General features: G+C 49.6%; 23 protein-coding genes across 45 annotated transcripts; 5 read left to right on the top strand and 18 right to left on the bottom strand.

The window, feature by feature from the left end:
• Positions 1-5471: 5471 nt before the first annotated feature.
• FGD5 (FYVE, RhoGEF and PH domain containing 5) lies at positions 5472-94769 on the bottom strand (the record flags this gene model as incomplete). The annotated part of the gene is made up of 21 exons (XM_080625168.1): positions 5472-5508; positions 6432-6580; positions 8294-8422; positions 9657-9787; positions 11441-11543; positions 12540-12677; positions 14101-14200; positions 17802-17881; positions 19095-19178; positions 23379-23447; positions 24948-25019; positions 30652-30710; positions 32253-32303; positions 34825-34912; positions 37079-37235; positions 39193-39344; positions 49297-49327; positions 49439-49497; positions 60983-61112; positions 80486-83426; positions 94319-94769. 21 exons carry the CDS (start codon positions 94767-94769, stop codon positions 5472-5474), a joined length of 5211 nt encoding a protein of 1736 aa, XP_080481294.1.
• Positions 94770-115774: 21005 nt separating this feature from the next.
• LOC308225175 (uncharacterized protein) lies at positions 115775-133960 on the bottom strand. Of its 5 annotated transcripts, XR_013957678.1 has the most exons (8): positions 133774-133960; positions 130655-130844; positions 129108-129335; positions 128885-128973; positions 128266-128362; positions 126560-126648; positions 122672-122702; positions 115775-116824 (listed from the first exon to the last, which is right to left on the bottom strand). XR_013957678.1 is itself a non-coding variant. In XM_080625720.1 (6 exons), exons 2-6 carry the CDS (start codon positions 130811-130813, stop codon positions 126637-126639), a joined length of 585 nt encoding a protein of 194 aa, XP_080481846.1. In that variant the 5' UTR covers positions 130814-130844; positions 133774-133960; the 3' UTR covers positions 123282-126636. The 5 variants fall into 5 exon arrangements, 1 of the variants encoding a protein (XP_080481846.1); XR_013957677.1 differs by having other exon boundaries at positions 115775-122702; XR_013957679.1 differs by lacking the exons at positions 115775-116824; positions 122672-122702 and adding an exon at positions 123282-125187.
• Positions 133961-149329: 15369 nt separating this feature from the next.
• Positions 149330-199601, top strand: RNF123 (ring finger protein 123; the record flags this gene model as incomplete). 3 transcript variants are annotated; one of them, XM_080625691.1, is made up of 38 exons in its annotated part: positions 149330-149411; positions 150180-150264; positions 152346-152425; positions 153243-153340; positions 154409-154463; positions 154788-154873; positions 155613-155699; positions 156217-156284; positions 157171-157307; positions 157889-157989; positions 158765-158869; positions 159000-159125; positions 160109-160201; positions 160396-160469; positions 160920-161037; positions 161500-161599; positions 162052-162113; positions 162203-162274; positions 162946-163066; positions 163899-164000; positions 165170-165276; positions 165803-165995; positions 167023-167168; positions 167336-167419; positions 168045-168152; positions 170916-171093; positions 172103-172177; positions 172601-172688; positions 172949-173036; positions 173152-173236; positions 182007-182146; positions 182337-182525; positions 185122-185197; positions 185861-185945; positions 198576-198718; positions 199092-199186; positions 199302-199387; positions 199502-199601. In XM_080625691.1, 38 exons carry the CDS (start codon positions 149330-149332, stop codon positions 199599-199601), a joined length of 3918 nt encoding a protein of 1305 aa, XP_080481817.1. The 3 variants fall into 3 exon arrangements, with proteins under 3 accessions (XP_080481817.1, XP_080481816.1, XP_080481815.1); XM_080625690.1 differs by having other exon boundaries at positions 157889-157995; XM_080625689.1 differs by having other exon boundaries at positions 157889-157995; positions 165797-165995.
• Positions 195084-197651, bottom strand: AMIGO3 (adhesion molecule with Ig like domain 3). 2 transcript variants are annotated; one of them, XM_080625551.1, is made up of 2 exons: positions 196956-197651; positions 195084-196399 (listed from the first exon to the last, which is right to left on the bottom strand). In XM_080625551.1, exons 1-2 carry the CDS (start codon positions 197016-197018, stop codon positions 195197-195199), a joined length of 1266 nt encoding a protein of 421 aa, XP_080481677.1. In that variant the 5' UTR covers positions 197019-197651; the 3' UTR covers positions 195084-195196. The 2 variants fall into 2 exon arrangements, with proteins under 2 accessions (XP_080481677.1, XP_080481676.1); XM_080625550.1 differs by having other exon boundaries at positions 195084-197651.
• A 478-nt stretch (positions 199602-200079) lies between the features above and the next one.
• GMPPB (GDP-mannose pyrophosphorylase B) lies at positions 200080-202325 on the bottom strand (the record flags this gene model as incomplete). Its single annotated transcript, XM_080625942.1, has 7 exons — positions 202012-202325; positions 201889-201937; positions 201129-201430; positions 200974-201052; positions 200751-200878; positions 200374-200556; positions 200080-200211 (listed from the first exon to the last, which is right to left on the bottom strand). The coding sequence occupies exons 1-7, from the start codon at positions 202219-202221 to the stop codon at positions 200080-200082; spliced, it is 1083 nt and encodes a 360-aa protein (XP_080482068.1). The 5' UTR covers positions 202222-202325.
• Positions 202326-202449: 124 nt separating this feature from the next.
• On the bottom strand, positions 202450-240396 carry IP6K1 (inositol hexakisphosphate kinase 1). 8 transcript variants are annotated; one of them, XM_080625934.1, is made up of 8 exons: positions 240299-240396; positions 239704-239759; positions 236438-236537; positions 211448-211792; positions 208953-209163; positions 208157-208341; positions 205819-205994; positions 202450-204964 (listed from the first exon to the last, which is right to left on the bottom strand). In XM_080625934.1, the coding sequence occupies exons 4-8, from the start codon at positions 211668-211670 to the stop codon at positions 204455-204457; spliced, it is 1305 nt and encodes a 434-aa protein (XP_080482060.1). In that variant the 5' UTR covers positions 211671-211792; positions 236438-236537; positions 239704-239759; positions 240299-240396; the 3' UTR covers positions 202450-204454. The 8 variants fall into 8 exon arrangements, with proteins under 8 accessions (XP_080482060.1, XP_080482067.1, XP_080482062.1 ...); XM_080625941.1 differs by having other exon boundaries at positions 208157-208338; XM_080625936.1 differs by lacking the exon at positions 240299-240396 and adding an exon at positions 240055-240177.
• A 1428-nt stretch (positions 240397-241824) lies between these two features.
• Positions 241825-247784, bottom strand: CDHR4 (cadherin related family member 4; the record flags this gene model as incomplete). The annotated part of the gene is made up of 19 exons (XM_080625167.1): positions 241825-241876; positions 242006-242040; positions 242138-242204; positions 243323-243462; positions 243549-243751; positions 243824-243968; positions 244048-244187; positions 244258-244473; positions 244721-244823; positions 245218-245368; positions 245459-245624; positions 245705-245841; positions 245914-246017; positions 246457-246552; positions 246671-246756; positions 246836-246998; positions 247070-247266; positions 247400-247420; positions 247727-247784. 19 exons carry the CDS (start codon positions 247782-247784, stop codon positions 241825-241827), a joined length of 2280 nt encoding a protein of 759 aa, XP_080481293.1.
• An 806-nt stretch (positions 247785-248590) lies between these two features.
• Positions 248591-250768, top strand: INKA1 (inka box actin regulator 1; the record flags this gene model as incomplete). The annotated part of the gene is made up of 2 exons (XM_080625671.1): positions 248591-248641; positions 249902-250768. 2 exons carry the CDS (start codon positions 248591-248593, stop codon positions 250766-250768), a joined length of 918 nt encoding a protein of 305 aa, XP_080481797.1.
• A 173-nt stretch (positions 250769-250941) lies between these two features.
• Positions 250942-259051, bottom strand: UBA7 (ubiquitin like modifier activating enzyme 7; the record flags this gene model as incomplete). The annotated part of the gene is made up of 23 exons (XM_080625236.1): positions 250942-251074; positions 251359-251459; positions 251530-251631; positions 253449-253640; positions 253728-253814; positions 253902-254011; positions 254184-254364; positions 254720-254794; positions 254898-255081; positions 255217-255281; positions 255517-255713; positions 255791-255956; positions 256072-256227; positions 256307-256387; positions 256467-256574; positions 256755-256913; positions 256994-257140; positions 257234-257331; positions 257430-257571; positions 257655-257745; positions 257933-258201; positions 258772-258937; positions 259011-259051. The coding sequence occupies 23 exons, from the start codon at positions 259049-259051 to the stop codon at positions 250948-250950; spliced, it is 3045 nt and encodes a 1014-aa protein (XP_080481362.1). The 3' UTR covers positions 250942-250947.
• A 46-nt stretch (positions 259052-259097) lies between these two features.
• Positions 259098-259801, top strand: TCTA (T cell leukemia translocation altered). The gene is made up of 2 exons (XM_080625783.1): positions 259098-259441; positions 259705-259801. Exons 1-2 carry the CDS (start codon positions 259119-259121, stop codon positions 259745-259747), a joined length of 366 nt encoding a protein of 121 aa, XP_080481909.1. The 5' UTR covers positions 259098-259118; the 3' UTR covers positions 259748-259801.
• Positions 259802-259909: 108 nt separating this feature from the next.
• On the bottom strand, positions 259910-261909 carry AMT (aminomethyltransferase; the record flags this gene model as incomplete). The annotated part of the gene is made up of 8 exons (XM_080625760.1): positions 259910-260088; positions 260201-260356; positions 260481-260661; positions 260743-260888; positions 261007-261085; positions 261239-261370; positions 261472-261552; positions 261628-261909. The coding sequence occupies 8 exons, from the start codon at positions 261907-261909 to the stop codon at positions 259910-259912; spliced, it is 1236 nt and encodes a 411-aa protein (XP_080481886.1).
• A 170-nt stretch (positions 261910-262079) lies between these two features.
• On the bottom strand, positions 262080-265630 carry NICN1 (nicolin 1, tubulin polyglutamylase complex subunit). Its single transcript, XM_080625688.1, has 6 exons — positions 265460-265630; positions 264738-264911; positions 264193-264306; positions 263701-263772; positions 262615-262719; positions 262080-262464 (listed from the first exon to the last, which is right to left on the bottom strand). Exons 1-6 carry the CDS (start codon positions 265622-265624, stop codon positions 262423-262425), a joined length of 672 nt encoding a protein of 223 aa, XP_080481814.1. The 5' UTR covers positions 265625-265630; the 3' UTR covers positions 262080-262422.
• A 1366-nt stretch (positions 265631-266996) lies between these two features.
• On the bottom strand, positions 266997-319336 carry DAG1 (dystroglycan 1). 3 transcript variants are annotated; one of them, XM_080625647.1, is made up of 3 exons: positions 319291-319336; positions 282535-282942; positions 266997-269628 (listed from the first exon to the last, which is right to left on the bottom strand). In XM_080625647.1, the coding sequence occupies exons 2-3, from the start codon at positions 282814-282816 to the stop codon at positions 267220-267222; spliced, it is 2691 nt and encodes an 896-aa protein (XP_080481773.1). In that variant the 5' UTR covers positions 282817-282942; positions 319291-319336; the 3' UTR covers positions 266997-267219. The 3 variants fall into 3 exon arrangements, with proteins under 3 accessions (XP_080481773.1, XP_080481774.1, XP_080481775.1); XM_080625648.1 differs by lacking the exon at positions 319291-319336 and adding an exon at positions 300236-300371; XM_080625649.1 differs by lacking the exon at positions 319291-319336 and adding an exon at positions 287302-287365.
• A 519-nt stretch (positions 319337-319855) lies between these two features.
• Positions 319856-324229, top strand: MST1 (macrophage stimulating 1; the record flags this gene model as incomplete). Its single annotated transcript, XM_080625492.1, has 18 exons — positions 319856-319904; positions 320270-320414; positions 320536-320648; positions 320733-320847; positions 321073-321209; positions 321280-321400; positions 321509-321627; positions 321719-321884; positions 321979-322109; positions 322180-322282; positions 322412-322548; positions 322671-322706; positions 322789-322900; positions 322968-323045; positions 323111-323257; positions 323338-323444; positions 323850-323989; positions 324068-324229. 18 exons carry the CDS (start codon positions 319856-319858, stop codon positions 324227-324229), a joined length of 2118 nt encoding a protein of 705 aa, XP_080481618.1.
• Positions 324230-324487: 258 nt separating this feature from the next.
• Positions 324488-329778, bottom strand: LOC308224864 (acylamino-acid-releasing enzyme-like; the record flags this gene model as incomplete). Its single annotated transcript, XM_080625166.1, is given in 22 exon segments — positions 324488-324596; positions 324687-324793; positions 324866-324968; positions 325047-325237; positions 325352-325440; positions 325518-325598; positions 325670-325747; positions 325868-326009; positions 326546-326634; positions 326705-326756; positions 326839-326933; positions 327036-327096; positions 327672-327793; positions 327859-327899; positions 328008-328099; positions 328173-328313; positions 328679-328886; positions 328888-328930; positions 328933-329024; positions 329140-329208; positions 329523-329647; positions 329749-329778. Coding segments are annotated over 22 exon segments (2160 nt in total).
• Positions 329779-330042: 264 nt separating this feature from the next.
• LOC308225014 (acylamino-acid-releasing enzyme-like) lies at positions 330043-334364 on the bottom strand. Of its 3 annotated transcripts, none has more exons than XM_080625461.1 (22): positions 334307-334364; positions 333744-333873; positions 333535-333661; positions 333361-333451; positions 333192-333267; positions 332969-333126; positions 332760-332897; positions 332589-332680; positions 332474-332514; positions 332276-332397; positions 332095-332155; positions 331930-332024; positions 331788-331839; positions 331614-331702; positions 331402-331540; positions 331245-331328; positions 331080-331160; positions 330886-330974; positions 330592-330782; positions 330421-330523; positions 330247-330353; positions 330043-330178 (listed from the first exon to the last, which is right to left on the bottom strand). In XM_080625461.1, exons 1-22 carry the CDS (start codon positions 334316-334318, stop codon positions 330073-330075), a joined length of 2184 nt encoding a protein of 727 aa, XP_080481587.1. In that variant the 5' UTR covers positions 334319-334364; the 3' UTR covers positions 330043-330072. The 3 variants fall into 3 exon arrangements, with proteins under 3 accessions (XP_080481587.1, XP_080481588.1, XP_080481589.1); XM_080625462.1 differs by having other exon boundaries at positions 331402-331480; XM_080625463.1 differs by lacking the exon at positions 332969-333126 and having other exon boundaries at positions 332760-332944.
• A 3158-nt stretch (positions 334365-337522) lies between these two features.
• BSN (bassoon presynaptic cytomatrix protein) lies at positions 337523-430608 on the bottom strand (the record flags this gene model as incomplete). The annotated part of the gene is made up of 10 exons (XM_080625898.1): positions 337523-337563; positions 337720-337863; positions 337983-338076; positions 338382-339127; positions 339431-341540; positions 342249-348851; positions 350311-350736; positions 380085-380867; positions 406425-406824; positions 430442-430608. 10 exons carry the CDS (start codon positions 430606-430608, stop codon positions 337523-337525), a joined length of 11514 nt encoding a protein of 3837 aa, XP_080482024.1.
• Positions 430609-433836: 3228 nt separating this feature from the next.
• Positions 433837-452764, bottom strand: TRAIP (TRAF interacting protein; the record flags this gene model as incomplete). The annotated part of the gene is made up of 15 exons (XM_080625235.1): positions 433837-433965; positions 434712-434762; positions 435297-435422; positions 435924-435972; positions 436173-436328; positions 437080-437168; positions 437394-437483; positions 439037-439124; positions 440067-440180; positions 440680-440774; positions 443504-443631; positions 446214-446253; positions 450237-450320; positions 451597-451654; positions 452667-452764. 15 exons carry the CDS (start codon positions 452762-452764, stop codon positions 433837-433839), a joined length of 1395 nt encoding a protein of 464 aa, XP_080481361.1.
• Positions 452765-453743: 979 nt separating this feature from the next.
• Positions 453744-457154, bottom strand: CAMKV (CaM kinase like vesicle associated; the record flags this gene model as incomplete). The annotated part of the gene is made up of 10 exons (XM_080625165.1): positions 453744-454037; positions 454244-454331; positions 454407-454485; positions 454561-454697; positions 454780-454855; positions 455278-455398; positions 455478-455616; positions 455694-455768; positions 455848-455979; positions 457060-457154. 10 exons carry the CDS (start codon positions 457152-457154, stop codon positions 453744-453746), a joined length of 1236 nt encoding a protein of 411 aa, XP_080481291.1.
• Positions 457155-462841: 5687 nt separating this feature from the next.
• Positions 462842-463828, bottom strand: LOC308224862 (actin, cytoskeletal 1-like; the record flags this gene model as incomplete). The annotated part of the gene is made up of 1 exon (XM_080625164.1): positions 462842-463828. One exon carries the CDS (start codon positions 463826-463828, stop codon positions 462842-462844), a length of 987 nt encoding a protein of 328 aa, XP_080481290.1.
• Positions 463829-467813: 3985 nt separating this feature from the next.
• On the bottom strand, positions 467814-474949 carry MST1R (macrophage stimulating 1 receptor; the record flags this gene model as incomplete). The annotated part of the gene is made up of 20 exons (XM_080625163.1): positions 467814-468096; positions 468174-468310; positions 468385-468550; positions 468664-468773; positions 468851-469032; positions 469115-469195; positions 469461-469688; positions 469763-469855; positions 469937-470096; positions 470170-470316; positions 470398-470625; positions 470718-470811; positions 470974-471135; positions 471237-471382; positions 471492-471678; positions 471768-471937; positions 472069-472239; positions 472317-472442; positions 472523-472711; positions 473732-474949. The coding sequence occupies 20 exons, from the start codon at positions 474947-474949 to the stop codon at positions 467814-467816; spliced, it is 4278 nt and encodes a 1425-aa protein (XP_080481289.1).
• Positions 474950-476930: 1981 nt separating this feature from the next.
• MON1A (MON1 homolog A, secretory trafficking associated) lies at positions 476931-481927 on the bottom strand. The gene is made up of 6 exons (XM_080625646.1): positions 481649-481927; positions 480613-480754; positions 479875-480342; positions 478910-479675; positions 478672-478819; positions 476931-478228 (listed from the first exon to the last, which is right to left on the bottom strand). Exons 2-6 carry the CDS (start codon positions 480737-480739, stop codon positions 478088-478090), a joined length of 1650 nt encoding a protein of 549 aa, XP_080481772.1. The 5' UTR covers positions 480740-480754; positions 481649-481927; the 3' UTR covers positions 476931-478087.
• Positions 481928-482040: 113 nt separating this feature from the next.
• Positions 482041-541591, top strand: RBM6 (RNA binding motif protein 6). Of its 5 annotated transcripts, XM_080625929.1 has the most exons (26): positions 482124-482169; positions 485334-485488; positions 485621-485713; positions 486436-486548; positions 487100-487208; positions 489263-490601; positions 491159-491248; positions 492233-492302; positions 504745-504818; positions 524981-525055; positions 526757-526817; positions 527900-527968; positions 529044-529295; positions 529799-529959; positions 530640-530737; positions 531205-531247; positions 531846-531906; positions 532858-532949; positions 533642-533857; positions 534889-534978; positions 535781-535870; positions 536510-536779; positions 537354-537428; positions 538090-538187; positions 539427-539538; positions 541302-541591. In XM_080625929.1, exons 5-26 carry the CDS (start codon positions 487165-487167, stop codon positions 541425-541427), a joined length of 3606 nt encoding a protein of 1201 aa, XP_080482055.1. In that variant the 5' UTR covers positions 482124-482169; positions 485334-485488; positions 485621-485713; positions 486436-486548; positions 487100-487164; the 3' UTR covers positions 541428-541591. The 5 variants fall into 5 exon arrangements, with proteins under 5 accessions (XP_080482057.1, XP_080482058.1, XP_080482055.1 ...); XM_080625930.1 differs by lacking the exon at positions 485334-485488 and having other exon boundaries at positions 482138-482169; positions 485605-485713; XM_080625931.1 differs by lacking the exons at positions 485334-485488; positions 485621-485713 and having other exon boundaries at positions 482041-482169.
• The last annotated feature ends 16696 nt before the right edge of the window (positions 541592-558287 follow it).

Here is a 558287-nt window from a genome sequence, read left to right as displayed (position 1 = left end):
GAATTTGAAAAACAAACCAAGTAAGATTGCTTAGTGTTACCTTGCAAAAACATTCCAAGGTGTATATGCATGGATAGTTGTGAGGATTGGGGGAGGTGATCATGAGTTAAAAATTACATGCTTTCATAGTATTAATGATTTTATTGAAATAAAAGTACTGGTGTGTCATAACTTCTGTGTGATTTAGTTTGTTTCTTGTGTTTAAAAATAGTGAGCAAATTCTGAGTTCTGTTGTGTAGCGTTGTGCTAATCTCCTTAACTGCTTGAAATTTTGGAAATGTTGAATTTGCAGCTCACAGGTAGTTAGTTGTAATAGTGGGAGGCTCTTATTTCTATTATTGTTATTTTTTGGGATGCCTCTAGAAGTAGGTGACACAAACATACTACTTGTGCCCTAGTGAGGCAAATGTGTTTGCAGGCTTATTTAAAGTTAGTTAATAGCTAAAAAACACTGTAACTCCAAAATTCTCTGTGTTATGCCAAATTAAATGTAACAAATGGTTATAGATTCTTTAGCATATCTTTCAGTTGTTGTCCCATCTTCTTTCATTCCTTTTTCATGAACTCCTCATTCCACTTGCTGGCAGGTCTCTGACTGAAAGAAAGAATGGAAAAATGCTAGAATCAGAGATGATACGCTGCTTTTGCCCTCTGCTTCCTGCTCTGCAAGCTGAGGAAAGGTCTGGAGGACAGGAGTTATCTCCTTATTCTTCCTTGTGTCTGCCACCCAAGAGAAGGCCTTGCAGCAGATTTACTCTTGAGTTCTGGTGCAGAGCGCAGTCCTGCTTGCTGTGCAGCTCCACTGTGCACGCTGAGGTTGGCAACAAAAAGTGCAGTGAAGATGGCTGCTTCAGGATTCTGACAAAGTTTGCTGTAGCTCCTGCAATAACTTCAGTGAAACATAGAACATGTAGGCCCTTAACTGATTTAATAAGGAATATAGTATTAGATAACTCTGAAATTCACTAAATATATATAACAAACTTCTAAAAGAGCATTAGTAAGCCATGGTTGTATACCCCCCTTTTGGCTTTAGCTGTAAGTGGAGAGAAATATAATCAAATAGAAGATGCTGGAGGTTAAAAAGATCAGAAAGAACTGGGACACTCTAGAAGTAAAGGTTAACAACTTGATTGGCAGCAAAGAAGAGAATGAAATCTGTCTACCACGCTGTGGTGAGCTGACCTTGGATTGCAGCCAGATGCTGACCCAGCGGCTCACTTCCCCCTCCTAAACAGGACAGGGGAAAAAAATGTGATGAAAAAACTTGCAGACTGAGATAAAGACAGGTCACTTGCCAGTTACTGTCATGGGCAAAACAGACTTGACTTGGGGAAAGTGAATTTAACTAATTACCAGTGAAAATGGATTTGGATGGGGGAAAAAAACAAAAATTAACCACCACCTTCCCCTGCTGACCCTTTCTGCCGAGCTCTGTTTCACTCCTTCCCCCCGGGCCTCTCCACCTTGCCCTTCTGCTCCCACCCTCACAGTGGTACGTGGGCGATGGCGGTTCCAATCAGGGCTTCCTAACCCGTTTCACCTGTAGCGGTGATAGCTGGTCTCCAGAGGCAGCCGTTCCTCTCAGGAAGTATTTACTGGTCCCAGCTGCGGTTCAGGGAGGGGTTTAGTGATGGTTTTTTTCAAACTGTGCTGCTGGTCGCAGGAACCCTTTGGCTCTTCCCCCCTGCGATAGCTGCTCCAGAAGAAAAAAATGCTATGCAAAGCTGCCACATGAGGAAGAGACCCCATGGAAGTTGCTCATCACCCAGGAGAGAGCAGATAGAATTCATCACAAGATGGGAGATGTGCACGCTTACAAGGATGGAAGGATGTTTTAGACGTGGAAGCAGAGAGACGCTTTGATGCAAAGGTGGGCTATGTAACTGTATGGCTTGGGCAAAAAATCCTTTGGTTGTGGTGGTGGTGTTGGCGGTACAAGTACGTAATGGGCTAAAAGAGGGTCAAAAGTCAGCTCAGGCAAAGAAACACAAAATAAAAGCAGGATTCAGTGTTATTCATGTGTTTTTAATGTTTGGGATTGACAATATGGTAGAGCTCTCTTGGACTGGGTTTTTTTGTTGTTGGATTTTGGTGAGGTTTGTTTTTTTGTTGGGTTTGTTGGTTTTGTTTGGTTGGTTTGTTTTGTCATTTCTGGTGCTTAAAATCTTCATATAATTTTCCTGAAACTTTTGAGGTAAAATTTAAAGAGCAAAGCTGGTATCTAGCGTGCAAGAATTTCACAGTTACAAGTGACTGAGAGGGTTTTAACAGTATAAACTGTACAGCCTTGTTAATGCCACATTCAATTTAAATCTTTACATGTTGTTAGATGACTTGTGAAGTATGAGTCTTTGTGCCTTGTGTTTGGGTTTGTACATGGTGGGCAGGGCTGAGGGAAGCTGGTGACCTCCATCTTGCGGGCTTTTAGCCCTCATATCTGTGTAGCTGTCTTTTAGCAAAAGAGGGCTTGTTGTCTGCACTAGCAACACAGCATTGGCTCAGGAAGTGTACTAGTGTAGTCCAGGGCTAGACCAGCAGTGTTTATGTGACTGGCATGGGGTCTTGTCCTGTCTGAGCGCTCTCCAGCTCTAGGGTGACTTGAACTTTGTTTGGAGAAATAACGTAGCTGATGAAAAAAAAAGACTTTAAGTAGGTATATAATGTAAGATAGATCTAAATATTAATAGTAGATAATGGCTAATAAATTTAATGCTTTCCCGTGAGTGGCAAAGTAAGCAGAAAATGAGATCTCAAACAAATGAGATCAGCTTGCATCTGAGCTATTGACAGAGTAGCTAGTACATGGTGACTTACTACAGATCTGCTTTTTGTAACAGTTGTGAAGGTGTGGAACTAAATCTTTGTTATGGAAGAGTAATACTAGCTACAGCTTAGGAAGAAAGAGCTGTTTGTAAGTAAATGGCATCTGGTAAACTGAGTTTATATCTCTAAGATGTTAAAATTTTCTAGAAGGTGATTAACTCTGAAATGAAGGTAATTTCTGTCTGGTACTTGGCTTTGCTCAAATTAGATGAACAGTTGGACTGAAGTTGTGAGAAAGTTTAAAGTTTTTTCTCTTTCTTTGTGCTGTATTGAAACCATTTGTATCTGTAACTGAAGTAGAGTTGATTGGTAGGTGAGCTCTACGGGAGGTAAATGCAGCCTGGACTGAAATATGCCATTGTAGCAATTAGGTCTAAATCCTGTTTCTACCAGGCAGCCTCCACTACCATATTATGATTTGATGCTCTTTCTTAGTTTGCCAGAGAACTGGTTAATAGGTAAGTGTCTGTTAACAGCAACAAGAACTCCAAAGCTGGAATTAAAGAAGGTAAAAATAGTATAAAGGACAAGCCTGTAGAACTGCATTTATGTTTTGCTCTTTTATTTTTCCACATTACTTGAAACAATGTTTAATAGCACTGTATCTTATTTTTTACAACAAAATAATTTCATGTATTAATTTCCTGCTTATAACTGAAAATGTCATACGACAGTCACTAAATGTCAGCACCTAAATCTTCATAATACTGTTGTTCTGCAGTGCAGTTTTCTTTCGTTTGGGACCATGGTTAGAGATTTCAGTCTGTAGTCAACATTGTCTTTTTTTTCTTTTTTTTTTTTCTTTTTTTTTTTTTTTGTCAGTGCAAAGTATTTTTAAGGGAGGATAAACATTTACAGTGTATTGGTAGCAAGGCCATGATAACATGAAACAAGGAGAGTTTGTTGATGAACATTGGTTTTCATCTATTAACTAAATACAAAAGTTTTACTTTTCTCATACTTGGTTTCTGTTTGCTTTATGAAACTAACAAACTCAGATGTATCAACCCCAAACCAACTATATTTTTATTTAGTGGTAGGCATTTGGGGTTTTTAAGCTTATTTTTCCAGGTGATAAATTGAGCTACCTTTATCATTTTGATACATATTATAGACCTTTAAAAATTCAGACAATTCTAAACAGTTTGTTAGGGTCAAAAATTCAGATATCCATTAAGCTTCTTGAAGAAAGGTAAAAAAGTAATAAAAATCCACCCCTGAATATATTTTAATGTAAGTAAATTCTTGAACATGGTATTTTTATACAAAGATATATTTTAATCATAAATGCAGTTCTATTCCTCAGTCAAATATTATGACAAATATAGGACATAAAACCATTTTATTGTAATGGTTAAAACACAACTTCTCAACCTTTTTTATAAAAAAAATTCCAATGAAACACAACCCCCCCCCCCCCAAAACCCCCAAATAAAATAAAATTCAAAAGAAAAAACAAACCCAAAACAAACAAATTCAAACCCCCCCAAACTCCAGAGGTCTATATCCTCAGCTGTTATAAAGCAGCACAGCATCTTTGAAGTCACAGATGCTTGGCTGCTGAGAATCCAGCCCTGGAGATGTAGTGCACAACAGCAGTCTGATGGAAGATGCATTTAGTCACAGGAGTTCCAAGCACTCCAGCAGAGCGGGTTCAGACAAGTGCATTTCAGCCCACCAGCATATTGCAAATGGTGTGCTGGTTATACGGATTAAACTTTTGATGACATTTTTCATAACAAGAACAGCAGAAACAACAGGAGCTTTGGAAACAAGGATAGACTATTTAAATAGGTGATAGTAAAAATCTTAACACTACTAGGTAGGCTTGTGTTAAATAAAAACTGTCTGTAGCTTTATAATAAATTAAAAATAACCTTTGGGTTTGAGTCTGCAGTATCTAGGGAGAAGAGATATAATTCAATGTTTGGATTTGTAGAGCTACTAGAGTGCATCTCAAAGTACTGCAGTGGTATGAAATTAAACCCTTCAACATAAATTAACAGTGATCTTTGTAAAACCGTAGATTGATGGTAAGTGATTATCCTGGGTCATAGCCAGTGAAGCGTCGATAGACCAGGTCAATTGAATGGGGTGTTCATTTTCTGTGGAAGCATTTTAGCATACACTGGGCATAATTTCATGCTGGCAGTTGTTACTGGATGAGTAATAAGTTGGGCCACAAAACTCCTTCAAAACATGAAAAACTGAAGTTATAGTTCAATAAAAATAAAGTGCTTTAAATGAGCATTTGTTTACTACATTGTTTCTCATTTCATGGTAGACATCAAAACCAATCCAATGAAATACAACAGTGCTCTAGAGTGAGTAAAACTAAGCCTGTTACTTACTGTAGTCAGTATTTCCGTGTATTTTCTTGTCTTGATGTTAGACTTGGTTTACTATGGGATTGGAGAAGAAGCTTATAGTACAGGTTGAACTTGCACAGATATAAAGATCACCATAAATATTATCTATGCGGATGTAAGAAGGAGGAAGCAAAAGGAGCAATCTGGAAACAGTTCATATCCAGTGTACATAGCCAGTTTGCCTGAAATACACTGTTCAGTTTTGTAAGGTAGGGAGTGTTGCTGGAAAGGTATAGAAATCTAAGAATTTGTTCCAAGTTCATTGAATGATAGCTGCTATAATATGGATGCTTCTTCCATGGCTTCAATCCACCTAAAAAGGGCAGGAAAGAAAGAATGATGCATATAAAATCATATGAATTACAGAGAAAATACATACCTTAAGGAAAACATGTCTATATTTAATGTTTATATTAAATATATTTAATAGAAGTAATTATATTTTAATTACTTATTTAAATATAAGTATTAAATATAAACCTTATGTTTAATACTTAATTTATTAAAACATATTTATTACTTATATAAATACTTAAGTATTTTTATATTCAAACAATACATGTTTTAAGAAAGCCTGAAGAGAACTGGATCTCCTATCCCAGCTCTAATGAGGAGTTATAGTTTTGTGATTAAAGCAGGGAACTGGTACTGGGACTCTTGTGTTCAAGAGCAATCTTTGCAGTAATTTATTGTAAAATTACAAAGATAGTACAAGTGCTGTCTTAGTATAGGAAAGGTGAAACCACTGAAGTATGTTTAAAAGCAAAAAAAAACCCAACTCTCATAGACTCTCATTTCCTTCCCTGTGTGTCTTGGGGTGCTAGCATTTTTATTACTAATGTTATAATAATTTCTATTGCGTGGAAGCAGTAGCATTAGAATGGGAAATCTAAACCATTATTTGTTGATGAGGAAACTAAGAGATGGATAGAACAGATAGAGAAGTTTATGGAAGTAACATATGTGGCAGGCTTCTAGGCATGACTCTTGAGACTAAGCCTCCTCTTTACCTATACCAAAGATCAAATTCTCCTTCCTAAAGGAACTGAAAAACACCAGGTGGGTTTTTAATGTCACCCATGGCAGTCACGTGATTGGACTTAATCAGCACTCTGAAAGCTGTTTGTTTCCTCTGTTATGAAAGCATTCTCAAGTGAAGGAGAGGGAAGAGCCCTATGTAATAAGCTTTTGGACCCGTGCACTGGCTTCCACTAGCGTGGAAGTCTACCCCCGTACCTCTGCGCTGAATTGTTATCCTCTGCTCGGAAGCTATAAAAGAGAGTCTGCTTGTGGTAGAGATGGAAAACTGTATCCGTATTTCCTTCCTCCTTTTCTGGGGTGATGGTGAAACCCAACAAAGGCAAACTTTCTGTGGCAACTTTGTCCTGCAAGCAAACAAGAAGTGAACCAAAATTCAGAGAAGGCTTGTAACAATCTGAGGGCTCTTTCTGAAAACAAATAAGGATACAACCCCTCTCTGACACGGCTGCAAAAGCAGTAGTGTGAATCTTCTGCTGGACTTGTGGCTCTTACCTAACCAGGAGCAGTGCGTGTGTACTGCATGTGTTTATCTAGTCTTGGTCCCGAACTCGAATGCTACCTCTGAAAATCCAGTTCTTTGTGATCATCCCTATGACCACGAAGACCAAATTAGCTGTTACTTTAATCACTTTGACGTAATGGTCCAGGAGGTGAACTAGAGGTTACTGAGAGTATGGGACAGGACAGCAACAGTTCTGACAGTCTGGAACCCATGTGCAGTTAGGTTCCTTTTAACCATTTTTACTGTAAGTACAAGTAATAGTCTTTTTGGTACCTTGTCATTTCCTTTCATAGCACTGGCAACTTTTTTAGAGCTCTGCACTGTCTCTGACAGCGCACTGGCTTTTCCAAAATGCTGCTTTGAAATTTCTGAGCTGGTAATGCAATTAACTTACTCCCAAGAAACATCCATTAATTTTGCTTGCCAGACACTGCTTTGTACAAGGTAAAGAAAACAATAATGCTTACTTGAACTGTAGTCTAGCTGTTACTGACAGCTGCAGGTTTGGTCACTGTATTTAGGTAATGTCTTCTTTATGTGTATGTTGCCTTTGCCTCTGCTTTTAGAAGCTAAATTGCAAATTGGGAATCTAAAATGTAATTTATTGCTTTTTCCCTATGTTGAACCAGAAATTGTCACTCAAGGTTAGCAGAGGTAAGAGAAATTAATCAGATACAGTTTTTGATGCTAATGGTCTTAATTGCTGGCTAAATAATGAACTCTTGTGCCTCATTCTCCTCATCTGTTTAAAGGGGATAATGTTTCATGCAACTGTCACAATGGTGATGGAAGTGTAAATAAATAATGTTTGCAAAGTATTCTGAAGGCTTAAAGTACCAAATATTGCTGCTACAGCAGTTCTTGCCCTCTGTGTCTTTTGTTCAGCACAATGGTCATTTTATGGTTCTGTTTATGAAATCTGCCAGTTATCATCAGACTTTATATCATACTTCCTTGAAGTTTATTTGTTTTGCAGCTATTCACAAAGGAGAAGAAATTAAAATAAGAAAAGGGACTGGGAGGAGACAAAATACATAAAAATGATCTAGCTGATATCCAGCCTCATTAGCTGTAAGGAAGAGCTTACAGGTCAATCACTTACAAGGCATTACTCTCACCTCTGCAGACTGCTTCCTATCTTTCCCTGTTGGTACTAGTAGGCCAGATATGTTCTGGTTTTAGCTGCAAAACTACAAGTTTCTCTTCCCCACCAGAAATGGATCATAGCACCATCTATTTTCAAAATATGTGGGAGTTAGCAAGTAACCAGAGAATGTGGAAGGACCTTGAAGACTTTAGGTGTAAATATGTAGACGAAGGTTCACAGTTTATAGTAGCATAAATAGCAAGAAGTCAAATAATGAAGAGCAGTTTGTGAGGAGGGTTGCCAAGGTCCAGCTAGACGGCTCCCTGGGGACTCAGTCTGTCAGCACCAGGGCTCAGAAGTCATGTAGTTGTGACAACTGCCATTTATACCTTTCACATTTATTTGTGCTGCCTGCAGGGAGTAAAGAAGAGAACACAGGAAGCTATTTCAAGTCAGATTGCACAGTACCTCATTTGCTATGTAGGTGTAGAGGACTTTGCCTTTGATAACAAACCAGCGTTTCTTCCATTGTCTTTTGCCTCTCTTAGATCTGCTGAGGTAACCGCTGATGGTAGCTCCCTCTCCTGAGGCTGCCACCTGGAGCATCATAGGAGAGAAATCAGGATTTATAACAGCAAAAGCTTTTCCCCTCCCAGTTATGAGTGTTTGCCTCACACCAGACAACCAGGTCCATGTCTGTTAAACCATAAGTAGACCATTAAAAATACTGAGACAGAAAAGATGCAAGCATGGTATTACAGATCTTTTTAACTGTTTGAAGATTTCTGGTTAAACTTACTTTTTGGTAACTGTGATGGAAAATACGTGGTCAAGTTACTGTTGAGTTCAGCAAGTTTACAGCTGTGTTCTGAGCAGCCAAACTTGTCCCCTTTCTTAGTTCTGGTTGGTTTTTTTAATTTTTGTTGTAGTGAAAGTACCTGCTTCCAAAAGGGGATTAAAGTCTTGTAGTCTTGTAAAGTCTTTCAAAGATGTGGGCTTATCTGGGACATTGCAATGGATTTATATCAGTTTATGTTAATCACTTGACTATGACTTGGGTTCATAAATGAAATAATATTTCTGAGAAGAGTTAACTCTCTCATAAGTGAGATCTAAAGCACTGAATGTTCTTAAAGATCCTGGTTTTGAGTAGATGGGACTATACACGCACACACAATGCAGTGTATGTCGTTAGTTACAGTAGTAAACTGCAATAGTATTGGATTTAGAAACAACATACAGAGGGTCAAAACCAGCTTTTGTAGCGCTGTCAGAAGAGAAGACTGGAGCATGGTAAACCAGGAACCATGCTTAGCAGCAGAACAGAAATGTTCCAAGACCTGGGTAAAGCAAGCTGGAAAAAGTTGTGGGGCGATGCCACTGTGAGACAGTTCCTGCTGCTAAACACGTGCTGTCTCCTTGGAAATAAAGAGGCAATGCTTTAGTGCCCATTCTTTCAGTATTCCATTAGTGTGTCTGTATTACATGCTTGTATCCTTGGCTCAGTTTCACCTCAGCACAAACAAACCTCAAGAAATTCTAGTGCCTGGGCTGTATAATGAGTTCAGCAAGATATTTGCCACTCTCTTCTCTTTAATACAACAAATACCTGCTGGTAGCTACCTAGACTACATCAAGGTGATTGGCACCTTGTTCCTGAATAGCTGGGGAAACACTATTGTGAAAAACAGAATAAAAGTAATTGCATGATGAAAGTAGACCAGGGCATGGGCTGACACCCCTGCACACAGAATAGATTATGGACAGAGCTGCTGAACTACAAGCTGAGTTTTCTACAGTTCCTTGCCTTTCTCAGGCTGCCTGGTCCTACCTCCGTAAGAGCTGAAGGGATTTTCTTCTGTTTCTTAAAAGATGAATAATGCATATTGTGGAAGACAGAGGAGAAGGCACTGCTTGAACACCTGGATGAAGTTGGAGGGAAGCTCACACTCAGTGGCCGCTCTGCAAGGTTAAGAAAATTCAGAAAGGGAAGGGGGAAATGGATGAACTGGTACATATCAGATTAGAGCTAAGAAACACATGCTAATGCAAGTGACTAAGGAAAATGCAAATGTTACTCCATACCTAGTTTTTATCTTAGCTTTTCTTTCAAATTGACCCTTTAAGTATGATTATCTGGGTAGATTTCATGTCACCCTAAGTTAATGGTAATAATCTGCAGCTACTTGAATGAAGCCTACAAGAAAGCTAACAAACCAGCTTGTTTTCTTCTGATTTAAAATTGGCTTTAAGCAAATGGCTTTTCTATCTGTCTCTGTTCTGTAACACCTTTGCAGAATAGATTCACTAATGGCACATTCTTTCTGTATGAACTATTCTCTTTGAGTTCTGCATGGGAGAGAGCTATCCTGCCAATCTGCATTAATCCCACTTCTCTGAGTTCTTATCTTCATGATCTCACTTCTGGCAATGCACACTATTTGGAAGCTCTTAGTAAAGCACAGCGTTGTTTCAGCACAAATCTGAGTTATCACTTCTTGGACACACAGTGGCTTGGGGATGCTTTTTTGGCTGTTGTGACAATATCTATTCACATGTTTGCTTAGCTAGTGGTGAATTTCTTAAATCATGATAGAGAAACAAGTTCATCTGTCTCCTCCACCTTTTTATCCTTGCCAGTATAATGTGCCTACTTTTAGAGACTCTCTACATGAATAGCTGTGCAAGAATGTCATTTCATGTTTGTTCTCTGTTCATATATATGTAACCCATGCTCCCCCTTTTATCTTTGATTTGGATGTGTATTTAAATTGGAGAAGGGACATGTATAGTAGGACAATAATATGGAGTTCCAGTTAGGCAGTAACTCTTCTGCTTTGAATTCATGCTTTCATCTGTAGACAGATTAACTCCCCGTGTGGAAAGCACTTAGTGACTCTGCAGTTTACCTCAGCATTTCTTTTTATAAAAGCTACTACATGGATGAGGACAGTGAGCAACTGTAAAGCCATTGTTTTATTTAAATGGATAATCCATTAGAAATTATGGAGAAAAGTTATCACCTATAATTGCATCACAGAATAGAACAGTTCAGTTGGAAGGAACCTCAGGGCTGCCCAAAAGTTAAAGGATGTTATTAAGGGCATTGTCCTAAGGCTTCATAAATGTTGACAGGCATGGTGCATTGACCACCTCTCTAGAAAGCCTGTTCCAGTGTTTGACCACCCTCTGGGTAAAGAAATGTTTCCTCATGTCAAGTCAGGACCTCCCCTGACAAAGCTTTGAATCATTTGCATGTGTTCTGTCACTGGATACCAGGGAAGAGAGATCAGTAACTCTGCCTCTACTTCTGCTCCTTAGGAAGCTATGGAGAGCAATGAGGGCACCCCTCAGCCTCCTTTTCTCCAAACTAGACAAACCCTGTGTCCTCAGCAGCTCCTTACAGGACATAGTTTTTATTGTTATTCTGGTTCATCAAAGGCCCTCAGAGAACCTGCCTTGCTGAAACAGTTTCAACTGTCATACAGCCTGGCACTCATGGGACCTCAATACACATGCTCATGCTTGAACAGAACATGGTAGGCAGATCCTAAAGCCTCCCCATCATACAGACAGGAAGTTGTGTCAGTTTTGCCGAGAATGAAGGTATCTTACCTCTTTTCTTAAGTTCTCCATAGCAGCTATCACAGACTTTGGCTGCTTGATCTTTGAGGTACTTCATAGGGTACTTGTTTCTTGAGCAATTTCGACATACAATCTGTTCCAGCAAGGAGAGATGCACATAAATATAATTTAAATGGATATATATGCAGGTACAAAACAAGTCCTCTGAGCTGGTTGGGAGAGGAAGATAGATAGGGGACCAAATATGACTCCTAAAAATGTGGCAATTGGGGTAAGTCTATTGACTGAAATGTGATTGCTGTAGACGTATGCTGTTACAAACCAAGCAGAATTGATCACTGTATTTGGTTGCACATCACTGCTGTACACGTTTTCCCACGAACTTACACCTTCCATACTAGTGAATCACAGAAAGAGCACTTTAATATTACTTCTGGTTTCATAGGTATTGTTAGTAATATTGGTGGTTTTAAGCAAGCTTGCACATTCCTGCTATCCCTGTGTAGGTACAGGTTAATTTTTCTCTGTGGAATTAGAAAAAAGATTAAAAAATACAGCCATGGCTTAAAACAGGACTGCAGGTTTATGTGTAGGAACAAATCCCTAAGAGTCAGTGATAAAGGGACAAAACCAAGAAAGCTTATAGATCGTCCTGGCTTTAGAACAAAAGGCAGCAGCTTGTCAGTGGAGCATAGAGGAAACTTTCCCTTTGGTCACTGATCAAACCATGCTCCGCTGCTGAGATTTTTCACTCTTCTTGGAAGAGAATTTTACCAGCTGCTATTAGGGACAGGACATGGACTGGATGTGCTACTGCTCTGGTCCAGAACAGAGCTTATATTTTTAGTGTATCTCTTCACTGCCTCTAGAGCTAGCTGTGTATCAGATATAATGGCTGGACTCAGCAGCCTTCAACTACTGGCCTTTGGGGGTTAATTTGACCCTCAAGGGAAGGTTACTGTTGTTCCTACTAAAGTCATTGGAAACTGATTTAGAAAAGCAGGAACAAGTTCTGTGAGAAGGAAATTCTGGTCTTGAAGTTGCTACAAGTTTGCAGCAGTTACAGAGTGGCAGCCAGTGTCCTAGAGGTGTGCATAAAGCCTCCTTGAGAAGCTTGTACAGCTCTTACCTTCCCACATGCATGGCAGTGATGTCGTCTCAAAGTGAGTGTAAAGTCACAGCCACAGTTCATGCACATCATGACATGGGACACAGGTACCAGAGTAGGAGGCCTCTCACCCAAGGGTATTCCAAGCCTTTCCCTTAGCTTAAAATCAAACAAGAACAAATGAAGCATCTGTACTTACAAAGTCCACAGAGTCATCCCTGCTCTGTCACACACAATTCTCTCATTTTCATCTACCTTTACCTGCTAAGATCCCTAAATTTTCTAATTCCCAATGCACCTTGTAAGTGAGATCTGCTTCAGCACTGAAAGAGTGTGGCCAGTCAGTACATGGTGCTGTACAGCCAGAGTCACAACAGGTAAAAATCCACATAGATCTATTATTGGCCAGGCACTGACACTTCCACATCAGACAAGGATCTGGTTTATTGTTTATACAAATTGCAGGTAAGAACGTGAGTTAAAGCCATCTTTTTATTAGCAGCTTTTGAAGTAATATCCATAAAAAGCTCTCAGCTTTCAGTCAAAAAGGGCCTTTGAAGGTCATTTAGTCCAAGCCCCCCGTTCAGGCAGGGCCACCTACAGCCAGTTGCTTGGGACCATGTCTAGCACTTTTGAATATCTCCAAGGATGGAGACTCCACAATCTCCCTGAGGAACCTGTGCCAACCCTCAGTCCCTTTTGGAGTGAAAAGGTGTTTCCTGATGTTTGAGGGAACCTCCTGTCTTTCACTTTGTGCCCATTGCCTATAGTCCTGTCACTGAGCACCACTGAGAAGAGCCTGACTCCATCTTCTTTGTAGCTTCCCTTCAGGTATTTGTACACACTGATATGATCCACCTGAACCTTCATTTCTCCAGGCTGAACAGTCCCAGCTCTCAGCCTTTCCTCAAGATGGCTGATGAAGAGATGCTTCATTCCCTTAATCGTCTTTCTGGCCCTTTGTTGAATTCTTTCCAAGGTTTCTATGTTTCTCTCATACTGAGAAGCTGACCACTGAATGCAGCACTCCAGCTGTGGTCTCATCAGCACTCTTTTTAACTCAGTTTTATTTAGTAAAACTGGGGTTCTACATAACTTAAAATAGCATTTTTACTATTTGTCAGACACATTTTTAGTGTCCTTAACTGGGAGTAGCACAACTGAAATTGATGACTTATCAGTCATATATATGAATTGTGCTGGCGCAATTAGACTGTTGCTGGTGGGTTTTGCAATGGCAGTGGCTGCTGTGTGTATGATGTTAGTGTAACTACTGGGTAGGTTTGTTTTCTTAAAATTTAAAAAGTTTATAGGCATTTTCAGTTCATCCAAACTAATTCCCTTTAGGACAAAATAATCTTCCTCCAAAACTCCTATTTAAGCAAGGCCCACAGAGTATGGAGTGAGATTAACATTTCACTGGTGACCCGTGGGCGTTGTTAAGTCTGGCATACTGGTCTAAAAGAAATTAAGAACATTTTGCCACTAGGAACTCTGCATTTTATAACCCTCCTCCTTTCCTCTCTCTGTATCTCTCATCCCTCTTCCCCTTTCCAGTGTTGAAAGACTTGGCCTCCTTTACCTCCACGCTGCTGTGAAAAGTGGAAGCGTTGTGAGCTTTGTAGTCATCTGGGATGTGTCTGCTTATGCAGCTGTACCAGTCATCCCTTTCCGAGCAAGAGCTGTGGAATGAAATACAGCAGACCAGTCAATGCTATGCACAGCAGGGACTGAAACAGGGAGTTTCTGGATCAGAGGAGAAAAGCTTTGCTTTATGAATGCTTGTTTTCCCCCACTACTGCATTTAACTGGTCGTTTTCTGACCAGAAACAAAATTGACTGTTTGACACATTCAGCAGAATGATTAGTGTAGACCCATGGTTAGGACTGTCACTGAGAAGGAACTAAATGCCCAGATTTTTTTTTTCCCAAGTAGTCTCTGACTTTACTATAAGCTGCTCAATCCTGGATCACATAGGATAATATGAAATGTCTTTTTTTATATCATGTCTGCCCTAGCTTTTAGGCGCTCAAGGCATGTATTGTTGGCATGGGTTGCTCAAAGTAAGCATGTTTATGCTCATCTCTACAGCAGGATGCTCAGATGATCTTCGTGTTGGGAAATACAGAAGTCATGGTGGAGATGTGAATGCTTTCGTTTTCCTCTGGCTCCATCACAGACAATCTCCAGCCTCGTGGCAAGAGGCCAGGACAACAATTTGGGAAAGAAGTTCTGCATTCTCTCCCTCTGCTGTTCTGCATGGAGGCCAGTAGTTCTCCAGGCTGGCCCCTAGATGCCCCCTTTGCACAAGGCAAAACAAATGAGCACTTTGTACTTCCCTACCAATCCAGCTGTCCAAAAAGCAGCAGGGCTCTTACGGTGCCTGTTACTTCCCAGATGCTTTTGTTCTGTTACAGCCATAAGCTGTCCTGCCTGCATTAGCTGTTTTTCCTGCTGTGACTTCAAACTGCATGCTTCCTGTCCACCTGATACTATGCACAACTTTAGCTGTTCCCAGCATCAGTCACGGAGGCAACGCAGTTCAGCATGGTCTCCTCCCCTAAGCCATGCCAGCCACTCACATTAAAGCTACCTACTAGACTTTGTTGTAAAAATGAGCAGTGGCATAATTGCCAGCTGCTGTTCAGCTGGGATTTCCTCACACTGTCCTCATGAAGGCACCAAACCAGACATCTGAGAACAATTTGTCTGTTGTGGTCTTAAAAACAGGGGATGGGGGTGGGGAATGTGACACAAAAAGAGAGGAAATGCCAGATTTATTGAGGATCTCTGGCTCAGCATCCCTCTATACTTCGAGCATAAGCCCTTGTCTGAACAACACCAGTCTCTGTACATTTCAAGAAGCCTGGAACAGAAACTCTGAGCCAGTGTAACTACTGCATATAGGCTAACCTCTGCAAGCCACAGGCCTATGTTACAGGAGATCATCTCCGGCAAAAGCCACACTACTAGTCAGTCCTCTTTACTACCAAAAGTCCTGTCAAATTACCCTTTCTAAGAAATCTGAAGATGTTTCTATTTTCCAGACGAATCATGTTTGCAGCCTGGAAAACACTAAAAGAACTTCTGGTGTTAACCTTTTTCTTGCTGATTCCTTTTTGGAAATTCTCTTCACTTGAGAATGAAGATACGATTTTAAAAACCCAAAGGAAATCATGGCCAATATAGTGCTGTAAATTAAAAACTCTTTGGGAAAGACAGGTAAAAGGGACAATCTGGTATTAAAAGTCTGATACCTAACTGGCCCCTTTAGCCTCTTCTCCACTTCCTTAAACATCTCTAGGCAGTAATCATAGATTATTAGTGTCTAAATGTGGGAATAACACCTGTCTGCTGGTGAGTAAGATAAATGATCTCAATTGACACCAGCCTGTTCTTAATCAGCTATTTCACTGCTTACATGAAGGCTCAAAGGGATTTTTACTTAACCTCTGATGCTCAGAGAAGCTCAGACCTTGATTCACCATTGCCACATTGGGTCCTTCTGTGATTTTTGGGCTGCATCTTTTTTGCTGAGCTATCATATCTCTGTTGGCTCATATATTCTTCCTTAAACAAATAGAGGGTCAAATTGTCACTGCAGTCTCCTGGACAGTAGGGGACATCCATGGAACACAGAAACCAGACTGGAATGGGATTTTGTTGCCATGCTATCACTGTCATTCTGCTCCCTTTGATGAGTATAGCAGGCCAAGGATGTTGTGCAGTGGGGTTAGGAAGAGCATGCTGTCCCACTGGTGTCTCACCAGCTCTACCAGCCAGTACAGAAAGAGAGTTAAAAATGTTCTTGGGTGACTTTTACAGCAGATTGGTGCCACAATGAGCAGCACAAGAAAGGGAAAGGGGCTCTGTCTGCTCTGGTAAGAGTCAGTTTCTGTCTGGCTCTTATCAGAAGGGCAGCCTTAGTCTCAGGCCCTGATTCTGTCTGCTACCAAAGAAACACAGCTCATAGTGGCCTTTGGCCTAAACATACTTTGTTTAGGCTAACTAAGCACAGACTTGATATGAGTACAAAAGGCCAAGAAACAACATAACACTTCTAGCAGAACATCCCAAGCTTCTCACTAGGGATGCCAATCTCAGCTGCCCTGAATAAATGGAACATGCAGCAGTTATTTCCCTTCTCCAGTACAGGACGATTGTACATATCCGGCTTTTGTAACTGTCAGCAGGTAATTCAGAAGTACTGTGTATGTTCTGAGGGGTTTGATGAGTGTGCAGCTCTAAGAAAATCTCAGACGTCTTCTCGTTTGCTGGTTATAAAAGGAAATGAATACAAAGGCTTTGACAGGTATCTGAGCACTGCCCACAGATGGCAAGTGCTCTGGGAAACCTGAGAGCTCCGAATTCTGATTCTGAGTAATGAAGTACCCTCCTTGTCTTTCTATTGCACTGTGTAATTTAGGGAAGTCTGTTGTGGTTCCAGCCATGCTGTAATTGGAGACTGATGGTGGAAAAGTCAGTACTTAAAAGCAGTGAAGACTTAATTTTAGTATCACTGCTAGTATTTTGTAGTGAACTACACCTGAAAATCAAGTCGACCACCTTTCTGCTATAGCTGTATGTAAATTGGCATGATAATTTTGGGCTAGAAGCATGACAAAATACAGTACACTGCCATATTCTGATCAGAAGCTGACCTACAATTTCTTTCTGACATTAGCTAGTGGTTCCAGGCCAGGGATCCTGACTCCCAGCTGCAATCAGTATGAGCACTACACAAACTGATTAGTGGAATTCCTTTTGAGGAACCCATGAGATTGCCAGTAAGGTTAAGTTTGACTTTGTCATTGAAGCACAATTAAATCTTTTTGTATCTGTTGCGTGGTATTACTTAATAACTATTTTCGCCAGCAGTTTTGCAACCCTAGTGATATGAGGTAACAAGTGAACTTTATAAAAAGGAGATAAAATGTACTCTTAATGTCACAGGGGAAAAGTGTGAAAGATAAGGGGAAGCACTTAGGTTTCTTAGTAACAGACTTTCTTCTCTTTCCTTTAAGATGTTCTGAAGACCCAACTGCTAGTCTTTACTCAGTAGATGAGTTGAATTAGTTACAGTTTATGGGCTTCTTTGCGTTTATAACGAATACCTTTATGGCAAAATCAAGCACTCAGCTATTGTCTGTCACAACAGCACAGACCAAAATTGAGTTAAAAAAGAATAAGGCACTAGTTAAGTCTTAGGTATTGGTTAGACTAATGTAGAGAGACAGCTCTAGAATGGAACGCGCTCTGCCATGCCTGTTTGGGAGCAGTACCTTGCGGACAGGGTCAGGCAGTATTCATCGCATTCAATCTTCAGGACGTTTTGGGCTTTTTCTGTCACTAGGCGGCTGACCTAGAAACAAATGCCATGAACATGAGTGTGTACATGAGTTAAACTGTCTATAAGCAGTACACCACAGAAGTCTCAGTGTGTATGGATCTATGATGTCCCAGCCATCTGTTTAATATTTCAATGCAAGGAGATGGGCAGGTAGGGTTTTCTGTCTTGCATTGCTGGTGTAATGAGGAATGCTCTCTACTTCAATATGGTGGTGGTGCTAAAGGGAAAAAAAAAATCATTTAATCCAGCTAGAAAAGTAAAGATAAAGTACCAACCATGGTTCGATTTTAATGCAACAAGCTTAGGAGAGGTTTAGTCTGGCTTACAAGTGTCAGAGCATTTTGGGCAGAAGTTTTGGCTGTTCTTGGAATGAACGGAAATAACTTTCTTCCTGACATGCAGGCATTATACAGTGAAGCACTGCAGTGAATGCCAGTCTGCCACAAGGCTCTGCAAGAGCAAAACAAACACTTAAAAGCTACAGCTCAGCTAAAACCTTCTTCCTGCCATGTAGTGTATTAGTTGCCTACTAATAGCAGCAGCCACTTAGGAGAAACACAGCTTCATGGTACTAGTGATACTAGCCAATGAATGCTTAGGGAGTGTAAAACCAGCACAACTGTGTCCACTTTCTGTAATCTGCAATTTAGAAATTTGCTGAAGAAGAGACTATGTTCATGTCATTGCATGTAATAGCTCCCGTTACACCTTTTCCTCATAAAGCTGGCTAATCATTTTTTGAACCCATTAATGCTTTTGGTGAAAACAGTTGAAGGACACATGAAAACCAGGCACATGAAAGCTTATGTAATTTTGAGTGGCAGGAGTTTAAAACCAGGGGGACTAAGCCCTAAAGAATATCTTGTAGGGAACAGCCATGCATTGGCTGGAGACATGAAGATAGGATTGGACAAAATGGGATAATAAATCTTTTCTCTCTCCAGTTTCGTGATCAGATGGTAAATCTGATTTTGGCTTGCCTTATTTATGCAGCCTGTTGTACTATTATAGCTGTCATACTAAGTCGCAGCCTTATGGCTGATCTTTTGTATGTTTGCTTTATATTATTTTTCCTTCTATCTATCTGCTGTAAGAGGCAAGGGAATCCCCTGATAGCAGGTCCATCCTCTCTTTCCTCTTGCTGGATATGAGACATAAACCAGCAAAGCATTAGCAGCCCACTACACGACTTTAATTCCAGCCTGTAATACAGATGAGGCATTACCTTCATGCCTGACACAGTGAAGGTCTTTTTCAGTCGGTATTTGCCATCCTTCTGGGGATATGTGTACAGCAGAACATCATTCATCTATATGAAGAAAAAGACAAAACCAGTAATTTGCAATATGGCTTGCAGGCCTGTGCATTACTCTTGCAGGGGATACCCAGAACAAGCAGTAACTTAATTAACTGCTAGGACTGTTAACTAAAGACAGGCCTAAGCCACACAACTCAGTTCAAGACCTGCATTTCCACAAAACTCTGGGGAGTCTGCATCGAGGACTTGACTTCTTCCCATTTTTGACTGTCACTATTGGCTAAGCAAGTAGATGATCAGCTCATTTTTATTCATCTTGGGTGAAGCAGCTGCTTGTTTTCAGGGCAAGGCCACGTCCAAGCTGCAAAGGCAGGCTCTGCATTTACTACCTGGCAATACCAACTAGCTGCCCGGGATGCTGCAGCTCTGGCTCTCTCCAGGTCTCCCCCAAAGGTGAAGAGGTGATGAGACAAAAAGGCAGCGGAAGTGAGGAGAGGTGCTGCAGTCTGGAGGACTGATTTAAGGAGGAATGGTTTGAGTATTTTGAAAGCAGTAACTGTACTTCACTGCTGGCAAAACTTGCCTAGACATCTGACAGCTCTGCTGAGTCTGTGGGCTGCAGCAGAGACCATGGGAGGGCAAAAATGAGAAGCTTTTTTTCATTTTATGTGGGAAAAAAATCTGTATCTTAACATCCCAAATATTTACATAGTTCTCACAGCTCCTTGCAGAATGCATGTTTTTCAGACAGCTTCATACTAAATGGGATAGGTTCTTCTCTGCTGTCTGCCTAACTTTATTAGTTAGACATGATTGCAGCCTTTCACCTTTGTGCCAACAAATATATGAGGCCAGGTTAGACGAGGCTTGGAGCAACCTGATACAGTGGAAGGTGTCCCTGCCCATGGCAGGGGCTTGGAGCTGGATGAACTTTAAGGTCCCTTCCAACCGAAACCAGTGTGTGGTTCTATGAAACAGCAGAACTAGGTCTTTGCTGGCCTCTCCTCCCCTTACTACTAGCAGGAATAGCAGCATCAGTGAACCTTAACATTGCCAAAGTAATGCTCGTGTGTATACATTCTCTGCTTTCCTTGAACGGACAGGTCATGTTCTCTTGTTGTCTTTCCCAGGCCTCTCACAACATTATCAATATGCATAAACTCAGTCAGCCCCCTGATCACCGTACTGGGATTCTATGAGCAAAGATGTGCAAGGAAATGTAAAACCAAGGCACAGGTAATACTTTGTGATGCCAGAGACAAGGCATCTTAAATGCAGAAATTCTCAAGAAATTAAGAAGTAGATGAAAACCAGCTTCATTTGGATTCCACTGTGACAAAGACATTTAAATACAACCAATTGGATGGTAATACTATATTTTGGAAGGAAAGCTGTGACAGAGAGGTGCAGAGAAGGAAGAAGACTAAAGAATGATCTGTCAATAATCATCACAGCAATAATAGAGAGCAGTGCAAGTTTTCTAACCTATAGTGCCCAAATTTATTGATCCAAACAAGCTTATCTATGCCCTGCTGAACTGCTGGCATCCATATGTAATGCACTCTCTGTCTAAAAGCTTCTACCACGTGTTTGTCTTTTCTGAATGTTTTAAAGGGTAATTCATTATGAACCCTGTGGCGTTCTATTCAAGTCTGTGTTAAAACATCCCCCGAGTGTCAGCGAAGCAGCCTGAGTGTGTGCTGGGGCTGCATTTTCCAAACTCTGACTCCAAAGCCTCGTGTACTCCAGCCCCGCCAGTTAGAGCACTAAACAGTCTCCCATTTGATAGCAGCTTTCTGCACTCCACTTGCAACACAAGCAGCCTTTGTAGAGAAATTCTTGGGAGGGTGAGATAAGAGACAGTGTCTGAGTTGCTAAAGCCTGTGGTTGGGGGGCAGTTAGGGAGCCTGCCAGTGTCAGCAGCCCATACTGTGCTGCAAAGAGGCCCCAGCATCCTTGTAAACAGAGACTGGACTCAGGAAACAGGCACACAGCAAACATCCTGCCAGGAAGCACCAGATTCAACAATACCAGCAGCATGGACAAAACAGCCAGCTCAAGTAACCTTGTGATACACACAACATACACCCACAGAAACATATGCACATCAAAAGCCCCTAAATGTGTGTCCTACGCACTCATGCCTATATGGGCTTTGCACAGACATAGATCGCTCCTTATGAGCATATATTAGAGCACCAGCACACACAGCACCAAAACACACCCTGAACACACAGGCCAAGTAGGAGTCTGGGACACAGCCGATTTTTGAGGCATATTCCAGCTACAACTTCAGTTTGGTGGGCTCTTCTCCTGGATGTGTCAGGGTTAAATTCTCCGGGTTATCCTTCAGTGTATGCTTCTCCACTGAAATTCTCTCCAGGTCCTGAGCTTGATTTAGCTTCAGTCAGAGGAAGTTCACTGCTAAGAACTTCAGGAAATGCTGTTTATGTAAAAATCTAGCTTGGATGGTTGGATAGCCAAGGCAAATCCACTTATTTCACCCAAAGCTACACCAGCCTCCACCTGTGCAAGTGTTTGCGTGAGCTCTGTGAGTGGCAGCTCACATGTGAAGGATCAAAAAAAAAAAAAAAAAAGCCGGTTCTGAAAGAGGTTTTTTTATTACCACATTGGGACAAATTCCCACCGGGGATCTGCCAGTGGCTGCAAAGGGTTATCATACGGTCCTTAGAAGAAAAGGGCTTTAAGTAAATGTGGGGTTTAAGAGACGGTGTTTTGGAGATTATTCTAGTCTTTGGGGTTTATGGTTTTGGGGTTTTTTTATCACACAGTCTCCCCAGGTGTCAGAACCAAGACAGCACGTTGGCTGGGCTAGATGCACTGCCGAAAGGAAGGGTGTGTTCATGCAGGCCTTGACTGTTAACAAAAAGGTGTTGGCAGTGATTGGTAGGGCCTTAAGACTGATGCAGTAAAGATACTACATGTCAAGATGAAAATACATTGCCATAACTACGCAATAGTTGTCTTAATGTATCCACATTAAAGAATGCGTGAGTGGTAGTGGCATGAGTGGTGGTGGCACAACAGAGAATCCACAGCATTAGCAGTGACAAGCAGATAATGCAAAACCATTGAGGTGTTAATGCAGGAATTACCATATTCCACAGTGACTGGCTTTCCTGCAATTTTGCCATATCCCTGAGGAGCTTCAGGGGAGGGGAGACTGCGTAAAAAAATCATTGAACCTAAGCATAGGTATTTGCCAATAAGTTTGCAGCTGTTTCCAAGCTCAAATCACCGCCACAACAGGAGACATAACACAGGAAGCCTGAAGTGGTTGCAACTTCTATGTGTTAAAGCAGGAAAGAAGCCGGTTTTATGTGCCCCTTGTTCTTGAAAGTGGCTACTAAGGTTTAGTCTAGCTTCACCACTTACTTTGCATGACAGCACGTTTTGCCACAGCTTGCCTTTCTGACTGAAAGAAAGAAAGAAGGAAACGCTGTTTCTGAATACTGAGATCATCTATTAGCAACAGGGCACTGGCTACTGTAATGTCTCCAGCTGCCAAGAGACACTTCTGTCTTTGCAGTTAACATCTGTGTTTGAGCAGCTGAACTCTCCCCAGGAATCAAAAATAGTTTCTAATCTAGAAAGTGCCAGAAACTCACTTCTGTGCTGTCTTTGTTCCTGTAATATTTACAGCCTCTTGTGACCTTTAAGCTGATAGAACCATTCTGAACTACTTGAAATGTATCTCAGTTTATCCCAAGTTTAAATTAATTTCATCTCAATGTGTTTTACCAACCAGATATCTGATCTCCCTTTTAAATTCTCTATATCAGCTATAATAACAACTAGGTTTATGACATTTCAGTATTTGCCATAGGTAGTGGATTGTGATGGCAGTTACAAAACACACCAGGAGACAAAATGGTAACAACTTTGAATTTGGTTCCAGCTTTAGCCACAGCTCTAGGATGTTTTTCTAATACTAGCAGAGGTGAGTGTTTGAGAAGAGAGATCATCAAGGAAGCAAGTACCATCTGTTAGGAAGTACTCATCAGTAAGCTTCAGAGTTACTACTGCTGAGATCACTATTTCTTAAAACTAGGTCCTGGGGATTCTGGCATAGCCACTTTCCCTACAGCCCTGTTAGCAACAAAAACTGACTCAGCACATCTCTGCTGGTGGTTAAATGACTTGCAGCATGAAAGTTTTCTGCCAGGCTTCAGGGCTGCACATAAGTGCAGGAGAAAATACGAGACAGTAAAAATATAAAAGCAGTCTTACCAAGAACAAGTGCCGAGGGTGTCTGTGTTTGCCAGAGACTTTCATCAGTGTTCCCTCTTTAACAAAGATCTGAAGGAGAAAACAGCAGACTGTAATCCTGAGACTTCTCATTCTGAATCTTACTGAGAAAAGAAAATATTCCTCCTGGGGAAAGAGGTACTCTCACTGCTTTCATCAGCACAGGAAGAGGTAAATAGCTTAACACTTGCTTCTAGCGTTACTTGTCTTTGGCTGGGTTAGCCCTTCTGCTCTTCATGGCTTGCACATGTATCAGTACTGAGTTGGACAGAAACCCACTTGTCTCAGCCCACTGCTTCGGCACTGTGGACAGAGCTCGGAGCTGACTGTCACAAGTTGCAAAGCTGACATGTAATGGGCTTCAGAAAATAACTCTTGTCCTTAAAAATCCACTAAAATAGACCAAAAAGAAAACCTGAGACCTTGGGTTTCAACACACTACATCCATATAACTATGCCTGCCTACGTAGTCTGTACATACTTGCAAACACAATACTTTGTTGGTCCACACTTTTACTATGTATGTAGATAGGACTATGTATGTAAGCAGCTAACCCAACATACTATAACTTGCTTGCAGTAGCATTTGAAAAGGTCTAGAATAACTGAACTACATCAGTGGATTAACAGCCATCTCCTCTTTCTGGATGGAGAACAGAATCTGGCGTAGTTTTCCACTCTACAACAGTTTATAGTCAGAGAGACCAATTCTGCAAATTCTGTATGCTGGGCTTTGTAGAATTTGTTTAAGCATTACCTGGCTAGGACAGGTGAAAATATTGATGTCAGAGAGAAAAAACAGAGGTTGACTGCAGTATTTGGCTGATGAGGACTCTTATACTCTGGGTATACATGCCTTGAAAATCGCTTCATGACTTTTGCTAAAGATATATTGGTGGACTGAAGGGAAAGTCAGAGTTGCAGAACTCGAGAAAGTAATCTTTTGAAGTGTAGAGGCAGGTTGGAGCTGAGGAGACAACAGGTTTAAAAGCCAAGAGAAGAAATGTGCATTTAATGTGGATGGCAAGATGGAGCTATGCGCTCTCCCACACTTACGTTTGTGTGTGGCTTCTAAACAATGTCTTGCATTACGAGCACCGCTGGGGAATGGGGGGAATAAAAATTTTAAAACAAGTAATTTCCCCTGGCTTAAGGCGCTTACCCAGCCAAATAAAACCCTCAAGTCTTTCCAGGCTGCAAGAGATTCCTGCTCATGTTGCAACCTTTTAACAGGAGTATATAGGGAGAAAAACAGCAGCTCCATCAAAACACACTACACATGAGGTGGCTGAGGACAGCTGGAGTGGAAAGTGAAATGCTGCTCTGTGTGAAGGCAGGGCCAATACACATCTTTCCCAGCCTAAGGCTCTCAGCACACCTCTGTGCACTGACGGAATGATGGCTTTTTACACAAAGCAGAACTTTGACCCTTATCACAGTAGCTCATTAAACAATACCTCTAGATGTCTGAAATCTGGCCTTCCACACACCAGAGATACAGCTGGCTGTAAACAATGCCCTTTTCAGCATAGGTCTGCCTGCAGCACTCACCCTTCCTGGCTGGAGGAGGCTGCTCTGGCCTCTCACACTGTGCTCAATGTGTATCAGCTTCTGCAAGTTTTCCTGGGGGGAGAGAAAGAGTGCTTAGAAAACGGCATGGTGGCAACCCTTCCCTCGCCCCTCCTTACCACTTTATTTCCCTGAAAATGATATTACAGAATTCAGTTTCAGGGAGAACTGAGACCAGGGATTTTATGCCCAGAAAGCCTTCTTCCAGCCTTTTATGAAACCTCATTACCTGCATTCACATCTGCTGTGGTCTTCGACAGTCCTGTTACCTCTGATACCTCAGTTCACCTTCAAAACAGCCTGCCAGCTCCATACTGTATTTATACATTGGTCTCTTTGCTGACTTTGTTGCTCTGGGAACTAATAAGCTGGAAGCAGGGACTAAGTACGGTATCCACTCCAAAGGCCTATGCGTTAACAGCATGACACGGATAACCCAGAGATTTATATTCTGTGATAAGGGATTAATGGTTTTGCAATAGGGGATTTAGAAGGTTAACTAGTAAGCTGATTTACCCTAGATTTCAGGTAACACAATTAAGATACCTATCGCAGCTTGCTTTTCCAAGTAAGTCTGAAATGCCTCAGTATGTTACTGCCCTGGTGAAATATAACACTTCTTTAGCATGATGCTAAGTTTAGTTCTTAATCAGTAACCATATATCAAGCAGATGGAAACACCTACAAGCCTTGGACAGCATAAGACTGCATTATGACCATGCAGTATAACTGGCGATTGACACATTTTCAAGAATTTCAGCCATCAAGTATCTATTTTGCAGTGCAGGAAGTAACAAATGGCAATTTTCAGGTCACTTTTAAAATACTATAGGCTAGCAAAATGGAAACAGAATGTATAAACTAATAGGACAGAAAATACCAGGGACCAGGACAGCTGACATTTGCAAAAAGATATTTGCAAAGGACTTTCCCATCACTAAAGGGCATTTTAGCCCTAGCAAAACTTGTCACATTGATAGCTTTCACGATGGAAACCTGTCCTTCAGCCACAGAAAAAGCAACGCCCTGCTGTGAGCATTGTTCTTATGGCCAACGCTAGCATTGGGGTTTCTACAAAAGGGAGAAGTTGCTGCAGCTCAGATACACCTCAGCTTTTCTTAGGACTGCTGGCAGAGGCGCCTGCTGTAATGCTGACGTTTGCGGTGTGGACACATGTTCACCAGGAAATGGACACAGTTGTATCCGACTAATTTCCTGTAGGAAGTCAAACAGCCATCACATGTGAAGGACAGTCATTTATCTGGGAATTTGGGCAGCAGAGGGGGTGTATAATGTCTTTATGGTAACCCCTAAATTCCCTGTTTAGATAGTTTTCTTCATTCTCTTTAAAACTATCATCATACTCCTTTCAAATATCCTTTGATTAAAAAACAAAAGCAAAGCTTTGCCCAGCTGGTACTGCAGATGTGAGTAGCTGAAATCCTCTGGCCATTTTAGCAGTGAACTGCAGCCTCCATCCTGTTATCATTATGTCCATGTAGGAGGAGCACCTCCCCAAGGAATTTAGCAACTGTTAATGCCAGCAATGATTTATAGCTCTGAGCATCTAAGGGCCTCTAACAGATTGGAGAAGTTCAGAAAGCAATACAAGCCCTGCTTAGTTCAAGTAGTGAATGTCTCCTAGAGTTATAGATAGACAATGCTATGTGGTGATGGTATACCTTACTCCTCTGTTTGCACAACTGAAAACTGTGAATAGTATTTTCTTACTTGATGAAAATGCCATGGAGATAGTTAATATCATAATGTGTCGGAAAATCCTGAGTTAATAGTTGCCAGGGAAAAACTGCTGGAGTTTTACTCTCATAAAACAAACCAGCTAATCATGAATCACTGATACTCTGTAGAAAATGTACAGCATAATTCAATGCTCCTGTCAGATTCTAGGAGTGCAGTTTGATGAGTTGATAAGTGGCAGCAGAATTCTTCCTCCTTCCAGGTACATGCCAAGTCTAAATTACTGCTTAGAACTTCAACCAGATACATGACAAGTTCTTAACGCCCTCTCTCAAGTGGCATTGTTCAGTCTATTCTGGAAGTAGAGCTACTTCTTAAGTTCTTTGCATTTTTTAAAAATCTGAGAGAAAGAAAAGAACTGATTGTGACTTTTGTGGATGGTTAAAATCATTGCATAGTAATGCAACACAGCAAATGTGATTTTGGCCACTGAAGTATACTGCTAACTTCAGAAAAGCATTCATACAGGTCTCCCATAAATCTGAGTGAAATCTAAGGAAGCAGAGATGCCAGAAAAGATATGTAACCTTGTGATCTGCTAGGTACTGAGCTCTTACAGTTCTCAACCTCTAGTACAGGTATCCCTAAAGCTCTGAGATAATTGTGGAAGCTTTTCTTGAGATCTCAGGTTTATAATGAAATAGGTAATATTTTCATACAAAGAATGCTTAATAATGGAAAAGTAGGATTATAAATTCTTTGCCTGAAGGGAAAGAAAATCTCAGAATCAACCCTGTTGAAAACTTTCCTCGGTAAGTATAGTTTCAGAGTCATTCTGTAGAGGGCCCAGATGACATTTTTCTTTATGATAAAACTCTAGTCTTGTTAGACCACATCTTCCCTGCAATCTACATCTGTTCATTTGTCTTGGTAACAGAACAGTGTTTATGTAGCAATTAACTACAAGTTATTGCTGTCAGTGCTGAACATCACTCAGAATTAGTCTGTAGTTACATCATCATTTCCATGTACTTGCTTTTCTGTCATGCTTTTTGCTTTTTTCTTTCCTTCTCCTGCTTCACCTTACATTTGGCTGTAACACAACTACCATTTCATCTGTAAATACCGCCATCCCAACTTTTGCCCCCATCCTATTTAGTAGAATGGCTATGACAAAATAGTTCGTGCTGGTACCCAAAGTATCTTTAAATAAAGCTGAGCATAAGGAATCAAAGAGATCAGCACAGCTGATAGTTTATATTCAGCAAAGGTGTTCAGGCTGTCTGCTTGCTGAAGCAGAGTGTGCTGCTTTGTTTACACACGACTCATGTTTGGAACTTCTCCTCAGCAGTCAGGAGCAATATAAAAAGTTCTGTCTTTAAAATGAAGGTTTGAATGTTTTGGGTTGCCACAGAGCCACAGCAACGCAGCAAATGAGGTGATGTTATTGTATGAAGGGGGAATGCATTCTGAGGTAGATGTGCCAGGATAGGGTTGGGAGTGGAAAAGCTTGGAGTAGAAAAGCAGAAATGGATTTAAGGCAATAAATAAACAGGTCCAAGCTTTTTTACATTTGAACTGAGTGAAAACACAGATCTGAATTTTAAATTTTGATCTTAAAAGCCTTGAACTTCAGAATGCTCAAAATCTTGGGTCAGTTGTCATGGCTTGAGGTCATCTCTGCACAAAGCCAGAAACCCACTGGTTGGACTTCATGCTGATCTCTGGTAATTTTGCCACTGACTTCAGGAGAAGCAGGCTCAGAGCCTTCGTCTCAGTTTCCAGCTATCAGCTGGGGAAGGAGGCAGACCCATGAAGACAGGTTTCTCTATTCAGGAAATAGTGGGGGTTTTTTAACTACAATTTTCCCTTTCTGATACAAATATTAGAAAGCTTGGGTTTTGTCTGTCATTGGCCATGAGAAGATCATCACTGAATGTTCTGAAACAGGCCATAAACACACAAGCTCCATTTTTGACCTTGGCACATGTATCAGAGACATGGCTTTTAAACCTGAGCAGCAGAGATTTTCAGATGTGAGCATAAGTTAACCTTCTTGGCTCTTGGCTTCATTTGATGCAAGCAGAGTGCTTCCATTTCTCTGAACAGAGCATGAAAGCTCTGGTTTTAACAGATGAGGGGCACCTTGAGGTTTGAAACTCTTTCTTTCTTATCTCCCAAGCTGTTGCAGAAAACACCTTTAATCTAGTTTTTAGCATATCACAATCTGAATTCACTGCGTCACCCAGTGCTTCCATTCCCCTGCAGTCAGAGGGCAAAGGCATTGAAGGGAATATGCTGAGCCAGCAGTGCTGTAGTGACCTCCACCCTAGTTGTAGTGACCTTCCTAACAATTCCTGTGCATTCAGTCTTTTAACCTAAACTCCTACTTGAAAACAAGCTTTTAATAAGATGTTACTACTTAGTTGCTTCCCTTTGTCTGCAATGATGCTCAGTGTTTTGATGCCTGAGTGATTATTAACAACCCTCTCTCTGTTCAGTAAATGAAATGATAAAGAAGTGAATTGATACTAACCATAGGGAAGGATGTTTGCAATATAATTTAGCAAAGGTACAGCAAAATCCCACTGCAGGGTGCTAAATTCAGCAGTGTTCAAATGCAAAGTAAAATGTGAAAGCTTCCTGAAAAATATGATACATTCCAAATCACTTGAAATCCCTCTGACCCAATGCAATGACAAAATAATTTAGATGAGACACCTTTTGAGAAGAAACACTTCAGCCTAACCACTCACTACTGGATGAAATGCAGGATGTCTGGAATGAGGTGCTTTGTTCTCTAACAAGCATGCTGTTGAACACAAACCATCTAACAGTCAAGATCATCCTTAGCATCTGCACATCTCCTTGGTGATCAAAATGCCTTAAAAAGAAGTGCTTAAAAATGGCATTTGTTGAAATTTGGGGCTGTATTGTGACTATTTCCTTGGTCTAACAAGCCTAGAGTTTTATCACAGAAAGAAATGTAATCTGGCCACTCTACAGAATTGCTCTGAAACTGAGCAACATTTCATTAGACTGCAAAGACTGTAGGTATGTCTTCCTAACTACTTGAAGTGAATGCAGGGTCTGTGCAGGTAATGCAAACATGGCTCTCAGGAGAGAATTTAGCTGCTGGGGTGGGTGGCTGGTATGACAGAAAGAAAAGCACTGCCTTTAGTTATCACCCAGAAGTCCACCAAGCTGAATTCCTCTGGAACCTCTTGGATCCTGTGTCTGAGTTTCTCTGCTGCCTCCTATGCCTCCCAACACCGCTTCCTGATGTCAATAGAAAACTTGTATCATCTTAGACACAAACCAGACCTAGATCCTTGCAAACAAATCATAAGACCTGCTACATGCAAGCAACCTTTGCCAGTAAATTAGGACTGTAATATCACATAAGTGATATTCATGAATCACAGTGACCCTACAGAAACTGTTCATTACTTTGGAAAGCTATGTAACTTACTTAGATACTTAAATCTGTATTTAGACATGAGTTTTAACCTACAAAAGTCTTGGCCAGTCTATTCAATTATGTGATTGTTTGCAAGACTATAAACCGTGACCTATTCTTCTGAATGCTGGATTCCAGAATTGTGGAAAAATCATGTAAATGAGCTCAGAATATATCTTTTGACAGTACATTTGTGACATCTTCAACAATTCATATCTAAAACCATCCCAGGCTAGAAACAGAACCATGAAAATTCCCATCTCTCACTTCATTGCTCCATATACCATTCCAGCAACTCCAAGAGGGAAAAATTTTGTGCTGCTTGCTATGGTGACTTACATCTTGCACAGGGGCACTGCAGGGCACAGACCCACTCCATGTCTGATATACTGTAAACCAGGTCTGTATAAGCCCTTGAGTATCACCCTGGAGGAGGCTTCAGAATTTAGCAGATACATGTATTCACTTCAGCAGATGTCCAGAAAAGACACTATCAACCAGGAGAGCTTGTGTCTTGGTGGCACTCACCGCTTGGAGCATGCTGTCATTGGCTCGATCTGTGATTTCAGAAATGATGAATAAGGCAGCTGAGGGATGAAGCAAAACAAACACCATAAAGCACATAAAAGAGTAGGAAAATAACCCAAATCCCTTCTGTTTGCAAAGGCATCTTTTTTATAAAAAGGAAACGACATCCCCAGAAGCAGCTGCTTTAACTTCTTTGGCACCTTTAGAATGCAACTGCCGAGCAAATTTCAGATACGGTACAGTGCTGTCATTTCCCCTTCCCTATTACCATTCTCTTGTGTGAAACTCTGCAATCATGCTTGTGCTGAAAAAGAAAGCTCATGAGGTCCCTTTTTAAGCACCTAGAATGGCACAAAATCTTTTTGTGATGTTTTCTAGTTGCAAGATTTTTGACAGTTGGAGCTTATAGCAGGGAGACGTTCATGTAACATACCTTTAGCCATCCAAAAGCATGGAAGTTTAAGGTGATCTCTTTCCCCTGACTGCCAAGGGAGAGGAAGAGAGGACAGGTCATCCATTCCTGATGGAAGTGTGTATGAAGTGGTGATATGAATTAACACCTGGCTTCTCCACCGGCAAATGACCTAGGCTAGGGCATGATGGATAGCCCTGAGAGTAGTGGCATAACATGGCTCAGATCTTTGTCTCAAATCTCCTCCCCTGTAGAACAGGGAATCCTATCCATTTCTGGGTTTAATCTGGGAGCATGCTCACCATCGTTTGATAACCACAAACAAGATAGGCAATTGTGGCCACAGGGCTAGAGCATCTGCCCTGGCCTTGTTTAAACTACTAGTGTGGGTGTAGTCCCACCGTCAATGACCAGGGCCCCAAATCGTGCATGAGACGACTCTTGGGCAGAAAAGACTGACCTTCAGTCAACCGCAGACCTTATTAGCGTGAGTTGGTTTGGATTTACACTCAGTGTAACACAGGTGAACTGGTTTCATTAATACAATGTTATTCCTGTTTACTCCAGCCTGGAAAATACTCCCAATGAGGACACAGCTAAACCTTGCTTTGACTTCAGTGGGAGTAACAGACTTCTATTTTATCCATCTTACATGTGGAAAGGATGGTGTTAGCAGCTGAACATCTGGATTTGTTCTTGATTGTGCAGAACTGATTTTTATGAAATGTCTTTCAAGTTTACTTAGGCTTAAGGAATCAGAATACAGATACACAATTAAAACCTCCTGGGTTTCTCACAGCAGGCATACCACAACCAACCAGGTGGAACCATCCCAATTGACTTTACAATGACCAGGCCAAATACAGATGGAACCAAAAAGGACTAGGATTTCCCCAGTGGCTGAGCTACTACTGAACTACATCTGCACTATGCTTGTACAGATGACTATTTCTTGTACAAGTTCATCATGCCAAAACCACAGGAAGCCCAGGTTTCAATGAAAAAAGATGGGATTCTTGCCCTAAATAATTTGTCTGAGTTAGCGATCAGTTCTTACAGATTTTATAGCTAACGTATTAACACAAAATCTTAAAAATATCCTCTTCCATATACTGCCAGTATAGATCCTATACCTCTTTAGAAGCAGAGTTAGCAAAGCAGAATACTTGCTCTACTCATGTCTTTTTACCTTGTGTGGCTTCATATTCCGTAGAATCAGGGCAAAGATTATTCAAGTAATCTGTAGAAAATAATCAAACACACACAGACATCTAGTAATCAGAATACTGATCCACATAGTTTATATTGTTATTAGCTAAAACATAATCTATCTTAATTAAAGAATCCCAGACTGATTTGGGTTGAAGGTTCCTTAAAACTCCTCCACTTCCAACTCCCTGCCACAGGCAGGGACATCTTCCATTAGACCAAGTTGCTTCAAGCTCCATCCAAAGTGGCCTTTTCTTCTCATCTATTTACTTCTGAGCTGACTTTACAAATGGCTGACCACAACTACTTCAGCAAGGAAAGATTAGGGGTCCAACCTCCATCCTCCCACCTTCACAAGTACTGGTGAATTCTTGAGGAACAAGCACCCTCCTGCCAGGAGCAGATGATGAGTCCAGGCTCCCAAATTCTGCATCCAAGCACTGGGCCTCTGTGCTGAGAATGGTGCTGTGCATGGATAGCCATTCCCTTGAATATCCTATCCATATACCATATCCATATTCCCTTGAATATCCTATCCATAGACTTCCTAGTGCTGTGTCCTGCCTGGCATCCTGAAATCTACCTGGCTTTTACATGCTATTCAGGAAAGCATCTGCCTCTACTCAGGCAGGCAGGAAGGGATTGTGTGATGTTACCGGGCAATATTGAGCATTCCTTTTCACAGCTGTAAGTTCTGTCCTTGGCTATGGACGTTTAACTGAGTGGGCAACTCCTCTTGGCTGAAGTGCAGTAATTGGCATCCAATATCCTCATAAAATACCCTTCCTTCTCTGGTAGAAACTGTTACAGACACATAAGCATACTTGCACATTTGAAATTTTTTATGTTGTCTAGAGAATCTGAAGGACTGCACAGTTTCAGACCCACTCTGTCCTAGGAGGCAAAGAGCGGCTTGGCTTCCTGAGGTGAAGAATTGAAGCAGTAAACCTATTTCCTGGAATATCTTACTCCAGCAGACCTTACTACATGCAAAAACTTTCATTTTCCCAGTTAGTGCCAGTACCAGGGACAAGGAAGAGCTCAAGTTACTTCAAACATAGATGGAATCCAATTAATGGAGCTGCACTGAAACCCTTCCAGCTCTCTCACAAAATACCATGCTTGATGTGTGCAAGCAAACCTCTGTTGGACCACAGAGATGGGTAGAGAAAATGGAGCACAGTGGAGCTGTTTCTGACAGGGACACGTCAAGTCCTTTTTCATAGATGCAGTATTTGTGTGCCTGCACTAAATCCACTATAAGTCTGGTGTGAGCCTGTGAGGTACTGCCTGGAGAAGGGCTTCGATAGAGATATGCCCAGGGAGGGAACAAGCCAGACAGAACAAAAGTCCTGCTATTGATATTCAGTGTTCATTTGTATTGCTCATATTAAAAAAAAAAAAAACCAAAAAAAAAAACAAAAACAAAAGCAGCTGTGAATAATGAGTTGCATCTGGAGCAAGATGAAACTGCTGCTAATCTGCTGTGAGCAAAAATTTCATATGGTCACTTTGTTCTGCTGCATTTATAGGAGTCCTTTCTAATATGCTGTGCCCTTCATTGGCTGCTGAGTATGGGCAGGGTTTATGGCTTCCTTTTTACTGTCCCACGCATAACTCATCTTCACCCACACATGTACATACTCTCAAAGCATTTCTTCATCTTTATGTCTACGGATCCTTGCTCTTTTGGGTTCTGACCTAACCAAGTCACATAACAACACTGAGACTCATTGTTACATTTCTCCATTTCTTTCCCCAAGACATGTTCATTAGTCACACACCTAAACTTCACAGTTCTTTCTAGGGGCCACATCCTACTTCAGAAAGCTTGCTCCTCTCACAGGCTCAGACTTGCTAGATTTGCTGTGGCTTGCACAGAACAAGCCACGAGAGGGAACACAACCCCCTCAGAGAGACTCCAGGTGGGAGTGATACGTAAAGGGAAGGTGTTAGTGTAAATGTAAGATCTGTAAATGTACTCTTAATGTAGGTTTGGATCTCTGCTTACTACAGTGTGGAGAAATTGGGCTGGGATTTTGACTTAAATTCATCACTAGCATTAGGTGTACTGCACATAGGACTTAGGGTGCAGTACTGGATACAACCGCTTTGTTGATGGAGTAGAAAGAGATGGTGCTTGCCACTGTCATCCAGGATGCAGTGCAGAGATCCCTTGCTGGGGACTGCTGTCCTCTACTGTCTCTGATAATTGCCCTTGACAAATAACATCAAAGCCATTTGCTGGCAGTGAGGCTGAACTCTGTGTCTCCTAATTCACTGAAGGAAAAAGACAAGAAGGAATGGCTGAAAGCACCTGACTTCACAGTTTTTCGTGACCTTTCAGCATGGTTGTGCTGAAGAAGTGCCAGCTCCTTCCCAGGCTCCCTGACATTTCCTGAATCCTGTATTAAGCATACTGAAGTTCCCAGGAAATCCCACACTGCTTCAGCCCTATTTTAGATGCCTTGGCATCAACTTGTGGCACAGTGGAGGTACAGAATATCATGGGAGGGTTTCCACTGAGTGCCTTTGAGAGTGAATTTACTGACCTGTGAGCAGCACACGATACTGGAAGACACGCTGCACCACTTTCAAAAGCTGGTGTTTCACACTCTCAGGGCTGCCACCAGAGCTCTGCTGTCCTCAATGGAAGGAAAAGGAAACACAAGATCAGGGATGTCTGAGCTCAGCAGCAAACTGTCATTTCCACCTGACGTGTACTGTGAAAATTTACTACCAGTTGCATACACAAATTCCTCTGAACCATTCTAATTTACCCAGCTTGCTTTGTGACTATAAAGAAGTACTGTAAACACTATTTCATATGGCATTATTCAGAAATAGTTTGGACTCAGAGGGGAATGGGAGGAGACCGAATATCGTTTAGAAGGTAAAGGTTGGATAAAGATTTTAGGATGGCATTTGAAGACAGAGGTATTAGATCCTAATGAAGCTTGTCATCATGCCTTTTTTGGAGTGGAAGTTTTTTTCAGCCTTATTTCAAGACATAGAATTGAGCAAAATACAGCAAAACATCTCCCTATGATTGAGTTGGAACTCAATATCCAGAGAGTGTTTACAAGAAAAAATATGAGGTTGTGATTTGCTTCAACACACACATGGAAAAGAAGTAGCATTTTTTTCTTTACCTTTACTGTTGCCACGTATCAGGCCCAGTCAGCAAGAGACAGCATTTTCCAAGGCAGAAGAGATGTTGCATTTTACTGTATTACTCCTTTAACTGGCTGGCTAATCTCAACAAATGTGCATTCAGGGTTTTGCTAAGCATTCCCAGTCCCCCATACTCAGGTCAGAGGTGCCAGCAAAAAAAAGGATGAGACCCTGAATTCTGTATTGTTAGACTGGAAATCTGATGGTGGTCATGCTTTAAAAAAATGCTGTAGGAAAGTCTTGAGACATGCCCCCCCCCCATTTGTGCATGCATGCATGCATGAGGGTAAGAAGTTACAGAGCCCACTGATTCTAGAGCTAAATCCTGCTGATCTCATGCTAGGAAAAGCCTCATCTGCTTTCTTAGAAATGAAAGCTAATTCTCAGGGTTAATAGTTAGGTGTGTGCCTGGGAGGGATGCTGTGAACACAGGCTCTCATCAGAGAGCCTGTATTTGCCAAGTTCTTGTTCAGAGCCATGTAAGCCCTCAGAGCTCCACTCAGCTGATAACTGGAAATCATTGTGGTGACTGCAAGGTGTCTGTCTGTAAGTGCTAGCTTCCAAATGTCTTTTGAAATTAATTGTTATCTTTAATATTTTACATGTGCTGCAGAGAAAAACACAAAGCTGGCGTTATAAATAACTTTTAAGGTCTGATCACTAATTTATCCTTACAGCCCCTCTGCCACCCAAGTAAACATTGTTGCTTTTTTTACCAGATAAAGATAATGAGAAACAGGGTTTATAGACAACAATAAAGTATCACAGCTTTTAACCATTTTAGCTGCATAGAGTCAGTGTAGCCCAGCTGAGCTTTCCATCCGCATACGGGTTTATGCTTTTGAAATTACGTGATTACATTGTCAGTACTTTAAAATGTAATCAAGAAGCATAGATTTTGTAACATGTATCTTGATGGTGTTTTTCAGTTATTCAGCACGGATGACTGAGTTAACACAACTGAAAAATGTGTGTTTCTTCCTACAGGGCCAGAGGTTATAGGACTAGAGGTTACAGATCATTCAGGGAGTGCAGATGAAAAGAACCCTGTATGTGACTGGCCAGTGGAGTTTATGTCTTCCTGTGCAGTTCAGTATTGCCTGTCACTCTGTTTACTCTGTAAACAGAGGAAGCAGTCAGCAGGCATTTAAAATGCAGAGAAGTGCAATTGTGAAGATGTGGGTTGATCACTGCCAGCAGCCAAGCAGCTATACAGGCTAACCCTAACTTCAACCTGGCTAGACTACAAAAGAAGGGATGGAAAATGCAGAGGAGATATGAAGAAATTGTAATAATAATATTAACTCTAACACATCCTCAAAGACCTGACTAAGTTAATATGTGACCGAGAAACTAGTCCACTATGTGCATGTATTTCACAAAATACAGTCAGAACTATAGATTCACAAACATACATTCTCTATGCACAGACATGGCTGTGTGGGCAGCAGACACACGAACACATCATGCGCATGTGAATGTCTCACTTTTAGCACCAGGAATGTGTGAAGAGAGCTATTCTCCTGTTCTACTCAGTGTGAACACTGGTGGAGTTGCAGAAAGAAATATCTTTGAGTAAGCCCTATGGCACAACCATGTGTGAGTGCAGGTAAAAAACCATGGGAGCCTTACCTCAAACTCCTGAATTATGGCAGCCAGTTGGGAACATTTAACGCAGGTTTCATCCAGCAAAGCCAAATTCCTATCAAACTGCATAATGTATGCTGTGTGGTGATTCAGCCTTGATTTTCTGGAGAGAAAAACATCAGCAACTTTCTGGTGTTCCTCCCTAAGGCCACAGAAAGAAAAGAAGCAGCAAATAAGCAATTATGGAAATAAAAAGTAAAGAAGAGCTGTTACTTCTTTCTCATTGTATCAGACCCACAATGGCTAAGGGCATTGTGCTGCTAAAACTTAGGCTAAATGGCTGGAAAAAAAGAGTGCTTTGCTGAAATACTGGGCAGCAAAATGGGGGGCTGTAGAATGGGCACCATGAGGGGCTGAGCCTTGGGCTGGTCCTTTGCCACAGCAACACCATGTGTCACATAGTGGGTAGAATGTCTCCTCTCTGGACACAGCTTCACTTCTCTAAACAGACCTTCCAGGTGCTGCAATGCTTTGAGCAGAGCTTGTGAAGAATAATATAACATCTTCAGCTGTAATATCATACCTTTGGCTCTCCTTCATTGCCCCCTTGTCAGCACTATCCCACTATCATCTGTCTCAGCACTGGGTTGCAGAGTATTGAAATATTTATGAAGCATGTACAAGGAGAACTAGACAAAATCTGAGCTTGCAAAAGAGACATCATAGGTCAGAGAGGATCACAAGCTTCTGGGGATGTCAGAGCAACAGAGTGTCTGGGGGAGCACAGGCACAGGGAAGGACTTACTGGAAGGTTCAGGGGTGGTGGTGACCTGGGAACCTGTATGAGCACAGCCCCGTGCCGTATGTCATGCTGTTACGTTGGCAGCATTTGCAATGCAGCCTTCGGTTTTCCCCACTGCCACAGAGTAGTTCTGGACAGAATCTTTGGGCATTTCCAGTTGTCTCCCTTTTATCTTAGGGAACAGGCAGCATATTGATGAAGTAGGGCTGTGACTTCTTTAGGACACAAGTCATCTAAAATCCCAGCTGGAAAACACCATTTCTGTTTGTGTTATGAGGGTATAACTCGGAAACCATTGATGAAATTTGTCAAGTCTTTCCGACATCTGTAACAGTCCCTTGGTGGACATCAACCAATATACAGTTCTTTTAATCTTTTCTTTCCTTGTGTGCTTTGACTTGAAAGTGCAGGGCTGACAAGGAGAGATGTACTCTACATTAGGATTGTTACTGGAAAGTTGTCCTGATCTAATGGACTTCCTTAACTGCTCAGTGGCAATGCTGGGATAAGATCAGCCATTGTCAGTGATCCCTGTCTCCCAGAGTCCAGAAGCGTGGAGGTGTGGGGCTGTGTGGTTGATCATAAGCTGTCAGAGCCACAGTTGCTCAGGCCAGGCCAGGGGCTGTGCTGGCTGATGTAGGTTTAGTTGGCTTGGGTCTGCAGATGTAATTTCTCTTAGACATTCCTCCAGTTTGATAGATTAGGTCCTGTCAGCCTGGTTTAAGTCACAGGTCTCCTTAACTGAATGAGTTTTGGAGCTTTGTCTGTCCTAGGCATGGTCTTATTCTCTCATGGAAAGACTTGGCCCTGTAAGGATGTTTGGTTTAGTGGAGGCCCTCAGCAGGCTGGTGGTGTCTATTTGGCTTGGAAGCCTAGCTCGTGCAGAGCCTTGGTGCAGGGGACAATGGGTGCCCTTTGCTGAGAGCTTCATAGTTGCTGTGTAGATTTCTGTAAGCAGATGATCTTCTTTACCATCAATTCTCATGTCTGCTGTTCCTGCCTCCCACAGTATGAGTCTCTGACCTTCAGGCCATGAGTGTGAAGCCACTTGGCGATGACTATGAACTGGCATCAGAGGACAATATGTATGCAGGCTGTCCTCACACTGGCTGTTTCAGAGCCATGGGCTGGGTGCTGCATAAATGTTTCAGTATTTGGTTTCTTAGCCTGGCAGCATCTACATTTACTTCCTTCCTACCTGCATGCAAAATCTGCCAGAGTAGTTCAGGTTCTACTCTTTTCACCTCTGCTGGAGTCCCAGCTTCCCTGCTAGCAGGGTCAAGGGAACACTGGTGAGTTCACTCACATGCTGCGGAGGGTATGTTAAGGCCATCAAACTATGCCATTGCATATTTACCATTTAAGGACTCTTTCTTCCAATTCTCCCAGGATGTCTTGGTGTAATGCATAGATTTCAGGGAGTTCACTTAAGCCCTGCTTGAGTTTAACTTCTTCCTGTTCATTTTCATCTCCTCCTTCAAGCACTTTCAAGATACCTTCATAAAAATCCTGCGAACAACAATACAGAAATTAGGCAAACAGACTTCAAGTCTCTTTTCTGAAATTATCATTACAGTTTCTTGACTCCTAATCTATGCTTTCTAGAAACTAAAAGATATGACAGCAATAGTGATAGAGTGGGCTCAGTATAGCAAGAATATCACAGCATATGTTTTCTTCCATCCATTAGTTCATTCACATTTTCAGCTGAATTCCACAATGCTGTCAACCCAAGTTTGAACATTTCAGCTGACCAAGCCATCAGACCTTTATGCGTACAATGAGTTTGGTATCTTTTTGTTGCCCTGCCTTTTTTTCTTTTTTTTCTGCTTTCTGGCTGTAATTGGTCTCATTTTTATAGTGTTTCTTAACCAGAAACATGTTTTTTTTAAAAAAAGGATGAGATTCTCCTGTCACTCCCTTGGGTCCAACAGCTTAACATGAAGAACATGTCTTGTCTAAGATTTGCAACTCTTGTCTCCAAATTTGAACTTAAAGAGAGGAAGAAGCTATGAATTTAAGCTATGGAACAAATAGTTTCTCCCATGAAACCTAACTTAGACATTTTTTCCTCATCTTTGAAATGGTTTTGATCCTGAGGTGATTTATAGCTTATGTGGGCACAGGCGTAATTTCCTCTGTATTAAAATGTAGCCAGCTCGATACATAATAGGGCACCTGTTGAAGAGTGCATAGATGTTCCTGCAGCTTTGACTCAGAAGTGAGGAAAAAGGCCACCATCTGAAACTGCGGTGATAATTTGTATTAGACACCAGGCATTAGAAAATCATACCACCAACAGCCAGCAAATACTTTCCATGCAAAACAAGTACATCCCGGTTTGTGATGAGAGCAGAAACCAGGCATTCATATACAATTGCTTAGAAACAGATTCTGTGAGTGCCTTTTCCAAACTTTTTCTGCATTCCAGTAAGCTATGGAGTGTACAGAGTTTCTATTGCACAAGATGAGGAAAAAAGACGTGAGAGTGAAAACTAGTAAATAATCAAAACAGCAGCTCAGTGGAGAGGCCACATTAACTGTAAGGTTTGAAAGCTCCTGACGAGCATCTAGTCACAGTAGAGCTGGTGTTAAAGCCCTGGTTGCATCCTGTCAGCCCAAGGCCATCACACCAGGAGTTGTTCTTCCAGCAGGTTCACACTGAGCTCTGCTTCAGCCCCAGGACTAGAGTGAGGAAAAGCTTTAGTGTCTGACCAGTCTGGCCAGATCCATGCTTTGAATGTATTTTTCCACATGCTACTCTGCAAGCAGTGCATTATTATTCAAACCAATGTTTTTTCAAAGATACATTAAAACACTTTCTTGAGTCCATAGCAGCCAATTAATCAGAAGAAAAAAAAATGCAGCTGCTTTAACAGTCACTGAGGTGATGCTGCATGAGGTAATAGGAATGACAGCTGGATTGTTCCACCCAGAGACCATTTCCTGGCCTCTACCCCACTGTATGTGATGTGGCCACATGTGCTGTGACAGGAAGCAGGGGCTTGATAAAAACAAAACTTCTAAGGTTGCACAGCTCATTGAAAGATGCCAAGCTGCTTTCATCTGGCCCTGAGCCAGGATGGGATAGGCTGATTATCTTCCTCTGTCAGGATCCTAGTGATCATGAAAACTATTGCCAAAAAGTCAGATTCTGTTCCCTGAACTTTTAGGGACAATCTTACAAAGTTCTCTGGGCCACACTGGGGTTTACTATGGCATTTCTCATGACTTTTCCTTCTGTCTAGCAAAGTATTATATGTGGAGTAATTAAAGACGAGTCTGAAGGAAATTATTTCCATGAAACTTGCTGATGTTACAGGTATGAGCAACTCAACAGAGTATGATTCACTGGGGATCCATATCTTACATTAGATGGTCCACTTCAGTTTGATTAAGTCAAGGTAGCTGTATTGATTTCAGTGGGCTCGGGGTCTGGTTGGTATGACTGTGGTCATGCTGAAAGGTTCTGTCAGGAGCAGGAGAGGCTCTGGGCAAAGATCTTCAACATATCTCTCCCCTCACCAGTAGGAACTGACTCCAGGCAAGAGCAGTTTTTAGTGTCCTCAGATTCAGTCCTGGCTTTTCTGTTGTAACGCTGCCAACAGCAATGTACACAGTGGCTCACTAAGACCCAGAATGACTGGAATACCTGATAGATACTAGCCAAAGGAAAGTCACACATACCCTATGGGGTTTCAGCAACAATGAGAGAGGAAGCATTCTGTTGCTGAAAGCCACTAGAACTAGGTTAAAAAAAAAGATCATGGTGACAATTTTGCTTTTGAATAGCTATATACTGGATAAAACAAGATCATAAACATTTCTGAAAGTATATTGTGTTTCCTAATCATTTGGGTCTGATTTCCACGTATCCTGCCCCAGTACCATAAATAAACCCAATGTTGTGCTATTCCAGCTCCCATTTCTTTCTGGTGTGTGAGTGAGCCTATCCAACTACCTGCTTCAGCCAGCATACGCTCCAGGGGCTTTCCACCCAAGTAAGCCAGTCAATCCATCTTCTGGATACTCTTCCTAAGTCAAAGGAATCTGCAACCTTTCAAATTCCTCAGTTATCACAATTAATCAAGACTGGGGAAAGGGAAAGAATCCAAAGGGGGCTTACAGCTTATTGTGCCTGGAGAAGTGAATAGATGTACGAAGTTCACTACTGGTGTGCTTAGGTAACCTATTACATTACAGAAATGTAATCTTTTCCAAACAAACATGGAACAGCTCTGAATCTGTCCATTTCTCACCATAGCTGAGCAACAAGATTAACACTCCTTTCCCACAGCATCTCAGTGAATTGAATTAGTCATTACTTGCCTGGGCCTTTCATTATCGTTAATTCTCAGACAAATGATTTCATTCCACTTGCCTGGATAGCCAGCTTCCTAATGATTACCAACACCCAGCAGCATGACAGGAATCGTTATAAATGTCCATTAAAAAAAATAAGAATGGTGTCACTATTGAAAATGCTGAGTGCCTGGGAAGCCATAAATCAAATGCAAAGTGCTTTTGCAATCTCATTAACTGTAATCAGTCATGGTACCTGAAGGTCCCCAAGTCTGTCACCCAAGCCACACATCCAGACACAGAAGGTGCCAAACACTGGGTCTGTATCATTCCCTGCTAGGTCAAAACTTGTTTAGAACAGGAGCATGAATTGAAGCTGTTCAGTTCAAAGCTCTGGCACGATGGTCACAGAGCTCAGCCTCATCCAAGGGTGTACGAGCCTATGATCTGACTCCTGTCCTATGTCTACACCTGCACCAGTCTACATACACCAGTTTGTGTGTGCATGTGAAAGCATAACTCAAGCTACTGAGTGACACAGAAGATTTGAAACTGTGGTATAAAAATGCATTTTTGAAGCATAAAACTTTTCATCACATTTTAGACACCCATAAATAAGCCCTTTACAGGCATTCAATGGCCAAATCGCTACCATGCCTGAACGTCTGTGTGAAGTTTGATATTCTAATACAAAGGCAAAAGGGGTAGTTAATGGGACAAAGTTAGTCCTGGTTTTTGCTCCCCGGATGTTATGAGCAGACACAGAAACAGTGAGGTTGTGTATTAAATCTCTCCAGTAATAGGGCTGAATATGCTTTGAGTCCAGCTGCAAAATTCAGTTGTTGCAATCCTGTATGCACATCAACAGCCATTTTGCAGGATGGATACACCCCATACTTATTGTGGTCCTTTCTGCATTTCAGCCCTGCTGCCAGTTAGCCTTCATTAGCCTAAAAACATTTAACCTTGCAGGACCCTAGTGAAAAGAGTGAAAACTAATCTCGTCAGCTAAACCACTGCATCAGGCATGTGGTTTACCCAGGAGAAAAAACTGCCTATATCTATATGCATATATATATATATATATACACACACACACACATAAAGGGCATGTGCAGAGCAGATGCATTAGTGGAAAATTATGGCCATTTTCCTGCCTCAGTCCCCAGGTGGGGATGTTGGCACTTCTTCAGCTGCAGACATCAGGTCTGTACACACCATTTACCTTGCACACACAACTCCCCCTTGGCATCTGTACTTCCATACCTTTCAGTAAATAACAAAGCCTACGTCCAAAAACCATTTTGCATGTATATCTAGAATTGTAATTGCTTCCTGAGTCACACTGACATTTTAATGAACTGGTAATGTTGTGAAGCAAGCATATTTGAGCCTCTGTGAGTGGGCCAGGGAGGACAACAGGAAATCTTACTGCAGCCTGAACTTTATCCGACTGAAATCTCCACTGGCTGTGGAAAATGGTGCAGGCTTTAACTTTCACTTCTAAAACGAAGGTGGATTCAACAGATACTGCATATTGCAATGATCCAGGGCTCTTTTGGACATCTAGGCATTGCACCTGAGGGGATGGTGAAGAGTTCAAAGGGCGAGAAGAGAGTCTCCATCTTGAAGCTGACTGCAGGAATGAGGTGCTGTAGAGTATGCTGTGAGCCAAGTCTGACTCATGGGTGGTTCTTGGAGGTATCTTCATTAGGGCCAGCAGCCTCTCTCCTGATAGAGAAAGTCAAAGTGGCACCCCTGAATTAGAAAGTGGCACCTCTCATGTAGCAGGGTGAGTGACCCCTGATCTGTACTGAGCAGTTATCTTCCCAAATCTCTCATTGCTGAGCTCAGCAGAAATGATGCCAGATGAACAGCAGAAAATACTATCGCAGCAGACACAATTAGTCTCTTATCCTGCCATTGCAGGGCACAATATGGGTCAGGAACCCTGACCTCAGCACACACTCACAGGCAGACAAATACACAGATTCATCCAAAACACTGCAAATGTGTTTTAGAACTGGCAAGGTGTAGAGTATGCATTGCAAATACTCTATCAGTGGGGCTTGTTACAGGGAATTGTCCTGATGCCAAATGTGCTAGGGTGTCTTCCCTCTCCTTTTAAGAGATATACAGATTATCTGAAGGCTATTTTGGCTCAGCATTCCCACTGCAGAAGCTGCCTGGCCAATACAGAGCTATTTTCCCACTGCTGATGGAGACAATGATGAATAAATAAAATAGGACAAAACCCCAGCCTACTGTAAGTGAGGGCAGGCTATTCTCTTGTAGCAGCGTGTCTTTAGGCTTTGATAAGAGCTTCAGAGGGTCTAACAGCCAGCTACCCCTTATTCAGCCAGTGTGCTCCAGTCACTAAAGCATTTCATTAGGAAAGTAATGACTTGATTGGTCCAGCAGAACTTTGAACATCATCCAAGAAGTTCACAGTAGTAAAAGAGGCTCAGGCAATCATTCCCCGCAAGGGTAAATAGTCCGAAAGATGGAGTTCTGTTTTGTCTAACGTGTAATAGTGGCTCCTGAATTAGATGTTTATTTTTTGTTCTTGAGGATGTGCTGCCCACAAGATTTGTGAAATTATAGAGTTTAACCAGCGAGCCTGACTTCATGGTGATTTGCATTTAGATATCTTTGGGTTAGGGACTTGAGCACTAAGATGATTTGTTCTTTTTTATTTCCTAAGATAAATTTTTCAGTCCAGTGCAAGGTTGGATCCCAAGCTGCTCCAAAGCATATTCATATCATATTCTTATCTTTATCTTCAAATGCTGAGGAAGAATAAATCTGGGTCTTGGTGTTTCTAAGAATTGTGGCCCATTGTTATGAGGAAAACACAAACCAGGAAACAGGATCAACTTCCTTTGAACTGGGAGGTGTTGGGGCTGGTGGTTTTTTCAGTGCAGAACGGTCCTTTTAGGTACCTTAATTCACTAAATGCCTTGGAGTGAAGTAAAAATTACTTCAAAGGGGTTTATGTGCAAAAATGGTGATTTTATGTACAACAGCCAAAGACAAGATAAATATGAACACAGTACACTGTCAAGCAAATGATTGATCCTGTACAGACTGGGATCCTGAGGCAGTCAGAGTCACTCACACAAAGTTCGATTTGTGTACTTCTTGTGAAGTCATTTAAAACAGACTGGCTGAAGGAAAGCAAATACACCTAACTCTTGGTTCTCAGAGGTGATGTGTGAAACATTAGGCTGAGAAAACAGTTTGCAGCATTTTTGTTTAGCAGCAGGCACTAAGAAAGAGATGACAAGTACAGCCTGCATTGCTGGGGAAGAAAAATGGGAGAAAAAAATGACAAAGTTTGAGGATTAAATGATCCTGAGGAAAATGCAAAGGCTAATCAATTTTGGAAAACTAAATAATGAGTACCAAGACATCAGGAACTTGAACTGCAAGGCCCTGACAGTCCCATCTGCTCAGTCCAGAATGAGTTCTAAACTCCCTGCTCCAGAGAATCACCTTACCTCGGACTAGGGCAAATAACAGCTAACCCTTTAGATTATTATCACTACTACCACACCAACTGATACTGGGTTTGTGAGCTAACACAATGTTTCCACTCTTTCAGTTCAATAGCAGAGTGGGTGTATGGAAATGTCATCGTTCTGGCAATCAATCAATTTATTAAAGTCTCCACTGAAAGGGCAAACAGATTCTGTTGCATTGAATGAATAGCAGCTCCAGCCAAGCCTGGGAATTAGATGGGAAACTGCTTTTGCTGCAGGCTTAAGAAAAGCCTTTTATTTTCGTTTCTGAAAGCAGTGGTGTAGTTCTGTGCCTTTCTTATCAGCATGTAGGTTTGTAAAAGATGAGACTTGAGACTTGAATATGAGCATCTAGAAACTGTTCTCTTGAGAAACTTGGTGATGAGAAACAGAAATGTTTGCCTGAGCTGAGATATGCTGTCGAGGAAGCCTTTGGTCCTAACTGGCCGTGAATGGGGTGTTGTACCTTGAGGGCAGTTTGGTGACTCTGTGGTCACTGTGGTTGCTCGTGACATCTGCCAGTGGGACCTGTGTCAACAGCCAGTGCGCAGTGAAGCACAGTTTTTTACTGATGTGACTATTCCTAAGGCTATTCAAATATGAAAAAAGGAGCAATTGATTTGTTGTAACTTTTTGCACTATGATAGTATTGAAAAGCCTCAGCTAGGCAGTAATACCCCTGTCATCTGAAGGACTTTAACGTAAAATTGGTAATGGTTTCTCTAGATTTCTGGAGTAATGCACTGGGCAACAGCTGAATATAAAGATGCAACAGCAGTTGGGGTGGAAAAGGTAACAGTGTGGGACTGTGGCTTTCTACACAGACATGAACCCTCTGATCCTGTTGCCATAAAGGTTTTTGACCTCTTCTAAACTAAGGAGTGTCTGAACTTGCAGTAGTGTGAAAACAGACTTGCTGTTGCTCTTTCCTCTCAGTCTCCAACCCAGGTGCAATTCATACTTCCTCACTACTTCCAAAGCCAGCTCATAGTAACAATTAAATCTTATCTGAGAAAATTGCTTATTGAATATGCTGAAAAAACCCTCAAGGAGCCCTAAAGGAGTGTGTGCTGGGGAAGAAGGATACTTTTCCACTGCAGAAGAAAATCATTAATCAAAATTATGCACCCAAAATTTCATCCTCAAATTGATGCAGATCTTTCTGAACTTTCTAACTTAAGACAATGAGAACTCGGACAAGGAAAGTGAAGAGTGTATGGTTACAGTGATTTTGACATTTCACAACTTAGAAGTGGCTTAACTTTGCAAACCAATGCATTCACTCAAGGGTTTAGTTTAGCTCTATCTCTTATTTTAATTTGAAATTCTAACTCCTCTTTTGGTGCTCTGACTTTCGTAATTAATGAAATCATGAGCATATGCAAAACATTCATAAGATCCCTCTGCTCCAGTGGGATGGGCAGGTAGGGAAACAAATCCCAGCAAAATAGGATTCAGTTAAAAATTCTGTTACAGGACTGAAACATATATCAAATCCAAACAAATGCTTCCAAATAAAATTGATGACTGGCAGAAATAGAAGAACTTGCCCAGTTATAGGAGCGCTACTACTGGTATCTTTTCTCTGATAAATTAATCAGCTGATGCAAACCTAATGATTAAGTATGATTAAAACAGACCAAATTTCCCTCATGCCTCAATGCTTTAATTCCAGGACTGGCAGGCCATGCTCCAGGTGATGACACTTATTTTCTGTAGTAAACACATAGCTGCTCAGAGTGTCTGAGTTCCCCAGCAGGAGAGCATGGAGCAGTCACATTTCTGAATCAAGCCAGGAAAAATCTGGTTTCATTCCCTGGTAGCTTGAGCCAACTCTGGAGCACTGAGGCAGATAAATTTAGCAGTCAAGCAGAGGTTTTCCCTGACTAATCATTGAGCTGCAATTTTTATGAAGATTCTTTTTATTAGGGATTGCCAACAGTTTGGAGTCCATCCAGCTGGAATCCAACACTTGCATCCATAAGTGTTTTAAAACCAGAAAAATTTAGCACAGATATAAACCAGAACCCCTGTCCCATGTTAATGTTGTCAACTTGGAAAAGAGCACCAAAATGACATTTCCTATTCCTTTCAAATGTTTTCTACAGGCAGAAAATAGAATTATTGTAAAAATGTATAAATTACTCATTTACACATGTAGCCTCAGAGCCAAATTCACCACACAGGGTTTTACCAGAGGAAAGAGGGAATGGCAGAGTAAGTCCTGAAGGGACTGGGAAAGTCCTGAAGCATCCTTTTCCTGGCCCAGCAACAGCATAGGCAAGGCAGCCTGAGAGTACCATGCTACAGCAGCCGGGAGGGTGTGCAGCCAGATTTGGATCTATATTGAGGATTTTTCAGGCCATGTTAGTTAGCAGGTTTTATCTCCTAGGGGTATATGAGAAATGCTAGGATAGAATGCAAAGGAGAGGCCTTTCCTAGCCACCTCCAGTAAATACAGTGCACTGTACACACACTCTAGTTCAGGCCTGAATTTACATGCTGTCCATAATGTACCAAAGTACAAATGCACTTGGAAATGGAAAATGAAATACATTAAACATATTTTAATCAGATGCATCTAATGAAGATGCAGAGTGGCTAACACTCTCTATGCATGGTAATTTCCTGTGTGTGTATTTCCCTTCTGTTTTGATTCAGAAGCTGGCAGATGGTTTTCTCCTTGTTCTTTTTTTTTTTTTTTCCTCAATGATACTTTTGGAAATCCAAAAGGACTTTGCCCAGGGGAGAGTGAATAACTACAACTATGTCTTTGCTGGTGTCAAATAATGTACAGTAGTGTCAAATAATGCAATACATTACTTTTCTCCCCATCAGCATTCCTGCTCACTGCTAGGGTTTGGGGTGTCCTCCAAAGAATAACTGGGGGGTACTTTTTGACTTCTCAGGGAATTTCTTTCCAAGCAGCAGTGGGCATGCTTTGTGTGGTGCATGTTAATCCCTACTGCTTGCAGCTAACAGCCAAGAAAGATATTGAGAGCAAGGCTACGTAAGCTATGTACCAGTCTCCAGGGAAAGCAATGGCAGTTCTGCTAAAGGGACACAAAGTCTTCTGGGACAAAGCCACCAGTAGGTTTATACCATGCAAGAGCTCTCTGTCAGGAACTACAAGTGATTCTTGGTGTGTGCCCCTTCCTGAGTTTCTGACACCAGAGTCTGTATTTTGCCCTTGGTGACCACTTGTGTCAGAGTGAGGATATCCAGGACACACTTGATATTACTGATATTGCGTTATCAGAAAAAAGAAGCTTAAAGGAAGCAGACTGAATCAATTCAAACCAAATCCCCATGCTTCATAGCTTTGCTCCTGTCTTTCTGAAGACAATGGGTTGAGCCTGTTTATCACCATCTCCTCTGCACTAGGCTTATTCTGCATCTTACACGAGACTCAGAGGCCCAGCAAGCACTGCTGATCAACACTCTTCTGTGAATGATGAACACTGGATTTGAGGATCTGTAGCAAGAGCAGATTAGTGGCAGACGTATTCCTTTGCAATGGTTCCCATTAAGACATTCCTCCTCAAACTCATCTTAGCCCCTTCAATGCTTTTATGTCTTCTAAATTGCAGCTAACCAGAAGGGCAATTAGGTTTCAGTGATTAAAATTGTTTCCTTACCATACATAACAGCTGGAGCATCTCCACATATCTGGGGAAAGAGACAAACCTTTATTAATTACTGTCAAACCACTGCTGAAGGGTGGATTGCATAGCTTCAGCTTTAGGAGAACAGCAGGTAGGTCTGTAACAGTTCACTCACGCTTTTTCGGAAGACATCAGCTCCTGGGCAATGAGGTAAGCTCTGGACTGGCCTTCTTTCTGTCAACAGCAAAAACCAGAGACAGTTAGAGATGTCTCATTCCAAGAAGCAAAGCAGTGTTAGAGAGCACTTTGAACTGACATATTCCTTCAGTAAAAATAGCAACCAGGCTTTTGTTCTTTGTTGTTCAGTGTCTGGCATCCTGGAGTCTTTTCCGTGACAGGGTGTTTCCGCAATTCAAATTCTAGCAATATAGTAGGATATACCAGCTGCTCAGGCAGACATTGAGTTTGAAAAACATGTTCTTATTGAAGAAGGAGAGAAATTTTCTGATGAGTTTTACAGGTCCAGAATTTGTCAGAGAGGCAGAAAGTGCTTAGCTTTGAACAGGTTAGCTTCATGGCTGTTGAGGCTCATACCATGTGTTTAGTACTCTTAGCTACATGGAAAAGGGAATTCTTGATCATATTCCTGTTCTCACTGCTGTGAGATATGTGCAAGCAAATGGCACAAAGGGCTTTATTACATGCTACACAAAACGTCTAAGCTAAATGGCTATAGATATTTCCAGAAAGCAAAGAGTTCTGTGCTCCAGCAGACAACATTGTTTGAAATCTCAGCGGTATCTACTTCATTGGTAGGCATCTTGGAAGACACAGAAAACTGTGACAAGAAGCAAAGTGTAGGGCTCTGAGGTGCGAGCTCTAATTAGAGTATTTTGCTCCTATTTCATGACTCAACCTTATGTTAAGAAATGACCAAAGCATGGAAATATTTACTGAAAAGAATCTACTGGGAAAAGTTTGACTTATTTAGCAGTGTTGAAGTAAGGAACTACAAGAGTGGTCTAGTAGTAGTAAAGAAAAGCAGCCCTCAAGTGACCTGAAGTAGACTCAGGGGAGATGAGCTCAACAGCAAGAGTGCATGACATTGTTTGCCAGACCAGGTACACTGGAAACCTATTGCTTACAGATCCTGCTTCTGAAAGCCTACTCAGAAGAGACTGGGACTTGCAGAGATATAGTGCAGTCCCTTGGTATAAGTCAGGTGGGAAGTCTGTGGCTACATTTCTTCCACAAATTCTGCACCAGGGGGCTGGAGGGGTCAGAGAACATGAAGCTTGATTGGAAGCCCTCATAAAAAGTATTGATAGGACCCCAACCCCAAATTTACATAGCAGATCTGAGCAATAAAAAATGTCTAAGCCAGTTCAAGATGAATGCATTACAGACTTTTTACTCTCTGTCCCACCTTCTAATTAGCATTCCCTGGGGATACAGGTGTTGTGGCACACAATGTAAGTATCTGAGTTGCTCAAAGTCCCATTCCATCATCCTGGTGAATACCTTTCATATCTACAGAGGGATCAACTTCTGGATTTGAGGATTTTTTTCCCCTTTTTGAAGTTTATGGTTCATTCTGCCTGCAATAAGCTGCAAAAAGTGTAGGAAAGAGTGAAAGATTTCCTGAAGTGCTGGAAGCTGAAATACAGTCATGTGAATACTTGGAGTGCAAAATATCCAGTAGCAAGGTCAGCTGAGACATAAAGCAATTTCATTGCACAACATCCATAAATTAAGACGAATATGTGATAGAAGAGAAATTACATTTTAAACATTCTTCCAGTTTAGTAACTTTAGTTATTCATACAAAAGTGAGGAATTGAAGCACCAACAGGTGGATTGACCACTGCTTATTTCAGAGGAACTAAGGACCAGTCAAAGCATGTTGCAAATAGATGTCAGTATTGACTGCACACATGAGCAAAGGAAGGGTCTCTGTTTCTGTGAGGAGGCTAAAGATCCCTTGCTGCTTTGTGAGTTTTCATGCTGGGGGCAATGGACCCCCAAGGAGGATTACAGTCCAATCAGTAGTGAATACAAGTGAAAAAGTTATAAAATACAAGTGAACACCAATGATGATGAGCTAAATCAATGAGGCTTCATGTACAGAAAACAAGCGGGGTCACAGTGACTTTTCTTTCATCTTTAGTCTATTTCTGTGTACTTTTACTGGGAGGCAAATGAAAATTGCAAGGGTCAAACAAAATACAGAGAATGAACCATTTATTAATCAGTCTCAGATGTCTAATCCATCTCTCCTTTAGCACCAGGAGTCTGAGGGTATGTTCCCTAGTGCTTTGTGTCTGTTAGCTGATAGGTGCCAAAAAGCATGCTTTGAGTCCCTTACTTTTGGAGTACACTACACTACAGTAGGACACTACAGTGAAATAGAATGCACTAGAAAGATGTTTTCTTTAGTTTCATTTTCTTTCTGGGAGCAAATACTTGATTGCCCCCTTCCCCCTGGTTCCACTTGTGAGCACATCTTGAGGATGATAATGATGTGCTGCTTCTCCTGGTTGTTCCAGCTGCTGCAGGAACACACTAAAGGCACACACACCAACTTCTATTCTCTCCCATTTCCTCTATGCAGGCAAAGCAGATCAGATGAAAATGAAAGCGGGTGTGTTTCTTTTGGGGTCACCTGTCCCAGTGCTGGTGCCCAACTCGTCCTCTCTGGACAAGCAGTGCCAGGAAGCAGAGAGCATTTCCCCAGGAAGCCAGGCCTATTTTCCCCTTGCATACACACATTGTCACACTCTGCAATTCCTCCTGTGATTAACATGTCTTAGCCGAGAGCCAGAACACAGGGACCCCGGTGTCACATGGCCTGTCTAGGGCGAGTTTGAGACAGTGTCTCTAGGCGTTGCCTGTCTTGTGTTACTTAATTGCTGTTTGTTTAACCAGGAAATGAACTCTGAGATTGACGACAGTGTCCGGAGGCAGACTTCTGGGAATAGGGGATAGAGGGGGTGCCAGGCCCTCAAGCACCAGGTTTCTGAAATAAAGTCCAAGTGATTACTGTAACACTGCCAAGCTTTTTAGTAACCCTTGCTCCCTGCAGCCTGCGCCCAGCCCTGCAGCACAGTCCCTTCCCAGCTCCCACTTCAGAAGCTGCACTCCAGTCCTCACTGCATGCCTCTGCTTAGCAGATGGCAGCCATGCAGCCATGTGGGGACCCTTGGCTTTCAGCTTCACTGAGTCTCCCCATCCCATAGCCTTATCACCCCACCCTTCCCAAAACCCAATGCTTAATATAATGCTTGCGATATACAATATGAAATTGCAATATATAACTGAAGTATCTCCCTGTTCTCTCCACTCTGAAAAACATGGTGGTGCCAGCAACACTGCAAACACAAAGCGCTTTAACCAGGCTAGCAGCTTGCTACAGCTCAGGTGATCAGCATAACTTGCAAAGCAAAGGTGATACTGTGCAATCATCTCTTCATCGGCTGACAAAACTAAGCCCTACAGCCCTCCTCCAAACAGATACCAAGTTTACTGATGGAAAACTGAGACCTGAAGATGACTTGTGACTTGCTCATAGTTTCTCCTTCTCCAACACTCATGATTACCAATGTTTAATGAAGAACACCACCATCAGAAAGATTTTGCTTAGAACAATAAAGACCAAAAAGCCTGCAGCTGTTTACAGAGCACATGTGTGAGCACAGCTGAAGTACTAGTCTTAAGAAGTTCAAACTGAGAAACTTTAGGTTTCATGTCCCTTTTGTGCTTTCTGATAGAAAAACGTTCAGGCTGAGAAGGTGCAAGTAGTGAGCAGTGGAGAAAGATGGCTAATGGCCCATGCTGAGTGTGCTGATGTGGCACTGAACTAGTGCAGGATTCCCTCTCTGTGTAGTAGTGATCCCATTAATGTAGGGATGACATCACCATACTGAGTCAGTCATATGCTCTGACTTTGTTCTGAGCAATGCCAAGGCATCTGATGTGGGCCCTACCAGGCTGTGCTTTGATTAGATGGTACTTTGGTGATGGTGCCAGACACTCCCCCCTGAGCCCAGCTGTTTGCAGGATCTTGATCAGAACCAGATTGGCTTCCTGATCCAGCTTTAAAAAACTTTGGGCCTGGGGCAAATCTGCTTGCATGGGGCTGGAACAGAGTTTGTATGGACTAACAGCAGCACAAGTAGGTCACAGAACACTTCACTGAAACTGGAGCATTAGTACTGTGCAAGCCACTCATCTGGAGCACTTAGGGAGTAACCTGAGTTTTGCATTTCAGAATCAGGGTAACTAATCAAGATAGCAGCTTCATTCTTGTGTGTGCCACTCTCTTGCCATGCTGACATGGACAAACTGCATCTCTCTAAGCCTTTTCCTATGTGTGTGTCTTACTTCACAGATTCCTCAGGGTAGACGCATTGTAGCTGGATGGTACCCAGCACAAGAGCACAACTGTCATAGGGGCTACAGCAGTTTCCAAGCTTCAGCCTCTGAGCTGACTTCATAATGCCCCTTTTGTAATTATTATGAACTATGTAGCAGCTCACAGTGATGTCACAGCATTGCCAACAGCAAACTGAGGCATTACAAGAACAAGTGACATTTTCAGGCTGGTTCTGCGAATCAGCGAGAGAGAAGGAAAAGCTGTTCACATCTCCTGACTCCCAGGCTGTATAAATCAAGAGCCGTCTCTTGAAATACGTCTGAATCAGGTGCTTCCTCAAGGCACACAAATCTGTCATTCCCAACTCCAGCACATTTCTTTTGTGTGTGTGTGTGTGTGTATTTTAATATGTAAAGGTTAAAGGTTTGCAAAACAGAATGATTAATGGAGTCTGGAAACCAAGCCCACCCACTGGAAATGGATAAGGAGCAGCAAAAGCAACTGACGTACTGCTGACACCAGTCAGTAGGTGCCCTCCTTGCAGTGAGATTTTTTGTGGATAGGCTTCATGTTCCCTGTTCTGTGCACAGGTCCCCTCCATCTGCCATACCGGGTTGTTGCCCCCCTTTTTGTCCACTGCCTGTTAGTTTGCTACCTGGGAGAAGGGTGAAGCATCCCACCTCCCATGCTGCCTTCTCACAAGAGCAACATTAGGGATCATTTCTGTATGAAGTTCCTCTTCATGCACTGCCTCTCAGCACACCATCACACACACATATGTATATATATAAAATCATATTTTTTTATATATATATATATATATATAAAATGGCAATGAGCACCCCTCCAGTCTGGCTAGGATTAGCTCTATTGGACCTATGTCCTAAATGACTAGCCAGAATGCTTTGGGTTTTCAGTGGCAAAACCCCAGCCACATCTGGTCTGAATTCTGTCTGATTTTTTTATGTCATTTTTCTTTGGTTCCATACTATTTGCCTCGCTACAGACTTTCACATTTTGCCACCAGCTAAGGTCACATCTGCCATATGCTGGCTGCGTACAGTCCCTTGTAACACAGTGCTGGGTTTAGACTAAACTCTACTTTCAGATTTCACATACAGTTAACTGGCAGATAGAACTGTGTTCTGGATGAAAGAAATGTCTTTATGTTCCAGCTACGGCTGTATTACTTTTCCTAGAATTTGTATTAATTAATTCCTGAGTGCTTTATAGACTATAATTCTTACAGGTACTCACCCAGATTAATCACATTCTTTTTTTTTTTTTTTTTATATTCTGAGATTCACTTCAGTTCTTCAGCTCAAATTCCATCCTGTGTTTACAGACCCATTTAAGAGAGTGTTTTTAATTGTTCCTCTGCCTACTGGCTTAGTGTAGGGTTAGCTATATGCCATTGCTAAGTATAACAGAGTTCATAAAATAGCTGATGCTACAACACCCCATTTACCCAGCTGCTACTTTCTCCTTCCAAAGGCACCCTGTAAAGGAAGACTCAGCCTTGTATCACTGTGGTGCAAATTATGCAATGATCACAGTCTAAATGCCTTCCATTGACTATTAGGTTTAATTTTAAGACTGTTGCTTTGTTTGATCAACGTACATTTAGCATGTGTGTGACACAGTCTGAATCAAGCCATGTGATGGAAATGGCTCTTGAAGCGCAGTCCAAGACAACACATTGTATAGTGCTGTTACAGGACTGTCTGCATGGCTTTCTGCAAGATGCTGGAAAAAATGAATTCTTATCTTGGTGGGTGCGCTCCTGCCCTTACTCATCCCCACGGAGTCCCAAAACCTATGCTTCATCTCCGTGTACACTTACTTCAGAAAATTTTCACACCACCATGGGGCCTCTGCTGCATCTCTCTGTTGTGGTTTGTCCCACAGGTGTTTGTCCTTCTCCAAGCCTAACCTACTTCCCCAGGTGGAGCTATCAATGTAGTGGTAGGAAGGCAAACGCATTCCTGATACTATCATCTCAGTGAATCCCTTGAAAGGCTTGATTTTCCCACAATGAACCTAAAGGCTAGCACCTAGCTTTCTGCCTTTTCTGCAAGTTTGATCTCTAATCTGCATCAGATAGGTTTTGATCTTGTCTGGATCCAGCATAAAATTCACTTCTCCCTGCTGGGTGCTTCTCTTCTGCTAGATGGAGGGTTAGGGGTGATAAAAGAATTGTCTCGAGGCTGCCTTCAGTTTTGTAACAATTGGAGATGGTAGCACGTTAGTGACAAAAGGGATCAACTCGCCAGAAGTCCTAAAAAGCGTCTACAAGAAAAGAACTGCCTGAAGACTCTTGCTTGAAGATTCTGACACAAAAGTGAGAGGCCCAAGCTATGGAGGGTAGCTGATGATCCAGCATATGCAGCATCTTCCTCAAAATACTGGGGCAATTCAGAATCTCAGATCATAACCAGCAATAGGTGAAACCTACCAGCATGTGTTGATTTTAGTCCATTTCAAACCATGGAGATGACCTTCTCAAAAGTAGACTTTCAAGATTATATTGTCTACTTATGATCTTCTTTTTAAAACTGGAAATTCTGCTACAAAAACTAAGTTCTGCCAAAGGGAACTCAGTTTGAAGTTGGTATCTAGTCAAATCTGAGCTATTAAACTCATTTCCCCTTTAATTCCTTTAATGCTCATTAACTGGGTGGGTCCAAGATGGATTTATCTGGTTTAGCAGTAAAAAACAATCACAGAGTTCAGGTTTGAATCCAGCTCAAAGATGAAAGGAAAAATCTGGGGCTCTACATCCTGGACTTTGAGCATTTGTCTAGTGAGTGAAGGCTGAGAGCTTGGAGATAAAGTCCTTGGTTTATTTGATATAAGGTGTTTGTTTCTAACTGGAATCCCTAATTCTATTTTTTTTGTTGTTGTTTTGTGTGTGTGTGTTTGGGGGAGGGTGTGTTTGGTTGGTTGGTTTCTGTTTGTTTGTTTGTTTTCCTCTCTGCAGGCAGCTCAAATGCCATCAGATAACCTTGAGAGCCCAGTACAGAAAAGCCCTGGGTCACCTTCTGATCAGCTCGGAAGGATTTAATTAAATGAACATATATAAAAGACACATGAATGAGAAATGGCTCAGGAGCTCTTCTAAATTAGCTTAGCAGGAGTTAAAAAAAAGAGTGACTCTCCATCAGTAGTGTAAAAAACATTGCTTTTTATAGTATAACCAAGTAGAATCATAGAGGTTAAGAAAACCTACAGCGTTCCCTGCATCTGAGTTCTCTGGGCTGTTATCATATGTCAGCAGGCTGAAAAGAAGGAAATAAAGTGCTTATTTAACCAGAAAGAATTTTCACTGTTAGTCTTATACAGGAGAACCAAAAGCACCAGGTGACTTCTGATGACAAATGCCCAGCTTCTCTGAGGCCAAGGCACTCCCAGTGGAATAAGAGCAGAAATGCAAAACTCACCTCCTGTTTTACATGTTTATACCTGCTCCATTCCAAATAGGTTTTTAGTAATAAAAATTCCTGTGACATAGTAGAGATAAAAGCCTCTCTTTGTTTGATCTTTAAAACAATGCCTATAATGTAAAAAACACCTCAACACATATTACTGGCTATGATTTCAATTGTTCACAGAACAGGGGTTCCAGCAGGCCCTGACAATCTCTCCACACTTGTATGAATCTGGTCCCCATGGGGCAGGGATTCAAAGCTGACGAGCTGTTGAAACAATACCAGGAAATGTGTGTGCAAAGCTATTTTTTAAATTATATTTACATATTAAAATGGGCTTTAAAAAGAAACAGAGGATTTCTGCTGCAAGCTGCAAGCCTTGCGGTTCTCCAGCAAGCAGGCTAGAAGAAAGCAGCTGAGAAAAAACGAAGCATGCTGGAGTTCATGGGGTGCATGGAATTCATTGATGACAGCAAAAGGCAGCAGGTAGAATCCAGCTCAATGCAAAGGAAAATCATATATCTGAACACAGGGAGGAGATTTTATCATCTAGGCTGTTTCATGCCATTATTTAAACTAAGTTGCCATTATTTCAACGAAACTAAATGGAAATTAAGTTTCTATTGTTTAAATTAGAAATCAGACACATAAACCCCAGAAGGTTTGGGATTTTTTGTGGATGTTTGTGTCTTGATAAAATCCAAATTCAGCTCTTAGTAGGCCAGCCTCCAACAGTTGTTTTAACAAGATTAGCTCATTTCAAAATCCATGGTACTATTTTTGGCATCCAGACCAACATGCCTTTCAGTTCTCCTCAAGTGACAGTGCTTCTGAACTCTTCCATGTTGTACGGCCATTCTGTGTTGTCCTGAGGATTTTGCTGCAAGGGATACATCACTTCATCAGGAAACTGGACAAGTTATTTGCGCTTTGTCATTTTAGAGGCAGGTTTTGACAGGGCAGCTGATGTTCCCTTGGAACCCAAGGTTTGCATGAGAAGACAATAAAAGAAGGCAGGAGCAGCAGGGTAGGAAAACCATTGTGGGCTGCTTGGAAGATTCTTGTGTCACTGTCCTGTGGCTGGCATGAGTGAAGGACAACAGTTAAATCTATCGCATTCTTCATGCCAGAACCCTGCACTGGATGTTTTCCCCCTTTGTCTGTCCAAAGCGATGCTTATCCTAGTGAAGCTACAAAAACAAAGATGCACAAAGGTGTCTCAGTGCCACTTCTCATCTCTAGATCTCTTCTTGGTTCCACATACAAGTACAGATCCCTGACTTGGCTTACTAAGCAAATGGCTTATGCATAGAATCATAGAATCCCAGACTGGTTTGTATTGGAAGGGACCTTAAAGCTCATCCATTGCCAACCCCTGCCATGGGCAGGGACACCTTCCACTAGAGCAGCGTGCTCCAAGCCCCTGTGTCCAACCTGGCCTTGAACACTGCCAGGGATGGGGCAGCCACAGCTTCTCTGGGCACCCTGTGCCAGCGCCTCAGCACCCTCACAGGGAAGAGCTTCTGCCTAAGAGCTCATCTCAGTCTCCCCTCTGGCAGGTTAAAGCCATTCCCCTTGGCCTGTCCCTGCAGGCCCTTGTCCAAAGCCCTCTCCAGTTTTCTTGTAGCCCCCTTAGGCACTGGGAGCTGCTCTAAGGTCTCCCTGGAGCCTTCTTTTCTCCAGGCTGAACAAGCCCAGCTCTCTCAGCCTGTCATTCAGGGATGAAATTATTGCTCCTCCAACATCTTTCTAGTCTGTAGGTAAAGTGCAGTAGATTGCAGAGTAGCTAATCTTCCTACAGCCAGAATTTATAATAGGCAGATCAGAAAATGTCTACTTTCCTGGCCTGCATCTCGGCAGGGTAAATAGCCACATGCACTAATTCATCAGTCATCACGGAAATACAGCCTGCACTCAGGTTTAAGACAGCTCCCCAAGAGCTTGTGGAAGTCTGGTCCTGTGAACTGTGATCCTTGCTGACAGTCATCTTGAGAAGCAAAACCCAACCAACCAACCAGCCCTGTCTGATTCTCTATCAGGCATGTACAGACATTTAGTCTGTGTTTGTCTGAAGAGTGGGAGGGATACCTCCAGCTAGACTCTGAAGCACATCCTTGTTCTCAAAGTGCTGCTGCCTTCTGCAGCATAGCTGCACCGCATGGTTACCCCAGCACAACAAAACAATTAAAATGCATGAGATGCAATAAGGGAGACATTTAGAAAACCATCATTTCCTAGTGGTGTGAGTAAAACCCTACAAAAAAGGCACTAAAATTGGTTTTAGCAATTGAATTTACTTCCAAGTACATAGTGATTGCATGCATTTCCCTTCTGAACTCAAGTCACAATTTTGTTGTCACTTTTCCACTGGTATCACAACTAAGAGATGCTAAGAAACCTGACCAGCTTGGATAACACACAGGTGTATGCTCCATAAATGCTGATGGTTTGTCAGCTAATAGAACTGGGAAAAAAAAAAAAAAAATTAACAGGGAATATCAGAGATTTAAAGATTTTTCGCTTTCAAAACCAGTGTGAAAACAACCAACCAAAAAATTATGACTCTTAGAGAAAAAAAGATAAGAAATGCTTGCAACTGTTTCATTTGTTTCATGTCAGCAAGGAGATCAAACCACAGTCTTTTCCACTGGTACCAGAGGCAGCTCAGCACCTTGCAGGGTAGACCTAAAAGTGACATGGCACACAGGGAAATCAAAGGAAGCTATTCTCCCTTAGATGAGAGAACAGCAATTTCATTTGCCCTTCACTGTCATTCCACTTGCAGTTTCTTTTTGTGTTCTCAAGAATTGGTGTCCTGGTGAGGGGAAGCTTCTACTTGACTCTCTCTACACCTGCCCCTAAACAAAGCTTTGCATTCTGGAAATGCTGAAGAGATCCATTCTGTCTAGAAGCAACATACTTACACTTCTCCTTGACAGAGTTGACTCTTATGTAGCCATTGAGTTTGTTTTTGGAGGGCTATCTGCACAGACTTTTGAAGGCTCTGACACGTCTGTGATCAGATACAAGCCATCTACAATCGGGAAGCTACAGCTGTGCTGTGCTGACACTGAGAGACCAGGCCAAAATGAATGCCAGAGAGATGTGTAGGAAATCAGCATTTGCTGTTTTCCTATGCAGCCTTCATTCCTGGGGATCAAATTGGAAGACTTCAGAAGAACATATCCATCTGTATCATGCATACCAAACAGGCTATGTACTGGATGCTTGTACTCAGAGACACAGATTGTTAGGCTCATACTAGGTTTTACAAACATGTACACAAAATCTCTGAAAAACAAAGATAAACTTGTGCCTAAAACTACTTCATGCCATTTCTTTAGCAACTGAATTGTTAATCTGCTTACTGGAGGCTAAATAGCCTTGCTTGGTCTTAGGCTGTTGTCACATTTCTGTGTTTTTCTCCGTTATTTGTTTAAGAGGTGTTTTATTCATCAGAAGTCAGTAAAATAAACCCAAACATGAGTGCATATTCCCATGATGAGAGAATTTTGAGATGGCTGAGACCTATTAGATTATTTATTCCATTTCTCAGCCAATGCAGAACTGGTGCCAATAATGTATTTGTCATTATTTCTTTCAATGTAGTTTTAAAATTCTGAAGATTGCAGCTAACTCCAAGTGAGATGTTTTCCTGACATTCAAGTTAGGTCTTCCCGGCTGGCTACATTGCCTCCGTTTTCCGTCTTAGGACTGCAGTTCTTTGGCTTTGCCACATGCTGTAGGGGTAAATTGCTGCTAGAGCACTGGAGAGTATGGTGGCCCCAAAGGTATGATGGCTCTGACATTTCTCAATAAGCACCAGGCAAAGAGCAGAGAGACCTGAGAATCCAGGTTCTTCTGCAAAATGTTTCTCCCTCTCCAGGTTTCATGCATTCCCCATTTTCTGCTCTTTTACCTTGTTGATGAGGCTGGGATCACCAGGGCTGCTCTCCTCATCTTCTGAACTCTTCTGTTCCTCATCTGATGTGACGACCTCCATCGATATGACAGAGACTGGGCACACCTTGTAGGGCTCAGTGTAGGCACTGCAGAGACAAAGAACAGACTGGTTCACTGGTGTTATTCCCAGACACTTGCTATTGCTCAGAAATAAGAAACACACAATTGCTCAGAGGTAACCAGTCAGGGGGCAGGGAATCCCTGCAGAACTGCTAGGCATAGATAGGTAGCAAAATTTCTCAAGCTTTGTTTTTTTTTGCTACCAGGTTCAACAGCAATCATTTAGGCAGGTAGAAGGATCTGAAAGGAGCAGTGGCAGTGGGAACTTAACTGAACTTGTTCAAGCTTCTCTTAAGGATTAACATTCTGGCTTAGTCAGGAAAAAAAGCCCAAAGAACTGCTTTGTTTCTCCCTAGTCAACTGCTCAAAATGGATGTAATAAAATCATACTAATGTCTCAGTGCTCATTAAAAATGAAATACAGATACTGTAGCAAGCGGTTACAAACAATATGATTTCTTTAGTTCTCATTTCCTTTGAAACATTATTAATTTGCTTTCGCAGCTCTGCCTCATCTAATCTCCCACTTAGGGACCCCAGATGTGAACAAATAACAAAGCTTCAAAGCCAGTGCTAGAGAGACAGGAGGCTGGGCAAAGATGGGTTAAGGTAAGTGGGAGGGCAATGAAGACAGAGACTCTCAGGGCCACTGAGCAGACTCACATTTGCTTTTGGAAGTGAAAGGGAAAGGAAAGAAAGAGAGAAAGGAAATAAAAAAGGGATAGGGAAAGGGAAAGAAGAGGAGTGGAGAGGAAAGAAAGGAAAAGAGAAAGGAAAGGAAAGGAAAGGGAAGGAAAGGGGAAAGGAGAAAGGAGAAAGGGGGAAGGAGAAAGGAGAAAGGAAGGAGAGAGGGGAGGGAACTCCCTAGGTATGTGTATTCATCCCAAGCTGCAGACAGGGCTCTGTATCTCCTGTGTAGGTGCAGCCTGTAGCCTTTCTTTTACGGCACCAGTGCTTCCCTCCTGCAGAGTGAGGAGCTCTCACAAGCTGGCCAGTGCATTTGGCGCGGCCAGGTGGAGGGATAGGAGCACCACTGTTCCTCACCATTGCCTTCTCTTGTTCGTTATTCCTGGCTGCAGGTTTTCAGTATACACAGCATGACAGCACTTCCAAAAGCCTGCATGGCCACAACAGCAAAGGGGCCTCAGCACAAGTGAAAGCAAGAACAAGGCAGACACAGGAGCAGCTCAGGAGGCTTATTAATAGTTTAGCCAGTCTTTCTCCTTACACAGCCTTTCTGCAATGTGTAATTGTTTGCCCCACCAGATGTGAAATTAAGTCACCCCCTCCTTATCTCTCTGGTAAATGATTGCATTCTGTTAATGTAAGAACACATTATAATTTGAGAACAACTTCTCCATATATAAAAGCAATAATCATTGTGAATGGCATTATTAAAGGCTTGTAGAGTAGCAAAACCTGCAATATTGCTGAACTGATGCATGGGCTTCTCTTATAGTAGTACTGCAGTCAGGCGACACTGCCTTGTGTTTAAAGAGAAGTCCCAAAATGTTATGGGTCTCATTTGCACATGGGATAGGCACAGACATGTTTGTGCCATCCACTCCAATCTGCCTTTCTCCAGCACTCCAGCAGCACTCAGGTCTTTACTTCTGGGACTGTTCCATATAGTCATAGAGCTCCTGGGCAGAGCACCTTTCCTGATACCTAGCATGTTTTACTCCAATGAATTCACATCCTTTCATCCATTTTATATGTCTTCACTCTTGTCGTCTCCATACATTCCTAGCTTCTGAAGACTTGAACTCTTCCCAGGAGCTGGTCACCAGGTGACAGTGCCCTGGGCAGCTCTGTCTTCACTAAGCCCACTGCCAGGTGCCTGGAGGAAATCAACAAGGATGCAGGGATAGGTGGCACATGATGGCTTCTGAGGCACAGCAGGTTTTGGTAAATTTTATGAAAGGACAATAGAAAGAGTAATTGTAATGCAGGGCAAGGTCTTATCCACAGAGCAAACTTTTCAGGTATGCCCAAACAATTACCATCACCACACGTTAAGTCTTTTATCTTAGTACAAGCTGCCATGCACCCTGTGAAAATCACGTGGATGTGTTTTGGCACTTTCCAAGATATTATGTAGATTGCTTTTGATGTTGGTAAACTGCCACTATTGGAGAAATCTTCCAACTAGGTATTTGAGAACAGAAAAATAAACTGCTTTATTAAGATAATAGAGTCACCAATAAGATGACACCATGACAAATGCATTACCTTAAACTAAACCAATAAGGCTAAGATTTTCTATAAAATTAACCATTGTAGTTATATAGAATATAATTCAAAATTAAATAAATATGCATATATAGTCTATATAGAAGTATAGGAGTCATAAATAATTCAAAATCTTGTGTTTCTTTATTCTGCTAATTGATATTTTTCTTTAGTTCTTTAAAAGCCCTGCTAAATAAACTTTCTGCAAGAAATAAACTTCAATGCAATAGAAGATGCTCATAGAAGTGCGGGTGTGGAGAATAAGGGGAGAAATAGTCCCAGAGTTGGCAGTACTGAATGGACATGGTAATCTGCAGCTAATTCTCTTCCCTGTAGCAACAACATGGCTGAATGAGAGCAAGTTGCAGATTGATTATCTCCTGCTCCTCCAGCAATTGTCTGTAATCATTCCAAGAGTTAGCTAGCCCCACAAAGGAAGCAACGGGCCTTCTGGGACAGTCTAACCTTAAGCGGACTCAATAAATGCAGGATGACAACTGCAACTCTTTTATTTAGCACCAGTTACATTATAATTAGCAGAGCTGCTGATAGGTATGGAGTAGGGAGAAACTGCATAGATGCACTCTACTAGTTACCTTCTCTGTGAACATGTATTGGTACATCCAGAAAAGGTGTTCTGGCATATACAGACTCTCTGGTTATTCTGCTTCTATAGTGATGTTTGCATTTGACCTCAAAGGAAAAGGATATTTTACTGAGCAGAGGATGAAGCCATCAAGGAGAGAGAAGCTGAGCTGACCACTGTAATAGCACTAGCTATTTTTTGTTGTTGACTTTTTTGTTAATAAAATCAAGACACAAGTCTCTACTACATATGATCCTCCCGTAGCACAGGTTTGGACAAGTCTGAGCGCAGATGGTCTGTGCATGGGAAGTGAGGGAGCACTGTGGAGGTACAAAGCAGGTGTGAGAGCTCATAGAACATGACTCACAGACTGGCAAATACTGTATTTTATCTAGTTTGAATGTGCAATTCTCAAAGAGATACTTGCCCTTCTTTTAATTCCACACCTATTTGTTAGGACCTAGCAAATTCTCCCTCTTTCCTCTGTAGTGATCACATGATCAGCATTAGTGAGATGTAAGAATTTAACTGGGGGATTTAACGGTGGCAAAAATACCCAGCCAAGGTTACTATAATAAAGGTCTAGGAAGACCATGTATTTTTGTTCACATAAGGACACTTGGCTGTATGCTCATTGCTTGGCCACACGCACAGGTGATATCTTGTCTCTTCCCTTAGTGCCACCAACTGCCTCAAAAGAAAAAAAACAAAAAACAAAAAACCCCCGAAACAACTCAGTTGCTGGAAATCTGGAAATCCAAACTGAAGGTCTGTCACTTCCACTGCGTGAGCCAAGTCCTCTGCACTGATCAGGATCAGATTACCTGCAGTTTGTTTCAAGGAATCTGAACATGAAGTGATGCATCCTAAAGAAAGGCTTATAAATCTCACCTGCCTTCTGCTTCATGGCCTGTGCTCCAGCAGTAATCATGAGGGGAGAGGAGGAGTTCTCTTTCCTGTAAGGTGTTTATATTAATGTATCCCTGGAACTCTCAGTTATGCTCTATGATACTGTGGAGTACCCATCCATTCCATCAGGTGGCTCTTTATACACCTGAAATGCAGCTGGTTAGGTTGCTAAGATGTGCTGGCAATGTCCCTTCAAATGCCAGTGGAATAGATCCACTACAGTGTCTAGAAGGTATGATTGTGTGTGTTGTAAGAGACTTACAATGTATTTCTGCCATGCAACTGAATCTATTTAAACAATGTAACTGTGCTAGAAATTTGTTAGTTAGCAAAGAGCAACTCAGCACATTTCTGAAGCGGCAAGTGGTTGTATAGGGTTCAGATATGCACTTTTAGTGCCACAGGGGTTCCCACCATGTCAATCATATGGGAGGGAGCAGGGCAGTGGGAGACTCCTGTGACTGAGTCCATCTCCAGGGCAAAGCAAGTGTGATGTGGACATCCAGATTCCCCCATCCCAGCTCCGGAGATCCTCCTTCAGGGACAGGGGACTTCTAAAATTTCAGTGTAACAAAGTGCACTTTCTGGAGAAAAAGACTTTGTGGCTTATCGGTAATCACAAGAGTGCAACACACCATCACCAGCCAGCTGGAGTAAGCTTCCTCAGAGTACATTGGTTTCTTTTGGAAGTAGGTTTCAGCGCTTCAATACTTTCAGTGTAAAGAACAGTGTGAACAAGCATTTATGAAGCCTGTGCTGTGTTGATATTCGAACCAAACATAATTTGTTTCCTAAGGTATATACAGCACAAAATATGATCCAATCTAATAACACTTAAGAGGTCAGGCAAAGGATATGTTTTTGAATGATTTCCAGAAGCAAAGCCCAGAGTGTGCTCTAGTTCTATAACCACTGTGGCAGCAATCAGTAAATGACAACTGGATTATCTCCCTGCCACCTCCACTTTGGTGGGAGTACCGGGACAGAGAAAGAATATTTGACACTGTCTTTAATAGGATCTGGAGAGGAGAACAGAAAAAAAGGAAAAAAAAAGGACAGAACCTTTCTTTTTCTAGAGATCCTGATATTCTTTTTCTTTGCATCTGATGCAAACTGCAAATGAGACTGTTGTGGTTTAAGCCCAGCCAGCAACCCAGAACCATGCAGCCGCTGGCTCACTTCCCCACCTTCCTCCCCCCGCTCCCGGAGGGATGGGGAGGAGAATCAAAAGAATGTAACTCCCATGGGTTGAGATGAGAGCGGTCCAATAACAAAGGTATAACACAAATCACCACTGCTACCATCAATAATAATAATGATAAGGGAAATAAAAAGGGGAGAGAATACAACCGCTCACTACCCGCTGACCGATACCCAGCCCGACCCAAGCAGCGATCTACCCCTTCCGGGTAACTGCCCCCACTTTATATACTGGGCATGATGTGCTGTGGTATGGAATACCCCTTTGGTTGGTTTGGGTCAGGTGTCCCGTCTCTGCCTCCTCCTGGCTTCCCTTTCTCCCTGGCAGAGCATGAAACTCAGAAAAGTCCTTGGTCAGAGTAAACATTACTTAGCAACAACTAAAAACATCGGTGTTATCAGCATTGTTCCCAGGCTGAAAGTCAAAAACACAGCACTGCACCAGCTACTAAGAAGGAGAAAAAATGACTGCTACTGCTGAACCCAGGATAGAGATAATGCAACTTAACTACCACCAACATACTTGAACATACCCTGATTAAATTCCTGGAAATTTCTTACGGTTTCAAAAGTGCCTGCAAGTAAAGATCAAAGCAATATTTGATCCAAACTGTCACCACAAGATGAAGAAAGCGGTAGAAGAGGCTAGAAACCACATCCTTGGTCCCATTCCTACAGTGGAACAGCTACTATTAAAAGCTGGTGTTACCAGTAATTATCAACACATGGCTCACCATATTCACTGCTTTCACACAGTGGCAAAAGGAACTAGGTGAACTCTCTGGGTTTCTTGGCACTTCTGCACTGCCTTTTGTGGGGATATAAAGTCTTTTTCCTTAGGATATTTCATCTGTTCATTAGTGAAACCACACTTCTAGATTGCTAAAAGACAATTCTTTCAATTCTTTGCTAGACAGAGGCAGTGGTGTTGAGTTCAGTTAGGTCTAGATTCACCAAAGCTCTGAAACAAATGTCATTTTTAACCCTAAACACTTTTCTGTCTGTACTAGTGATTGTCTTGGCAATTATTTGACCTGAGTCAGCAACAAAGGTTTGAAGGAACTACCTAGGAAGGTACCAACAGTTTTTCTCTCTCTGTGGGGTTTGTCTTCTACAAGTACAATCTCTCTGAAGCCATCTGAGTGATGATGAGATCGACACATAGAATTGGATATGCTTATTTTACAGAGGACTAGTAAATTGCTGCTACAACCTTCCCATCCACAGACCCCAGCCTGTGCCCATTCTGATTCATATGTCACAGGTATCTTAGCTCGTAAGTGGATATAGGGTACTGGGTGCAAGGGGGAGACCAGAATCTCACCTGAACACAGCTGGGTTATGCAAAGCCCACATACATAAAATCCCCTCCATCCAGAGGGGGAGGAGAAAAAAACACACACAGCCCTCCAAAAACCCCTCTATTATTGGACCAAATGGATTGAATGCATCTTTTTTCTACATGTAATATCCCCATCACTGGCTTTCTTTCAAGTCACATGGCCAGCAGAGTGGTCAAGTTCTGTCTTTCTCAGACAGAGACATTTTTATTGCAAAAAATTAAAATCACATGAACTCAGTGCATTGATGGTAACTGGGAGAGGCAAGGGGGTGCTGAATGACCCTGTTTTATTAAAACTGATTACTTATTTCCTCATCTATTTGTAAATTAGGGTGGTTTTTTTAGTCTTTCTGCAAAAGAAAGGCTCATTACTGAAGGAAATTAAAGTCCAAATGCATTTAAAGCTGATAAAGGAAATGCCTGTTAGTGCAGCATGTCTTTAGCCGGTCAGTTCCATCCTACAGCAGATCATCAAGACAAATATCACAGCTGAAGGCTGAAAAAGGCACGAAAGACATGATGTCTGCCAGTAATATACGTAGCCTGACAAGACAAGGTGACACAGGGATAATCACGTTTCACACTCCAAGGCAAAGCTGTTGGGCTGCAAAGGCCAGGAAGTTCTTCCTCATACCACAAACATTTCAATTTGAATTTTGCTCTTTCTTGCATTGGTGTGGTGCAGGATATAGTAGAGGGTACGAGGAGTTTTGGTCAGGTGCAGAAGGCTTGTGCTCAGTTCTCAACAGCTTTAGAGACAAAACTCTCCCACCTTCAACCACTGCTTCTGGAGGTGCTCACAGAGCAATGGAGCTGGGGCAGGTCTTGCTCTGGAAGGGAAGGCAGGAAGTGAGGACCAGACAGGGGTTTGGGCATCCTTTCAGGGAATGTCTTCTGGCCCAGCCTGGGTCAGGATAAGCAGAGGAGGGATGAGAGAAAACCTGACAGTGAATTTTTCCCAGCCATGTCCCAGGTGTGCTGAGATGGATGGGCTGCTCTTGCTTGAGGCTCCTGCACAAACCTGCACAGCCAGTCCATGTTTCAGGCTCAGCCACATGTACTCTGGGTGCACGATTCCCCTCCCCAGCCCTGTGGCTTAAAACCACTAGGAAAAAAAAGCAACACTAAAAGCTGGACATGCCTGAAAACACAACACAGTGGCCTCGGGCCTTTGACAAGTGGCACCCCTCTCCATGACCCGTGGCGGCCTCAGCTTGTGCTCAGCCTGGTGCTCTGGCCCTTGTCCTGCATTTCCTGTAAACAGGGAACACTTCCTCCTCAGAGATGACCTGGCAATGAACTAGCAGGGGCTGATGCTTGGCTGGACCGCACCCAGCGCCCCACCATGCCAGAAGGTACAATGGGGCAGCGGATAATACGTAATAGGTTATTAAAGGTAGCTCTGCCCTTTATAGATTCCTTTGAGCACATTATTTATATCGCATGTCAGCCACCACAGAGCTTTTACTTTCATTAAATCATTAGCTTCACAGGCACCTAGAACTTTGCTATCCAACAGCACCAGCAGAGGTTTTCCTTAAGGAATGAGCACAGCTGTTCTTATGCTTCTCTTCTTCTTTCCCTTGCTAAACCACAGCCCTGTTGTTCTCCAGCACACTACATCCCCATCTCTGGCAACCTTTTGCTATGCTGAATCCTTGTAATGCTTGGAAACCTGAACTGAGAGGGGCAAAAAAGACCCAAGTGCTTGGCACTGACAAAAGTCTCTGTTTTGTGCTGTGAAACTCTTCTTCCTTCCCAGACCGTGTAGGCCATACATCTCCATCATGTTGAAACTTGCCATATTGCACATCTGTCAAGGGACAGAAGATAGCAAAGAAAACATCTACTAATTATCAGGATGGGTTTCAAGTGATTTGCTGAGCAACCCCTAGTCACAACACAAACGGCCTCTGACAGTGAAACCACCCAGCACTTTTGCCCTATTCTCCTCTATAAAATATTTATCTTAGTGACAGTTTGAGTTTGGATACAGTGGTGAAAAACTGGGAGGAATTTACCCTAACTTTAGTGGAGTCACTTGGTATTTATACTTGTGATCTTTGAGCAGAATAAGACCCTCTGATTTCACTCTGACCCCCCAAAAGACTTATTCCTCTCATAAATCAGTGACAGAATAAGCCAGGACATAGGACTGCATTAATAAGGAGAAGATCTCTCCTGTAAGAAGTGGTCTTCAGCTAGTCCTCTCAGTGTGAGTACACCTCTGTGGGGAGACCACTATCTGGGAAGCAAAGCTGAAGCTTCTGACCTACTGCAAATTCTTTGTCATTATCTTCAGCATGTTTCTTAACAACTTTGTGCTTTGGCTGTCATTTCTGTAACAGAAATGGTTAATCCCAGAGCAATGTCATGTTTAAAATGCAAGTAAGACTGAGGGCTTTGGACACCTTGGTCTGCACAAATCACCTGTGGGAGTTTTGCAAATGGAGCTAGGCAGAACAAAGGCATGTTTCTAATGCAGTGTGGGCTCTCCTGGTGATGCCTAGTGTTGGCTGACTGCTTCTGCTGTCCTACAACCATAATAAAGAGTTTTAAAGTTTTAAATAGGTAAAAACCTGGGTCTAGATGTGTTTCATGGCTGCACAAGGAGGTTATTGACTACACTAAGAATCACAGAACTAGAATATTTTGGCAAGTCCTGTTCCTTAGTGTCTTTAGATTTGTACAATATAGCAGCGGCTCTGTACTTTTTCACATATGGTACAGCTGAGTCTACACTACTGAGTCTGGAATCTAGCCTGGACTGAGATGTGATTAGGTGTCAGTTAGGCAAATGTGATCCTTACAGCAGCAGATGGATCCAACTCATTATAATCTTCAGAAGATCCAGGTTAACATAATTCTTGATTGGTAATAGAAGTGAAAACTCAAAGGAGAATGCCAGCTTGGAAATGGTATCAGTGAAATGCAAACACAAAACTGAAATTGAATTAATAATCATTTGCTGCAGCCAGATTTTTTAGTGATCTACTTATTAATAGAAATCTGAATTCTTGGCACCCAATTCCAAAAGACAGAAGAACTGGTGGAAGACAGAGGGCTTGGCTTTGTGGTGGGAAACATTCTTGGACTTTTTTCTAAGCTATTCAGAGTTGCGTCAGGAAAGACACAACTTTAGATAACATAGAAAATGGTACTTCCAAAGCAGGTAATGCCAGTTCTCAGTTTTTCTTTTCTTTCTTCTAAAGAGGCGTATTTTAGTCTTAAATTAGGAGAAGAAGCAGGAACACATCACCAATACCTGACAAAGTCTGAATCTGCTGGGATACTCTGACAACCTATGAATTTCTTGCAAGTAATGCCTTGCTTAGAAATGAAGTTACAAAGACTTTGCATGATAATGAGTCCAAATAAGAGAATTATCTCTAAGCATTGTCATAGCATTATTGATTTAAATTTCAACCAGTTGGTCATGCACATGGGGAAATATAGGCAGAACATGGAATTTCAAAAGTGGTATTAGAACAGTAGACACCCATGACTTGTAATGGCCATTTCCAAGTGGAAATGACACTTCTATGGCTTTAAGGTGTCCTTTTCAATGCAGTAACATCAGTCTTTCAGATCCAGCAGTATAAATGTGCCCAAGTATGCAGTGTGAGTACCTTCAGTAGCAGCTGGCAAAGAGATCTCACACAGTGCTTTACATATTTATGTCCTGCAAACAGACAATTAGCCTCACAGTAACTTGTCATAAACTCTTCATTTGACATGTGCCTCAGGATGAGAATCATGCTGAGGTTAGAAGGGAGTGAAGAGAGAGGTGTAGGAACAGTGTATCCTGATAAGGTGTCAAACTGCATCCCAGTCTACCAACTCTGCAGAAAAAGAACAAACAAACCAATAGCTACTGTGCAGGATTGCATACATGTATACAGGACTGGTTTCAACTTACAATAAATCAGAACAATAATCTGGTTAGATTCTGTCGGGCTTTCTGAGGTTTGATGAATGATTTTCAGGTTCTGAATTATTAATGGATCCCAAAGTAAACTTTACGGGGAAAAAAGCCATAGAGAGGTGATTTATGGGATGAAGTCCCGGTGCTAATTTTAAACCCAAGAATTTTGATTTGGGTGGGGCCCCAAAGTGATATTTGACATTTTCAGGATGAAATATTGTAAACCTATCAGCCTGTTCCTTTCAAATTCAACCTCTAAGATCTGCATTCTACATTTACCTCAAAATAGCCAAGTCCATCAAAGAGGCTAAAGCAATGTGGGAAGGTAAAAAAATACTATCTATTTTGATCTGGATGTGGTAACCTGAGTGATGCACACACTCCCAGTGGGTTGGCTACATGACTGACATGGGGAAATCACTGATGCGCACAAAAACCCCTTTGCAGATAGGCATTACTTTACAAACTGTGGTGTTGAAGCCACTGGCAAAAAAGGTTGTAAAAGGTCAAGAGGTAATTCTAACCACTCTGAAAAGATCTTGTCTGGCCCTATATGGTGTGGTATAGCAAGATGTTTTGCAGCAGGTAAGCTGTTCTCTGCCCTAAACAATACGTTCACTTATCACTTAAATGAAAAAAATTATCTGGGATGAAAAGCAGGCCTCGGAGAAGCAGACACTGGGTTTTCTAGATCTTAGGCTACAGCATGCAGGAGTTTCCGTTAAACTCTCTCAGAACAGATTATTGTTCACATAGAACTCTTTATGAATTTTTCCCTTTTGGAAAATGTCTGCTCTCACTCTGTTTTGGGTGCTAGACTGAATTACCAGGGCAGTCAAATCATAAACAGCTGCTCAGATCCTCAAAGGTACAAATCCACAGAGCATGCCAAGGTACCCCAAATGAGCATCTGGCACAGTATCGTTTTCTCATCCAGTTTCCACTTACATAGTGACTTTTCTGATTATGCCATGTTTACCAATACTTTTCTGACTATGACCTCTGAATCTGTTGTAGGCATATCGTTAGAAAATTGGGACTTATGTAGATATATAGTTAAAAAACCAGCATTTGTATTACTATGGAAAAGCCTGAACAAATACAGGGGCCTCCAAAGAGGTCAGGATGACCTGGGAACAACACTGCCTAATGAAGAGACGACAGCTATGGAGAAGGCTTTGGCCTTGTATAGGCAGATTAAGAAACAGGGCTAACAAATCTCTAATCGGGAAAAACTATCCTTGAAGATTGATACATCCTGGAAACATATGGACACCATCACGATACAACTTCAACATGTCAGCACAACATGATTAGGGTCCTTCAGATCAGCTATCCTCATTATAATACTAAAAATCATGCCTTCAGGTCAAAATATCCCTTCCCTGTGCATGCGTAGTAAGGATAGTAGTGATGTGATCTGATCTAAATTAACTGACAGATCTTTAAGTGGTGAGAGGGTTATGAGGAGTTACTAACCCGAACTGAATTGTCTAAATTTGTGAATTTTGCATGGGGTGGGTGCCAGCTCTGTGGGATACCACCTCACACCCCTTTTTTGCTCAAACTCAGGGTAAACAAATGCTTCAGCTCTGTACGCGAATTGGTTGTTGCACACTGGGCGATGGACCCTGTTTTCAGGACAACAAATCCACTTAGAAAGAGATGATACATTTCACAGAAAGAAACCGTCTGATGAAATGGCACGTATCACAGATCAGAGATCAGGGGTATGTTCCTGATTATTCTTTATTTATTTATTTTTGGTGGTGTAATCTATTCATTCAAACTTGGAACCAGAGTCTTTATGGTCTATTTTCATTTTATTGCCAGTTCATTATTCCGTATTTTCCATGGAAAATACAGTAAGTTCAACTTAATGAGCACCATGCTGCTCTGCAGTACTCTTAAGATGGAAGGGTAGTTGTCATTTCCCTGTATAGCAAAATCACCTGCTTTTTCAATGCCGTGCAGTCAGGTCTGGGAACAAGCCGGGGTAAAATGCAGTACAGCTAGGATCAGAAGGAAAGCTGCCCAGATGACAGTAGTAATATTCCCTGTTAAAAAAAAACCAACCAGCCAACCAATACAACAAACAACAACCCCAAAATGAGGAGAAAGTATTTTTTTCTTGAGTGAGACTGAGGAAACTCCTCTCTTACTGCCATCAGCATTACTCCAACTATTTTGCAGCCAGAGCCACAAAGGAATTTGTACAGATTATACAACCTAAAGGTTGTTATCGACCAAAATGTCCTTCACTATTGAGGGCTGTTTTCATAGATGGTCTGCCCTGGCCTAAATCTCTCCCACAGAGACTTTCTAAAGCTGTGGCAGTTTATGCTAAATGTGTCTTAGCCTTAAGCTAAGATCCTCAAAATAATTTTGCTACTATGAAAAGTTTGAGGGGGTTTAGACAGTAGATCCTTCGAAACACAAGCCAAAAACTGAGCTGTCTGTTGCTCTCAGGCCAGCATAGGCTCATCCTGCCATTTCGTCATGGGGTAGAAAAACACTGAAAAATGCTTTTTCTTGCATCGTTGTAATAGTAGTTCTTAGTTCTGGTGCTGAAAGATTCAGTGACCTCAGGCAGTGTAAGGGAAACTGTGTCTGAAATGCTTCTCTTCCCCTCACAGAGACCAGTCCTGAACAAAGCAGTGCCCAGTCTCTTGGGTTTTAAAGTTCCTGAGCTCCTGCAACCTGGGTGTGCATAAATACCTCCCTATCAGAAGGGCAGGGAGGTTTGGCAGCCTTTCCTATGTTTTCAGAGAGATCTGGAGGCATAGAAAAGGAACTGACACTACTGAGAAACCTCTTAATATTACTGAAAAGTTGCCCTTCCAGTATGGACTCCCTTTGGACTTAAAATCACTTACTGGATTTGAGACTCGACTACCCTGCAGCCTTACCAGGAAAACAAATGGAGCTCCTGGAATTCTAAACTAACCATGACCTTCCGGCTGGACTATTTTCCCCTGATGTTTTGGGGAAATATCAAGTGAAGTGAATTTTCTTGCATTTCAGAGGTTCACCCAGTGGTTAAGCAGAATATGTCCAGAAACAGAGAAACAGTTGAACTGCTAGTACATGAGGCTGAGTGGAAACGCTCAGTGGCTCTCCTCTGCCTCCTGAAATGTCAGTCTCAGTTCCCAGATTACAAATCGAGCTGGCTACAGTTCTGCTTGGCTGAGGTTTTTTTAGTTGAAAAATCAGGCTTGGAATGATTAAAAATTGTGTTGATTTGCGACATCGGCCTGGGATTGATCTATTAATGAATTCTGATCCTGCTACCCCTTATAATTCTGGAAAATCAAAATGAACTTCATTCTGCAATTCAAAACTATGGTTCAGTTCTGAATTTACTTCAGTATCTCTATCTTTCCCCGTACCCCACTCCCCCACCCCCACAAATGAAACAATCAGAATAAATGCTGGGAACTACAGAATTCCCCTTTTTTCCCCTCTATTTTCTTAGGCTTTTCAGTTACACAGACATATGTTAATCTCTTGCAGGCACTGAAGCAATGTTTTCCCCTAGAACTGCAGTCAAAGTTAAATTGGCAAGATAAATTGTTTGTCTAGCACAGTTTAAAATATGTTTTTACATTTTTGTCACCTTGCTATATGTTGCTCTCACTGTGGCTCTTTACCCTGAGTGTATTCACTGTGATGCATTCTTTCTTCACTGCCATTGTCTAGATTTTTTTAAGCCTGACAGTGTGAAGGCAGAAAGTTTAAAGGAAAGATTTTGAGGTGCTCAGTTTTAGCTCACACATTGTCCTTATCCAGAAGACCTGACTTCAAAAGATATGTCGTACTGTATGCAGTCCAACTCTTCTGAAGGCATGTGTGCTAAGGAAGAGACTCTTCTAAGCTCTTGTAGCCAGCTCTCAGAACTAAGAATGCAGTCTGATACCTGGAATGTAAGGGGGTCACCCAGCCTTTCTGAGAAGCTTTCATCAGGAACACCAAACTAGCTATCCTTGAATAGGTCCATCTGCCCAGAGGGCCCAACAGAGAGATGTAATGGGTTAATACCCAAGTTTTTGGCCCAAACTTACTGAATGTATTCAAGACACAAGGACAAACTTCCAATAGACTGAAGAGGTATTTAATTTGAGACAGCTGAGAATAGCTGGAGACTGCTGAATCCAAGCAACTGTCACTTGTCTCAGTTCTTTAGTACCTACTGGTATTTCCTTGGAGAAGTCTGAGGACATTCCTGTGATACTGTTAAAGCTGATGTAGCATGAGCCAGACAGAGCACGAAAAGGTGTTCACTGATGAAAGGTCTAAATCTGTTTGCTCCAGGCCTTTTAAGGATAGCATCTAATTAATCCAGCCAATTACTCAAGTGAAAGGGTTCTTTTTAAAGGGGTCTTGGCAAAACAGATTGCTTCTTAAATATGTTCTTCCATCCATTAACTCTAATTGGTTGCTCAAGATAAAATTAATTGTTGTATGGCACTGACCAGCAAATCTTTCAGACAGTTTTTACATTAACCCCCTTGAGTCCTGTAAAAGAAGAATCCTTGTAGGATAATTAAAAATGCGCTGTACATTATAAATAACTTTGCTGGGTGGCACAACAAACCATAAACTCCTAGATTAGATTTTCGTTTAAAATGCAATAGCATTCTGCTGGTTCTGTTGCAAATCTAATCTAGAGATAGCCCCCATACTGTTGAGCGGTGGGTTCTGGAAAGGCAGCAGAATTGTAATGTGCAACCTCTAATCCAATAAATCTTCCCAGTAAGGCTCAGGGTGGGGGTGGGAGAGGAGAAAGGCATGCGTAGAACACTCAGTGACAGTAAAAGACCTGACCATTTTAAACAGGCTGCATCTTGCTGATCTGCAGTCTCATCACCCTGTCTGCAGTACATGGGGGTTTTGTGTGTGTGGTGCTGGGAACGCTTAAATCACACCAACATCATGTCTGTGTTGCATAACCGTCATCCAGGGCAAATCTGCAATACACAGCAGACTCTCTCCTCTGGTGTAACCCCACTGAAATGTATTACTGGCTCATATAATGTAAACAGAGAAGACAAAGAAACCTACCCAGGCTTACAAGCCCTCAGGACATGAAGATGCCCACATGTACACACTCCTCCTTCTCTGCACTGTAATTTGATCAGAAAAGTAGCTGTCAGAATGGAGTCCTGCTGCTAATAAAGCCAACATCTACTGAGGACTTCAGCATAGCAGGGAATTAGCATCTCTATGTTCATGCTTTAATGACAATAACCTTCCAAACAGACTGGGTTTTGTTTTTAAGGGCTTTTGAGTGCTACATAGGTCAGGCATAGACACTGGATGGCATGAGCTCTACAGTTAATTCTCTAGCATGCAGACTATCTGCACTTCTTTCTCACTCCTTTTCTTACATAGACTTCTACAAACACACCTATCTGTGATTAAAGCACATGAGGTGAGTGATCACTAGAGGGGAAGAAGGTTTTTCCTACTTACCCTCTTATTAAAGAGTAAAAGCCTTTGAAGGAAAAGAATGGTAATAACATTTATTATATATATAAAAAAAAAAAGAAAAAGTGCTTTTTGCTTACAAGCAATAGAGATCTGCAGGGCCAGGCTCTAATCCCAGCCATCTTCTGAAAAATCCTTTAAAGTCTCTGTTGATTTTCTAATTAATATTTGAACAAAAGGCATCTCTAACCAGTCATGCAGAGACTTCCAAAACTCTTCTAATATCCTTTACAGAAACCTTCCCAGCTCTCCCATACTCCTGGAATGAGTTTAAGCGTGTGAATTTGAGTAAAGCAGACCACCCTTTTAAAACAGTTCTGGTTCCCTTCCTAACAGAACAGAGTTGTTTTATGAACTGCAATTATAGCTACATTTTTTTTGAATGACAGACTGAATATGTGAACCACAACATTCCAAAATACTCCAGAATATTTTGGAAATGAGGAAAGCATACTGAGGCTATGATCGACGGCAGGCAGAAAGAATGACTGAGACTTGGCAAAACTGGTGAATCCATATTATGGATTCTAAGTAGAAAGCAAAACGAGGGAATGAAATTCTGAAAACACCCAGCCTGTGCCAGCCTCCTGACTGTACCAAAACTCTGACAAAAGACTCTCTCCATCTCTCTTAAAAGCACTGGAAGCGGTACTATGGTAGACTACAGAATGAGTGTTTGAGGTGTCTGCCATACCCTTGATGTTTATCAGACTGCCATGTGCATGGCTGATGCTCTGAAGGTCAAGCTGGGTTAATGAAGCTATTCTTTAAGACCTGACAGAATACTCCAGTTCTGGCTTTCATGTGATGGAAGTTTAGCCAGTAACTTTGGTGAAATTGCTCTGACTTACAGCTGCCAAGGGACAAGGCAATGCCATAGGGTACAGTGTGCTGCCCCAGAGGTGAGGCACATCTGTCTCTTGCTTTCAGACAGAACAATTGGCTTGTGTTGCTCTGCACTTTATAGCTCAGCTCTTCAGAGGAAAGGGGCTAGAAAGTGACTTCCGAAGAGCAAATGAAAATTGAGTCTGATTCAGGCTATCTGGACTGGAGAAAGAACAGGGGAATTCTGTTCAATTCCACTTATGTCCCACTATTTCTACACTGTACAGAAGGCTAATGATGATCTATACTGTCATACACCCGAATCAGAGTTTAATTATTGATACCACATAGCTAAATGTTGGGGATAACTGCACTTCAATAACTGCACTTCAGGGGGCAATATTCCCAGTTCCATTCTTGCAATGGTAATTCTAAGTTAAGATGTATTTCTAGAACACTTTCATTATTTTACTTTTTCTATAAACTTGATTGCTTCTAATTAGAAATTATTGCTTTAAATCTACTCCACGTGGGCTTTCCTTTTAAGCAAGAAAATTAAACAGTGAATCTTCTCACCTGTCAATCTCTGTAAACCCCCCTCCTGCCTTGCTCTTCCCCAGTCAAACAGGGTATTGGAGGTTCCTGGATTATTATAATCTTTTATAGCACTCTCACATTCTGTTCTCTGAAATGTAATGAAAGAGTTGCTCTTGGCCGTTCATCAAAAATGCAGCAATTCCATAAGGTATCGGCAGACACTAAATACCAGTGCTCTGCAGGTGAATGCTCCAAAGAGAAGTTCATGGGCTCAAGCCTCACATATTGCAAGGGTTTAATCCAGCACATTTGTAATCTCAAATGGTTGAAGTATGCCTCGGGATATGAGCAGGCAGGAGTTCAAAGTAATTTTAATCCCTGTGTGGTTGTGGTAGGGCTGTGTTTTATAGGTATTCATATTACAGAGCTTAAATCTATTGAGAGATATTTTAGGCGGAACTGCTTTAGTAGGAAATAAAACATTCATGTCCATACGTCACATATGCTTGCATAAATAGGTTCATGTATTTGTTGTTGTAGGATTTGCTTTGCTTTATGATCAAACCATATGCTGTTTCTCCAAGTATATTGTGTTATTGGATGTGTATTACCCATTTAATTTCATCAAAGCTTTGTCTTTGTCCAAAATATCCTGACAAATAAAGCAAATAATAGCTATCTCAGCAGCAATGTATGCATTGCTGTCTGCCTGATGCTCTTTCCCTTCACCCTGGTTATTTTGATAAAGGGGTTGGTCAGGAGCCTAGCCTTCATTTCTCCCCAAACAGCAAAAACTGCATGCACAACAAGCAGCAGACTGAAAAAATATGTTCATGCCTTGACCTTGAGACTTCCTGAACCAGTTTGGATTGGCTCTCCCTTCGAAACAACAGGCTTCCACAGGAAGTTCATAAATGGGCCCAAGTCACAGCAATTGACGTAGTTTTAGTATTTTTAACTTGGTTCTTCAAGAACTACCTAAGATGGGCGGCTTTTCATGAACACAAAGGACTGGCCAGCTTTTCCACACGCAAGCGTCAGCGTGCTGCGCACAGTGCAAACTGCTGAAAGCAGCGTGAGGAACAGGCTGTCTGGCCCTGCTAGCACAACTTCTGCCCAGCACTACCCTGAAGACATGTGCGTTCCACTGTGCTCCACCACATCCCAGTGTTGGCACTAGGGCTCCCAACACCATGGGCAGCCAACATCTCCACAGCTGGACCACATGCCTGCATCCCAGACCCCTCAGCTTTGGGCACAGCTTAAGCAGTGATGCAACCTTGTTCCCCATGCCATACTCGCCTCCCCCACCCCTGCCAGTTCTTGTCTCTCTCAGAAATACAAAGCACTATACATCATTCTTGCTTAGAAATCCTTTGCAAGATTTATTCAGAGCTGTTAAAAGTTCTTTTACTCCTCAAGTCTGAAATATCAAAAGAGGGATGTGTGAAATGCCCATTGTTTGTTCCATTCACAACGACGAGGAAAAGATCGGACAAAATAAATGTTGCAAAGAAGCAGAAGTATTGAATCTTTAGAAGAATGATAGATGAAAATGGACATGAACCCCTTGCTTCTAAGATGTTTATCTTTTTCACACATTTAACAGAATGCAACTGCATTAAAGACATTCCTTTTCATTTACTGGCTTTGCACCTTGTTTTCTCATTACCTGTTTAACATGAACTTAATGGCAAACACTCTCATTTACATCTCTGCACTCCACTGATTGTATGCTATAATCTGATGACAGATTCAAACTCAAAGGTCTTGAGTGCACCCCTCCTATGTAACTATGAAAAGTACATTTTTTGTTTGCAATTTAACTCATCTATGAATCAGCAGCTCTGTCAGAGGGCAGTAATCATAAGCTTTAAAGCAACTTTTAAAATTAATTGTCTAGTCTGATTAGATCATGATTTGGGATTTTCTGGTCTGTACTTAACTGATGCAGGTTGAAAGATAAATTATGTGTATATTGTTGCTTTGAGAAATTGACTGGAATGAAAAAATGAAACAGGACCCCTTCCAGCAAATTGGCTCTCTTTTCCTTCAGTCGAGAATCAGAACCCTTTCCTACTGAAGAACAAAGCAAGCTGCTCCCACCCAAGCCACAGAAATTAGACCCATTGGATAAACCAAATATTTTTAAATGGTTTTTTTGCTTGGGTTTTGTTTTTTGTTTTTTCCCACTCACAAAGGCTTATCTTGTATTCTTCCAATCTTTCTCTTAAGCATTTCCTGAGAAGGGGTATAGGCCAAGCAACGTGGAGGATCTGTCTATGATACATAGCAGGGGAGGCCTTGCCTGTTTGGCCAAGGCTAGCAGGTCTTACATAATAACTTATTACAGTACCTTTCTGTTTCCTGGTCTGTGATTTGCTGCTTGTTCTCAAAGCCAGTGAAGCTGCTCATATCCACATAGCCGTCATTCTCATTAGCAGCAGATATTGCCCTGCTGGGATCTTCAAAAAATTCAGTAAAAGTTCCTGTTCTGGTGGATCTTCGAGGAGGAATTTGTATGTTTTCATAATCAGAGCTCATAGCAGGAATGTTCTCATAGTCAGATGTGTCAGCATTGGGAAAAGAAATGGACCTGGGTTTTGTTAACGGGAGTGGCATGAAAGGAGGTCTGGTCCGGTCCTCGAAAGATTCCACCCTTGACACACTCCTGCTGAAGGACTTGGGTGTTCCTTTTCTTTTACTGTCCTTATAGAAAAGCACAGCTGAGGGAGACTCAGATGCACGGAGCTTGCCCACATGTGATTTTAGTTGAGGTGAGTTACTTAGGCTTCTCCTGTCCAGCTCCATCAGCCTTGGAGGCCCATGATAGCTGGACTCTGAAGAGGACCTTGAAGAGGAAACATTAACATCTACATGGACTTTACTTTCAGCTTTTTTCTTGAATTTTAGAGTGAGGAACCTCTTAAAGGAAGACTTCTTTTTCTTGGAATACTTATCAGGTGAATCATTCTCTATCAAAAGTGAAGGGGAACTTTTAGTGATTGGCTTTTTGGTGATGTAGGCAAGTTCAAAAGGAGGTGGTATATCCACAACTGAGGATGGAGTAGATACACCACATGATGAAGGATGATTTCTCTGGGAAAAACTACCGGAGGAGCCATTGACACAAGGCAACGACAAATTGTCTTCTGTCCTTCTTATTCTACCATCGTCCAGTACACAGCCATCACTTTCTCTGTAAACAGAGACAGGTATCTCTCTCCCCTCAACAGAGTAAGATCGAGGATATAAAATGAAACGTCTTGACTTCGTTCGTAATGCCCTGTTGGCTTCCATTGGTTTTCCTTCCACTGTAAAAAAGCTATTGCTTAAATCTGTACCGGGGCCATTGTGGGAAGATAGCAAACCAGTTTCAGGTCCAGTTTCTTCTGGCACTGTTTCTGGGACATAGCCTGGCATTTTCCCAGAGAGTGACCGTGTCCTGGTGACAACACTTTTACGATCAATGGGCAGCAAGTTGTTTTCACCATCCGTGCCTAATTTGTCCTGTTTATTGTGATCAGCTCCTAAATCAGTCTGCCCATCATAAGCAATTTCATTTTCTGTGGGAAGCACGTAAGGGTCATCTAGGGAATCATTGTTAATTTCTTTTTCCTCTGATTCTTCAGGCACAATCACCACTTCAGGGACTGCTAGATTTTCATGCAAGACATGTCTGGTCTCACATTCTACATTCATTTTGCCATGCTTACAGACTTCTAACTCTTCCTCAAGTGGGATCTGTTGAGGTGGACTTGGGACACTTTGGCTGAGGCTGTTTGCTTCCACCTCATTGTCTTCAAGTTGCAGCTTATCTGAATTAGAGGTTTCCACCATACTTTCACCATGCTCTTCAACAGTCACATTTTCCAACTCTGGCTCCATCCCTGGACTAGTAGGTAGACTTTCAGAGATCACATTGTCTTCATCCAGAGAGATCCCTTCTGTTTGAAGATTCTCATCTGAATGTTCCATGGGTATTTCCTCATCACATTCATTCTCACACGGAGCATTTTGACAGCTATCATCCATACTCTGTGCATTCACAGTTTCTTCTTCTCCTCTCCCAGAGTCGTTGCTTGCTTCACAGGCTACCTCTGATGTCTTCTCATCACTCCTTTCAGTGATCTGGCAGCCATCACTGGCATTTCCTGTGTTTGTATTATTGGGCTCATTTGGGTCTGCTTCTTCCTCTTCAGCTACTGCTTGATGCATGGACTCTCCTAAACCACTTTCAGCACTGGGTTCATCTTCACATGGTTCTATGTCAGGAGCGATTTCTTCATTGGCCTCCTCAGGCAGCATGTCAGGGCTTGCACAGCCATCATTTTCTAAGTCCCCTTCTGTGTTTAAATCAAGATTTGTGTGTGCACTGTGGTCACCATCATGTGCTAGACATCCATCTCCCTTTTCTAAAATCTCCAGCAGTTCCTCCTCCTCCTGTTCTGCCTTCTCACAGCCTGGAATTGATTCGTCTGCAGGTAGTGGCATTACAGTGGTATCTTTAAGCATATCACCCATTAGTTCCTCATCCCTATTTATAATGTTACCAGTGTCAGTCTTAAAATCACTGTTGTCTTTAACCAGTTCCAGGTTGTTAGAAGTTTCCTCCTTGGTTTTGGTTTCACTATAATCACCTACATCCTCCTGCTCCTCATTTACATTTTTGGAAGCATCACTATCCCCATCAGGGGTATTTGAGGACTCCTCACAAAGTGCTTCAGACTGGTCACAGTCTCTGGTTGACTCTTCAGAGTGTGGTTTCATTGGTTCAGCAATATCTGAAGAGTTATGGTGCTCATCTTCAATGACTTCTTGATCACCGGTATCCTCATCATTAGCAATGTTATTTTCTTCCATCTCTAGCTCTTCTGGAGTTCCCAAGACCTCATTTTCCACAGAGGAATCTAGGTTCTGGTCATGCTCATGTTCCAAGTCATCACAGTCTTTGCTGGTCAGCTGAGCTTCAGGAACTACAATGTATTCATTATCTGCCTCAGATTCTGAGCAATCAGCATTGCATTGGTTTCCTTCATACAGCTCTCCATCAAGACATACCAGTTTCCCATTTGAGCATTTATTTAAGTTATTGTTGGTATAAACACCTGATTTGCCCTCAGTCTCGGCTGAGAATTTTGGCTTGGGAGCGATAGGTGGTTTGGGACCCCTCGACATAGAGTTTGGGTTATGAAGAATATCAGCCCTTGGCAGTGAAGGAGAAAATTTGGAGACAGCTACTGGAGAAAGATGACCAATAACCTTTGGTTTCGGTGCTAGCGGTGGCTTTGTGATTTCTGGAGAAAAGAGAGAAAAGCCATGTCAGTCATCTTGGTTTCTTATTAAAGCCAGCAGAATATACCCTACAGTAAACGTTATCTTATACCAGTGACTTCTAAAGCCAAGGGTGTCCAACCAATTAAAGGTTCAACTCTTAAGAGAGACTTGACAGAGTGAAGCATATACACTGTGCTTCTACGTGGCACTACGTGTAGCTATTCCACGGAACATGGCTTAAGGTCAAAACTGAACTGCTCTGAACTAGATGCAGCCCTAGCACATGTGGGAAAAGAAAGATGTATGGCTGCAGAGCCAAGAGGGTACCATACACAAGTACCCAGAGATGAGCAGTACCCCTGCACTCAGAAGTACTAGTGATGTCAGAGTCTTCTTGATTCTGCCCCAGAAATCTCTTTGCTCTAAGATTAATATGAACATTTTGATTCAGTGATGCTGAAGTGTTTCACTGCAATGAAAGAAATGCCTTTCAGCCATAGCAGCCGCTCCTATAACACAGTAAAAACACTTTGTAGCAATGATTTTAATTTCAACACATAGTTTGCAGAATTCAGCATTGAACAAAATTAGTTTCTACCAACAGATCACGGTCTAACTCAACCCAGCCAAACTGAAGTGAACACATGGTGCCCAAACACACAGGTTTCCCATTTGCCTTTAGCCTGGTAATAAAATATGGAGTTACATGTTGTCTGTCAGACAACATAATCCTGAGGTATAAGATTATTTGCTAAAAGCTTGGCTAATAGTTTACACTGGTTATGCAGCTGTAATGAACTGGATGAAATACCTCAACCCAAAATACAGAGTTACTAGGTTAAGCTTTCACTGTACAGCCTCTTCAATCCTTTCTTTAGTGAAAAGATCCTCTAATCTCCCATAAATGCCAGGATCCCTTGCAGGTACAATCTGCTCTGAAAATACACGTTTAAAAAGTGGAATATGTTGTAAATTAAGGCCAACCAGGGTCTCCAAATTATTTCTAGTGAAAGTGCTGACACTGGTGTAGGGGAATTCAAGCAGACTGACAATAAGCTAGATTGAAGCTAGATGAATTAAGTCATATATGGCCATTTTGCTCACAGTGCAGTTTACGTGCCACAGCAGTTTCTAGCTGTCTTCATCCTGAAATGAATATTCTTTAAATAACTAAATGAAATGCTGAAAAGCCACATAAATAGGCAACAATAGGGATCTTCCCTCATGAGATTTTAGATGAGATGAAATATGTGGTGTGAAGAAGCCAGCACACCAAATGGTTACAGATGGTAAGAAGTAAAGAGAAGCATTTTGCTCTTACTAAGGCTTCCTAGACATCAATAGGTAACTACATGGTCAGTCCATCAAAAATCTTTAATTCTTTTTCTATTTTTAATTAACACATTCTAGTGGAAAAGGGGGACTCTCCACTGTAAGATAAAGCACAGAACAAACTATTTCACCGAGAGAGACAGGAACAATTCTTTGTGCAAAATCTTCATGCCCTACACACAGGAAATAGGGGAACGTCATCTCAAGAGACACTGTTTGGACATGGTTCCTATGCGAAAATCCATCCTAAATCACAGTATAAGGTTCAGGAGTGTAGCTACTCTGCTGTTATATTTTGAGTATTTTGGAATGCAAACTTTCGACATCTGGAAGTGAATACAATTAAGATTCAGCTGTGCACCATACTGAAATGAAGTAATACTGGCTGCAAACTGCTTAAAAATGATTCTCTGATTGTTCGATATTTGCTGTCATGGTACTTTTCTTATTGTTATCTTCAACTAGAGTAATCTGCATTAAATTAATGTTGGCACATTTATTTGGTTAGACCCTGGGAGATGTAAGAGGCTGTTTCTTCTGATATGCTTAACCTTGCTGAAATTTCTTTCTGCAGTCAGAAAAATGCTGGCAGTTTGGCATTCTGTTGTAGTCAGAAAACAGTCTTTCTAGAATTATGAGACACCAGAGAGATTTAGTTTAAGTTTAAAACTGAGTCAGTGATCTTAGCACAGAAGGAGTGAAAAGTCTGTTCTAATCAGTCACATGTACTGGTTAAGAATTGTTCTGTATCTGGGTTTTATCTAGTCCAGCTTCAACAACTTGTGGAAAAGGAGGGAAACAGAACTGCATATTCGCCAGTCTCCAGTACTGTAGTGTGTGCTGCTGCTTCACAGTATACACTGCTGCTTTGAGCTGCAGGGCATGTCTCATTATTGAAATCACAGAATGGGTAGCTAAACTTCCCCTCCAGATTGTTTTGGAAACATTATGTGCCAAACATTTGTCCGTCACTGAAGTACCATTGCTTCTGTTGCAGCCAGCAGCAAGTCTGCTGCAGTCAAAGGCTGCAGAGCACTGAAAACTTACCAGCTAAAAACAGGGAGGGAATAGAATTGTGTTGAGTGTCTTGTAAATCCAGCCCCAGCCAGATCTCCCTTTTGGAGTTTTACATCAGTTATTATAGAATCATAAAACCATAGAATAGTTAGGAGAGGACCTTAAAATCATCTAATTCCAACCCCCCTGCTATGGGCGGGAACACTTCCCACTAAACCATGCCACCAAGGCTCTGTCCAACCTGGCCTTGAACACCGCCAGGGATGGAGCATTCACAACTTCCTTGGGCAACCCATTCCAGTGCCTCACTACCCTCACAGTAAAGAACTTCCTCCTTATATCTAACCTGAACTTCCTCTGTTTCAGTTTGAACCCATTACTCCTTGTCCTACCACTACAGTCCTTGATGAAGAGTCCCTCCCCAGCACCCTTATAGGTTCCCTTCAGATATTGGAAGCTGCTATGAAGTCTCCATGCAGCTTCTCTTCTCCAGGCTGAACAGCCCCAACTTTCTCAGCCTGTCTTCATACGGGAGGTGCTCCTCATCATCCTCCTGATCATCCTCATGGCCTCCTCTGGACTTGTTCCAACAGTTCCATGTCCTTTTTATGTTGAGGACATCAGAACTGCACACAATGCTCCAAGTGAGGTCTCACAAGAGCAGAGTAGAGGGGCAGGATCACCTCCTTCGACCTGCTGGTCACGCTCCTCTTGATGCAGCCCAGGATACGGTTGCTTTCTGGGCTGAGAGCGCACACTGCAGCTGGCTCATGTTCATTTTCTCATCAACCAACACCCCCAAGTCCTTCTCCACAGGGCTGCTCTGAATCTCTTCTCTGCCCAACCTGTAGCTGTACCTGGGATTGCTCTGACCCAGGTGTAGGACCTTGCACTTGGCATAGACTCTTAGAATAGTTAGAGTTGGAAAGGACCTTAAGATCATCTAGTTCCAACCCCCCTGCCATGGACAGGGACACCCCACACTAAACCATGCCACCCAAGGCCTCATCCAACCTGGCCTTGAACACCGCTAAGGATGGAGCATTCATAACCTCCCTGGGCAACCCATTCCAGTGCCTCACCACCCTCAGTAAAGAATTTCTTCCTTATATCCAATCTAAACTTCCCCTGTTTAAGTTTGAACCCGTTACCCCTTGTCCTGTCACTACAGTCCCTAATGAAGAGTCCCTCCCCAGCATCCTTGTAGGCCCCCTTCAGATACTGGAAGGCTGCTGTGAGGTCTCCATGCAGCCTTCTCTTCTCCAGGCTGAGCAGCCCCAACTTTCTCAGCCTGTCTTCATACGGGAGGTGCTCCAGTCCCTGATCATCCTCATGGCCCTCCTCTGGACTTGTTCCAACAGTTCCATGTCCTTTTTATGTTGAGGACACCAGAACTGCACACAATACTCCAAGTGAGGTCTCACAAGAGCAGAGTAGAGAGCATGGTTAAACTTCATAAGGTTGGCACCAGCCCACCTCACAAGTATGTTGAGGTCCCTCTGGATGGCATCCCTTCCCTCCAGCGTATCAACCGAATCACAGTGTCATCAGCAAATTTGCTGAGGGCACACTCAGTCCCACTGTCCATATTGCAACTGATTTCAACTGAACATCCTAAACTAATTTTCTTTTAGTAAAATGCTTGAAATCAGCTAAAACTGAGTCCCTACACTTTTCCCACCAGAAATCAGTGGACCCCTTACTACCAGAACAAGGTGGTTTCAGGATTAACTCCAAGGAAGAAATATCACTGTGGAGGTATTATACCACTTCCTGCAGTGTCTGGCTTTTCCTAGGATATGCCAACTCCATTCCTGGGATGTGACAAGGCTTGAGCACAGCCTCTGCATCCTCATCCTTGTTCTTGTGAGACAGAGTGTCTATACTGAAACACTGAGTAATGAGAAGAAGACCAGACTGTGGAGAATGTCAGGATCTCCCAAACTTTGTTTTATAAAGAAACTTGAAATAAAATTATGTACTGAACTCATTTCCTTTATGTAAAATAACTATGCAGACATCCACTTAAAAAAGTGTAGCTTAAACACAGTTACGCACTTTCTCTTTGGTGATAAATGTCTACAGCAAAAGCAATCAAGTAGTCTTGAGTTTTTCCTTCTGCTACCTTCAGTAACACTGCTAGTGGAAGAGAGTTTAAGATAATGGACCCTGCTCATGGTATGGTAATAACAGGCATTGCAAAGTCCTACTCTTACCCACTTGTGCCAGCTACTGGTCATTACTGATTCCTTCCATAGTTTTTCCTAACTCCTCTGTGTGTTGATCTTGCCTTTCACAAAGTTCCTTAAACAAGGAGGGAGGAGTACAAGTGTTTGTTTGTAAAATAACCCAAATAATTACTGAAAAGAAAATGTCGCTGTTTGCCTTTTACCACCACAATTTCATTCTGCTTCAATTTCTGCTTCCTTTGCTGTCTGAGCCACTTGAAAGGTCCTGGACACAAAACAACCCTCCCATACACATACCATAAGGAATGTGTATATTCACAAATAATTGTGCATGTTTATTTTAGGATGTGTTTTATGTTGGAGGGAGGCACACCCACCTTGTGCTTAAAAGGAAACTCTTGGGGAATAGGAATTTCTTTAGCCTGCTCCTCCCCTTATTGTTCAATGCTTCCTTGTACTGACAAGGACCGCTTCCTCTCCTTACCCACCTCCCTTCAGGCAAACCTGCATTTCAGCATGGTTTCATTCCTGCCACGGCCTGCATGAAATTACATTGCTCTCCTGCCCTCCATGTTTCTTAGCAGTGGACAGTAGCCTAGTGGCTGTCCTGGATTGGCAATTGGCCCATACAGCCATCGCTGTTCAAGTGTTTCTTTGAAACAATAAACATTTTGGAGTGGGGTATTGTCTGAAACACTGCAACTACCCACTTTCAAATGTTGTCCAGATTTAGGAGTTAGCCCACAATTTAATTAAAGCTTATAAGACACCTCATGCACTACCACCAGCACCCCTCAACCAGCTTGTTTTGGGATGAACACTTAATTAAACACTGAGGTTTCACATAAGCAGGGTTATTTGTAGACTCGTCCCAGGCTTGTGGGCTTTGATGGCAGCCCAAGAAATTACTTAGCTCCACAATCCAGACATTAGTCCCAGCCTCGACTGGTGCCATAACCCAGTTCAGGCATCTTTTAAGATGCTGAAAGTGACTTTTTCTGACCAATGAACTTTTGTGGACCTGCATTTTCTTCAGGCCTCGGGCATTGGTTGAACTCAGACATGTGCTGAAGTAGGAGACATTGAGGACAGGGGACAGAAATGCCCTGCATGGTTCAGTGATCTGCAGAGCTCTTGAATGGAAGTGATAATGCAGGTGGAGGGACCACATTGCAACAGTGCATCAAACCTAGAACCCCAGTGGAAACCAATGCAAACAGGTCCTGTCTGTTACTGATTCTGTCCAGAAAGAACGTATTGAAGTCCACAGATAGAAAGTTCCTGAAAAACAGGATGTAGAGGGAGAATATCCAGACAAGGACATCAGAAAGTCTCATTCAGCTCCCATCAGGAGCTGCATAATTTCACTCTGCTGTAACAGAATAAAGTTAAAACTTGTCTTCTAGAAGGCTTTGTTCTGAAGTCAGCAAAAGGTGGACTGTATACCTTAGTAACATCTTCATCTTATTCCTGTAATGAATCGCTCATTTTTAAAACAAAGCCCTTATTTCCAGTTAGTGCTGCCTGGCTTCTATCTCCAGCATTTGTTATTGTTTCTTCCATGGGGTTAAAACTCCTTATATTATTCAGTATTTCCCTGGGGAAGATATATACTTCCCTACAGCTATGTCTTGGTACATTCTTCTTTTTGGTAAACTGAACAAATGAACTCATTAAATCTTTGCAGTTAGGCAGTTTCGCCTTTCCTGAAGTCTTTTCTTTTGGATTTTCTCCAATTTTCCAATAGTCCCTATAAAACTAATGGGGCAGACCTATGGAAAGAATTCCACAGTGGGTACCGATGATGCTATCTACAGAGTTCAGTAGTGTCTTTTGCCCAGTTCTCACTATTCTCCATTAATTTGTTACTGTATCAGGTTGACTTGCTTGTCCATTATGATCTCATTGTCTCTAAACTGTGTAATTATGTGTAAATTGTTTGAATGGATCCAACTTAATGATTCAGATCTGTTTATATAACTGCACTGCCTACTTTGTTAATTACCCTTTCACCAATCTTTATACCACAAAGTCAACTTTGTCATCTGATACTTTCCTATTTGCTCTCCTACTAAGGAAGATGTTGGACAGTAACAGTTCAATTCTGGTCCCAGCACTATTGTATCCCACCACTTGATGATGTTACAGAGATAAGTACCACAAAGATTCACTACTACCAGTTAGCCAGTCCTCAGTCTAATTAACCCATTCTGTTATATAGATGCTTTCCTTTTAAATCAGAATGCACTGCTAAAATACTACACAGCCATCAGTGTATGCCTTTGCATTTATCAAGTAAATCTCTAACTTCTTCCAAAGACTGGAATCAAATTCTCCATTTGAGGCAAGCTAGGTCCCAGTATTGAGGAAATGAGAATAAGCAACCTTAAGAATAGTGGTAAATGTAGGAATTCATTTACATGTCACTTGCTGAAACACTGTTATAGACACAAAAATTATTTGGACCAGGAGAGACAGGAGTTATTTCACAGTAACACTTCTATTCTATGAACTAGGCAACGACATGAAACAACAAAGAACTTATCCTGCACCAGCAGCCATCATGCTCACACTCTCCCTCACATAAGAGCATGACAATGCTGTCTAAGAACTACTGCCATTGGCAAGAGCCACATATGCCAAGTGCTGCACAAACGCAGAAACTCCTGGAGACAGTGTGACTGCACTGTACAGTCAAATAAAGAAGTTTCCACACCTCAGCTACCAAAACAACTCCAAGTTCTCACAAAGCAGGACAAAGGGAAAATTCTGTACCTGTGTCTGTTTCATCTTGTCTAATACATGGGTTTCTATTTTGACCATGGTACTTACTCCTCACAGAAGAAATTGGTCTGAGGGAATGTAGACAGAACTTCCTATCAAAACAGCACATAGAGCTTCACTTGGAGTGAAACAGCACATGCTGCTTCACTGGGTTTGGACCTGGCCAGAACATGGGCACCAACTCCTGTAGTAATGCTGCCAGGAATGTAAGGCAAACCAAGTAGAGAGTTGCCTAAAACTCATTTATTACTCTTCCAATACAGGAAGCTGTAAGTTCCAACCTGTAATTACAATTTTGCCAGCTGTCCAAGTCAGACAGCGAGGGTGTGTTTAAGCTGCCTATATAGATAAGCCATTTGAGTGTCATTCTGAATTAAGTACCCAGCATAAACTGTGTAACCTGCTTCAATATGTTGGAGATTAAATAGATGAGATAGCATGATTTACAGGGAAAGTACAATCTCTTTAAAGGTTTCAATTCATAAAACACCAATGTTGTCACTGGTAGGACCCCAGAATGTACTGTAAATAACTGAGATGTCATGAATTTTGCAATATTTGCTGCAAAAGTAGTTCTTTGTTTTATGGCATGTAAATTGCATCACTTACTTTGCACTTATTTCAGAGAAAAGTTTGAAATGACAAAAGTTGCATAAAAAAATGGAAACAGGTTGTGTGGGAGTCACTTAGAAAGGAAACGGTATTTAGACTAGGATTTTCTCTTAACATAGGAGTGCAAGTCTTCCTTTCAAAAGGGACCTCAGTCCCATTTGACTTGAACAGGAATTAGATACTCGAGCGTCTTCTGAGGATTGGGCCTTTAAGCACTTGAGATCTGAGGTCCTCTTCAAAGCCAGCAGGTGATTGGCTCCCAAATGCCTCAGACATTTATGAAAACTGTTCTGTGAGTCTGTGATTTCAGCTTTTGCATAAGTCTGATAATTTTGAAAAACATCTGTCCTCAATTAGGAGTGCACACTCTTCAAATGTGTGACCAAAAGTACTCTCTATATAGCAAGAAGGCTCCACTAGTGTGAGGGCAGACCAGTAGTCAGTAGTAACTATCCCATGGGAATGTTGTCTTCTTACAAATCTTAATTGAAATATTAAGAGATGGGCTGTCAGAGCACATCTCACTCTGCAGAAATAAAATGCTGTTCTGTACAGTTATTGGAGTCCATCCTCTCTGACTAGATCAGTGCACTATGATTGGGATATCAGCTCAATAGCTTACAAATTTCTTACTATGTAACTTTATTGCAACTATCTGTAACTATAATACAGCAGCATAACATCTCACAGAGAAACACTGCTAGGAAACGGGAAACGTCTAAATACAAAACAATTAGAAAAGGATGAATTTCAACACAAAAAAATCTTGACCCTGAAAATTCTCAAGCATTTTCACTGTCTCTAGCAGACAGCGCATAAAGGACTTTGGAGGGATGGAAGGGGCTGACTGTGAAAGCCCACATGTACATGACAACTAACTGATCTTGTTCTAATCTTGGCATTTATTTGTCTAACTGTAAGTGCTAGTGGTATTTCCAATTTGGCTGTGATTTCACAACAGGAAGTTCCTACAAGAGCAGACAGCTTATGTACACCTGTTGTTTCATATATTGCTTCCTAGGAGCCAAAGATGTTGGTTACAATTCTCCAACAGGTACATAAGGCATCTTCCTCTCCATCCCTCCGGGAGCAGGAGGAGGAAGAAGTGGCAGAGTGAGCGAGCGGCTACGTAGTTCTGAGTTCCTGGCTGGGCTTAAACCATGACAGGCAGGTTTTCCTGTATCACTTTCATTAGCAGCTGAGAGAATTATAGTCTGCTTACACCTCTGAACAATCTGGAGTCTGACATACGTACATTCTGCCTGTGGGCAGCACCATTTCAACTCCTGGCAAACAAAGCTGCACTCAGAGGCTGGAAGCTCCTATGTATGAGGCTGGGAGATGGGGGTCTGTCTCTTGCCTCATACCACAGATTTCCTGTGACCTTGGGTGGACTGCTTCATCTTTCTTTTCATATCAGTTCTGCATCTCTGAGGACAATCCGTATCTCCCTTCCTGTTTTCCGTTTGTCAGTATTTTAGCTTCTGTGGCATCAAGGCTTCCATATACGCCTGCACATACAACTCTGCATACTGGGGCTATGTATTACTTACTGTCATACAAAGATGTCTAACGCTGGTCCCTGAGTTGTGTCAGTTAATAAATACCCTTCTCCTTCAGATTCAATAGGAAGTTCTGCTTTGCACTGATGGGAGAGACATTCCTTGCATTGTGTGAATGTACAAAACAAAGGCTGAGAAGGGATATGAGCACTCTATAAATACAACCTGGAGGTAAACACCAGAGGAGGAAAAGAACTATTTTTAAGTGAAAGGACAGTGTAATCACAAGAATAAATAGTGATGAATCTGGTCTGGAAACTAGAACTAGCAATGGTAAAAGGTTCTCAGTTTTGTGAGGGCAATAGCAGGAGAGCTACCTAAAAAGTTTTGGTTTAAGATATAATTTGATGAATTAACAAAAGGAGTAACGTGACCTTGTGTTCTGTAACAATGGGTACTGCTTTGGGTAATGAAGGTAGTCCCATTCAGACTATATTCCTGACAAAAAAAAAAAACCAAACCTACTAATTTAAGGTCTTACAAATGGATACATCTAATATTTCTTACACTGCTTTTTCTCTGACAACAAGATCAGATTAGAGACAATCTGATTTAAGCAATGGAGAGTTGAGGAAAGGGAGGTTGGAGCAACACAGCTAAAGCAATTTTTGGCTGGCCCACTTAACGTTCAACTAAGTTTGTCTCCTGGGAGGGACAGAGTCCAGTCCAGACAGGATGAGAAAATAGAATGGAAATGTCACCACTTTTTTGGTTAGGAGGGTGTCACACTCCCCAATCCGAAGGGGAAAGAGAACCTTTCAGTTTAAAAGCAGAGGGGTGGTGCAGCAGCAGAGGGCTGGGTCTGACCCAGAAGGTCCTTTCCGACTGTATGCTCCTGTGCTTTGGCAAACAATGATTCACAGTTTCCCAACACATGACAGTTTTAAAGCAAGGTATCTAGCAGTGGAATCTTGAGGCTTCAAGATGTACCAATACAAGTGAGGTGCTCACCATAATTTTCAGCTAATACAAAAGGGACCATTCATCTTCCTCTTTGACTCTAGACGCAGCATTAGATTTTCCCGAATGACTCAAGAGTTAGCAACAGTTGTTATCTGGATCGTTAGGGTTTTACATACATCGCTAGCCTCTGAAAATCTGAAAGTGTTGCAGAAAAATTTAAAGCTTGACCCGATGTTCCAGTGACTTCCTTTAACGTTTTAACTGTTGAACACCTTGCCTTTGATATTTGCTCCCTTCTCACCCTGTCTCTTTCACCTTCCTAGTTTCTATCAAGGAAAAATTCTGGGAAGTTAGGGGAGGAAGGGTTTGGGTTTGCCATGGAGAGAAAATTCTGCAAAAAAAAAAGCATTACTTCCTCCAAACTCAGAAACAAGATAACAGCAGATTTCCTACGGGCTCTGTGAAGAGCTGAGTGTTCCCAAAGGAAGGGTGGGCGCAGAGCGCGGCTCCCACCAGGCGCGGCCTTCCCGATCCGCCGATCCCCGGACCCTCGCACCCTCGCACCCTCGCCCCGCCCCGCCCGGGCTTGATGCTCGTCCCCGTGCCGGCGGGGCGAGCGATGGAGCCCGCACAACGCCGGGGTGCGAGGAGCCCCCCGGGCAGCTAGCGGGCACCTGCCGGACCGGAGGAGTAGAGGGAAACACGGTCGCAGGGTGCCCGGAGGAGGGGTGCCAACCCTAGTGAAGCTGCCGGCCCCGAAGGAGGGATGCCGGCACGGGGACGGGGTGCAAGCCCAGAGGAGCAGTGCCCGGACGGAGAGGGATGGGTGTGCCATCCCGGTGGTATTGGCTCTGGAGACGGGGTGTGCCGGCCCAAGGGAAGGAGGGTTGTCGGTACCGGAGGAAGGAAACCCGCCCGGCGCTTGCCAGCCCAGAGGAAAAGATGCCCGGAGGCTGAGAGCCATCCCGCCGGGCCCGCGCACTTACCGGCGTTGTTCATCTTCTACCGCAACTTTGCTTGCCGCTGCCCCGAGCGCTCAGCGCATTGTCCCGGGGGGCTGCCGCCGTCCTCGCCCCTCGCGGACGCGCCCGGCCCTGCAGCCCCTCCGGGGCACGGCGGCGCAGCGGCGCGGGCGGGGCAGAGGGGCCGGAGCGGCGGGCGGGGCCGGCGCGGGGGCGGTCAGTGCAAAGGCGCGGGGGGCCGGGCCGGGCCGGGCCGGGCTGGGGTAGGATAGGTCAGGTAAGGTCGGGTCCGGTCCGGTCCTGTCCTGTCCGGTCCGGTCCTTGGAGTCCAGTCCAGGCATCCCCTGCCGCGGAGCGAGTCCGGTGGCTCCGGCTCCTACGGGGGGAAGAGGCGGCGAGGAAGGAGCGCGGATGCCCAAGGACGCGAACATTTCAGGGAGCAGCGCACTACCCTGTCCTTCGTTCCCGCTGTCGCGGGTCCACCTCTCATGTTCCTTGCTCGCTTTCCACCGCCCTTGGTCCGTCTCTGCAATTCTCCTTGGTTCCCCTCTCTCCATTCCCCCTCCTGCCTTCTCCCCTCCCACCGTATCTCCTCCCTCCATCCTTTCTCCTTCCATCCGTTTCCCCCTCTTCACCTTTTTTCTCCCGACCATCCTTCCCTCCTCTTCGTCCTTTCTCCCGCTCCATCCATCCCAATTCATTCACCCAGGCATCCACGCCCCCATCCCCATCCGCGCCATTCCCCCACGGGTCACGACCGCCAGCCCCGGGAACCCCGAGGGTGCCAGACTCCGGGAGTGACACCTCCTCCCCCGGTCACCTGCTGCTGGAAGCGGCATCCGAGCGCGGGGGAGCCGCGGACGGCCCTCGCACGCAAACCAGTCTTATTCAGAGCAGTTTCAGGCAACGCCAGGCGGCTGCCTTTCCGCCTCGCCCATAAGCCAGCTCCTGGCTCAGTGAAGTTAACACGAGCATCCTCCGGCTGGGCCCTGTTTTCGGGTGGGCAGCAGCAGCTCTAACCCCCAGGCAAGGTTGGATCGCCCCCTTCCTCTCAATGGAGGCATAATACAGCCCTGCTGCCTTTCCCCGCGAAGCTCTGCTCTCACACAAGAAAGCGCAACTTTGCACATTTCCCTCCCCGGGCAGAGGACCCCCGGGAGCACTGAGCTGTCCCCGTGGGTCACTCCCTAGTCAGGAAACGGCCGTTCCTCCCCAGGGCAGGCTGGTGGTCCGCAGCCAGCCCAGAGCCCAGCACCAGCAGGCTAGGGAGAGGGAGAAGCAGCACATTGTAGCTGCCCCTTGTCCAGGCAGGGTGCGTGTGGAGCACTCAGGTCCTGCTTTGACGCTCTGAATGCCACGGAAATCAGGACTGTTGATAACACCATCTTGAGTAACTTCACTTTAGATGCTGTTAGTTCTGCTTTTGCAAAGTACCTAATAAGTAATGTCATCCTGCTGGCAGATGCTCTGTAGTATAGCCAAAGCTTTTTTCCTTGACCTTTCAATGCTGTCTCACTGTGACTAATTGGATGCAGAGTGCCTTGCACATTAGTGCACAGAGTTCTGAAGAGAGAAAGCAGGCAGTGAGGGAAATGGGAAAGAAAGGAGGAAATCCTTCTTTCTGTGAGCTTCAGTCTCTCTCACTGAGGTTGGTATGCAGGAATAGAATCACAGAATGGTTTGGGTTGGAAGGGACCTTAAGATCATCTCGTTCAAATCCCTCTGCCACAGGCAGGGGCACCTCACAATAGACCATGTTACCCAAGACTCCATCCAGCCTGGCCTTGAACACTGCCAGGGATGGAGCATTTACCACTTCTTTGGGCAACCTGTGCCAGTGTCTCACCACTCTCACAGTAAAGAACTCCTTCCTTATATCTAACTTGAACTTCCCCTGTTTCAGTTTGAACCCTCTTGTCCTATCACTACAGTCCCTGATTAAGAGTCCCTCTCTGGCATCCTTGTGGCCATGGGATCTTGTAGCTTCAAACTGGGAGCTGCTCTGAGGTCTCTATGCAGCTTCTCTTCTCCAGGCTGAACAGCCTTAACTTTCTCAGCCTGCGTCCGTATGGAAGGTGCTTCAGCCCCTTTATCGTCTTCATGGCCTCCTCTGGACGTGCTCCAAGAGCTCCATGTCCTTCTTATGTAAAGGACAGACATGGAGCTGGGTTCTGGTTCTGTAGTTCTGTTTATGTCACTGCTACACCTCTAAGCAAGCATTCGCAATACTGTATGGTTTTGGCGATTCACAAATTCACAGTAGCAGCTCTTTCATTAATACTCTGGTGTAGATGAGGAGATGGAAACATCTATAGATTCTATCATAGCATGATATGTGGTGTGTGCCCTGCTGCATAGAACTAAATGGGTTTCCCTGGCCCACCTATGACCAGCAGTCATCTGCCCTTCTCCCATCTTCGTGTGCTCATCCCTGATTTATTCTTGTGATCTACAGCCTTGATGTCCATGTCAATCAACAGAAATAACTTATGTCAATAAAAGCATCATCTGAAGCTGGTTCAGGAATACAGATTTAGTATTTAATTTATTCAGCAAAGTGTGGGAAAAGGTTTATGTGACACAATGACAAAAAAATCAAGCACAGTATAGTTGATTTGGAAAAAAATACCTTAAAAATGTTTTCCAGGAGAGTAACATTTTAGTTAAACTGCTGCAAAATACTAATGCACTAGGGGAGGGGGCAGCAGGAAGGAAAGAAACATGTTTTCATGAGAATGTGGGCTGTAGAATTTGGGGAATTTTCCTAATAAGCTGAAAACCATAGTCTTAAATAGCAAAGTTTTCTCATCACTAGATACATAATGGAAAAATGTCAGTTAAGTATGATGCTAGCAAAACAAAGCCTTTGTAAAAGAGATCCAGTGGTCTTGTAGTTGCTGTGCACTTCACTCAAAATCCTTTTTGGTCTGCTGCAGGACAAAGAACTATGATACTCCATAGGTTTTGATGCAAACAACCAATTTGTGAAAAATGTCATGGAGCAGATAAGGACTTTTCTCTTTCCTGTTTTCTGTGAAAGGAGCTAAACGCTCTGGCAGAACCCAGACTTAGCGACAAGGGGACAACCCCTGCTCCTCGTACCATGCCTGTAGCTCAGAATCCGGCTGCTGGCAGGCACTACCCATGGTTAGTTTTGTGACCTGGCTCTGGAAACAGTGAGTGCTTCTCACAAGTTCCTTTTGGCCCGTTCTCCATTTGCTTCCTGCCTGCGCTGTTCACCAAGGGAGGTATTCATGAGCAGTTCAGTCTAATTTTGGACCCCAAAGACTCTGCTGCATGAGCAATTAAGATACAATTTGGGTATAGTAGGGAAAAAGAAACAAACATCTGTGCAGTGATCCATATCTCAAAAAATCCAAGAGTACAATTAGTAAGCAAAAGACTTATACTCTCTTTATTGTCAGTCTAAAAGACAATCCAGGGTATAATTTTTTGTAGTGAAATGATGAAAAGCTTTAGGAGCTTTATAGCTAAATGCAAATAAGAACCATAAAAGAGCTGCTTGAAATTTTTCAGTTTATCCTCTAACTCTCTTCAAAAATAATAGGGAATGATCTGTATTACAAATAGAAGAATGAGAAGGTGAATGCATGTGAACATGTTCAGGACACCCAAATAGTCAAATCATTTTAATGAAGCTCTACAGACTCTGTCTATCATATGATATTACCTACGCATCCTAATTGTTATTTTTAAGCCTCTTGATGTTATTATGTGGATGTGTTCTTCAAGATGAGGTCTGTTTCATTATAAGCAGTCTTTCAGGGCATTTTTTCATGATCTTCTACCCTGCTATCTCTTCTTCATTAGGATCTTTAGGTTTGGTTTTCGTGATTTGTGGTTTCTTTTTCACTATTTGGTGTCAGTGGCCTTAACAAAAGAAATTTTCTGGCATCAAACTAAGAATACAGCATTGGGGGTGGGTGGGTGGGGGTGTAGGGAGAATTACCCCCAGAATTACATTGAACTAAACTTTCTATTTTCTGGTAGGTGCAATTTTGGAAACCAACATTGCCTTATAAATCTCTGGTCTTAGTTGCCTGAGAAATCATCTACTGTGATGGTATTTTGATATTTCCTGGTGCACTCAAGCTGGTAGTATCCTACCTAGGAAACCACATGAGAGGGAAAGGTTCAGCAGCACTCATCCCAAAGCCCAAGCACATAGATCCATAAGACATAGGACAGCTAGTCCCTTGTGTTTACCTCTGCAAGGCTGCCTGGGACATCTGAAAGGCTTAATGTATGGGGGAATGTCTGCACTGTACGTAAGCATTTCAATTATTCACAGGTAAGCTGGTGCTGCATGTCACAAAAAATGAAATTGTTTACTAAAGCAGGATGGAAAAAAGTGAATGCATGTTAATAACCACATGCATTCCTTGGGACGGCAGGTGAAATTAAAAGTAAAATATGGGCAGCTGTGATGAGCTGAGTATAGTAGTAACCACTTCTAGTAAATACTGGTAGGTAACCACCTTTTAGATATTTATTTTTGCTGTTATGGAATAGCACTGGGGGCAGTTGTAGACTGATGTTATTGCTGCGTGAAGACAAATTCCTGTGTCTGTAGAACGCTGCAATCCTGCAGGTGACTGGTATGTCACCTCTCCCTCACTTTCTTGGTTTCTTTTTCCTCTGTTCAAAAGCCCACCTCACACCAAGGCTCAGAATCAGAGTAGTAGGGAGTGCTGTACAATACTTTCTGGCTTATGAAGATCATGTCTTCCTATTTTTGAACACCAATGTACCTTTTATGATGGATAGTTTGCTCACTGCCTTCACCCTATAGCTGTTCTTCTTTACATCAAAACTAATAGCAAAGGACCTGTCAAACGTATGTCCCAGTCTTGGCCCAGAAGAGTTTACATCTTAGTCAAAGGCAAGAGAAGACAAGTGAAGACAAACACAAAGGGAGTGGAGAGGAAGAGAAGAATGGGAGAGTTACAGCAACAAGATGATGAATATTCTTTCCTTTACTAGCAGTTGGTTACTTTGTAGCAAGTATTTTTTGCAGTACCTGTTTTTTTAATAAAAGGGATTACAATTACCAGTTTTTCCTGACCAACATTGAAATCATGCTGTCCATTACCTACTTGTGGGAGTTGGTCCCAAAGTCAACAGAGTGCAAGAGATACTTGATTTTGAAGGATGGTTTATGTGTACAGACTCTGGAATGCTAGGTAAAGGAGGCTAGAAGGATAGTGGAGTCAGTTCCTGGGAAACCAGTCTGTATTTGTATTCCTTACAAAGGAACACAACTGTGAAATACTCTAAATATATCTTTGATTCTTACTTAATCAAATTAACATCTGATTGTTTCACTCAGCATTTTCCATAAAGGTACCCTAGCAAAAGCACCAGTCCTCTCAGCAAGGAGGTTTATGTGTTCATGGTTCATGATTCAGACTCATGGTGCCACCAAGGCTCCTCTGATGCAGCAAGTTTCTGAGATTTCTGTTGCTTAGCATTTTTGTAAATAAAAATAACATAAAATTTAGATGCCATGGTACAAAATCTCAGAGCTTATACAATGCCACAGTTGGGTCCACTCATTCCTCACTGCTATGTGTATTTGCTTTCTTTCTCAGCTGTCCAGATGCCTAATTCTCAAGTCCTTGATCAGTTTTGGCCCATGTCTTATGCAGGCAAAGCTGTTTAATGCAACTTAGCTTGGGCAAGGATGTGTCCAGAAACATTTTTACCTTTACTCAATAGGATGTGATGATCCTGCAGGCAAAGCACTAGTGCCCGTATTTGCAAAATGCCTGTAGAGCTTTTCTGGCAACAAACAGAAGTAGCTGAAAATACACTACTATGGATTTGCCTACTGCAGTCACTCTTGGTTTTCTCCAGCCTTTCACACCCTCTGAGATGCTGTCTGTTTCATTAAGCACCAGAGGAAATAACATCACAGAGAGTCAGATTGTGAGTTGGGAGCTGAAGGATGGCAGATGGATGCTTCAGACATCACTCAGGGTGAGCAGGTGTAAGTGAGGAGCAATACCACTGACGGTCAAATGTTACACAGGTGTAAAATTGATGTCAGTGAAAGAAAAATCGGGCACCAAGTGAAAAGGCTGAGAGTTGGCACAAAGTCAACAGCAGCTCTAGCTTCATTGGGGCCAGAGCTGAATCTCACTCCTGGAGGTCAGCAAACACTTGCTAAATTTCATGTGAAAAAGGGGGGGAAAGCCACCACTCAGCTGCAGAAATGTTGACTGGTTTCCTGTGTTTGATGGGACTGTGCATTTGACACCCCCAGTACATGCAAGTCTCCCTTAGCAGTGAAAGGTTATGACCAGGATGACTGTTGCTGCCTCTGAGCATTGTTTTGAGCCACAACAATTCATTACACACCTCCTTTTTATCAGGGCCATATACTGGGCGCAATGTGCTGTGTGAGAAGTACATATAGGGAGGAAGCCAAACACCCATTTCCTCTCAGTATTTGGATTTGTTTTGGTCTCGCTCCAGTGTCAGTCTCACTCCAGGCACCTTCCACCACAAGTCCTCCCCTTAACTCTGCAACCCACTTATCACTGGGGCCTTTTTGGCTAGGGTAAACCTTGGCTGCATTGATTAGCACAGCCACTGACCTGGAGTGGGGCTGGCAGCTGCGTTCTCCATTTCCTGCCCAGGCATGTGCTGCCTGATTGGAGGAAAATAGTTCTTAAACCTACTTCAAAACAGGAAACTTCTCTTCTCCCTGCTTCCTGAGGTACAGGAACCCTCTCCGCAGCAACCCCTGGACAAAGAAGGCTCTTGTTAACCACTGGGGTGCCATAACGGATACAGCGGGAGGTCGTAATTCAAGCTGAAGACTTATACCCTGAAGGCTGGGAAGTGCCTGTCTGTGCACTGCTGCTCCCACCCCTCAGTGCCCACACTGCTGCCTCCTTAAAGAGCCTGAAGGTTAATTAGCAGATGATAATCCTATCCATTGGAAGCATTTGTAAACCCTTTCTATCTTCATGACTAAATACTGATCCTGTGTCACCTCTGGAACATCATTTTGTAATATTGTCCCCCAACCTTCACATCAGAGAGGTGACTGACCATGGCAATGCTGTCACCCTCAGGTTTTTTGCATGGTGTATCTTCAAAAACATATCTATGAAAATCATGTTATCTATGAATCATGTAGGGTTTGGTTTTGTTTTTTTTGTTTTGTTTTTGTTTTTGTGGTTGTTGTGTTTTTGGTTTTTTTTGGGTTTTTTGTTTTTGTTTTCCAAATACCCACTCTTGAATCCTACAAGTATTGTACGACTAAAAAATATTGACATCTCATGCTTTGGTCATTGAGTAGTTTCCAACTTATGATCAGACCTCTATGAGAAGTTCTGAAGTGCAGGTTTCGGAAAATCACTTCTAGTTTGAATGCAGTTCCTTGCAGTCCTGCAGAAAACTATACATATACATATACAATAGGTAGTTTGCATCATTGAAGAACCATTGCTAGCAGAGCCAGTGGAGCATAGTCGAAATGAGTATTAACTTCTGTAATTTTGTATTTGCACAAAGAGTCAAAAATTTGGATTTAAAGTTTAAATTTGGTAGGTTCTTTTAAAAAAGCATGCAGGTCATCTGTATCTGATGGGCATTAAAGTGCACTTACGGAGAAAAACCAAACACAATAGATGAAAATGGTAAACAGTGAAAAATCCTTGTTCTTATTTTTGGTTTGGACATAAATTCTACCTACCCAATCACCTTTTCACAGCAAATATGAATCTGCAGAGCTGTCCCTGTGTGCTCCACCCATAAAACTGAGACATTAGGATGTCTGAGTATTTTTCCTGGTATTCAGGCTTAAGGAAATAGAGCAGTAGGACATAGCAACATTCAGTAACCCTTTCCTCTGCATTCAGCTCCTTTCTCACCAAATACTTTCTGAGAGTAGAGTGCTACAGGGGATGATCCCCTCAGGCTCTCCAATTTCCTGTCAGCAAGCTATGTTGTTGATCGTAGAATGTCTGCCTTCAGACTCTAGGCTAATTATTTCACATATGTCTGTACCCACAGTAATCTGCAGTGTATCACAGGGGAAGCTGTTGTGCATTTGTAGCTTATGTCTGCTGCTACCTGGGCCACCTGAGTGCCTTTGCTGGGAGTAGATAGGGAGGCCTTATAGCAGAAGAGTTTCTCATTAAAGCTCCTGTGATTTTCATAGACCCAGGAGTGTGTCCTTTCGCTACAAGTGACTGTTAAACGGAGAAGCAAAGGTTGCTGAGGGAAGCAATTTATTCTCATAGATTGGCCAATCATAAAGCAGACAAGGTCATCTTCATTCCACTCACCAGATTAGGTGAAGAAACAGCAGATTTTAAGCTAAATACAAACTGGATGTACCTTTTCTTGGTTTAGCCTAGTTATAAGTTGAAGAAGAATGTTATGAGACTCAGGATTGCTGCTGCAGTGTTTCCAGTTCATCACTGTTTCTGTGACTTGTTCTTTGGGGAAAATCTCCTACACTTAGTTCTTAGAAGTTGATGTTATGCTGCATGAGTAGAGGTAAGGTAAAAGTGGTGTGACCATTTGACGAATATGGAGGAGGATTTGGATTTGATGATAACCCCCCAGAGAAGGGGTATTACAAGTGATGGGGCTGAAGGTGCTGACAATGAGAATCAAGCACAAGCACAAGCACAGGCACCAGAAAGGGAGATGTTAGAGGGGGCTGAAGGATTTTGCCCTACAGCAGGGCAAACTAGGGGGAAACAAGGGGAAATTGTGATTGCATCTTTAAGACAAGCTGTGGGCAATGATGCCCTGGTCATGATAAAGATTCCCTTTACCATCATAGATTTGAATATTTGGAAACAAGTGGCTGGTAATTATGCATCATGTTTGTGAGAGTGTTGACAGAGATATTATTATTCATATGGCTTGAACTGCAGTAGAGCAACTCGGTAGTACCTACCGCCAGTCCTAACTGCGACCCTAATCGAGACCAGGACAGGTAGGTTTTGAAACAATATCAGAAGTGGATTTTATTCAGTATAAAGAATGTGGTTCCTAAGGCAGCGAGCTGGTCTAAACTATATGGATGGATACATTTTTCACAATGGCCTGCATTGAGGGATAAACTGCTTGTGATATATCTATCCATTGGAGCCAGCTCTGCTGTGGGAGCCAAAACTGGGGTGAAGTTTTGAAATGCCAAAATGTCTTATCTTGAGCTTCTTCCTTCTTGTTTCTTCAGTCTCTGTCATAGGCAGCCAGGACGATTTTCCCCCTATTCTTCCATGTCTACAGTAGACAAGTGCTTTCCAGCTTCTGGGGCTCCTGGCCTGTCTGCAGTGCAAGTCAATGTGCTTCAAGTGGAAGTACATGTGAGGAAGGGTGTGAGCCATTCCTGCAATACTGACTCACTTCTCACTGAACCAGGCAATTAACATTTTCAGCTTGCTCTTGGGTACTGGTATGTATGGTGAGAAGCCCCACTGATGTTGATCATAGCTTGCTGGAAAAGCAACAGGGGACACATGAAAGCCTTATGGAACCAATGCACTCAGGTATGCTTCTCATTGGAAGTATCAACACTGAGATCTCTCTCTTCTGCTTGGCATTGTTTTGCCTCCAACAAGCATTTGTAAGCCATTGCAGCTATTCAAGGGTGTAAAGGTCCCTTTCATTCCTAATTTTGACAGTAGGGTCAGACTTCACCTTCTCTGTGGAAGGTATTTGAGTGACTCACTTCTTTGGAGCACTTGCTTGTTCTGTAGGCACAACTGCCAAATAAATACTGCCCCTGAACGAATCAGTCCCTGGTTATACATTTTGAATATCTTTAGACACCACTGGAGGAAGAAAGAGTACACAAAATAACAAAGTGTCTGAAAGCAGAGCAAGAGTATCTTCTGCTCACTTACTAGTAGTACTTCCAGAAGTCTTGAGCCTTGGAATTAATGAAACTTCTCATAAATTTGTGTCACACTTACCTTGCAAGTCAAACACAATTTCAAGTCTGATTTAAAGATCTCCCCTCCAGCTGGGCTGTTTCTGAATTCCTTACCATCTGATAAAGGGTGGGCTCATAATGCAACTTCTCCCATGTTCTATTTTCTTCTCTCTTGTCCACCTGCCAATTCCAGACTCAGATCTTCAGTGACAGGATATCAAGAGAAAGTTCAGCTGCAGTAATTTTAATATGGAGGACTGAAGTGACAAGACACACAATAATTGTGTATGCTGGGTGATAGTATTTATGATACCTCTAAAGCTGTGTCAGAGATCTCAGGGTCCACTTTTGATCCAAGCAGAAAAAAAGAGGGACACAATTTAATCAAACAACATTATTGGAAGGTATTTAATTTTCTTAAGTGTTTTGATCTGTAAGGACAGATATGGCACACTTAACACCTCATTATTCATATGTCTATGAAGCAGTTGGCCTCTTCCTACTTTCTCTTCTTATATATCCATTAAAGTAATTGATTCTAATAATGGAAACAGTGTCAGCATTGTCTCTATCCCTTCCCAGTTCATGTAAGCAGGAGACTCCAATGCGTTCCCAAATGTTCCTGCCCTGCATAATTTTTCAGGACTGTAGAGCACCCAGTAGCTCAAATGTTCTCAGTATGGTTAAAAGTACTTTGCATTCCTAAAATCAGGATATTGTTTGTCTTTTTGGTTGTTTTGTTGTTTGGTTTTTTTTTTTTCCCCAGAAAGCTGGACAATATTTTTCCTGGGTTTCCATCACTCCAGGACACCTTTGGTTTTCTCTAGCTGTGGCTGAACCAGACCCTTTTCACGGTCAGAATGAGAATGGTTTTTGTATGCCTTAGTTAACGCAACAGTGATGGAACCACTTGTTTTTCAGGGTGAGTTCAGCCCATTACTTTCATATCACTGCAATACAGATACAGTGGCCTCTTTAAATTTCTTTTAGTGTTCTGTATGCCTCTTTACTGATGCCATTAGAATTCAAGTCATGCTAGTTCTGGGACATTTTTGCATCTCCATGTTTTCTAAGCGTCCTTCTTCCTGCCATAATGAAGGATTCTTCACAGTCTTGTGAAGTTCTGCAATTTCAGCATGATGGACAGTGAGAAAATGAAGTGGAAAAATAAAGAAAAGGACTTTGTTCTATCTTTTTTTTCCTTCCTTGGGCACCACCTGTTTGTAGAAGAAGAGTTTAAGTCCCTTTTTGCAGATCGTGTCTGCCAGGAGTCACATTGTTCCAGCTACTCTGAATGGTGTGGACACAGACTGTTTCTATGTACCCACCCTTTGGTGATCATTATACTAGCCAATTATTAACAGCAACTGGATGAGTGGAGTTTTAGATTCTTTTCTTCGTGGACAGCTTTGGTGGCAGACATTCATGGAGAAGGAAGACTGTGACTGACCAGGAGGCAAAAATGCACTGGATTACCCTCCAGTACTGCTGATCTGAGCAGCAAAAAACCTTAGTGACTTAGAGTGAGCAGTAAAGAACAAACCAAACCAAAACAAAAGCAGCAAATAGAAAACATGTTTTTCACAGCAAAGGCTTCATATGTTCTCCATTTTTTCAGTGAACATGAGAAGTATTTGTTTCTGGCTTTTAAAAAAAGATTATTTTTGTGTGTGTGTCTGTTTTGCCAATAGCTGATAAATATTTCTGTGGATGGACTTTCAAAGAAAAACATGTTTTTCGGTCTCTACCGGACTTTTATTTCCTTGCTTCACACAATTGCAGGAGAGAGTGAGCAGTGAGGAAGGCGGGGGTAGTTCTGCCTTTCACTATATGTCTTTTTTTCCCAGATCCATTTTTGCTTACAGATACAAGACAAGGCAAAACATGTTTTCCTTCATCAAGAAAGGAAATTACAGCTATTTTTTATTGCTGGCTTAAATATATATATGTGTGTGTGTGTGTGTGTGTATTCTTCTGGTTCAAAGGTCAAGCTGATGACCTGCATTTCATTTGAAAATAACATTCTGAGACATGCTGGCCTTTTCCAGATTGGCAACCGAATGAGTGCTTGGGAAGGCTTGTAGTTTTGAAGAATAACCACCAAAAATGTTAAGAATGGTTGCAGTTAGGCTTCTGCTTATGTATATAAGCAGAATATTCTTACACGTGTTGGTGTATCTGTGCAAATCTGTAACCTGATTCTGAATTCAGGAAGGGACCTCAAGTTGCCAGCATGGTAAAAGCCAAGAAACTTAGTATTAGCTCACTTCTAGTGTATTTTTTGTAGATTATACTTCTAATAGAGTAATTTGTAAATGTGATCTTGGATCTTACTTACTTAGATGCATGACATTAAAGTGAGCTGTTTAATATATATGGTATAGATACATCAAATGGAACTACACTTGCAGATAGATGCTCATTTATTGCAGTGCAGGTCCTTGGTAGGTCTTAGTACTGCTCATGACTGCACATTCTAGAAAAATCGGGTGTGTGCACATAAATGTACAAGCATGTATTACTGAGTGTGTATGAAATTTTAAGATGCAGTCAGTGGGCCTGAGTGCTTTAATTTTGTTGAGTACAGCCTCAGCTCATTTGAACTTGACCTGCAGAAATGCTGACTGTCTAGAGCTCTAGTGGCAGCAGTAGGTGCTGTGGATGTTAATGGGCTAAAAATCATTAACTGGCCTTGCAAAAAGCTGAAGAATCTGTATTTTGCTGGCCACTTTGAAAGTCTCTTTATGGGTGTTTTCTGCTTTTAAACTCTTACTTGAGCCTGACTTTACACATTAATTAGTAAAATATTTTGGCTTATTGGTGGGGTGATATGAGTGAATAGAAAATTATAAGACTTTAGATAAAGTTATTGTTTTACATTTCCTTGGAAAGGCATATGCCCAATTAAGTGACCTTGGGCAGATGAAACATGGCTATTTGGAATTTTAACAAAGATGGGCTTAGTAGACCTGTTTTTAGTGTAGTAGGTGTTGGTGAAATTAAAATACTTGGTCTGGCTCGATAGTTTGTCTGGTGAAACAGATGTACAAAGCAATAGCAATTTTAACGTGTGTTAAGTGTTGAGTACTGTGTCAAATAGTATTTGACTCCGACAAAAGACTGTCTTCTTCAGTTGATTATTGGTGGCAATAATGACAAAATGTAAGGGTTGCTAGTGACATCATGCAGGCCAGGGTGTGATATGTAGAAGCTTGCTTTTTAGCTGGGTATTGGAAGACCCAAATTTAGCATAGGGACTGTTAACCTGGAATGTGCTGTGCGTCACTCACTGTCTAGCTCCACGGTGTGCAGAAGGTGTCCCTTCCCACCTGCCAGGGGAATCTCTTGGGATGCTGCAAAGCTGTGCATGGTGCCACCAGCTTTCATGAGGGCACTTTGTGAAGACTGAGAGGAATGGCTCGGTAGGCCAGCTAGCTCATGACCATCACACTTACTGTACTTTTCCCAAGGATCTGGCTGATACCCACGTCAGATTGTTGTCTTGGGAATGTTGCTTTGATGGACAGCTTAACAAATTCTCCAGGTCACACAGTGTATGGCTGAGCAGGTCATCCGTCACTATACGTAACTTAAACCTACATGTTGCACCCCTGTTGTCACCAACACTACTGTCAGGGCCACTCACAGAGCTCGTTGCTATTTCTCCAGGGCTATCTCTGCTGTTTATTTTGACCATTTTCCCTTTCATCTTTTTGCTTACTTTTATACCTTTTGAGTTCCTCCTGCCCACATGCTTTTGGAAAGGCTGATGGGGTCTGTACCCATTCCCTAGAGCATGACTTGCATTAAATGCAAGTCAGGAGCATTTTGGCAAAGATTTTACCACCCAAGAAGACACCAGGGACAGGCAGAGAGGAACGCTCTCTTGCACTGACCAGGCAGGTGCAGCAGCCTACTTTCAGGCACATGCTACTGATTAAATAACAGCTGGTGAGCACCACAGTAAAATTGTCCAATTGCTTTTTGAGAACTGAGATAATGTTGTGCTTTTTTACCTCAGGGAAAGTTCTGGGCAAGCAACAGAAGTCCCATTTCTCAAAACTCCAGCACTTCTCTATAATTTCCTTGGAAAATTTAGCTTCCTGTTTTCAGACCCTCTTCGGAAGAGCTTCCTAATCTCCCAAAGAAGCTTTCACTTTGACAGCCTCATGAGACAATGGCAGCATCTTTTTACCATGGGCCTGCTGCCCACGGAGGGCCTTGGGCTTTGCGGGCACACGGGCAGCCCACTCTGCCTGTGGGCACTTGCCCCCTTCAGCCTTGTGCCCCAGCAAGGTCAGCACAGCACACCCTTGGTGCTCTGGAGCAAAGAGTTGCTCCTGTCTCATGGGCTGCCTTCCCCTTTGCAGGGCTATGGGAGACGCTGCCCATGTTAGCTTGGATGTACAAATACAGCTGCTGTTTATTGCCTTGTTTTTCAAGGAAAGCCCTCGGTACATTCAGAGGCTCAGGGAATTTCCACTATTTTTCTCAACGTCCTCCCCCCTCCGTTGGCCTTCAGACACACACATTGTGTTGTTTTGACGTAATTTCAAGCAAATATTTTGCCACCGAGAGGCAGTGCAGGGTCACAGAGGTCCTCCAGGCTTGGGCTTCAGGCTTTCAACCCTCCCCAGTAAACAATAGCTCTATAACTCATTAAAACTCCCTTTTGATTACTTTTTCCTGTTTCTGATTGTTTTGAACCAGCAGGGGTGGATTCCACACTTCACAAACTTCTTTCTCCTGCTACTAAATTTAAATGTCTCTGAACTGAAAGCAGTTGCTAATCCCTTTGACAAAAACGCCATCAAATAGAAATTACAACTGTAAACAAGATTTTAGGCTATTTATGAATTCTGAAAGGGAATTGTGACTCGGTTTTGCAGAATAATTTTTATCTCCAGGAATTTCTTTAACTATCTTTTCAGACAGAAAAGTTACCCAAACCCTAGCACTTTCTCTCCTGGTTACTGTAGCCTCCTTAGTTTCAGATTAAGTAATAGTCATGTTCTCCCATTGTGGCCTGCATGACACAAAGCTGGTAATCACCTTCCTTGCTTGTCTCCTATGCTCTTCAAATTCATGCATCATCTTCTGCTTCACGTCATAATTCAGCACTCCTATTTCTGTCTCCATAGGTTTTCACTCCATGGTTTTCTCCTGCTTTCAAGTCCTCTAGTTTATATGATCAACCTGTAAAACTCCCTTACCCATCTGAGCTTCTTGGCAGTTTATACATTCCATTCTTTTTTATACCAGGAGTAAGCTCCTGACGTTTTCCTATCCCTTCCTTTGTCCTTGACCAGATATAGATTAATGAATTAATAAATTTCTGCAATGAACAGGAAGGAGAATTTAGGAAAGTGATTTGCAAAGAATCCAATGCAAAGGAAAAATATATGCATATTTATCCATCACATCTTTGTATCACAGACACTGCCCACACATATCTAGATGCTAATCTGCTCAATCTGTACTAGTTTCTAGCTTGAAATTTTTTTGTACCTATAGTGCAAAAAGTGGTAAAATAATCAGTTGAAATGGAATCTATATAGCATGGGTCTACATGTGGATTTATTTAGCAAGACAATATTATGTTAAGCCTACAACTAAGATCTAAGGGGGAACAAAATATGAACATGTGTACTGATACCATGTGTCCTGAAGATCTATTGGTCAATTTGCCGTTATTATTTGTTAAGCATGCTGAGGAAAAATACATTTTTCTTGCCCGAAGAGCTGACATCTTAAATAAAACGTTAACAGTGTACGAGAAGCTGATAAACATCGTTATTTTTATTACTTCTGCTGCTATTGGCTTGGTTTTAAGCACCCTCTGAGCAGAACGGCTGTAAGACAACACAGTGCTGTAGATCCTAGGGTGGACTCTGTGCCTAGAAGGCAGAATGGCAAAAAGGCACTTCTTGGAAGTTTTAACTTTTCAGCAGCCTGGCTACCGAAGCTGTCCTTTGCAGTAGGATCCAGGGACAGAGAGAGAACTGCTCCAGCACAGCAGGTGCTGTGTAGTGCTGCAAAGTTTGCTACCGTGATAACGAAGTTCTGGTACCAACCATTAAGGACTATGGATCCAGGTGTAATAGGCAAATTGGACAATATCTGCCTGAGCTTCACAGAATTCCTTCCATAAACCTGCTGTAAAGATCAGGAGGATAAACTGGTGCCCTCCAGAGGGATGAACGACTGCCACTGAGCAAGGACACAGCTTTTGTGTCCTAATAGGACATGCTTATTCTCAGCAGGTCACCAATGGCCTCCTGAGGACTACTCCAGAAGAGAATTTGGTCCTATGCTTGCCTTCAGGACTCCTCCCAGGACTGTGCTCCCATAATGCCATGATTTTGAGTATTATGTAGTTGACCTTACATAGGTACTTGTGTATGTATTTACATGCATACACTGATTATTGTGTGCATATATACACATATTTATATATATGATTACTGTGTGTAAATATGCACACACTGGTAATTATTTTTAAATAAGAATTATAGAAAATAACATGCATATGATGTCCTACAGAAACTTTGAAAGTGAAGATGAAAATATTTGTTTTCCTGGAACAAATACTTCTGCGTGTGGTTGTTTGGGATCTTTTGGTAAACTCTATCAGAACGTGACTCATGCGTTTTTGTGGAACACAATTTAAAAAAAAGCACACAAACAAGATGTGAATTTTACAGCTGAGCCTCAAAACTGTCTTTCTAACATAACACCTTGAAAAGATGAGCTAAATATAGGAGGTGTAATTACTCTTCCCCATTTGCTATAGCTCTGTTCTCCAGTTACGTTTTCTTTTTTGAAATGCTGCATGCAGTGTGACCTTTGAAAGACAGCAGTGAACTTCCTAGGTGTGTTAGCAGTGTCTCTGGCCTCACATGAGGTGACCAAATCAATTGCAAGATCCAGATGTGAAGGACTGAAATGTGTTTTTCCCAACTACATTTGGATCTCTCAGCATCTTCCTGACTGCTCTATTACAAACATTTTTGGCTGACTCTCTGGCTTGCTTTCGAGTTGCTGTGAGGTTTGTGGTTAAGGTTATGTAGAGGAGGAAGGCTGTTCCTTCAACACTGTTTAGCTAAGGGAGACTGTGGGGCGCGCACACTGATCTCTGGAAATCTCTACATTCTGCTCCATTTCAAAGGAAACAAGCATGGGGAGGTGGGGATGAAATGATAACAGCTGGCTGGAACAGGGCTTGTTTTCCATAATGAAGGCATTCAGCCAAGCCATAGAATAAAAGAAAGCCTTCCTATCTACCAGCTCTTCTGCAACCTTTCAGAACAAGCTTGATAAGATGCAGGCACCCTTCTGACTTCTAATAGCTTCAGATGGGGTTTTCTCTCTGAAGGGTCATCTTATCCAACTGAGCTTTTCTATTAGCAGTTTCCATCCAAGATGTTGCATTATGCAAATGCATATCCTGCTTCAGCAACTTGGGAAAAGCAGGTACTTACCTCTAGGTTAAATCTAGAGACAAAAGTAATTAAGTCTCTCACGGCTTCTGGTGTTTGTGTGTGTAGCAGTCTTATGAAAATGTGCAGATAGAACAGGGAATTCTTTCAAATGGTGAAATTGCTATTTTGTGGAGTAATTTGGTAACTGCCAAATCATTGCTCCTCTACGCGGTTTGGAAATGCTTCACCTAGACCCATGATTCCCCAACATTTTCAGATCCTGTTTTCCATATACAAATGACTCCAGCAAGTAGTCTTTACACCAAAGCTTTAACTGGAAAGGCTGCGAAGGCAATGACTTCATAGAGAGCATCTTTTCTGTGGCCTCACACACCACCACATGGAATCTACCTTGGAATCCACTGACTGAAGAAGCTTTCTGCTGGAAAAAAAAATTGAGTTTTCAGCAAAAGATGTGCTCCAGTGACAGTATCTGCTTTCTATGACAAGTTTCAGTTTTAACTTTAGAAGAATGGGAAAATGCTATATGTCTTCAAACACCGCCAAATCTCAGTTCAGGTCAGCATATAGTGTCTTGTGGGCACTGTGCACCTTTATTGTGCTTTTGAGGTAAGGATTGTCCCTGCTATGTTTATGTACAGTATCAAGGGACCACCCCATTTCTGATTTGGGATGATTTTGTGCTAATGCAATATCCAGTGGAAGCTATGATAGTGTTTATTCACCTCCATTTAGAATGAAAGCAATTAAAACACTTCCTACAGCAAAATAGGCCCATAAGAATGAAACTTTCCTTGTCTGTTTGGTTTCAACAAAATTCAGAGATATATAATTGGTTTCACATTGACTTAATTTCCTTCTATTGTCTTTCTATTTTTCTCATTTCACACTTTATTATCTTTTTTTCTCTCCTTTCTCTGACAGAGCGGTTTTTTCAGTCAGGTACTGATCCTCTTCCACGCATACAAGCTGGACCAAGTGCAGGATATACTTGCTGCATAAGCAAGTAAAACCAAAAAGACTGCACATTTCTGACCTACCTTCTACCCTATTTGTTCTCTATGCATGGATAGTCTGTGAAAGTACTTCTTAGGGAGGTTTGCTTCCCCAGAAAAAGGATAAGTTATTGTTAAATTACTTCAGCAATCACAGAGTTATGGCATTATGAAGGCAGTGGTGCAGGGAAACCCTCTGCCTTTTTGCAGTACCAACCTGAAAGCATTAACGTGCCTTAGGGAGAAGACATAACACGGTCTCCATGTCATGAACCCTCATGCAGGTACACTACCAAGAGATGTACAGCATTTAAACATCTCTTGGCTGAAAGATCAGGGATAAAGCCCATGACTGGAGGTTATCCATTTCAAATTTGTGTTAATTTATGTACAATTAATGGAGAGAAATGTCTCTCAGTGTAAGTGGCAGCCGTTCTGCTGAAGTCAGTGAAGCTCTGTTGTTCTTCATGGGACTAAACATATCTGTGCTGCATAAGCAGCCAGGCTAGAAATTTAGAGGCCCTTCCTCTAGTTTTTCTGAATGGTATATCACCTTACAGCACTAACATGAGCACTATTAAGTGCCTGACATTTACTGCTTGCATCTCTGAAATGTCTTATGGTGGAGGGAAGCTGCAGTGCAAGCCTCGGGGATACTATATATTTGCCCTATGACAAATATGAAAAATTTGCAATCTCTTTTGTAGTAAAAGCAAAGTCTTCATGCCATACTTGTCCTAAGTATTACTGGTATCCAAGGACTTGTGAATTCAGTTCAGGAAGTGTTTTCTATACTCACTAGTTCATCAAATTCTTTGCCTTATCCTCAGAAAGGACAAGCACTTCCACTGTTAAAATGGGAGCATTTGCCATTTTGCCTTTTCTTCAGGGTCAGAATGCCTTTTTGCACTGTCTGGAGGTGAGAATGCTGCTAGGTGACAACTAGTGGGTTTAAAATCTGAATAGGAACTTGAAAGTCACCTCAACATAATACCACAGTCTGAGATACTGTTGCTTCCATGGCATGACTCCTGTTCCTGCCTGCATGCATAAGGATGGCTTGCTTATGGTGATCTTCAGGGAGATATAATTGCATGTATCTTTCATGTCTCTGTCATGACAAGCAATACACCACTATGGAGCATGCTGTCAGATACAGATTTCTGTATAAACAAAGCTGCATGAATTTTCCTTTATACTCATGACAGGCTTGTATGAAGCATAACAAAACACATTGGTTGGATATATTAAGTTAATGATAAGATTTATTAAGTAAATACCACTATGTTTTTACACCATTTTTTAGCTACTCCCAATACATAAAAAAAAGCATGAAGCTTTCAGGTGTGTGGATATTGAAACTGAAGGCTTTGATTTAGCCTCAGATAAGGAAACAGGGCATGATGCAAAGATCTGTACCTCATAGGTACAGCTAGTACAGACTGAAGAAGCAGCATAGTCAGCCTTCATGGCTAGAAAGATGAGCTTAAGCACAGTGGCTGTAGAGAACTTCAGCCTTCTTTCTTACCCTGAGACCAGGAAGGGCATGAAGAAACTCCTGAGTCCACTTTCAATGACTGGATTTAGCTCATTTCAGCCCTGTTAAGCCCTGTTAAGGAGAGGCCTCTTCCTGTAGCAGTGTGATTCACATATGGCTCAGGTTAGGTTCCCAAGCTAAGGTAGCTTAGCTAATTTAGCTTCCCAAGGCACACCTCACATGTGAGGTGACACTCACTGATAGCCAATGTCTGTGTACCTCTGTGAAGGAAAAACACAGTGTGGGAATGAAATAGGAACCATTCAGTGTCTCCTTGTTTTGCCTGGAGTAGATGATGAGGCAAGTTGAAAAGCATAGAGTTCAACCAGGTAAGGACCCAAAATCCAGCACCAAAGATAATTAAGAGATATTGAAGAGCAATTGGTCAGCCTTGCTCCTTGCAGTTGAGCACAAGCATTCAATGCAGTTGATTTGAGCACTGCTGACCATAAAGGCTGTACATGATGCATCCAGCATCTGAACTTGTGTTTGCACTGCCCTGAAATGTCTGAGCTATGCAATATCTACTGTGCAGACACAAAGATACATTAATGCTTGCTAATTACAGCTGTCCCCAAGACTGTCAGAGCCTTCAGTAAATTTGTGAGCTGTATGTGTCAGTTGAGGGAAGGTAAAAGGGGAAGGGTGGCAGAGCAGTTGCACTTGCAGCCAGCTCCTGCAAAACTTGTGACACGCTGTCCATTGTTTACTGGAAGTCAGCAGCTAAATTAAACTGGTTTGGGGTGGGGTTCTTTGGTGTGGGTTTTGTTTGTTCATCTGGTTTTTGGGGTTTTTTTCCCCTCTCACTGTCTGCAGAAGTCAACTTAAAAAATAACAGTTACTGAAAGAAATCTGTATGACCCGAAGCCTTAAGTGCGCTCTAGGCTCTGACGTCTGCTGGGTATCAGAAATGCTTGGGTCTACCTGAATACAGGCTGGAGTGGGAAAGCTTTTAGTATACAAACACACATTTCTGTTGTTAATATGATTTCAGAGGACATCTATATCCATGTGAGAAACAGCTTTTTAAATTACAGAGTATATATCTTTAAGACAGGGCTTGTGTGCATTGTTTTAGGAGCCTGAAAGGGCAGTTAATGAGCACCCTTGTGACTGAGGCTCTTTGTGGGATTGAAGGCAGACATGCATTTGTGATTCCTGCAGGTTTATGCAGGTGGTTGACTAGTTTGGAAGAAAGGACTTGTCAGCCTGGATGTGTTTCTAGCTTGACTCAGGTGTTCAGGTTGTGATCTGATGAGCAGGCCAACCCGAGGAATGCAAGCAAGATGATTTATTGAGGAAATATCCGAACTATTCATGTCAAAAATCTACACATGACAAAAGCAACCTACCCAAACCTTTCTCTAAAAAGACTAAACTTGTCCAAACAGAAAGGACTGGATACAGTTAACCCCTCATAAGCAATAAAAGGGGGTGTGAACCTTGCTGAGTCTTCATTTCGATGTCCAGGGACAGCTGTAGTCTCAGAGAAGTTCTCCCTGTATCTACACAAGCCTATGGAATAAACTGTACAGAGGTATAAAACACTGAACAACTTGGCCTAGGAGCTATTTTAGCCCATATCTCCTGTAAGACATTTGAAGGTGGATCCAGTGTCTTCCAGCTTTTGTGTTCCTCACCAGTGGAGTCCTTTATTTTCTGGTGTTCTTCCAAGTCCAGCCCAGCTACACAATTTCTCTGTTGCCTCTGTTTCCTACAATGCTTCCCTTGGAGTCCTTGCATGCCACAAAGTGGATGCCTTGTATCAGTGACCAGATCATCTCTGCTGGCCATGTATTTCCCAATTTTAATTGGTTTTCCTGATGGTGCTGACTTGTATTCACTGAATATTCAGGGCTCGTTAGTGTTTCTTTTACAGAACCTATAAAAATGTGTTCCGGACTGGAAGTTTGACTGTGTGCTTCTAGCTCAGTAGTGGAAACTTGTAAACTGCAGGGTCACATTGGCTGTCTTCAATGAATGGACAAGATTGGACTTCTCTTTTTTTCCACGCCAGTTCTGGTGAAATATTAACATTGGTCTGAGGGTGCTAAATAAATTCATATGATTAATGTGTTTTAGAGCTTTGCTACTTTGTGAGATCATTGGTGGAGTTGGGCAAACTTCCATTTTTCAGTTTAGTGTCTTGTCAAAAAACCTGTGAAGATGATATGAGGAAGACTGGTTTAGTCTAAGCTAAACTAAAGCTGACTATTTTGGGCAAGAACAGAGATCCAGCTCAGAAAACATAATCTCAAAATGCACCCAAAGTGGATTTTAAATTCAGTGAAATATTTCAATTTTCCTTCTATTTCTGTGATTATCTGTGAATTCAAAACTTCCTCTTCCACCTTCAGACAGATTTTAAAATAAAAATGCTCCTTCAGAATGAGGAGTTAGAAAGATTAGTCTGGGGCAACACTTAGAAGAAACAAACTTTTTTGTAGTTTTCAGATGAAATGGTTTATTTAAAGGCATTGAAGTATTTTTTCATGTGTTCTAGAGAGGTCTTCCCTTTATTTTAAGAATTTGTCAGACCTGAGTAATTCTAGTCCACATTAAGTTTCACTTTTTTGGTTAATTCACTATTTTCAAAATACTAAATAATTAGCCAGCTCCAGTTGTTGGCAATGGGGATGGCACCTGAGATTAATAACAAGTACCTGTTGTTTGAATACCTCTCCTATATCCATGTTGGAAGTAGGTTTGCCATCTTTTGTGGCTTAGAGAGTACCTTGTACAGCCACCCTATCCTAGACATAGAGAGTATTTCTGTAGCCACCTTTCACAGAATTGGTGGTCGCCTTAGGCCAGTGCACAAGATGTGTTGTGAAGACCCTCCCGTTGAGTTACAAGGTTCAGAAAGGATCCCCTTTGATTTCCAGCTGATCCTCAGCTATTAGAGGGGCTGAGTATGGCTGGATTCAATCCCAGTCTCAGACTTGGTCAACCGTTTATGTCTAAGGGAGTGTTTAGTACTGGCATCTTCTGGCAAACACAAGCTTGAAGTGATATACAACCACACTATATTCACTAATAACAGCTACTGTGAGTTAGTCATCTAGCACACAGAAGATAAAATTCTTACCCAGTGGGTGTCACTATGGGGTACAAGAGAGGTTCAGCCCGCTGACTGATCCCAGAAGTTATGATGGAGTCTTCCCTGCTTTCCCTTTCCTAATTTCACATATTTATACAATTTGATTAAGGTTAGTAACTTCCTGTAACCTTCCTGCCATGTATGGAATGGTCACCAAATTTCCATGAGGTTATATCATTTCCTTTGAAAGCACACGCTAGTCATGTTTTGCTGATGTGTGAAGCCATGTGTTGATGAAGTCCATGTGCTCCCAGGACCTACCTAGCTTCAAGGATAGTCTTTCCTGATTAAAGATTCCTTAGCTTTGCTTCTTAATCTGCCTAAACAAGGGCAAAGCCTCCTCTCCCACTATCAGTTCTTTGTTTGTCAGTGTTGTTCATCTTGACCTTGCAGAAGGCCCTTGGATCATTCCAGGCTTCTCCATAGTAACACAAGTTTCAATTTTTACCTCCACGCCTGTGGGGCTGGAGTGGCTCCAGTCAGGCACACTTTGTTACTGATGGGTGTAAAATCCTCTCACTTTGCTTTTACAAATACAAGTCTAGCTTCCTTGTTTGGCAGCTGCTCTGCGGTTTATGAGGACATGGTGCCTTCATTTTCCTGCTCCTGCAGGGACTGTAACAGAGCCTGGCCACAGGGCCTTCACTCCGCTCCACCCTCTGGTCAGTTTCTCTTGGCATATGCCAAGGTTGCCTGGGGAACTGTCCCCAGGTAGATACACCAGCTGCATCCCGCCCTGGGAGTAGCAGCCGCATTCTACCCCAAGGTTTCCTCAGTATTATACCAGCACTTTGGGGACTGGGGGAGGTGGTCTCTAATTTCCCCCATATTCCCACACCACCAGCCCTGTCCTCTATCACGATTGCTCTGACACTACATGATGCACTCCTGCTACCTCTCCACTGCTGCACATTCTACAGACCCAGAGGTCACAGCTTGCATTCTGCTCCAGGGTTAGAGGGGAAGTTACCTTGCTTGCATTCCTACACTTGTCTATAGGGGTATGTATCCAAGAGAGGGAAGTAATGAGTTCTTTAGTCATTAAGATGTTATTTCTGTTGCTCCAACATCTGCATCCAGCATGTCACTGAACAGCAATCCACTCATCCTTCCAGATTCCCCAACTCCTTTCCTGTGCAGCTTTGACCCCGTCATGTCAGCAAGGTTTGACTACTTCCATAAAGATCTCTGGGGGAAACCACTTTAGAAACAAGGTGATCTAAATAATCTGCAACATATGCACTAAATGCATAGGAGCCATCAACTGGCTTTGATGTTGAGAAGACAAATCTTCCTAGACATTTTTTATTTTTAGTTTTAGACCAGACTGGAAAATCAGATACTTGTGGCTGTCATTTATGGCACAGACCAGACTTTGTGAAAGCAAGATTTGCCCTTGGGTTTGCCATGGCAACTTGCTGTTGAACCCACATGCTGTATATAAGCTGTATAAATTAAAATGTAACTTTCATTGAGTGTTCAGGAATACACTCCATGAACAGCTTGTGTTCAAAATAAAGGTTGCTTCACTCATGTCTGTATTATACAAATGACAGTTGATCACCAGGCTTCCTGGTGAGATCCAGATTATGGCTATTTCCATGAAAATAAAAATTTATCTTGATTCCTCCTAGACAGTTCTTGCCAAGGAGTTGAAGTGACTTGTCTCAAAATAGAGTAGCAGCTCCCCATAGACACAGTATGGTATTTATATAGAAAACAACTGTAAGGAGCCCTTGATGCTCTGGAGACAGAAGATTGTCTGTGATCATCCTTGCAACGATGGGTTCACTGGACGTACATACAGAAACACAGCTGCCATCTCCATCCCAGGCAGGGAAAGGGTAACAGCAACAGTTAGCGAGGATGTGACAGGGAGGATGAAGAGGGACAAACACCCTGAAGATCTTTGTGTCAGGTTTTCTCATTTCCCAGATCTGAATCTATATGAATTTTGACTCATTCTTAACTGCTTTATGAGGCATCTCAAGCTGTGTAAACAGTAACACAATAATGGCAGATCACAATACACTCATCACAGACCATGAAGAATAGCATATGAGCCAAGCAATATGCTCTCTCTAAATTATACAGTGCTTCTTGAAGACAGGAATATTAATCACCCCAGAAACTGACAGAATCTGATGTAAGAGACTGTTATTATTATCTCCCTTGGAAGCATTTGCAATGGGAATAGTAGTTTTAATAATGCCAGAACAAAATAAGCGGTTGGCTGGGCTTGTGGCAAATGGGAACACTGAGAAAGGCAATATATAAATAGAGAATATTTCATAATATTCTCCTAATAATTCATGAAAGAGGTGGACCAGATTTCTCTAATGACAGCTCAGACATGACGGGGGGAGGGAGAAGTTTTTGTTTTAAAGGTTGTATTTGCTTCATCAATCATCAAAATCTTGTTAAAAGTCAAATTCAGTTATCATGTGCTTGTTGCTGTCCAGAGACTGAATGTATTAGAGGGACTTTATATACAATTTCTGCCACAAGCAATTTACTGTTATTTTATTATTCTATTCTGGCTGGTTCCCATGGAGTCTCTGAAGCCAAATTGTATCAGAGGAAGATGAATATTAACAATCATATCTCTCTCAGGAAAGCTAATAAAAGAATAGAGATCTCATGCCTTGGTTCAACAGAGCACTATGAAATGTCCATGGAAATGCTGACATTAATTCTCATGATTGCTAGCTCTGTTATTTACTGCTCAGCTTGAGCACAAGACTTTTCTACACCTGTGCTAAGACCCAGCAAGATTACAATGGAAACCATGAATTCATGGAAATGCTGACATTAATTCTCATGATTGCTAGCTCTGTTATTTACTGCTCAGCTTGAGCACAAGACTTTTCTACACCTGTGCTAAGACTCAGCAAGATTACAATGGAAACCATGAATTTATAAGCTAAATGATGAAGTGTGTGGCCGAAGTAGAACTGTCATCAGGGTTTAGTAACAAACCAAAGAGCCAAGAGGACATTGATTCCTTCCTTCATTACATTCTACTTTGCATGTATGTGCAATCTGCCTCAGAGTATTACATACCAATTAATAATAAAATTAATAATGATAAATTGGAGCAGAGTCTTTAGGCAGATAGCAAACTGCCCAATTTTTTTTTAAATACTAAAACAATCTATGGCTTAAGAGTTAGCTCTGAGCACCCAGTATGAGACATTCAAGCTAGGTTGGTAGCTGTAACTGGGAGTGTGTCCGCTGATGCTGTATTACTTCCCCTATGGGAGAAGTATAATCAGGCATTTGGCTTTAAAGCTCTTCAGGCAAAAGGGGGAAAAATAAATTGAACTGTATGAATTGAGAAATTGTTAAACCTTGCTTTCCAGATCAATTCTCTTTAGTACAGGTATCAACTAAAGAGAAAATTTAGGTTCTTCTCAATGTATTTGCAAGATGCACAGAAAATAATGAATACACATATGAATTATCTTACTCCTGCAAAGGAAGTGGTAAAACCCTTAGTTGCTTGTATCAGACAAGATGCTGATAAGAAATTCTGGGAAACCCCTCTCCCTGGCTACCTCCATTCCAGAGCAGAATTATTTAAATAGGGAAGGTAACACTACTTTTCCAGCCCCTGCACACTGGTGCCTGAGATGGACATCAAACTCCATTCAAGATTTTAATAGCCTTTGGGTTGACACCTTGTATTGTTACTACGGCCTGGACTCTCAGGCCTCTATTCACAGTAACAGCTACTCATGACACTTCAGCTAAAAAGGATTTCTATTGAAAAAGGCCAGTTTGTCTGAAAATTTTTTAGGAGAGGGGCAAAAGGTAGAAATTATTAATTTGTGCCTTTTCAACAAAACAAACACTTAAAAACTTCATTAACAAATGAAGGATGTGACAATGGTGGCTTTGCAATGCCTGCTTCCAGTCTCTCTCCAGAGCATGAGAAGTACCACATCAGTTAAAATAAGCAACAGCGACTATTTCTTATTTCCTGCTGTCTGCTTGGCTTATAACTGATTGTGGAGCTGGAATATTCCCCTGTGCCTTGCTAAGCTTTTTCCTGGTACTGGTTTGAGCCATGCATTATTCTCCACGAGTTAGAGAGGGCATGAGCCCTCTTTGTCCCTTAGTTAGAAATCATCAGGGCAGGTCTCCAATAGCTGGTTGCCTAATATGCTGACTAAATTCTGAGATCTAATAATCAGGATCAGTGACCACAGAGTTATCATATGATAAATTGTGTAGAGGACTGTGCCAGTTTTAGATAACCAAGTGCCTGTACAGTCAACACTCTTACGTTCAGGCTGAACACAGCATGCACATGTGACTCATACAGTCATCTCATACATGCACCATGATTAAACATGCTTTCATTTTCATCTGTTTTCATCACGTGTGAAACAAAGGTATTCACAGTGCTATTTTCAGATTGTAGTTGCTGTTTTCTTCCTCCTTTACCAACGTTATCAATAGGCTTGAATTAAAGTGGCATTGTGGGTTCAACTGTTTAACATGGTAAGATGAGGTGACATTACAGTCTTGCAATATGGAAACATTTTCACCTAGAAACAGCACTTTCAGCCTTTCTGCCTGTTTTCTCTTGTGATAGAAACTACTTTATAAAAGTGAAGAAGCAACAGAAAAGCAGTGAACCTGGCATAAAAGGAGGATGCTTTGGTCACTCCTAATGTATTTTTTTCCCATGCTTGTTAAATGTCTCCCAGAAAGTTTCTGTTTCCTAAACTGAAAAGGAGATTTAATAAGCCTTTCACTTGCTTGCAGCCTCTGTTGTTGTTTGGTAATATTCACAGGTCTTTGCAAAAGTGTGTTAAGCTGAAGTTAAACCTTGTGTAGTTAAACTGAAGTTACACTTCATGCTCCAAAACAGTGCCCACAGAGAGGTGTTCTCCTCACCTTCTACTCCATCTGGTTCACTTATGCTTTCCTGGGAAGAAACAGGAAAATCAGAAAAATCAGAAAATCTCTATGGGGCAGAGAGCTAATTGAGCAGTGTGCAGTGCTGGCAGCTGCCAGAGGCACGTTGAGGAATGTGCCCAGGTGGTATGTACCAAAACATAGCTGCTGCCAGAAGAATTTGTACTCCCCCTCTCACCTGGTAGAAAATAACCAGTATGCAGAAGGTGACTGTGAGAAGTGGCATGCTTCATACCACAGAGGCTGCTTGGAATCCCTGCTTGTCCCAGCTGGTCCATACTGAATGTACAGAACTATGCCTGGATGAAAAGGATCGACAAGTGGCTGGTACGCTGTATCTCTGCCTATTGCAGCACCAGCCAGACATGGCTGCCAACTTACTACCAAATGTATTAAGATATTTTTGGTCCATAAATAAGAGCAATAAGTCTATGGTGTTGAGAGCTTGTCTTTACCTTGCAGTAATTTATTATCCTATTATCACTCTTTGAAAACATCTGTCCTCAGCACTTCCTTCCCTGCAGCAATGCAATATTAAACATTCGTAAAGCTTAACCATCAGCCATAAACTCAACAAACTGCTGTAAGGTGGAATTAAAACCTTTATTTTGGTGATTTATTTTAGGCACAGATGTGATAAAGGAGCCCATAAAAATCACAGGCTACTTGTTTTCTTTTTTTCCCTGCTGCTGTAACACTTGCAGCGATTATGTGACATTTTTAAATGTGTTTGGATGTTGCACAGGGATCTGTTTTGATTCTCAAACACAGGTAACCCAACAAAACTGAGAAGCTGAAAAGCAATGTGTTTTTTACAGCTAGAACCTTAATAACTATTCAGTTAATTGGCTATCTGCTTGCCTATGCCTACTTAATGCTTGCCTCCAATGAGGCAAAACTTGCAGACCCATGTTTTTTTTCATACAGTCTGTGCTGGAGGCAGAATTTGCACAGTGAGTGATCAGGTAAACAGGACTCAATGGAGAGAAAGTGGAGAGAGAAAGAGAGGAAGTTCAGCCTTTGACCTCAAGTTTCCAGCTCATGTCTGATTTGTCTCTGAAGTAACAGGGTGGGATCAAATGACAGGTTGTTTCCTCTCTCTCTCTTACAACCTGAGTAAAGATAATGCAGTGAGTAAATCTGTAACATCCTAGGAAGACACAGAAGAAGGTTTGCTTAGCTTTAGCATCATAAGAACATAAATAGCTGTTGTACTAGGTCAGACCAATGGCTCGGTGTCTTGTTCGCCGAAAGTGGATGAACAGCAGGGAAGATGAAAATGCAATGAGCTTATCACTGTACTCCTTGAGAATGCTCTCGCTGTCCAGCATTCTGCATTTGTATTCAACTATTCTTCTCCAGCATAGTTCATTTGTAGTCAAAAATGGTACTGTTGTGCTAAAAATCCTTTGGTGGATTTTTCTTGCACGGATGTGTTGAATTAATTTTTGAATTTATTTAAACTTTTCATCTCGTTATGGCTTCACCATGCATTGCATGAAAGCAAATTTTGACACCATTTTTGTCTGTTTTAAATCTTGTATTTTCTAGCTTCATTTCCTATCTTCTGTTCTAGAATCAAAGGATAGCTGAACACTTTGTCTAAAGAACAATTAAACAAACCAGGTGTCCTCACTTTCTTTACCTTTTCTATTTTATAGCCTTTTTCTAACATGGGGCAGGACCATGGTAATAAAGGTGTTACCACAGCATTGCTTTTGTTCTGAGAATAATGGTATCTTGTTTCATTGTTTCTTCCTCTTCTAAACATTCCTAGCAGCTTTTTGATCATTACCAAATATGTCTGTTCTATAGCAGAATAGTAAGCATTGAACACAGCTCTATACTTTCAAGAGCTATCAAAGGATCAATTTTAACAGGATGAACAGCTGAAACTGTGACAAGCACAGTGAAGACCTGTATAGTGGGAAGTGTTCCTCAGTCCCAAGCTGACTGATAAACACCAGATCATGGCTTGCATCTAGGATTTCAAACATGCAAGATTCAGAAGAATTCTTCAGTGTTGGGGATCAAGCTGGAAATGCTCAGCGTGGCTGGCTGATGAAAACAACTACCTGTCCCTCATCCCCATGCACCATCATAAAGTATCTCACTGGCAAACACTGATTGCTTGTCCTATACATAGGTACAGTTCTTTCATACTTCATCATTAATATCTTGTATTTGGCCTTTCCTTAAAGGAAAAATAGGCTCACAGATAACTTTCCCTGAACACTCAGTAATGGAGGATAGAGCTTTCAGAGCTGAGACTAGCAGCTGATTGTACCCTTTGCAGTGACCTCTGTTTTCATAATCTAATGGCTTTGCATTGATATATGAAGGTGTTTACATCTTGAGGCAATTGCTGAAAGTGGTTGAGGGCAACAGTAAATGTAGTCAAGCATTAGGCAGGGTCATTATAAGAAACCAGGAAGGTTGTAATGAAATTCGCTGCAATATGAAAGCTTCAACGTTACTTCATGTTCCACTTTGTTCTGCAAAACAAAATCCAATACAAATAAAAAATACAGGAAGAGGTAGGGTTATTCACGCACAGCTGCAGTTTTGTAATCCAGCTGTGTATTATAGAATCCTCTAAGATTAGGGGATTTTCCATCTAGGACATCAGTTCAGTTCCTAGTTAAGACAGGAGAAATTCATCCATTCACAGTATGTGTGAATTCACAAAGGATGTATGTTCCTTTCCATCAATTGTTGCAAAATGGTGTTTTCCCCCTGCCCCCTTGAACTGGAAAAGCAGCATTGCTGGAAGTGCAGTGGCTCAATCAGGTTGTTCCCTTGGAGATCTTTCAGCATGTTTTGCAAAAGAAAACATGTTAAGCACAATCACTGGGCTCATTTTCCATCTCCATAATTATATTTTGTCTAATTCCCTTCCCTGACTATTCCTACTGGATACAGTGTTTTTCACTTACTGTCTGAAACTGTTCTGTAGCAGCAGTGTCAAAACAGCTGCTACATTTCATCCCAGGGCACTTGGATAATCCTTATGTTATCATTAGATCTCCTGCTTCTGTTTTTCTCCCATTATCCCTGATTATGCGAAGTGCCTTCAGTAAACCCTGTTTCTACATGCAGGTGATAAACAAATTCCCTCCTCCATTGCCAGTTCCTTTCATAAGGAGCATTTAATAAAGTCAGTTTGTATTTTACAGGCAGTAAATACCCAGTGGTTTTCCACTGAAACAAATTCAAGACCGTGCTTCAACTTCTGCATGGGTTATCCAGTTCTCCCCTTCCACATGATCTACCAATCCGCTTAATACACTAAGAGCTGCCTGCATCCTACTTCCAAAGGCCCAGCACAGTGTATCTCAACCCTATTTAGTAACTTTGAGATCCAGCAGCAAAACCTGCAAAGGGTGGTGAAGTAATTAACACAGAAGATGCCAAAAGCTTCCTTGATTCCCTGAGAAAGAAGGAACATCAGGATGGAAAACTGATGCTTACATGTCTGGTACTGGGATGCATTCTGCCAGCTCATGCCATATCAGTAAGAGGGGTCAGCAGGGAGAAGTTTGAGAATGTACAGATAGAGCAAAGAATGAAAGAAGAGCATGTTCCTGTTCCTGTCACTGCCATGTCCACCTCCCCTGCTGTGGCTGCAGGAACTTGATTATGTATTTTTCAGTGCCTGTAGGAACGAAGATCCCATGTGCACCAGACAGAGAGAAATGAGAATTAAACCGTTGTAGAAATAAGAGTGATGAAGCTCCACAGTGCCGAAGTATTTTCCTTTGTGGGTACCACAGCCCTGTGATGATGGTGGTAGAGGCCCAGTGCAGAAGCTAATCTTTGCCAGCATATTTACTACTCATATAGTGAAAGACTGGCACTGCTACCCACCTCCATCTGCTGGTCTCCTTTCTTATAGCCACAAACTCCGAGAGTGATGAACTGCATAACTTTGGCCCAAAGCCACTTCAGGCACATTCCTTTGGGTAAAAAAAAAAGAAAAAAAAAAAAAGTATTTTTAAGATCTAGGTGAAGTCCATTAAGATAGGCACTTACAGTGCAAATATGTGCAGTGTTTCCCTGGACAACCTTCTCTTTGGGCAGTGTGGTTGTCAGTCCCCTGGCAGAGCCAATCTGCCTGGAGCATACTCTCCAGTTCTCACTGCAGTATGAGACATTCTCAGATAAGGAAAAGGCACATTTAATTAGTTGCAACTGACTGAAACCTATATACGTCTCAGCTGGAGTCACAACTTAGCAGGCAAGTGTCACATGCTAAGACATGAAAAAGTGAGACAAATGGACCACAGCACATCCTGACCAACAACAAACTGCAAGCCTCACTGACTGACTGCCTTTGCCTGTGGCCAGTGAATCCTTTACAGTGAGTTCTTCTGCCATCCTCTGCATCTGGCTCATGAAGCTGTGCAGCACAAAGGTGACATATTTGAAAAATCACAGCAGTCAGTTGAAGTTTCCAACAACTGGAAAAAAGGAAATATAACCCCCATTTTCAAGAAGGGGAAAATGGATGACCCAGAGAATTACAGACCAGTCAGTCTCACCTCTGTGTCTGGCAAAATCTTGGAGCAGAATCTCCTAGAAGGCATGCTAAGGCACATGAAAAACAATATGGTGCTTGGTGATAGCCAGCATGGCTTCACTAAGGGGAAATCCTGCCTGACCAATTTGGTGGCCTTCTATGATGGGGCTACGGAACTGATGGACAGGGGAAGAGCTGCTGACATCATCTACCTGGACTTGTGCAAAGCATTTGACACTGTCCCACACGACATCCTTGTCTCTAAATTGGAGAGACATCAATTTGATGGGTGGAGCACTCGGTGGATAAAGAACTGGCTGGATGGCCGCACGCAAAGAGTTGTGGTCAATGGCTCAATGTCTGGCTGGAGACCAGTAACGAGTGGTGTCCCTCAGGGATTGGTGTTGGGACCGGTCTTGTTCAACATCTTTGTCGGTGACATGGACAGTGGGATTGAGTGCGCCCTCAGCAAGTTTGCCGATGACACCAAGCTGTGTGGTTCGGCTGATACACTAGAGGGAAGGGATGCCATCCAGAGAGACCCTGACACACTTGAAAGGTGGCCAATGCCAACCTCATGAAGTTCAACCAAACCAAGTGCAAGGTCCTGCACCTGGGTTGGGGCAATCCCAAGCACAGCTACAGGATGGGCAGAGAAGAGATTCAGAGCAGCCCTGCAGAGAAGGGGCTGGGGGTGTTGGTCAATGATAAACTGAACATGAGCCACTTCAGTGTGCGCTTGAGCCCAAAAGCCACACAACATCTGTTTCTTCTGAACAGCTGAACTCTTACAAACAGTTTCTTTCCTCTTTTAGTGCAAAACTATTTTCTCACTATCATTTAACAGTAACCACACATGCACTTCTTTCAGGAAGAGAAAACTAAAAGAAGCTTTGCAGAGGTGTAACATGGTCCACAACAGACCTTATGTTGAGTATTTGTCTTTAAATCTTTCATAGAAAAAAACAGAGGAGACTGGGCACGTTCTTTATGTCATCTTTAAAGGCCAAACTACACACACCTTAGGAAAAGCGCAGACACATCATAGACGTACCTTGTGTTGCAGACCACGATGGATTCTTCCCTCTGCTTTGTCCTTCCATGGCAAAAGAAAGGGTGACCATGGTGAAATGGTGGCAGTTGACATCCAGCTGGGAAAGTGAAAAAATACCCCAAAACCTTTACCATCAAGCTGGGCGAGAGTCTAAAGCTTCCTTTTTTTTGTGAAGGCTATCAGCGAGCAGAGAAAAAAAAGTATTTTTCACCATCTTTGCTATGGTCAGTGAAAGAGAGAGATGGAGCAAGAAAACTGAAAGTGCAGGACTAGGGCATAAAGAGGTGGGGGTGGGGCAGGGGAGAAGGAGAGGAAGAAAAAGGGAGAGACAAGAACAGTGGCAAGGCACAGGACATGCAGACAGAGAGAGAAAAAGAAAAGAGGACAAAGGGATCAAGAAATAAAGTGTCAGATCTGTAAGAAGCGACCAAGAAGGAGAAAAACTAAAACCAGAAATGGGCCAGAGGACAGAGACGGAGGAAGAGAGAAAAGGGGTCATAGAGCAGGAACAGAGTAGAGAAAGGGAAAAAGGGAGAGGCGGCTGGATGGGGAGGCATAGCAAGGAATGAGGGAATGCCTGCTCTCCAGGCATTCTCATTTCTTTATGTCCCTCTCCTACCTGGGTCTCAAAGATGAATGACTCCAAGCTGCTGGCCAATTTTCTCTCTTTCCTGTTTCTCTAGATCTCCGATTGTCAAGTCTGGGAGTCTAGCACGTAAAGAGAACAAAAATCAAAAGTTGCAAGTGCCTTTAGCTGAACAGCACATCATATACCATTAGCTTCTGATGACAGCAGCACTAGGTGAGCCACCACCAATTCCAAAGCAATTCACTTCCTTTACCTGGCGCTTTAACCTGGCAGAGCCACTCCAAACATCCTTTTTCATCAAGCTCTTCAGTTTGCCCTCCAGCAGGTCAGGCACATCAGTTGCAACCAGTTCCACAGGGATCTCATGGACGAGCTTCTGCTTCTTGGGTGCTTCTTCCCCTCCTCTGTTTTGGTAACTGCTGTCACCGGAACTTTTGAATGGTTCTTCCACTTTCGCATTTTCCCTATTCCCTTTGGGATCCTGTAACAGAAAAAGTACATTCTCAGGCAAGGGAAAAGATCTGCAGATGTCATGGTTTAAGCCCAGACAGTAACTCAGAACCACGCAGCTGCTCGCTTGCCCTCTCCTTCTTCCCCCTGCTCCTCGAGGGATGAGGAGGAGAATCAAAAGAATGTAACTCCCATGGGTTGAGATAAGAACAGTCCAGTAACTAAAGTACAATGCAAAACCAGTACTGCTACCACCAATAATAATAATGATAAGGGGAATAACAAGGGAAGACAATACAATTGCTCACCACTCACTGATCAATACCCATCCCAACCTGAGCAGCAATCTGGGCCTTCTGGGTAACACCCCCCAGCTGATATACTGGGCATGATGTGCTGTGGTATGGAATACCCCTTTGGCCAGTTTGGGTCAGGTATCCTGTCTCTGCTTTCTTCCAGCTTCCCTTCCTCCCTGGCAGAGCATGAGACTCAGAAAGTCCTTGGTCAGAGTAAACATTACTTAGCAACAACTAAAAATATCGGTGTTATCAGCATTGTTCCCAGGCTGAAAGTCAAAAACACAGCACTGCACCAGCTACTAAGAAGCAGAAAAAAGACTGCTACTGCTGAACCCAGGACGGCAGATTTTCCAGCTTTTTCCCAGTTCAGGAGACAAACGGGGAAAGAAGAGTTCGCCTGAGGAAATTCTGTGAGAGAAAGAGCACTGCCTTCGCAATATCGGGGACAGGGCTTTGCAATATTGGGACTGGGGCTAAGTTACTAAGGGAACAAAACAAAGGGTTTGAAATATCATGACTTAAACAGACATACTCTGTGCTTAAAGAAACCGTCATCTTCTGGTGACAGACACACTCTGTGGTTCAAAAGAATGCTATCATTGTACAACCTACGAAACTAAGCTGGTGCAAACTGCTGCTGTAGTTGAGCAGTAAGTTGAGGTACCACATGTCTGCCAGAGAGTTATGAAATCTAACCCTAAAAGGAGATAAATAAAGAAATAAGAGGAAGGGGCGTACAAAATCGAGTAAGGGAAGGTATGAACAGAGGCAGGACAGTAAGAACGTAGATGATACGCGTCGGATAGGCTGTAAACCTTGGAGTACCCAACTAATGGGGAAACGAGGGAACTTGCTGATGGGATAGGAAATACAAATCCAAGTTCTGCCTTTGCTGCATGTGCCTACTTGCCAGGACACCCATTTTTGCACAACCATTAAATAAAAAGCTGTTGCGTCTGACTGAGGCCTCCCTGAATCTAGTGACTGTTTCTCACAATTCAACTTCTCAGACACCAAAATCCAAGACCCATTCCCTCAGCGTGATGCTCACCTGAGACTCCAACTTCTCGCCTTCCTCCTTTTTCTGGGACTCTGGTCTGGGAGGGGCAGTTTCTTGCCTGATCTGGAGACTGCTGCTTCTCTTCTCCCTGCTCTTCACTGGCATCTTCCTCACTGTTTTTCTGGTCTTGTTTCTTCCCTTTCTCTTCATTACCCATCTCTGCCAGGCGTTCTTCTTCTTCCTGGTCATCACAGGCAAGCAAAGTGGAAAACAAAACAGTTGTGTATATTTTTAAATATAGAAATCCCACAAAAGCATTTCACAGAAGAGACAATCACCTGCAAAAAAACCTATGCACGAAAACGAGCACTCACAGCAACTGCAGCCATTAGCGAGGGCCTGTGCTTGAGCTACAACAGTAACTAAGAGCCACCTCAGTGCAGGACGCAACTCTGTGATGAAGCACGGAGCCTGCTGGACACCTGCACAGACAACACACGGCCAGGAGCCTGTCCACAGAGCACCAGGACAGTCTAGAAATGAGGGACTTCCCCAGAAACAAGTCCTGGAACATTTTCAGTTCATCCTCAAATAACCTCCTGTGACACTACACTCATTTTCAGCCACACGCAGTGACCAGTCAGGTCAGACATATTCTGTCCTGTAGGGTGCTGGACGCACAGGCTGCACTGTTGTGGTTTAAGCCCAGGCTGTAAATTAGAACCACACAGTCTACTTCCCCCCGCTCCTGGAGGGACGGGGAGCAGAATCGAAAGAATGCAACTCCCACAGGTTGAGATAAGAACAGTTTAATAACTAAGGTATAACACAAATCACTACTGCTAACAGCAATAATAATAATGATAAAGGAAATAACAAGGGAAGAGAATACAACGCCTCACCGATCAATACCTCGCCCCCACCCAGCAGTGATCCAGCCCTTCGGGGGAACTCTCAGTTCTATATCCTGGGCATGACGTGCCGTGGTATGGAATACCTCTTTGGCTAGTTTGGGTCAGGTGTCCTGTCCCTGCTTCCCTCCCTCCCTGGCAGAGCATGAGGCTCACAAAGTCCTTGGTCAGAGTAAACATTCTGACCAGCAACTGAAAACATCAGTTTTATCAGTATTATTCCCAGGCCGAAAACCACAGCACTGCACCAGCTACTAAGAAGGAGAAAAAATGACTGCTACTGCTAAACCAGGACATGCACACTGGGCCATCCACAGCTATCTCATACATTAAAAGCACTAGGATTCAAAGGGAATTTGTAAAGCTTTAATGAGAGAAATTCCGTTTAATCTTTAAACAGCATAATTTTTAGATGGCAAATAATTCCTTAGATCAACTGCTCCCACATCTAAAGCCTTCAGCTCGATGTCCAGGGCAAATCAGCAGCAGAGCAAATAAAGATTCTCAACAGGTTGAGACTTGAAATCATTCAGCATAAACAGAGAAGCCCTAAAGGCACCCAGTTTGGTAACTCGATGCGTCTCCTGCTACAAGCACCTTGCAACACAGATCGAGATCTGGATCGGCTCCCTCACAATGCTGTCCCTGCACCTAGAATACGAAGCATTTATGAAGAAACCTGAAGACTTTACTGGAGCAAGGCAGGTGTCCAAATCGGGAGAAACCAGGAGAGCAGCAGCAGCACCTGAAATCCTCGCTGACAGTCTCAACAGAAAGGCTGTGATGAGCTGGGTGGGGTCCCCCAGGGCACAACACAGCAAGGTCTATTTGCAGAACAAAAGGAGGGCAATGAGCCCTGCCCCTGCTGCAGACCTCACTCATTTCATGGAGAATTTCAGTCTCCAGATCTTTCAGCACATTAAAGCTACAGTGAACAGTCTCGTTTCCAAACTAACTGCAAGTTCAGATAAGAGGAAATACACAGGGAATTCCTTGGCTAGTTTCTAAACGGGTATTTCCATCGTCGTCCCTTTTCCCATCAATGAAGATACAGTGTGAATTAAAGATCCTCCCTCCGAGTAACTCCCCCGTTTCTTTACTGCCTCCAGTACCGAACACGACGTGCTGTGGTATGTATGGAATACGCCTTTGACTAGATCAGGTCCTGTGTCCTCTCTCTGCTCCCTCCCGGCTTCTTGTGCCCCCCCCTCACTGGCAGAGCATGAGGGACCGAGAAGTCCTTGATCGGGGTAAGTGGGACCACGCAATAACGTAAACATCGGTGCGTTATCAGCGTTATTCTCAGAGTAAAGGCGAAACTCAGCGCTGCACCAGATCCTAGGAAGAGAACTCTGCTGCAGCTGAAACCAGGGCAAAGGGGGAGAGACAAGCACAGTGGCAGGGCACAGGATGCGCCTCTGAGGCGCCTGAGATTCACGAAGGAAGATAAAGGCAGAATCAAGCGCACTGGGGGCTCCTGACCCGGCTCGTCTCCGGCAGACCGCAACCCTGCCACGCCGGGCGCTGTGAAGCTTTCCGCGCCGCGCGGCCAGCGGGCAGGAGACGCCCCTCTGCGCCCGCCCAAGGGACGGACGGCCGGGCTCGCTCGCCTCTCCGATAACTCCGGACCCCCGGTAGGCTCAGATCTCACCGGCTGCCGCCGCAGCCGGGACCCGGACCCTGCCTGCCGCCACGCTGCTCCCGGGCGCTGTGCATGCGACACCGAAACGGCGCGTGGAGGGACCGGAGCCGGTGCGCGAACCCGGGCTGCGGCCACGAGCACCCCGCGCGCCCGCCCGCACCTGAACGTGGAGCGGCGGGTCCCTATGTGCCGCTCTGTCAAAACCCCCCTCCAATATGTACCTATGGAGTTTCTATGGGGTCTCTATGGGTCGCAGCCCCCCTCAATGTAGCTGTATGGGTCTCTATGTGTCTCTGTGTCCATATCCCTGCCCAGTGTGTCCCTATGGACTTTATATGGGGTCTCTATGGGTCGCAGCCCCCCCAGAGTCTCTCTATGGGTCCCTATGTGCCTCTACGTGCATACCCCCCCCCCCAAGTGTGTCCCTATGAAGTTTCTATGGGGTCTCTACGGGTCCCAGCACATCCCAATGTCTATGGGTCCCTATGCGCCTCTATGTCCATATCCTCCTCCAGTGTAGTATCTATGGAGTTTCTATGGGCTCTCCATGGGTCCCAGCACCCCCCAGTGTCTCTCAATGGGTCCCTATGTGCTTCTCTTCCCCCCAGTGTTCGTACCTTGAAGGCCAGGGTGGTGGTGCCGTGCAGGAGGTGGTTGCCGGGCCCGGGAAGCAGCGGCGACAGCTCCTGGAGGAGGGAGGCGGCCGGGTGCCGGGGCGCTGCTAACCCCAGGAGGAGGGAACGGGACAGGAGCAGAGCCCCCGTCCACATAACACTCGCCAGCGCCATCTTGGAACGACAAATGGCGGCGGCGCAGGCACGGCGACGCCGTTACCACGGCAACGAGGCCGCCATGATGGGTGAGGGCATTACTCAGCAGGAGGGAGTGGCTGGGCTCAATATGGAGGAATGGCGGGTACACAATGGCGCCAATGGCACCTCACCAATATGGCCGCCCCCAGACGCCGTACTCAAGATGGCGCCTATTTAGAGGCGCCAACGGCACCCCACCAATTTGGCCTGCTCCAGTCCCCCACTCCCAAGATAGCGCACTCATGATGACGCCCACCAAGACACCTCTCGCCGCCTCCCCTCACGACTCCTTCACCCTCAGCTCCCTCTTCGCCTCCTCCATGGCCGCCCTACGGCGGTGGGCGGTGCGAGGCTGGAAGCGCCAAACCTCCGGGCGGGAGGGAGGGAGGAGAAAAAGCCCAAGATGGCACCACCCTCGGCCCGCCCCCCACCCCCCCACTGCTTTATGTGGTAAAAGTGATGCAATTCCCTCTTTTCTATTGCTTCGTGAGGTAAAAATGATGGAATTCCTTCTTTTCCATTGCTTCGCGAGGTAAAAGTGCTGAAATTCCCTCTTTCCCAGTACTTTCTAAGGCAAAAGTGAGGGAATACCGCCTTTTACCCAAAGGGAGCTGAGCGCACCCGAAGCCTCTCGAAGGGGGCGGAGGGTCAGCGTCGTCCAATCCCTGGGCGCCTCTCCCTTAGCTACAGTGCTCAGCTGCGGGGCCGCTTTCCCGCCTAGAGGGTGGCTGCCAATCAGCGGTGTCCCTAGGTGTGAGGGAGCGATGGGGCCGGTGGGAAGGAAGGAGGAGAAGGCAGTGGCGGCTGAAACGCGGCTTTATCTTCTGTATATGGGCTGTTATGAAGCTTAGCGGGGTTTAGCTCTGCGCAGGAACGTCCAGGAGCTGCTGGGCAAAGGTTTGTTTCAGCTTTGGTGGGCAGGAAGATGGCGGTGATGAGGGAGCAAAGTGGTTTAAATGGGAGAGATGACGGGAAAGGGGGGAGAATGGTTGTTAGGAGAGATGATGGGGAAGGGGGGGGATAATGGCGGTTAAATGGGATAGATGATGAGAAAGGGGGGAATAGTGGGATACGGGATAGAAGAAGGGGTGGGGGGGAATGGTGGTAGGGGGTAAGACAAAATGGCGGTGGTGGGGAAAAGCAGACAACGGATGGGGTGTTCCAGCCATCGGTGGGTGAGGACATGTTCTCCATCCCTATGTCCCAGACTCCATCCCTGTAATACGGAATGGTGGTGGACACCAGATGATGATGTTGGACACTCTGTACTTGCAGGACTGGGCTGCTGTTGTGGGCTCCATCGTGTGGCCGCAGCTCCTGCCTCAGCATTAGCGTCACCCGCTGCTGCTGCACCTGTGTGGGAATGGAGATGATGAGGAAGAGCCCATGGATCAGGATGCAGATAGATTGACCCTCACCCTGCCGAAACATCTGCGCATCGAAGGTGTGCACCAGCTCCCTGAGGCGCAGCACCTGCCCCATGGTATGTGGCGCTCAGCAGCATGCCTCCAGCATTCCTGTTGTCATTGCCATCATCCCAGATCCATCCCGGAGGCACAGGAAAATCTCTCAGTGGGTGATGACCAGGAGCACCCTGGGGGTGCAGCCCAGCAGCAGCCGCCCCACAGTGCCAGTGAGGTCCAGGCGCTGCAGCAGCACCTGAGGCAGCAGCTCCCAGTGCTGATCCTGGTGGCATTCCCGATATTCCTGGCCCTTCATGCCCAGCAACAGGTACTCCCCAGGGAACAGGTGGCCCACCCAACACAGCGAGCCCTGTAGAGACCCCAAAATACCCCATAGGGCCCCCACCCCCCAAAAGTACCCCAAACACCAGTTGACTCTTTGATGCACTTTCATTTTTATTTACTTTTATTTACATTTCATTCAGGTTTATTCACTTTTATTAATTTTTATTTACTTTTTAATCACTTTATTAACTTTTTATTGACTTTTTTCTTCCGTTTTCTTTCAGTTTTCATTCAGTTTTCTTTTGATTTGATTTAGTCACTTTTAGTAACTTTTTTTTTCCCCCAGTTACCCCATAGGGACCCAGAGCAACCTGTGGACATCCCATAGACCCCAGTTGATCCCCTATAGCGAGCCCCCAGCCTCATAGACTCCCTACAGACATCCCATAGCGTCCGAGAGCGACCCATAGACACCCCGCAGCAACTCTTAGCCAACTGTGGACATGCCACAGTGGCCTACAGAAACCCACAAACACCATATAGTGACCTATAGACACCCAGAGCAACCCGTAGACAGCCCATAGCCACCCGCACATGGCCCCATGACAACCCTTATGGTGTCGTGACATCACCAGGACTGGGATGACATCATCATCAACCACCATGGCACCCCACAGGGCCCCCACTACCCACCTGCCCCCCATATGTACCCCAGGTTTTCAATTTTCTTTCATTCATTTTAATGAAATTTCATTCATTTTTATTCGAGATTCATTCAGGCTTATTCACTTTTATTCCTTTTGATTTTATTTACTTTTTATAATCACTTTATTCACTTTGTTTTGCTGTTTACTGACTTTACATAGTTTTAGTCAGCTTTATTTGCTGTGCATTCATTTTTGTTCTTCAGATTGATTTACTTTGTAGTCCTTTTTAGTAACTTTTTTTGTTGGTGGTGATTTTTTGTTGGTTTTTTTTAGATGCCCCTTAGCGACCCAGAGAAACTCGTGGGCACTCCATAGAGCCCGTACACCCTTTAGACATCCCATAGGAATGTGCGGCAACCGATAGACACCCGACAGCAACCCATGGACCCTCCACAGAGACCCATATAGACCTTGTAGTGACCCATAGATGCCCATAACCCCCAGTGACACATAGAAACCCGAGAGTGACCCCCCACACTGCCCCATGGCAACCTGTAGCACCCGATGGACACCCTCCACTTTCCCATGGTGTCCAATAGACCCACAACTCACGCCCCATGAAATTATTATTCTCTTTTTTCTTTCTTTTTCCCCCCTTTTTCATAATGTATAATCACTTTTATTCATTTTTCATTGAATTTCTTCCGTTTAATTCACTTTGTATTTGGTTTTTAGTCACTTTTTGCTCACTTTTATTCAAGTTGTATTCAGGTTAATTACCTTTTTATTCTCTTTTAATGACATTATGATTGGTCTGGGCTGGATATGGGGCCAAGGTGGGGAGAATAAAGTCCTGGGGGTGTTGTCTGTGCTGTGCTGGGGGCTATGGGAGGTGCGGGGTTAATAAAGATCTCCCCCCCTAAAAAAATATTTAAAGTAATCATCTAAGTACACAAAATAATGAAGTAGTCAATGAACCTAATTATTCAATTAATTAAGCAAAATAATTATGCTAATTATCTAAAAAATTTTTTTAGACTTTTTATATTTTTTTATTTTTTAGGTTTTTACCGGCATGCTCGCAGGACGAGGACAAATTTTTTTTTTTCCTGAAAAAACTAATTAGCTCAAAAAATTCTGGTAGTTTTTTAATCAGTTAAGTAAACAAATAAACTAATTGATTAAGCTCATTAATTCACGTAATTCATTAAATAAGCTATTTCGTATGGTAGCTAAAAAAATTTTTTTTCAGGTTTTTAAATTTTTTTTTTTAAGGGTGGTTTTTTTTTGTTTGGTTGGTTGGGTTTTTTTTAGGTTTTTTTTTTTTTTTAGTTTTTGGCTCATGCCCCCCCACCCCCCTGACCCAAACCCCTCAAAAAAACACCTCCCCCCTGTCCTGCCCTGCCCACCCAGCCCAAACACCTCCCCCCAAAAAACTAATTAGATTAAAAAACTATTTAAAATAATCAACTAAGTAAACAAAATAAGTAGTCAATGAACCTAATTAATCAATTTATTAAGCAAAATAATTATGATAATTATGTAAAAATATTTTTGACTTTTTAAATTTTTTCTTTTTCGTTTTTTGTGGGCATACGTGCAGAACCAGGAATTATTTTTTTTTTCCTTGAAAAATTAGCTCAAAAATTATTTTAGTTATTTAATCAGTTAAGTAAACAAACTAATAAATTGATAAAGCTCATTAATCAATTCACATAATTAATCCATTAAATAGGCTTTTCATTATGCTAATTAGCTAAAAAAATTTTTTTCACCTTTCTAAATTCTTTATTTATTTGTTTATCTGTCACACACACAGATGCTCCAGGGTCAAACCCCTCCCTCAGGCTTCTTCCAGACCCTTAACAGAACTTGGAGGAAGAGCAGCGAGGCTGAAGGCACTGTGGGTGCCACAGTAGCAGCGTGGTGGCAAACATCCAGTGATTTTCCCAGCAGGATGCCATGAAGAAGCAGATGCACCAGACTCCTTGCATGTAAAATCCTCTTCCTTCCTTGTGTGGGGAACTCAGAAGTGAGCAGGCACCAGGGGGGTGAAGGGTGACTGTGGTGGATGAAATGATTAAGGACAGCACAGGAGGTGTGGTGGGTGAGGGAAGGGACCTGAACTGAGCAGAGGGAGAAGAAGAAGGAAACAGGGTGGGAAGCATAGTGTACAGCATGGCATTTTCTGCATCAACTGCCTTCAAACCTGCCACATCTGTGGCAACAGCCCTGGTTTTCCCTCTCAAAGGGACGGGTAGCTGTGAGCAAAGATGTAATATGTATGCTGTACAGGTATGAGACTAGACTTGGGCAGGGCAGTACTTCACAGGGGTGTTAATGTAACCATGGGCACTGCTGGCCAGGCCCTGGGCAGCGAGCTGACCTGGAAGGGAAGCACAGCCAGAAAGAGTGAGCGGACACACTGCCTCTGGGGCAGAAGAGCTCTAGGTGAGGGCCACAGCACTTAGGTGAGGGGCTTTTCCTCTCTCTTTCCAAACAGCATAAAGAAATCTGGAAACTGTCTGCTCTGACCTTGCTGCTGTTGTTCAAAGTTCTCAAATACAACGACCTAAGGCACAGCACTTTGGTCTTTTCTTTTCTTGAAACTTGTGTTCTTTCAGGCTCATCTGTCACTGCATCCCTTGAAAGCAGTAATGTTGTCACCCTAACCACAAAACTGCCTCAAAAGACCCTGGGAGTGGATGCAAGGGTTCATTTGGTCAAAAAAGGGAAGTTTTTTGAATCAGTTGTTTCCCATGTTAGAATGGATTTAGCTTCCAGTTCCCAGCTCCTGTTAGGAGATAATGTGCTGTGATCTTCCAGGTAAAGTGCCCAGAGAATACCCTGGAGTAAGAACAGAAACTGAAAGAGATGATGACCTACTGCATGGATGTCTGCATCGCAGGGGCTGCGCTGCCGCACAGAAACCAGGTACCTGATCCTCCTCTGCCTCCCTCCAGCCCCAGCAGGACCCTGAGCAGCAGTTCACAGAGAGCAAGAGAGAATGAACCCCAGGTGGTATTACCTGTAGGTTTAGGGCCACAGAATCAGCAGCGGGTGTTAGCTGTGGGGGCTCTGCATCCATGCATGCATCCTGGCCAGGAGGATTGGGGCCAACCTGTGGGGCTGCAGGATGAGCACAGGCTACATGTACAGGGCTGGTCCCCAGCACCAACAGCTCGCTGGTACTTAAGGGTTTCTCTGGCACTTCCTCCTCCTGCATAGGAGATTTTAGCCCTGTTTGGTCTTCAGTGTTGATCTGCTGGCTAAATAAATGGTGGCAGAACTTTCCACTGAGGTCTAGCATCTCATCACTCAGCACTTCCTAAACAGGTGTGTTTGGTGGCTAGCAGTGATGCTCAGCAGCTGTGCTGAAACCTAAGCTAAGCAAGCTGGAAGATGTGGTATCTGGTATTTGACCATTCTGTGCAGGGCCCTCCAGCTGGCTGCTGGATTGAGTTGTGTTTGCACAGCTCTGGGCAGGGAGGTGGGCTCACCAAGCACCTTGGCACAGAGTGTAGTCTCTCTCTAGGCTGAAGAAAGTCTCCACAACCCTGCTCAGATGGAAGCTGCTGCACCGAAATGGCCTCTTAAGATGAGTTGGGTGCCCGGGGCAGGGATGGAGCTGGAGATGGCCACAATGGGGCCAGTGGCAGGGCTGCAGCCTGCACTCCTGTTTGAGCACAGGCTTCAGGCTGGCAACTGAACCGAGGCCTTGGTATCTCACATGGGTGGCAGAAAGCCTCACTTCCTGTACCCTGCATTGACAGAGGGGATAAGAGAGAGCTCTAGGCCCTGAAGGGCTCAGTGGTGGGCTATGTAATTGGTGTTGTTGATCAGTGTGCAACACAGCTGGTGGGAAATTGTCTCACTGCCTGTTCACTCTTAGTAGCTGTCCAGCTGAAACACTTGATGGCAGTGATGCTAATGGCAGTTGACTGCTCATAAAACAAGAGGATGGGTGTTCTCCTGGCTTTGTGAGCTGTGAGAGGAGAAAAGCTGCTGGCTAGAGCTCAGTGGTGAGAGCATGCAGGCACTGGTGTGGGAGTGAAGGATAGCAGGATGCAGACAGGTCCCAAGTGTCCCTGTCTCAGGAGGCACCCAGTGGCATCAGGCAGAGGAAGTGCTGCAGTGCAGCATGCGGAGGAGAGGACCCGAGTGTGACCAACCAGCCCATTCCTTATCCAACGAGTGGTCCATCTGTCAGATCCATGCCTCTCCAGTCTAGCTGTCGTGTGGGACAGTGTGAGGTAACCATACGTGTGGGACAGGTGCGGATGGGTTACATCAGTTGCTCTTTCCTTACCCAGCCATGCTCTAACCATTGTTATCAGTGTAATCAGTGAGTAAGGTGGGAGCTACATCAAATGTCTCTGCACCACATGCTGATAAGCCCCTCAGATGCCATCTGGCAGTTGTGAGGTGCTGTGATGGAGGAGGGCAGGGAAGTGTGTTTATGTGAAACACTGCAGTAGCTGTTTGGGTCGCAGCACGGAAGAGGGATGGGAGGGTCACTGTAGGTGTTTAAGGCCAGAAGAGATGCGTGAGGAGAGCCCCAAAGAAAAGCTGTGGGAGCTGTTTGCCTGTGGTAGATGCGACTGTGTTTCCCAAACAGAGGCTGATGCTGTGAGGTACTTCTGACTGACAGCCCCAGGCCATCATCCTGCCTTGTTCACCGAATGGATGAGGTTGGAAGGGACTTCTTGATGTTTACTCCAACCCCTTGCTCAGACTCTGGTGCCTTGTCCACTCTGGTTTTCAACATCTCCAAGGAGATCTCTACAAGTTCTTTGGGCAACCTGTTCCAGTGATCACCTTGACGGTAAACATTTTCTCTTAATGTTGAAATGGACTTTCCTGTCCTGTGTTTCATTTCGTGCCCATTGCCTCTGTCTGAGGTTTTGGTTGTGGTGTGAAAATTAAGGAAAATTAAGGGCATCTACATAACTTTGAGCTACAAAAACCAACACCAACAAAGCCATAAAAAGAGGAAATACTATTTCATATCCTGTAATGCCAAGAAATATCATAAGCAATAGCAATTTGCATCAAAGTAGATGGAGGAAGGTAATACTTCTGATTTAAAAACAAATTAAAATGAGAGGTGTAGATAAGCATTTTCACTTCCTTAGTGGCTTTTCTTTTTAGTATGTCACTACCACCTTTGGGAGATTTACATGGGTTTGTTCTATAAACTAGTGCAAATCAACTAAATGTACTAAAAGACACCTTTATTTCAACACCGACACATATCTCAGCTCAATTGCTGCTTTCAGGATAAAAAGCAGTTCTGCAGACAACATTAAGGTAAAGAAAGCTGCACTTGGTTTTATTAAGATTTGATAACCTTATAACATCATTTCAGGGACTACCAAGCTAGAAGAAAGCCTACACCAAGAGGAAACAAAGATGCGATTGCTCATGTGTGATGGATAAACAAAGGGTTGTAATAAAATAAGCTGAAATGGTCTTCCCACAGGGATGTTTTGAGGGCAGGATTGTTTACTTTAAGAGTGTTCTTAAGCTGTAGCACTCCCTTTCATCTACCCTTGAATCCCTCAGCTCAGAATAAACTACTGACTAATCGCCCTTAAGAAGCAGCAGCCTCCTCAGTGCTCTGACATCTCAGCACAGAGCAGGACTTCCCCTATAGACAGAGCCAGTCTCTTTCTTTCCATCACCATCAGCAGTGCCTGCAACACTCATACAAATGTGTCCCTCCACCGCACACAAGGCCCAGGGACGCAGGAGCCTGTTGGAAGGATGTCTCCGTTAGAGACAGCAGAGACCTGTGATGGCTGTGAGATAGAGCCCTGAAGGTACAGGCAGTATGGACAAACTCCTCTGAGCAGCCACGTTCCTCTCCAGAGCAAGCTCGCTCAGGGGCACATTTCACAGCCCAACCCATCTAGGGAACTGCCCTCCCTTTGGGCCATGCAGACCAGGACAGGAGCACAAGTGGAGAAGGGTATAGCCCTCACTCCCAAATGCTGCTGATTCACCCAGAAAGGTGACACCACACTTCTGATGGGAGGCACGCACCTGCATTTGATGATAACAGATCATGTAGAGCCATGAACAGTGTTTCTGCATGGGCATTGTGGTGATACCTGCAATATACACTGGTAATGCCCCTCTGCCTTTCAAGAACAGTCTGGGAAGAAAGGCCTATTTTCCAGCAAGCATGGGCTATGCTAATGGAGCTGGAGAGCTACTGCAGCACAGCACTGTGCCTTGCCATCCTGCTCTGGGAGTGAAGGAGGGGACAAGCAAATTGCTCATGAGTCAGGATCAGCTGCTTCAGCTCTGCCAAATGTGCTCATATGAACTACCCATCCTGTTTACATCCTGGGACACATGCATGTTTCAGGGAACCCTGCTACCACAGCATGTTCAGGAAAACGTGTCTTCTTCCCCAGAACAAAAAAAGCTACAGAGATGGGGCAAGGCAGTATGCAAAGGAAGACAGGGAAATCAGCGGAGTGTAACAGCAAAACTGCTTATGAGAAAACACACTGGAGATTTTATCCTGGAAAATGGTTCCATAGTCACTGCCTGCAGCTCCGCATGGTCAATCAGCACATTGGCCTTTGCAGCCAGGTCATCTGCATAGAGCACATCAAAGCAGCTGTAAACACAGGAGTCATTCTTTGCTTCCCATGAGACAGTCCTAGGATCATCCTCTTTCCTCCTGCTTGGCAGTAGAGGAGGATGCTGTACCAGAACAAGCTCACCTTCCCCCCAGCTTCCTTATGTGGAATAGGTCTTATGTGGAATAGAGACTGACGCCAGAAGGCTGTGCTGCCATCCAGCGGGACCTGGACAGGCTGGAGAGTTGGGCAGGGAGAAACTTGATGAAATATAACAAGGGAAAGTGTAGAGTCCTGCATCTGGGCAGGAACAACCCCAGGTTCCAGTATAGGTTGGGGAACGACCTGTTAGAGAATAGTGTAGGGGAGAGGGACCTGGGGGTCCTAGTGGATGGCAGGATGACCATGAGCCAACACTGTGCCCTTGTGGCCAAGAAGGCCAATGGCATCCTGGGGTGTATTAGAAGGGGGGTGGTCAGTAGGTCGAGAGAGGTCCTCCTTCCCCTCTACTCTGCCCTGGTGAGACTGCATCTGGAATATTGTGTCCAGTTCTGGGCCCCTCAGTTCAAGAAGGACAGGGACCTGCTGGAGAGAGTCCAGCGCAGGGCAACTAAGATGATTAAAGGAGTGGAGCATCTCCCTTATGAGGAAAGGCTGAGGGAGCTGGGTCTCTATAGTTTGGAGGAGACTGAGGGGTGACCTTATTAGTGTATATAAATATATAAAGGGGGAGTGTCATGAGGATGGAGCTAGGCTCTTCTCAGTGGCAAACAATGATAGGACAAGGGGTAATGGGTATAAACTGGAACACAAGAGGTTCCACTTAAACTTGAGAAGAAACTTCTTCTCAGTGAGGGTGACAGAACACTGGAACAGGCTGCCCAGGGAGGTTGTGGAGTCTCCTTCTCTGGAGACATTCAAGACCCGCCTGGGCACATTCCTGTGTAACCTTATCTAGGTGTTCCTGCTCCGGCAGGGGGATTGGACTAGATGATCTTTTGAGGTCCCTTCCAATTTCTAACATACTGTGATACTGTGACACCACACTATACCATGGCACCCAAGGCCTCATCCAACCTGGCCTTGAACACCGCCAAGGATGGAGCATTCACAGCCTCCCTGGGCAACCCATTCCAGTGCCTCACCACCCTCACAGTAAAGAATTTCTTCCTTATATCCAATCTAAACTTCCCCTCTTTAAGTTTGAACCTGTTACCCCTTGTCCTGTCACTACAGTCCCTGATGAATAGTCCATCCCCAGCATCCTTGTAGGCCCCCTTCAGATACTGGAAGGCTGCTATGAGGTCTCCAGGCAGCCTTCTCTTCTCCAGGCTGAACAGCCCCAACTTTCTCAGCCTGTCTCCATACAGGAGGTGCTCCAGTCCCCTGCTCATCCTCATGGCCTCCTCTGGGCTTGTTCCAACAGTTCCATATCCTTTTTATGTTGAGGACACCAGAACTGCACACAATACTCCAAGTGAGGTCTCATAAGAGCAGAGTAGAGGGGCAGGATCACCTCCTTCGACATGCTGGTCATGCTCCTCTTGATGCAGCCCAGGATACGGTTGCTTTCTGGGCTGCGAGCACACACTGAAGCTGGCTCATGTTCATTTTCTCATCAACCAACACCCCCAAGTCCTTCTCCGCAGGGCGGCTCTGAATCTCTTCTTTGCCCAACCTGTAGCTGTACCTGGGATTGCTCTGACCCAGGTGTAGGACCTTGCACTTGGCATGGTTAAACTTCATCAGGTTGGCATCAGCCCACCTCACAAGTATGTCAAGGTCCCTCTGGATGGCATCCCTTCCCTCCGGTGTATCAACCGAACCACACAGTTTGGTGTCATCGGCAAACTTGCTGAGGGCGCACTCAATCCCACTGTCCACGACACCGACAAAGATGTTGAACGAGACTGGTCCCAACACCAATCCCTGAGGGACACCACTCATTACCGGTCTCCAGTCAGATACTGAGCCATTGACCACAACTCTTTGCGTGTGGCCATCCAGCCAGCTCTTTATCCACCAAGTGGTCCACCCATCAAATTGTTTTTTCTCCAATTTAGAGACAAGGATGTTGTGTGGGACAGTGTCGAATGCTTTGCACACGAGAGACCTTCCCACCACGGGTCTTGATCCGGCACATACACCACTGGGAAAGCACTCAACACATCTGCATGCCCCACCCATCTCACTTCTCCCTTTACAGCTGCCCATTTGTCATAAGGATCTGGAGGGTATAAATCAGGCTCCTTTTCCGGATCCATAGGCCCCAGGTCTAAAAGACCATCCAGGTCATCATCAGAAGTATCAGGCGGAAGAACCACAGGAGCAACAAAAGCAGACTGATTTTTTTGATCTCACGGCAGAGTCCAACAAAGAGGGCGGTGGTAAGGGAGCCGAAGGTGCCGCTTCTGCCCCCTGTGCTTGTGAGCCGGCATGAAGTTTTAAAGTTTCAGAAATAACTCGCCACGGGCTCAATAAAGTGGCGGCAACTTTATCATTGTTTGTAGCACAGTCCCACAAAATTAACACCAATTTTGTCCCATATCTCTGGAGTATAAATATTAGTGGAATTAACAGATGGATCGACTTTTGATGCCCAGAGAAGGATACGTTTCAATTCTTCCTTGTCAACTTTTTTCCCATACTGCTTAAAAATCATAGCAAAAACTTCTAGAACATTTCCCTGCTCTTTTGTTAAAGCAGACCCCATAATTCTCAGCCGCTTACCCCCATCCTGTGAGAGGCAATCCGTACGGTTTGAATTCGTTTCCTTCCAGCGTACACCTTTGCTTACTTTCAGCAAGCAGTCCAGCTGAGCCACGGCACCGGATCGACAACTAGCTGGTTTTCATGCCCCACGCTGGATGCCCTTTGTGGCATTTCACGACACGGACTCAAGTTGATGCAAAGACTCAAATCCTTGTTTATTACCTCCAAGCCCTTTTTATCCCCTTGTTCGGTACTTTCCGAACCTGCACGTACATACAACGTTCTATCTCACTGGCCCTTGTAAAACTCTCGAGGTAAACAGTCCAATCACAATGTTGCAGACCCTCTCACAACCCCCACATCCTCTGGCCTTACATGCACCAACTCATCGCCCCAGGGCTTGTCAAAGCACCAAGGCCTCAGAGCTCATTCCCAAACTGTTCTTCATGCAAATCTTATCGCCTGCACTCCCCACACAGCCCCATCCCCACTAGGCCCAAGTGGGTGTGAGTCAACTCCCACTCCCAACATCGGGCCCAAACTCCCAACACATTGCTTGGACACCTCAGTGGGACCAACCATGTTTCATCTCTGAGCAACCACTCTGATCCCTCTCCACAGGCACAATAAAGGTGGCCCTTCATCTCTGGACTGGGAGATTCCAGGCTCCTTGGTTGGCTTCCTCCTCCTGCTCCTCTGCTTTCCTCAAGTGGCAGCATCAGGGACTCGGCCCAGAGCGTTGTCCTCTACCCGGGTATCAGCAGCGCCTTCCCCAGACCTCCCTCTTCGCTGGTTGCCCTTGGCTGGCTGCCCAGCGCCTTGGCCGTGGGCTTCGGGCCTCGGCAGCCCCGCAGCCGGCTCCGTTTTCTGCTGCAAGTCCGCATCCTGTCCCGTTACACGGCCTCTGCCCTTGAGCCCTCAACACCTTCCACACCGCGGCTCGCCCAGCGCGGCCTCCCGTCTCCCGGCAACGTGTGCTCCGCCCGCCCGTCCGCACGGCACGGCCCTCGCGGCTTGCCGTAGAGCCGCGTTGCGGCGGGGTTGCCGCGGCGGGGCTGGTGGTGAGTGGGACGGCCAGCGGGCCTGCCCCTTTCCTATCCCCCTGCGCCTGTACCTATCCCCGGCATTGCGGGTCCCCACTGGGCCCGCCCTGGGGCTGCTCTTGCAGCCGCGTGTCTCGGGTTCCGGCCGATCTCGAGGGCTGTCCGGTGTTGGGGGGGGGGGCATAATTTCTGGCTTCGGAGGTTGTCAGCAGGTGTGGGGGCTCCCCCGGATCGTGAGTGTGTGTTTGTGGGCATGGGGAGTTCTGCCGGGTCTGAGGGGTGTCTGTGGCTGCCGGCTGCCAGGTTTAGGGGTGTCTCTAGGTTTGGGGGTGTTGCTGGGCTTGCAGCATGCCGCAGCCTTCAGGGGTGCTGCCGTCTGCGGGATGTTCCTGGGTTTAGAGTCGGTTTAAAGTGGCTTTGGCCACCACTGCCCGGTATTTGTGGTTCGGGGGTGCTGCCAGGCTGGGAGTGCCACAGAGCTTGTAGTTTACACGGAGCAGGTTTCCGAGCAGGCTACCGGGTGGCTTCTTCCCTCTGCCCTGCGAGAGTGGGAGGCCTCGGTCACCAGCTGCCGGACAAAGCTGTGTTTTCTGGCCCAGCTTCTTAGCCTCCTCACCTGCCCCCGTCTTAAGGTCTGGCTTTCCCTGTGTTGTGTATTGTGGCCTCCTGCTGGAAACTGCTTTCTGTTTGTTGCCCAGAGAAGGGAGTTTAACCTGCGGCCAGGCTCAGAGCTGGATGTCTTTGCTGGAGCTGCCGGGGATGGTTTTGTGAACTGTACATATCTCTAATGTGTGTTCCCCCAATCTGCCCTTTCTCTGAGCTGTTGAAACAAGCTTCTGTTCCAGCCAAAAGAAACCCAAACCCTGGAAGTGCAGCAGTGCCAGGAATGCACCTCATACGGTGCCAGTGTGGCCATGATTTGCTCTCTGCCTGGGCATTCAGGCTGTGTGAACAGCGTGAGTACTGGATCAGCTGCCCTTGGGAAAAGCTGAGGGCACTCCTTGCTACCCCTCAGGTGTTTTTAACTTGTCCTGACAGAGGTGAAATCACATCTGTCACATTTAAAGTACTTATAGGATAGCACACGTTGTACTGTCTACTCTGCTTTAGTATTAAATGATGTGTTTCTGTTTATAGTTTAATTGTTCTTTTGCTTGTTTTGAGTCTCTGATGCCCATCAGTCAGGGCTGTTGATCCAGGCTGGTATTTGCTTTGCTCCTGTATAGCCTTGACAGTGCCACAGAAGGGACGCTCGGCAGTGCTGCTGCACTGTTGGATGCTGTGGTGGCCCTGAGGAAAGGGGCTTCGGTAATTCCTTTCCTGGGTCTAGCTGAAACTCAAGCAATCTTCTGCCAGTGGTGCCGCCGTGGTACTTTTGTCACTTGACAAGTTCACTAACATTTCTTGGGTTCACCTTAGCTTCAGTTCTGTTTGAGATTGCCAGCAAGCCTTTAATTGTGGCAGCCTTTGCTCCTGTTGCATCTTCCTGTTGGTCTGCGTGCCACTAAGCGTTTTGTCAGCAGCTGTCTAGTGATCGAGAGACTTCCCGTGATGGTCGGCTGCTGGGGCAGTCAGGACCAGGAGAGGGGTGTAACGTAACCTTTTGAAGCTGAACGGAACTAGCACCTTGAATTTATTCTGTCCTGACGCATGATGTCAGATCAGCTCTGATAGCTTTCTTTGCATTCCCGTGATACCAGGAAGGGTCATGAATCTTTAGTCTCATGGTAGGTTTTCAGCTGTAAATGCTTCTGTGTATTTCTACCAGCATCTGCTTTTGTCCATATAAAAGCATCAGCTGGGCCTTTGGTTTTGTAGTTAATGGCATTGTCTTGTAGTCCAGTTCATCCAGCTGGTATCGAGTTAGGTATAAGGAAGCAGATCTTTACTGTGAGGGTGGTGAGGCACTGGGTCAGGTTGCCAAGAGCAGTGATAAATGCCCCATCCCTGGCAGTGTTCAAGGCCAGGTTGGACGGGTCTTGGAGCAGCCTGGTCTAGTGTGAGGTGTCCCTGTCCGTGGCAGAAGGTTGGAACTGGATGAGCTTTAAGGTCCCTTCTAACCCAAACCAGTCTGTGATTCTATGATTCTATGATCTGCATTTGTCTCATTCCTTCTCCCTCTCTCTCTGTTTTGGGTAGCGGAATAATCTATCTGTTAAACAGAAGATTAACCAGGTGCATGTGTCTCTCTTAATAGAGAGTGGGAGAGGAAGGCAGAGGTGTCTCATCAGGACATGAGTAGCAGTGCGATACGGTGGCCAGTTGTGGTGGTGTTTGGCAGCGGTGGTAGCTGCGGCCCTGTGCTGGCTCAGTGCTTCTGGCTCAACCTTGGTGCAGAGGTTGCCTGTTTCTGGCCTGGTTCTGCCTGTGCCCATGGTTGGAGTCAGGTCTGTGTTGTTGTCTGGAGTGTGGCTTCATACCTTGTTCTGCTTTGAGAAGATTTTGGGTTGTTGGATGGGTGGGGCTGAGGGCAGGGTTGACAGTTAGTTGGCTTTGGGCTCCTGTATGATGTTGTCAGTGCAAAGACTTTGGCTATCTTTTGTCTTACCCCTGCTGTTAAATCCAGGTACATCAGCATCCAAGAAAGGAAGAAGACTAAAGGCAGCATCCTCCTCAGCCAGTTCTGTTCGTGGTGTCTGTCTGTCTTACGTCCACTCTGGGAGTGGTGCCTGTGTAGAATGACATCAAAAGGTGCTGGGACTTCTTTCTCGAGGAAGAACTATAGGCTGAGCACCGAGCCAGAGAAGTCCAAGGTCACAGGTATGAGCCTGTAAGTGCCAGGTAAAAGCAGGACCGCTGTGGACCCGGTGAGCGGCCCTTGCCTCACTTGAGATCAGCTGCCTTCCAATTGCAGTTACCTTGCTGATGGGAGGTGTAGTGAAGCTGAAATTGAGTAAGTTCTTGAACTGAGATTTCAGGAGAGACATTCCTGTAGTAACAAGGACTTCAAAAAGTCATGTCACAGTGCCGTTTCTTTGACACACAGTCCTGCCTTGTGAGGCTGGAGAATGTGTTGTTGCCTGCCTTCGTCCATCTGGTTTTGGGAGTTCCCCTTCCAGGATGACCAGCTTGTCAAGTTCTCAGATTAATCCTTTTCTGGGAAATTTTGATACATACTAGGCAGTCTGTTTTCTCTTGGACTCACCAATCCATCAGAATTGTGCTTATGAGACCACAAATCTGTCAAAGGAGACCACGAATTTGAGGGCACTGTTGCACCAGTGGGATTCCTGAGGATGTAGTTCCACCTGTGGGGACCAACTTACAGCCTCCCATTTGCTATTGTAGAGCAGCTCAAATTGGAAAGAGCCCTTGTTGAGGAGATGCACCCCATAAATGCTGACTCCAGGGCTGCTGGTGAAGACAGTGAGATGAGAACTGACTTCCTGAAGCTGTGTTTTCCACTGTGTTATCTGCAAACTTGAATATGATTTTCCCATAGTTACCAGTTTCTTGCTTATAAGTGAAACTAATGTTTGAGTTTCCCTCCTGCCTCCCTAAGCTTGTTTCCTTCATGTTTTTCACAAGGGATCGTGAACAGCAGGCTGCTGAATGATTACCTGCATTGCATCTTTACCAATGCTGATGGGAACCAGCCTGCAGCTGCTTACAGGTATTGGAGTTCTCATTCACTAGATGGCAAGTGATGCTGTATCAGTGCCCAGCTATATACAGCACAGTGGTGGAAGGAAAGGTATTTTAGTGCCACACAGTGATCTTTGTTATGAGCGTGGCAGCACCAAGGAAAAGAAATGACCCTTGGGTCTCGTCTCTTAATGGCTTTTTCAAATTGCGGGGCTTACTAGGAAGGATTCTTTAGATTTGTTTCTGCATGGAAAAAAAACCCCAACCCATACATAAAATCACTAGGCAATTTTCCTGAGATAAACAGGCACATAGGCATTCACCTGATTGTTTCTGTTCTCTCTTTACTTGTAAGGAAGTACCAAATGCCCAGGCTCTAGGTACAGGAAAGAAAAACAGGTTGTCAGTGCCCTGTAAACTGAACTCAAAGCTATTACTGATATATGGAATACCACGCATTTCTCGAGCTGTGGAACTGTTGGTACTTTTATTATTAGGAGTCAGCAAAGGAAAAGAACCACAAAATTCCTGTTTAGTGTCTGTTTTCTTTTATTTGTTTTCAGTTCTCCTTTACCTTGTAGCCCAGAAACTTGTAGCTTTGGATGAGAAAAAATTTCCCTTGCATTTAGCTGCTTTGCCCGAGACAAGTCAGACAGGTTCAGGGCAGGTGTGACTGTGGCCGAGCAAGGTAGGCCTGTTGTTCCTGCTGGTTAGCTGTGCTGCAGAGTGGCTGGGCTCACATTCCAGGAGCTATACTTAGTACTGCCAGCTCAAATGTGAGCTCGGAGCTGCTAAAAATAGCTGTTGGCATTCTCCACTCTTGGAGAGTGAGGCTTATGGCAGGGGTTTGCCACGAGCTCTCCTGCCAGCATACCTTGGAATATTCCATCTGCCTGAGTGTTTTGGTTTTCAGTATTTTGAATTTCTTTCCCTGGCGATTAATGCCTTGAAAGCTCAGAACTGATAGTCTGTTGGATTGGTCTTTCTCTTTTTTCTTTCCTTTCTTCCTTCCAGCCTATTGCCTAGACTTGGCTATTTGGTAGAAAGGCCAGTAGCAGTCAAATAGGTCTTGAAATAACATTTGCCATATGAGAGAAATTTTATGGTATGACATCTTGTCTTCAGAGGCCTAAATTCCTCACAGAGGAGCTCACTGCAGACATCTCTCTGGCTGTCTCTTCTGCTGCCAGAACTCCTGCTCCATGCTAGCTTCTGATGAATCTGCTCCGCTGAAAGCACCCTCTCTCATGCCAAGCTAAACTGATTTTTTGATTCCACTTCTGTGCATCCTCACATCCATCAGGCTTTGAAAGGGTCTCTCATCACAGTCTTAGGAAAAGCTCTAGTCCTGCAGAAGTGGGACATTGTTCCACAGATGGAAGTGCAAAGTGATGTATTGAAAGGGGAGCAGCCTCAACATTGTGAATAAAATGGTGAGCCCTGGGCTGATTTTTACTGCAGTGGAGTGAGATTGGGATGACATACTGTCAGAAAAAGAAAGTAGGAAGTCAGGAATTGTTAGGAAAGGGATAAGGAGAATCATCATGAATAAATTTGTGGTTTACCCTCATCTCAAGTACCATGTCATTTTGATCTTGCCAGATCCAAAAGGGTATTTTAATGCTGCAGGGGTTTGGAGGAAGGGTGAGAGCAAGTCAGGTGTCTGGGATCGCTCTTGTACAAGGAACAGCTAAGTGAACTAGCCTTGAAGAGAGAGAACTAGAGGAGGGCAGTATGAGAAAGTACTCTAAAGTAGTGGCCCAGAGAGAGTGCATGAGAGAATTCTCAGTATGCAAACAAAATCGTTCTGGCTGTTGTCAAAGCATGCTTTCTTACTGCCACAAAATACTCCTGAGCACACTGAAGACTCTAAGATCCTTTCTTAGCTACTTTGCTTGTTCCCGCTATATTGAGTCCTTGGTTCATTTATTGCCCCGGCGTGGTGAGCAGCAAATTCCTCTGATTCATCACAAGAAATACAGATCGATGGAACTTCCCAGTTTGTGTCTCACAGCACAGGACTGTGTGGACACATGTGTGTGGGCTGCAACTCTTTAAAACTTGGAGACAGAGTTTTCTGAATAGCTCCTGTGCATGTGTATTCCCCAGAAAGCACCTGACGTTCCAAAACCTGCAGGAGCACCTTGACCGGTTGTTAGCAGAGAAGAGTGGCTCTGAAGACAGTCGAGGTAGGAGACACCGAGTGTCTGGTTTTGTGCTTTCTGCTTGTGCTGCTTAATTGGGAGGACAAGTTGTATCATGAAAGGCAGTTCCCTGAGTGAGCCTTGTTCTGCTCTCCTGTGCTCTAATTTACCTTTAAATCCTGCCTATGAGGGGCTCATCAGCCATCCTTGGAGCGAGTCTGCTGGTGGAAGCAGGAGGCATATTTTCAGGTGAAAATGCCTGGAAAAGCAGTTTGGGAGCAAATGTTGAAGGTATTTCACTGATAATGACATTCAGAGCCGTTGCTGTGACCAGGAACATGCAGTGCTTTCCTCAGTGGGAAATGCAGAGGCTTGTTGACAATTGTACATATTGGTCTCCATTGTAAGTACTCCCTTTAGGCCTCAGGCTGTTGCCTGTATTTTTGCTAGCATCCATTTCCCTGAATGAGTCAGGATGTGGCACGATACAACCTGGCTCCTCTCCTAAAAAGAGCTTTTCTTGCTGGCTGCAATCAAGTGTGATATGTTGGCGAAACATTTGGCTCAGAGTTTAGTTTGGTCTTTAAATTTTGCCAAAGTAAGATTTTGGTGTCATGTGGAAAACTTAGCATATGTCCTGCCTGTTGCATAGCAAAGACCTTGTGTGTTGCTGTGAAAACCTCCTTTTAAATGTCACTGATGTCTCCTTTCCAGAGGTTCTCATGGGTAATGTTAGTTTAGTCTTCCTCCACTGCAGCAGACTCTAGGTGCTCTTGTAGGTTTAGCTGGAGACACTCATCAGCTGTACTGCTAAATCCTGCACAACTTTCCCTAAGAGTTTTTTCTGCAACTCTTGTTTCAGATCATGTAGCAGAGGGCCGGCTTGGTCCATCTACTGTGGTGTTGGACCACACAAGTGGTTTTGAGGGGCTTCTGCTGGTGGATGATGACTTACTTGGGGTGAGTGTGGTGCTGGGAGCAGCAGAAAATGGTCTTGTGAGACTAAAAGCACTTGGGGTTTCTTGGTTTGTTCTTCATAACAGATCCCTGTCATTAGCTTTGTAGTGTGTGGTAAATGGAGTCTACCCAGAAGGCTGCAGGATCCTGAAGGAAACGAGCTCTTCTGGGTCTATCAGTACCCCTAAATCTCAGCAAGCTCTGAGTGGAGCTGCGAGGGAGTGAAAAGTTTACCCTGGTCCAAGGGCTCGCTGAAGAGCTTGCTCTAAGCAAAGGCCAGCAGCCAGCTTTCCTGCCAGACTTTCAGCAGACTGCCTCTTCCTTCCTTCTCTTCTGGTGGTTAGAGGCTGAAGCTGAGGCTGTCCTTTCTCCTTTGTTTCCACTAGCTTGCTGCTTGCTCCTTAGCTGGTGCTCCTGATGCAGTAAATCAGTGGAAAGAATCCACTGGAGTGTAATCCTTTCCTACTTGATCGATTTCTGCACTCCTTTCACCCCTTCACTGAGGACACACATCCCATGTTCCTGTGCTCATTCCCTCCTTAACCAGTGTATCACTTTTTACTTCTAGCAGGGGAGGCTGCCATGATCTCCCTTTTCCCTTTAACCGCCTGCTGTAGCTTACCTTGGCTGTACCTAGAATTTACCCTCACTGGATCAGACTGACTTGCCTGTGATTTCCTTGTTGCTACCTTCATCTCTTCTTCATGATCTGTTGTATTACCTGCCATTCCTTTGCTTTTAGTCTGGATGCCCTGAATCTATACAGTTTTTCTAAGTTGTCCAGGTTTCAGATGTCTTTCCTATATATTATTCACTTTCAAATACCTGTCACATCTCACTAGGAACCTGTCCTTCGCAACATTGCCCTTGTACTGCTGCCATGTTGCATGCTTCACTGCAGCTCATTGAGTATGGATGAGCTGTGGGAAGGACCTGGATGTCTTCCCAGGGCTCTGAGTACAGCTGCTGGGATGGGGAAGATGTCCCATCTCTTTCCTACACTGTGCTTGTGAATAACTCTTCATCTACCTTTTTGCCTGATTTCAAAATATCTTTTGTTTGTTGGTCCAGGTGATTGGCCACAGTAACTTTGGGTCCATCAGGGCCACGACGTGCGTGTATAAAGGTAAGGAGATAAACCAGCTATGTGTTGAGAAAAGACCCTGGGAAGAGTGTATGGAGAGTTACACAACTAGACAGCTCAGGAAATCTTGAATGTGTTTCAGATCTTGAGTCTTCTCTTACCACTCTCATCCGCTGGCTTTTCCAGGAAGTCAGAAGGATGGAGGATTGTGTGATGCTGGAGCGAAGAGGTGGGAGGGGCATGCTGGGGATGTCCCGAAGCTCCTTTGAGTATCACGTTTATTTCTGTGGGAGCAACATCAGGTTTGGCTTCTCTGACAATGAGCCAGGCAGCAGGGATTCACTGTGTGGCATCTCTTTCTTTCAGGGAAATGGATTTACGAGGTGCTCATCTCCTCCCAGGGACTCATGCAGATTGGCTGGTGTACTCTCAACTGCAAATTTAATCAGGAGGTAGTGTAACTGCTGCACATGGCACAGGGTTGCTCTCTGTTCCTCTACTGCTTCTTAGGTCAGTGTGGAGCGTTGCATTGGTGCTGTGCTCTGCCCTGCTGGCACGTGGTGCCCAGCACACATACTAGAAATACAAGATCTGTTGTTTTAGAAATCTTCATTAGACTCTGGTCTGTGTTCACAGAGTGGTGCAGGCTGTGAAAGTCTTGTACAGTGGGTGTGTTGCTGTGCTTTTGCTGCACATAGCTACGGAGTGTTGACTTTCCGCTGGCATCATCTCTGGAGAGGGTGCGGGTCTGCAGTGCTGGCAGCCAGGCTCTTGGGATGGCCCTCATCAGCTAGTGCTGCGGGCTTTTTTGCTCAGGAGAGACAGGCCCAGGCCAGCTCTTGGTATGTTTGGTGCTGGGAAGGGATGTCAGGTGCAGAGTTTCATTAACTTGCCACTCTGCAACGTATGAGAAAGGAGGTGATGGTCATTGTTCTGGGCTGCTTTTGCAGAAATTGAAAGTGTAGGATGCCAGTACTCTTCTTCTGACCCCAAAATGAGTAGCAAGTGGTGTATTTCTCTGAGCCACAGATCACAGGCCACTGGATTTATACATAGAATGAGGGTTTTTCTCAGGTGTAGAACATGCGTGCTGTCAGCTGCTCTGGTCTCCTCCTTAAAGGTGCCCTTGCGGTAAGAGGGATCCCCCATGCTTGGTCTGTTCTGAGTCTCCTCTTTGATACTTTGGTGCAGGAAGGAGTTGGAGATACACCAGATTCATATGCATATGATGGAAACAGGGTGCGCAAGTGGAACGTGACTACTACCAACTATGGCAAAGTGAGTAGCCGTCCTCCCAGAAACGGGATGCAGAGGAAGGAGAAGAAAGCAGGTGGCTTCTGCTCACTGGATTCTCCAGGGCATTGAGGAATGCCCTCAAGCTGCCCTTCCTGCTTTACTCTGCTCTTTAAGAGGCTGAGTGCCAGCACTTGTTTGTACTTTAGGGGTGCTGGACATGCTGTCTGGGTGCTTTGTTTAGCAGCCTCAGCAGGCTGATTCCCAGCATAGTGCTGCTGTTGGTCTCTGGAAGGTTCTGGTTCTCTGTAGCACACCAGAGGATAATGCAGTGTTGGGAGAAATATGTGTTTGATCCTGTGCATGTTCCTGTTGCTGGAGGGAAAAAGATCCCAATCAGTGGCTTACCTGCAGCTTTCAGAAAATTCTCTGTGAACTGGAGTGAGAAGGAGCTCTCTCTTCTTCAACCCTGAAACTCATGGGACTGGTTGTGTTTCAGACAGTCTTTTCATGTGGGAACACCCCGGGTATATATTTAACCTTTTCTCTCCCTTTACTGCAGTCTTGGGCAGCAGGAGACATCGTCAGCTGTCTGATAGACCTTGATGAGGGCACCATTGCTTTCTGCTTGTAAGCATTTTTGCCCAGTTGCCTGCTTTGTTGATGTCTGTGTGGTGTGAAACATCAAGGTTTCCTCACTGCTTAGCAGGTTGCTGAGCCCCATTTCTGCCCTCTCCCCTTTAAGTTCCTTGGTAGTTCCATCCTGTTGCTTTTCTGCATACATTCAGAAACCATCTAAATGGGCTGTTGAGTCTCCTAAGTTGAGGTGGGAGCATTTGGCAGAAAGATGTTCGAGCTACAAAGTTTGCTAGGATTTTGGAGGGGAGGGCATCTCTTTTGATGCTTAATACTACAGCTGGCTGAACCACACTGATTGCTTTTGTGGTCGCTGTAGACCTTGCCTGTCCTAGATTCACAAGGAGCAGTGGAAAGTCTGATGAATCTCTAGCCTCCAGCTCCCATGCTCAATGGGAAAGGCCAGGCTGAATAAGAATTGTTCCCTGTCTGTAAACTACAGCCTGGACAAGTCAAATGGAATTTAAAACTACTAGTTGCTCCGTGTCATCTTTGAGAGAAGAGTAGATTGAGAGTATTATGGTTCTATCTCCTCCAACATAAATGAATGAGGCCAAAAATCTCACCTGCCTTTCAAACGACCTGCTGGTTATCTTGTAAGGATTTGGGTTGCCCTTGAAGCTTCATGGGCTCTGCACATTGTGCAGACTCCAGTGCCTGCCTGTATGAAAACAGGAGTGTTGCTGTGTTTCTCATGGCTGCTACTCAGCAGAGCTGTGTTGTTTGCATGTGTGCCAGATTAAGAGTGATGGGAGGCATGACTGACTGGTGTGTCTGTGTTGCCGTGTTGCTGGGAGGGGAAAACAGATACCTGGATTGCCCAGTTGACCTCAAAACTCTCCTGTTGTGACTAAAATATTGTGGGTTTTCCTTCTTTCAGGAATGGCATGTCTCTGGGGACTGCTTTTGATAACATCACGAGGGGTGCTGGAATGGCTTACTTCCCTGCCATCAGTCTCTCATTCAAAGAATCCGTGGCTTTTAACTTTGGAAGCCGTCCACTCCGATATCCTTTATGTGTGCAGAGAGGAGGTCTGAGGGGAGAAGAACATGTACTGAGACCATCTTTAGAGGCTGCAAAATATATGTACCTGACTGCAGGTCACTTTCTTCTGTTGGCACTTGTGTGCACAGCAGGGTCATGGAGACAAGAACCAGATAAGTCCTCAGCTGGAGCAGAACTGCAGGGCACACAAACATGAGTGCTGGTCCCTGACAGCTTCTGAAATGAGCTTTGCTTTCAGTTGTGAATGAGCAACCACTGCTGCAGCCTGGGGCTGCCTGTTCCCAGACACCCTGATCCCTCAAAGGTCTCAGTGTCCAGTTTTGGAAACCCTAATACTGTTGAGCCTCTTGGCCACTGGTCTTTTCTACTTCCCATACATATGGGACTTCTGACATGGTATTAGCAATATTGAGGAAATGAGGCTAAGAGCTTGTGGCTTACCATCCATTTAGAAGGCATTGAGGTTTGAATTGTGACTGGGGCATGTGTGGATATAAAGTAAAATAGAGACTCAGTCTTTTCCTTGCATTAACAAAAGAAGTCCTGAAAGGATCAGGTTGCATTTTACCTTAACACTTGCCTACTTATCCAGTGGAAGGTTACTGCCCTTTGCAAGATCCTCCTGCTGCAGACCTGGTGAAAGCTCACAAGCTGCTAGGCTACTTGAAGAATGTGATCCATATTGGAATAGATGTGACAGTAAGCTGTTGTTCCTAGGTGGAACTGTGGGGCACCACACTGGCAAATGTGGTTCTGCACTTCTCAGCACATGCCGACAGCTCAGATGTTTCCGCATAGCTGGAGTCTAAACGTTTGTATGCTTTTGCATAAGCTGTGCATGTTGGCTTACAAAATGGGATTCCTAATAGTTCCAGGACTTAATTTAAATCATACTGGGCTTTACTGTTCTCAGTCCTGCGAGGTTTCATTCCCAGTATACAAGAAGTGGTGTTTGTCAGGGTCAGAACTGCTGGATTTAAATTTGCAGCCTTGAGAGAAGCTTGTTCATATTCTGAACTTTTTACTGCTTTCCTAGTGATGTGGTGAAATTCTGGCAGGTCTGCCTTGAGAATTGTTTTGGCTGCAGCACTGTTGACTTTGAGAGATGATCAGTTTATGCCATCTGCTATGGTTGTGGCTTGAATGGAGACCTGCTTTACTGGTTGATCTCCTCTGCAAGGATTCCCATTTACGAACTGGGAATCATCTACACTTAAAACCGTTTTGGAAAAACCTTATCAAGGTGTATCCATGTGGCAAATAGAAACTGACATCTCTAATGCACAACAGCTCTCCAGAGGCATGAGCCTGGCTGCTTTGCCGTCCTGAATTCCCATGTTCAAGGTTTTTACTGCAGTCAGCCTGTAAAAACAGTGGCTGCCCTAGCCCTCCAGTTCATTCAGTCACTGGTGTCTGGGTGGATTGGGCTGGATCCAAGCTGTGTGTTTTTCTGCGTTTGTCATTGCAGGAGGGGAAGCTGGTGGAGAAGGACATGTCCATGTGGCAGCTGCAAGGAGAACCCACAGTGTTGATTACATTAGCCCACATATTCAATTATTTCTCCCCTCTTCTGGTGAGTTTTATCCATCTGTTAAAAGCTTCTGTAGATGCGTGTTACTGTGCTTGCAAGGGGAGATAAACCTCAGCTTTTTCTGGGAGGTGACTGTGCCCTGGAGTACTGTTAACATGGCTCTCTCTCTTAGTGCAAGGTGTATCTGGTGGAAGATGTTCTCATGACCTTCCTGTTGAGCATCCTTGAGCGAGGAGGAGCAGTGGAGGCCCATCCCCTTATTCAGCAGCTGCTGGATCTCATGTGGCTTCTTATGGAGGTGAGTTGCTAGGGTGCTGGTTGCTCCCCAGGGATCACAAGGAAACCCTGGGAGGGGGCTGTGCTGAGGACAGGGTTCAGTAGTGAATGGCTCAATACTGAATGGTAGTGGTGATACTAGCAAAGAGCTTACAAGGCATTTCTAAGCTTCTCCTACTGCCAAAGGAACTGGGTATGTTGAATAACTTCCTGCTTCTGAGAACTTCAAATTTATCAGTAAGAAATGAGTTGGTTTCTTGAGTGGTTTTGATCCTTACGTGACTGTGGAGGTCCTAAATTCCACCATGTGCCCCAGGAGATAGATCACAGTGTGCAGGACTGGGGTGGAAACGGGCACTGCACTGTCACCACCTCCAGCACCACTGGGAAAAAAACTCCAATTTCCCATGGCCCTTTGTGTGCAAGCTGGATGTGGTCACTCATTGCAGGGACACTTGTTCGGGGCAGCCTTTACTAGCCACTTGAAAGCTGCTGCTGCTGGAGGGCTGGGGTAGTTACACAGAGCCAGTCACTGCCAGAAATCTGCTTGGAGACAGCATGTCTGTCCTTTGGGGGAACAATTAACAGATGGACAATTAACAGCACTGGACCACTGCTGCTTGGCTATGAGTTGGACTCAAAAAGACAATTTCATCATCACATTTACTTCTCTCCTTTCTGAGTTTGTTCTCAAAGATGGTATGTTTGATAGGCTCAGGGGATATGAAGATGGGTAACTGCCCAGCCAAAGAGGACCTGAGGCTTCGGGGGTTTTTTAGGTGATTTTTGGGTTTGTTTTACTAGCGCATGTTTTCCTGTTGCAAAGCGATGGCACCAACTTCTGCTTGGACTCTCCTATGGAGTCAGATGGACAGCCACCGTGGGTGCAGAGCGCCTGCTTTTTCAGATACGGAGTGAATGCTTCCCTCCAAGGTCATGCTCTGGGAACTGCAGCTGTTCCCTACTCGATGCTGCTGCTGTTTAATGTGTTTTTTATTTTCTCAGGAGTATGAAGTGCACGAGTGCCTCAAGCAGCTACTGATGTCCCTGCTGCGGGCTTACAGGTTCTCCCCCATCATCCCAGATCTGGGATTACAAGTGAGTTGCACTTCTGAATCCCCAAGAATCTGTGACTAGGCAGCATCTGTTATGTCCCCTTGTCCAAAGGTACATGATGGTTTGGCTTTTGCAGTTGTTTGATCTAGAGATGGCAGTTCTGTCACATTGGATCTGTTGGAGAGTCATAGCCTCTTCTGCAGATGGAGTCACTTTTGCTTTTTCTGTTTCCTTAGATTCACTACCTCCGGCTCACCATAGCAGTCTTGAAGCATGAGAAATCCAGAAAATACTTACTCAGCAATGTTCTGTATCCTTTGTGCCTCCTAGTCTCAGTTCTCCCTGCCCTCAATAATGCAGGCAAGGAGGCTTCAAGGATTTGAAGGTCTTGGGAGGCAGAAGCCACCCTATCTTTGAGAAGTCATTTTTAATTGCTCAGGTTTCCTCTGTCAGTCTGACACCATTCTCTGCAAGGTCCTGCTTTGAGGGGGTGGAGCAGTGTCATATAGTTCACATCCTAGTCACACGGAGAGCTTCATTTCTACCTGACTGACGCCTCTAGTGTCGCTAGAGCAACAACGCTTTCAGAGCAGTCCAGCTGCTGTGATAACTGCCTGGGGCTTCTCCCAGGAGAAGGGGGCTCTTGATCTGGTAGAGCTTTGAGTGGTTGTTTGGCAAGGAATCTCTCACTACAGCTCTGGAAACAAACCCTGTATGTTGTCCTGACATAGCTTCTGTGCTTGCTTTAACTTGGCTGCAGCTTTGATGTGCTCCGTTCTGTTGTATTCTTCTACATTAAGAGCCCACTGCGTGTGGAGGAGGCTGGTTTGCAGGAGCTCATTCCAACCACATGGTGGCCAAACCGCTTCACCAAGGAGGTGAGTAAGGGCACACCCACTAAGCAGACTGAAGAAATTCTGTGGCCTGCTGTCCCATCATTTTCTAGCTGAGAAAATTGGTTGGCCGATGTTTCCAGCTGCGTTAGTACTGGTGCATCCTTCAGAGTTGTGTGAGTGCTGTAGCCTGTCCGTTGCGCTGTCATCTTTAGTGTCACCTTAGAGGAGATGTTTGGAGTGTGTTGCTTAGGACAGGGAAGGGGGGCATTTTCTATGGCAACAGATCTGGAAGGAAACCTCACAGCATCTAAGGAATTCCAGGTTGACATAGGTATCCTCAAAAGATCTCCTGCCCTTACTCATTGCAAGGCCAGGGAAGGCTTGTTTAGATGTGCTGCCAGTCACGCACTGGCACGTTGTTTCAGGGAGTTACTGCTCTGCATTTGGCAAGATGTTTTCCCTGTGAAGAGTTCTCTTAGTAATCAGTGTCTGTCCCCCAACCAGGGCAAGGAGAATAAGGAGGTGAAGGAGGAAAGTGCTGAGGAGAGGCTGAGGCGGCGGGCATATGAAAGAGGTTGCCAGCGGCTAAAGAAACGCATTGAAGGTCTGTGAGGAAGAAGGGAAATTGTCAAGATCCCAAGCCTTTTGTTCAGTCAAAGGGACCAACCCTTTAGCTGTTCCCAAATTCCCCTCACAACGTGAAGTCCAGCTGTGTTCCTGCCAGGATGGGCTGTGCTGCAGAGGTGGGGGCTAGCCATGGCATTATCCGGTAGAGGGTTATGAGTGCTGGAACCCAGGTGCACAGACCTGCAGCATCCCAACATGGGGCCAAACTCATCTTCAAGGGTATTGTTTATGTGGATGGATTTATTGCTGGGTGGTGGGAGAGAAAATTCTCAGTGATGCGATGAGCTTTCTGCTGGCACCGGTTCTTCCTGGGCCCCTCTGCAGATGAGGTGGCCTTTCTCCTGGGGACAGGGTGCTGCAGTTGGGGTTAGTATGGGTAGTTACTCTCCAGTGCTTGTTTTCTGATGGCAGATGTTGTCTCCATTTTAGTGGTGGAAGGTCTCCAGGTTCAGATTCTGAAGTTGCTGCTGAACAACAAGGACAGAGGAGGGGTAAGTGCTCTGTGAATCTTTCGCTGCAGTATCCCCACATCACAGGACTTTTAAGGTGTAGATTTACCACCTGCTTTTCCTCCTGCCAGGGGGAAGCCTCCAGATACATCTTCCTAAACAAATTCCGCAAGTTTCTTCAGGAAAACGCTAGCAATAGAGGGGTAAGTCAGAAGGTCAGCCTTCCTTCAAGCCTCACCTTGAAAGCTCTCTGGCACCTTCATACTGGGAGCTCAGCCCTCTTGACCAGGCTGCTTCCAGCGATCGATAACTGACGTCTAGATATGGCAGGAAGAGGGGAGAAGGTCTAAGGCTAGAAGCCAGGCAACTTATCGAAGTCCTATGCAGTCATCTGTAGGAAGGTCGTCCTTGGGCAAAGCCTTAGGTGGGATCTGAATGACCTCCTGAAACCTCTCAGGGAGCACGGCTGTGGAGTGCTCTGTGGCCTGCTGGCTTTGGCATCCTCTTCACTGCCTGGGTAAGGACTGTTCTGGCCCTGGAGCAGTTTTTTGGGCTGCAGGTTTGGGTAGACATCTGCTGTTGCAGGAAACCTTTTCTTTACCTGCATCTCTGTGTTCATGATCAGCCCTGTATTTCATTGGAGAGCACATTGTATCCATCCTCCTGTGTCAGATCAGCTTGTTGTTTCAGTGAGCAGGACTTTCTAGAGGTGGAAACTGCTGCCTACCATTAGGGCTGGCCTCTCTACCAGTGCTGGATGCTAGAGATGCTAGCAAGGCTGAAAACACCAGTTTCTGCCTGTAGCATGTGTCCACTGGGACTAAGATGAACTTTCACACCTGTCCTGATGGCTGAACTCTCATTCGTGCCCTAGAACTTGACTGTGTTGTGCCCGCCAGAGTACATGGTGTGCTTCCTGCACCGCCTTATTGCTGCCCTGCGCTTCTTCTGGGATGGCCACAAGGCGAAAAGCCCAGCCACAGTGAGCAGTGAAGGTAAGGCCTGGAGGAGAAGCTTTGAAGGCATTTCTGTGGTTAGGACAAGGCTTACCTCTTGGCAGTGCTCTCCAAGATGCTGGAAATATTCTGTTTCTCATGGGTTCCTGAGCCTTCTGTCACCCTGTTTCCATAGTTCCCGGTCACCCTGGGAAATTCCTGTGTGCAGACCTATTCCAGTAAACATCCAGACCTGAGGCTTGCAAAGGGGTACCTGTACTGTTTGCTGTTTCTCCTTGTCCGCTCTGGAGCGGAGTCCAGTATTGATTATGGGTCTATAGAAGGGCAGCTCAGTAATCCCATAGTCAAAGTTTAGGAGAAGATATTTGTCCGGTTTTGTGATTCCCAGACAGTGAGATTAAGGGGAAACCAAATCAGTGCTAGTTGCTTTCCCACTCTCAAACCCTGCCTTGCCTGTCCTGCCCTGATCTGCTTGGCACTCCCTTTTCTTTCTTTAGGCTGGCCTTTTCTCGAGAGTCAGTAAGTGCCTTAATGACTCCTGTGGGACTAAGTGACAGAGCTAGAGTAGCCAGATGGAGAGCTGGCAGGGTTTCTGATGATCCAGTTTCCTCCAGTGACTGTTGCTGGGAGGAAGGAAGTGCTGGGAGGTTTGTTGTCAATGGCCATGGGTTACTTCTGTTTCTGTGTGGATCTAATGCTTGCTTCACTGTGGAAATCACCTCTGCCTTAGTGGCTTGTGCTTTATGACAACAGAAGTTGTCACTGAGTATCAGTCCAGGCTGGGCCCTGGGGTGTGTCACAGGAGGACTTACATGTCTGTGTGGATCCTGAGTATGTGACTCATGGAAAAATCAAATCTTCTCTGCTTTAGAGGCATATGTCCCTCCTCAACTATTCTATAATGGCAAGGTGGATTATTTTGACCTTCAGCGACTTGGAGGTCTCCTGTCTCATCTTAAGAAGACTCTGAAAGGTAAATGGTCTTATTTCCAATAGCTGCATCCAGGTCCTGGCTGGAGTTCATTCAAGAGACATCCCAGGGAGGGAGGGAGCTGCGGATAGTGAATTGTGATTAAATTTAAGGAAAGGAGACTTCAATTTGCATGAGATGCAAGTTACACTGAAGAAGACACCATCTCTCTTGGGTTGAGTGTCCTTTAAGTTAACAGCTTACTGTTTATATCCCTGAATGGGGCATGTGGCTGGTGGGGTGGAGTCATCTGGCAGTACTCTTGCTGCACCATAGCCAAGGGCTAGGAGCTGTCAAAGAGCTGTCTGCCTGCCTGGCTTTGCTGGGTGTGAAGGATGTCCAGGATTTACTTGCTGTACCACTCAGGGCAAGCAAGAGCAGCCCTGTGTATATACTGCAGCTGTGTGGTTGTATGCAGCATGCTACTCACAGGATAGATACACCTTTTGGAAGGTTAGAAACCCCTTGCCATTCCATTGGACTTGGTTTGTCTCTGGTTTTTGGCTCTTGCGGCACTTGCCTTTAGCTCAGATCTCCTTTCTCCTTTCCCAGTGTGTTTGCAAGATTCAGAAAATTTTCACTGTCTCAAGTTGCTCCCTGGCTGTTCAAAATTAGATTACTTAACTTGAGAACCATGTCATCTCCTTTGCTCTCTAACCAAGGTCTTCCTGGCCAGCTTTAAAGACAAGGCTATAGATTAGAGGACACATTGTTCAGGCTTTGTGCAGCATAGCCATCAGCACAGCCTTCCTCTGAGCTGAGAATGGTTTCTGGTCTGAGTCACAGTCCTAGTGACTTGGGGACATATCATGGGAGAGCATTGAAGAACTGGGTGCTTAAAAATGGTCTCAGTCCCTGAGTTTCCTTTCCTTTGCTAGTTCGTTTTGGTCCTGGTGGTTGTCCTCTGGTTCCTCAGTTATTCTGTTTGTTGCTGGTAGGACCAGGAACAGAAATGGGTCCTGGGTGAGCAGCACCCGTTGCTGCTTGGCCTCTGCTGTGTTAGCAAGGGCAGACCTATTCCACATAAGGAAGCTGGGGGGAAGGTGAGCTTGTTCTGGTACAGCATCCTCCTCTACTGCCAAGAAGCAGGAAAGAGGATGATCCTAGGACTGTCTCATGGGAAGCAAAGAATGATTCCTGTGTTTACAGCTGCTTTGGTGTGCTCTATGCAGATGACCTGGCTGCAAAAGCCAATGTGCTGATTGACCCTGCGGAGCTGCAGGCAGTGACTATGGATGATCTCGATGAAGATGAGGAATCAGCAACATCAGCAGCACAAGTGAGCCAGGATTTACTGTAATTCACCTGTGGGGACTCTGGTGCTAGCACAGCAAGCTCAGCCTCTGCCTAGAAAAGCTTTGCCTTAGAGGAAAGCAGAGTCTGGGGCAGGACTCTTAACAGTCCATGGACAACCAGATAAATAGCTTCACTTGCATGAGGGTTGCTGGAGATCAGCGAAGTCCTGGATGCACCAAGTTTGAGCAGTGGAATTTTCTTTGCTCTGCTCTCTCACTACTCCTTCCTCTCCATTGCAGGTCTTGGTGCTTGCATTTGAAAGGGTGCAAGGCAACTGCAGACAGAGCAGCTTCTTTGTTGCAGAGCTGCTGCTTGTACTTGGCATGTGCCCTTAGGGGAAGGCGTATCCATTTGCTAAGCTGGCACTTTGGGCCTAGACTTCATAGGGAAGGTACCTGCTCACCTTCCAGTGACCACTGTTCATCTTTACCAACATCTTCGCAGGGATAAGGGAGGAATAGTGGGCAGCCAAACAGCTAGAACTGTTCCTTCTTTAATTTCAGTCCCAGCGTCCCTCTGCTGCCCTGGCCATTGGAGGAGCTCTTGCCAGACCTGGCTGGCTCAGCTCCCCCACTTTGGGCCGTGCCAACCGCTTCCTCAGCACAGCAGCCATCAGCCTGATGAACCCGCGGCGGCCTCTTGGAGCTCTGGAAAAGATTAAAGTGCGCACACTAAGTGTGGAGCAGCGGACAGAGGAGGACAGTGAGTACCTCTGCTGCATGCTAGTGTGGCCCAGGTGATCCTTGGAAGAATGGCATCTTCCAGCTCCCAGTATTCTCAAGAGGAATGCAATCTATTTACTTCCAGCTTTGCTGACACCCACAAGTCCATAGTTAACTAATTTGTCATCCTGCACATGACACTGGGGATGCTGTCACCTTCTGCATGTTAGGAAATGCTGCCTTGTTCCTGCAAGTGCAGCGAGACTTTGCAGAGACGTAATCCAGAAGGAGCTGTAGACACACTTGCTCTGAACACAGATAAGCTGGATGATGATGTGTGCAGTAGCAACACCATTGTCAACTAAGAAGGACATGGAACTGTTGGAACAAGTCCAGAGGAGGGCCACGAGGATATCAGGGGCTGGAGCACCTCCATATGAAGATAGGCTGAGAAAGTTGGGGCTGTTCAGCCTGGAGAATAGAAGGCTGTGTGGAGACCTCATAGCAGCCTTCCAATATCTGAAGGGGGCCTACGAGGATGCTGGAGAGGGACTCTTCATCAAGGACTGTAGTGACAGGACAAGGGGTACCAGGTTCAAACTTAAACAGGGGAAGTTCAGGTTAGATATAAGGAAGAAGTTCTTTACTATGAGGGTGCTGAGGCACTGGAACAGGTTGCCTAAAGAAGTGATAAATGCTCCATCCCTGGCAGCGTTCAAGGCCAGATTGGACGGAGTCTGACGTGACGTGGTTCAGTTTGTGGTGTCCCTGCCCATGGCAGGGGGGTTGGAACTAAATGATCTTAGGGTCCTTTCCAGCCCACACCATTCTATGATTGTATGGCATGCATGACCTGGGTCTGTTTGAACAGATCCGGCAGGTCAATCTGATGCATGCAGTGAGATGGGAATGATATGTTAGTGTATCTAGTGAACCACATGGGCTGGGAAGGGGCACTGTGTTAGAAAGACACAGCAGAGCTTTGGCTTCAGAGGGGTGCAGGGAGAAGCTGAGGTGCCAGAATGCCTTGCTGAGAATCTCTATTCTGTCTGGGGGATGCATTGCAGTTGAAGGCAGCCATGGAAACGAGGGTCTCTTACTGGGCAAACCCCCAGAGGAGCCAGATCAACCCATCACAGAGAACTCTCTCCTGGAAGTCCTGGATGGGGTAATCATGATGTACAACCTCAGTGTCCACCAGCAGCTTGGGAAGGTAAGCAGGAATCCAGTCCCCCAGCATCCATGCTTCTACACTGTTTCCTGCTTATTTGGTGACTGTGTGTGCCCTTTTTTTCTCACCTTCCATGGGGGATCTGGCTGCGTGCTTACATGTCTAGGACAAAATGCCCTCATTTGCAGTTCGAATCTGCTGTTTTTCAGATGGTTGGTGTGTCAGATGATGTGAATGAATATGCCATGGCACTGAAAGACACAGAGGAAAAAATCAGCCGCTGCCCGAAGAGGGTAAGTGTCTCTGGATTCCCAGCTTCCTTCCCTAGTAAGCCTCAGTATCTAGCAAAAAGGATGAAGCACAGTGGGTGATTTCTAGCCTTGGAGCAGCCAATGTCTTGAATGGGGTAGTAACCTATGCCTGGGTCTGGCAGCTGCATTTCGTACTGTGCCAACCCATTGTACCACAGGCTCAAGGAACAGAGAGACTGAAGCAACCACTTCGGCTTCTCCCAGACAAGCCATGGCAGCTTGCAAACTTCCATGTGCTGCAGATAGATTCCTTGGAAATGGTTTCCTGGGGTGGGAACTCTCCAGTGCCGTTCTATTCCAGCTGCAGGAGACAGTGTATCTGATGATATTAAAAAAGTATCTGACAGTAGGTGACTCTAAGGCTGCTGCCCACCCCAGACCATCATCTGCATCAGGCCTTGTAGGCTACTGCTGAGACTGATAAGTGCTCTTTATAGCACTGACTCCCACTCTCTACATAGAAGGACTGCTGATCACTTTACCTCCTGCCAATGCTCCTTAGCTAGCCCCAGGGTGGTATTTGCTTTTGCATTGTTTGTCCAGCTCTGAAAAAAGGATGCTATAAATGGCAGTGGCATCTGCCCTCACATCTCTGCACTCTTTTCAGAGGAGAGACATCCATGAGGAACTGCTGAAGAGCCAAAAGGTTTTCTCAGAGAAGCTCAATCACCTAAGCCGACGCCTTGCTTGGATAAATGTCACCATTTATTCAAAGGTGAGTGTAATGTGAGCAGCTCAGGCGAGACCAAGCCAGGTGCCTCTGTTTCTGTGCTGCTTGGCTCACATGTCACCAGTGTCATTTTCCCTGGTGTTGGAGCATTACCAGTGATCTCTGGGGCCTGGTTTTCCCTTCTTGTGCATCAGAGGCTCCTTCCTAGGCCTGGGCCCCGCCTGTCCCAGACTTGGTCCCATTGTGTTTGTTAGGGCATAGCCCAGTCTGTTCTGAGCTGTGCATGGTGCTGTAGGCTTTCCCTTGGAGCATATGAGAGTGCAGGTCAAAGGGAGATTCAGTTCTTGGGGTATGTCTAGAGGATAGAGGCTACTTTGAACCATTTCCTTGAGCTATGCTGTATGTCACAGGGGAATCTCTTCTCCTGAAATCTGAAGGATCCAAGCCTCAGTGATTTTGTTCAGGTGTTCTCTCCTTCACTTGGTTCCCACATAGAGAGAGCGCATTCTGCAGTTAGTAGCGCAGTGACTGTTTGCACAGGTTGTCTTTTTTTACCCTGCGCTCACCATTTTCCAGGATAAAATCTCCAGTGTGTTTTCTCATAAGCAGTTTTGCTGTTACACTCCGCTGATTTCCCTGTCTTCCCTTGCATACTGCCTTGCCCCATCTCTGTAGCTTTTTTTGTTCTGGGGAAGAAAACACGTTTTCCTGAACATGCTGTGGTAGCAGGGTTCCCTGAAACATGCATGTGTCCCAGGATGTAAACAGGATGGGTAGTTCATATGAGCACATTTGGCAGAGCTGAAGCAGCTGATCCTGACTCATGAGCTCTTTACTTGTCCCCTCCTTCACTCCCAGAGCAGGATGGCAAGGCACAGTGCTGTGCTGCAGTAGCTCTCCAGCTCCATTAGCGTAGCCCATGCTTGCTGGAAAATAGGCCTTTCTTCCCAGACTGTTCTTGAAAGGCAGAGGGGCATTACCAGTGTATATTGCAGGTATCACCACAATGCCCATGCAGAAACACTGTTCATGGCTCTACATGATCTGTTATCATCAAATGCAGGTGCGTGCCTCCCATCAGAAGTGTGGTGTCACCTTTCTGGGTGAATCAGCAGCATTTGGGAGTGAGGGCTATACCCTTCTCCACTTGTGCTCCTGTCCTGGTCTGCATGGCCCAAAGGGAGGGCAGTTCCCTAGATGGGTTGGGCTGTGAAATGTGCCCCTGAGCGAGCTTGCTCTGGAGAGGAACGTGGCTGCTCAGAGGAGTTTGTCCATACTGCCTGTACCTTCAGGGCTCTATCTCACAGCCATCACAGGTCTCTGCTGTCTCTAACGGAGACATCCTTCCAACAGGCTCCTGCGTCCCTGGGCCTTGTGTGCGGTGGAGGGACACATTTGTATGAGTGTTGCAGGCACTGCTGATGGTGATGGAAAGAAAGAGACTGGCTCTGTCTATAGGGGAAGTCCTGCTCTGTGCTGAGATGTCAGAGCACTGAGGAGGCTGCTGCTTCTTAAGGGCGATTAGTCAGTAGTTTATTCTGAGCTGAGGGATTCAAGGGTAGATGAAAGGGAGTGCTACAGCTTAAGAACACTCTTAAAGTAAACAATCCTGCCCTCAAAACATCTCTGTGGGAAGACCATTTCAGCTTATTTTATTACAACCCTTTGTTTATCCATCACACGTGAGCAATCGCATCTTTGTTTCCTCTTGGTGTAGGCTTTCTTCTAGCTTGGTAGTCCCTGAAATGATGTTATAAGGTTATCAAATCTTAATAAAACCAAGTGCAGCTTTCTTTACCTTAATGTTGTCTGCAGAACTGTTTTTTATCCTGAAAGCAGCAATTGAGCTGAGATATGTGTCGGTGTTGAAATAAAGGTGTCTTTTAGTACATTTAGTTGATTTGCACTAGTTCAGTCTAATTTATAGAACAAACCCATGTAAATCTCCCAAAGGTGGTAGTGACATACTAAAAAGAAAAGCCACTAAGGAAGTGAAAATGCTTATCTACACCTCTCATTTTAATTTGTTTTTAAATCAGAAGTATTACCTTCCTCCATCTACTTTGATGCAAATTGCTATTGCTTATGATATTTCTTGGCATTGCAGGATATGAAATAGTATTTCCTCTTTTTATGGCTTTGTTGGTGTTGGTTTTTGTAGCTCAAAGTTATGTAGATGCCCTTAATTTTCTTGGGTTTAATTTAGGAGCCTCTGAGTTTTGCTTAGAGAAGCAAGAGGCCGATGTTCGTCAGGACAGTAAATGTGGTTGAATGGCTGGCACAGAATCCGAAAGGCCGTGGCTGCCTATTATAAAGATCTGAGCTGGCATGAACTTTCAGCCTGTTACTATTTAATTCAGACAAAGGACCAGCCTTCTTTCCAGCAGAGTCATGCTGGGTTTGCTAGTGTCTGCCTTCCTTCAGTCAGTGTCCTTGGAATAAAAAGTAGCATGCCTTTTTTTGTGATCAGGCCTGTGTGGTCAGATATGCCCTGCCAACGAGCAGTTCTTGGAGGGTGTCAAGGCTCCGTGGGACGAAGACACGGTTGGTCTGATGTCACGCTGGTGATGTTTGTGCTCTGAACTTGAGGTTGGTGTAGAGATCTCTGACTGTTCCTTCTACCTGATGCTTCTGTGGCTTTATGAAAAGACCAAATGTCATAGATCTGGTTCATGAATTTAAAGTGGTCTGAGGAACATCTCAGCTGTGGAGACGTTTCTCAGGTCTAAGTGTGGTGCTGATTGTTGTGTTTCTCCAAAGAGAAACTGGACAAAACTGAACGGGGGTTGTTGTGTGTTTTCTGGCCAGGAAAAGATGCAGGATATATATTGGCTGCTGCGAGTGTGCATCCGCACCATCGAGCATGGGGACAGGACAGGCTCACTTTTCGCTTTCATGCCGGAGTTCTACCTCAGTGTGGCTATGAACAGCTACAGTGCACTGAAGAACTACTTTAGTCCTGTAAACAGCATGGAGGAGCTTCCAGGTAAGGGGATGAGGAGTCTTTGCTAATTCTGGCCTGATAAAGTGTAAAGAAAGGCACATCCTTATGGTGAAGTAGTGGTAGTTGAGCATCACCCCTTCTGTGTCCTTTCCTGGTTGATGTGCCGCATCAGTATGTTATCTGTGTACTGTGAGGCAGGCACTGAGTACTGTTCCTTGAGCAGATACCCACTGGTGAGCCATGCCTTTGCTGTGTTCAGGCAGAAGCCCATGCCTTGCCCAAAGCTGTCAGTGTGAAAATCATTGACGGCTAAAGATTTTGTTTCCAAGGAGGTACCAGGAATGGGCTGGGATGCTGGAAGATGTGATTGCCCCAGCAATGTTTGCCACTATGTGCGGGTGTCTGGGTGGGAGGGGAAGTGCCCTGTGTGCAAGAACTGGGACTGCTTTTGAATCCCCTTGGGATTTGGATATGTTCCTATCAAGATACCACCCAGTGGGTGCCAGAGTCTGTTTAGGTAGATTCGCTCTGTGTGCTTTCTGTGCTTTTCCTGGCTCAGTGATCCCACTAAACTCTTAGCAGATAGTTCTGTGCTTTCCAGAGCCCACAAAGGTAAGAAGAGCTTCTGTCCTACCAATAAGACATAGCTAAAGTGTTCAGATCCATTAAATGGGAGCTGTGCCTGCTGTTCAGGGAGCAGCAGAATTGTGTTAGCAGATTTCTTCAGGGCTTTTCAGCATAGATCTAGGGTGTCACTTGTGTGGCTCAGCCTCTTCTGCATTAGTCCTCTCTCACTTGCTGTCTGACTCAATTACATGGTTTTACCTTTCTCTGAGTAAATGTTTCAGACTCTGCAGACTGAGGTGAGAAGCTCTGTTGGGAAATGTGTTTTCCCAGCTGTCTGCTTTGACAACTAGACACACCTCAAGGCTGGAGTTAGTTGTAGCAGGAATGAATTCCATGGCCTGTGCCGTGTCCACAGGAATGCTGGGGCACAGGGCTGTCCCATCAGGCTGTTGGTGTGAACCCTGCTCCCTCTTTCTTTCTGCAGGCTATGAGGAGACCCTGATGCGCCTTGCTGCCATCCTGGCCAAGCATTTTGCTGACTCAAGGATTGTGGGCACAGGTAAAGCTGCAATCCTGTGCTTTGGAGTGATAATGTTGCAGGTCTGACTGATCCCACAGCCAGAGACTCACCAAACTGCTGTTGGGATCTATCTGCTGACTTTGTTGAGGGCTTTTTGTCTTAGTGTACAGAGAGATGCTGGGCACTGCCCTTGTCTGACCTGTTCTGCTTCTTCCAGGATGAGATACATGACCTAGGATACCCTTTTAAGAGTCTTTTTAGTTTTTTAGTTTTTAATTTTAAGATGTCCAGTCTGGGGTTATTCCTTGGCTGCCTGAGTATTAGAATGCTCTCCACATCAGCTGGAACAGTGTGCCTCTCTAAGTGAGGATCAGTCCCTCCTAGCCTCTGGTGTTCAGGTGCTCCCTGGTACGCTGCATGTCCTTTGGGTGCCTGGCCTAGTCTGTTCTCATTCCTCCTCAGACATCCGGGACTCCCTGATGCAAGCGTTGGCCAGCTACGTCTGCTACCCCCACTCACTGCGTGCTGTAGAGAGGATCCCAGAAGAGCAGTAAGTGCTGCCCTGCCTGTTCCTGGGGAGCTGGGGCAGGGCTGGAGTGGTGGCAGGGCTGGGTGGGGGAGCAGGTGAGCTGCCAAGCACTGCTGAGGGTCCAGAAGCTGCAGCAGAGTGCTGGAGTTGATTTGAGAGCCTTCTGTCACTCTCATACCAGTGGCTTTGCTCTGCCTCAGCTCCATAGGTTATTTATTTTGTGTCTTATTTAATCCCCTGTCCCCAAACCCTTTGAGCTGACTTAAGTCCTTCACTGGCAGGCGGATCTCAATGATGAAGAACCTCCTGGCTCCCTATGAGCAGCGACCCTGGGCACAGACTAACTGGATCCTTGTCAGGCTGTGGCGGGTGAGCATCCTGTGTCCTTGCCCTTCCCAACATCTGAGAGCATTTGACTTCCCAGTAGCAGGAGAAACCCAACTGTTTTCCAGGCTCTAAGATCTTTTCTTATCTCTTTTATCAGGGCTGTGGCTTTGGGTACAGATACACACGGCTCCCACACCTGCTGAAAACGAAGCCTGAGGATGCCAGCCTCCCCAGCCTGCAGAGTGAGTGGGACAGAGGATGGGCACTTGGGATTATGATGAGTGGTGAGGTAGGACCAGCCTCTTCCCTCGCAGCTGTCCCTACCATGGGCCAGGCCAGCTTGTGAGGTGGCTGCTGAAGTAGAGGTGTCCTGATCAAATATCCAGGCCTGATCATTGTAGCCTGGACATCCCCAGCTTCTCTGCACTGGCTGGTGACTTTTTTGCATGCTGGGTGGTGGGTTAGATCCATCCTGAGGAGAGGTTCTGCCCTTCGAGGGAGAGGAGAGAGGTCCAGCGCTGCACCCTTACAAGAGCTTTTCCCCAACATGTAAGCCTGGGAGAAAGCTCTCCGATGTCGACAGCTGCTGTGGGGAAATGTTTACAGGTGTGCCAGGCAGTAGGTACCCCATGAGTGGGAATGGGTGCCCAAGGAAACAGGGGACTGGGCAAGTTTTTAAGCAGGAAGTGTTTAACCAGACGTCTCTCTTAGAGCCTGGCAGAGCCTGTCCTATCTTTGGCACTGCAGTTTGGTTCTCAGTACTGTCACCAAGCTGAGGTGTTCCTCAGCTCTGTTGTGGCTGAGAAAGATGTGGAGAGGAGAAGGTACCTTTCTTGAGCTGAAGAATATGTCCCCAGCTTCACCCTTGCACAGTCTGGGCATGTTCATATGCATTCCTGATGCCCCTCTGCTGTGGAAAAGGCTTTGTGCCAGACCTTGTGTCTGGAGAGTAGAGGGTGCTGCAGCCCGACATGGACGGGCAGCATGTGGAGGTGCGCACTAAGCTCTGTCCAGCAGGGAGAGCTGCCAGTCTCTGTTTTAACTCTGTTTTAACAGCATTCTTGTTCTCTTTCTCTCTCCTGCCCATGGGTGCTCAGGAGATCTCTCTGTTGCTAGTTTCCAGAGTAAGTTTGTTGTGTGGCCATCTCTTGTCTGGTGAAGTAGGTTTAGAGAGCTCCTTCCTTCCCCTCTTCAGTCTAGAGACCCTTCTTGGAGGCAGAGGGCTTCACACTGTGATCATTTTTCTCAGTTAAGTCCCTGGGAGATGCCTGCAAGCTGGTGCCCACATGGCAGTCTCTAGGGCTACATCGTGGATTTGCTCTTACCAGGGTTACCTCTGGGGTCAGAGCCCTGCTGCAGGCTGTGCCGGTCTTGGATTCCTCTCATCCTTGGAGGATGATGGGGAAGCACTGCTGACTATCTCCTCACCCTCCTACCACACAAGCGTGTCTCTAAGTGGCTGCCATCAGTCCTGTGGGGCAGCGACCAAGCTCCCCTATCCTGGGGAGCTCTGGAGCAGAAACAGAATTTCCTCAGCTTGTGAAGTCTCTCTCCATCCATCCCTGGGTGGCTCTGCACAGTCTGATCCCGGAGAGGGCTGGGTTGGCTACTGGGGACTTCCTCCTGGGATTGCTATTTTAAGGTGCAACCAAATCAATAATGAATGCTGATTTAATTGAAGAAGGACAGAAGGACAGAAGGTTCAAAAGTGTCCTTGTGATGCTACCCAGGGAAGGAGGAGGATATAGCCTCCCTGCCTTCCCACCCATCAGTCTTCACCTTATTGCAAATTGAGCATTGACAGGGACAATGGGGCAAAAAGAAATCCCTGTTTGTCTGGGGCTGCTTCTGCAGGCCAGTCTGAAGGGAGCTTGGGCACTCTTCTCTGGTGCTCCAGCCTTATCCTGCTTTGAGAATGCTTCTGTGGAGGACCCTGTGCGGGTGGGGAGGGTGTGCTGGTGCTGCCTTGCCATATCTGTGAACAGTCCTATGTTGCCTTTTGCCCATACTCACTGATGGTGAGCAGCGAGATGGCTGCTTGGGTTAGCCCAGGTTGGGGGAAAGGCTCAGAAAGGCCGTGTGTGTTCCTGCTTCTGTGTTCTTGCTACCTCCCCAAGTTGTTCCTTAATCCTGCTGGCACAACAGCTCTCATGCAGGCAGAGCTCTGCCTCCAGTTTGGCTCCTGACAGCAGCTGGGGGCTCTGTTCAGAGGCAGGGGCAGTTCTGCTGTAGGAACTTGGTTTACTTTCATCATGACTTGTAGGCAAGGCTGGGTGCTGTTTGGGCATGAACACAGCGATCAGCAGCAGTGGCCCTGTGCCAGGCCCAGCATGTCTTACTTTCACCAAGCTGCAGGGTAGCTCCAGGTTGCAGCACAGGGCTCCTCTGCCCCAGGCCTTCTGCCCACACATCCATCAAGCGGTGAAGGGTAGGTGGATGGGACCATGAGATCATCTGAGCTGAGCTGTGGTGCAATGCAGGCCAGAAAATATACCCACAGTCCCTTTCCAAGCCCAGAAAATTGCCCAAGCTGAAGAGTTCTTTCAGGAAGAAAACCCATCTTGATCTGACAACACCAAAGGCCTCAAACAGTGGCAGTTGAACTCTCCAAACCCTTCTGATGGTGGTTCCTCATCCTCAGAAATAAATTAATCACTTTTTCCTAATGGGAATGTACCTAACCTCATCTTCTGTCTTCCACTGCTGTTGCTCTGCCTTTCTCTGCGGAGTTGAAGTGTGCATTACAACATTTTGTTCTTCAAAAGTGCTTGTGTTCCAGGGTAACCTCATTTCTTGGTCCTTTCTAATAGTGAAAAGAAAGTGCAACCTCTATGTCTTATTCAGGAAGGGGGTTTGCTTTTCTGTGAGCCCTACCCATGTTTTAGCAGCCCCAGAGTCATGCTGTCATGCTGGCTGGAATGCTTCCATGATCCGCCAGTCAAGGAGCCAAAACCTGCGTTAGCCTGCTTACCAGTGCTTTGCTTTGGAGGCATGTGTGAGTCCCAGGTGTGTGCTGGGGTGTCCTGATGCCTTGCACTCAACCTGATTGAGACCTCACACCGCAATGCCTCTTGCTTTCCTTCTGCCTCACCTTGTAACGTTCCCTTCAGTGTTCTAAATACATCTTTGAGCAGGCACAGTTTACCACTGACATGAATTGATGCATCCTGAGCTTACCCCTTTCACTGCTGTTTCATCAGTCCAACAGCCACAGCCACTGAGTGGCACCTATTGCACAACTACCTCTGGATCCTTTCAAAAGCTTAGATTAGCATTGTGTGCAACTGCTTTGCTTCTGAATGTGGCCATTTGAGGCTTTCCTCCTTTATGCTCTCAGCTCTTCTGTAAGTGCTGCAGTGTGTCCAGAGACCCCCCTTGGGCTGCTGACCAAGGAGTCTCTCAAATAACCCTATTATAAATCTTATTGGGTCATTAGCAAATTATAAAGTACATGATCATCTTTGTGTGATGAAAGTACATGACCCTGCTTCTTTACAGTTATCTAGCAGGAGCACTTATTGAAGGCTTCCACTTTGTCTGCTTTATTAATTTTTAACTCTATTAATGGGCCTCTGCTGCTATCAGACTTTCTCCCATTACTACTGGGATTTTTTTTTTTTTACTAATTCTGCTAGATTTTTTTCCCTGTAGTTGAAGAAATTTTGCATGTAGCATGGTTAGTCATGGATTTTTCTTTTATGTCTTCTCCTTCTATTACCCCTTTTCTTCTTGTTTTCATCAACTACTGGGTATGTTTGGTTATGTTCACTTTCTGCTTTCCATTTTAACTTATGTCTTTGTTTCATCCTGGTCTCAATAAACCTTTTAACCCAAGTGCTTGCTATAGCACTGGAGCTTTCTGGCTGCCTCATATCTTCTTAAAGATCTTTGTGTTTTTATTCACTATTCCTCCACACACACCCCTAGATTTCTTTTTTGCTCTGGCTCTTCTGCTTATATTTTTGCAGGGAAGTTTCTATTGTGGAAACATCGGTTATATCTATAACCACTGGGGTCATACGCTGTTGCCCACATTAAATGTATTAAAGTCATAATTTCTGGCCTTGGAAAACCACTGATATCTGTTCCAATGAATGATCTTTATCTGTCATAATGAAGGCTAAGCCAAGATTGAGTTGCTTTCGTAGTAGCAAGTAGGGAGCTTCAAGTTTTAGAAACACTAATGACATACTATTGTCAGGATCAAGAATGTAACCACATCAGTAAGTATCCACAGACTCCCTATGAAACGATCTCCCTGTCTGAAATGGCACATGTAGGGGATGTGTCGTTACCCAGGAAGGCAATGGGAACTGAGACCTGAAGGAGGTGGGTGGAAATGCCTCAACAAAGGCAAACGTCTTGCAAATGAAGATAAACACAGCACCAGGACTAGGTTTCCAGATACCACTAGTGACTGCACCATGGAGAACCTCATCTGAGAACTCATGCAAGGAATAAAGCTGCTCTTGCTGTATTCCAGGGCTGGTTTCTTATGTTGCTTTTGAAAAGTAGCACTGACAGCAGCATCTTTAAATTCAGAATCCTCTTTGGAGCAACAAAAGCCAAAGAAGTTCACTGTTTCCTGGTGTTAGCTTAAAAACTTAAAAAACCCTACATAACTGGGGAGAAGTTTGACAACAGGCACCATTTTTTAGTGCTTTTATAGATGGGCACAGTCTTCACCAGCAGCAGAGAAAGCACTTAAGAACCTAGAATTGGAGGTTTGAAGCAAAGTCATACCACTTACTGGAAAAAGACCATGAGGAAATAGTCATTGGCTAATAATCAGGATAAAGCAAGTTATTGCAAGCATTAAAGCATCCTTCAAAAAGCCAAAGCTGCCTTCTAATGAGGTAGACTTTGGCTGGGTGATTCATTTTGAGATCTGTCCTGACTTGAATTGTTGCTTTGGCGACAGACCAACAGGCCAACCTGCAGAGCTCATCCATGAGGAGTGGTGATCCTTGCTTAGAGCTGCTTTGGTATTTGAAGGCTGGAAGGGATCTGATATGGCAGCAGTTTTAGTAAAAAGCACTTTTTGTATGTTGAGGGGAAGCTGGGGAAAAGAAGACATGAAAAACTTAACCTTCCAAAAGGACCTTCCACTTCTGAATGACTGGGAGAGAAAATGCTGAAGGAATTTAGCATCACCAGGTGTGGAGTGGTAAATGTGAAAGGAAAACGTGATTAAAAACCAGTGGGCTGCAAGCTCTCATCTGTTCCCTGTTCAAGCTGGTATCCTCCATAATGGTGTCCAGATCCTTATTTCCCAGTTAGGAGTGAGATTTGGGGTCATTCTTCCCCAGAATTTTCTCCTTTATGTTGAATACGATCAAGTTTTTTGTCCCAGTCCTCAAGTTTCTCAAGGTGCCCTTAGGACATTGGACAAAGCTGCTGGTTTAGTATCATCAGCAAATTTGGCAAGGGTGTGCTGTACACCATCGTCCATCACTGTCAGAGAAGACAACAAGGCTGGTTCCAGTGTTCACTCCTGGGTTTCTCCACTTGGGCCTTGCAAGTTCCTGAGGATTGTCCTTCAACTGTCACCCTATTGCAGTCTTTTGGAAAATACCAGCTTGATGCCCAGTCAAAGGAACAAATCACGCTACAGCAATTCTGAGGAAGGAAAACAGAACAAAACCAAAACCGCATTATGCCTTCGTGCAAATCTGCCACATGCTTGTGGTTTGGCTGCTGTGTGAGCTTCTGGTTCCACCTCTTCAAAGAAAATCTGAGAGAACTGGCAAGGCTCAGGGAAGGATGGCAAAGGGAATAGTTTCTATATGAGAAACTGAACAGGCTGGGGCTGTTCCCATTCAAAAGACTATTGTGAAGGCTTGGAATCATGGCTAGCTGCAGGAATTGACTGGAGAGCAGCATCTTGCTGTCTCTACCGCCAGGAGATGGTTGCAGAGGATAAATATCAAATAAAGTGAGTAGGAACCACGCTCAAATCCAAATTCATCCCACTGCACACAACTGGGCTGTGGAGAGGATCTGGTTCGAGATCATCTTAAAAACCTAAACATACACAAGTCCATGGGACCTGATGAAATCCATCCGCGGGTCCTGAAGGAGCTGGCGAATGAAGTTGCTAAGCCACTGGCCATCATATTTGAAAAATCATGGCAGTTAAGGTGAAGTTCACGATGCCTGGAAAAAGGGAAATATAACCCCCATTTTCAAGAAGGGGAAAATGGATGACCCGGAGGATTACAGACCAGTCAGTCTCACCTCTGTGACTGGCAAAATCTTGGAGCAGATTCTCCTGGAAGACATGCTAAGGCACATGAAAAACAACAAGGTGCTTGGTGACAGCCAGCATGGCTTCACTAAGGGGAAATCCTGCCTGACCATTTTGGTGGCCTTCTATGATGGGGCTACAGAACTGATGGACAGGGGCAGAGCAGTTGACATCATCTACCTGGACTTGCGCAAAGCTTTCGACACTGTCCCACATGACATCCTTGTCTCTGAATTGGAGAGACATCAATTTGATGGGTGGAGCACTCGGTGGATAAAGAACTGGCTGGATGGCCGCACGCAAAGACTTGTGGTCAATGGCTCAGTGTCCGGCTGGAGACCGATAACAAGTGTTGTCCCGCAGGGATTGGTGTTGGGACCAGTCTTGTTCAACATCTTTGTCAGTGACATGGACAGTGGGATTGAGTGCGCCCTCAGCAAGTTTGCCGATGACACCAAGCTGTGTGGTTCGGTTGATACACCGGAGGGAAGGGATGCCATCCAGAGGGACCTTGACATACTTGTGAGGTGGACTGATGCCAACCTGATGAAGTTTAACCATGCCAAGTGCAAGGTCCTACACCTGGGTCAGAGCAATCCCAGGCACGGCTACAGGTTGGGCAAAGAAGAGATTCAGAGCCGCCCTGCGGAGAAGGACTTGGGGGTGTTGGTTGATGAGAAAATGAACATGAGCCAGGTTCAGTGTGCGCTTGCAGCCCAGAAAGCAACCGTATCCTGGGCTGCATCAAGAGGAGCGTGACCAGCAGGTCGAAGGAGATGATCCTGCCCCTCTACTCTGCTCTCATGAGACCTCACTTGGAGTATTGTGTGCAGTTCTGGTGTCCTCAACATAAAAAGGACATGGAACTGTTGGAACAAGTCCAGAGGAGGCCATGAGGATGATGAGGGGCTGGAGCACCTCCCATATGAAGACAGGCTGAGAAAGTTGGGGCTGTTCAGCCTGGAGAAGAGAAGTCTGCATGGAGACCTCATAGCAGCCTTCCAGTATCTGAAGGGGGCCTACAAGGATGCTGGGGATGGACTATTCATCAGGGACTGTAGTGACAAGACAAGGGGTAATGGGTTCAAACTTAAAGAGGGGAAGTTTAGATTGGATATAAGGAAGAAATTCTTTACTGTGAGGGTGGTGAGGCACTGGAATGGGTTGCCCAGGGAGGTTGTGAATACTCCATCCTTGGCGGTGTTCAAGGCCAGGTTGGATGAGGCCTTGGGTGGCATGGTTTAGTGTGAGGTGTCTCTGCCCATGGCAGGGGTACTGGAACTAGATGATCTTAAGGTCCTTTCCAACCTTAACTATTCTATGATTCTGTGAAATACTGCTCCAGGATATGTTCAATGCTAAAGACTTACACAGTTTAAGGGGATGCTGGGCAAGAAATCGACTGAGGACCACTAAATATATATAAAGGACATCTATCTTGGGCAGTCCCTGAGCCATGTGCAGCCAACGGCTGAGAAAGTACTTGTGGGTGGGACTAGGACATCAAAGATGTTTGTTGTGATGGAATCCCTCCCAGAGATGTGCTTTTAGGCAGGATCAAAGCCAGGGTGCTGGCCTGCCTAAAGTAATTATGCACTATCAGCAGTGTCCTCCATAACAACTTGCTAGTGGATATTTACAGAATCATTTATCCTGTTTCTGTTTGAGCTGATGGTCTCCTGCCATTCCCTTCTGGCTTGGCTAATCCCAGCTAGCAATCTGCCTGTAATTATGCCTTGCTTCTCAGTCTCTAGGGATGTGGTGGACGTCGCCCTGTGTTTCATTGGGCTGACCTTTCAAGAAGCTGCCACCCGAAAGACACAGCATGGCTTGTGCCTCTGGGCACCACAGTGCTGCCAGAGCTTCCACATGCTCTTACTAATAGCTTCTAGTAGAGGGAAAAGTAGTGAGATTGGGGGTTTTCCCTATATTTGGTAAATCTGTTCAAATTTCTTTCTCCAAGCCCTGAATTTTAGCCTGTGGTTTGAACTCTCATATCCTTCCTGCATAGCGTTGAATGCTTTTGTGAGCCTTTCACTGGCAATGAGTCCTTCTGCTCATGAGAAGCATCAGTTTCATTTGAGCCCCCTTCCTTTCCCTGTGTGGTCATGGGGCCAGTGCCCCACAAAACCCTGACTGTTTCCCAGCTGCTGTGTCTGCCCCGTCTGTGCTCTTGATAGTGAAAAAGCCCCGAGGTGATATGCAGTGTACCATGGGGATGTGTCTGTGCTCAGGCTGAACATGGCCAGGGAGCATGAGCAGCTCTGCCTGAGTCTGCCCAGGGCAGAACCAGCCCCAGCTCCATGCGAAAGCCTCTAAGGAGTGGAATTTACTAGGTACCTTCCTCCCTGGATGCAGGTAGACAGGCACGGCCCCGTGAGACCAAGGATGGCCGTGCTAGCTCCAGGCAGCTGCTGCCACACTGGTATCAGGAACAATTAATGCTGAGCTGACCATGGGCTGCAGAGCTGAGCAGGAGGGATGCAGAGCTGCAGGGCAGTGCTTCTGTGCACATGGGCAGCAGCGCGCAAACAGGGCTCTTCCCTGGTTAATTCAGGCTGGCATTCAAAAAAAGTGCTTGGAGGCCCAACAGGTAAGATTGCTGAATAGTCCCTGCACTCCAGCTCCCAGTGCCCTGCCACCTCTGCTTACTATAACACAAGCCAACATTTACCAAGCCCAGGACTGGGTTCCCAGCATGGCCTTGCCCCCACCCATGGCCACGCTGAGACCAGGCCACTGAAGCTGTCCCTATCTGGTTTCAGAGCCATGTCCCTCCACCTTGCTGCAGCGGCACATGGCAGATCTGCTCAGCAGTGACCGTGACCTGGCCCCCAGCTTCCTCAACAGTGTCCTCAACCAGCTGAACTGGGCTTTCTCTGAGTTCATCGGCATGATTCAGGAGGTGAGTGTGCCACCCAGGGGTCTGGTACTCAGTGAGTGCTCATGTCCTACACATGGCAAGGTTCAAAACCCAACTGTCAGGGTTGGGTGTGCTGTGGTTCCCTGGCATGTGTGGGAGTTAAGTGGGCTGGGATCACAGACCTTCTTTTGGGAAGGGGGCACCTTGTTAAGCTGTCTGCATTGCTTGGCAGATCCAGCAGGCAGCAGAGCGCTTGGAGAGGAACTTTGTGGACAGCCGCCAGCTGAAAGTGTGTGCTACCTGCTTTGACCTGTCAGTGAGCTTGCTCAGGGTGCTGGAGATGACTGTCACACTGGCACCAGAGATCTTCCTTGACTGGAATCGCCCATCATCAGAACTGCTGCTTCGGAGGCTTGCCCAGGTATCATCCTTTAGTGGAGTTGAAAGGGCATAGGGGTCCCTCTGCCTTCTCTCCAGATGTGCTGTGAAGTGGGGACTCCTGCTCCAAATGCTGGAGTATTTAAAGCTGCTACAGCAAACCCAGCTGCCACAGAGCAAGTGGTGCTCCCTAAAATCTCTACATGTCAACTGCTCCCCTCCTTTGCAACTACTGTGGTTACAGCTGATTTCTACCTCTGCTGGAAAGGAGGAGGACAGCTACTTAAATCTTCCTTCAGAGGGGCTATGGCCAGTTACTTCCACTCAGTAAATGCTGAATTCTCCTGCGTCAAGCAGTGTCATGAAATCTAGAGAAGGAAGCGTGGTACATATGAGCAAACTGCTGCGCAGAGTGTAGCTGGCTTCACAGGGATTATGCCCTGATGTTTGGACAGGCATTTTGATCTTTTATCCTTCACAGTATCGCAGTATGCTAGAGAGTGGAAGGGACCTCAAAAGATCATCTAGTCCAATCCCCTTGCCGGAGCAGGAACACCTAGATGAGGTTACACAGGAATGTGTCCAGGCGGGTTTTGAATGTCTCCAGAGAAGGAGACTCCACAACCTCCCTGGGCAGCCTGTTCCAGTGTTCCATCACCCTCACTGAGAAGAAGTTTCTTCTCAAGTTAAGTGGAACCTCTTGTGTTCCAGTTTGTACCCATTACCCCTTGTCCTATCATTGTTTGCCACTGAGAAGAGCCTGGCTCCATCCTCATGACACTCCCCCTTTATATATTTATATACACTAATAAGGTCACCCCTCAGTCTCCTCCAAACTATAGAGACCCAGCTCCCTCAGCCTTTCCTCATAAGGGAGATGCTCCACTCCCTTAATCATCTTAGTCGCCCTGCGCTGGACTCTCTCCAGCAGGTCCCTGTCCTTCTTGAACTGAGGGGCCCAGAACTGGACACAATATTCCAGGTGCGGTCTCACCAGGGCAGAGTAGAGGGGAAGGAGGACCTCTCTCGACCTACTGACCACCCCCCTTCTAATACACCCCAGGATGCCATTGGCCTTCTTGGCCACAAGGGCACAGTGTTGGCTCATGGTCATCCTGCCATCCACTAGGACCCCAGGTCCCTCTCCCCTACACTGCTCTCTAACAGGTCGTTCCCCAACCTATATTGGAACCTGGGGTTGTTCCTGCCCAGATGCAGGACTCTACACTTTCCCTTGTTATATTTCATCAAGTTATTCCCTGCCCAACTCTCCAGCCTGTCCAGGTCTCGCTGGATGGCAGCACAGCCTTCTGGCGTGTCAGCCACTCCTCCCAGCTTAGTGTCATCAGCAAACTTGCTGACAGTACACTCAATTCCCTCATCTAAATCGTTGATGAATATATTAAATAATACTGGTCCCAGTAATAATACTTCTTAGGATATGGCACCAAACATCTCCACTTCCCTGCTGGGGTGATCATACAGCCCTGTTCCAAACTACAACAGCCTTTAGGCTCCAGTAAATTAGTTTCTGTTCTAAAGCACGGGCAATCCTGGAAAGCCCTGAGGACAGGCTGCTCTTGTAGGAGCCAGCCTGGTGGGGAGCAGCTGTACATACCTTACTAACTACAAGGGTTGGGTTGATCCAAGGGTTGAGGCTCAGGACTCTGAGCAGACAAGTCAAAGCAGGACATAGTGGGGTCTAGTACAGTGGGGGAGTGTTCAGATTTGATCCTGGGATTTCTGTAGGGATCACTGTGTGAGGAGGAAAGTGAGGGGCTCTTAGCAGGTGGTTTAGGCAAGCAGGAGAATAGGCAGCAGAGAGCAAGGTACTGCAGCATCCCACTCATGTCCTGATGATATTGTGAAGCCATGCCCCACTGCTGAACGTGCCCACAGAGGGGTGCAGTATTCTGCTCTTTGTGCATGAGGGCAACAGGAAGAGGGATGCTGCATTTGAGAGATGGTGCTTAACTTGCAGCAGTCATGTCAAACCTGGAGGAGACCCCACTCATCCCACTGGGGGTTTGGGTGAGAGCTAATGGTGACTAATGAAGCGTCTTTAGAGTTGATTCCCTCTGTGCTGGTCATAGGCAGAAATCTCTGCCTGTGGTGATGTTCTTTCAAGCAGAGAAGCAGATTGCTCTCTGTGCTCATCCTGTGTTTCAGGGCTGGGAGGTCCATCCCACTTCCAGCTCCAGGCAGGGCAGGACCTGGACTGAGCTTCACCCTGCTGACATTGCTTTTGCCTACAGCTGCCAGCCTGCTCTTCACAGCCTGTGGGTGTGCTAGGAACTGTAGCTTCTGCTTGCCAAGAGGTTTTATCCACAAAAGTAGCTTGGCTTCTTTAGGTGGGATTCAGATTTAGGTGGAAGATGCTGAGATTCAGGTGTCTTGACCTCAGGCTGAGTTTTCCCTAGGAGGTTTGGATCTGGTACAACCAAGATGATAAGGTGCCATCTCCTTCATGCCAGGGCCAAACAAGGTCTGTGCTGTAAGTCTCCCTTGGTGCATCTACCTGCTCCCAGGCACCAAACCTGAACTATAAGGACGTGCTGCCCCAAAACATGGTGTTTGGATGCTGCTTATAGAAAGGCCCATTCAGATAATACAGACCCTCTCTGCTTTTCCCTGCACAGCTCTTGAACCAGGTGCTGAACCGTGTGACAGCTGAAAGGAACTTATTTGACAGAGTGGTCAACCTCCGTCTGCCAGGTGAGTCTGTACATCAACAATGTGTCCCTCTCTGTTGAAAACATGCTGCATGAATGCCCTTAGGAAGTGAGGGGTGGCTTGTAGTGAAGGTCAATGTAGAAGCCAATGGGATTAGACCTCAGGCCTGGCACATCCCTGGCCTGGGAGACCAGTCTGGTCCCACAGACTGCCACAGGAGTGCTGTCTTCAGAAGACATGTAAATCTTCCAGATGTAAATGAGTATTGGTACTCTTCCTAAGCCCTAAACCTCTGTCTGCTCAGCAGCTCTGATACCCACCAGGATCTCTGTCCCGATGAGGCAGCTGATGCATGGGTCTGGCTGTCACAGTTAAAGTGGCAGCCATGGTGTGTGCTTGAACGAGGAGGTGTCTTGTTAGACACTGATCTGACATAGGTTAGGTGGTGCCGTTTGAAAGGTTCAAACCCTGGACAGATTGCAGTTGCTGGGTTCTGCATTGCGTAAAGGGTGCACTGAATTGCTGAGGGAAGCCATTCTTAGGAATATCAGTCCTCTTCTTTGTGGAAGTGACTGTGAGCAGCTGAGTTGGGTCTGTTAGCAGACTGGCTCCAGGTGCTGTGTTATAGGCATCCTATATTTCCTTATAGAGCAGCTCTGCCTGTTGTGGTGGCAGCAGCTCTACCTTTCTCTTTTGCTTTCATAGGGCTGGAGAGCGTGGACCATTACCCAATCCTCGTGGCTGTGACGGGGATACTGGTCCGGCTGCTTGTGGATACTGATGCTCAGGGGTGAGTGGCTTTTGACTCCCAAAGCATGGAGTCACTGCATGTGGCATTGCTTTGGGTGCTGCGGTAGTCAGTGCCATGGGAGGTGTTGCAGGAGTGATGTGAACCAACAGAGTGAGGTGAAGCAGATGTGATGGAGCACGCAGAAACCAAAGAGCCGCATGCCCCTGCAGGAGCTGCATCCCAGTGCTGCTGGGTGCGAAACTCCTTCCTGTGGTGCAGGAAAGCCCTTGTGAGAAGTAGCTACGAGGTGCTGTGCTGACAGCATATGTGCACCTTCCTCCTCAGGAAGGGGTCTGGTGCTCTGTGTGACAGGACAGCTGCTGTCGGAGGCTGTGAGTGCTGCATGTGAAAGAGCTGTGCTGATGTGGTGACACAGACAGTGCTGCAGCTCACAGCAGTGGGTGAGGGTTCGTTAAATTTCCTTCACTCCGGATTTATCTCAGGAAGGCATCAAAATGTGTGCAGAGCCTTCTGGCTTCCCAAACCTGTGACACAAAGTGAGACAAATCCTGACCAGGCACTTAGGTGATGCTGATTTTCAGATGAAGCAAATCTTGTCTTCGTGGTAACCAGCTATTCAGAGAGATAGCACTGGGGGAGTGATGTGGCTGGACAAAGCTACATCTGACGTGTTGGTTTCTATGTGTCTGTGCCTGCTTGTACCAAGTCCTGCAGATAAGCCTATTCTGATACCCTCTGCAGCTCTGCCTTTGCTCTTTTCCACTGTCGTTCGTAGGGGTCTTGCCTTGCCACTGTGCCCTGTAGGGTGCTGTAGGAGATGGGGCTCTTCTGTCTGTGCTGTATATCCTGCTTGTTTTCACATTTGGAGAACATGATAATCTCTGGCTTTATGAAGAGCAGAGCCCCATCTGGCCAAGCAGCTCAGCCCTGCAGCCAGTCTTTCAGCTTTTTCTCTCAAGGACTTGAAGATGTACACAAATGTATCTAATTATATCCTGCCTCTGTGGCTGCTGCACCAGTCTTACAGCCCCAAGTGTGACAGTGCCAACAGCTTAGCACAAGGTCATTGATCAGTGGCCTTTCTGGACTGGGAACGGGGGAATTTTGCTCGCCCCCAGAATCCTGCTCCATGGAAAGGGCAAACATCATGAATTACCACAACAACTAGACACTTCTTCCTGGAGAGAAGGGGGGATGTGATAAAGCAGTTCCCTGCATGCCAGGCAGGATGAGAAGGCCTTCGCTTGCTCCCTGAACCTTGATCATCTGTCCCAGGTCAGGTTCCTTATAGAGTCAAAGAAAGGAAGGGATAAAGCTTTTTCTCTAGCTCTCAGTGTAGCAAACTCTGAAGACCGCTGGGAAGATGGTAATGTGATAATCACATCCTTCCTAGCCTACAGGGAGTCCTGGGGAGACAAAAAGCTTCTAGACTGTGTCTTTACCTGAAAAGCCAATTGTGCTTTGGGTTAGTGAAACTGAAGCAGGCAGTGTCAAAGGGGCTGTTCACCCCCAGGCCACATCGTCCCCTGTCTGCCAACAGCATCCTCCATGCCTGGGGTAGCAGCAGGCTGCACAGTCACAAACCATCTCCTCTGATGTGCCATTTGGAAGTGACAGGTCTCTGATTGATCTTCAGGGGCTTTGTAGTCACCTCCTTTGTCACTGAAAAGCAGAAATAAATACAAAATGGGGAAGTGATGCAAGAAAAGCGTCATGTCCTTATGGTGGACCTAGCTAAGCAGGAGAAGCACAAGGTGGAACAGGAGAAAGCCCAGGTAAAAATGGCTATAAACCAAAATGGTTCTATGTGATTTTGAAAAGCTCTGCAGTAAATCTGAGGTTTGGTATGTCACTGATCTATAAAAGGTAAGCAAACATTTCAGGGGACCCATTGAGGTCAATCAAGACAGAAGAATCAAGGCTGGTGGCTTGGAGACCCTCTGCTGCTACCCAAGCAGAGGAGATGGGCAGCCTCATGGTAGAGAGAAGCGTGGCTGCAGGCAGAGTACCTCACAGGGAAGGGAAGGGAAAACTGATCCATTCACCCTCTTTGTAGCATTCTCAATGGAGGACTGGGGTGCGAGTGTTGTACCCTGCTTATAGAGTGGTTCTGTGCTGTGCAGGCAGGTTGAAAAACAGCAAACAGGGATAGGATGGAGGGAAACTGCAGGTATGAGAGGAAACACAGAGGCTTTTCTGCTGCCTTTGTGTTCCTTGAGGGTTCAGTGCTGGTTTGCAAGTCTCTTGGCACCATCACCACAGGATGCTGAAGACTGAGAGGTGCCCTTGGTGTGAGCATAGCCCCATCCTCAAAGTCACACAAAACCAGGATAATGGTACAGGTCAGCAACAGCTGGCCCAGAGCAGGGCAATGGGAAGTGTCTGTTTCCATGTGTGTGAGCAAGAGGATGGTCCGTGGAATGGAAAAGGAGAATTTAAATCTTCCTTGGGTCTGTATGCTCCCATGGGAGATGATTGCTATGGGTCTTGTTGCTCAAAGGATCCCATATGTAACCACAGTCTCCAGAGCAATCCCATTTATATGAACTCAGAAGGAGACAGCTTCTTCCTTCTCTTCCTCTCAGTGCAGCAAGCAGGATAACAGGACAGGCTTTTTTCCTTGCTTAGAAGCACTCTGCCCAGGCAGTGCTGGAAGCAGGTAGAAATCTCTTCCAGGTCTCATTTGGTAACTCCCAGAAATCATAAGCCAAGAGATTATCTGGCCCACATTTGCATGTAGGAACTTCTCTGTGGGAATTACTTGGGACACTAGCTGTTAGCCTGACTGGTCCCCTGCGAGGAGGCTCTGCCCCAGAGGATGACAGGGAATGAGATCTTGGGTGACTTTCTTGGTTTTGCTGTGTTTTTTCTTGTTGCCTCGAACGCAGCAAACCGATGCTGTACCAGGCACTTGGTTGGAAGGTGAGCAAGCTTTGTCCTAGGACAGAGAGGGTGAGTTCATCTGGAAGTGGAGGAGTGAAGTCCCATTTATGGAGCCAATGGGGAATGGGTGGGAGTAGGGAGCCAAAGCCCTACCAACTCACTCAGCTTCATTGTCAGGGTGCAGTCGAATGCCTCAGCTGCTCCTTGCCCAGCACAGAACACTCAGCCAGGCATCGAGTCCTCTTGCTACAGACTCCTGGCATCAGAGCCATTAAGCACAAGAAAAGAGAACCTTGCCCAGGCTGGGATGTGATGAGGCAGTTGATACCTCATACACCTTAGTCCCTGGATGGAGCAGGCTCTGCTTTGGAGAGAAAAGAAATGTGTTTCCTGATTGGGGATGGCTGGTGCTGATTGTGGTTAACCAAAGCTTCTTGGCCACTTTGTCTGGGCTTCACAGTATCACAGTATGTTAGAGATTGGAAGGGACCTCAAAAGATCACCTAGTCCAATCCCCCTGCCAGAGCAGGAACACCTAGATAAGATTACACAGGAATGTGTCCAGGCGGGTTTTGAATGTCTCCAGAGAAGGAGACTCCACAACCTCCCTGGGCAGCCTGTTCCAGTGTTCTATCACCCTCACTGAGAAGAAGTTTCTTCTCAAGTTTAAGTGGAACCTCTTGTGTTCCAGTTTATACCCATTACCCCTTGTCTTATCATTGTTTGCCATTGAGAAGAGCCTGGCTCCATCCTCATGACACTCCCCCTTTATATATTTATATACACTAATAAGGTCCCCCCGCAGTCTCCTCTTCTCCAAACTATAGAGACCCAGCTCCCTCAGCCTTTCTTCATAAGGGAGATGCTCCACTCCCTTAATCATCTTAGTCGCCCTGCGCTGGACTCTTTCCAGCAGGTCCCTGTCCTTCTTGAACTGAGGGGCCCAGAACTGGACACAATATTCCAGGTGCGGTCTCACCAGGGCAGAGTAGAGGGGAAGGAGGACCTCTCTCGACCTACTGACCACCCCCCTTCTAATACACCCCAGGATGCCATTGGCCTTCTTGGCCACAAGGGCACAGTGTTGGCTCATGGTCATCCTGCCGTCCACTAGGACCCCCAGGTCCCTCTCCCCTACACTACTCTCTAACAGGTCGTTCCCCAACCTATACTGGAACCTGGGGTTGTTCCTGCCCAGATGCAGGACTCTACACTTTCCCTTGTTATATTTCATCAAGTTTCTCCCTGCCCAACTCTCCAGCCTGTCCAGGTCTCGCTGGATGGCAGCACAGCCTTCTGGCGTGTCAGCCACTCCTCCCAGCTTAGTGTCATCAGCAAACTTGCTGACAGTACACTCAATTCCCTCATCTAAATCATTGATGAATATATTAAATAATACTGGTCCCAATACTGACCCTTGAGGCACTCCACTAGATACAGGCCTCCAACTGGACTCCGCTTACTTAGGGCTTACTGATCTTTGTAGCAGGGCCTGAAGATTTTGTAGCTCAGCTCCCTCTCGGTAATGAACTCTGCAAACGGGGGCAGAGGAGAATTAGTGCAGGGCACAGGTAGGGAGCTGCTGGCTCAAGGTGAGGTCAGTCAGCAGAGGGTCTTCTAGTTCACAGACAGGAGCATGGCAGTTGCCTGTCCCTTGAGGGCTTGCCGGGAGGGAGCTAAACCTTGTCAGCAGGTTAGAGCAGGGCAGCCTGGTGCTGGGGCCTGGGCTCCCCAACAGACAACAGCTTCTTCATTTAAAACTATTTTGGTCTTTGCAGTGTTGTCATGGGGCTTGTTGGGCATCCTAACTTGCTGCTCCCTCCCAGCCTCAGGTCTGACAGCAGCTGAGCAGCACCTTCATTGCAGGGAGCCTCAGTGCCTGGCAGGGACGAGGAGGAGGGATACTTCTGTGCTGCCTGTTCACCAGGCCCTGATGACTGAGCCTTGGTTTTGTGGGAGGAAAAGGAAGGCAGGATCTGGCAGGCTGAGCAGGTATCATCCCCGTGTTGGTCTGCTAAATAATTGAGAAGATTTTCTGTCAAGCCTCTTTTGGAGTGAGCTAATGGAGCAGAGTTGGCCAGAGGTTGTGTAAGGATCGTGGCAAGAGCAAGCAGCAGGGGAAGGGGTGAGGCCCAAAGGTGAGGCTGTTGGTCTTCTGTGTGTGAGGGCATGTTGTAATTAGGATGGGGCATCTGGGTTGGAACAGGCTTTGTAGGAAGTGAGTGGCCATTCCAGAGCAGAGATGAGCTGTGTTGTGTCAGAGCTTGGCCACCATTCCACTCCTTCGGCTTCCGCCATGCCCCATTGACACCATGCCCTAAGGAAGCTTGGGGAGCAAGGCCAGGCCAGCATGTTCCTCAGCCTTGTCCTTGGCTGGTGCTCTCAGTGTGAGTTTAGAGCATTAGGACACATGCAAGGAGTCAGCAAACTTGTCTGCAGTGCAACTGACCTAAGCAGCCTTCAAGGTGTATCTCCAAGAGACTTCTGCCCAGAAGATGGAGAGGACAGGAGGAAAGAGCCCTGTGGTCACCAGGAACGTGGTGATACCAGCCAGCAAAGCACAGGATGGGGATCTTGGGCCAAAACCAACCACACTGTGCCAGTGGGATGCTGAGTATGAGTCAGTGGGACTTGCCAGGAGCTGCAGCACTGGACTGATACAATGTTGGGGTAATTCTGGCTCGATCCCCACCACTCTTCTCTTTTGTACAGTACAGATGGGTGCAGAGTGACTGGCAGGAGGGTGGGGATGAAGAGGTTCCTTGGGCAGAAGTAACACATTGGTAAGTAGAAAGGTGAGGATGCACCAGGTGGCGGAGGCAGGCCAAGCAGGATCTGCTTCTGGGGTCACCCCCATTGGAAAGTCACAGAAGATCCCAGCCTGCAGGTTCCTAAACTCAGCCTGGTCACTCATCTACATGCTTGAGCACTGCTGGGATCCTGGGGACTTGGCGGGTCCCTGCTGGACATGGTAGTTCTCTACAGTCTTGTAGAACACTGTAATTACAGATCACTTAAATGCTAATGCTCCTTCAGCATGGATTGATGAGCAGGCTGTGGTGGAAGAAGGTGCCAGGAGCACTCAGTCGAAAGGAGTCCCTGCATGGAGGAACGACTAGCTCAGACCTAAGTTTCACGGTTTAAAATAGAGTCCGGCCTTACTGATCTTAGTTTTTACAGGCTCCAAACCAGAGCAGAGGGACTGCCAAGGCTGGGATCTCCTGGCTTGTTGGGGGCTATCAGGGACACACTGGCGGGCAGGAGCAGGCATTGTGTGGGCCAGCACTGGCCTTTTCTGCTTGGAGCTCTTCGGAAAACTATGAGGAAAGGATCCAGGTCCAGCCATGGTATGTCCAGCCCTGGTGGCAGGAGAACAGGCAGGAACTGGCATTCAGTGCACCCATATTGTCCTGGCTGAGCTGTACTGGGGGCGACAGGAGTCAGCATTGGAGGCTGGTCACAGAGCTCAGTCCTTATCCCTGTGTGCGCAGCGCAGGTCCCTGTGTGCTGAGGACACTGAGCTTTATGCTGATCCTTTGCTTTACCCTGCAGAGTCAAGGAGCGGGAGGCCACTTTGGCAGCAAGCCAGGGCTGTAATGGTGCAAAAAGCTGCTAAGAGAGGACAGTGTATTCTTCTGGGAGGATCCATTACATTTCCCAACTCTCCCCTGTCAGGGAGGCAGTGCTCCGGGCTGTTTTTCCTTGCTGAGATGTTTTGCCTTTCAAGCTGCTTAATGAACAGCTTTGACAGTTCAAACTGCCTTGCCTTGCTCGTTGGAGCAGCAGTGTGGTGTGGGGTCCTTCCTGAGCATCAGGAAGGTGTGAAACACAGCAGCAGGATTTTCCTGGGTAAAGGCAGGGTAGAGACCTTGGAGGCAGCACTGGCACAAACCTCAGGTGTGTTGTCCCCATCATAGTGGGGCTCAGACTTCCTGCGGGGATAGGAGTATTGCAGCCAGCCTAGAAGAGCTCTCCTGGACTTCTTCAGGCTGGAGTGTCCCCAAAGGGGAGCCCTCAGGAGTTTTTTCACACTCCAGTTTCCCCGAGGTTCAGTCATTAGCCACAGCCAAGGATGCAGGTTTGCAGAAGCATTAATGCCTGGGAAGTTGATGTTAGCACCAGCAAGGAGACCTACAAGGATGGCAAGAGGTTTGGACCTGGGCCCTGTTGGCTAGGTCTCTTTCCCAGATACTCCCAGGGCAAATTCAATCCATCCTTCCCATGGGATCCCTGCCTGGGTGTAAAACCAGGGGATGGCATTGCCTCATCCATTCTCAAGGGACAGGATACCACTCACCTATCCATCTGACACCGAAGCACCTCATCACCCTGCTGTAGCTCCCCAGCGGGGCCAGCTCGGCATCGCAGGCTCATCAGGAGCTGTGCACTGACAGGAGGTGACAGGCTGGCATGGCAGGGGCGAGGGTGCAGGCTGCGGGGCCTGTCGCTCCGCATCTCATCGCCTGTGCCAAGTGCCAGGAAGCGGCACGGGGTGCGCAGTACTGGGGCATGTATCACATGAGGCTGTGAGCAAGGTTGGTGTCAGGAGGGGCACTGGGAGGTTGTCTCAGGATAGCTGCTTTCCAAATGCTCTCTGCTCCTTGAATGGGTGTGCGGTTTCTGGCAAGTGCTTTGGGCAGGGTTGACTTTTTGCTAGGGAAAAAAAAAAAAACAAAAGCTGCTTGTTTCCTGTCTGAAAGAGTTGAAGGATGGGCGCTAGCACTGCCCTGATGCTGCAGGGACCTTCCCCTCCCACCAGCCACAGTGCTGCCAGCAGCTCTTGGGGCTGCGGTGCATGGCCGTGGGGGGCTCTGGGTTGGGGGAATATTTGTGAAGGGTCCTAGTTCCTGTTTGTGCTGCCCAGGTTGTGTCTGAGCTGTGCTCCTGCAGCAAGGTGGGCCCGGCATCCCCTGTGCTGCAGGTGACAGCCACATGCTCCTGTTCTGGCTGTGGCTGGGATCATGGTGGCCACCAGATGGGGGGACACCCTTATCCCTCTGCAGGACTAGGCAGGCGATGTAGGGGGGTAGAGCTGCTTCTTGTGCCAGGGCTGGGTGCTGGGAAAGCAGCAGAGGTATCCAGTGAGGTGGGGGCTCTGTCTTCTGAGAGCATGGAGACTCAGGGTCTCTCCAGAGTGCCTCTCCCCTGCATCTACATCCTGCTTGTCCCTTTTGGGGTCTGGTTGTGCCTTTGTGTCAGTAGGTGCTGCTCCATTCCAGCCCTCAGGCATCACTTTACAGACCTGCTCTTGGGGACAAGGCACTAGATGCCCTCTTGCACCATCCCCAGGCCACCAGCTCTGTCTCACCACATTTAACCCCCTCACTGATGCCACCCTAAAGCCATTTGATGGGAACAGAGGCTGCAAAGCCCAGTGCAAATCTGTGTACTGGGCCAGCAGGAATTCAAGGCTCCCTCAAACCACCCCCAACTCCCACCACTGTGCCCAGGGGTTGCAGGGTGGCTGCATGCTGCTGCCCTGCAAAGGCAAGGAGACACTCAGCCCAGCATAAGCTTAAAAAAATAGGCATTTTTATTTCAATGTAACTAGAGAATTACAACCCAGGAGAGGAGAGGATTACTCACATTTATCAATAGGCTTATTAGATTACTGCCTAAATAGCTGTGCTTTAGCAGCGTGTTTGTCCGCCTCAAGGAGAAGCAGTGAAGGAGGGTGGTGCATCCGAGACCTCATCGTCCTTGGTGACATGAGGAGCTCTGAGCAATGCGGCCAGGCGCTGTATCGCATCACCTAATCCTGCTGTGACTATTTACAGCTTCTTGAGAAGCAAAAGCTTGTGATGTTAGCTTGGCTGCATGGTCAGGGGCTGAGCTGCATCTCTCTCCTGCGTGGCCACCATTGGGGAGGGGGTGCCTAACCCCCTTGTGACAGGGTCATGTTCTCCTCAGCTCCCAGGCATGGTATATTGATGGGGATGGCAGGGGCTGGAAGAGGACGGTGGCATTGCCACCCTCAGGGGCCCTGGCATGAGCAGGGCAGTGCCCCACTCATCATGGCTATTCCTTGGTGTGGGGGTCTGTGACGGTGGCACCATGTTTGGTCTCATGCCCGGGAACATGGCAGACCACCAGCCCCCGTGTCACCATTAGGGAGTTTGGGTGCCCACATGAAGCGGGGGTTTCTCAGGCATGCTGCATTCATCAGCATTGCCCTTATGCTAACAAGGCCATTGCCTTGCTCACGCAAGGAGCTCTTGCCAGGCACTGGCATGCCCCGGCCCAAAACCCACCAGAAGCTTATGGCTGAAGCAGTTGTGGGTGATGCTGATCACCCTTGTGGGTCGCAGTCAAGCTGGGAATTCAGGGTGCTCAATAATCCTGCAGCAATGGAGGAGAAGAGCTCTTGGAATGCCTCAGTGTTGACGAGGGTACTCTGCTCTGCTCTGCTATGACACAATGGGGGTGTCTGAAAAGACGGAGCTGATGGACTCCGAGTCTGACTTGAGCTGCAGGACCTTGGGGTGCTTGGGATCAGGGAAGTCCTCGCCGAGGGCCAGGCGGATCTTACCATTCTGTGTCTCCCTGATGGGCTCGAGGAATACCACATGCTTGTTGGCACTGACCTTGCGGTTGAGCCCGTCGGTGGCGGGGGGAGTGGTGCTGAGGATGGAGGACTGGGCGCTGCACTCTTGCGGAGGGCCGAGAGGAGCTGGCTTCTTGCAGCAGTTCAGGCAGCGGCAGGGCGTGAGGTACAAGTAGATGAGCACCAGCACCAGGCTCACGATGCACCCCAGGAGGGTCGTAAGGCCAGTGCTAAAGGTTTCCCCATCCGGCTTGGGGTAGTGCACTGTCACGTTGACCTCGCACAGCCTGCTGAAGTTGTGGGGGCTGTTGATGGCCAAGCCTACATAGACCCCTGAGTGCCAGGGCTTGGCCACTGCAATCTTCAGGCTGCCGTTGTGGTAGACTTCCAAGGAGCGGTTGCTGTTCCCTGGGTGCTTGATGGGCTCGTGATGCGGGGAGATCCACATGTAGGTGGTGGCTGCAGCCAGGTGGCTGGTGTTGCAGATGAGCAGAAGGGTCTGGCCCACCATCACAGGGAAGGGCAAGGGGTGCACGTCTTCAGGGCCCGTCGAGCAGTTCTCAAACATGTGGTTGTATTTGAGGAACTTGATCAGGGACCGGGGCACGTTGTCAGACACCTTACAGGTGTGTTCCTCGAAAAAATCCTTCACAGAGCTGAAACCTCTCTGCTTCCAGCGCTGGAGCATCAGGTAGAGCGGGCAGCTGCACCTGATGGGGTTGTTGTGCAGGTACAAACCATTCCTGATGTTTTCAGGCAGAGCTGCCAGCTGCTCCACAGGGATGCTGCTCAGGCTGTTGGAGGAGAGGTCCAACGTGCGGAGGCTGTAGTTTCCCAGACCCTGCACCGAGTGGAAGGGGAAGGTGGTGAGGTTGTTCCAGCTCAAGTAGACTTTCCGCAGGCCGCTCAGCTTAGCAAAGGCATTTTCATCCACTCGAGTGATGTGGTTGTTGTAGAGCAGCAGCTCCTCCAAGCTCACCAGCATGTCAAAGTAGTGTGTCTCCACAGCATGCAGGTGGTTGGAGGACATGTCGAGGTGCCGCAGGTAGGAGGCATTGTGGAAAGCCTGCAGAGACAGGTCTTTAATCTGGTTGTGACTGATGTGGAGGGCCTCAAGGTGTGGGACGGCGGCCAGCCAGCGGTCATGGAGCTGGGTGAGGGCATTATGGCTGAGATCCAGGGTGGTGGCGGTGGGTGGCAGCGCATGGGGCACATGCTGGAGCATCTGCCGGCTGCAGCTCAGCAGGTCAGAGGTGCAGATGCAGGTAGTGGGGCAGCTGCGGGGCAGTGGGGAGGCGTGGGGAGCACGGCCATGGGCACACAGCTGGAGCAGCAGCAGAAGCTTCACCACCCGTGGCCAGAGCTGGTCTGCAGGTGCTCGTGGGGACATTGTGCCAGGCAGGAGACTCTGTGCAGCCCGGCAGCACAGCCAGGCTTGATAAGACAAGAGGAAATGTGCCCTAGTCCTTCCTGATCTACCCCTGTGTTGCCCTGGCTGGGGGCTCTACCAAGCATCCATAGATGCTGCTTTGCACCCTGTAGAGGAGGATCCCGCTTCCAGCTGTGGGGCTTGATAAGAGTTAAAGGGTGGCATCGCCCTGCCCATCGAGGCTGCCTCGTACCTGTGCTCCGGCTGACCGTGTGCTGTCCAGCACTGAGGAGCAGGGGGAGCCGGTGTCCAGCATCAGGGGGTTGAGATGCTCTGCTGCTTCAGCGCTGTTTCGGGATGAGTGAACGCCTCGCTGCCTCCTGGTGCCCTGTGTCTCTGGAGCGCCAAGTTTCTCAGGGCTCAGTGCCGCCGCGCCACATCCGCACACTCCAGCCGCCAGTGAGCCCCGTCCAGCAGCCAGCTCCCTCCCTTTCAGTATCTCCCAGGAGCTGGGCTCGCAGCGGGAGCGCGGTCCCGCTCCTGCCCCTATTTACGCGCTGGCGTGTGGGCTGGGCGGGATCCCATTGGTCCTAGCACGGGGAGTGGTGGCTGCGGTGGTGGCCATGGTCCACCCTTCTTGTCCTGCGAGCGGGCAGGGTGATGTGCAGCCACCACCAGCCCTGCACGGTTGCTTGTCCCCGGGGTGCTCAGGGCCACTTTGCCGACCCTCCGGCCTCATTGGTGCACAGCTGGTGTCCCTCTGGCTGGAGAATGGCAACCTCGACCAGCTGTAATCTGTAAGGCAGCCGTGCCGGCTGCTTCATGACTGCCCAGCCTCTGGGAGGATGCTGGAATAAATCCGCCCCGTTGTCACCTCTCGGAGACCCTCATGTCCAGTCCTGCACCCAGGCTGGGAGCGGAGATGGAGGTCATCAAACACACACTCCACACCCACTGCTTAGCACCCAGTTGTGGTCCTTCCTGCTGCTCTCATCCTGCACAAGCTGGCAGGGATCCCCCCAGCACTCCCAGCCATGAAGTGAGCCCTATAGCAGAGAGGGAGCCCATGGCAAGGAAGGGGTGGTCACAGGGTGAAAGACATGCAGGAATGTCATTATCCAGAGCCTGGGTGCGTTAGTGAGGAGCGGAAAACAGGGCTGGGGAATTGGTTTCCATTAGGGCAGCAAAAAGCTAATTTGGCGGCTGCGGCTGCTGCACATCAAGGGGCTGTTAACTCCCTGTGCCCCGGCCCAGGCTCAGCCTGTGCCACCAGCTTCTCCCTTGCATTGCTTCCTGCCTCCGTATCTGTGCTTGCCCCAGGGCTGGCCATGGAGCCAGCTCTGCTTTTTCACCAGGGCAGTGAACAAGCTGCAGCACCAGTGCCTGATGGAAATGCTTACTAAGGTGACCTTCATCTGTCCTGCTGTCCCCACTGATGCTTGAAGCCAAGGAGAGCCATGACTGCTCCTTCCTGCCCTGTGGGGGCACCCACTTGCCCTAGGGGCATCTTGGTGCAGAGGCTGGGGGAGCACAGCACCCAGCATGAGCCTGCTGCGTGGCAGCTCTCCCTTCACCCTTGTGCTCCAAAGCGAGGGCAGTGCTGGCTGCTTCAGCTGCCTTGCAGCTCCAGCCGGGCACCGGTGCGTGAGGGCTGCAGCCTCAGTAAGTGCTGATGCACCATATCGATCCCCGGAGCCTCTGCGCAGAGGTGATGGAGGAGGAGGATGGCTGCTGCCCTTCAGCTGCATGTGAGTCTGTACTGATGATGCAGGGAATGGGGGGGGTCCCTGGGGGGGAGTGTGCAGCTGGGTGGTGGTTTGTGATCATGGGGAGGTTGTTCCTAGGGCAAAAGCCTGACTGCGTCCCTCCGCAGGGTCGAGCGTGCGACAGCGGTGCTGCTGGCAGACCCCTGCTTCCAGCTGCGCTCCATCCAGTACCTGCTCGGCCACGCTGAGCCCTCAGCCCTGGCAGCTGCCGCCCCGGCCACTGAAAAGCGTCATTTCTCCCTGCACACCTGTAAGTGCTGGCCCTGCGCTGTGCTCATCACTGCAGCCACGGCTGTGATGGGCAGAGCAGGGCTGCCCCGTGACGTGTCCCAGTCCCCTTCCTTAGGACGGGGGACAGGGGTCCATGGCCCCCTTGCTGTTCCCCAGCAGTGGCACGTGGGATGGGGTTGTGTGCAGGGCCTGCTTTCAGCAGTTTTGTCCCTTCACAGTGCCCAGTGTCCATCTTGCTGCCCCTAGCATGGGGATCCCTGTCCCCAGCACCAGGCTCCCTGCCCTGGCTGGGCCCCAAGAGCAGTCGCAGCCACTCATGCATTGCCCAGCCACCTGGGGGCACATACATGTGTGTCATGTTCACACCACACACACCCAGTTTGTCCCCACAGACACAGATTACATCAGTACTGAGGAGTTGATGAAGGTGGACAAGATGCTGAACCACCTGAGCGAGGAGTCCAAGCAGGCAGCTGCCACCACACTGGTGAGTGCCCCAGCCCGCTCCCTATGCTCAGCAGCTGTCCTGGCTCCTGGCAGAGCTGCCCTGGAATACCTGGCTTTTGCTGCTACTATTAACTGCCTGGTGCCCCCCACAACAGCCCACCAGTGAGGAAGACCTCTGCCCCATCTGCTACGCACACCCCATCTCAGCCATCTTCAGACCCTGTTCCCACAAGTCCTGCAAGTGAGTAGCTTCCGTGTGTGACCCCAACACCAGGGTGACTGCCAGCCCCTGCCCCCTCCTCCCGCCCTCCATGCTGTGCTGGGGGAGCTCAAACTATGTCCTCCTCTGTCCCAGAGCCTGCATCAACCAGCACCTGATGAACAACAAGGACTGCTTCTTCTGCAAGGCCACCATCACAGGGGTGGATGACTTTACCAAGCCAGCCAGCTCATAGAGCTCAGCCCCACACCACGGGTTCCCTGCTGCATACGGGCTTCTCCCCAAATACTCATGCTGCCCAGAGCAGGGAGGCTGCAGCATGGGGCTGAGGGCTGCAGGGAGGGAGGGGCTGGTGACGGGGGGTGCAGCATCCCCCTGCCAAGCATCTGGACCATAGCAGCCCCCTTGACCCATGGGCCGTTCTCAGGGAGGGGAGCCCAAGGCCTCAGCTCTGTGGCAGCACTGGGAACACGCCGCAGTCTCAGGCCAGGGTAGGGGGCCGGGCTGGGCATTCAGGCTGTTACCTTGCCCCTGGCTGGGGCCTGATTTCATGATTTGCAGCATTAAATTATTCTTCCTTATGTGGTGTCTTGAGACATGGGGAGGGGAAGCCAGACCAGTGCTGCGGAGCGAGCCAGTGCTCAGGCCCAACTCAGTAGATGGAAATATAAATATTTAATCCAAGCCAGGAGCACAGAGCCCAGTGGGGGCTGCTACATAATGATGCGCGGCTCTGGCACCGACTCAGAAATGGACTTGTGTGGCAGCACGTTGGCCCCGTTGAGGTAGAGCTCATCGTTGACGATGACATCCTCACCCAGCACCGTCACGTTCTCCATGCGCACCTGCCCCAGAGAAGCCCCATCAGGCCTGCCCCGGCTCAGGTCTCAGTGCCACACTTCTGCCCCTGCTCACAGGCACCAGTGCATCCCTCCATCCATAGCCTGAGGCAGCAGGAGCAGAAGAGCTGAGCCCCAATCTCCCACAGGAGCACCCACGGCCCTCACCCATTGCCCCACAGAGCAGCTCCAGCCGATGATGCAGGACTCCAGCCAGGAGTGGGAGCGAATGCGGGCCCCCTCCAGCACAGTGCAGCGCTTGATGCGCACCCCATCCTCCACCACCACGCCAGCCCCGATTGTCACATTGGGGCCGATGACGCAGTTTGCCCCAATCTTGGCGCTGGGGTCCTGGAAGGAAGAGCGGCTGCGCCGATGCTGGGAGGGCAGAGCTCTCGGGCAGAGCTCTCAGCATGGCCCACACCGCCCAGACAGTGCGTGGACAGCAGCCCACAGCTCGAGGACAGCAGCGAGGACAGTGGGGGGAAGACACAGAGAGCCCATGATGTGTGCTAAGGGCCAGTGTGCTGGGGGCTGGCACTTACCACCAGCACATTCCCTACAACACCAGGCCCTGAGTGCAGCTTCTCAGGGTGCTGAGCCCGCAGCGCCTGCAGGTACATGCACATGCCCGTAAGGAAGTCCTTTGGCTGCCCGATGTCCATCCAGAAGCCTGTGGGAACAGGGCCATTGTAACAGCCACCAGCACAGCGGTGACAGTGCAGGCAAGACCTCCCCATGCTGCCTACAGCATGTGCAGCGCCTTACCCTGCAGCTCCATGGCATAGAGCTGCCCTTCCTGTGCCATGGCAGGGAAGATCTCCTTCTCAATGGAGGTGGGGCGCAGCTGCGAGTACAGGGCCCAGGGCTGAGCAAGGGGCCTGGACCCCCAGCCTGGCCCAGCCCAGCATCCCAGCCTGTACCTGGATGCGCTGTAGGATGCCGGGGCTGAAGATATAGAGCCCAGCATTGATCTTGTTGGACACGAAGACACGCGGCTTCTCCACAAAGCGGCAGATGCGGCCGGTGTCGGGCTCACTCACCACCACACCGTACTTGGCCGGCTCCTCCACGCGGGTCACCACAAGTGAGCCCTCACCGCTGTGATGCCGGTGGAACTGGGCCAGCACCGCAAAGGGGAACTCGCAGATCACATCGCTGTTGAGGACAAAGAAGGGCTCCCCGCCCTCGGCCAGCAGGTCCCGCGCCAGTGCCAGTGGCCCCGCTGCCCAGCCATCAGTGATGCCACAGGGACAGGGTGAGCCCAATGCCTGGCCTCACCTGTGCCCATCCCAGCTCCCCAGTGCCCCAAGATCCTCACTCAGTCCCACTGTCCCTGGTCCTTCCTGTGCCTCTGCTGACATCCCTCGTCCCCCTCATCCTGTGCATGCCCATCCTGGTGTACCCCTCACTGTGCCCTTGCCCATCCTGGTGTACCCCTTGCCATGTCCAAAGTCCTCACAGCCCTACCCATCTGTACCCTCCCTGCTCTCAGCATCCCCCAGCCCTACCCATACCCAGACTGCTGTCCCTAGTGCCCCCTCCTCCCGTTGTCGCCCTGCCAACCTCCCAGTGTCCACTTCGGTCTGGTCCCCCGCAGCCCACGCTGCTACCCCCGGACTTCCTCCGTCCTGCCTGTGCCAGCCCCAGCGCCTCCAGCCCTGTCAGCTGCCCGCACCCTACCTGTGCCCAGCGGCTCCTTCTCGTGGGACAGGGAGATGCGGATGCCGAGCTGCGGGCACAGTGTGAGCGGGGGGTGCGAGCCGGGTGCCGCGGGTCGGGACGGGGGATGCTGGGGACCCTTACCCGCTGCTCCTGCTCCCGCATGGCGGCGCCCAGCGCCTCCGACATGTAGCTCACGGCCAGCACCACATGGGTGACGCCCGCCTGGCGCAGGGCCTCCAGCTGGTGCAGCAGCACCGCCTTGTTGCAGAACTCCACCAGCGGCTTCGGCCGGCTCAGGGTCAGCGGCCGCAGCCGCGTCCCGAAGCCCCCCACCAGGATCAGCGCCTTCATCGCGCCGCGCCACGTCAGCACCGCGCGCCGCCGCGTCACCGACACGCCCCCCGGCCTGCCCCGGGTCCTACCGCCCGCCCCGGCAACATCTGCACGCCCCGGGTCCTAGCGCCCGCCACTGCTGACGGCCCGCCCCGAGTCTTACCGCCCGCCGAGGGAAGGGCTCAGCCGCACCTCTAGTCCTGCCCCAGCCCAGCTCCCAGGAAGAGGCAGGCACGGCACACCACGGACAAAAACAGATCCTTTAATGGTTTTTGGTTTTCTGTGAAGCACAAACGGGGTGATTATTCATGTAAAAACAAACAGGGTTCAGGCTATGTACAAGCTGTGCAGTCCCACTGCCGTGGTCCAAAGGGGAGAGGGGCAGGCAGGGCCCCAGCCCGCACACCTCACCCTGGCCAAGCGAGGACAAGGAACCCGGGGAGAGGCCGAGATGCCTCCCAGGAAGGGGCCTGCACCTGCCCAAGCACAGCCCACAGGGGACAAGGGCATGCACAGGGTGGGCTGCGATGGGCAGCACGGCTGTTGGGAGGTACCCAAGGCACCCACAACTACAGCCCTCAGCCCCCCTCACTCTGTCCAGCCACTCCCTGCTCCCCAACATTCCCATGGGCCCTGCCTGGTGCGGCAGTGACTTGCAGAAGCAATGAAGTAACCCAGAACAGGGCAGTATGGTGTGAATAAAGGTCCTCAGCCAGAGAGCCAGAGGGGGAGTAGTGGCTTAGGAGACAGTTCAGGACAAAGCTGGCACTTCCCTTGCCCCTTCCACACAGAGTGCCATGGGCCTGTGCCTGCTGTCGCTAGCCAAGCACTGACAATTCCCAAGCAGACTGTGCACACACCAAGTCAGAACACATGCGACATGCGAGTATTCCCTAAACAAGCTTTCCTGAAGTGTAAAAACAAAACCAGACCAACCTCACCAGTACCCAGGCAGCCCCTCCAGCAGCCAGGGTAATGGTAACAAACACCATGGAACAAGTCAGTGACGCTGGGGAGGGAGCTTGGGGGTCCCAGCACAGAAACATGGGGTGGGAGGCGATGCAGAGCAGGGTATGGTTTGGTACCACCAGGCCACAGTATCAAACATTAATGCCCTCATCAAGGGAGGCATGGGCTCAGGGAGGGAACCTGGGCAGCAGAGCACACCCCAGCTGGCTGCTTCACCTACAGACTGGTGGTTTATTTCAGGAAAGACTGACCCCATGAAGCAAAGCTAAACAGTCAGGCCATAGCACTGGCTGCTCAGCCAGGTGCCCCTCACCTGCTCCCCTTGAGCCCCTTAGGGAGGAGGAAGGGGGTCGGCCCTAACCGTCAGCCTCCCCTTCCATCATTCCCATGCATGGACCAGCCAGAAGGGCCGGAGGGGAAGAGGGCAGCCTGGGGCTGGAGGGACACACACACATAGGACCTGTGGGACCAACATTACAGGACAGGAAGGGGTTGAAATGGTCCAAAATGCCCCGCTGCACAGCTAGGGTCATGTTAACTGCTACAGATACTATTGCTAGCCCATGAGCCGAGTTCTTGCTTGGTCAGTGGTCCAGGGCAGAGTTACTCTTACCAAGCCCTGTGCCTGCCCTGGGCTTGAGCACTACTGCAGGTGTGCAGCATTCCCTCCCGGCCACAGCTCTGCCAGGGGTTGCATTTGGTCATTTTATTTCCATGTTTGGGCTGGTTACTCACAGTGCCCAAACAGCAGAAAAAGGCAGCATCAAAAGCAAAGCCCCCTCAGCAAAACCCAGGGCAGAGCTCACAACACCAAATGCATGGACCAGCACCTGTGCTGCTCACCATCAGCCCCCCAGACACTGCCAACTTCCAAATAACTCAGGAGAATTTCAAAGGGAAGGCTCTCCCGGGGGCTCCTGAGGTAGGAGGCTCCTCATGCCACAGCTCCAATCCCCCCAGAGAGCCCAGGCTCTCCTGCTTTCTCTTCCCTGTGTCCATGTCCTCCCTCCAGACTGCATACACAGAGTGAAGAACCAGGACACCCAACACCCAGCAGGCATCTACAGAGCCTCCTCCAGAAGGCAGAGCTAGTGTGGCCGGAAGCATCTGGTCAGCATGAGGAGCATTTCCATCCTGCTTCCCCTCAGCTCGTCTATCCAAGTACATTTAAAAACAATGGAGCAATTGTTTAAAACCAAAGTTGTCTGCTTTTTTCCTGTGGTAGTAGGTGGTCGTGTCTGCTCCTGCCACCATGACAAGATTAAGAGGCCGTAGCCCAGGGCTACTGGTTTTCCTCACGCATTTGTTCCATGATGTTGATGAGGCTTTCCAGCCCGAACATGTAACCCATGTCGGGTCCATCATGCACCGTGGGGTCATCACGAAAGCCTTTGAATGTGCTATGTGCAAAGTCAATCATACGCACATCCACCTTGGGCTGGGACGAGGAGCTGGGCTCTGTGCTGCCACCATCCTGTGGGCTCTCCGGGACAGAGGTGTCCACCCGCTTCAGGCGCATCTCCGGACGGCGCTCCACAAACATTCCTGCCCTGCTGTCCTTCCCATCATAAATGATGAGGAGGGAGCTGGAATAGAAGCGGTAAGAGGCCTGTCTTTCCAAAACCGCCTTCAGGCTTCGCAGTTTGGCGAGGATAGGCTCAAAGAGGTCTTTGCGAAGCTCAATGCCATTGTGGAGATACTGGTAGAGAGCATTACGGAAGCCCTCAATGGAAAGACCGCGTCCATAGTACTTATTCCTGCATAAGTAATGCCCTGTGTCCAGCTGATAGACCTGGAACACCAAGAGAAATGCTTATCAAGTGGGAGCAACAGGTTAAGGTCACGCACAGAGAGCCCTGAGCTGGCCTGCACTGACAGGGCAGAGGGGACTCATTCTTCCCCCACCAAGCTCAAGAGCGAGCAGGAAACAGCTCTGTCTGTTCCCTGAACTCCACAGCAGCTCAAGGGTGGATTCCACAGGCACAGCCACAGCGCCCAAACACTGACTGTCTCTTCCAGGACACCATCAGGTGTTTCATCAGTCTGAGTGTCCCCAAGAGGCATGGCACAACAGACCCCAAAAGGTTAGAAAGCAAAGTCTTACAGCAACTTGGAGCTGCCAATATGTTACTGCCGTCACTGTGTGATCAATGAGGGCCTCTGACTGCTTCTGAGTCTGTGGGCAGAGATCTGGATTGCAGTATCTTTCTGCAGGCAGGGAAAGGAGCAACGACTGCACAACAGCACCAGCAGCAAATCCTTGTGTGTAGGGCCCAGCCACAAGAAGAGGGCAACTTTTTAACTCTCACTTCAGTACAGAAGCAGATGTCAGCAGCTGCTGGGATGGAGGGACACATCCCTCCCCAGGCACCATGATTCTAGCTGAACAATATGCCACAAAAATAATTTCATTAGAAAACACCCTGTCTGTGAACAAAACAGCTTTGGCTAAACCAGGCCATCTCAGGAGAAGTAGGTCCCTTTGTTCTAGGCTTAGAAACAAAGACAAAAAGCATGTCGCATGAACACTGGTGTACTTACCTGAAGTGGGAGACTAACTCAGTGCTCAGCAGAAAACACTAACTGGAAGGTCTAACGGGGCTGCAAAAAGAAACATGCAGCACCTGCAGCCTTGGGGATCCCTACCTGCATCCCACACACACGCACGCCCAAGGTGGCAGAAGTGCTCTGTTCACACTTTTTCATCTGTCGAGCAGCCTTCTCCTCAGATGCATCATCTCCGTGCTGTCTGGTCCCCATCTTCAGATCAAGTACACAGGGAAGCCTGAAGTGATGCACCACGTTCTCCAACAAAAGGAACTCTGGGAGATGTGTCAAGGAGAACTCACTTGCCAGAGACACCACTCCCTGGGGACATCACAGACAAGGACAGACAACAAACAGACAGCACAAACCGGGAGGTGAAGAAAAGGACAAAACCCAAACAGCAAGAAGATCACATGCAGGGTACCGGAAACTCAGCAGGAGGAACCAATGAGCAAAACTCTAATGTCAGAAAAGACAGGGTATGGCAAGAAGAGCTGCTGATATATTAAGGGAGAGCTTAAACTCTACTGAAATTAGCAATTTAACCATATGGATAAACAATACAATCCCCACGGACTGAAAACTCAAGGCCCAAGTAATAGCACAGTACTGTTGCTCTTGGCCTGCCCAGAACAGCAACACTGCCCAACACACATGGGGGGAACTGAGGAGGCTACAAAGACAGGAAATGGAACAGTAACAGGAGCCTTTAATTACCAGCACACACAATGAGGGCACAGCACTGAGAACAAGCCTGAGACAATCAGTGCACTAGCTTGTGCCAAAGGGAAGAAAAACAACCCTGAGGTTTGCCCGAAGTAGCTCTGGCAGGGCACAGTTCAACGTGTTATGCTGAAATGGCAACCAGAGCACAGCCAGATTAAACCTGCAAGGAAGTTTAACACTCAGAAAAATCTATCATCGGCTATGCTTGATTTTGAAAAAGGAACTTCATAAGAATAAGGAATTGTGATTAAAAGGGACAGCCGAAGGGAATTACTTTTCTGCAAGTGATGCAGGCTATTTAAAAATAAAAGCTGGAGGCTCAAAGTACACACTTGAGAATAGGAAAAAGGAAGCCCACACAGTTAAAAAGTGAAGAATACAGCTATTAAAAGTAAGTTTGTTCCTATGTGAGGGAAACGGAATCAAGCTCCAGCAGGTGAAACAGAAACAAACAAACAAAAAAAAAATCCACAAGATGACAAGTTCAAGACAAAAAGCACAAGGACTCATTTGCAAAGGCACAGAACATAACAAATCCATTTTCAACCATGAGCAAACCAGCCAGACTGCCCAAAGAGGTTAAACACAAAGTACAAACGGAACTACAGGGGGGACGGGTGGGACAGGGGTGTGAAGAGACCCCTAAAAGAGAAATAAAATTAGTATTTTGCTGCTTTATTTACTGGGAGAAAGCTATGGGGATTCCCAAGACAGAACTCTTCTTTCTGAGCTCATAGAATCCTCAAACTGAAATGCCAAGAGAAGATACTGTATGGCAAACAGAAAATAGAGATGTGTAACTCATTTAACTCTGCCTTAATACCAGGAGACAGTGGGGCTACCACAGCACTAAGCTACACTGATCTGGGGAACTATAAACTAGCCTGACTGGTGTTAGAGCCAAAGTTGCCAGCAGGGTCTTTGTGTGGAGATCTACTCTGTTCCACAAGCAATCCACAAAAGTGAGATGAGAAATCTGCTCTAAGTACTAGTTACTCAAGGCTGCAAAAATGAGGAACAGCTGTGCAAAACTCCACAAGGATCTTATGAGACTGACTTGGACATTAAATGGGCACACAAAATCCACTAAAGTTTACATGCAAGATGATAAACATATGGAGAAAAATATTCATGCATAAAGCAGTGTTTTTGAGACAATTATTACCAGTCAGGAATGGGATCCTGAGGTAATGAAATCGTATTTGGAACAAGACTGTGTTAGGAATAATGAGGGGGAAAGAGACACAACTGCATTAAACAACAGTGGAAGTCTCTGGCTCAAATGCACTTTCTGTATTGTGTGCAGTTCCGGTCACTGTCTCCAGAAGGACACAGTTCAACTGGAAGAGACTCAAAAAAGGTCACAAGGACATAGTTCCCTCCTAAGGGATTACTGAACAGCACAGACCTGCCTCTGCTGCCAACATGAAAAACTACAGTTCAAAACACAAGCCAACAAAGAGAAGGATCAGAGAAGAAAGAAAATGTGGGATCTAGTCAGAAACATAGCATCTCTGAGCATCAGTGTCAGACATGTGCCACTGAATGGGAAGCAGAAAAGAAACAGTAAAAAGAAACTAGTAACACCTTTGCTGGTGTGAAGGATAGGAAACCCAACAGAAATGCAGGCCTGGCTGCCTCAGGCACAAACATGTAAGGCCGAGGCAGCAACAGCAACCCAACACACTTATTTCTGCTTCCCAAAGGATACTGTAGAGTTTTCGGTCCTTGGACTCCGACCGCATGCGACTCAGCTGCTGCTTATGACAGCGTAGGCTCCAGGGGTTATAGCTGATCTTTTCAGAGCTCAGACCACTGTTCCCATCCAACATCTGAAATGGAACATCTGAATGGATGTGCAGATCCACCCTGGGACTCTTTGTTTCCTGGATGCTGCTGGTATGAAGACAGAACACACTTTCCTCTTAGAATCCACACATTCTCCAGACACCTGCAAGTGTCACATCCTCCCCTTGCACACAATTATCTCGTATTCCTTCTCCAACCACATGCTTCACAGTTCAAATCTTCTTAACAGCAGTCTTCACTAATACCCTGAGCTGTGGACTCATGCTCAAGGATCTGGTCTAACATCTCTGCTAGGTTTTATTGTAATGGATAGAGTAACAGGAACATTTGTTTCTCAGGGAGCTCTGGCTGGTGTGACGGCAGAGACCCATATTCAAAGCACCCCTGGAAGAAACCTCTGTGTTAATAACAAAGTGGACTAAAGAGTGTTTGAACCTGATCCACATACTTTGGTTCCTCATCCAATAAACTGACAAAGGTTATCCTGTCAGAAGCATTTCACATGGATGAGTTCATCCTGAGCCCAGCAGAACTCTTGACACAGTTTACAGTGCCCCAGTGTGCCAAGCGAGCAAGTGCAAGACAGCATGAGCACTCTATGCAAGTGAAAAACACCTGCAACAAAAGAAGCACCAGAGCTGAAAGGGGAAGAGAGATTTTCTACTCATCATGTTGTCACTGGACCCTCCAAGTTTTACCTTTCAGTGCTGTCACTGGCCAGGCCAGGCCTCTCCTCCTTGTGCTCAGTGCCACTGCTTGATCTGTGAAGACTCCGACGCGAGTGCTTGCGTCGTGGCTGGTCCCTCTCTGGCATGTCGTCCTGCTCCACAGCCTCATTCTCCACATAGGGATAGGCCACCAGGTTAATGTAACCGTCGCTGTCTCCTTCAAAACAGACAGATACCACACCTGCCAAAGACAAGTGGCATGTCAGTTCTGTTTCTTTGGGCAAGGAATACACAACCACTACCACCCAAATGTTCAACAGAAGAGAGGAAAATGTAGCTCACAGAGCAGCAAAGCAAATCCAGAGCAATGTAAAGGAGGTTTTAAGACTACAAGAACCCAAATGTTGTGAAGCACAGCATAGAGGAGAAATCCCCAAAATAGTGCTCTGAGCTGCTACCCAAGCAGTCAGTCAGTAGCAGCAGGGGAAGCTCTGCTACCACAGGAAATGAAGGACAAAAGCGCAGCTGGTAGACTGAGGGGTGTGATTATTTCCTTCCCTTCAGTCTTGCAGCAAATGTCATCGAACTGGAGAAAGTCAAGCACAGCCCACCAAAATGTTGAGGAGGGCAAAGCATACAAAATATATATAGTTCATTGGAGCAAGTATCTATGCCTAGAAGCACTCCTGCTGTTGGTAAGGACATCACTGGCTGAGGAGCAATGTCCTTGTTTTATCTTTCTCTGCTAAAGAAGCTCTCTAGTATCTAAACTGTGAAGTACAGAGCTCTGAGGCTGATGAGACTTCCCTCTGTTATCACAAGTCAGCCAGTCTCATAGAAAAGGGACCTACAGTGTCCTAGGGCTTCCTAGCAATAAAAACAGGAGGGTCTTGAAGTAAAACCACCTCAGCTAGGTGCAGGCAAGCAGGACCACTTGTGTCCTGTGCAGTTTTACCTTCTGAAGGCTCCTGGAAAGCACCACGGTCCAAGGGAAGGTATCAGCCTTTAACAGCACAGACTCTGAATTTATCTACCTGGCCAGTCAGAGAGCAAGACAGCTGGCACACTAGTTACGGCTGACATCTTCACCTTCAGGACCATCCCCAAGCCCTGAAAATGAGGCTACCAGCCCATCTCCTAACTTGCAATGAAAAAATCCTTCACTAGCTTGTGAAGCCCTGAAAGCTGCCAGAAGTATCAGACACTAGTGACTGATTCAAATAATTCATCACAAAGACTTGCACTATTTGGATGATGCAGGCCGTCATGTTACTGCCCTTCTTTTTCCCTTATCTGCACATGACAATGCTGAGAAGGTTCAGGTGGCTCAACACAACTTCAGAGCAGTTTGGGACTCCAGCATGTCACTACATATATGCCACTCTGAGTGCTCTGGCTGCCTGGATATGGACATCTCCATGACAGGGCAATCTTACAGTAAGATCTGAGCGCTCAGACAGGAAGTATCATCCCCAATTTTCCTCTCCTCCAGATCAGTAGGATCGACTTCTGGGACTATCAGATGAAGTCCCATGCTGGGGTGGAGGTGCATGTCCTATGTCTTTAGGCTATCAGGAAGTATCTGACTTCAAGAAGACAGATCTCCATCTGGACTATCAGCTTCATCAGTTTTAAATGTACCTCCCAAGAAAATCCTGCCATCATATTGATTTTAGTCATTACACAGGCTTCAGCTGAGGTCTCCAATGGGTCACTAAAGCACCGTATGGCCCCAAAATGGTTTGAGGGTACAAGAGGACCCATCTGTTGGAGGCCTTCATTCATGACCTGCACACAGACACAGGTAAGTAACCTGACACTGCTTTGAGACCCTCAGGCTGCAATCAGATCAAATGGCAAGACCTGAACAGGTGGTGGTCCCAGCAAAGCACAGTCTGCCCCAGCACCACATGGTGACAAAGAAGCAGAGGCAATAGGAACACTAAGTCGTGTCCCCCCCCCACAAGGCTGCCTGCCAGCATCACCATCTGAAAGACACAGATGAGCTCCCAGTCTCCTACAGTGATACAGACACTGGAAAATTCCATTCCCTCAAAGTGACTGAGGACAAGGCTTCACCTCAGCACTCGGAAAGCAATCCTTCCTGCTTCAGCAGCTTTCTGATACATGTCCATAAAAGAGATGGGATGAGGAAGCAGTAAATTATGGGACTGGAATGTGCCAATGCTCGGTACCTGATCTAACTTCATTTGCTCAAGGTCAAAGCTGTAACTGATAAAAACTTGGTAGTAAAATTACTTCAGTTACACACCATAACCTTAAGTGTCAGACTACAACTGTCACACTGCACACAGTCTAGAAAGAGAAGCACGCTGATCTCTGCATGCCTATAGAAAAAGACATTTTCCTGTCCATGTGCTCCTACAAAATTGCTAGCCTGAAAAGAGAATTAAAACCAACAAATAAAGTGACACCAAATGACAGCAAGACATAAGCAGCTGCAGGAAAATGAGGGCAGGTTCCTGACACATGTAACTGCATTCTGGAAACACAACAGGCCTCACCTTTGTACTCAGGTGTGAACTCCTTCATTTCTGGGGGCAGAGATTCGTAGAAGCGCTGTTCTCTGGTAATGAGGGGCTTGCAGACAGTGTGGTCGTCATAGCGCATCATGCTGCTGTGGCCACCAACCTGGTGAATGAAAGGCTCCAGCAGGACTCCCCGGTCTCCGGACCGAGTGGCATTCTTGCCATACTTGCCCACTTCCATGGTTTGACAAACACACATTGCGTTGGGCACCAATTGCACTCTTGGAGCATGGGGAGAGCCACACGGGCTGGGAGGGTGGCTCAGCAGTGGTCAGGCAGGCACAGGGAGGAAATCCTGGTGATCTGCTCCCTTACAATGACCTGAAAAAGCAAAGGAGATTCCTGTGAACACAGGGCCACTTGCATTCACTCCCTGTTGGTTCAGAAAAGGCTTTTGTATTTATTTATATCCATAACTATTCTTCATCTGTTCTCTGTTTACATTACACTTGTTCCAGCATGCTCTTCACCACCACTTTCATCCTATAGGTAAGCACACACTCATTTGGAGGCAGTCTCATCTACAGCTTCTCCAATAGTGTTGATAGGAGGAGATATGAGTATTCTGAGCCTTCCATCTGTAGAAAAATACTATTTCTTTCCTCTAGTTAATCTTATCAGTAAGGCAAGATGATAATGGGGTACAAACCATGAGCTACAGCACAACTAAAACCAAGCTCACATCTGCCTGTAACAGAGACTGTCACAAGCAAAATAAAGACTTCAAGACTCTGAATTTCACTCCTTGTGCCTCTACATTTTTAACATCTGAAAAACTAAATATTGATTCTCTCCTTTATTACTCTAAGCCCTTCAGGACAACAACTATTTCCAGATATTCACAGCACCTATATGCACAACAGGTCCCTGATCTCCAGAGGCAGGCAAGAGTGATCACTAAATCCAATTGAGATTATAAGTGCTCTGGAGAAGACAGATGCTTTTTTAATACTTGCAGACTGCCTGACGCAGCCATGGGATGACGGAAAAGTAAAGCCATTCAAATTCTCTCCTGCTGACTTTCCCTTTCCAGCTTAGATCGTAGCTGCTCCTCAGGCTGCTGGGGAAAACTCCAAGGGATTTCCTCACAATGATGAGTTATCCAGTCTTTGGTACAAGAACCATATGGTGACTACAGTTTCTGTGAATTCATCAAATTTCCAGTTTCTTGGCACAGCCACAAGTAAGGGCAGTAACTAGAGGGATCCTGGAGGCCTGGACAAGGGTTCAGGCTGTTCCTCATACGGCCACAGGATGTCTCCACAGCTACACAGCACTGCCAGGCTGGGGGAAGCTCTGCATGAAGACAGGCTCTTCCCCCTCCCTTCAATTCAATCAAGCAGGAGATACAGCTCAAGAGATTCAAAAGTAGCAGCGACACCTCCCAGCATGTTTAACCCAATCTAACCCCAAAATCCCTGCAACAGGACAACGCTTCTCTCACCCTGACTGCATGTCCCCGCTTGCTTCCTCGCACTGGGTTTTGGAACAGCATGAGTTGAATCATCTCACCGAGCTGATGGAAAACATTTCCTTTTGCGGTTACATGACCACACAAATAGACTCAGTGAAAAGGGAATAATGGGAATATTTAGCTGGCTTTTACAGTGAGGAGAGGGAGTGGGGGTGAGGAGGGAAACAAAAACACCAACACCACAGATGGTCCCTCTCTGTAGCAACTCGTATCGGTTTCTTCAAGGTATCCTGCAAAGCCTCTGTCTCCTAAAATCAACTCGAAGCCTAAGCTGTATCACAAAGACAAAAACATGCTGTGGATTTCTCTCCTCCCTCTTATCTGCTTTATCAACAACAAGGAATTTCAGCAGCAAAGGCTTGCTTACATCATATATGGTTTCATTTGGTTTAATGTTAGTCAATATCTGAGAACAAGCAAGGTGCCAGCATCTGCAACAGATCAGCACTTCAGATTTCAGAGGAATGTTTTACAGATTTACATCTCCCCTGCCTGTCACGGCTTTGTCTTGGATTCAACTTTTTTTATTTTGCCAGTGACTAAAGCAGAGTTTTCAGTTACTGCAAACAATACAGGGGACAGGTTTAACTTCTTGTATTTCTGTAACAGAGTTTAAACTGCATGGGATAAGAGAAGATTCATCTGTGCAATACCAGGGGTTGCCATACTCAAGACATACTACGATGCTCAAGTCTGGTACTAGTCCCAGTTTTCACCAAAAGCCAATCACAAAATCTCAAGGCCCCAGTTTGACCAGTGACAGAAAGAAGTACTATTATCCATGCTTCAGAGAAGGGGGGATTATCCAAGCAGATTCATTAGCTTCAGACACCTTCACTAAGATGGCGATCACAAGCACCCAGGCAGACACCCCCCCGTCCCAGTGTGTTCTCACAGCAGCACCTCAGCTATGGGCTACAAGCAGATGTTGGCCATCAGAGCAAGAGGTATGAACCCTTTGCCTACTTCCAGTAGCCTTTTTTCCTAAAGGTGGGCAAAACCCAAGCACACACCACCTGAATTATTCTGAGGACAGCAGCCACTCACTCTGCAGAGTCCCTTAAGCCTTCTCCACTGCATAGCCTAGAGGTACCTGTGAGATGGCTTCTGGGACAGTGGCAGTGAAAGCAGGCTGCAGCCCCTAAGAAGTGCCCGGGGCTCACTGCCAAGTTGCCCACAGCCCCCAAGAAAACCCAACATGACAAGTTTTGGATGTGCAGGCACAGCTGGGAGGGAGTCACAGCCACAAAACAACGCATTCTGTGGCTGTGACACAAAAGAAGGAGCCAGGCACCAGGTGGGGAAAGTCTAAACCCAGTTATGACTACTCTACATAGTCATCCACGCGTTCTAAAGAAAACAGTGATACAGCCAGTATTTTCCCACATACAAGCAGGCATAAGAAAATACTTCTGCACAAGTAGCATTTCAGAGACATTTTTAAAATGGAAGCTATCTACAGGGCTTGAGAAACAGACACTTTATAGCTCAGATACAGCTTAGTGTTTTCCATCAGACCAACTCAAAGTAAAAGGTTATTACTAAACATGGACACTATCTACAAATACAGAATAATCCCAAGAGTCTCAAACAGATTTAAAGCAGAAATTATTTGAAGGCCTAAATATTACTCATCCTTCCTCTGTTAAACAAAGGCATGGGTTCAACTATTTTAGCTGGCTTACAAAATTCAGAGTTCTTCCAATCATACTGTAAAATGCAGTGAACAATTCACACAACAGCTTGAGGGAGACCAATTTATGGAAGCAGATCCTCCAACATCACTGCTATAGCTCAAACAGCAGTAAAACATTAAGGACAGTTTAGAATCCTTCCTTCCAACAGACTCATCTATAGTTAGCAAGACAGATCACCCAAAAAGGCAGACTTGCAGGATGTGGGGGTGAAGTTTAGGAGCAGAGTTATCAGTGACTACAGAAGGACATACCACATCCTGTGCTCCATTATCTTCACCAGTAAAAAACTCTTGTACTGGAAGAGGGGTTATTAATATATATTCAAGTCTGGATGCCTGTCTGTTAGTGTATCTGCTCCAAATTTGAACTGCATACTTCACTGTTCAAACACTTTTTAGCAGAATGGGCATAAAGAGCACAAAATACTTTCAAACAGAAGTCAGGAAGACACAAACTCTGCTCTTCCAAGCTATCAAGTGGGATAAACCCTGTCACCATTACCAACGTTACCCTTAAGGATGGAATATGCTCTTCCACAGAAACAAACGGTGCTGTGCTCTTGAATACCCAGAGCACTCTTAAACATTACTGAACCTCAGGTGAAGACTTCCCATGTCTTACCAGACCATCGCCAGAACTAAGGAACAGAGATGTCCTCTTCAATGGTGTAACTTCAGGTGACAGGGTAACTAGCCTCAGAGGTTACCACACACTTGAGAAGTGGGGACAGTGAGCTGCACTGCAATGGGTGTGAGAATTACTGCAGACCATACCACGACACTGATGTCCCCACTCTATATAAGCAGTCTTGTACAGTGTCAATGCATCATGACTTCCTAGTAAATCTATTTTCCAAAATAAATAGAACATTTAAAATCGTGACAGTTGCACAGCAAGAAAGCTGACTGCATTAAGCACTGTTGACTCACACCTTTGTCGTAAGCAGCTTACACGTCCATCTTTCCAGCATCGCCTTGCTATGGCTCCTAGGATGTAGCCAGCCCTCAGGACCTGCAGTGCTGAAGACCAAGGCAGATGGCCACTGATGATTCTGGAGCTGGGCCACAGGCAAAGAATAAATACTGACTTCAATGTCACGCTGACAGAAGTTAGACTTTCCCTTAACAACCTCAAAGCAGCCAGGAGCAAAGAACAAGAATACAGGATACCAGTATATACCAAGCAAGAGGACTACAGCATTTGGCCAATGGGTAACTGCTTCTTGTGAGCTAGATGTGTTAGCAAAGAGAAGCAGCAGCTACATCCATGCTGAAAAGCTTGGTATTTTCTAGTTACATTGGACTGGGTAACAACTTCTACAGAGGAAAATTCAGTCTAAGAAAATAAAGCATCTCCCACTGTGCTGTGAGATCAGCTTCCCAACACAAAAGCTGATTCACAGGCCTGAGACATGTCTGTCTAGTCAGCAGAGAATGGAGATGACCCTTGGAGACCCTGGATCCTTGGGCAGAGAACAAACTCTCCAAGAACCTGCAGCAACATTCAGGATATAACTAGAAACATTTGGTCAGCGTGGTACGCAGGAAACTGCAAACCTTCCCAGCCTACTTGAGCACACACCTTCGAATCCTGAGCCTTTCCCTCCATCTTGTCCAGTGTTTGAACTATTATCAAATACAGCCCTTTTCGGATACAGTGCCCTCACCAAGACAAGTATGGCTCTTCGGATCAAGCCGAGATAGAATACAACCTGCACACATGCATCAAAAGTGAAAGAGAAGTCCTAGGAAAAGCCACTGAAGAATGCCAGCTGAGGAAGAGAATGCCAACAGTAAGGCTGGTGGAGGAACTGCAGTAAGCAGGGCCACAGACAGAACAACAGCCATAGGTACACTCCGCTGTGTGCAGTGAGCTGAACAGCAGCAGCACACTTCCTTCACCAACACACTTCCTGCCTCAACAACAGAGCACAAATGCACTGACTGCTGAACTGTATACAAGGAAAGAGCCTAATCTACTTTGAAACAGAGCTTTATCGTACCTACAGAAAGAACCCCATGGAAAATAAAATTGTAATAGAAGTCCTTATGCATACCCTATCTCCTAGAGATCTGAAGGAAGACTGTGTGCTGGTTTTTGCTATGACTTGAGCTAATTTTTTTCTAGCAGCTTGGATGGGATCTGTTTTGGATTTGTGCTGGAAACAGTGTTCATAATTCAGGGATGTTTTGGTTACTGCTGAGCAGTGCTTACAGAGTATCAAAGCCTTTTCTGCTCCTCACCCCACCAGCAAGGAGGCTGCGGGTGCATAAGGAGTCGGGAGGAGACACAGCTGACCCCAACTGACCCAAGGGATATTCCACAGCATAGGACATCATGCTCAGCATACAAAACTGGGGGGGGGGGGAAGGAAGAAGTGGGGGACACTGGGAGTGATGGCACTTGTCTTCCCAAGTCACTCTTAGGCATAATGGAGCCCTGCTTTCTTTGGAGATGGCTGAACAGCTGAATTCCTTATTTTGCTTTACTTGCACATGTGGCTTTTGCTTTCCTGATTAAACTGCCTTTACCCCCAAGTTTTCTCACCTTCTGATTCTCACCCCATCCCACTGGGGGAATGTGCAAGTGGCAGCTTGGGGCTGAGTTGCCAGCTGGGGTTAAACCACAGCAGGCTATCTATGCCATACTTCTATCACACTAAATCACAAAGCTTTGGCACTTCTGGCAGTAGCCTGTGAGACCAAGAATGTTCTCCTCTTCCTAAGAAAGGAGCGGAAGCTAAGTCTTTTCAGCTCTTTCTGAAGAAAGAGAGGCTGAGCTACGTACTTTTAACTATGGCTGGAATGCCTAAACCACTCGTTAAAAACCAGTGCCTGGATCTGGGGTTAAAGAAGGCATTTTTCTTAGAAGCCAGATTAGCAGGAATTGCAAAGGTCCTTCTGCTGTCACCTACTCGCAAAGCATGGCACGCTTTCAAGGAGTGATGAGGTACTTCAAGTCCTTGTTAGGCATCTAGACCCAAAGCACAGACAGCACTCGTTTTCTCACACTGGCATAGAGGTAGCTGGGTTTTTTTAAGCCAAGCCTTAGTGCTCGACAAGGGAACGCCTGTCACATCTAGCAACATATGGAGCTGGTGCTCTGCAATGCTCTGTGAACATCTGTCATGCAGCTGTCTACAAGTGAGGGTAAACCAAAGCCGTGATCAAATAGCACAAATGGCCACTTCCAGCTTGTATTCCTGTTTGGTCTGATGCTAGAAAAGCTAGCTCTACTGCAATAACATCAAGCTGGTGAGCAGGAGAAGACTGCACATAACAGGATTGATACAACCTGATTTAGTTCTCCTGCTGCTCTTTCCTCCAGGCTTCCCCTTCTTCACTGAAGAAATGCAATGCATTGGCAGGAGGGCACAGGCTGCCTGGAGACCTGCCAGCCCTTGTCACCGCTCTCAGTGTCACTGCAAAGGGGAGGCTGGAGGCAGGTCCAGCCATCACCACTCCTTCCTCTCCAGAGCTGCTACATCCTGCTGCACCTCTCCACAAATACACCCTGCCTTGGTAGTAAGGGCACCTTCCTTTGCTGTTCAGAAGCACTGACTTCAGTTCAAGCCCCAGAGTTCCCATAGCAGCAAGACCTGATTGAACATGTACATTAACAAAAGATTGCTTTATCACTACCAGCCCAGAAGATTTTCCTCCAAGCTTGTGCCTAAGAGAGCAGGATCATCCAATATCAGCTCTGTATTTCATTGGAGAGATAAGAATACGACACATGCTTTCTAGAGAAGAGCTTAGGGAAAAATCAATTGCTCAGCTTTCTGTGAGCTAATTTCTGGCTTCATTTCATTTAAAAAGAGGGAAAGAAGGTCTTCATTAGATACAGGTTATTTTTAAACTATTCCAACACAAAAGTTGCTGGTCAGCACAGCTCTCGGATCCAACAGAGACAGAAAGGAACTTATTTTCAACAGTCACAAATCATGAGAAATCAACCTAACCCACCAAGAAAAGACCTTTCTTGAATTCACACTACTGAAGGGGCCCAGAAAACTCATCAACAGGCTCAGCACCAGCAAACTGTAGTGCTTGCATTTACAGCCAGGGCGGGGGGGGGAAGAAAAATATTCACATCAATCCCACTGAAGAGGTTTGGCTCAAAGACTAACTTGGAAAGAATTTGTAACTCAACTTACAGACTGAATAAGCAGAGGAAACAATTTCACCTCCTGCCTCAAAAATCCTATGTTTAAAGCTTTCATTAATGCTGGTAATAAAGCATACCTGCTTTTCAGTCATAGATCTTAGCCTTCTCCTCAACAGTGAGGCTTAAATAAGTCAGACACATCCTCAAGGAAGTCCTGAAGGACTGGGCCATCATGGTAACTCCACCCAAATGCCTCCTCAGTAGGAAGAAGATGGAACGACTATGCTGAGTTCAGCATGAGGACAAGTACATTCAGAAACACTGTACTTTCATGTCAGCTGTGGGTACCAAATTCTACAACCTCAACAGCATCAGAAGGTGGGACAGATGAGCAGGTAAATGCACCATGCTAATTACTGACACTAAGAGAATGAGTCAGAGTTGTTGATGCTTGTGCTGAACCAGAAGACAAACACACCATGCAGCAAGTCACTGCTGGCACAGAAAAGGAAGGTGGGATTTTATGCTAGCGTGCACAGAATTTAGCCAGATGGATGGCACTGGAAAAGACTGCTCAGTGCCAGGGGCAGCTCACCAAACAGAATAGAATCCACCACGCTCAGGTCAGTGGCAGTCTTAAGTTTGGGCCACAACAGGGCACAAAGAGAACAACTGGCACCTCCTAGGTAACTTTTTACCTCATCATCTTCTGGTTAAAAATGCCCCAGAAGTCCCTGGAGGCATCAAGGCCAGAGCCAAGGAAGCTAGTTTGACCTCATCACCTACAGACTAACTGCCAGCCCCCGAGCTGGAAAGATGCTGTCATCATACATAAGATGCTGTCACCATATACTTGAGCAAGCAGCTGCAGCTTGAGCACCAACTCACACCTCCACAAGGACTCAAGCAGAAATGGTTGTGCACCTTAGGCTTGCGTCATTCAACCACAATGCCTCACTTAGCCAGTACGGAGGACTGCAAAGCTGATGAAAGATGGGATGAGATCCTCCCAGCTTGCACAAGAACTAGAAGAAATTTCCAGTGACAGCACAAAAATCTCAGGAAAGGGAATTTTAGCGTGCAACAATAAAATCAATTTTCAGGTTTGAGAGGGTGGTTGGCAGGAACTGAAAGGAACAATTGATGTGCTGCATCTTACACCTGCCACATAGAGAAAGCAAAGTAGGGAACCCAAAGTCAGGATTCTGTAACAGGAAAACCAGTCAACTCCCCAGCCCAAGAGCAAGAGCACACACACAGTCTGTAAGTGGAATACAAGTGGGCTGTCAAAGAAGAGAGAAGTGGTGTTTTCTGGCTCTTTGCCCTCCAACAATCTCAGAAGATAAGGTAAACAAGAGAACAAACAATACAAAAACAAAATATAAAATCTACTCAAAATTAAAAGTTGAGCAAAAATGGTTTCATCTACCTGTACTTTATAATTTTTATGCTTTCAGAATGTTGAAAACCACTGGATTAAGGAAGAAGATCAAGGTGAACAGCTAGGCCACAGCACTCTCAAAGGGAAAAGTAAAAAAGACATCAAAAGCTTGGTCTACACAAGAAATAAGTGCATGTGAGACTTTATTCATCCACCATGTTCTCTCTAGCTTGGTAAAACAAGGGCAGATCGAGGAGCTTTTGAGGTGGAGAAACTGCTTGTCTTGGTTGTATCTTAATGTGATCCTCCACAATGAAACCAAGTCCATCCAAATGCCTTCCTCTGAATTAAAATAAATAAATAAATAAATAAATAAATAAATACATAAAAATTAAAAAAGAAGAGGAAAAATTATGCTTGGATTTCTTTTGGCACTCATTGAGCCAAATCAGTTTATAATTCCTCCTTCAGTTATTTCTTCAGACCATGGTTACACAGCTAATTCTCTGACAGCCACACCAGCATAAGCAGCACTCTCCCACTCAGCTCTTCTTTGCTGGTACAACTGTTTGCAACCTCACCATGACTCAAGTTAGGGAACTGATCGCAGTTAAAAATAAACCAGCACTTTGTTTTGTTTTTTTAAAGGATTACTTCTCAACCCAGGTCAGATCCCCAATCTATTGTGCAGCTGTACAAACAGTTGTATCAGCACAAGGTGCCTGAATTGCTGATGGGTTATCCTGGTGTCTAAAGCCAACGTTTGCATTCCCAGCTCACCTCTTTTTTCATGGCTGCTGTAGAACAGGATTACTTACTGAACTGAACACGTAGGATACTTTATGCTGCAGCCTGCAATCATGTGGAGGGTCTCTTTAATGAGACAAAATGAGGTCACACTGATGTGTATCTTATGAACAAGGCATGGCTACTGAGCTCCCTCGAGCTGTTGCTTGTCTTAAATTATATGTCATTTTTGCAGTCTGCACACTGAAATAAATACAAACCCATGACTAACAAAGCCACAAATGTGAATGAACAGCTTTGGGCCAAGACCTGGAACAAAACTCTCCTAGAAATTGCATAACTTAACTATCTTGGTGATCTTCAACTAAAAAAACCTCAAGCCTACATGACATGCAGATTCCCACCTATGAAGGGGGGAACGTCACGAAGACACTGACATTCAAGGGATGGGGAGTCTATCTGCAGTTCTGGCAACTCGTCAACTGCAGGTGAATTTTACATTAACATGGAAATACAGAAAGGAAGATAGAAAACCAAAATAAGCACTAAGCAATGATAAGATAGTAACATGGATTTGAACCATTTGAACATGACCCAGAGAGAAAGAGACTGAAGGTTTTCTCAAATTACCAGCTCAAATACTGTTTGAAACAAAATCAACTGAAAACACTTCCCATTTGATGGCTGACTGGCAACCTACCAGAAAGGACTTGGTTCTCAGTTCTCTGCTTTCACCTGGTGATAGGTGCCCACATCAGACACACACAACTACGAGTCTTCTCATTGAAACAAAGCACAAAAGATTAAATAACCAGTATGACTTCACTTCTAGAACAGTGTAAGAGGCATGTTAATGAAACAGCTTTAGGAAACACTAGAAGGCAAGAATCGCAACCTCTAAGCTGTTCAGCACCCTTGGTTTGTAGATGTCAAATCAATCCAAGAGGATGCAGAAAACCAACAAAATTGGTACTGGTGAATCTTACCCTTCATTCCTTACTGTGCATCTCAGGGTACAGTTCCACAACAGCTTAAATAGATCAAAGTCAGCACCCTTCAAACACATCCTCTCTCCTTGAGTCAGCACTGGCACTCACCTCATCCTGCTCAGAAACCAGCATGGCAATAAAGTTAACTCAGCTAACTTTAAAAGTTGTTTTTGTCAATGTAACTTCCTAAACTGGTCTAGTGCCAGTACCCAATGAAAGTAAAAGAGGAGAATCATCAGAGGAAAGGCAGGCAGAAGAGGAACAGTGCCAATTTCATTCAGCTTCTTCTGCAACTGTCCCACAACCATGTGCTCAGGGAACAGTCTCACCCTGGCTATAGAGAAACCCGAGTTGTTGCACCCAGCACAAGGATTGTGCAACTCTTTCACTGCTCTCCTGACATCTTCACACCAGCATCAACACTCTTGCAGGCAGCTAGATTAAGTACTTGACCTGGTAGGAAACCAATACAACATCATATAAAACAAAACTCCTTTAGTTTTCAGCTGCATCAGGTGCCTAACTAATCAGACCATAAGGTTTAACAATCTCCCAAGCATCAAAACAAGGGAGGAAAGTGAGAATCTATGCCTAAAGGCAAGGTTCAACTTCAAGCAATTATGAAGCTGCACTCTTACTCAACACAGACAAAATATCACAACAGGACTATGGAATATTTATACAAAAACACTTCTGTACCATTTTTTAATCTAATTCTTTATGTTTTAATTTTCCACAACACACCATTAGTATTTAAAATGCCCTATCTCCTCAAAAACGTATCTTTAATTTGTTACCAGCATTTTTTTCAACACAAAGATGCTACTAAAAATATATAGGGGAGAGTGAGAAACAGCCTACTGTGATTAACTAGGGCACGACAAACAGCAGCAGCATGTGCAAGCAGTACTGGGGAGCAAAGCCAGGAGGAACAGTGACAACATTGCACAACCAACACTGATTCATGAACGACAAAGAAGTCTTAGAATTTGCTGCCTGAGCTATGTTCAAGGCTCTCTTTACCTTGGTTAAGCTAGTAAGAAAGTCACATCAGAAAGCTAGCCACTTCTGCACAACCAAGCTTTTTTGGGAGTAAAAGCAGATCCATCTGAAAGGCTTTATGGAAGAAATCACTGCAACAGTTACCATGAAGCGATCCATCATCAAATAGGTTTCAGCAGTAACGCACACAACTGGTATTACCCAGACTAGTTGTCAATCAATATACCAGAGCTCCCCATGTGCTGTCAGCCTCAGAAAGGTGAAAGCCTCACCAAGTACGTTGCAATAAAAGGCTGGAACTAGTCATTTGTCCCCTGCCTCACCATGAAAGGGGTCTTGTGCCACTACAGCTCCAAAAGCTGCCTCTATGCACATACCCCTCAACTGCTAGAGACTGAACACTTCGCCATTCACTGTGCATTGCAGTACCTTAATGCTGGTGACATTGCAGGGTCTTCTCAGAGGAATTTCACTCATTCATAAGGTATGTTTCATGACATTAGCCTGACACCCATTCCCTCATGTTCAACATTTGTTTTAACTAGCTCTTGTCACATAGCATTGATCAAGCAGGGTTTTCCTGGAAGACATGGTTTTGCCTCAGAGATGCAGCAAGCTCAATTTCTGCTTGTCATAATGCTGCCACTTGGAGATCAGCACACTCAAAGAACAGTCTGGGCTACTTCATATACAATTCGCTCCTCCAAAACGCAAGTATTAAAGCTGTGGCTGCCTCTTGAAGAAGCAGCAACTTTCCAGCACTACTGCATGTAGACAATCTTCGGGGGGGGGAAGTATGCCCTTTCAAAGAAAACTGTGTTTACGAGCAAAGGCTACAACACTTCACTAGAACATTGTAAATCATAGAATCATAGAATAGTTAGGGTTGGAAAGGACCTTAAGATCATCCAGTTCCAACTCCCCTGCCAAGAGCAGGGAAACCTCACATTAAACCATGCCACCCAAGGCCTCATCCAGCCTGGCCTTGAACACCGCCAAGGATAGAGCATTCACAACCTCCCTGGGCAACCCATTCCAGTGCCTCACCACCCTAACAGCAATAAGTTTATCTTAATACATTCTTGACTGCTGAGAGTCACTAACAGTGGAAGTATTTCTCTTTAAATACCAAATACACATATTGAAAGATTTTAAAACATTAAGAAAATTCAGTAAAGCCATCATTCAAGACTGAATTTAAACACCTGAATTTCCCACATCTCTCCCATACAAGTAAAATACAATAAATAGAATACAGTAAAATACAATAAAATTAAAAAGGCAAAGGTAAAACCGCAGTGAACCTGCCCAGTGCTAAGAAGAAGCACGTGGGCCCATTTAGATCAAAGCATGCTCCAAGTGTCTCATAAGTAACAAACTCATCTGTATGGAGTAAGACTTCATAATTCTGTCACATAAGATTATTGACCCATTTACACACAGCTGTCTCCTGGCAGGTAGTCTCTGCTGGTGCAAACCTGAAACAGTCATTTTACAAAGGTTAAGACTCTTGCAGGATTCATCTAAATCTATTTTCTGCTGCTGTGAGATGAAGTATGAAAAAGGAAGAGAAATTGATCACAAAGAGGCAGAGTTTCACACAGGGATTGTTTCTCACCCCACAAAAGGTGACCTCCCAAAGCCTCTTTGACTCTCCTCTCCCATAAAAGGATTATGAAGCCTACCCTTGGGAGACCACTGCTCAGCTACCAGTCCATTGATATTACACATTAATACCAAGTCTTGTCTCTTCATTGCTATCAGCAGAGATATTAGAACACTGTATAAGGTCATTGTTCAAAAATCAGGACTTTAAATAGAACCTCTAATGCACACAGGGAAAGCCGCAGCCAGTGGTGTTTGGTGGTGACTCTGCTTTGTGGCTGCCACACACTCAGATGCAGCTCTGCTTAGTGCTTCCTGCTCAAATACCGATCCAGCTTATTTGCACATGCAGGCTCCCAGCTACTCTAGGACAGACGTCTAATCAAGGAACAACTGAAAACCAGAAATCATGATACAGTAAAAAACTAGGCCAAGCCTAGTGAAAGCAGTTTGCACTTCCACAGCTCGTGTATCAGATCAAAGACAGTATTGACAAGCACTAAGCCCAGGTGTACTTTCAAGAAGTGCGGGGCAGCAATGCACTATAAGGGCGCTGGCATCTCAAATGGAAAGCCAAGGAGTAGACTACAGCAAATTCAATTACATAAATCTTTGTTTTTCAGAGACACCAGGAACCAAGAATTTAAGGACATTTTTTCCCCAGTTCTTTTGGGTTTTGCACCTTCCAACAAAACACCATTTGGACACTTCTGAATGGAGTCTGTGAAGCAAGCCCTGAATGATCCCTAGCCAACAGTAATCAGGAATTATTCCCCTTGCTACTCAGTAGTGCACAGATGTACAGCAATCTATGCTGCCATGCAGGTGACATAAGAGTTTTCCTTCATAAAGTAATCAAAGTTAAAAGGCATTATGAATTCCACAGTTACAAAAACAATAAAGACTAAATATGAAGAGAAACCTTATCAGGTAGGAACACATTGCCAGCAAGGATGCAATCCCTGTGAATGGAGATTGGGGATGAGATTAGACACACATATAAGCTAATTCCAACAGATACAGTTAGTTCCAATTTAGGACATATGGTAAAATGTTCTGAGAAGTATGTGACTCACCCAAGAGAACATCTCAGATGTATCTGTAAGAACACCCCATGGTTTTGGCTGGTTTAGGCTGCACAGTGCAATAGCTAAGAGAAGCCAAGAGTAGGAGTTTTAACTACCAACCGTATAGAGAAGCTACAGGGTTAATCACAGAAGAACAGGCCCCAAGGAGCTAAACCCATGAAGAATTATTACAAAAGCTGTAGACGCACAGGAGCTCAAATTACATTCCTTAAGTAGTTGATAAAATAAGAATGATCTACAGCTTTCCAAGAGACCACTAACTGAAAGACAAACACAAGCAGCTTGCGGTGAACTTGGATTCTTAGTATCTGTTCTCGACTTTTGAGTTATGATGCTTTTAAAATGAAAAAAAAAAAAAAAAAGAAGAGCTTTGGAGGGAAAAAAAAAAAGGAAAAAAAAAGTCAGTTGCAGCAGATGATTGATTTCCACAGAAAAAAAAACAAAACCACAACTAGGAGAAAAGAGAACTTCTAATTGCTATATTTAATTCTGCACTGACAAAAAACCTCAAGACAAATGTTATATAAGACCATTATTAACCACTTCACTCATAACTGGCACCTTAATTTAGCACACCACCACACTAGATAGCTTAAACTGAATTCTTAATGCCAAAGCGTACCACTGGCTGCAGTAAAGCAGTAACAGCAGTAACAGAAAGGGAGAAAAAAATCCCCAAGCAAGCATCATATAATGAATTTTGCAATTACAGTTCCTTGGACACAAGTAGATATACCAGAGCCTGTCCAGCTCTAATGAAACAGTATTTTTTCCTGATCTGTAACCCCAAAGAGATTATCAAATACTCCCTCTTATTTTAGGAACACTGAAGAGAAATCAAAATACAGAGTAGATCTGGACTGACGGAAACCTCCAACTCACCTTTTATACTGGAATGTAAGTCAAATGTAAAGAGGCTGTAACCTGCTGAAAAAGAAATTACTTCACATTTTGAGCGACTTTTTCTTCTTTGCAAACATGTCAGCATCCCACACACATCCGCCACGGCACTTTAAGTTAGGTATGACTGAAATCCAAAACCGCCATGCATTGTACTTAACTATAGTTCAGTGGCTATCACATACGCATGTACAACTGACTGAAAAACTAAACAAGGTAATCTTGGAGAGCATACACATCAACCCTCCCCATACCCCAACAAAATACAGATTAATCTTCTTCACTGATAAAGAACAAGACTGATGAATGCAACCAGACAGCCTCTGTCTTCCATCCATCTAATCACATTGTGGCAAAGAATGACATTCAGAAATAAAAGACAGATTAAGAGTCTACTTTCAGAAACTATCATCCTGCTGTGTGGAAAGAGCTCTATGAATCACCCAGGTCATCCTCCTCTGACTCCATTTACTCTTCAGAATTCCCTGATGTGCTTGAATTCACACTCTACCCACCCAGACTGTAATGTCTCAACTTGCATACACTAATACCCTGGAAGACAGTATCAAAACACTCAACTTAAGCTAAAGGGCCCCTAGTGCTCTTCCTCATCTACAAGTCCAGTTATTTTATCACAGGAGACAGTGAGGTGGGTCAGAACCACTTTCAGTAAATCCATACTGACTGTTCCTAGTCACATGCCCAGAAAGGTGTACCAAAGGGACCCGACCCACAACTGTCCACACGGCTGAAGTGAGGCTTACCAGCCTGTAGCTCCTTATAATGTAGTCCCTTTGGGACTCTTCTGAAGACAAGCGCAATCACTGTGAGGGTGGTGAGACACTGGCACAGGGTGCCCAGAGAAACTGTGGCTCCCCCATCCTTGGCAGCTTTCAAGGCCAGGTTGGACAGGGCTTGGAGCAACCTGCTCTGGTACAAGGTGGCCCTGCCCATGGCAGGCGGATGGAGCTGGATGAGCTTTAAGGTCCCTTCCAACCCAAACCATTCTATGATTTGTCTTTGTCAACTGATCAGAGACATCCATCACTTTTCAAAGATGGACAAGACTGGCATCACCATGACACAGCCAGCTCAGCACCTCTGAGTGCAGTCCATCAAGACCCACAGACTCACATGGCTCAAATTCTCTCACATAATCCCTTACTCTGTTTGCATTTGCTTCTGATTCCTGTTTCCTCTTTGAACCCTGCCTCTACAGACCCTACTGCTGAAGACAAGCATAAAAAGCACTTCAAGGAACTCTGTGCCAACCGTCACTCATTCAGCCACCTCATTCAGCAAAGTCTTTGTTTAGCCTTTTACTGCTGATGGAGAGGTAAAAGCTACATCAGAATTATCAGGGATGTTGTAATAAGCACTGTCTTGAGAGAAAGTAGCTGCTTCTACAACACAAATACAGGAATGCAGATTAACACAGCCAAGTTTGTTCTGTTTGTATTCCAGGTTGTTAAAGAAACCACAGGTCTCTTTGCAGGATGTAAAACCAACTTACTGGAGAGCTGCATGACCCCATTTCTAAACCATGTGGCAAAAAAGCCTCTCTCTGCTAAACTCACTCAGCCTGGTCAATAAAGGGAAGCAGACTCTGTAAAGAGCAAACCTAGGCCCTCCTGAAAATTCCTAAGAAACTTTCATTGAGAAGCTTCTTTTCAGCTTTAATCACAAAGAAAAATCTAGACAATGGAGTAAGACTTTTCACCCAGTTAGATGCCAACTAGCCAGCCGGCTCTAGGTATAGAAAAGGAGATGCTTTATGATGATTCCATATACTCAAGCATAATATCTCAGTGTATCAGATATGGGGTAATGGCAGGAGAAAACTTAAAGCTGTTCTAATGCACCCCAAGACTCAGGAGAGCCAAAGGACACAAAACGCTTGCAGCCTCAGCCATTGCTGCAGGCTCCTGGCACTGAGCAGGCATCTCATTGTGCCATGTTCAGACTGCCAAAGCGATGCCAGTGCCTCCTGTGTCTGGAAGCAAGCACGGAAGTGTAACACAAGCAAACAATAGTATGTTTTATCAGACTCCAGAACGCACAAGGCTCCCCTGCCCCCTTCTGGGAATAAGGTGGATTTGAAAACTTCAATATCTATTTCCAATGATAAAATTGTTTACTTGTGTAAACAACCGAAAGAGAACCAGAAAGTACTTTTGCCTCAAGCAGGAGTCCCTTCAGCAAAGCCATGGATATTAACCACGTGTCCTTCTCCTGCAGAGACAGACTCAAACTGGATTTTCTGTACCCATACGTTAAAGCCACTGACAAACTTATGCCTGCCAGAAAACAGCCTGACAATTCACTACAGCTCTGTTATGACTCAGCTGATTCATTTCTCAGGTCACAATGCAGATGTGCACCCCTGTCCTTTACTCCAGTATCTCCACTACTTACTTCCCCAAAATAAATAAAATATAGCAACTACAGCAAAACTTGCATGATATGCATTAACTGCTCATAAGCCTTCTCCATAAATTACAGAAAAATACATTCTATTAAGCTGCTGACTGAGACGTGACTTAAGCAAAAATCCCTTTGCAGTGACTTGCCACCCCACATATTTATGTTGAGATCTTAAATGCAAAAGGCAAACAGACCTCATTCGGGCCAGAGGAGAAAAATTCTCCTACCTGCCTCTTCCTATCACTGCTACCCAGAGAACATTGTGCTACTGTTTGGCCATACATGTTTGCATTTCACAAAGTTCAAACCTTTACCTTCGGAATGCAGCCGTGCAATACTCTGCCACTTAGAAAACTTCAGCAGGTACTCACACACTTTTCCTCTGTCTCTGGTTTGGATGTGGGCTACTGTAGAGGAAAGCTAAGCAAAGACCCCACATCCCACTCCCAGCTGTGACAAGAAGGGAATTCCCAAAGCAATGGAGCACAGCTACTGTTAAGCAGCCATTTAGGATCTGTGAAGAGAAATGTTTCTCATTTTGAAGAGACTGATCCTGCAGCACAGATCCAGGAACTCTGTCCGAAGAGCACATTGTAAGCAACGACACATTCCATGCTTTTCCCTCCCTTTGCAAAGTCAGTCGGTAAAGAGCAGAAGCTGGCTCCAGTGCACAGGAAGCAGCACAAATGTTTTGTTTCCTAGCAATTAGGACAACATCTTGATTTAAACCTATCAAGTCTGAGAGTTACGAATTATAGCCAAACACAAACTTGCCATGAAGAACCATCACAAGCAAGCAAATCTCACCCTAAGGCCTTTCAAAAACAGCATTTAATTTGGTTCACTTCATGCTCACTGTAAAGCAGCTTTACAATTCCTACAGTATGCTATGGGCTGTGACACCACTCTGATCCATCTCCTCCTCAGATCTATACATTGCCCTTTTTCTAAGCTGTCTGAGAATTAATTATGGTGGAAATGAACACCATTAGATAACAGGATTCCAAGCAACTGGCTCTCATAAGGGAACTGAGGACTCGTGGATCTCTGTCCTCAAGAAACCTGTAGCAGTGCCCATTCAGTACAACTCTGCTGTTAAAAAAAGAAAACTAGATTAAGATCTAAACAAGCAAACATCAGTACTACACCCATCTTCTCACTTGTGGCCAGAAACAAACACAAGCTTAGCCATGGCACAGGTTCTACCTCTTCCTCTTGTCACCACCAGACCACATCAGAGTAGCATCCTGACCTGAGGAAGTTCTGCCAAAACTGCAGGAGATACACAAACAGCAGCTTTGGACAAAAATGTTGGTACTGACTTTCATATATTCTCTGCATGAGCTTCACCTACTCCTCCATGTAAAGCGAGGCAGTTAAGCTTTACATCCTCATGCCATCCGGAATTTCACCACCCAAGAGGACTTTAATCTCACATATGCAGGCAGAGATACACCAGGGCATTTCAGCAGTTAGAACGGAGTCCGAGAGCAAACGGAGTGGCTTGTGTGTTAGAATTTTCTCTGTCTTACTGTGAAGATAAAGCAGAACAAAGTTTGCTTCAGCTACACTTGTCTTTTTCTACATGGGGAAGCTGACCTGCATTTGGCAGGTCCCAAATGGCACCACGCAGTTTTACTGAACAGCCCAGCTTTTGGCTGAACACTGTTAAAACATTTAAAGCCAGGAAAAATCCAGCAATTCTTACATCCCTCCACTGAAGCAAAGTGCTCAGTTGATTTGATTAACAGATCTTTTAGATAACCATAATCTATCCAACATCATTCAAACGAAAAGAACCAGCAACAGGCTACAAGTTTTTGTGGTTCCACTGATGTTTCTATGATCTTGTCAAACCATTCAGTCCTGAGGCACTTCAGCCACTGGCAGAACAGCATTTAGAAAAGGAACAGCAGGATAGTCAAGTAAACGACCTGTATGCTGGTTTGAAAAGACTGCAGTTTGGTGATCATTTTATTTTCCATGACCCGCTTGCACTCCAATTCAACTTACTCTTACCTAATAATTAAATACTCAAGTTTTTAAGATCTTCTCTCCTAGTCCATCAACAATTGAATTCTGTTCATCAATACAGACTGAAATTGGGGCACCTCTTTCAAGTGAATGTGGTGGTGTTTGGCTGAAATGCTCAAATGGCAGAAACAGAAAAAGACAACCCAGGCGCACATCAGTTCCTCAGAAAGACTTAAGAGCATAAAAGCAAGATTATCCAAACAAACTCACTTTACTCTGGTAAACAAGTTCTCATGCCAAAAGCACAAGGAGCAGCTGTTATCAAGTGGTTTCTTCTGCTAACATAGCTCCAAGACACCGGTACTAAACAAAATTTGGGGCTTTCTTAAGCATTTTAAAAAGAACAGAGAAACCCAAGGCAGTTAAATGTACAGTACTACAGATTATGTCAATGCTCAGGAAACAGCTTAAGGGACTGTATGAGAAAAGGGAACTGCAGGTTGCACCCATTCTAAAATAAAGGTTTGTAGAGATAGATAAAATCTTTTATTAGACCAACTGATAGAGGATGCTCTCCTCTCCCACTGCAACCCCTTCTATTTTTACACAGCTGATTAAAAAATTAGTTCAGCTGGAAAAGACATGTTTTGGGGCCCTACTTTTTTACTTAATTCTTCTTTCCTTGGAAAAAGTGCTAGTTCCAACGACAAAAAGCACTCACATCACCGTCTCCCTTTTCAATACCCCCAGCCAAACAAGTTTCATTTTAAAAGTACAGTTTTATCCCTGTAACTGTATCTACATTAAGGGATTCCACTGGCAGAGCTGCGCTAGGTGAGAATGAATGTGCTGATTAATGCGGCTGTCCCAAGCATTTGTAGCAGAAATGACCTTAGAAGCACGTCAACAGGGAGTTAAAGTCACATAATCACATTGCAAATCCATGCCCCCTACTTGATACCAGTTTAATTTTCCTAGGCAGATGACCCTTAAGGATCACAGGCAAGAATACATGAGCTGTAAGTTCCCAACTTGACACTTCATTGGGATTTTTTCCATGAGAAAGTACCAAATGAAGGTACATTGTCATACACAGTACATCCTCTTGCAGAGTAGATCCACATTAAAAAAAGAGAGGAAAAGAGAAAGAGAAGAGAAAAATCTGAGCTCCATGGTGGGAAGAAAAAAAATATCTCAAGTCAAGTGTTACAAGACAATGCCACAGAAAATACAGTGATAAAGAGCAACATTTCAGTTCTAAATAGGAAATAACTTTAAAAGTTTTGTCATAGCAAACATTTTAGACAAAGACAGCGCACTAAAGCTAGTACTTAAGTAAAATATATTATATAGTATCTGATGGCCCTTATAGCTAAGGTAGCAGATTTAATTTGAAATAAGCTGCAACTTTGAAGAGAATTTCATACAAGGATATTCTCACATCCATTGTGACATTAGAAAATCCAATATGGCAAAACATATATGGCATACAACACAGGGTCATGGGAGGGATTCTGATCAGGGCCTTGTTATCCTGTTACTTGTTACTCTTCTGGGGATCAGCATAATCTGCAAGATACAATCACTCCTACTGAAAATCTTAAAGCTGTTAAAATACCTCATGGTTGTTTTGTAGCTTGCAGTGTGCTCTGGAAGGTAAAGGGCAAAGAATTAACAGAGATGCCCCCCAGCCACTTAAGTGAAAATGAAAGGCAATCTGCACCTGAGACTATCTTCTCAGAAGATACATGAATCGGACAGCTAGTCACAGCTTCAAGCTTGGCAAGAGCTTCCATGTTTTGAAGGGCAAAAAACCAAAACTTGGCATTTAAAGATGTCTGCAAGATCATTTTACCTGAGCAGCAGCCAGCACTGCCATCCTTTGGTGCCTTCTTCTAGCAAGCCTCACACTTCCAAGGGATCCAATGTAACTTTGGCTCCGCTAAAGGAAATATCCAAGTAGAAGGGAGCTTCTAGATGCCAAAGCAGCAGTCCCTGAACATAATTCATCCTAATGTATTTCTTAAGCTCCTTCCAAAGCAAAGAGACCTTTAATACCCAAAATTTTCATTACTCTCCTTATATACTGACTCAGGGCAGCAGACCTCTTGGAATACGCTAACACACCAGCCAGCTCTGGTCTGAAACAAGAAACTCCTTCATCTCAAATGAAGTAAAGAATCATACAAATTAAGCCTATATTTAACTTCCTATTCACTGCAGGAGCTGCAAACAAGTTCTTGTAAGCACTCTACAGGTCACAGATTTCCAATATCTTATCTAAATGTTAAGCTGCTGAAGTAGAGCTCAAAGCCCTTTCCAACAGACTTTCTGGAGTGCTACTTACAACCAAGGCCACTGGCTAAGTAACACAGCTGTAAAGCCAAAGGAAGAAGAAAATAATTTGACAACAGATCAGGTTTAACAAATTGGCTTGCATATAATTATTAAGTGCATCACCTGCATGTGTGTGTGTGTGTATATATATATTAAAAAAAAAATTACTTCTGTCCTGTATGCTAAAAAAAGCAGAGCACATTCATTTGGAAGACACACAGACCGTGGCAAGTTTGCTTTTAATAGCAGGTCTGTCTCAGGTGTATAAAAGCTACCTTGACTTTTCACACCTTAAACTCCTCTCAAGATACTGGAAGACCATGTTAGAGCTTCTACAAAACACCAATCTGCTAAATCAGATGTATTCTCATAGCCGCCTGGGTTACAGTACATCATGGGCCATACATAGCTAGGGAAAGCTAATTCACTCGTTTCTTCTCCAGTTCAATACAGTGTGGTAACAAGTGCCAGAAGCATTCCCTCTTGGACTGAAAGATAAACTTAACAAGCACTATGGGTAGAAAAATAACACAGTTTTCTTCAACTATAATAAGATTGCACATGATAGCAAACTTGAAACAAGAAATAGCTCTGCACCTACAAGAAGAGTCAAACTGCCAAACTCACCATCACACAACCCACCCCATCAGAATTTTAAAAGGGTTTTGAATTTTCTTCTGGTTGTCACGTCACAAGAGGATGAAGTATAAAAAAACCCCACAAAGTCTGGAAAAGCTTCACCTGTAACTTTTACTTGCCAGGTTTAAGGAAGGTATTTTAACTGCAGGGAATAAAGAGCTTGGTTTACTTTTGTCTGGCAAGCGATACAATGACTATTTTTACTAAGAATATTTGAGTCAAGATACATTTACAAATCCAAATTATTTTAATACAACTGGATTTTGGTTTTTTTAAGTTGTTAATAGGTTCACTGTATTATCAGCTGCTGAAATACATGCAAAAGTGTTAGTCCTAAGGATGCTACATGTCTGAAGAACAGACCAAGCAAAGAGAAATACCTGTGATCTTAACTAAACCAGAGTAATCAAGGGGAAAAACAGGAACTCCAAGTGCTGCTACTACAGGAAGGAAAATTAAATATAAAAAAATAACCACAAGAACATGAATAGCACCTGAGGAAGAGTGGAAAACTATTCAGATTACACATGGTACATAACAGTGGCACTTATTCAGTCTGACTAACAGAATCAGAGGTTTTCTCTCAGCTCTGTAAAAGCAAAAGATGCATCAAGTATGCTTTGTAACACTTCTGGTTCAGATTCAGCTTACCTTCAAATTTTAATAGTGTTTTCAGGTTAACACTTGTGGTAAGAATATGAAATATTAAGACCTCAATTACATAAAAGATTTGTACTCAAAGAAAACACCACTTGCACAGTACATGAAAAAACACAATATTCGGTCCAAACGGGAAGTAAATCAAACAATTCCAACATTTGTAGAAGTACAGGTATCCATAATAATTTTGTATATGGTCACACTTAATCCAAGCAAAATATGCATGTTCCAGATTAAAATGATGTAGGTTTTACTGTGGGAGGTGTGAGGCGGTTTTGTTTAATATAACTATCTGAAAAACCCTGTACATGTATGGTTTCAACACAAACTGAGTTTCAGACTGCTTTAACAATTATTTTGGGGCAGACTCAAAAGGTCTTGTCTTTTTTTTTTTAAAAAAAAAAAAAAAAAAAAAAAAAAGGAAGTCTTTCCCCCATCCCATATCTCTGGATGAGTCGACCCCTTCCTCAGATCTGCCACATAGCTTCACACACAGACCGCAGTTTAGAAAAGTGAAATATACCTTCCACTAGGCAGTAGGTTTTGTGAAGGCCTTCCAAAACTCCAAAACCTTTCCAGTTTTATTTATAATCCATAACAATACTCAAACAATGAGCACAATACCTCACCTGCAACAGCTCCAACATTTTTCACTGAAGTTACTCTTTGGTTCAATTCAGCCACTGACTAAGACACAGGAGTATGTAGTCCCCTTAGGCTTCTCTCCCAAATCCTTCCTGCTTTAAATAACTCACTGACATCTGCATTCACTAGTGCACTGATTTTGGTGCTCAAAGCTGCTTATCACCTATAGTTAGCTGTAACGAGATCATGACTGCCTCCCCACACGTGTTTAAGCTGCTTAGACATTACTGTCAAAGGACACAGAACAAACAACCAGCCCTACCTTCTTGTGCCTTTTTAAGATTTCTAAACTCACTTTTTGAAATGCTTGACAATAATTTGATACCAGCAGTGGACATTGCTAATCAGAATTAAAGATTACATGATATTTTGCATAAACCCACTGTGCCAGTTTAAAAAAAAAAAATGGGGAAAATGAAGCTCAAAATAGAACTACATGGAGGGGAGGACGCCACAGCAGAATATTCGAGTCATGCAATAGCTCACCTTTAGATCACACTTGAATCAGCTGTGACAAAGACACAGGAGCATCCCCACAAAGAAGGCACTGCATGGCTCCTATCCCGGGAATGTACTTGTGGAGCTCAACACCTTTGGTCATTACCTGTTGCACTTCAAACCAACCACTAGTCACACAGGTCAAGGACCTCCTACCAGAAAAGTGAACTGTGTGACACAACCACTGTTTAAATGCAGTGTCTCAAGGAAATGAGGTTATTCAAGCCTGCTGGCAAACAAATACTTACACCACAGGTACAAATACCTAGTCATATCTTTGCTGATAAAGAACAGGGAGAAAATGGATATGCCAGACTTTCTTCCATATTTAGAAAGCACAAAGTAACCCCTTTCAGCCTGGAAGACTATGAAGCCAGCCTATCAACTTTCAGCAAGCTAACCTCAGAATAGAAAGGAAAAAATAAAACCCAGACAATGACAGAGTTCCAAAACTGCTCTAAGACAATTCAGCTGCAATTCAGCCACTTAAATGGCCAGAATTGCTAGAGCATAAAAGTTAGGTTCCAAATCTTGGAAGCTTAGTTTTTACTATAAAAAACTGACATCAGTTTGGTGAATAAACAAGACTGAGCTTTTCACTCTGTTCTAGTGTACTTACTTAGACATTACTGTAGTACCCTCCAAAGATAAGAGCGTATCTCCTACAAACAATATATACGTATACTCACTTAAAGGGTAAAATTACAAGGTGAGAGGCAAAAAGGAAGCAACTTATTTTTCTTTGCATGATCTTTAAGGTGGCCGAAAATGTATTCTGGGCAAAACAGAGAAAAGTTACCTTAGAGGTGTCACCCAAGCTCTCTCTGTTGAGCAGTCACTGGAATATGGAGCCAACCTCTCACAATCAAGAGGGAGCAGGATGCCAGAAGTAAATCAGCCTGCAAGATGTTGTATGGAAATGAGTTAGCAAGTGCTAAATCAGCTTTTATTTAAATCTTTACTTGCTCATCAATTCAGAACTTTTGAGAGTACACATTCCCTCAAGTCTGGGACCAGAAATGACAGCAAGCTCCTTTCAGGATGCAGATACTCTCACTGATTCCTCTGAGCTCCCAGATGCTCTTTACCAAAGGTACCACTGGGGCTGAGGAAACCCCAGCTGCCTTCTCCATCCCTCAGCTGAAGATTACTAGCCAGCAGCTGGAGCAAAACAGGATGCATGCCTGTCCTCCACCTGGTCTGGCTCACACGACGCTGAAGGGTATTCAGGAATAAGGGTTGGAGCGTACTACCTTGATCTGTGGCATCTGAGCAGGCACTGCTGTAGGCCTTAACACAAGGGAGGTAGCATTTGGCAAAGAAGCAGGACAGCTGGTGGAGGAGATAACCTTTCCAACTACAAAAGCTAAATCAGAGACAGCTTATCTGTCAGAGCTCTCAAACGTGTAGGAACATCCTACCAGCAGAGACACATAAAATCTCATGACCTTTTTCACTGCTTTTATCAGATTGGGTTGACACAGATCTTCTACTAATATAATTACGGCAGCTACGCCCATGTTATTTTTTAACAGAAACAATCACATCACTGTTGACTTCCATGGATAGCATTATATAGATGGGGAGGTACCCTATAATATCAAAGCTTATTCCTTTACGACCTGAGAAGGGAATAAAATCATTTATTGTGAATTAAACTGACCCCATACAGACAGGGAGTTCTGCAAAATAGAAGAAAGCTTAAAGAAGCTTGTCTTTTATACACAGTTAATGCCATTCAAAATGCACAAAGACAAGCTTACAGAAATAAATGAAGGCAATTACTTGCATCTTAATACTCTCTGCAGAGTAGCTTGCACCTATGTGGACTACATAGGGAAGCACAGGCACCTCAACATGCCAATTCAGAGAACTGCATTAGAAAGTACATCTACCCGAACAGCACACTGGGAAAGCCAAAAATAACAGCTGCTGCCACATCAGAACAGCACAAGTACTGCATACAGGCGATGCCTGCAAAACAGAAACTAAGCAGCCATGCATAAACACTTCCTCTTCCTCCCCCACCACTCCTATGACAGCAGCAACAAACCTGATATTAAACACTCGCCAGCATCCTGCTCTGCATTCCTGTCACATCAGGAACACAAAAGAGGAAGACTGCTAACTGCTCCTCCATATATCTGAAGGGTTCCTTCAGTTTACAGGAAGCAATACAAATACTTGACATGATTCTTGCAGAGGTTTCTGTCACATTTTCTTCTTTACTTTCACTCCTTTTCTCTAGCTCACCCATTTCAGAGCTCACTAGGGACCCCCTGCATTTACTAGGCCTGGTTTTCATACATTCTTTCCCAAAGACAGAAGTCGTAAATAAAACCAGTTGTTCCTAGGCAAGTAGCATCATACGAACAAGCAAGTGGAGAGCCACGGCTCTACTGAGCTGCCACACACAAACTTCACAAGTCAAGTGCAAACCTAAATCCTGCCCAGCACCAAGACTGACAGTGTGCCATTGTCAAATGCAAAAGGGTAAACAAATCAGGCTGCAGTCATAGAATCATGGAATCAACCAAGTTGGAAAAGACCTTTAAGATCATCCAGTCCAAACAGTAAGTTCTGAGACTATAAATCCCAGCATCAACGCTCAACTGTGATGCACATGTCTCAACATGTTGAAAACTAATCGCCGATGGGCAGACTGAGGGAACATGATGGCAGCAAGCGAATTGCAAACAAGGCCTCCATCAGATTTTCTATGGCTTCAGTATCTGCATTTCAACCACAGATGGAAGAAATACTCCTTCTCTGGAGCACAAGCTGTGGGTATTCAACTTCAAACTTACCATCTACATTTCTGATTCCAATGGAGACCACAAGACAGTGCCACCCTCTCCCCCAGTGTGCCAGTCAGAACCCACCAGATCCACAACCACATTCAGAGAAATCAACTAAAATCTGATATCTACAACAACAAGTGATCAGACCTTTTAACAAACATTTGGTGATCCACTGAACCAAAGAGACTGTGTCCTATAAACAGATGGTCAACAAACAGCTCCAAGCTTGTATAGGCCCCATCATCTTGCACTAGGCAAGCTGAACAAGGCCACATTTTCAGTTCGATAATTTTACACAAAATGAATAAGCTCTATACGTGGGGGAGGAAAGAAGAGAAGAAACAAACTAGGCAGCTCAAATGGGATGGGAATAGCATGCAACTGCATGATTAAGAAGAAATCATAGTGCTTGCTAAGAAGGTTAATCAGCTGATTAAGGACACAGGTACTGCTTCAACCTGGGCATTTTTGACCTCTGAGCGCCTGCTGTTCTAACCTTGACTTCTCACTACGTGCAACACAATAAAGAACAACTTGCAGGTCAGTTCACTTACACAACATGCCATGAGAAGGGATCCTAAAGCACATCTGATTTTGCTTTCTAGAATATTTTTATAAGGACGTGCCCAGTACTGTCATCTTGATGATGAAGCACACAGTGATGCTATTCACAAAAGCTACCAACTAAGTCTACACAGACAGAACTACTGCCTATAGAAATATTACATTAAGAATGAACAGAAACCCAAGCCCACACCATTCCGGCACCATTCACTGCTTCGTTAGCAAAGGCCAAACTTGGAATTCAGCTTTGGAAACTCTGCATACCAAGTTAAGCTAGGTGAAACTGAAGGGAGAAAAAGCATACAGAGCAGAAACATAGCAAGACAGGCTGAAATGAGAATGGCAGCACACACTAAAGCATATTACTGGAAAGAAAAATAGGGGCCCTCCCCACTGATTCAGAGCTTTATGATGGAGAGACATGGAGCCTGGTACTAATTTAAATTCAGAGTAGCTGAAAACTGAACAGGAGTCACTACCACCCCTCCTAATCCACATCCTACTTGGAAACCCCAGGGAAGGTTGGTTTCAGTCCAGGTCTTCAAATCCATGAGCACATTCACCTCCACAAACTGCCAGGCACCTTTCAGTAACCACTGGGGCATCCAGCATTACCAGAGCCCTCCTGCACCTGCTCCTCTGTAGCAGTGGCAGCACACTGAGACACGGGAAGGGCCCCCAACCCCATCAACTTCCTCACCATGCTGGCTTCATGTTAGCACCGTGGTTTGCCGAGTTCCTTCCTGCGTGCAGCTTCTGTGGAAGGGAAGGACACAAAGGGAGTGAAGGCTAGAGCTGCCTGCCAGGCAAGGATAGGGCAGGGGCAGAGCAGCCCTGCCCACGGGACTGCCCTTGTTAAACCCAGCTCCTAGAGCTCTCCCCACGCTCGAGGACGAGCCTCCCGCCCCAGCTATACCACATAAGAGACTTGCACACCCGAGTGCCCCCCCGCACACATCACAAACACGAAGACCGCGCCTGGATCCCCGCTCCCATGGGCCCATCCCTGGCTCTCCCCACCCCGGCACAGCCCTCGGTCCCCCCACCTCACCCCGATCCTTCACAGGGCCGCGCCCGTGTCCCCCTCTCCCCGCAGGGCCAAGCCGGACTCCCCCTGCCTAAATCAGACCGCACCGGGCCATCCAATCCCATCTCCCCTCACGGGGCCGCGCCCGGCTTCCCCCTCACAGCAGCGCGCCCGGTTCTCGCTCCCTCCACAGGCAGCAGCGTGCCCAGCTCAGTCCTCCGCCTCCCGCCCTTCGGCCTGCCCCGAGCCACCGCCCGCCGTGGCTCACCGGGCCGGCTCTGCCTGCCCAGCCCAGGGCTGGCGACACCGAGCCCCAAACACCACCGCCGCCCGCTCCCCGCCGTTCGAATCAACAACAAGATGGCGGCGCCCGAGGAGGCGGGGCCCCGACGCAGGCCGTCATAGCAACCGCACCTCCCAAAGCCCGCCCCGCCGCCTCTTGAAGCAATCCTGAGCCGAGCCCCGTCCGACGGTGGAGCTTCGGGCACGCTGATAGGTTGAGTTCGCCATCACTCAAGAGCAGAGCCGCCCCACCCCGTTCCGTGTGTGTACGGCCTCCCGATGGCCGCGCACGTTAGGCACACGTGACTTCAGCCAGAGCCCCGCCTGCGCTATGGCTGCGCCGTCCTATTGGCTAGCCGCGGCGGGTGGGCGCGATTGGCCAATGGGCGCTGGCGGCCCTGCGAGGCGCGGCCTGCTGGGGGCGCGCTGCCCAGGACGGGTCTCGGGGTATGGCCGTGCGTTTCCCCGGGCCTTGGGCAGTGCCGCGGCCGTGCTCGGTGCGGAGCGTCCTGCGGGGTTCAGCCGGGCTAAACCCAGCCTGCCCCTCTGCGGCCTGTCCCCCAAACAGCTCTTCCGCTGGGCAGCGCCCGGAGCTTGTTCACCGCTCCGGCACAGTAAACGGTTTAACTCCCGAACGGTCACGGTTCCTGTGGGCTCAGGATGCGGGACCCTCGGGCAGTCTCACACGGTGACCCCTCCTCGCTATGAAGTTTCACGGCTGGCTAGTACTCCGTCTCCCTCCCTTCAGTCACCCGCTCCCCAGATTAGTCTCTTCCCACTTCCCCGCCAGCGCTTCATGTCCCGGGAGCTGCCGCGGAGACATCCCGCGGCGCGCTCCTTTGAAATGCAAAGAGCTGGTTTCCCACCTTCCCGCGCTGTCCGACTCCGGAGCGTTCAAAGCGCGGTTCGCCGGGCCCTGCTAACTCCTTCACCGTGTCACGCCTACCTGTCTGTGCACTAATTCACTTTTCCTCCCAGTTAAGAAAGCCAGCGGCTCCACCTCCGACCAGCTGCTCCTGGGATCGCCGGAGCAAGGGGGAGCTTGAAGGAGATACGGGACACAGGGGAAAAGTTTGTCAGAATCAGCCGGGATTCAATTTTCTTGCCCCAGATCACGTCTCTGTGGAGGACTGCCCCAGCTGGATCACATCCAGAACCTACAGAGGCGCTGCCGTAACCGGAGCAGACCCTGCCAAAGCCCTTGGCACATATATCTCAATGCAAACCCCAGCCTGAGGCCGGCGCTGCCCTAACTGCCATCCTCGTCCTGACTGGAGACGGCAGGACAGCCGCCGGCGGAACCGCCCTGCCACGGCACTCCCGACGGCAATCACATCAGAGGGTGCAGTCTCTGCCACTGTTTATTAGGTCTGTGCTGGCTCTGGGGCTTCACAGATCCACAGAGGACGGATCCCGTCCTCCTCCCGGGCCCCACGGCCACACCAGTGCTCTGGCTGCCATGGCCCTCAGGGAGCTGTGTGTCACAGGCAGCCCCTCACCAAGTCAAGCCTCTCAGATCCAGCGCCGTGCCCCAGTCTTGCTGTTGAAGAGATAGTCCCTGCCGCTGCCTGAGTTGGGAGGCGGCACTCAGCCGTTGCCCCATGAGTGCTGCCCACACATCACTGCTCATCCCACAGACCCCTCTGCCCTGAGGGATGCAGCCCAAGAATGCCAGGGCCATGGGACAGAGCACTCACGAGGGTCCTGGGCACGGCCATCAAACTGCTCCTGTGGAGTAGGGATGGGAGAGAACGTTGAGGGGCCCCAGGGCTCTCTCCTGCACCCCCGGAGTGGCACCTGCCTTACCACCATGGCACACACTTACCAGGCTGCTGGCATGGGAGCTGCCCTGCTCCCCCTCATCCCCCTTCTGCTCCACCACATTCCAGGGGCTGCAGAGGGTAGAAAGAGGAAGGCAAGAGCATTCTGTTGGTGATGGGCCCCTGGCCTTGCCCCTGAGGAGTGCTGCTGGAAGCAGGTTGCCAGGCAGGTTTTGCACTGCCAGCTGCACCCCATCAGCCCATCATCCACCTACCTGATGGTCCCCTTACCCAGCCCATGTGTCCCCTGGGCACTGAAGGGGACTGCGGCAGGGGCTGTGCTCCTGAAAACATCACCACCTTCAAGTGGTGCTAAAAAGCAGCAAGCGTGTCCACCACCGCATCTGCTTGTTTCCCCATGTGCTGGCATGCGCCAATCTTATACTCAGAGGATGCTGTGCTGGGGGAGCTGGAGCCCCCCAAGCTGCCAGGGCTACTCACAGGGGCTGAGCCCAAGTGTTCTCCCCTGCTTGGCCACTACAGCTCCAGTGCCACTCAGCACTGGAGCCCCAAACTGGCTAAAGAACACAAACCCAGCCATGCATCATCCTGAGACGGTTTTGCCATAGAGGTGGCTGTTATCCTCCTCCTCGCTGTGCAGGTGCCTGACGCAGGCTGGGCTGGCTCCAGTCCTCCTTGAGCTCTCCCCTCCACCTTCTGTCACCCCTCATTCATCCTCCCAGGGGTTGCAGAGTGCACATCTCTTCCCTGGAGCTTTCCGTGTCAAACTAGGGCTCCCCTGGTGAGCTTCAGTGGCCCCAGCTTGGTGGTGGGACCCAGCACTGTGTCATCCCACCCTGGCCACTGCAGTTTGTGCCCCAGTCTAGCCACCACCATGGCTGTCCCATGGCCGAGGTGCATCCACAGCTCTCATCAGTGCTGCACCCTTGCTCTGGGCAGAGACGTCTCCCCAGCACAGCAACCCATGGACCATGGCCAAATGCAGTGCACATTAAACACCCGCCATGTGCTGTGTCTGCTCAGCTGCCTGCGGGGACACTCCAGGAGCCTGTGCCAACATGAATGGCTGCCCCTCACTGGTACAACTGCCCTGGCCATGCAGCACCTACCTCTTGCCCAGGAGCAGCTTGCCAGGGACCCAGTTGCTGTGGGAAGAGCAGAAGGCAGCTGTGAGCCCCTGGTCTTGCTCTCTGTGCTGTGCCATGCCATACCATGGGACTGGGGCTCACCTGCACAACAGGCTCCGGGCAATGCAGCCCAGGGCAGCCAGCAGCAGGGCACCAGAGACAGTCAGCACAGCCACGAACCAGGCTGGTGGCTGCCACACTGCCTCCATCTGTGTGACAACCAGACGCTCCTTCAGCGGTGTCTGTGGATGTGGCTGGGTGAGGGGACTCACGAGGGCCAGGGGGCCTCACGGACCTGGGAGCACCGCCTGCATTGGGCTGTGCTCACCGTGCGCTGAGTTGTGGTGCTGGGTGGCACCGATGTGCTCCGGGGGGTGATGTGGACCACCAGTGCCACCACAGTGCTGCGGCGAGGCACACTAGAGCCACCCCACACCTCCACCAGCAGCACAAAGGTGCGGGGCTCGGGTGGGTTATTGGGGAGGTACAGGATGGTGTTCCCCTCCAGCTGAAAGCGCCCATCCTCGTTGCCTGGACAAGAGAGTCTGCTCTGCCACAGTGCAGTAAGGGGCTGGGTTGTGCTGTGGCTTGGCTGCCCCTCACCTCCAGCAATGCTGTATGTCAGTGTGGTACCATCACGGCTGCCCTGGCACACTAGGCGGGTGACAGGCTGACGGCTGCCTGACCTGACAGTGATCCACAGCTCCTGCACCTCGGGGGTGCACACCGGTGCCTGGTCCAGCACAGCCTGCTGGGAGCAGGGGAGGTGGAATGGCATCACAGGGTTGGCACCCACCACAGCTCACCCGATGGGCTTTCACTCGCACCTGCACATGTACAGTCACGGCACACAGGCAGCTTCGCTGCTTTGCCGGGTCCAGGTCATTGTGGGTGTCTGTCAGCCGCACCGTCAGCCGGTAGCTCTTGTGCTGTCGGGAGTCGAGGGGTCCCACCACACGGATCTCACCTGGAGGGCAGCAGGAGCTGCTGAGTGCCACGGGGTGCAGCAGGCTTTGGGGAAGGGAACGGGCGCTCACCGGTGTGTACATTGATGGAGAACGGCTGCTCAGGACCAGGGCCCCCCTCCAGGCTGTACTCAAGGCTGTCTGGTGGGTAGTCACGGTCAGTGCCAGCAATGAGCCCCACTGCACTGCCGAAAGCTGCTGTCTCTGGCACGGTGAAGGTGGTACCGTTGGGGCACACCGGTGTGAATTCATTGATGGGTGTCACAGTCACAAGCATGGGCACACGGGCTGTGTGGCACACGGTGTGTCAGTCCCACCAGTACCACCCCACAGCCCACATTGGTCTGGGTGGGCTCTGCCCTGGGTGGGCTCTTCCCTGGGCGGACTCTGCCCTGGGCAATCTCAGGGACATGGGGACAGTGGCACCCCCCTGGGTAGCAGGGAGGAGTGCTTCCTCTGTGATCTGTTGGTTTTAGGGCCAGGAAGAGGCTTTTCCCTCCTTCCCTGTGACCCTTCCAGGGATACGGGCACTCACTGCTCCGTGGGGGCTGCCCTCCTGCTGTCACAACGATGGTGGCTATGAACTGAAAGCCCACAGTGGCCACAGCCTTCGAGTCATAGTCCAGGGTGGTGCTGACCTGCTGAGACAGGGCAAGGGGTGTCAGACAGAGCTCAAGTGCCCTGCAAAGCTGGGGTATGCCACAAAGCTGGAGGGAGCAAGGGGGGAAATCATAGAATTTCTGTTGGAAGGGACATTAAAGCTCATCCAGTTCCAATCCCCTGCCACGGGCAGGGACACCTTCCACTAGAGCAGCTTGCTCCAAGCTCCGTCCAGCCTGGCCTTGAACACTGCCAGGGATGGGGCAGTCACAGCTTTGCTGTGAAACTAGGCCTTGGGGAGCAGGGAGCCCAGGACACCCTGGCCTGGGACTCGGTGTGACAGCACATCCTGTCAGAGGGTCCCCACTGTCCCACTGGGCTCCCCAGGTCTGGGCTTGCTGGGCACTGGGTGCTGCCCATGGCCCTGCTCACCTGCAGCTGTGGCCCCTCCATGCGGAAGTGGGATCGGGAAGCGGGGGGCCCCTCGAGGGCATAATGCAGGCACCCCTCAGCACCTTTGCAGCCAGTGCACGTCAGTGTCACCAGGGTGCTGCCAGTGAGCACTGTCTCGGGCACCTGAGACCTGCAGTGAGGCAGCCAGCAGCTCAGCTCTGGCCCCATGTTGTGGGTATGGCAGAGCATCCCCTTTGCCCACTCTCATCCCAAACCATACACGAAGATGGCTGGAACACAGCTCGGCTCTCGCTGGTCAGTGCCCTGTACAGTAATGTTGAGCATGGTGGTAGCATGGTCGGCAGGGTGCAGTGCATTGTAAGCCTGAATCAGGAGTTGTTCCTGGGCCACCTCCAGCCGGTGTGTACTGCGGATCTTGCCTGTCACTGCAGAACAAAGCATGGCCTTGCACCAGGCACGGGGATGCGGAAAGGGTGGCCCTGGGGATTGCCACCACTCCACTCACTCTCATCGATGGTGAAGAATTTGGGTGCCATGGGTGCAAGGATGGCATAGCGGACGTTGTCACCGCTGGCATGGACCTGTGTGACCACTTCCAAGGGGCCAATGACCCCTGGCACTGTCACTGCCTGCTGCATCTCACTGGAGGCAAGGTGGTCAGCATGGCATGGCCTGATGCCACCAGCACCCACCACCCGGCCCAGCCCTACTCACAGGAAGGAGACACAAGGATGGCATGATGGCAGAACCTCCACCCTCACAGCTCCACTGCAGTTGTGCCCTTTGCGGTCCATCACCTCGATCTCCAGCCTGAACACCTGTGGGGTAGTGCCAGGGTGGCCGTGGGACAGCCCCAAGTGGCACCAGGGATGGGCATTGAGACAGGGATAGGAATGGGGATAAGGATAGTAAGGAGAACAGGAACAGGGACAGAAATGGGAAAAGGGAAGGGGGCAGACACAAGAATGGGGGCTTGGAGTGGGAATAGGGGTGGGAAGAGGGATGGAGATGAGGATGAGCTGGAGACTGGAATGGGGACAGGAACAGGGAGGTGGAGAAGGACTGGGACAGGACTCAAAATGCAGAAGGAGCAAGAGCCAGAGAATGGGTTGGAGTACTCCTGGGATCAGAGGGAGGCAGGAGCCCAATAGGAGGAGCAGGATGCAGAGAGCTGAGAGCTACAGAAAGTGCCGGCAAGGGGCCAAGCCTTTGTGGGCTGGGAGGTGGCTGTGACAGCCTGGGGATGCTGCTGCCCACCTGGGTGCCCTTGCTGAGGTCAAAGCCACCGGCAGGTGCCAGCACCAGGCCCTGATGGGTGAGCATGAGCGGTGTGTTGTGGTTTCGGAGTCTGAACTGCAAAGAGATGGGTGGTGAGAGCCCCTGTCCCCCTCCTCCGCGCCTGGGGTTCCGGCATCCCCAGGGCTGCTCCCGCCTGTGGAAGGTTGTGGCCCCCAGGGCAGACCCCACTCACCGTCAGCCCCCCGAGTGGCTGCGGCATCACAGCATACAGGGGTGTCCGAGGCGCCACATCTGCCAGCACCCGCACCACATCTCCCTCTGCAGCACAGCATGGCCGTGGGAGCACAGTGCTGGCCAGCACCAGTGGCCCCCTCCACCCCATACCTCCGGCTCCTACCTGCGCTGGTGAATGGGGCATCACAATGCAGCACCTGCCCCTCTTTCACCCACACAAAGAGCTGCTTTTCCACCTTGTCCTCACCAGGACAAGTGGCCCACAGGGTCAGGGTGTACAGGTTCACCCAGTGGGCATTGAGCTCCGCACCAGCACGCAGTGTCACCTGCCATGGAGACACAGTGTTCAGCAGGGTGCTCAGGGGCACCTGTCCCACTTCCTGCCGCTCAGCAGCACCTCTACCTGAAACGTGGTGTTGGCCATGGGGTCAGTGCTGCTGGTAATGAGGCTGAAGGGGTGGCTGGGCTCAGTGCCATGCAGGGTTACATTGGGGCTGTCACTTGTGTTGCTACAGGACACGGTCACCTCAGCCACACTAGTGCCAGGCACTGCATCCTCACTCAGGGTCACCATGCAGGGCAGGTCAAGCAAGGCTGGCAGGAGACCACAGAGGCCAGCCTCACACCAACAGCTCGCCCAGCCATGCTCAGGGAGCTCTGCACTTGCACCCAGGCACCCATGCTGGCATGGGTCTCCCGGGCAGTGCCCAAAGCACCCCACTCTTACCTGCTGCTCTGACAAAAGTCCCTGCAAAGAGGAGATTGTCACCTCAGCCTGCTTGGTGTGTCCCAGGGCGCCCCAAAGATGCCCCTGAGGTGCCTGGATATGCCCCAGTGATGTCCCCAGGATGTCTCAGGAATGCCCTGGTGATGACCCAAGGATGCCCCCACCCTGCCTGAACCTGGCCACGGAGCTGCCGGCTCCTCTGCTCACCCTGGGGTTAGCCCCCCTGGAGATAACCGAGGGGAGCCTGTCTCCTGTCCCTCCCTTTTTGGTCCCCCACCCAGAGTCTGGCAAAGGGTGCCCCTGACGCTGTGAGCCTGAAGTGCCTACCTGGGGCACAGAAGCTGAGGAGGAGGAGAAGGAAGGTGAGGCGTCCGTGCATGCCCATGGCTTGTTGGCTGTTTAGGACAAGCTGCAGCCCGTTGCCACGGGTGCTGGGCACCACCCGGCCCAGCGTCACCGCGGCCACCCGCCAACACCAGCCCGGCCCTGGGGCAGGGACAGGGCACGGCCCCGGTGCCCCGAGCTCCCTCCCGGCCTTTCGCCATCCCCGCCCGGTGCTGGGTAGGAGGGCAGCGATGCTCCGTGGGGTTTTGCTGCTGTATCACGCTGCCTCTCCACGCAGCACGCTCGGGACCCGAGAAAATTAGCTGGGAGGTAATTTTTGGTCATGTTCTCCTTCATTTGCAAACCAGAGCCGCTTCTCCCGGAATTCCTATTAAGCGCTATTAGTTCCAAATTAATAGGCTCTGGCGGAGCGCGGCCCCTGCGGCCGGGGTCACCTTTCCCTCCTCCGGTACTCAAATCCATTTCGGTAGCCCGGTAGCCACGGGAGCCTCAGCCAGGCCCCTGTAACGGGGCTGCCCTCCTTCCCGCCGAGGCTCCCGGGACCCCTGGCGCTGGGGTGCTGCTCGACCGGTGCCCCCAGTCCCGCCTCGCCAGGCGGTGCCCGGGTGGTGCCCGGCGCGGGGCCCCGGGGCGGAGGGGCGGGGCGGGGCGGGGCCCCGGGGCGGCGGTGCCGGTGCCGGTACGGGCCGGGCTCACGTTACGGCAGCCCCATTGGCTGCAGTGGAGCGGGGCGGTACCGCCCAGGCAGCGCCGGGAGGCGGCGGGGACGGGTGCGCTCCGCTGCTGCTGCTCCGCCGCCGGCACCGGCGGGACCCGGACCGAGAGCGGGGCTGGGCTGGGCCGGGCATGCACAGCGCCCGCCCGGACGCCTGCCCGGGACATCTCGGCACCGACCGGGTGAGTGCTGCCGCGGGCACCGCGAGGGGACGGGGCAGCCCCGCCGGGGCATCGCCGTGATGTCAGGGCATAGCCGGTGACATCAGTGCAGTGACATCACGGCGAGTCCCAGGCGGCGCGGGGCACACGGGTGACCGCGAGGTCGCGGGTGGCCGTGGTTCCCGGTGCCCAGCCGTCAGGGTGCTAGCGGCACGGTCCCCCCTGCGCGGCCACTGTCGCCCAGCTGGGCTGCCCCGCGGGACAGGAGGTGACAGGGTGGCCCAGCCGGCTCCCCTGGGCCTGCCGCACGACTGCCCAGCTCTCCATCGGCCGGTGCGACGGCGTCCCCGGCCAGCGCCGGGACAGGGCAGCCCGGAGCGGTGGCACGTCTCCAGTGGGGCCGGCTGGGAGGGTTCCAGTCAGCGGGGAGGGGGATAGTAACTGTGAGAGGGACGGGAACAGGGACAGCCCGGCCAGCAGCTGCGTTGATGTCGGCCAGGGAGGACGGGTTTACTGGGACCGGGGAGCGATCCCTCTTGCTTGCTCGGCTTCCCGTGGCTCCAGAGCAGAAAGGAAAGCGGACGTAACACCCTGCTTTTGGGTTCAGACAATAGGAATTCAAGAGAGAGGAGCGGCCCAGCTGCAGGAGCCAGCCGCCTCTTCCAGCGCCCGCCAGGCCATGCTCCGCTCGGCCCCGGCTCCCCGGCCCCCCACGCTCCCTGCCGCTGTTGAGGGTCCCTGGCCCTGGGCGCTGGCCTGGCTGCACCCTGACGTCAGCCGGGTGTCCCCGGCTGGAGGGCACAGGGTGGGTGGGGTGGCCCTGCCAACGCGTGGGGGGAGCGCCGCACCCCAGCATCCATGGGTGCCCCGCGGCTGCAGCCTGCCCTGTGCCACAGAGCAAGGTCCTGCCCATGGGGTGTCCCAGCTGCCGCCCCACCGCGGTGGGGGGGAATTGAGGGGCCAGCTGGGGGGCAGTGGGGCGCCTGGCTCCTACGTGCCGCGGCCCTGTGTCATTTCCCGCAGGCACGGCCGGGGCTGGGTGCCTGCTTGCTCACCTGACATGCTGCTGCACGCCGCCCGGCTCCACACAGGAGCCGCAGGAAAGCGGGGCCCGGGGCTGCAGGCAAGCTGGAACCTGCGTGCTGCTCCCCGCTGCGCGCCCGGCTTGCCAGCAAAGCCCCCCTGATTCGGGGCTGGGGGCACAGGGGGCACAGGATGGGGGTCATAGTGCTGGCAGGGGAGAGTGGGGACAAACGCACTGACCTGCCCTTTTCCCACCAGGGGTGCCATCGGGAGGCCGGGGCAGGACCACGGGCGCACATGCACAGCACACGGCCAGCACCACATCATGCTGTTGGGGCTCCCCGTGCCCCATGCCCGCCGCGTCCCGGCTCGGCGGCGGACTCAGCCTGCAGCCTGGAGCCAGGGGGTGAGGAAGAGGCGGGGGGGGGGCCCGCCACCCGTTCCCCCCCAGCCAGCGAGCGCAGCCTGGAGTTCGACTCGGGGTACTCGGAGGCGTCGGGCGGCACGTGGCGTGAGGAAGAGGTTTCGGTGCGGCGGAGGCACCCGCTGCCCTGCCAGCGCGCACACCGGCTCTCGGCTGGCCCTGCCGCCCCCCCGCCTGCCCCCGCCCACCGCATCCGCCCCAAATCCACCTCGGACGCCTGCCTCGAGCAGTGGCGGGCACTGGAGCCAACTGATACACAGGACTGGACCGTGGCGCTGCTGTCACAGAGCCGGAACCGGCAGCCCCTAGTGTTGGGTGACAACTGCTTCGCTGACCTGGTGGAGAACTGGATGGACCTGCCCGAGGTGGGCACCGAACCTCGGCGCCGAGCCAGTGCCGAGCCCTCCCGCCGGCTGGCCAAGCCTCCTGCCTTCCTGCTCAGCCTTTCAGGCAATGTGCGCCGTAAGCTGGCCAACATGGCCCGGCCCCGTGGAGCTGAGGGTGCCCGGTCAGGGGGTCATGAAGCCACCAAGCGTTTCTCCTGCCCGCTGGGGCTGAGCGGGCAGCCCAAAGGTGCCTGCTTCCACCAGTCCCACAGCAACATTGCCCAGCTGGCCACGGACTTCCACCGATTCACTGCCCTTATGAACAGCCGCAGCCGCCAGCCCATCATCTGCAACGATGTTATTGGCTACATTTAGCCCTGCCCGTGCCCTCCTCCGCTGTAAATAAACCCCGGTTTTGTACGGTATGAGCGCAGCGATGGTTATCGAGTGGGGCTGCCTGCACCCCAGCTCTGGGGTACGTACGGGGTTTTGTGACAAGGGCAAATGCATCCTGCAGCTTTTATTGCATGGGGTGGGGGATGCCAGCCCCTTACTCAGGATAGGAAGCACATGAGAGGGGGACGAGTAGCTTCAGTCTCAGCATCCTCTTCCTCGCACACATAGTCCAGCTTCAGCACCCGCTGCTGTGGCTCCCCGGCATTCTCCAGGGCCACTGATAACCTGTAGCAGGGAAAGGGGGTCTTGGGATTCTCTTTTGTCCCCCCTAGGCTGGCTTGGTGCCCCAGGGGAGCCCTAGAACCCTCTGGAGCGCCTGGCCAGGCTGGGGGGATGTAGGGGCCGGCAGCGAGGGGCCGGGCAGGGGTCCCGCCATGGGAAGTGCTGCCGGCAGGATGTTTATCCAGCAGCTGGCTGGGAGCTCACTGCAGCTGGAGCAGCTCAGGATGGAGGAAGATGTGTCTAGCAGCACCCCCAGGGCAGGATTGGGCCCAGAGCTGTGGACCTACCTCTGTTTCTGCATCAGGGCTCGTATTCCTTCGTTCTCCCCACTGTCATAGAGCACAGTGAAACCGTGCAGGAGCATGGTCACGGTCCAGCCATGTGTCCTCTGCAAGAGGTGGGTGTCAGGATCCTGCCAGAGTGATCCAGCTGGGTGCTGGGTTCCACGCAAGGCTCACCTGCATCCAGTCTAGTATGTTCTGGACCGTCATCTCCTCCCCGTCTGCGCTGACTGCCCGCATCTCCAGCCGGTCCCAGCAGCTCCACTCCCGCCCACAGTACTGCAAGTGGGAGTGCAGGGTAGCAGCCAGCACTGGCACCCCACATCCTGTCTACCCAGCCACATAAAGCAGGGACTGGTGGGGCATGAGGATTGGGGTACAGCAAGAGACCAGTCTGAGGCAGGGGGACAGGGACACATGGTAGTCCAGAGGCAACGAGGGACACAACTGTCTTCCCAGCCCTGCTGAGATCCAGGGGTATGGAGGGGCACAGTCCTCCTCCTACCGCTGCTGGGCCTGGGGGACAACAGGAGCATGGCTATCATCCCTTCCCCCTAGCACCACCAGGGTCCAGGGACCCCGACACCACTGCAAGGGCCAGGGTTGGTGTGAGGCTGTTCCCGTCCCCAACCCCGGGCCAGGAAAGACGCACAAAGGGCCATTGAAGTGCTGCCCAGCCCCACACAATCACCTCTTCTCACGCCTTCGTTCCGTACCCACTCCTCCACTCCCCTCCACCCCCCCCAAGCCCAGCTCCTGCTCGAGGGGGCCAGCGAGGCACCAGCCCTGGGACCGACTGCCGGATGCAGCCCCATGTGTCTGGCATGGCTGCGCTGCCATCTGCCCTAGCTGCGGGCAGCACCAGATCCGGCCTGGCCCTGGCCACAGCTATACTCGGGAAGGGGTGTTCGCACCTGGCTGTTCCCCTCCTGCCTCCTGCTGCCTTCTCACCTTCTGCCTTCTGCTGCCTTCTCACCTTCTGCTGCCTGCACTTATCCCACCAGGGTGGAAAGGGCTTAACCCCATCCTCACCAGGGCAGTGACTGCCCAGCACAGAGGAAAACGCCACTGTCCATCCCGGCACCCTAGAAAGTGCATCCCTCTGAGGCTGTCCCTAAGGTGGGCTCCCCAGGCTGTGCAGGACCGCAGGTCATGCCACACAGGCCTAGGAGACATGTGCTCTCACCATGGCTAAGCAGCCGGACACAAAACATCCCGCCAACGGCCACAGAGGTGCCGGGTGCTCTCCAGGGACTTGAGGGCATGGCCAGCACCAGCAGCATCCTCCACCCAGGGATGGTGCCAACCCAGGGGCATGCAGCCACGCTGCAGCAGGCTGGGCAGCCAGTGGAGTGTGAGGGTGCTGCGGGGCAGCCTGAAGCAGTGCTGGAGCTGGCGTAAGGCAGTGGATGTGCCTCCCTCCCCCTCTTCCTGCCCCCGGCCCTGGGCCCCCCGGGCCAATCTGGTTCCAATCGGCGCTTCCTGCCATGCCGGAAGGGCTGCCTCGCACGCCATAAACCCCCAGACAAAGGGGCCTCTATTGCCCAGACGGTCCCAATCTGGGCCTGCCCCAGCCCCCATGCTCCCCCCGGCAGAGCGGCTGCGGCCTGGCCCCCCGCCATCAGGACCCCCAGCCCCACTCCCCCCGGACAGCCCTTCCCGGCCCGGTGCCAGCTGCACTCTGGCTGCTGCTGCTGCTTTCCATAAGCCAGATGTGTACGGCTGCTCTGGCCCCCCAGCTGTGGGGCTCATCATGGGGCCCACTGTGGGGCAGTGGGGCTGTCTCAGCCCCATGGACACCCCAGAGCGTCCCAGTGGGGTCCAAAGCCGGGGCAAGTGGGACAGCGGCAGCCACTTGGTCCCGGGGGGCGGCTGCAGGAAAGAGCTGGTTCCTCGCTGCCTGGCGGTGCGCCCAGTCCATTGCAGTACCTGGATCCATTTCCGGAGCCCCATGGCCAGGGCTGTCCCTCCTGCATGGCCTTGCTCCTGGTTCCCCTTGGCATAGCCCCACATCAGCTGCCACTGAGAACTGGGGCACCCCAAGACCCCTGGGCATCCCCCCCCACCCCGTCCTGCCCTGGGGAAGAAAGGCCTACCCAGTAGACGGAAGGTGGCGGGGGCTGGAAGCGGAGCAGCAGGCAGTCAGACAGGGAGAAGTTGCTGTTGCGGTAGCAACTGAGGTCCCGGCACCCCCACACCAGCTTGTAGACCTCCAGGCACGCCAGCCCAGCCACGGCCGCTGTGGTGGTGATGATGGCAGGCACGATCCGCCCTGTGATCCGCTTGCTCTGAGGACAGGAGGGGTGTCACTGGCTGCCCTGCACAGGATGAGGACCCCTGCACAGGCAGGGACCCCCATGGGTTACCTATCTTACCATCAGCCGGTTGGCAGCAGGGATGCTGTAGCTCTCTGCACGCAGGTTGGATGCTGCTGTGATAAAGTCTATGTGGATGTCGTTGTCCTGTGGGGAAGAGTACGGGGAGATTAGCATCCCCCGGGGACATCAACCCCCCAGGCTGAGCAGGGCTGCCTGCATAGCCCTGGGTACCTTCTCGAAGTGGATGGGCTCCATCAGGGGCACTTGTGCGTGTTCACCCTCTATCAGCTCCTGTCTCTGCTGCCTCAGGTCCTGGGTGAGCTCTTCCAGTCTTTTGTCATCTGGGGGCACAGGGACCCTGGGGGTGGTACCCTGGCACTGTGAGGGGCATGACAGGGTACCCTCCTCTCGGTCTGAGTGCTAGGGCAGGGATGAGCAGCACTGCAGCCCCACTACCACCAGGCTGGAGCCGGGAGCCTGGGGACATGTCCTGGGGGACCCAGAGAGCCTCACCTGCCGGCACCTCCTCCTGGTCCTCTGCGAGATGGATCTGGAATCCCTCCTGGGGCACAAAGGGTGGCAGGACCACACTGCGGAGGACAGTCTGGGCAGATGCACGATCACTGCATGGTGGTATCTTGTGTGACTGGGCAAAGAGGTGGGCAGCAGCCATGATGTACTCCAGGTGGGTGTCCTGTGGGGCAGAGTGGGGGCCATGGAGTGCCTTGTTAGGGTGGTTCACAAGCCCACATGGCCAAAGACTGCCTGCACTGCCACTGTTGCACAGTGCAGCCTGGCTTTGCCCTGAGGTAGAGATGGAGGTGCCTCTCCTCCTCCAGCCACAGAGCACACATGGGCTGTTCCCAAAAATGCCTTCGCTGACCAGGAGACAACGACAGACCCAGCCCAAGGCCTGGCAGCCCCAGGTGGGCTGTGGCAGAGGGAGCACAACTACAGTCAGGCATGCACTGTACCCCCAGCACAGGCTCAGCTGTGCCCCTGCCCGTGCTGTCCCCAGCAGGGACCCCACAGCTTGCCCCTGCACTCACATTGTCGGGGTTGAATATCAGTGGATGGGGACAGGTCTTATCCCATGCCCAGAAGGGGACACCCGGCCTCACTTCCTGGCACAGGGAGAGCAAAGTCAGGCCCTGGGATGCTGCAGCAGGGCAGCCAGCGCAGGGCAGGTGATGCTGGGGGTGCCAGCCCCATGGGCACTGTGCTCACATGCTCTGGGGGGAAGGTGTGCAGCAGCTGTGCAACGGCATCATGGTAGCAGCTCTGCCAGTGCTGGCGGGCCCAGCGCACGCAGTCCCGCCAGTCCCGTGGCCGCTCCTGCAGGCTCCTCCGCACTTGTTCCAGGACCTCAACGGCCTTCCCTGTCGACAGCTGCTCTGGGAAAGCCGGATCTCTGCAAAACCAGGCACCACTGCTGCTGGCCTGGGAGCAATCCCACAGGGGACCCAGGTGGGACATGGTGGTCTGTCCCCCTCTCCCCATCCCCTGGCAGCCCCTCCCTTGGCACCACTCCCCCAGGCCCACTCACTCCATGAATCGGTTGACATGCTCCGCAGGCAGCTGGAAGAGCCCCTCAAACTCATCACGGGCCCACTGTGGAGGGGGAGCGGGTGTTGAGCACTGGGACCCCACAATCACGTCCCCCCAGCCCAAGCCCAGGGGGAGGCAGAGGCCTTGCTGGGGCTGCGGCCAGTGGTAGGGCTTGTGCTGCCAGCAGGAAGCAGCTGGGGCCATATCCTGCACGTGGCCCACTGCCGGGAAATGGGAAAGGAAGACAAAGGTCCCGGTGCTTCCCACTGGGTGCTGGCGCCGGTGTGGCACAGCCTACCTGCAGTGTGTGCTGGATGGTGTGAGGGAAGTACCGCAGGGTGCAGACAGGGAAGGTGTCGTCCTCAGGGGCAGCGGCCGGCCCCAGCAGCTTGGTCAGGTGGGGCACCATGGCCAGTACATTCCCCCGTGGTCCCTCCGTACCCGAGTCCAGCAGTGGCGTGAGGTAGCGGAAGCAGCAGCTCTCCAAGTAGGCACCTGCAGGGAGCCAGGGGTGCTGGGGAGGGGAAGGGCATGTCCAGGGGCTTGGCCCCTTTACCACTCCCAGCACTCACGTGCCTCCAGCGTGTCCAGGGCACTGGCAACGCCATCCAGATGCTGGAAGAAGTCATCCCCGTAGAGCATCTCGGTGGCAGGTCCCACCTGGTTCTGATGAGCTGTCACTCTGACATCGGGGTTCATGCGCCGCACAGCCGCTGCAGCCACCACCGACTTTGGCTTCTGCCCAGGCAGAGAGAGGGTGGGCAGCTCTCCCCACCCCACAGCCCAGTGGGGCCAGCAGGACAGGCAAGGTACCCTGTGGGGGGAGCTTGGCCACCGCTTGGAGATGCCTCACCGATATATCTGCTGAACGGTAGAGGAGCTGCCGATGGAGGTTGGAGAGGGCGACGGTGTCCATGTCAGTGACAGTGAGGTTCCCCTCTGGCCCAGCCGCCAGCCCCATCATGGCAAAGTTTTTGAGCAGCTCGCAGCCGATGGCGCCAGCTCCCACCTGCCGGGGAAGAGCCACTGCAGCTCCCCAGGCGCTGCTGCCCGCTCTGCAGCCTCTCCCAGTACCCACCCCAGCTCACCACCAAGTACTTCTGGCAGCCCAGCAGCTCCTGGAATGCAGCCCCGAAGACGGCAATCTGCCCATCATAGCGAGAGCCCCTCTATTGGGATGGAGGAGCTGCGTGAGCACAGGAGACTGCAACATCCTGGTACCAGGTCACCCTCTGTGCATGCTCTCACCGGGACACAGTCCTCCTCTGTCAGCTGTGTGACCCCTTCCAGCGTCAGGCACTCAAGGGCATCGAAGTACAACCACTGGTCCAGGGGCAGGAACTTCCCAGTGATGGCCTGGGGCAAACGGGGCCCTATTGGTCCAGCTCCAAGGTCAACAGGGTCCCCATATCCCAGCCCAGCCTTGCTGCTCAGCCAAGTGTCCCCAGACAGGCAGCAAGTGCCCTCTCGTGGTCACCAGACGCTGCAGAGCACGACCAGTGGGACCGCAGGGCCCGAGAACCCCATCGCGCTCACCTTCAGGGCCTCCTGGGCTGCCACGGCCCCGACAACAGCAGCCACAGGGCACAGATCCCCTGCACTGACGCTGGCAAAGGCTCGCACGACGTCCTCGTCCAGGGGACCCGGCTGCATCGCCAGGCTCCGTGCCAGCTCCAGCACCCGCTCAGCATCCACCTGCAGGCAGAGGGGCAAGGGCAGTCCCAGGCAGGGTGGTGGGAGTTGGGAGGGTGGGCAGGGGCAAGACAGGGACTCACCGGTGCTCTTGGCCGGGGCAGGCGACCCTGCTCCTCACGGAACGCATGCAGGGCCTGGAAGGCAGCATGCAGGCTGCGGCTGCGCGGCAGCTCCTCGGGATTAGCCACTTGGATCTTGGCCTCTGCCAGTGCCTGGGACAGGGGCTTCTGCCGACATAGCACCAGGGCTGTGGTGAGCACGTCAGCCAGGCTGGGGCATGGCAGGATGTGGCAGCACCATGGGGCCAAGGGGGCACTTACATAGGAGTGCACCTGGGGCAGCCGCACCTGCGAAACCAGGCCCCTGCAGCAGTAGCGCGAGAAGGACCTGGTGTCACCGATCTTCAGCCTGAAGGCATCTGGGGACGAGAAGGGGATGAATGTCACTGTCACCACCAAGGACCCAGCGAGTTCACCAAACCTGGGCCAGAGCAGCCAGGATTCCCTGGTGGCTCACCCATCACTTGCACGGGGACAGGCTCCTGGCCGTTCAGCTCCGTCATCCCCTCCACACCAGAAAATGTCACCAGGTCACCATCACTGAAGAGGTGGCCACGGCTGCCCTCCATCCCCGTGCATGTCACTATGCCCGGGTTGCCCTGAGGAGGGGAAGGGAGGTGAGGTGGGGGTCCTGGAGGAGGCAGCAGTGTTTCGGGGGAGCCTGCAACAGCTGTTCTCCTACCTTGGAGATGTGCTTCACGGCAGCACATACCGGCTCCCCTTCTGCTGGGTCATTAACGATGAAGTGCTCCCCGAAGTCGCAGAACAGCTGCCTGGGGAGGACAGATGGGGTTTTGCCAGCGGAGCCACCTCACCAAGCTGCCTGAGCACTGCCAGGTCCTGCCTGGACACAGCAGTCATGCCAGTGGGATGGGGAGAGGGGCTGCAGAGCAGGGCTGGGGGCTCTGGGGACAAGTTGACCCAGAGCCAGTGGCAGGACCCTGTACAGAGATCTCTTACCCCGCCAGCCCCTTAGCATCAGCCACAATGAAGCAGATGCCTTGGGCATGGCAGAAGTTCCCAATGCGGATCTGCTCTTCCAGTGGGGACTCAGTCAGCACCACCACGTGTGCCTGTGCTGTGAATGGGCTCTGCTGGAAGGAGGTGAGGAAGGCCTCTGACAGCTCCCCGGTGTAAGCCACCACTGCCACGCGGGGGTTCAGCTCGGCCAGGGCCCGCCGGGACGCCTCGGCTCGGTTCTGCCCTATGTCGCTCTCCCGCAGGAGGAACTGTCGGGTGGGCATATGGCGGGTTTAGGGTGCTGGTCACCACAGCAGAATGCCCCACAGGACCCTGTCCACGCTGGTGGGGGCCCTCTGCTGAGGACCACACCTGTGATAGACCACATGCCCTACCCATGACAATGAGGGGGCTCCATGGGCCATAGCCATGACAGAGACATCCCATCCCACATTCCTCTACCAGGACCCCATATGTCTGGTACTGGAAGCCCCCTCACCCCATACCCATGCAACAGGGATCCCCCAGCTGCACCTACACCCATTACTGTGAAATCCCCCCACACCAGTGACTAGTATTGAGACCCTCACTGGTACCTGTACCCATTACCAGGACCCCTGTCTGTACCCAGACCCATTATGGGGATCCCCATCCATACCTGTACCCATTACTGGGACCCTCATCTGTACCCTACCTGCTACAAGGACCCCTGCCCACGCCTATTACGAGGATCCCCACCCACACCTGCCCCCGATACCGGCATCCCCCCTCCTCCGGTCACTGAGACCCTCACCTGTACCAGTCCCTGTTACCGGGACCCCCACCCGGCCCCGCGGTACCTGTTGGGCTCGGTCGGCCACGGAGGCCTCGCCGCGGTCGTGCAACACGACGCGCCCGGTCCCTGCCAGCACCAGCGCTGCTGCCACCTGCGCTCCCGTCCCGCGGAGCCCCGACACCAGTACCGCTGCTCCGGACAACCGGCGTGCGCCGCCGCCCAGCACGTACCTGTGGAGCACGGGCCGTCAGCGGGACACGGGGCGCGGGGACCCGCAGCCCCAGCCCCGAACGCGTTGCTCACAGCTGCCGCGAGTACAACCCCTCCTCGGCGCTGTCCGCCATGACGGCCCCTCCCGCCGCGCAGGCCCGGCCCCCCGGAACAGGCGGCCCGCTGTGCCGCCCGGCAGCCATGTCGGCGGGCTGGCAGGCGCCGTGGAAGGCGCTGGGTGCGCTGGGCCGGGAGCTGGCGGCCGAGTGGGCAGCGCAGGACGTGCGGGCCGCGCTGTGCCAGTTGCTGCTGCTCTGGCTGGGCCTCAGCCTGCTCGGCGTGCGCCTGGCCTGGCGTGCCTACGGCGGGGCGGTGGCCGCGCTCTGCTACAGGACGGGCCCCGCTGCCCGCCGCTCCCCCGGCACCGCCTCCGGCCCCGGGCCCGCTCGGCCCCGCGCTCACTCCTTCTCCCCCGCCGCCCGGGCCGGACGCAACGGCGCTGCCGAGCGGCACTGCCCGCCCCGGTGAGTCCCGACCGACACCGGGCCCCGACCGCTTTCGCCCCCGCTCCGCGGCCTCCCCGCCGTTCAGCCCGGCACCGGCATCCCCGTGAGCCCCCCCCAAGCCCAGCATGCCCCCGAGTGTCCTCCGGGTAGTGCCACCGGACCCAGCGAACGCTCCCCCGGCTGCATCCCCACACCAGTACTCCCAGTAAACGCGGCCCCAGCCAGCCCTGCCCGCTGCCGGGGTGCTGCCCAGCCCTGCTCATGCTGCCCCTCTCTTGCAGGGACGGCCTGGCAACGGAGCCAGGGAAGACACACCGGGAATGAGGACTGCCAAGACGGCTGGGCGCTGCCTGCACCATTAAAGTGCTGTGCCTCACCTACCAGCCCTTGCTTTGGCACCTGCCGCCATCACCACAGAGGAGACAGGAGACTGGGGCAGGGACATTTATTGGGGCTGGGGCACTGTGCCCGCAGCAGGCGATGGTCTCACTTGGCCATGTAGTACTGGGTGGGCACGAAGGGCATCTTGGTGACGAGGGCCGGGTGCTGCTTCTTCCGCACCTCGACGGTGAGTGTAGTGCCAGCCCGGCTGTGCACTGCCTCCACGTAGCCCATGGCGATGTTCTTGCCCAGGGAGGGCGAGGGGCAGCCGCTGGTCACAGTGCCTACGGACATGAGGACAGGGGAGGTGAGCAGGGGCTGGCAGTCCCAAAACCCTCCCTTGCCACAGGCGCAGTTTGGGGTTATACCCACACCAGCCCCGCTGCCCCCACCCACCCACAGGAGTGCCCTCAGGGTCCAGGATGGCCATGTGGGGCCGTATAGGGGGTCCCACTGACGTCAGCCCCACGCGCTTGCGTTTTGGCTTCTCTTTCACTTGTGCCATGATGATAGCTGCGCCAGGGAAGTCCATGGCCACACGCCGGCGCTTCCCTATGGGGCAGAGATGGGTGAGGGTCTATGATGTCTCCTGGTCCCCTTCTGCCCTGTTGGGGACCTGGGGACACCTCACCCCTCTGCTTGCCCCAAGCAGGAAGTGGACATGGCCACAGCCTACCCAAGGTCCACATCAGCCCAGCCTCAGCAGGTGTGGTGGTCTCGTCGATGTCGTTTCCATAGAGGCAGAGCCCAGCCTCCAGGCGCAGGCTGTCCCTGGCTGCCAGCCCTGCCGGCCACACCTCCGGGACACCCAGCAGCTGCTCAGCCAGCTCCACTGCCCGCCCTGCAGGCACTGAGATCTGCAGGGGACATGGCAGGGTCAGTGGGACTTGCCTTTCCCCTCCCTTGGTGCCTTGGTGCAGGCGCAGCTCCCAGGGTACCTCCACGCCATCCTCGCCAGTGTAGCCGCAGCGTGTGACCCGGCAGCCTGGCACGCCAAAGACCGTTGTGGTGATGCTATTCATGAAGGAGAGCTTGGCTAGGTCATCTGACAGCCCCGCCTGCAGCACCCGTGCCATGGAGGGACCTGGGGAGGCAGGTGGCTGGGAGACGGCAGTGTCCAGGGAAGGGTGGGATGGGAAGAGGGCACTGACATCCATTGAGCAAGGGCCCAGAGGAGGGCAGGCCCTTGTGGGCCCTGCTACCTTGCAGAGCCAGCAAAGCGTTGTCCAACACCTCCAAGTGGATGTCACTGCCGGTGGCCTGCAACTCTGCTGCTCTGCCCTGCCAGGGTGACAGTGCGCTGCTGCCACGGGGACCAACCCCATGTGTGGCCATAGCCACCTCTGCACATGGAGCCACAGATATCCCAAAGAGGTGGGAGGACTCATTCCCACCAGGCTTCCCCCTTCCCACAGGGTTCAGGCAGCCATGTACCCTCATGATGGCCAAGTCCTTGTCAGCGCAGCCGGCGTTGGACACCACGTAGAGGTGATCTTCCAGTGTGTTGGTGACGATGAGGTCATCCACGATGCCACCTCTCTCGTTGGTGAGCAGTGTTAGGGTGCCCTGTGGGACATGGCCCTCAGGAGTGCAGGCAGGCTGCTCATGTCCTCCTGTGGACATGCCCAGGGCCATCTGGCCCTGCCAGACACCTTGTACCCCCATACCTGTCCTGGCTTCAGCTCAGCGATGTCCCCCACCACCAGGCTCTCCATGAACCTGATGCGGTCCTGGCCATACACACGAGTCTGGAATGGGCCGGGAGGGGCGTGAGGCCGTGTGAGTGTCCCCCGCGGTCCCCAGCCTCCCCCCCCCCAGGGTACCTGCAGCATGTGGGAGACATCGAAGAGGGAGCAGCGGCGGCGGGTGTGCAGGTGGGACTGGAGGTGGCCTTGCTCGTAGTGCACCGGTAGGCTCCATCCCGCGAACGGCACCATCCGCCCGCCGCGGGACCGGTGCAGCGCGTCCAGCGGAGTCCGCTTAAGACTCTCCCCCGCCGTCACCGCCTCTGCCCCCCCGGGGCGCTGCTCGCCGGCCCCGCGGCGAGGCGCGGAGCCCTGCGGGGGCCGGCGGGATAGCGCGGCGCGGCAGCCCGCCCGCAGCATCCTCCCTCCTTCCCTCCCCGGCACAGCCCGGTACGGCCCCGGGGCGCCTGGGACATGGAGTCTGGCCGGCCCCCGGACCGCCCCCCGACCCGCCCCCCGGCGCCGGCCCGGGGGTATGCTGGGGCACGGCCGCCCCCCTACAAACAGGCAGGCACAGGCAGGGCCAACGTAGCAGCTTTTAGTGGTGGTGGAAGCACCCCCCCGGCATGTCGTCGGTCCTCCTTGTCCGCGGGAGCCTTTTGTCGCGCAGGCAGGGCCAGGGGCTACTGCCTGGGGCAGACGTAGGGTGCGGGAACCGACAGAGCGACGGGAGCTGGAGGGCACCGGCCTGAGAGAGGCTCTCGGGGGCCTCTGGGCCGGCAGCGCTGCTCACCGCGGGCAGACAGCTGGGGAAGGGCACGGGGAGGGCCCAGAACCCCCCCCCAGGGCCACAGGGACAAAGGCCGATGTGGGAGAACTGGAATCCGCTTGGGCACGGAGCAGGCAGCTCCCTCCGGCCACCACCGCCAGGGCTCATGTGTAGGAAAGCAGGTTGACATCGTAGCAGCCATCCACCTGGGAAAGAGAGCAACTGTCAGCCCTGCACTGCACCATCCCTCTACAGGGACACTCCAAACACCCATCCTGCCAGGAGCAGCCCCTCCGGGAGGCTCCCCCACCAATGTGGCCAGGCTGAAGCTCTGTGAGCAGGGTGGTGGAACTCACGTCGAAGCGCCCGATGCGGGCAGCTGCCTGGCGAGTGCGGATCACCTCTGTCAGCACCCACATTTGCTGGACCTCTGTTGACACCTTCTCTGGGTCAGGTAGCTCCTGGAAAGAAACAGGCACAGTGCTGCAGGATGGGAATGGGCCAGGTGGGCTTAGTCACCGCAAGCTTAAGCAGTGGTGTGGCTAGATGGCTGTGCCCCCTGGGAACCAGGCACTATCGCAACAGTGCCCGTGCTCCCGACCTGCTGGTGGTTTCTCAATGCAGGGTAAGCAGGGCCCCACTCTAGGAAAATGGGTGGTTGAGGACATGGGTGACCCTGAGCCCTGGGTGCCATGGTGCCGACACAGCCCATCTCTGCTGGCAGGCACCCAGGATGACAGAAAGCACAGCGCTGGCTTATGATTAAACACCTCATTGCACAGTCTAGAGTTTCCCAACTGCTTCCCTCTGCAGTGCTCTCTGGGTTTCATGACAGAAAGCTTGCTGCAGGTGCTGGTTCACGCTGGGGGCCAAGTGGGACCCATGGGCGCAGCAGCAGCTCCCCAGGCTGGGGTGAAGCTCTGCACCGCTTCTGCCCTGGCCGGCCCTGCCCGCAGTGCAAAGGTGCTGGTGGGTGCCTCATGCCCATGCCCCTGGTATCTCCCTGGAACACCCCTTGAGAAGGGGGATGTGATCCAAGCAAGGGACTGGGGTGTCCTCCCCAGCAGACAGTGGGCAGGGCTGCCGGGGCTGGCAGAAGCCTTGCCACCGATGCGATGCAAACTCTGCAGCACCCAAGTTCAGCAGCAGAACTGCTGTGCTGGTGCTGGGCAGTGTGGCACGGCTCCTGGGCCAGCCTGCTCATGGCTGATTCTGCAGGTTCTCACAGACCAGCTGCCCCCTGTGCCTTGCTCTGCCTGGATTTTGCTCACTGGAGGCTGCTGCCAGGCAGATGTGTCTCACAAGCTGTAAACATGCACCATAGCTGTGAGATCCCTCTGCCCATGGGCTGCCTTGGCTGGGCAATGTATTCTGCAGCATGCACCTTCCTGGTGGGTTCTGGAGCCAATGGGGCAGGGATGGGGCTCAGCAAGGTCACTCACCCCATGCAGGCTGGCTGGCTGCTCCGGAGGGGTCAGCTGGGAGAGCCAAGAGGGGAAATCCTTCTGGGGGCTCTGAAACACATCCAGAGGGTCACATAAGGGTGTCCCCAATACCACCTCCATCTCTCACACCATGCAGCACGCTATGTGGTTCAAAGCACAGGCGTATTTATATTGCTAGGTATGTAGGTGACACTTTACCATCACTAAAGGGAACTTTGTTTCGAGTGATTGTTTGCCACCCTTGAGTTGTTGCAGCAACTTCCAGCTCCAGCCCTGCTTGTCAAACATCTACCCCAGGAATAGGCAGGGCTGGGGCTGGGTGGAGCCGTTCCTCCCCTTGGCCCCCAAGAGCCTCAGCAAAGGGTAAGGACTTGGCCTCACATCCTTGTGTCCACTGGAGGGAGCCTAAAGCCCCCATAGCTGCAGGGCGCAACACCTGGGAACAGTGGCCGGGTGTGGACCCAGAGAGGGCAGCTCCCACCAGCTCACCTTCTGACCAGGAGGGAAAATCTGCAGCTCCTCGATGGTGAACTGGAGCCAGACTGGGGAGGGCTGCCGCAGGATGAACCGTACTGCTGTCACCTGGTCCATGTCACACAGCATCTGCTGGGGCAAGGATGGGGACAGGGGTTGGCCCGGCCAAGCTGCTCAGGAACAGCTTTTGGGATTGTAAAGGACCTTAAAGCTCATCCAGTTCCAACCCCCTGCCATGGGCAGGGACACTTCCCACTAGACGAGGTTGCTCCAAGCCGCGGCCAACCTGGCCTTCAAGGACACTTCACTCTAGAGTTCCTCCAAAAAACCACAACCCACCCTGAATGGAAGGAGCCCGAGGGAAATACCGCCTCGTGGTGGCTGTCTGGGCTGAGCGGGGCAGGGGCACGATCAGCATCAGGACGCTCGCTGCTGGGGGTGTACACGGTGGGACATCAGCACAGGGCCCTCGGGACTGGGAGCTGTCCTTGGGGGGTGGGCAAAGAGGGGTGAGCCCCAGAGCACGGGTGATGCCACAGCCACCGTGCAGCCGTGCCGACCTGGTTGCGGTGGAGGGAGAAGTAGTCCTGCGCGCCCTGCTCGGTGTGCGGGCAGGGCATGAGGCACAGGTCCCGCAGGCAGGTCACCCAGCGCAGGGAGCCGCCGGGGCCGGGCCGCTGCACCCGCACGCTCAGGAACGCCGTGTAGAAGTTCTTGAAGACGATCTCCTGCACCTGCGGTGGGACCGGCGGCTCAGACCCCCCCCCGGCACCCCCAAAACCGGCAGCGGCATCCCTCACACCAGCACCCCCAGTAGCGGAGCCGGTATCCCCCACACCAGCACCACCGTACTGGAACCGGCAACCCCCTTACCGACCCCAGCACCTCCTCCCCATACCGGCACCGGCAACTCCACCCCACACCAGCACAACTCCCCCCAATACCGGCACAAGCCCTCACCCCCCCCCCCCCCCCCCCAGTGCCGGAGCCTTCACTCCCCATACCGGAACCGGTAACACACACCCAGAAAAAGGCACCGCCCGTGCCCTCCCATATCGGCACCAGCATACCCCCCCCCGCTACTGGGACAGGCACCGGCATCACTCCTCCCCTCGCACCGGGACCAGGCCACCCCTAGCATCCCGCCCAACACCAGTATGAGTGTTGTCCCTGGCAATACCGGGCACCGCCACCGGCATCCCCTCCTCGCACCGGGAACACTCCCCCCAGCACCCCTCTGTCCCCTCCACAGCAGTACCGTCCCGCCCCAGGCCGCACTCACATCGGCGGCGGCGCCGCGGGGGAAGCGGAGGTCGATGACAGCCACGCCGGGCCGGGCGGGCTCGGTGCCTCCGCTCAGCTGTAGCGCGGCGGAGGGGCGGGGTGTGCAGGGCAGCGGGGAACGGCCCGGCCCCACCGGCGGCCCCGGCCCCGCCGCTCCCGACATGGCGGCGCCGCGCGGCCGCCCCTCCTGGGCGGGGCCGCCACCGGGACCGGGGCGGTGCCGACCGGAAGCGGGGACCCCAATCCTGCCAGCAGGGGGCGCCGCTCGCCCGGTGCCGGTGCAGTGACCGCGAGCACGCGTTACCGGCAGACAGGGCGCGTTCACCGCACGCAGACCCCCCCCCCAAGGGCGGCAGCAGCGGGCGCGGACCCGGTGCGTGCCGCTGAGGTGAACTCTCCTCCCGCCCAAACGGACCCTAAAGGGCGCCCCGGGAAAGCGCAGCGCGGATCCGAGCGGAGTCGGCGTCAAGGAGAAAGAGAGAGAGGGAAGTGAGGCGGCGGCCGAGGGGCTCGGGCTGAGGGGGGCGGCGGAGCCTGAGGCTGGCCGGGGGAGGCCGAGCTCGTACAAACGGTGGGCAGCGCTACACCGGGTTTAACTCTTTTAATAAACGATTGGAGGCTGTATCAAAACTCTTGTAAAAAATCAGGTTTGAGACTTTTTTTCTACTATGAACTGATCCTGTCCTGCTTTTTTTTCTTCCCCCTTTTTTTCCCTTCTCTTCCCCTCCTGCCCCTTTAACTTTTCATCTTTTCCAACAGCATCCCGGCGCTGAGCAGCCAAGAGGAAGTGCACAACCCGCAGCCAGGGGCTGGGGAGGCTGCTCCAGCACCGCTCCCAAAAGCAGAGGCAAAGAGACAGCACCAGCCTCAGAGAAACCCCCCCCCCATCATCACTCAAACCCTCTCGGGGTGTGGGGTTTGCTCAATAAAAGGCCACCCCAACCCCAGTACTCGCCGGGAAGAGGAGAAGCTGTTGCATCGTGGGGGCTCCACTCGCCCTCTGGGCACAGTGCTGAACCCAGAGGTACCCGCAGCCAGCCTGACTCAAGTGATGGCTACTGCATGATGTAAGAGAAAATAGGATTTCTTTGATTAAAAAACAAAATTAAAAGAATCAACCCCCAAACCTAGAAGCTGATCCTCACCTCTGAGGAGGAGGAGGCTAGCTGCCCTCCAAGGTCTCTCCTTAACCAGCCCCATATCACCCTGGAGCTCAGCTGCAGCACTGCCCTCCCCTTTCCCAAATCTACACATCCCAGTTGAGGGGAACAGCAGATTAAATGTAAAAACTTAAAACCATCGACTTCAGAAAGTCCCTTGAATTTAATTATTTTGTTTTAGGCTACCTTTCATGTTACGTCCTGTAGCTAGACACACGTGAATAGAAAAAACAGTACAGTTAGTGTTAAAGGCAAACAGCGGAGACCCAGAGTGCTACCCCAGTGCTGCCTGCTCCTCCCATCCCGACCCATCCCATCCCCTCCCTGCCCGCCGCCCGGCCCCGGCCTGAAGCCCAGCTGCCAGGAAGGCGTGTTTGAGCCGAGATTTTTTGTTTTTCTATGAATAAAATAAAACCAAAGCTTGTTAGGCAAAAATAAAACAAGTGTCCCCCCGAGTCCCACAAGTGCGGCGGGCACAGCCAGGGAACGTCTGCTGGGGTTCTGTGTTCCTGGCTGGCGAGGGGGCTGACGGCCCACAGACAGCACTGGTGTGGAGCTGGAGTGGAGGCCCCTTCTCCCCCCAAGATCCTCCTGTTCGTTAAGGGGGCACATAGGGCGGCGGGGACCTGTACGGGGTCATGTTCTTCGGACGGGAGCCTTTGCCCTCCATGGGTGCAGTGAAGGGTGGGGGAGGCTGGTAGGGCGGTGCATTGGGGTCCTCATCCCGCAGAGGTGTGTACTCCCCGATGGTGTCCTGGTTAAGCGGTGTGGTCTCTGGCATGCTCTGGTTGGGGTACTCTGGGGGGGGCAGTGGGGCTTTCTCCTCCTGGAGGATGAGGGGCATGCTGGAGGATGGCGGGGGCTTTGAGTCATCCAGCTCGTCAGCAAAGATGATGGGCACGCCTTTCTTTATGAAGGTGGCCTGGTCTTCGATGGTCAGCTTTCCTTTCCTCTTCTTGCGGTAGCAGATCATAGCAATGATACCGGCCACAAGGAGGATGGCGGCCACCACCACGGCGGGGATGACGGTGTGCAGGTACACATCATCCTCGCTGCTCTTCTCAGGGTCTTTGCCTGCCACCACTGTTGGCGTCGCCTCCGAGATCACCCTTCCATCCTTTGTCACGGGGATGAACTGGATGTGCCTGCAGCTGCCAGAGCCCACCACTGACACATTCAGAGGCTTGAACTCAGGCTGCAGGACGTTGGAGAACGCTGGGCTCGGCCTGCCAGAGTCATCTGCAATTTTTTTGCTCAAAGTCCGGATCTGCTCCCGGGGACAGGGCTCCAGGGGCAGTGTGTTGTTTGTCCACTCCACTATGATGGAGCCTTTGGCAATATCCTGCACTGTGATGGTGCTGCTGTTCCTGTCACCGAATGCCAGAGCCAGCTTCTTCACCAGCATGATCTTCTTATTGATGTCATTCACCACAGCATTGTGGTCCCCTTCCAGCCTGGCCTTGAACTTCACTGGAGACTTGTCCCCATGTGGGCGTTTGTGGACATGGATTTCAAAAGCATCCACCGCAAAAAGCCCACCTTTATCAGTTGCATACATGAAGTACTCGTGCTTCCCTATGTGGCTGTGGTCGGGCATGCCGTACATGAGCTGGCTGGTGCTGTTGAACTGCACCCACGAGTTCTCCTCTATCATCTGCTGCTCCTTCAGCTTCAAGGTCAGCTGCAGTTTATCAGTGGTGGTATCCTCCTTGTCGTAGAAGGTATCTGATGGTATTTTAACCTCGAAGTAAGTACCTTCCCACGCATCGACTCTGTCAATGTGGTTCGTCAGCTTGGGTGGCTCATTTGGCTCCCAGGGCCGGGGGATCCCACTAGCTGTGGTGCGTACACGGGTTGGTGGTGAGGCCGTTGTCAGCTTGGAGATGGGGGATCTGGTGGTGCTGGGGGGCTTTGTTGGACGGGGCGTTTTGGGTCTCCGAGTAGGCCTTCGTGTCATCGTTGTGGAGGAATCCGTGCTGGATGGTGTTCCTGGCTTCAGGGTGGAGACTCTCGGCTTCTTGGTGGTAGTTGTGGGTGGTGTGATCACCGCCGTGGGCTCTACATACCCTGGCATCGTGGGACGAATTGGCACAGTGGCCGTGCCAGTGCCTTCTGCTACCCTGGTTGGCTGGATGGGTCCCAGAGTGGGTGTCTGGACAATGGGGCCTCTCGTTCTGATGGTGACTGTAGGCTTCCTTGGCAGTGGTATGGGCTCCCGAACCGGGGGTGCCGTTGTCTCTGTTGGAGGTGCAATGGCAGGTGACGTTGGGGTGGGGACAATCCTGGTCGGTGGCTCTTGTGCTGCAGTGGTGGGTGGCCCGATGGCAGTCAGAGGCGTAGGGGTGGCGTTGATCTGCCGCCGCATCCTCTTTGGGAGGTGAGGCTTCTTGTTAGCAATGTGCCAGCCAACAACAGGGTAGCCCAGGCGGGCAGACATGGTTCCTTCCTTAGCTGGAGCCTCAACCTTGCTGATGTTGGGGACGCTGTTTTGGCTCAGAGAACATCCCAATTTCCATGAGAGTAAGGCCCCATTTTCCACCACCTTCTTTGCATTTCCTGGTCCAGCCATGAAAGCCGACATGTCAAAAAGTCTGTTATTTACAACAGGAACCAACTTCATGTTATGAAGTTCTACCTCCGAGAAGCTTCTCATTCTGCTCAAGAGTTCAATCCTCTGCTTTGGTGTCATTTTTGTTAGGTCGGCATCCAAAATGACAGTTAGGATGGTGACCGGCTCTTCTGAACCACACACAAATGGTGCTGCATCGCTAGTGTCTTGGATGGCCGCTCGCACTGACTGAGGCTCGTTGTGGTCTTCTTGGTGGACCTCAACAGAGAAGACATTTGCAGTCTGTGGCACGTAGCTCCCGTTGGGGAAGGGCTGCAGCGTGGCCACCGAGATGTAATGGACTCCCTTGTCCGTGTCAAGGGGCAGCCCTTCCAGGGAGCTGCTCTCCGCATTCCAGTGTAACCAGGAAGGCAAGGAGTCCTTCCCAGCTTCAGAGATCTACCAAAGGAAGAAAAGAAGAAGGTGCTTTTACAAGTACAGCATTAGCACAGGTTTTAGCAGTAATGACAATTAATTTGAAGGATTAAAGAAAAAAAACCCTGAAGCATAAGTAGAGAAGAACATCGTGGCTATAGAGGAGCAGCCTGTGTCTTCTCCTCTGTATGGTGCCAAGGACAAGCTCTGTAGGGCACTGGTCCCAAAAGGCTTCAGGAGCCATTGGAGGCCATTAAGTCCTGCAAAAGTCCCTCACCTGCAGGCACCAGCTCTCTAGCGCTTTCTGCGCAACTACGAAGCACATGTGGTTCGTTTTGTTTGAGGGCAGCAGGGGAGTTTAAGTCATGGGGACAGCTACAGAGCTGAAGATGAAGTTACACCATGCAACAGAGCCGATCCAACAACTGCCCTCTTCCCACCGCTTCCTCTCCCACCCCTGCCTTCTCACTCCTTTCCTCACCTGATCACACCCTGCAAGCCCATCGCTCCAGCAGCCTGACCTGTGGCCAGCACAGCACTGCCACAGCAGCGTGGGCAGCCAGGGTCTCAGCACTGGGGCGCTGTTGGACATCACACATGGTGGCACACCAGCCAGGGCTCAGAGTTAGCTTAAAATGAGAAAGGTTTCACTTTCATACAGTACCTTGCTTCTGCAGACTACAAACAACGGATGGCTTTGGCCAGACCACAGGCACCTCAGGACTCCAACACTATTTAACTTCCTCTTTTAGGTCAACAGCAACACCTTTTATTTTACATGACTTGTGGTGCAGACTGGTGAAGCACAGTCCAAGAGCACAATCCTCCCCTTCAAACTGCCCAGCCCAAAAGCAAGGCCAAAGAATGCAACGATGGCATGTCCCTACAGTCTAGAGGAGCGAGCTTGTGGTAACCTCACTGGCTGCCTCCTCTTCCTAATCCTTCTTCATCCATTTGTACCTTTCTCAGCCTACCCTCCTCTTCCAACTTCAGGTCTCCTTCCCAGCTGGCCCATGCCTAGACCCTGAAGTCTCCTTTTGCTCATGTGGAGAAGACCGAGGTTCTCTCCAAAATGCCACCAGCCCAGCTGACACCCTGCCAAGGTGCTCCCTGCCCCGTGCAGGGGAAAGCCACATGTGTCACACAACCTGCGGGACTCCTGCCTCCTGCCCTGGGCTGTAGTTGAGGGTGGATGAAACCTCTCCACCCCCCCAACTCCTCAGCTGACACCCATCCATCTGCACTACAGCCACTCACCCATCACAAGGCACTGTATTGCCACCAAGGCTGCACAGTGGAATGGGTGACAGTGCCAGCTTGGCCAGCTGTGACATTTCCTGGGGCAGGATGAGTAACTTGAGCTTTGCTCAGATGAGTTTCAAAGTGCCCTGGCTGGGCTTCGCCACAAGGTATCTCCCCAGAGGAAACAGGGTGTTTTGGGGCTCACGGGGACACATTTAGCAGCCTGGTTGAGGCTCTGGGCTTGCCTCAGTCCAACGCAGGGGGCTTTGGTTACTCTGCAATTCAGTAAAGCTCATGCATATTTCATAGTTTATCCAAACGTGAAGCCGGGCCAGGAGTTTCACGAGGAACGCTGCCTTGCAGGAGTGCCCCTGTGTCCAGCAGTGGGTGCAGAGACGGGGCTGGACTCACCAAACCTGCCAGCTGCAGGTCCCGCTTGGGAAAGCCCCTGGGGTGGCATCTGGAGCGATGCCCAGTGCTGCAGGGCTGGGCAGACTATGAATCCTGGGCACGTCTCCCACATGCCCGGTGCAGGCAGCACACTGAAGGGAGGGCAGTGGGGCTCACAGAGCACCCCTGCTGCGGGTTTCGGCACACCGAAGGGCCTGGATGTGGGGCTTTGCAAGAGTAACATAGGACCCAAAAGTGCTTTGGTAAGAGAAGCATGAAAAAGCTTTTGTGCAAGAGCCGCAGAGGGTTTCGGCCATGATCACACAGGCACCACTCGCATTCCTTGCCTCTGCAGAGGATCAGCCCCGCATTCAGCCAGCCTGGACAAGCTGCAGAGCACATCATGAGACACACGCTGGGTACAGTTTATAGAGCAGAGTTTAAAGCTATTAGCACAGCTTTTGGTTAACTCCTCAGCAGCAACATCTGAGAGCAGGAAACTGAGATTCTTGCTTACAACAGCTGGAAGAAGCCACCCCATGGGACCTATACCTCTATACGCCAGTGTGGCCCACCTGAACCGAGGCCCTGAGACGTGAAAGTGCTTCCACTCAGCCTTGCTGTTCACTCCTGTGTCTGGCAGCCAACAGCAGGTTTTGGCAGGGCTGCTGCTGCATGCACACACTCCACCACAGCAATGACAGGAGCTGCTTTCATCCCAGCCCTTCACCTGAGACCGGCACATGGAGCCAGGCCTCCCTCCAGGCCTCCTCCAACAAAGGACCAAATTGTCCTTCCTTGGCATCTCTTCTGCCAAGAGAGAACAAAGGCAGGGGATGCTCCTGCCCAGCCAGAAGGGCTGAGCTGCGCTTGTGTTCCTTTAAAAGGGTAATTCCATCACACCCTTTAAAAACGGAGCTGCCAGGACAGTGCCCAGTGGAACCCGGCATTTACAGCAGCAGGATCTGGATGGTGCCACTCCTTATCCCCTCAGCCAAAATTAGCCACTAACCTGCCCTCTGGGGAGGAGGAAGGGCAGGGCTGGGCACACAACAGGAACAGAAACTTTAAGAAGCCAGGACAAAGCCCCAGCATTATGGAGGCTCACACAATCAAGAAGGATAAAAATGTTAATAGTGAGTGGTTAAATGCATGCTGAATGTGTAATTTCAGCCTACATTTGGAACAAATCTCTCCTTTCCATGCACTCTGCAAAAGCCCTTAATTACAGGATCACACACTCCACAGTGATCCTCTAGAGCTTTCCTGGGAGTTGGGATTTGCTGCTGCTCTGTCCTCCCCAGGCACAGCCTGTGACTTGAAGAGAGGCACATCAAGCATTACCATACCTAATCCCATGTCACAGGGTGCATCGCCCTTCAATCACGTGTGCTCCCATGCTTGATAACCAAACTCACTCAGGAAAGGTGCCTGACCCCTGCGCAAAACAGACAGTGAGAGTGGCACAGGCCAGTCTGAGTATTTTCTGCTTGGAAACCCATTTTTAACCTACAGCTTACATGTGAGCTCATGTTCTTAAGGGCCCATGCTAGAAAATGAAATTGCAGCTAGACAGATTCACACTGAAAACTAGGCTCTCCTGAAAAACAAAAACAGGCCAGGCAATCATCACCTACTGGGACAACTTGTTCTAGCAGCGATGCAACGGTTGCAAAACATTTCTAAACCCACTTAAACTTGATTTAAAAAGAGCTGAGCTAGTTCAGCTGCATTCAACCTGTGAGGAGATGTGGACTGTTTCTAAAGGTTCTGCAAGAGGTGATTTTAACAAGTTTACGTGTATTACGCTTATGAAATCCATGAAGATGCCTGTGCCTGGGAAATCTTTGGGAAAGCAACAAGTTTGATACCATGGCTCTGCTTTAAACACTGCCCGGGCAGCAGAATCCCATCACATGAAAGGAAGAGATCAGCAAGATTAGAGTAGATAATTAAAGTGGTTATCAGGCTGAATAGAAATACTTGTTCCTAAATGAAGGCTAACCAGAGGAGCTGTTGGTGTAGGTCTGTCCTGCTCACAGTTGCTGCTGTGTTCATGATACAGTGAACTGTGGACTCTGTTCTACACCACCGTTTCCTTCAAATACTGCTTCAAAGGGTGGTTGTTAAGGCTACACAGAGTTAATGATTTGGGATCTCTAGTTTTCATGTTAAAAGTTTCCCTGTTTTCTACGTATGCAATAAATATCAGCCTTAAGCCCTGCCATTTCCCTCAAGGGCTCTGGTTTCAAAATAACTCTTCCGTTGCTCAAGAGGAAAAAAAAAGGCTGTCTTTGTTTTCCCATTATTCGAGATAATTGTAAATAAATGCTTATCGGTTAAAGATTACACAAACCTGGCAGTGTATGGAAGACCACTGAAAAAATTACCTGTGTTTGGGATTTGATATCCATACCTGCTGGTTTTGAAGACCTTGTTCATAAAGTCCTTTCAGATAAAAGTAACAGGCCATGTCTCAGCCAGCTAAGAGAAGTCAGCTCACGAAAGAAGATAGCTCAGTTTGATTTGGGTTTTTGACACTTAGATCTTAAAGCCCTACAGCCAACAAGACAAAGATAAGCAAATGAGCAGCGAGAAAAACCACTGCCTCCAAAGGAATCCAGGCAAAAATCCACATTCTTGCCTACAACAGTGCCCTATAATCCTCCAGGTATTTAGCCCTCCTCCTTGCGATGAATCCTTCAAAAAGGAGGCAACAAGTCCTTTGCCAGGAGACAGGTACCATAGGATCCTGCCACAGGTCTCCCTTTGGCACACCAATATGAACACCTCCCAGTCCTGGAGGCATCAGATGGGATCTCCCCAGTCTGTGCTGTCAGACTTTCCACAGGCAGCAGCAGCAGCCAGGGACTCTGCTCCTTCCTGCACCGTTTCATATCAGTCCTAAAAAGCCCCGAATGCTTTTGGGCAGGGGTGAGTGTGAACACTCCTGCAGCTCTGCCACATCTCCCACTGCCCCCTTCCCCTGCTTGTGTCCAGCTGCTGCTGAGACAGACCCACGCCAGGGATTTCATCTGGAGCATAATTACTGATGACAAGTTACTGTACAACAGGCTCTCCTTCAGCATTACCCTAACACACATGGCCAATAATGAAAAATAGCCCTCTCTCCACCTGAGCAGAAGGCAGGCTGAACTGTGCTCAAGTTGACTGACCTAACCAGTGTTAAACCAAGTCTGCAGCACTCAGGCTTCTGCAAGCAATTAACCAGCAGGCAGGGAGAAGAAAATGGAAATTCAAATGCAATTCAAATGCAAATATAACTGCAGAGAAAGAGTCAAACCTAAGCTGTTTGCCTAAGCCCCAACTTCATCTTAATCCCTTGGCTAATGCAGTAGCACCAGGCAGTTTTGTCAGCAGAAGCAACAGGAGGTCTCAGCCCCAAATCAGATACCCCAGGCAGGCAGATTTGGGGCCAAACATTGGTTTCAGATCCCCCCTCCAGTGCTGCTGGAACTGCAGGCGCTGCAGTGATTTGTGGTGCTGGCACAGCCGACCGGGAGCCAAGAGAAACAAGAAGAACACACAGCCTGCAGGCTCCGAGTCAGAGGATGGACTTATTTTGGGAGTCAGGCTCTGCCCATGGGTCCATCAGGTCTGGGGTGTGCATTTTGCCACACTGTCCAGACACCACTGCCCCAGGCAAGTCCTGCAGCAGAGGCTGCTGCATCGGGTAAAGGAACACAATGGCTAGAGGCAGGAGCTGGACAACCATCAGACCACAACAGCCGTGAGCCTTTAGCCCCAAGGAACAGCCCTGACAGGAAAGCTTGTCTGTATGCAACCAGATGATGACATGAGAAGGAGCCTCTAATCTTACATGCCTTCCTTCCTCAAGTACATCACAACTGCATGTATAGGACCACTAGGACATCAGAGTGGTCCTGCCCAGAAACACAAGGTGCAGAAAACTGTGGTGAAAGGCAGATGGACACCTTTTGGAGTCTTCTCCTCCCAGGGCACTGCTACAGTGTCACCGCACAGTGGTGTGCTATGGGAAAGCTCAGCCTGAAGAAAGGGAAGTTGCATTTACTTGCCACAAGGAGCAGGGAGGAATGGCAGCACATGCACTTCCCCACAGAGGGGACTGCGGTATCTGGCAGAGCTTTTGGGTATCCTCAGCAGATGGTGGTGTTCGGAGCCACTGCGAGCTTTGGACAAAAGGTGCAGGAACTCGCAGACAAAACCAAGCTGCTCCAGGACATTTCATGCCATGCATCTGCCCCGGAAAGTCTAAAAACAGCCCAGAGACTTCACTGGCTCCCAGAAGTACGTCAGCCTTGGTGACCCGAGTCTTCATTACCAGCAGGAGCTCACCATCTCTATTGAGAGACTGAAAGCTATATGGGAACAGCCGGTAACTGGTGCTTCCTTTGAGCACACGGTAGGTCAGGACAGTTAAACTAACTGCACGCTTCAGCTGGTCCCTGCGAAAGCCCTGCAAAACTCTTCCTGCACGTCTCCATGCACTGAAGTGTTGCCTCAGAAAATTCAAACCTTCCAGCTTGGAAAACTGAGATAAGGGAGGGTAAGGCTGCAGAGGCTGGATCACAGGTCCTGGCCCTCAACTTCAAACTCCAGTCCCTGAAGGACCAGGTGGCAAAGCAGCTGCTCTACTTTTACACACTTGTGAAAACCTGAAAGAGATGTTCATGTGTCTGCTGCTAATCTGCATTTCCCAGCCATTAACTGGACAAGTGAAGCCTCATGCATGGAAAGCAACCCCTTTCCTTTGCGGATGCAAGCCCAGGGCTCTGCCTGCCTGCCCCAAAAGCAGTATTTGCTCTCAACAACTTCTTCACGACCAATAAAATGGCTTCACGACGAGGCAGGCTGAGCAGCTATGCCCAGCCCATGCCATCCCTGCATACTCCTACCATGACGGCTTCTTTTCCAGATGCGCCTCTGTGTTTGCTATAAGGACACTATTCAGCGTCCCACACTGCCTGGGCAAGGGAACACAACAGCTGTTTCACTGCGAGGTCACTACAAAACATTGAGTGTCCCAAGAAATCCTCCTTTCATGGGTTCATGCAAGCAGCTTGGAAGGACTTGTTTAGCGTTATTGTTGGAGCAGGAGGGCGCAGCCCGCCTGCGCTGGGGCTGGGGTCAGCACAGGCTGCCCACACCCCGCTTTCTCCCTTGTTCAGAGGGCAGGAAAAGCCTTCAACAGCTTAAATCAAAAGTTCAGCCGGGCTCTTCTTTCAGTGTGACTTTTTATAAGCGAAAGGCCAAGGGGAAGCAAAAATACCACACAGCAGCGATGCCAAGTGCTGGGGGTTTAGTGCTCATGCCGCACAGCTAACCAGCCCCAGCAATTTATTCCTGTCATCAGCAGATTGCTGGGAAGCTGGCACTCAAGAGTGTGGCAAGGAAGGGCGAACCAGATCCCACCATCTCACGTCTGCTCCTCTGTAGGATTCTCCTTACCGCTGCATTCCTCAGTCTCCCTGGATGCTCAGAGCAACAACCTGTGAGAGCAGGACAAAACCAGGAACTTCCCAGCCTGTCTGAAAAGCTGGTTTATAATTAGATTGAGTCACATTTTCCACTCCTCCAAACTCAGAGCTTGTTACTAAGCGCTGAAAATGCCAAATTCCCTGACCCGGCCTCGCTGCAGGAAGAAGATAAGCAGCCCCCTCAGCCCCCCAGCAGAAATCTTATCAGCTCATCTTATCACCAAGCTTGCAGCATGGCAGCCAAGCAAAGCCCTGCCCAAGTCATCCTTTGCCTGGACCTGTTCCAGACACTGTCATTTATTCCTACGCACTCCTCTGTAAATAGTGCCTGTTGCTGCACCTGATTAATCCAAGAAAACTGGGGACCCCAGGGACGAGGTGAAGTTCAAATGCTTTGACATAGAGAGGTTTTTAAGATACCCAACTTATCTTGTCATCCCACAGCCCCTGAGGAGCACTCTTTGCTTGTCTTCCTCTTTCAACAAATACCTCTTTCATAAAATTCACATTCAGTTCAAACTCTTTGAAATAAGGATCATTGCAAGAAGAAAAGAAATAAAAAGCAAAAATCAGTATTTTGTGTCTTTCCTTCCCTGAAACTGAGTGTGTCTTGGCACTGCAGGCTTGTTGCCAGCATCCAGGCCTCTGCTTTGGGGTCAGAGCAAGGCTGAGGCGTGCAGCACAGCCCTAACAGCAGGTACGCCATGGCAGGACTCCTGCAACTCAATCCCTGTGGATCCTGTTCATAAAACAAGGTCCCTGAAGTCTGATAAGAGTAAAGCTGTTCAATAAAAGCCACTTCAACAGACAGAAAATAGAGCAATCATTGGAAAATCAGGCTCCTGCTTAGAAAGTTCAGTGGTGGACTTGGCAGTGCTGGGTTAATGGCTGGACTTGATCTTAAAGGTCTTTTCCAACATAAATAATTCTAATATTCAATGAAAGCAAGAATCCTTTTGCCCAGATTAATATCCAGTGCTATGATAAGCCCACAAGCCCACTGCATAGCTGCACTGTGTAAATCAGCTACGTGAATTACTACAGTCTTTCTAATCACTTTTCCACCAGCTATGTTTGCATAAAATAGCAGCTTCTAGGGGCCTCCACTATGTGTTTTATCTGTCTTTCCAACAAAGCCCTGCTGAGACCATGTACTTCAAACCCAAAAACCAGGAGCCAAGACTTAGCTGTGCTCACCTGGGAAATCCTCCTTAGCATCAGCTAACAAACCCACAGCAGATCTACCCCATGGGATCAATCCATACCCAACCCTACCAGGACAAAGGCAGGTCAGCAGCTTTACATTAGCTTCAAGGAAGACACAGCACATCACCTCTTGCTCAGGGATGTGCCTTGAGAAGCACTGTGCACCAGGAGCTTCCTTCCTTCCAGCATACTTTTAGACCCACCTTTAAACAGAAGCCATCAAATTGTTTGTCTTTATGAACCCTGGGCACCTGCACTTAAGATGTTGGATTGTGCAAGGGCTCAAGTATCTTGTGGATACACTCATATTTATTAGAGGGAACTGGATTTATCCCTGCATCCTAAGGGAAAGAAGCAGGTATTGCCACAGCAATGCCACTTTGTGACTGTATTTAATACTGAGACCCAAGTGCAGAGCCTGGTGCTTCTGGAGTGGCATTTGAAGCCCAGATTTACTCCATCCATTGCACCCAGCTTAGAGAAACACCATCACAGCCTCTATAGCCCATGGCTCAGAGTCAGAAAGCTTTTCTCACAGGCTTGGAGACAGCAGATGCTTTCTACGGCAGCTTGCACACCAAGTCAGATAAGCATCCTGCAGGATGAAGGTAAACACCACATAAATGCCTTCCTTTGTGTGTTTTGTCTTTCATGGATCAAGGCCAGTGTCGGCTTTCCCCGTGTGTGGCAGTGTACATCACTGGTGGGATGCGGGGAGGGCCATGTTTACTGCAAAGCCACCATCCCAAATGCTGACAGAGGTGCTACCAGTGATAGTGCCACTGTCCTCACCTGGACACCAATAGGTTAGGTTTTCATACAAATAAAATGGGACAACCTTTGAGACAGGACTAACAGACCTCATGGAGACCATGGTCAGCACTGTAAAATCAACCATCACACACACCTTGCCTAATGTCCACTTCTGGGACCTCAACAACTGGAAGCAGAAACTACAGGCCCAGCTATTGCAGCTGATGGCAAGATGTCTGAGCAAGGCAAGGCAGCCATGGAAAAGCAAACGATTGTAGGATGTATCAAACAAGGTTATTTACAGAAGAGGAAAGGAAGTTTTGATGCCTTTACAGAAGGCTCTGGTAAACTTTCATCTGGAGTATTTTGCATAGCTGTGGTCATAAACATAAGAAAAATAAACTCAAGCTGGAAGAGGTGCAGAAGACAGCTGCAAAGATGAGGAGAGGAAAAGAAAGCTTATTTTATGAAAAAGGCTGAAGAGGCTGGCTTGGCTTTACCTAATAAAATCAACACAGAGGAATATGCCTGTCCCTTATAAATACAAAAAGGAAGTAAATATTATGAAGGTAGAACTGATTTAAGCTAAAGGGCAGCACATATAAATACTCCTAGCCATCTCTAAATTTAGGCTAGAAGCTGCATTTTTAAATCAGAACAGACAAATTCCGGAGCAGCTTCAAATGGAAGTGGCAGGAACAGGAAATCCACCTGGTCTTTGGCCTGAGCATGATGTTCTTCAACAACAGGACACAGCTGAGAGGTAACAGGTCAGACTCCACAAAGCTTTCAGTGGAAACAGGGAAAACAGATTGTCAGGCCTGTGATGACTGATTGTGGTGAGGGTGCCAGCACCAACAGCCATGGTTATCCTGCTCCCAGGATAACTTGGAGCTAGTGGGAACACGCATACCCCGTTGTACTACCTGTCTGCATGGTGAGGGGGTTGTACCATACGTGGAGATTGAATGTTTTAACCCAGCTCTTGTAAAATGCCAAGGTTTTGGTGTCAGATCCTGCTGTTAACCCTTTTGAGAAGGCACAGCAAAGAGTTTTCATTTCCAAGATACCTTCAGACACCAGAAGAGCAATCCTGCAGTGAGAAGCCTTGCTGTAGTGAGGAAGCTAGAGGACAGCATCTGGACTGAACTGCCATCAGATTTGACAGCTGAAATACCTGCAGGCTGCAGCCAACCTTCAAAGGACACAGAGTCCTGAGAAGACTCATCTGGGAAGACAAGGCACAGGGGAAGGGGATTTCTAATGGCCAGTAAGCTACAATGGCCACAAAGCTGTGCCAGCAGCTGGCTCTTAGCAACATGGAAATGAGACTCCGAAATTAAGACACAAGGTAGTTTTTAACTTTTCTGTGTGTCTGCCTTTGCGTGCTAGAATAGACTTGGTTTTGTACTTAACCTTGAGATCTCACCTGTCCTCCAGCAGCACTGCTCCCAGGAGCACATACCTGGTTCACAGAGAGCCCTCCTGTGTGTGCAGGAGTGCGTGCCTGCGAGGCACTCCTCCGGATGCCTGGCGTTGTTTCCATCCCACAACCGCGGCTGCAGAGAAAAGTATTTTGTCTACAGCCGGCTAGAATCTGCTAACAAGCAGGGAAAGGATCTGAGAAGCAGCTTCAAGGTGATCTCCACAGCAATACAAACCGAGCCCAGAAATAATCAGTGGGAACTCTCTCAAAAGGAAGCCATCACAACTTCTTCAGGCTCCAGATGGGATTTTGGGGACATCATCTTTAAAAAAGGAATTAATGAAATTATAGCCTATTTCTCTGATATTTAAGGGGACTAAGTGTAGGCAACCACATCATATTGTAAACTCTGACCTGCCATTTCATCTCAAAGGGCACAGCCCTTACTCTTTCTCTTTAGAATAGAATCAATTAGCAAGGTCCAGAAGTATTACGCTTTTACTGCTCCAGCTGAGAAATGCAGGGCAGCCTGAGAAAAAGACCAGAGCAATTTGTCCTGAAACTTTCCAGTAAAACAAAAATTCACCCCAGAATGCAGAATTGCCTACGCAGTTCTTGCTAGCCAGGAATCAAATCCCCGTAGCAAAGGTCAGCTGTGCGCAGCAGCCAACATGCATCCCCTGCAAGGAAGAGACCTTCCAGAGGCACCATCTAAGTAAGGGTGCTTACAGCACCCTACAGCCCACTGCTCTTTTAAAGTAAATTTCAAGGTGAATAGATGCAACATACACTTGGTCAAGCCCATGGACAAGCATGAAAATCACTCCCAGTGTTTGCTAAGCTATGCACATCCAGCAACTGTTGGGCCCTGCTCCATCCCAGTCCATTTGAGGCTCTTCAGGCATCTGCTGGTGTTAGCAAACACGCCTCAACACCAAAGTGGCAGGGGGATTGTTCGAAGCAATAAGGTGGGGTGGAAATCATCTATCAGGATTTTCCTGCAGCTGCTGGAGCTATCAAAGATGACTTTTGTGCCAGAAAAGGAGACAAGAGGAAGCTGCGGTGTTATACAAACACTGAACATTATTCTTGCCATCAAAGTAGCTATTAGACAACACCAAGACAAGCCACTCTGATGCAAAATCCCAAACCAGAGTTACCATTCCTGTAACACAAGATCCTGGGTGACTGCACCTGTCTGTAGCACTGGATTCTTGTAGCCCAGTGCTATAGTGGTGCCCCATGCTCAGAGCACAGGCGGTGTCAAAGCAGGGCAGGCACTGCTGCCCCCCGCCCGCGCCTCCTTGGCTGCAGTCAACAAATGTCACGGTCTTTGCTGTAGAACTGGCCCATTCCCTGCGCTAACCCCACGAGCCAGGGGCTCACCCACCACGTTCCTCCTCCCCATCTGCCCGTCTGCCAACAGCAGATGCATTCCTCAGATTTATCTGCCTACCACTGGCACATCGCGGCCCCGGCTCCCTCACCGGAGCCAGCGGGATCACGTAGCTGGACTGAGAACTGCGTGACGGTACGCACAGCTAAAACAAACCCGCCTTCAAGGAGAAGCTGAGATTTCAGGCTGTCTCCTGACTTGCTCTTCATCTCCCTCTGATCTTAGACACACCAGAAGGCTGCCTTTTTAGAATGTTCTCTAAAACTGGATTTTTAAAACTGTTTTTCAGTTTTGCTCTTTGGAAAAAATAAAAAAAATCCTGAGATTGGAATGTAATTTTTTTTTTTTTTTTTTAAACCCATTATTTTCTGAACACCACATGATCCAGGCAAGCAGATGCTGAGAAGTTGTCTTCTCAGCACCTTCCCAAGAAAGGACTGAAGATAAGCAATGTGTTCAGCAGTACCTACCCTCCTCTGGGCTATTCCAACACTTTCTTGCCCTTAGGACTGATTCCCAAACTCAGTTTTTAAGTGTCCGCAGTGCCAGCAGTACAAGGGTATGTCAGATAAAGAGAACAGCTCCCATTTTTCCCAAGAGGGCTTAGGGACGAGGTCAGGAGAGACTGTGTCAAAGGCAACGCAGAGCCCCGCTGGCAGAACAAGGTCTATTTGTCTAGCAGTGTTTTGTTACCACAGCAAAGCAAACTCCCTGAGCCTCAGAGCTGCAGTCCCAGGAATTGTGTGGCTCCCTAGATCCTGAGGCAACATCTCCTTATGAATGTGCCCATCGTTCCAGGGACGGAGTTGTCTCACAGTTTAAATACAGCCAACAAACTGATCAGTCATCCCTGAGAAATCTCTCCTCATTATAGAGGAAAGGAACTTTCCAATGAGGTGAAGAGTTTAAATCCTTCTCCCATAGTCCTACAAAACCTTAAGGCTGCTTCACAGCAACCCTCATGACCCAGCAGGGTGATCAGCTCGACTCCTGCAAGAATGTAACTGAAACAAGCCTCGTGGAATGGGATTTCTCACCTGGACAATTTCTCCATTGGAAGCAATTAAATCTGTGGGAATGGAGACTCTGAAGAAGCGTCCCACCACAGCAGAGCTGTCTGGTATGCCCACCACAGCCGGCACAGTGTCCCGGAGGTCCGAGAGCACAGAGTGCATGGAGGCCTCCAGCTGGTTTTCCCAGTCCCGAACCACTTCTGCCGGCTCACTGGGCCAGTGGCAGTGAGCAGAGGCCGCCAGCAGCAGCACAGGGAGCCAAGTCCTCCCCAGGAAAGGGGGCTGCAGGAGGCACCCAACAGTCATTCTTCCCGGCGGCCTCGGCGACAGTGCTCCAGCCGGAAAGGGGACCACAGGGATCTGCAGGCACCGCAGCGCAGGCAGGGATCCACTGGTTCTTCACAGAAGCCTCATCCTAGGAGTCCTGGGAACCTGGTTAAACATAGGAAACCCAGTCAGCACATTCATGACAATAACCACAGACAGACCCCTTGCAATGCACAGAGAGAAACCTGCTGCGCTACCCTCTTCTATTTAGCTTTTTGACTTAAATGGAGAGTTACCACTACTGTTAAAGGAAGCAGAAGCTTCTCAACTCCTCTTCTGACCTACAGCACCTTGAAAGAAACAAGATCCTCCTGCTTTTCATGCACACAACCATGTTTCTCCTGCTTTGGAGCCACAGCATCCCAAGATATCCACAGGTAAGGAGATGGGGCAGATAAAACTGAAGCCAAGACAGTGGTAATAGGTGACCTTTAAAGGCAAGCTGAAATCAGGCCGGGGCATCAGTAACTGCCACTTACATGCCAGCAACCCCCTATGAAGGCTCCAAGAAACCTCTGGTACTCCAAAGCTGCCATCTTGACAGCTTCATGCACAACAGACACTTCTGCTTCTCTGACCCATGAGCCTGGCTTTCAAGCCAGGTCTCCTTTCAGTTCCAGCTTTTGATATTAGTGTGTTTAAATTTGATCTGGGGGCCAACAATACAAACCCCGAAGTCAGACTGGAGTAAGCCATGCACACAGTGTCCCACACTGCTACCTGCCATCCAGCTCCCTCCTGCTTGCACAGCTCACCCAAGAAACATCTCCAGCTCTCCCTCACTATTCTTCTTTCACTTCCCCAGTTGCTTCTCCCTCCAGACTGGGTCCAGCTGCAGCATGAAAGAGTCACGGATCTGTACACACCCCCAGGTTCCTCTTCAAAGCCCATCTGCAGGCAGACTGCACAAGAGGCGCATGGATCAAGAACGTGCTGTTCAGCCCCAGGAGCACACAGGACTGGGCTCCTCAGGCCAGGCACTCTTGTGTCTTGAACCAACTCCTTTATTTCCAGACTGAGAGAGACTGACTCCTGATTCCCAGGGCAAACCCAGTCTGACTTCTAAACACTGGCTCCCAGTTCTCTGGGCACAGCTCTGATTTATTTTAGCCTCTTCCTGCTGCATCGTGTGATGCACATCAGGCTGTCCCAAGAGACCCTGGAGACAGACTGGGTGGGAAGGGAAATCCCATTTACTGCTTCTTGCCCTCACAGACCTCCCAGAGAAGCACAACAGCAAGACCAGCTAACTCACTGTGCTGTGGCCTGTATTGCCCACCACAGGCTTGCAGAGCAGGCAGAGAGCCTGTCCACGCAGGCAACCAAGGCCAAGGTTACCACAGGAGTAACAGGAGAAGTAAAATTTGGTTGTTCACCCTAAAACCTACACTCCAGAGAAGCTGAGAGGTAGCATGTAAAGCCCAACACATCCTCATCTCTTGATGGAACTTTTCACCATAAAGCATTTGTAGATGGGGTTGACACCTCCATCCCAAGGTAATGGGCCCCCTGAGCAGAGTCACAAGCAGCAGAGGGCTGCGCGTAGCAGAAATTACGAGCTGAATGCAATAACCTCTGGCTACGGCATCCATGAGGCAGATACTGGATCTGATAGTTGTGGAAAACCTGTCCTGATTGAAAGGCAAAAGACACAGCAGAAACAGAATAATATTCCTGGCAACCACAAGACAGACAGGAGGATGGCTGGTGTGAGATCCCAGCACCAGAAGAAAGCACTACTCTTGTACTCCTGTCCGTGTCCTGCCTGCTGTTCCAGGCAGCTGGAAGGACACCAGATGAAGCAACAGGGCCAGGCTCTTCCTAAAGAGCATGTGGTGGTCTCCACCCGGAGTGAGGTGCCTGAGCTGCTTCTCCAGAAGCCCCACTTCCTACAGGACACATCTCTCCTACCAGCTCCCTGCGTGGTCAGAGGACCTGACACACACCAGCTATTTTTGGAGGAACCTAGAGTCACCTCAGTGTGACTCAACACAACAAGCTGTGTGAATGAGCTACGGAGATGGAGCAGAAATCAGCAAGAGGTGCTGAGGAGGCCACTGATCACCACAGCAGGAAACTGGGGGACGCTCACCCCTGCAGAGTGCCTTAAAAAGCAGAAAGAAGAACCACCTTCACCCTCCATGGAGCCTGGGATATGGACACTGCAGTGATGATGCCTTCCTTGTCCATGAGCTACTTCTCCTGCAGCCTGCTCATTGGGAAGCCCTACTGTGTGAGGAACTAGAAAGCAACTCCAGCAAGTACAGGCAGGATCAGAGACTTGCAGCCAGGGGAGGAATGTGGCAGCAGCAGAACCCAGCAGCCCCATGGCTGCTGTGGGGCAGAGATACTATCAGCATGGAAACATGGCTGCCTCTCACAGCTGCGATGAGCCTCCACATCTGAGTGGAGGAGAAACACCCAGACACGCAGACACATGGTGTACAACCACACAGAGCTGTAAAAACACCTGGAGAGGTTCAGCACCATGGCTTCAGGCCAGCCCTTGCCCCGGGCTGTCACTGGAGCTCATGCATGAGCATGGTGCAGCTCCTGTGTTGCTTGGCCAAATGACGTGATCTGGCCTGTGGCATTTTTCTTGGATGGAGTATTTGGGCAGAAAAGAGCTGGTTCTCGATATCTGTGGTGAGCAGGGGAGGAAGATGAAGTCATCACACATTTCAGAAACAATTATCGGAGCAGGCAACAAACACTGCCTGTCTGATAGGCACCCCTCAGCCAAGGAACTCAAGACCTTGTGTGATGCTTGCAGGTCACACAAATTCAGATTTTCATTTTAGGGGAACTACAGGAGAACAGTCTCTGCATATGTAAGTGGAACACACAGAAGGTGTAGGAGGAATTCAGGAGCTGATAACAAAATACCAACAGGAGCTGAGAACAAACTTGCACCACCAAAAAATCTCTTAACACAGCTCCACCTCACCAAACAATCGACAGAAGCTGAAACAGTGCCAGACTCTCACACTGAGTGCTAAGGAGGAAAGGCAGGGTGGTACAGCTCTACAGATAGCTGGAACAAGGCACTGCTCTGCAGTGCTGAGGTCCACATGGACTGTTGCTTCAAGGCAGAATGCTTTTTGGGATAGAAGGTCCTCTGCCTAAGCCTGTGGTCCTGCCTAAGCCAGCACTCCACCAGGCACCAGCACTGCAGGTCTCAATGCAGCTGCAGAACAGAGCAAGAGGTACCTGCAGTGAAGCTTTAACAAACACTGGGACCTGTGTGGTGCCTCTGTCAAGTTGAAGAGCCCACACTATTTCCTGTGAGACTACCATGGGCAAAACCCAGACTCATTTGTGTAAGACATCATGCCAGTTGTACGTGGAAAAGGTCAGTGTTCCGAGACACGGTCCATGCCCAGTGAGTGGCACAGAGCTGGAGCTCTATGGGAGCAAAAATCTCAACACCTCACACAGTTTCCCACAATCTCACAACAGGGCCAAACCCCAAATGCAGATGGCATTCAGCAGGTGGTCTTCTGCTGATCTCTGGGAAGCATCAGGCCGTAGGGCCAACTGACTTAGACAGCACTTTCAAGTTACAAGCGAAAGCCACACCACCCCAGCTTCACTTCATGGCACAGTGCTCCTTCCAGCAGGATCTGTACTCCCAGTTTTGCAGAACACACACAAATGTTCAGGTTAGTCCTGAATTTCAGGATATTTTGCTCTGTCTGATCTTCTGAAAGAACCAACTTTCTCTTTATCCTCCTGCTTCTGTGAGAGATCTTTTGGTCTCAAGTTTGAGCCTCCAGAGCGCTGGATGAAACATCAAAGTCAGCATCAACATCTGCTTCAGTCCTAGTGCTCGGTGCATTTGCCAATGTTGATGCCTGATCTCCAGTGCCAAACCCCCCCGTCTTGGAGACACAGAACTGGGCCTGCTTGGTGAAGTTATGTTGATATGATGCTGCACTTGATATGATGCTGACTTGTCAAGACAATGCTGGAGCTTGCTCCGTCTCCATGCAGCTACAAGGCCCACTGACACATTAAGGACACGCTCTACCTTCACGATTCAGGAACGCGGAACAGTGAAGCCAGAAGATCGGAATGAAAGGAAGGACTGAGAGCAGGATAAGGTAGCTACTCCAGCCACGCATCTTCTCAGAGACCTTTCCCTCTGCCCACCACAAGATCAGCAGAGTGGGGCCCGGGGAAGCATCCCAGCAGCAGGAGCATGGCTGCTCAGAAACCACTCCTCCTCCTTGGCCGATTATGCTGCCACCACTTCAGCAAGAACCAGTGAAAGTGAAGTCTCTGTCCAACTACATCTAATCCAATTGCTGAAGTACACAATCACATCACTGGGCTGAGGTAATTAATCACTGCCAGCATATTAATGCCACTGAGCCCAGCGTATAGAAAGCTCAAGTAGCTGCTGTGCAATTCTCTACTCCAGATAAGAAGGTATTTAGGAGAGTTCAGAGGAATCCCACTTACCTGACTGCTTATTTACCAATATCTCCACTGAAGAGTGGCCTTTCTCTAAGGAAGCAGACTCGGGCTTGGCTAAAAAGGGCCAGTGCAACTTTCCAGAACAGAGTTATTGTCTCTGCGCAGCTCTCTCGTGCGTGTTTCCACAGGCGGATCTCTGGGCAAGTCCTGTCAGCTGCTGCGTGGCTGCGTGTCAAGGCAGCAAGCAGGAGGAATGATGAAACCCAGCGTCACCGGCCAGGCACACGAAGGTGGCACTGTGCAGTGCACGCTCCCCAGCCCAGAACACGACAGCACACACCAGCAGAGCCTGGGAAGGGGGGTAGGAGGGACAAACAGCTCGGAGGCAGCACATCTGGGCAGAGCAACCCATCACCAAGTTTCTGAACTAAGAGGTACAGACTCCTCAAGGCTAAGAGCATGCCAGTCAGCAAGTCCGACACATTACGTGCACAAAGGACACTCTGGAGCGTGAAATTTAGGAAACAGAGTTTCTGCGCTTGCCCAGCTCTGGACATACCCTGAAACACAGGCAGCATTCCCTCCAACAGCCTGTGTTATAAGCAAGGGGAACCGGCTGAAAATAACTTTGGGGATTACTTCCAACCTCAATGGCTTCAGCCATGTATGTTCGCAGATGGCAACCCAGCTCCAGGCTGCTGCGCCCAGGTTATGGAAAGGGAGGTACAGGAGGGCAACTGCACAGGGATGCATTCATCACACACAGATTGACCAGCAGGCAGCTGCTGCAAGAGAACAGGCAAGGAGGCCGAAGACAGATTCACTGCTAGTGTAGTCCCCTGCTCAAAGCAACAGCATTGTGTCCCCATGGTACTGACCAGGCATCAACAGCGACAGTAGCTTTACACCAAGACTGGCTGTCTCTCTAGAAGACAAGCTCATCCACAAGGTTTTGGCTTAATGCAACAATCACAGCTACCTGTTTAGAGCCAGCTGTGCATCAAACTCAAAGCAGCAGCCAGCTTAGCATCAGAAATCAGACTGAAAGAGAAAGTTGCTTCAGCAGAGAGCCCAGACGAGTGTTCTGGCAGCCTCTTGCACCCTCTGTCCCTCACAGCCAGTTGACAAGCTTGCCATCATTAGATGGTTACCTCAAACACCATCAGTCCAGAAGGTACAAGCCAAGCTGCACTCAATTCTTCACCCTAGAATTTCATTTCAACACACTTCTGCAGCTATGCTCACCTTGTATTGTCACCAAGCTAACCGCTCAACAGACCTGACACCTAGCTCAAAGGATACACACACAGAAAAGATGCTGCTTCTCAGTCTTGTTCCTTCCTGTATTCATGCATTGCTCATCTCCAGCACGTCTGGTGTCAGGAAACCCTGACACTGAAAAAAAAATCCTGGGGAAAAAGCCCAAACGCAAACAAAACCAAACCAGCAGTGCTAAAATTGTGTGATGGGCAGGGAAGTGAGCAGCACACTCTTGCTGATGGGAAGCTCTGCTGCAAACTGTCACTGACTTGTTGCTTCACGTCACACATGCCACAAGCAGCTTCATGAAGCTTGTACAGGAAGTGGTCACAGCAATCGGCACCTCACAGCGGGTTTTGGTAAAGCACCAAAATATTGAACTTTCCTGTAGCTAAGAGGAAGCTTTCTACTAACTTCCATTACCTTTTGTTTGAAAACTACAGTTTGCGCCACTGAGGAGGAATGAAGCCTTCCCACACCCCTTTCGTTTGTGCATCTCGTGTCTCCCTTGGCCAATAAAACCAGCTTGTTTGGTCCCCAGCCTGGGACCAGAGACACTGATGGATGCCTCTGCTCCAAGCACTGAGCAAGCACCTAGGGCAAGGTGGACTTCCCACCATCCAGCACAGGCTTTGTGTTCATGAGGACATGCGATCTCCAGACCTCTTGCAGAGCGAATGCAGAGGCAGCTCCAAGATAGAAAAGATGCAAAAAGCAGAATTCTCCTTTCCCCCTGCCCCGCATCTGCCTGTCCAGAAGCTGGGTCACCATACTGCTCTTCCCAGCTTGGGACTCTGCTCCCAGGAAGACTTCTTGGTCTGACAAAGGTAAGCACACAGGATATGCTCCTGGTATGCCCCCTCCAGCAAGAGCTGTGCAGGTGAGGAAGCAGCATCAGCAGCTCCTGGAGCCCCAGCCAGAGTACTCCTACAGAGCTATGTGCAAGGGGCACTGCAGAGCAGCAGCAGAAACACCGACACCAGAGCTGGACACAGAGCATGTTTTACGTTCCTTGCAGAGTACATTTCCCTCAGAAGATGCAGTGATAAGACTTCTGAAGGCAAGCACCGTCCCCAGCCTCCCGCAGCCCCAAGGAGGCAGGAGAGGATTATTGTGGTACCCACAAGCACCTCTAGACTACACACTTGCACACTGACCTGACATTTGCTGGCAGACCATGTGGATGTCCCACTGCTTGTCAGTCCTGCAGCATGTGTGCCACTTGTCCTATGCTTGAGCCATGCCCCAAACAGCCGCTGTGCCTGACCCGCCGCAGTGACCGGCAGCTGCAGATTTTGGCTAGGCAAGACTTCTGGCTCTTGGATGAAAGCTTCACCAACCACAATCAATCCCTTCCTCCCACTTAGTTATTCCCAGACAGCCAACTCAGATTGTATCTTCAAGTGCATTCAGTTGAAAGGAAACTCAGATATTATCTTCCCAAGTATTTAGAAGGCCTCAGAGATCATTTTTTCCCCTGTAATTACAAACATCACAGCCAGGTAGAACTGCCATTTTCCTGGCTGCTGGCAGCAAGCAAATTAGGATATGAATCCCCACCAACAAGCCAAAGCAGAGTGACAGCTTCACCAGTGCAGCTCCATATGCCTTGCATCCCTTGAGCCAGCCCTGTCACAATGGAGGGCTGGTGGAGAAAGGTGATGGGGATCAAAGGTATAAAATGGATCCTTCCTGAAAGAAGTCGGGAGAGAACAAAGCGAGATGGGACAATTTCATAGAAGGTAGAGTTAACAGGGCAGCATTTCTGGCTCAACCAGCACTGTGTGACAGATAGCAGGGTCCCAGGATGGCATGCAGTCAAACGATGGCTCGCATTCCTCTCCAGGCATCTTCTCCCGGCTGTTACTGGAAAGGGCACAGAGACTAAATATACAGCTGTAGCAGGGCAGGGGAAGGGTCTGTCAGCAAAGGGCATGCAGTTCAATGTGACTTTGGCTTCACTTGGATTTCCAATGTGTAGCCAGCCAGAGCAAGCCCCTAAAAACTCTACTACTGGTGACTTCTGGTTTTGTCTAGAAACAGAGTGAGAGAGTGTAAAAATGCTAATATTTATTTCTATGCTTAAGGCAATGTAAGCTAAAGCTAGACTAAAATCCACAGGAAATTAAACTACAAAAGGTTAAAAAAAGAACAAACCAACAAAACAAAACCAAGAGCTCCTTCCATACAAATGCCATAAAAATGCATATTTTGAAGATAAACACAACATGTGTTTTATGTGTGTATAGATATGCATGCACACAAGATGTAGTAAAAAACAGAACTCAAAGCATCAGGATAAAATAGGTATTTCTGACCCTAAATTTCTTCTTTGTAAGGAAAGCTTCATATTTGTGTTGGACATTAATTCTGATGAAGACCATGGTGTTACAGAAGAGCATTTCAGCAGAAACCATCCAGGACAGAGGACACCAAGGCTGGCAGAAGTCCATCAGCAGAGACCAAAGCACTGTTCTGAAATATTAGAGCAATTTTAATTTGGACCATGACAGAGTTATCTCAGTGGTTTGTGTACACAACACAGAGACCAGTCCCCATGACAGTGCACTTGGATTTGAGGAGCACTAATTACTAGAAACATTGGAAGTAGAAGATAGAGGACTCTTGAGATAAATTCCTAGGCCCTCCATAGGCTCACTGTGCCACAGCAGCTTGTGTTCACTGAAGTCTGACTCTAGGCTCTCTAGAAATAATTTGCACAGGGGGCCAACTGTTTTACAAGTGAATTTGGCAGGTACAAAGCCAAGTTTTATGTAGCTTTAAAACTAAACGTGGATTTTTGTACCAAAATACAAGTCTTCAGGTACAAAAAGATGAGCCCAGACTGTCTCTCAGCCATCCCATCTATGAAAGGCACAAAGGATGACTTCTAAAATAGCAAAATACACTGTGTTTATAGGGCAGTCTAACAAGATATCTAGAGGACCCCTTGGCAGCCCTAACCAGAAAGTACAGTTGAGGCATCTGACAAGAAAACACAAAACCAAGAAGCAAGATACAAGACTTCTTAAATGCAAAGCCTACGAGGCATTAGAGCCCAATCTTGTATTCCTCAGCGGGTAGTTCGTTCCCCAGCTAGTGCCAGAGGACACGTGCAAGAGCAGCTGGTGTGACAGTCACCTGTGTGTCCTGTCCCCTGGTATCGTTCACCATCCACCAGCTGTTTCAAGTCTAATTCACACCAGCTAACGACCTTTGATAGAAGTCACCCGGCTGGAAAGCTGGTTTCTATCAAAGATGCTGCTTCGGAAAAGGGTTTAAACCAAAGCATCATCATGGACAGGCAAGCACAGTCTTTCCTTCACCCCACGCTCCAAAGGGACAAAATCATCCAGCAGCACTTGAAATCTCAGCTGAAGCCTGGAAAAATACTTCTTCCCTAAGCTGCTCTGCTGTACTATGTAGATGTTCTCTTCAGATGTAGTAGTCAGGAACACTGAAACTGATGAGGCTAAAAAGGTTTGCATCTCTTGCTTGATTTCTTAATGGAATTAAAGGCTGCACAAAAACTCTTATTGAGCCTTCAGAGAAACAACATGGAAGAGAAACTATGAATATCCTAATTGCAGAGGGCGCTTCCACTGGACATTTCGTCTTATTAAGAACTAAAGAGTACACACAAAAAGAGAAAGACACAGAGGGATGAACTCTCATTTCTAGCAAGGCAGGAAATCTTACTGAAGTTTCTGCCATGGTCTGGCTTTCCAAGCACGTTGTACAGGTCACACAGAGGAGTGCGGTGAGATTTGGCACGTCCTTCTAGCCAAAACTCTCCCACCTACTCTATTTTTTTTACTGAGTAACAAAGGTACAGAGCTCTTTCTGTCAAATTAACAAGTAGAAGCTTAGAAGGGTGAAGGACAGTCCTGAAAATCACCTTCTTAAGAAACCTGATCATAATTCCAAATCCTCTTCTGCAGGAAAGCCTTCCGAGGCTCCAGCTCTGGCAGAACACCTGAGCCTGGCCAGAGGGCTTGTGACAGGACACTCACCCATGTTTGACCTTTTCCCATCACCAGCACAGCACCGAAAACAGCATTCAGGCTCTCCTGGGATATGCCAGTACAGCAGCCACCAGGCAAGCATCAGCTTTGCTAATGGTTCTGAAACAGGCAGGGAACTGCAGGAGCACCCAGAGCAGGCAGTTTGGGCAGGAGTTCCTCCAGCGCGAGGAACAAAACAGCCCAAAGGCTGCAGGCACTAAAAACAGGTCTGAAAATAAGGAAAACTTGATGGAGGTTTTGTACCCAAAGAGTCACCTCAAAATGCTGTTTGGCTGCAGTCTTTTGTGGAGAGGTGGCTGCATTCCAAGGGTTTATAATCACCTTCTGGGAATTCCACAAAATTCCTCAGATAATGAAATATTTCGAGCAAGTCCTTGAAAGTGTTTAAGCACCATAACTTCCTACAGGTTGATGTCACTAAGCTCAGGACTGGAAGGCAAGGATCAGGCATTCTTCCCTGCCTGCCAGGGACCTGACTGCCAGGCACAAGATCTGCTGCTCCTACCAAAGGGGAGTAAAGCACAAACGGCTGACATGAAGTGGATGTACAAAACAAGGCAAGCAACACCAACAAAAAGCCATTTTCAGCACTTCAGTTACGTATGCAGCATCATTTATATCCTTTGTGGCAGCGTAACTAAGGGCAGACACATTCTGTTTAGAAACATCCCGCTGTTCCATCGGCTTTACCACCCCACCCTACAACTCCAAGCCAAGGCATTAAGATTCAACTTTATGGAGTTGCTCAGCCCTTATTTATTACTCAGCTAGCAAGACTGCCACAGTTCTTCATTTAAATCTGTTTACCACCCAGTGATTTATGCAAAGCAGCCAGGGCTTCAGCCATGGACCTGCAACTTCTGATGTTTCTCATGAAAACTATTCTAAATGCTTCTTGGCAGAATGAGATATAAATGATCCAACTTTAACCATCAAGCATAAAATGGGAAAGCTGCAGAATGCAGCAGCACTGCTCCCAAGCCACAGAGGCAGAGAAAGCTTCTGGAGGGGGAATTAACTCCTCAAAGATCCGCAGCTTCCAGCTGGGCAGCACATTCCTTTAAACCCACAGAAATTCAGGAGTCACCAGAAACCATCAGAGAGACAGGCTCTTCCTGCAGGTACACATTTTTATAGGTGCCTTCCCCTCTTCCTAGAGACCAGGGGGCAAGGGCTGGACTGCTTCAGCAGAACTGCTCCTCACAATAATCTCTGGCCTCAGCTTTTGATCACACAGTTAAGTGCAACAAAGATCATTGATGGCACAAGCTTACTGAGGCAGAAGGACAGTGAGCGGCTTCACAGGTCCATCTGCTTCCCAGCTGCTCTTGTGCAAGAAGATTGATTTAAATGAAAAAGCAAGGACAAGCACCTTAAAAAAGACAAGACAGTGACAGAATCCACACCACATTCCTGCAGCATTAATTTCACTGTGTTATCTGTCAGCTAAATTACCTTGCTTACCTGTACTACGTAATTTAAAAATATCCCTCATCTGGTTTTGACCACGGCCTGAGCGGCTTCAGCCACAGGAGCCCGAAGGCTGGAGCTGCTCACCACAAGTCCACCAATGCAGAAACAGCTCCAGCTTTTCTCCCCACCCTGCTCTGGTATGGAGAAACCAAGAGACAAGTTGAATTATTTCAAGGAGAGACCAAACTACTTCACACTGGAAGGCGTATCAGTGGGATTTAGGCTTTTTTAAACAAAAGCATTCTGCCCCATCCACATGGATACAAGACACATTCAGTCACAGTGCTCACTGCTTACATCAGGAACGGTGCATTAAGGGTCTGGCCAAAAAGGGCCAGAGAATCAACCCTGCCACACACAAAGCCAGCACGATGGACTAAATACATTGCAGGGTAACATGGTCCCTCTGCAAGCAGCATAGCACTGCTAAAGAAGCTTCAAAGATTGCTCCAAGCAATCCCCCTGCAGCAATGCCAAATGCAAACATCCTGTCATTCCCAGTACCCAAATTCTACAAACAAGAAAGTCCAAAGGACTTAAAAATAGGATCAAACTGGCCTGTTCAGGCACCAGACAGTTATTTAAAACTGGGACCCAAGGACAAACTGGATAAGGGCAGAGTGCCCATAGGAAAAAGGAGAGGCAGGGAGACAGCAAGGACAAGACAAGGAAAACTGATGGATTTCTTCCATAAGCAGCCACAGTACTCACGTAGTGTAACACATCTGTGACAGTTAACTAGCTGACATGGCATCTGGTATCAGTCCTAAAAAAATGGTCCAAAGGATGTGCCACAGCACAAAAATCCAGCGATTTCTACCTTCCTCACAGGAAATCTGCCTTGTAGTGGTCAGAGGGGTTGAAAACAAGACCTGCATGTTTTTGAGAGGAACACCACTCCCCCAAATTACAGCTTATTTCCAACAGGGTGAGCGCAGGCTGCATCCCTGTTTTCACTTGCCATTGCAGTTTTACATAGAAGGACTGCACCCTGCATTCCCAGCACACTGACTTTGTTTCCCACTGCTTCCCTGGTGACAGTCCGGGTGGTGAAGAGACAGCAGCATGGACTCAGAGCTGCACATGGACATGGAAGATGGTAATGCTTACCATCCTCCTGCTCAAGTGAGCAGATTAAAACATGAATTTAAGTTGTAAAGAGTTAAAAAAATGAACTAAGAAGATGGGTCAGATCCTGTACTGACTTCTTTCCCAGTGCAGAGTAACATGGCAGAGCATGTGATGATGGCTACCTACTCCCTCTACAAGAATCCCAGGAATGGGGACAAAGTCATTACAGCTCCTATGTATGAGGCAGCAAAACAACTGGATGCCATTCTGAGGCAAGAAGGAAAATTAAATCAGTTCAAGCCTCTCTGATCCAAGCATCATCTCTTCTTGCTCGCTACATGTGCTTTGGACACCCAAAAACCACTGTCCCCTTTGTGTCTGTATTTCTTAGCCAAGTTTGGCATACTCAAGACTTCATAATCCTTTGCAACAGCAGTGCCTCTATGCCCATACTTTCATTACTTCAAGCTCTACTCCCATAGAGCCATTTTCTCTCCCTCAAGGCACCCAGAACAGAGCAGAACCCAGCCCTAGGCACAGTCTGTGCTGACCCCAGGAGAGAAATGAGGATAACCCCATTTCCTAACTCAACAACAGCCTGTAAAAGTCCTAAGTGTTCCTGAGAGCATCTAGAGCCTGTAACAGCAGAAAAATACATCTGTCCTTAATCACTCCAAGTGTTTTCTTCTCAGTCTACCCCCCCAAGTCACTCTTGCTTTGATTTCTGCTCAGCATTGCCTGTTCTTCATTAACAGCGTGATGCCCAAATACCAGTAATTAGTTTTAAGAGGTCATTGCATTACTAGCACCCACTGGACACTCCTTGCTGCTCACACAGGCTGTTCTTAGATACAAGTAAATCTGAAACACTTCTCAGAAAAACCTGATGGTTCATTGCTATCAAATGGCATAGGAGAACATAAACAGTTGAGCAAGAGCATACGGGCTGTATTAAGAGAGATGCTCAAGCACCACAGGAAAAACGCAGCCTTGGAGTTGCAGAGAGGCCGTTAAGCTCTGAAGGTGTGTTGTTCAGCTTGCCTTCACTTCACAGTGCTGCTGCAGATGTGAGGAAACAATTAAACTGCTTATCACAGTATGTCCCATTCAGCCTCCAGAACGGGAGAGCAATTCCAATCCCCAGGTGGCAAGCGCAGCAATTAGGTACCCAATTATGTGCACCAAAGCTTTGCTTTGCTTATGTTGTTTTACTTCAGTAGTTACATAGTATTTCCTTGGCTTACTGTCACTAAGACTTTGAATCCAGAAACAACCTTAAGGTCTCAGCTGAGACCTGGCTGCACATTGTACAGCACGCAGAAGGGTCCACATGTACGCAGGTGACTTCCAAGTCATTCAGCAGAGCCCGTTACAAAGCCTGGTCACAGCCGTCATCATTTCCTCACCTGGAGGGGCTAGGCTTAAAGTTTTAAACTAAAACCACAGTTACACTGCAGCCAGGCTCAGCCTCCAGCTCCATCTCGGGAGAGCAGCTCTGGATTGGCACTTGAGCCTCTTCTGAACTTAATAACAGGCTGTCGGGGGAAAATGTGGTTTAGCAGCTCAGTCCATCCCTTATAAAGCAGAGACACCGTGCCAAAAATAAGCTGGCTTACTAGTTAGAGTGACCAAGCACTCACTTAGCAGTTTCTGATGATCAACGCCCTGTCTGCGCCACAGCATCACCACCCTCACTGGCTGCACACTGGACAGGAGAGGACACTCCCTCCGTGAAGGTGTTTCACGTAAAGCAGTTAGCTGTTTTTAAAGTAGCAGATGGACAGGACCCTTTTGCCAGTCTCCCCAGAGGAAACATTTTCTTCCAGCTCAGACAACGTCTCTAGTGCAGCTTTGCTGCATCTGCAGCCCTTTCTGCTGAAGAGGCTAGGCTCTCCCGGCAGTTCTGTACCTGGCACTTCCCAAAGTCATGTATGACAACAGCTACAACAGCTGGTCAGCAGCTGTGGGGAGAAAAATCACTGTAATGTTCAAGAATGATGCAGTTTTGGGACTTCTCAAATATAACCATGAATTCAGTGGTGTCCTCCCAAAGGCCTTTGCTACCCTATTGCAGCAAAGCCCAGAGCAAGCAAAACTATATTACAGAACTGAAGCACCTTCCACAAAAAAAACAGGGAAAAAACAAGCTTTCAGAGATGCCTGGTGCCTCCCACCGCAGGGCAGCTGCAGGAGACAGGCTGCCTCTCAGTTATTCTTCAAAACCCTATGCCAGCTGGAAGGTTTGCTCATTAGGCTGAGCCTAACCCCCCCACTCTCCCAACAGCACATGATGTTGCTCTAAGGTAACAGAGACAATTCCCAAAACATCAAGGTTACAAAGTGAGTTTAAAAAAGTCAGAATACCTGAGAATTAAGGATGTCCATGAGCTGGTCACAGGAACCACCACAATTCACTCCTATTCTTCACCCTTATTCCATCTCCTTGTTCTCTCTCCCTCTGAGACAGGCAAGCCTTTCACTCACCCATGGCTGTCAGCAAGCAGCCCAGGAGAGACAGGGCAGGATCCTGCTCCAGGGCTGTGGTGGCCAGTGGCAGCACCTCCCTTCTTCCCTCCCACCCTCAGCAGTGATTCGGCCCCTCGGGCTGGGCTGGAAAAGGCCCTGGACAAGATCGTTGCAAACCTTAACTGGGCAGATCAAGTCCATAAAGCACTGGTGAACTGGGAGCCTTTCAGACGCCTGTAACCTGATAAGATACATGAGATAGAGGGCATTTTTGCTGGAGAGGAGATGGCACATCCATGCTGCTAACCTTCCATTGTGCCAGGCCAAGTACCTCTCAATGCAGGCAGTTAGGTCCTGTTTGGTGTCTTAAATGCTGACAACCTAAAGCTGCCTTGGTTGGTTTTTTTATCCTTTAACTCTCGGAAACACGTACTGCTTTTGATGAAAACCCCAAACAAAGCCTGAGGCAGGGACACAGCATGGGAAATTCCAGTTCGAGCAATTAAGTTCAAGAGTTAAATGCAGCTCCACCGTCAGTCAGTCTCTTCTCTGCAACAGCGGTGTCACTGCAACTGGTGTGGCCAAGACACTCACTGCTCCTCCACACAGGCCCGACAAGGAAGAGCTACCACAACAGCTAAAGCAAGCTACCCCACCCCCAGTGACAAACAATCCACTCCAAATGGGAATGAGTTCGGGAAGTCCTGCAAGAGTGAGCTCTGGCCAAATCACTTCAACTGGGAGGCAACTCCTTCGGAATGCGCTAAGGGGTTTACAGCATCTGGACGTGCGTGCTCCCTATGCTACGCCCTGCTCCATCCCAGCCTCCGATGGACAATCCCCCCTGAAGGCAGCTCCATGGGAACATTACTCACGGGCTGACTCACTTCCAGCCATGAGGCAAGGAGACTGAAGAGGTGCCTCCTCAGGATGCTGGCCTCCAACCGGTCCATGATCGAGGGGGCACGCAAAATGCACTTAGGTGGCAGCACAATGGAACTGTGATTAGCATCACTCCTCCTAAAACTGGTACCTTCTTGACTACAGAATCTAGACTATATTAAAACTGTTAAAACCTGAAGGAGGCACCTCCCAATGCACTGTTTGTCTGTCTGAGCAGAGTTGGAAAGTATCATTTTGCTGCTGCAAAAAGTTATGTTCCCAAGACCTTTTCTCAGTGCCATAGTGCTGCCTGCTCCGTCATGCTCACTGCTTTTCTTCCTTGAGAAAGCTATTTCTTTCTTCCACTGCTTTTATACAAAACCAAGAAACAATCTGAAGAAAAACTGATAAGAGGACTCATGCCTGCATTTTATTTATTTTTTTTAAAGATACCAGCTATCTACATCAGCAGTGTATTTATGAAAGCAAATCACTGGAGATGGGTGCCCCGAGGAACTGCAGGCAACAGCACTTTCCAGACCAGCTGAAGTAGCCTAGCAAAACACCCCACAAATCATTGAAGGAGAGGTCTAACCACATCACCTACAAGTCTATAGCTTATTGTGGGTATTGCAAGCCCCAGCACACAGAACAGGAGTGGATCTGAAGCACTGGGATAACTCATGCTCCGACACAAGCTCATCAGCTGGAATGAAAGTTTAGAGGCTGGGAAAAGCATCCATAATGTCACTTGTGACAGCAGGTTTGCTCTGCTTGTAACATACCCTGGAGATCAACCGATAAAGGCTTTTCACCATTCAGCCTGTTATTTCATGTAAATCAAGTTGTCCTGCTACAAAAAGGCATCTCCATATGAAGAGCAAGGTGCTCAAAAATCCAGAGCAGCCTCATCAAGACAAGTTTAAGAAGTACTCTCACCAGGGCTGAATCCCTTCAGACCACAACCCCCCCACGACCAGAAGGTCCTGCTCCCCTTTCTATAGGTGCAGTTCTGCACTCCAGAGCTGCAGTCTTCTCACACACTTGTCAATGCAGGTGATCTCCTCCAAGTATTGCCACCTTAAAACAGGGTTTTGTCTACAGAAATAATTCCAGGCTCCTCTGAGATTCGAAGTCGTGTTTTGAAAAGCAGCAGTGCATCAAATTCAATTAACTAATCGAGTCTGCCTTCTATTTGGGCAACGTGGAAGCCAGATTGCCCAGAGCCCATCCTCAAGATGTAACGTTATTTACTAGGTATGCTGCTGTGACCCTTCCAGCAGGTGACCTCGAGGGTCTGCCTTCACCCCACGCTCCTCCTGGGTGCCTGGAGCAGGGAGTCCTGCACAGAGCATGCCATGATGCAGGAAAAAGATGGGAAAACTACACTGCTCTTATCTTGAACCTCGGTAGAGGCTGGAGGGGGTTGGAGAGGGGACACACAAACGGAGCCAGAGGCAAACAGTAGCTCTTTAGAGGAATAAACCACTCGTCAGCCTGTCATGATTGATAAGTACATCTGCCAGTCCCCACCTGCTGTTCACATTCCTGGCATTTCTTTCTGCAGCATTTTCTCCCTGAGAAGGGACCCGCCGCTTATCAACTGCTGCAGAGGAGATTTAAAGGCAGTGAAACAGGCCCCAGCTTAAACAAAATGAAGAGATTTCAGGCCCCAAGCACACCAGTTTTTCTTGCATCACATCAGGGAACCTGCTGCAGGGGGTTATTCCAGCAGCCCTAGAAGATTCAGAAACTTGTAATGGGTGTTAAGCACTCCCCTTTGCTCATTACTGCCATCATACCTCTATTAAATTCCTTGCAGATAAAGTAGGGGCTCCAGAAAATCTCTGTAGCCTCCAGCCATGCATGCCAAAGTCATTTTCTGTACTGGTCAACCACCCCTAGAACAAAAGGGAGATAAGGGTGAACACACACCAGCCTCTCCAGCAGGGTGAAGGCTTCACTGCTTTTCCCACAGCAGAGGGCTGATGAGCACAAACAGCCGGGAGAGCTGCAGGACAGCTGCTCACACCAGTGACAGACAGTCCTGGGAAAGAAGGAGCTGGAGTTCCGTTCTGGTCTTCAGCCCTGCACATGGGCTGGAGGTCCCTCCTTAGTTTTAACACAGCAAGAAGGTGAAGGAAAATAGCACAATTATAGTGGAGCCTCTGAGCAGAAGGCTGGAGCAGCTCTGCTCTGGAGCCAGGCTGAGAGAGCTGGGCTTGTTCAGCCTAGAGAAGAGAAGGCTACTTAAGAGGAGACCTTAGAGCAGCTTCAGGGCCTAAAGGGGTTACGAGAAACCTGGAGAAGGGCTTTGGACAAGGGCCTGTAGGGACAGGATAAGGGGAATGGCTTTAACCTGCCAGAGGGGAGACTGAGATGAGCTCTTAGGCAGAAACTCTTCCCTGTGAGGTTGCTGAGGCACTGGCACAGGGTGCCCAGAGAAGCTGTGGCTGCCCCATCCCTGGCAGTGTTCAAGGCCAGGTTGGACACAGGGGCTTGGAGCAAGCTGCTCTAGTGGAAGGTGTTCCTGTCCCTGGCAGAGGACTGGAACTGGATGAGCTTTAAGGTCCCTTTCAACCCAAACCAGTCTGGGATTCTATGATTTTATGAACGTAAGCCTCTGTGCTGTCAGAAGAAGAAAAACCAGCTCTGAGGCGCTGTCAAGAGCTCAGTGTCTTTAAGATCCCAACCTCTCTGTCAAATTATCAAAGATCAAAATTAGCTATTAGGATCAAGTTTATTACAGCACACACTCATGCTGAAATCCTATCAGGCTGGTTGCTGCAGGGAGACAAGGCAAAGCTGGGTTTCTGGAGTCCAAGTGCCCCAGCACCCATCTAAAAGTGATTTCCTTTCACTAAAAGATGAACACACACACAACTGCAAACAAGTCTATGAGTTTTTGCTTTGGGAAGGAGGGAGAAGGCAGCAGGAAGTAAATGCAGCTTTCCCCATGAAACTGAACTGCAGTTTCAGACCGCAGTGGTTATTTCCTTCGACAGGCAAGATAGGGAGCGGTGCCTTTACAAACCAGGGTGAATGCCATATAAAATTGGACTTATCCTGGATGCTCCTGGGGAACAGCCCAGCACTGAGAGCTGCGGCTTGGCAAGCAGGACCCCAAACGCTCCATGGGCACAGCTGGCTACACCCCTCTGCAGAGCAGCTTCCCAACCAGTTCCTGAAGGTACTTCCCCAAGCTGCCACACTCACTGTGTCCAAGGAACCAGAAGTTAGCTGTGGTGAGGGGAAGGGAGGGCAAGCCAGGTGTGAGCAGCATTTGATTAGCTGGCTAATGGGTGCAGCTGTCCTCCGGTTTTACAGCTCTTGGAGGAAATTTAAACAGGAACTTTCTATAAATTAACTGCCCATAAAATGAGCATGTTTTCAACGCCCCAGAAGGTCAGGAAAGGTCTGCTCAGGCCCCCGTTCCCAAGACACGGCAAACAGCCTCCGCAGTTGGAGTTTCTCCTTCCGAAGCAGGAAAATGTGGATTTACCCTATGCAGTAGTGAGCTGGTGAAAGCACACTCGTGAAGCAATCATTTTCCATTCAGAGCAAGCTAATAATTTATGTTCCCCCTAAAATTCCCAATGCAATCCAGATGTTTAAGTAGACTTTGTCCCAGAAAGCAAATGATACAACAGCCTCGGAAAGACAGCCAAAGTCCTTCCAAGGCTGTTTGCTCTGCGGGAGCAACAAACACACTGATCTCAACTCCTTCCAGGTCTGGAAGCTGCAAGAGATAAGGTGGTTATAGACACTCTTGACCAACCCCTCTGGCTTCCTCTTCCTCAAGAGGATATTCTGTTGATAAAAAGTAGGTACATTTTTACAAATGACAGGTCCCCAGTTTTGAGGAAACCAGGAGGATGGAAAAGCCAGGGTGAAGCCAGCACAGGAAAACATAGACTGGTTTGGGTTGAAAGGGACCTTAAAGCTCATTCAGTTGGAATGGCAGGGACACCTTCCACTAGAGCAGGTTGCTCCAAGCCCCTGTGTCCAACCTGGCCTTGAACACTGCCAGGGATGGGGCAGCCACAGCTTCTCTGGGCACCCTGTGCCAGTGCCTCAGCAACCTCACAGGGAAGAGCTTCTATCTCAGATCTGCTCAGGGTGCACAAGAAGGATGGGTGTGTGGTGGGATGCTTGTTCCCCAAGGTCACCCTGAGCAGTGGGAGGAGAGCCCTGGCAGCAAGTGCCTGAGAAGGGCTGTTTTACCAGCAGACAGAGGCTGCTCATCCTGGGAAAGGAGGAGTGAGTGCTTTGGCCAAGGGGCTGAATTCCTCTGGCAACACGAAGAGCAAGTCCGCAGCGGCACCTGTCCCAGGATAAGGGACCCATGCCAGCTGGGAAGGAGCTCTCAGGCCCCAGGCAGCCCCCCAGCACCCTGCTTGAGGACTCAGGCACATTGGCTCTCACAGCCTGCCAGCACCAGCTTAAGGATGCAGCACGCCAGGGAAGAAGCTGCCCAAAAGACCTATGGAAATGTTTGGAAGAGATGAAAATAGAGTTTGGGAAATGAACACTGACCAGGCCATACAACTTTTCCAGGGATATTTTAAGCATCAGTATAGCTGCATTCCAGTCCCTGAGTATATTTTCTATAAATATTTTAAGTCGCTTAGTTTCAAGACTTATTAGTCAAGTGCAGTGCAATGCTTCAAAGTTTAGACCTACAGGCTGCCAGCCAAATTTGCTGCCAATTTTTGAACTGTTCTGTGTTACCTTGGGTATAACATAGGATCATCTTTGGGGGGTTTTCAGGTGCTCTTCTGTACACTTGTATTCTGTGTTATAACATTAGGTCTCTACTGATACATCAAGCCCTGTGGATTAACACATCTTTATTCACAACCCAACAACAGTCGGTTTATTTTCAAATCTAGGGGCTTTTTTTCCTTTTTACAGGCCAATAAGCAAAAGAAAACACACCAGTAATCCTGCATGCAAAGTAACTCTCCAGAACTAGGTATTTTTGTTAGTGACAAAGACACAGTACATACAACTGGCAGCAATTCCTGGGAGCTCCATCTGAGCAGAACACGAGGCTGCCAGAAAACAAGGGCTGCACATAACAAGCCAACTATACCATGGACATGCCAAAGCTTCCCAAAGGCTCTTCTCTGAAGGCACGGCAAAGCAGTGTGCAGGGGGAAAACAGATCATTCTGCATCCTAACCTGGGTACCCTGCCTGCAACCAGGTCTAGACCCAGATGCTTCTTCAACATGCTGCATTCACAGCGATATATAACTCTCTGCAAAGGGTTATATATCAGGGAAAACAGGAAAACGCAGACAGCTGTGGTTTTGGAAGGTCCAAAAGACCAGCAAACAGAAGGGTACAGCTAAAGGCAGATCCTGCACCCCAGCTCTGCCACTCCAAGCCCCCATTCCATCAGGAATATGAATTCTTGTGCACCAGAGATACCAACAAAATACAGCTTAGCGTTCACAGAGCACAGATTTCCACCAGTGCTTTACAGTACACAAATATTAATATTCACAAATAAATCCAAGCCTGCTTAATCCAAAGAATGCATAGCTGTCGCCAAGCATGTGTTTTCTTTGGAGAACAGACCAGACACTCCGAGCCTGGTTGCCTTACCTATGTTTGAAAGCCAGATTTAAGTCAATCTAACAGATAACTAAGCTGAAACATCAATCCTCACCACAAACCTTTCTGGTTTTGAAGCTCTTAGCTGCTACTGAAAGGGGGAAAACACCCTGAAGGTACTGCACTCATCTCTACCAGCCAGATGGGGAGATGACATGCCTGGTGGAGCAGGTAGCTGCCTGCCAGCCTTCCTCTCAGTTATCAGCTAAATCAGTTTAGAGGTGCTCTGTGACCATTCAGCAGGAATGGGGCTAGATGACCCCTCTCTCATCTCCATTCCCATCCTTAACAGCTCAGGCTGTAAATTCTTCAGGGACAGACCTGCTGGCCATGGCTAGCTGGAACTTTCACAGGGAGCCACAGCAGCACTTCCAACCACTCCAGCATAAGGATGCTGGGTAAACCTAAAAACTATGGAAAATGTGAATAAATGCATGCAGCCTGCACCTAAGAAACTGCTTAACTGGACACAGGTAGAGGAACAGAGACTGAAGTGATGTGTCTTTGGTGTAGGATACCCAACAAGTGTCACATAATGGTAGGGCAGCTTTAGCGTGTGGGGACTTGCAAAGCTACCTGTACCAAGATAACCGTAACACTGATATAAGGTTGAGATTGCCTAAGTAACAGGATCAGATTTGGGTAGGGATGCAGCAGAGTTGAAACCAATGAGCAAAAAGTAATAAGTGGGCTGTTATTTGGGAGTCTGGGCACAGAAAGGGAGGGAGGGATGGGGTAATGAAGAGATGGGTCCTGAAATAGAGAAAAAATGGAGAATAGGTATAACATCAAGAACAAAGGAGGGTCGAACTCTTTTTGGTAGGAGTAGGAGCACCTAGGGACAGCCACAACCCCATTGCGCAGATGAACCCCTCAGGGTGCCAAGGAATCCCTCTGGACAACCTGCTGGTTTCTCCACCCAATCTATATATAAGACACTTGCCGTGGGAGGGCAAACTGGGACGAACTCACACTCTAGCATGAAGTGGCATGGGCAGGAAGGGTGACAGATTTGCAATTCAACAGTACTGTGATTTGTCAGATTTAGCAGTAATAATTACTAGCTTTAGAAATGTAAGCGTGCAAAATGCTCTAAAATTAGTATCAGTGGTGTTTATTAGTGAATCAATTAAATAGTCAATAACTCAACTAGGTTCTCGGCAGAGCACTGCTTCATGAATTCTTCATGCGCTGTGAGACCCCTCTCCGCAGTCCTGCGTTCAGCTCTGAGGCCCCAAACACAAGTGGGATGTAGAGCTGTTGGAGCGAGTCCAGATGAGGCTAAGAAGATGTTCTGAGGGCTGGAGCAGCTCTGCTCTGAGGACAGGCTGAGAGAGATGGAGAAGAGAAGGCTCCAGGGAGATCTTAGAGCAGCTTCCAACCTAAAGGGACTGAGAAGAAAGTTGGAGGGAGACTTTTTATGAGGGCATGAAGGGACAGGACAAAGGGGAATGGCTTTAAACTGACAGAGGGGAGATGGAGATTAGATATAAGATAGATTAGATATAAGGCTCTTCCCTGTGAGGGTGCTGAGGCGCTGGCACAGGGTGCCCAGAGAAGCTGTGGCTGCCCCATCCCTGGCAGTGCTCAAGACCAGGTTAGATGGGGATAGGAGCAACCTGCTCTAGTGGAAGGTGTCCCTGCCCATGGCAGGGGATTGGAACTGGATGAGCTTTAAGGTCCCTCCCAACACAAGCCAGTCTGTGATTCTATGATAATCATAGTCTCTCAAATCAGCTGTGCCTCCAGCCTGCAGTCTAAATGGTTGGATCAAACCAGACGCTCAGCCCCGGGGTCTGGGCTAGCTGCTATCTACGTATCTCAGTTAAGCAGAGGAGCTTGGTTAAGCCTGCGTGGGCAGATGCAACCTGGGCTGCTTGTGTCACACGTTTGTGCAATGCCCGACACAAAGAGTTTGTGAACCACCACTGAAAGCTGTGCACACCACCACACTGCTGGCCGCAGTTTTAATAGCTTCTAATAATAAATCAGGATAAAGAGCTTCAAAGTTTTAAGTGCCTGTGTAAAGCACGCCTGCAATTAGAGGGACACTCCTCCACCACACCACATCAGCAAGACCAGAGAGCAGGCCACAGGGTCCACCTCAGGTCCTCCCACCCTTTGAGTAGGGCTGACCTAAATCTTTCCTCTCTCAGACTCAGGTGGCAAGAGGAAAATGAGCCAGTCTCATTAATTTCACCTCCCACTGGCTGGTGAACTTCTCTGCAACAAAAAACATGATTCAAAGCTATGCCGGTGACCTGGCAACTTGAATCTTCTCTGGAGCAGGAGGCAGCAAACATCCTGCTGCAGCATCACTCACCTAATGGCCAAGCTCTGCTCTGGCTCCCCAGAGTTCCTCAAGCCATTCACCTGGGGATTTATCTAAAATGCAGTTAGAACACCCAGCAAGGGAACAGTTTCTCTGCAGAGCACTTTGTACCCTTCTACTGCATATCGCCCATCATCAGCTGATGGCTCAGCAAAGACTCTTCCGATATGCAGGAGACCCTGAGACCAGAACACCGCCAGCTCCTCCCTTTAGCTTCCTCAGAGCCTCACCGGCACCAAATACACCAGGGCACCCAATTTTCCCGTGATTTCCAGAGTTCGAGTTTATTTTTTAATCTGATAGCAACAGCAGAAGACTACAAAAAAAAACCCCACTGGCCTGAGCAGCTTCAGAGTCTAAAATAAACATGCCAAGCCCTATTTGCGATGGGAGTAAAAATAGCTTGTTTCTCATCCCTTCCCAGGACCTCTGCTTCGAACACAAAAGCTTTACAGGTTAACTATGAAAATACCAGACTTGCAAAGAACATCTTGATTTGAGCTTTGCACTGTTTGGAAGAGTTCAGAAACCCACCTTGGCTCCACAGCAAAGGCATGCACCCTCAAAGCTCATGTCCCGCCCAGGGCTAAAGGCCAGGCACTGCCAATTCCCTTTAATAGAAGCTACTGTCCTCCTAGAAGAAAATATACCCAACACGTCACTGGAATTACATCTTGTGCTCTTTCTTGGCTGGATACTTTTTAAATGACACTTATTCCAAAGAGTGTTAACTATAAAATCTAGTGCAAAGCTGTGCTGCAGCCAGACGGGCTCCCCAGGAAGCAAGCGAGCACAATCAGTGTCTGCATCAAAAGGAGAAGAGAGACCATGACCAGTCTGGCTCTCACATAAGAGCATCACTTCATAGCAAGTTCTGATAAATTAACTTTTCTCCAGGGCCTAAATGTACCTCACCTGGCACCTGTGATGCTCAGGCCTGAAGAGAACAGAAAAAACAGACCTAGGAGAGCAGCACCGCAGGAAAGCCATCACGAAGCTAGGTTTGATCATTACATCATTTCTAACAACAGATCAGCCAGACCCACAGACACCAACCTATTTATGACTCGGCCTTAAAAAAGGGCCAGAGGAGACACTGCAGCGCATCTGAAACCTGCTGGTATTTATACATGCACTGAAAGGCACCCCGGGGAAAAGCACCCCAGCTCCACGAGCCAAGTGTGCAGGAGCCACTGGCCTGGGAGCCTGCCCACAAGTGACCCGCTGCCGGCACATCTCCCTACAAGGCAGTGCTGGCCGCGGCACATGCAGCCATCCATCTGCTGCCTGCCCGCCTCACCTCACCACCTGGGGTGCTCCAGCCCACCCAAGCAGCACAAGGCAGGCACTGGTTCTGTGGCACTCGCCGGCAAACACCGGGCTCTGGCACTGGCTCCGCTTTCGCCATTAAAATTCATCTCCAGAAACCTGGGTTCCAATTGAGTCGGCATAAATTAAGCAGCAATTTGGGTCTTTGGGTGAGATGCAGCAGCATCTCAGAAGAGCTCTTAGCACAGCCACGCTCATTTTAAGTGACAGGAACAAGAAAAACAAATTTGCTTGCTAAATACACATTTAGTTGAGCTGGTTGTATTGAAAAGCTCAACATTTCTGGTTTAGATTGTGTCCTTAAACATGTCCACATCAGATCAAAAGCCAGCATCTAGCAAGAGCTGTTACACAAGTCCCTAAGGTTTACATCTCTTGACTAAAGTCAGTCTTGCACATTGTCTTGAGTCAAAGGCTTCAAGAGATGGGAAAGCCACAGTCATCTTCTTCCCATTAAGCACCCTAGTAAATAAATGAGAGAAAAGTGCACCTTTTCCAGGTTTTACTTTGTCTGGCTTCCTCTTCCTCCTCTTGTTATATGCAGGCTTTCATCATTTAGTGTCAAGACCATCTCAGAGAACAAGGAGAGAGATCTAGAACTTTCCAGCTCTCTTGTCCCACCTGCCTACAAACTACTCACCAGATGCTCCAAGGTAAAAAAAAATCACAGCTTCTCATATTTACATTAGTATTTTGTGTTAGCTGTTACATAAACACTGCTGCTTTTAAAGGAGGCTCCTCTCTAGTCCCCTGCTCTCCTCAACTGCCATCACTTCCCATTCTTTTACCTTATTCTGTAAGGGCAGGATTCCTGGAAAGAAATTTTCTTCTTATCAGGTAGGCACTGGTATAACAGCCCAGCCACCAAACATCATCAGATAACTGAGACACCAGTGATCCCACCCTGTGTGCACAACCCAGGATTTCAGCTCATACTTCCACCCCCCATGCACACATTACAGTGACAGTCCATTCCTGACGTGAGGTGATGCAGTGCATCATGCTTCCTTCCTACTCCAGTGCACTTTTCCTCCTATTCAGTGGCCCACAAAGATCTCAGGAGATCACGCAACACCAGCAGCACTCATTCTCCCATGTTGGCAAAGGAGCTGGAAACTCAAGGTTTTTTAGAGAAAGGAATGGCTGAACCTTCTCCCCAACTCTTCCTCACATGGCAGATGTGCCCTGGCCTGCTTGAAGATCCATAGCAGCATCGTGGCCAGCTTCACAGTCATTTTAAGCTGGTGTTCTTTACATAGGAAGCATTTCCACCTCTCCCAACCCACTCCTCTCTCCTGTTTGTGGTGGTACAAGTGTTACAACCACACAGAGAAGTGAATGGGGGAAACTGGCACACACTAAAGAAACCCAGCAAGAACCAAAACAAGAGGCCAGCTTCCATCTGACTCAGTTTCCTGGCTGCATGCAGGGTCTACAAGACCACTTCTCTTTTTCCCCTACACCAGCACAAGTGAAAGGCAGGACCTCTTGGGCCAGCAGCACCAACTCAAACCAACTGAGAAGCTAAGCATGCCAAGTTTGGACCTTGTAAAACTGTGCCATGAAAGAGCACTGCACAGTTACATAGGAAAACCCAAATAATTCCAAAAGAGAAAGAAAAATTAAACTAGTTTCAGCTGGACATCTTCCATTCATTTCTCACTATTGTCCTAAGCAGCATCCACGCACCACATACTGACAGTGAGGACCACCACCCACAGCCAGCTGCATCCTGGCAGCAGGCAGAGCAAATCCCTTACAGTAGAAGTCTGCAGCAAGCAGGCAAGCGACCCGACACAGGTTTGTTCTCAGGCACTAAGGCACTTTAAAAGACATCTAAAAATACATTAAATGCTTTTCTCATGTGACTTTTCTATGCAAGGGACTGCTCTAAAGCCTGCCAACAGCAAATGGATTGAGACACTGCTGCAAGACCTCCTTCCTGCACCAACAGCCTCCACATTATCAACTTGTTGGAGTCCAGCAGACCAGCCTATGATAAAAACCTGGAGCATTCTGCAGCCTGCTTGGCAGCATCAGCTACCGCTGTAGCACCATTTTCCTCAAAGGGCTGTGCTTCTATTCAGGATCACCACCCAGATGGGGAGCTGCACTGTTTTGCCTTGTTTCTGCTCCAGAAAGATCTTTAACTACTTATACCCAGAAGAGTTCAAATGTATGCTCCTCCCAACCAAGCGTAAAGAAGAAAAATAACTTCCCAGCTCTGCTGACACAGGTAATTCCTCTCCATTGAGGAGAGGCGAGGTAAATAGGACAACTGTTTGCCTTTGAAAGTGCTTTGTAAGTCAGCTCAGCTGGCTGCTACCACAAAGCCCAAGTGGGACAACACTGGCCACTTCAATAACTCCAGCTGATCCTCAAGCCTATCTTCCTTAGAGTAGATTCACATCACCAAGATTCCCATCAAGACTCTTCCTCCACTCCCAGTGGGAAGCAGACAGCTTTTCTGATCTTTTGAGATGTAGACCCATGTGCTTACTGTACCCACCTGGGTCTGCCTCAAACCAGAGCAGACACTGACATGCTAGGGAATGAAAGATGTCTGCTCCTGGATCAGTTCAAGCTGCAGAGCTGAGCTGAGCCATCTGCTCCTACTGATACTGAGGGTGGCTCTTCCTCACTCCCAACCAGACACCTTGCCATGTGCCCTTTGGCTCCTTGCTTCAGCTGACCTTTTCCAGTTGGCACAGCCCACAGCTGCTGGTTCCAAACAGGGCTTAGAGTCAGCTGCGCAGAATTCACCAAGAATCATCTTAAGTCACTGCTTAAAGAATCATCCCACCCCTAAACACTTGCATCAGGAGTCGGCTTAACCAGCCTGAATTCCCATATATGACCAGAAAACAAGACTTCAGCATGTGAAGCACTCTTTCCTGGGCTCCCAGCTGCAGTGATCAAGCCACAAACTACACCAGTCCAAAAGACACAGGGAAGAGCTCTGCACCCAGCCCTGTGCTCTGCGATCTCCTCATGCTGGCGGTGGACTGCTTTTCTAGCAGGATCTGAGCTGAACAGGTACACACGGCCAGGGCACCAAGGGCAGAACTGCCCCTATCTGCAGTGCCTTGATTTCATCTCAACTTCAGGAAAAAAATCAAATTCCAAATCTGCCTTCTCTGTTTTCTGCTTTTCATTATGGAACAGGGGAGAAGCTGCCTCAAATCATCTTCTGAAGCGCCTTATCAAGGCAAAGGTTTTTAACCAGCGTGTGAACAGACTGCCAGAAATCCATAGAAGGTGCAAAAAGGCTTACCTGAAGTCAGCAGGATTAAGCTCGCTATACAAAGTTATGCACCTCCAGGGAAGCTTTAGGAGCCTGCAATTCAGGGAAGAGAAAAAGGCTGGAGGCAGCTGAGCCGGAGCAAAGCGCACAGCACCAGGCTGCAGCGCAGAGGTCTGCAGGAAACAGCTTCTTCCTGTGACGGCAGGACAACACCACAGCCCCTCTCCCTGGGGACATCCACTGCCAGGCCGAGCTCACACAGCACAGTCAGTCTGCACAACAGAAGTCACTGAGGGGCTGTAAGCGATACATGGCCCTACCTGTCCCTCAGGTCCTGGCTCCAGCCAGCGCTGCTGGGCAGGGGGAAGACAGTACGCAAGGGCGAGCAGTACTTCCATTGCTTCCACTTGACCCAATGACTAGGATGCTTCTGGAGCACAGCAGGCTTTGGTGTAGCAGCACAGAACCAACACGGTGGAGAGAAGGAAGAGGAGGGTGGGGATTCCAGTTTCCAGGAAAACAGGGCGTGCAGTTTTGATCCCAGCACTATGGTACCAGTGCTGGGACACTGGTTTGAGGGAAGGGTGGTGGCTGGACCACATCACAGGTCTGGAGAACTGCTTCTAGACTCCAGGAGCTCATCCACTTCTGACTGAGGCTTCTAAGCAAACTTTCTCACACCCAAATTAGCCATGGTAATCACAGAATACTTCTCTCTGCCACGCACAGCAGACAGAATCATACACAACTTTTATCCCAGTTTATCACCATCATGACACTGGGGAACACCACCGCCTTTGCAAGGCTTTAAGTCCACAATATACAATGTCACATCATTCCCTGTAGCAAATGAAGCCCTTTTTTGTGTAAGCTTCAATCACAAAGTTTCCTAGAGGCTATAAAGCCCTACTGTTTTACTTTCCTTACAGCTTACTACCACAAGCTCATGGGGATTTTACAACAGGTTGTTTTAGTTTCCTCTGCACTGAAGGAGATTTGTGTTTACTCTCTGAAGACCAAACTTCTCACTTCCCTTACCTGCTACTCAAATAAAATTTTATTCTAAGATATGATCAAGTGTTTGCTGAAAGAGCCACCAGCACAAGGCTGCTGGCACACCGATAAACATAAAGCACCAGCTTCACAAACACCAGTGGAGGCACAAAATCTTCCATGCAGAGGACACAAAGTTTCACATTTTGGCCAAATATCTCACTCTGGGAGAGCCAAATCTATAACGTGTGAACACACACAGTGCCACGGCACAGACCTTTATGTTAAGTTCCATGAGATCGTTAGTCCAAATCACTTCTGCATTACTGCCACCAACAAAATCATTAGTGCCCAGCCTGAAAAACACCTGATCTGACCTGGACAGTAATTCATTTAAGGTTTATTACCCTATTCCTGATGTTTCATTCCACACAGGATGGACACAGCTGCGTTGTGACTACATTCCAACACTTGCAGGCCCACTTACGCGCCCCATAAAACAGCTATTCCACTGTTGTGTGTAAAGCATAAGCTTTCAATGAACTCAAAGAATTAATTATATCAATGATACAAGTTGTTTGTGCCTATTGTTTCCACTACTACCGAAATCACACTTTCCAACGTCTTAAAACGTGCTACTCTACAGTGTGCAAGAAAAAGATGCTGAGGAATTTTGGGAGCAGATAGGCAAAGAGGTTTTGAACTTTAGGCAAAATACTAGAAGAAGATTCTCTCTCTGAATCAGCGCAGTCACACCCCTGTCTCCAGCCAGTCTCCACACTGTGCCTGCAGACATCTACATTTTAGAGAAGGAGAGGCACAGCTACTCTGATTCTGTGCATCTTCCTGATAGGATCATGCAAAGTTTAATTTGGAGAAGGCTTTAGAATAACCACCTTTTATTCTCTAACAGAGGCCCCAGGCACTATCATAAAAATTCCACTAGAAATATTTCCTTTGGGGTGGGAAAACACCATGCATGGCACATCATGCAGGAATTGGCTCTTACAGCACACAGAGCTCATGCTCCACAGGTGTCAAGACCTAGCTAGAAAGTCTGAGGAACACTAACAGGGAATCATCACAACCCTAGTGTCAAAATCATCATGGCAGATTTCCCACAACTCTGTTTGTAGATGACTCCAAGGCCATTTCATTAGAATTCCTTCCTTAGGGAAAAGAAAGTTCTCGTCCTCAGAGAAAGCTGATCTAGAGAGAAGGTCTTTTCCTTAGAGGAAAAAGCATGCCCCAAAGCATTCAGTATCAGCACATACTCATCTTGTTCTGCCTCTTGGCTCTAAATGCCTCTTGCTACCCACCCAGAAGCCCATACCTCTGTAAGGTCTTCCCATAGGAATCTCAGGAGCCACAAAGACAACAAAAGATCTCACCTTATACATTACTTCAGCAGTAAGTAGAAAAGGCCAGATGAAACTCTTCCTTGCTGCACAAGACACTCTTAGCTATAAACCAGCACTGAAGGGCTGCAGATGAGTTTATAGGAGAGGCACAGAAGCCATACTGGAAAAACTCAGCAACTATTTCTTATTAAATATTAAATATTCTGATTAAAGTAGTATTTGAACAGCATCCTGGACTGCTGACTAACTGAGCACTACAGACAGGGATCATTTTTACCGACCAGTCCTGGTCCCTTTGCCCTGTAATCAAAAAGTCACAAAGAAGCCACACACACGTAAGGAAATCCTTTTGGGGCCTCACAAGAGCTCTGGGAAGAGATGCATTTCCCAAAGAGCTTAGAGGAGTCCACTTGGGCTCTGACCTTGCACATGAAAGAAAGAAGCCTATGTGACAAGCAACAAGCAGCACTACTCGCAAGGCAGCAACAGCACAGACAGCCCCCACATCGCAATCTGAAGTTGTGACAGTGGCACGAGGCTTTCAGTTACCCGTCGTAATTCAACAATCAATTGAAAAAGCGCTGCCTCAAACTCTCTCCTGGCTTCTTCTTACTCAGGCTCATCCAAAAATCAATCAGCCTTTGGGACCGATATAAAAATGATTGGTATCTGCTACTGGAAACTCTCATCAAAATTACTGACTGCTGATCCCCACCCTTAAGGAGCACACTTCACAGAAGATTAAGCTTTCTGAAGTCTAAATGTACAATCTAGATCAAAAAAAGAAAAGACTCAGTGTGAATTCATGGCCTATATGCATTCAGCACTCTCGTGACCTGTAACTATGCTAGAGTAAACTGAAACCTCTCCGTAATCACTTTTTCACCCCCTAAGGAGGGAGAGGAAGAATGCCGCTCGTCAGGTCCTTACCAAGGAGCATTTGCATTGCAGGAAGAGGCTTCTAAACCAGTTTGTTGGAAAGCTCAGAGGAGCCAGAATCCAAAATATTTCTGAAGCTGCCCATGTAACCCTCTATGAATCGAGTCCTTCTCAGAAGTATAAAATACACACTGTACCCTTATTTAGGGTTGCAATAACAGCAAATGCCATAGCCGAGTACTGTGGTGAGACCAGAACACAAGAAAAGGGGAAGAAAGCAGAACTCAACAGCAAAAACTTTCATTCAAATATATCTTTACCGGTTAGGAAGCCATTTTTCTAAAGAAAAACCCAAACCAAAACTGAACACTGTCCACCTGCAGGGCTGGGATAAGTTCTACGCTCTTTCCAAGCCCCATCAGCATGTGAAGGTCTGCCAGAAACAGTGTACTTTGAATCCAACCAAGAATTACTCCACAGACCTAGAGGACACACGCAGGACAGTGAAACCTGGGGGACAGCTCAACCCTGAAAAAGCAGATACCCATTATGGCTAGCAGCACCATCCCAAGAAAAGGCTTTGCCACTACAACGGTTCCCTGCCTTCAACTCCCGTCCTGACCACTTCGCAAAGCCAGTGAAGAATTGGTCTAGCTGAAAAACCCCAACAGTGTTATGCCACGTTAGCAAAGCCAGTTGACCAGTGCATCAGCCCAGCACCACAGCTGGTATGTGGGAGGAAGCACAGCTGAAAGCAGGCAAAGGGCCCTTTTAAAAAGCATCAAACCATGAGGCTGGCTGAGGCAACCACTTGTTCTGAGCTAACCCATTACTAACCAGCATGGAGGCCATGCTCACTGCTTCCTCCTCTACCTCTTCTCCACACTGGGCCTTGCTTCCTCCCCACCCACACTGCTGGAGCATTGACAAGTTGCTTCTGGTTGGGGCATTCACAAGCTCCTACCATGGGCAATCCAGGTTACTAAGTCACAGAAAGTTAACCCAGGAAAAAAGATCATCTCAAATGCAAACACAACTGCATGTCTGGAGGTTGGACCTCTCCTCTCTGAAAGCAGCAAACCATACACCAGCTCAGCCATCCCACACAACTTAACCCTCTGTGGCTCACCCCAGAACTGCCATGGTGGCATTGGGACTGACATGGCCCAGCAGTGACATAGCCCATGGGGTCATATGGCAGAAAACTATTTCTGTTAAGGTTTTGGGGGGCTGTTGTGAGCTCTCCACAGTTAGACATATCCAAGGCCCACTGTCAGGAGCTGTGGTAGCCCGGCAGCCCACCCTGGCTCTCAGATCCCAGCACACTGCCCAGGAATGGGACCCTAGATGTGTAAGAGGAGAGGCTGCTATCAGCAGACACTCCAGGGAACTTCCTAATGTGCATCAAGCCTGGCTCCCAAAAACCAGCACTGCCAGTCTGAGGTGACCTTGAGCAGGACATGGCATCCAGGAAAATGGGGTGCATTCCTAGGGTGCCTTACATTGCTTTCACCCCAGCTAATCACTTGGGCAGAAGCTACCATCAGGCAAGAAGCTCCAGCTTTAATTCAGGCTGTGTTTCCAAGACACATCCGCTGACCCAAGCAGATCACTGCCAACAGAAGAGGGAGGCCCCCATTGCCTCCCCATACCCTGAACAAAGCCGTGCCTCTCACCTTGCCCCCTTCCTCCTCATCAGACACCCAGAACAGTTCACAACACACACAACAGCCAAGGAGCTTTCTGTGGTCCCTGAGGCCATCGGCTGACAGGCTCAGCAGGCACCCACAAGAAGAAGGGAACTGGCCTGCCTGGCCAGGGAACTTGGACCATCTCCTTTGGACAGTGCTCCACCAGCAGATCAGCTCAGATGGTCATGCAAAATGCAATGACAAAGAAGGTGGTAACACCAAATACATACAACCATCTTCCCCACTGGCAAGCTAAAACTTTATCCCAGAAAAGCTGAACCAGAAACAGTTTAAGCCAATGGATAAGTGCAGGGATACACACACACACAAAGACATTGGATTAGAAAGTGCACCTACCTAGTGTATTCACATAGGTTAATGTATTAACTTCCCATCCAGCAGCACCTTAGTAGTTTGCTCAAGCTTACTCTCACAGAACAAGTCCTAAAAGTACAAGTTCTTCAGGCTGATCTTTTATGTTTCACTGCTTAAGCATGGTCAGAGTCCTCTGCAAATCAGGTTTAAGGTACAGAGCTCTCCAGACTGCACAAACATCCTAAGAACAAACATTTTCAGCATACCAAGAGCTCAGATACACTAGGTCAATCCAACTGTGTTTATTTGTGCTTCACCCAAATCACTGCTGAAGTACTCTGAGCTCAAGGAGTAACAGTCTCTCACTGATTCAGCAACAGACCAGAAGTAATTGGTAGACGGTCCACAAGCACCATAAAGAATGCCAGAGGCATTTATTTACATGACCCCTGTTTGCCCAAGGAGAATTCAGAGTCTGCATTTTCTCCTCACTCCAATTAATCATTACTAGAATTAAATCCTCTGCAATATTCCTCAGCTAACAGGAGTAAAGGCACAAACCGTCCAAAACCATCCCCACCACAAAACTTTCCAGATAGCTGTCACTGCCAAAACAAGACAGTTTTACTCCCATCAGTTGGACTTCCTCCCCACACTGGCACAACTTCTCTCATTATACCTCTCTCCAAGGGACATGGAAAAGGCAAGGAGACACCACTCCTATTGTTGAAAAACAGCACTCCTGCCAGGGCAGAACCATCACATCTGTGCCAGGCTGACAACAGGCTGCATCTCACACTTCTGCTGTGGGCACTGAAGCTTTAAAACTCTCACAGGACCTGGTTTCTGCAACCACACAGTCCTTTCCTCTCAGGCTTGTCAGCCGGTGCGCTCGCACAGCCACGATGCAGCAGCACTCCCTCAGACCTTACCCCTCACTGCCAGAGCACAGCTCTGCCGACAAGACACAATGTGAGAATTCCTCCAGACCAGCCGTCTGTGGAAGACAAGTTATGGTCAGAACTTCAAGCCAATTCTACCCACGTGCTTTGTGGATGAACTTGGCAAAAGGTCTCGCTCTGTCACGCATCCTCCTTCATTTCTTGTAGCAGCAAGCCCAGCCCACCAGGCAGTGAGAGATGAGAAAGAAGTGGGTAAACAGTGCTGGAGCCAGCAGTGAGCACCAGCCATTTCTAAAAGCAGAGAAGTGCTCAGGGTTAACAAATCTCATACAAAACCTACAGGTACACAGCAAGGTGCAGCACACCTCTATTTGATATCAACCTCTCCAGGCCCAAAATCAATAATTAACCAGAATGTACTACTCAGTTTACACAATTCCTTAAAGAAATGGGTATTTCTAAGCTAACATGTGCTGTCAACATCTTCTCATTATTCAAAAATTTGTGCCAGCTCCCAAAGAACTGAGAGCAAACTCCTGCAGCAAGAAGACGGCGCGACCTGGAATCAGCCAGGCTTTGCTGATTACTCCTTCGAGTAAACAGTGGTGTTTCCAGCACTTCAGCTTGCTCTCGAGCTTCTCTCGTTGGCATACTACCCTATATTTAGGATAGAAGAGTGCAATGACAAGCATTGGGAAGAATGAATAAGTGGTCTATGAAGCTCACTATAGTGGCAGAGACTCTGTGAAGAAATTTACAAGTTAGGAACTCCTAAAGTGAAGAATGAAATCTATAAAGCTACAGATGTGAGAGAAAGCATTTCACATAAACAGTTAAATAACAAATTTTGTGAAGAACAGTATCCCCAAAGCAAAATACACTAGTGGTCCATCACGTCATGGCAGCAGGCAGTGGAAAGATGACCCTGCCTGGAGGGACTGAAAGAAGACAGGCAAATGCTTGGTCTTTTTAAACAAAAATAGGATTTTAATCTCATTTTGGATACAGGTGAACAACGTAAGTGCCGTTTTCTCAAGCTGAGAAGCCAAAAGCTCCAGGACCTCAGGGAATAACTGCAAACCTTGCTGCCTTCTCACACACCCCTATCCTTGGCAGCAGAGACCCAGTGACACCCTAAAAGCACACACGGGAGGTTTGCAAACTTCAAACCTGGGGCAAAATTTGCTAAATTCACTGGAGACCCGCGCAAGCTCTTTCAGAGCCTGTTGCTTCGGAGGAGCCTCGGAGGCCACAGAGAGCATCCCACATTTACACCTCAGCAGAACTATTTACTCGCATGTACGCACCCTCACAAGCTTGACTGTAGGTCTGTCGTGTCCGGAGCAGCCTCCGCCGAGAGCCGAAGGTCAGCCCTAAGAGCTGGCGGGACCAGCAAAGCTCCCGGCAAGTCCGGCCGGTGCGGACGCTGGGCCGAAAACCCCGGCACCACTGCATGGGGAGCGCGCCCAGAGACACACCGAGAACCGCCGGTTCCTGAACACCCACCGGGGCCCGGCCAGCCCCGGCGAGCGGGAAGAGCCGCCGGGCGGGGTCCCGCAGACCCGCCAGGCAGAGCCCAGGCGCATACACGGGCGCCGGCACCACGGCGAGTCCAGGGACCGACCGACTACCACCACCCCCAGCACACCCCAGCCGCTCCTACCGCCCTACCGGCGCCTGCAGCGGAGCCCCACGCCTCGCCCAGCACAGTCCAACCCGGCCCGGCCGTCCAGTACCCCGGCCCTGGCCCGCTCCGCCTCCCGCCCGCCGGCAGAGCCGGCCCTCGGCGGGCACCCCTGGACGCGGCGCCCACCCAGGCCCCGGGGGGTCCCGGACGGCGCCCGAACAGCGGCCCCGGTGGGACTGGGAGGCGGGAAAGCAGCGAGGAGAAGGAGGGAGGGAAGAGGGGAAAGACAAGGTAGAGGCGCCGGGACCGGACCCCGCACGGGGCCCGGGCCGCCGCCCGCACCGGGCCCCGGCAGGCCGCGGAGGACGCACTGAGTCGCGTCGAGCCGCTGGCCGAGCACCGGGAGGCCCGAGCCCGCCGCGCCTCTGCCTCAGGCCGCGCCACCGCTCCCAGCCCCGCACCCAGCCAGCCCGGTAGGCCAAGGGCAGTGCGGCCCGGCAGGTGCCGCCACCGGGCGTAGGCCAGGCCCCGCGCCCCGACCCCGGTTCCCGCGGGCCGCTCACCGTGCGTAGCCGAGCGCGGAGGCCGCTCCGCGGAGGCCGCTCCCCGGAGGCCGCTCCCCGCCGCCTCCCGCCGCCAGCGGCCCCGACGCACCGAGCGAGCGGCGCGGCGCGAGCGCGACCCCGCGCGGGCACGTACCTAGGGGAGGGGCGCGCGGCGCTTAGCAACCGGCGGCACGAGCGCGCCGCGGCCAATCGGCGACCGCCGCCTGCGCACGCCCCGCCCGCCTCTAGCCCCTCCCCACCTGGCCGCGCGCGGTCCCGCCTTCCCGCGCGCCCTGCGGCCGTCCCGGGCGGAGCCCCGCCCTCCGTCAGTCCCGCCCCTTTTGGAGTCACTCCAAGCCCCTCCCCAACATCAGTCCCAGCCCCACTCTCGAGTCTTAGGCCACGCCCCCCACCACAGACCACGCCTCCATGTAGTGTGTCACGCCCCCCCGTGTCTTAGGCCCCGCCCCGCGGCCCACGTGCGTTCCCGCCACGGGGTGACCGTGGTGCCGCCTGGCTCCGTTCCCGCGGGCAAATATTTGCTCGGGGCCGCCCCGGCGCTGCAGCAGCGCGGGACGCCGCCATGCAGCCCGTGCTGGGGGTCCTCGCCCTGGCCGCCGCCCTGGCCTCAGGTAGGGACGGGGCCGGGCACCGTGGGGGCTCCTGTTGTGGCCGAGGGCGTGGGGCAGTGCGGGACCTAGGTGGGACCTGAGGCCAGGATAGGAGCCTTCAGGCCACTGCCCGGGCCTGCGGCACAGGGGGGCAGCAGGAACGAGAGGCCTGCAGCAAGTGCTGTGCAGGGACCCTCGTGCTCCATGGGACATGAGTCCATGGTCCTGTGCTCTGCGTGGCAGGATCCCACGCTCCACAGGACAGAGTGGGGCTGAGATCCCACACCCCACAGGACAGAGATCTGCTGCTCTGTGGGGCTGGATCCCGCGCTCAGCAGGGCCTGTATGTCCATGCTGTCTCTCCAAGTTCCTGCCACCCTCTGCAGGCCACCGCTCCCCCCTCAATGACTTCCAGCGCCTGCGAGCCACCGAGCTGCGAGCCACAGTGCCTGCAGACCCACCGCTGCTGCCACCCGAGCAGGGCTCTGAGGAGCAGTGTGCCCGGCGCTGTGCCACCAGCCTGGCCTGCCGGTGAGTGGGACTGGGAGGGCCATGACACCGGGGTCACTCCATGCTCTTTGCTGGGTGCCCACGTGTGCCCATTGGTCCTGCCCCATGTGGGTCCATGCCAGGCTCCCCCTGTGCCTCCCAGGGCTTTCCACCATGACCGGCAGAGCCAGCTGTGCCAGCTGCTGCCCTGGACCCAGCATTCGCCCCACATCCAGCTGCAGAAAAACATCCACTATGACCTGTACCAGAAGAAAGGTGGGCTGGTGCCACAGGTGAGCATGCAGACACCACAGACCGGGCACAGGGCTCCTCACTGCTTGTGTGCTCTGCTTTCCTCAGTCTTCCTGAGGGACTGCATCGTGGCCAATGGTTCCAGTTACCGTGGCACACGGGCCGTGACGGAGAAGGGTCTGCGCTGCCAGCACTGGCAAGCTACAACACCCCATGACCACAGGTGCCTCCATGTCCCCAGCTGCTCCACAGCACCCACCAGTGGCACAAGGCAGCTTGGGGCAATAGCGAATGGGCTGGGGACAGCATGGTGGCAATAGGGACCTCGTGGGGGCAATGGGGACTGTGTGGGTGCGGTGGCACTGCCCAGGGTAGCATAGCATTGGGCTGTGCCCACCCCAGGGCAAGGGGCTCCCCACAGCCCTCCTACCCCCTCTGCTGCCTGCAGGTTCTTACCGTCACCCCACAATGGTCTAGAGGAGAATTACTGCCGCAATCCAGACCGGGACAAGCGGGGCCCGTGGTGTTACACTGTTGACCCCAACGTCCGACACCAGAGTTGCGGCATCAAGAAGTGTGAGGATGGTGAGTGCTGCATCCCCGGGGCTCCCTGTGCCTGTGTCCCCCACACTGAATGCCCCCTGGCTGTTGGCAGCTGTCTGCATGACCTGCAATGGGGAGGACTACCGCAGCACTGTGGACCACACCGAGTCAGGGACAGAGTGCCAGCGCTGGGACATGCAGCACCCACACAAGCACCCCTACCATCCCCACAAGTACCAGCTCCGGACAGTGTGCAGCACTGGGCAGCATGCAGCCCCAGCCATGCCATGTGCTGGGGCACTGGGACCACCCTCAACCGCTGCTCCCTGTCTCTGCACCAGGTACCCTGACAAGGGGCTGGACGACAACTACTGCCGTAACCCCGACAGCTCAGAACGGCCCTGGTGCTACACCATCGATCCCGGGCGGGAGCGCGAGTACTGCCACATCCGCCTGTGCAGTACGTCTCGGCTGGTGTCATCGTGCGGCTGGGACCGAGGGTCCTGGTGCCACCCTAACCCTGCTGCTCTGCTCCTCTCCGGCCATGCAAGCAGAGAAACGCCCGCGGCCCCTCAATGTCACCACCAGCTGCTTCAGGGGCAAAGGCGAAGGCTACCGGGGACGGGTGAACGTCACTGTGTCAGGGATCCCCTGCCAGCGCTGGGACGCCCAGGTGCCCCACCGGCACCACTTCACACCCGAGAAGTACCCCTGCAAGTAAGGGGGTCGGGGGGATGCATCTGGGGATGGTGGCTGTGAGCAGCACCCCTGGGTGTGCGGCTGGGGGGCACCCATGCAGCCCCTCCACCAGGGACCTGCAAGAGAACTACTGCCGCAACCCCGATGGCTCAGAGGCTCCATGGTGCTTCACTGCCCGCTCCACCGTACGCATCGCCTTCTGCTTCCACATCCGCCGCTGCCCTGACGAGCTGGGCGCCCAAGGTGAGCCAACCCCAGGCACCCGTCCCTGGGGTGCCTGCTGCGGGTGCCAGCCCTCCCTGCCTGTCTCCAGAGTGCTACCATGGCCATGGCGAGCACTACCGCGGTCATGTCAGCAAGACACGAAAAGGCATCACCTGCCAGCCGTGGGCTGCCCAGACACCCCACGTGCCCCAGTGAGTATGTGAGGGAGCACACTGGGGTCAGTGTGTGGGGACGGGGATGGATACAGGGTTGGGGATGGGGATAAGGATGGGTATATGGAGAACAGGATGGTGATGGTGACAGTGACTTGTTTGTGGCAGGATCTCACCTCTCACCCACCCTGAAGCACACCTGGAGGAGAACTACTGCCGCAACCCTGATAATGACAGCCATGGCCCTTGGTGCTACACCATGGACCCCCGCACCCCTTTTGACTATTGTGCCATCAAGCCCTGCTGTGAGCCCCTGTCCACACCCCTGCAGACCTAAGAGTATCCTGAGTCACCCCCTAGGGTGGTTTTGGTCCCCCCAGGATGGCTGGACTCTGCTGTAGTGCCACCCTGTGCTTTCTCTCCACAGCTGGCAGCCCAGTGCTCTCTGTCCTGGAGAATGCAGGTTGGGGCCCACAGGTGCCGGGTGACTGCCATGGGGCAAGTGCCAGTGACATGGCCCCATCTGACACCCACCGTGCCCGCAGACACAGTGGCGTTTAAGGAGTGTGGCCAGCGGGATGAGAGGTTGCAGCTGAAAGGGCGCATTGTTGGTGGCCAGCCTGGCAACTCGCCCTGGACTGTCAGCATTCGCAACCGGTGAGTGGCTCCCCAGCTCCCTGCCACACAGCCAGTGGCCTCCTGGAGCTGACCCCCATCCCCACAGGGCCGGTGTGCACTTCTGCGGGGGGTCTCTGGTGAAGGAGCAGTGGGTGATCAGCACACGACAGTGTTTCTCCTCCTGGTAAGGCCGGGGCTGGGGTGTGGGATGATGGGACCCTCCCGTGTCCTCACATCCCCATCCTGCAGTGATGCCGACCTCACGGGCTACGAGGTGCACCTGGGGACGCTCTTCAAGGACCCTGGCCCTGGGGACCCAGACCTGCAGACCATCCCCATCACACGGATCGTCTGCGGCCCCTCCGAGTCCCAGCTGGTGATGCTGAAGCTGGTGAGGTGAGCATTGTGTACCAGTCCGTCTGGTACCCCATGGCTGGCCAGGCTGGCACCACATCCCACTGTTCCTCTCGCTGCAGGCCAGCGACTCTGAACAGACGCGTGGCCCTGATCTGCCTCCCACCTGAGCGCTATATCGTGCCTGCGGGTACCGTCTGCGAGATTGCCGGCTGGGGGGAGACCAGAGGTACCTGCCATGGGCAGCCCCTGAAACAGCATCCCCTGCCCAACACCTCCCCTGCCCATGCCGTTCCTCTGCAATGGCATTCCCTGCCGACAGCATCCCAGAGTCAATGAGATCCCTCTCCTTACAGCATCTCCCTTCTATGGCATTTTCCTGCCTGTGCCAGCCCCCTACCCACCACATCATCTCTGTCCACAGCACCCTCCTGCCCACTCCATTCTTCATCAACAGCATCCCCTGCTCACAGTACTACCTGTGAGGGCACTCCTGCAAACACACTACCTTCTATGTTGTGTGCCCCCTGCCATGGTACCTTCCTGCCAGTGCTACCTCTGTGCCATGGCACCCCCCTGCATGTGCTGTCCCCACTGCCCTGGCATCCCCCACTGGTGCCTCCCCTGCCCACAGGCACGGCGGACGGTGGTGTGCTGAACGTGGCGTGGCTGCCAGTGTTGGCCCATGGCGAGTGCAATGCGGCGCTGCGCGGACGCGTGAAGGACAGTGAGCTCTGCACAGCCCCGCTGCGTGCCGGCGTGGGGGCCTGTGAGGTGAGCTGGGCCGGGAGCACTGCCTCAGGGAGTCCAGGGTGCTGGCACCGCGGTGACGCTGCTGTCTGGGTGCCACAGGGAGATTACGGGGGACCACTGGCTTGCCTCACCGCCGACTGCTGGGTGCTGGAGGGGGTGATCACCCCATCCCGTGTCTGCGCCCGCACTGACCAGCCTGCCCTCTTCATCCGTGTGTCGCTCTACGTTGACTGGATCTACAAGGTGATGAAGATGGGCTGAGCTGGCTCGGCCCAGCTTGGCCCAGCCACCACCACGCAATAAAGGCACAGCCATAGCCACGGCTGTTAGCACTGCATAGGGTCTCTCACGTTTATTTAAGACCAAACCCCAACTCGCATCCCATCCTGCCTCCAGCTACGCTCGCTTCATCCTTCTCTGGTCCTGGCATGATCCCCAGGGCCAGTGGTCACCCTTGGGGCTGGCAAAGGGGCAGGGCCACTGTGGGTACTGGGGGCTGTGCTGTCCTGTCCTGTCCCATCAGGGCAGCCCCACATGCTGAAGGAGCCAGTGGGCACAGTTCTTGAAGACATCGGCCTCCATCTCCACGCCGGCTAGTGCATGGCCACCCTGCGGGTACCACAGCAGCCTGCAGGGCAGGATGGGATGGAATAGAGGGGAATGCTCAGCCAGCACCCCAGGGCTCCCTCCCTGCTCCATCCCCCTACTGCCCACTCACCGCACGGGCACCCCCCTGGCCCGCAGCACCCGGTAGAGCTCCTGCGCCTGTGTGGGGCTGACGCGCCGGTCCCGGGCACCCACACACAGCAGCACTGGTGTCTGCACCTGCAGCACACACAGTAGTGGGTGCCTGGCACCCTGCACCCTGCCCTCCACACCCATCCTGCCCTGCCTTACCCGTGCCGCCTGGGCGATGGGCGAGCGCAGCAGCATGGTGGCCACCTCCTCAGCATGTGGCACTCGCTCGAAGGAATAGGGCAGCCCCAGGGAGGTGTAGCGCCTGTGGCACAGTGTGCTGGTGAGGTGGGTGCTGTGGGGACATGGCAGGGCATGGCACGGCACAGGGAGTGGCACTCACCAGTCAGGGATGTCAGAGGTCCCAAGCAGCGAGGGCAGGTTGGAAACGGGGCTGCGCAGGGCACAGGCTCGATAGCGCTCGGGCTCACGGGTGAGGAGGTGGAGGGCGATGAAGGCTCCATGGGAACCAGCCAGCAGGGCCAGGCGGTGCGGGTCCAAGGGCTCACTGTGCAGCGCCTGCTCCACTGCAAGCTGCACCCATGGGCACCCACCATCAGCACCTCACCATCAGCATCCTCCCAGCAGACCCCACCAGCAGCACCCTCCCATCAGCACCGTCCGCCCCTTCATCCCAGCGCCCCTCACCTGGGTGTCCGCCACATCCTGCTCACCCACTCGGGACAGCAGGGAGCTGATGCTGGCCTGGCCAAAGCCCAGGGAGCCACGGTAGTTCACTGGGGAGATGGGGACCATGGGTGCGGTTTCTCCAGTGAAGTGCAGGGGCCACATCCCCAGACTCCCCAACACTCACCCAGGAGCACAGCAAAGCCCAGCCAGCACAGTGCGGCCATGCCTGGGCGCCAGCGGGCATCGAAGACGCCATGGGGTCCACCTGGGGTCAGTGGAGATGTCACCCAGGTGCCACCAACACTGCCAGGGTGTCCCCACTGTCCCCTCACTCACCATGGGGACACACAATGAGGGGGTGCGGTGCCATGCTGTCTGGTGGACTCAGCAGCAGGGCCTCGAAAGCCTGGGTGCCTGGGAGGGGGTCCCGCTCAGAACCCCCCACCCCAGCACCCCTACCCCGGTACCCCCCATCCCGGGGATCCCTGGCACCCAGGCAGCACCCAGGTACATCAGGGACCCCCGGGTGCTCACCGTGCACAGCCGGGTTCTGCGCACTGCAGGGGGGCCGGACTGTCAGGGTCTTCCAGGTGACACCGGGCACTATCGGGGTGTCCTCCACCGGCACCCAGCGGAGGGGCAGCTCCTGGCCTGCTGGTGGCAGCACCGCCACTACCTGGGGACCCACAGTGGCTGGCACCAGCACTGAGGCAGCTGTAACAGCCCCCACTGCAGGCCCAGTGCTCTGGTGCTGCCCCGTGCCATGCACAGATGTGCTATGCCATGCCTAGCTATACAGCTCTGTGCCATGCCGTGCTGCCCTTGGCTGTGCCATGCTGTACCTGGCCCTGGCATGCAATGTCAAGCTTTGCTGTTCCTCACCACACTGTGCTGTGCAATGCCATGCAATGCTGGCTGTGCTTCACCACACTGTGTTTGATTATGCCATGCAAAGCTAGGCCATGCCATGCCAAGGCTTTGCCGTGCTATGCTATATTGGATCTGGCTATGCCATGCCATGCTGTATCATGCAATGTCATTCAGGATCTGCCTGTGCTGTGCCATGCCATGCCATGCTGTGCTGCGTAATACTGTGCTGGGCTGTGCTATGCCTGGCCATGCTTGGCTGTGTCATGCCATGCTATGCCACACCATACGGAGCCCCACCACGCTTTGCCATGCCACACCTCGTGGTGCCAGGGTTCTGCTCACCAGGCTAGGGGGGTGGTGTGGTGCTGAGCATGTGGCCACCAGCAGGTCCCACTGGAGGGTGAGCAGCTCCCAGCACCCTTCAGGCGACCCTAGGGACAGAGATCACATCAGTGCTTGCAGATGCTCACCTGGGCACTGTGGGCAACCAATGCCACATACCTGCCGTCAGGTTGGTGACGGTGGCTGCCTCCGTGTCCACCAGCAGCAGGTCCTATAAGGGGGAGAGCACAGGCAGCTGCATCACTGCGGGGCACAGGGACCACATCCCCATCCCCGCAGTCCCTGGGGCTCACGGTGCGGCTGCGCTGTGGGGTGCCCAGCACGGCTCTCTGGCTGTCGGCCGCCCAGCACCGCAGTGGCAGCACCTCTGTGAACAGCCCGGCGAAGGCTGCAAGCAGGGCAGAGAGATAGTGAGCAGGGCAATGGCCACCTGGTGTGGGGGGTCCAAGCCCACAGCAGCACTCAGCCCTGCCCACCGTGTGACACTCACCCTTAGTGGGCTCCTGCATCACATCGAGCACCGTCACTGTCTGCCTCGTCTGCCAGGTGAGCTGCAGGGAGCCAGCAGTCAGGGATAGAATCATAGAATAGTTAGGGTTGGAAAGGACCTTAAGATCATCCAGTTCCAACCTCCCTGCCATGGGCAGGGTCACCACACACTATAAACCCTGTCACCCAAGGCTCTGTCCAACCTGGCCTTGAACACTGCCAGGAATGGAGCATTTACCACTTCCTTTGGCAACCTGTTCCAGTGCCTCACCACCCTCACAGTAAAGGACTTCCTTATATCTAATGTGAACTTTCCCTGCTTAAGTTTAAACCCATCACCCCTTGTCCTATTGCTACAGTCCCTGATGAACAGTCCATCCCCAGCACCCTTGCAGGCCCCCTTCAGATACTGGAAGGCTGCTATGAGGTCTCCACGCAGCTTCTCTTCTGCAGGCTGAACAGCCCCAACTTTCTCTGCCTGTCTTCATACGGGAGGTGCTCCAGCCCCCTGATCATCCCCATGGCTTCAACAGCCCCACATCCTTCTTATGGACAGGCCCCCACCAGTGAAACTGAGGCATGGGGGCACCGTGAAGGGCTGTGATGCCCAGGCCGGGTACTGCACTGCCACGCTCACCATGCGCAGGCGCAGGCACTGCCGGTGCGGGCCCCCCACATCACCTTCCAGGTAGAGCAGGCGCTGGCCATTGGGGCTCAGCCGTGGGGAGAAGGCAGCTCCATGCTCAGCTGACAGCAGCTCTGTGCGAGGCAGGGGGTCAGCACCTCGGGGACACAGGGACTCCCCCTGCGGCCCCGGTGCTCACCGCAGCTCCTGCTGCTCAGGTCCAAGTGGAAAATCCCTGACCTGAAGAGGAGGTGTGTGTCAGGGTGGAGCCCCATGACCATGCTGAGCCTCACTGTGCCAGCACAGCGTGGGCATCCCAGCCTGGCGCTGGGTGCATGGGGGACCCACCTCCTGTTAGAGCAGGCGCTCAGCCCCAAGCGGAAGGGCTCATGCCACCAGCCCACGAACACCACGCCATGGTCACCCGGGGACCACAGGGCCTGTGTGACAGCCAGGCTTGTCCCACAGCCCCAGGCTGGTTCCCCCAGGGCTCTCTCTGCACCTTGTCCTGACCTGGCCAGGGGAGAGGTGCTCCGGGACGCCCTCCAGCACCGAGAGGCTGCTGCTCTCCAGGTCCAGGGCGCAGAGGACGGGCACGCTGCGGGTGCTCAGTGCCTCCCCCCAGTCCTCGTGGTACACGAACTGCTCCTTGTCCTGTGGCAAAGACCCACCAGTCCCATGCTTGGCAGCCCCACACATGGAGCTCAGCATGGCATGCTTGTGGGGGGCACAGCATGCTCACAGGGTATGTGTGATGCTGATGAGACATGGGGATGCTCACAGTGTGCATGGCACACTCACAAGGTGCATACCATGGTCATGGGGTGCATGGCATGCTCATGGTGTGCACAACACTCTTACAAGGTGCATGGCACGTTCGTGGGGTTCACAGAGTGCTACTGGCGCATGTGCCATGCTCACAGCATGCACGGCACTCTCACAGGGTGCACAGCATTCTCATCGGGTACATGGTATGCCTATGGGACACACAGCATACTCATGGGGTACACAGCACCCACCTCCTCATCCTCGACCTCCTCCGCTGGCCTCGCTGCTCCCGGCACATCCCAGGCACAGGGTGCCCGTCGTTTGGGTCGGCTTTTCTCGGCCACATAGAGCAGCCGCGTCTCCGAGTGGGACCAGGCCAGGCAGGCAAAGGGCCCTGGCACAGTAAGAGGGTGCCAAAGACCAGCCTGGCATAGGCAGAGCTGGGTACCAGGCAGGCAGAGGCCACTGGCCATGCCACCCTCGCCTGTGTTGTGGGCAGGGTTGTGGGGAAGGGGCCCTACCCTCCGTGTAGACCTCCCCATGCTTCCCCAGTGCCGTGAGGTCCACGCTGTGGCTGCGCCCGCTGCTGCCCCACACCTGAGGGGACAGGGTCAGCACCAGCACACCAGACCCATAGCACCCACTGCCCCGCGCTGGCACTGTAGACACCCCGTCGAGCCTGAAGCTGCTGTGACTGGGGCAACCCCGTTACCTCCAGCAGTTCATGGCCCTGCTGCAGGCAGCGGCTGAGCACGGCGCGGTGCTGCCCGGTGGGCGAGTCCTGGCTCAGGAGCCTGAGGGTGGGAGGGAAGGAGGCTGCAGTGGGCACAGGCCATGCCACAGCACCAGCCACACTGCTCCATCCCGCAGCCTGCATGTGCCGTACTGGTTGTTGATCTCGGCGCTGAGCGCTGCCCGGCTGACGGTGAGGCCACCATTACCCGTGCGGTGCAGGCTGTAGTGGCGGCTGAACCGCAGGAGCGGGCGGCGGGGCAGGTCGGGGCGACTGCACTCTGCAGAGCGGGACCGTCAGCACCCACTGCACTGCACCGCACCGCACCGCGCCAGGCCCGCCGGCCCACAGCACCAGCGCACCGAGCCCGTGACTCACCGGTGTAGAGCTGGAAGCTCTGTGCCCCTGGGGCGGCCCCGAGCGCGGCGCCCGTGACGGCTGGGAACTGGCTCAGCTCCCGGTAGCAGACGGTGGGGCTGCGGGCAGCCTGGCTGGGCAAGGGGCAGAGCTCACCCCTCCGCCCATGCCCACCCCCCGAATCGGGGCTGTGCCCTCCCGTGCAGCCCCTCCTGAGCTCCCTTTGCCCACCTCTGTGCCCTGCTGGGTTCTGGAGGCCATGGGACTGTGTTGTGCCGTGCTGTGCTGCTGGTGCTGGCCGCTTGGCCAGGGCAGGCTGCCAGGGTGTGCGCAACAGCCTGGAGTGAGGGGCCTGGCAGGTGCCAGCCGTGCCCGGGCAGCCGGGCAGGGTTCACCCTGTGCTGTGGCACACCATTGACCTGCCCGGGACAAAGGCCCAGTGGCTCTGAGCTCCCAGGGCACTGGAAGCAGAGGTAACACAACCACCACCACCATTACCGGTCTGCTGAGCTACACCATTTATTGGGGGTGAGGGGGGTGATGTGGTGGTGGCTGTTAGCACCGAAGGTGCTTGGACAGCCATAGAGCAATGTTCATGAAGCCGTCAGCTTCGGCCTCGACGCCAGCCAGCGCGTGGCTGTTCCCTGGGTACCAGAGCAGCCTGCAGGGGAGAGGGGGGTTAGTGCTGTGCCCACATCCCACTGCCCAGGCACCCTGCACCCCACTCACCGTGTGGGGACACCCCGGGCCTTGAGGGCACGGTAATACTCCAGCCCCTGCTTGGGGGGCACACGCCGGTCATCCTCCCCAAGCAACAGCAGCACGGGGGCACGGACCTGTGGGAGCAGCACAGCCTCAGCACCGGCTCTGCTGCCGGGAATAGGGACAAGGATGGTGACGAACCTGGTTCACATAGCGCATGGGGGACTTGTGCAGCATCTCTGTCCACTGGGCTGGGTCTGGGAGCGCATCGGGTGCATACGGCAGCCCCGTCTCCGTCAGGCACCTGTGGGTGAGAGGGACGGGGACGCGTGCAGGGCTGGGGTGCAAGGAGGTGACGGTGTTGGTACTCACCAGTCAGGGATGTCGGTGGTGCCCACCATGGAGGCAATGTTCACCACGGGGTTGCGAACCACACAGGCGTGGTAGGTGTCGGGGAACTGGCCGAGGAGGTGGCACGCCAGGAAGCCTCCATGAGAGCCACCCACCAGTGCCACCCGGCTGGCATCCAGAGACTCCTCCTGCAGCACCCGCTCCACACAGAGCTGCCACCACGGGGGATACCCGTGAGGCAGGCAGCGCTGCTTCCCCTCCTCAGGGCACCCTGGGAGCTCAGGGTGCTGCAGGACTCCATTGTCAGGGCCATACCTGCACATCACGTACGTCCTGAGTGCCCACGTTGCCCGGCAGCGAGGCCACACTGTCCTGGCCAAAGCCCAGTGAGCCGCGGTAATTCACTGGGGTGGGAGAGGGGCAGCATCAGAGCCTTTCCTCCCCCTGTCCTGGGCACACTGTGGGTGCTGTGACATCCAGCAGTGCTCCAGAGCCTTTGTGTCACTTACCCAGTAGCACGGCAAAGCCCATGCGGCACAGTGCCGCCGGGTACAGCATCCACCCAGCCGTAAAGACGGAGTGGGGACCCCCTGCAAAAGGCAAAGGGGGAGTAACACTGTGTGGTCAGGGCAGGGGGCAGAGCGGGGCAGAGCAGGGCAGAGGCAAGCTCTTACCATGGGGCATCACAACCAGGGGTGGTTTCTGAGCAGCAGGGCCCTCGCTTGGGCGCAGCAAGATGGCATCGAAGTCCAGGCCCGCTGTGGAGGCAGGGTGAGGGGCATCAGGGTTCGGCAGGGGTGGTGAAGCCCAGCCCGGCCTCACAGTACTCACCATACTGGGGGTTCTCCTGCTCCGGTGGGGGCTGCAAAGTACGGATGCCCCAGCTGATATTGGGCACAGGGGACACGTCCTGCAGGGAGACCCATCGTACCTGCGCCTCCTGGCCAGCCTCGGGCAGCATGGCCACTTTCTGCATGGGAGAAGGTGAGCATCAGTGCTGAGGGGCTGGTGGGCACTGAAGAGGGAGGGGGACGTCACCTTACCAGCGCTGGTGGGCAGCTAGGGGTGGAGAAGCTGGCCACCAAGATGTTCCGGTTAATGGTGAGGACAAACCAGCATCCCGGGGGGGCATCTGGGGAGGAGAGGGGATCAGACCTGCAGATGTGACCACTTACCCTGCCCCGGCACTGGCATGGCCCTGCTGGCCCGCCACTCACCAGCAGTCAGTGAGGTTGTGGCGCCCGTCACCGTGTCCACCACGAACACGTCCTAGGGGCACGAGGGCAGAATTCACCAGAGCCCTGACGTGTCTCAGCTCCCCTGTGCCCTGCAGTGCCATCCCAGCATGGCAGCCCTCACCTGCTGACTGCGCTGGGCTGTATCCAGCACAATCCTGCGGCTGTCGGCTGCCCAGCACAGCCCTGGCAGCATGCTGTAGATACCCGGGAAAGCACCTGCAATGAGAGTGGTGGTACTCAGCACCGCTCTGTGACCCCCCCTAGACACCCTCAGGGCTGCACTCACCCCACACTTGCCGTGGCACCACCTCCAGCACTGTGCTGGTCTCTTCGGTGTACCAGTCGTACTGCAGGAAACACAGCACAGGGCGAGTGTTGCCCCCACTAGAGAAGGAGGTCACACTGCCCTGCTGCCAGCCCCCACTGCAGCACGGGCACCCTGCTGATGTCCCCCTGGTGCCGCTCACCATGCGGAGCCGGCTGCACTGCTGGTGGGGGCCCATGGCATCGTTCTCCAGGTAGATGATGCGGCAGTGGTCAGGGCTGAGCCGCGGGGACCACACAGCCTTGGTGTCCTCGGAGAGCAGCTCTGCATGGGCATGAGGACACGGTGAGGGACTGCTCGGAGCCGGGGCACCTGCAGAATTGGGGTACGCGCTGCTCACCACAACTCCCGCCCGTCAGGTCCATGTAGAATAGCGCTGACCTGCCGGCAAAGATGGGTGTCACCACGGGGCCTGGGGGCCTGGCTGTGGGGCAGGGTGCCCCGTGGGGACTCACCGGCGGTTGGTACAGTGCCGCAGCCCCAGGCGGAAGGGCTCGTGCCACCAGCCCACAAACACCACGCCGGTATCATCTGGACACCAGAAAGCCTGTGGGGAGAGGAGAATGAGCAGCTTGCCCTGCCAATGGCCCCCAAAACCTCCCTTCCTATGCATTCCCCATCCTGACCTGGCCAGGGGAGAGGTGATCCGGGATGCCCTCCAGCACTGAGATGCTGCTGCCCTCAATGTCCAGGACACAGAGGACAGGCACGCTGCGGGTGCTCAGTGTTTCCCCCCAGTCCTCGTGGTACACGAACTGCTCACCCTGCAGCACAGCCCCGTCAGCCCCATCGTCATCCCACTCATCACAGTCTGCATCAGAGTGGGGGACCGCACCTTGAGAGGTTCAGCCTCCTTCTTTGGCTGCTTCATGTCCTCATCCGAGACACGCAGCTCTTTTCTCTGGAAGAAGGACTCAGCCTTGGGGCGCTTCTTCTCCGCCACGTAGAGCAGGTGGGTCTCGGAGTGTGACCAGGCCAGGCAGCCAAACTCATCTGCAGAGATGGGTCAGGCACCAGTCACCCCGTCCCCTCAGACTCCACATGCCCCAGACCCTCACCATCATCATAGACGCTGCCGTGCTTGTCCAGCGCTGTCAGGTCGATGCTCTTCAACTTGCGGTTCTGATCCCAGACCTGGGGGCAGAGATACGAAGCAGCCCCAAGCTTCAGTGTAGATCCATCCCCAAGCCCACCGAGTATCCAGCCCTGCTCCGATCCCCCTCTCACCTCCAGGAACTGCTTCTCCTTCTTCTCCTTGTTGGACACCTTGCGCAGAACAGCCTTCAGGGCCCCGCTGGGGGACTCCTGGCTCAGCAGCCTGTGGGTGTGTGGGTGCCCATCAGCCCCCCGCCATCAGCACCCCAAAGGGACGCCAGCAAAGGGGGATGGGATGAGACTCACTCGCCCTTGATCTCGGAGCAGGTGCCGGTGGGTCCCCAGTAGACGATGGAGGCTTCATCGTGGAAGATGACGTACTGGCGGCAGAACCTGATGTTCTCAGCCCGTGCCAGGTCCCGCTGCAACCACTCTGCGAGGAGCGGGGTGAGTTCCCTGGCTGCAGCCCCGCCAGGCAGGCAGGGACCCCCTGGACCCCCACCCCATTCCCGTACCGGTGCTGAGGCTGCAGTACTTGCCCCCGTACTGGGTGGTGACATCAGGGCCGAGGCTGGCAGTGCTGAGCCTCGGGTGCCCGCTCAGCTCCTGGTACAGCTCCACCACCTCCTCTGTGATCAGGGGGATCTGTGGGGCGTGACAGGGTGGCAGGGGGAGACGGTGCAGGGCGGCGAGGACCAGGGCATGGTGGGGTGCAAGGGGCAGGAGGGTGCACGGGGGATTAGGAAGGTCCTGGGGCACTCACTGGGGTAGTTGCTGGGGTACACGGGGGGATTAGGACGGCACTGGGGGCACTTACTAGGGCACGGGGGGTGTACGAGGGTGGAGGGGCAGTCACTGGCGTGCTGGGCAGCACTGGCGAGCAGAGCCAGGCTGTAACCAGGGCACCGGTGGGTGCAGGGTACCGCGGGCAGGTACCGGGGGCAGTGCCCGGGGGTGTAGCCCGGGCGGTCACCGGAGCCCCGGGAGCGGGGCTGGGGGGCAGTGGGGCCGCTCGGGCTCTCGCGCAGTGACGTCACGCGCTCCCTGTCCTCCCGCCACCCCCTCCGCAGGCCCTCACCGGTGACTCCATGTCCTGGCGGTGAAGCGCGGACGGGGCCAGCGCTAGCGCCAGCACTTCCGGGATGGAGGGGCGGAGCCTGCGGGCTGCGGCACCTCCTATTGGCTGCGGCGCTGGCCCCACCGCCCTCGTTGAGGCGCCCCCTGGTGGGCACGCGCGGCGCCGCCGCCGGAGGTCCCGGGGTTCGGGGCCGCGCTTTGCCCCGGCGGCCGCTCCCGCCCGGGGGCACCGGTTCACCGTAGGCCTCCGCTGGAGGCCTCTGGGCCGCCCCGGAGCGGCTTCCCCGGCAGGCGGCTGCAGCGCTGAGTGTCGCTCCGCGTGCAGGCTGCGGAGATCGGGCCCTCGGAGCCCACCAGGACCCCCAGCCCGCCAGTGCTGGGCAGCGACCAGACCCGCAGCCCTCCCAGCCCGGCAGATGTGCAGGCTCCCCCTCAGTCCCCGCAGGCAGGAATCGGGGCCAGTTGGTGGTTTGTGTCAAGTCCTTTTTATTCTGTTCCCACAGAAACACCTGGTGAGGGGGCAGCTTCTGGGAGGGAGTCACGACACAGCGGCGGGGCAGCACGGCACGGTACGGCACGGTACGGCACGGAACAGGGTCACTACGCGTGGCACAGAGCACAGCAGACACGCACACCGTCACAATGTTCAGAGGGAGCGCACCCGGCATCGCGCCTACTGCTGCCAACGGCGCCTGGCCCTTCGCACCCTCCGTCCCCCCACCCCGGCCAGCAGACTGCAGCCTGGGGGCCCGGCGGGGTGGGACACGTGCCCCCAGTCCCGGTGGGCACCGAGGCGAGGTGGCGGGTGTGCTCGGGCGGCGGAACGGGCCCCGGCGGGGGTCTCAGTCCCGCGGGCAGTTTACACACTGTACACATATTTACAGCGCGAGGGGCAGTGGGGCCCGGAGGAGGAACCCACTTGTCATCAATGGGTGCTCGCAGGGCTGGGGCAGTCCTCCGTTCCCCCCATGAGAATGCTGCGCTCCCTCTGGTCCCACAGCTGCTGGCCTCTTCCCCAGCCTTGGGTGCAGGCAGAGCCCCCACGAGGGACCTGCCGTGGAGCGTGGGCATCCCTCGGGAACTGGGCCCTTGATAACAAGTGCATAAATCTGCAAAGAGCTTTCAGTACAGCGATGGACTGATGGAAAAGAGAAAAAGAAAAGTCCAGGCAAAGAACAGCAAGCACTGAAAGGCAGGTGGAACCGTGCAGAGAAGTAGCAAGCCATGCTCTACGACGGGACAGACGGTCACGGGCGCTAGGGCTGCCCTTTGGCAAAGTGGCCCTCCGTGGGTCGAACATGCCACGAATTCATACGCACAGGTGGTTGGTAAAGAGTAAGTTCTCGGGTCGCTCGGCGGCACGCTTTGCGATGAAACCCTTTAGGCGCGACATTAAACCGATTAGCTATTCACAGGTCTTGTTCTGGAGTCGTGTTATTTCGTTGCATAGAACATCAGGCGGGTGAGTGGGGGGCACTGGCGGGTGCTGCAGGCATGGGGAGGCAGCGGGGTGCAGGCGAGCCTCCTCCTTGCCTGCCAGCTGCTCCCCATCCCCAAGGAACCCCCTCCTGGCAGGGCGAGTGGGCTCTGGCCACCGGCCACCGCATTGGCTGTCCCCACGAAATGGCTTGAGAAGGACTTGGATTGCACAGTAAGAGGAAGATACTGCCGGAGGCAAAGCTCTCCTGATCTTGTTCCACGGGATTTGTGCTCTTTTGTAGCCTCCTGCACGCTATTGCTTCTACAGACAACAGCCCGTGTGCTAACTCATCGCACAAAGCAAAGAGGGAAGAGGATTTGGTATAAAGTTTAGAAAACAAAACCAAAACCAAATGAACTCAAAGAAACTGAGAAAAGAAAGGATCCCTCCCCAACGACGCCCCGTGCCCTCCCCAGTGTGGATGAGGTATACACAGAAATCAAAGTGGGATGATTAAGGCTGTTCTTGAAAGAAAAGGGGTGCCCGGCGGTGGGCTCGCTGGCTGTGTGGCGAGGGCGAGCGCGGCCCTTTCAATGCTTCCAATGGCTTCGGGGCGGCACTGGGTGCCAGGACATGTGCCCAGCCAGCGGCTGCGGCAGCAAAGGCCGGCCGTGCCACCTGTCAGAGTCCTATGGCCTCGTATTTCAGGAGTGAAACAGTGTTAGGTCCTAGCTGACGCGCTCCAGGGGCTCCCCAGTGGGGCCAGGAGTGGGCCACAGTGCAGGGGCCTCGGGGACACCCTGATGGGGCGGACGGGGTCGGGAAGGAGGAACGGCGCACGTGGCACCCAGCCCTCGGCTCACGGAGGGGGAAAAACCTATGAAGAGGCCAGAGCTGTAGTTCGGAGGGAGCAACTCTGCGTATAATCTTGAGAAAGGGCCACGGCCCACCTACGGGGTCTGATCCGATGCTCTGGATCAGGCCTGTCCCTTTGGGGCGGCTGCTGGGGCTTTGCCATGTGTGCACCGGAGCTGCTCGCCAGGCGTAGGGGGCACCTGCCCCGGGGCGTCCGCCGGGGCCCCGTTTGGCCGCTGTTTGGTCCAGCATCCAGGGATTGTGCCCTGCTTTCAAAAGCTTGCAAGAGACAGAGAGAGAGGCGTTAGCACAAACAGTGATGTCCCCGCGGAAGGGACCCGAGCACATGGGCCATGGCAAGCCAAGCGGCGCTGCCGGCAGAGCAGCTGCTGCCACCCCCATGCTGGACCGGCTCCCGGAGCAGAGCTCAGGCTGCCCAAACCTTCCCCACAAACCCAGGGTCTGCACCAGCATCCACGTGGCATCAGCTCACATGGCACTGCTGAGATTGGGGAACAAGGTCAAGCCCCGATGCCTCAGCCTGGGGCCTGCACTTGGGGATGAAGATGGGAATGAGTGGCCCAGTGTGAAGGGGACGGGGCTGCACAATGTCCTCCTCACCCTGGAGGCAGGGCTTGGCATGTGCCAGTGGAGACAGCGGTGCCATGGGAGCCCCAGGGATGGCATGGAGGAGGGGACTGGTGCGATGGAGGGAACTTGTGTGTGCAGGTGCCCCGGACACTCACGGTTATACTCAGAGTCTGGCGCTGTGTGCTGAATTCAGTGGCTTCTTCATAGGTTTTTCCACTGCAACGACTCGATCTCCACTCGCTTCCCAAACTCCTGTGGCGGGAGGGAACAGCAGGGCGTCAGGCCTGGCCAGGGCATCGAGAGCCCGTGGCATGGCACCCGGTGTGGCTGCACTCACCTTGTGCCGTTCTCTCACCAGAACGAAGTGAACTTCTTGCCAAAAGCTGACACCGCTGTGGGGAAGACGGGAGAGATGTCAGCATGGCGCAGACGCCCTGGCCCCCACCTCCCCAGATCCCAAACCGCAGGAGCACTGTGGCCACCCCCAAGGTGCCCGACTGAGCACTGGTGCAGGAGGACACCACCCCATCCCCTGGTGCAGCCCTCACCTTCAGTCAATTTGCCTGCCTGTTCCGCTGCCCCCCCCGGCAGGATTTTGGAGAAGACGCTCTCTCCTTCTGCCCCAGGCTGCCCCATGGCTGTGCTGGCAGGACCACGCGGCCCGGCTGCCCTCGGACCAGCCTTGACGTCTGCTAGGGGACAAATGGAAGACACCATTAGCAAGGGATGGCCATGGGAGCTTGGCTGAGCCCCAAGGGTGCCAGGCAGCCAGTGTGGGGGTGAATGGCACTGTGCTGCCAGACCTACTGACCTGCTGCTCCCAGAGGCTGTGATGTGGGCACTCTCCCCGGCTGCTGTGGCACTTTTGCTGCAGGTTTGGGTGCATCCGTCTGCTCTGGTTTTGGCTGGAACAGGGAAAACAACTCTCAGAGAGCATCCTCTAGGGGTGGCATGGGCAGGGAGGTGACACCAAAAACCCCAAACACTGCTCCACAGCCCCAAAAGAGGCAGCAAGGGATCTAAGGCATGAGGATGGCCTCTCCTGGGTCCCCTCAACGGGATGGCTGCTCCTGTGGCAGCCAGTGTGGCTGTGGTGGGCACATGGGTAGAATACATCTTGCCCCATGGCTCCCATTACTAAACCCTTCCCCTGCCAGCCCTTGCCCATGGCAGAGCTGTGTGGCCAGGACACAGCTGAGCCCATACTTACCGCCGGCGCTGGGTGCCCTCCTGGCTGCACATGGACTGTGGCTGGCGCCTTCCCCGCAGCCTGTGCTGGCCCCGGCTGCTGCTGCTGTGGTGGCCGGGCCGATGGGGGTCCCTGCGTCCTGCCCCTTGCCTCGGGCTGTGCTGAGCCCGCAGGCTGCGCAGCCTGCCGTGCCGCCGGCTGCTGCCGCGCTGCTTGCTGCCCTGCCTGCTGCTGTCTGCTCGCCGGCTGCTGTGCGTGTGCGAGGGGCTCCTGCTTCGGCGCTGGGGCGGCCGGCCCATGTGGCTGGGGAGGCTTCTGCGCCTTGGGGGTCTCAGCGCCGTGGTGGTGAGCAGCGGGGCGGGACGATGGGGTGTACTCAGCAGAGCTGGGGCCATAGGGTGCGGGCGCACGGGGCTCAGGGTGCTGCGCCTTCTTGGGGGCAGCCGGTGGCCCGTGGCCTCGCGGCTCGTGGCGGCTGGGCTCTCGCGGGTGCTGCTTGGCCGAGCGGCGCGGGGGCTCATCGCTGGTGTGCCGGGAGCTGCCAGCATGGCGATCATACTCCCTGTGGTGCCGGTGTTCACGGTGCTGGGGGTAGTCATCGTGCTGCCATGGGTCCTCGTCGAGGGGCTCGTCATAGTCGTGGTAGGTGTGCTTAACCGGGGGTCTCTTCTGCGAGGAAGAGTGGCCACCGTAGTGCCTGACCCGCTCTGCACGTGCCTCCCTGGGCTTATCAAACCAGTCTGTCTCCTCCTGACCCAAATGATAGGCTTCAGAAACCAAAAACAAACCACAGTCAATGTCTCAGTCAAGGCTGCCCGGGTGGAAGCCATGCAATGATGAGGGAGAGGCAAGCAGCGGGCACGCGCGCAGGGGACAGCCCGTGCCGGTGGGGATGGGACACAGCACGGCAGGACACGGTGTGGGACCGGCTAACACCGAACACCCAGGGCAAGGGGAGGAAGGCACATGTCAAGCAAACTGAGGCGGTGAGAGTGTCTCTGCGTACGAGCGGACGGGCATGCCCCGGGGAAGTGCCATGCTCTGGGGTGGTCACCACGGGGAGCCGTTACCTTCGCTGTCTGAGACAACGCAATGGGCATCATCCATGCCGTAGCCCTCCTCATGCTTGTACGAGTGACTCCTTGGCACGTCTTTGATGTGCTTTTGCACATCAGGCAACGAGTGGCTGGAGCAGAACTGGGAGCAGGGGTCCCCTGCCGACTGGGGACCGGGACCCCCCACAGCACGTGGTCCCCCCACTACCTTCCCCAGGGGGCTGACAGGGCTCTCCTCCTCCGAGGGCTGTGTGCGGATGGGTGCCCGCCCGCGGCTCTGGCTCATGCTGAGGGACGAGGGCTTGGAGCCACCTTTCTGGGAGCGCTCTGCGCCCTCCCGCTCATAGGACTTGCTCCGGCTGCCTGCTTCCCGGACGGAGGACTTCTCCACCCCATAGCCGGAGGAACGGGTTCTGCCGGTGGCATAGACCCGCTCCTCCTCGTCTACCAGATCCCGGCTGGAGACACCGTAGTACTTTTGCTGCTCGTAGACGTTCTTCTTCAGGCCATACGTGATCTCCTCCTGCAACTTCTTGGCCCTGGAGGCCACATTGCTGCTGCCGACTGAGGTTGTCGCTGCATAGGAGGCCAGGTCTGACTCCACGTCTTTGGCTTCTTCGATGGGGGAGAACTTGGAGATCTTCTGCTCCATGCCCTGCTTCCTGTGCTTGCTGCGCTTCGAGGAGACAACGGCAGGTGCCAGGTTCTTGGATGAATGTTTTGGTAGGGCTGCACCAGAGCCGTGCTTGTCCACCCTTGAGGAGTGCCGGTACTCACTGTCCCCATAGTAGTAGGATGAGCTGGTGGAGCTACCTGACACCCTGCCATTGCTCTCCGTGCCCCGGTGGTAGCTGTTCTTCCCTCGATAGTCGGGGCCATGGTGGTCATAGATGTCCTCCTCGGACTCCTCCTCAGCTTTGCTGTAGCAGCAGGGCCGGCTGGAGCTCTCGGCATCCCCCAGCTCACTCTTCTCTCTGCCATGGCGGCTATCAGTGCCTGTGCCGGTTGGCTCTGCTTTCTGCCCCTCCACTGCTGGGCTCTCCTTAGTGAGCTCACTGATGTCCTCAATCATCACGTAGTTACGGGGGATGTTCTGCTCCAGACTGGTGTAGAGGGACTCTGAAGAGAAGCTTGCTGAGGGGCCTGGAGCTGCACTGGCTCTCTCAGCCTGCCGGGCCTCAGGTGCCTTGTACTGCTCATAGCCACCACTGGCTGGCGCGGTGCTGAAGGTGACATCTGGAACGGCAGAGGAGCTGGTGGCTGTGCCAATGACCTCATAGTTGGTGGGGATCTTCTGTTCCAGGTCAGCCAGTGAGGTCTGCCGTGGCTTCTGGTGCGCACTAGCCACATCTGCTGGGCTCTGGAAGAGGGCGGGCTGTGCCGCTGGCATGGTGGCCGCTCCGGCAAAGGCGCTCGGGGTTTGGTAGGGGTTTTGGGGCTGGAAGCCCGGCTGGCCTGGCGTGCCCAGCTCTGGGTATGCAGCGCCGGGGGCTGCGAAGGCACCAGGCGAGGCGAAGGCAGGCAGCGGGGGAGCTGGCAAGCCATCCTGTGCAGTGCTGGCTGCAGGGTACTGGGGATGCTGCAGGCGTGGCGGCGGGAAGGCAGCGGGGCCCTGCGGGGCAGGGTATGGGTAGGCGCCGTAGGAGGCAGCAGCGAAGTCAGGGTACTGCCCGGCGGGCGCAGGGCGCAGGCTGGTGCCATCATAGGCGGCGAGGCGCAAGCTGTGCAGCTCGCTGTCTGACAGGTAGTCACGGCGGTCCCCAGCACAGCGCAGGTAGGGGTGGTCTCGCCCACCTCCACGCTCCTTCAGCAGTGATTCCTTGCGCTGAGTGATGCCCAGCTCCAGGTACTTCAGCTTGGCGTCAATCTCCTTCTCCTCCTCGTCCAGCTCTGCCTGCTTCTTCCGCAGCTTGGTGGCCTCGTGCTCCACCAGCCTCAGGTCACGGTCCAGCTCTTTCAGCAGGCTGGCCTTGGTGACTGGCGTGGTGGCCTTTGGTGCCAGGCTGCTCAGGTAGAGCTGGGGAGTGGCTGAGCTGGCCAGGGGCACATGGGGCTCCTCGGGTGGTGGGCTGGGCAGTGTCCGCTTCACCTTCCGTGACAGTGGGCTTGACTGCAGCCCCCCAACCTGCAAAGCAAAGGAACGCTTGGTCAGTGATGCAGGAGGGTGTCCCCCCATGTTCCCCCTTGAGTATCATGGAGCTCCTCCTGTGCCCAGAGGTTGCGGTCAGGCAGCCACTGTGCACGTGTTCCCCCATGCACCGAGGAAGCAGCGTTTATGTAAAAGCACAATAAATAGGATGGAAGTAACAGGCAGGGCACTTTCAGTGAGTAATTTTGAGGGTGGCAGCTGGCCAAGCGCCGTGATGGCCCTGTGCCACAAGAAATGCTTTCTGTCCTCAGGTGCTTGGCTTCAGAGAGAGGCCGGAGCTGCTACTGCCCTGGGAATTGCCCCAGGGCTCTTTGCTGGGCACTTGGCAGCCCAAGGGGGCAAAGGTGGGAATAAGAGCCACCACCACCCAGAACAGAGCCATGCATGTCGGCTGCTCCTTGGGAGAGGAGGAGGACACAGCTGGGGCAGGGGACAGGGGACAGCCCTGACCCTGACAGCAGGCAGCAGCAGCTCCTGCCCACTGATGGGCTCATGAAGCCCATGGATCTCCAGGGCCTCCCTCCAGCAGCCGGCTTTGGTCTGTGTTCACTGGCTGTCATCAGTCACTGTGAGAAGCCAGCTTTTTAAATCATTAATTGCTGCAGCACTAATGAAACCAGAATGTCCCGAGGTGCCTCCTGGGGCCATTCCCTGAGGGAATGTTTGTTCCCCATGCTGACGTACCTGTGTGCCAGGGAGCAGCGCATGCTGGTAGAGGGAGAACCTGTCCTTGCTGGCCTCCTCGGCAGTGGGGCTGATGGGCTTGGGGTCTGAGAGGGAGCGCTGCATGGTCTTGATGGGTCGCGGCAGCGTCTGCTGGCGCGGGGACAAGTCGGTGGTGAAGTGCTTCTGCGGGGGGACGTGAGCCTTGTTCAGCCGCTCGCTGGTGGCGAAGGAGGACTCCAGGAGGCGATGGGGGGACAAGGGAGAGACGGGTGAGTAGAGGACCTGAGGAGAGCGGGGTGGCTGGCGGGTCACCAGCTGGGAGAGGGACTCGGCCGGCAGATGGGACTGGTAGCCAATTTCCAGGGGATCAGGTTTCTTCTTCTCAAATTTGCCCAGGGTCTGCTGCCGGATGGCGTGGGGGTCCAGGGGACCCGTGCTCACCATCTGAATGTTGGTGGAGTAGGGCGGGATGGTGGTGGGCACCGTCAGCTGGGGCACCACGACACCAGGCTGGGGGGCTGGCTCCGGCTCCGTCTGGCATGCCAGGCTCTCGCCACGCTGCGTCTTCTCCGGAGCTGAGATGTACTTAATGATCTCCACCCGGGGGTCATGGGTGGTGATGTGGATGGAGGGGGAGACACGGAGGAGCTGGTCGGGCTCTGTCTGCACGGAGCAGTCGCTGATGGTCTGGATGCCCACGCTGGCCATACCGCGGGCCGTCCCCTCTGCCTTGCCCTCAGCACTGGCCTCTGTGTGCCGTGAGGGCCGCGAGCGCCGGCGGCGCACGGGCTGCTCCCACTCCCCACTGTCCTCCTCGTCCGTCTGCACGCTGCAGTCGGTGCTGCGCCGCGCCCGCCGCCGCCGTGACAGCAGGTACCGCTCCTCGCTGTCCTCCTCGTCCGTCTGCACGCTGCTGTCCGCCATCTTCCTCGCTGCGAAGGCTTCCCGTGATGCCTCCTTCTCATAGGCGTCCCGCAGCCGTGGCATCGAGTTCCTCTTCTTGATGCCCCGTCCAGGCTCCCAGGAATCCTCGGCTTGCAGCGACATGTCCGAGGCCGAGCTGCTGAGCGGGCGCTGTGGCGCGAGGTAGCGGGGCCCGGCAGGGCCATCCAGCGGTGCCTGGCTGGGGGGCGGCCACGCGTGCCCGTTGTGCTGCGGCAGACCCCGTGGCACCTCGGCAGGCCCCTCGGGCGGGCGGGAGCTGGGCTCGGCGGGCGCAGGGAACGCGCTTTTCTGCCTCTTCTGCTCCTCGAGCTGCTGCTGCAGCTGGTGCTGGAGCTGGTGGATGTGCTCCAGCTGCAGGCGCTGCTGTGCGAGCTGCTCCCGCTGCAGCGCCAGCTGCGCGTGCCGCTCCTCCTGCTGCTGCTGCAGCACCTGCTGCTTGATGCACTGCAGCTCCTGCAGCTCCCGCTGCACCAGCAGCTGCTCCTTCTCCCGGTGCCGCTGCAGCTCCGCGCGCTCCCGCTCCAGCTCCTCCTGCAGCCGCAGCTGGCGCAGCTTCTCCAGCTCCACGCGCTCCCGCTCCAGCTGCAGCACGTGCTCCTGCTGCTTGCGCTGCCGCTCCTCTTCCCGCTCCCGCTCCTCTTGCTGCGCGCCTCCATCCTGAGGCGGCTTGGCCACCGGGGCTGCCTGCCCGCCCTCCTTGCTGGCCGCCGGTGGAGCAGCTCCCGCCGGCTCCGCTCTCTGCAAGCCACTGGTGGTGGGGACTTTGGGAGTGGAACCGGCACCCACTGCCACCGGTGCTGTGCTGACGGGCTTACCCAGGTACACGGGTGTCTCCATTAGTGAGGCCGCCGGGGCCGGCCGGCTGGGCGCTGGGTAGCGGTAGAGGCCCTGTGCTGCCAGTGGGACACGGGGGGTGACAACCGGCAGCCTGGCCAGGCTGGCCAGAGGCACCGCTGCCACACCGCCCGGGCCGTAGGGTCTGTAGAGCCCACGCAGCATAGGCCGCAGCACCGAGGCCGGCTGGGTGGTGATGGGCAGCGTGGAGGCAATGGGCGTGTTGATGGTTGAGTAGATCATGCCGTCAGCGGCTCGCACGGTGGCGGTGGAAGGGAACATCTGCCGGATGGTGCCCAGGCGGACGCCAGGGATGTTGTACTGTGCCAGGCTGCTGAAGCCCTGCCGCCCCTCGGGGAAGCTGGGGTTGTACATCCCACTGGGTTTGGGGGGCACAGGGCCCTGCTGCGGAGCCGCCAGCCCGCCCGGCCCCCCTGGCCCGGCACCGGGGCCGTAGGGCATCAGGTCGGGGCCATTGGCGTGCCGGCCGCCATACTGGTCCATGGAGTTGAGGGCGGCGCACATGCGGCTGATCTCCCGTGCTGTGGTGGCACTGTAGTGGGCCAGACTGGACTCCTGGAAGCTGGACAAATCTGCCCGGGGCGAGAAGCGGTAGTCAGAGTAGATGTTGGAGGCTGAGCTGTACCTGCGCATGGGGAGCGGGTGGCCCAGCAGCTCTGTTGGCTGGCGGAGGTCGGAGAAGGAGCCATACTGCAGCCCCTGGCCCAGGTACCCCCCCTCGGCGAAGCCCACACTGTAGGAGTGCTTCATGGTGCTGAGGTCCACAGCGGCATCACCCGCAGGGGAGGCGAAGGGCTGATCCCCCTTTGTGGGGTAGTAGCCCATCCCAATTTCGGAGAGGTTCGTGTCTGACATGGAGGAGTAGAGGCGACCGAAGGCGCCGGAGGGGTAAAACTTCTGCTCCTCGTAGACTGGGGGTGCCGGTGCTGGCTGCTCCCGGAAGGGGAAGGTCTCCAGCAGCTCTGGCTCCCTGCTGCCATAGAGGGGCCCACTGGGTTTCCGGCCATGCGCTGACGCCTCCCCCGCTTTCTTCTCTGGCATCTTGGAGGTGGGGTTGAAGGCGCCGGTGCAGCTGCCGCCAAAGGGGAACTTGTAGACCACGTCACAGCAGGCAACCTGGCTCTCTGGCTTCATGCCCGTGAGGTCCAGAACATTGGCCGGCGGTTCCTCCTTCATCACTTTGGTCACTGGGCCGGCTGCCGCCTCCTCCATCTGCACCATCATCACCTGGGACTTCTTCCCACCCAGGGCAAGGAGAGGGCTCTGGCTTTTTAGCTCCACCGGCACTGCCCGGTACAGCTCTGAGCCCGACTCTGGCAGGAAGGACTGCTGGAGGCCACCGACATTCTGTGCTGCACCGGTCTGTGTGATGAGCATGTCCTTCTTCACCATCTGTCCCGGCACACCGTACCTTGCAAACTTGGGCTGGGGGGCAGCGGAGGGCTCAGACTTGGCAACAGGCACTCCACTGGCTCTGACAGCGGCCGTCTGGACGCCCTGCTCCACCTGCTTCACCTGTGCCAAGCACACTGGGCTCCCGGTCCCCTGCCCGAAGTCCACCCGGCTCTGGAAAGGGTCTCCATAGACCACGGGCTGCTTGGGCTGCGAGAGGAGCATGGGGGAGGCGATGGCCAGGCTGGCAGTGCTGGCTGCTGCGATGATGGCGTGGGGCTGCTCCTGCGCGTTGAGGTTGATGATCAGGGGCTGGATGGCTGTGGACTGCCGGCTCGGGATGTGGTCCAGCGTCAGGCAGTACTTCCTGGCCTCTGTGGCCAAGGAGGTGAGATCCATGCCTTGGTCTGTTATGATGATGGGGGCAGACTTCAGCGCGGTTCGTAAGTCCACGGCGTTAGTGCTCGGCACCTTGGGCCCTGGCTCGACCCGGGATGTGCCGGGGATGGAGGAGATGCGGCAGAGGGAGATGTTTTCTGCAGGGAGTGCTCCCCAGCCGTACAGCCCCGTGATGCCATCAGCAGCTGAAGTCACAGCGGGTGCCTTCTGGGTGTGCTCCTTCACTGGCTGTACCCTGATGTAGGCACTCAGCGGCTGCTCTGTCTCTGGTGCCTGGCTGTAGCCGTGTGCCGGCAGCTGCCGGCTCGGCCTGGTGGGCGATGAGGTGGGAGATGTTGAAGAGCCAGAGCTGGTTGGCTTAGTCTGGCTGGCTGCGTCAGCTGCCAGTGGGATCAGCATGAAGGGAGAATCCTGTGAGGAGGGCTGCCGCGTCAGGCGTGGGGAGCCCGCCCGGTGGGGTGTCTGCGTCCCCTGAGCTACCATGGGGGAAGAGGTGGCGGGGCCGGCGGTGGGACCCTCGTAGGGCAGGAGAGGGCTCTGCGTCTGCGTGGAAAACTCAGCCGTGGCCTTTGTGGTGCGAGTGGGACTCTGCGTGGGGGAGGTGGGTGACAACGGAGGGCTGGAGCTCTTGTAGAAGGGGTACGTCTTTAGTGGCGGGGGCTTGCTGTCGCTCGCAGCCGGGAGCTTCTCCCTGGCTGTCTGCACACTGATCTCCACCACTGCCTTGCTTCTGCTGATGTCCTCTGTCTGTGAGCCATAGCTGACAGTGCTCTTCACCGGGCTGTAGCTTCTGCTAGGTATGGATGGGGCCTCCGGAGCTGGGGAGCTGTAGGTGCGCAGCACACTCCCAGGGCTGGCCGCTGCCGTTGTCACTGTGCTAGCACCTTTGCTGTAGGCGTAAGGAGTGGTAGCAGCCTTGAATGCTGGGCTGGGTGCTGCCGGGGGGCCCTGGAGCTTGGCTAGGTCTTGACCCTCTTTTGCAAAATGCTGGGTGACTCGGACATCGGGAATGGCCTTGGCTGTGCTGCTGTCGGAGGTGGCAAAAGAGACGGGAGCGGAGAGCTGCGTGGGGCTGGTGCCAGGGGTGAGCGGACCACCATTCTGCTTCATCAGGTCAGCATAGGCACTCTCGGCATGGAGGAAGTGCTTCTCCTGGTATGCCTCCTCCTGCCCCTTTGCCTTCTCTCCCTGCTCAAGGGACAGGTCGAAGGAGGAGGACCGGTGCATCCTGGAGATGCTCTGTGAGGTCTGCAGGATCTCTTCATATACTGCTCCTGCCTTCCCACTTGGATAGCTGGGCTGGGAGGGGTGTGTGGGGCCATCATCATATCGGTACTCCTCGGTGTACTGGTAATCAAAGCTGTTCTGGGCCTCTGTGCCGTGGTAGCTGACCTGCTGGTAGGTGCTGCCATAGGAAACCACTGGCTGAGCCTGCTGGACCTGCTGCTTCTGCATCATCTCTGCCTTCCTCATCATCTCCTCGTAGGCTTCCTCAGCGCTCTTGAGGGGCTTGCTGGCAGGCTGGCTGGGGCCGCTCTCCCCCTTCTCCGTCGGGGAGTACAGTGACATGAAGGTGGGCAGGTTGTACTCGCTGCCTGACTTGTACAGCTTGGAGGTCACGGCGTCAAAGCTCTCAGCCTCTGAGTCGATGGAGGGTGAGTACTCTGAACAGGAGGAGCGGTGCAGCTCCTCCATCTCTGCTGCCTGCCGCAGCTCCTCAGTGGGGGAGGCATCCTCAATGGGGGAGAGGTTGCTGGGGGGGGTTTTGGAGCGCTCTCTCCTCCGCTGGGCCCTCAGCTCCTCCTTGTCACGCTTGGTCTTGCGTGCTGTGCTCCGGATGCGCTGCTGCTCCACCTCCCGCATCTTCTCCTGCTCCCGCAGCAGCTCTTCTTCCTCCCGCAGCTCCTCCTCCTCAGATGAGTCCTCAATGGTGGGCAGCAAGGGACCATGTGAGCGGTGGCGAGCCTTTCTCTGCTGCTTCACCTCCTCCAGGCGCTGCCGACGGCTGGGGCTGCTGTCACTGTCTTCCTCCAGGGAGGAGATGCTGGTGGGTGAAGTGCCTGAGGTGTAGCTGGGCGTTGTGGCTGGCAGGGTGGAGGAGTACTCGCCCCGGGAGCGCTCTTCAGGGGAACCTGTCAGGCTCTCCATCTCCAGCTCAGGCTCCCGGTCCAGGCTGGTGTCTACCTCCTGACCCATCTCCATCTCCCGGCCGTAGCCAGTTGTGCTGTTCAGCTCAATGGTCTTGAAGCGCCGCAGCCCACCCTGTGCCGTGCTCAGGTCATCACCCTCTGCTATCTCCACCTCCTTTCTCTCCTCATACAGGCTGCTGGCACCGTGTGGCAGGCGCCGCTTGGCCGGCTCTTTGCTCTTCTCTGCCCCGGCCTTCTGCCCAGCTTTGGGGACACCATACTTGGTGCGCCCATAGCCTTCCTCCTCCTCCTCTTCGAGGTTGTCCTCCTCTGCGCTCATCTCCAGGATCTGCCTCCGCATGAACTCCTCATCGCTCACCTCCGCTTCATGGCCCTTGGGCCGGGGAGGTACTGGGGAGAAGCCCCCTTCACTGCTGTCCTCCACGTAGTCGTGCCGCAGCTTGCTGCCAAACTCATCTGACGACTCCGCGCTCTCCCGCCGCTCCCGCTGGTTCTCCCACTCCAGCGAGTCCTCATCCTCCTCCAGGATGTCCTCCAGCTCCTCATCTGAGTCGAAGGCTTCGGGGGTGATGGAGAGGTACCGTGGCCGCTGCCGCTGCTCCTCCCGCGGCTCCGCGCTGCTCTTGCCACGCTCAGTGGGCTCCGGCGGTGCTCCCCGGCCCTCCAGGAGGGGCCGCATGCTGCTCTCCAGCTTGGTGAGCTCAGAGGGGCTGGGGGGACTCTGCCCGGCCAGCCCAGTGCTGCTCAGCTTCTCCTCCTCCTGCTGCACCAGGCCTGTGATCTCGCTCTGCGAGCTGGAGATGCCATCAGAGGAGTATCCGGTGTCACTCAGGCTCTGGGGGCTGCGGGACAGGTCCGGGGGGTAAGGCTTGCTCCCATCCTGTGGGCAAGAGACAGCACAGCATCAGACACAGGCAGCTGTGGGGCTGCTGCCCTGCTAACCCCAAATTCTCTTCTTGGGAGCATGCAGAAAGTCTGGGCAGCACTGGGAGCCAGCCCAGCATGATGGCTGGGGGCCACCCAGTGTCACCCCTATCAGTGGCATGTTGCAAGCAGAGCATAGCATAGCAAATGTCCCCAGGAGCAAAGGCACTGTGGGACTTATAAATATATTTAAGAAACTGGGCCCCATCAGTATTATCTGTCCCCAGTAACAAACACAAGACATCTGTCTAATGGCAATATTGACAGTTTTCACTGCCCATCACTTAGAGAGCCAGTGAGGGAATGTGTGTATGTGGAAGGAGCCCTTGTACCCTGGTGCCTGACCAGGCTGCTGTGGTGGCACCGAAAGGACCAGTGGCAGCCATAAGGAACAGCCACCTTCCAAAGAATGTTATGTTCCCTGACTGACAGCCCTGCAAAAGCAGCCTTCAGAGGCAGGGGGCCCCCAGGATCTTCATTAGATATCAGCAGAAATAAATAGATCCTTCTAATTGACATTACAATTAGGCAGTGCAGGGGGCAAACCTTCGAGCCATGGGAAAAGTGCCATCATCATGCCCAGCCCCAGTGCTCCCAGCAGGGCCCATCACCACACAGAGGCTCCATGGGCTTTATTTGAGAAGTCTCTTCCTTGAGAGCTGCATGGTGTCATGGGGGGCAGCCAGGACCCCACATTTCCAGGGTGGTGGGATCCCCTTCCCATGGGGAACTGTGCTGGCTGCTGCTGGGATGGTTGCTGCTGGGAGAAAACAGTCCCAACGTAGCCAAATGTTTCCCCAAATTTTTTTTAATTTAATAAAAAGAAGTGGGATGAGGAGACTGAAAAACACTCTCTGCTGCAACATGAAACGTTGTGAAACGAGTTTTCTGTTTAAGAATAAATTCAACTGCCCTCACATTATTTTAAAACAAATCCAAAGGCTGATGATGACCTGGACTATGCCCAAATCGATGTATTCCTAACGAAAAGGAGGCAAAACCAGCATGCTGCTATATAGCCCATGAAGTTTCTAAGTGGTTTGGAAATGCTGAGACAGCAGTGTTTTGAGCTCACTGCTTCCCAAAAGGCCATTTCCTGAGGCAAATGGCCTCAATGGCATAGTTTCTGCTCTGACTTGGAATAAACCCCCACTTCCCAGGCCAGTGGTGGAATCACTGTCCCTGGAAGTGCTCAACACCCATGTAGCCGAGGCCCTCAGTGCCATGGGTTAGTGGTGGCCTTGGCAGTGCTGGAGTAATAGTTGGACTTGATGATCCTAAAGGTCTTCGCCAACCCAGTTTATTCAATGATTCTGAGCACAGCCACTGGCAGAGGCACAACTTAGAGCCAGGCCAGCCCCAGGCAGGATGTGGTCCCTGGGGATGCTGGAGCTGCATGTACCCTAAGAACTCACCTCCTGCTCCTTGGCCCGCGGTGCCTCGGCGGGTGCCCGGCTCTCCTTGCTCTCCACCTCCGGTTTGGGGGTCACGCTCTTCCCCTTCGGCACCGTGCTCTCAGGAGCTCTGGGAGGCTCTGGCGCAGCTTTGGGCCGTGGCTTGTCCTCTGCTGGTGTTGGGGGCTTCTTCTCCACCGGGGCAGGGCTGGGGGCCCTGCTCTGCTCGCCAGCCCGGAGGCTCTTGGTGGCTGAAGGCTGGCGCTCGGGGGGCTCCGTGGGGGCCGGCGCGGCTGCTCGCTGCTGCTGGCTGGCGGCTGGCGGCTGGTGCCTGGGGGAGCCGGGGGCAGGCTGCTTCGGGGCAGGCAGTGGCATTGGGGCAGGGTCGCCCAGGCTGCCCTCCAGCAGCCGCTGAGTTTGGCAGTTCAAACACAGCCACTCGTTCTTCTGCAAAACAGAGACAGGCAAAGTTCAGCTCACCGAGACATTCAGCTGATGGGACACATGGCCATGGTGCAAAGGACTCAGCACACCCAAACCAAACCATCACCTTTGGAGAAGCCAGGCAGTGAACAGGCAAGTGCCAGGACACCAGCACGAGCTGCGGAGGGGAATGAGGTGTTGCAGCTGTACCCTACAAACCATCTATAAGAAACTGACCACCGAGCTTACACCTACCCCTACCCTTATCCAGACCCCAGTGATGTTCAGTGGCTATGACACAGGGATTTCACCCTCTCCCCCACGACACTTCAGCATCACCAACTCTTTTCATCTCCAATCTTGCTGGCGTTTCGGTTTTAAGTGAAATTAAACAGTAAAGACAGACTGCTACCACTGCTTAACACTTCCCAGGCTCCACACAGCTTCTCTCTTGCTCTGATTTGTTTTCCTTGATGCAACAAAGGTTTAACAGCATAATCATAATACTTCAGGATCTTTTTTTTTTTTTTTTCTAGATTATCAAAAAATACTGGGTACATAAGTAGGCAAAAATTTCCCGAAGATATTACCTAAAGTACCCACTGCGCAGGAAAAGAACAAGACAATCTTGTCTAGTGAAATTCTCAGCAAGAGCTGGCATTTTATGGCCTGGAAAAAGCAGCTTGCAAGCAGGGCTGTGAGTGGCAGAGAGCCCATGGGGCTATGGCAGGGGCTCTGCATTAAGAGATCAGAAGCACTTTCACCCGTGTGTTGCCCAGAGGCTATTTTTACCCGCCCAGGAATGTCCAGGAACAGGAGCCTGACATTTCCTTCCCTTTTGATGTTTCATCATCTTAAACATTTTCAGGTTTTGCTGCTAACAGCCCAATATGCTCCAAGTCCTTTGCCCAGCCTCCTCTTTTGCTGATCCATTGCTTCCAAAGCTTGGGGTGGCAAGCCTCAGGGCATGGCTGGCCCCAGGGAGGTAGTCTGGGTCTTCAGCTGGACCAGCCTGGGGCAGGGGCTGCAAGCCAGCTGTGTCTCCTGGGGCCACAGAGGCCATGGTCTCCATGTAGAAGGTAAGGTTCACCAAAATGGCCTCAAGGACATGGGCTCAAACTGTACCAGGGGAGGATCAGACTGGATAATAGGGAAAATTTCTTTACCAAAAGGGTTGTCAAGCACTGAGACAGGCTGGCCAGGGAGGTGATTCAGTCACCATCCTGGAGGCACTGAGAAGATGCATAGGCATGGTTTCGTGGTGGAATTGGTAGTGCTGAGTTAATGGTTGGACTCAAGATCTTAAGGGTCTTTTCCAACTTAAATGATTCTGTGAGTCTATGACTCTAATAACCAAACCTACAGCATGGCAGCAGTGCAATGAGCTTGGTACCTGCATCCCTCACCCAGGAGTCCCATGTTTTAGTGAGATGCTGGAGATGCTTCACAGTGGGTGGTGGCCGGGAGCAGGGCTCCCCACGGACACTTGGGGAACACAAGTGGCTCACACAGTGATCTGGACCAGGAGCAGCCATCCAGCTCATGCTCTCCAGGCAAGAGTGGCAGGAGGGCTTCTTCTGCAGGGAAGGGGCAGGCGTGCAACATCCTCCCTCCCGCCACCCTGCAGCAGCCCCTGCTCTTCACACAGACATCTTAAGAATACATTAGGGCTTCAGAGGGCCATAAAAAAATTCCCTTTCAGCAGGGTAATATTTAATTACTGCTTAATCAAAGAGAAAGTCTAATTAAGGGGCAAGTGCAGCCTATTGTATCCTAATGACTGCATTTGTCTTCTTTTATTTCAGAACTCGGTCTCATCCCTGTGCCTCTAAATCAGGTCTCCTCGCCCTGCTCCGCTGTGTAATTATTCCAGAGTGCAGAAGGAGATGTGATTGCGTGTCACAAATTGAATCCCTGCCTCATGGAAATACACAGCCTTTCATTTTTCTTTCAGGAATCCCATTTTCCTTCACCAGAGCTCCTTCCTCGATGCTAACAGCTCCTGCCCATCTCTCTCTGGCACATCATCATGCCAGCTCCCAGCTTGATCCTGAAGGAACCAGAGAGCAGCCTGCTTTGAACTACCCAGCCTGCCCCATCCAGGCCCTTAATACACTCCCTGAATGGGGTATTGCCATGCTCATGATGTCCCACCCTGCCAGACCATGTGCTCAGGGGATGGGCACAACTGCTTTTGCTATTCCAGGGCAAAATTCAGTCCAAGGATGACCATGGAAAGCCAATGCTGGTCATCAAGTGCCAAGCATAGATGCTGAGTACCCATCAGGTTCCATCCAAGGAGGTGGCTCTTGTGCCCATGGAGAGACAGGAGTAACACACATTCTGGCCAGTGCCTTGCTGGGACAACCCTCCAAAACGTGTAGCCTCCCAGATCAGCACCCTCCTTTTGTCTGAGTTTTCCTGGGTACAGATGTCCAAGCTTTGCAAGAGCAGAGGTTCAGGGTGACATTAGGAAAGCCCCTTTCCTGAGGCCGTGCTGCACTCCAGGACAGTCTCCATGGGGTTTCCACCCTTGGAGGTGTTCAAGACTTTGCTAGACCAAGTCCCTCATGTTGGTGGCTGCCCTGCTCTGTGTGGGAGGCTGGGCTGGAGACACCACACTCCCCCCCCCAACCTTTCTGAGTCCATGCAGGCAAGGGACACCACCATGGTGCAAGGCAGGTGTCAGTGGTGAGGACCTACTGGTGTCATCTCATCAGGACAAGGCTTAGAGGTCCTTCAAGATGGCACTGATTCATGCCATGGGGATCTGATGACTCCACAGATTGGCCTGAGCATCCTCCCTTCAGGCTGCTCTCTGCTGTGGCTCTGCAGCCATTGCTCTCAGCAGCTGCCCCACTTGGAGCAGCTCACCCTGCTGTCCTGCTCTCACAGGTGTACCAGCTCATCTCTCCACGAGACCACACCAGGAAGCGGGTAAGGGAATGATCTCTGGTAAAACCAGCCCTGCCAGAAAGATTGTGGAGCTCCACTCTGAAACACCTTGTGCCCGAAGAGCAGGCAGAGAGGTGCTGGCCAGGCCCCGAGAGATGCCCAAGATGACAGCCTGGCACATACTGAGCTGGCATTTTCTCTTCCTGCCTTTTCTTTCAGCATCTCTGGAGTCTCCCATGACAGGGATACCCTGCCAACAGTCCAGCACCCTGCATTAGTCGGAGCCCCTGTGGAAAATCACTCTGGTTACAGCCTCGGATGGCAGAAAACCAGGAAGGGATAACTGGATTTTCCCAATGTCCCACAGGATGTACCCAGGCCTCAGCAGCAGCCAGCGCTGCACGGAGCCCTGTGTACACTGTGAGCACAGACCGTGCTGCAGCAGCCAGCACAGCATCTGCCATCGCGTCCCTGCACTTGCTGCAATATCTCCAGCAGCAGGAGATGCCTGGCTCCTACACATGCCCGCCGCAGCAGTGGGAAGATGAAGGCAAGAAAAGCTGCCCCTGCCCAGCAGGAACATCTCGGCACAACCCCTCCAGACTCTCAGTCCCTCTCTTTAAGAGACCTCTGCAGCCCCACCAGCATCAGCACTGACACCCATCAAGCTTCTGGATGCTAAAACCCAGGGGCTCAGTGAAGATGCTGCATCTGAGGCACCCCACAGCTGCGTGCTGGCACCTCACACTCTGCCACTGACAGATGGAATCATAGAATCCCAGACTGGCTTGAGTTGGAAGGAACCTTGAAGCTCATCCAGTTCCAACCCCTGCCACGGGCAGGGACACCTTCCACTAGAGCAGGTCGCTCCAAGCCTCGTCCAGCCTGGCCTTGAACACTGCCAGGGACGGGGCCTGGGCACCCTGTGCCAGTGCCTCAGCACCCTCACAGGGAAGAGCTTCTTCCTAATATCTAACCTAAATCTCCCCTATTTAAGTTTTAACCTATTACCCCTTGTCCTATCGCTACAGTCCCTGATGAAGATAACACATGAAGATAACTGATCCCTCTCTTGCGGTCCTGCAGTGTTACCAGTACTGTGTTTAGTTATCCTGCAGCACCTCTGCTCCCTCCCAGACTGACTCTGAAGCTGTTCCCCCACATGTATCACTTGGCCACAGACATTCCAGCTAACACAGCCAAAGGGATTAAGCTGCCCCTGAGAAAAATGCAAACATCTGACGACCGGCTGATTTGCTAACAGCTTGTAAATCCCCATCGAGATTAACCAGATCCCATGAAGATAATCATAATTAGGCTGTATTTAGTGCTTTGCATGGCCAAACTGTTGGGTGCTTGGGAAGCCAGGGTGCCCCTCGCCAGGGTGGTAAGTGGGTAAGGAGCTTACAGCAAGACATGGAGTGCCTGTCTGAATGTCTGTGCTTAAGGATGCTGGAAACCTCGGCCCTGATCAGGATGGGGGTTTCGCTCTGCACTGAGGTTTGCTGCCACAGGACACACTGCGGTGATGGCCACGGGGGGTTTAACCACATGGTGTGCAGGCGATAGGGAGCTGGGGCTGATGAAGCCACTGGGATGCAGTGCAGGCTCCAGGTAAGGGAAAACATCAATAATTAAAAAGAAGGATGAAACCAAAGAGCGCCTGAGATACCATCTTAAATGAAGAGGCGCTGGCACAGCAGGCTGGAGACCGGCCAGCGGACAGGCAGGCGGCAAAGGTGCCGGGGCTACCCAGCCCAGTGAGGTTATCAGCTTACACCCCTGGGAGCATCACTGCCTGCACCCCTCGGTTCCCAGCCTTCCTCACCTCCAAACACCGGGATCTGCAGAGGACTTATGGAAAAAGCAGATTTCTGGAGAGAGGAGCCCCCCGGGTGCTGCTGCAATACCCCAAGATGATACAGGGTGTGGGGTCTGCATGCAGGGGGGTGCACCCAGCACCCCCGGAGCTCTGCACTCGGTGGCATGTAGCCATGGCTGTGCTCGCCAACCTCCACTGGGTTTTACCCTGCAATTGTTCTAATGTACTAATGGGCAACAACAAAACTGTAATTGAGGAAAATAGAAGCCTTCCCGCATAATTCTGGTCAACGTTACTGCTTGGCAAGTTAATTAAATGCTGAATTCCCCAGAGCTGCGGGTTGGGTTGTTTTTAAGAGCTTCAGCATCACGGTTGCACATGAACCCCCTGTTCAGCAACTCAGAGGTCTGAGAGCCTTGGTGGGAGCCAGCTGTGCCAGAGGCTTCCCAGCTTCCCCATTTAGCCCCTTGCTGTCAGTCCCACCTTCCCCAAGACCCTTACTGCAACCTTTACAGGTTCTGGGAAATGCACAGCCATGGTCTTCATCCAGTACAAACTGCTCCCTGCAACATCATCCATAGGACTCTGCCCAGTTATTTATGTTCTGTGGTATTATTTTACACAATCAAAACAGTATCTATTAAAATACCAGGACAAAAACCTGCATAAAATAAGATAAGCAGCATGAGGTATAAGTATCTTGCAAGCCAGATCTCATCTCCCAGCATTAAATGCGGTGAATCTCACCAGAATATTTCATTTATTTGCTGACAAGTACTGTGTCATCACTGTGACAGATGGGTGCCTGGAAAATATGGAAAACACTTCTGGTATCTGAATCAAGATCCAAATTAACAACAAGAACCTCATAGAATCAATTCTCAAGCACTCCTTTCAGCCTGCTTGCAGGAAACCTCCCGTTTAGGAGGGCTCCTGACATCCAGACACCTTCTACACCTCCTCCCACAGCAGAAATGAAGGCATCTTACTGTAGGATCCCATCTCCCAAGCACTGAGCATCCCTGTGCTAAGAACACCACAGCTCTGTCCGTGCTGTAGATGGTTTCTAATACAGTTTTAAAGGAAAGGGACTGAGTCATGCTTGATCATCAGATGCCAGGGCTGTTTCAGACCCATCTTAGGCAGTGCCTGGGGTCTGGCTGGCAGGTTCACCCCCCTCTAAGTGCTCCTGTGCCCTTCCCTCCCTTTGGCAAAGATGCTCTCTCTGCCAGCAGCCTCCCCAGGCAAACCCCAGTGCTCATTCACTTCAGACGCTGCTGCAGGAGCTCTGGCTGGTGCTTGCTCCCCCTTGATTTCAGCCCATTGTCACAGCTGGACTCTCCTGAGCCCCTCCAAACTGTCTTCGCGTGGCTGGAGGAAGCACACACCCCTGCCAAACCCCTTCAACCAAGCTACTGCAGTTTCAGGGCTGAGGGGAGCATGCTGACCTGTGCCAGCCACTGCTTCTCTGGGATGTTCACCCACAGAGGGGGGATGCACGTCACGGTCCTGACCACAGCATGTTCACAAAGGCTGTTTTTAAACCTCATGTGCCATCAGCAAATAACCACGAGCCTGGTTTTACCTCCACCCAGCCCTTATCTCTCCTAGAAGGCTGAAGCAGTGATGGGATTTGAAACGAGGGCAAGGAAACACACCATGATGTCAGAAGCACTGGAGAGCAGGAGGCGAGATGGAGCAAACGCAGAAGATGCTCATTGGAGCCATGCCAGCGGTGGGGAGAGAATGGAGAGTATCCAGGTGGCCCTAGCAACAGGATGGGACCAGGACCAAAGGGGACCAAGAGGCAGCAGGCAGGCAGCGGCAGCCGGGGGGAGCTGGGGGACAGGCAGGGCTGGCTGTGCATGGACAGTGGTGCACACGGGTGTTCACACATCACCATGGGACAGCCAGCTCTGGGATGAGGCAGAACCTGCCTGCACTTGTGCTTGCTAACTTCATTTGTGTGTGCTGCTTCTGAAGTTCATGCATGCATACATATCTATATAGCCTGTAAGTGAAAAAGAGTGCTAAATGCAACCCTCAAATGCGGTCCAGTGGAGCAGGTTGTGTTTCCTTTGTAGGCAGTTCAGCAAAGAGCCAGCATTCCCCCCAGCATTAAGCCACAGGCTCCTGGGACCATCCACAGGGAAAGGCAGCAAGGGGACTGCAGACACCTCCTGCAGCCACTGATTGATTTCATTACCATTAACGGGGCAAGTATTACTGCAACCAGGGTTTACAGATTAGCCCAGCTGAAAACCACTACAGTTATTTCAATCCCTTGCTAAATATAGCTTTTGACTAAGCAACCCGGTGATGTGTTTTCCAGCATCAGTCTATTCTTATCTGTTCCCATGGCCTCTCTCAGGCTGATGAAGCCGACAGCACTTCCTCAGCTTTATTTTAGATGTGTGCAATGTATCGGTGGCCTTCACACTGCAATAATGTGATTAAAAGCAGCGCAGGGTAATGAGCTCACCAGGATGAGCTTTGTATTGCAGGGCTTGTTTTCTGCCTCCCATCTGCTCCACTCCATCCTGCTTCCTTCTCTATACTGGGACCTCTCCCAGGTGGAAAATAAAGACACAGAAAGAAGATAGAAGAAGCTGCACAGAATGGTCAAGTGCTGAGGCTGCCATCAGGAGGGAATGGAACGTGGAAGGACATGGGCAGTGCAGCTCCCAGCCCCACCTCCACAGAAGCCACAAAGGAGATGCTGTGTCTTGCCCCAGTCCTCCATTCCCTAACCAAAACCACTCAGAGGGGACCGTGAGCAGGAGCAGCAGTGTCTGCCCTACCACCCACTGCCTTTACTTGTGCCATGGAGAGGAGAAGGCAGAGCAGCGATAGGGAGCCAGGTACCAAAGTGTCCATCACAGCCTTGTTCCTGTGGTGACCAGGAGCATCCTCCTCCCTTGGCTCTCCCTTCTCCTTCCCCCTGTGCAGGCGTTATGCCGGGGATATTTTTCCTTCCCTGCTCCTGGCCGCAGCAGGGATGCACCAGCCCTTTGTGGCAGAGCCTGAGCATCAGAGCAACAGCCCCTGCAGCATTCACAGCCTCCCACCCTGCCATTCGATCCACTGCATAGCCAGCAGAGGATTATTCCAGCTGAAAGTCTTTGAGTGATGAGTAAGAGCAATGCTCCCCTCCACTTGCCTTCGAGGAATAGCTGTTCTCTTGCCAAGTCCAGCTTATTCCACAGCAGCAGCTGATGGCCAGGCCAGTGAACACCACCACAGTGGCTGTAGGAGAGCCGCAGACCTGGTTTAGCCAGCACGGCCAGCTTGGACCACCTGAGGCCTCCTTGCCCAGCTGCAAATCCCAGTGGCTGTGCTCTCTGTGCATTGCCATCCCAAGCAGCCCCTCCTGCAGCAGAAAATCAATGGCCTTCTTGGGCCATGGACACAGACATACACTGCTCTGCTGTCTCCTGAGCTGTTCCAGCACTCCCAGGAAGGGTCCTTCCTAAGTTTGCCTTGATAGAGACTAGAGGAAAAGGCCGCCAACTCTTCCATGTTATTAGGAATTGCAGTGTTCGAGTCAAGCTCAGACTACTTTTTGATATTGCTATTTAACTGCTGGATCCCAATGATTTTATTCCACAGAGCATGAAAAGAAACCCACCTTGACTGACTCAAATGCCAAAGGGCAACTTGGACAACCTGTTTGGATCATTCAGCCGAGACTCCAGAACAAATCCCCCTCCCCAGCTCTGGCATCCACCTGAAGCACCCCTGGCCAGCAGCAACCAGAAGATCCCAGCTTCAGAGCATCTCAGTGCCCACATCCTTGTGTGACCACAGCATTGAGCCAGGCTCATTCCTGCCCCTGCCTGTCTTCTGCCACCTCCAAAATTAGGGCATCTGCTGTGGCAGGAAGCACCTTCTGTATTTTTGAAGCTTATAAAAACCCCTTTTAGAATAGCAAGAATGTTTCTAAGTCAAAGGATTTAAACTATTTTGCAATCAAGGAAGCCTATTTCCAAACGAGCCCAATTGCAAGAGCCTGGGTGCTGTGTGGGTTGTGTGAAGGGGCTGCTAAAAAAGGGTACACAGCTGTCCAGAATTTGGAAACCAGGGCTGTTGCAGAATATATATAGACATCCCTCCCCACTCAACATATTTCCTTTCAGTTCATCAGATATAAAAATCCACCATCTTAAAAAATCACTAGGATATTGAGGACAGTACTTTGATGCTTTTGGCTTGTCTAAAAGCCAATTCCCAGGGGTGTGGGTGAGCATCCATCCCTGGACATCCAGCCCTGAATGTCCTGCTGAGCATCAGTGGCACTGCCACACTTCTACAATAACACAGACATCCAGCAATAACCCAGCTACCATCCAGAACGGAAAGCAGAGCCACCAGCTCCCAGCACAACAGTGCTGGTGGAGATGGACACAAGCAGGTTGGCCTAGGTGAGGAGGTGAGACCGCCAGAAATGCCCATCCTCACTTCAACCCAAAAAGCTAAACCACCACCACAGCACTTTGGTTCAGATAAAATACACCCTTGATTTCACATGGTTATTACCACTGCTGGGCAGCAGTTTTGAGACTCATTTATCTGTTCTTATTTCTAATCTGGATGAGCTCCCTTTTTTTCCTGGCCGCTGGCATTACCATTCATCTTCTGCTACCTTGACCATTATCCCATGTCCCGTCTGCAGTGAGCAGGTGGAGATAAAGCAGCTCCTGGCCTGGGACAGAGACAACATGGAGCATCTTTGCAAAGAAATGGGAGGAACAACACATCCAGGCTGAAGGTGCCACCACAGGAGGAAACGCAGGAGCACGGCACTGCGTGTTTAAGAAAAATGAAAATCACAAAGAGTAAGAAAAATAGAGGAGGAACAAGAGAGCGAGTCTCGGGCACTGAAAGCACCTTTCCTTTTCACTGAGCCTTACTATTTCTTTCTGTTTTATCTTGGAGGAAGAGCTAAATTAACACTAGCTCAGTTCTGAGAGACTGGATCCAAACGGAGGAAGAATTAAGAAGATTTTCTGTTCACACTAAAACCCAGCCAACAGTATTAAAGCAGCAGAGGGTTTGGTCTGGTTTTCAAAGATTAGCTATGGCCGTCCCAAGGAAGACAAGCTCTGATTTTCCCCGATTTGTTCCAATGTGACATTTATAAAGCTGTCTGGGTCATTTACAGTCGTTACAGACCAGACTGCAATGACCATCATTTAACCACACAGGAGAGAGGGACGTGGCTCTTGTCCCCTTTTGCCCACACACAGACCAGTTGCTCCCAGCGCACCCTCCTCACTGGGTTCCTATGCCAGCACTGCCAAAGATGCACCCACTGAGAAACTGCTGCTTCTCAGCAAGCCCTGACACTAACATCATAGAATCATAGAATGGTTTGGGTTGGAAGGGACCTTAAAGCTCACCTGGTTTCAACCTCCTGCTATGGGCCCGGACGCCTTCCACTAACACCACACCACAGCTCCGGATCCAGCACTAAAATCCACCAGCACAGAGGCAGGAGTCTCTTTCTCCTCCCACTGATAAAGAAGTTAATATATTGTTCATCTTTGTTTGCATCGATCTGGCCATGCATTGTAATTTATTCCATGATGTAGTACTCCTTAACGAGATTTATCAGCCTGCCAGCCAGCCTTATCTTTAACAGTCTCCATTATTGGGATGTGTTTCTCAGCCAAGGTTAACAGCAGCAGGAGGATCTCTGAACACTGGCTGCATGATAATAATCCCATAATAACACCCAGGAAATGTCAGTTGGGTCCAGCAGAGCCTGTACCCTGGTCACCACGGATCCTAACTCCCTTTGGTGTACTGGCATGGGATAGGTGCAAGGTGGTTCTCACGGCCACGCTGCTATTTCCTGCACACATTTGATGCAATAACCATGTTTCTTCAGGAACCATTTGAACCTATAAGTGGAAGATTTCAAGTTTGCAGCAAAATACTGCTGGCAGAGAGAAACCTGGCCAGACTCTGCAGAAAACAAAATATTCTATTCTGTTTTCCAACAGAATGGAAGCAGATCCAAGAAGAGCTAAGTTTATCAGAGAAGTCTTATTTAATCAAAACCTTGGTTTTTCATAGGCAGTGGTATTGACTAAAATATCCAACTAGTAATTTTCTGCATCTGATAAAAGCAGATTCAAGCTGTCTGATTGCTCTTTTTTAAATTGCAAAGAGCCCCAAGTGTTTATCAGGCAGCAGCCACTCACTTCCAAACCACAAGAAAATCTGCCTTGTTAGGAGTTTCAGCTTCCTTCGCATCACGAGCTGTTCAGTCCCCAGTCCCCTCACCCCCAAATCACTCTAGCAGCAGCAAATGGGGTTTGAAGCCATTTCACGATCATGATGGATCATTTTCAAAGCATGCTGGGGAGCCATCAGCTGCATGGCTTGGAAGCTGAGAACATCACCAGCTGATGTCCTGCGGCACCTGCACAGCCACACAGTGCTATTGAAACTCTAACAATAATGTTAATAGTTTCCCAGAGGCAACCCTACATCAGCAGAGACCAAAAACCCCACGTGGAGGTTGCTGAGGGTCCTCAGGGCTCTACTGCCGAGACCTACCAAATCCACCTTCCCATTGTCCTTGCACATTGGGTAGATGCACCACTGGAAGAGACATCTGGTAACAGCTGTCCTCAGCTCTCCCAGAGCACGTGAAGTCACCTCCAGGCTTTTCTCCCTGTTTAGCACTTGGAAAATAGGGCACCAAAGGCTTCACTTTTGGGTGGGGAGCAGCCAGTGCTGTGCAGACATGGGCAGACATCTTATGACCCCCTGATTTCAGCCCTTCCTCTGTTCCTCCATCTGTTCTATTTCTATGACTCTCTCCAGAATTTTTGCCCTGAAACACACCTATTCTCAGAGAACTGGACGCTTTGCTTTCTGTGGGCAATGCTGTTTGAAATCATTAACTGACTGCTGCTTCAAAAAAGCCCATATGCCCTGCTCCAGGTTCCAAGATTGTGAGCTCTGATTTCAGCAGCAGAAATATTTTAATTAAATGAACTACCTTTATGGAATAAATCAAGTGATAAGCTTGAAAACCTAAATCTCATAATCTTTCATGCTTCTGTGCAGGTCAATAAACTATTACAATAACAGGCTGGGAAATGTTCTAGAAACAGATTCTAGTAAAACTCTGTTGTTACAACAGAGACAGATGAGCCATTTCCCTCCCCAGATTATACACAGCAGCATCTTTCCATGCTCGTGCCTCACACACCCTCTCCCATTTCCTCGCCTGCTGCCCATAGCAAAGCTGGAGCAGCACATCCAGCATCTGCCACCACTGGGATCCAGCTCCCAGCCCTCCTCATTGAGAGAGCATCTCCCTGTCCTCACCCACTCATCTTGTGTGATTCCCAACTCCACCAAAATGCCCAAAATCTGGGCTTTAAGGGCATGCTTGGGGAACCCATGAGTTCCTACGGAGGGGGTATGTGTCTCAGTGAGTCAAAGACGATTTTTGTCATCTTTAAGCTTATTTTCAGCCCTCCCTTTATTTTTATTTTTAAAATAGCTGATAGCCCCCCAGCTGCCATGTGTTGGTTTGATGGTGACCCCAGTCTGGATGGATGTTCCCATCACCTGCGACAGGTCTCCCTGAAGCTGGGGGGTAGGAACTGGCTACAGGTGCTGGGGTTGAAGAGCTGAGATTTTCCACCTCAGCAGTAAATGCAGCAAGAATGAAGCTAAAAACCAAACTGAAATGGTGAAGTCCACAGAAAATGGTTGCCTAAAACAAATGAATTAAAAATCACATGAATGCTTACTCAGATTAAAATGCATCTGTGAAGGCACTTTCTTCTCCAGAAGACTAAGACAAGACAGACGCCTGTGGGACTCCCTGAAGCCACAGGAGGAACCACCTCATATAAACCCTTTAAGTAATTTAAGAAGCTCCACTTCAGGAGTAGTTTGGGGCCACTGCAGAAACCTGCTCCTCTGAAGGCGGCAGCACTCATCTGACTCCCAGCCTCAAGAAAAACTCAAACTTGTTAAAAATACCGCTGCCTAGCTCTAGTTTGCTCTTCTTTTCCTGATGTCCCATTTGCTCTCAGCAAGCAGATGACTGTTGGTCATACTTAACAGCTCCGAGTAAATCAGGAATCATGTGAAGATGGGAGTTTCACAGCTCCCTTGCAGACAGTGAGCCCTCTGGGGGCAGCGCGGGTGTTCGCTCCTGGAAGCTGGTGGGATCTGCATCCCCTGAGCCGGTGAAATCCAGGGAACGCTGTGCTGGCACTAGGCCACACTCATCCCAACCAGTCCAGAGCCTGGATGCAGCCCTGGCGAGGACAGAGCCCAAACCCACAGCACAGGTCCGATCCTCACACCCTCATTCACATTCGCAGGGGTTATTCCCAACCCAATACCTCATTTCTTTGCCAAACTAAGGGTTTTATTGGAGGATATTTGTTCTCTGAGTCAACCAAACCCCACTGAAGTCAATGCTTTTCTGCGTCAACAAGCTTAGGAGCCAAGTGCTCTTTGTGCTCCAAATAATTGAAAATATCTTAACCAAAACCCTATAAACTCATGTCAGAGATCAGAGGTTGCCTACAAAGTTATCTCCCAGTCACAGCACAAATAATGGCCAAAAGCTTCTAGCCGTGGCACAGGAAATCACAAAGCACTCAGAGATACCATCTGGAGATCCCAAAGTAGTTCTCTAAATTAAAAAGCCCTCTTATGACTCCCAAAGGTGTCTCCATTTTCCCCCAATCCTCCCTCTGTGTTCTAATGTTTTGCTGCAGTTTTTGCTTCAAGTAACCCAGAGCAATGAAGTTTCTGGGCTAATTGTGCAAAACATCTTCTCCCCACTTCCCAACCTCACCTTTCCTCTTGGCTTTGTGTTGTGAGAGACATAAAAGCTGCTGCAAGATCTCGCTCTGCCCTGCCACTTGTGCTGCAGGGGACTGAGCAACTCCCATCCCACCCCATGCTGGGCATTCACTTTGCTGGGTGCAAAACGGCTCTTGGAAAATCTACCTTGAAGACTTTCCATCATGCCAAGGAAGAGGGTGATGAAGATGGTCCTGTGTCCATTCCCCTGTGGTGGGTGACTGCTCCATAAGGAGAGGGCATCGAGAGATGAAGAATCTGGGCTGGTTTCTGCAGACTTACCGTCTCTTAATGTAGAGTTCATTTCACTTAAATGCCTAAAATTTGGGCAGCTGTTCTCAGTGAGTCATCACCTGCCCCAGGTGTGAGATGAGCATCTCCAGGGTGAGAAGCCAATACCCTTGCAAGGAGTCACCCTTGGTGGGTATCACTCTCTCCATCATGGTGGAGGGATAAACCTGAAACTGTGGAGGACAAACCCTACCCTCAGAGGCAGCAGCTTCCCCTTAGCCATGGCGGATGCCCAGTGAGAGTCCTTGTGTGCCGAGCTGGCATTAGGAAGCCCAGGCAGGGCAAGATGGAGTTCCCTGAGCAGAGCACACCTTGTCCACAGCATGCTGCCTTATTATAGCAGGCAGAGCAGATGGCAGTGGGAAGATAAGGAGGCAAAGCAGAAGCAGAGAGAAGGCTTTTGAAATAAAGCCCCATGCTCTGACGAGGGGGTTTGGTGCATTTCGACAGTTGCAGCCAGGATGAGCTTTGAGGCAGCTCAAGGGGTTGCTGGTGGGGGACCTACAGCCACAGAGAGCAGAGATGAGGAGAAGCCTGCCTTGGTTCCCAAACAGCGCTTGGCAGGGACAGCTGGCACTGGCTCAGCATGGCCTCAGTGAGGCACAAACAGATAAACTGGAATAATCCTCAGCAAAAGGAGGCAGAGCCTTGCAGAGGCTTTTAGCCCTGGCAAGAAGGTGCTTCAGCTCCAGTGCCTCCTGCCCATGGGGCTGGGGGGGTCCCTTCCCCATTGCTGCCCTGGGTTCTGCATGGCTGAGCCTCAATGTCTCAGGGCTGCTACCCAGGATCCTCCCTGAAATGCAGGAGATGCTCTGGAGGGCAGCCTGGTTCTTCCTCCTCTCTGACCCATTGCAGAGCTGAGGACCATAACAGCAGCACACAAGGACCAGCCCAGCAGCGGTAGCCAGAGCTGGGACTCCGGGTATGTTGGAGAAGACGATTTATCCCCCACCTGCCCTGTGGCACCTCCCAGCACAGCCCTGTGCCCAGTGCTGGGATCCTACCCCGCTAGTACAGCTAGCAGGATGCTCAGTGTGACAGTGCCAAAGGCTTTGCAAGACAGACACCATCCACATGAGACCTGGCGAGAGCAGGGAAGCCTGAGCTTCCTGCTGTTCCTTCACATTCAGTGCGATGGGCAGGATAAAGCACCACGGGGCGGGGCAGGGGAGCCCACAATAACCACAGCCATGTCCTCCTTGATCTCTGCCTCTGCAACACAGAAAACACAACGCCAGCAGCTGCGCCTTTAAAACTGTTTCTCTTCCAAACGCCCCAGAAAGTTGTTTAAGTTGCAAAGTATTACCTGGGGCTTTCGCATCAGGTTCCTAATTAGTTGAAACCATTTGCTTGGTCGGGAATCATTTCCAGGAGCTCCTAAACAGCTTTTAATATGAGCTCTAGGAACAGCCTCCAAAGGGAAAAGCATTTCTTTTTGAGCGGCGAGTTGAGCGCTGGGCTGCACCTGTGACCCCCCCCCCCCCCAGATTCCTTTCCACCACACAAAGAAATTAGGCAATTTTTAATAATTCCCATTCCCTTCCACCAGCGCAGGAGGCTCCCCAGGCTCAGCGTTGGAGCTGCTATTGCCCTGGGTGCCTGAACTGCAGGCAGGGGGGAATTTAGCTCTTAGCTAACAACCTTTTACCTACCCAAAAGGAGGAGTTTTCAATGCAGAGAGACAGTGACAGGATTCCCTTTATGGGTGGCTTACTTTTCTAGAAGATCTCACTTCTCTAGGTGCCATTTCAAGCAACATATTTAGAAACTCTTGGCAAAATACAAAATAATATATAATTGTGGATGTCTTTCCGAGATTGTGGGTGCACCAGCTCCCACTCACAGGGGGGAAGCAGCCACCTGAGGGCACAGCAATGCTGTGGCTATACTCCCTCTTTAAACTTTCATTTTGTGTCCCATTTCTCATCTAGGTTCTTACGTCTGGCCAGGATCACCTTTAAAATTGGGGGGATTTTAAATTGAAGTTAATTGGGTGAGACAGAGCAGCCACACTGATGCCACTTGCAGGCAGCAACCCCCTGTCATTGTCCCCGATGCTGGGAGTGATCATCCCTGAGCATATGCATAGGAGGCACAGGACAGGGAAAGGTGCTGACGTTATAACAGTCTTGCAATACCTAAAGGGGCCAACAAGAAACCTGGAGAGGGGCTTCGGACAAGGGCCTGTAGGGACAGGCCAAGGGGAATGGCTTTAACCTGCCAGAGGGGAGACTGAGATGAGCTCTTAGGCAGAAGCTCTTCCCTGTGAGGGTGCTGAGGCGCTGGCACAGGGTGCCCAGAGAAGCTGTGGCTGCCCCATCCCTGGCAGTGTTCAAGGCCAGGTTGGACAAAGGGGCTTGGAGCACCCTGCTCTAGTGGAAGGTGTCCCTGCCTGTGGCAGGGGTTGGCAATGGATGAGCTTTAAGGTCCCTTCCAACCCAAGCCAGTTGTGATTCTATGATGCCCTCTGTGCCCGGCCTGGGAGATGGAGCCATTTCCCAACTACAGCCAGACCAAGCTGAATTAGGGAGAGAAAGATAATGGGGTAAAATCAAAGATCTTCAGAAAAATTACTCTAGAAAATTCCTACAATTACAGATAATTCGGATGTGACAATACCTCGAATCTGCTGTTTCACCAGCGAACAGTCTGCGATGCACCAAACACCAAAGGAGGACGTAACCCACGTTAGCACATTATCTAGCTAGCATGCCTGAGAGGAGCCAAACAGGATGGCAGCAGCTGTCCCCAGGGGGTATTTTCTGCTCTTTGGTGCTGGTGTTTGCACAACAGGAAGGTATTTTAGAATGAAACACAGTCTGTACTGGGGCAGGTGAGCCTCGGGAGGCGCAGGAGCTCTCCCCATCCCAGCCCTTGGCACCCTCCTCCACATTGTGAGCTTCTCAAGGGACATTTCCTAAAAATTCCCTGTTTTCTCAGGGAACAATCACACGTTTGACGGAGTGTTTTATCCCTCAGGGCTTCTACATACTGCCTATACAATCAGACCCTACTCCAGCACAGTCACTTACGGGTAAAGCCAGAGCAGAGGCAGGGTGAGTGTGCAGGAAGGAAAAGCAGCCACCTGTCCCACAGAGCCACATTTTGGCCATGGGAGAGTGAGACACCCTGTCCCAAACACCACAGTAGACTTGTCACCACCATTTTGGCTGTCAGAAATAATGTGTAGCAAAGCCAGAGGTAAGAGGGGAGACTGCCCTGACCCCAAAAACAGACACTGGCTTGCAAGTCACCAAGTGCTTCAAGCTGCAGCAGCCCAAGTGCCAGCCAAGCCTTTCCACCTGCTCGCAGGGGTGGAAATGGGATAAAAATCAAAGATGAGAAACAGTGCAATCATTGTAGGATCAAGCATGAGCATCTACGTGAATGCCTTGGCTTATAATTACAATCACTTACATTAATAACTGCACCTCCTAGCTAATCCCTCCTACACTTCCAGTTATTGGAAAGGAGCTGCTTTACAGCCTTAGGTGAAAAATAAGACTATAGGAGCATTGAGCTTCATATGAAATCCTGTATAGGCATCACAGAAGCTGCAGCACGGCTTTCGGTCTGCCCAGTCGAGCAGCTGCTGCTAGGCACACTTTATAGCCAAAAAAAGAGAGATGCGTAGGAAAATGAAGCTGCATCAGTTTAAATGGCAGGGGCAGAGATGATGTTCTGCACTGAACAGCCTTGCTGAAAGCTGCGAAATGAGCGGGGAGTGGAAAATGCAGGGACGTGTCTTCCCTTCTCCTCCTGTGTGAATAAAACACAGGAGAGGGCAAGGTCCATAAGACCAAGAGACCTGGAAGCCAAGACAGCAGACATGCAAAGGCTTTGAGGCAGATTGGGGGGGTCTGTGTCAACGATTTGGTACCCAATTCCTCTGCACGCCAGCTGCAGGCCCCCAGGAGCCATCCCAAGGATTTCCATTGGAAAAGCAGAAAATAAGTGTAAATAAACAATAAAAATAACCCCGTTTCTAGCATCCGGGTGTTTACCGCATGGGCACCTCGAGAAATCAAACTGTCCCTGTGAAACGCTTCACCCTTGAGTGGTATCAAATATCAAGCAAAACGGTGTTTAATCATGTGTTTCCTGACCCGCGTCTGAAAAATCATTCAAAAGGAAGCTGTGAGGTGGCCATGCTAATAGGTCCACCATTGAGAATGAAAATCAGCCCGGACATTACAGGAATGAAATGTCACTCAAAACCTCCATCCAGGGACCTGCACAGGTTCTGAGCCTTGGTGTGCTTCAAAGAAAGAGCTTGCTTTCATTTTCTATTTCATGTTGGCATTTATTTTTGCTGCAGGCTGGTACCATCCACCATCCCCAGCTCAGCAGCCCAGCAGCCAGGCCAGGAGGAGGAGGCAGCCAGCCACTTCCCTTCAGTTTTCTGCTTTTAAACACGCTGTGAGGTTGTATTTTTATAAATGAGAGGCTGAAGTGCCCTGGCCCACACTGCTCGCTGCTGCCTGCATCACCCAGCAAGAGGATTGCTGTTTGCAGGGCACACTGCACCAGAGCTCTGTTGAGTCCCAGGCATGGTGGCAGAGCAGAACCCCAATTCCCCCAACAACATTAATTACACAAGGCTTCCCTTATGACTGGGGAGAAAGGGAGACCAGAGTTCACACTGAGATGCAGGGAGACTCAAAGAGAGGGATGACCGTGAGGGCTCCATCCTGCACCTCCTGGCAGTACCACCACCCTGGTGGGACCGGGCTGTGTCCCTTCAGCAAAGCCCCAAGGCCATTTAACAGGGAAAGAAAATGAACACCCTGCTGCTGACTCCTGAGCTTTCACATAGCACTACACTCATAAAGCCATCTCTCCGCATAGATTTTCTTCCTTTGCCCAGCGGCGCTTTCTCCAACACTCAATGTACTCAGGAGATGGGATCTTGTAGTGCTCACCTTGCATGGCTTGTCCTGACACACACATCGTCAGGAAAATAGGGCACGCCAGCACACAGCAAGGACTGGATGCTGAACTCGTGGTATGTGAAACATTATCAAACCAGAGTGAAACCCTGCAGTGATTGAGTTGAGATACCATAAAACTGCCTTTTGGGTCCTGCTGGCACTTGGAGAAGGACACAATCTTCACTAACATGCATGGGGCTGGTGAATGCTTGGGCTTGTGTCAGCAGCACAGCATCAACGTGCCTCCAGCATCAGGAGGCTGTGCTGCCAACATGGGTTTGTGCTGCCCATGGACTTTAACAACAACAGGTTTTATGTGGGAAGGAGGAAATTGACACAAGAGCCTGGCCTGAGCTATCAATGCTCATCCAGCTGGTAATCCCACCATCAGCATCACTGGGCTTCCTCCCCAGCATGGCCACACACTTCACCACTGGCAGCCCCTCTCCTCACTCTAATTTTGTTCCATGGACCTTTCCAGGTGCTAAAGAAAGGGGGGAGAGGGGAGGGACAGGAAGGGGAAGTAACAACTGGAAAATGCCAGTGTGTTCACCAGGAGAAACAATGGTGCTTTAGGAGGTGGATCAACACCAACAAAATCAGTCTGAGATGCTCCCATCACAGCTGGAAAACTGAGCATCTCCACTGCAGCCTCCTCCTCAACCCACTCAGAAATCCACTGTTACAAAGCCAATTAAACGCTCGATTAAGTGTTCCAACGTGTTCCCAAATAAAGTACTAACACGGTACAGCATAAAAAAAATAAAAGGAAAGAAGAAAGATCCAGGTTGTGTAATGGCCTGCGAGGAGCACACCAGGATAATCTGTGCTGGCTCCCAAGGGGAGCTGAACAGCCAAACCCCCTCACCACCTCCAACAGAAAGAGCTGTTTCTCTCTGCTCACATCTTCAGAGCAAGACTCTGATGTACATGGTCACACCAGCCTTGCTGTCTGCTGCAGGTACCTGCCTGGTGATCATGCACCTCCACCAACAGTCCCCACGGTGCTGCTCACAGCATGCTGCTCCAAAGATCCCTTCCAACATGACCCCCTTCAAACTTCTTGTCTTTGTAAAAGCAGCATGTGCCGTGTGCAGATGTTCTCCATCTCCTCCAGCCCCTGCTCGTGACACAGGAGCCCAGCCTGGACTCAAGGGTCAGTGCTACTGTGTCCTACCAGTCCCCAACAAGCCATCCCACCAAGCTGTCACAGACAAGACCTAAGCAACACTACCCCTTAAAGTAGAAACAGTCTGCAATTCTATGCAGCATACTTGTAGGCCTCTGAGCATCCCCAGCCCACTCTGATCTCACCACCATCTCTCCCAGGGCAGAGATGGCAATAACCTACTCACGTTGGGTACCAGTCCCTGTGCTGGGGACTACTCCTGAGCTTCTTTAGCCACTAATTGTTCAATACAAGATGCAGCATGAGCAAGAATGAGGGTCCAGGCAGTACCCATTCTGCTGAGAGCCCCCATGCTCCCCTCTAACATCACACTCCCCTTCCCTTCTTTCCTCCAGCATCTCCTGCTCTTACTGCAGCTGGCACATGTTTAGGAGGAGGCCAAGGAACCTCTCACTTTTCTCCCATGCCATGCACCTGAACAAGGTGTCCACTGAGATGTGCATCATCTTCATGCGAGTGGGGCTCATCTGATTGAGTTTCAACAAAGACATCTCTGTGGTTGGTCTTGAGGCGGATGTTGGTGACACTGCCCAAATCAGCAGTGAGGCACAGGGGCTCCTCAAGGCATGGGAGGCTCTGCCAGGTCTGGCTTGAAGAGCAGAGGCAGAAGATCCTGTGCTAGATAGAACCAGGTACACCTGAATTTTGTGAATGAACTGGGTTTTTTTTTGCTCTCCAGCATTTATATATAGAAATCCTTCTGACATCCATGAAACACTCTGGCAGCTTTAGCTCACCCTGCTTCCTCCCTGTACTTCTACTTTGCCTATTTTTGCTGCCTTCAACCTTTCATGTGCACAACAGTAACTCTTTTCAAAGCTTCTCAAGGTCAAGAAAGTCCCCAACAAGGAGTGTTAGGGAAGTTATTGATCTTCTCTCAAGTCTTTCCCAGGGCAGCTCCAAGCTGTGAAACCTCAGTCAGGAGATGGGAAGTTACTCAAGCCATTCCTTCCCTTGGTGGATTTCAATATTCACAGCACTCGACTTGTGAGAGTATCAAATCCTCTCGCAGTGATAGTCCTGTACATCTGTCTCCATGTCCCTGCTGCAAGGTCACAGTCCCCTCCATCCACTCGAGGATGGCTCGAGCGAGTTTCTGAAGGATAACTCTGTGCCACTGAAGTTCATGGACAGAGTACCATCACCACTTAGAAGCAGATCTGCAACACCCACCAAAATAAGCGTCTGTTGGGAAAAGCAATCAAAGCTTAGCAGAGGACAGAAGCTGGCATGAAGACCTATCCATGTTATATGGGCAAAAAGCATTTCCCTAAACTATTCCTTGGCACTTTCTAGGAAACACCACCATCAATACTGTACAGATGAAGTTTCACCATCGATTAAAGCAGAACTAAATCCATGCTGCTGCCTAACAGGGTAATACCAGTCACCCTTCGAGTTCCCAGCCTGGAACTGTGGCAGGCACCGGCAGAGCCTCCCTCCTCTGCTCAGCAGGGCCAGAGCAGCCCTTGCTCCCCCAGGGCTTGCAGGCGCCTCCTTATGCCCATCTTCTCCATCACTACCTTCTGCAGGAGCAACGGGGGGGTGGCTTGCCACTAATGGCAGCGAGTGATGCTGCTACAATTCATGGTGAGATGTTGAGTCTTGCAGGGTTGCCCACAGCATCCTCTTGGAGAATGCTGGCCTGTGAGCAGCAAGGTGGTGGCTCCAAGAGCTAGCACAGCAGCTGCCTGCATGCTTAGGGGCTGTCAAAAAGGACATCTGTGATGGAGATCCAGGTATCACATCTGCCCTGGTACCCACCTGACCTCCAGCACCATGGGCTGGTCCACAGCAGCAACACTGACACCTCAAGACCCAAAGAGCTTCCTGTTCTAAGCCCAAATCTTTGCACTGCCTGCTCCATGGGGAGCACTCTGGCTTTGCTCTTGACATACCCGCAGGCCTTCCTGACAAGACACTTCAGAAGAACACCTTGGCACTGCTGGCCCAGGAGCACAGCAATACAACAGGCAGTGGCTCCAAGTCCTACAGCACAGCAAATATCCTCTGGAAAACCAGGCTGGCATGAGGAAAGCATCATTCACTTCACTTCAAATATATCTTCATTTAGAAGCAATGAAGGCAGAAATCCCTCACCCCGTGAGGCCACTGTCACCCCTCTGAATATATAGCTTGAGTTTATGAACCATTGAAAACAATCTGCAAGTGCAAGCAGTGGCTCCTCCGAAGCATTAATCAGCAGGGTTCACGTAGGGCTGACGTTTGTCTGTTAATGCAATTGCATCTAAGGGAGGAAAAGAATCCGGAGCTCTGGGGTTTTCTTCTGATTAAAGAAAGGAACAGTGGTTCTTCAGATAATTGTCTAAGTGGCCAGAAGCTGAGAGCAGGCTCAGCAAGGCGAAGCCCAGCATTTGGAGTAGTCCTAGAACCTCCAAAGCACAACCAGCAGAAAAGAGTCTGCAGCAGGCACAGAGGCAACATCTAACGGGGTTCTGCAGTAAAACCAGCAGCGGGGTTCCGGGGGGCTGTGACAAGCGCAGAAGCATGGATGGGACACACATGGATGCTGTGCATCACCCATGTGATGGGACTCCATCCTCAACTCAGACCAGTGTGCCGGGTTCCACATTACCACTGACACCCAGCCCCACAGCCCCTGTGGTGACAGAGAGGAGCTGGTGGGAGCCTGGCATTGCCCAGCCCAGCAGCAGGAGGTGGCTTAATTACAGCAGCAGAGCAAACCCCTGAGTCCCAGTGAGCTGTTAATTACCAACCTGTAATGAGATCTGAGGGCTCACGCCAGCGAGTCGGCTTCATCTCACGCTGTCATCCACAGCACTCTCGGTTTGACTTGACTTCATGTGACTGACCTGAATATTCATTCCCCTGAGGCTAGGGGTTTTTTAAAAATCATGATTTCTGCACAAAAGATGAGGAGAAACCCAGGAACTGCTGCATTCTGTGCCCACACCTCTGCCTACCTCTTCCTTCTGCAGGAGACTTTGGGGTCTAACACTCTGCCGACCATTCAGAGCAGCACCTCACTTCTCCTGTTCCCAAAGGGGTCCCAGCCACCTCAGTGTCTGGCAGAGCCCTGGGGACCCTGCCAAGCTGTCATCGCAGGACACCCAATTTTAGGGACAACATCCTCAAAGGGGTGATTTACAACAGCTGCTCCCTGCTACACCATGGGTTGCAGAGAGTGTCCATTGATACCATTAGGCCCTCTGGGCCCCGGTAAGAATAGCAGGACCTGGATTTTTATGGAAAAATGATGACTGCAAACTTTAAGTGCCTGTCCCTGCTTGTCACTCACCCACCCCATCACCACGTGCATGCATGTGGCTCTTTGGGAAGGGTTTCACATGTGGAGCATCACACAGAGGAAGAACACGGGGCTCTCTGGGGTGGCGAGCTGCAGGATCCCCAACACGGGCACTGCTCCAGAGGGCAGGAGGCAGGTTGTTCTTGAGGCACCTATATCCTGCTCTTACCCCTGGAAGAAGGCAACGGGACTACCCAGGAGCCGTGCGTGGCCCCAGACGCCAGACCAGGGCTGGGATTTCCACCCTGGGACAGCGCTGAGCTGCAGACACTCTCTTAACCTGGCTAATCCTCTTTGGCTGGCAGCTACCCGCTAATTATATTCCAGTGAGAGCAGGGACCCTCTGGAAGGGGGCAGGGAGGCACAGCACGCCGGAGATCCAACACGGACGCGTGGCTGCCATTCCCTCCTGCAGCAAGGCAGGAGCCCAGTGCTGCTCTCTGCTTGCTTTTTTTCTCTTCTCTGTGCTGACACCAGAATAATTTTGGCACAAAACCTTTCCTCAGCCTCCCTGCTCTACCCCATCCTCCGGCAGCGACACCCTGCTCTGCACAAAGGCTCATCTCATGGAGGATTTTTCCATCTAATTGAACTCCCTTTCTTACAGGCGAGCTCCTTTTTCATTGCGGCGTGCAGGAGCTGCCACGGTTGCTCCTGCAAGTAGGGCAGGCTCAGCCCCATCGTCAGCGTCAGCATCTCAAACCTGAGCAGTGCAACATCATACCCTGAGGAGCTGTTCTGCTCAGGGCCCAATTTTGCCCAGCAGGAGGACTTGGAGCGTGATGGAAAGAGAAGCCCAGAGCTTTCCAGAATGTATTTGATACTGTGATTCACAACAAATCCACCTGAATGGGCTGGTTTGTACCTGGCTGCACGTATGAGGGGACCAGTGGAAGGGGAATATGTCCCACAGAAGACTCAAGCCAGTGCTGCTCCTGCATCTTGTTGACTTGTGATACCACAATCCAGGATATCATATGCATATAATATATATGCATGTAATAAGGAACCTAACAGCATTGACTGGTGAGAGCAGATAGGGAGATGGGGCAGCACGCCTATGACAACACAAGTGTTATTAAAGGATGCTTTTGTAATGCATAGGGAAAGCAAGAAAAGAAATGCAGTTTTAGGATGTGGATATGGTGTGGAGAGTACCACAAATCAGTAAGATGACCCTTCTGAGGGGAAAGGCTACTGTTGGAGGCCATGGCTTGGCAGCCAGGGATCAGCAGCGTTCTTCAACAAAGCTTGTCACTACTCCTGTTTCAGGGTAGTTAATTAGGCAAAGGGGCATCCTGCCATGCTTATTTAGCAACACAACATGCATAGTGCATTTGTTCCTTAACACAAAACCCCTGGAGTCAATTGGGGTCAATCAGGGTTACCAGGAGAGCATCGTGCAAGCGTATGGCAATCACACTGCAAGCCAGCTCCTGCCAGGTCACTTGCTCCTGCAGCAGACTCTGCCATAAACAGGCTGATTTTTTACATCCCCACCAAAACAGCCCAGTGCTCAGTCTTCCTGCAGCAGAAACCTCTTTCCTGACAGAATGTCACCAGGATAAGGCTGTAGGGAATTTGGGAGAGCCCCAAAGCGCCAGCTCTGACTTGGGAACGGCTCATGGTGCTGTTTCCAGGAGCCAGCTCCTGGAGGAGGTGTGATGAGGTGGGAGGAAGCTCCAGGCACCTGTACTCCTGCTAATTCACATAAACAACTTATTTAAAGCTGGGTAAAGTGTATCATGGCGAACAAGCAAAAGAAGTGGAAGTCAGGCACACGTTTGGCTTCCGCTCTCTGCGAGTCATCCACAGCTTCCAGAGCCATGGGAAGCCCACGCACTTCTCCTGCCAAAATGCCATGCTTGTACCCGAGCTCTTCAAGTGCTCCAGGCTCCCAGTCCTCACCAGCATCTTCTGACCATGGCCACCAAGACCCAGAGCCAAAGGAAAGACAGCCTTGCTGGTGGATCTTGTGACAGGTCTCGACTTGGAGGCATTCCCCAGATGCTCACAGGAGGGATGCTCCTGGAGCAACCTTCCCCTAGACTGGACTACATGAGCACTCAGCCCATGGCAGTGCAAAGACAACGAGGGAAGTGTAAATCACCCTTTTCTTTTGGTGGCTCAGCACCTATGCAATGCAGTCAGTGGCTTCACAGAAAATCAGTACTTTGAGTTACTTTCTTCTCTTTTGCTGGGTTTGAGTGTGCTTGGCTGAATGAAGGGCTCAGGAGGAGGCAGCTCCTTGGATACTTCCCCACGCGGCTGCAGAGGGTGGGAGGGGACGACAAGGACCTAAAGCCTCCGACTCCATCTTTAGATCAGGAGTGGGATGGGGATGAAAATATCACGGGCTAAAAATAATACATCTTTCCAGGGAAATCAGGAGTTTTAGGGGGCTGCAGATCAGAGCAAAAGCTTTCCCCACTTTCTGCATTTCATTCTCCATTTTCTTCTCTCCCATTTCATAACAACAATTGCCAGACAGCAATACTTCCCATCCCCCCTGCTGCTGAGAGTGGCCATGGGGTCTGACTGGTTGCCCCTCCTGATGTTGACCATGTGTCCAGCTAGTCAGGACCTGTCACATCCCACTGGTCACCCATCTGCAAGGCAGAAACACACACAGCCATGCAGCAGGAGGTCTACTTCCAGCAGCGTGCAACATCCTAACGCAGCCTCACCTCCACCAACAGGCTCATACATCTCATGGGGTCTCTTTAAGCAGGCAGCTCCTCCATACCTCCCTATCCCCTTCCCAAAGATCAGCTTTGGCCTCATGCTCCCTCCAAGATTCACCTCATCCACTTGTGGGGACTATTCCTCAACAGCCACAATGAATCTGGAACGCAGCACATGTTAACTAGGATTAATGGGTGTCAGGATGCTCTTCACCTTCAGCACTATGCCTGATGCCACCAGGGAGATGGAGTCACTGGAGTAGCAGAGCTGCCAGCGCGTCTTCTGGCTCCCATCATACTACTGGGGTCATTCAGCCCCCCAGTAAGTACCAGTTTCAGTCTGAGTGATGCTTCCCACCGAGCTGTGACAACCTGCACTAATACAGGGAGAGTGGTCTCCCTCAGCACCAGTTCATTAGTGCCTCCCTGTCCAGAAAGCTCCCCATATGCGTACAAAAATGTGATGGTGGTCTCTGAGGGTCGTTTACTTCTTCCAACAATCTTCATCACTTCTGGCAGCCTTTAAAGCACGCAGTAGACGTTTATACCAGCTTAATTGGTTCGTTAACACCACAGACACAGCAATCCTCCTGTCCTTCTACTTATCAGTTAGCTTAGCTGCAGCCCATTCTGGACACCTGCCATTCCCAGATACTCCTTATCCTTGCGTCCTGTTCTTCTAGCCTGTTTTACTTACACTCATTTTGCACTAAGGTCATAAGGGCCTAACACTACATCAACTTCAACAGTTTATCTTGCACAAGAATTCTCAATATGTTCTCTAGCTGTACTCTACCTTTTTTTTTTTCTGTGCATCATGCACCTCAGTAATTTTCCATTGCTACTGTAACAAGGCCAGCAAAATTAACATTACTTAAAACTGATTCTAAAGGTCTATATATTCCATTTAGTAATTTTGTGGCCCCCCCCCCTTGTTTCACTCCCAAGATGGTTACATGATTTTGCAATGAAGTTCACATATGCAGCTCACTGACGACACTGTGACAAAGCCTCGACTGCTTGCAGTGACGATGCAATTCTATTTGCAGAACACACACCCTTTTAGCCCTGTTTTACTGCAAGACTCCATCCTTCCTCCAAAACCGAGGCCACCATGGCCCAATGCCCTCTCCCTCCCTGGGACTCACACCATTTGAACCAGAGGTGAAGACTTTGCCCAGGCTCCAATGGCACATACCAAGGGTGCTGCTTGTCTCACCCACAGCTCATGCTCTTCCTGCACCTAACAGGCCCAGGCCCAAATCTCCTCATTAGTTTTCACACAACTTCCAAGGGCAGCTGACAGTCAAGGTCCTAATTCATAAAGCAATTAATGGATCAAGCCTCACTACTTCAAAGAGCGAGTTCTGGTATTTGTATGAATCTTGGGGCTTGGGACAAGCTCATGTGAACTGCAGGCAAAAAGAGGATCAGAACACAGAGCAATTTTCTCAGAAGATCAAGCAAACCTAAAGCCCAACTGTGTTCACAGATCTCACAATGTCTGCCCTTCCTCAGAAAGTTTTTAAGAATATTCACAGCTCAAGTGTTGCTTTTCTTCCTCAACTCTTAAGAAAGTAAATCCTCTAAACCAACACACCCATTCCGAGCCGGACAGTGATGCTGTGTAAAGGGAAACAAAATCCAAGGCACTGCAAAGCCCAGGTGAGACCTTGCTGTGGTTCTTCACTCCGTGTGAAGGCACATGGATATCGCAGTGACGAGCAGCAGCAAGGAACCCTAAGATGGACATATGTGCAAGGGTGAGTTTGCCACAGGTGCCTGAAGGCATTTGCTCAAGAGTGGAGGGAGCCAAGACAGAGCCCAACCTTCCAAATCTGAAATTTAATCCCCATTGTTAGCTAGTGACCCCGGGGAGAGGTCACCTTCCTGCGGTACCTGCAGAGAGCACCACGATACTGGGTACAACCCAACCCCAAATTAATTCCCTAATTAAACAGGCAGGTTCCAAGGGGAGCACATTAAAGCTATTTCACCAATCCATGAGCTTTCTGAAGCCTGGAAACACATCCTTGCCCAGGGGCACATCGACATGGGCTTCAGCCCTACCCAAGTGACTAAACACCTGGACACCTTCATTTCTCACTCTTCCTTCCTCAGGAAGGAAGCAATAGTAGGAGCAGCAAGCAGAGTGTTTCTGATGAAAACATCATTATGTACAAGGGGTGGCCATCTGATGGGTTTGTATCTCCACACACAGAGCGGCTCTCCTTCACCATGAACATGACCATGAATAGCAGCAGCTTCAGGAGGAGGAGAAAATTACCAGCTGTAATTGAAACTGCAGGAAGGAGCTAGGGACAGAAAATGTAATTATCCACCATGGACTGGAGCCAAGATTAGCAATACTACTTCTGGTCATTTAAAGTTCCCATTAACTTTTCCATGTGCTGATGATAACGGGTTTGTGTCTTACTGGCTGTGAGATGCAGCACTTCCAGAAGAAAGCCCCAGGCCTCCTCTCGTAAGGGTCTTGAACCACCTGTAGAGGAGGGGGTGAGGGTCTAGACTTTAACAGAAGCCTTCTCCAAGGGTCTGGAAGATCTTCCTCCCTAAGTACCAAGGTGGAAGGGGTGGGAGGATGCTCCAGCTGAGCCCCAGTTGCACTGCTCTCCAGGCACTGGTGGCCAGTTGGCTATGGTGCTATTTTGGTGCTTGGGAAGATCATCTGGGTGGGCATCACAATTCAGAGACCTCGCTGACTATGGTTGGCGAGACCGGGTGGACCTTGGACCACCTCAACCTCCCATCTCCTCTCCTTGCACTCCATCACAGCAGACTGCAAGATCCCCAGCCATTTCACATCCAAACAACATTATGGACATCTCCACATGCATCCTCTGCTCAGCCCATTCCCTTGCACCCTGCACAATGGAGGAGGGCAACAAACTCCAGTGGGCTATTGTGCCTGCAGCTGATTCAAAACCCTGCTGCTGAGGTCCTACCACTTCCTCCACCACTACCATTTTCCTTGCACCCTCATCATCTGAGGATGCAGGAGCTGCAAAACATCCTTCACCAGCCTTGTCCCAACCACAGCACCAGGAGGAGGATCTTTGTTGGTGACTTTGCCCCCTATATGACCTGTTTCTGTTTCCTCACCCTTGGACACTTTTGGGGAGCAGTGGACACTGCTGGGGGTGCCCCAAACAACAACCACCCCTTGCTCTACTTGCATGAAACCAGCATGAAATCAGTGTACACATATGAAATCCACATCTTTGTCAAGAGGTGGAGGACCATTGCCTCCAGCCTTAGGGCTTCCCCCAGGAAGGACTTGGCTTCAGCAGCTTCTTAAAGGCTTTAAAACTTTGAAGGAAAGCACACCACCTTTTCTCCATTTTAAGCAAGGAAAAAGCACCGTCCCCCCATCAGCATGCGCCCACCCTCACAGCCCCCTTACCTCCACCAGGTGAGGTGTGGGGTTGAAGCCACACATGTTGCAGACCTGCTGCCGGCAGGTTGTGCACGTGTTGTAGTTGGGGGGCTCACTGGAGCCCACGTTGATCTCTGCCTTGCACAGGGGGCACAAGACCTTCGCTTTCGGCACTTCCTTTGGCTTGACACCCTGCTCCGGCTTGCCCGGCTTTGCAGCTGGTGCGGCCCCAGCACGGCCCTGTGCCCCCGGCGCTTTGGGACCAGCTTCTTTGCTGGCATCGCTGAAGACGATTTTTGGAGGCACTTTGCCAGGAGATGGCTGGCTCGGAGGGGGGGCCTCTGGCTGGACAGACATTAGTGTGCTTGCCTGGGTCAGGAGGGACGCCCCGAAGCCAAAGAGCTTCCCTGTGAGCCCCTCCTGGGGCTGCTCTTGTGCTCCAGCCCCAGGGGTTGGGGCAGCAGGCTTTGCCCCCGCATCTCCCGTTGCCTTTCTCTGCTCAGAGGGGGAAGGCTTGGCTTGCTGATGCTGTGGGGAGGACCTGGCCGCCTCCTGAGGTTTTGGCTGGCCTTGGCCATGCGGGTCCCTCTGTGGCGTGGTGGGGTGAGGTTTGGGTGGCTCTGACGGCAGGGTGCGGGTGGCCGGTGGGGTCTTATCAGCAGCCGAGGGTGGCGGGTGCTTGGCCGGGGAGTGGGATGGGGATGGTGAAGGGGAGTGCAGCTGCTGCTGGCTCTTGGAGCGAGGAGCGGTGGTCATGTCCATCCCCAGCGCACGCTGCATCTGGCAGTTCAAGCACAACCATTCCTTCACCTGTGAGACAAGGAGAGGACATGGGCAGTGAGCAGCTCGCAGGCCCAGCACACCCTGAGGGTCCCCCAGAAGAGCCCTGTGTAGACACAGGAACAAGCAGCAACCCCTGAAAACCATTTTGGTACCATGTTCTCCACAGAAAGTATCTCGCAGTCACGGTGAACAGACCCCATCTGTCACAGGTACCCATGGCACAACATGCCGGTGCAAGAGCAAGCTTTAATTAGCATTGGTTTGCTTCCAAGGCTTCTTCTGTAAAGCTCCTGCTAGTGATGGGGCTCTGCTCCTGGCCCCACCACCTCCCTAAAGCCCATTTGTTTTTCCTCCCACTTCATCAAATCCCAGACTGGTTTGTGTTGGAAAGGACCTTAAAGCTCATCCAGTTCCAACTCCCTGCCACAGGCAGGGACACCTTCCACTAGGCCAGGTTGCTCCAAGCCCCGTTCAAACTGGCCTTGAACTCTGCCAGGGATGGGGCAGCCACAGCTTCTCCGGGCACCACTTGGTGACCAGAGTAAATGTCTGGTCACTTGGCAACAATGACCAGAATACAGGCAGGGCCTCTCAGACAGGAGCAGAGGGCTGGCAGGAGGTCCAGTGCAGGTGTACAGAGAGATGCTGCTATCACGCATGTGTACAACTGCAGTGCTCCCCAGCACCGGCACGCTGCCTGCTGTTGCCAGGTACTTCCCAGAGGAAAACCCACTAAGAGATGTCTGATGCTTCCCCAAGGCCAAGAGAGATGGCTCTTCAGGAATCAGTCTGGTGGCTGTGATATCCCACACAAAAATCTGGTGCTGCAGCCTTTAAGGGACAGCAGAGAGCAGGTTCCCCTCACACAGCGCATCTGTGCTGCTGGGCAGTACACGGTTAATTCCCACTCTCACCACAAAGAACTTTGGGATGCAAATGAAAACCATAATGCTCCCTGGCTAAGTGGTGATAAATGAAAGACTTCCCCCCTTGAGAGACATTCCCTGTCACACCCTAATGTCTGAATTAAGTTAATTAAAGAGGCCATATGAAAGCTGTGAGCCTTCCCATACCAGCAGCCCCCAGGATGCTCCGTGCCTGTGCAAATATTAATATATAGCACAGTCAGCAGCACAACCAGGTCTGCCTGCAAGAAGGTTTCTCTGAGGGAAGCAACTAGGGTGGCAAAAATGACCAGTGTTCCCCAAAACCAGAGCAGCACATGGGACAAGTGGGACCAGAGCCTGGCATGGGTGGCTGCACACACAGCACCCAACAGCTCCCAGCCCCTGTACTCTCCTGGGGCTGCACATCCCAACACAAGCTGCATGAGATGTGGATCTTCCTGCCTTTCATTTCAGGGCCATCTCCTCATCCCGGAGTTATGGATCACCCCCAAGGCTCGGCTTCATCTCCCCTGCAGAGACATTAACTGCCCCAACCACCTCGCCCAGCCCCATCTCTCCAGGTCTGCATGGCCTTTTGAGTGCTGCACAACTGATTCATAATCTGGCTACTGGGTTTTTTTCTCCCTATGCTGCAACCACAGGCATGTTTTAACTGTTTTCTGCTCATAGGAGCTACCTGCAGAGACGCAGTTGGGTGTTTTAGCGGGTCTTATGATGGGACAGGACAGCAAGTCCCCAAGATTAGAGGCGGATATGCCCTGAACCCCTCCCTACAGGTCCCCTCCCCAGGGGGGCTCTCATATAGCCAAGCCTTCAAATAATAAACTTTTAAAATAGAGGAAATTCAGCACAAGTAGGAAGATTGATTAAAATCAAAGAAGAGTGCATGAGCAAACCTCCCCTGCCCACTCCCTGCCCAGCACTGGCTGGCTCACTGGGTTGCAGAGAGCTCTGCATTGCCTCTTCATCTCCAGCAAAGCCTTACAAGCCTGGCTGCACATCAGCTCTGTGCTCTTTGCAGCCTGTACTGTGCTAGCAGAGCTCCCACGTCGCTATCCCCACCAGCCTCTGCTCGAGTATTTTCAGCCAGAGCTGAGCGAAAAGCAGCCTCAGTTTTCCCCCAGCAATCCCGCGCTACATCGCCGGTTCTCCAAGTTGCTCCAAACGAACCACATTATATTTAGTTTCTGAAAATAGCGCTTTAGTTTTTATAATTTCTCCTGGTCTTGCTGTCTCTCTTCTGACACACAGAATGCCTCGTGTTATTTTTGCTTTCACACCCCCTGGAATTTCTTCCCACTATTCTATTTCAGAACACCTCCCAGAATCCCATCAGCTTTGCCTGCCGTCCCCATCAGCTCCAATTAAGGGAGAACCAATCCTTTCTATTGAGGTTCTCTTTCCCTACAAAGTTCCCAGTGTCTGAGAAATGCAAATCTTCCCTCTCCACATAATCTCCTTACTCACACTTTAAGACCCTCCGGTGAGGTAGAAACTGGGGCAAGAGGAGATCTTCCCAAACCCGCCATCAGGGCTGTTTGCGTCTAGATTTTAAGGGACCATGACAAAAAGGTACGTGAAAAAAGAGATGCTCCACACTCCTGGGTTCGTCTTGTCTGTATTTATTGTAGCCTTGCACAAGATTTAACTTGTTTTCTGGAATGGGAAAAATACTTTGCTGCTCTCCTGCACAAACTTCCAAACAATCAAACAAAATAGAGGGAATTCAACTGATTGCCCTCAACTGTCTGCCAGCTTTAGCAAGAAGCAAGTGCTGCTGGTGAATATCAAAGAGCTCACAGCTCCAGCTCTGCTGGTTCACCCTCTCTCCATGCCCCTGCTTTGCCCCTGGGCAAGGCTTGTGCAGGAGGACTGCTCCCTAGGCACCAGGAGGTACCATGTTCAGGTCCACAAGCTACAATATGGCTCATGGACAAGTCCACAAGGATCTTCCTGGGTTCAGGGCTGGGGAACAATAACATGACCATTGGAGCTTTCTCTCTTTCCACAATAAACCCAGATTACGTGATCAAGTCAGAAAAAAGCCAGGGGGCTTTCAGATGGGATAGGAACCATCAAATCTCTCTCTGTGACTTGGTGAGCAACTGCTGAAGAACGCCTGTCCTGAGGAGCAGGAGGAAGCTGCAGGGTTGCAGTGGGGCAGCTCTCTCCCAGAGTGAGCATTTGAGATGTAAATTTAGTTGGGATTATCACAAATTGCCTGACCAGCCTCTGCTGATGCAACTGATGACACAATGTGTGGATTACACAGATCAAAGAGGACTTAAAGGATCCCAGAGGGAAGATAGTAAAGAGGAAGGGCCAAGTCATCTTGCCAAAGATCCTTCCCCCAAGAAAGGGAAAGGAGAATGGAAAAGCCTGGGTGTAAAACTTTACTAATCCAACCACTGAAATTTTTCACTTGGTGCAGAACTGAGCAAATACAACAAAGAAATAGATTAAACTATTTATTTGGCTGGCATTATTGTCCTCTTCTTGTCTGCAGACTCATCATGCAGGGGAAAGATGCTCAGAAAACAGTAGAGAAGTAGGGGCCAAGAATATGGAAAGAATAATTTACCTTACTATTACTTCATCTCTGCTAACAATCAGGGTAACCAACAGAATGAAACATCTATTGGTGAGAAGCGAAAAACCCAATATTACTGAAAACTAGAGTTCCAGCTCACCTGGTGAGAATGCTGAAGACACCATTATACTCTAAAATCAGGGAGGTAAAACTGTGCTCTGTTGAATAGTCTGAAGCTGGCATGCTATCCTCCTCCACCCCAGGAAATGAGACTGGGGGAAATACTGAAAAACACAAAGAAAATGGGGACGCAGATGATAGTTCTGAATGCAGGCTGATGCCTCAATGAAGGGCTCAAAGTGAAGGTGTCTGCTCTGCAAAACAGAGAGCACCATTAGAAACAGAAAATCAGCAAATGTCAGAGCTCAGCACATGAGAAGCTGTGAAGTGCTTAAACCACATGAAAATAAAGGAAGTTCAGGAAAAAGCCTCTTGGGGAGCAGTAGGAAGGACTGATCAAGGGCATTAGGGACAAAGGCCATCCTAGAAAGGACAAGGGTCCATCACTGGGTAGAGGTGGTAAAGCTGTTAATGAGACAGATCTGGCAGATGTGCTGTAATTACTGTCATTGAGCATTTGGGAAGAAGCAGGATAACACTCATTACAAGGATGAAGCATTTCCAACTTATTAGCAATCGAGAAGAACATTCAACAACATCTACCAGCACCAGAAGAGATTTAAATTTGGCAGATCTGAATAATTTTGCCTCCAAGAGATCCAAGACAGCGAAGAAAACTGCTGCGTGCTGATGTTTGCTTTTAAGAGGAAATTTTGCAAGACCGGAAGAGTCTGCTTGAATATCCAAGAAGGCAAAGGTATGGCCTGAAGGGGACAGTTAGCCAGACATCTGTCCAAGACAGAAAGACACTGCTGGATTCGTGCAGCAGAGAGCTGAAGGGCACGTGTACATGCCAGTCAATGTGTTTTTAGGCAAAATAGGTCACGGCAAGCAAACCTGAATTTATTCTCTGCACATCTGATATTAGTAACGCACAGAAGCAATATCCTTGGTGTCCAAAGGTGCTTTCACCATGTATGAAATGCTGACCAAAAAAAAAAGCGCTATAAAATACGAATAGTGAGTATGTTAAATGGATTTTCAGACTAGTTAGCTGGCTAATCTGAGAGACAACAAGGATGCAGCGCTGCTCAGGTATCTCTCTACTGAGGTCTTCATCTGACTATGGCTATCACCACTCACACAGCAGATTTCTGGTAAAATGATAAATATCAATGAAGACAAGTCTCTGCTGCCTGGTAAACCTGCACTTGCTCTGTGTGGGAAGCCCAGAGCTGGAGTAGTAGGGAGGTGGTGGTTCTGCCCCCTCTTCCAGCACTAAGGGACTCCTTCCAGACCCCTCAGCTCTTCCACACCGACATTTTAAGGAGATTTAGTAAAAAACTATCGGAGATAGAGACCGGATCTGCAAGAGTGATATGGATGCAGAAAATGTCTGAAATGAGAGAATTAAAGAGGTTGATCTTTTTCGTTTATCAAAGAGAAGATTAAGAAGCGACTTGATTACGATATAGCAGCACATTCAGTGGAAACAATATCAGGTACTAAAAGGTTCTTAATTAGGCAGAAAAAGGCATAAGAAGAACTAATGACTGGAAATGGAAGCCAAATATATTAAGCATCACTTTTAACAGCAGATGTTTCTAACCATTAAAGCAAATTATACGCATGCTGTTGGGCTCAGCAGAAGACTGAGGGAGGTGAAGCCTGCAGGCCTTTCATCTATAGGGCATTTTACACCCATACTGATCTCAAGAGCTTTGAAAGTTTGAACCATCTCATTTTTACTGACACCCAATACCTGACCCAGCCCTGCACGCAGCCCAGTGCAACCACGACCATCAGCCTTACCCTTCCCACCACAGACCCCTGCAACATCCCAGAATATTCCTCTAAACCCTTTCCCAAATCCTGTTACTCCCAGCTCATGGGCAAGTCTGCAAGCTGGAGCATTTGCAGGGTCACCACTGCCAGATGTGCCTTCCCCTCTCACTGCCATCCTGCAGCTGTGAGTATGGACCATTTGCAAATCCCATTAGGAGTGAAAATGTTTCCAATCAGTATTTCCCTAAAAAGCCAAATGTAGCAGGAGCGTACACAGCACATGCTGGCTGTACCTGGGGCACATTTACAGATCAATAAGAATTACAAATGGGCACATGCATGGTGGGTCAGATCCTGATGCTCTGCAGAGGGACACAGTAAAGGAGAGCAAGGTTTTGCACAGGTGCACGTGGGGAACCAAAAAGCATCCCTGTGTGCTGCAGCTTAAGGATCCCTCTAGAAAACCCCCAAGAAAAGCACCCAGTTAAAAATCATCTGAAACAAGAGAGACAGCTTGAGTTTATAATGCTTCTAAAGCTATTCTGACACCACCTATTTTAGGAAACAATACGGAAACAGCCCATCCCCTGGATTTGTTACCAGGAGATGCAAGGGAATGCTGGTGATGTACAGGTTGTTTTGTTCTCCTGAGGTAAGACAATACAGCTCTAAAAGTATCTCAAGTATAAAGTTCAGCCTTTGCAGAAGGCAGAGGAAGCTTTAAAATGAGCTGTAAGCAGAAAGACTTCTTAACTGAACATCCAAGATCTCTTCAAGCCAACATTTAGGATTATAATGAAGGGTAATTCTGTCTTTGCTGAGGGTTGGTTATTTTGGACCATTTGGAGGTCACCCAGGATGTGCAATCCTACTACATAAAAATAATAAAACCAAAAAGAGCAGCATTAGATGGTCACACTTAAGACTTTGGAGACTTGAGACTAAATGGTTACTCACCAGCTCTACTCATTTACAACACCTTACTGCACCCAAAGCCATCTGACCACGCTAGCTATATGACCCTGTATTATCAAAGGAGGCCTGTATCATTGGGCACTACAGGAGCACAGCCCATCTGACTTGTTATAAATGATTATTTCAGGCTATGAAGAACAGCTCCCAAATCATCTTGAGTCAAGTGTGGTCAATCCCACCAAAGGTTGGCCACTTTGAACAGGATGGAGCAAAGGAGCTTTGTTCAGTAGAAGATACAACCTATCCTCCTCCTCTGGTGTGAGGCAACAGGGTACACAACTAGCTGAAAAATAAGAAGACAAGTTCATGGGAAATCAGAAGAGAAAAGGAGCATGGGATTTCTCCAAGTTTCCCTAAACGTGTATTTAATATCCTACAAAACTAGAAAACATGGAAAAAAACCCCAACATGTTTGGGAAGAGGAAGACAGCAAGCCTTTAGCATGAGCTCTTAGACTTTGAGAGCCCCAAAGCCACCACTCATGGAGCCAAAACCCAGCAGATCCATGCCAAGGCCACAGTCACAGCTCCCTCCTCTGCCCTTCACAGGCACCAGAACAGCCAGACCTAGAAGAGTATAAGAATAACCCAAGCTGGAATTGGTAATGAAGGTACTGTGTTAATCAATCAGGCTAATGGAGAGGCTCAATGCCAAGACCACTGGCTGGATGAAGAAGGGTTTCATTAACGGGTGCTACTGGTTTATCCTGGAGGAACGCTGCACCAGCCTGGCCTCTCCCTAGAGCTGTGAAAGCTGCCAGCGGTCTGCCTAAGGGTGTCCCGATGTGCATCCAATTCATCAGCTCTGCCCGAGATGAAGAACCGTCATCTCCCAGAATCAGCCAGTCAGCAAAACGTCCCTTCCCCTCCATGACTCCCGGATCCACTCCAGGGGAGCTCTCCAGGAGCACATCTTGCCTTTTATATTGTCATGCTGAAACCTGCCAAAGCCACGTACCCTGCAATTAAAGCAACATCCTGGTCCAAGGGAAGAGGCCGTGCTAGAAGGCAGCCCTTGGCTAGAGAACAGAGGGAACAGCAAGCTGTGGCAGGAGCTGGGATACTGCTGGGAAGGCAGGAGGTGGGGATGGCTGTAGGAGAGCAGGGAAAGCTCAGCAAATCCTGGAAGAGCTGCTGCTGCATGGAAGAATCTAAACGGGGTGCATGGAGAAGGCTTCCCACACCATCTCAGACTGGATGGTGGAACGTACGACAAATACAAATATATGTCTTATTCGGAAGGTTGGAGGATTGTTTTTTAAAGCAGAACTATAGCTGATTTCTCCTACAGCAGCGCAGGGACAGCTTGCCATAAAGCTCACATGCTGAGGGTAGGAAAACCAGCTCCTGTTGGGATCAGTGTGCAGCCTGCGAGCAAATGAAATGAGAAGCCTGCAAAGCATCCCGTGGGAGGCTGAAGTGTGGTGTGATGTGGGGGGAGTGGATAAGGTCAGGAGATGAAGTCTCCTCAAGGCACCTCTGGAAGACCACGAATGGTCCAGGGTGCAGGAATTGTCATGTATCTGTGGCCAGGCTGCATGTCAAGACATCACCAAAATTCTTGCCTGCATCCAGGTGGAGAGGAGGCGGATGCAAACACACAGGCAGTGTGGGCTGAGGCTTCCTGGTCCAAATCTAAAGTACAGTTTGAGGAGAACCCAGGCCTCCAGAGGAACTGTGCAATTAGGAGTGCTCTGGCACTTAACTGACAAGGGGATTGGTCACTGAGGCACTTCTGAAAAAGGCCACCTTATGCTCATCTTTATCTTCAAACATCTCAATACAAATAAAACCCAGTCCTTAGCACTCCTGCCCAGAAGGGGAAGCCACCAAAGCAGTCAGCAATCATCCTGCTAACACTTGCCAGAAAATAATCAACTTGCTCGCTTGCTGGCGAGCAAGAGGAACCAGCCCCCAAACTCATCTCCTGCACTGTAAATAACAGATGGGAAACCACGTTTGTCCTGAGAACCGAGCTGCAGAATCAGACAGTGCCATTTCATCCTATTAGTCACTCCTTAACCAGCTTCCTTTTCTCTAGTTAGCACTCCCAAGAGAAGGCTGCTAGAGCAGCCTCAGGAGCCTTCTCCTCCCCAAAGGGCCTCAGGAGGCATTAACTGAGACAAGGAGGCACAAAAGCACAAAATGTAAGCAATTCTAAGTAATGTTAAGTTTGATGGCTTTGTAATGGAAAATAACTGTGGTGCTTGAAGGTAGCTGACAGAGTTTTAGGTCCTTAGGACCTTAGTACAAAAAGTGTAAGAAAAGCAGAACAGAAAAACAGGACCTGGGGATGGGGAGTATCTGAGACTAGCAGCTGTCCAGGATGGGAACAGTTAAACTAACTCATAAGTAGAAGGACAGGATGATGGCTATGTCTGTAATGTTAATTAAGCTGGTGCTTCAAAGACTGCCAGAAGTTATGAAGATTGTTGGGAGAAGTAAAGGACCCTCAAAGACCACCATCACATTTTTGTATGCATGTGGGAAACTTTCTGGAAAATTATGTAATTCATGCATAGCCTCATGAATATGTATGTATGCCCAGTGACTATATAAGGATGGCCTGTGTAGCAAGACCATGATACAGGTTAGGAGGAGCTATCCCCCATGTCTCCCGGCACCGCAATAAAGAATACCTGCTTGTCAACTTGAAACTCTGTTGGCGAGTTTGTGCCTGGAGTTTTCTCCAAATCATAACCCACACAAGGCTCTGCAGACCCTCAACCTCCAGCTCCTGCGCCTTGCTGTTCGGATGATCTTTGCCCACACCATGCAGAGATGAAGCAAACATTCAAAGAATATAACTGCACACTGAGCAGCTTTGCAACTAACCTTGCTGTGCCATCACGATGCTCTCCCAGCAGCATCCCCAGGGCTAAGGCGGCGATCGAGCTGCTAGCTCCTCGGTAAGCACAACCATCCCCTTCTTCACTCCTCGCCCTTGCTGGTGGAGAGAAGCAGATGGGCAGGAGGAAACCGTCACCCAGTGCTGCTCCTCTGCTCCCTGGGAGCACGGTCCCCCGCCAAAGCAAGGCACTGCCTAGCTAAGCAGTGCCACCGCCCGAGGCGAAGGGACAAGTCCTTCCAGTTCATTAGGGAAGGTTTCTTGTGCAATTTGCTGCCTCACTAGCTCCTGTTTAGACAGCCTTTGTTCCTTGTCCGCAGGAGAGCATGAAAGGTTTGGACATCTGTGCGTGCTCAGAGGATGCTGTATCCTGGGCCTGGTCAGGGAGGATGGCAAAGAGCTCACCCCAGGTTTTAACCTCTCGAGCTCTGCACGCTGATGTGCTCTAAGTGCAGCCCCAGGTCCACTCCCGCTCTGTAATGCAGGACTTCCACACAAGCCCTTCTCAGTCAAGGAAAGCCTAATGGCTTGCTTTGCCTTCTGCTGCTGCTGAAGGACAGACATCCAGAGTAACAGAAGCCTCCGGTTCTGCTCACTCATTGTCTTCTGCAGCACTAAAATAGCAGCCTGGGAGGGAGCAGAGGAGCTCAAAACTTTCCATCAGTGGTACTTCCTGCCCAAAGCAGAGAAATGCATGAGGACACGGGGCTTCTCTGGGTGCAGCGTGGTACACCATGTACAGGGGTGATATAGAGCATATGCTGCTCTTGATAAATAGAACAGTCTATTTAATAAACTTGCCCAGTTTCCTATTGGCAACACAGAATTCATTTACTGCACGGCTCCAATTTATTCAGTTATGAGTGGTCCCTGCTGCAGCCTTGTCTGAAAGTTTCTGGCTCCTTTGGGAACCTTCCTGGACAATTACAGCAATAGGAGATAATGGCTGTAGCTCAAGGACTAAACTAAACATGCTGGAATATTTGAAGGTGCTTTTACACTCCAAACACTGCATTACCTTGACAGCATCAATATCTCAGTATGGTACAGAAGCAGTCAAGGTGGAGAGGATCGTGATCCTCTGACTCAGTAGCAAGCGTCTGGGACAGAAGCTCTTAAACAGTAAAGACAACCCCAGTTCCTGCGTAAATAGCCCAACATACTTTCAGAGATAATCACAGATCTGGTGTTATGGCCTCACATTTTCTCCAGACAGAAGGAGCCAAGTTAGGTCTCATTTATCCTGGGCCAATACACAAGCCACTGGAATGAACAACTTCTGCAAATGAACATATCAGAGTGGATCGATGCACCAAAACAGAATGTATTTTCTGCCTTTTTTATTATTCTGGATTAAATCTGTAATAAATGCTCATGTGGAATCTGAGGCCTGAAGATAGACAAGCCATTGCACAATCTTTTTACATACCTAAACAGACTTAATTGCTCAATTATTCCAGATGAACACGATAAGTTCCCTGTCATGAATAATTTGTAATCCAGCTAGCCACACAATCTATGAAACACAAATCTATGGCTGAGGCAAAGGGAAAGCAAGCAGATGCCATGATCCCGAGACACCCCGCTTGTTACCAAAGGAGCAGCAGCACGGTCTGCCTGGAGCAGGTCTGAACATCCCTGGAATCACTCCAACAGCCCATACCTTCACTCAGGTTATTGTGCGGCTCAGAGGTTGTAAATACTGAACAAATTAAATAGGCACGAAGTTCGGATGTGCACCTGGGAGGAGACAGGCACAGCACATACCCTCTTCTGTTCCTGGTCCAGACACTGCTGGGTGTCCCCCAAACCCCTCCTCAGGAGCTGGCTGTACCGGTTTATCCAGGAATTTCATTGGATGGTCGTGACTGAGCATAAAGAGCTGCAGTGAAGCACAGCAAGATGCAGTGCACTGGAGGATGGAGGCCTGCCGGGACCATCACGAGGGACAGCAATCAGAACACTATGGAGGAGGCAGGGGAAGGAGAACTGCTGGGGGGACGAAAGGATTTGCCATGCTCAAATACAGGAGACCTGAGAGGGGGACCTGGAAGGTGTCCAGAAAGAGGGTTAATCCTAAACCCACGACAAAGCCCCTTCCCACAGCAGAGGGGTAACGAACCACAGCACTGAGCACCGCTTGGGAAAACCGTTGTACCAACCACACATCCACCAGCAAGAGGGGCAGGTGCCACCTCCGGGCTCCAGTGACCTCAGATGAATGCAAGAAGTTTTCCTATAGGGCTTGAGGTCCTATCATAAACCTTGAGCATCTTTATGATTCTCTGAGAAGCAGAAGAGAGGTGCTGGGTGGGTTTCCTCCAGCCTGGGCACCCAGCACTGCCCTTCCCTGCCCCACTCCCAGCTCTTTCCGACAGATGCTCCCACATCTGAGCTCTGTTTATGCTGCTGCTTTGTTCCAACCAACCCATATTAAAGGCTTCAGGATTTCACCCTGTTGTCTTGCAGCAGCAAGAAGATAGGGCTGCGATGGCCTCCAAAAGGCTTCGGTTCTATCTTTTGCCCCAGGCAGGATCAAACAAGCCTGCATTGCTGCTGACAGATGTTTGTCTAATTTGGGCTTTAAAACTCCCCATCACCTGTGGATTTACTGGGTGGGCAGCGAAAGGGGGAATAAAGGGGCTTTGGCTTAACCATCCTCACTGCTAGAAAACGTTCCCAAAATACTAACCTAAATCTTCCTTGCAGTCTAAGTCCATTACTTGCCATCCTACAGACCACAAACACTGAACAGCAGCTTTTTTATCCAGTAAAAACAGCCTGTGATCAGCTACCCTGCAGAAGGCATCCATCCAGGGGAGCATGTCCTGGCACCAAGACCACAATGTGCAAAATGTCTCCCAGAAGTGACTGGCCACCAACTTTGTGCTGCAGATCTCTTGGTCTTGATCTCCCTGGGGCTCCATGGCACCTCCATGGCCTTCAGACCCAATTAATGGTTTTCAGCATTTCCAGGTCCAGTTGCTGTGCATTTTTTAGGCTGCTCAGGCAGCTTTGAAGGACCATGTGCTATGGAAGGAGCTCAGCCCTACATAGTCCTATCAATGGAGCCTACAGATCACCTGTCCCTAGACTCAGCTCCTCTCTCACCTTCTTTTGGAGACAGCACTTGAGTGGCCTACAAGTACAGCCATAAACACCAGAAACAGCTTGTCCAGTCACCAACTACCTATTTTAATAAATTAGGTTTTCTGTGTTGGAATTCCTATCCCCACCCAAACATACCTGGACCCAGCTCATAAGTCATCATCTATTAAGTAAAATACACCAATTCTAACACAAAACTCATCAAGCAATTAGAATGTGAACAGATACCCATAAAGCCACATTAATTGGGTTTTTATAGCCACTATATACCCTTGAAGGAGGGGATACTTAACTGGAAGCCAGTTTACAATGGCAATCACCCTGCATTCAAAAACAAATGCTAGTTGCAAAGCAAGACTAAAATTGGTCCTTCAAATAATGGTATTTTGCTTGCTGACCTACAGTCATTATTGCCATTGAGATCTGAGCTGCTCTTAATCAGAAAGAATCCTGATGTTCAAAAGGATGCATCTTCCATTATCACCCAGGCCAAAATATGAAGTTACACAATTAGGGGTGCTCTCTGCTGCCCTCCTGATGAGGGGCTCAAAGGATCCTCATAGAGCCATCTGCATGGGAGCCCTCAGCCCAACTTAAACCCTGGGCAAGCTTACCATGAAAGCTAGTTTGTTCTGCTCAAATGAGGGGCCAAATCCTCGATGGCAAAACCAGAAACCATGACAGAAGTGACAACAATTCAAATAGCAATGGCTCAGTTAAAGGAAGTATCACAGAATGAAAACTTTCCTCCACCTTTTGCGGCTGATCGGCTTTTCTTTGAGAGCTGCAAACAGCAGCAGCAGCTTTCAGCTGACACAAAACAAACCCCAACCAACCAACACACCCCTCCCCAACCCACCACGCAAGAATTCCCTCACAAACACCCTTTTTGTGCATACACACCACCATCAACTGCTATTTCGATGTTGCCCTTAGCTCCTTATTGCCTACATGTCAATATGCACCCCACACACCATGGGGACCATCCCCCTTCCTGAGACGGTGCTCGCACCACTGAGCTACAGCAGCATTTCTGGCACTGATGGCTGCAAAGAGAAGATGGAAAGAGAGATGGAGAGGCATTGGACACAGTGGTGCACGCAACCCAAGCAATAACTATGAGAGGAATAAATCAGGTTGCTTGTTTGAGCAAAGTGTTTAAGAGCTCCTCAGCAAGGGCATCCATCCAGGCCATCACAGCCGACAGCGTGGTGTGCAGCAATGAACCAGGGTTTAATGAAATCTCAAATTAACTTGTCAGGCAGAGAAAAAAAAACCCCAAACCCAACCTTCTCTCACTTGTAAATTGTGTATTTTTGATTAAAGTACCACAGCTGTGACAGCCACCTCTGGGAAGCCATCCTATGCCTCTGGCAGGATGCTTCTAGAAAGGGGCACAGCTTCTGCTAAAGCATTTCTTACTCAAGCCCTAGAGCTCAACACACCATCTGTAGGTGCCGAATGTGCCCAGCACCTCCATGCAAGGTCCCATCCACCAGTGCTGCATCCAAGGAGCACATTGGACTGGGTAACAGGCAATGCAGTGCACCAGGAACGGTACTACTCCATGTCCATCCGGACAGGAAAGAAACTATAGAGGATCAAACTGCACAGTTCAAGCTGATTTCACCCCCACTTTGATTTGCTCCAATGCTAATTAGAAACCACTTTTGGAGAGAAACAATAAATCTTGTCACCGTGCCCCAGCTGCAAACCCAGTGTAATTACCACAGGACTGACTTGGATCCACAGGGCATTTTTTGCAGGCAAGGTAGCAGGAGCAATTTCTGCTCCCTCCCTTTTTGGGTGTTCAGCTGGAGAGGTCTCACCTCTGATTTTCAAGTGGTGTGCATCAAAGCCTCCAGCTGGACGGAGGGAGCGGTGCCGACTGCAAGCAATCACACCCAAACTGCCTTAATCTGGCAAGTAAGGAAGGGGTTGGCCAGCAAGGGGGAAGCAGCAGGATCCATGCACAGGGGGGGGGCAACATTTTACATCCCAACAAATACCACCTTCCCATAAGCTTTTATCTGTCTACAGCCTTGTCTGCTGGTGTTAATCCCTGTGCCTGGCAGGGCTATCTCCTGGCACTCTGCAGAGAAAGACAAGGAGGAGAAGCAGGCATGGGGATGCAAAATGCCACACTGTGCGTGATCAACATCACCTTGGGGATGCTGCTCATCAGTGCACAGCAACCCACGTGCCCAGGGAGAGGGTCTTGCTGTGCTGAGACCTTTGCTTCCTGGTGGGATGAAGGCTCGGTGGCACGGGGCTAGTGCTTGCAGCTGGAGGACATGGGAAGAGGAGTCAGCTGGAGAAGAAGGGAGACTTGGGACAACAGCTTGAGCTGGCCTAAACCATCAGGAAGGGCAATGAAGCCTTCACTTTTTACAGTAAGGAACCTATCGCCCAATGCTGGCTCCTGGTTGGGGTGGCATGGCTTTGAGATCACTTGATGCAGTGGTGCTGGAGCTGTTCAGAGCCCTCCCAATGACACGTCCTTCAAAACTATCAGATCATTGGATTTTTCTGGGCAGACCTGTAAGAACTTCACGCCCAGGAGCTGCATAAAGCATTATTTCAACACATCCCCCAGGTCTCAACAAATTAGGTGAGAGAATTTAGCATCTGGAATTAGTTATGGAAAACAGCTATTTCGGAAGTTGGTGGCTTTTCTTCTTCCTAATTCAATAAAGCAATAACAATTGTCTGCCGAGAGCAAGTAATGGGATCCCAGAAGCAGCTCAAAGACAGATGGCAGCAGCAGCGTGCCTGTTTGGTGGTATTTCTCAAAGCTCTCTCCAATTTGAAAGCCACAATCTCATCATCTGGAAAATTAATATGGCAGGTCAGAAAATAAGGCAGAGTTTGTAAAAACTAATTTCAGGGCATTAGCGGGCCTGGCCCAGCATCTCAGAACTGATTTGGGACTCCCAAACCCTCAAATCAGGGTTCATTCCCCAGTCTGCCAAAGGCCCCTCGGGCAGGTTGCTCAGAACTACATGAAGGCTCAGTTTAACTGAGCTTTACCTTGCGGGAGGGCACCCCCCTGCTCCAGCACTGTTGGTCCTGTATTACCACACTATGCTCCATCAAACACAAGGGTATTTGCTTTTCTCAAGGCTCAAAAGGTTGTGCAATATGTAGAGCACGCACTGCCCACTGGGGCAAAAGAGGCAGGCGTGCTCAAGGACAAGCCTCTCCTCATTATTTCTGAGGAATCCAGAAATTCAGGTAATCCAACCTTTCATAGGTTCCAAAGGGCAATTTTAGCACAGATCAGTAGTTCTTAGCCAGACCTTTCCACTAGACCTGGTATTTTATCTACTGGGCATCAAGTTTACATGGGGGGAAGGAACAGCAAGCAGTGCCTTGCAGGAGATCAGGAGAAACATGGAATGACTCCTGGCAAAGAGACATGGTATATCTGTGAACACAGGAGGAGCTGAGCAGAACTGAAGTGCAGCCCAGAGCCATGATGAAGGTGGTTTTGGAGGAACCTCACACCTGAGGAGTTGCAGGGACACAGCCTTCCCAGCTCCCTCCAGCCCATGTCTTTAGGCATCAGGGTACTCTGCAATGAAGAGAGAGGAGAAAAAAACCCAAACTAAAATCCCAAGCACAGTTCCCATTCCCAGAGCCAAGCCTAGAAGTGCCCCCATTCCGACATGCCCACCTGGTTGATGCATTATATCTGCACCCCTATACATCTGCATCCTTAGGAGGATGGGAACGTGTGATGAGCCCACGTTTCTTGCTGAGTTACATGCAGTGACAAGTTCGTTTGCTCTTCGGGGACAGGGCTTCAAATAGCTGCTCGCTTGTGGCAATTAAAACAGGCAGAGCACTGCCACAGCTCCACTGGCCTGTGCTGCAAGTGATGCAGGCACCGTCTGTAGCGCTCTGATAAGGATAGTGGATGATTCAGAATAATCTCGGCTCTGCTGAACATGAGCCCGAGTGTTTGCACTTCTGTCTCTGTGTAACTGAAATGCTGTGCCCTGCTCATTAGAAGGGGGAGAGGGAGGCTGGAGGGAGGTGGGCACCAAAACTTCTACTCCATAACACTGATGGGCACATCTTTCCTGCCCATCGTTCAGGCCTCTTCCATGGAGGTGTCCAACTCAGGGGGCTGGCCAGTCTAACACTATGGCTTGGACATAGCAAGGGGGTGACAGTGCATGTGGGGAGGGAGAAAGGAGTCAATGTTAATTCTTCTTCCCATCTTGGGGGCTTTTCGTGAGCTGCAATCTAGCAGCAGGACTGCTGCACAAGCAATTTGGGCTTGATTAAGATGCAGAAGATGGGCAGTGTGGACATGGCAGGGGGCAAAGGAGGAAGGGAAGGGACACACTGGCCATTCAGTCTTCAAAACTGACTTCCAGCTGGTTTACTGCCATGTAAAATCCATGCCTTAACTCGTTTTGACAAACAGACCTGATGCACAGTCTACTCCCATCCCATTATGACCACATTTCACTCTCTGTATTTCCCTGTTGAGCCATTCCAACAACTTGGCTTTGATTTCACCCAGAGCAGAAAGCCAAGGCAACTGTACAGCCTGTTTACAACATGAACTAAATCCAGAACTGAAACATCCCACCCTTCGGCTGTCCTTGCTCAGAAGGTTTACAGTCGAGATAAAGCATTTCTAGCAGTTTTCATAGTCCAATTAGCACCATATCCCCTAGCATAAGGCTGCCCAGGAGCACAGCTGCATATTACACCTCTGAGATGAGGAGCTAGGTATGACAGCAGGGCAAGATCCAGGAGCAAGGTGGTACAAGCTTGGATTAAGGTGATGAGGTACACGTCTGCAGGCATGAACTGCTGTCCCACAAACACCTCACTGCATTCACAGGGCTCTTTTCAAAAATCCCTGATGCTTTTCACCCTGCCACACTGTGCAAATCCCTTTATAGCACCTAAACATGACCACAGCCAAGAGACAGATAGGAGACAGGGTTAGGAAGAAGCAAGTTGGTTTCTGGTGATGGGAGCCCACGCAGCTCTAGAAGTATCAATAGTGATCAGCTGAAATTCAGAGCAAAAGAGACACTGCCAGGATGCCACCACCTCTGCCAAGCGCTGCTATCTTTAAGAACCAGATGGACCTTATATGTCATTACTAGCTGGGGTGGGAAGAGCCACAGCACAGCATCTCCTGTGCCAGGGCTCTCCTGCTGGACACCCTCTGCCACACCAGAGACACGGCCCACTGAGGCCACAGGGGTGCAGAATGACTGCTATTGGGGAGCATCTGACACCCTCATTACAACCACCCTGCTCTCTGCTGCTTGAAGAAAGATGGTGAATAGGAACTAATTCAGCTGGGATTAACTCAATCCCCACTGAGGCACCGAAACTACTGGAAGTTTCCTCCTAAGCACTCCTCAAAGGCAGCACATTTCACCACCAAGCACACACTGCAAACAAGACTGTACCAGCAAGGGCTGTAAAGCCCTGTGCAATTGCTGCTCTCTGGGATGTTCTGAGTGCAGTGAGCAGGATGCAGAGGGACACTCAATCATGTGAGAGATTTCACACAGGAAAACCTTAAGCAGCATCTGTGTGAGCAAAATAGCTCCATCCACCATCACCGGCTGTACATGATCTTCTCCCCTGCCTAGCGATGTCCAGATGCGGGAACTGAAAGCAAGTACCTCTGACTCGGTACCCTGCTCTGTTTTGGAGAGCGTGTCAGCTGCTTCTAGTCCTCAGCTTGCTTTTCTTTTTAATGGCAAAGTGATATGTGAGCTGAAAGCCAGAGGAAACCCATATCTCGTCCAAGCAAACAGCTTGCTGTAACTTAATGTACCAAGGGAAGTACGACGCAGGGCGGTGGTGGCTCAGCGCGTGCGGCTTGCTGGGCTTGATATTTATCAAGCGACAAGATGCCAAGAGAGAAGCAGGCCACTTCCCACCTCTCAGGAATATTCATCTTTACTTGCAGTTCCTCTGCAGCATCACTCCAGTGGAGGGGGAAACCACACTCTCCTGTCCTCTCCAAACAATTTAACATGTCACTATAGACCCTTCGCTGTCCCCACAGCAAGGTCCCTGCTGCTGCAGCTCATCGGAGCCACGTGAGCAGCACCAGCCCCATTAGTCACTGGGAACCGTTTAGCCAAGATATCTTTTGACATTTTATACAAGACAGTTTTGCATTATTTGAATCATCTACGCAGAGAGCAGCAAAAGGCGGCACACAGGGAGGAACAGCCAGAATTACTCATGAGCTGCTTTTTCTTGCGTTGGCTCTAACTTAAACTGTGATCTGCTGAACAGACAATCACACGCTGCTCTAGGCGGCTGGGAGAAGCCCCTGTTCAGGCTGCAGCAGGGGCCAGAAAGGCAAATGAGTCATTTATACATTGAAAGCCTCAGCAATTCAAGAATGCTACTCTCCAGCTTTGTATTAGTTGCTTTATTCAGTGCTATTCACTCCATTAAAAAAAGATAGAGCAGAAAAAAAAGGTCCAACCAATGAATAACAGAAGCATCCTTCACTGCAACACTGCAGATACAGGATGAAATGAGGCTGGGGTACTTGCTGTACGCATAAGGGGATTGAAAAATGAAGGGCAATGGTGAAGAAGGGCTGAAATGTGGGAAATACACACACACACACGCACGCACACAACTTGTTTGTCCAGAGTGATAAATTTCAGGTTCTTATCAATGCTTTCTCACCATAAAAAACATACAGGATATTCACTACACTCACAAGAGTATATTTTCACTGTCTGGCTCACAAGGTGCTCCTGAAGAGAACTGCAGGGCTTCTTCAGGTGGGGACATCCCCAGCAAGCGCTGGTCCCACCCAGCCCATACTGCAGATACTGACCCAAGCACCAGGGCCAAGCATCCCACGGGTGGATGCTTCTTAGGGCAGATGCAGCCCAAATTGCTGCATCCTTATGAGAAGGCAACAGCCATGATGAGCCCCAGGCTCCTGCAAACAGCATCACACACTCAGCATACAGGTCGCTGCTGGTTGGAGCTGTGCTAAAACAGAACAAATTGGAATGAAACTCCCATTTCTCTCCTCTTACACCGCCTGATTCAATGGAAAATTTCTCCCAGATCTGCCATGTAACACTAATGACAGATTCATTTTTACAGCTGTATCATGAAGGAGAATGATCTCAAAAGAGAAATCATTCTGAAACAGGCAACTTGACTCAGCAACACGATAGAGGGTGTAACCTAACCATGTACGCACGCAAAAAGCTGTCTAACACCACAGCAGCACACAAATCCTGCCTGCCCGAGGGTGAACTGGGTTTTGATCTGATCACAGGAGGAAAAAACTGCTCCTGAACTTGCTGAAAGGTGCACAGGAGGGAGGACTGCTGCTTACAGAGCCAGCCCAACAGTCTTACCTCCCCAGCGACACACTCTTCAACCACAGCCACGACAAGCATGACACTGGGGTTGAAATCACCCAAGGAAAGCCAGACCAAAGAAACACTTAAAACACTTCAGGATCTGCTTTTTGAGATCCAGCATCTTCCAGACCCAACACCCATTCTTTCAGGGGAGGGGAAACTCTAACATCTAAATGCAGCCACAGGTTTCTGCATGAGCACAATGATACAGTTTGGAGGTGCAGTGCTGCATGTATGCCAACGGCTGAGGATGCAGGCTGCTTCACAGGCGGGAAAATGAATAGCCAGCAAGGTCCCAAGGGCAGGAGGAAACCTTGTTGAGAAGAGAAGAGACAATGTAAATGTGACCTCGCAGCTCTGCCTCTGCCATCACTGCCATTGCAATGAGCTAAATCAAAACACGGAGCCAACGTACCACAAGAAAACTTGGAAATTTAGAAGATGCCATGCCAGCATCACCCTGCACATCCTCACTGAAGAGCCAAGAAGGAGAAGGACCACTCTGGTTGTTTGAAAAGGCAGAGACAGACAGGGGAGATTTAATCTCTCATAAAAATAATGGTTAGTTATCTATTGGCAAGTTGATACCCCTTTTATCCAATCCTCTGGTGCTCACCCTTGGTGCCCCAGAGCTCAATGGATACAGCCAGAGTTCCAGAAACCACAACAACCAGGAACAACAGGCCAGCATGTCAGAGCACAACCTATTGTAAAATAATGGCTTCAAGCCACAGAAATTACAGAAACATAAATGACAGTCATGCTCCCATCAAATCGTTTCAGCATCTCCAAGACCCCAGGGTAAAACCACTGATGCCAAAGGGGATTGGGCCAACGCAGTGGGTATCAGAGGCCTGCAAATGTTTGGATGTTCAGAGAATGACAGGATGGAGATGAGATAGATGAGAGGAAAAGATTGGGGATTTACTGCTATTAATAACAGCCATTGTTTCAATGTAGAACTAATAACCCCCCTGGCACCACTAAGCACAGCCCTTTGCTTGCAGGGCCACTGAACCTGTGGTCACTAGTCAAGCCAAAGCCTCCTGAAGCATAAGTATTTCAGATTGTGCCTTTAATTCACAAAACCAGCATGCTTTACTGAAAATTGGACACCAATATGCTGCAAGGTACAAAACTGAGACAATGAACCAAATGAGATAGGGGCTGTTACGAAAAGAAGCACATGAACACAGTCACAGCTTCTGTGATGTTCAGGGGGTTTTCTGGTGGGCTTTTGGGGGAGTTGTTTTGTTGTTCGTTTTGTTGTGGTTTAAAGTAATTTGCTAAATGAATGAGGTGATGCTGTGGGCAGGCATCACTCCTGCTGGTGGAGCTGGGCTGGAGAAGGTTTGGACCAAGGCCATCCCTCCAGCACCAACAAGCTTTGCTCCTACCTCGAGATGCTCTGCTGAGCACTTGTCATACCTCTGCTTCCCCCAGCTCCTTCTTCTTTGCTCCTCTTTACCCAAATTTTCTTTCACTGTTGAGCAGAAAACCACCTACTGTTACATTTTAATAGTATAACCACAGCCCTACACTGTACATTCGTACTTACATCATTTCATTCTCATCTCCCATGCTAACAGTCTATTTTCCATTAATACAATTCAATTTAATCATTTACCTAACAAGTTGAAGTGATTTTTCAGATATCTCCTTCCACAGATAACTTGGGAGCTGCTGAGAGGTTTTCCTCTCCTGACAAATGACCCTGACCACTGCTGGGAAACCAACCAGCAAGTTTTTAATCCTCCCTGGGACTTCTCATGTTTCACTTGCTGAAGGTCTGTGATCAAAGGTTGGTGATGAATTTGCATGACACAGAGCATGTAGGGAACAGATTTATTCTGAAATATTTTTAATATTTCATATTACATTAGGTTCATAATGCAGAAAGTACAAAGAATCTCTTCAGTCTTCCCAAGTAGAGCTAAAAACGTGGGAAAGAACTGAAGTTTATCAAGTATCACCACTTCATACAGTCATAAATACAGCGAACACATTCAAAATGGCTCAGAGACAAAAGCAGGGGCTTCAAAAACAAAGTAATTTGGGGAAGAGCATACATGTATAAATATGCTCCTTTTAGCCAGGGTAAGGAAAAAGATAAAACCGTCTATTGTGTGCATCTGAACGCTTATGAAACTGCACTGGATGAACACGATTTCAAGCTGAAAAAAAGCACAATAGAAACGTGAGGAAGAACACAAAGATTTTCTAAAACCCCAAACCTGTTCAGCAGCCAGACATTTTGAGCTTCATCACAGCACTAACTAAAGCACGTATTTTAATGCTGAGCCACTGCTCTTGATTAAAATCCAACCCAAGTTCTACATTTTCTCAGTTTAGTGCTTCGGATGGGGAGGAAACAACTTAAGAGAAACCCAACAAATTTTACGGGAACATTGAAGAAGAAATTAATTTATCAAATTAGCAGTGTGCAGTGGCACTTCAAAACCCCAGAGACACAGAAAGAATGCTTGCAGGTTACTCCTTACGATACCAAACAGAGCAAATCCAATCAGATGAACATGCTGCAGGATCAGTCAGGCGAAAGCCACAGGAGTGGCATTACAAAGTGAAAGATGTATAAAAAAAGGATTTTCTAAACGTATTGTACTGGCTTGAAACTGAGCTATTCCCCCTGAGGAGACGACAGCATTGCTGGTATGCTCCTGCAGAACAAGCTACCCAAAAAAACCTTCAAAGACAACGCAAAGGGAAACCAAGAAAAAGTTTTAATGAGAAATTAAAAATGCTCCTAGAACAGAGGGCTGCAAGATCGCGTTTAAAATAACTCATCTCCATTCAAAAACCTATTTCCTACACAAGGAGCGTAAGCAAACTGTTACATTTTACCACGCTATTTCAGAACTCCTTGTCTTTAATGGTGCCATCACAGCTCTCTGCTTCACATTTTCCCTTGCTTAAAATAACTGTCTATGGCAAGAGCGCTGACCTTCAGGAATAAGTGAATGAATGAGACAATGGGCACGCCAGCACGCAACCAAACTGAAGACGACGGCAGTGGTTATTTCAGAGCACGGAGATGAACAGAGGGGAGAATACGATTGTCTACATGTAAAATACTGAGTGACACCAACAGCAGACAGGAGCTGCTGTTTGCCCAGTCTTGTGAAACAAGAACGAGATGGTGCTCAAAGGAACAAAAAGACAGCAAATAAAAAACCCAAAATAGATAGGTTTTTTCCTCTCAGCAAGTGATCGACTCAAGATATCACAGAGGCCAACTGCTTCGTCATGATGGAAATTCATTACTCGCTTTTAAGACAAAATGGCCATCAAGCCACACAAAAAGGTGTAAAATAAAGAAAGAAATAGTATTTCAAAGGAACATACGTGCTTCTGAGGAGAAGGTACCACCTAATCATCAAGTTAAGGTGTTCTGCTAGGAGGTACTGAACAATCTGCTTTTGGCATTGTAAGTGGCACGATGGAGCATGAGGGACTACAGCTCATACACCAAGTCTGTTGTTATTTTATTAATATATAGAGATATATATAAGCTATTTTATAGCATATACATACAGATATAAAAGACACATCAAGTATATAAACACTTTATTTTCAAAACCAGGCTCTTAACATGGTTTCAGAAATCATTACACCAAACAAGTATTGGTGTTCCCACCTCGCCACACCTGCAGTTCCTGGCAGCCCCACAGATTGTGGAGGAGAGGATGCGCCAAATAAAACACAAGTTTGGTTTTCTTGGGTTTGGTTGTCAAAACTATCACATTTTCTAAGAAAATTTAATCCTGCTAAGAGCCTTGAGAGCAGAAAGAGAAGGTACAAATCCGTATCTACTGCAGCGCAAAGTAGAAACTTCGACTATTCACATGGAAATCTATTCATTTCATAAAGAAACGCAAATGGAAAATACAACCCCACAAACAGCATCATCAGCAATCATCAGCCATCCTACAGCATCTGCAGGGTTGGAGGGACCAAACTAGGCACATGTTTTATTTCCTGCAAGGACAGTCAAGCAGGTGGGACCAGCACATCCATCCTTGGGAGTTTGAGACCCACTGGATGAAGACAGGAGCCCTCTCACCTGATCCCTGCTTTGAGCAGAGGCTGGACCAGGCAACCTCTGGAGGTCCTTTCCAACCTGACTCCTACCATCAAGAAAGAGACAAACCTCTGAGCTGCCTCTCATTAACCCTTTTTAACACCACCAAACTGCTTCAGACACCTTTCTGTGTGGCTCTGGAATAGCAGCACAAGCAACTCTACTGCAGAAATCAAGTCACACTTCAAGACAGAACCACCACTACTCCCCCAGCCAGCCCATCACACAAGCTGCCAACACGAGCTGCAAATGCTTCTCTTGGACAACTGTTTTCTGTTTTCATCCCCAGCTCCCTCAGTGACCTACTTACAAGTCCTAAGGTTACTTGCTGTTGAAATGTTGAAACTCTGAACAAACAAAACCCCCCCCACACGCATCTTTCTTCATTCCAGGTCCCATTTTTTATGATTTTAAGTTCAGAAATGCTCTGCAGTCACTCACATTTCATAGAGACCTAAAGATGCTAAGAGATGGCCTAGAGATGCTAAGCAGAAACTCTGTGCACACACACATTTTAACTTCAGTATCTGGAAGACAGACTTGGGATAGAACCCACTGTGGGAAAGCTCTAGGGCAAGGCAGAGGAGACAAGGTCCAGGTGGACCAGAAAACCAAGCAATTGGTGCATTTCTGTTTGTTTAGTTGATAACTGATGCTATTCAGAATAGATGGTCAACCTTCAATGCAATGCTTGCACAACAAAACAAATGTGTGGCAAATCTGAAAGTGAAACAGAAAAGTCACCCATAGCATTTCCTTGCAGGAGCCCGAATTTCCGCCTCAGGGCCCTTTATAAGATCTGAGACCTTACACTGATCTTCATAGCGGTAAATAACTCCTTACAAGCAGTACCCAGCTAATCTTGTCTTTCCATACCCAGGGGTATCAGTTACCCCAGCTCCCCCTCCTCTGGGAAAAGGGACTGGAAGGCTGGGGTCTTGCTCAGACAATGGTGTTTAGGAACCACTATGCCTGGTAACAGGAGCAAGCATTGTGTGCTTACCAGAAACAGCTACTACCAATGAAACATGGAAATCCAAGGACTTCAATGCCTGAATCCTGTTTTCTCACACACACTGAAACGGCACAGTGGCTTTCCAAAGGCTGGCTTGAAGTTTCTGTTATTAAGCCCAAGAACAGGAATTGCCATGGTTTGGCTCTTAACAGCTGCAAAAACCATCCATGTCACTTCCCACGCTGTGGGCAGGTCTCCGACCCGAAGGATTGGCATAGGGAGCCCCACACCCTGGCACCCCCAACTCACCACTGCCGCTGGATCCACCCCCAGGAACCCTGTGCATCCATCTCACACATCCCACAAAACGCTCCCCCAGCAAGGCATCATCTTGTGCACGACTTCGCACTTCTCTCCTGCCACTGAGTGGAATGCCGTCTGAAACTCATCTGCCACCAAAACATCACCTGGTATGAGTCAGGGTCTAAGATGCCCAACACCTTGGGGTTGCCAGCGAGCCCTCTGCTCCCCTCCTGCTGTTGAGGCCTTCGACTTCAGGACAATTTTGTGCACACAGATCTCACCTCATAGGTCTCAGCAACAGAGATTGAACCTCTCTAGTGATCCACAACTTCCCTTTAAAGAACTTACCCCCTCATCTCATTAAAACTCATGTTATCACAATTATTCCCTAATTAGCCAGCAGAGCCCTCGCTCCTGGTCAATGCTTTGCAGCTGCCGAAGCCAAAGGTGCAATTTGTAGGCTTGGAGAAAGCAAGAACCTCTCCTTGCAAAACCTGCCAGCAGCCATCCCACCACCCACCCGAACCGGCTGGGCAGGCTGCCTGAGGCAGAGGAGCTGTTACCTGGGTAAGGTGCGGGTTGGGGTTGAAGCCGCACTGGTTGCAGACCTTGCTGTGACACTGGGTGCAGGCATTGAAGTTGGGCTGGCCAGGGGATGAGGTGAGCTCTGTTGTCTTGCAGATGGGGCAGAGCGTGCTGCTGGGCAGGGGGGCGATCTGTGGGAGTGAGTAGGGGGATGTAGGGGTGCTGCCCCGGTCCGGCGACACCGACGGAGACCTCCCCGAGCCCTGGCTCCGGGCATCCACCTGCAACATCTTCCGTGGTGCCTCTGCTGCCGGCCCAGGCTGGCCCCGGCCCCTCATCTCCCTTGGGCTCTGGGAGCTGGGTGCAGTCTGTGCGAGGGAGGGGGATGCTGATCGCTGGCCCGCGGCCTGATCCAGCTGCTCTGGTCTCCTCAGCGTGCTGAAACACCAGTAAAATACACATCATCAGCACAGGTTTAGCACATTCCAAAGATGCCAGTGCACAAAACTCTACAGCTGTCTCTCCACCCTTGAAGCCCCAGCTCGGCCAAGGAGGCACAGCAAAACCATGCTGCGAACCAGGGAAATTGCTCACATCAGCAGGACACACTTTACCTTACGAAATGAGGCACAATTTTGGCTTTCTCTTATATAACCCGGCAGCAGAGATGTAATTGAATTATCTGGTGTATTCTGAGTTGAACTTTAGTCAGAAAGTTGCACAAAAAATAGCAATGAGAAGTTCGGGGCAGCTCAGCCTCCTGACAGCAAGGGGCTCCCCATTACTTCTCCAGAACCTCTGGTTTGCAGACTGTGGGGCCCTTCCTGCAGGGAGACAGCCAGTGAATACTAACTCATCTTCTCACAACCTACTTGCATCAGGTCACCAGGACAAGAACTGTGAAACCATAGAACCATAAAGAACCAGAAAGAGCCAGACTGGTTTGTGTTGGAAGGGGCCTTAAAGCTCATCCATCGCCAACCCCTGCCACGGGCAGGGACCCCTTCCACTGGAGCAGCTTGCTCCAAGCCCCTGTGTCCAACCTGGCCTTGAACACTGCCAGGGATGGGGCAGCCACAGCTTCTCTGGGCACCCTGTGCCAGCGCCTCAGCACCCTCACAGGGAAGAGCTTCTGCCTAAGAGCTCCCTGTGAAAGCAGAGCTACCCAGAAGGAGCGATGCCGAGGTCAGGCAGCAGTCCCATAGCCTGCCCAGTGTGCTCAATGTGCTCCTTGCCACCCCAAGAGCTCTGGAGCAGCTTCATTTGCAAAAGCTCTGAGCTCTCGTGCTGATGAGCATGGCACAAGGTCCTGTACACCTCACCTTCCACATGATCCCAGTGCAGGTAATGTGTGGCCAGCGGACCCTGAGTGCATAAGGATAAATCTGCATTGGAAGACGTTCATCTAATTACAGAATAATTTGGTGCATATGCACATTATCAGTAATACCCACAAATACTCTTCAAAAAGGCAGAAGCCACAATGCCCTCACTACCTGTGATCTACAGCTGGCTGAGGAAAAATATTACACCAAATCTCGAATTTAATAAACTGTTGATTTACCCAAGCAGGGTCTGACCTTACAAAGGTTTAAAAAGTGAACTTAAATGCATAAAACTAATGAAATTCAAAGTGCATGTTGCCACAGTAATAGGAAGTCAAATGAAAATAAATATTAAAATAGCACTTTGGGAATACTTCCCGGCTCAGATTGAAACCCACTTCTCTGAAGGAGGAATTGCACAATCATCATAAAGCAAAGCAATAAGGGAGTAACTGATCTGCTCCAGACTAAAGAGCAAACCAGCCCTGGCCCTGCAGCAAGGCAGCTGCACTAAGTGTCATTTGCACCCGCTGCTCCTTTATCATTTCATACTGATGCCCTTGAGTCCAGAACAGGGATTTGCCTCTCAATGCTGAAGGCTGCAGAGCTGCTGCCCCATAAAACATGTGGCACCTGCAGCTGGTGGAATGGGAGAGCTCAGTCCCAGACACCATGAGGCAGTGCTGTCAGAAAGCAAAATGCGTTTTTTCTCCTTGAGTTTAATTCTCATAGGTATCAGAATGCCAGCTGATCTAATGGTGTGTTAAACAACAGTAAAATAATGTTATTTGAAATGATTAATGTGTATACAGTCAAATAACTGTTATTTGGAACAAGAGAGTGGTTATTCCAGTGCAAATTTCAAAATTCAAACTTTTTTTCCCCGTTTGATACGAAAAAACTGTTTGTCACTGAGTAGGAATTCTGACTCCAAATTGGCTCTACTACAGAAATACCACTCAATCACGGCTTCCCTCCTCAGCTCTGTGTAAAATAGGAGAAATTTAGAGCAGCTACCCCCAGCACAAGTGTTTAGCAGTGTATTAGTAGTCGCCACTCCTTTTTGCAGCTGGCATGAGCAGTACTGCCAGTCTGGCTTGTTTACTTCGAGTGCCTTTCTTTAAAGAAGGGTGAAGGTTTTGCTTAGCGAATTTCTTGCAGCAAACCAGAGTGAGGAGCGCCGTCCCGCCGGAGCTGTGCTCCATCAGGAGGGGCTGTCACACAAGGCATAGACACGCTCACTACATTTCCTATCCAAAACAGAGCATGTGGCTCTCTTGAAAAAGCAAAAACCCATGAGAAGAATACACATGGTGCTGTTATTTTGCCTTAAGCATCATTCCTGGTGCAGAAGGAAGAGGGCGGTTGGGTGGCTGCTGCCCAGTGGGACAGTGCTGCTCCAGAGATGCTCTCCCAGCCCGGGACCAAGCTCCCTCACAGCTCCTTTCACCTTTTCAGGAGCAAAGAAATGCCATGCAGCACCTCCATCCTGCTCGCAGCAGTGGTTTCACTCTGTGTACTTATCACTGCATTTATTTAGGCTATAATTATCCAAGATGCCTCATCCTTTCGGGCTGGACTGTCTCTCACTTGCACCAGTTGAATGTATCTGTGAAGTTTTGAGACCAGAAGGAATCATCTGGTCTGTCAAATACAGAAACAGGAGAGATGCCCCAGGAAAGAACATGAGAACAGTCATATGGAATCAGACACAGGTCCAAACTCGTTGCATCTAGGATGCTCCAATATTTGTATGGTTTATACCTAGCTACGAACCCTTTTTTTTTTTGCTGTTACACAAAATGCAGCTCATCCCCTTTTGTCATGACAGCCTTCTTTATCACTCATAAAAATACTAACTAGCATCAGGCTGCTAGCCAGTTCCAAAAATAGCCCCCCAAAATCACTAGATCACTTATTAACAATTAAATTGAGATGCCTTAATAAGGCAGGATTTCCTCCACTTGATAGCGGCTGTATTGATTCTGCACAACCCTAATTGTTGAATTAGAAACATCAGTGATAATTGGTAATAATGGTAATTGGTAAAACTTCTCTGCAGGGTCCAAATTCAGCAGCACTTTCACAGTTACCAACAGGGTTATAATTTTGTCCAAGTAAAGACTTGTTTGACCAAGCTTATTAAAAATTATATCGTCGAGTTTTCCACTTATTGTATTCTGTCTATTAATGCTTTATCAGGAGAAGGTCAGGCAGGCAGCTCTGCTAATCTTCCTCCAGTCACTGACCGGTTGGGCAGCCAGGAAGACGTTATTCTTTCATTTTTGAACTGAAAACCAGCGCCTACTTTCACACTTTCTGAAACTCCATTTTCCAGCATAACTGACACAGCATTGAACCGAGCCACAACCAGCCTCCAGCCCTGGTGCACCCCAGCCGGCTGAAGCAATACCCACCATCATCAGCCATCTGCTCCTCTGCCTCTTGCCCAACCCTCTCCAAGCTTGTTTGGAGCTGAACACCCACCATCCTTTGAACACGGGGCATTGAACCAGCCATAGCAGCACACAGCACCAGCCTCTGCTTTGTGCAGAGAGCAACACAGCATTTCACCCTCCAGAAGTAGGGGGTAGTCCTAGGTCTCCAATATCAGAAGCCTGGGTTTCATTCCCAGCTCTGCATCACATCCATGCTACCTCTCACCTTCCCTACACAGTGAAAGGAGCACCTGCACGTCTCTTGACGTGAAGCACTACAAAACACCCACAGAAACTAACCCTCAGCTCCATGCCACAGAGGAGGCTAAGCTGTAAGGTTGCTTGCCACATAGCCAAAACCATCCCCAGACATTCATCTGTACCCAGGTCTGCCTCACTGATGGATACTTCTGATTAAAAAGGCGTCGAACTTCCCTAGTTCCACTCGGGAACAGGCACGGGTATGAAACCAGCCTTTCTATTTAGGGCTGGTGCAAACATCCTGGCAGGCTGGGCGGAGATGGAAAAAGATGAGGAGAAAAAGCTAAGATGATCAGAACAATGAACAGCGTAGCGAAAAACAAGGGTCAAAGCCATTCTCTATAAAATAAAGCTCAGTGGTGTAAGATGTTACAAGAACCTTAGGGATTTTTTATGCTTGATTTTATCCCTTTTGTAAAAATTAGTTTTCTATTGAAATAACAAGAATTATGAAGGTTTTAAAAACAAAATCCTATTTACAGCCAAAACAAATATTAGGATGCTTGATAGTTAATGTTTAAATTCAGGAAAAAAAAAAAGATTTGTCTTAGACCTAACATTTGATGGCATAGAAGTGCCAGTAAAAATATGTCAGCAGCTTTAGGAAAGATGAAAGCAATACAGTGACATAGTTCTGGTTTACAATTCTCTTCCAGTAACTTGGTACAGCCTTCTTATTCAGGAATTCCAAGGTAAAGTCAGGGTCTGTAGAACGGAATTGCTCTCATTTCACTCAAGTAGGTTCATAGGAACTGCTAAATTTTACAGACAAGACCCGAGCTTGGAGCCAGCATCCCAAGAGATGTCAATGGCTCCTTTTGCACACCAGATGCTAACTTGGGAGCAGCAACCATCGCAAGGTAAATGCCAACATCATCAACACCTTTGCTTTAAAATCAAGTAATAATGATATTACACAAAATCCACACACATGGCTGGTAACTCAAGTCTTGGTCAGGCGCGGTGCGTGGAAAAGCTCAAGAGCATGCGCGCTGGTTTTCTCCTAATTTCACGTTCTCCCCTTGAACACACTGCCACATCCATCTGCTCAGCTGCCATTGAACCCTGGCAGCCCTCTGACATCCACGGGGACTTGGCATTTTTGGTCTGAGTAAATCCTTCAGGAGCTGCAGCCCTTTTATGCAACATGGACTGCATCCCTCCTCTGCCCGGTGCCAACTGAAATGGGTTGCTCACTGGGCAACTGATCTAATTACTGCATTATAGTATATAAAAAGAACATGAAAACAAATGGCACCATCACCATCATTATAAAAGCTTTCCAAAGAAAAGCTGGGTTTGTCCATGGAAGGGAGCTCCTAGCTTCACATCCGTACCAAAAATAAGCAAAATGGGGAGAAGCAAGTCTTTTCTGTTAGTAGAAAAAGAGGGAAAACACCCAACTGCTTACCTGCAAGAAAACCAAGGGTATGAGAAGCAAATAAATCAAGATACAACATGAAAACAGCAGATGTATAGATGCTCACACCAAAAGAGGGAGGCTGGGTTAAAGAACAAGAATTAGAGCTACAAGCAGAGATTTGACCCAGCTGGTTCAACTGAAACTTGATGTGAACATCCACCTGACTGATTTTAAGAATCACTTATTACAGGTGATAAAAGGGCACTTGCACTCTAGGTCAAAATGGCACTGGGTTTAACTCAGAAAAACAATTCCTAATGCTTATGGGTTGGCACAGGAACTGCGTGGGGTAATATCAAATATTAGGTGGCATAAACTACCTATCAGCAAATCAGACTAGCAAATAGGACATGCAACATTTTATTAAAATAAAACAACAGTAAAATAAGTGTCTGATGTGGAGGGCCTCTGATTCCAGCTATGTGCTCTGAAAATCTCACACTAGTGATGCTAAAATATCCATTGAACTTGGGAATCTTACTGGTGGCAGCTTTGTAGCGCTAAGTAATGTTACATCCAACACAAGAAATCCTCTGCTTTGACAATAAAGAAGCAGCCACAGAATCACAAATCAGCACCCATTTAAACCCATGCATCCCTGACTTATTACATTTATGTCCATGCAGGAAGATGTTCGTGCTGGAGATGTGTGTATTTGATGGTTTTAAACCAGCAAATACCACACAACTGAAAACAAAATAGGCAATATGAAATGGTGACTGGAAACTGTCAGGAAATATTCTCTTAGATGGCAACACAAGCATTCTTGTGGAAGGCCACAGTGTTCGATGACTTGCTTTTGTGAGCAGTGGAAAAACCCTGCTCTCCTGCAGCTTCGTGCTCCAGGGTTGTTTTATCTCCATCAAAGAGATGCAGTTTCTGTCAGGCATTTTGGCTGCAACCAAGGCATCCCTAACGTATGTCCTGATGATGAACACTATACTTGAGCTCCTGTTCAAGGCTTTCGCCCAATCTGGGCAATCACTTGGGTCCCTAACCTCCACCCACATACCTGTTCTCATAAATACAGAGGAACACAATACCCTTGAGTCCTCTGCCTCCCTGTTAAACCCCACTGGGGCTGGGGTTCAAGGAAGGGCTGTCAGGCAGGCGGTGGCATGAGCCACTTGCACTTAATGCACCAGACTAATGATCCTGCCAGAGAAACCATGTCCCAGCACAATGCAGTCATGGGGCAAGCAACTCTGTGATGCACAGAGTGCCATCATCCTCTTTTGGCCCCTGGTTTTGCACAAGATTACACTCTTAGTGCTGTTGCCAACTTTTCCCTTAGTTTAAAACACAGATGATTATGCAATCCATGGCAAGGCAACAAGAACCCAAAGTTTTCCAATTTGCATCCACATTATAGATGCATGACTTGGAAAGGCAAGATTAGGAAAAGCCTCAGTTCACCACAAACCAGTTATTCTCCACCTTATTAGCACCATGTGTAGCTCAGCCGAGAATCAGCAACATGCTAACATACCACTGTCACTCACTCTGCTGTACGAAGCACGGTTGGTAAGAAGCATCTGCTGTCTTATTAGCTGAATCCATGTACTGAAAAAGAGGCTTATGACTGATTTAAGCTCTAAATAAACACTTACTTCCTTATTTTCATCCTCACACACTGCCTTTTGTAAGTGTTTGGCAATCATTATCTGTTGCAGTTGGACTAGATGATCATTGCAGCCCCTGTTCTGATCTGTTCCGTTACATTACTTTCCGTTATGTTCCATTTCGTTACCTTTCATTCCATTCCACTCTACCCTATGCTACTTTTGCTATATGCAAGTAAATACTTAATTTGCAGCTCACTTGGCCCTAGTTGAGCTAAGAGCAATTTCCCCTAGGGCGTTTTGCAACAACACAAAAGCAGAGCACAGACAGGCTGCTCACATCCACCAGTCCAGCATCAGAGCACTGGAACAGGTTGCCCAGGGGGGTTGTGGAGTCTCCTACGCTGGAGATATTCAAGGCCCGCCTGGACAAGTTCCTGTGTGATGTACTCTGGGTTACCCTGCTCTTGCAGGGGGGTTGGACTAGATGATCTTTTGAGGTCCCTCCCAACCCTTGGGATTCTGTGATTCTGTGTGATTCTGTGATCCCCAAACCTCTCTCCAGAGAATCCCAAGGTCTGACAACTACTACCAGACCATGATCCCTAGAGAGTCCAGAGCAGCCACTATGAACCCCAAGACCTGAACCGGAGTCAGGAGACTTCTGCTTATCTCTCAAGAGCCCTTGCAAGCCAGAAAGTCACTGACTGACCTGCAGACCACCACATGCTGCTCTGGGGAGCTGCTCTTTCAGCTGCCAATGCCTGAAATGTGCAGCCACCACTGTCAGGATCATTGCCAAGCCCCTCAGAGCCACTAGCAACTAGCATGACAGAGCAGTCCGGGTAATGATCTCAGTCCATATATATCAAAGAGATTTCTTCTGAGATTGCTTTACAGCAGCAGGCACACTGAAGGTTGGAAGATTTGAACAGGTATCCTTTTCAAGTGGATAACTGTTGCTGAGAACATTTACAATCTTGAGCTTCAAAGCATTAAAATCTCTCAGGGATGTCCAGTATCTATTCTGCCTCAGTGTCACAGAAAATCTGTTTCGTGTGTCACAGCAGAAAACTACCTATATATCTTCCAGAGACAAAGTAGAAGCCACTTCTAGATCGTGACACAATTAGCAGCTAGCTGCTGAGAGCCAGGAGGGTGCAGATGCAAGGCAGGAGCCCTGGCTCCACTGTGCCTACAGAAACACTGCCCCTGGGGTGAACGTGGGGCTACTAGAAAGGGTGACAGGATTTCTGATCCAGCATCTGCATCTCTCTGGGTACTTACAAAGTACCTAGACGATATAAATCAAGGAGGAATGGTAGCTCTGCCAGTGAATGGGTGCAGTTGGTAGGTGAGCTTTGAACCATCAGTGCAGGTGAAGATCAGCCTTGGAGGCCTTGGGGAGAGCTGGAAGGAGAGGAGGCAGCAGCCATCCCAGCAGCTGGCTCCAAGAATACTGCCGCAGGAGAGGATGCTCAGCACACCTGCCTGACTGCAGGACTCATCAAGTCCCCCCGTCAAGCATTCCAAACTCCACATTAACTCAGGTGAGCGCTGGGGGTGGCCATGCTCAGGGGATGCTGCAGGCTGGACTGCAAAGCAGGCTGCTGCCTACACAGCTCTTCTCCTCTTTATGACAGGGCTCGGAAGGTCTGCAAGGAATGATGAAGAGCCCTGCCACAGAGATACAGGGAGCATGCAGAGCAAGGACAGCTGAAATGGAGATATATGTCCCCAGGAGGACAGTGAGGTGCAGGCTGGAGCTGTGTCTTCAATCTGATTTCTACCTAGCTATTTATGTGTGGCCTCTGTATCCTTCACAGTCATAGAATCATAGAATGTGAGCAAGTCATAGAATAGCTTGGGTTAGAAAAGACCTTAAGATCATCTAGTTCAAACCCCCCACCATGGACAGGGACACCTTCCATTAGACCAGGTTGATCCAAGCCCCGTCCAACCTGTCCTTGAACACTGCCAGGGATGGGGCATTTACCACTTCCTTGGGCAACTTGTTCAGTGCCTCATCACCCTCACAGTAAAGAACTTCTTCCTTATATCTAACCTGAACTTACCCTGTTTCAGTTTAAATCCATCACCCCTTGTCCTATCACTACAGTCCCTGATAAAATGTCCCTCTCCAGCATCCTTGTAGGTCCCCTTCAGATACCAAAAGCTGCTCTGAGGTCTCCATGCAGCTTCTCTTCTCCAGGCTGAACAGCCCCAATTTTCTCATCTGAAAAAGCCTGTCTTCGTATGGGAGGTACTCGACAAAATCAATTATGCATGTAAAAAATTGTATAATTTATAAACGGTCATGACAATCTTGAAAATACTGTGGGTGCCAGAAAGGACAAGTAAAGTACCACAGCCAAGGGGCAACCCTCCCCTCTGCCTCCATCCACTTACATCTTATAGCTGAGCTCTAGCAATTGAACAGTAAGAGAGCCAATTGCCAGAGTCACGTTCAGCTAAAGACCTTTCTCCCAGTGCAGCTGACAGCATGAATTCCTGCACTGTAGTTATGAAATGACAGCAAAGCCAAAAGATAAACCACAGCATGAAGCTAAGCAATTTTTATGGCACATGATCATGACAGCTTATCTTGTAAATCTATGATTATAACCCCCTCTCCTCAAGAGCCTCTCTGATTTTAGCTGGCAGCAACACAATTTTGGGGGGAGGTTGTTAACTATTCCCTAAAGCAATGCAGACTAAAGCTACCTGCTCTTGCCTTGCTGTGCGACATGCACAGCCCCTCCTCAGAGATGCCAAAATTGAGGACAGAAGCCACAAAACTCAGTTTCAATCTATTTATTCAGATATAATAAGGTGAGGAAATCAGAGAAAGTGAGAAAGTTTGTTAAAAAGAAGTTAAAAGCAGCAGGTAGAAGGCTAAGAAAGAGAAGTTTCCATGGGACCGTTTATAGGATATTAGGGTCTCAAGCAAAACCTGCACTATCAAGAAAGGGTTTAAGACATGGCCATAATAAGGCAATATAATTAAGGAGTGGAGCAAATAAGGCTACAGGAGTAAAAGGAAATCCTTCAAAAAGTAAAAATTGTATCTAGATAAAAAAAGGCAAAACAAAAACATCCAGAATTATGGCAAATTAAATTAAAAATTAAAGCATACAAAAAATATATCCCTTAAGGATTTTTATTCCCCAGCATCTAAAGGGGCCAACAAGAAAGCTGGAAAGTTATTTTTGACAAGGGCCTGTAGGGACAGGCCAAGGGGAATGGCTTTAACCTGCCAGAGGGGAGACTGAGATGAGCTCTTAGGCAGAAGCTCTTCCCTGTGAGGGTGCTGAGGCGCTGGCACAGGGTGCCCAGAGAAGCTGTGGCTGCCCCATCCCTGGCAGTGTTCAAGGCCAGGTTGGACACACGGGCTTGGAGCAAGCTGCTCTAGTGGAAGGTGTCCCTGTCCATGGCAGGGGTTGGAGCTGGAGGAGCTTTAAGGTCCTTTCCAACCCAAGCCAGTCTGGGATTCCATAAATTGGACATGAGAAAAAAATAAAAAAATATCTAAAACTTTAGAAATTGTGAATCTCCCACAGAATCTGGAAAACTGAATGAAGGCTGAAATAAACAGAAATATTTAAGGAATGCTAGACTGTAAAAGAAAAGATAAATCCAACCTTTGCCAAGCTGTTCGCTAAAGGGACATACATGAAGGTTTCCACACCAGAACATTCCATATACAGGATTAGTCTGAAAAATCATCTCAGTAGGAGAAATGTTAGAATAAAAACCTAGAAATAAAGAAGGAAAAAAAAAGAAGTAAAAGATGGTCAAATAAGGGGAAACCTTCTTGTGGACTGATAACTGATCACAGTATAGGATACCAAGGACAGAGGTAGGTGATCAGGTTTTCACAAGCAGAGTTACAGGACCCTGCTGTAGAATAAATGGGGTATATTCATAAAAGGCCTGCGAAGGAGGGGAATAATGATGGGACAAGTTTGCTGAGCCATACAAATTCATTCAGAGTATTCAAAGCTAAAACTGAATGCAAGGAGCTTTAGAAGGCTCTCTGAAATGGGTGTCTCAGAACACCATGGCAGGTGAAATCCAAGGTCAAGAAATGCAGCGTAACGCACAGAAGATAAGAGAACCACAGGCACGTGTAGTGATGGGCTCTAAATGAGGTACTGCCGCTCTGTAAAGAGTTCTTCAAGCCATTTTGGACAGTTCTCAGAAAATGTCAATTTATGTTCATCATCAAATACGGAACGATCTACCAAAAAAGACAAATCACACAATGAAGTTATTTTGGGAAAAATACATTCTGCAAAGCAATTCAAAATGAAGAGCAGAGGCAGCTCATTCCCTTGACTTGCTTCTGGCTTTTTCCACCCCCTGGAGAGTGGCACAAAGGTCTGATTTTGCAGCTTCAGGCTTGATTCAGTGCAGGAGCTGGAAGGATTTCTCTAGCTATTGGCCTGCTGTGGTACATGCTCTGAGGTGCTTCTAGTGGCTAAATAAAAGGGGATCAATCCCAGGGTCTGGTCCGACCAGGACAGCATTCACTGTCCTTTCCATACCACCATGCTTCTACCTCCAGCAGCAAGAAGCTGGTATTCAACCATTAAGAGGACTGCAGGGTCCTCTTTTTTTGGATGATTTCCACTCATGCTCCAAAACTAAAAGCTGATGTAAAAAAAAAATACGTATCATTACCCCTCTCTGTGACAGTTTGAGTCAATCGAACCCAGCCTGGAACGAGGAGCAACACTTATTCCAGGCAGAAAAAACAGGAAGATCCATCTGAAAGAGAAGTGCTGTTAAAAAAGAGAGGGTAATGACATACCAGAAAGAAACCAGCTTGTATTTTTAGAAAAAGGAAAGAAAAAACCCAGTTATAAAAGCAATTTCCAGGAGAGGAAATCAGGCTACCATACTGCAGAGAGACAAACAGCTCCTGTAACTGCAGCAAGCAGCAACAGAAAAATCCTGACTTTGTACCCCTATTTATTTGAGCCTGGGCAAATGAAACGAGAGAGAATGGGTTTTTTCGTGCATGTCCATGGAAAAGCATAACATTTTTATCCATCCTGCAATTGTGTCTTTGCACCTCTAGCATCTTTGTCCCTCTAGCTCTTCCCCAGGCCATTTAGGTCCTAAAGTTTGGTGTTTTTTGGTTGTTGCCTCAGGCTACCAGAAGAGCTGACATCTAAGGTGTGGAAGAAGAATCAAGAGAAGATCATCTGGGCAAGGCTGGAGGAAACAGTGATCAACCCATGTCCTCCCCAAAGAGCTCCAAGTACCGTGCACTTAGAAGAGCACACAGTAATACTGATGAGCCCACGCTTTCCCACAAAGAGGAGAGCTTCATCTCCAACATGGCCAGATACCATTCAATAAGAATGTCACATCAGGTTGTGTTTGCCAGAAACACTTCTCAGCTGCAGAAGTTTCTCCATCCCAAATGTTCGCCGCATCAGCAAACATGGTCCAATAATGTCTATTACTGACGACAAGGACCATGGTTGGAAGAGCCTGCTGGAGACACTGCCATGGGGCTGCCAGCCAACTGCCTTGTGCAGGATGGGGTCAATCCAGTTGTTTGTGTGCCTTAGGTTTGCACTTTCTGGTTTTCAGCTATTTGAATTGGAAGCTCAAATGCAAATGGCAAACTAAACTTGGAATTAATTACATTTTTGTGTGTAAACCAGGTCTTCACAACAGGAAAGATAAAGCAAACCCAAAGAATAATACATTACCAATGCTGTCAAAGACACCATCAACGTCAATATTTCAAGCTGTTCAGTTTAAACGTACTTTTGAAATACAAGAGCCTGAAATTCCCTGCCAAATTCTTTACAGGATCAAAGGAAAACACTTCTCCAGCGTCTGCAGCTCTTTGAGGCACCTTGTCCCTGCATGTATTTCCCTGCTGCACATACCTCAGACCAGAACATTTGTCCCCAAAGAGACTGACGCATCTAAATGTTTGATGTATCTGTCCTCATGGTCCCATCAAAAGGCTGAACTTGGCAGAAATGGAAGCAGGTAAAATTTAAGGCTGAGAAGTTTACTTGATAAGTGAACTAGATTTGAGACATATTGATAAGTAGAAGGTATTTTATTAGTGCCCAAAGCAGCTGGTTGATTTTGTTCGCACATTTCAAAGGAAAAGAAAGGCATGATAACTTGTTAACTCAGAGCATTTGGGAATGTGTATTTAAGTAATAATAAATCAAAATTAAGTTGGTAATTACCAAAATGGGTTGGACGAAACTGAACTGTACAGACAACAGGAATCACATCCTAATTCATTAACCAGTGCAGATGGGAGATACAGATGAGAAAGACAGATAAAATAAAGTACAAAAGGGACACTTAAGGAGATACTTCTTTAGAGTTTTCTCCCCAAGTGATGTTTCTGGATGCCTTATTTTTGTCAGGTTAAGGTAATCAATGGCATATAACGTAGTATGGATCATCTTCTCCACTCAAACAAGCACTGATGTTCTGTCACGACTGTGGTGTAACCAGTCCAAACCTGGTCTAATAAAGTGGCAAATGGGCTTTATATGCTCTGAAAATCACCCCCATGAAAGGTTCAAAGGACAGGAAATGACTATGTGCCCCCTCTGCTGTGGAGCCCTTGGTGGTAGGATCTCACCACCACCTAACCTCCAGAGGGAGAAGGGCAGGCTGCAGGTGCACTCACAGGACGAGCAGACTCAGAGATCTCCACTCTACACACATGGAAGCAACCTCTTTATCTTGTGTGCTCCTCAACTACAGATTTCCTAGCAAAACATCCACAACAACTTGCAGATGGTGGGAGGAAAGGAGGAGGCTTGGAAATTTCCACTCCTTGGGCCTACAGAGCTTCCCTAAATCCAAAGGGACAGTCGGGGTAGATGCTGAGCAGCATGGGCTGGTTTCCAGCGATGTAAGCAGCACCCAGCATTGCCTCCTCATGTATGCCAGCATTGGGAGTACCGACAGAAAGCTGCAGCAGCATTTACCAGTGCTGCCTGGCCCCGACACAATGTGCTCAAGCACTATCTGCTGCAGACATCTCGCAGGTTCGTATTGGAGCAAACGCAGCCCACGGATGTGTTTTGGGAGCAGCCTGAGCAGCGGTTTCCCCACCCTCCTAAGAGCCATTCCCAGCAGAGGAGAGCAGAGAGGGTCTACAAGGGCAGTGGTCCAAAGGATCGCTACCAATACCTGCCTGCTCCGTCAAGAAACCTTGCTATAAATGGGTAAAAAGAAACCCAAAATCTGGTGGCTTTCCATCCATGGGCAGAAGACAACAAAGCTGATGCACTTCAGAGGAAATACGGGAAAGATCTGTGCACTTTAAGAACAACACATGGTTATCATAGAATCACAGACTGGTTTGGGTTGGAAAAGACCTTAAAGGTCATCCAGTTCCAACCCCTGACACAGGCAGGGACACCTTCCACTAGACCAGGTTGCTCCAAGCCCCGTCCAACCTGGCCTTGGACACTGCCAGGGATGGGGCAGCCACAGCTTCTCTGGGCAACCTGTGCCAGTGCCTCAGCACCCTCACAGGGAAGAACAACTTCCTTATTATCTAGCTTAAACTTCCCCTGTTTAAGTTTAAACCCACTACGCCTTAATGGTTCACTGCATCCTATTGCTGGTCCTACAGGAGCTACATTAATAGGTCCCAAACTTGGAGCCCTGGAAGTCCCAAACTCGAAATCAGTAACACAACAAAAGTTACTGTAGAGAAGCTCCTGGAACAGCAGACTGCAGAATTAAAATGGAAAAAAAATGCATTACCCCATCCTGCAGACTTGGCGGTTATTGTGATAAGAATGGTTCAGGCTCTGACCACCTCGGGGGCTTAAGCTAACTAGATCAAACCCAGTGTTGCCCAGCTGCAGTGCAGGCATACCTGGAAAGGCTTCAAACCACCAGTGTTTACTCTGGCAGTTAACTGCGAGTTTAGTGTTTAAAAGGAAAAAAAAAAAACAACCAGAAAAAGACAGAAAAAACCCAACCAAATAACAATTTGTCTCCCTAAGAAGATTAATAGGTGCATTTAAAGAAATCAGTCTGTAGGCTTAATGAGAAAGAGGCAGCAAAATCCTAAATGTGAGACCTCCTACAGTTTTTCAGTCCAGCTGCACAATCAAATAATAGTTTATGTAACGAGGATTGGAACAAAATAAATTAAAAGTAATTTCATGTTTCATCAAAGGAAAAAGTACAGTTCAGACTCAACGTGGAAAACGATCTAGTTCAGCACGGCATTTCCCCCAAGCCTTTCATAAGCTTTGTATTATCAGCTGCTTGGATTTTTTCACAAGAGGAAGGCAAATTACCAAGTCCCTGAAGAACTTCCACATTTCCAAATTTCAACTATTCCTATTTTATAACTCATAACTTCACATATCGGTAACTGAAATGTTTTCTTTAGAAGATGGGAGAAAAAAAACCCACACTGTTTTTCCCAGGCTGCAATCTGTTTTTTCTGGTTAAAAAATCCCCCAAACTGGTTAACAGCTACAACATGTCAATCTCAGAAAGTAATTCCCACGCACAATTTCATCCTTTTGCAGACACTAATATGGCAAAATCTCTTCATATTCCTCATGTCTAGACTGATGAAGGAGGACACAAGCTACCCACAGACTCCTTATACTGAAGAGCCCGTTGCAGACCCAGTTGGGTCTCACACAAGCTGGCAAGAGGGGCACAACCTCTCTGAATCCATTTAATAGATGGAGACAATACGTCTAACATTGATTTCAGGCCCATGTACAACTTCCAAGGACAAAGCACCCTGAGAAGAAGCTCCCTGAGACCATGTCAGAAGAGGTCACATACTCCAAGTTCTCCTAACAGAGCTCAAAAGCCATAAATAAAGACAAATTCCCAAATAAATCCCTACATTCATGACACTATGATCCTCATGAGAGCACCGGTCCTGCGAAGGGACGTCCACTAGAGCCAGGCTCTGAGCTCAGTGTCAACCTCATGTCCCTCTCAGCAACTGGAGAAGCCTGTGGGCCCCCATTGCTAGGAAAGACTCAAAACAGGCTAAAAAGCAACTAGTGGCAGGCAAGAAAAAATAGATAAGAAAGGTTCAAAGTCCCTCAGTGATTGACAGCTGGCCTCTGAAAGTCTCTCTACCCTCTAATACCTGTATAGGTGGCTGTGTCTCCGGCACCCTGGGCCAGACAGAGGAGGGAACGCCGACCTCAAACACACCAGCTGAAACACTGAATTTCATCACATCTGCACTGAGCAATGCTTTGGTCCACAGTGATTTTTCTGCTGCTGCCTTCAGTGAAGCTGTCAAATCCTCATCTGAAAGCTATTCAGTGTGGGAAACTGCTTTGTCATGTCTAAAAGACTGTGGTCCCTGGCAGGTCCCAGAGCCAAGTGAAGAATGGTTAGTCATACCTGCTCAAAACCCTTCAAATTCAGCAACAGTTCTCAGGCAGCATGCATGCATTTTCCATGCAGCATCTGCTTGCTCTAGGTTGTGTTATAGCTTTCAAAAAGCGGGGAAACCATCTGAGAGGAGGGCAGGAGATGCTCTTTTCATGAGGAGCAGCTAAGCACAGAGGTTCAGATGACTGCAGGTGTGTTGGGCAGCAAGTCACAGGCAGGAGAAGGCAGCCTGCACCTTATATGGGGGTTCAGAAGCTGCAGGACATCCCAGATAGAAGTCACAGCACAGCACTGAAGCCTGATGACAAAGAATGAGAAAAACACTGAGAAACACAGGAATGACCTCAGCAGTCTTCCAGGAGGACAGAAGGAGCTTCTCATGGCTCAGAGGAACCTGTGCAGAGCTAGCTACAACTCAGGAAATCACCACCTAACTGTGACACAGTGAGGAAGCTTGGTGTCCATATGATATCCCCTCCATGCCTCCTATATCACCTGCTGCTGTAACCACAAAGGAGAGGGCCATAGTGGACAAGGGTAGGACTATCACATCATCTCCAAAGGCTCAGCTTCAAGTCCTGACCAACATGACAAGGGCCACCCCCTCTGCATCCCAGCCATGCAAGATGCCCCATCATCTGGCTACAGAACCAGAAATGGGTGAACACCTCAGTCACCATTTGCCCACCAGAACCTTGCAGTTATGTTAAGTGACTGTTACAGTCACTTGGCTCTTGGACAACTGTGCCCATCACCAGCAAGCACTAACAGTCTCCAAGTGAAGATGTTAATCTGGGATGCTCTAGGGAAAATGTATAAAAAAAGGCTCTTCCCAACATCAGAAAGCGAGAGGAGGACAAGGGCAGTCTGCTGAGGTGACCTGCGAGCAACAGGCTTTCAAGAAGGACTGCTGCTGCGGGAGGCACTAAGGACAGGCAGAGGAGAAAGGTCTGGGGACAGGCTGGGTAGGAGAGGGTTGGCTTTTTTCTGATGTTGTAGCTCTTCTTAGAAGATGCCTAATACACTTTACCACATTAAATATATATACAGTTTTCTTCTATAGACACTGACCTAGAAACACAACTAAATCATTTTTGACAAAAGAGAATGCACCAAACTATTTAATCACATCTTCAGGGGGAATAAAGCCAGCTAATCTGCTGTCCATAGGAGAAACTGTCATTTTGAGCTGAAGAAGACTGTGCATTTTAGGAAGTGAAGCTTTTATTTAAGCCTTCTGTGATCATATATCCTATAACACCCTCTAGTATACTGCTCCTACACTTACTTACGCTCACTTGTTTACACATATTTCATTGACATTTGGCTAGCTTGGACCTGTAAACTCCGGACTTTCTTTTGCCTTTGTTAGCCATTGGAATGATCTTTACCACCCAGTGCCAGAGGTCAGGTTGGATGGTATACTGTCACTCCGCATCTCAAGCCAAACTATAACACTTGGAAAAAAAGAAAAGAGAAAACAAAATAAAGATCACATTCAGACTTTTCTTGCCTTGGTGGATGATGTTCTCTGAGAAACTGAGCTGCTGTCTCCTGCCCCCCTGCTGTCCCCAGTCTGTTAACAGGCCAGGGTTGATCTTCAATATCAAACACACACTAGTAAGCTATAAAGAGGCAACAGTCAGGGAGATACCATCACCATCTTGGGTCATCTTTGACATTAAATATGAGCAGAATATGGGTGAGGAACCCCCCAGGAACACATTTTCCAGCCCTGGAGTAAAGCACAGGCCAGTGTTAATGGGACACAAGGATACTGCTCTCTCCTGTAGGCTCCTGAACAGCTTGTTGGAGGTGCTGGGTGTTCTGAGCAAGGAGCCAGCTCCCTGTATTTATGAAACCTTCTCAGTGTCAGTGACATGAAAAGCAGTACAGCATGCCCAGCGATGACTGACAGGCTGCACAGCAGCACTTTGGGGTCACGCCGAAGCTCAGCACCTCCAGGCACTAAAAAAGATAAAAAAACCTGTTCATCAGAACAGTCGTGTCCATGGATTGATGCAAAAATAACAAATCTGTCATTCAAGCAGACGTTTGGAATCATAGCAATGGCTCAACAGCGACAATCTCAATCTCAAGAAAATACGTGCAATGCTCACAACAGTTTACAATGTGTGGGACCGGGATGACCGTCAGCATGTGCTGCCACTCAAAACCCAAGCAGCATCTGGGCGCAGCAGCGCTCATTAGCAAAGACAATGTGATCATCTTGTTCCCACATTCAGTGAAAAGCCAGAACGCCTTTGCCATGGAGCCCATTTCACCCTACTGAGCTCCCTGCTTTCAGGAAACGCTGTCTGCAGCCTGACTGCCCATCACATCCTTCCTAAGGTGCATCTCATACGTGAGGAAATGAGTCTGATGTTGCAAAAGGATTACTAGAAAAGCACCCTCGGCCAAAGGTAAGACAGTGTCAGCCCCAGCCAGGGCATCAGGGGAGGAGGCTGCACAGAGAGGCAGGGTTTGTGGCTGTGTTTTTCTAGCAGGTAGTTGTTGAGATGCACATCGTGTATTCCCCAAACCGGTACAAACAGCAGGAATACGCCACAACACTGAATACCTGTTTGCACTGAATTGGAAACACGACGGGAAGCAACAACTAAGTGCTCAGTTCACAGCAGAGGAAAGCAACAGTTTTATTCAGGCATGCTAGAGAAGGATGCCAGCCCATAGCACTGCTCGGCACGACCCATGGTGTGAGGGATCCACCAGCAGCTGCAGTCACCCGAGCTGCGGCACCGCTCCTGAGCGCCAGCAGAAGAGGCTGACCACCAGCACGCGGGATTTGGGCACACAGAAAGCAGCAGAAACCATGCAAGGAGGAGCCAAAGAGTCCTCCAACTTCCAGCCAGCACAAGCCAACAGAGCGAACTAAATCAACCCCTCCAAACTATTCCACGTCTTTCTTCCTAAGCAGATGCTGTATGTGCATCCAGGAGCCCCTCCCACAGCAAAAGCAAAGGGTAGAGGCATGTCTTCAGCATGACATCCAGGCTGGTTTCAGCAGTGAGAAAACCCAACCCGTGAAGTGATTGCAAATCTGTGTATTTGTTTTGGAAATAAAGGCATTAATATTTGATGCCAAACATTCTGAATATTGATGAGCATGCTCACAGAAGAGGTTTTGGAGTTACTTAAGCACCCAGAATTGTGCCATCTAAATTCAGTGGCCTAGCAGCTGCTGTCAGAGCCATCAGAAGTATGCAAAGCACCGCTTGCTAAAGGGAAGATGTGTTGTAGCTGACACTGCCTGCCCATCACGGCAGAGGAAGATGAACTGAAGCCTGCTGGGATATTTAACACAGCAAATATTTTGACTCAATCCGTTAACTATGCCATTTTGTACTCTTCCTTGTACCTTTTATCTGGCTTGCTCAAGTTCCATGAGCTTAAAACATTGCTTATCTGCTCTTTCCCTCCTCACTTAAACCCAGCCTCAGCTTCCTCCTGACCCTCCAAACATCTTGTAGCAGACAGAATCACAGACTGGTCTGGGTTGGAAGAGACTTTAAAGCTCATCCAGTTCCAACCCCTGATACAGGCAGGGACATCTTGCATTAAACAAATACTAAGCATGGGTGAGTGGTAGGCTTTTCCAGAATGCCAGTCCACAGTTTAGCAAAAGGCCAGGAAAAACCTATTTAAATATCTCAGGAAAAGGGTTTCCAGCGATGCCTCTGATGGTAACAACCCTGCACCATCCTGCTCAGGGCTCAGTCTCTCTGCAGCATGGACACAAACACGGAGCTGGCTCTCCAGAGCAATGCAAGCCCTGTCCACAGCCTGGTTTTCCATCACACATTCTTTCATTCCTAGCACAGTCATATGAAAATGGACATTGCCTGCTCATCTCTGCAAGCTTGTGGAAAGTGCCCATTTAAAGAGAAATGGGCAAACTTGATTTTTTTTTTAATTACTTTTCTGTATATACTCATTTCCTATTATTGCTATGGTACTTATGCCGAGAAAACAAGCCTGTACCAGCAAACATAAGTGAGCTTCCAGAAGGGCAGAACTGAGCATCTGAGCTGCACTAACGTTTCCTCCAAAGATGAGCTATTTTCTCTAACTGGGGGCTGCTGCTTTCAGTCCTGTTTCTACTGTATTCTTTCCTATCACCTGATCTTTTACTTCAAGCTCCACCACCTGCAAACAGACCGATGCTAAATGTACAGCAGGATAAACAGGATCAACTCTTGACTTATGGTTCCAAGCCAAGCAAAGGTTCAGAGAGCACCCACAGGACACACAAGAGGTGCTGCCACTTAGCACTGGAAACTTCCCTTCTTGACCACTTCAAGACCTTCAACTCACAGGAAGCCTACCTTGAAGCCTGAGGAATTCTGGGGCATTCAGTAAAGTGGTTTCTCTATGATGGATAGCAATGGTCCTGGTGGTTTGTGCTGGCATGCCATGGGAGAAAGCTCCCTCCCAGCCTTGAATCCCAGCAGCCAGCCTGGCTGTTTGCCGTGTGCATCTCCCAGCTCCAGAGGAACGCTGATGCTGAAAGCGCCGCTGCTCCCACCGGCAGGCCATGTATTTGTGGCCAGTCCTCAATGCTTCCCAGAGACTGACCCTCTTCCCCTCGCCCATCCTTCAGCCTTGGCTCATGCATCCAGGCATCAAAACCAAGTCTTTTACGAGCTCTACAGCTGAGCAGCAGACAGACCGAGAACCTGAATGAACTGGTCATAAATCAGGCGCAGACAAATACGATCACAAGTAACAACAGAGTCTCTCCTCAGGACACCAGGAAAACCAGCCACCTAAAGCGCTGTGCCCCAGGCTATGTTTCTGAGCTTGGTATCATCCCCACTCTGTCATGCAACCTCTCTTCATCAGTCCATCAAGCTGCACTGTCAAATGATCTTGTCCCTTCTGCTCAGGGGGTTTCTTTGGAGGAGCAGACCAGTCCTGGAAAGGGTTCAGTCCTGGCAGGCAGCTGGAAAGCTTCAGTCCAGTTGTGTTCCTTTGATGCTATGGGTTAGCAAAGCTCCATCTTTCACCTCCTTTCAGACAACAGAGGCTCTGTGCAGGCAGACTAGCAGCAACCCTTCCCTCCCTCCTCACCATCACCTTGCCCGAGTACTAAGGCTGGGCATAAGCCCCTAGGCGAGATTCTAGCAGCACCTTCCGCAGGGGCAAGGGCTCCTCGTCTGCACCAAAAACACCTCGCCTGATGCAATCCTGCACCACGTTTGCCTTTTCAGAGCTGCATCCCACTGGCAGAGCCCAAGGGTGGCACAGCCGAGCGCAGTGCCCATCTTCCCTTCATCCCCTGGCTCCACTGTGCCTCTTCCAGAGCACACAGGCAGAAAATCAAAGCTTATAAATAGCAGTAGATGTTGCAACCCCATGAGAAGATGTTACTTTATAGGATGCTTTCCACTCTCTGAAGTCCCTCCACAGTGTGTGCAGTTTCTTGAAAACAATTATTATGAATTTAAACACAAGAGCCCAAAATCCACTGTACCACGTATCAGGTATTCAGACTATTTCCTGTATAACACAAAGCAAGTTGTGAAACACCACACAGAAAAGTAACACTACTACACCTCTCATAGGCTTACATACAGATTTAGGTTACTTATTTCAGACAAAAAAACCCCAATTGCCCAGATATTGGGAGGAATTCCCTTTCCTTCGTCACTTGGGATTTCGGGAGCGGTGCTCTGTGCACCGCACACTCGCTGCTTGGTCAGCACGAGCCGTGCTTTGCTAAACCATTTACAACATCTGGTCTGCCTTACATGCCCACTCCTGCGTCTCATAGAGATGACTTTCTTCTTCAGGCCTGTTTTTACCTTCATTTCCACTTTCGTTACCTTCTGTTAAAACCCCTCAGAGTTACCTCAACCCCCTACACCCATCCCACTCGGGTACAGATCAGCATCTTCCCCATCCCCTAGCCGCTCCACACCTGCCTTCCCCACCAGCATACAGAGCCCTGAGCAGCCCACATCCTTAATTGCATTAATTAACTGCAAGGGAGGGCAGCTCCCAGCAGCAGCTCCCCAGGAGGGGCAGGAGCATCAGCGAGGGCTCGAGCATGGCTGTCAGAATGCAGCCGGTGTTCTGGCAGGAGAGGAGCGAGGATGGTCAGTGCTGCAGGACTGTGGCTCCTCCAAGACCCCAGAACCCCCAGCTCTGCTGCAACAGTGAACATAGACCCCAGGCAGTAACAGGGGAGCCCCAGGGCAGTGCCAAAACCAGACAGAGGCAGCAGATCTGCACGGCTGCCTCGGCTCATCTCCATGCACCAGCCTGAACAGCCCCACAGGTCTTTAATTTTAAATCACTACAAGCAGCCTATGAACAACTTCTCACTGGCAGAGTCCGAAGCAGAGGGACCAATGACTAGTTAGCAAGGGGGGGCTGGAAAAAATGGGATGGAAAACAGGCACGATTTCAGTCAGAGTATATTTCCATGCTCCTTGTGCAAAAGCTAACAGAGATTTTACACAGAGAAGCCTGCCGGCAGCTCAGCTGCCCTGTGGGATCCCTGAATCCCGTCTGGATGCAAGCAGCGACTGCAGCCAACTGGGAGCGAGAGGGAAGCTCCGCCAGGCAGAACTGCAGCCTCCTGGTCGGCTCCTGCTTGCATTTTCCCCGCTTGAAGTAACACAACAGGCAACACAAGCAGAGCTCGTCGCTGCATGGGAGAGCCCGAAACGCCACCACCTTGGCCACGCAGCGTAGGCAAGCTGCCTGCCGGGTCCCCCGCATCCCTCTGTGCAACTTTCTGCTCCTGGCATTTATTTCTCCAGATAGGATGGTATTTTAGGATGGGCTCTTTATTTTCTTTCCTAAAGGAGCATCTCCAATCCCACGCCCGCCTCTGAAGCATCTCGGAGCTGGCTGGCGCTGCCTGACAGAGGGAGCGTGGCTCACCACCGCTCCCCGCAAGGCTTCGCACCAACGGCTCCTGGCAGGGCCGCACGTCCCTCCTGTTACATAAGGACCTTCTCTGCTTGGTGCCGGCTCTGTTTGGGATGGACATGGTTGGCATGCTCATGGCTGGGGTGCCCATGGCTGGGGTGGCCACGGTTGGGCCACCAGGCACCATCCCTCACCTGTCCAGACCCCCCAGCCCAGGCTCCCCAACCCCAAACCACATCCCTTCATCCTCCTAGCCCCACTTCCCTGATAGTTGCCCCAGCCCTCAGTGCCGGAACTCTGGCCACTGGGCAGCACCCCACTTTCTCCTCCCCCCAAGTCGTTGCGCTCCTCACTGGGCACACGCTGTCCCTCTCCCACACCCAGCCCCAAACTGCACCCCTGCCTTCCCCAAGCACCCATGGGTGTCTCCGAGCTGCCAGCTCCCCTGGGGCTGCACCCTCTAGCACTGCCCTGCCGTGGGCAGCCCTGCCCACCCCACTGCCTGCCCGCAACCCCGCAGCTGGTGCTGCTCTCCCATCGGTTCCTGCCCCTTGCACAACCCTGTCTCCCACCCACCCGCATCTGCCCGCACACACCCCGCAGACCTGCCACCGGCCACCCCCCGCACCCGGCCTGCACCCCGCACACCCGCACCGCACCGACCACCCCACGCCCGGCACCCGGCTCTGCCCCACGCTCCCACTCCCGGCTGTGCTCCTCGCACCCGCTCCTGCACGCAGCGAGCCGCGCTCTCACCTGGGCCCGGTCGCGCTGCCCGGGAGCTGTCCGCCGCCGCCCGGTGCTGAAGGCGGTTTGACGGCGGCGGCGGCTGGCGGCGGCGGGGCCCCGCTGGCGGCGGCGGCGGCGCCGGGCGGTATCTGCCCGTCGTCGCCGCCGCCCTCCAGGCTGGCCTCGTTGCCCATGGCGGGCCGGGCGGGACCGCTCCCTCAGCGCAGCGCCGCCTCCGCCGCCATCAGCCCCGCGCCGCCATCGCCGCCTGCCCCCGCCGCCCAGCGCATGCGCCGACCCGCCACCGCCCGCCCGCTACCGCGCCGCGGGCACGCGCGCCCGCCTGGCCAATCGCCGCCCGCCGCCCCGCCCTCTCCACGCCTCGAGCTAGCACGTGCCCCCCGCGGGCCTGGACAGCCAATGGCGGCGCGAGGCAGCGGCGGGCGCGCTGGGGTGCGCCCCGCCTCGCCAAGCCCAACCGACCAATCGGAGCTCTGTACTGCCCGCGTCCGCCAGGCGGCGCCCTGCAAGCTCAGGCTGTGACAGCCAACGAGCGTGCAGCCTCCCGTGAGGTCACGCACCGGCAGCCAATGAATGCTCGCTCCTGCATGAGGTTACACTCTGGTAGCCAATGAGCACCCACTCACCGATGAGGTCACAGACTGCTGCAGGACGTCACATGCTGCCAACCAGTGAGCCATCCCTTCCCCTATGAAGTCATGTGCTGCCCTAGGTTGTCACATCCTGTCAGCCAGTGAGAACTCCACTCCCTTGAGAGGTCACACTCTGCCAGCCAATAAGCACTCTCCTACCCCATGAGGTCATGGGCTGCCCCAGAACATCACACACTGTCAGCCAGTGATTGCCTTGCTCCCTGTAAGGTCACAGGCAGCACTGATGTCAGACTCTACTGGCCAATGGGCACCCTGCCACCTCATGAGGTCATGGGCTGTCGTAGGAGGTCACTCCCAGCCAGACAATGAGCACACGGCTTTTTGTGAGGTCACACAGTGCCCAGAGGGTAAGCACACTGGCTCGGAAGTGAGGTCATAGGCTCTCTGATGAGGTCATAGAACCCTCAGCCAACCAGCACCCCATCCCCTTACAGCACTCAGCTAGTGGTCATCATTGCTCTTCTGTGATGTCACAGGGCCCAACCAATGGGCTTGCATGCTCTCCCTAAGGCCCAGGCTCAGCCAGTGACCACCCAGCTTCTGCAGGGAGGTCACAGGCAGGAGCCAACCAGCACACCCATGCCCATGACATCACACAGCACTCAGCCAACAGGCATGCCTCCTCTACATGAAGTCACAGGCTGCCTGGTGAGCTCAGAGGCACCCCGAGGGGCTCAGCAGGCACAGGTACTTGTCCCTTGCTGTGACCCTGCAGTCTCCCACTCCCAGGATCAGGCTGGGGGACAGAGGAAGGACCCCCAGGACTCCTGGCCACAGCAAGGGGGACAGTGGCTGCCCCCTCCAGCCCCATGGGAGATGGAGAGACCAACATCAGGCTCCAGTGCAGCCACAGTAGAGGGGGCCTCTGCCCCTTTCAAGCCCAGGGGACAAGGACCCCAGAGGTCACTGCTCTCCAGTGTAGGGGGTGAACTGTGTAACATAAAGAGGCAAAGAGCCAAAATCATCCCCAAGAAAGAGTGAAAAGGCTCCATGTCTGGGCAGGAGGAAGGTATAAGGTGGTAAAACAGAGCAGAAACACAGCAGGAACAACTTCTAAAAGTGGGAAGGACACGGAAAGTTGGAGCACGGAGGATGAAAGGAGATCAGGACTGACACTAGGTCCAGAACAGGAAAAAAAATTGTTACATATATATAAAAACAAACAAGAAAAAGACCAGTTTTGATGGTTTGGGTTTCGCTTTTTCCCCCAAAAACCAGGAGATTCAAAACATCCACCTTCAACTGGACAGGGGTTGCAGCCCCAGCACGTGCAGTGCTTGGCCCCTATCACCCCCTTTGATTAAGTCCCCCAAGCTTGTTTTCCAGCCTGCTGAATCCTCTGCTTGTGCTCCTTCAGGGTCTTCCTCGCCCCTGTTTTTCAGCATGTGAAACGCTGTTTTTCAGCAGCCAGCCCCACTGATGCAGGGAAGACAGAGCAGATGGTCTGTAGGTAGTTGCTGCTTTCACTGCCCTGGAGCCTGGCATCACTTTTATCACAGCTTCACCCCACCACAGCCCTTCCGTCGAGAAGAGGCCTGTCCCCCAAGAGCTGGCAGCAAAGGTTTCACAGCACATCTATCACCCCACACTCAGCTCTTCACCTTGAGCTGCAGTAGGGAAGAAGACGCTCAGAAGCCAGTTGTGTTAACAAGTGCACAGTGTTATATTTTATTCCCTAAAGGCATAGGTTTAGGCAGTCAGGTACTGCAGGTCCCAGCCTGAAGCAGCTAAAAACAGGAAACACAATGGATTTGTATATCATGAGGTGTCTCACCAAGTCTGCTCCTTGCAGCTTGAACATGCTTCAGCCATGGGGTGAGAGGGAAGCTCGTGTCCCACATCGCCAAGCTGAGGAACTCCAGACAGGTTCAGCCCTATCAGTATCCCCCCCATCAAGGGAGGTTGTTCACCTTCAATACTTCTTCAGGCTGTTCCAATCCCTCAAAGCAACAGGCAAAGCAGTCAGAAAAGAACAAAACACCCCTAACAGCCTCATTAAAATAACAAATTCATAAACTAGCTTGACAGCAACACATACCAAGAACAGAGGTCACATCAGCACACCCATCTGTCCATCCCCAAGCAGGGCAGGGGGTCACCCCAACACCCCCGCCCCAGGTCAGCAATTTCAGTGCCAAGTCTGCACTTGGACTTCATAGCCCAAACCAGAACATGCCCCAGGGTGGGCTGTCAGGACCCCAACCCTCCCAGAACCACTGCAGAAGGAAGTTTATTTTGATGACGACTATACAGCCACCCTGCAGGCCAAAACTGTTCTGCTCCCTGCACACTTCTTCCTCCTGGAAACCCTATTGGAACCATTTACTCCAGGCATAGTGGGTCCAGGTCCCTGCTCCCACTCCAGACTGATATCCCAGATACCCTTCCCACACCTCTAGCTTGCAGCTGCATCCAAGAAGTGCAGTTGACCTGGTGTCAGAGCCCAACAGCAGCAGCAACTGCAGAGCTCTGAGCAGGCAGAAGATGAGAAAATCCTGTTTATTCTGCACGAAAATAGGAAGAAGAAGTGGTAAAATGAAGGGCGTAAATCATTCCAAGCACTAGCCAGAGGCTTGGTCTCCTGTTGGCTTGCTGCAAGGCCAGCTGCTTGCTGCAGGGCAGCTTGCCTCACCCACCACATAGCATGGGGTGCTTTGCAAATCAGCCACTCACAGAGCAGCGGTTGCCCATTGCTTTGTGTGCCAGGGCAAGCATGGTCTGTGCTATGGCCACCTTGCCCAGCTGCTCTCACTGCAGGAAACTGTCCAGTCTGGCTTGGCTGCTGCTGGAGGAAGATGTGGAGGGAGCTGCAGACACCAGCCTGGAGACCTTTTTCTTGCTCCTCACTGTTAACGGACGGATTTCTGCCAGGTTTGTCTGGAGGTAGAACTGTCAAGGAAAGTACAAACCAATGCCCTGGAGACAAAAGTGATCCAATACCAGCTGCAGATGGGCCTCAACCACAGTCCTGGGACCCAGCCATACCCTGGCACCCTCAGAAAAACTCCCTACAGGAGAGGTTGGTCTTTGCCCTCTACTCACAGCAGCAGAGCTCAGGCATGCTCCTGTCCCATGAGTCAAAGAACCTACCCCGCATGTCAGAGCCAGGACACTGTGCAGGAAAAGGCACAGAAACTACAGCCTACACCTTCCCAAGGAAAAGCTACTTCCCAAGGGAAAAGCAGCTTCCCCACGACAGGGTGAGCTCAGCCCAGCCTCTGCTAACCTGCTGCAGGGCTGCCCACCAGGACAGGCACAGCAGGGCAGCAGCATCCCACAGGAACAGAGGGGATGGAGGGCAGGCAACCAAGAAGAGGCTGTGCTCAGAGATTCCAAGGGCAGAGGCAGTCCCTGCAAGTGGTACCAATTTCTGGCTGATTCACAATTCTGAATGAGCCACCTCTGATAATGCTCTCAGCAAGTACAGGTCCTTGATGCCTTTGCTGAGCTCAGACTTGTTCAGAGTCAGATGGAGAGAAATCTGATGGTTCCTTGAGTGTCCTAGCCCATTTTTTTGTTGGCTGGTGGACAGGACTCACCAAGATGAGCTAAGGCTAAAGAGCATGAACAGAGGAGAGGTCCTACAGCATTACTATTACCTTGTGAGCTGCAGGAAAGGATACAGGCTGTATGAACTTTGTTCTGCCTCCCATGCCATCATAACCCATCCGCACCTAGGAGAGAAAAAGAAAGGAGTTTGGAACAGCAGCACGGAGCCTTGGCTACCTCTCCTCACAGTGGTTACAGGGAAGAGGGAGCCTTGCAGGCTGCAGCTTCTGGGGTGGGGTTACAAGCACCTGGAAACACTCAGTACCAATGCTAGACCCTCACCTCTGGAAAAAGGCAGACCCAAGGATATTAGTAAGGTTTGGGTATCTTGGGCACTTTCTGCAGCAAGCTGAGACTCCCAAGCAACAGCTTATGATTTTGTCACTGGGACTCGGTAATACAAGGAAAACACCCAAAGCTCCAAGGAGGTGGAGGAATGGGCCATTTAGTTTGCTGCCAGAAAGGGAATGAGCATCTGTCATCCCTGGAGCTCTGCAGGACTGGGAAGTAGCACCAGGTCACACTCCAAGATTTATTTTCCACACACTGTTTGTGGCAAAAAAAAAAGCCTCCTTCGCTTCCCCCTGCAGGGTCACTTGAGGACAGAGGCATGCAGTGCCAGCCCTTGACACACTCACCAACTGGACAGTCATACTTACAGTGCCCACATTCCTGTGCGGACCCAGCAAGCTACCCGAAGATGGCTTCTTGGAGAGAACAGAGTTCCTGATGAATGCTGGCAACAGTCCTTTAAGAGCATCATCCTCCGGATCATCTGCCCAGTTCTGTCCCACAAAACAATGAGAAAAGCCCTTTAACCAGCATGATCTGCTGAATTTAGTCCACAAACAGAGAGCACTAATAATGCAGACAGCTACTCAGGGTAATGGTTACTGCTTAGGCCAAAGAACAGTAGTTTCAAACCTCCCACTGGGAGTTATGCGGAACAATGCCTGGGACATGGCACCCAGGAACCTGGGAGAAGAGCCCCCTTCACTGACCCTACAGCCCCAGGTTGTATCCTGCCAAGTACATCTGAGGCAAGATAATCAGCAAGAAGCGTGTGAGTCCCCACCCTCCCTCTCCTGCCCAATTCCAGGAGGCCTGAGGCAGCATTTCTAAGAGACCAGCAAGCACAGCCCTTTGAAGCATGTACAGTGGTTTTACACATGGGCCAATCTGTGGTGACAGCATCTCCTACATGGAGGAAATGGGTCCTTTATCCCACGCTTATTAACAGCGGAATCAAAGAGATGATAAAGAAAAATCAAGAGTAGTCCTTTTACCTCCACTGTTTCCTTCAGAACTTTCTTTGCCAGATTTACCACAGGAGGCCTGCAAGAAGCCCAAGGAGCAAATCAGCAGAGATTTATTGTTCAAGTGGAGCTGGCAAGGACAGACAAGGCCAAGCAGATGACGACAAAACTTGCAGCACGACATCAGGCAGCTGGAGAGCTATCTGATCTCACACAGCAACTTCCACAGAAGTGAGACTTTGATCTCCTCCAGAAGCAGAAAGAGGAGGGAAAACTCACGGCTTTTTATCCAGCTTCTGCCTTTTTGCAGGGCTGCAGAGAGAACTGCAGGGCTGATGTTCAGGGGTGTCGACATCAAAAGAAGCATCTAGATTGATCTCCTCGCTGTGGGCTGGGCGGTGGAGCTTTGGGTGCTGCAGTTCCACGGGAGCAGGGCTGCAAGGCCACGCAAAGCATCAGCCAGAGGCCATCACATGCCACCCGCAGATGAGAGGAGACAGAGCTGCACAACTGAGCTGAGGCAGCAGTGGGATCAGGATCACAGCCCCCCTCTGCTTACAGAGCCACAGAAAGGACAATCCAAATCCCTGAGCTTATAGTCAGTGTCCTAAACTACTGTTCACCCTCAAATGGCCTGTGCTGTAACAGCAGCACCCCCAGAGCCCAAGGTGTACCCTGGCACACTGCTGCTTTGTGTATGCAACACAGCCTGCTGTCTTGGGGCAACAGCACAGGCTCTTTGCAAGAAAGGACTTGCTAAATATGCAAGAGATGCCATTTTCCCGACTAGGTTCCTCTGCCTGGCCAAGATCTTCAGTCCCCATACACCAGGAAATGCTCACTGAAAGGCCAACTCTGAGGCAACCACAAGAACAGCTTTAGGGATATTTCCCTGTTGGGACATAGTGACAAAGAGCTTGTCAAACCCTAGCCCATTCTGACCCAAACCCTCTGAAACACACACCTTTTCCCAGGTAAACCAAACACCACCTTGTCAGGAACAAGGAAAAAAAACCGCAAACTAGGATACAAGGAGCAAAACGCCTGTGCTGCTGTGATGCCTGCGCTGCTGTGATGCCTGCCAGACTAGCACATCTCTGCTCCCACAGCTAGTTAAACTGTCAGCTCTTACTTTGGACCTGACATCTCAATCCATTGCCTGTATCTAGGGATGCACTTCACTAACCTTTCAAAGACTAGTCGACTGAGCGTCTCTCTGGTTGGGGATGGCACCTTCAGAGTATCCTGCAGGATGTCTATCTTCTTCTTCAAGCTCTGGAGGGAAAAAGGAAAGCAGAGTGAGAAAAGGAATGATTTAGTAGCAGATACTTTGCCCCTTCCCATAAATCAGCATCAGGTGGAACCCGGAGGTGGGCAAATAAGAGAGGTAAGATGGGCTGGGTAACAGTTACCAAGCAAAAGCCAGCATAACTCCTGGCTTTGCAGCTGCAGGCCATGGCCAGCTGCCAGTGACTGCAGACCAAGGAATAACATTCTCACCAAGATCTCCTTGTCTGCATTCTTCAGATCCTTCTGGGTGCTTTTTAACTCCTCCTGTGTCTTCTCCAATTCTAAAACTGTTTTCTGCAGCTGCAGAATAAACCCCCCCAAACAGGACAGCACTGGTTACACTCAGATAAGGGAGACCACAGGTCCCTGCGGGCGCAGCATGCTTTGCAGCCCATCCTACTTTCCCCTGTTGAAGGGCTCAGCTTTCCTGTGCCAGTCTGACCAATCTCTCCTGTATCAGAGCAACCGAATGCCTAAGCATTTCCTCATGCTGCCTGCAGAGGGATCTCCAGGGCTGCTCGCCCAACACAAGCGTTCCTATAACATTTCCCGAGCATTTATGCCTGATGGTGACAGATTTTTCCCTGCTCTAACACTTGGTGGCTGCATTCTGAATTCCTGCAGGACTGTGGACACACCAAAGCACAGGAATTACAAACCACAGGCTGGAGAACGGCTGTGCATCAGCAATACTGGCACATGGACAAGCCTGATTCAACAGGGCAACCTGCCAGGAGCAAGGATTGGGAAGTGGACTGCCACCACATCAGAGACTTTGTGGGTTCAGGAGGCTGGGCCAGCCCACGAGTGTGGGTACAGTCAGCTCTCTGTCAGCCAAGCCAGGCCCTGAGTGCACTGACTCGCATCCTCCTGACCCAAGCTGGTGACTGCAGCTTGGCACCAACTCCACCAGAAGCAGCTTGATTCCAGCAGCAGCACCTCACGTAGGAGGTTACCTCACTTGGGGAGCAACACAGCGATCTGAGAACTTCCTTCTCCATATTTCAGGGGACACCAGCTATGGCTGAGTAACAAAAAACAGGCCAAATCCACCCACAGTCTCTCACTTTGTGGGCTTGCACATGGGGATGCCCCAGGGAACATAGAGCAAAGCTACACACACACGCTTTTCATGGGGACTTGCTACCAAAACTGACAAAAGCAACACCCAACACGAGCTAACAGAGCCCAGCCAGGCCTGGAGCAGGGGAAGCACAGCAACAAGGTCACATCAGCAGCTCCAAGCTCTGTACAAGGCCAGTGCCAGATCAGGCAGACCCTGTGCAGAGCCACCTCCATGCCCTCACTTTGGGAACCTCACCTGCCTGGGCACAGCATCATGCAGAAGCCCTGGCCCAATTCAGTCGGCTGAAGGCACAAGGCTGAGTGTGACTGTGGCTATGCCAAGCCAGTACTAAGCCCTGCTCAACTGGTGCTGCCTCCAAACCCCTTCCCATGTTTCCTGTGGGTCCAGTTCTGCAGCAGGAGGGGCTGGCAGCTGAGTGCTCGGCAGCATGGCAGGATGAAGTGCTGCTTCCAGAACCCAGTGGGAGCAGCGGAGCACCTGCAGGCTGCTGCCTTCCAGCCCAGGCTCCCTGCCAAACTCTGGCTGGCTCTGCACACACTGCCCCACCAGCCTTCCCGAGACTGACAAGTGAGCAGCCCAGGAGCTGCTCACTCACCACAGCATCACACCCTGCTCCAGAAACCCCAGCCTGACACCTCCACACCACCAGTACCACTCAAGTAGTGCTCAGTGTGGGAGGCAGTCACTGCAGAGGGCTAGCGCCACAGTTATTGACAGGTATCTACTAGCCCAGATGTCACCCTCAGGACTCACACTTTCCCTTTACCTTGCTATTGACAGCAAATAGCTCCTTCTTCAGTTTCTCTGTCATCTCATTTGACATCTTCCGAGCCTCCTTCAAGTTTTCATATTCTCTGTAAAGACACCAGAAGGGGCATTCTGTTTGTGAGAGGACTGAGCTAGAACTTCTCAGAGACAAGCCAAGACCCTTAATTTGAGTCTCCGCAACTGCAGAGCCACCAGAGAAAACCCAGGGGACACAAAGGCCTTTAGAGAACAGAAACAAGTGTACCACAATTGCCCAACAGTAAGTCAACCATTCCAATACACCACGGGGAAAACAAAAGCTGAACAGAATACCACGCCTGAGAAGAGGGCCTGAACAGATTTCACCAGCGAAATGGAAGCCAATTCCAGAGACATTTCTGTTGCCACTGGAAAAAGACAGACAGACAACAGAGCAGTCTCCATGCTGGCAGCAAAGAAGGGGCTTTGCTTTAAGTGACTTTTCAGAGACATCACACTCTTGGCCATGCACATTCATTCCCAATTACACCACAGGGACACTTGCCTCATTACGGCTTTGTATCAAAGCTGCAATTATTCAGCTGCCATCAGAACGGACCCCAAAAAAGCCGTGGTTTTGCCCAGCAGGACCAGATGGATTTCCAGGTAGGGGAGGGCAGCACTGCAGATCCTCCTTACTGGAGAGCAATCGAGGCACAGCTGCACAGTGCAGTGCAGCAGAGGGTACAACCCAGCACCCCTCATCCACTCATTTCCCCCCAGGCAGGAGAGGGAAACGGAAGGAATAATAATAATCACCTTATAGGTGCACTGACAGCTCTGGAGACAGTTCCCATGGTGACACACATGTCACTACAGTGACAATGGGAACAGTTCACTGTGACAGGCTCCAATCTAGGTCCCCAGGATCTGTCAGTCAAAACCCAGTGGAGGCCCAAGTAGGCAGCAAGAGGCCTACATTGCCCATGTACCTGCTGGTACTTGGCAGAGGGTTCTCCCATGGCACACCCAGGACAGCACGAGCCAAGTGCCAAGCCCACAGCACCTACTTTTTCAGCGAGACACAGTAGATGGCAAGCTGCTCCACCGCTGCCTGCCCGACTCCCATCTCTCTGATCATCTCCTCCACTTCAGGGCGCTGGCTCTGAAGCAACAGCTCAATGCTGCACAAAAGAAATAAAGTCCCCTCAGCTCATGAGTCACAAACAGCTGGGAGGGAGACCGAAGCCCCGCTTCCCCCCAAGGGGCTGGTGCAGCCTAAGCTCCTGCTGCAAGCACTCTGGATGTTGTGAGGGAAGAGGCACAACTGCCCAACAACAAGCAGGGCTTTTTGCTAGGGACAAAAGCCCTACATGGACAGACTAAAGAGGCAGCTGCACACACACATAATGCACATGGAGCTGATGTCCCAGCTCTGGGGCCCTATAGCCCTGAGGCTGACTGCATTCCTGGGCTGGGATTCTGTCCCTCCTGAAACTGTCTGGAAACACAGCAGAGGCAAAAGCACAGACAGACCTGCTACAATGCACCAGTTTCCAACCTCATGGGGTGAGATGAGCCAGCATGTGGAGGTTGCAGCAGGCACAGCAGGACCCTCCCTTCCCTCCCGGAGAAGGGGAGAGGCATGCAGCCCACCAGCAAGGCCCAGAGCTGGGATCTCACCGCTCCATGGTCTTCAGCTTGTTTCGCAGGCGGCGGGCCTCCTCCTTTGAACTTCTGCTATCCTCCTGCTGCTGCTCCAGGAATTTCATCTGCTTCTGCAGAGAAGCAAGTGCACACAGACCGTTAGGAAGGCTCCAGGGATTGTTAGAGAAACATCCTGGTTTATGCGCACTGCGGGCAGCTGGGAGCATGCATTGGCTCTTAATGCTATCACCACCTCAGTAGCCCAGGATTATGGAGAGTTTAGCTCCCTCCCTGCTGCACCCCCAGCTCTGCTCCTTGCAAGTGCTGCAGGGTTTCAGTGCTCATCACAAGATGAATCTGGTGCCAAAACCACACCATAGCTTCTGTTCAGCTGGAAGCATCTGTGGGGCTGTGCAGTCCCCTGTACGCAGTGACAGTTTGTCAAAAGCAAACCCACAGCAAGCAAACCTTGCTATTGCTTTCTCCTCCGTGCACAGCTGATCCCTTTATTTTCCCTCCCAATTCTCCTTCTTTATGCTCAGAGCATAAATAGGAATTGCTGAGTGCAGCTCTTCCAGGAGACTTCAGCCAAACCAGGCACCCACCCGGGGAACTTCTCTCACCTGCCTGGAGAGGCTGTAAGCCCACTGCAGGCATCACCTTGCCAGGCTCTCCAGTAGCAGGCAGCAGTAACAGAGAACCTCGGCTGAGCTGGAAAAGCACAGATCTGCAGTGTGCACAAGGGGAAGCTGGCCGGTATTAGCATCATTAGAATGCGTTCACATTGTCTAGGTTTGTGTATGCCTGGGCACCTTGGACGGCGCCTGCAAAGGGCTCTGGGCTTGGTTTCAGCATAGTGCTGACTCCAGGGAGAGCCTGGCAGAAGACTTCACTCTTAAAGCTCCCTTCCACACAGAAGTTAAAGGATTTTGTCTGCTTCCTGCCACAGAAACCAAACAGCTGTGAAACTGCTGGGACTTTGCAGAGGGACAGTGTCGCAGGCTCCCATGTTACTCTTGCTAAGGCAGAGCCCATCTTCAGCTCTCCTTAACCAGAGCTCTCTACACTTTAGGACCCAGAAGCAGTGTTTTGTGCCACGTTGGAGCAGTCCCCAGCCCCAGACATGCATGAAAAGGCAGCAAACTCTGACACAAAGGTTCAGCAGCATCAGACAGTGCTAGCAGAAGACAGGAATGGTTTGCAGCCTGTGGGCTTGACCTGCGCCATGGCTAATTAAATCTATATTTTCACTGCAGAAGTTTAGTGCTTTAATCTTTAATGATGCAGTATAAGACAGTGCTTGGCATTCAGCTGGAAACCCTGTACACCACAGAAAAAGACACCTCCAGGCCCCTAATCCTTCCATCCTGCCCAGCTTCCCTTAAAGGACTTAAGCACACACAGAGGGTTCTGCAACAGACAAGATAACCACAGAGCATCCTCTGAGTTCCCAAGGCAGGAAAACCAAGCACAGAGTTGTTGAGTTGAGCAGCAAACACCAGCTTCCACTGTCACAGTTGTTTCTGCAGGAGTAGGGAGCATCAGGAGTATCCTGCCATTGGCATACCTGATCCTGGTATACCCGATCCTGGTATACCCCAGGATCCCATGGGCATCCCATGGCCCTTTACAGGGGCTGCCTTTACACCCAAGCAGACTCAATATAATCCCATGGTCAGGCAAAAACAAAAGCTGTCCTGGCTCACAGCAAGACCTGCCTGGCATCAATTCCTTCCTGTATCTGTCCTTCTGCCCTGTGACAGCCCCACACAGGCAGATCTCCAGGGCTGGTTCTTCCCACAGGAGCCCAGCTGCACGTGACATAAGCAAGACAACCCAGCAACAACATCTATGAGGCCTCCCTGGACCACTTGGCCTCGCAGGTGAAGGAACATGATGCAGTTCAGGCTATTGGGCAAAGGTCCAAGCAGCACAGATCTTAGGACGTGCAGCCAGCTCCTCCCATGCCTTTCAGCCTGCAGCTCACAACCCCACATGCCTGAACCCCAACTTCCTGTGACCATCATGTCCTCTTCACAGAGCAGTGCCCATCCCAGGCAGGCAAAACTGTTCCGCTCACTACAAGACACCTCGACAAAGCAGCTCCTGCTCTTCCACTTGCTGTTTACGCACAGTACATGACTACACACTGAGTCACTGCACGCTGAAACACAACAGGAATATTTGATCCCTGGACTTCACACATTACTAGCCTAACTAAACAGAAGCCCTGGCAACAGAATACAGACAGGAGAGTTAGCTGGATCAAATCCCACTCAGCTGAAGCTTGCAACTCCCCCTCCGTATATTTCAGTTTGACTTCTCCTCCAATCAAACTAAGAAACTAATTTTCCTTGAATCCCGCCTGGCCTAAACCCATTTCAGGAGAACATTCTACCGCAGGGAGCCAGTGTTTCAGCAATGGGGCGCCGGGGCCAGTTCCCATTCTCGGTTCATGCTGCTACCTTTATGATCAGCACTGCCACCTCATTAGCAAGGCTCAGCCAGCATCCCCCAGGCTGGACTTCTCTTCCCCCCCACCATGGCCACCAGCACGTAGCCACTTGTACACAGACCACAGGCTTGGCTTTCACACCTCTGGATCACCCCCAGGTGGAGCACACACAGGACCTCAAGACCAGCAACACCACTCACTTCGGATTAATAAAGCCAAAATAAAAACCCAGCTCTGTTGCCTCCTGGTCATTCAGAGATTAAGAGACAGGCATCTCAAGGCACCAGATCCAAAATCCCACCAGCACAAGCCCTTTATTAGCAGGGCCTGCAGAGATCTTCAACAAAATTAACACTGACTATGTACTCGTTAGAGCTGAAGTCCTGCCGGGGAGAGGAAAGGTACCTTGAGAGAGGAGCACAGCATCTCTGTCTCTCCCAGCACCTTCTGGAGCGACTCTATTGTGGCATTGCGCACATCCAGAGTGTCTCTCAGCCCATCCACAACCGCCTGGCATTCCCGCTTTTCTTTCTCTGGAAAAGAAAGAGAAAAAGGTCATGGCCTGGAAACCCAGACCTCAGCTGCCCCCACAGCAGCAGGAGCACGACAAAGACACTGCTTGCGATCTCAGGCTCCAGGCTGCTAGGAGGTGGCTGTTCCTGTACAGACACATTTCCCCAAGTGCTGTCTGCACCAGGGTCTATACTGAGCACTTGCTTCTCCCACTGCCAGCAGGCTTCAAGATTTTCTTTACTAAAGATAAAAAATTCCTTTTAATAGCTTTCCAGTGCCAGCCTTGCTAGCACTAAGCTGCTGCATCTTAACTCTTGCATGCTCTCAAAGCCAGGCTTGCACAAGGAAAGCCTCTCTCTCCAGTTACACTGAACTGCCACAGAGCTGGAGAGCACAGCCCCGAGCCCATCCTCTCCACGTGCAGTCTTCTGTACCAGGAAGCCCTTTCTTGGGCTGTCAGGCAGCTGCATGCAGTGATCCACCACGCTGCCACACCTACGTCAAAGGGGAAGAGGCAGTAAAGCAGAGCTCTGCTGGGCACTGGGGACTTCACAGGACATGCCACAGCTCAAGTAGACTCCCCAGAGTGACCACCTTTTGCAAGGCACACCCTTTGAGTTCTGCTGTCCATCCCTATGCAGACAATCCAGGAACAAAGCACACACCTCTGACCACAAGAGAGAAGCTGGTGTAAAACACCACCAGAATTCAATCTGATTTGTTGGGGCAAGGAAAGAACATCACAAAAAGCAATAATCACCATCAGAAGCTGACAGACCTAAGCAGGGAGCAGCCAGCATCGCTGGAAAGCTTGCAGCAGTTGGGCAGTGACGGAAAGCAAGAACCTCTCTAACCATGCTGAGAGCAGGTTAAAGTCTTCAGCTCAGTATCCCTTGCCTTTGCCCAAACTGCCCATGGCTGCAGCCTGGCAGTAGTGGGAAGCCAATCAGTGCCTTTCTGAAAAGGCTTTTTCTTCTTGCGAGTAATCCAGTTTCAGATTGCGCCACCACATCCCATGGAAGCATGACCTACAGAGCAAGCTTCATTGCTCGATCCAACAGTAAAACAGCCACATGGCACTGGAGAAGAAGAGAGGAACCTATCCCAGCAGAAGCATAGAGGTGCCATGGGAAACATTTGTTTCTTTGCAAAACCTTTTCTCTCCACTGATGTGAATAACCCTTCCACACCAGAGGCAGCACAGCCTGGAGACACCCCCCTTCATTTGCAGGAACTCCACATCCACCAAAAGAGCTCGGGCTTCCCCCTCCTCCGTTCCCAGCTGCCCAGAGGCAGATGGCAGGAATTAAACCTCCCCATGCTGCAGGAATTAGTTTCCAGCTCATTCAGAGTGCCTCCCACAGCGCCTGCTGGGTCTGCTCAGAGCTCAGCACCTCCAGAGCCATTTGCAAGCTGATCAGTGACTGGCAATTACACAGCTCCTCTACAGCGCACAGCACAGAGCACATCTTTAAAGTGAAGAATTTATACACAAGAACCACCAGAGAGCAGAGTGCCCGCAGCAAATGAGGCAGGAGGTGGGAAGGAGCTTCTGATTTCCAATATGAAAAGAGAATGGGACCGGGAATGTCAAATCCAACCTCTACTTACCAGAAGCCGAGAAGATGAGCAGGCCTTCAAGCAGTTTTTCTTGGATAACATCCTAGCAAGAATCCCAGACACCTTCCCCAGAAGATCTGGCTCTCTACCAAGTCACTAAACTCAACTAAGCTGGCAAGAGAACAGGCCTCAGAATAGAGACTTGCAGACCATCCAATTCTGCTCTTGGGCTAAGGACCGAATCCTCAATCTACTGGCTATTCATGTCTGTCTCGTGCATACAGGGAAGGCAGAGGAAAGACGACTCTTGTGGCGTGGGTGAGCCCCCAGCATTCTTTAAAGAGCTTTTTTTTTTCCCCCCTTCTGCTAGTGTGTCTTTGGATTTCTGTCACTCAGAGTGACATTTTCCTTTTGCTGCTCATGACTCATGTTCTGATGACAAGCTGCCTACAGACGATGCTTAAAACCCATCGACAAGTCTCCAGGGCTTTTGCTTTTCCTGCCTCCCTCAAACATCCTCTAAAATTAAAGATGGGGAAATGGAAGCGCACACACTTGAACTCCGTCTGCTCTTCACGCAACACATGTGGCACTGCAACAGCCAAACACATCCAAAGCCTTCCCACTGCTGCTTTTGGGCAGTTAGACCCGTTGGAGGGAACAAGGCTTTGCCATGTGCAGCTGCGAGTCTCCCAGTGAGCAAACCAAGGGTTTTGCTTTCAGCAAGCCTGCTCCAGATATAGCTGTGCTGCAATTCAGTAGCTTGTGATTAGGAAGAGGAGCAAGAAAACTGCATATATGTCTCCAAGCTTGCAGAACGCTCCCCAGTTACAGCAGAGCTGGGCCAGGCTTTGGCCTCTGGCTCTGTCAAACAAGCTTTGTCCAGCTTTAGGTGGTCCCACCTTTAGAAAAGGCTGCCTGCACCATACTCTCAGCTTCAGAGAGGGGTGGGCTCTGCTTAGGGGCTCCTGAGGCCTGGGCAAGCCTCCTAGCACAGGTAGAGCCCAGGACCTGCTGACCCCTGTAGGTGGCTGGAACTCACCTTTCACAGAGAGCTCAGCCTTCACCTTGTCCAGTTCATTCTGAAACACAACACAGAAAACCCAATTAGGAAAGAGGAGTCTTCACCAGATCCTAAAGGAACCTGAGAGGTTTCTCAGCAGGACATCTGCACCAGCCAGGTGCTAAGAAGGGAACACGGTAGTGGCAACCACCAAGTTACAAGCAAGTACTATCACAGGGTATGCAAAGAGCACCTCCAACTGGCATCCTTCAGGGGGAGAAGAGAAGATCGCAGTTTCATCTTAGCCTTGTCAACCTTGTATTTCTCACACTGTCAGTCATCTTGTTTTAGCTGAATAATTTTGGAAGGCTCTCAGGGAAACACAGGAAATCAGACAGGAGCAATTTTTATAATGTTTTACCTAAACAAGGCAATAAGGCAGGGATGTTGCCAGACTAACTGGATTGAGAGTTGCTTTGAACTGAAGTGAACTTGAATCAGGTGCTGGTGGGAGACAGGAGGGTATGTCCAAACACCTGAGAAGGTCACCCAGCACACAATCCAAAGGCACCAGCCAGCATTCTGACTGACACTGAAGTCATTGCCATTCAGGATGCCGATATGAGCTAACAGCTTAGTTGAACAGCCACAAATAGATCACCCATAAACCAATCCATACCATAGCAATATGAGAGTGCATAATGTCTCCTGGGTGCCACAAGGCTCTGAAGACCATCAAATACTTCTAACACCTTCATTAAGGATCAAAAAGAGGCAGCAAATGCCCCGTAGCTTAAATTATAGAGACAGGATTTATGAACACTGGCAAACAGTCAAATAAAATGTAGAGAGGTTATAAAGAGAGGCTATCTATATATAATACTAAAAAAAGGGGAAAAAACAAACAGAGTGAGAGAGACACAAATATATACAGGAAAGAGTCAAGAGAAGATGACTTAAAAAGCTGTGTTAGAGAACTGCAGAGGAAAGCACATAACAAGTCAGGCAGGAACTGCAGTGGAATAAAACCACAATAAAATGCCAACACAGTACTGAAGCAGAGCACACAAATCTGTGCAACCCGGAACGCTACATGCAAATCTGAGCTGAGAATAGCACTGCCAGTGACCACGGATCTGACAGGACCAGAGTGAAGCTCTGCTACCAACAGTAAAGGCAGGAAAAAAAATACGGGATGCAAAGCTTGGCAAGCAGGAGAGACTAAAGGCAAAACCTAGCGGAGCTGACTTGGATTTGACCCTGGGGGGACAACATCTGGAGGGCTGACATAGAATTAGCTCTGCTGCAGAAGCTATTCTGGAGAAGCTTCCTCAGAGTCCTATTCAGTAACGATTAGTGAGCTCACAAGATGTGCTAATTAGCATGATAGCAAAGAAATCCCAGGCTACTGCAGGCAGCTATATAACATTACCTCATTCATCAACTTAATCCAAAATCCCTCATCCTCATCCTCCATCACAGCTCCTAAAGACTGCTCCCAATTTTCACTCCTCTGATAGAAGCTCTCCTCTCTCTGCCAGCCTGAGTTACAAGGCCACATTTTCCCAAGATCAAATTAATATATCCTCATCACAGACAGCTGTCTTCCCAGGTTTCTACCCTCCCCAGCAGGTTTACAGGCAGGAATTCTCCTCTTTCCTCTTCTTCACCTAGCTGAACAAGACAAAGTCTCCTAGTCTCCTTTGGAAGAAGGGCTCTCTGCTCCCCAAATCACAAGCAACTGGAAGCATCAGGTTCCAGATGGTCTCACCACAGCGCTACACCCAAAACCTCACACTTTTCCCACTCTGGAAACAGCCACACGGAGGCTGTTCTAATCACTAAGGACCATCTTTAAAAGCAACACAGGATAAACCCAGGCTCAGCACCCAAAAATGCTTGGGCATGTCGCAGCGTTCAGCCTGTGGTCTGCAGCTACTCCAGGGAACTAAGTTCCCTCCAGTGTTTCAGCTGAAGTTGATGCTGGTGGTGGGAAGCAAAGCAGCCCTGGCACCATTTCTTCAGAGCCCCAAGACAACAAGAGGTCCACAGCTAACATTCTTCTTCCTAGCACACTGAAGCACATTGCCTTGCCCCAGCCCAACCTTTCCATGGCAGGAGGCCAAATGCTCATTTCAGGACATCTGCAGGCTGCAGAGATACAGCTCCAGTTGATTTCAGAGCAAAGTACCACACTATGCCCAGGCTGTTGGAGGGACAGGCAGTGGTTGGCAACAAAACCTGTGTTTGGAGGCTTTTTCAGGTAAAATCACTTCTGGCTGAGGATGTCACCAATTCTCAGCCTCTAAAGAGCTGAGGGATTGCCCACCATGTGTTCACTTTGCTGAACTGCTGCCCTGCTCAGTATCAGATACCTACATCACTGCCTCTGTGATGGGGTATCTGTATCCACACATCATCACTCCAGCCTAGATGGACATTAAATCCAATCCCACCCCTGATAGTCACCCATGTTCTTAAGGTGCTCCGTGTCCTTCAGAAACAAGGCAGCACACATGAAATATGTAACAAACCAGCATCAGCCCAGCAGCAAGCTGAATCAGTGCATGAGGCAGTAAACACTCATACAAGCTAACTATGCTAATCTACACCAAAAATATTTGGTTCTTTGCCTTCAGAGTGACCTCAGCACTCTCATTAGGAAAGCTACACACTCGGGGCCAGATGCTGCTCTGACAGCCACACAGCAAACTGTGTAGGAGCATGATGAGTTACCATCAAGCCTGTTGTGCAGGGGTGGCTGCACAATCCTGCCTTTGAGCACGGAGCAGTTCTTCATCACAGTCTGCCTGGAGAAGCCCATCTTAGATCCTGGGGTGGGGGTGAGAGGGAGAAGAAAGCTTTTCTAGGGCAATTTTCTCCAGTCAACCCATTTCTGAGTCACTCATGTATTTACACTTGTGATAGCAGATCGGAATATGTACTAAAGGCAATGTTTATCTGCTCCAAGCCATTGCTTTGCTTCTAAGGAACACAGCTTCAAGTGCCCAGAGATGCATCTTCATTTCCTCAGCACACACACTTCAGCCTGCAGCTCCTCTATTAGCGATCTTGGAGAACGACAGTGCTGCTGACATTATAGTCTGGCTGGCTCTATTTTAAAAACATATGATATACATATAGCATTGTCATGGCAACTGCTAATTATGGTAATTGCTGCACATGCTGATTCTAAACATGAGAGGGTACAAGCATCCCATTATACCAAGGTCAACCAGTTATTTTTTTGGAACAGACAACTCCAAGACATAAGGAGCCATGCTTCATCCACGCTAAGCAAAGGAGGAGAACATGGAACAGTGGAACAGCCACTCCGCATTCATCCCTCCTCACCCCCAGCTCTCTACACCTAAAAGAGGAGCTTAGAGAACATAACCCAGCTCCAGCCGGGATCCTCCCCAGGGACCAGCCTCAGCATTGTCACCACTGCTGGTGCAGCTTCAGGCAGTCTATTTCTAATCTCTCTTGGGGAACCATGACTCTCACCACCCTGTCCCACTTCCTTACAGTCTGCACAAACAAACCCACCTGCACACAAGTGAGGAGGGGGCACTTCCTCTCATGAAGGGGTAAGCAGGGTTCACACACAGCCAAGCCACAGACACTAGCAGCAATTAACTAAATTTGAGATTTTCCTTCTCCTGCCTTTTGGAAGAGCTCTGTAGCCTCATCTCCAAGGCTTTGACACACCAAGGGAGAAGCGGCAGTTGGATGTTTGTTTGATGCTGCTTTGGGAGCTTTCCAGGTAAGGTGAGAACCAGAAGAAAGAGCAGTGAAGTAGAGGAGGCTTCACAAGTTCTGGTCAGGGGAAACTCTTAAACCACCATATGGAGACTTCCTTACAATGGAGCTGAGACTGGGTGAGCACCAAGAGGGAGAACAGAGACAGACAGGAGACACTGATGTGCTTCAGGTCTGAAACATGAGCACAGCACTGCAAGCACCAGCTCAGGAAGCCGCTGCTGGCAGAGGATGGGCAACCCAGACCATGTTCCCAGGGTGCTGAAGCATCACACAAACAGATCCACACAGTCAAATTACCTGCAAGGTCTCTGCATCTGGCGCTGCCTGCTCCTCCAAGGCAACATCAAAAAACAGCTTATGGATGATGTGTTTTCTGCCAACCTAAACACAGGAGACAGAAGAGGTTGATGGGCACAGATACAGAAACACAACGGATATTGAAGACAGATGGAGGAGGGAAAAGGTACCATCTTGTCACGAGGCCATGAAAGACAAGTCAGATCACATGCTCAACGCCGTTAGTGACGATGCTCTGCTTTGGCTCATCAGCACAGCAGCATCACCCCCCGCTCAGTTTTGTGAGCGCGACTCCAGCCAAGCTCCTGAGCTGCAGCAGAAAGATTCAGGCATTTCTGAATCAAGCGCAGTCTGTTCTCTGGCAGCTAAGGCCCAAGCAGCTGACGCTGAGCTAACATGATGCCAAATCCTAAGACAGAACTACGTGATGCTTTCTGCAGGCAGAAGGTGCTGTAATTGAATTTGATAGCTCTCCACACCTCCCCCATGCAGTTACAGCTTTGTGTTTTAAGTATTATATACAGTCATGACACCAGCTAATTGCATGGTTACTGCTACATAAGATGTTATTTCGCGATAACTCCATGGTAACCCAGAGATGTAAGAGGCAGTGAAGAACAGAGGGAATCAACAAGTCAGGGAACGAACAAGGGCCAAGACCTTGAGAGGAAGAAAGCAGCATGAACACAGAACAATCCCAAGCTGCAGCTGCCTGAAAACCCACATCTGACTGTGTCCGGCAACATCTCCTGCAGCCACTACACACCAAGACCTACTGGCAGCATCAAGGCTGGTGACACAAAGGACTTCAGAGAAGAGGTCCCAATTAAGCCACTGGATCCCCAAGCCTTGGCTTCCCATCTCAGAAGCAGAACACATCCTTCCTTCACATCCCTCCTTCCCTCTCTAGCCTTAGCTTTGCTCAACAGAGCCAAGTGCTGCAAAGCACCTCAATTACAACGATCACATGCAGCAGAATGGGCTGCTTACCTGATGGCAAGGGGTAGGGTACTCTGGAAACACAAGTCAGATTAACCTGGCCTGATTAACCCCTTCCAGCCCCTTCCATCATTATGCCAATGCTTACTCAGCCTAAATAAAAGCCATGAAAACCCAGAGACCCTTTCTGAAGAAGCTACAACAGGAATAGCAGCAGAGCACCCTCAGACCACCCCTCTGCTTGGAATGGTTGCTGAAGGGAGATCACCCTCTGACCTTTTGAGGAGAGCCTGGAGTGACAGAAAACTGTGTTTCATACCCTAAGCTTCATCCTCGTATCGCCCCAGGCCTAGGCCACAGCTCCTTAGGCCATCTGCAGAGTGCTGTGCCATACAGAGGTGTACACAGGGGATGGTTTTACCTGGATTCTGCACTGCGGGCAGGTCCGGCTGGGTGCTGTGTCAAACCACTGGATGAGACTGAGAAAAGAAAAAGAAACACCTGGTAAACCCTTAAACCCCATGAGTACTGCTCCCAGAGCACCCCCCGGCTCACCAGAAGACAGCAGGATGCACCTCCTTTTTACAGCTAAAAACAGAAATGCAAGCATTTAGTCCAGAGATGCAACTAACAGAAACACTGTGCTCCAGCACAGGCACCCTTCCTTCACCTCCGAGACAATTCCCAGTTGAATTTAGTGTGCGAGCTTATCTTTACCAGAGCAGAGCCTTTATAGAGCTCAGATCTCCCTGGGAAAGAGCCTCTGGATAACCGCAGCTTTGCAGGAGCAAACGGATCGCCATGAAGAACAGCACAGGCACTGCTGTATCAGGATAGGACAGCTGAGGTCCCCAGCACGGTCAGCTCCAAAGGGTGCTGCTGACACCAAACACACATCTGTGGAGTGAGGGAGCCTGGGCCGCTATGCTCCGCGATGATGAACACAAACCTGCCGGGCTCCCCAGGAGAGCTGTGAGTGCATTCTGCAACCAAGGCATCACGTCACTCTCAGAAAGGTTTATTTTTGGAGCACGGTAACAACCTGGAGCTGGCAGGTTTCCTTTGGAAGCTCTCCCTCCTCCGCTGGCTGTTCGAGGAGCGCAAGCCCGAGCTGTGCCACTGGTCAAGAGGCAGCCGGCCCCGGAAAGCAAACACCCGCTCCCTCCCCGCACACAGCGCTTGTTTCTGCCCAAGAGCCGCTTCTTTCCGACACCAGCACTTCCAGAACACCTGCAGCAGGAGCATGGCACCGGCCCCTGCACACAAACACCCTGTGCAGAGCAACCTGCTAGCTCCGTAGTGGGGAGGCCGCGGGCTGACGGCACCGCCAGGGTCCGGCCACAGCTCCAGGAGCCGCTGCAAAGCGAAACCGCACATCAGAGCGATGGCAACCGGAGCGAGAACGGGAGTCGCCGGTACCGGTACCGCGGCGGCACCGGAAAACACACCCCTCACATCCCCCTCGAAGGTCCCCGGCAGGCGGGCGCTCACCAGACGTAGTGGAACGTGTGGCCGCAGGGCACGGCCGCCACGTCGCGCTCGTTGTCGAAGAAGTCGGAGCAGATGGTGCAGTGCGCGCGGATGGGCATGGCGGGGCCGGGCTGGCGGCCCCGGCGGAACACGACCCCGCGACCACGGCAGCCGCGCGGTACCGCGCCGTTCAAATACCACCGCGCACCCGCCGCTTCCGGCCCGGTGCGGATGTGACCTCAAGGGGCGAGAGCCGAAGCTGGAGGGTGGAGCCTCGGCTGGGGGCGTGTCCTGCGGGCCGCGCCTCCGGGTCTCTGCGCCCGCGGTGCCCTCGGGTCTCTGTGCTCGTGTACGCTGAAGCCTTAACGGCGGGGTCGGGGGACGCCACCCCGCGGCCGTTACTTATCGCGTCCCGCTGCCGGCACCCCGCACCCCACAGAGAGACGGTGCAGGCGGCGCTGGTGCTGTCTCAGTTTGTCCTCAGCGGGGTCTTTATTTGCCAGATACAGCCTGGGGGGGGGGGGGTTGGAGCGGGGCGCGGCGGCAGCCGCAGGCAGAGCCGGCCCTGCAGGCATGCAGCTGCGAGGGAGGGAAGCGGCGACCGGGAGGGGAGGAGCCGGGGTGAAACATTTGGGATCCTCCAGGCACGACGCGGGGGGGGGGAATGGCTCCCGGTGCTCCCTCGCCCCTGCAACGCGACCCCGGGTTGGAGCGGGGGTACCGGGTGCTCTGCCCGCCGGGCCCCCCCCGCGGCCCCGCACATGCATGTGTGTTTGGGGGGCACCGCGCGAAGCTCCCCACCCCAGCCCTGCGGGGCGTGCGGCCGGGGAGGGTTGCCCCGTATCTCTGTTGGACATCCCCGGGGTGGGATGGGGGGGGACGAGACACGGCGGCGGGGGACAGACTGAGAGAGCGGGACGGGGCAGGGACGGACAGACCGACCGGCAAAGCCGCCGGGGGGCGGGTCGGACGGGCTCCATGCAGGGCTCTGCCCCGCGGCCGGCTCTCCGTCGGGGCACGTAGAAAAGGGGACGCAGGCGGGGGCGCGGGGGCCATGCCGGGGCTATGTACAAAGGGGGGTGCCGGGGCCGCCGCCGCTCAGCCGGTCTGCTCGCTGGGGGGCTCGGCGGCGGCGGCAGCCCCTTCCCCGTTACACGTGGTGGGCTCGGCAGGCGGCGTGCCGGGGGCCTCGGGCTGCGCGGCAGCGGGCGGCGGGCTGGGAGCAGCGGAGCCCGCATTGTCCTTGGCAGCGGCGGCGGCGCGGGCAAGGAGCGAGGCTGGACCCGCAGCCCGGGCCGGAGCCGAAGCCGAGGCCGAAGCCGAGGCCGGGCCAGTCTCCGCCTGCTCGGGCGCCCGCAGCCGTTTCATGAGCGTGGTCACTCGCACCGCTTTCTGCGTGGGGAGAGGCAAGGAGCCGTCGGGCACGGGTGCTCCCCTGCCCCGGGGCCCATCACCGCTGAGTCGGGTTCCCCACCGCAGATGCCTGCTGGGGGCTGCGGGATTCGCTGGGGCTGGGAACCCCCGAGGCTGACAGCCCCGTGCTGGGGGACTGGGGGCGGCTGGGAGGGGAAACTGAGGCACGGGGCGCCCCCACTCACCTTCCACTTGGCCCGGGCGAAGTTCTTCTCGATCTGGGCACAGACGCCGTCCTTGATGTTCTTGTCGGAGGCGGCGTTGCCGGAGATCCTGGGGAGGTGAGGAGGGGTGAGCGGCCCCCCCACCAGCCCCCCCGGTCCCCCGCCTGCCCCCTCCGCCCCTCACCACTCATGGGAGATGGCCTCCTCCGCCGTGATCCGCTGGTCCTGCTCCACCTCCATCAGGCGCGTCACCAGCTCCTTGGCTGAGGGTGAGGAAGTCAGTGCCTGGGGGGAACACTGAGGAACCCCATGTGTTCCCCCCACACCGTGGGGCTCACCCGCCTGCGAGATGTCGTCCCAGTATGGAGGGTCAAACTCATAGTCCCCGGCCAGGATTTTGCGGAAGAGGTTCTTGTCGTGGTTCTCATAGTCTTCCTCCTCTGTCTCTTCATAGAAGGGGGGGTTCCCCGAAAGGCTGGGGGACAGTGTTGGGGGACTCAGCCCCGGTCATGGCCCACAGCCCCCCACAGCCACCCCATCCCTCACCCTGCACTCACAGGATGTACATGATGACACCGATAGCCCAGCAGTCCACCGGCCGCCCGTACCGCTGCCGCCCCACCACCTCTGGAGCTGTGGGGGACAAGAGAGTGGCCCTGCCCTGAGGTCTCCAACCCCCTGGTGCCTCCTCTCCAGGGCAATGGGGAGCAGAGGGACCCACTGGGAGCACTCAGGATTAGCCCCTGGGGTGATGGGGAGAGAATGGGACCCACTGTGAGCACCCAGAATCAATCCCTCGTGTGACAGGGAGCGAGAAAGACTCACTGGGAGCACACAGGATCAGCTCCTGGGGTGATGGGGAGGAGAAGGACACACCAGGGGCACCCAGGATCAGCCCAGGGGTGATGAGCAGCAGAAGGAATCCACTAGGAGCACCCATGACCATTGGGAGGGACCTAATGGGAGCACTCAGGACTGGTCCCCAGGGTAGCGAGGAGAAGCAGGGATTTGCTGGGACTCCAGCCGTGCTGCCTGTCCACGTGGCTCTCACCTACCCAAGTACTCAGGGGTGCCACAGGGCTCCTTGATGAGCCCATTCTCCAGCTTGGCCAGGTGGAAGTCACTGATGACGATCTTGGAGTTCTTCAGGCGGTTATAGTACACCAGGTTCTCCAGCTGCCGGAGCAGGGGCTGTGAGTGCCAGGCTTGGGGGCACACCAGCGCCCATGGGTGCTCCCACCCCACCACCACCGACCTTGAGGTTCCTGTGGACGATCTTGAGTGAGTGCAGGTAGGCGACAGCCTCCAGCACCTGCCGGATGACGTTGCTGGTGTCCTTCTCCGAGTAGTAGCCCTGGTCCAGGATCCAGTCGAAGACCTCCCGGCCAGTGGCCCTGCCAACAGCAGCTCTTCCAAATCCCATCCCCCTGGGGGCAGCCCCAGCCAGCCCCCCTGCACTCCAAACACTTACAGCTCCAGGAAGATGAAATACTCCTTGCGGGTGATGTAGACGTCCACCAGCTGCAGGATGTTGGGGTGCTTCACCCTATGGAGAAACAGGGGCATGGGTGGGGGTCCCTGCTTTGCTCAGCGGCATGGGAGCCAACCACAGTCCCAGCACTGACATTTTGAGGATGATGATTTCGTTTTTGGCTGCCTTCCGCACTTTCCGCCCGTCCCGCTTCAGAAACTTCTTGCAGGTGTACAGCTTCCCTGTTGACTTCTCCTTGGCCCGGAAGATCTCACAGAACTCTTCCCTGTAAGAGCACCCACAGCATCACCCCCCTGGGGAGCCTGAGGTACTCAGGTGGTCCCCGGCCCCATCAGCATCACCCCATCCCACCGGGAAGGGGAGATGCTGCAGGAGTGGAAGGAAGCTGCAGCTAAAATCATCTCCATAGCATAAAGGAAAGAGGGCAGTGAAAAGGAACTGATAGGGAATAATCAAACGTATAGGGAAGGGGAAAATTTGCTGATTAAAAAGCCCCCTCCCCACAGCAGCCAGGGCAAGACCTGCTGCCTGTGCTGGCTGTGCCGAGGTGGAACAGCGGCACACCCCGGCATTAATGTCAGCGCTGCAGTCAGGAAGAGAAAAGGGGAGATGCGCTGGTGCAGGGGGATGCTGCAATAGTTCTGTTCTATTATTAATGGTGCTCCAGCCCATCAGCCAGGCCAGAGCTGCAGGAAGCCCCCGGGGGGGGCCTCAGGGCTGCTCCAACAAAGCCTTTGGCTTTCCAGCTACCCTGGCTATGCCAAAACCCTTGTGGCATCTGCCCTAGGTGCATGGGAGCTGAGACCCATGGGCTTTGGGACAGGCTGCCCAAAGGATGGAGCAGAGCTCTGCCAGCACCCAACAAGATGCCCAGTGTAACCCTGCCAGGCGTGACCCACGGCCACGTGGTCCCAGTGTTTTGGAGGCGAACAGGAAAAATGTTGGTGCATATTTTGGGGTCAAACCGCTCTCAATGAGTCTGAAGGCTCCAGGTTTTGGACTGCTTCCTAGAGGGTCCCCCAGCACAGCAATAGAAGTTGGGGAGAAGCAGCAGCGCTCCACTCCTGCCCCCAAATGCACTTTCTTTTGCTGGAGCAGAGCCCTCCTGCTTCCTGGAGCGCTCGGGGGAGCTGGGATCATGCAGGATTCCTGCAATCCCTGCAAATGTTGGGGGGAGGAGAGAGGGATACAGGGAGCCGCCCGGCTGCAGCTGGCAGCAGCTGCCTTCCTCAGAGGTGGTGGTGAGTGCCCACCCAGCACCCCGAAATTCCGCCCCCCTCAGGTCAGGACATGCAGGTGGTTGGGGTCCCCGAGGCACCGTGGGGCCTGGAAGAGACCAACTCACGTTTTGATGACTTGGCCCAGGTCATATCTGTCGGTCACCTCGGACGGTTGGTTATAATCTTTCTTGTCTCCCAGCGTCACACAGCCAAACGGCATCGCAGGGCCCGGTGCTGGCAGGGCAGGGAGAGACTCTGAGCACCCAGCACCACCAGCCCCTGTAGCTGTACCAATTAACGTGAAGCCTAATGAAGCGCAGCGGCTGCTGGTGCTTCCTTGCCGCCGCTGGCCACCATATGCCCAGCCTCACTGATGTGTGTTCATCCCTGTGGCATCCAGCCGCTCTGCTGGGGCTCGGGCTGCCGGTGGCCGGCCCCTCTGGCCCCTGTTTGCAGATTGCCAATGATTTAAGTAGCCAGGGCTATCGCAGAGCTTGGAGCACCCACTGGGGAGGCAGCAGAGGAGAACAGATCCTTTCTCGTTTCTCAGCCCAGTTTTGCCCCACGTTGATATTTCTTCTTCCACCAGCAGAGCATCGCCACACGACATCACATGTGCAATGAGTTACACCAGCCTCAACTCCCTGTCCCTTAACAGCTGCAGTGGCCCAACCACAGAACCCTGGTTTGGCAGCAGGCAGAACACCAGCCATGGAACACACTGGCTCCTCCAGCCCTTTAGGAAGGACATTTTGCCCTTTGCTTTCCTACCAGGAACCCTTCAAAACCAGATCCCGCTCAGACGCATTCCAACAAAAAAATGGGCCCTATAAAGTAATTTTTTCCACTTTCCCATCCCGTTTCTGGGAGGAAGTTTCAGCAGATGTTCTTTTCTGATGGCTCAGGAGACAGGGCTACCTAGCCCCACTAGCCCCCTTGGAAGGGCCCAAGTGAGGCCCTGCAATGGGATACTGGCACAACGCTGAGAGCACACATCGCCCAATCCTAAAGTTCCTGAACCACCACGCTGTGCTATGCCGGCCTCATCATGTTGTGCCATGGCAGCAATGCCTGGGGCCTGGCGGCGGGGGCCACGGACAGGATGGCAGTGCGGGATGCGGAGCCGGCATCACGGGTACCCAAGCGCCGAGCCTGTTGCTATGGCAATGGGAGCTGGAGATGCAGAAAGCGGCACATCCTTGGGAGGAGGGGGCAGGGATGGGCAGCACCCAGCAGCAGCGCCCGACCCACCTGAGGGTGCACGGCACCATTCCTGCCCCACAGGCCCCAGGAGGAAGGTGATCCTGCCTGCAGCACCCAGGACATGCACCTGAGCACTCCCTAGGGTGACTGACCCCAAACCTGGGTGGGATGTGGGTGCAGTGAGCCAGGGAATGGGGGGATGCTCCCTCCTGCCTCCATCCCTTGGGACTGAGTTGCCTCTGTGTCTGCCTGAGCAATGCTTGCAGGGATGGGTGCTCCCACATCACACGACACCCAGGCACCCTCCTGCCGAAAAGCCCATGTTGGGCAAAAGCACCCATCCCTGTCCCACTAAGGGTGCACCCTGTCCCAAAAGAGAAGCAGAGCACCCATGGGACACCCTTACCCATGCCACAGACTGGCTGAGGCTTTCTAGCCTACGCTCATCACATCCAACAGCCTTCCCAGCAAACATGCCCTGCCTGGCACCTCCATGACCCTGTGCTGCATGACACCAGCTCTGCTGTGCCACCATGCCCAGCAGAGGGGCACAAGAGCTGTCCCGGCAGCCACTGGCATGGTGGCAGGCTCAATGCTGCCAGGGGTAGGGCTGTCCTGTGGGCAGGCTGCCAGCGCCAATGGCGTGATGCCAGGATTAGCCAGGAAGGGGACTCGGGTGAGATGATATATCAGGATTTTATTGCTGTCTCTGCGAGTGATCAGCTAATCTGCGCTCATAAAATTAGTTCCCGTTCATTTAGCAGGGACCCATCCTGCTGGGGCTGAGCACCAGCACCCTTCCTGGTCCCAGGCTGGCTTGAGGGGTGGCTCACTGTACACCAGGTACCCCACAAGGGAGGCTGGCACCCAGCCCCACATCAGGGCCCACACCTGTGCCCCACAGGTGAAAGTACCCCTGCTATGGCAGGGGCACCCAGGCAAACAGTGGGTGAAAGGGGAGTGCTCCCTCCCCGGGGTGCTGGGGGGGGAGGTTGGGTGCTGCACCGGCACCCGCGCACGTCCCCCCCCGCTGAAGCATCTAATTTGGGAGCAAGAAGCAACAGCGGGTGTAAGACAATAGCGGGGAAGTGGGTGGCTGGGTGCGGACGGCACGAAGAGATGACGCAGCCCCGCAGCCCTCACCAGCGGGGCGCCCCAGCCCCCAGAACCCCGGATCTGCCCTACGGCGCGGGTACCACCAGCCGGGCTCCTGCCCCGGCCCCGCTTCCACCTGCAGCCGTCCTAGACGTGTCCGTGTCGGGGGGTCCCCGCTGTCACTCCCCATTCCTCCCAACATCTCTGGTAAAGGATGTACCGGGAAGAGGGAGAAACTGCAGCCGGGCCGAGACTGACCGAAGTGCTGCTGGTGCAGGGGGGAGGCGGGCAGCGGCAGGCGGAGGGGCTGCGCCAGCCGCGCGCTGGCCGCAGGAGCACCAGGGCTGGAGGGGGGAGCCCCGGAATAGTGCGGAGGGGCGGCCCGGGCCGCGCACCGCAGGCGAAGTCTTGGCAGGGGCCGGCTCGGAGTGATGCGGCAGCGGGAAAGGAGCGGGCTGCAGGGAGAGGGGCATGGACCCAGAAGGGGACGCCCGGCGGCGGGGGAGCGGGGCGAGAGTCTCCAGCATCATTCCCCCATCACGGGGCTCTCCGGGCTCCGCGCAGAAGCGGCACGGGGGCGGTGAGCGAGGAGGCGCGAGGGGAGCCGGGCTCCAGGGCGCCCGTCGGGGCTCGGGATCTGCGGGACGCGGGGTGCCGTCGGGGACGGGGCAGCAGCGGGCGGCCGTCGGAGCGCGCACGGAGCCGGACACGGACCGGCCGCGATGTCCCGGGCCACAGCGGAGGGGGTGGGGGTTGCGTGGGGGGCACCCCGAGCCAATAAGCGCCAAGTCCCATCAACGCCCTCACCCAGGTCCTAGCTCCCCTCCCCCCGTCCGCAGCACGGCACGGACCGGCTCTGCTCGGCTCTGTCCCGGGTCGGGGCTGTCCCGGCGCTGCGCCGCGCTCACCTGCACGCCTCTTCGACCGCAAAGGGGGGCCGCGGCCCGGGGCCGCCGCTCGGGGGGGCCGCACGCCCCTCCCTCGCTCCCTCCGCGCGGGGCCGGTGCGGAGCCGAGCAGAGCCGAGTCGAGCCGAGCCGTCGCTCCGTCGCGGCGCGGCCCCGCGCGCCCGGCGCGGCAAGTTGGGGGGGAGGGACCTCGGGGGCCCGCCCCCCGCCGGGAGCCCCGCCCCGCCCCTGACGTCACTGCCAAACTTCGCGCCCCGCCCGTTGGCCGCGGGAGAGGCACCGCGGGAACGGTCACGCGTGGTGATGGAGCGAGTCTCGCAGCGCGGCGGGACAGGGCGGCCGCGGCTCCGGAGCTGCCCCGCAACGCGGGCAGGGCGTAAAACCGGTCAGGGGCACCCCATGGGAGCCCCACCAGCACCCACGTGTGGGGTGCGCCAATACCCGCGAGCCCCCGTGAGGTGGTCAGGTCCCGCTGCTGCCCAGCTGAGTGAGCCAGAGCTGCCTGCGGGTGTCCCCCCAAGCCCGTGGTACTCTCCCCATCCTTTCTGTTTGCCCCAGGAGGTGCTCACCCAAACGGACACTGAGCCTGTGGAGTGCTGGGGCAGCTCTGGTGTCACGATGGGCTTCACTGAGGTGGTGGGGACTGAAGTGAGACACAAAGCACTGAGATGCACCGGGGTCCCCTAGGCTGGGCTGTGACCACCTGCCCCAGATGGGATGGTGCAAGATAGGATGGGGTGGGTGGGATGGGACAGGATAGATGGGAGAGATGGGATGGATGGTGTAGGATGGGATGGGATGGATGGGATGAATGGGGTAGGATAAGGTGGAATGGGATGTTGTGGGATGGATGGGATGGTGTCGGGATGGAATAGGACAGGATGGATGGAGTGGGGTGGGATGAGACAGTCTGGATGAGATGGAACAGGAGTAGGTTATTAGCAGAGCTGAGTGTGGGCTCAGCATGACATATACTATGAAGACACAGGCAGATACATGGTCCTACTTCTGTGCCATGATCCTATGGGAACCAGGCAACTTCCTTTGTCCTCTTTCCACAGTTGTGAGGCCCTACTTGCTCTCCAATGGACAGGGTTTATCCATTCCCCACAGCCCAGGCCAAGGGGAAAAAAGGGGCAAGAAATCAGCCACCCTAATACTGTTAACTCTGCCCACCTCCTGGGCATGGCACCCAGCACAGGGTGGACAGCACAGCCCTGGGGTGCAGCTGGGCCCCCCACCCCTCCCCGCAGTTCCCAGAGCACCTTGCTCCTCATGCAATGCAGCCGCGTGTGTGGAGCCTTCTGCATGGCATCATGCTGTACACTGGCGTTTGTGGCCCATATGGTGCCACTTCTGAGCTGCACCAGCACTCACCTCCCCTTCTGCCCTGCACCCACCAAACCCCAGCTTCCCAAAACCACCTGGTCCTGAGCTGCCACAGAGCCGTATCCTCTCCCCAGCCCCACAACCTTGGGTCAGGCAGACCCATGGGCAGGGGACACCAGGATCCCATCCCTAAAGCTGGCATCTTCCCTCTGCTCACAGAGAGACCAGCCAGCACCCCAAGGTAGACTCAACACAGGGCACCCCCTGCATCTGACCCACTGCAAGCCCCAGGCTCATCGTCACCCGCACTGGGTAATTAACAGCACGTGAGAGCTGGGGAATTAGCAGGGCGCTCTAGTTTGAGCTTCTAATCAAGATTTTAATCACAGCGGCCGGCAGCAGCGCGGCACAGTTATTAATCTCTGCACCTTGCAGGAACCTGGAGTGTAACTCACAATTACCCAGCAGGCACCCGACACGGCTCAGCACTGCCTGACAGCGGCTCGCGACATGAGGGGTGGGATGGGCTCCTCCATACCTCATGACTCCTCCATCCCTCTTGGACACTCTGTCCCCTGTGGCGCCTCCAGCCCCTTCAGCCTGCCTTGTGCCCGGCACCTCCTGGCACCAGCCTCCTGCCATGGCAGAACTGAACCAGGGTTCCATTGCTGCCCTCTGGTTCCCCCCTGGCCCTAGCTCTGGTTCAGATCTCACATCACTCCGTGCCCCGTTTTGGGATGATCAGCTTTGCTGAACCCGCCAGCATTTGTCCTTGCTGTGCCCTGACCCACTGACCTGCTCACCCACTGACCCATGCACCCATCACCACATGCATCCAGTGCTCCATGCACCCAGTGCTCCATGCACCCACCACCCTTCCCACTGGCCCATGGTGAGCCCAGAGCTGGGTTGTTCAGGGTGACTTAACTGGTCTCGAGTGACATTTCCTGTAGGCCTCCTGGCATGAGGGGCTGCTGAGGTGGATCTGCCAAGGCTGGGGACCCTTTGCCTCAGGTGGGGGGAACACAGGATGAGGGACACCTGGCTGTACCTCTCTGCCCCAGACAGCATTGGAGGGGGTCCAAGGCCAGCCTGGCCTGGCAGCCTCATGCCGGGGGACTGCTGCTGAGGTGCAGTGGGGTGCAGCAGGGGGCTGTGCAGCATGTCCGTGACTCAAGCGCCACGCGGCACCACATCCCTGCGTGCTCGCCATCGCCATGGCAACCGTCAGGCAATCAGTGGTAATTGCGTGTGTCGGCCTGGCAACGGGGCCAAATAAACCCCATCCCTCCTTTCGGGGGGCTGGTGGAGGGGGGGAGGGAGGAAATAAAGGGGTGCAGCTGCCAGTTGCCACTCGTGGGTCTTTACTGGGGTCAGCAGCAGTGGGAGTGCACGATGGTGGGGCCGCCCTCCCCATAGGCGTCCCGCGGCACCCATGAGCCCTGGAAGGCGTCGAGGGAAGCGGCCAGTGACCCTCCCAGCCAGGCAGCTACATGGCGGCGTGGAGCGGCCTCGGCGGGGACCCCCAGTTCTGCTGACAGGCGCTGGGGGAGGCCATGCAGCAGCGTGGTGCCCCCTGCCAGCAGCAGAGAGGATGGAGGGCCGCCAGAGGGGCCCCCGCAGCTGCGCAGGCTGTGGGACGCCTGCTCCAGCAGCCCCGGCCCCGGCAGCCCCAGGGCGGTGGGGGCCAGCAGCACCTCGGGGCAGCGGAACCGCTCGTCCTCTTTGAGCAGCCCCGAGGTGCTGGGGGGAGTGACGGGCTGGGGCCTCCCGGCGCCCGGCAGGACGCAGCAACAGGTCTCCTTCAGACGGCACAGGGTGTAAGTGTCGAGATGGACCCCGCGGGACTTCAGCAGCTGGCCCAGGTAGAGGGTGAGGGCATTCCCGGCCACGTCCAGGCGGAAGGTGGCGTGGGGCAGCGCGTAGCCCTCCCGCACCCCTGCCGCGTATGAGGTGCCGGCGCCGGAGCCCACCACCACGCCGGCGGTGCGTCCATAGGAGTATGCGGCGAGCAGGGAGCGGGGCAGCACCAGCATGGCCGGCACCCCGAAGCCCTCGAAGAGCAGCTCGGCCATCTTCTCCCGGTTGGCAATGGGGGAAAGCGGGGCGTCCGTGGCCAGCACGGCCACCTCCTCGGGGCAGACACACAGCTCCTGGTAGAGGATGCGGTGCCACAGCTCCTCCAGCCCGTCCCAGTTGGTGACCACGCCGTGGGTGAGGATGGCGCTGCCCCCAGCGTGGCTGGGCACCACCGACCGCGGCTGCTCGTCCCCAGCCAGCCCGCTCCTTGTGTGGCTTGTTCCCGTGTCAATGACAGCAGCGCACAAAGCCTTGTACCTGTCCATTGACTTGGCCCCCATCGCATCCAGTGCTTGCGCTGTTACCTGGAGCTCTGCCTTGGAGGGAGCTTGGTCGCCATAGCAACTGCCTGCATCACTGTGATGACATAACCCATGGCATCAGGCTTTGGTTCCCCTTCCCACTGGAAGACCTTTGGGGGTCCTTCAGTCTCCCTGGGGCAGTACCTGTGGTTGTAGGGACCAGGGCACAGGGAGGCTGCTCAGGGCAAGGAGTTTCATGTGGGGCTCCTTGCTGAGAGAGAACTGATCTTGAGAGAGAAGACTGGGACCAGCACTGGCACAGGTCCTGATCGGGTGCTGGGATGGAGTGAGCCTCCCTGACTAAGAGTTGTTCCTCTCTTGGGGACAGAAAAAGGAGAAAAGATGTGTCTTATAGGCTGTAAGGCTTCAGGGTGAAGAAAAGATCCCTGGAGCTCAGCAGAGCTGTTTGGGGACCACCAGAGCATCCTGGAGTCCATCAGAGATCCCCAAGGGCTACCAAAGCTCCCCAAAGACCACTGAAGCTCCTCAGAGACCATCAGATGTGCCCCAGGTCCATCAGAGCTCCCCGGGGGGCCAGCAGAGCCCCAGATGAGTGCAGGGGTGCCAGCACGAGGAGGGAGGGGCAGAGGTACGGGGCTGGCAGCAGGACCGGGGTGCCAGGGTGCGGGGCCGGGGTGCGGGCAGCCCCCCCGCGGCTCACAGCCATCATTAGCAAGACCTGCTGGTTTCTATAAACGTCTCGGAGGAGCCGCGGCAGCCGCTCTTCACGCCCGCTCCCCAGCGCCGGCAGCGCTAAAAACAGCTTGGTGCTGCCTGCTGCCTCCTGCCACCTCTCGCCGGCCCGGCTGACGCCGCGACCACCGCTTCGCTCCGACGCTGATTTGACACCATTTTGCCCGTCTCCACTCCAGCCCCCATCCCTGGGTGCGGTGGAGGTGAAAGGGGGACAGGAATGGGTGCACCCATTGCCTGCACCCAGTCCTTGCACCTGCTTTGCCACGAGGGGCTCAGAACCGAGGTGCACGAGGTGCCATCGCAGCAGCACGGGCAAACGCTGTTGCAGCACAGCCCCAGGCGCTGCTGGCAGCGGGTCCGTGCGCGGTTCTGCCCGTGTGCCCGCAGCCTCGCGCGCAGCCACTCATGTTTTATAGATGGCTCCGATTTTAATAATTAATCCCTGCTAACGACAGCACTTTCCCCAAATAAAACATTTAAAGTGCTGTGTGTGCAAGGCGTGCTGCCGGGGTGGGACGCCGGCTGCTCTGCCGCAGCCGGGGTGGCTAGGCACACTGCGACGTGGCACTGCACAGCATGGCATGCCATGGCCACACATGCCCACCACTCAACTGGGTGTTCTACCAACCATGCCCAGCCATGCAGCACCTCAGGGTGCCACTTGAGTGCTCACCCATGCCCAGGCAGCACCACTGAGACACCCCCAAGATGGGAAATGGGTGCTAGATGCCATGTGAGATGCCACCCCGTGGTGTCCCCTGCCTGTCCTCTGTGCTGTAGTGGTATGTGCAGCACCAGCACCGGTCCTGGCTGGCAGCAGGCAGGGGCAGGTAGGGGCAGGCAGGGACAGACAGGGGTAGGCACATGCCAGCCCATGGCGTTGAAGGCCTGGCGCTTGCTCCTCACTTCCCGCAGCATAATTAGGGGAGGATAAATGCGTATTAGCATGAAATCTGTCATCTCCACTAGCACATTTGGGGGGACACACACATGACAGCCTGAGGCGGGCGCCCTCCTCAAAGCACGTCACCATCACCACCATGCGAGCCTTGTCAGCTGACGAGCAGCTCACTGCGCCACCCCACCACAGGCACTGACAGCCCTGTCACACTGGGAGCCCCTGGGGCTGCCCCACCGTGCCGCAAGACAGTGGGATAGGCATCCATCTGCCACCCAAACACAGCCACCCTGCCCCATGCTGAGGGGGGTAACACTGAGGTGCCTGTCCATGTGTCTGTCTGTCCATCCGTCCATCCATTCCTGCATTCCATCTGGCACCTAGCATCCCCCAGCACTTCCCGGTTTTGATTCAGCCCGTTCAGCCATGCGGTGCTGGGCCCTTTCCGTTGCTACAGCAACTCAGCAGCGCAGCCGAAATGGTGCTGCTTGGCCTTGAGTGAGCACCCACACTAGGTCAGGAGAGCAGCACGGCCCCACTGCAGGGAAACTGAGGCACTGTCCCAGAACTGCGGGATGCTGGGATCCAGCCACACTAAATATATCCCTGCGGGAGCGGCGACAAAGTTGTGCAGGTGTGAGACACAGGTGGAGACGGACAGCTTGGCTGATAGGAGCTGACGCGGCCCCGGGCTCCGGCACCACCTAATGAGCAGCCGAGGAGGGTTTGTTTAAAGCCAGTGCTGGCTGCAGGACCCCCACGGCTGGACACGGACCAGGAAGCAGAGCTGCTCATGGCCGTGGGGCTGGGGCACATTTCAGCATCCCCTGCACATTCACCCATCCTCACACCCTGCCCTCATCCCCTGCCCCAAGCACTGGATGTGCACTCAGGGGAGCGATGCCCATCACCAGTGGCTTCCTCTTTTCCAGTGTCTCATTCTAGGGGATTCTTGCCCCAGACTTGGAGTGGAGAGGATCTCCTTGTCAGTGAGCTCCTCGCAGATGGGAAGTCTGCCACCATTGCCAGCAAAAGGAGCAAAGTCCGGTGGTGGGATCAGTGGGGGCTCAGTTGCTCTCCCTGCTCCCGGGCAGTGCCTGGCACAAGCTGCACCATCCCCTGCACAGGCAGCAGTTAAAGCAATTAGGGTGTAATTACGTGAGACTGGTAATGACACTTGGTCATTAGGCAGGAACCCCCAAGCCTGATCCAGTGTGCCCCACCGTGACCCTGTGCAGGCAGGCAGGGTGGGTAACTGGTACTGGGTACCACTCTGGGCTGAGTACCACTACATCTGCCACCAGATAGCATGTCCTGGGCACTGTGGCACCTCTATGCCATGGATGCTGTAATCCCGTACCCTCAGCTTTGTGACTCCAGCAGCACAGTGATCCCACAGCCAGCCACCTGTTGTCTCAAGGACACCCTCATCCCGTTCCCACGCACCCATCATGCTGTGATCCCAGGGTCACCATGACCCACACCTTGGGCAGTGTGATCCGAGGGGCACCGTCACCCCAAGCCCAGGCGTATGGTGCTGTACCCGTGAGATGCCACATCACCACCACAGCCCCCAGCCACCCAGGTAAGGAGGCAGAGGTGAGGGGCACAGTTGGCACCCGCTGCTCTTTGGGATCACCAGCAAGCGGGGCTACAGGCTCCGGCCAGAGGGACTTTAAGGAAAATCCTTTAGCTTGGTGTCTCCCTGGGTGCCCCCCTAAGCACAGGGGCTGTTGGTCCCAGGGGTGCATAGGGTAGCCCCAGCATGGTGGGCACCAGGGGATAGGGTCCGAGGTGGCCACACCAGCACCAGTGTGCAGGTGCCCTCCCATGGCTGGTACAGGAACAGTAGGTGCCCCCTGCGAGGTGAGCCCCCTCCTCCCAGGGGGACAGGGGTGCTGCCAGCCCAGGCACGGTCCCCCCAGAGACACAGCCCCAGCCCTTGGTAAAAACAGAAGTAGGTTTTAATGAGCCATTCCAGCAGCCAAGGGGCTGGAAACACCAAGGCACCCATAGGTGGGCCAGGTCACTCTATGGCACCTGCCGGGGCCCCACAGCAGAGGCTCACTATTGTGGGGCTGAGCCTGGGACCACACAGCACCCAGCCACGGTGGGGCTGAGCCCCCAGCACCCAGCCAGTGCAGGACAGAGCCCCATGGCACCCTGTGTTGTAGGGCCAAGTCTGCGGAGCACCCAGTAAGGTCCGGGTGTGAGCCATGGGAGAGCACCCCACAGCACTCAGCTGCCTCTCAGCACCCATCCCATAGGGAGAGTGCCTTGTAGCACCCGGCTGCACGCTGCATCCCTCCTAGGGCAAGCGTGCCCATAGTGCATGGGGATCCAGTGGTCCTCACAGTGCAGAGCAGTCCATCAAAACACGGCTGTCCCCTTCTCTTCTTCGTCCTCTTCCTCTTCCTCATCCTCTTTGTCCTCCTCCTCATTATCCTCATCCTCATCTTCACCATCAGGCAACAGCCCCAGAGGGGCAGGAGGGAAGGGGGGGCCATGCTCCAGGTTGACATAGGTGACAGCCAGGTTGACATAGAGCTCACCCTCCAGCGCGGCCAAGACACGCTCCAGCTCACCCACCAGCCCGGTGAAGGACGGTCTCTCCTCTGGCGCTGGTGCCCAGCAGCTCAGCATCACCTCATACCTGTCCCAACACGGCTGTCAGCACCAGAGCCCCCTGGGACCCCCCCACCCCACCCTGCGCACCCCAGCTCCACTCACAGGGTATCGGGGCAGTGCTGGGGCTGTGGCAGGCGTCTCCCCCGCTGCAGGTAGCGGGTCATGTCGTAAGGGTCCACCCCGGGGTACGGTGATGCTCCCCGTGTCAGCAGCTCCCACATGAGCACCCCGAAGGACCACTGCCGGGCAGAGAGCTGCCATTGAGGGGGGGAGGTACGGTGGGGATGGGGACAGGGAGGGGGGTCGTGCCTACCACATCCGACTTGGTGGTGAACTTTTGGGTCTGGAGGCTCTCCAGTGCCATCCACTTGACAGGGAGCTTGGCATGGCGGTGCCGCCGGACGCTGTAGTACTCCTTGCCAAACACGTCCCGTGCCAGCCCGAAGTCAGCCACCTTCACTGTCAGTGTCTCGTCCAGCCTGTGGGACACCAGTTTTGGGTGGGGAGAGACACCGGGCAGCATGCCTCATACCCACCCCCAGGTCCATGGGGTGACTCCATGTCTGAGGCTGGTGGGCATGGCTAAACTCACATGCAGTTCCTGGCTGCCAGGTCCCGATGCACAAACTTCTTCTGGGCCAGGTACTCCATGCCCAGGGCCACCTGAAGCCCAAAGCCGATGAGCTCCTTCACTGTGGGGCTCTGTGGGGTGGGAGCAGTGAGTGGGGACACCTTGGTCCCACACCACCACCCCCCCCACCTGCAGGGTACCCCCATACCTGCTCCTGTGCACGGATAAAGTGGCGCAGGTCCCCATGGCGCATGTAGGGCAGGACAACGAGGGGCAGCCCGTGGCGGGGCAGGCAAACCCCCAGCAGCGAGAGCACCTGCGGGTGGTGGAAGCTCTTCATGAGGATGCCCTCGCGCAGGAACTCCTCCACCTCCTCCACGTCCGTGATGCCTGTTGAGAGCTGAGCTGTAGAGTGCTGCAGCCAAGCCGTGCCGTGCCGCGGGGCCGTGCCGAGGCAGCGGGTGCTACTCACGGTGCAGGGACTTGACAGCACAGTGGAGGTCCCCCAGCAGTGGGTCCGAGTAGGTGCCATGGTAGACGCTGCCAAAGTGTCCTGCAGGGACAGGCAGCGTAAAGGTGGCACTTCACACAGTGAGTGGGCAATGCCACAGCCAAATTCATAGAATCATAGAATCATAATATCCCAGACTGGTTTGGGTTGGAAGGGACCTTAAAGCTCATCCAGTCCCAACCCCTGCCACGGGCAGGGACACCTTCCACTAGAGCAGGTTGCTCCAAGCCCTGTCCAACCTGGCCTTGGACACTGCCAGGGATGGGGCAGGCACAGTTCCCCTGGGCAAACTGAGGCATTGCGTCACCTTTGCCGATGACCTGGTGGCGGTGGGTGACGAGCCGCTCCTCGGGGATGAGGATGTCCTTCACTTCCTCCAGGAGCTCTGGCCGCAGGTCCTCCAGGCAGCAGGATGTGGCCCTGAGCAGGGGCACGGGGGAGCCGCCGGCCGCCACACCAGCACCAGCAGTGGTACCAGCACCGGTGAATCGTGCCCGAGGCAGTGCTGGGCCGGGACTGCCTGCTGTGGGCAGCACTGCTGGGACAGGCAGGGTGAGGGCTGGGCAGGCACCCAGCACCCCAGCACTCCTGCCGGTGTCACCCACTTACCCAGCACCTCCCTGTAGTCGATGCCAGGGCGCTGGGTGGTGGCGGGGGGGTCTCTGCGGCTGGGCTGCACCAGCAGCTCCAGGTTCTCCGTCCCTGCAGGCAGCAGTGGGGTGGGTGGTAGGATGCAGGCAAGGGCCGGGGGGCAGCGGGGTGCCCGGGGAGCACAGCACTCACCCCTTCTCTTCCTCCAGTGCCAGCGGAGCAGCACGGCAGCCAGGATGCCGCAGACCAGGAAGGTGACACTGATGCCCAGGGCCAGGCTGGAGGCCAGGTCCAGCGAGACGGTGGGGGACAGCACCCAGCCCAGCGCCTTGCAGGCACTGTTCACACAGATCTGGGGGAGCAGGGGCTCATCAGGGCCGGGATGGGGGACGCTGGGGGGGGTGGCCCACCCGGGGGGTGCCTACCTCCACGGGGGCCCCGGCTGGGGGCAGGCGCAGCTCGCGGGGTAGGCGGCACGTCACCTCGTTCTTCAGCACGTTGGGGTGGCAGTCCCGGCCCCCCACTGTCATGGTGATGTTCATGCAGGCGGCCACTGCATCCAGCCCCAGTTGCTGCCCAGACACAGCACCCTGAGCCTGGGGGTCTTGGCAGTGGGTTCCCCCCCCCCGGACTCACCCCACTGCCCCACATACGTGCACTTCGATCTCATCGTCACCAGGCTTGAGCTGGAGACGCCCACCCTCCTGCTCCAAGGGGAAGACCTTGGGCTGGGGGTAGTAGAGGAGGTGGAAGAGCCAGCGGCCAGTGGCACCATCCAGCAGCACGCTCAGGTTCCCCGGTGTCATCTCCACCTTGCTCTCAAAACGGAATGCAGGGCTGCGGCACAGCACCTGCGCCGGTGACAGCGGGCTCTCGCACTCCTGTGGGCAGAAGAATGCTGGCACCAGTGTGGCACAGGCACTGGGGTGGCAGGGCATGGACGGGGTTGACGGTCTCCTGCCCTGGTGCTTACTGTGGGTTTGGTCTTCACACCGTTGGCTTCAAAGCGGATCTTGGCACGATACACCGAGTCCAGGTGGGTGCCGATGATGGTGAGCATCGAGCCCCTACAGCGGACAGGGATCAGGGCTTTGGGGTGCACATAGTCCCCAGAGGGCATGCAGTCCCCCAGAGCAGATGGTCCCTGGGGTGCATGTGGTCCCCATCACCTCACCCAGCCCGTCCAGGATGGTGGGAAGGCCGGGCAGGGAATGCAGCCCAGCACTCACTCGTAGCTGCAGCTGGGAACAATAGCCGAAACAGAGGGGTCAGGGCGGTATTCAAAGGGCTGGGGTGCCAGGAACTCCTCCCCATCAATCCACAGGGACACCTGGGCTGCACCCAGACCTCCGGCAGCGGGAGTCGTGCACCGAATGGCCCCATCACCCTGCCTGGGGACACGGCGGCTGTGGCTGGGGGGGACAGCAGGGCTGCAGAGGGGTCCCTGTGCCAGGGATCGCACTGCACCCGCAGGGATGGGGCAGGGGTGTACCTGGGCTGTCCGGCCAGGGGGCATGTGGAGCCATTGACCATCACCCGCCAGCTGCTCCCTGCCAAGAGGTGGGTGCCATAGAGCGAGAGGAGGGTGCCACCCCCCTGGGGGCCGAACAGGGGGTGCAGGGCATTGACACGGGGCTCCTGTGCAGAAATGGGGTCGTTGGGGTGGGAGGTGAGCCAACCCCCGACCCCAAACCCTGCCAGGAGGCGGCCGGCCCACATTGGGGTAACGGCCAGAGCGAGGCCATACCACGAAAAGGAAGCCCCCGAGGGTGGCAGAGCCATGGACATGGAAACCAGGGAAGCCAGAGGGTCCAGTGGGTTCCTCCACAGTGAGCACCACATCAGCAGGGCCCCCTGCTGCTGTCGGGCCCCCCGGCTGCAGCTCACACACCAGCACATCCACAAAGTCTTTACGGTGGGAGGTGGGCAGGGGTCTGTGGGGCAGTGATGGGGAGTCAGCCCCAGGCTGGGGTCAGCCCCAGACCCCTCTGCTGCTGCTCCCTGCCCCGGCACCACCACAGACCTGTGGCTCTTGCTCTCCTCTGGCAGCACAGTGCAGCCTCGCTGTCCCACCACCACCCGGCAGGTTCCGGAGGGGCTGCGGCAGGGGTCGGGGTCCGGGCGGGAGCGGAAGGTCATTCCACACAGTGTCACCCGTGTCCGGCCCTGCAGCGGGGCACTTCGAGGGTGGAACTGTGGGAGAGGAATCAGCGTCACCCTGAGCCCCGAGTACCCGGTGATGGTTGGGCTGCCCCATTTGCCACCTCCCTCCCATCCAAGCACCCAGGAGATGCAGGAGCAGGGGGATGGTGGCGCAGACCTACGTCAGTGAGGACAGGCGGGCAGCTGTCCTGGACCCACTGCCCCTGGCACTCGTGGTGGCGCGTGCAGCCATCGCCGCACCAGCCGCAGCCCATGAAGCGTTCGGCACGGAGGCAGCGCTGGCACGTGGAGAAGTGGCGGCAGCCGGGGCCGGTGATGTTCAGGCGCCACACCTGGGGACAGAGAGCGGAAGTGAGCAGGGCCCATGGGGCTTGCCACCCACCCCACACTGCCCGCACCCCACACTCACCTTGGTGCCGGCAGCGAAGAACAACGAGTGGCTCTGCAGCCCCATGGCGCCCCGCACCGGCCCCGGCTCCCCCAGGGAGAAGTTGGCCAAGGTGAGGAGGTAGGAGCTGGAGCGCTGGAGCACCATCTGCAGCGGGGCAGAGCGGGGGGCTGAGCGCACCCCACACCCTGCCAGGACCCCCAGCCCACCCAGCCCCCCCATCCCACCTGGAATACCCGTCCCTCTGCTGTGCCCAGGTGAGCCACGGTGACATTCCCCAGCGCGGTGACGAAGATGGAGGTGAGGAGGACGCCAGCCAGCTGCCCGTTGAACAGGTCCACCTTATGGGAGGCGGCGGGGACGAGGGTGGGCTTGTCCCAACAGCTGGTGTTGACCACTGGTGCTGAGAGGTTTACCTGAGGCAGAGCATGGGGTGGGTGCCTTGAAGCCTGCCCGGGTGCCCCAATCCCCCCATGGCCTCGCGGGTGAGCACCAGCTCCGGGCACAGGACGCTTTAGGGACAGCCGATTGCCCAAACTCCCTCCAGGCGGGGAATATTTTTGGGGAAAAGCACATTCTCGGCCCCTCCCGCAACCCCCGCGCAGCGTCAGATCCTGCCCTCCCCTCCCGACACATCTGGATGTGGTTATCACTGCCGGCACCGCAGCGCAGACACCCCGAGTCCAGCCCTCGCCCTTTCCAACCCCTGGAGCTCGGCAAGGGGCCAGGGTCCTTACTGGTCCCTCACCGGTTGTGGGGCTGGGAGTGCCCCCTGGCACGCCCTGCTGCCGGTGTGAGTCAGCGGCAGTGAGCCCTGTGCGGTAAGCGGAGGGGATTTGGCTGCACCTTGCCCTGTGCCTGGCTGGGAACACCAAAACTTGTGTCACGGGCTCTCACTGGGACCCCGCCTGCAGAGGGGACCCTGGGGGCTCCTGCCTGTGCCTATCCCGGCTGTGCCAGGGCTTGTACCTGGGACACAGCGTTCCCGCCCAGCGGCTGCAGCGGAGGAGAAACCCTGGTGACTAATCCTGCTTCCGCCTGTGCTTTATTTGCCCAGTGAAGGCTGCGGCCCTGGGGCTGGGGGGGGGGGGCAAGGCGGGAGCGGCCCTAGGAGCACCAGAGCCCTGCGGCTTCCCCCGCATATATAAACACCGTGGAGAGGGTGTCCATCAACAGCCCAGTGTGGGGACAGTGACTGCAGGGGCTCCCTTGGGAAGCCGCACTAAGGAAAGGGATGCACGGCAAGCAACTGTGCACTCATGTGCCAGGTTGTGTGTCTGTAGCACCCAGCCTGGGCGAGCACAGGGTGCCTGGGGTGGGGACACAATTGGATCCCTGCCTCCTCAGTGCTTCCCAGCATTCCAAATCCACCTCCCCGCATCCCAGCTGACCCCCAGCCTCCCCGGGATGGATGCGGTGCATGGCAGAGGACTCACGCTGTGCGGGCAGTACTCCACCGGCTGGAAGAAGCTGAGCCCCCGCAGCAGAGGCTGGTGCCCGGTGCCACAGCACTTCTCCATGCCCTCCTCCATGGCCTGGTTGAGGAGATGCAGGGGGAAGGCACAGACAGCCGAGTTCGCTTGCGGCATCCAGCTCTCCATGCGGCTCTCGGCAAAGGCACCAAAGAGCACGGTGTCGGTGTCGTTGATGCCGAGGTCTCGGGCCAGGCGTGCGCCGGGGCGGGCAGCATGCGCTGCCTGCAGCACGTTGTAGGCGACGTCCCGCTCAGCACCCTCCTCACCACTGCGCCTCCGCCGCCGCTTGGACTCGAAGCGGCAGTCAAGGACGAGCTCACGGTAGCGGCGGAGGTCGCGCTCATGGGTGCTGAGCCGTGCCAGGCGCGTGTGGTACGTCCCCAAGCCTGGCCGCTCCGGCTGCACCATCAGGAAGTAGACGTGGTCCCCATCCGCAAAGGAGTGCACGTAGTGGATGGTGTAGTTGTCCCGGTACTGCGGCAGCACCGTCAGCCACTGGAAGTCATCTGAAAACCCATCCAAGGTGCCCTTCAGCCTGCGGACAGACACCGATTGCGGGCTGTACTGTGCTGCCACGCTGCTGTTGATGGTGGAGCCGAGGTAGAAGAAAGAAGCGTAGGAAGTGGCCACCACGGTGGCACTGGTCCCCAGGGGGCTGGCCACGCAGTCAGGGCAGGATGCGGGGCTGTTTCCTATGGCTGAATACAGGCAGTGCGTGGCTGCGATGGCCACCTCGCCATTCCGCACCTCCAGCTGGTGCTGGTAGCACAGCCCGTGCCATGCCGTGCCACAGCTGTACAGCCATGGCTCCAGTGGGTCCAGCAGCAGCAGGATGTTGTCTGTGTCCTCAGGGCTGTTCACAGCAGCCGGGCACAGGTGGCAGATCTCACATTCAGCGCTGCCCACAGGGCCGGTGATGAGGACGGAGAGAAGGCGCAGCTCAGGGCTCACCAGCAGGATGCGGTTGCGGACGGCCACGAAGATGGCGGCCGGGCCAGTGGGGTCGGTGAAGATGGCGACGTTCTGCACGGGGCTGCCAGTGTCGAGGTTGGGCAGCGTGTAGGGGACAGAGAAGTTCCTGGTGGAGCTGTAAGGGATGCGGGGACACTGCCAGGCGCCAGCACCCAGCGAGGCCAGGGTGAGCACCAGCAAGAGACATGTGCACCACAACAGCCCCATGCTGTGCAGTGCCACTGGTGTGGGGTTATCAGTGGTGCTCAGCATTTAGTGTGGTCAGGACACGTGGAGGATTGGTCACCATCACATCTGCCAAAACACAGGAGAAAGGGTTTTACTCACTGCCATCAGGCAAGGAACAGGGGCATTGTGTCAGCTGCTTGTGGGGCAAGGGGGTGCCGGGGTGCCCTCGGTCCAGGAATGGCGGGTGCTGCTGGGAGAGCAAACCTCTTCCCGAACACCACAAGCAGGAGGTGAAGCCAAGTTGCCTGCAGGACAGGGGTCAAATCCTGCCTGCTGCCACCCCTCAGACTCTTGACGACCCCAGAAGCTTTCCCTGTCCTCCAAGACTCCCCCCTGGGGACTGGTGGACCCCTGCCAGTCCCCCTCCTCCCCCGCAGACAAGGGCCCCAAGAGCTGCCTGGGGCCGGGCAGGGGCTGGGAACCGCTGCCAGCCTCCCGCGACAGCAGTGGGGACAGGGGATCCCCGCGGGACTGGGACAAGTCCCCTGCCAGCCCCCGGGACACGGACCCCGACGTAACCCCGGGGCCGGTTTCTTGCCTCCCCTTCCCCCCCAGCTACAGCTTACCGGGGCCGGGACCGGGTCCTCGTCCGGGATCCCCGCCGGGTCCGGCTGCCTCCGCCCGCTCCTCCCGGGGTCTGCCCCGTCCCGGCCGGTGCCCGGTGCCTGGTGCTGAGCAGTGCAGGGCGGCGGGCGTTCACCTGGGCGCTGCGGCGGGGCCGTGCCGGGCTGTTCCGCGCCCGGCCGGGCCGTGCCGGGGCTGTGGCGGAGCAGCAGGGGCGGGACGGGGCGGGCCCTGCCTCCGAGCGGTGCGGAGTGCCCGAGGGCCGGCCCCAGCACACACAGCCCGCAGGGACGGGAGTACTGCGGGAGCCTGGGGAGCACACGGTCCCGAGGTGCCGGAGGGTCGCTGTGCATCCCGGGGAGCAAGCTCGGGAGCGGTGCCCCGGAGGAACACGGGTGAGAGCCGGGACCCTGATCAGGACTTGGGGTGCAGTGCTGGCACGATGCCTCGGGTGCTCGCCGAGACCCAACGCCGACAGGGTGGCCGTCGGAAGGTCCCCGTGTTGGGGAGGTAGCTGCCAGCACCCCGGCGTGTGTGAGGGGCCCGGGCCCCCTTGCAGCAGCCCCCAGGCCCGCTGGGGCTCTCGACACTGGAATTGGTGCTTCCCGGAAGCTGCCCGTGCTGGCAACGCGCTTGCGACTTGTTTGCAGGCCGTCGGGGCAGCCCTCGGGGGAGGCAGCAGGCTCAGTGTGTTGGGTGCCATCCAGGGGGCAAGATCCGCAGCGAGCCCTGGGGCTTATTTCTATTGTGTCCGTTCTTTGTCTTGTGTTTGTGTCCCTTTCCTCCCCGCCATCAACGGCTGCCTGCGGTGGCAGGAGGTGCCAGCATTGCTGGGACTTGCTGTTCCTAGGGCTGAAGGCGGATGCTTTGCATCCTGATACACCAGAGGGATTTGGCCTTCAAGTGCCCTGTTCCCCTGGGGCTGTGGGCCCGGCTGCGCGCAGGGACTTCTCCTTCACCAAGCAGGGCGCTGCCCCGGCTGAACACGCCGAAACCAGGCTCACCTGCCCTCATCACCCGGCCAGCCCCAGCCCTCCCGGGCTGGCTGCTGCCACCCGTTGTGCAAGGCCCGGCGGTTACGTTGCCCCGTGCCTTGCCCAACAGCTCCTTCCTCTGGCTGCGTGTCTCCTGCTCGGTTTCGACATGAGCTGGTCCTGGCCAGCACATCCCAGGGGTTTTGCTGCTCCCACCAGCACGACCTCGGATGCCTTCCACTGCCCCCTGGCAGATTTCCGGGTCCCCAGTGGATCCCTGAGGGCTGGATCACACCAGACCCAAACTTGGACCAAACTCCCCCACCCACCTTGGCCAGTTCGCCACCACCACACTCCCCTAAGTGATCACACAAGAATGAGACTTCAAGACTTAGGGTCCAGATAATGTTTATGAGCAAAGACAAGCAATTACACTCTGGCAGGAGCATAAATACAGGAGCAGAGGCCCTGTGCTAGCCCTGCCGGTCCTTCCCAGCTACCTCTGCATCTGGCTGCCACCCCGGTGGCTCTGTCCCTCTTTTGAACACTTGTCCCAGTGCTCAACAAACAGCTCCAAAACACGGGATCGCGCTGTGGCTGGTGCTCAGGGCCACTCAGCCCCACACCAGTGCCTGGGGACAGCCAGGAGGAGGTGGCCCCCATGTAGCAAGCTCAGCATAGCTGGCTCGAGGGGCTGGTTTGGGGGGCAGGTGCCCCCATGCCAAGGGGAAGACCCTCCTTGGGCTGGGGGGACACCAGAGCCTGCAGGTCTCCAAGAGGCTGCACCTGAGACACCCTTTAGGGTCTGCTGCCCAGGAGCCAGCACTACAAGCACCCCAATGGGCACGCTGGTACCCTGAGTCTCTCTGGGACTGCTCTGTGTCTCCATGGGGAGGTGGGCAGGACCCTGCTGTCCCAGTGGAGCAGCTGACCAGTACATAATGACCAGTGTCCCCAGGGATATCCTTCCCATGGCCATGGTGGGAAGGGTCTGGGCTCACACATATACTAAGGGGTCAAACCTGTCAGGGCAGGGCTCCAGGGCTGCCTGGCACTTGGGGGGTCTGGCTCCCCTATGGCTGGGAGAAGAGCAGTGAATACCCTGGGCCAGCCCTGTCCCCTGCCTGGGTGGTGTCAGCCACTATCTGCAGGCAGAGCAGCACAGGGGTCCCCTGAGCACTGCCAGCACTCTGGGTACCTTCATCCTTGACACAGCCACTGGATGGCAGAGAAAGGAGGGTGCCAAGCACAGGGGCTCAACTCCCCTCCAGCAACCTTGGGTACCAGTAGCCCCACTCAAGGACCCTCACAACAAAGGATGGAGCTGGGGGCCACAGAGGAAGGGCAGCCCTCCCAGCTGGGGGCACTGCCTACAGATGAAAGTTCTGCTCACCCCTTCCCCTGGCTGTGCACCCTGTTACTAACATCCAGGCTGGACAGTCCCATGGGTGGGTTTCCCCGTGCTCCATCATCCCACCATGCCCTCTCCCTTGGACACATGACCCAGGCTTCCCCAGGGATGGGCTCCCCGGCACAGCAGGGGCTCCCCTGGCTGGTACCATGTCCTGGGCAATACCCATCAGTATGTCTGAGGTGTGAGGATGAAAAGTCGATCTTCCTCCTTGCGGATCCACTTCATGAGCTTGTTGACAGCACTGATGGCGCCGGCCTTGGTCCCCAGGGGACTATAGCATATGTAGAGCTCAAAGGCGCTGGTTACCTGGGCAAAGAAACAGGGTACTTGCTGGGAACATGTCTGTGCTCTGCCTGGGGCTGGCACTGCACCTTCCCCATGGGCTGCGGGGCTTGGGCACAGGGGCTCCAGTGCAGGGACACGAGGTGGCAATGGGGTACCCTTAATGAGTGGCATCTGGTTTGTCGGAAGTAGGAGGACCAAACCCCAGAGTGTGTTTTCTCCATGGCAGTGGGGAGTTAAAGACAGTGCACGGCACAGCTAATGGTGCCGGAGCTCACCAGTTGCTGCTGAGACCCCTGCCTGTCCCTCCTTGGCACAGGGGGCATCAGGGCAGGTTCACCCCCAAAAGGACTGGGTGGCCACCCTGGGGACCACAGAGGTGGTGCTGTGTTGTGCCACCACCTCCTTATTCCACCATGATGGACAGGAGAATACGGGCTCACCCAAACCCTGCAGATGGCCCTTACCCAAGCCAGGAGGTTCTCACGGGGGCCCGTGAAGTAGATGTTCTTCAGGGGGCGCGAAGAGTTGTGAGCCCGGCTGTGGAGGTACTGGTAGAGCCCTAAGAGCCTCTCCTTCTCCTCCTCCCGCACGTAGGGTGCCTCAATCTCAGGGCTGCAGGAACACAGCACCCCGTTAGCCCCCTGGAGAAGGAGGTTTGTGCAGAAGGCTTGCCCCATGCCCCACATTCCCTGTGGGCCTCACCTGGTGAAGAGCCCAGAGCTCTTGGACTTGTAGATGAAGTGCCGGAGGTCGGGGATGCCCACCTGGGCCACGCTGTAGAAGGGGGTGCGCAGGGCCTCCTGCAGAGCGTGGTGCACCCCTCGCCGCCGCAGCCGCTCCTGGAAGCGCCGCTTACAGTCAGACACAGTGAAGAAGTCCTCGCGGTCAGTGGAGACCAGCAGGAGGCACAGGTCCATCTCCTGCTCCAGGTAGGAAATGTGGGCATGGAAAAAGCCGCTGGAATTGAACTTTGGGAGGCAAATGGGAGTCCAGGCTTCCCCCTCCCGGAAGGAGGAAGAAGAGCTGATGAGGTTGAAGAGCAGATGGAGATCAATGGGGTGGAGGAACTGGTCCTTCTTCCTCACAAGAGACACTAGCTGGTTCCCCGAAAGAAGAATGGAGAAGACCAGGCTCTTGGCCTTGGCCTGCTGGAGGCTGGAGCTGACAGCATCCCGCACGCTGGCAGCCAGGGGCAGGCAGCGCACGGCACCCATGAGGAAGCTGGGGTCATGGGCCATGAGGTCCAGCAGGTTGTCAGTGATGCGCTCGGAGCCAGCCAGGAGCCTGCGCAGGTCATAGTTCTGCTTCTGCTGGAAGATGTGGTTGAGCTGGGTCCAAGTGAGCAGGCTCAGGATCTGGTAGTAGATGTAGAGCAGCTCATGGGCGATCTCCTGCTCTGACTGCCGGGTCCGTGCCACTGCCACCAGCACCAGCGGGCTCCTCCGCACAAACACCACCTTGTAGCCATCTGCTTGGGAGGGAGTCCCCGGAGGGCCGGGGACAAGCCTGTAAGCCTGACTACCCATGGCTGCAAGAGGGAGCCAGGCTGCAGCCTCTCCCCCCAGCAACCAATCTGTCCCTGGGGACTCCTAATGTGGCCCAGAGTGGCAGCAACACAGCTGGCCGTGACACCCCTCATCCCATTCCCCCTCCTCCCCAGGCGATACCTGCATGGATGGATCGGATGGCATTTTTCTCAGCCTCCAGGAAGGACACTAGGGCCATCATGACACCCATGGTGCTGGACAGGGCCTCCTCAGAGCCGTAGCGGGAGTACACAGGCTTGCCCGCCTCACTCAGCACGAAGACATGCTTCCGATGCATGCGCCAGGCATCCATGGTCACATCCTCCTCCTCCTTGCCTGACAGCACCGAGTCACGGCGGGTGGTCTGTGGGGATGGCTCCAGCTTTCCCTCCTTGCTCTGCCTCATCTCCTCCTCCAGGTCGAGGGCCATGCCCGTGAGCTGTGTGCTCAGCTCACTGAAGTCCTTGCTGATCTGCTCCATGGTGGTCGGCTCGCCCGGCTCCCCACGCCTCTCCTCCGGGCTCCGCGCTGCAGCTGCCCCGTCCTCGGGACTCGTCAGGTCCTCATAGGAGCGGGTGTGCACGAACATGGCTCCCTCCTGGCCCGCCCCTGGGAACAACGGGCTGTGCAGTGTCCGTCCGCCTGTCCCCACGCTGAGGCAGCAGGTGGACAGAGGGTGCAAAAGGGACAGGGGCTTGCAGGGAAGAACCTGCCCTCCTTTCCCCATCCCACAGCACCCAGGAGTGTGAGTCCTGCTGGTGGGGTCACCAGTGGGCCCATCTTTCCCTGCCTGTGGGGCTGTGCAGGGACAAGCTCACGTGACAAGGAGCTGCTTTGTTTTTTCCCCTTGCCTGCCCCCACAGCAAGCTCTGCCCGTACCTGGCTCCGTCCCCTGTGCCAGCCCCGGTGTGGGGCTCTCGGACCGCTCCGTGTGCTGCCCATCTCCTGGTGTCAGGGACCCGTTGGGCACTTCCCAGCCTTTCTTCTTGTGGACATCCGCAGCCATTCCTCGGGGCAGGACCTGCACATGACACACGGTATCACTTCTCTGTTCCATCACCTACAAAGCAGGTCCTGAAACGGCTCTGTTCTCAATCGGGGCCATGCCAGCATCCTCGGCCCAATCCTGCTGGCTCAGCAGGCAGCACTGAGCCCTGGTGAGACATCAGGAAAGCTGCTCTAATCCAGCAGGATTTCCTCCCCCCCGTGGCCCCAGCTCCTTCCAGTCTCCCAGCCCGGCACCTTTCATCCAGGCTTTGCCCTGATTTCCCCTGAGCGCCGGGAAGGCAGCTCAGTGTCCTAGCAGCCAGGGGAAAGGGAGCTGGCCCTGGACAGGGCTGGTCTTGCACACAACAAACCCAAAGGCTTCATGTTTGCAAAGGGTGTGTTTTATGGCCCTTCCCGGCCTGGCTTAGGTGGCTGAGAGCAGGATGGTGACAATCCTCCTGAGGCCAGGGCAGCTCGAGCAGCGTAACCCCCTGGGAGCAAGGAGGTCCCCGTGCCCGGTGCTCACCCCTGGAGCAGCGCCAGGCCGTATCCCCCGCCCGGGGGATCGAGCCCAGGAGTGCACGCACGGGCACAAGCGAGCGCAACAGTTGGCAGCCAGGGACCCTGCACCTCCGAAGCCGGCTGCCGGACCCTGGACACCGACCTCTGCCACACCTCCTGCCCAGCCGGTAACTCCGCGCCGGGAGGAGCCGGGCCCTGACCTCGAAAGCCAGTGACAACCCAACAGCCGCGGATAAGGGCCCGGTCCTCGCCTGGCCCTTCCCTTCCCGCCAGCCTGCTGTCCTTCCCCGCAACCCAGCGGCCCAGGCCGGGGGAGGGTCACCGCTCCCGGACCGCTGATGCGCCGCAGGGCAGCGCCTCGCCAGGGACTCCCCGCAGCCCCGGAGGACAACGCGCAGGGACCGACCTTCGCGGTTCCTCCCGCCGGCGCGGGGCGCAGCTGCGGTGGGGGCCGTCCGGCAGCCCCCGGCACGGCCTAGGCGGGGCGGGGAGCACGACACCGGCGCCGGGCGGCCAGCTCCCGCCCTGCCCCTGTGCCCAGTCTCCCCGGCGCCCCCGGCATCGCGGCGCCCCGCCCCGGGGGGAACCGCCCCCCGCGGCCCGGCCTCACCGCCCCGAGGCCGGGCGCCGTCCCCGCGGAGCCATGGGAGCTGTAGGCAGACCTCACGGCTCGCCGCCACCGCCCCGTGCCTCCGCGCCTCCAACTCCCGGCAAGGCTCCCGCTCCGTGCGAAGCACGCTGGGAGATGTAGTCCTCCGGCGCGCAGCATGGCGGGACCGGTAGCGCGGCTGTGGCGGAGCAGGACTACATTTCCCAGTGTGCAGTGCGCTGCCGCCGGCGGGGGTGAGGTCAGCGGAACTTCCGGTTCCTCGCTGTGGTGGCGCTGGGCCTGGTGCGGCGGGAGAGGCGGTGGCTGAGCAGGAGGAGGTGAGGGGCGGCCTTATCCCGCTGTCCTGGCCGTGGCCCCGCCGAAGGAGCAGGCACCGGGTGCTGCTCGTGGGTTTTGTGCGGGGAGAGGCTTGCGGGTGCGGGCTCTGGCGTGGGGCCGCCCGGGTGACGGGGCGGGCGCGGCTCACGGGGGTCTCCTGGGATGCAGGGGCTGGGCAGAGCCGCCCTCTGGGCATCCCGCGCAGGGACGCGGGGAGGGGTGTTCCCTGAGGTAAAGGAGGTGTGTCCTGAGGGCCTCCCGGGATGGGGACGTGTGTGCCCGTGGGGCTGCCTGGGATAGAGCAGCGTGTGTGGAGAGGCCCTTCCCAGGGCCGCTGGGTCGGTGGAGCAGGGCGTTCCTCCTGTGGGACTATCAGGATGGGGGGTGTCTCTTTTGGGGTCACTTGTGATGGGGGATAGCCCACGGATGGGGTTGCCTTAGCTGCGAGCTGTGAGGAAGCACGTCCCTGCGCTATGCCCTGCTGTGGCGTCAGGCTTCGTGTCCTCTTTGGAGTCCCATACCTCAGTGGGCTGTGGGACTTGGGCTTGGGGGGCTCAGACCCCGGTGCAGGACTACTGTGGAGTGTCCTGCGCAGCCGTGCTGAGTGTTGGGGCCTTCTGCCTGTGCCAGCATCAGTGATTGTGGTGTTTCTGGGTTATCCTGAGGCCCTGATCAATACCTGGTCATGCCACATTGCATGTGCTTCCATGAAAAGTGTCTCAGAACACTTGTGGTTTTGGAAGGGGTGGACAAAAAGTGGGCTGGATTCATGCTGGGGTGCAGGGAAAGATGATGGGGCTGTTGCGCAGAGTGTGTTGGCTGATGGTAACTCCTTGTGATGGGCTAAATGGGATTTCGAACTGTAAATAAAGGCTTAGGTGGAGCAGGCTGAGGCCTGGCTTGTGCTGGAGGCTGGTGAAGGCTGGGTGGTGCTCAGGGGTCTATAGAGCTAAGGGAGTAATAACAATAACGTCCCGTGTTTTGTTTTTCAGAACAATTGGCACCATGAGAGTTTGGTGTCATTGCTGGTGTGTGGTATTAGCTTAGGAAATACTGCTGAAGGTGGAATCCACTTTCCTACTCCAGCAGGGTGCTGGTGGTGTGAAAGTCTCTCCCAACAATCTCTAGCTGGGAATGCACTTTAGAAGTTCTTTGGGACAGGCAAAGTCAGGATAATAATGGGGGGTATATGTGCTAGAAATACACCTGATTGTTCCTAATACAAGTTTTAAAAAGCATCATGCAGCTGAAAAGGACACACATCCCCCTTTGTAAGTGAAAACCTCCACCCTGACACCTGGGAGAGCCAAAATGGTTCTCCCTTTGCTTTCAAATTTCAGTGGCATGGTATTGATATTTCTGGATTAGACATCTTCAATTTTAACATTGACAATCACAGGCTTTCTTGGCTACTTGCAGTTTCTATAGCTTGGGAAAAGGTTTTCTTTTGTACCTTCTGTAGTACTTGATTTTCACAGAGGCGTTTTCCTTTCTTCAGGCTTACAAAAACTTTACTTGGTGCAGAAGGTTCTGCAGCAAGTTGCTTCCTCTGCTCTTTGAGCATAGTCCTGTGTGGAGTTACGTGTTTGATTTCCTCATGCTCTATAAATACCCAGTCTGGCAGCTTTGGCAATATCTGTTTGGAGAGAAGTTGTGAATATCAGGGTATTTTTCTGAAAATAGCATCTCTGAAATGTCACCTCACCTAATCTGTCACTCATTTCTCCTCTCTTCCTCCAGATTTGGGAAACAAGGTGTGAAGTTGAGTGTAAGTTGGTGAGGAGATGCCCGAGGACTGTGCTGGCATTCTTCACTCTGCCCCTTGCCTCAGACCTTTAGTTATTCCTTAAGAAGGTCAGCTTCTTAGCCTGGTTCAGTTGCATAATTCTGATGTACAGTGCCATTATTTTACCATAGTATGTCATGAGTTGGAATAAGAGATCCAAAGGAATCTGCTGTCAGGACTGGCATGTGTGGTTTGGAAAGTGGAATCAGGAATACCCCCAGGTACTGGGGGATCCTGGGGAGGGCAGGGGCATGGTCCTGAGGAAGTTCTTTTGGGGGTAATCACCAGGGAGCATCTGTCGCTCCATCAGCGTCAACTAGGAGGACTGTGGGACCAGTGGTCCTTGGAGGAACTTAGACCATGAAAGAACTTCCCCTCCTTTGAGATGCACCTTCTGTATCTTCACTAGAGCTGAGGCTTTGCCACCAGGAAGTAGAGCCAGCTGGGTTAGGAGGAAGGAAATACAGTATTCAGGATACATATCTATCCTCCTGAATATCCAGTCTAATTGTAAGAGCTAATTATTGCCTTGAACTCTAAATCTGCGCTCTGTGAGTAATTGGACCATGTTATGTGTTCTGTGGCTGTGTTACTGTGTCATTCTGAAACATCGTTTGTTAGTGTCTCCTTCAGATGCATGTTTGTAACTGAATTATGGCAAAGCTAATTGATGGACAGTTCCTAGGACTTGAGGGTGGATTTTTGCTGTGTTTTGATGTTGGCCTGCTCCCAGCCCCGGGCTCTGTTGGTGTCTCTGGCAAACAGCCTTGTTCACACTGACCAGTCTTCTAGCTTCTGTCTTCCAGCAGGGAGGTGGGAGCTGAGCTGGCAGTTACCTGCCTGCAGCAGAAGGATGACTCCTGATGGCTTCTCCTCAGCATGCATCTTTGGGGCAGCTGTACCAGGGTGTACCTTCAGAAGATCTTGGCATTGGTGGAAGCCAGCCTAAGAAGTTCCTGTCCCTGTCCTGCAGTGTGCTGTCACTTTGTTTTGTGGGGCTGTGTAGTAAACTGTATCGCTGCAATGACCTGGGTTAAATATAACTGTCTTTTGGAGGGTCACCCATGGTGCAGACCTAGAAAAGCACAGGCTGGCACGGCTAACATGTTGTGCCTTGCCAAGGGCAGAGTGGAGAGAGCACATTGTATCAGGCCGAGCAGGGGACTTGGAGCCAGTGTTGCTGCCTGTGTTACTGAACCATGACCTCATACTCATGGATGTTGCTGCATGGCTCAGCACACTGTGCCAAGCCCAGTGTCAACCCTATGGTGTTTTTTTTAACTTGTTTGATAATTCAGATGTTATGTCCAAACAGTTCCCAGCTGGTAAAGGTTTGTTGTGTTTTGATTTTTGTTTGTCTGTTTGTTTTCTTTTTAGCATTGGTAAGCTTGTTGACTTAATGAGAACTGCGGGAGGAAATCCAAAAAGGAAGAAAAAGAAACACCAGGTCTACAGATGAGGGTGGTGAGGCACTGGCGTGGGTTGCCCGGAGAAGCTGTGGCTGCCCCATCCCTGGCAGTGTTCAAGGCCAGGTTGGATGGGGCTTGGAACAGCCTACTCTAGTGGAAGGTGTCCCTGCCTCTGGCAGAGGATTGGAACTGGATCAGCTTTAAGGCCCCTTCCAAGCCAAACCTTTATGCAATTCTAGGATTCTGTGTTCGCAGGCTGCAAAAGTTCATAAATAGAAGGACCAGCTGATGCCAGCCAACCATAATGATGACTGCCGCAACCATCTCTGTTTACCTGCTGTCTGTGAGGTGTGCAGTCTCAGTTCTTTTAGATTCACCTCCGGCAAAGTAAATAAGATGGAGCTAATAGAGGAAGTCCTTTGGATCAGGGGGTTGCTTGTTGCATCGAGAGCCATGTAAAATGTGAGAAGATCAGTGCTCTCGGGCTCAAGTGGCCAACTGAATCATCCTGTTTCTTTAGAAATGGGGCAGGTGGTTCAGTGATAGTTGTACAGGTTGCCTTCATCAGCCTGCACACTGTTGTGTACTCCCCAGCTCCTATGTGAGTGTTCCCTGGCTGGTGATGGACCCTGGCAGGAACAGGAGCTCCCTTTTGACAGGCAGCTAGCTCCCTTCATCTCCCTGGCACAGGTGACTGCCAGCTACAGCAGCTGGAATTGCTCCCTGGTTTGAGGTCTGTCACAAGCCGCTCTATCAACCTGCCACCTATTTGGCAGTGCTGACCTTTGGAAGTTAGAAGAAACAGGCTCTGCCTTTCTTTAACATTAGCTGCTCTAGCCAGGCCTGGCAGTGACTGTCTGCACTGTCTTTTGTTCCACGTAACCACTGTGGTCAGTTTAATCCTGCTTTTGAGCTGTTTTGCAGGAGCATGAGAGCCCCAGGTCTCCTAACCTTGGTCTTGTGGCACGGGAGCCCTCCCACACTGCTGCAATTGAATTAGCCAGAACAGATTTGAGACTGTCAGGTTGCTAGCTGCCTCATTTTGCTCTATGCTACAACCTTTGTTTCAGGGAGAAGGATGGAAATATTTCCCATTTCAAGGCCTGGCTTTGACAGTCACCAGGAAATCCTCACCTTCTCTGCTGGTGGGAGGAAGTGGATGAAATTTTAGATCTCTGATGAGGCAAGTGTTATTTGCGTCACTCAGCTTGATGAGGGCAGCGTTGGAGAACAGTGCCTGTAATGATTATTGGCAAAGTCTACTCTGTTATCTACATGCTTTTGAGGGCAGAGTAACTATAGTAGACCAATAGTAGTGATCGTTTCCTTGAACAACAGGGAGCTTTTGGCAAAAAAACCCCAATTTGGATTAAACATTAATTGCAGACTGTTGTTCGGCAGCGGTCTTGGTGATGATTGTGGCTTTCTCACGTCTAGCTGTGCTCCAAATAGTGTCAGACAGCACAGCATGTTGGAAAGCTTTATGTTAATCAAAGCAGATATCACATTGTTTGCCCACCCATATTGACAGCTTGATTTCAGAAGTCGTTTGACACTTGCAAATTTGAACATGGAGAAAAGCAACAATTAAATTCATTCGTGCCTGGATGTGGTCTTGTATACTTGTGGATCCTGATCAGAATCCTGACACACCCTCCTCCTAAGCAGCAGTGGGTTTTTACACGTTATGTGTTCTTTGCTTTGTGGCTTATTGTCATGCTATTTATTCAACAGGTTGTGCTGTCTTGGTGTTCTTAGAGTGAATTAATCATTTCTGGAAACCACCAGACAAGACCAAAATGTGGGGAGACCATCGACAAGGCAACAGAATGGGCTCTTTTCGGTAAGCACTTGAATGTACAGTTTGTTTCAGCAACATTCTATGGTACAATAAGCCATAGGAACTTTGTGTGTTAGCATTTCTGTGCAACCTTCTGTACACAGGCTATTTTGGTAGAACTCCTGAGGTCTGTGTTGAGCTAGGTGTGATTGCCAAAGAACAGGCAAGTTAAGTGACAATGTAACTTTCTGTATTTCTGAAGATTTGTCATTTATTATTGTTTTTAACAACAGCTGCTTTTAGTATTTCTGTTCCTTCTCCACACCACCTTTTCTAGCGATGCTTAGTTTAGCGATTGTAACCTAAGGGGATGATATGCCATGTGGGTTTTGGTGCTATGCACTGTTAAGACACAGAAGAGAAGAGCCTAATAGTGTGATGTTGATTCTCTTCAACCATGGCGTATGCCTTAACTTCAGAAATTCTGGCACTTCCATTGCACACAGCGTCTTATGAAAACTTTGAGAGTTTATTTCTCTTCATGAGGTTAAGTAGATCATATATCCCCATGTTCTTGGCAATACTCCTGCATAAGGCAGTTTTGAATGCCACTCGAACTGCCTTAAAGATTCCTATGCAGCTGACCTGCACAGCATGATATTTTTCTTAGTTTATATTCCTCTGGTTATTAGTTGGCCCTGTGCTTGCCAGAGGGCTCTGGCTATAAAAATGAAAATGGAGGCATCAAAAGCTTGGATTTTCCTCTGTTGTGCATAATGCTGTCATCCTTTGCTTATGTGTCCACCTCAGTTACTTGAATATCAGCGTGATAAAGGTACTTCCTCGTGGCATACCTTAGGTTTCTGAAATAAGATACTTCAAATAATTGTCCGACTGTAATGTTTTGAGAAAGCTGATGAGATCTGAGCTATGAAAATGAGTATCCTCCAGCACCTGTCTTAATGGTATTGATGAGGGAGTGATTGTATTCTGTGATGGTAACAGTTCTGCTGATTAAGTGGATTTCATTGGCATAATTGCTTATGATATTGGGTGGGGAACTCTAATCTCGTACTAAGTTTTAATTACTGTTCTTCAAGGTAGTGAAACAGGGGTATGTAGCTTAGGGGATCTGTATGTGGTTTAACTGTGTAAATGTCATCTTGCATTCTGTTGGTGAGTGATTCTGTTGTGAAACTCAAAGAACAGCATGACTTGCTGTAGTTGCTAAGAAAATGTCCACTACTTTGGGTAGCATTTGGTGTTATTTTGAAATGTGTTGATATTTTGTTATTCTATTAAAAAAAAAAAAAAAAGAAGTATTGAATCCTCACTTGCAATTAAAATGAGATGATAGCTCCATCTCAAACCTCCCCTCACCCCAAAACCTCTCTGGGTTTTGAAAAACTCTTTTAGGAGGAGAACTTTTCCTGAGTGGTTTTATAACAGATAAAGGAGATAAAGCTCAGGAAAGCCCACCGCTATAGTGCTGTAAACTTGGTGTAAGACAGCCAGTCTGGAGGCACAAGTATGGGATCATCTTGAACACTGATTGTTGGCATATTCCTGTGGGACATCCTCAGAATCTGAACTGGTAGTTTTCAGCGTTGTGCCAGTTTAGACTCCAGCACAAGGAAACAGAAATGAGTCTCTGTAGTATGTTAATGGAGCATGTTTGGTAACCTCTGCTTTTATGTGCCTCAGGATGACGTGTTAAGTTAGCTGTTTGTAATATTGCCTGGAGAACTTAAGCTCAAGTGGTTCCTCACAGGCGTGTGCTGGTGATGCTAATGAGCAAACAGACCAGCTGTTGGAATCTTGAACAGCTGCCCAGCTGTGTGCAGTGCAGGACTATGTGGATTGCTGCCATCATTAACCCATTAATATTGCAGGTATTCCCTGTTGAGTGCTTCTGGAAATTGTGCTGAAATGGGAGCACCCAAGTTTACTTTCTCACATCTGTCGTATGCTGCCTCATCTTTAACTGCCAAACATCAATATCTTCTGCGGATCTTAGACTGTTACACAACTCTATAAAAAGTTTAGAGAAGAATGTGCTGCTGTGTAGATTTCAGACTCTAAGCACGTTATGAATAATACTGTCTTTATTTCTACAGTGGGAGCCAAGAAGAAAGGTTTGCTCCCGGGTGGAACAGGGAATATCCTCCTTCCCTTGATAGCCTTGCTCAAGAAAGACACTCTGGCAACTTCTCTGGCAGAGAATCACTTCCTTTTGATATCCAGGCACTCACAGGCCTCCTCAATCCTCAGTTTGCCAACAGAGAGGAACCTTCTTTCAGCTTTGGAGCTAGAGATGGACCACGTAGTGACTTCAGAGGTGGGGAGGGGCACCATGATTTCAGGGGCAGAGATTTTCCACCATCTGACTTCCAGGGCAGAGATGAGTCTCAGATGGATTTCAGAGGTAGGGAGCCACACTCTTCTGAGTACAGGGGCAGGGATATGTACTCTGGAAACTTCAGGGACAGAGAAGGGCCACCTATGGACTTCAGAAGTGGGGATGTTCCTTCAGTGGACTACAGGAATAGGGAGACATTCCGTATGAACAATAGGGATAGGGAAGCACATAATATAGATTACAGGGGCAGAGATGAACCTCCATCAGACTTCAGGGGAAGGGGGTCTTTTGATCTAGACTTCAGAGGTCGAGATGGATCTCATTCAGACTTCAGGGCGAGAGATATGTCTGAGTTAGACTACAGGGGCAGAGAGCATTCCTATTCCGACTTCAGAAATAGGGATGTACCTGATTGGGACTTCAGGGGTGTGGGCACTTCTGATTTGGACTTCAGAAACAGAAATGCACCATCATCAGACTTCAGAAATAGGCACAGGTCCCGATCTGATCAGGATTTTAGGAGCAGAGATGTGGCTCCTCCTATGGACTTTTCAGATAGGGAAATGCCTCCTGTGGATCAAAGCCTTGTAGATTTTAGGCGCAACCAATCTACTGTACCTTTAGCAGAAAGAGAGGGCTCTGGTTTAAGCACCAGCAAGAGAGAGGAGTCTGCACTTGGTCTAGATAGAGCTCCCTTTGGTAGCCAAAAAGGAGAATTTCAACATTCAGAAGCACCAGCCAGAAAAGAGGAATCCCATGGACTGAGTCTTGAAGACGACACTTCACACAATTTCCAAAATAGCCGTGGACCTCTTCCTACTCTTCAGGAACAAGAGGAGCAACCTCAGACCTTTTCTAACAAGGAGCAACAGCAGCAGCTTTCTGGGGGGGAGCAGCAAAGATCCGATTCTGATCTTGGGTTAAAGGGTGAAGGTGGCTTGGATTTCCTTGGAAGGCAAGACACTGACTACCGAAACATTGAGTATCGCGATGTGGATCACCGTCTGCCAGGGCATCAGATGTTTGATTATGAGCATGGCAAGTCCTTTTCAGAAGGAAAACCCAGCAAAGATTCTAGGCCCTATAAGAGCCTTCAGGTAGGTGGTTTTGTTGGTTGATGTTTCTGTTAAATGTGTGTTGGCCAAAGAATGGAAAGAGCTTTGAAGGAGTCTTCTGTTCATATCCCATCACTTCAGTTCTATCCTAATTTACCTTCTTTCTCTGAGATCATCCTTATGCTCCAGGTTGTTTTAATGAGCACCTTTTCTGTCTCACAAATACTTTCTTCTCAAGAGAAATGCAATTTAGCAATTGGGAATTGTTAAATACATGGAAACAGATTTAGTTCAGAAAGTCCCCAACTTGAAAATGACCAGAGGGAAGGAGGGAGTTGGGGGAAAATAATATATAGAAAAGCTTATTTTGTTGTTTTCTCCTGGACATTGCTTATGAGCACTACCAGAGAGAAGCTACTTGCCTGAGTGGACCTGTGTAGAGCAGTACAGCTGTTCTCATGCAAGCTTGGTTTCCCTTCAGAGTTAACTTTGAAATCTGAAGGTGATGGTAACTACTGAATTAATAATTACTGTTGAGTTTGAATTGTGTGCTACCATCTCTCACTTGTAAAAAAACATCTTGATTTTGTGAACTCAAGGACCAAGATTACCGGACCTGTCCCAAATATGTGAAGCCAAGCAAGCTCATTCGGCTAGGAGGAGTGCCTGAAACTGCCACAAAGGATGATGTAAGTGGAATGTTTTTCATCCAAAAACTTCTCTCAAGGGTTTTTAAAAGTACCATTTTAAGCCTGGTTAATGTAGTACAGATGGTCTGTCATTTTCCTCAGGAAAAAAATCCAGATTTAGAAGTCATTGCAGTGTTATCTTTTACCTTGTTATTCTGGGGTTTGGGGAGTCTGTAAGTGATGAATTTTTCTGCAGTCATGTGTGGGGTGTTGGTGGCTAAAAGCCTGAACTCCAGACTCTTTAACATGCCTTACTTTCATCATTGCTTTATATACCAAATATTATTATTTTGTTGTTATATTTTGGGCTCAGAAGACATGTAGTGTTTAAGTGAACTTGTTTATTCTTAGTTACTTGAAATTGCTTAAATGAGATCTTATAAAGATGGAAAAGATGTCTGCTGCTACTGCTGATTTTAGTAAAAAGGCAAAAAATAATCTAGGCTACCAGGTGAAAGAAGCTCCCTTTCCAAAAGCCTCCACTGTGAATTAGGTTGGGGTTTTTTGGTGTCAGTTCCAGATATGAGAATCCCGACATGCAACAGTTTTTGCTAGGGTTAGATGTGGTGGTCAGAGGCTTGATACTGGAGAACTCATGGCAGAAACTTTGGCCATCAGAGGATGATAAGACTAAGAAAAGTTACTCCATATCACTTGATTTTCTGAAAGGCAGCAAGATATCTCTGACCTTAAATAAGCATCAGAGGTGAGCTGTCTGGCTGAAAGCAGCATAATAAACCTTTGCACAGTTGAATTGTGGTGTAAATGGTGCCTACTTATTTAAACAAAACATCAAAATACTTCCCAAACTCAAAGAATGGTTCTTGGGTACTGCTGGAACCTAATCAGGAAAATGTCTCAATTTGTAACAGAGTTAACTGAGAAACAAAAGGAGTCTTGGGGAGACAGAAGTGTGCATTACCAGGTGCTTCACTTTCTGAGATTTGAGTTTGGAGACTGAAGTGGGTCTTGGTTTTCCTGTAGATCCTCAATGCTTTCCGAGGACCTGATGGGACACCTGTGAAGGACTTGCGACTGAAAGATTACAGTTCAGGTGAGAATACTTTTCTAATGCTTTTAGTTTCAAGTTTACAAAAGGCATTTTTCACACTGACACTCACTTAGGCAGTTTGATTAAGTCTTTGGTGCCATAATTGCAGGAATTTTTGACAGAAAATGCTCACTGAGTTCTGTAGTTTGTCCTCTTGTCTTAAAAACCGATGGCTGTGCTCACTGCTATTTCAGAGATAAGGTGTATGTCCTGGTGCCTCTAGAGAGATGTAAGAGCAGCAAGAAAACAGTAAGGCTGTTCTAATAGTCGTCAAGAGTAAAGCCAATACTGACATGGAACAGCAGGCTAATTCCTCAATAGATTTAAAAGCAATTATTACTAAATCCTTTCAGATTGTTCTACACCTTGTTTCTGAGATGGTCTTACTGTGGAACATGTCCTGCACAAGTAATGTCCTCAGGAAAACTGATACATCCTAACATTTCTCCTTCAGTAACATGAACTGTTACCCTTCTTAGACATGAAGACAGGTTAAAAAAAGGAAAAAGTAAGTTTTATAAGCAAATATCCAAATACTGGGTCTGGATGCTCTTCCTCATTCAAAGAATAAAGTTTTGCTGTACTTCTGATCAGTACGTATAGGATTCTGAAGAAAGAAATATTTTACAAGGCTGCTTTGTGAGAAAGTTGTACTGGAACAGAGATGTGCGATGGTAGGAAATGCAGGGTGAGTCCTGGGGATTGGTTTGGATAATACTGGTAGGAAATACCTGGTAAACAGTACTTTTTATTTCTTAAACTTATAAAAGCAGAGGCTTCTACCTGCACCAGTGTTTTCTTATTACCAGCATGGGTTGTGCATGAAAAAGCTGGAATTCTTGGTGTCAATACATTGTATAAAGGCTTCCTGTATGTTTAGTAGCTGAGGAGCAAAACTGGGTCAGTGGGTATTTCTCAAGGGTATTTTTGTTTCTGGAAGCTGTCAAAGGAGATTTCACAACCTTCTCGTGAACCTTTGAACTAAAGAATACTCCTGTGTCACGTAATCTGGTCGGGCCCAACAAGCGGGCACACTCAGTCTTTCTTACTTCCTTTCCCCTTTCCTAAGTATAGTAGAGCATGGCTGTCGTCACTCGCACAACACTTGCTGCAACCCAATAATTGCAACATCCTTATTTTTTTGCCTGTGCTGATGTGATTTGTTAGCTGTTTCTTTTCTGAAACACATCACTTTTCAGTAATAAATCAACTTGAACTGGAAATATCTTAGTAAGTCTCTTCTCATAGATGTTATTAGGACTTCTTGCCCTCATTAGAGAACTGTTGTCTCCTCCTTCCCATTCCCCATTTCAAAGGATGAGACGCAGTGTTTGAAGTTTTGTGCAGAAGCCCTAGTATCTACTGGTGGTCGCTTTTAATATGAGGGTTGCAGTTTTTTGCCCTCTCCCTAAAAGGTGCATTCTCTTTAAGTCTGTCTCCTCAGCTGCAAAGGTGTTTGGTTTTTTCTTTTTCTCTGGCAATTGTGGAAAGGGAAAGAATGAAGTTAAAATTAGCTCATATTTTATGAGCTATTTAAAGCTGTTGTTTAACCTGGTCCTGTCAACATCAGTAATTTAAGCAGTGGAGCATTATTCTAGGTTACGTGGATGCTCCATAGACTTTGTTGTGCAGTATGTCCTGAGGCTGCAAATGCAGCTGCTAATTTAAACAGCTTTCTGATCTTCTTACGCAAGATGGATACGTCTAGGACAGTAATAGCTTCCTGAATTCTGAAAACTTGTTCTTGACATTGGGTTTACTAGAAGCTGGAGTAAATTTAATCCAGCTTTTCACTTGAGGTCATCCTATAGAGAAGTATGTGAAATTGAAGTCATATTAACTTGTGAAAGGCCAAGGCTGTTTGAAACTAGAGGCCAGTCATGAGTGAAACAATGCTTTTAGGTGTGTATGTAAATATTCATAAGAATCAGAAGCAAATTTGCTGGATTATTAATGTCTCCTGGATACACCTGGGCCCACTGGCTGCGTTGCTCTATCGGCTCAATGGGATGGCGGCAGGCTGGCCCAGAGGAGCACGTGCTGAGCCTGAGTGGGTTGTATAGTTTCGAGTGCTGTCCAGAAAGGTTAAAAATAACATTAATCATGAGTATGCATGTGGAGTGTGTTTGAGAGAAGAATGCCTGCAGCTGGTGGAGAACAATAACAGCCATAACAAACAACATGCAATTAACTTGGAATAAGTGAGGTTCGGATCAGCTTCACAAAAAGATAATGCTGATCATAAAGCGTATCTCAGCAGCTTCAGGATGATGATTCCACTGTATAATCTTCATGAGACTCTTTCTGTTTTGGGGGAAAATATGTGGTTGATTTTTTTTTTTTCTTGGAAAACACAGCTCGAGTTCTTTATAAAGCCCTTTCTTTTTATGTACTGTGTATGTGCTAAGGGAAGCATATTTTCACTGAAGATTGTGCTGAGCATGGAACACTGTTCTTAATATACCTGGTATGATTTTGGTACACATTCAAGCTGTTTATTCTTTAGATTATTTTGCCACTGAAGCCCGCAGACTGAAATGGTGGTTAGATTTTAATCAAGGTAGTGAGAGACCCCAAGAAGTGGCATAATAATTCTATTTACATCAAAAAGGCAGATATTTAGAGACAATGACAAAACCCAAGTCAGACTTTATAGTATTACCCTACACAACGTTAACTTGTAATTTCAATCAGATAGATTTTTGAATTGGTGCCTGTATGTTCAGACTGAAAGTATCAAATCCATTTGTGGGGGAAGAGGGCTGCTTTCAACGTTATGTGTAAGCCTTGGCAGGAATAACTGTAGTAGATTGTTGGCTTATCTGTCAGCTTGCCTTTTCAAGTCTGTTTGGTCATGTCTGTTCAATTAATCATTACAAAGAATAAACCCTGAGGTGATAGTGGAGTCTTCTCAAAGACCATCAACTGGTTTAGTATGTGATACCTCCTGGTGCCTCTTGCTACCTCATGCAGAGGCAGCACCTGGGATCTACTGCTGCTTCTGTAGATGCTATCGGGATTGACTTAGCAGAAGCTCTCAGAAGGGGTTGTCAGTAATGGCTTGTGAGCTCCCCCTATCCCATCTGAAGGTACTTACCTCTGCTCACTGGTGTCAAGGCTTTCATGTGGGTTTACAGTGTGGGCCTCAATCTGTGGAGCTGTTAGTACAGTGCGTAACAGCACCAGGCTACTTGTGGCATGGTGTCTGTCATTCTCCTGTTGCTGCCTGTGTTGGTGCTGACTGCCTGGAACTTGAAACCTATACCTTTTGACCTTCGAGGAATCTAACATGAACACGCCTTGTCCTGGGTTTGATTTTGATCATATTTTAAGCTTATCTCCTGCCTGATTCTCATCAAGCTGTATTTCTGCTTTCCTGACTAATGCCAAACATAAGCAAAGTCTGAGATATCATCTTGAGTATCTGATACACACAGAACTCTTTGGCTGAACACACACGTATGCCCTGGAGAAGAGGTCACATGGAGCTATCTTTGTCTTAAAGGGCTGCTTACTATGACTCGTTCATCCTTAAAAGATGCTGCAGTGGTGGACAAGTAATAAGTGAAAACATAAAGCATACCCTGAGTCTTCTGTTCAAGTGATTCTCCTGGATGTAGTCTGTAGTGGCACAAACTTAGAATGTGTGTCTTCCAGCCAGGGTTCATGTTAGGGTTGGTACCAACAGTTGGGAAAAGCTGTTCAGGGAAAATGAGCCTGAGAAATTGCCGGCAGCCCATGAGGCTTTTCTAGCTTATTCTGCAAGCCCATCTGGAGAACTGAGAGTTTTTGCTAAGCTGGGAGAAACTGGTGGAGAATGGACACACTGTCAGAAATGGAGAGCAGCGTGCCCAGAGGAGAGCTCTATGAAGTGGACCTGGAGGTACCAGGTGAGCTGGACTGCGTCAGAAGGAGCAGCGGGGAATACCCTAGCTCCTTTATGTACTCTCTAAATTAGTGCAGCACTTTAGAAATTGGTAGATTTGGGTTTGTTAACCCTCTTTGACTCTTCTCAAAACTCACTTTTGAACCCTGGGTGGGGATGCAGGACCGCAGTGCTGCACCCCTAAGGAGCAAAGCACCCATGGAAATGGGATGACTGGAGCAGGGAGGAGCTCTGAACAGCAGAAATGCTTGGAGGCAGACGGATGTGCACCTGGATACAGATGACTGATGCTGAAGGACAGGCATCCTCCTGTGGTGGAGGTACCTGCAGGAAATGTAGTGTAACCTGAAAATGAGACTAACCTAGCAGCTGTGTAATGGCAGCTGCCTGCTCTGTGTTGAAAAGCTTTTGTTCTATCAAATACTATTGGTGCTAAATATACTTTATTGCTTGCTTAGACACCTTCTGGCACCAGCATTTGTTTCTTGTTTCATTTCTCCAGACCTGGCCCTTATGTCGTGCTTGGAACTGCCCCCCGCCCCCCCATCCATCTTTGTTAAACTTTAACTGCCTTGGCTGAGTCCTAGAAGAAACTGGAGTATCTTGCTTGTTCTTGCTGAGCTCTACCACATTGGTGCCCTGTTAAATATTAATAAGCCCCTTAGATAAACCTTTCAAAGGTGCTTTTTTTCTTTCAAGTGCAGTCTCTCTTGTATATCAGAACAGTGAGTTGCTGGTTTCAGAAATATTCCAGGAGCCCTCTGAAATTTACATTTTTATTCTTTAGTAGTGCATTTTTCTAAAACTTATTAATCTAAAGTCTAGAACTTCATACTTCGTGATGGAAAAATTGGTACAGACTTTTGAGTGGTGCTCCTCTCCGTACTAGGGATAAATTCTCCATTTTCCATAGCTGGAGTGAGTCTTGAGGCAGTAAGAGCCCCTCTTCCTTCAAGCAGAGCTGCTACTGTGGTAACAGGCATGGCTATGCATTTGCCTGGCCCAGGTATTAGTTCCCTCACTGTAGCTGTACGTGCAGGTGGGGTTTGGGTTGGTAATGCCAAAGGGCTGGTGAAATACTGCGCCTGCTCCCAGTTCCTGATGCCTCAGGTGCTGTTGTGCTGCAGCTTCCAGCCTTAGATGGGGCTAGGGAGCTGAGTTGCACAGGGAGAGGATGCTTCTGGAGGTGTGCAGCAGAACTGTGCTAAACTGGGACCTTTTGTTTCCTTTCAGGAGTGATGCATTACCCTTGGGTAAACTCCTCCGAAGGGTGGATTTGTGGCCAGTTAGTGGCTTCCTCATGATGAGGGCTTGGCACCAACCTTACGGAGTTTGATTAGGAGTAGATCCCACAAGGACTTAACGTTCTTTGGGTTAGTACAAAGAATGTGCTGTGGGTTGATGTGAGATGTCTCAGATACATGCTGTGGCACAAAGGTGAATCTTGCCTGTTGTGCTAATTATACAGAAGACAACTTGGCCCATGATCAAGGCTGGTGCTAATGCACCACAGGAAGAATAGTCAACTGTTGCTGTGTTTAGTGCTTTGCACAGTGAAGACTGTGGCCCACTCTACTGCGTCAGCCACAAATAAGGGCATGCAGATCTTGGGCACTTGCTGACAGCTGAAGTGATGATCCATGAGCTCACAAGATGCTGTAGCACACATGGAGTTTTCTCTTGAGGCATGACCAGATCATGTGCTCATCAGTAGAGTTCTGCAGTCTTCAGGGGCTCACCCTTCAAAAAGCTGAGGAAATAACTTAGCACTGATCTGCATGAAGCAGTTGATTCTTGTTTGTAGCCAGAATAGCCTGGTGAGGACTAAAAAAGCACTTAGTTGGAATTAGTCCATGGTCATCAATACCAGTGCTTGCCAGTTTTCCCAGCTGTGTGGGTAGTAGGCTTTTGGCTAATCTTGCTTGATTTCAGGGCAGTGTTACATTGTCTCTTGGAAGCAAAAGGTATTATTGCCCATTTTTCCTCATTTGTGATGTGGTGGCTTTGAAAATAGGAAGTACAAATCTGTTTTAAGTCAGTGTTTGTGATAGTGGTCAGCTTTGATTCAGGGTTATAAGGCTTGTTCTACAGAAAAGGCAGCAAACATGTTCATCCGTAAGACATGCTCACAGTCTTTTTGACACCCAGAATTCTTCCCTCTGTTGCCACTTTTACAAACACACTTACCCTTTCTTCATCTCCAGCACAGAACTTGAAGGCTTTTCATAGTGTGCTGACTTTATTGCATTGATTGCTTTCTCAGTCGTGTGTGATAAGTGTCGGATCATATATCCTGGAGACCAGGTTCACATTAGGAACACTTTAAAACCAAGTTCCTGTCTGCAGCACTTTCCCAGGTATGTAGCTTCCAGCCTGGAAAGAAAAAAAAACCATGGGATTTTGTGATGGCCCCTTGGATTCCAGGTTTCTGTACAAATATAATGTCATACTTTGTCTTTAATAAAGCTACAGTGTGTATAATCTTAGTATTGTGGTTTTTTCCCTCCTCTTCTCTGTGCTGGTGTACAAACTGCTCTCCTTCTGGGCCAAGAAGGGTTGACAGCCATTTGGGGTTCAGACTGTTGTAGTTTATAGGGCTGCCTGTGCCTGCTTTTGAGGACATCTCAGGCAGGTCCTTTCTGTGTCTTGTCCTCCTGCATGGACGGAAGAGGATGGACTGTAGTGCTCTGTCTTTCAGAATATAGCTGTGTTTCATATCCTGTTCTCTTGTGCAGCACTGTCATGAATGTGTAAGTAGTTTTTTATTCAGAGGGGACGGTATGAAGTGACAGACCTTTTCCCAGCAGCCAGGTGTGGCTTGTAAATGCTCAGCCTTTGAAAGGAATTGAGGATACGGCTTGTCACAGATCGTCCTGTTTATTCTGGTTCAGCTCTTCAGCTTTAGTAGCTCTGAAGACCAATTTATCTGTGCAGTAAAGAGATCTGACAAATTTATGGATGCTCAGAATCCACCAGCTGGTATTGAGAGCGCTCTTGGTTTTGGCTTCTGAGCTTGTGTTAGCATAGATAGCTTGTCGTGCTGCGTCCCTCCAAGTTTTCAGACTGTGGGTGCAGCTTTATTTTCTCTGCTCACCACAGAAGGCACTATGCTGTTGCCCATCCTTGCTGCAATAACAAGACTTGCTGCATAAGCACAGGTAAAGGCAGTACAGTGCGTGTCTAGGAGCTCCTGGCTTCTTGAAAGCATCGAGTGTATTATACCTGTTAACAGTACACTGTAATAGCATAGAGATACAGAGAAAGCCTTGTGTTTTCCAGTGTTTTCTTGTGATGGGGTATTTGCTCTTCAGTAGCAAATAGTAGTATCTTTCCTTGGAGAAAACAGGTTTGTGGATGGGGTCATGGGCGTGTTGCCAGAATCTTCCCCAAATGAGGTAGGTCTTCCAATCAAACCAAGGAACAGCAGATTCTCTGAGAACAGTGTGCTAGATCCTGTCTCCACTACGCGAGCTGTGCAAAGGACAGTGTTTGAGACTGCAGATTCCTTCAAGGCATGTCAAAGTCCTTCATATCCACTCCATACTTCGTGTCATAGTTGCCTTTCAAGCAACAGAACTTTGTTCCCCAACATATATGAACATCTGCAAGAACATTTCCTCAGCTGCACTTGGCTTTGCCATACTGTCTCTGAAGAGAGCAAGCAGCAAGAATAAACTTGTTCATCAGGTTGGCCATAGCTCTAGCTTTAATGTGCTATCTCTCTTGAGTCCAAGAAGTGCCCAAAGCTGCAAATGCTTTTCCTCTGTGGTAGTTCTGCTTCATCCTACAGAAAAAAAACAAGTGAAGTGTTGTTGAGATGGTTGAGAAGCTTTCTGCCTACGGAGACTCTATCATTATCATCTTCTGCCCTCCTGGCAGAGTCAGGGACCTCCACCATGTTCTCAGCTGGCCCTGCAATCCGGTTTAGCATAGTTGTCTTTTGGCAAGCTGTTATGTGGAGTTACTTTAACAGGCCATCTTCTTACTTTCCAGGCCAGAGGAGAGAGAATATCTTCCTATTGCACCACAGCAGACGGGGGTTGTAGCAGATGGTTTTGAGAAGGCAGGTGGTGGTTCACCATGGACTTATGGTTACCTAATGCCTTAAGCTTGTAGGGGTGGGTGGTAACGTGACTTGCTGCGTGCTCATTCCTAGAATCAAGAAGATGGATCACCTCTCAAACTGGATGCCTTTATCATGTTGCCATCATGCCTTCTTTGAAAAGTATCTTTGCTTTGGCATAGGCAGGGCTTCTGTCATTACATGATCTTTTCACTTGGCCTCCTAAAACTCCAGAGATATTTTTTTGATGTCTTCACACTGCTTACAGCCCCAATCAGAGCAACATTATGGTTTTCCTTTATTTAGATCTTTGATATATCAAACTATCATGAAGTAACACATTACTGTGTGTCAGTTGTTCAGTAGAAACTGTGTGTGTATAGAAAGCAAGTCTTATTTTAAATCCCAAATCTTTGATCTTTTTATCTGAAGCAAAAGAAGAGTAATTCTAAGTCAGGCTTTCAGGATTTTTTAGCCAAACTATGGCATGCTAACAGGGGCCTGCTATTTGTTGTCAAAATTCACTTCACTAAAGCACATCTCTTTCAGAGGCAAAGTATTCCCTATTCAAATGTTTGCAGACCAGCTTCCTGGAGCTCTAAATGCGTCCTTCTTCCTGAGTATTAAGCAGTCGTGCCCATTTCCAGTGCAGAAGACAACTGAGCATGATTTGGGAACATCTGTAAAGGAATGTGTATACATAGAAGCACTTAAAACAGAAGCCTTCTGGTTTTTATGTGCTCTTTTTATGTTCCTCTTTCACCCGTTGTATACAGCCTGTGGTACTTGTGCAGACGAGAGGAAATAGTTAAATAAGGCACAAAAGTCCTTTTTCACAGTTGACCTGAAACACGGGTGGATAAGGACATGCATGTTTTATGGCTATGCTAGGGCCAAAATCTGAATGAGTTCAAGTGTTGGAGGACTGTTCCTGTAGGAAAGTTCATGGGGACAGTGTAACTGTGCTGCAGCATGCTCAGAGCTTGCGTGGGGGGAAATACTGATTTCTTTCCTTTTTGACAGTCTGTGTGGATCACATACATGTCTGCCAAAACATAAGGCACTTCTTACTCCACTCCACTTTTTTATGTATCCTGAAACGATTATTGTACCGATCAGTAAGTGAAGAATCAAATTAAGAACATACCAGGATTTATATCTTCATGTGAAACCTTGCATATGAATTTAGGCCACCTTGAGTCAAAAAACCCATGCTGTAGTCTTCAGCAGTGATTTTGCTTTGCTGGTTTGATCGCTTTGTTTTTACTATAATGGCCTGAAGAATACCAATGGGTGTCTGAGCGTTCCCATTCGCCTTGGGATGCCTGTTGAACCAATTCCTGCCATTAGGCGCCTGGCCCTGTGCCTCTGTCAAAATCCCCTGCCCTGTTCTGGTGACAGCAGCTGAATTGCTGCATTCTGACAGGCAAAGTGTGGGAAGGCTTTAGAAATAAAACTATACAAGGTCAGCAGCTGCTGCACAAAGAGCTCAACCATCCCTACAGAGGAGGCAGGGAAAAGGTACAACAGTTGGTGGCAGGAGCCTTTATAGCTGCTCTCCCTTAAGAATCAGCCTCAGGTCACTTGGTTTTGTTTCAAGTGGTGTGCTCTGGGTAATGTGAATATTGCAGATCATGGAAAAGTCAGCAAGCATTGTGTTTTGAAGGTACTCTGTTGCAGTGCTGCTTTTCCACATGCTTACTTTTCAGTGGCCTCTCCATCACGGTCTAAAATGGAAGGATCTCTTGTGGAGCTGGGGACATGGGGACAGAGCAGGGGTGCCGTACCATCCAAGACTGATGTTACTCTGTAGTTCTCATGTGCTGAGCTGCCTGTCCAACCTGTGCAAAGGGCTGGATCTGGGGGCAGGGGAAGGTGTGAAGTGCCCCAGATCTTCCCCAGGGGTTTGAAGTGGAGCAGTGGCTCCAGACTGCTCTCTTCTTGCGTCACTGCTTCAGTGCTGTCTGCAAGGCCAGCCTATAGTGAGTTGCAGAATGCTGTGTCCCTCTGCAGCCTGACCACAAGAGCTGAACATCTGGCCTCAAGTTCCTTTTTGGCAGGATATGGGGCCACAGTTTCTGGGTTTGTTTTCATTGTGCATGTTACTGCAGCTATGCTTATGGGAGGAAGGGGAGTGAGTGTGGGGGGGAGGGCAGAGGCAGGAAAGTGTCGAAGAAGAAATGTGCTCATCTGCCCCTTATCTGTCTCCATGTAATGTTTGGAAGGATCCTCTAGTGTACATTCCTGCAAGCATCTCAGCTTTTTTAATCTATGTGTAACATTCAGCATTGAACTCTCAGTTGTGTCATGCTGGATTAAATCCATGTCTGAACCACTCATTCACTTCATGGGGACTGGGATGTAAACTGTCTCTCATTGTAGAGCAAACAGAGTGAAAACTTCTCTAATCTTGCTTTCTGCCTGTCAGGAGACCCCCTGCTTCATAGGCACCTGGAAGTAAGATAACACTGATCCTGGCTTGCTGATTATAGCAGCTTCCTGTGAAGGGGAATCAGGCTGAAAAATATCATTCACGCAGCACTTTTCTAAACAGGAGGGAAAGAAGAGTTCAAATCCAGAGTTCTGGATTTGAATAAGACTTTAAAATGTGCCATGTGAGCCTGCATGCTGTGTGGTGAAGTAGTCGAGGTGTCTGCCCGGAATGCAAAGCAATCTCCCAGCAAGGGGCAGCACTGCTCCTGGAGAGCAGTTCTGTCTGCAGCCAGGAGAGCTGCTTCATTTCCAAAATGGGATTTAGTCTGCAACTGGAACTGCAGAGCAGAATGGATGCGCTGGAAACAGCTGGGTGAATTTGGGTTTATCGATCCTGCCAGCTGAAACTGTACCTCTAGGTCCAGGTGCCCACTTCATGTCAGAGTATTGAGTGGCTTTAGCTGCATCCCACTACAGATGGTGTGCTGCTGGGCTGCATATTTCACTGAGCTGAAGAGCACCCAGATGATAAATTTCCTTTTAGTATAATTATATTGACTAAAATAAAATGGGGAAGGGGAATAAATTCCTCTGTGGGGTAGAGGAGGAGCTAGATTCAAACTGGAGTCTCATTCCTGAAGGTTAATGTGCACAGTCAGGATTGGGTTGTTACAAGTGTGCGCAGAGAGCTCTCAGAATAGTAATAATAGTAAAAAAAATATCAGTAGGGTTTGATGATGAAACAGTTTTGTGTGGCCTTGTCTCTGATGTGGTTAAGTACAAAGATGGTAAAGAAACAGAGAAGGAAAAATTGAGGAGTGCAGCAAATATTCTTTGACGTAGGCTTGGGGGAGATGTGGGCTGTTTTCCAGAAGACTGGAATGCCTTGCTTGAAAGAAGTGTGTGTGGAGTTACCTTCCTGTGGAAGGTGAGGGGCTGAAGCAGTAGGAACCAGATACGTACCTGGTTTGAAGATACTAGTATTAAGATACGCATCTTCAGGAGAGGAGATGAGCTCTTCACCAGGACAGCTAGGTGCCTAAAATGGTACAAGCCACACGCAGACTGCCTTTCTGCTCATTCGTAACCAGCCAAAAGAGCAGCAGGAGGGAACCAAGCCTTTCCTCTCACTGTTTGTTCATGTAGGAGCATCTCAGCCCACGATCATCTGGAAAGCACTGTTTTGGAGGTGGCCTTGGCATGTGGAGGGTGAGGTTGTGACTTCAGGTTGTTCCTTAGCACTTCAGTTCTTGGAGATAGTTGGAACATCAAGGATGGCTCTTAGGATGGTCTTAGCTTCCGTGGTGTTCACCCTGCACTTTTCTGTGGGACATAACATTTCAGGGCAGGTGACTGGAGTACATGGTTGCATCAGTGAGTCCCTTCTGCCAGTGACTGAGATGACAGCTTTCCAAGGAGTGAGAAGATTAAAGGCTCTCTAGTTTCTTGCATCTAAACTTAAGCTCCCACACCCTCTTGTTATATATGCAATCACATCTATACCAAAATGAGAAAGTTGGAGTTCTCATTCCTGCTCTGCTGTACTTTTTCATAATATAAAGGATTGGACTTCAAAAGTAAGCAGGTGTTGAAGGAAAAATAGCGCAGGCAAAGGAATCGTGTTAGTTCTGTCTGAAATATTGCCCAATTAAAATGCTGGCTATTCATGTAAAATACATTTGCAGCAAGGTACTTCAAAATGACTTATCGACACTTGCTTTGGGGAGCACTGCCTCCAAGGTAGCACAAAATGTGAAACTAGCAATGGAAAATCACTATGCCTTTAAAAAAAACAACAAAGCAATTCTTTCTTGCCCTGAGGAAGGGTGTGCCTGTCACTGGGTTGTGTAAGGGGAAGTGGGAACACTGTACTATTAACATTCATGATAAACTGCATAGTTAATCATCATCCAGCTAGTCCCTGATTTCTCTCCTTTTCATTCTGGAGTAGAGGGGTGGTGGTTAAAGGGTTTGTCATTGGAGGGAAAGTGAATATTTGATGTGGCTTTCTTTATGACAAGGCACTAACATGACTCCCGTCTGTATTTAAATGCTGTCCCCAGGTTACGACTATGGCTATGTCTGCGTGGAGTTTTCACTCTTGGAAGAGGCCATCGGATGCATGGAAGCCAACCAGGTTGCTTTACACTTCGGTCAATGCTGCTAGAAGATTTTAAATTTTCTTTTTTGGTGGGGTGGTGGAAAGGCAATGAGGTTTATTTCTGAACCATTCAAAGGAAGATCTGTTCTTGTATAATACACCACACTGCGGTTTAAATGTTTCCAGAAACTTGTAAAAGGCTTAGAAACGCCAGTGTGAAAGAGCTGCTGGACACCAAATGGTTTGCCCTCCTCCCTGGTGTATGTTGGCACACTGGGTAGAGTCAGAGGCTGGGGGCTAACAGACTCCTGACACAGGTTTTGGCCTGATGCTTTTGCACTCAGACTGAAATCCAGTCGGAAAGCTCTGTGAGCATCAAATGCTTCCCCCGGCTGTGCATGCACATACACATACACATGTGACTGGAGGTGAGGCCTTGGGTGTGCAGCTCTGAGTCAGCTGTGACTTGCACACTCCACTTTTCCGTATGCCTCGTGTGTGGGAGAGATTCTTAATTGTGTCTCCCCCACATGTATCCTGTCATTTGCAAGCAAGAGCTGCAAACAGGAAGACTACCCTATATGCAGTTGTACCTGGTAAATCTGAACATATCCAGCCCTTAAAAGTGCAAAATGGCTTAAATCCCCAGTGAGGAAGTACCCAAGGGGAGCTTTTACTCTGAGCTGGTGTTTGAGGCTAGTTGTCCACTATTCAAGATGCATAAAATTTGTTAGATAAAATATAGATTCCCATCTCATGCAACCCTCCCTGTGAGTTGGAACTGCAGATGATGGATCACTCAAGTTAAAAACACTAAACAGTTGATCTCCCTTCCTCACTACATTGCTTAAGCCTCTTCTCTGCTTCTTTTTTCCTCCTAATTTGCCTGAGTAAGAATCCATGTCAATTATCTAAAGCCTTTTTACCTGAATCCCAAGTCTCGCTGTCAGGGGAAGAGAGTCATGAGTCAGATTCAGAGCTGTGCATTTGCAAAAATGTACTTACAGTTAATGAGTCTTCACAGCGGGGTTCCAAAGGTCCCACTAAGCACTTGCATTTGCCTTTATTTTCAGTTACAGAGGTATAACAACCTAAAAAATATTTTACAGAAATAATTCTGTTGCTGGGAAAGAGCCTGGTGCATTCCCGCCGGGGTGGTGGTGGTGAGGAGCACAGAGAGATAAGGCTCCAGAATCACTTACTACTTTTACCACAGTGACAACTTCTATCTCTTCTTCAGTGTTGCTACAATTCCCAATTTATTTTGTTGTCACTGAGGAACCTAACTCTGTATGACATTCCTTTAAACCAAATGCCTCTCCATATTCGCTCCACAATTCTGCTCACAGGAAAAAATATCTCCCTACGCTTGAGCAATTCCCAAGTTCCTGGGAATTTGGGAATTCCTCTTTTCTTTGTTGTTGGTGTCTGCTCTTCCCTTTCTCCCATTTGGAGCATCCCTGTGTATTTGGAGAGGTGTTTGACTTGATCAGATTTGCTCTATTGCTACAGCAAAGAGCGGTAAGCGCCAGTCCTTGAACTGAACTAAGTGCCAAGAGATGCTCAGTAAATCACTGTATGCACATGAAGAAGTTCTGGCTGGCCTTCAAGTGCTGCTTACGTTGAGTCTCCCCAGCAACAGTTATAGCAGGCCTTCAGGATGAGTAGTTTTTTACTGTGATTCCCTTCCAACATTCATGCATGGTGCTGCCAGAATCCTGCCAGAGGTGGGGGCAGTGGTCCCAGCCATGCGCTCTATCTGGGACATGTTAAAAACTGATAGAGTTGGAAGTCTTCCAGTTTTCCTTACTGCTGTACATGTGTGTGTGCAGAGGAAACCTGGAAGATAGAGTGGTTGGATGGGATCATCTCCAAAGCCTGCATGTGCCAATTTCACTATGTTTTAGTAGAGCTACTGTAGTTTATACTTAGTGAAGCAAGAAATACGCTTTTTGAGGTGAATGAATTTGGTGAGGAGAATTGTAACCTCTGGATTACCCCACATAGGTTAACTTATCTAATTCGCTGTTGATGGAACTTGAAAGAAAAAAGGCCTTCTAATTATTTAAATTAAAAATAAAGTAGTAAGATTTGTAAGTGACCTGCTGCAAGGGAGGGAGCTGACTTTTAAGTTCTCAGTAAAAGACAAATAGAGATATTCAGAAAGGGATTTGTGCAATTCAGTTGTCCTCAGGCAATAGATACCCAATTTTAATATCTTCCAGGATAGAGTTGTAAGATCGTCTCCTTAGATAGAGAATTGATCTGCATGTTTACAGGCTGCAAAAACCAAAACCTGTGTTAGCTAACATGTAGATTCTTTGATAGTTCAGTTATTTTCAGAAGGTTATCAGCTATCCCTGTCAAATTCAGTTGCTTGTGAGAGCATAAATAGCAAACCAGTGTCGGCTCACAGAGACATCCTAGTTCCTCACTAGTCAACCTGCTTCTTTCTCAGTCATCTGTTGGCTGGGAATAAATAGCTGTTGCAGAGATGGTGTTTTTTGTTGCCATTTAATGCCTCTTCAACTGCCCCTGCCTGAAGAACAATTTGCTACATCCCTATATTTTATAATTCCTGCGTTGTGAAATCATTTTGTTTTACACAACACAGACCAGCACCCACTTTAAAATCATTTCCAAATTTACTAGCTACAGATTTACCAGGTCCAACTCCTTCTATTCAGTAAGTCTCACACATGTATGTGACCACTGAGATTTGAGGGGGCTTCCCGTGAAGTACATTGTGATAAGGAAACATCCATCCTCTGTGTTGCCCTAATCTTGTAGGAGAGTTTTATTCCACTTGCATTAACTGCTGCAGCTAAAGTAATGAAAATGCCGCCCTTACTAATTGCTTTGCCTTGTTGACTGTTGCGTTGGCAATTTATTACAGCTCAAGGGTTCCATGTGATGTGTGTGGAACTGATGGATTGCTGTTGGTGCTCGTGCAGAGGTGTTGGGCAGCAGGTTTGGCTGAGCTGGGTGCTGACTGCCCACTCTCCTGCTGGCTCTGGGGGGCTGTTTGCCCTGGTAGGGGAGGTGGGCTCTTGAGTTGCTTTGCAGAGCCCGCGTGCAGCCGTTGTTGCAACCTGATGGCAGGTGATGCTCCTGTTGGTCTTCTGTTACAAGTTGGCTGTGTTTTGATGAGGAGACTTTTTTTCTGCGTGTGATGAGCTGGTTTTCCGTGGGGGAAAGACAAGTATTTTGAATGGAAAATGGGATTTCTGTCTGCTAAGTCGCATGGTTTCCCCTACATAATCTTTCCCTCTTTATTCTCATTTTTGGAAGGTTGCAGTGTGGTGTGGCATTTGTCTTACTGCGTTTTCTTTGCATTCAGTCTTGCTGTAGCCCCCAGATGGCTTCTTGGAAGCAACTTGGGGAATGCATCCCATGGCTCTTGTTCTCCATAGGCACTGGGGTCTCTCTGCCCTCCTCCTTCAGCTGTAGGAGAAACACACATATTCAGATTGTTGCGGGGTGTGAGAAAATCATGTGGGAAATGAAGTACCCTTCATGTACTGTCACTGTCACATGTCATTAAGGCAGGTGAAGGAGGAGAAATGGAGAGAGCCTGTCTCTGCTGCCTGGATGTTTTACTGTTTTCACTGAGGTGGAGCTGGTTGTTGTACATATGGAAGCAGAAGGATTTAAGATGGGGAGCAAATGATTAGTCTTGACCGACTATATGGTATTGTCTCCAAATCCTCTCAGGCCTCAAACTTAGCAACACTGGCAGTGTGAGTATTTCCTAGGTTTTGTTGCTAGTAACTAACATCTTTGTAATCCTTTCCTCCTCTTTCTTAAGTAAGAGGGCAAAAAATGGGAGAGCTATAGCATGAACTTTTAAAAATACATGCTTTGTAAATCACTGTGGAGGTTTCCAGGTGTGTGCTGAAGTGGTCATTCCAGGACTTGCTCTTGTGCCTTCCTGCACTGAGACTGGCACGTGTCAGAGCAGTTTCCCTGGTTCAGCTTGCTGAGCGCAGTGACACCTCCATTCCCTGCCTGTTTCTTACTGGGGAAGCTAAGAGGGATTCTTACTGGATTCTGTGGGAGCTCACTTTACTTGAGCACATCCCACCACCATGCAACTGGAAGCATCAGCTGTGTGTTGCTCCTGCTCTGAGCCAATCCCATTTTCTCCATTCACTGCAGTGCTTTTCTGCATTTAGTGTGAACATAGATAGCTTCTGGTACAGATTAGACTTCACAGGCTTTTCACTGTAGCTGTTGGTGTTAAAATCCACAAGATGCTGTGACAAGCAGCAAAGCTTAGGACTTTCTGTCCTGAAAATATTTTGAGTAACCAGTCACAACTCTGTAGCTTCTGAGTTAAATACTGAAGGAGTTTGTGGTTATCCTGAGAATATATCTGCTCTGGTGACCTGTAGCCTTGAGTGTTTCTTGAAGCCTGTGGTGCAAGGAGTGTGTTGCAATTTGTAAAATAAAATGTGTGTCCAAACATCAAAATCCTTTTTTTCCTGTTGGTAGGATATGCAGAGTTGTGGAATTTGGTACTTTTTTCCTAGAATCTGCAAAATGCCCTCTGCAGTGGAAGATGACACCCGCTTTAAGTGTATTTTATGACCTATCTGGTATCTATTATTTACTTGCTTGACAGTGTCACTCCATCTCTTCAGCTTTAACCTGCAGTTGAGGGTGATGGTGACAACTGAGTGTGTCCAGAAATACATTGAAATCCATTTGCATGTTAGGCTAAGAGTGCTGGAGATGGCCTTGCTTCTGATACGTCTTCTTTGGATTATAACTACGCTGTCTTCTGCTTTTCTTGTGTATTAGGTGTGTGGATTCTGCTCAGTTTGTATCATTAGAACACATCTTTTCCCCTCTTAAACCTCTCCTGCTTTTTGGAAGCGTGGATTTCTAGAGTTGCCTTTTGGAGTTTTCCACTTCGAACATGTGTTTAGAGAGGGGAAGGGCTTGTATACCTAGGCAGTGTTTCTTCTATGAACATCCTAATGCTTTGGGAAACATGTACATTATGGAGTAATATTTATGATCCCAGTGACCTATAGAAAGTTCCCTCCATAGTCTACCTTGTAATCAGATGAGTGGATTTCCAGACAGCATAGCTGATCTGTTTTTTCTTATTGTGTCTGACTCAGCATGTGACCTTGTCACCAGCTCACCCTGGTCTCACATCACTGAGGCTCAACATGTTGAGTCAATCCTGCTTGTGTCTCACTGATAACTGCCTTGTACGTCCTTGACTGGAGCTGTGAGCCTCTGAGGTCAGTACAGAAGTCTGCAGGGGAAGGCTCCTTGTGCTGGGCAGACACTTGCCTATGAATAAGCAGCTGGATCTGACCTGTGACAGGGCTGGGAGTGTGGGTGTACATACGTATCCTGCAGCAATGTTGTGATAAATGCACTGTCTGCTTTGCTGTTCGGAAGGACTGACTTAATCTCTGCCTGCTGCAGAGACCTTCTCTGTGCAGAGAAGGGTGGATTTTGTTGTAAATGTAACTGCCAAAAAATTCTGGTACTAAAAATACTTCTCTGGACCACCTTCTCTTCTGGCATTTTAACATCTGTCATCTCAACTGTTCAAGCTGTGTGAATCCTCTTAGTCTCTCTTCCCTTGGCACAGGAGGTCATAAGACATCTTCTGCCAAAGACTTCACACACTCCTCCTTCAACCCTACAACTGCTTTCTTGGCAGCTCTGTCCTGCTTGCCTCAGGAAGCAAACCATGCTAACCTGTGTATTTTAGAAGTGCACTTTGAACTGGAAGAGTTGTGAAGCTGCATCTTCTTGCTCTGCTTGTGTGATCCCAGCTTGTCATGTCCCTCTACCTCCCTGCTTTTATTCCAAAATCCTGTCCTCCTCTTTTCCTTCCTCCTTTTTTCCCTTCAGCCTTGCCCACGTGATGAGGATTGTATGAGTTTGCTGCTGCTAAACTGCTGCTGTGTAATGGGGTTGTCCCAGATGACACCTTCTGGGTAAGCTGCTCAGAGCATGCAGCAGATGCTTAAGAAGACTTCTTAGAATCTCTGGTTGCTGCTGGGGACATAGGTATGGCCCAGCAGGGTTATCTCAGGAATCAAATATTGATGTATATTGCAGAATTATCTCTTCCATGTGCTGAAGTTCACTTTGGCTGCTATATAAATAGGTTGTTCCCCATAGAGAAGGGTGGGGAGGGATGCTTTAAGATGAAACTGCCCTCCCTCTAGCCCCTGGGCATTTATGTTGTGGCCATGGGTTTGTTGGGCTTTTTTGCCCATTGACATTAATAGATCTGTGTGATGATGTATCTCTGAAATACCTATTCTTTCCCTGTAGATATCAAATGCTTTGTCAATCAAGTTTTACTCTGTTGGGATAGATGTTCTATTTACAGTGCAGAAGCTTGAGCTGGCAAACATTAAGGAATAGATGTGATTTCCTGAAAGTCGTTTAAATAACCTGATCCATGAGTGGTTGCTAAGATAAGTGTCCATCCCTCTGGCTGACTGATTGTATGATCATCCAGTGCATCACTTACTCCTGTTGGGTACCACATGCTGCTGTGCAGCATCCAAAGGTGCATGGGGGTTCATGTACACTGGTGGCTCAAAGTGAGGAACCACTGTTAGGCAGCTGGACCTTTGGTCATGCCCCGCATGGCTGTTGTGAAAATGGGGTAATTGAAAGCTTTTGCTTGTGAACATGAAGTGCAACATGTACCTGTGGTACAGGTACATGTGTACCTGTATAAGTGTGCTCTCTGCCCCTTCCATAGAGCTAAACTTGTAATGCAGAGCAGTTGTTTTCAGAGCAACACCTAAGAAATAGCTTTGTTTCAGTCATTGTCAATATGCAAAGCTTTATCCTGAGTGACATGGCATCTGGCACACTCATCCTTTGTATTTGTAGGTGAGATTTTGCCTTGAGCCAGAAGGAATTTGAAGTAGTCCTTGGATGTATATGCAGCATACAGATGCTACCTTGTCTGTGTAGCTGTCAGGTCCTTTTCTCCTAAGGTGATAATGAAACAGTTGTGTGACAATGAGGAAATGTTAGTCACAGATGCTACGAATAGGTGCAGTTTCAGCTTAAAATGAAGAGCAGTGTTTTACTGCTGGCTGCTCTTTCAGATTGTATGTTTCTAATTGAGTTGATTTTTCCGTGAAGTTCTGTAGAAACTATTAAATATATTCCTGTCTAACCATTTGGAAGATGTTTATCATTGTAGTGTCAAAGTGCTTCAAAGGAATATGGTAAATCAGCTGTAGGACAGATAGTGTGCTACCGTAATTGATAGATTGTGTACGTGGTCAGCTGGTGATTTTGGATTAGGATATAAAATCCCTTGATCAAGCTCCTATATAAAAGTTAGTAGGACTAATGCCACTAATTTGCTTTGATGCTTTTGAAGTCATCCTTTAAGTAAGCTGGTGACTAACAGAACTTCATATGCGCTCTCAGAAATTCCCTCTGTACTCTTAGAAGTGGATGATGCTGATATGACTGAAGTTACTTAAAGGAGACAAAGAGGCAGTGAGAGGGAAATGTCTGTATGGGCTCAGTGTACATGACTAGAGGCATTTGGTGAGCACACCTTAACTTTCCTTTCCAGAACAAGACCACTTTCCATCGTGATTTTTGCCACAGTGGTTTGCACAGGAGCTGTTGTGGTGAACAAGGCAGCAGTCTTTCTCAACCCAATCCCAGCAACATTGAAGGGAACACCAGATATGATTTACAAGCCTATGAGCCAGATTACAGCACTAAGACTCCATCTGGGCTGTTTTGATAAGTGGGAGCACACCAAAGTGGTGTTGCAATTTTCACTTTATGAGTTGTCTTTGTTAGCTTCAGATGTTTGTTCATGCTTTTAAGCTTTCTCAGCGGCGGTTGCTCTTCCGATCCTTGGTGCACTGTCGATGTTGGATTGCTGGAACAGGAAGGTAAAAAGTTGAGTGTAGAGGTTGAACAAAAGTCAAACTGTGCTCTCCCTGGGGTTAAGGAAGGCAGACGCACTGTTTCGTCTCTTAGAACACTTGTTCTCTGCCTGCTTTTCTGTAGATACCATGTATTTTTTTTGCATAACTATGCTTATGATAGTGAAAGAGAGCTGGAATTCCCTTCAGAGATGTGGATGTTAGTCTGTTTCTTCCCATTGAAGTTTGTGTTGGGCCTTTTCAAGGTAAATCATGGAAGTCTGGCTACCTTAAATTGGGATACTTTCAAAAAGAGTACCTTGAATTTTGCCATTTTCTGCTCAGGTAAAAGATGAAATTCAGATGTTTTGAGTTTGAAGGTGCAAGAACAAAGCTATGGCAGTCAGCAGCTTTTATTTGTGAATTTCTGTTTCCATTTGACTGTAACAGGGCTGTTGATGTTTGTGACTAGAAATGAAACATGATTACAGTGGAAAATGGGGGCTGGCATGCCCGAGGACTGTTGCATCATTAGCCATAAGTCACAGGTCAACAAGGAAACAGGTATTTAACACAGAAGGACACAGAGTGACTTATCTGCCCCATTCCTCTGCCAGCCACAGGGCACTTCCAAGACTCTTATTAAAGCTTTAATACCTACAGAGATCACAAGAAGCACTGTATGCTGCAGGATCAGAGATCAGGAATGTTGCTGTCATTCTACATCTGTGTGGGACAAGAAAACACGTTAGGTGGAAGGGCACCAAGAGTGCTAGCAGGCAACAGCCCCCTGTACTTCTGAGAAGGGCACAAACTGCCCTTGATCCTCTCTCATTTCAGCTGGAGGAAATTTCTTCTTCCGTCATATATGGCAACCTGTTTAACCCAGCCTGTGTGAATGGGGCAGCAAGTGAGAGGTCCTCAGTACCACAGTGTGACCACCTTGCTGAATCTTTGGCTGTGATTGCTCGCAGAAGAGGGCAATGGGGGAAAATCCTGAAGCAATTTTGTACAAGGAGATGCAGGAAGGAGGTGAAAAAGTTCTTCTTGGCTTCTGCAGTGACAGCAACTGTACAATGCGTGGTCGACTTGTTGCAGTGAAGTGTCTGATGTAAAGTAGCATTCTGCCTCAGGGTTTGGTTTGCTGTCCTATTGCACTGTGTGTATGCGTTGAAAGCTACGAGATGTTGCATCCAAGTGTCCTCTTGCATCTCCCTCACTTCAGGTTACTTATAAGTTTCATTAGAGATGTCTTCCGCAGGGTGAACAAAAGTTTCTAGGAGTAGATTCCCCAAAGGACAGGGGTCTGTATCAAGTGTGTCGTGAAATGAATTACATTTTTTATGAGGGTCAAAGCTATGAAGCTGTAAACAGGGGATTTAAATATTGAAATTTCTGGAACTGTCTTCTTTAAAGCAAGAGGATAAAAGTAATTCTCTCCTGTTTTCATAGACGGCAGGGGAGATATCTTAGTTCTTGTGATGTACAGTCCACGTCTTAGCAGGAAATTAGCAATATTCAGATGGGCTTCATGTTCCAGATTTGAGCCAGGATGGCAGTAAAAGCCCAAGCAAACATTTGATGTACTTTTCAATCAGGATCTCAAGAGCAGACTTAACAGACAGTAATTTTAAGTCCTCAGAATCCCAAGATGCATTTTCATATCTGTAAAACCAGGTTGAGAAGTCTTGCTAAGAAGGTGTCTCGCGATGCAAAGCTGTGCATTAATGATATAATGACTAAAGTATTTTGCTGTTTATAGTCCTAGGTTTTGAAAGCCTGATTGATTCTTCCGAACTTGTGATACCACTGGAGAAGAGAGCTGAGGTGGTTTAGTTTTATATCCGTGACAAGGTGTTCTTCTGTGCCTCATCCATGTGAGATCAGTGTTTGTCTTCTACCACTACCTGCTTCTCTGCCCATTGCACTAACTTAGCTTGCCTGTTTTTCCTCTTTTGGGTGTAGACTGGACCCATCATTAAATATAAGAAGCGAATTCCAAAATGTGTAATAAACACCTCTTAGTGACAGGTAATCCACCCAATTCCAAGAGGAGCAGCTGAAAGCAACATGTCTCTGGTGCTCTAGTGCTTGAGATGAGCAGCTGCACACCAGGAGCTGCAGGCAGCACCTCTGTGTCTGTCTGTACTGAGCCATGTGTCGCTGTCTGGCTTGATACATCCCTGGGTATTAGAGTCCCAAAAGAGGTTCAAGTGGCAGAAGCTGAGCCACCCGCTACTGTGCTGCTTATCTGTCAGTTTAAGGCGATGTCTGTGTGTGCTGTTTCCCTTTCTAATCCCTTAGGGATTCAGCCAAGCTGGGGCACTTCCGACACGACAGGGAATCATGTTCCTTTTCTTCCTCCTTGTCAGGGTTATTGTAGAAACTGATGTCCTGCACACTCACTCTCTGGCTAGACTCTCCTGAAGAGCTGAGGTCAGCTACCATAGCTCAGAGCTTGGATATTCACACAGGAGAGTTGCTTCTTCTGCCTCTTGCCCCCTGACAGGCCACTAAGCTCCTTTCTTCAGCAGTTCTGGGGACTGCTGAAGTCCCCAAACAGTAAGGAGGGATCTGGATGTACTTCTGGATGTTGTGTAGTGCAGCTGCCGGATGAACTTCTTAAACCTCTAAGCCCTTCTAAAGGAGGAGCTGCTGGGTCCTGTGGCGAGCTGTGATACCCACTAGTGGGACATTGCACCCAAGCCAGGCAGGCAGTAGAAACTCATTTCCTTCCAAAGGGCTCAGGTAGCTCTGTTCTCACACTGTGACAGGTTTCTTGGGCAAATACTGACCAAAGAGGTTAAAGCAGAGGTTCTAGCAGAAACAGGGAGGTTATTCTTCCCCTGTATTTAGCACTGGTGAGGCCGCACCTTGAGTACTGTGTCCAGTTCTGGGCTCCTCAGTTTAAGAAGGACGTAGAAATGATTGAGCGCGTCCAAAGGAGGGCCACGAGGTTGGTGAGGGGCTTGGACCACAAGCCCTACGAGGAGCGACTGAGAGAGTTGGAGTTGTTTAGCCTGGAGAAAAGGAGACTTAGAGGTGACCTTATCACTCTCTACAACCTCCTGAAAGGAGGTTGTAGACAGGTGGGGGTTGGTCTCTTTTATCAGGCAACAACTGATAGAACGAGAGGACACAGTCTCAAACTGCGCCAAGGAAGGTACAGGTTGGATATTAGGAAGAAATTTTTCACAGAAAGAATAATAAAATATTGGAACGGTCTGCCCAGGGTGGTGGTGGAGTCTCCATCCCTGGATGTGTTTAAAAAGAGATTGGATGTGGTACTTGGTGATATGGTTTAGTCGAGGTGTAAGGCATGGGTTGGACTCGATGATCTTGAAGGTCCCTTCCAACCTGGTAATTCTGGTTCTGATTCTGATTCTTTTAAGAGGCAGCATTTGCTCAGATGTTGAAATCAGTACACTTGCCAGCCTCAAGATGTGCCAGCTGCACTCTTGCTCTGTCCAGATGTGACTGTTAAGGATCTGGATATAGCTTTTGGTCAGGCCACCTCAAGGACGTGCTGATGTGCTGGGAATGATTATTGAGAAAGCACAGGTAAGTGTTGCGCTGCTGGTGAATTTGTCCTGACAACTGGCCAAGGGTCTTTCTCTTACCCTTTGGGAGTCAGTATCAGGCTCCCAGTTTTGCCATTAACTGGGAATTTACAGATGTTGAGAAATGAAGTCTCCAAGGACAAAACCCTCTTTTTATCCAAAGCTGCTCCCTCTTCCTAGGATTTTGAGGTCTTCTCCTTTCAGCAGGGAGCCTGCCCCGCAGGAGGCATGCATGAGCACTAGAAGCAGAGAAAGCATTGCCAGTGAAGGCTCCAAGAGCTTAATTCAGTGGCCGCGTGTCTGAAGGAGCCTCTGCACTGCTCTCTCCTCGGTGTGTTCTTAGTTGAACATTAGTGAACTTTTGCTGCTGCACAGAACATCCTGCACTCTGTTCACCATGCAGGTCAAGCCATCTTGGAATTGGTGTGTAATCCCGTGGTTACATGCTCCAGCAAAAGGAGCTGCTTTTGTTTGAGTGTTGGGTCTTTAAAGGCTTCAAACAGGCTGAATTGTGTAGGAATAAGTTTGCTTCTCTAAGGCAGAGCTTTCCCAGCCTGGTTTTGCATTGGAATTGCTCTTTAGTGTTTTGATACTGTGTTTCAAAACTGTGAAAAAAGAGCTGGACCTTTTCTCATTGTTTCCCAGCTTCCTAATGGCCATTCCTAATTGTAAGGTACCCCTGGGGAAAATGCACAGGAAGGTCCTGGGGTGCATTAGTGCATTGTGCTAACCTTCCTTATCTTTATATCATTTAAAAACATTATGGGATGAGATGGCCTTTGAGGAAGAAGGTGGCCGTATAACAAAGTATTGAGGATTATGTCCAGGCAGTAGAGCAGTCTTTTGGAGAGAGAAGGGAAATCCCTGTGTTGCGAGCAGAGGGAGTCTTTGAAGCAGCTGTTGTTCAAAGACAGTGTCCAGGCAGTAGACCATGGTGAGTCAGAAAAGGAATATAGATGAGGCAGAGCTATGCGGACCCTTCCCTAGAGCCTTCTGTGGATAATGATACTCAATATGCTAAATATTTAAATAGTCTTTAAGTTTTGATAGTTTAAGCTTACTTTTCAAATAGCTGATAACCTGATTCGTGCTTTTTTGGACATGGGACCAAGTTCTTGATACAGAATCATAGAATCATTTAGGTTGGAAAAGACCTTTAAAGGTCATTGAGTCCAACCATTAAAGAAAATCATATGCATGACCTTCTTTGCTTACCCCCTAATAAGCCCTTAACCATCCATGCTTCTTTTCAGCTGTGGGATGGAAGCACAGCCAGTTACACCAGAGTGCAGAACTTGTCTCCCTTTGAGCTGTTATCTCCTGATGTAACCAGACCCTCACTGTCTGAACTCTAGAAAGTCTCTTCTGAACCCTTTGTATTGTATAAGAAAGGATTTAATTTTAAAATTTCCACGTTTTGTCAGTGATTCTGTAATGCTGATCTGCAAAGGGTCCTCTTTGGAGGGTGGGGGAAGCTGGAGGTTAGTATTAGCTGGGCAGGGAGATGTTAGGACTTTTGGTGGCTTTGCTTCACTGGATGAAATAAAACTTTAAGATGTGTTGAAATCTCCTTACAGAGTGAAATACAGAAGCCATTCATACCACCTACCACCCAAAGCTGGCCCTAGAGCATGTGAAGCATGAAGCACATTGTGTGTTTTGTCAAGCTGCAACACATCACTGTTATCCTTCCTGGAGCCGTAACTGGGAGCTTGCCTGCACCAACTGTTTTGGTGGTAGAGTTCTCAGAGTGGGACTGAGTGTGCTGACAAGTGGAGCAAATGCTGTGTTTAAAAGATAAGCACTTTGAGAGACCTCACTTGGAAGTGAATCGGAGTTCAAACTTCAGGAAATAAAACGTAGAGAGCTGGCATAGCCTGAAAGGCAATTTCTGTGTCTATTTGTGAGAAGGATGTCAGTGGAGGGAGATGAGTTACAGAAAGATACTGGGACTTGCTTCAAAAGAGTATGGCTGGTATCCAGGGAATTCAGAAATCGTAGGAAGAAAACTGGAGGTGTCTCAGCAGGCTAAATGAGGTGTCTGAAAATAAGGTACTTAAAGGATGTAGACTGGCACCTTCTGCTGAAGGACAAATGTCCTGGATAAGCAGACAGAAAGGGAGGTCTGAGGAAGGCTATCTAGGAGCAAGCAGAAGTGAAAACTTGTGTGTCACAATGGATGGTCCCAGTGCAAGGGGATAAAAAGAGTTTGAAAAAAAGGCACTGGGTGCTATCTGAGATAAAATAATCCTTACATAGCATCTTAATCTGTTATATTTAGCTACTACATCTTTAGGGCTCTCTTAAGTTATCCTCCTAATGCCTCAATTCTGTGTTAGTGCCAATTTTGTTTAACATGCCCGTCAGTGATGTGCCTGAAATCATGTTCTGCTAACTCAGGATTGATGTGACATCTTTGGGCTCTCCGTCTCAGGCCTCCTCAGACCACGAGCCCTGAGTATGCTGTGCTGGCTAGCATCCGATCATTGTTGAAATAAATGCATGCCTTGCTGCTAAGTGCTTCGAAGTGATGCCACATGCTCTTCACCTCCATGGCATCACTGATGCCCAGGAGCCAAGCATCCTCCTTTCTAGGTAACCACTAACATAACGTTTATGAAAGATTCATGTCAGTTTTAGCCTTGATAGAGACCTGTAATAATACACGGTCATTTGAATCCACATGGTGATGTAACCATTCTTCAGGGATCCACCACTTGTCAGACCATCCTTTCCCCTGTATATCTTGAATCTTCTGCCATGACTGTGAGCTACTCAGCAGGAGAATACTGGACCCTGATAGATCAGGCCAATAAAAAGAAGTTGCTGAGCTGCAAACGGTTAGGGAGCTGGAGAAGGGGACTGAAAGCCTTGGAAAAATTCCCTCTACACTAGGAATGTGCTTGTAGGTACTGTTCCTGTAGGAAATGCCAGATTGCTGCAGTACCGTGCAACAGGCTGGATCACTGTTGTTTCTTCATCTCTCCACATCATGCTCTGTTTTCTAAATGCTTAATTACAGATGGATTGTGGTTTGTGGGTTCACAGCTTTTCTCATCTGCTTTTTGTCAAAGGTAAGCAGATGTTCTGCCTCTTGCTCTGTAGAGTTGAATCCCTTGTACAGCAGCTGCCAAGGAGCTCGGGGATAAAAACTTAAGCATATGGAAAAAATGGGATGGGAAGCCAGTTTCTGTGGCTGAGATGATCTTGTTTTGAAATATATCCAGCCGGTCTCTTATGTTCCCAGGTGTTGGCCCTCTGCTCTGTCCTGGGAAGCTGCTGCCTCTGGAATTCCACAAGCAGCTGGGGATGTGTGGGTTAGAGGGACCTTTGGTGCTTGACCCTGCCTGCTTGCTTTACCTGAAGATAAATATCTTGAGGGAGAGAGCCTTGTGCTCTCCAGGCTCTGCACGGAGATGAGCACCACGCCAGTGGAATAGGATCTGGCTATGTAATTTACATAGTGTTGTGGTTGGGGTTGTTAAATTTGCATTTATAGTCCATACTCAAATAGGAGAAAACCTGAAAGCAGTTTGATTAGTGGTTACACTTAGATAACCCTCCTGCTGCTGCTAGCCGCCTGTATCCCTGTGCTGTCCTGACCAGTGCATGTGGAGGTCAGGACTGGAAAATACTGTGTGGGTGGTGAGAGCTCCCTGTTCTAGGAAGTGCTGCTGGGACCATGGGCTCCCTCTGCATTCCCAGGCTGCCTCCTCAAGGCAATAAAAACATCATTAATAGGTTTAAGTAATTTTTAAATGATGGCTGTGTAATGATTTTTGAATAACCATCCTAATTATAGTAAAGATGCATAAGAGGGTTGAATTAGCATCATGTAAACGAGGTTAATTCTGGTGTTTGAATGAGACTGCTTTGCTGTGCTGCCCGTAAGCATTCTTTTGTCATAATCTTTGTATGCAATTTTATACCTGTTTGCAAATGGTATTTTAAGTTAATTTTCAACATGGGGAACCATGTCAGTCTTCTGACTTGGTTATTATGCAGCAAGAAGGATATCAGAACCTTTTAGTTCATGGCATGGATATTTTCCATTTAATCAAGCTATGAACAATATAAGGAAATAATTAGCTGAAGTGGTGTTTGGTTTTGTGCACAAGCCAGCTGCTGGAGGAGATCTGACTATGGTTCACTTGTAGTGCACTCTCTTGGTTGCTGCTCTGCGGTTGTAGCCAAGGAGAAAACTTTGGCTTATTAATCCTTGTGGATTTGGGGGCTCAAGAGCTGAGCCCTGGTTCTGTTCCAAAAATGACGTGCGGCTGCTCCAGGTGTGTCATCTGTAAAGCTGAGACTGACGACTGCTGCTCCACTGAGTCAAGTACCCATAGCCTTTGTTGTGCCAAGGAATGGTGGCATGCAATTACCATCCCACTGGAAGAGCCGGAGCACGCTTCCTCCACAGCAATCCACAGCGGTGCTGGTTGCTACATCCACTTCTCCGTGCAGTTTTGGCAGCCTGGGTGGTAGCTGCTGAAGCCTGAGCCGTGCAGTAGGATACTTGGAGAGCTGTCAGCTCATTGTTAAGAGACTCTGAAGTGAGATTTTACTGCAGGTTTTAATGTTTGGCCAACTTCAATTAAAGCAGAAGCCTGGTTTGATGCGCGGGAGTGTGCCGTGCTCCGAAAGCTCTCCACATTTCACATTTTCTAGGTCACTCTTGGATGCTCTAATTTATTTTTTTCCAAAGAAACAGTTAGCAAAAGCTTTGACATTGATGATTTATATTCTTCTGTCATCTCAGTCTTGGAGAACATAGAGATACTTTTTTGGCAAGTTCTCCCCCTCCTTAACCCCCAGTCATCATCATTAGAAGGCTGTCAGCAAGCATGAGAAATCCCAGCATGCCAACTGTAAATGCTAATTGACAGATAAGCAGCTGAAATGGGTAGCTCGTGCCATGCCTGACCTGCAGCAGTCTATCTCCTGGCCCTGTCAGGAGCTGCCTTGCTTCCCTAGGAAGCGTGATCAAAGTGATCCGTGCTCATATACTGCACAACTCGGCAGCAGGCAGTGAGTTAGCTGTGCTCTGTTTGGAGCAGGAGGTGAGCTCTTGCCTTCTTAAACTAGTATGATTGCAAAGATGTTAAACTAGAGATGAGTTAAAACCAGCCTCATGGGTGGGTGTTACACGTGTTAAGAGTGTGGTCTGGGTTTTTTTTTCTTACAGTTAAGCTTACCTTTACCACTTAGATCTTACTGATACTCTTTTAATGCTTCCAGTTTAACTGTCTTTGCAGACAGAGCTTGGTAAGTGCTCTGGTAACTCTGGTAGGAATTCTGTTGCCCAGTAGATGTGCAGCCTCCAAAGTGCTTTTGGAAGGATTTCATCACCTGTGGATATCATGGCTAAGGAATTTTCCCTTTTTCTTTCCCTCTCTTGAAGTAACCTGTACTTGTGGGGTTTGCCCCTGCTCAGTGAAGGGCTCTGAGACATTAGTACTTGCTGTGTGCTCTTTCTGCAGACAGGGTTTATGGATTCATGGCATCACTGTAGAACCACCTCATGGTGAGATTGCTCAGTTGATCAGTCTATTGCCAGTAATATTTGCACACCAGGCCATCAGCTATTATTGAAGATGATGCAGGTGTTTTAGTAGCTTTAGCTTAAATGGTTTGCACTGTATTGTATCACTTAGCTTAGAATCCAGCACTGCATCTCCAACAGACTTCTGAGCGAAAAAACATGTCTGTGTTTGAAAGATATCAAACAATAGCATAAATCATTGCTCCCAGGAGTAAAGTCCCAATGCTTTGTTTTGATGAATTTGGCGTGATTTGGTGAATTCAGAAAAAAAGAGTAGAATCTACTTGTGTCCTTGGAAATCCAGACATTTCCATGGCTGAGAGCTCAGTGTTTCATGACTGCGGAGCTGCGCAGCCTTTTAAACCCTTCACTGGTGAGTCAACTGTGTGTTTACTGCTGGTTTTGAGGGGGAGGTTCCTGACTGGGAGGACCAGAGAGACTTTTCTGTAGCTTACTGATTTAGAGAGAAAAGGCCAAGCTGCTCAGAAGAACAGGTTGAAAACCCACAGGAAGATTATACGGACATAGAGCAGGTCAGTCGATGAGAGAGGTCCAGGCTAAAATGCATGAATATGGAAGAGGTTGTTACAGTCTGAGTGCCAGGTAGTACATATGGCATACCTTTGGCATACATTTTCTTTTCCCCTAGCACTTTTTACTGAAATTCTCAGAAAGTCTTTGTGTTTTCACAAAGATCTGCTCAGTTGAAAGTGGTGAACTGAGAATTAGGGTATTATCCAAAATATTCTGCGGAGAAAGGGAAGAAGATAGAGATAAAAGGAACAAGCAGTGACAGGAACTAGAGCAAATAAAGGTTGAAAATATTCTATAGTAACAAAATGGGGGAATGAGGAATTTAAAGTCACTGAATCCTGACAAAGTGTGTCCTAAACGAAGGACTCATTTTGTGGTGTTAAATGATGATTGCAACCTTGAAAATGACTTTATCAAGAAGAAATCAGTAAGAGAAAGCTTGTTGGAAAAGTAAGCAGGCAATCAGCAGGGTGCTAAGGAAATCAGGGAGTAATTATGCAAGTGACACTTTCTGCAGTCTCCAGGAACTGAATTTGCAGTAGAGACCAGCACTACACACACTTACAAAACATTTTCCATAAACCCAAAAATAATCTTAAAGCTTTCTGGCAAGTATTATCCTCAATGGCTTGTAGACGAATGAAGCTGTGTGATGGATTGCTTACCAGAGGATGTGTCCTCAGATCTAAGTTGTCCTTATTTCCGAAGCTCATATGCAGGGCTGGAAGTGTCTGCTGAGGAGCTGCTGTTTCCGAGGGCTTCCGTTGGCTCAGGGCTGTGGCTCTGCTTGTGGGGATGTGCACCCTGCCTTCTCTCCCTGCCTGCACTCAGTGGGTCCTGAGGCAGGCATGGGCGCTTCTAGCCTGCTCTCCTGGCACTGCCCATCTCCTGAGTATGTGATGTGATATGATGGGTGCCCTGCTTGGGAGAGGGAACATGTCCATCTCAGAGGGACCAACAGTCCCAGTGGGACAGCCTTGATTGCCTTCTCGCTGTCCTTCTCACTTGTGTTTCCTCACGTGTCTTAAAGAAGGTGCAGACTTTCTCCTAGGCATGAAAAGTAGGCAATACTCCACAGTGTAAATAGACCCCGAGGAGATTCCTTGCGTCTGAGGTTGCAGCACTGAGTGCAAATGCCAGCCCTCAGCAAGGTCTAGGAATGGCTCAGCTTTCTGTAAGGCAAAGGCAAATGCATGTTGGAAATCACTACTTAAACTGCGGGACAGCAGGAAGGAAATCCCCCATGTGTATAGGCCTGGTAGGAAAGGATGATGTTGGTCCATAAAAGGCAGGCTGTGGAGAAGGGAGCTGTGCAACCTGACTGTATAGGCAGTGTCTTTGGTCTCCAACTTTCTCTGCTGCGTTTTTTCTCAGGGGTTAAAGGATTATTGTTGTACCACCGCTTAGTGATTCTCTGCCATGAACTCTTCCCTCTACTTTACATATTCCCGAGCATTTCCTTCACGTTCTGCACAGCAATTTATGCATGGGTTTATTGTGACTTCCGAATGATAACTCTGGGAACTTGTTTTCTCATGTTCCTGGTTTGCTCTGTTGGCTCTTGTGTGACTAGGCCACTGAGTCAGAGTACCTGGGAAGCTTCTGACTCATCAGAGCTCCCCAGAATAGCTTGGGGCATTTACAGCTCCCCGATATCTGTCTGTACCGTCCAGCAGTGGGCCAGAAGAGCAACTGCTCTCCTGAGGCTTGGGAGACCTGGGTCCGAGTGTCATTATTGTCACTGAGTCTCATATTTGTGGTATTGGGAAACACTGACTGCATGGTCTGGCAGTGCCTCCAGTGACATGAAATATCTCACAGCTCCGTGCACTCGTGGCTCAGCCTGCATCTTGCATGCCCAGGCATGGTCAATTGTCCACAGCAGATGAGAGCCACCAGGAATCCTTGCTGCTCACTGCTTTTAGGGACTGTTCCAGGCAGGAGTTGAGGAACTTGCACCTACGACTTCATTTCATCCTTAAGTTGTCTACATTTCAGCAAAGCTTGTGGATTTGTTGGGCTCCTGATGTCTCTCCGAAGCATCAGGCGTGGAGCTGAAAACGGTGTGGCTTTATAGGCAGTGGAGCTCCTCTGCAGCTGCTGCACCAGTGCTCAAGGCCACCCCACCAAGGACTGGCTGCAGAGCGGCAGCTCTGCTGGCTGTGGAGCCAGTGACCTTGCCACATGCTGGCATACTTCTCTGAAGGGTTTCATGAGTGACATGAAGATTAACCCAAGTATGAAAATTCTCTCACCTCAGTAGCGTTTTTCCTTGTATTCCTCCTCAAACAGCTGCGTTGAGGCCAGCCTGGTGGTGGCTGGTGTGAAGGAGGCTGTCCAGCTGCCCCTTTCCAGCATGTGGACAAAAGCAGGTTAAAGCAGCTTCCCTCTCATGCTCTGGTTACTCTGTCTCTGCTCTTCCCAGGAGGTGGCAAAGCCTCTTCTGCCTAGTTCCTCTGGAGCTAACAGCTTTGTTACCCTGTGCTAGAGAATGATGCAGAGAGTTTCCCTTCCATGACAGAGCTCCAGCTAACTGAACTGGGAGACTTTCTCCCCTTTTCACCTTGTTCCACTTGTAAAACCTTTAGGAACCAGAGCTTTAACCCCTTTCTTTGCCTCTGAGTAATCTGTGTGTGCTGGGCACATTCGTCATTTACCCCCTTGTCTCAACAGGGAACTCTTTCGATTGGTGGCAAAGAAGTGACCCTTGAATACACCCCATGCCCAGAGTTTTGGCGCTGCAAACGTGTAAGTATGTGATGAGAGCTGTGTTGTGCCTCTCCTGCTGGCTCTCAGGGCAGTGAAGCAGGGAGGAGTGCGAGATGTTTGCTCTGTGGCTGAAGATCCGTAAGAGTAATACTTGTGTCCTGAAGCTCTTCTAAACACTGTGGTTTTCCTTACCTTGTTTCTGATACCACCTATGTGAGTGAGTGTTGCTTTGGTGCAGGTAGTCAGTGTTTTACATGCAGAGCAGTTTCTTCCCTCTGCAGTGGTTCCCTTTTAACATGTGGGGAATATAGTGTGTGGATCCTTTCTCCTGAAAAAAACAAAATGAGACAGTGATTCTGCTGACTAGGATGAAGAGGCTTGCACTCTGGTTCACGTGTTAACCACAGTGTCTTCACTGGCCAGGTAACCAGAGCTTTCACCAGCAAAACCACAAACAGTACAAACCACCCCTCTATCTCATGCAGGAACCTGTGATCTGGATTTAAGTGTAGTAAGTGCAGCAAGGAAGGAAGCATGGAAATGAGTCCGTGTCCAGGCAGCAGTTAGCACAGACTGGAGGTGACCCATTTCAGTAGAAGCACAGCTGCCCAAGGGCCTGTTTTGTTCCATGCCCTTCCCATGGTTCTCCCAGAATGGGCACTTTTGGCTGCAGAAGGCTGGGGAGGAATACTAGAGCAAAGACCTAAAGGGCTAGAGCAGGTTGTTGCCTGCATTCCTGCCTGCTGCAGACAAGAGGTTGTGGCAGGGTAGGAAGGAATCAGTTGTAGTTAGACTCCCGCCTTGACCACTGGACACACTGGGCTACAAAAACCCTCATCCAGGCTAGCTGGATGCACTCCAGCTGCCAGCAGAGCCACTGCTCAGTGCTTGTCTGTGCTCGCAGTGCTTCAAAAATCAAGTAGAGACAGAAGTTTCAGGCAGTGGTTTCTTCCACAGCTCTCTGTGCCATGAGAAGTACCTATATTGCCCCATTGTTTTTGTGCATAAGTATGGCCTGAGCGAGCTTCCTTATGCCCTAAAGCATATGCAGGGCTTCAGTTAGAGAAAAAAGAAAATGGTATGAAAGAGGAGCAATGCATTTCCAAAGAGCTTGAACAGGAAGTGCTGTGTCCGGAGAGAGCTCTGAAGACGAGGCACTTGGCTGTTTCCATGGTGGTTCTGTGTGGCATAAACATCTGAGCCCGTACACCCCTAGCCCCTGGTTAGCTGACACCTCTTCATTGACTCTCCCTGTGCAGTAAATTACATCAGTATCTACAGTTTAGCTCAGATAAGGACTTTGTCCCTGCTTTAGGAATGAGTTGAGATTAGAGAATACAAAGGTAACTTTGAATCCTTTGAAACAACATGATGCTGGCAATATGGTGCCTAGCATGTAGCTTTTTGGTCCAGCATCACTTGAGAGGTTAAGAGTCCCGTTTTAATGTCTTCACTAGTCACCAGGGACTAGTGAAGTACCTCCATGGTGATCTGTGCTCAGAAGTTATGTGAAAATCCTGTTCCCAAGGCAATCCCAGCTTTAAGCCTTATGAGCATTTCCTTTCCATTCCAGCCAAGGCTCGTGCTGCCATTACCCATCCTGTCTCTCAGGCTCTTTCTGTAACTTTTCTGTGGCTGTAGTTACCTTCTGAAAGCACTGTGGCATGTAGCATTCTGGAGTAGATTATACCTATTGCCATCAAAACATGACTTCCTCATGCTGTCCATCTTCCATTGCAGTGTAAGGTGTGTACAGTGGGCTACAGATCTTCCTGCTCCTATTGCAAGCTCCCAAGAGATGGTGAGTATGTCTGGACCCTGTGCTTGGTCGGTTAGAAGTTTCGTCTGCCCTGACATGTAAGTTTCTCCTCTGGCTTCCCTGTGGTATCCTTCTTGTTTGACTGTCTGGGCAGTGTCAGAGTGTTATTAGTTTTGCTTCGTTTAGACCCTTTTCCCTGTCCACACTAAAGATGTTGCCTGTGGATCTGTTGCTACTAGGTTCTCTGTACTTGTGAGGCTTGGTGGAGAGGTGTCTTGCTGCACAAAGCCTTTCCTTTCTGTTACTCTGGCATTGTCGGTTCATCCACGGAGTTGCAGGTTGTGTGTTCTCCAGCACTGTGAGCTAGTACTGCTGGCCCTTGATGGCTTCCACTTGACTCACCTTCCCTGGGAGATAACAGCCACATGGTTTTGGTGTTATTTCTTTGAGGCTCTCAGATTAGAGGTGAATCCAGGATTTGAATTGCTGAACTCACCTTGCTGACTGTAAGAAGTTCATGGAAAGGAGTTCTGCTCCTCCAGGAGCTCCTCCTTAACCCTGCTAGCACCTCTGCTTGGTGGGGTGGGAGGGCATGAGAGCCAAAATACTCCCTTGAGGAACTGATTTCCTTGGAATGAGCAGGAATTCCAAGCACTCTGTAAGCTTTGGCTCTGTGTCTTTGAGCAGACTTCTCATGTTTTGCATTTCTTACCTGCATACTCCAGGCAGAAGGGCATTAAAATAACTGCTGATGCAGAACTCTCTATTTACTGAAGCACTGTCCCTGTGGTTGTGCTTTCCTTGCACTGTGGCTCCTTCATCAGCGTTATGAAGGCAGAGCTGGCCCAACGCAACTGTGAGTTGTAATAAAACTGCTGAGGAGCAAATTAAACAGAGCCTTAAGATGCTGTGAAGACAGATTGTGGCGCATGCTTCTTACTGACCTGCTTTTGTTGATTGTGAAAACATGTAGGTAATAAGGTGATCTCTCTCTGCCCTTTAATTTGTGGGTGAAACAAAGCAACTTTCTAGGCATGTACTGTTGTTGCTGCAGCTTTGCGTGAATTCTTGCTTGCTTTGTGACTGATGGGCTTGAAATGGACTTTAATATGCCTCTCTTACAGGGAGCAGAGCAGGCCCAGAGTCCAGAGGTGCTTCTGAGGGAGAGGATGCACCAGCTGAGGAAGAATTCAGTAAGATAATTGCTCTCCTCATCTCTGGGGTTGTGATCATGTCTGCTTGATTTGCATGGGCAGTTTTCTCAGCTGTGTGTGCAGACTGGATTCATATGCAAATTTTATGTGGCTCATCAAGTACAGCCAAAACTCTGCACTCTGCAAACTGAAGATGAATTGGTGCAGGTCTGTCCAACACGAGCTGTGCTTACAGCCAAGCCAGTCAGCGTCCAGCTTTCCCAACATTTATGTGCAGAATCTCTGTGTGTTCTGCCATGCTGCCCACTGCTCAGACAGAAGAGAGTGGGAAGGTGCTCTGAGGGACATTAAAAAGTGAAGCTTCACTGTGCCAGGTTTTGCACTCTTAATTTCTTTCTCTTTGTGGGAAAAGACTTCAGCAGCGGGTGCAGGGCTGGTGATGTCTGACTTTGTAGCCCCACAGCTTTGTCAGGGATCTCTTCTAAAGTGAAGGCAGATGCTTCAGAGGCCTTCAAGCACAGAAGCTTGGTGGGGTTTGTCTTCTTTGTATTGCACAGATAGGCAGGGGGGCAGGGTGTTTCCACATATCTGCCTCACCTGTGGTAAGTAGGCACCTGATAAAATCAGTGATTGTATTATGATGCATTTCACTTGGTGATCATAGGGGCCTGAATTCAGTTTTCCTCTAGCATAGAGATAGGGTGGCAGTTACTAGTTGATACTGCTCAGCTATGGGTGTTCAAGAATACATCAGGCATAGTAGGGATATCACTGCCATGTAGATTGTTCTTGACATAGAGGGGACATATCCAAACCAACCGTGATTCATGTTTGCTCAGTCAAGAGCCAGTCCTAAAAGGAGCCAGAAAAGCCTCTTGTCTGACAGGAGAGGTCAGGTAAAGGAGCCCGACATGAAACAAGGCAGTGGAAGGATGAGCAGTATCTAGCTTGTCCTTTACACACCTTGTGCCTGCAGAGTGTTAAGACAGAGGATATGCAAAGGGCAGAACAGGTTAGCCTTTTTTAAGGGGTGTTGATGCAGTGTTCAGAAAATGAGAAGAAGAATACATGCTGAAACACTATGTAGAACTGGTCCATTTCTCCTCTCTAATAGCAGAGACAAAGCTCGAAAAACCTGAGCAAGAATTATCAGGACAACCAGGATCTCCAAAGCAGCCTCTCCAGCCTCCGGTTCCCACTCCACAGCAGGAGTGTCAGCCTCAGGAACAGGAGCCAAGGAAGAGAGATGAAGGGAGAGAGGGACGGCCTTCACAGGAGAAGAGACGAGACACGGACCGGCACCAGGAGCTGCCTTCTCAGAGAGAAGCAGAAGAAACCACACCACAGGATGGTGGAGGAAGCAGAAGTGAGTGGCACAGGGCCCAGTTTTGGATTCCTCTTGCTTGCACTCCATGAGTCCATCTGCAGAAAGGGCAGCATTTCATTAAAACCTCTGGAGGAGGTTTCTGTGTTACAGAAATGAAGTAATGATGGGCTGTCCAATCCCAAAGGCCACAGCCCATTGCCTTTAAGAAAATTAAGCCAGGGCATAGTGGCTTCAGGATGGCACAGTTAACACAGCAGCAAAAGCCTCTCTGGTCAGAAGTTACTGTGGGCTGAGCTCCTCTGAGGAGGGGCCTGCTTTCTGCTGTGTTTTCTGGGAAGGAATGGTTAGCAATTGGAAGCAGTGCTCTGACCATCTTGCAAAGTGGAGAGAAAAACAGCAATGGCCTTCAGACTCAACTGCAGGAAGCCATGCTGTTGCTTTGAATGGGTTTAGTTTTGCCTGTGGTGTCACAATAAACTTAAGTCTGAATTATTTTTTTCTACTTTTTCCTTCCTGGCCACGTCTCTCGTTGACCTTCACAGCAATTATGCTGAAGCGTATTACTCGATTCACCCCACCAGAGGTGATTGTGGGGCTCCTGGCCCCATATGTGCGTCTCTCCACATCCAGTGTGCGCATCATGAAAAACAAGGCTGGGCGGATGGGGCAAACGTATGGCTTCATTGAACTGGAATCACATGCTGTAAGTAGTTTCCTGCTTTCACATGCTCCCTCTGTTGGCATCTGTAGTCTGTAGTAGAAACACTACTGTAAGAAATAGGTGTACTTGCAAGTCAGCTCTCCTGGAGTCAGTGCTCTCTTCTGCTTGTCTGGCTTTAGGAGCCAAAGGTTGTCTTTGTTCTCAGAAGTTGTGATACTTGGTGAATTTCTGGCCTGAAGACCTTTCTTTGTAGACCCTTCTAAACTTGAACACCTCTTGCACAGATATTTTGTTTGCAGGGAACTTGAATTCAGTGATTTCTACCTGCAGAAGGGAAGAATCTTAATTAACAGAGAGTCCCATGGTGAAGGATTCACATTTTCTGGTTCTGGGTGACTCCCAGGCTCCATAGCTGTGCTCTCTGGCACTGGTCCAGAGAGTGCAACAGCAACCACAGTGCTGCATTGTTCAGTAGCCCTAGGAGAACAGGCAGCCCTAGCTGGCTGCTGAAAACACTCATAGGACAAGCAGAGAGCCTAACAATGAATTGATCCCTTTTGTCTCATCCTAAGTACCTTTCAGTAATATTTAGACAAGTGTTGTGTTTCCTGTCCTAGTATGGTTGTCATGTAAGCACAAAGCCTTCCTTTCAGGCAGGCTGGATTTGAGAAACAAGCTTAATTTCTTTCTCATGGATGTGAAATTCTACTTCCCTTTTACAGGAGGCGATGAGGTTGTTAAAGATACTGCAGAATCTGGATCCCCCAATCTGCATTGATGGACGTACGGTGGAAGTGAATCTTGCTACAGGGAGGAGAAGGTATAGACAGATGAGGTGGTAGAGTTGTCCTTTGTGTGATGTGCTGCAAGCCTAGAGCTGTGTTGTGAGACCAAGTGCTTAAAGGTTGGCACATGAATTAGCACAGATGTTCCTACAATGTAGAAAAATGTGTTGGAGAGGTGAAGGCATTGGAGCTAGAAGAAGCTTCAGTGATTGAGCAGTATGGGATTAATAATCATATTGCATGGCCTGTTGTTGTCCAGCCATCAAATCCCATTGTGAGGGAATTAATGGGTTCACCTTTTTAAAAAGCAGTTGGAGAGAGTCATCTTTGCAGACACAGCAGAGTGTGGTCATAACTATTGTGGAGACAGTGATGGACACAATCCAGCATGTGGCCAGCAAAGATAGTCTTTCTGCCTTTATTGGTCCTGCTGATCATTTTGAGTATACTGAGGCTAATGTGAAGCCAGATAAACATTAACCTGCAACCTTTATTTCAACAGGAATGACTATGGGGAGCACGGTGACAATTCCTACTATGGCCCGGTAGGTCTGCACAGCTTTCCTGCAGGTCGCTGGAAAGGGTGGGAACACTGGGGATTATAGCCCTGACTTTGTTAGGCTTTTTCCTTTTGGGCTGCTGAAAGTTTACCATGTTTGAAGATGGAATGATAATGCTCAAGTGTGCTCCTTGCTGCTACTCTGCCCCTAACACTGTGTTTGTGATGTGCATAGAAGTGCAAGTCAGAGTGCAGGTGCTGGTGGAGGGAGTTCTGGGCTGGATTACTCTGTACCGTGCTTATGCAGAGTGATTTAATTGATGGCTGATCTCAATTCCTGGAGTGAATGTCTCTTCTTTAGTGCTTGTTACTAGACCACAGGGCTCTTCCCATACTGAAAGGGCTGGAGGCTTCCATTCAGATTGCCAGGAACACCTAATTTAAAGGTTCATGGAAGCTACAGGAGTCTCCTGCTTTCCAACACTGTCCGTTCCTCTGTAGGTGGAAAGCTGTGTCTGCTTTTACTCTATTTAGGGCCGATAAATGAGCTGTTTTCCTGAGCTTTGGGCCTGTGAGAGGGAGGAAAAGCAGTATGATGTTTGTCGAAGAGTCTCTGATCTGTTTGTGTTGTTTACTTACTCCAGGGCAGAAGGGGCATGAGAGACAGGAGGGGTGGCGAATCACAGAGACGCACAAGAGCACAGTGTAAGTTAAGCTCTGCCTCGCTCCTACTGTGGACGCTTTTCTTCCTTAAAAGGGCACTGACATGTAGAAATCAGCCCCACAATATTTTTAAAGGCTAGGAGTAGGTTTGTTTGCTACACCCACTTCTGAGGTTTGTTGCCAACTTTGTTTAGTCACATTTTCCTCTCTGATGATGTGTTTCTTCTCTTACTGTGCAAAACTACGTGCAGATAAAGAAAACTTGCTGCATGCTTTTCCTTGTTGTGGTAAACTGATGGGATAAAATCAGCCTGGCAATTACTAGATGAGACAGAAGAAAATATATTTATGCGGCAGTGCCAGTAGCTAGAAGAACACTGCTAATTCTTTTACTAACTTGTTTGTAGCTGAACTCTGTCTAATAACACTCTGGAAATGCGAAACAGTCCTCACATTATGGGCTTACCCTTAAGGCCCTTGGCTTTTCATGTAGAAACAGTTTGCTCCCCTTTCTTGTCCTGAGCTTTCATGCACCCACTGGGTGGGAAGGGATATGGGGAGTGTCATCACTTAAACAGGAGACTGTTTGAAAGAGCACAGAGATCTTCCTTGTTCACAAGGGTGGGCGGACACAGAGCCTGGGACTCATTACCCCATTCTTAGGGAAATTACTGGATTTCATGTCTTTGTCCAGTCAAGTGTTGTGGTCTGGTGATTTCAGCACAGCCCCTGTGAGTATGTTTTGATGTGGAAATTTTGCCAGAGTCATAAACCAGAATTGTGAAAACCCATTTCCCTTCTTACTCCTTAAAGAAAAAAATATGTAGGTCAAGTGAGTGAGGCTACTCATACCTCTGCTGCCAGGAGAGAAAAATTCTTCTTTCCCACTCTTGATCCTTTCACTAGTGTAATATTTGCTCATGCTTTTGTCTTTGTAAAATGCAAGTTCTGCCTTTGGAAGATTGTGGTGTTAACTCTTGTCTCTCTGTTCAGCTCCATCAGATGTGTCCACATACATATATGATCCTGAAACCGGGAATTACTACGACCCTATAGCTGGGACATACTATGACCCCAGGACTCAGGTGAGTGTGTGGGAAGGAAACGTTACACACAGTGCATTCTTACAAATTGCTCTTCTCTGGAGAGATTTTGCAGCTAGATCCTGAAGACAGGCCAGCATGGGACAGCATAGAGGCAGCTTCATTTCTGTCAGTCCTCTGACCTGTGTAAAAGGGATACATGTTTCAAAATACCAACTTAATGAGAGGCTAGGAACCCTTTAGCTGTGCCTTGAACCAGTTACCGGAGCTGCCTTTTTGGCCTCTGAAATCCTGCCTTGGGGGGTTTGTGGTCTCCTCTTCACTGAGTAGACTTACAGACAGACTATCCTTGCTAGATTTTTCTGAAGACCTGTGATACGCAGCTCTCTATTCAAATATGGACACCAGAGCTCTGTTTCATCTGTGGTTTATTTGCTTCCTGACCCCAGCCAGCAATTGTTACAAGGATGTCAATAAAGAGCCTTCAGCAGAGGTTCTTTGGGACTGTGATCTTCGTTTTGTTATTCTGGAATTACCCATGCTCTGGGTGAGCAGGATAGTACCTGTGATTACCTGACTGTGGTAGACTGTGTCCTCCTCCAGCAAAGTTCTGAAGCCTTTGCCCTCAGTTGTCTGAGGCTCTACATTTCCTTCTGTGCTGGTCTCCCAGTCCAATAAGCCCAATAAAGAAGATTGCAGGGGTTGGCTAAGTCTTTTCCAAATGCGCCTTTCAGAGAGAAGTCACAATAGACCGAGAAGCTTGTTCATCACCTCCAGAGAGCAAGAGGCGGCGGCATGGGAGCCAAGAGTGGCATGGGAGCCAAGAGTGGCATGGGAGCCAAGAGCGGCACGGGAGCCAAGAACGCCAAGAACGGACAAATGAAATGATGGAGCCACACAGCAGGGACAACAGGGACAAAAGGGAGAAAGGGAAAAGTACTTCTGCTAAGGTAAATCCCTCCAGGCATCAGAATGATCAGAGGTCTGAGGCCAGGAGGCTGAGGTAAGAGAAGTTAGAAAATAGAGAGTAATTTATAGAGGAGGGACAGTGAGAGGAAGTGATGAAATACATGGGGTCTGCATCAGGCCATGAACATTGTTGTCAGGCTAAGTGGGAGTAAGTTCCTGAAATTTTTTTCTTGTGACATTAAGTGAGGGCTTGTCATTCCTTCCTTATGGTAAAGGATTCAGAAACATTTAGGTAACTGAGACACACGTTTTACTCGTGCTGCTGGAAGCACCCAGCTGTTGTAACAGGGCCATCAAAAAATAGCAGAGATATTTAAACATACCAAGTCAGATAATAACAGAGACTCAGCTCTCCCCTCACTGCCCCCTCCAAACATCATGGACAGGCAGGAAGATGAGCCAGGCAGATGAGCCTGTATATGAGCCAGGCATTGCTGAGGTGCAGTGCAGATATATCCTGTACAGTCCCTCCCAGACGCCCAGTCCTGGGGCAGTGCCCTTCAGTGCTGCTTCCAGTGAGCAGATGCTGTCTCCTCAGCATGGGGAATTGCTGGCTAGGAGTATCTGTCCAAAGTGATGTTTGAGCATGGGTGTTGGACCACAACCCAGTGCTGTGATACTGAATGGGCCTGAGGTTTGCCAGAAGAGTTGTAGAAGTGATTTAGCCATGCAGGCACAAACTTTTGTTTTCCTCCTTGCCTGTTGGTCTGTATATATTCTGTGGCATGACCAGTCCTGGGCAGTTGGGACCCAAGGTTGTCCCTGAGATTGGTACGAAGCCAGCCAAGAAGTCTCATCTGGTATGGAGAATGCCTGCTTTCAGGGCTACCGACGTAGGACAAACATGGTCTTGTATGACTGGAGGGTGAAAGCATCTCCAGTAGAAATCCTTTCATCATTTTTCATGGCTGTCTGTTTTCTGTGGATGCTCAGAAGTGGCTTCGTGGCTGCTCTGTGCATTCTCTGACCCCTGTGCTGCTCCTGGCCTAATATCCACTCTTGGGTTTTTCAGAATGAGCCTGGAGAAGAGAGATTCTTTGCAGAAGATGTCTTCAAAAAGCCATTGCCTCCCTCTGTGAAAAAGGATGAGAGTACAGGCCTGGTAAGATGTTGCATAGCTTTAGTCAAGTATGCATAGTCCCTAGTCAAGTATGAGTAGCTAACGAACTCCTAAACTAGAGCATGGCCAAGGATCCAGACCAGTTCTCTGTAAAGCATGTAAATGTGAAGCTTCACTCCAGGCTACTCTTGGAGCTGCTGACCGTACAAGTGAGCATCACAGGCTCCTCCTGTTGCATTGCTGTGTGACTGCAGTCTCTGGTCTTCTTTGGCCAGTATAAAGGGTGTTCTTTGACTGGTATAAAGAAGATCCTGGAAACACCACCACCCTAATTGAGCCTGGACATATGCTGTGCCACAGACACAGCAGAGAAAACTGATGTTGTCACCCTTTCCCCTTCCCACCTATAGTACTTGTGCTTTGTCTCGCCTCTCACAGGCAAGCAGAACTGCAGCTCTTCCTGGGGTAGTGGGTTTCTCTGCTCCTGGTCTCCATGTCCTTTGTGCACACACAGAAGTGTACAAATGCAACCTGGCCCTGCCCCAGCATCCTCACTGGTCTGAGGCATGGCTGGCGCTGCTGTCAGCATCACAGTCCAGGAGAGAGTTAGAGTGGAGTGGAATAGGATGGCACGGTGAGCTGCTGCAGCTGTCCCTGAAACCAAAGACATGCCTCCAGGAGAGCTATGGATTCTCCAGAATGAGACTCTCTCCCACCAAAACCACCACCTCATTTCTGGCAACTGCCTGGTTTCCTTGGAGGCCTGTTTTAAGTGGGTGCCTAGCTGTTGTGTGCACTGAGTCCGTACTATTGTGGTCTTAACACCTGATCTTGACTGTTTCAGAATGAGGCTGGAGAGGAGAAGTTCTCTGCAGAAGATGTCTTTAAAAAACCATTACCTCCCTCTGTGAAAAAGGATGAGAGTGCAGCCCCGGTAAGTGACTTCATAGGATTGGGCTTTGCCTTGTTTGAACCTGGGTGCAGGACTAGAGAGGCTCACCAAAGCCTGGCCGTGACCTTGAGTGACAGAGGTGCCAGCTGCTCATGACAAAGGAAGTAGCATTGGAGATGGAATGGTGAAGGCAGTTTGGTTTATAACACCGAGTTTGTATGTGGATTTCTACCATGGGGAAGTTTAATACCTGCATTTAAGCAGGGTTTTCTTGCTCAAGTAGTCCTCAGGCAGAAAACTTCCAGCTGCCTCCTCACTGCTTTCCATTGCTAGAGGAAGTGACTGACAGCAACTCTTTGCCAAATAGCTGCGACTTTGGTCAGTTTCTTGTGCTTAGGTGTGTGGCAGATTGGGAAAGCCTGGCACTAAAGCACAGCCTGTCTAGAGAGCAGAAGGGCTTCTACCCTGTGGTGTTTAAATGCTGTCCAGTCAACTTCTTTCCATTCCCTAAGTGTGTTGCTGGGATGCTGCTCCCTAGCTCCTGGGCTGGAACAAAGACAGAAGTCATGGGGAGTTTGGTTGGGGAAGCAGAGCCCCACATGGCAGGGCAGACATGATGCTAAAAATTGCTGATGCTAAAAATTGCTAATGCTAAAAATGCTTTTCTGGCGCTTCCCTCAGCCCAAGGTGGTGAACCCTCTGATAGGACTTCTGGGAGAGTATGGAGGAGACAGTGACAATGAAGAGGAGGAGGAAGAGGAGCACCAGTCACAGGCTCAGTGGCTGCCACCTCCCCACCCACCAGCACAACGCGAGGAGCAGCTGAGGAAGGCCAAGGCCAGTGATGACAAGCTGACCGACTGGAACAAGCTGGCCTGCTTGCTCTGCAGGAGGCAGTTTCCTAACAAGGAAGTGCTCATCAAGCACCAGCAGCTTTCCAACCTGCACAAGGTGTGGGTGAGCTTGAGGCTGTGGGGCTGTGTGTGTGCTGGAAGCTGCCTTTGGCTCAGCAGCGTTGTGATTTGCAGAGAAAAATGCAACGGTTGGGTGGGAAGAGCTGTGCTGAATTTGACACAGTAGCAGGCAAAGTTCCCATCAAAGCTCTGTTCAAAGCATTGTGTGAGCTGCTTGTTCCTGCCATGGGAGTGCTGTAATGTCAAGGTGTGACTTTTTAAGCTGTAGCGAGATAGCTGAGCCTTGGAGAGAGTGGGGTGCTGGCACACACGAGTGCGATAACAGTAAGAACTTAGCACATGCCTCCCCATGTTCTGTGCTGCCTTTGAGCTCTTGCTTCTAGGAGGGCCAAACTGCACGCAGGTTAAAATAGAACTTCCTTACTGTGGAGAGGAAGGGCTCATGGTCTCTGAGAGAGAACAGGTAGTCTGGGCTGCAGGAGATGCTGCTGTGCCTGGTGTAGTGCAGGTACAAGAGCATGCTGCCTTACCTGTACTCCTTATAGGTGTAGCAGTTGACCCTGACAGCTTGTATCCTCTGCTGATGCTGGCTTCTGTTTTCCTCCTTTCAGCAAAACCTGGAGATACATATGAAGATCAAACGATCTGAGCAGGAACTGGCATATTTGGAGAAGAGAGAGCGTGAGGTGGGTCTGCAGTGGTGGACAGACTTCTGTTTGTGGTTCTTCATGAGAGGGATGTTGTACCCTCCACTTGTGCATTTGTATCTGCAGCTTGGGCATCAAATGCCTCCCAAAGAGTCTTAGACTGAACTATGGGCACACTGTGCAGCTGGACCTGTAGAGAGTGCTCTGATTTCTCAGAGCAGGTCTTCTTCCTCCCAGAAGGTTCCGAGTGTGGTTCTTTTGTCCTGCAAGCCAGTGTTGGGCTCTCAGCTAAGAGGGACCCAAATTTCCATCTAAAATCAATGTGGTGTGTAGGCAGCAATGGGAGAGCTGTAACTGTCTGTTGTTCGGAGGGTAGCAGTGCTGCTCCTGGTGCCATAACTGGAAGGCTGCAACCACAGGTCTGGGTTAGCCCAACAGATGCCATCAGGATAGAATAAGTGGATTGTGGATCCCAGAAACATTCAGTAAGTCTCCAGGACAGATTTCCAGCCTAAAATCTTCAGGTTAGCTTAATAATCTTCTTATTAAATTCTTAAAATTCTTGAATAATAATCTTCAAGGTTAGCTTAATCTCTCAGCTAAAGATGAGATGAGTAGAGACCTGGCTGCAGAGCGGTCTCCTGCGGAGCGTTGAATCCTTTGTAGCTCCTGGGCTTACTTTGTTCTTTCTGTTACGAAGGGGAGACATAAAGACAAAGGAAATGACCGGAGAGAGAAATTCCAGCAGATGGATTCACCAGAGAGGAAACGACTCAGATACGACCGGGACTCAGAGAGGTAATGCCTGCTCTTGAGTAGATCTCTTTGGGGCTGCTGATGCCAGGATGGCATGTGTGCTGCTGGTGTGCCAAGGCCAGGAATCAGCCGGTGGGGTAGATCTGCCTGAGTCACAGCCAGGCAGGCTGTGATTCTCATGGATAGAGTTCCCCAAAGGGGAGCCTGTTGTGCTGCAGGACATCTTGGAGAAGGCCAGGGGTGCAGGTGTGAAAAGGGTTTAGGGGAAAGCAGAGACAAGCTGCTTGGTGCTTGAGGAGTGATACTGGGGGGATTTGAGTGTGCCTGGCCAGGCGCAGGCAGCAGAATGCAACCTGTTCCCATCCACCTTGTCCTTAAGGCACTTGCTGTCCTCCTGTCCTGGCATCTAGCCATTGAAAGAAAGAGCAAAGCTGTGTTTCATCTGTTCCACTGACTCAGAGGAACACTGGGAGCTGTTTCCATCTCATGCAGAGTAGGTGGAGGAAGAAAGTGCGTGCTGTGTGGAGCTCTCAAAAGACCTGCCTGCTTGCAAGCTCGCATGTTCCAGTGGGCTGAGGAACTGCTAGGCATGTGGTGAAGACAAAACTGGTTGTGTGCTTGTCCTCTTCTGATACAGCACCTCAGAAGGGGACCTTTCCTCCATGTCTTGCAGTTTAAAAATCCACATCTTCTCTTCCCTGTTTCCTGGAACAGCTGTGGATAAAGTAAAGCAGTTTGTGTTCAGTGTCAGCAGCAGCCACAATGTAGAACTTTCCTGAAGAAAACTATTTTTGTGCTGAGCAGTTTTCAAAACTATGGGTTTAGGTTAATGGTGTTGGGTGAGTAATGACCAGGTGGGAGAAGGGGGGTCCAAATCAACACTGTGTCTGTCGAGCTCCATGACCACAGCACTGGGAGAAAAGAAAGATCTGGCAGAGCAGCATGGATTATGCTTCACTTCCTTGCTAGTGCTAAAAATCGTTGAAGAAATGCAAGCACAGACTGCTTCTGGCTTGCTTGTACCATAAATATTTTGGAGCCTGAGCTCATTTCCTGCACCCTGGTGTATTTTCCCCTGAGGTGGGATAAGAAGTTTTGCAGTTAAAGATGTCTGAGCCCTGCACGCAGAATCCACCGTGTTGGTTTCCTTGGCCAGTGTGCTTTTTGCAGGCATCTTGGGTGTCCCTTAGCTGAAGCTGGAATATCAATGAAGGTGCTATTAGCAGAGCTAAAGATCCCTGTGTTTGAAGCAAGACCAGACAATTGATTCTTGTTTTGCAGTGACTATGACCCAAGGATTGATAGTAACAACAGAGGGAACCGAATGTTGCAGTCCACAGGGTGGAAGAAAGGCTTCGGCCACAACCAGCAGGGCACAACATCCCCAGTGGAGGTGAGTCTTCCTTTCCTTTCAAAACACAATGACCTGCAGCCAGTAATGTCCCCCAAGGTGGCTGGAGGGAGTTCCCAGCTGGAACGAGTCAGGCTGCAAGACCTGCTAGATGGAATAATACATGTGCACTGATTAACTTTGCAGGCTGGGAGGGGCTGCAAGTATGTTGGCAGTCAAAAAAGGTTAGAATTTATGTGGGTGTTGAGGTGTTGAAAATAGAGTAACAGTGAATTTACAGTGAAGGTCATGGCATCTGATCAATACCTGCCTGAAACCAGGCTGGGGTTTGAGAGCAGGTTGCCACCTCAGTGCTCCACAGCCACGTGAGCTAGGGGAAAAGGTGAACCTCCAAGAAGGAAGATGTGTGAGCAGAGCCAAAGCCACAGGGCACATGATGCTATTTGTCTACTCTGCCTAGTGCTTGTGAGGCTCTCACTGCTGCTCTGGACTCTGGACTTCGGAACGTAATACCAGGATACATTATCTGATGAGAAGCAGAGTCTCCATCAGCAGAGGGCTGCAGGAATAGGCAGGGCTGGGCAGATCCTGCCTTCTGGGATGGGCTGGTCTCCCAGTGGACTTTAATTTGCTGCAGAGGGTTTATCTGACAAGCAGCCTGCGGCAGGGACTGTCCCCCTTGCCCAGGGCACATGAGCAGCACCATGTGGCTGCTGTCACTTGTGGTGCTGTTGCTGGTGGTGGCAGGTCTGTCACCGGGCTGCCTCACTGCTGTGGTGTTAGTGCTTCCCCGAGGGGCAGGCAGTGGCAGCGCAGCTCACGTTGCGACACTGGGCTTGCAGTCAAATGTATCATTAAAGGCAAATATTTGGGGCTTCATGACGTGTGTTTGCTTGAGCCCACACACACGACGCAAGATTCCCTTTCCAGTGCAAACAGCAACCCCAGCTGTTGCTCAGTCCTCATGGAGAGTTTCCTGTGGCCATAAAACAGGCTTTGTTGAAGAGCCAGCTCCAGCGATGCGCTCTGGGAGGTCTGACCTCTGATCAGGGCTCCCCAGACTGGATGGGGGAGCTGACAGCAAAGCTCTTGGGCAATTCCTATGAAGGCGTCCCAAAAGAACCCTGGAGATGTGCTTGCTTTTCACTTCCAAGTCATGCTGGGCAAAGCCATGTGCCCACTTCAGCCCTACAGGACTTTGATCTCTTGGCCTAATTGATGACATCTCTGGTACTCAAAAAAGTCGGAAGAGAGAAACTTTCAGCCTTGGGCCTGCTCTCCTGGGCTAGGTCTAGGCAGGTATTACTGAATAATTCAGATGCTGGCTGCGAAAGCCAGTCCTTAAAAACTGGTTGAAATTCAAAGTGAGCTACCAGAGCCCATAGGAACTCTTATTAGAGGAGAAAACAGCCGAGCTTCTGCAAATGCAGGCTAACTGCAGACAGCTCCCTGGGAGCCCAGCTCTTGCTGGCACTTCCCTTTGCTCTGTTTCAATCCTCACTCACACACGGCTGCTGCCTGTTTTGGCTGCCCGCTCCCACCAGCCATATGCTCGTGTTGTTCCCTGCAGCCAGTCCCTGTGATTCCATTCCCACAGGGCATTTGTTGGCTGGTTTTGTTGCCCACAGAGGGCCGACAGTTTCCCCTGAACAGCTTTTGGAGGAGCACACTTCACTTGCTGTTCCTCCTCTCCCGGATCCCCATGGCAGCAGTTGGCTGTCCTGAAGCAGCCCAGGGGAAGCTTTTTCTTTATGGGCAGACGGCAAGGAGGAGAAATCACTAACCCAAAGTGTGTCTGTTTGCAGGGAGAAAATCGGAGGAAGGGCCCTGGCCTGGGGGCCCCAGGGAAGCCCAGCAAGAGGCAGTCCAATGAGACCTACCGTGATGCCGTCAGGAGGGTCATGTTTGCCCGCTATAAGGAACTGGAGTGAAGGGTGCAGAAAACCCCAAGCCTGTCTTCCTCCATCTGTCTTTCTCTCTGTGTCATGTTCTTTTGGGGGGTTTGGTCGTTGGTTTCTTTTTTTTTTTTTTGGAATTGTTACAAGTTTTGCTGCTAGGAGTTTTTTAATAAAACTGAAAATTTGTCAGTGCTCGTCTCTTGCCTAACATGGTGTGTTGTAAAGCATCACGGCTTTGGAAGATTCTCAGCATGTTTTGCTCTCTGCTGATGAGGACTTTGGCTGCTGCAGCCATTCTGGAGGTCTGGGACAGGTTTGGTCATGCATGGTCCTGCCTGCAGTGTGTTTCCTGCCACCTCCTGGTGCCCTGTACTCATAGGCCAGGATGTGAACTGGGAGCAGGGGACAGCCCCAAGACCTGGAAGGAATCTGGGAGCAGGAGCAACTCTTGGCTGCTAGCAAGGACAACTGAATTCAGTTAATAGCAAGAGCTTAGTGGCTAAAGGTAGTCTAATGCATGCTGGGTGATATCTGAGCTTCCCAACCAAGGCAGAGCCTTCCCCATCCTCTCCACTGAACATGGGGAGGGCTGTATCTGATGGCAGTGGTGTTAGGGACCTTCGAGGGACACAGCCATGCTGGGTCGGGGTGGTAGGGGCTGTTTTTGTGAGAGAAAAAGCCATTTAAGTGCTGCTGGTACAACCCAGGGAGTGCAGAGGCATCTGGGGAGGGTAGAAACCCTGTTTATCACTGGTGTGGTGGTTTTGATGTCTTTAATGTTTTTTAAAGGATGGTCACCTAAAGCCCCAGCTGTATTGCACCTACCTTTATATCTTACAGTTATTTTGTTTGTATTTACAAGATTTTCACAACTGTGCTAGTGCTTTTGCCACGTTCAGCATGTACCTTTGTGCCATCCTGTGGTGATGGGGATGTGAATGACTGAAGATGACAATTTTGATGTCTGGAATATCCTGGTAAGAGTTACTGGAACAGGGACCACAGGTGACAAGGCTGAGTGTGGCCTGTATAGATAAGGGCAATGGTGATGACAACTTCTAAAGGCAGCGAAAGTCCTCGCCAGACTGCATTTCCTTATCTCCAACACAGGCAACTCCAGAGAAGCTTGGGGGACTTGCTCACTGGCACCCCAGTCCCTGTTGCTGCACCCAGCAATGGTGGAAGTGGGGACAAGCACTGTGGTGCTGGTGAGTACATAGAGGTGAGGGGAGAGAACATGTGTGCCCATGGCAAGCTGTGTTGTTTAGAAAGGGTCTACAACAGCCTTCCAGAGCCCCTCCATGTTGGGTTTAGGGGCTCCCTGTGCAAACCAGGGGAGGGGAGCTGCTCAAGAAACTTCCTTCAGGGAACCAGTGGACGTTCAGACGCAGGAAGGGGCACTTTAATGTTATAAATATATATTTATTTTTATATATATATATATAAAAATATATATATATAAATATATATTTATATATTTATAATGCTATAAAATACACTTGGGGACCACATGGCACAGCCAGCAGTCAGGAGCAGCTTGTCTGAGTCTGTAGATTGGGAAGGTTCATGTAATGACAGTAATGGTTCTTTTAATGGACATATGGATGATGACCCCCAATAGTTCTGTTACAGTGGAACTAGCGAAGAAATACCACAAACTAGAACCTCAGTGAGTAATGCAAAACCTCAAAGGGTAGCAGCCTTTCACACTCCTCCCAGTGATCTCCAGATGAAGGTGAGGAATTTGGAACAATGTGCAGAAGGAAGCCCGGGCTGCAAGCAGGGCCTTCAGTAGTTGTGTGAGTCCCACCATGTGGGGAGAGGACAGGGAAAGGTGATGTGCTCCTGGGAATGTAGTCCCTAAGAGGGAGCAGTTGTAGTGGCACAGGGGCTGGAGGAACAAGCTGGTGCTCTTGAGTCTGGAAATCATTCATGCACAAAGGGGAAAGAAGCATGGCTTGGCAGAACATCACTTCCGATGGCATTGGAGGGAAGTGGGGAATCTGGGAGCAGACCAGTAGCTGCTGTACAGGCTGTCCTATGCCGGGCATCTGCATGTGCCAAAAATGAGCACCGATAGAGCATCATTCCCCAACAAAACAGGAGGGAGCCTTTACAGCCGCCAACTGCAGGAGCCCTTTATCTGGCTTTATTAATTTGCTAAGTGGGTACATCCATCTCAGTGAAAACCTGTTAACGAGTGATGATACGTGATTAATTAGAAGATTATAAACCAGATAAATGTAAGAGCAGCTTCCTTTGGACAGATGGACTTCACTAAATAATGTACGTTCCTTGGCTTAGCTTTGTGCTCGCTTGCTTGCTCGCTTGTAGGCAGCGTGATGTGCATATGTGAAAGGAGATGCTTCACAACACTTTCCTTGTAGGCCAATTGCCAGAGCTCAAGTCAGGAACAGGAGAGGAGCAGGAACAGACGGCAGGCAAAAGAGGGAAAAATGAATAATAAAAACTATAATTGCAGGGTGCATCTGTCTCCAGTCAAGAGAAGTCCTTTTTCTCTCTGTGGAGGCAGATCTAGCTCCCATTAGTTACATTAATCATAGAAATACTTGATTTGTTGTCTTCTAAGAATCATAGTAAATGATGATGGGGAATCAGGAATATTACTTGCATCTTACGATGTTGGAACAATGCCATGTTACAGAAGTGTGGGATTTCAAGGAGGTGTGCAGTGTGTGTGGCTTGAAAATGCCACTTACCTGGACTAAAGGGAGTATCCCAGTACCAGCCATGAAAATCAAGGTACTCCGTGTATTTGATATTGGCTTAATTCCTCTGAATTCCTCTTCCCCAAGGTAACCCAGTGGGTGCCTCTGTGTATTCCCTTAAAGATGTGCATGTCTATATAATGTCCACCCGTGCTGTACATCAGCCAGGGAAAACGCAGGATTAGGGAATGTGGAGGAGCCCCCACTGGGGTTGGGATAAGGTGACTGTAATGAGGTTATTAATGAACCAGAACAAATTAATAGAGTGAGAAGCTAAAAGTATGACAAATAAGAACCAAGCCAGAAAATGTCATGTTCTCTTAGGGAAATAGCAGCACAGTTGGTGATGTAGAACCCCTGACTGTCACTGGTGTAGTGGTTTTGATGTCTTCAATGTTTTGTAAAGGATGGTCACCTAAAGCCACAGCTGCATTGCAACTGCCTTTATATCTTAGAGTTATTTTGTTTGTATTTCCAAGATTATTCCAATATAACTATATTAGATCTGTTGCCACATTCAGCATGTTGCCTTTGTGCCATCCTGTGGTGATGGTGATGACTGAAGATGACTGTTTATTTTGATTTTTTGGAAAGTCCTGATAAGAGTTATTGGAAAAGATCACAAAGTCAGTCCTGTGATGGAGCAGTTGATTGCCACAGAGGTGTTATTCACAGGAGGAGGACTGGTTACTTAGTACTGTAACCAGTACTAAGGTTGGTATGAAGTGTACATGTGCAAGGAAGCCTGAGCAGAAAAGGCAGAGAGGTTTAAATGGGTGGCCTATGTGGGTAAGGAAGGCCACTGCTCCTGGACCACAGCTGCTGGCAGCACTCAGCAAGGGGATGATCTTAGGAACATGCAACATATTGGCTGGTTTGGAGGGGGACACCAAAGGGGAGGTTAAGTCCACCCTTTCCAGGGTGGGAGGCATAGGCAGGGGACCTTCTACTTGTGCCCCTGCCCAAGGAGGGTCCATCTCTGAGCCCTATCAGCCACAAAGGTTGGGATGCAGGAGGCTGCTTTGGACGTCTGAGACTCTCTGGAGCGAGAGCCACTTCCCCCTCCCCCCCCAAAAGTAGTTAATCTTTAATTTCTAATACTTATTCATGTTGATACAGCAGTTATTCAGGACCTTGTAAATGGAACAGATTGATGTAAAGAGCTGGAGCTGTGCTTTCTAAAGGAAGAAAGCAGCAAGGTGGGACGAGGGAAGCTTTTGTAAAGCAGAAGGAGAAAGAGAAACCAATGAATGTGCTTCCTTCCACAGCAGTAACCAGCTGCAAGGAGAGAAGGGGTGCAGCTGGAAGGAGGATGGTGCTGGGGCTGCCTCTCTCAGCTCCAGCACAGCCAGGGAAGGACTGATGCAAGCTGTCCCTCTGCAAGGTGGGAACTGGACCTTTCTGCCGGAGGTTCAATAAAACAAGTGCTGCTGTAGCTCAGTTGTGGCTCTTTCCAGATTTCATTCAAAGAGCAGAAGTGACACAGACTTGCTAATGTGTGGTTCCTGCTCAGCTCTTCCCACAGACCCCCACAGCAAGAGGGGCATGGGATGGAGGGAGCAGAGCAAGTTGGCAGCAGTGAGTAGATACCATGGGGCTGCTTTCCCCTGCAGTGTGGCACCACAGGAGTCCATGAAGGCAGGAGCATGTGACTGTTCCTTCTGCAGAACAGGCACCTTGCCCTTGGCAGCTCTGGCTGGAGTGTGCAGACAGCCCAAGCAGCCAGGCAAGAGATGGGCACAGGATGAGGTACCTATCCCACCTGCAGCATGGACCCGGGAATGCAAAATGCATGTAACTGGGTAGCACAAAGACTGAGACAAGTGCTGGCAACGTCTCCTTGACCTGGCAGGTCCATCTGGGGACCCTCTCTGAAAGGCTTTATTTTGGCATAGAAAAATCTCACATCCCTACAGCTCAGGTTCACCAGCAATGGCATTAACCCCCCTGTTTTTCTCAGAGGCAAAACCTGATGCTGCACAAACTGCACTAAGCTGCAAGTGAACTAAAAACAACCCAGCCCCAGGGGACTCTTTTGTCTAATACCACAAGTGCAGCTACTGCTGGCCCTCAGGGGCATTGCACCCTTTTACAGGGATGGCTGAGCTGGGCTTGGCTCTCAGACAAGCCCTCAACAGGCAAAGCTCTGCCAGGCCACCCCCAAGACTACAGGACACCAGTAAGCAGAACGTGAGTGGGCTGCAGTTATACTGGTAACATCTTTAGGAGCACATACACTGCAATTAACCTTTTTTCAAATGTCTTTCAAACAAATCCATAGGACCTCTCTATGTTTGAAATGAAAGAGTAATAAAAATGTACTTGTCTCCTGTTAGATATGGGAAGATGCCAGATGAGCATCATGAACAATTTTACTCATTTAATGTTTTAAGACAAGAGGAGCAGTTCAGTGTTCAGAGGAGATTGTTGCCTAGATCATGACCCCATTTTAATGTAAGTTCTGTATTTATCCATCTACATCGAAAGACCATTCTATTCTGTGTTCCTTGCACTGGGGACATTATGCTTTCAAATGTCAGCAAGTATAAGCTTTGTGAAGCTGCACTTCAGCTTCCATCTAGTAGCACAAAGACTCAAAGGAAGATGAATGACACTATAGTAAGTCCCATAATGACTGGAATAGCCAAGATAAGCACAGACACAAGCCCTTGTCCAAATTGTATGGGGATAATTTCTACCAGCACATTTTCAAGGGGAAATGTCTTGGCCAAGTTGCTGCTGGGGTGTGTGTGGGGACGGGACTGAATGGCAAGAAGGCACCAGGCTGACCCGCAGAAGCACCCCTCCCCATGGGTGACACAGTGTGGGTCCAGGGAATAACACCATAACAAAACCCTTTCCACACTAACCTCCCAGTGTCCAAACTCCACCATGTGTGCTCAGGGTCCTGCTGCTGCAGCACATCCCTCGATGCATGCTCTGGACCACTCTGGGCATGATGTTGTCCACTGACCCACGTTGATCCCCTCCTCCCTTGGGGAGGTGCAAGTGCTGCTGAAAGGAGAATAATCTGTTGGTAACCCAGCTGCTGCTGGGTTACTCCCAGCAGAGGAGAAAGGCAGCAGCAGTTGATAGAACAAGGGGTGATGGTTTTAAACGAAGAGGATAGATTCAGACTAGATATAAAGAAGAATTTTTTACGATGAGGGAGGTGAAACACTGGCATAGGTTGCTCAGAGAGGTGGTAGATGCCCCATCCTGAAAACATTCAAGGTCAGGTTGGATGGGGCTTGGAGCAACCTGATCTAGTTGAAGATGTCGCTGCTCGTTGCAGGGGGACTCAACGACTTAAAGATCCCTTGCAACCCAAACTATTCTACAATTCCATAGTGTTTCCATAGTCATGGGGGGGGATATACAGCTTACCATAACTGTGCTGGTATTTATCCAGCATCTGCTTCTTGCCCTGGGGCACATCAGGCTGACTCCATCCGCTGGAACTGAAGTGGATCAGTAATGCAAAGACCAGGCCAGCGCTGCCACAAAGCACTTCTCATCACCTCCAGGAGCATGGGGCTGTTCCATGTGTGTGTTGCTCAGCCCATTTGCAGCCTGGAGGAGGCCTGTCCCATCCACCTGCTAAAGTGCAGTTCACTTCCCTGCAGAGTGCTTGAGTGTGCTGCAAGGAAGCTGCAGACTGAGCATAACACCCCCAGGGGACAGAGTCCCCCATCTTGCACAATGGAAGGATGGGCTGGTCCAGAAATGGCAGGGAGCTGGATAACAGCTCACCCTGGCACTGTCTGCAGTCTACCCTACAAGCACTACCGCTGCAGACAACCCCAGTGAGCAGCTCCCATGCTGCAGTATGCCTCTGTGCCTACATACCACATCACTTTACATTGCATCATGTCAGGCTTCATCTGGAGGGAAGAAGAGGATCAGCCTAAGGACCCTGTGGTGGGGTGGTTTGGATTCCCACCAAGGAGGGTCACCCGTACCCACCAGGATGCAGTCCCACAGAGCAGGGCCACTATGGTAGTAGTGACAGGTCCCATCAACAAGCTGGTGACAAAGCTGCCTGTAGCACCAGTTCAACATCCATCAAGGAGACAGGGCTGCCTGAAACCCATCCAGGAGAGAGTCTGGGCCTGCAGCACACCTTAGGAGAGGGTCCCTAGCACAGGCCTGGGCTTAAATGGAGCCCACATCCCAATGGGCAGCAGGTGGGTATGTGAGGGCCCACCTGAAGCCACTTAGTGACAGAAGGCCCTGACACCCTTTCTGACCCCACTGGCATCTTAGTGCTGCACCCTTGTGTCCTTCCTATTGCTTGTGCTTACTTAGGAAAGGGGCCAAGCATCTCTTTGGATGTGGGGTGGTCAGAAGGCAAAGCCCCTTCTTTCCAAAGCCCTGCTGGGGCAGGCCTGCTCCAGCACATTAACTTGGCTCAGGGGTGCATTTCTGAAACTGATCTCCTGACTTTCCCCACTTTTCTGTGCTCTGGATTGAGTCCTGGAGACCTCAGGCTTGGGAGAGCATCAAGTGGATTCCTTTCAGATGAAACCAAATCAAATGTGCTCCAGGAATGCACCTCATGCTCCCCAGACACTGATGGGAGTTTCGGCTGCAGCATCAGCCCAAAGCTTGTCTGGAGTAAAAAATAGACAACTTGTAAATGTATAGTGTGCATGTTGGGTCCTTGGATGTATGGACCTGCTCCTGCCACACTGTGCACAGCCATCGGAGCCTGAATCATCCCTTTCCCTAGCATTTTGCTCTTGATCACTTGTGACCCAGAGCTTTCCTTCCTGAATTCCCCCTGCCAAGCAGCAGCAGGACAGTCCCTGTGTGCCGCTGGTCTCCATCCACGCCGCTGCAGTTTGGATTCACAACTTACAAGGAATAAAAAGGAGCAATGCACCCGATGGGCTGTTTTACGATCCCACCTGCCTTCTGTGTGCCTTGGGCCGCGGGAATGAAGTATTCCTGGGACAAACGGACTGCTTTCCCGTGGCTGCACATCCTCGGCCAGAGCAGCGCGGTTACCGCTAGATGGCGACTGCTGTCCGCGGATCCCGGCCCGATCCCGGCGGGATGCGGCGCGCCGGCAGCCTGGGCTGGTTTATGAATGAGGGGCTGCCCCGGCTGCCCCCAGCTCCTCCCTGCTGCTCAGCCTCCAGGTACTCGGGGTCGGGCTGGCAGCTGGGCGCGCTCGTCGCCGCTGAGATCCCGCGGGCTCCTTGGCTGGTGAGTAGCTGAGACTTGGTTTGGATTCCTCCTGGGCTTGGCACCGGGCGGGACGAGGCTGCAGGGCTCCTCTCCCGCGGGGCAGCGATCCCAGCGGGAGCAGCTCAGCCCGGGCGGCTGAACCGGCTCTGACCCGCTGCGCGCTTTGCTCTCACACTTTGCTTTACTGCGATTTAGATCTTGTGCAGAGTAACTCGTGAGGAGCTTGACTTTTCCCGCTCCTACAGAGAGAGCAGGGCTCCTTCTGCTGCTCCATTTGCCATCGTATGCAGTGAAGAGTTTGCTGTAATGATCTTTACTGGTTTTATCTATGAATGCCTTAACTTGGATTCCAGGTTTTATTGTTTATCGCTATGGTAAAGCTCTTTGTCTCCAGAGCTGATTTCTCTGGGGTTTCTTCACTTTGACATTCTGCTTTGCTGCTCAGATTTGGCTCAAATTGTCACTGGCCCATCAAATTCTGGCCCATTTGGCCAGATTGTCACTAATGCCTAGCCCATGCTGGGGACTTTTCCACTGCCCAAAGACAGCTTTGCTGGATTTCCTCCATCCCTTCCAAATAAAAGTCAATCATTTGCCTCTGATCAGTTGCGACAGCCTCGGTCCTAGAAGAAGAAATAGCCTTCTTGGTCCATGGGTGGACTGTCCCGTGCTTGGGCTTCATGAAATCTGTCAGGACAGGGCAATTGTGCTTCTTCAGCCCCCCTCTCTGCAAGGCCTCACCTCTCAGAAACCTCAGGATGTACAACACAGCAGGCAGAAAAGAAACAGAGCCTGAGAAATGCCGGGTGCTCTCTAAAGGCATCCTTTAACTGATGATCCTTCTGCCTGGAAGCATTGCAGAGACTGGGTAGGGATGGCTGGGAGTTGGGAGCCTTGCATGCTTTGAAGGTGATGGGTGAATGTTCCAGTGCGATGGAGTTGTGATACTTGGGCTGAGGGTGGAAGGGAGAAAGTGAAATGTTTGCTTATGTCTGAAAACAAATAACAAAGCACTTGACAAACTTAAGACAAGGAGGGTTATTTCTTCCTCACCTTGAAATAAGACCATCTCTGGCATGAATTATGGCTCCTGAAAGTGTTCAAGAACAGCCATGGCAGCCGGGCAGCCTGGCCAAGGTGTGCACTGTCCACTGGACATCATCAGGAGGCATCTCACAGGCAGAGTGTAGCTGAAATTCAGCGAGCCCCGAGCCTGATGTTGCTGCCATGGCTGTGTTTAGTTAAGCAGTTTATTGCCCATAAGGAACCACTGCACTAATCCGGCTGCTGAGCACTCGCATGAAATTTCTGCTAAGCTGGAAAGCAACACTTTCTGGTGCAGGCATGTGTCCAAGGGAAGGGGGAAAGTGCTGCAGGAGGCTGGGTCACAGAACCGCAGCTATCCCGCACACATGCCGGCCACGCGACCCATGCGCAAGCCGCAGGGAGCTTTCTCTTTGCCAAGTGGAGCGTGTCCCAGCTTCCCGCTGCTGGTCCTCGCACAGCCTTCAAAGGGAGGGGGTCTGGCAGCCCCGCAGGTCACTGATTTGACACGATGGGTTGCTGCAGCATAGATTTCTCCCGCAGAGTTAACGGTATTGAAAAGAACAGAGACACAAACACCCTTGTGATTTATGAGCCAGGGATGGGGAAGTCAATCGGAAAGCCAGGGCAGAGATATCAGCTCTATAAGAAATATGGGAAGAATTCATCCCTAATCTAATCTCACTGAATTCCACAAGGGTGCAAGATGGATCATTTGCTCTGGTTTCCTTAGGTTGAGCATTAAACAGAAACCCCCTCAAGGATCTAAATTGTTCTCCCAAAGAGCTATGTGCTTGTGTGTGGAGGCTGGAGATAGGGTGCCACGGCCTGAGCTATCTCCTCTGGCTTGACAAGAGGTGATGCCAGGCTGCAGGGCTGCCAAGCAGCAGCATCCAGCACATGGAGCTCAAGCAGAAGGAACGGGAGCCAAGCCCGGGGTCCTCGGCACAGCTCACTGCTAATGATGCTCTTTACTAAAGCAAGGCCTTGAGCCAGCCGGGCTGGCAGAGGCTCTCACCGGCGAGGGTTTCTGGCTGCCTCACTCTCTGCTGCTCTCCTGTGACACCCTCTCAGGGGCTGTTTACAGCAAGGATGAAGATTTATTGTAAACGTTGGCTCCCAGACTCTGGAGCTGCCTCTTCCTCCAAGTTTGGGCTGTCCCTGATCCAGCTGAGATTACAGCAAGCGGCGGCTTCAAGAGCATGGGGTAATTAGGTCTTTACAGGCTCTCACAGTTACAAACCTACTGTTGAAAGCAAAGACAGAGAGATCAGTCAGCTGAGCAAACTCCTGGCCTTGGAGACAGCTGGGAATGGCTTTTGAGTGGGGATTGGGGGGGCACCCAGCCTCGCTGCCCTCTTTGAGGAGCCCTCCCCTGACCGATCTGCTCAGGAGATCAACCTGTGTGGGGTGGCAAAGAGCTCCTGCAGAGAACAGGCTGTAATGGGGAAGAGGGCGAAAACAGCATTATTGTTCTGGACTTGGTATGCAGCTTTGATCCTTTCTGGTTCTTTTAAATCACCCCTTTTCCTCCTCAGTGACTTTTCCCTTCTGCCCTGCTCGCAGGAACTGGCTGCACCTTCTCCCACGCTTTTTGCCTGGAGAAACTGAAGCAGAGAGTGGCAAAATGATCAGTTTAGTGTTGCAGAGCTGGGCTCAAAGCACAGGGGACGAGGTCATTCTGCCTCCCTAAAGACTATATTATCCCAAATCACAGCTATAAATCCCCAACATCTACTTGTAGCTAGATGGCAAGGAATGACAGTGATTTCGTGGTACCCAGGAGCTCCATATTCCCAGCAGAGATAAGCCTTTATTATTCCCTGATTTGGGCACTGTAGAATATTTGGGCTCTGCCATCTCCATGCTCAAAAACCCCACGGAAGCCCCTGATCCACCCCTGTCTCCGCTGTACCTGCAGGCACACCACACATGTGCTCCGGGCTGGCACAACCCAGCTTTGCCAGCGTGATGGCATGGCACAGAGCGCAGTTATTGCCAACGTCACCCTCAGTCGATCTGGAGCCTGCCCAGGGCATGGTTTCCCTAAAACAATGCTGTTCACAGGCACACGACCATGTGGAGTTATTGTTCTTGTCTCATGTGCTGGCGAGCTGCCATTTATTGTGTGCAGGAACCACGCTGCTTCTCCCACCGTCGGGTCCAGGTTTGTTTCCCTGTTTTCCAGGGGGAGACCATTGATGTCAGCTAATTCCACTTGAGCATTTTGTAGTGTAAAAAAAACCCCACTCACTAAAAGGCTTTCAGTTTCAATCTGCCCATTGTCCACTGAGAGGACGGCTGGTCTTCCTACAGTGCGTGCTCCCACGCAGGCAGTGATGACAGCTCTGCCATCATGTGCTGCAGCCTCACACTTGTGCATAGGCGGTGGTGGAGTCAGGCTTAGTGCTGAGCTGGTCTGTGCTGTAGGAGGATGAGCTGTTTGGAGGGAGATGGGACACTTGGGGTCCATCCTACTGAAAGAGAGTATTTTTAGATTAGATCTTAGGCAGAAGCTCTTCCCTGTGAGGGTGCTGAGGCGCTGGCACAGGGTGCCCAGAGAAGCTGTGGCTGCCCCATCCCTGGCAGTGTTCAAGGCCAGGTTGGACACAGGGGCTTGGAGCAAGCTGCTCTAGTGGAAGGTGTCCCTGCCCGTGGCAGGGGGTTGGAACTGGATGAGCTTTAAGGTCCCTTCCAACACAAACTATTCAATGATTCTACAATCTCTGCTCTGCTACAGTTTCCATTTGGCCTTGGCAGGTCACTCAGTCTATCCGTGCCTCAGCTCCACACTGCATCAGAGCCATGGTGGGCCTTCCACAGCACGATGCCGTGCAGAGGAATGCATGGAGGACGAAGAGGCCTTCATGTGAAATAGGGTCTGAACAGGAAGGATGTGTCCTGGGAGCAGCACCTTGACAGGGTGGTGCTGGATTCTGGGCTGCATTGACCAGCTGGAAATACTGGCCTAGGGAGTGGTGTTGTGAGGAGGTAATAATCCACTGGGTTGAGGTAGCTCTGTTCTGGCCAGGCAGTTAACTGATTGTGAATGGGAGCTCTCTGCCCTCGGGCACACTGCTGCCAGCTTGCTGACTCCCCTTGCAAGACAGCTACAGCAGCGGAGGAGTGAGGGGTGGCCCCAGCCCTGACAGATGTGCCTTTATCTTCAGCTCACCCCGGAGCTGCCCTGCTGCCTCCTGGGGAGGCGTGAAGGAGCAGCCAGCTGGGGTGAACTGCCCCGCGTCCCCCCGAGGTGCCGCTGCTGTCGCTGACCCTCGGAGATACCCCACTGCAGCCCTGCTCCAGACAGCTCCCTCTGCCTGGCAGTGAGTTCCGGGTGGCTCAGCCACCTCCTAATCCCAACGCAGCAGCGCTGCTGTGGCAAAGATGTGTCCCAGAGCCCCTGAGCAGCGTGACGGAGCAAAGGACAGCCCGCTGGAGGCTGCCGGAGCGTGGTGCTCCGCAGGGGTCCAAGGCTTGCAAGGCAGAGAGCTTACCCGGAAAGCCAGGCTGTAATTACCGAGGAGCCCAGCCAAGAGGCTGTGAGAAGAAGCAGATAAGGGTGCAGGCACCCTCCATCCTCATTAAAATACTTTCTCCAGCAGAGCCCCCACGCCTGCCCAGCCTGTTCCAATTAGCGCAGCAGGATGGGGAGAGCAGGGAGCAGGGATCCCCTTGATGAAAAGAAAACACTGCAGCGCTTTCAAGTGCCAGGGGAGGCCCTGGCTGGAACAGCGAAAGGCCCTGGGAGTGTGACTGGCAGCCCTGCCGCTGGCTGGCCATGGGGCAGTGGATGAGCCGGATCACTGAGCAGCAGAGCAGGTGCTTCACAGACAGCTCCTGCATGGGGAGGCCCTGGGATCGTAGCTAGGGAAATGTGGTGAAGCCAACAGCTCTCTGAGAGGTGCTGAACATCCCTGCCCGATAGATCTGGAGCTGGGAAGCAGACCTAGAAGATCCGCTTTGAATGAGGGAAACGTGTTAAATTGTGCAGGTTTGCTGCAAAATGCCCTGGTTAAGGTAGCAATAGATGGTGGCTTGGGAGTGCTGGGAAAGGCTGCAGCCTGCCTGCCTGCCCAAGGAACAGGGATGCACCTGTGCTCCCCAGGGCTCAGCCTCTCATGAGAAACCCCAGAGATGAAGCTGCCTCCAGCCCTTGGCTCCCTGCTGGGGTACTTCAGACAGACCCCACTGATGCTGGTACATGCCCACCAGGACCCTGACCAAGCCCCATCACTTCTTTTCCAGACACCACCAAAGGGCCAGCCCCCATGACACAAGGTGATGGCTGAGCCTGCCCAGGTTCGAGCTGGTCAAGGTGGCAATCTCTGTAAAAGAACCCTGTGTGTCACTTGGCCTGTCTCCCCAGCCAAGGCATTTCAGCCAGCAAGAAGCATTAGCAAACCCATCCCTGGCCATAGTCCATGCTGACTCCTGGCCCTGGAGCCCCTGCCAGGCTTTGGCATACGTGTGAGTCACCCAGACCCAGTCTGGAAAGTCTGGAGCTCAGAGCCTGTCTCCTGAGCTCCCCAAGCCTCCAAGGGCTGTATTGAATGTCAGGCCATGTGGCAGACAGGTGACAAGGGCGGGTTGCAGCCCTTGGAATAGCGGTATAAATGGCTCTGAGGAATGTGGCGCTGCCCCTGGGGACTCCTAAGGCTTTGGGGAGCTGGTTTGGCAGCGGAGCAGGCAGCACAGAGCCTCTGAGCTACCTTATTTGGGTTCTTTGACTCAACATCAGAGGGTGGAGAGTCCCTGCCCAAAAATGAGAGAATTTTAAGCTTCTCAATTACATCAGGAGGCAGGCTGGGAGCTCAATATGCCCAGCCAATGCAGAATTTAATCTGGAGTTTCATAGTCCAAGTCAATCTTCACTGCAGGGGGGGTTGGACTAGGTGACTTTTGAAGGTCCATTCCAACCCAAACTATTCTGTGACTCAGTGATCCTATGAATCCTGGCTGGGCTGAGCTCTATGGCTGCTGCCCAGCATGAGACATGCTTGCTGACCGCTTGTCCCACCTCCCTGACCTTCTGCTTTGTCTGGGGAGGAGCCCAGCATCTTCAACATCTTTCTCTGAATTTGCCTCTGGACTTGCTGCCTCCCTGATGCTGGATGTCCTTGGGTCACCAAGGAGGTTAGAGGCAGGAACGACAGAGGTTACTCAGCTGGCTCTGCCCGGCTCAAGCACCACATTCACGAACACCAAAAAGCCCTGTAGGAAGGAAGCACTGTCCGACAGCACGGGCCAGCTCAGCCCCTCACCATGGGCTTCACCTTGTCCATCACCATGTCCATCACCATGTCCATTACTGTGCAGTGAGACAAGCCCAGCTGCTGGGCCACCTTCCCAGCCTGACGCCTGGGAGCCAAGCCAGAGCAGACTTCACCTCCCTTGGTAGCAAGGGAAAGGTAGGGCCTGAGCCAGTGGCCTCCCGAGAAAGGGATTAGCAGGATGTTAAGTGAAGCCAGCTCCTTATCCCTTCATAAACAGTTATTAATATCCTGGCAAGCTTTGGGCTTGGCAATTCCCCATTTGCTTTCAAAGGATATGGTCGCAGCCACAGCTCTGAAGTGTCAGCACAGGCAGTGAAGTCCCCCTGACAACACACAGACCACAGATCTGTCCCTGTCCCATCACCATTATCACTGGTACCATTAGTGAAGAGCCTGGCAGGGGTGATGTGCTGATGGGCTACAGTGTGCCAGCAGCAGCCAGGACTCATTCCTCCCCACTCGTGGTGCTTGGCACGCTTTGGCAGTGCTGGTTGGCAAGGAAGGTTGAGCTGGGGCTAATTGTGACCATGGGCTTTAATCTCGGGAGGTGGGAGCATAGGAGGCTGTCAGGAGATGTCCCAGTTGGAAGGGAGCCTGCTGGCCAGCCTTGCCGACTGATAGCAGAGAAGCTTGCTTGAGCAGCCTCAGCCTCCTGCTGCTGTTCATCATTTCTTCTGTTCAAACCCTCCAAAATCAGCTCCCCTCGATCCCTGGGGCTCCGCATGGGCACGTTGACCTGTGTCACTGCGGGATTTGCTGGAACTGCCTTTTCACAGGGCACACCGTGGTGCCCCCGAGCCGTCTGAGCTCTGGCGTTAGTTTTTGTGGTCCCAGCTCTGGTGTTACACTGCAGGAGCATCACATCCCCCTCCCACAATCAGCTCAGCACTGCAGGCTCCCCAGTGCTGGTCCTGCCTCAGCCAGGCAGCGCTGGGGAAGGCAGGAGGGAGCCGAGGGCTCACCTCGATGCCTTTGTCCCCCCGGCTGGAGAAGGACGACAGCTGCTCCGGTGCAGCTGCTGGGGCATCCATCATCCCACACGGGATGGAGCGGAGCAGCCCCATCCCAGCCGGGCTCTCAGGGAGAGTTCTGTGCCTGCAGGGGCAGGCAGCGGGGGCATGAGGGGCTTTGGGATGAGGGACAGCCACAGGCAGGGGTGCACACAAAGGCACATGCCAACAGCTCCAGCTGTGCATGCTCCCTGCAGATGCAGCCCCGTGCTCGCACAATACGGACCATGCAGTGTGCACCAGATGTGTGTGCATGGATGGGCACCAGGCTGAGCTGTGGGAAGCGGTGGGAGAGGAGGTTGCAGGACATGGCTGTTTTGATTGCTGGACCTCCTTGCCTGGCATTGCCCCTTGGTTTCTTTGCTGGGGTGAGACTCCTTTGTCCTAGCTCCCAAAAGTGGCAGAGAGAGAACCACCTGCACCCAGGGCTTGTGCTGGGGGAGACAGGACGGCCTCAAGAGCATGGGAAGCAAGAGCCAGGCCTGGGTGCTCAGGAAGGTGGAGAGGGTCTCAGCTCCCTCCTCAGCTCAGGTCCTAGCACAGTGTCTCCATCCTCTGTGGCTGAATGCTGACAAGGGGTGCAGCTCCTCTCCTCCCCCCGGCTCCTCTCCCTTGAGGTCCCCCAGCTGCTGGGGCCACATTTCACCCCCTGCCCGTGGCCCCGCCAGCCCCGCAGTGTAACTGAAGAAGGCACTAGGCTGCAAATGGTGTGTGGGGATTAGCTGGGACACAATCGGGGCCTGTGAGAGTGCTGGAGCACATGGAGAGCTGCGCCGGGCAGGGAGGCAGCGCGGGGGCTGCTCTCAGTGCCGCAGGGTCGCTGCAGAGCTCGAGTTCAGCGTGCTCTTCCCTCTTGGGAGATAATCCATAGCCTGATAAATCCACTGCCAGGCCCTCCCCCTCTGTAATTGGGGCTGTTTTACACTGTCCGAAGCATCGCAGCAAATGGGCGTTGTCAGGAGGAAATTGGTGCTTTCACGGATAAACAATTCCCTCCCATACCCGCATGTCTCAAACAGAAGGGATTTGTCTTTTCTCTGTGCTGCTCAGTCTAAAGCAAGACCTTCCAGGGGATTTTGTCTCCAAAGATAAAGTTCAGCGCCATGCCGTGAAATGGTGACTCGAGGTGACAGCCCAGAGCCTTAAACCTGTTGGATTTGTGCAAGTCACCAGTGGGAGGGAAGGATGCAAGGATGACCACTGGGACTCTGGTAGACTCCTGGCACAAAGTCAGCCCGGTGCCGCGGTGTCACCACCCATGTCACCTACAGCAAGACAGTCCTGATGACTGCTGGCCCCCCAAAACAGGGCTGCAATCACCCATGTTCCCCCTCTCACACCGTGTGGTGCCCGGAGTGTGAAACCTTCACCCCCAGACATCCCCATGCCCAGCAGCCTGCCCTCATCAGCACTTCCCTCTCCAAACCGAGATGGAAATAGTTGCTGCTCCGGACAGTTGATTATTTAAAGCTGTCGGGAGTGTTTAATTTAACCCTGGATTCATCATCCGCAGCTTGTTTCCATCCAGCAGACACCCGTGCTCCCCCTCTCAGTGTAAACTCTGCCTCTGCCAAGACCTTCACCTCCAGGCAGATTTGGGCAGAGGTTTACAGCAGGGGCCATGGCCCCACAGTGGGTTTC

This window comes from Psittacula echo (assembly GCF_963264785.1).
Source record: "Psittacula echo genome assembly, chromosome: 9".
Lineage (NCBI taxonomy): Eukaryota > Metazoa > Chordata > Aves > Psittaciformes > Psittacidae > Psittacula > Psittacula echo.
This window is presented reverse-complemented; position numbering and strand designations above follow the sequence as displayed.

Excerpts from the sequence above, each read along its gene's own strand:
- NICN1 (XM_080625688.1), bottom strand. The coding sequence starts at position 265,624 with ATGTCGGGAGCGGCGGGGCCGGGGCCGCCGGTGGGGCCGGGCCGTTCC. Across the intron at positions 263,773-264,192 it reads TTTTCCCTCCTGGTCAGAAG|AGCCCCCAGAAGGATTTCCC; the intron begins GTGAGCTGGTGG and ends GATGTGTTTCAG. Across the intron at positions 262,720-263,700 it reads AGCCAGCCAGCCTGCATGGG|GAGCTACCTGACCCAGAGAA; the intron begins GTGAGTGACCTT and ends GTTTCTTTCCAG.
- AMIGO3 (XM_080625550.1), bottom strand. The coding sequence starts at position 196,723 with ATGTCCCCACGAGCACCTGCAGACCAGCTCTGGCCACGGGTGGTGAAG.
- MON1A (XM_080625646.1), bottom strand. The coding sequence starts at position 480,739 with ATGGCTGCGGATGTCCACAAGAAGAAAGGCTGGGAAGTGCCCAACGGG. Across the intron at positions 480,343-480,612 it reads GGCACAGGGGACGGAGCCAG|GGGCGGGCCAGGAGGGAGCC; the intron begins GTACGGGCAGAG and ends CGTTGTTCCCAG. Across the intron at positions 478,820-478,909 it reads AGCTCTGGGCTCTTCACCAG|CCCTGAGATTGAGGCACCCT; the intron begins GTGAGGCCCACA and ends GTGTTCCTGCAG.
- IP6K1 (XM_080625934.1), bottom strand. The coding sequence starts at position 211,670 with ATGTGTGTTTGTCAAACCATGGAAGTGGGCAAGTATGGCAAGAATGCC. Across the intron at positions 209,164-211,447 it reads GTTCACACCTGAGTACAAAG|GTGTGGTATCTGTCTGTTTT; the intron begins GTGAGGCCTGTT and ends TGTCTTTGGCAG. Across the intron at positions 205,995-208,156 it reads CAAGGACCGAAAACTCTACA|AGTTCCTTTTGTTGGAGAAC; the intron begins GTATCCTTTGGG and ends CACATCTCCCAG.
- RBM6 (XM_080625931.1), top strand. The coding sequence starts at position 487,165 with ATGTGGGGAGACCATCGACAAGGCAACAGAATGGGCTCTTTTCG. Across the intron at positions 490,602-491,158 it reads GGCCCTATAAGAGCCTTCAG|GACCAAGATTACCGGACCTG; the intron begins GTAGGTGGTTTT and ends TGTGAACTCAAG. Across the intron at positions 530,738-531,204 it reads CTTGCTACAGGGAGGAGAAG|GAATGACTATGGGGAGCACG; the intron begins GTATAGACAGAT and ends TTATTTCAACAG.
- DAG1 (XM_080625647.1), bottom strand. The coding sequence starts at position 282,816 with ATGACTGTTGGGTGCCTCCTGCAGCCCCCTTTCCTGGGGAGGACTTGG. Across the intron at positions 269,629-282,534 it reads CCAATGGAGAAATTGTCCAG|ATCTCTGAAGCTGGGAAGGA; the intron begins GTGAGAAATCCC and ends TTCCTTTGGTAG.
- TCTA (XM_080625783.1), top strand. The coding sequence starts at position 259,119 with ATGTCGGCGGGCTGGCAGGCGCCGTGGAAGGCGCTGGGTGCGCTGGGC. Across the intron at positions 259,442-259,704 it reads GAGCGGCACTGCCCGCCCCG|GGACGGCCTGGCAACGGAGC; the intron begins GTGAGTCCCGAC and ends CCTCTCTTGCAG.
- LOC308225014 (XM_080625461.1), bottom strand. Across the intron at positions 333,268-333,360 it reads AGGAGAAGCAGTTCCTGGAG|GTCTGGGATCAGAACCGCAA; the intron begins GTGAGAGGGGGA and ends CTCTGCCCCCAG. Across the intron at positions 332,898-332,968 it reads AGGAGGCTGAACCTCTCAAG|GGTGAGCAGTTCGTGTACCA; the intron begins GTGCGGTCCCCC and ends GCTGTGCTGCAG.
- LOC308225175 (XM_080625720.1), bottom strand. The coding sequence starts at position 130,813 with ATGAAGAGAAAGGGAAGAAACAAGACCAGAAAAACAGTGAGGAAGATG. Across the intron at positions 128,974-129,107 it reads CTGCCAGGTTAAAGCGCCAG|ACTCCCAGACTTGACAATCG; the intron begins GTAAAGGAAGTG and ends TTTACGTGCTAG. Across the intron at positions 128,363-128,884 it reads CATTCATCTTTGAGACCCAG|CTGGATGTCAACTGCCACCA; the intron begins GTAGGAGAGGGA and ends TCACTTTCCCAG.